Source organism: Perissodus microlepis, chromosome 10 (assembly GCF_051167445.1).
Source record: "Perissodus microlepis isolate ML-2025 ecotype Zambia chromosome 10, ASM5116744v1, whole genome shotgun sequence".
NCBI classification, from domain to species: domain Eukaryota; kingdom Metazoa; phylum Chordata; class Actinopteri; order Cichliformes; family Cichlidae; genus Perissodus; species Perissodus microlepis.
This window is the reverse complement of record NC_140470.1, coordinates 4,986,738-5,563,453: the sequence shown is the minus strand read 5'-3', so window position 1 is coordinate 5,563,453 and position 576,716 is coordinate 4,986,738. Positions and strand designations below refer to the sequence as shown.

At 40.1% G+C, this 576,716-nt stretch overlaps 2 protein-coding genes, 1 long non-coding RNA gene and 2 pseudogenes across 4 annotated transcripts in view; 2 read left to right on the top strand and 3 right to left on the bottom strand.

Moving 5' to 3' along the window:
* ntm (neurotrimin) overlaps positions 1–48,478 on the top strand; it is a 404,648-nt gene extending 356,170 nt beyond the window's left edge. Inside the window, exons 4-9 of the mRNA XM_084941576.1 lie at positions 27,871–27,996; positions 35,842–35,970; positions 39,916–40,036; positions 40,256–40,407; positions 42,988–43,023; positions 45,842–48,478. Coding sequence (XP_084797702.1) covers positions 27,871–27,996; positions 35,842–35,970; positions 39,916–40,036; positions 40,256–40,407; positions 42,988–43,023; positions 45,842–45,942 — 665 coding nt within the window. The 3' untranslated portion in view covers positions 45,943–48,478. The remainder of the gene's footprint in view (positions 1–27,870; positions 27,997–35,841; positions 35,971–39,915; positions 40,037–40,255; positions 40,408–42,987; positions 43,024–45,841) is intronic.
* A 50,217-nt stretch (positions 48,479–98,695) lies between these two features.
* On the bottom strand, positions 98,696–503,679 carry opcml (opioid binding protein/cell adhesion molecule-like). 2 transcript variants are annotated; one of them, XM_084941581.1, is made up of 8 exons: positions 503,371–503,679; positions 337,488–337,563; positions 224,188–224,423; positions 178,263–178,388; positions 121,874–122,011; positions 121,594–121,714; positions 108,325–108,476; positions 98,696–108,018 (listed from the first exon to the last, which is right to left on the bottom strand). In XM_084941581.1, the coding sequence occupies exons 1-8, from the start codon at positions 503,429–503,431 to the stop codon at positions 107,918–107,920; spliced, it is 1,011 nt and encodes a 336-aa protein (XP_084797707.1). In that variant the 5' UTR covers positions 503,432–503,679; the 3' UTR covers positions 98,696–107,917. The 2 variants fall into 2 exon arrangements, with proteins under 2 accessions (XP_084797707.1, XP_084797706.1); XM_084941580.1 differs by lacking the exon at positions 503,371–503,679 and having other exon boundaries at positions 337,488–338,137.
* Positions 338,225–345,468, top strand: LOC146378669 (uncharacterized). The gene is made up of 2 exons (XR_014801484.1): positions 338,225–338,522; positions 344,231–345,468. It is a non-coding gene; the product is annotated as an uncharacterized LOC146378669 (long non-coding RNA).
* A 2,017-nt stretch (positions 503,680–505,696) lies between the features above and the next one.
* Positions 505,697–512,939, bottom strand: LOC146378667 (uncharacterized; annotated as a pseudogene).
* A 29,508-nt stretch (positions 512,940–542,447) lies between these two features.
* LOC146378666 (zinc finger MYM-type protein 1-like) lies at positions 542,448–557,462 on the bottom strand (annotated as a pseudogene).
* Between the last annotated feature and the right edge of the window lie 19,254 nt (positions 557,463–576,716).

The window sequence follows — 576,716 nt, the reverse complement described above, 5'->3', positions numbered from 1 at the left end:
TAAATTAGTTGTTTCCTATTGTGGACCTATCTTTTCCTCGTAGACCACAAATTTCAGTGGGGCTGAAGTTGGCTTTGCAAAGGTCATTTCAGAAGGATAACCTTCTTTATCCTGCCCAAAACCAGTTTTGATGTGTGTTCAGGATCATTGTAATGTTTGAATACCCATTTGCGTCCAAGTTTCAACCATCTAGGTGTTGATTTGAGGCCAATTTTTTAAGAAGTCCTCCTTCATTGGTCTTGTCCATGTGGGCAGGTGGAAAATTCAGTTGAACTTGAAGGTGCTGATTTTGTCAGCATCAATTATTAAGATTTACCTGAATATGAGTTTAAATTTGACACTTTTTCAATTAGAAAAAATCCAAAATAAATTTAAAATGAACCCAGTTTCAATACAGATGTATCCCGTACAGTCATTCGATTATGGAAAAAGAACAGTTCAAAGAAACAAATAAAAACCAAAAATTCAATTTTCAAATGGTTAACCGTATTGAACGCTGCACTAAGGTCTACCAGAACAAGCACAGAGAGTCCACTGTTAGAGCTCAAAAGAAGATCATTTATAACCTTCACTAAAGCTTCTTAATGCATTCTCAATCATCCAGGTAAGTAAATCTCCAACGGTTGATTCTTTTCATCTGGATGTAGCGTTTTCAGTGGGAGAAAAGTTTCGTCACTCATCCAAGTGACTTCTTTAGTCTCAGCTGACTGCAGGTTTCCCCAATCTTATAAACAGTACATTTGCAAAATGACTGAAACCAGACCACTGAAGGAACAATGGGCTTGGAGGTTACCTTCATCATAATTATGCAAATTCTCATGACCATTGATCAACAACCACCGATCATAGTCATGGTAAATGGACTGGTTCTTATATAGCACTTATAGGTTGGCTCAACAGAGCTCTGACTTTCTGTAAGCCTGGCTACAGTGCTGAAGAGAAAACTAGGGCTGTCCTTATTTTCTTCAATGAGCTACAGTATCCAGAGTTTTAAGCAGTGAAGAAGCACTGCTTTTCGCCACGACTCTACTCGGATTCACTGTCAAAGCAAGAACATACCTGCTGACATGCAGTCTGGCAATGTCACATTTTTGCACCTGTTTGGGTCACTTGGAACCCTGGGCGAACAGATACTAAAAAAAATACCTGGTACCAGGTACCAAACTGTGCCGAGTCGATCCAAGTAGGGACTAATGGAAAAGGGGCTTTAGAAACTGCATTTTCTGTTTACTTGGGTTATCTTTGTCTAATATTTACATTTGACCATCTGAAATGTTTAAGTATGACAAAAATACAAATAAATAGAAAATCAGTTAGAGGTAAACAGTTTTTCATACCATTAGAAATTTCTGACCACAACTGTATGTTTATTTTCTCATTTCCTCATAAATCAGCTTTAAGCTTTTAACTTTGGGAAAAACCAAAACTTGGATATAGTCTTAACTCACTGTTGTCTTGGCAACAGCAAAAGCAGGAGAAATTTTTCATTGTGGCAGCTGAGAAAAACATTAACAGTAAAGGTCAGTCCCACTACAGTGTGTGGAGTTATTGTAGCTGTTGCTTCTGCTGTCACTCCCTAAAGTAACAACATAGGGAAGGAAAGTAATAACTCCCTGAATGCAGGCCATCTTCAAGTTCTCATGTTTTGTAACCTGTAGTATAGGAAAAATAAGTAGTGAATAAGTGAGTAGGTACAGAAAGAGATCATTTTTAAAATAAATTGTCACGGCTGTCGAGGCGAGCCATGTGGAATTATTTAAGGACCCAAAACGCAGGCACTTCTGAAGTGAGGAGACTTTATTAAGGGAGGTGGAACAAATACACAAGGCAGGGGAGGCAAGATACAGAACGGAGTAACCTAAACTGGGAAAACTAAAAAGCAAACCTGAAGTGATAACCGAACGTGGAGAGGAACAGAGAGACGCAGACAGATGCAGGGAAATTACTCAGGGAGCCGGAGGACATGAACGCAGACGAACCAGCAACAGGCAGAGAACACACAGGGCTTAAATACACACAGCAGTAATCAAGGGGATGAGAGACAGGAGGGCAACACACCTGGGAGAAATCAGAGCTGACGGTACAGGGGAAACGTAAACTGAACACACTCACATGAGACAGAGACTTTCAGAATAAAACAGGAAACTCGCAGACACAGAGAACTCAACAAGACACTGAGCTAAACAGACAGATTCACAAGCAGACCGTGTGGCACCATAGACAGACAGAGGGAACACAGAGAAGTGGGAGAAGGCAGGCACAGAACAAAACCCTAACAAATGGCAAACCTTAACAAAGGATAAAACAGAATAAACAAGCACATAGAAAAATATAAGGAAACCCAAAACGCTGACTCGTCAGACTCAGGACCATGACATAAATAGAAACAAGAAGCACTCTGACAGCTCAGTTTTGGGGCAGCTTTTATTCATAAGGAAATAGTACTGTATTTTGCATATATGCATTTTGTTTTCTTTGTTCTTTAAAAAAGTGCTAAGAAGCTTTTAGTGCTATAAAAATCAGATCAAGGTTGCAATGCAAATATCTACGTTGATTATACAAACATATGAGAGTAGGTAAGGGATAATAGGTATTCATTTGTAATAATAACCAGTTACATAACTACATATTAATAACTTCAGCGTATACACAGCAAATCCAGCATGTCCAAATTAACACTGTCGGATTTGATTTCAACACTATTAAAGTGTCTATATGGGTCCACACCAGAGAGTGTTAATTTAACTCTTTTTGGAGAGTTGGTACGTTAACTCTGATTTAGTGTTAAACACCAAATCTGTCTGGAGTTGATAATTTAACACTTACTAATGCTAACTAGGTGTTAAGAGTTTATATATTAACTCTCAAAGAGTATTTTAGTTTAACTACGTAAGAGTTATCTTCGAATTAATTCTAAAAAGCGGGAATTTTCCTGTTCTGAACTTCTAGAAATTTCTTTTGGAAATAAACATTTACTAAAAAGACGCAATGGTTTTTGAAAAACATTTATTCTGAACTGTGCACCACAATTTCAAAACATTTTCTGAAAGATGTAACAGTGTACATGTTCTCACTTTCATTAGAATTTTGTTTATCAAGAGGTCTGACATAGGTGAGCTGGTAAATGCAAATAACAGCATACTCATCACTTATTTCTTTAATACAATATGCATGTCCTTCATTCATCACTTTGTGGAACTTCAACGCACTTCTGCTCTCCCCCATATTCCATCTTCACAAGCATATTCTATGTGGAGACTGAATAAAAATTAGTTGACACTAATTAATGGCACAAATAATCCAGTAATCAATTGCAGCACAGTAAAAAAAAAAGGAATCCTCTTTGAGCCATTACTTGTGTAAAGTATTTTCCCAAAAGACAAGGACACAGGCAACAGGTAATACTGAACTAAATGTAAAACCTCAACCTTTTTCATTTTTACCTAAACTGTGTGCACAAAACTCTGGAGGGATCTAAATGCTAACGTAGAACCCAGTCAGGACATCTGCTACTGCTGTTTGCTCGTTTTGTTTTTTTATGGGAGATCATTTTCAGGCTTCAAGTAGCACCATTATACCAACATTTCACATTCTAAACATTGTTTTAGGTGTATTTGACCAAAAGTTTGACTGAAAATTCACATGCAAGCTTTTTTTCAAGGCTGTGGTATTTGCCCGCAAACAATACCTTTCAGCTAGCTAAAACAGAATATTATGCTATCACCGAGCAACATGGCTAATGCCTTTCACACAGTTTTGTCTCAACTCCAAAGAGCCACAGAAGTAAAAGCTAATAATAATAATTGAAACAATCTTTGAAAAAATTACTTACCAAGCATGGCAAACAACTCAAATATGTAGAGCAAAATGTTCTGAAACAGCTTCACTTCAGCTTGGATCGGAATCTGTGGTGCTGGGGGCGGAGTCTGTGAATTTACTCTATTGGTGTCATAGCCCAGCGGTCCCCAACCCCCGGGCCTCGGACCGGTACCGGTCCGTGAGTCGTTTGGTACCGGGCCGCGAGAGTTGAGGCTCAGGTGTGAAATGTATAGTTTTCAGGGTTTTTATCGGTTTTCAGCGTTATTTTGTTATCGTTTTTATCGTTTACTCGGTTTTCCTTGGTCTTTTCACGTGTGTTATGAATAAATTTTATTTTTTTCGGTACCGGTACTAGTTTTATTTTGTTGTATTTATCCGCGACACCTTAAAGGCCGGTCCGTGAAAATATTGTCGGGCATAAACCGGTCCGTGGCGCAAAAAAGGTTGGGGACCGCTGTCATAGCCCCTGTAGGAGTTCAGAGTTAAGAGGTCAAGAGTTAATGTTTCCATTGTAACACCTCCAGATTTGACATAGAAACACTAATTTTTAACACTCGATTTTAACTACTATCATTTTACACCTCAGAGTTACATTAAAAGAATGTGACTCTACTTAGAGTAAAATTAACTCTACTTTTGCAAGAAGACTACTAACACCAAAACATTTAACACTTTTGAATTTGCTGTGTATAGCTTATTATAATACAGTATATTTTTCTGACTACCTTGACAGATCTTATTTGATTTCAAAGAAGTCAGATGTCCAAAGTAATGTAATATTTGAAATCCCCATAAATCATTCTCTAGTTTAATATGTTGCCAGTACAAATAATGGCAGTAAGAAAGTTTTAGATAGCTCCATATAGCATTATTATTACTTTGACCATCAGACCAGTGTATTGGGCTTGTCAGAGGCCAAATGTGGCCTGGCATTTTAAATCTGTATGCAGTAATTTCTGTACTTTGACAATACACACTTATAAGGGTTACAGTTTCGAAGTTTTAGGGCTTTAGTCAGTTTTCAACCAGTGAATCATTAAGGAAATCATCTAAAATACTGCACATGGATGTGATGGATGCATCAGAGAACCTTGTGTCTTGCCCAAAGATATTTGGCGTGCAGACTGGAGCAGCCAGGCACTGAACCACCAACCTTCCAATTAGTAGATGACCTCCTGAGCTCTGGTCACCCCTTTGACCTTGAAGACCTTGAAGGCAAATTTTAATGAATTGTTAAAACTACCCCACAAAGTTGAATTAGAATTCATTCTAAACTGAAATGTTTAGAATGAATTCTAATTACCTAGTTTATACACAGAATGACACTTTAACAAAAGCATTATCTTCTTGGCAGAGGTAGAAAGGAATAACATTTCAAAGTTGTCTTTGAAAAGGCATTAAAAGGGTACAGAGCATCCTCTTGACAGTAAAATACAGTTCTTTTTAGAGTTGTTACTTTTACGGCATCATCATTATCATCATCATGTCATCCATAATTGCATAGCTGCAAAAATAATGACATTATCAATATCATCGTCTGTTTTTTACATCCACCCTGACAAGAATAAGGGCAGGAAATGCTGGCGTAGAATATAGTAAATAAGTGAACAAACTTACCCTTGGATTATGTTTCAGTAGATAAACTTGCATGAGCTACCCCTCTGCACATAAGAACATAACTAACTTAATAATATTTCCCCTTGATCATATGTCTTAATTTAATAAAAATCATCACCACAATTTATAGCCAAATCTGATTGTTTTTGCATCTTTGGATAAGATTATTGTGATGTTTTTTTTCTGGCCATGTTACGGTAATTGCAGGTCATCATGCCAACCACCCAACTTCCTTTCAAAGCAAAAATCTTGAGATTCCTGGAATTGTTTTTGTAAAATTATTTTTCTATTTACTGACATAAATGACATAGTCACCCTTCCAATGTAAGACACATATACACAAAGCAACTTTCCTAACATGATACAATTTAACCAGACTGCGGTCATCTGCCTCATTAGCAGATGCTCTCACGATATCATTAATTTACAATTACCCAATTGTTGAAAAGTCTGGACCAGAGGCAGCCCAGTTCATCAAATTCAAAATGGGCTAATATTTTTCTTAAAAATGAAGCATTTTCTCACTTTAAACATTTGGACTAAACACATTCGGTGTTCATTTGCAAATGGGTTTATGAGATTTGCAAATCATTCCATTCTTATTTATTTATATTTCACACAATAAGGTATATGATGAAAAAAAACTACATATGATATAATATGCTTTGTATACATGATATGATATATAATTTAAGCTGGAAAAAAGACTTAAAGAAAAATCTGCTTTAGATTTCCTACTTTTTTTGTAGTATGGACAGATGTGTGAAATTATCTATAGCATTCCATTTTTTACTCATGATGGATATATATGCATTCTGTCTCTACAAACATTTGAGCAAAATGTTTGGGTTGCTCTCAGGAGCACAGTGAATTCCAGCATGGTAGCTTAAATTTTCACACTTAGCTGATAGTAGTATTATAACAAGATGGAAACAATTGGGAAGAACACCTTTGGGATGGAGACAGACTTTACAAATCTGCTTATGGGAGTATGGTCAAAAATTCCCACAAACACACTCCTAAACCTTGTGTAAAGCCTTCCTAAAAGAGTTGAAGCTGTTATAGCTGTAAAAGATGGGTCAACATCATATTAAACCCTATGGATGGGATGCCACTCAAGTTAATGTGTATTAAGGCAGACAAGTGAATACATTTGGCAATATGGTGTACTGTGCAGTGTTATAGATATTCCTAGGATTGTACTCATCTGAGCAGAGACCTTTGATGATGTTTCTGGAATCTCCTAGAGCCATTCTTAGAGTTTTAGGGTTCTCGTTTCAGGCTGCTAATGCTTCTATAACCATTGGGAACACTTTGGACTTTGGACTCTCTATATGAATTAAAATGAATCACTTATAATTCCTACACAACATTGTAATGTGTGTGGGTGAAACTTTTTCTTTGCCAGACCAAGTTCTACACAGATTGTGAATCTATTTACTCAGCAAAGGGTCGACCTTGTTGGGCGCACTGTCGATGAACGGGTCCGTTTTCATACATAAGGCACACCATATTATAAGGCGCATTAAGCGAAACAAAACACTCAGATAACTCAAACTTTACTCAATTCGCTCTTCTTGCTTCCTCCACTTCCGTACCTGAGCTACAGCCACCACCACCTTTAGGGGTGGCTGTAGCTCAGGTGTCAGAGCAGGTCAGCCACTAATCAGAAGGTCGGCTGCCTCCTGGCTGCATGCCAAATATCCTTGGGCAAGATACTAACCCCATGTTTGCCTACTGGTGGTGGTCAGAGGGCCCGGTGGCGCCTGTGTCCGGCAGCCTCGCCTCTGTCAGTGCGCCCCAGGGCAGCTGTGGCTACAATGTAGCTTGCTATCGCCAGTGTGTGAAAGTGTGTGTGAATGGGTGAATGACTGAATGTAGTGTAAAGCGCTTTGGGGTCCTTAATGACTAGAAAAGCGCTATACAAATGCAAGCCATTTACCATCCACTTCCGTACCATTGATTCATTAATGGTGAATTGAACAGTTGCTTTCTTCCCCTGTTGTTACAGTGTATTAATGACTAACCTCGTATTATGGATGGATTATCTCAGTTGATTTCTTGACTGAAGTTTGGTCCGTCTACAGCATCCTGCCATGCAATTGCATTTGTTCCTAACCATAGGGAACCCTTGCATTAACTTTTATCGAGTGGAAAAAAGTTAGCATTGATCCTCCAGCTTCACTGTGTTTATGTTAAGCTAACTGCTGTGTCGCTAAATAGCAGAGCTGTATCTTTTAATTTTTCAGAAATCCTTCAGTCAGAACATTGTATATTATGTTTAGGTGGAAACTAGCAAGCTAATTTCCTGCTAACTTCTAACTCTGTTAGGCTCCTGACTACAGTAGCCGCAATGCTCCGACAATCCATCGAGCAGTGCAGCTTCATAGCTTACCAAAGTCATACTAAAACATTTTTTGACAGATTTTTCAGCGTTGTGTACCACATAAAATGGATTTGTACGGAGCCCCGCAGGGGACATGGGAGAAAAAAAAATTAAGACGGACTTTTGCGAGATCTCGCAAAACAAACTCGGGATCTCGCAAAACATTTGCGAGATCTCGCAAAACAAACTCGGGATCTCGCAAAAGTTGAATTCCAACAATGGCGGCAGCTACTTAGTTGTAATATTACTCTTTCTGGGTCACAAAATACACTTTTAAGATATTTTGAGGCATGAATGTAGTTGTGTAAACGTCAGTTTGCTCGGTTTACAAGACATTACAAGACGTTTTCGGAGATCTGACACCCACCATCTCGAAGCTAACGGGAGGTCGAGGCCTACTACAGCCAGGATGAACACCGCTCTCCCGGCACATCGTACCTCGACCTCCCGGTCGGCTTCGAACAATGCGGCTAAAAGTTTGGTGAGATCTCGCAAAAGTTTTGCGAGATCCTGAGTTTGTTTTGCGAGATCTCGCAAAAGTTTTGCGAGATCTCGCAAAAGTCCGTCTTAATTTTTTTAAGACGGGGCTCCGTAGGTTTGAGGTCAGTGAGCACAACCAGAATTAATACATAAGGCACACATAAGATGCACTGACAATTCTGAGATAATTAAAGGATTTTAAGTGCACCTTATAGTCCAAAAATATGGTATTATAAAAGATAGCATTACTCTATTAGCACCAGAGATGGGCAGTAACGCGTTACTTGTAACGCGTTACTGTAATCCGATTACTTTTTTCAAGTAACGAGTAAAGTAAGGGATTACTATTGCAAAAATGGTAATTAGATTACCGTTACTTTCCCGTAGGAACGCTGCGTTACTGCGTTACTAAAACCGTGATTTTTTGCGAGAATGTCTCATGACAGTGACATAAGCAAGTGCAACGTTCGTGACAACAGCTGTGTGCAGATCAACAATGGATCATATATCGAGTGCGGGAGAGAGTATGAGCTTGCAGCGTTTAAAGCGTGGAAGTACTGACCTTACTTTAAGTTTGATTCCATAAAAAGTGACAAAAACATTAGCGTCAGTTGTGCGTGGGAAGAAAACTTCTTTTTACAGCGAAAAAAAACCCTAAACTTCCAAGCAAGCACCGAGTGCGCTATGACGTAATGGGAAACTCACAGAGAAACTCGCGGATTCTTCCACTGACCGCTGCGGCACACCTGCACCAGGGTAAACCTCCGCCTACCCTGCTCCTGCTTTACAGGTGAAAATAGAGCAAAAGGGCCGCTAGTCTTTGAGTTTATTTATTTTCTGCTGTGTTTTACTTGCATCTATTTGAAAGACTGAGTGTAAACACACAAAAAAAACAATTATTTTATGTGCTGGAATGTGCAGAAAATAGGTTTAAATATTAAACAAATTTCTTCCAGTCAGAGAATGTTGCATATAATTAAATTTTTGCTTGATGCATAAAGTTAAAAGATTAAAACTAATAAAACAAGTTTTAAAAAAGGAGACTTTTCCATTTGATTACATTTTGTATGATGGATTATGTAGAAAAAGTAGAATTGGGCTGAAAGATCTATCGCTTTATCACCTATTCAGGTTGTAAATCGTGTTTTTAAAAAGTAACTAAGTAACTAAGTAATTAATTACTTTTGAAAATAAGTAATCAGTAAAGTAACGGGATTACTTTTTGGGGGAAGTAATCAGTAATTAGTTACTGATTACTTTTTTCAAGTAACTTGACCAACACTGATTAGCACACACTTCTTTTGCAAATTTTGAAAATGGTGGATAAAGCATTTTATTACAACTGCTTGGTAGTTTACTTGGCACACTGTGTGGCGCAACAATGGAAAATGTACATGATTTATCTGAAATTGAGGCCAAAGTTTATTTTGATTACTTTAGTGGACATTAAATTTACCACCACATTCTTATCTTACCCTAAAACTAATAACATTTTTTAGGAGTTGTTTTTTACTCTCTATCGTATCAAAACTAAGTTGCCATATATTTCATATACCGTAGATACGGGTTTCATTCTCCTGTTAGTAAGAGCACATGGATGCTTCTTTAAGATACCAGCTTGTGCGGTCATGCCCTACTTATAAAGCACCTGTACTGGTATGTAATCACTGATCATTTGATCTCTACCTGAGTCAGGCATAGCATATGTTGATTTGTAATTAGTCCACTTACCTTTTCATCGTTGGGTGTTTCTCTGTAAGGCCTCCAAGGATTGCTGTTTTCCTGGCTTTTGTTTCTCTGTTCTTCTTTAGTATCAACTGTGAATCCCCTTGCTGTGTTGTGAGCTAACATACTCTGTGGGACCATGTCATGATACAGTGTCCTTCTTGATTTCTTAACTTTTTGCATATTTGTCACACAAACACATTTTCAATATTAAGTGAAGTCAACCCAAGTAAATACAAAATGCAGTTTTTAAATGATGATTTCATTTACTTATTGTGTGTTTTTCGCCACATAATTTCAGTCAGTAATGCATCTGAGATGTATTGACCTAATCTGAAAAAGATATCCACACCTACTTGGCTCTGTGTAAAAAGTAATTGCCCCCTAAAGTTAGTAATTGGTTGTGCTGGTTATGTTGATTGCAAATGTTTGATTGGAAGAACTGCAATCAAGCATTTGCAATAACCGGCAATGAGTCCTTCACATCACTGTGGACAAATTTTGGCCCGGTATTATTTCCAAATTATTTTAATTCAACCACACTAGAGAGTTTTTGAGTATGAATGGCCGTCAAAGCATCTCAATCTGATATGTCGAGTCTTTGAATAGGTTACACTGAAAAATACAAAACAAAAACAGGTTACTCCAAAACCTTCATTTTGTTTGTTTCTGTGCAATATTTGCTTCTTTATATGCAGTATTGAGGGGGCTCTGTGCATAAGATTTCATTGCCAGTAGTTATCTGTCATTATTACCTGTATATGACAACAATAAAATTTGAAACTTAAAATCCTAAAACATGTTTAAGCCCTGAGTTTGTGCCTATTTATACTGGAGAGTGGAAGCTTTCTCAGGTGATCGAGTAGATTTGGTGTGTTTTTGGAAGGCTGGGGGTCAACGTCTGTGTCCAGAAAGTTGATACTATCGGCAACAATCCACTCTGGCCCTTGATGCTATAGTGCACTCATAGCCCCAGATTCTCCTGGTGCCATGAGTGCTACACTTTCTGTCCATTCAGTCTCCAATGACGCTTTTCTGCTGGATTCAGAAGAAATAAAGCAGATTTTGTTGATTCCCCTTCAGCAGCACATTTCTGTGACCATATTGGGCCTACTGCAACAACTGAGTTGCATCCAGAGATTGAAAGACGTACATTTAGGGTTGTCAGAACCCAGAACTCCACAAGTGCTATCAACTCATACCATTACTTGCCAGACCAATCCTCATACACGTACAACTCAGAAAATCTTGCAGTTCTTGTAGTCCTAGAAGGAATAAGGGTAATCTGACATTACCCTGCAAGGTTTCTAGAGACTTATAATTCACAGGACTGGACCTTTGGACCCCCATCAGACTTGGCTATTGTCCTTGGTGCACTTTCGTATCCCCCCCTTTAAGCATTTTCAATTGACTTTACCTCAAAAGTGGTTTCCTGATAGTTGTAGTATATACTAGGACTCCATTTTTGCCAACGGTTTTATCTAAATTACTGTCTCAGTCTGTCAAGCTGTGTATCCACTTTCACACAAGGCTATGCTGTGAACTCTGTGAACTTTGGCAGAGCACATTTGCCCCAGTTGGACCACACTGATCATCTGTTTGTTTCAACTCTAAGGTTTTTGGGCAGACCTTTGTAAAAAATCTAGTCTAGCCCACTGAATTGTGGACACAAATCTGCAGGTATGTGCAGATTGTATGTTCTCATCTAAGGAGCCATCCCATGCTGGATTCAACTAAGGTCCATATTTTTTTTATATTCTATTGAAATAATGTGACAGCCAGCCCCTTCTTTGGGGGTGGGTGTTGGGTGTGACAGGTGTCTCCTTGGTTGGTCAGCTTACCATCCTGAGGGGTGATTACAGTGGCAAACCCATTCCAAGATTCCTCCCACCTTTGATGAGATAGCAAATGAACAGTGACATTATGGGTTTTTGGTGGGTCTGTTTTTCACTTACTATGCACTTATACAGCACTCTGCATTTAACCATTAATTATCATTAATTTCTGGTTCTCTTCCACAGTTTTCTTTGTCCGTTCTTCCTCCCCTCACCCCCAACTGGTCACAGTAGATGGCTTTCCTCCAGCAGAACCTCAGCCTGGTTCTGCTGGAGGTTTTGTGCTGTTAAAAGAAATTTCTTCCTTCTCACTATTGTCAAAGCGCTTGCTCATTGGGGGTCTTCTGATTATTGGGGTCTTTAGGTTAAAATATAAAGCACCTTGAGGCAACTGTAGTTGTGCTTTGACACTTTATAGCACTTTGTATAGCAGTATCAGAGCCAAGGGCACGATAACATCGAACAGGTACAGCCCGATTGGCCAAAGCGTTAGAAGGAGCAATATCAAATAAAATAGGCATACGGTCGGAGAGTACTGCATCCTCAACACATACATTGCAAACAGATAAACCATATGATAAAACCAAGTCCAATGTGTGACCACATTCTTGAGTGACACCATTAACAGGACAAAATTAAAAGAGTTCACTAAGTCCAGGAAGTCCTTGGCCAGGGGTCTTCCTCGGGCAGCAAACGTGTATATTAAAATCACCAAGCAGGAGGATCTGGTCATACCGAGATGCACAGTCAACAAGGAATTCCAAGAACTTGGATAAGAACTCCTTGTTATATTTCGAGGGCCGATAAATAATCGCACACAACAGTGAAGGCGAGTGGCCGAGTTCACACAAACAGAGTTCAAAACTGGTGTAGCGAGACGGTGGGAATAGCTACTTTAGGTCCAAATAAGCCTTAAAAACAGCAGCAAGCCCTCCTCAGCGACCAGAAGCTCTTGGAACATTAAAAAAGGTACAGCCAGCCGGTACTAGTTCAATGAAGGCGCTTAACTCACCGGGAGGAATCCAGGTTTCAGTCAGGAAAAGCAAATCCAGAACATGGGAAAGAAAAAATTCCTTCAATATGAAAGTCTTGTTTGCCACAGACCTGGTATTTTACCAGCCTGAGAGGAACTGGGTCCAAAACTTCTGAGGCATTAGCAAACCAGATCCACCAGTCGGAGGTTTGTTTGGTCAACTCCGCGCCAGCACAAATGCCGTAAAGGAGAGAGTTTTGCAGGATTATTTTCAGGAGACCCAACAACAAGAACCAACCAGGAGTCCACCGGATCCAAGGCATGCAAAGGCACCAAAAGTCACGGACAAGACTGGCGAATGACGCGGAGCTCATAGGGAAAATAAGAAATCCAGGATTTCAGCTTGACAAAACGACCTCCACGGTCACCCTGTCTCCTGCGTTGCTTCCGCAAATCCAGTGACAGTGGTAGGGAACGCCAGCACTGTGCTATTGGTTCCAGATAGGGAGGCAAAAAGCCTTGGTTGTCGTATCCAGGCCGGTCAGACATCCGGATGGATAAACCTATTTCCAATAATGCCCGGCAACCATAAGACAATATAGGACAGACATGTAGCGCAAAGTTAGCTAAAAACAATAAAACAAAACAAATAAAGGAGTGCTAAACACACAGGCACCATCTTGTCCGTCACGTCTCCAGAAAGGTATCCAGAAGCAGAAGCAACCATTACAGTCATACAAGCCATCATTTGCAACTGGCTCCATTCGATTTGGAGGAACAGCGGCTCTACTCTGAGACCCTCCTGGATGGCTGAACTTCTCACCCTATCCTATCTCTAAGGGAGAGGCCAACCACCCTTCAGAGGAAGCTCATTTCTACTGCTTGTATCTGTGGCCTCATTTTTTCAGTTACTGCCCACAGCTCTTGACCATAGGTGAGGGTAGGCATGTAGATTGACCGGTAAATTGAGAGTTTCACTTTTATGCTCAGCTCTCTCTTCACCATGAAGGACCAGTACAGCGTCTGCATCTCTGCAGTCCCGCTCCCTTCTCCCGTCACTCGTAAACAAAACCCTAAGATACTTAAACTCCTCCAATTGGGGCAGGAACTTGTCCCTGACCTGGAGTGGGCACTCCACCCTTTTCCGGCTGAGGACATTGACCTCAGATTTGGAGGTGGTAAAAGATTTTTCAAAAGAAGATTTTTTTTAGATGCTTTTTAAAAGAAATAAAACAGTCCACAGATCTCAGGCTCACAGAGAGAGAGAGTTCCAGAGTTTGAGGGGGCAGTATTGCAAATGCTCTACTTCAGTTCTCAACCCTTTATGATACACAGCTAGCAAGCCCTCATCACGTGAACTCAGGATCCCACAGAGCATGTATGAATATAAATTTTAAACTTACTGTGTTTTTCGGACTATAAGGCACACTTAAAGCCCTTTCATTTTCTCAAAAATCGACAGTGCACCTTATAATCTGGTGTGCCTTATGTATGAATTCTGCTTGTGCTTACTGACCTTTAACCCATTTTATGTGGTACACGGCGCTCAAAGATCTGTAAAAGAAATGTTTCAGTGCGTCTTTGGTAAGCTATGAAGCTGCACCACTTGCTTCATGGTTTGCTGGAGTATTACGGCTTCCGTAGTCAGGAGCCTTGGGGAGTAATCTGGGTCCAAAACTCTGTTCGCTACAGGTCCCAAAGTCAAACAAACACTGCGGCATCACTGAGGGGTAGAGGTGGGAATCACCATACATCCCACGATACGATATTATCACAATACTTAACGCACGATACGATATTATTGCAATTTTTAAAAATATTTTGCGATATTCAGATTCTGTACATAAAGGTAAACTTTATCAATATTCATTTTATCTAATATCAAAGTCTCACACTCAGTCTTTCTCTCATTTCAGTCAGTTGTATTGTTGACAAACTGAACGGTTTGTATTACAGTCTAGTCCAACTTAACTGAACGCAACCATCTGGTACAATTATAGCTATTCTGAACTATGCAATTTATGAAAACTATGCAGCCCATTCAGCAACTGAAGAATTTGAAAGTAAATTAAAACAAAATATAATTTTACATTAAATAAAAAAGTTTTAAACTTAATTAAAATAAAACATGTCTTAAATTAAAATAAGTAAACTGTCAAGTTTATTGCTGCCAAAAAAAAGTTAAACACATTTGGACAGTGAAGGAATGTCAGGATTCTTGCTCAGAAAAAGGATCAACATGCTCTGAAGTCAGAGCACAAAAACCTTTTTTGTAACAAAATATCGATTTCTGCTGTCCCTTTATCGATACATTATTAGCAAACAAAATATCACGATACTACACAGTATCGATTTTTTCCCCCACCCCTACTGAGGGGTAAAAATTGTCTAAATTCTTTTACGTAGAAACCTCACAATACCCTTCTGAAAAATCTGTAGGAAACTAATGAAGTTTTTTAAGAGAAGAAAATAATAAGTTGCAATAACCCAGATATAATCAAATAGAGGCATGAAAAACAATTTCCAGTCTGTAATATGACACAATGGCAATAAGTGACAAAAGCAAGAGTGAACCAGAGATTTAATGTGATCATTCAAAGTGAAGTGAAGGCTCTCCGAGGTATGGAGACCTATCTCCCCTCACCACACTCCCTGCCAGTGGCTGATGCCCTCAGACATTGGTGTGTTGGTGGTTCTTGGTGTCTGGGGTTGGGCACTAAGGTGTGTATGGCCTCTGGGCCTGAGGCCCGGTCGTCTCTGGCACAGCTGGCTGCCAGCAGAGCCCGCGGGCACGTCACCGCAACCCCCTCTGGCCTCTGCTCCGTGGCTGCTGGGTGAGCTCTCGTTTGGGACTCTCCTCAGCTCTTCCCAGGAGGGTGGCATGGTTGTCCCCTGGTGGTCCTCCTTGGGTCCTCGTATTTTGGGGCCTCTGGATGTCTGGGGCCTGGATCTCCTCCATACCTGCTTCATGCCCTGGGGGACGGGGCTATGGCTCCCATCACTCCCTAGCAGATCATTACATGGAGAAACCTTTTGAATACAAGCGTGCTGATCCACACAGGTGTGCACACAGGTGTACACACGGGTGTTCACAGACACAAACTATACCATTCTTGGCTGCTACCTCAAAGCACATTGTACGCTGTCAATCTTGCATACTGCAAAATAACATGTAATATTTAGTATCTACTGTTATCCACTGTTAGTTAGTTTATTGTGATGGTGTTGTATTTATTATGTTGCTCTTTTTTTTTGTTTTCTCTTCTGTTTTTTCTTATCTCCATACAGGTGATCCAGGTGTTTTGTTTGTTTTTCTTTTTTTTCTTCCCCCCTTTCTCACCATCTCTTCTCCCCTCTATTTTTCTTTCTTTCCCTCTCTTTCTTTCATTCTTTCTCCCTGTCCTATCCCCCAGTCATGTCTGGCCCGTCTGTAACAACCGAAAATCAAATAAAATAAATGCATAATTATAATAAAGGTCAATCAAATGGACCAATATGGCAAGGCCATGATGATCCAATTGGTACAGTAAATCTGCTTGGCATCTTTCTTGGCCTTCAGACAACAATTCTGATGGCTAAAGATCCAAACGGGACAGGCAAAAAAAAAAAAAAGTGAAGTGAATCGAAAAGTTCCCCCAATGTTCCTGATAGAAGATTTACTATCTGTCAAGGGCACAAATTCAATTTAATTCAGTTCAGTTTCATTTTTTATACCCTCAAATCACAACAGTTGCCTCAAGGAGCTTTATATTGTAAGGTAAAGATCCTGCAATAATACAAGACCCTACAGTTATATGACACAGTAAAAAGGACATCGGATTTCTCTTCATTAAATTGGATGAAAATGCCAATCCTTTAACTTTTAACAGCATCTAAGTGTTTCTGCAAGATCTGTAGTATAGAAACATCTTGATATGATGACAATCACTTCAAAGTAGATCCTAATGCACCCACCCAGTATCTCAACCTCTTAACCTTGCTCTGTGGAGGTTTTTAAAGCTAAGTTGAAGACCCACTTGTTCACCCTATCCTACATGTCTTAATTCTTTGCCTTTTAGTTTAGTTATTTTTATCATTTTTAACTTTTATTATGTTTTTAACTTGTATTGCTATGCATCACTTTTATTTATTTATCTCTTTATTTACAAATAGCTGTACAGCACTTTGTCTGAAAGTGCTTTATAAATAAAGGTATTATTATTATTGTTGTTGTTATTATTATTAACCATTTAAGCATAAGGTGAGGGTCAACAGTATCATGGGTAGACGTCAATGAATTTTGAGATTTGTCTGTAAAAACTAATAAGAAAATAGTTGGGCTTGTTTTGTTTTGTTTTGTTTTTTTGTTAAATGACAGTTAAATGCTGAGTATTGTTAAAACGAGTAGGGACTTAACCAGAAGCCAGTGAAGCACTGATTATAGTGAGCCAACAGGGACAAATAGAGTGAAAGAGATTTTTGAACACAGATGCAGGTAAAATGTCAACAGGATGCTTTCTCCTACTGTCCTACTAATTTGACCAGCTCAAGCAACGAAACAGGTACACAGAGTGAAGACGATAGAGAAATGTTTCTCACATTACTAATTTTTTTCCTACAAGAAGTATTGAAACGTTCACACTCTTTATTTAAAAAAAGGAAGAGATGATGCAAGCGTAACTATCATTAATGGCGTCAAATAAACCTGTATTAGAATTTAGAATTAGAATCAATTTTGGTCCGTTTACAGCATCCTGCCAAGCGATTGCATTTGTCTGTAACCATTGGGAACCCTCGCATGAACTTTTATTGAGTGGAAAAAAGTTAGCATTCATCCTCCAGCTTCACTATGTTTATGCTATGCTAACATAGCTGTGTCACTAGCGATCACGTAGCACATCATTATATACCAGCTAGGCCAACTTCAGTAACCCTACAAAAGTCACTGCTGTTTAGTTTTCTGTCTATTTATGTTGGAAGTGATAGCAGAGCTGTACGTTTTGGACCCAAATTACTCTGTGAGGCTCCTGACTACAGTAGCCACAATGCTCCGACAATCCATCAAGTGGTACAGCTTTGTAGCTTACCAAAGTCGTACAAAACATTTTTTGCTGTGTACCACATAAAATCGGTTTGAGCACAACCAGAACTCATACATAAGGCGCACCGGATTATAAGGCGCACTGTCGATTTTTGAGAAATTTGAAGGATTTTATCTGCCGCTTATAGTGCAGAAAATACGGTACCACAGGGTTTGCTGTTTCCTTCAACCTCCACAACTTCTTGACATCCGCTGTTTCACAAGCTTCTCATGTTCCTTTTTCCTTATGTTGGTATTATTTGGTATAGTTACATCTATCACATTATCCGTCTTCCTCTGCTTGTCCTCCACTGTCCAGTTGGTTAGCCACCATCAGTTTGTCTGTCTGTATCTGGAAGTCCCACGGGAGCTTAGCTTCGTCATTCTCAACCATTCTAGGGGGTGTATCCCGTTTTTCCCTCAGGGCTTCCTGGCCATACTCTGATATGACATGTACTCCCTGCCTGATAGCATCTTGGATTTTTCTGTTATGTGCTGCAATTTCTTAGCATGCTCCAGGTTGCTGAATCTGGGGTGGAACCCTCCATGTTTGGTAACAAGCTTCCTTGTCTTCTTGTCAGTGGCTTCCATCTCCTTCTTTGGCCAGTTGATTATCCCAACAGGATATGTGATAACTGGCAGGGCATAGATGTTGAGTGCCTGGATCTTGTCATAACCATTCATCTGACTCATCAGGACTTGCCTAAGGACTTGAATTCATGATGATGTCATTTTGGGTTTTCACCACTGCTCTGGGTTATCATTTCTGGAGTCTGGTGATGGAGGTGTCTTCACAACATAAATTATATCGCTGCATTAAGGCTAATGATTTAACAGAAGAATAACACTTGACAACCTGTTGCTGATGTTACATATGAGATGTCAGTTTTCTACCTGTTTCATCTGCAGGACACTTGTCAATATTTATAGGACAAGAAAAACAGAATAAATCAATGATGAAGTAAATTTGTGTAAATTTGTTTTTGGTGTCTCAACTCCACCTTTTCTAGCACTTACAGAAGAGGGGTTTTTTGTTGTTGAGTGGGAGTTACTTATTTTTTAAATTAATTAATGCATTTTTACTACGGTGGGAGTTTCTTAAAAAAAATAAAAAAACACAAACTGCTTCTGTTGTTCATCACAAAACGTGTCTACTAGCTAACTGTACAGCTGTTCTATTTTGCAGGGAGAAAGAACAATAAAATGTTGCTCAGTAAGTGACATTTGCTTAAACTGTAGATTGAAACAAAAGTTTTTAAATCAGTAATACAAAGTAAGTAATTAAAGTTTTTTTATTAAGAACTTTTCACAGACGTACAGTTACAAAGCGCTGTACACAAAAAAGAGTAAAATAAATCAGAAAATTAAGTGCCATGATAGCCAATATAAGGCACAATATGGCTCAATAAAATAAGAGAAAACCTGTTGAGACAAACTTGTTTATAACTGCATTTTTGTGTATGTAATGTGTACAAAATAGAAGTGACTTGAGCTCGCTTGCTACAATGTGTTAATAGTCTAGCTGCAGCATTTTCTATAGCTTGGAGCCATGAAAGAGGGCACTACATTAATCTGAACATCACACAAGTGTATGAGTAATTTCACCAGTTCAGCTGAGGACTAGGTAGTTTATACTTATACGGTTTATACTTATACAGCTTATACTTAAATGAAAGACAGGTGAACGAGGGTGGGAGCGGCCCACGGAGCGGGTACGGGTGCGGTTTTCTACAGTCATTGGTGCAAAGGTAGACTGTGCCCTTGCTGGCCTCACCCTAGGGAGTGCCACGGGCATCAGAGCAGTCCGGACCTCAGCCACTCCCACACAGTCGGGGGACACCAGTGGGGGTGGCGGTGGTGTTGGCCAGGACCCGATCAAAGGCTGCCAACCAATCAATTGTCTGCGTGTGGCACTCGATCTGGTCCTGCAGTTCTTCCCGCCGTCGGTGAGACATCGCCACCTGCTCACTCGACATGACCACCATTTGGGTCAGCTCCCACCCTGGCTGGCCCAGTACTGGATCGGTAAACCACTGTAAGCGATCCACCACAGACCTGACCACTCGTTAATGCTTTTCAATACTTTTTCATGGTTGCTTGTTTACACCTGGCTGCAGCTTTTTAGCCCACAGACACATACTCCAATGACAACAACAACAGACAGACAGGACCCAGTTAAGACTTTAAGCCGGTGAGGCATGATTGTGGATGCTGTCCAGGTGCGTCCGCCTCCTTCGCAACCGCGCTGCAGCCCACATAGCTATAATAATAATAGAAGTCCTTTCAACCTGATCTTCTAATGTGTGCCTTTTGTATTGTGTGCCTTCCTCTTGTTTTATATGTATTCCTCTTGTATTCTATGTATTCCACCTGTTTGCATATATCCCTCATATGTTTATATATTTATAATTTTTATTATCTATTCCTGCTGTCTTACTAGTTATATTTTATACATGAACAGTTGCTGTGGCGCACCCACAATTTTGTTTTACATGTACAATGACAATAAAGGGCTATTCTTCTTCTTCAATGTTAGATAAACAGCACGTACATAGAAAAAGTACTCTGGTAGAGTAAAAAAACAGATTCCATTTACCATAACCTTTTACACACAGAGACACACACACACACACATCCATGCACGCACACACACACACGCACACACACACACATTATCTCCTCCTTACTTTCAAGAAGCACAAAAAGTTCACCAATGGTGTACAGATACAGATATAGATGATACAAAAACAAATGCTCACAGGGCAGTCACAGCAGATGTTATGAAAAATAAATTCAATAACTATTCTAAATACATAGATTAATGAGACTAATAAGTAAAATGCAGAAAGGCTTTTTTATTTAAAATTTAATTTACCTAATTTAATAATTGACTTTGTGTATTTATCCATTGTTCAGATCACTAAAACTGTTTTGAATTCCATTAAAATGCCACAACCCAAAATAGAATTCCTATAGGAATCAATAGAAGTTTTAATGGTTGTTGAGCTTCTTGTTTACATTTTGAAACAGCAACAGAATTTCCCATAAAGTGGCTGGAAGTGACATAAGGAACTTTACTTTTACACCCCTGGAGATTGAAGTCGGAGGGTGTAGACACCACCTGAGACATTTTATAAGCTTTATAACAGAGCTCTTGGACTATGATTAGTAATAGGCAGCGTTGGGTAAGTTGCTTTAAATTAGTAACTTAGTTACATTGCTAGTTACTTCTATCAAAAGTAACTCAGTTACTTCAAGTTACTTGTTACTTTCAAAGTAACTAGTTACTAGGGAAAGTAACTTTGGTTTTACTCAGAATTCTCTTGTTAATGTGTTGCTTCCGTAACTGGATACCCAGCAAGACTGCCTGTCTTCTAGCTTGCTTACTTGCCACAAGTGCACTGTGCCACCTACCAATAGAAAGGAAAAAATAATCTGCATATTTCCACGAGAGAAATCCCACGCCTGGACCGTCGTTGACCGCCGCCATGATTCTAGCCTACATCACAGCGTCACGTGCACTTTTTACATCCAACATGAAAACTGCAGTTGTGGTGCTTTCGATTTTACTCACAACTTGGAAATTCTGCCTTCCGAGTAGGAAGATGTAGGTAACTCCAGACTGCAGACAAGCTGAATACAGGGCTGGCCTGGGACAAAAAAATCGGCCCGGGCATTTTAACTGTTGTATTGTTTATAATGTTTGCACTCCGTGCGTTTTGTCCCTTGGGGTTTGCCATAGTGGCAGTGGGGTGGGTATGATTACGCAAGTGGAGGTGTGTTAGGTTGTACCGAACAAGTGGCAATAAAGAAGATGGTGGCTCACGAAGCAGTTTGAGAATATGTTCCTTATAAGTTTAAGAACAGAATATTACATGGTGTCAGAGTAGTTCGGACTAAACGCCCACTGACAGCGCGAAATGGATCTTCCTGATGCCTGGCGGAGGTTTGTGCAACATGTGAAACTGATGTTTAGCGGCCCGCTAAGCGGCAAGCCTGAGGAGACCCAGTGCATCTATCTTCTTCTGTGGGTAGGAGAAAGAGGCAGAGACATTTATAACACATGGCAGCTGTCTGATGAAGAAGCTAAAAAGCTGACCACCTATCACGACAGGTTTGAACAGTACCTCATGCCGAAAACGAACACCGTTTATGCCAGATATAAGTTTAATGAAAGACTCCAAGGCGAAGGAGAGTCATTTGAACACTTTGTGACAGGGTTAAAGCTACTCGTCAAGCAGTGTGGCTATGTCAACAGTGATGAAATGGTCCGAGACAGGATTGTCTTTGCAACCAGTTTCCCACAAGTCAGAGAAAAGCTGCTGAGCCAAGGGTCAGATTTGACTCTGGAAAAAGCCATAGACATTGCACGCTCCTATGAAATCGCACAAAACCAATTGAAAGCCATGGTCGGCCCACACACGAGCCTGCAAGGAGCAGCACCTGAGCATGCAGTATCCTCTAAGCGCCAGAGTACGCAACAGAAAAATAGGAGGGCACCCCACCATAATAAGGTGGGAAAATTGTGTGGAAGATGTGCACAAGCACACAGCCAGAAGGAGGAGTGCCCTGCAAAAGGGAAGAGGTGCAAAAAAGTGCAATAAAATGAACCACTTTTCCAAAGCATGCGGTTCAGAAGCACCACATCAACCCAACCCAGTGTACTCTATTAATCCTGACACTCCAAGCGATGAAGTGGAGCTATTCATAGATTCCATAACAAAGTGCAATTAAGGGGAGGCTGATGAGCAGGCTTATGCTGATGTAGAAGTAGGCTCACTGCATCACACTGTGAGTTTTAAGCTTGACACAGGAGCCACTGCTAACGTTATCCCTGCCCGATTGTTCAAGAAGTTTTTCAAGCAGGTCAGCTTGTACCGCCCACACACACACTATCTGGCTATGGAGGAGAAAAACTGATCACAAGCATCATGGAGGAGTTTGCTGATGTGTTCAAGGGCATAGGGAAATTCCCAGGAGAATGCGACTTACACATTGACCCAAACGCCATGCCCGCCATGTGCCCCTACGGAGGATCCCTTTCACACTGCGGGAACGACTGAAATCGAAGTTGGATGACATGGAGAAAAACAGCATAATCGTCAAAGTAAAAGAACCCACAGAATGGGTAAATGGACTGGTGGTCGCAGAGAAACGTAATGGGAAACTCAGAGTGTGCCTTGATCCTCGCAATTTAAACAAAGCCATCAAAAGACCCCATTACCCGCTTCCAACATTGGATGACATCACACCAAAGCTGGCAGGAGCACAGTACTTCAGTGTCATTGATGCTCGCTCAGGCTATCCAATTAACCATCAAGTCATCTCTCCTCACCACCTTCAACACGACCTTTGGCAGGTACCGCTTTCTGCGCCTTCCCTTTGGGATAATATCAGCACAGGACATTTTCCAAAGGAAAATCGATGAGACATACGAAGGGCTCAATGGAGTGGCAGCCATCGTGGACGACATCCTCATGTTTGGCAGGACAAAGGAGGAACACGACGAGAACCTCAGTGCCATCCTTGAGTGCACAAGGGAGCGAGGAGTGCATCTCAATCCAGAGAAATGTGTCATAGGCGCCACAGAAGTGAGTTACTTTGGACACAAACTCACCCGGGAGGGCATCCAGCCAGACCCAAAGAAACTACAGGCCATCAAGGACATGCCACCTCCTGAGAATAAGAATGAGCTCGAGACAATTCTTGGAATGGCGAACTACCTGTCCAGATTCGCACCACGACTATCAGAAGTGAACGCACCACTGCGTCAGCTGCTCAAGCAAGACTCGGAGTTCGTCTGGGATCAGAATCACGACAGAGTCTTCCAGCAAATGAAGGATCTCATAACCAGAGAACCAGGCCCCATACTGGCATACTGCGACATGACCAAGGAGCTACGCCTACAAGTAGATGCATCAAAGTATGGTTTGGCAGCTGTGTTGATGCAGGACAGACACCCAATAGCATATGCTTCAAAGACACTGACCCCGACAGAGGTTAACTATGCACAGATTGAATAAGAACTCTTTGCAGTGCTGTTTGGATGCAAGCGTTTCCACACTTACATATACGGCAGAAGAGTCATCGTCGAGTCGGACCACAAGCCGTTGGAGCACATATTAAAGAAGCCAATCTCCGTAGCCCCTGCTCGTCTGCAGCTCATGCTGTTACAGCTGCAGAGATACGACATAGAGATTGTGCACCGGCCCGGAAAAGACATACCTGTGGCTGACACACTGTCCAGGAAACCATTGCTCGACCAAGACAGCGAAGGCATGGAGGACCAGGTCCACTCAGTGATAAACAGCCTCCCAGTAAGTGACAAAAAGCTCTCAGAGATACAGGCTGCGACAGGATGCGACCCGCAGCTCACCCTGCTGAAGCAAACCGTACATGATGGCTGGCCTGAGGACAGGAAAAAATGCCCCAAAACCCTTTTGGACTTCTGGAACTTCAGAAATGAAATTTCACAGTTCCATGGCATCATCTTCAAAGGTGACAAAATCATAGTGCCAACAGCCCTAAGAAACAATATGCTGGAGAGAATCCACACTGGGCACATGGGGATTGAGAGGAGGGCCGAGAGCGAGGGACGCCCTCTTCTGGCCAGGCATGGGCAAGGACATTGCTGCCACGGTGGAAAACTGTTCCATATGTCAGGAGAGGCGTGCAGTGAACCCTAAAGAACCTCTCATTCCACACAAGATTCCTGAGAGACCATGGCAGGCCGTGGCCTCAGACCTCTTCACATGGCGTGGTCAAGACTACTTATGTGGACTATAATAGCTGCTACTTTGAGGTCGAAAGGCTATTTTCCACCACCGCAGGGTCCGTCATCAAAAAGCTCAAGGCCATATTCGCCAGTCAGAGAAGCTTATTTCAGATAACGGCCCATAGTACAGCTCTCGAGAGTTCAAGGACTTTGCAGTCACATGGGACTTTGTCCACACAACCTCAAGCCCTTTGTACCCACAAAGCAACGGCCTTGCCGAAAGAACAGTCAGAGCTGCCAAATCAGTTCTGGATACAGCTCATGCTCAGGGAGTAGATCCCTGCCTGTCTCTATTGGAGCAAAGGAACACACCAGTCGATGACTTCAGATCACCCACACAGCTCCTCATGACTCTACGTCTGCGCTCAGTGCTTCCCATCACCGGATACCAGCTGGTACCCCGCGTCATAAGCCTGACGGTGGAGCAAAAGACACGGATGGAAAGACAAGAGCACCAGAGGCGAAACTACAATTGCAGCGCCGCACCACTACCGAGGCTGCAGCAGGGGGAGCACATCCGCTTTCAGCATGAGTCCGGAAGCTGGAAATCGGCTGTCATCATCCGACCTGCAGAGACTGCCCGCTCTTTCGTGATCCGCGCTGGCGAGGGGCAGACTACACGGCGCTAAGGCGTCACCAGCACCTTCAGCACCCGCACCCGATTTGGTAACCCAGCATGAAAGTGCAGCTCAACAACAAGCAGAGCCTCAGTCGCCATCTAGAGGCACTAAAACACCACCCATGGACACTAGCCCTATACTGACCACCAGATCAGGACGAGTGGTCAAACCAAGGGTCATCCTTGACCTGTGATTGTAAAGGGTGTAGGCGAATTGCTGCCCTAAAGCAAAAAAAAAAAAAAAAAACATATGTCAAATGTCGGTGTGTATTAATGAGTACATATCCTGTGTTGCATTATTGTTGTTGTTCTCATGCAGCAGTAATTTTACACATGACAGTGTGGAAAAAACAGTTTCTAATCCTCATGTTCAGGATGTTCTATTTTGAAATGCATACTGGCTGTGCCACTGGTGGACATTTAACAACAAAACAAAAAAAGGCAGATGTTATATTGTTTATAATGTTTGCACTCCGTGCGTATTGTCCCTTGGGGTTTGCCATAGTGGCAGTGGGGTGGGTATGATTACGGAAGTGGAGGTGTGTTAGGTTGTACCGAACAAGTGGCAATAAAGAAGATGGTGGCTCACGAAGCAGTTTGAGAATATGTTCCTTATAAGTTTAAGAACAGAATATTACAACCAGCCCGCAATTATAGGAAAATCATAAAGCCTTTGAATGGAAACAAACGCTGTTGTGAGAATGATGTACACTGTTTTGATGGTATATATGCATCAATCTATCAATTGTTTGTTGTAAGAGTCAGATAATTATTTTTTAAAAGCTAGATATTTTAAATGAGAATAAGAAAGAAAAGTACTTCTTTGTGCCCCCCCCCCCCCCTTTCCCTGTTAACGCCCTACCTGGCCCCCCTGGCAAAACTTTGCTAGACACGCCCCTGCACAGTTAACAGCTCTCAGCTGTAAAAAAAAAAAAAGGATCCTGGTGGTATTTGTCTCTCAGAAACAGTTCATAACTTTAACTCATTCATGTCACCTAAAGGTAAACCTGTTTCTCCATCACCTGTTCAGCTCTGATGATTCAGTAAGGACATCTCCTGGTTTCATCTTCATGTTTCCCTCTCACCACATATCCAAACCGATATCATGACCAGCAGCTTTTACGGCTGTGGCTCCAGCAAACATCAGCTGATACTAGAAGGTAATATTAAATAAATTCTAACAACAGCTGATCAAGCTTAAACGTGCTGCTGTTGTTTAATGCGACCTCCGCTGGTTTCTTCTTTCTGGTGCAAAGTGGGCAATAAGCAAACAAGATAGACGGGACTTGTGACAGAAAGGCCGATCAGCTGATCATTGATCAGTTTCATGATTGAAGTAGCAACAGGAGAGGGAGGGGGAGAGAATGAGAGAAGAAGAGGCAGCTGTGCAGCATAAAGACAGAATAACTCCAGTTTTCTGTCTTCTTTTTCATTGTATCTGAAGTACGGGACAAACTGTGCTCCTTTTCACCTCAATACGAAACGTGTAATATTTTCTCTGAATACGAGACGATTCCGTTTTTTAGGGGACGGTTGGCAACTCTAATAATTAACCTTATGAACAAAATAAAGTTCAACATCAGTAACATCATAGCACCCACCCAGCTGTATAGAAACTTCGTCATGCTAGCTAATACCCAGTACGAAAAAGTCAGCATAACGAAAATAAACTATACCTAAACTTGGTTTATATCTGACCCAGATAGACTGCAGGTCATAACTTCTTACCTGAAGTTCAGTTCACCTGACACCGGTGGCCGCCTCAGGTCTCTCCCCCTCCTGCCCCCCCTTTCCCTCATCCACCTGCTGGCGTCCACCACTTGCTAATGTTATTGAAACTGTGGAAGCTCCGCGATAGCCACCACACGAAGTAACGAATAACGACCCTATCTAAATCCCAGTAACGATTAACGTGTTCCTGATTTTGGCATAATAACTAGTTACCGTGCTCGTGACCACAATAATAACGTAGTTACTGTAACGCGTTACTTAACAACGCGTTAGTCCCTACACTGGTAATAGGTGAGCACCTGCTGGTGATAGCTATGGGAGTTCTTAAAACTAAAAATGTCAATTTAATTGGCTGATAACATTCAAAGTCCTTTGGGAAACAATAATGAACATTTTAAATTTTCAATCATTATTTTTTCATGGCTGATTAATCTGACAATCCATATTCACTTGTGTTACGTTTAGGTGCTTGGAAAAACCCTAGAGCAAAAACAAAGAGAGCAAAAGAATGAACTAAAATTGATGGATCAGAGGTTAAGATTTAATTTTTTTTGTTTTTTAGTCTAACACAGTTCTGCATCATACAGTACCTATAATGCAGCTTCATTGTGTCTCTTTGCAAGATTTTCCCTGTCTAAATCCATGTCTTTGGCAAGCGACAGATTCCATTCTAATATACAGGCCCTTTTTTAGTGTCAAACTTCAAACTGAAATATGTCAAATATTATTATGCAAAATAATAATAACAATAATGATAATGACATATGTCATAGTGATATCCTTTTTCAGAAGTGCCTCTTGAGATTAGTAACATCACAGCTTGAATTTATATATTTGATTTTCCTTCACAGTGCCACCAAAAATCACCAACCTGTCAAGAGATGTTGTGGTAAATGAAGGCTCTAACATCACCCTGATGTGCCAAGCAAGTGGTAAACCAGAGCCTTCCATCAGCTGGAAGCTCATCTCCTCTTCAGGTAATTTGTTTATACATTAAAAAATCTAGATGCAGAGCAGATTTTTGATATATTGGTGTTTTTTTTTCTTAATGATGTCATTTTTTTTTTACGTTTTACTTTATTTTCTTAATACAGATTTTTTAGAACACATGGATGTAGTGTTTGAGTTAATGGAAAAGTGCATTAAACTAATGGTCAGCAGAGAACAGCTCCTCTGTGATTATTTAGAAGTCTATGAGACTTAATCTATGACCTCATTAAAACATCTTTACTGAATTTATGGCCTTGTTTGCTAATTTCAGGACATATGGAGTACAGCATAATTAAAATGTTTTAAATAAAGAGTCTAAATTGAAGTAAGAGCAAATAAAGAGTAAAATAAGATAATATAGAGCAGTTGGTTTTCGTCCTGGACAAAACATAAAGTTTAAAGACAGGACCTGACAAGCCAGTGGAAGAAGTAACATTGCATCTTTCATATACAGACCATGTTTCTGCTGTCATGGTCTGCTCGAAGCAAAATAGAGTACTCAAATGCAACAGAATTCAAAAGATTTATTTACAATAATGTTTTGCAACAAGTAGAATTCACAAGGGCGACAAAGACAGAGTAATGGATCCAAAGGAGGAAGTGACACTATGGAAGAGGAAAGGGACATTAATCCAGTGATTCCAAATAGGGGAGTTCCAAAAGATAACTAGCGAGAACCAATGGCTTACTTGGTAGTGTGGGTGAGTCAGTCCTTGGAAGATGTTGCCTGTCCAATGAATAGCAGAGGGAGGGAATCCAGTGAGTCTCTCCCAAATGAATGGCCATGAGGTAAGGACATCCAGGAGGGTAGGGAGGTTAACTGGGGCCTGAAATCTTCACAAAGGTGCATGTAGACAGATGGAGTGAGCCAGTTCCAAAGAGTCAGGTGAGTTGTGCAGGTAAGTGGTGGGTTCTCGACCCAGGCTGGGGTTGACTGGAGGCAAAAAAGCACAGAGATCAACACAATAGAAAACAAGTGAAGACAAATAACATTTGGGGGCTGATTTACCACTGAACAGTAGCAGACTGGTCCTTGAATACAGCAGAGGACTGTAGTTTGATGAGGAGCGCCTTGAGGCAACTGTTGTTATGATTTGGTGCTATATTAATAAGATTCTATTGAATGTGCTTGGTTGAAGAGCAGGAAGCAGACTCCACCACATAGGGAGGAAAAATCCTGGCCAACTTAGACTCAAAGGGAAAACAGACTCCAAACATTAAGACTACCATGGACTATGGCATCTACAGTGTCTTTTCTTGTCCCTCTTTGTTTTCCACCCAATCCCAATTATAACTGACTCTGTTTGACCCATAGTGGATTTCACTTTTTTTAATTATCTGCTTTTACATAATCCTTGTGTTGTAACTGATTAATTAATACAAAATAAATAAATAAATTAATTAATTAATTAAAGTTTCACTCAAAGGTAATTAAATTAAATGAAAGGTAATAATCGGATGTAAATGTTCTGGAGGCTGAATGATAGCATGAATGATGAGAATACACAGGGTATAGCATTAGGGACAAGATTAGAATTTTCAGTACTGAATGTCCCAATGTTCCATTGTATGTGCTGAGTGGCATTTTTCTATTATTACTTGCTTGCTAGACCAAAGAAAGCAAAGTATTGAAGTATTGGCCACCATTGGTCTATGACTCTATGTTTTAGCAACCTGCTGTTTAATTTGATTTACTTTTGGTTTCACTTCTGTCAATAGGAATCAGAAGGTTTTCCATTTCATATTACTTAACTTTAAAATTCAGCCAATAGTAAAAGGAATGTGTCTGGTTGCCCAGATAAGCTCAAGATACAATTGGTCATGCACTACAATAGAATGTGCCTTTAAAGGAATATTTATTGGAGAGCATCATGCTTTTGAAAAGGAAAGAATTGTTGGTTAAAATGGTAAAAATGAAGTACAATGCCTTATTAGACCTTTCTCTTGACTGGTAAATCAATAACTAATGAAAGGAAGAGAAGATTTTCTTTTCCACTGCATTGTGGTCATAAACTGATAGTGGACAACTGGACCTAAAATAGGTTTTGCAGAAGAGTGGGTGCTCGCATCAACCTTTTGTAATATTTATTCATAATAAGGGAAACTTGCAAATTAATCTGACTGGAGAGTTAAATGTACTTGTGAGACATGGGTCTGAAGCACTGTCATTGCTGGGAACTAATACTTTGAAATCTGATTTAGTGGATCCAATGCTTTATTTCATTGCTGCTTAACTTTCTGCTCAACATCAGAAGGTTTTCACCTCTTAAAGGTACAGTCTATTAGTCAGTTAAAATACAGATGTGGCTAGGGATTTAAGAAGATTGGCCAAATTTTTTGTATGTATGCTGGGTCGAAAAGTACACATACATACATTTACAAATAGTATAGATTGTTTATATTGGTTATAGATTATTTATATTGGTGACTTAATACTTTGTGGTGTGGACCATGCATTCGTCACATCTTTGGTTTATGCCAGGTTTCTTTTTTCTTATTTTGTTTTTGTCTTCACATCAAGTTTTCCAATCATGGAAAGATATATTTTTTTATAGACACAGCTCAGATAACAACTCTGATATCTGTTGAAAAGACTGTGTGTGTTTTGTGGCTAAACCTTCACTATGCCTGCTATCTCTTTGTAAAACACTGCTTTGACTGAGAATCTGTATGTAAAACAAACAATTTTTCAGAGACAGCCCCATTCAAAAGCATTCTTTATTCTGTTCTTATCTCAGCACTCTTCATCATAAAAATGGATGCAATGACTGGTTGCTTATATTTATTTATCTATTCAAAATCAGTTTCTCAGAAGGTCCATTGAAATGCAAAATGAAGATCCTCTTTGCATGAATTAATAAAACTAGAATTTAGTGAAGTGGACTGAATGAATGTATGGAATGTGTATCGGAGGAAAATATAAATAAACAAGCATCAGCTTGAGAAGCTGTCATTTTGATTTTTTTCAAGTAAGATAAAAGACAATCCATCTAGTTTCACGTAGTTTTCTCTGAAATTGTTCGAACTAAATTTTGTGGATTCTAGTTGGTATTTTTATATACCATTTTCATATCCATTTTGGTTCCAGTATTTGACTGATAAGGGTGTTTATGATTAAGAATTGATAGAGTCGCAGTGCACAGTTGCTCAGACTAAAAGAGGCTTTGAGTAGAGAACAAAATGTCCCAGTCTATGCAGTTTGGACTATGCAGTCCAAACTGATACTGTTCCAGTATCTCCCACATGCAATGAAACTTTTCTCCAGCCTTGGGCCTTTCAGTGTGAGGCCAGCTATGGCAAGCACTCTGGGGTATAAATGAGTGAATATATAAAGATTCTCTCTCTCTGTATCTATCTGTGTGTGTGTGTGTGTGTGTATGCGTGTGCGTGTGTTTGTCTGTGTGTGAGTGCGTAAAGATTGATGATTTCAGACTTGGACCAAGGCTCTCTTCGAGCCATAACCCAGCTCCCCCTCACCTTTGATAGATGGCTTTAGGGGCTTGTGGCAGATCAGAAGTGATCCTTGCTATCTTCCACAGACCACACAATCTGACTGCTAAATTTGTCTGCCTAGGCAGTACCCAGAATGAACGGGAAAATTAATGAATTTAACCAAGGTGCAATAAAGGTTTCCCAGATTTGCACAGCACTGGTTTGCTCAGAAAGATTAATTTAAAATTAAAGGTGAGTAGTCATAGTTTTTGACCTTTGTGAAACTGAAAGAAAAAACTTATCCACTTTAATATTTAAACACTACTATGAGCAGCTGAAATTGTTGTGTTTGTCACCTGCTTAGGATTTGATGAAAGGATATACTGTAAGAAGTGCAAGAAGTAAAGACCCTTTATGATTTGTTGGAGCTGGAGCATATTTCAGGTAGCATAGGGTGAGAGATGGAATACACCCTGGAAAGGTCACCAGTTTGACAGAACTAACATAGAGACAGACAACCATTTATACTCACGTTCACGCCTACAGCCAAATTAGCCTGTTCACCGGTTAAACCACAGCCTGGTGGTTTGGTCTAGAACCAAACACATCTTCATTTAGCATCTACGTAGATGATAAAAAATGACAGCTTTAATACTGCATTTAAATTTCTATTAGACTTAATTGGTTTCATTCTTAACACTTTATGATAATTGGTTAGACACTGGACAATAAATTTCATTACAATAGAAGTCCTTCTGAACACACTTTAACTATATTTAAGGAGGTAATTCCTTCACTGTTATCTTTTCTTTAAGTTAAATTCAATTTTTATTTATAAAGCACCAAATCATAACAGTTACCTCAAAGTGCTTTACATTGCAAGGTAAAGAACCTACAATAATACAGAGAAAACAGGAAACCCAACAATCAGATGACCTTTTAACAGGGAGAAACCTCCATCAGAATGATGCTTAGGGAGAGGCTATCTGCTGCAACCATTTGGGTGTGAAGCGAGGAAGACAGCACATTACAATCCATGTGCCAACACAGTACCAAGCAGCTACTGAAATCTTTGCTCTCACCGAGGTGGAATAGTTTCTTAATCGTGTTAGATCCTCTTTGGGTATGACTGTAGATGCTGTCTTCCCTTAAAAAGAAAGCAAGAAATCAGAGATGTTTGACTCCCTGGTATAACTCACAAATGTGCACAAAACAGATGGAGTAGAGGCAATGGCATTGCACTCATTTAGAAAATCTTCATTTGGACTCACAAATGTATAAATATATAATATAAATAACCCCTCTGAGAAAAACAGGAACACCCCAGGTTTCTTTTCAGCACTTCAGCCAGGCTGATAAATAGTTGGAGCTCTACTGAGCCAAGAAATTTTCTCACAAACTAAATTTACCCATTAGGGGAAAATTACTCACAACTCCCTCACAGATGTGTCATTAAGTATAGCAACTTTTTAACAGCTGATATTTACTTAGACTCTTTCTCTCCTATTAATCTTTCTGAGTTAACGTCAATAATTTATTTTTCTAAAAGATCAGTGTGCCTCCTAGACCCTATTTCAATCAGACTGTTGAAAGAAGTCTCGCCATTAATTAATGCTTCAATTTTAAATCTGATCCATCTATCGTTATTAACAGAAGACACACTAGAGTCTCTTAAGAGGGGAGTAATTAAGCCATTACTTGAAAAGACCTTACTTGATCTGTATTAGATAACTAGAGTGATTTCTGACCTTTGTTTTATTTCAAAAAATGTTGAACGAGTAGTTATTAGTTTATTTTAAGTTTCACTCAAGTTTCACTCATCTTATGGTGTTGAACAGTGTGCTCATCCCCGTGTTTGTTCTTAGTGCAGCATTCAAAACTGATGACCAATATCTTACTACAGTGTGATTTGAATCATATCTGTCTGATAGATTCCAGTTTGTGTCTTCTTCATGCAGAAAAGTCAGTAATCGAGTTCTACAGAGTTCTGTGCTGGAACCAATTCTATTTATATTATACATGCTTCCACAGCATAATGTTATTAGAAAACACCGCATACCTTTTCTTTGAAATCCAGATGATACCCATCTTAAATTTCCTAGTCCTTAATTCAGGCAAAACATATTCATATCCTGGACATTGAACATGAAACATGGTGTCTAACCAGATATGTAGTTTAGAGGGCATTACCATTACGCTCGAGCAGCATTCTAAGCAGCTGGTCCGAAACTGTTTTTATCATTTACGTAATATTTCTAAACTCAGACTAATGGTATCAAAGCTTGAACTTGAGATGATTATTCATGCTTTTATTTCTTCTCGTTTAGACTATTGTAATGGCCTTTTTACTTGTTTTAACAAATCAGCCTTAAATCGTCTTCAGACTGTGCAGAATGCTGCAGCACGTCTCTTAATAGGCACCAAGAGAAGATCGCATATCACTCCAGTCTTGGCCTCCCTTCACTGGTTGCCTGTAAATTTTAGGTTTCATTTTAAAATTTTAGTTCTAACCTTTAGGGCCCTACATGGTCAGGCTCCTCAATATTTATCTGACCTGCTGAAACCACATACATCTTCTCGGGCTTTAAGGTCATTAGATCAGAGACTGCTGGTGGTACCGCGCACTCGTTTTAAAACTCGTGGTGATCGGGCCTTTCAGACTGTGGCACCACGGTTGTGGAATTCTCTCCCACTGTCTCTTCGCTGCACGGACCCCATTGATTCTTTTAAGAAACAGCTGAAGACATTTTTATTTAGAAAAGCATTGATTGATTGATTAATTTCTTCTTATGCTGTTTTTATAGTTTTATTGTTTTACATTGTTTTATTTACTGTTATATTGTTTTTATATTCCCATTTCCTGTGTTGTAAAGCACTTTGTGATTTTTATCTGTGAAAAGCGCTATATAAATAAATTTTACTTACTTTTACTTACTTACCTTGGCATCCAGTAACACTGATGAATCTTGGAATAATTTCTGGTCAAATATGTCCTTTAGCATGCACATTAAACAAATATGCCTGACTACAGACATATTGCATCATTCAATTTCAGCATCACTCTAAGACAAAATATTTGTCTTTTTTTAGCAATAGTGTGCAAAAACTGGTAAATGCATTTATAACTTCCAGCATGGACAATTGTAATTTATTTTTGTCAGGGCACTCAAAAAGCTCCCTGAAAAGTCTTCACTTGATCATCTTGATTAACTCACCTCAGTGGAATTTGCAAAGTGGCTTTAACTGACACTGTAGTCTCTATTGGCAAATTCTATTATCCTCTTTTGAGAGAAAGCAGAAAGGGAACAAGAGGAGCATAAATGGAACGGAGTGGAACCCGTACACCTATGTGAGCTCTCTTGATACTCCACATCAGGTGAGTGTGTCACTGTGTGTCAGTGAGGCATTCTATCCTTAACAGCTTTCCCAGGTGCAATTCAATAATGTCCCCAAACCCAGCAAAGTGAATCCATGCACAGTTTATTACTGTCGCCTTCCAGCATCTTGGGAGGAAGCTTGAAGTCAATTATGTCTTTTGTTCTTTATGTTGAGTGCTGTATTAAGTGTCTCTGTCAAGCATGTCAAATTGATACAATGAAAAAAAGTGTGGCTGGGATTTTGCCCTCTTCTTATTCTCAGATCTCAGTAGTAGTCCCAGTGTGCTTGTACTCTTGAGAGGCACACACAAAAGTACAGAACATGAAAATTCTGACAGACGAGTGATAAAGAGTAGGCACCGAACAAAGCATTAATCACCAAATTCTGTAGCATCCTATGAAAAATGTTAAATCAAGAACTGGTCTTGGTCAAGAATTGGTGCTACAGAGTGCTACAAGAAACATGAGAATAAGACAGACTTGCCATATTTACAAGTGCAGGTTTTGGCACATTGTGTTAGAATTTGGCCTGTCACGCCCGATCAGGATCTGTCTTCATTCCTGCTGTTGCCAAAATCCACCCTTTCATTTTTGTCTACATATCCAATTTAGGGTCACAGGGCTAGCAATGAAAGGTGGAGAGGTGGGATACATCCTTGAAAGGTTGCAAGTTTGCTGCAGACAACTATTCACAACTATTCACACTCATATTCACTCCAATAGTTGGAAATGAGCTTCTCTTTTTTTAGCAAAACAAATAGATTTTTTTCTTTACAATTTTTGTTGCTGTGTATCGCATTTAAATGAAGCACAAATCAGTAGACTTAGGTGAATTATAGTTATAGTATACAGCTGCAATGATCCATTAGCCCTTGTAATCAATATATTCCTTCTTCCCTTTTAAGGTGTCCTGCAGGCACACAGTTGGTGAAAATACTGAACATGGCCACAGCTGTTGACTTGTCACATTATCTCCAAATGACCCTCTTCAATCTCTCTCTCTATGTGTGTGATCTTTCACAGGGGATCTGGTGTCAGATGATGAATACTTGGAAATCCCATCTATATCCAGACAGAAAGCAGGAACGTATGAATGCACAGCTGTCAATGATATTGACACAGACGTGCAGACTGTAGACATCACCGTCAACTGTGAGTCGGCTGCTAAATGTTTCAAAAATTCACACAAATGGTACTAAATTGTGCCACTTTTAATGGGACAATGTTGGATGGGTGATCATAGAAAAAATACAGTCTATTCTTGTGAACTGTGTGGATTTTTGTTTCACTATTTCAGTACCTATCAGACTGACATTGATCAAAATTCTGTAATGTCTAATATATCCATCTTCTTCTATTTTTGATTCAGGGTTGAGCTGACATAAATCAAGGGGCAGGGTACACCCTAGACAGTTCACAAATATGTTGCAAGGCTAGAATGTCTGTCTGTCTCTATGAACACATAGAGACAGACAGACATTCTAGCAACTTACAATCCAGTTTCCTCAGCACATTCCTTTTCTGTCCAATTTTAGTTATTGGTGACATTGATTCTTTATGATAATGTTTTGTTTGGTTTTGTGATGTCATGTGCACATCGCTTCTACTTTTTTTCCCACAATACCTGTATTCTGATGTGTTGTTGGGTCCAGCAGTCATCAAGGACAAATATAGAATAATTTGTATCACTTTCCTGCTGATTTGGATGGAAGAAGATAAAAAAAAGATTTATCCGATACAGCAGCATTAGATAAATAGTAGTATCAGTAATAATCTATTTGAATTTTTCAAATTACCAGTATTTGTTTGAAACTATATTTGACCATTTAACATTTTTACATTTATATTTTCCTTTTCTCGTTCTAGTTTTTTCTCTCTCACCTCCTCGATTTCTAGTCTCCTCCTCATCTCCATTTCATCTTCTTCCTCCTCACCTGAAGCCTCACTCCTAAACTGAAATTGTTTATTTATTTTTGATATTTTCCCAGTTGGTTTATCATGAGCGTATCAGGCATGTGACCCTCCTGTCTCCATACAGCTGACAAACAACATGTTATAAGCTAACATTACCCCAGATAATTTTAGAAACTAGTATCTTAAATCTCTTTAAGTACTTTCTCTTTGATAAAAAGTTTTAATACATTCTCACATCACATTTATTTTTAAGTGTGAGGATACGCTCATTAGATTCACTTTAAACACATTTTCAGTAACAGAGGCAAAAACAGAAAAATATGAATATCATTAACAATTCACCTGTATGACAGAGTATTAGCGACACAATAAAAAAATACACAATAAGTTTCATTAAGTCATCTCCACAAGGCATTTTGTAGTGGATACGGCATCCGTGGTAGTTTGCCTTCTTGAAACATCAACTGTAATCTCCATATTTAGATTTTTTTTTCTTGAAATAGTATTTCAGCTTTTTTGCTTGTTACCCATCTTGACCCAGATACTCAGACACATACCCAGATACTTGGATCATAAAATTACAGACCCCTGGGCAGAAATGTTTTCTGGGCCCTAGCCGACTTGTTTTGAGGATAAGATTTCTTTCTGCAATAATCAGACATATTGATAGTACACAGAATAGTTTGAAATGCAAAGGCTGTATCTTTGAGAAAAAAGTTATAAACACAACACAACTTTACTAATGTCATGGGTTGCTCTGAGGATCCACTCGCAGGACTCCGGAGTGTTTTAACAGAGACGGTTTATTTACAAGATCTTCACCAAGTGTATTTACAGACAGTGCGAGGATAGTGCTATATACAAGATGTGAGAGGCAGGGTTCCAGGGCTCCAGGGAAAACAGGGGAATCACACACGAGCTCACTACAACCTCTCTCTCCGCTAGTGACCAGTCACTCCTTCCACACTCCACACAGGGAAACACGGGGACGGGTCCGGGGAATCTAGAACACAGAGACACATGTTAACTTTCTGAGACGGAGGCACGGGAAACTTGGGCTCGACATGTACTGACTAGAGTCTTCACAACAATCCAGCGTTGAACAGCTGACCTCCTCCCTCTAAAATACCAGCTGGTCTGATGAGGCCCAGGTGTTCCCAATCCAGGAAGGTGTGGGCCGAGGGCGTGAACCCACCATGAGTTCCGCCCCGGCAAAACAGGAGAGAGAGGGAGAGAGGGGGAGAGAGAGACAGAAAAGGAGAGCCAGGAGTGGGGAGATTATGATCAGCGCCTTGCCGATCCCGCAGGTCGTGACAGCTAAATCCTCTAAAGTAACTTACATTAAATTAAAAAGGATGAAAATACTGTTTAATTAAAGTTTTTGCATGCACACCTGTTATCATCTTCCTCCCTCATTCTCTCTCTCTGTCTGTCTGTTTTCCTTATGATCTTCTCATCTTTTACCTCCTTTCAACAATTCTTGTCATTGCCACAGTCCTGCTCCCAGATGAATGTTGAAGAAATGACAGAAATATTTCCTGTAAACTTGCTTTTTGGGTTATGAGGAAAGCCTGGCTTCTTCATTTAGAGCCATTCATAGATTTACCTTGATTGTGAGCTGCTAACCACAAGATTAGCTTGCATGGCAGTGGCATCTACTAGCTAGTTGACTTAGGGAGAGACCACTAGCAATGTAGATGAAAAAGGGAGAGATAGAATATAGACTACTGTATTTAAATAAAGACTACTGTATTTGGCCAATTTTTATAATAAAAAATATTATATCTACTTTTTGATAATTTGTGGTTTAAGATTGCATGCCCATAATGCCCACCGGACAATCTGGCCCAGAAAATACTGATAAGCATCCAAACTTTTGTAGGGCTTCAGATCTCCTATAATTGATTTGCTGGTGATAACATAATTATATAAATTATGTAGAGTGAAGTCAGGGACAGTGCCAGATTTGCACAGCATCAGTAAACACACTGAAGGAGTTCGGTAAACATCCATCTTTAGCCCCAATTTGCCCAATTTATGCACATTATGAGCAATATGCTCCCCATGAATGTGTTTTATTTCCTCTGAAACAGTATATATACTTTTGTTTACTATACTATAGTTGCCATAGTTTACTTCAGCTACATAATGTATAATGTTACTTCACGTGTCACGATAAATTACATGTCTGCACACCTCAAAACTTTCTGAGTTCTCTAATCATAAAAGCTTTTCCATCTGCAGAACAACTACCCAGAACTACTGATTTGGTTGGAGTTTTTTATGATCACATTATGATTTCTGACTCGGTTATTAGTTGAAGCCTGTGACCTTTATCTACAGGATTTTATTTATTATTACTACTACTACATGATTGGCTGACTGGGGTTAGGGTTAGGGTTAGAAGTATGTGCTCTGGAAGTATGCGCTATTTTAAATGAAAGATACGTTCAAATTAGAACTACTTTGTTATTAAATTAACCTATATCTAATAATAGTCTAATGCATGTAACATGGTTAATTTACCTTTTTCTGTTTAATTGTGGGTAAATTAGCTGATTCTCAGGAAATTAATCTGCAGCCTTAATCATTGGTTCATTTGTCAAACCTAAATGCCAAATGCTATATAAATCATTAGCACTTAGTAATAATGATTGATGTTGCTTTTTGGCCTATTTGACAAAAAACTGATTTTGTGGCATTGAATTATACTTTATTATCACAAGTGGCATTTTCATTGTTTTCCTTTATTTTTGCAGTACAAGTTATTATTCATATTGTCTGTGTGTAGTTATCATTTTTTAGTTACCACAGAGAGCCCTGAAATCAAAGCAAGTTTGAAAGGCCCATGAGCATTAGCTGACTACTTGGGCACATTGCCTATATTTTGGACATACAGCTAACAACTATTATTTATATTATAATATCTCTATGATACAGAGGTAAGAAAATTGATCATTAAAACCTGAACAGTTATTTTCTTCACATCATACTCTAACACTATGCAGTTTCAACACTGTACTAAGTATTATGTATAATTTGAATGATATTATCTGTTCACTTGTAGTTGTGGCATAGAGTCAAGACAGGAAAATGCCATGACCTCTGTCTCCTGCTTATCAATGCTTGTGCTGCCGTTTACCCCCACACACAACATCCCTGTGTGTTTCTGTCTGGTTGTAGATGCTCCAGCTGTGTCAGAGGGCAGAGATGTTGGAGTGACACTGGGCCAGAGAGGAGTGCTGGAGTGTGAGGCTGATGCAGTGCCTGAGGCAGTTTTTGAATGGTACAAAGATAACAGAAGGTAATTGGTCTTACATTTGCATTTTAAATAGGCAAATTAAAGGTATGTGAATATGTGCGTGTGCCTTTGTGTGTGTGTGTGTGCACACAAGTTACTGATGGTTAATGATCTGCTGTGAAATTTATAGTCCCAATACTATCTAAACTGATTTTTGTGTGGGAAAAAAAAAGTCAAAAAGAAAACATGAATGATATGATTTGATATTTTTCACTCATTTAGGATCTTTAATGACTTTGATGGTATGGAGATTGTCAGTACTGGATTAGGATCAAAGCTGACCTTCTTTAATGTGTCTGATGGAGATTATGGCAACTACACCTGTGTTGCCATCAACACACTTGGGAGTTCAAATACAAGCTTCCTTCTGTTTGGTAAGTACATTTATGATACTTGACAACAGGAACTATAACTAAGATTGTGTAATATGTTAGATTTGTACAAACGTTGTTGTATGCGGTCATTTTATTTTGATGTTTAGTTGCTGCATTCGACCGTGTCCCTCGGGGTGTCCTGTGGGAGGTGCTACGGGAGTATGGGGTGTCTAGTCCATTGCTACTGGCCATTCGATCCCTATACAACCGTTGCAAGAGCTTGGTTCACATTGCTGGCAATAAGTCGGATTCGTTCCCGGTGGGTAATGGGCTCTGCCAGGGCTGCCCTTTGTCACCGATTCTGTTCATAATTTTTATGGACAGGATTTCTAGGTGCAGCCAAGTGGCGGAGGGCTTTCACTTAGGTGGCCTCAGAATCTCATCTCTGCTTTTCGCAGATGATGTGGTTCTGTTGGCTTCATCGGGTGATGGCCTCCAGCTCGCACTGGAATGAGGATCAGCACCTTCAAATCTGAGGCCATGGTTCTCAGCCGGAAAAGGGTGGAGTGCCCACTCCGGGTCGGGGATTAGTTCCTGCCCCAAGTGGAGGAGTTCAAGTATCTTGGGGTCTTGTTCGCGATTGATGGGAGAAGGGAGCCGGAGATCGACAGGCGGATTACTGATGCGGACGCTGCACTGGTCCGTCGTGGTGAAGAGAGAGCTGAGTGTAAAAACGAAGCTCTCAATTTACCGGTCGATCTACATCCTTACCCTCACCTATGGCCACAAGCTGTGGGTACTGACCGAAAGAACAAATGAGCTTCCTCCGAAGGGTGGCTGGCCTCTCCTTTAGAGATAAGGTGAGAAGTTCAGCCATCCGGGAGGGGCTCAGAGTAGAGCCACTGCTCCTCCACATCGAAAGGAGCCAGCTGAGGTGGTTCGGGCATCTGACAAGGATGCCTCCTGGGCGCCTCCTGGGTGAGGTGTTCCGGGCATGTCCCACCGGGAGGAGGCGCCGGGGCAGACCCAGGACACGCTGAAGAGATTATATCTCTCGGCTGGCCTGGGAACGCCTTGGTGTTCCCCCGGATAAGCTAGAGGAGGTGGCTGGGGAGAGGGAGGTCTGGGCTTCTCTGCTTAGGCTGCTGCCCCTGCGACCCAGCCCCGGATAAAGCAGAAGAAGATGGATGGATGGATAGTTGCTGCTAATCAGGTCACTCTTGCAGTGGTCCTCATTATCACTAAGCTGGGTCTTTAATCACTGTCACATGTAGTGACCAGAGTTGCACTCTACAGCCCAAGATGGTACTTGTTGTGCTGCTGTGGAACCTCTCAAACCAGAAGCTGCAGCCAGTGGAGAATTTTTTATGTACTGTACACTGAGCTCACCAAGGCTGCAAAGCAGAATAAGTCACCGAATACAGTCCAAGACGGTTTCATTAACCAGGTACTACCCTGGGTGCAATGTCTTTAGCTTCACTATCTCCACTGTTCTGTCCTCTGTGAAGTTATAAATCTCACCAGAAAAATTTGAGAAGTGGAGAGTTGCATCTTATTTTGAAAATGTATTGGATTCACTGTGCTGTTCCTGTGTCTGACATCATGTCCTCTTCATCTGCTCTGCTTATTTAATATGGCTTCCATCAAAAATAAGGCCAAAATATAGTCAGTGAGTGAATAGCCACTTCTGGGACTAGACTGCTAAACGTTTTGTTGGCATGTTTAAGTCTATGTTTTGGCTAAAGTTCTAATTTGTATAATTTGTTAGATCCCAGGTTAGGCTTTGTTTGTTTGTTTTGTCATGATAATATATGTGTAATATTATACAGCAAATTAAGGGGACTGCTGAGCATACACCCTCGTGTGCACAATCATGGCTTATTTGTGTGTGTGGCTCCTGAGTTCTCTGCTCACACACAAGGAAAATAATTAGAATAGAAGAGAATAGAATAGAATAGAATAATTCTTTAATTGTCCCACAAGGGGAAATTTGGTTGTAACAGCAGCCAAAAAGACACATATACAAACAAACAGTACACAGGACACGGAACAGAAACATACACAATTTTTCTTACATATTTACATTAAGGACAGTGGTTACTATATACAGAGAGTACTGTACAGTTATTAAATTAAATAAAAATAACTACAGGTAAGAGACAAACCAGGTTGTAGTGCGAATTGCGTGGTAATAAATACCTGTGCTATACATATAAGTCTATAGAACTCTTGGAAATCAGTTATCAAGCCTGTGTGAGCTTTAAATACACTGTTCTCATGTAAGCATTAAAATTCTTTCTGAAATCATACTGCAATGTCTGAATAAAGCCTTAAAAATTATTTATATGACAGACGGCCATTCAAATAATAATAAAAAAAATTCTTTACACATCTGATGGAAGGTCCTTGCATTGTTAAAGGGTCTTTATTTGGAGAGTGCACAGATGTTTGCTGTTCTTAAAATTTTGCTAAAATTGCTTTATTTGTGGTACTTAAAACACAGCGTTTTGCCTTTAGGGCCCCACCATTGCTTTTATGCATTGCTGCTGTTTTGTCAGTTGAACTGTCTGAAACTGATATCATTATGTTGCTTTTCTGTTTCTGACACGTTGCTCTGTTCAATTTGTTTCCCTGGTATAGTGGTAATTGAACCCACTAGCTCAACACTTTTGCAAGGTTAGTATTCAACACCAGCATGAACGTCAGCTGTCGAGGATCAATAGTATTAATTGCATGCTGGAGCCTGTGGAACATTGCCATTTTCACAATTGTAAGTTAGGCTGCATTAGAATTTCAGAGACGATGAGTCTCTGCTACATTTGAAAAAAAGTGAAATCATTTGTCTTGGCTTTTTGAACCAGTCAAAATTGCACTTTAACCCTCTGTGGTTTTATTGAATTGACATGTTAGACTTCTTGTGTGGTATGCAGGATCTCTGAGAACGGTGAGCAGCAAAGGAAACTGACATATGCAAATCTGTGAAAATGGTCAATGAAGTCTGTTTCATTAACTGTGTTTCATCTTTTTCTTCTCAAACCTAACTGCCTCTCTGTGTGACATCGGCTTCATTTTGATTCTTTGCATGTGCTTTTCCTAATGTAAGTATTTATCATGTTTGTTTGTTCTTCTGTGATCCATTGTACCAATATTTGCTGCATTTCAACTGTACATGCTACAGAAGAAAACCAAACAAAATTGCAAATTTCTTGTGTGAATCTGTGCACATTTTGAGGTCCAGCACTTTAACGTGTGAAACTGCAGAGATAAACACCACACCTACTTTGCCATTTGATTTGTCCTTGTGACTGCGACCAGCAGTCCATTCACATAACAGAATTGTATTAATGACTTTGATTTGGACTATGACTACGAGTGATTTTCATTATTCTAATTAGCAGTAGAGAGGATTAGGAATAATCCACTGTGGAAGGATAATTGGATACATGCCCCCAAAGGAAACTTGTGGAAAGCCAAGGGAAATGAGTAGTCATTGTTTTACCAATTTCAATGTAAAAATGATCCAAAATCCTTTTATAATACACTCATTTAGAACTTGCCTCATCCCCAAAAAGGGCATGATGAAAATATTACATGCTTTTATTCATAAAATGCATCATGCAATACTTTGGTAATTTTAGCAATGTGTTAAAAATATCAGTGCTGGAATACTGCATTTCAATTTGAATAAGTGTTTTAAATCACTTCTCAATCCTAAGAATGTCCTTGAAAAAACAACCTTGCTGAGCATGGTTCATTTTTATCCTACTAAACCTTTGAGCAGTTCATGTCATCTTGAAGAGTTTTCCTTTAAATATAGTTTTTTGACAGTGTTGTTACTTCCTCACTGAGATTACTTCCTTACTCTGCTTCTCTTTGTTCATCTTTCATTATCATCCAAACTTCATAACACTATTCACTGTTATGTGCTAAATAAATCAGATCCAAAGATGAATGAAAAGAATGCATCGTAAGTGATGTTCAAAAACAAATTACAAACACAGTTTAACAAAAAACCAAACTGTAATAGAAACGTGAGGGACTTTAAAGTAGGATCCATGGCATTTATCACTTGCTTTAACTTAAAACTTCAGCCAGTACGACTTTTTAACACCAGCAAGATGGACATTTTGACCCTCTATTAAAATAAAACCTGATCGTCTCAAATGTCATGACTTTTTTTTAAAAAACAGGGATTATTTATCAAATTTGGAATTTTGGAATGTTTGAGATCAAAAGAAAAACAAAATGTCCATTTTTACCTAGAACCCACATTTGATTGTTATAACATCAGCCAAAAGCTAGTTATATGTGACTGATAAATAAATATATAGGTGACTGTAGTTAGATTAAAAAAAACAAAAAGAATGATTACTACAGGCTGAGTATGGGATTTTGAGCAGAAGCAGGGGGAGTGCGTAACCGAAAGCATGGAGAAGTGGCAGGTTGCTTTCTCTTCTGAGCAGCATAGGAATTCATACCTAAAGTGAACAGAGAGTCTAGACTGTGGAGAACTAATCCAAACAAATGAATAGTGAAATCCAGAGCACATTAGTAAAACAGGTTTTAGGCCTCCCAGCTGGGGAGGTGAAGCTGCAGATTGAGAATTGGGGAGCAGTGTGAACACTGAATGGGAGGCTGCACTTTGGTGATTTTGAGGCAGATGTAAAAATGGGCGAGATGATCAACTTGGACATTACTACTTTTACAATAATAATTTAAAATGCTTTTTTTTTTCCCTTTTGTGTAGCCTGCGTTGAGATCAATTTTAAAATGTAAACAATCAACTGAGGGGTCAAAATCACTCCTCCTGGCAGTTACAGTGTTAATTACTGTGTTCCCAGATTCTCGCTATGCAAATATCCTGCATTTCTTTTTCCTAACTCTAAACCTTAAAAAATCTTATGTTTTGTGGAGAAACAAAAGAAGGTATAGATAATACAGTTAGTCACTTTTTCAGGCTCTTGGTTTAAGTCATTGTTAACTTTATCAGTATTAAAACATAATTGTTGCCATACAGTCTGTGGGTGTGCATTGTCAAACAACTTTTTAAAGCACATTCTCAATTTCCGTCAGCTGAATGTGTACTGAATTTTTGCTGATATATTAACCATTGACATTTTGTTTCTTGTTATGAATGCAAAACTGTTTGCAAGATAACCCAGGGGAACATACCATCAAAGACACAACCAGGTGTACCTAAAATTGAACTCTAATATATTGTAGCAAAAACTTCTGCATCAAAATTGCAGTACTGTGACCTTTAAATTCTGTCTTCATGCCATCTTATTAAGATGACATACAAACCATAATAACTGTTACAGCTCTTATTACTCTTTAAGTTGTTGTTTAAAAAAAACACAAATATGTTTGTAATGCTGGATTGTTCACAGACGGGAGGTTTATTAACTTACTTCAATACTGACACACCAAAAGAAGAAAACTCCTTAGTGGTGAAACTTACCCAGATGTTTTTCCTCATTCTATCTCCTGTTAGGACCGAGAGCAGTTCAGGATGGCAGCGGCGGTGCAATGAGTGTGCACTCACACAACTGTCTCCTCTTCATTATGATTCTGTCCTTCCTGCTTAGATTTTGAAGATAAATTGAGTTGAACTCCAGTGTTTTGTGTGTGTGTGTGCCTGCGTGTGTGTGTGTGTGTATGCGTGTGAGTGTGTGTAGGTGTGTGTGTGTGTGTGTGTGTGTGTGTATGCGTGGGAGTGTGTGTGTGTGCGTTTTTGTTTTTTCCAACTGAAACCATAAACTGATGCACATTAAGTGCATGATTTAATCTGCACTGCATTGATGTTGACCCGCTAAACAAGTATGTCATTGAGGGTCTTTTTTTTTTGAGATTTTAAGGATGTAACAAATGTTTCACCTTTTAATTGAATTTTGTTGGATATTTTTCTCTTGGAATCATATTATTCTGGATTGTCTCTTTTTACCTGTGATTCTAAAAAAAAGATTTTTAAAATGGTGTCTCTTATTTTTAAAAAGTGTCTCTTAATCAAATGGATTTGTCTTGAATTTAACCACACTGAATATTCATGTCTATTCCAGGAAACAGCAAATTTACAGCAAATATAAGAAGTGAATTCTAAATACCTCAAAATTAAACTGAAAGAGTCAAACACAAGGTTGCCCTGAGGCTGAAAACCTGGTATTATCATATTTTAATGTGTAATAATTATCCTTTCGTCTGGTTGTTGAAAGCAGAATTGTAGTATTTTTGTTCCCACCATTATAGTGATATATTTGCACTTGTGCTATGCTAATCTTTTTAATTATATTTTTTCAATTATGTGTAGTTTTAAATATTTTTAAGAACGGGAAATATGAACTTGTAATTATTTGGGACAAACCTCTTACTTTCATCTCTTTGTCATTTTTTGTTCTTTACTCGTACTGGTTGTATACAAAAATGTTGTCAAGATTATTATAATTATAATTATGTTAGACTTTAATATTTACAGATGGAGGGAATGTTAGCTACATTTGTATGGAGTGGACATCTGACTTAAGTAAGACCTATTAATGCTATTGATATTTGTTTAATATCATACCATGTATACATGCTCTAGAAATTGTTCCTGTTTATGTTCTAAACCAGCACTGGAGGGTTACTGAACAGTCGTTTTGAGTAGATTAACACAAAATAAACTCTTTCTGCATGTATTTAGACACAAATAACCCAAAGACTATATTTCATATACTTCCTGTTTTTCAAATCACCAAACAAAGACCCTGATTTTTAAGTATTGTCTTCTCATTAACTTCAGAGTAAACTAGAGGTCTTCATGGGTACAAAAATGTCTGTCTGTGCAAAAATGTACCACAGTGAATTAAAGTGGATTTGCCTATTTTTTTTTAATATTGACCCAGAAATAATATAGAAATAACACCTGGGTTAAAAAAAAAGGTCAGAAAAAATAGGTCAGAAATAAAGACTATATGTAAAACGTGGCATAACTGCAAATGAGCATTTATGCCACTGTGACATAATTGCTCATTTGCAGTCTTAAGAGTTCCTTTTTCATTGACAACCTGAGGAAATTATTCACTACCATACAATAGTAACTAGAAGCATACATTGTTCCATCATTATCTGTAAATTAAACTATAATGCACAAAGTGAAGATCATATTAGACTGAAGATGTATTGAAAGTAGGAACTGAGACCATAAACTTATAAGAAAAAGGTTGAATTAGCAAACATTTTGCAGTAAAGACTTTCAGACTTCTGTTGATTTGGACTTTATAAATTAAGCAATTATTCTTAGCCTATTAGAATGAAAGTAGATTTAAGGTACTTTTGCTGCCACTTCACGATTTTGACTTATAGGCTAAGACCCATCTTTAGTATTTTGTCCATTATCCAGTCCTATACAGATCTACTGACATGGGTAGACTCATGAAGACCTTTAGAGTAAATGTGTTGTCTTTTGACACGAGTAAAATACAAAATCATTGATACTCTTAAACCAAAATGTACAGTATAGGAGTCAGATTGTGAGATGTTGGTCAGAAGATTTAATAATTTTAGACTTTACTGTAGAGTATGCAAGCCAACTGCAATAACTGAGACTGATTAAAGGTCTCAGCAAATAGGCCACAACAGTTCTTATCACCTGATATATAACTTGCATTAACAGAAAAGACAGAATATATGAGAAAACCTGAAAATCATATGTTTCACTATGGACAAACATCAGTGCAGGCAGAGTGTCACAGGCAGCAAACAATCAGCAGACCTCCTTTACCATATTTCATTGTGAGCATGAGAATTTTATGCAACAATCTGTAACCTCTCACAAAATGACAGGAAGAATTAAAGCTGGTAATTTCTCTCTTTCATATCTCTCAATTTGAAAAGAGATTTGTACCAATTGGCAGACTCTACTTAACATGGGTATGCTTTTTTGTTATTTAGTGACAATAACAAAAAATGTACATCTGGTGTTGAACTACTGGCTTTTGTAATGAGAAGGATTGTTTTAAGACATTGTGCATCCCTTGCAAAATGCTGTTTGTTTTTACTGTCAGTTTCTATCAGAGTTTTGCAGTTGAAGGTTTCCATTAACACTGCAACAAACAAAAACAGTGAATTAAAACAAATTGCTATGTCTGTTTAATGATGGGAGATGTTGCCTTTCTTATCTTCTGAACGTTCATCACACCTAAAAGGAGGAAAGGGTACACAAAAGCAATGACCTCTGTTCTTTTAATATACATTTTTTGCCCCCTTTCTCAGTCTTTTCCCTCTGGCTTGTGTCAGCACCACTGAGGCCCTAGTCCATCATCCACATTGCCCTACCTCTATCTTTCTTTTCTTTCCATGGTTTTTGGGGATAACAACCTTTTCACTCCTTGATGTGAAAAGAAGAGCCAACATCCAAATCAGAGAGGCATGAAACGGGTCGTTTTAGAAACTGATCAGGATAATCATGACCTGAATCTGACAGGCTAATCATTGTTTGTTTTCACATATCAGAGAGAGGGTTAGAACATTATTTATCTCTAGAACTCCAATGTTTGGAAATGACATGGTAATTATTCCATCCTGGGTTGAAAGAAGGCACTACCAATCACACGTCTATCCTGCACAGTCATTTTATGACAAGATTCACCACATTTAAGATGGACTCACATCAGATCACCTCATAGGGAAGTTTTTGCAGTGATCCATTCAATACTACCTATAAGCAAATGTTTATCATCTAGCCAGATTATTTAATAGCGCAGCAATAAACACCTGAAAGTCTTATTTCGATTTTCCAGTACATTTGCTGCTGAGTACTTGCTCACACTTAGTAGCACATGTACAGTTTGATCACTATCTCACAAGGTAACCGAAACTGTGAGAATTAAAAATATGACTTTAGAACTCTACAAATTTTTTATATCAAATACACCTGTTTATGAACTTGCAGTAAGATCTCTCACCATGGATAAAATTTTGCAAATTGCTTAACACTGAGCTAAGAATGTGATAAAAATCTTGATGCATTCTTAATCATCCAGGTAAGAAAATCCCCAAACGTTGATTCTGTTCATGTGGACGTAACGCTTTCAGTGGGAGAAATGTTTCATCACTCATCCAAGTGACTTCTTCAGTCTCAGCTGACCCCAGCTTCTTCAAATCAAACAAAATTGATGGAAAACATTTGTGCTGGTTTGTGCTTCTAAAATGTTAGTTTGTAATGCTTTTGTAAGAACATTAATGAAAGTTTCAAGGTCAAAAGCCCGTATTTACCTTTTCTAACAAAAAACATCCCTATGTTGTTCTGATTAATTTGTATTTTGTTAATGCATAGTCTATTTTAACTATTACGGTGAACCTATTTTTTTTTTACTTTTGAGACTGTGATCATGATAAAAATATCATGGTTTATGTTTCACAATGTTTTCACAGTAAAGAAAGGTGCTGGGTGACCTTGGATGACCTCTAGGAACTTTTATTAATATATTTGAAATTATTAAATTATTATTTATTAACAACCAGAGACCAAAGACTATTCTTCAATGACACCTGATCAGTGGCCATCAGTACCATTCATAGAGAGTTGGGGAATGGCTGCAATCACAGCATTGTAAGATAGCGAAAGATGTACCCTTAGGCTCCTTCCTCGATTCAGAGATGGTCTTTCCCTTTTCACGTAAATGGCCTCCTTCACTCCCCACTCAAACCAGCACTCCTCTCTGTCCAGGATGTGTACCGGTACAGCTTCATCCTACAGGTTAGTGGAAAGAGTATGCACCAGCCTGTAGGATTATATAGACTGCAAAGTCTTGGCCTGATGAGCTACCTCTTGTTGTGCCATCTACTTTGCCAGAGGTTGTTTGGTTTCCCCGATGTAGAAATCATGGCAATTCTTCTGGCACTTAGCAGCGTACACTACATTACTCTGTTTGTATCTGGTGATTTGATCCTTGGGGTAGACCAGTTTTTGGCGCATTTACTCAAGGCCATCTTGATATGATGTTTTTCTGCTTCCTTGGCTGCTGTATCTGTGGGGATGGTGTTCGCTCTATGTTGTACCATCCTGATGACAACCAGTTTTTGCTTTAGTGGATGATGAGAGTTAAACCTTGAATACTGATCCATATGCGTAGGTAGACGGTACACATCAACTTTTAAATGACCCCCATTACTGATGAAAATCTTACAGTGTAAGAAGGCTAGTCTGTCATTTTTCATATCCTCCTTGGTGAACTTGATGTGTTTGTCTACCGAGTTAATGTGATCAGTGAATTGTGGTACATCCTGAGATTGTCATCCACATACCTGAGCCAATGACTTGGTGGTTTTCCTTACCTGGATGCATTAAGACATTTTAACCCACTTTGGCAAAGACTGCCTAAAGCTACTACATGAGTACGAGCAAACAGCAAGTAAGATAGCTGACTCCAGGAACCACCTGAGATTCAGCCTCAGATGCAGACAAAACAGGATTACTCCTAAAATTCTGCCAATGAGATCATAAGTTCAAGGCCTCCAAGAAACAAAAATCCCCCAGAAGGCACAGAACACAACTTTTTGGGAATGATAAGTATCATCCATGATCAGAGGGTGACATAGAGAAGAGTCAATGCCTGTCAGATCATTGCTGAAAATCCGACTGGATTATATTTTCTAAAGCTTTCGTGTTGGTCTGAGATGTACAAAGTTAAGAGTAAAAGGTAATTTTAATTTCATTGTTCTCAAATCCCTGTTGTTCCAAACACAGAAAAGGGAAAAGCATGTGGAGAAAACCTATGCATGCTGCCTCTTTACAGGCTTATTTTGGATTTTTTTAAGCCTTTTGTATTACCTAGTGCCAGTGTTCTTGATGCATTATGGACATTGTCAGCCTCAAGGTTAGACAAGCTGTCTTGCAGAGCAGTTAAATAAAGACAGTCACATTGCATGTTGCGAGGCAGTGTAATGATTTGTGCCACACAACACAGCTAATTTCCCATTTAATGCACATTTAGTTGAAAAACCAAAACAAAATCTTTCTTTGTCCTCATGTTGTCCAGTTGTTCTTAACTAGGTTCGCTTTAATTCAAATTCTGTTGTAATTAAACTTTTAATGTTTCCCTTTAATGTGACTACTATGGTTCAAGAGTTTGTGCTAAAATAGAAATTGCATGTGTTTTGGACAACCTTCCAGCTAACCTTAATGCAGGCGTATTTATATTCATCTTTGCAGACTATTTTGATTGTTCAAGTCTTTGAACAGCTTCATGATGTTTCTGTCTGCAGGTTTCTGTTTTGGAATAACAACATTTTGATTGTTTCCTGTAATACAGCCACAGGCAGCACTGGCTAACAGTGAAGAATCATAGCTACATTAGCTTGATACTTAATTAATTTTCAATTCTTGGACATTCAAAGGAACTACACTAGTTTGAAATACATCTGAATTTTCCTTTAAGTAAGAAGTCTGACCTTGTGTGATGATTACAGTGTTTTGCTAAATGTCTTTTTTTTTTATAAATAAAATAGAATTAAATTGAAATTTAATTTAAGAAATCATTCCCTTTAGTAATTAAAAGTCAAAAACTGATTGTGAAAGACTGCACTATTACATTTCGTTTTTAGAAAATAATTTAAATATTTTTTTTGTCTTGTCACTCTTTGCCCTTTATCTTTTCTTTCCCCTCACCCCAAACCAGCCGTTGCAGATGGCCACCCTTCCCTAGGCCTGGTTCTGTCAGAGGTTTCTTTCGTTAAAACGGAGTTTTTCCATCCCACTTTCAAGAAGTTCTTGCACTTAGGGGGTTGGCAGATTATTGAGATTTTCCCTTTAATGTTGTAGGCTCTTTACTCTACAATATACAGTAAAAAGCACCTTGAGATGATTGTGGTAGTTTTTGTGCTTTGGCGCTATGTAAATGGAACTAAACTGAAACGAGTTGAATTAAAATTGCCTTCTTTTTCCACATGCTATGCACTTTCGGCAACTGCACATAATATGCATCCCTTTCAGGTAAACTCAACACAGCAGGAGCTGACATACCTATTTAAATTGGAAATAAGCAACCACAGTAACAATTAATCTCTCAGACAAACTGAAGGCAGGCATATTGCATTTTTTTGTGTCTGCACTATGCTAGAGCAATGGCTCCCAATTACCACCAAGCATGACTTTAAAAAAAATTATATGCAAGTCCTAATCAAGCCAAACCTATGACAAAATCCAGGCGAATGAGCAGAGGATCTTAGAAATACATATTTCTGATCCTGCACCAGCATTCATTTATGAAAACGCACTGAGAAGTGCTGGATACACATAATTTTTTTGTTTCTGTGAGCCAATTTTGAATCACAGCCCACTACGATTTGTATTTTGGAAGCATTGCATGTTCATGTTTATATGACCAATTACAAACATCTGTCTCAGCTGCCCGGAGATTATCTTAGCAGATTCATGACATTGTCTCACAATATGTTGGGATTCATTTTTGGATTATTTACATGACTAAAATTCTACCCTACACTGAAAAAAGGCCATGTTTGATTTACTTGATTCAATAGTGGACATTGGCTGCACACAAATGTTTTGCTTTGGCAGAAACTTAAACAACTGAGTTAAATCAACACAACTTTTTCATATTCAATAAAACTGTGCATTTTGTGTTCATAAAACGTGATTGAAACATTTTTAGATGAAGTAAATTGAGCTCTTGGAATATTTTAATCCTTCACAATTTTGTCATTTTATTTCAACACTATTCAATAACTTTTACCCCAATACTACTTGGTCACTTAAATACTACTTGAAGGTAGTTGTATAGAGTTGTTGGTCATATGTATTTTATTGATGAAAAATGTGTGCTCATATTTAAGGCTGACAGTAATAAAATGTTGTCTCTTAATATTTTGTGATTTCTTGTCTTTATTTAGTGTTAATGGGTTGTTCAGAGTAAATAGTGATAGAAAGAAATCAAATTGCTGGCATGCTGCACTGCCAATAGACTAGTGATGGGATTTCCAGTTCGGCTCACTAAAAAGAACCGGCTCTTCAGGTTGTTTTGTTGCTTTAATTAATTTATTATTAACAATAATATAAAATTATGCACAAAAGGAATTACTAATGTAAAAAACAGTGGTTTTATTTATATATGTTTATATATAAATATTTACGGTGGCCCCTAGAGACAAAGCACGTACAAACTCCAAAACACTTTTCTAGCATGAACTGAACTTCCAAAACAGAGCTACCTAGATCACTTACATTACACAATTGAAAGCATATGTGTATTGTTTGTGTATTTATACACAAGCACTCATATATATTCAAATAATTTAAAAAAAACTTTAACATTTACCTGTTATTACCACACACCAAATCCGGTGGTGGTACTTGCTGGCTTGTGTAGCCACTAGGTAACAAAAGGTCAACACTGCGCCTAGCATCCTGGAGCACTTCTGTTGTCTTTTGTATGTGTTTTGAGTTTTTATGTGCTTCTGGAGTTTTTACGTGTTTTGGAGTTTTTACGTGTTTTGGAGTTTGTACATGCTTCAGGGTTTGTACGTGCGTGTTTTGAAGTTTGTACGTGCTTTGTCTGTAGGGGCCACCGTAAATATACTTTTATTTATTCACTCCACATAAAATGTAATAAATAAATCATATAATACAAAAACCAGCATTTCAACTTTTAACTATTTAAATTTTCAGCTTTTTCCTTTAAAAATTTTAAAGTGAAACAACACAAAACACTGCAAACCACCCCATATGGAAAAGATATATATAAATCTTATAAAGTTTGTATCTGTCTTGTGTGAAACTTGTATGAAAAGCATATAAGAGTGAAAACAGATATAAGATCCCTTGAAAAATTATATAATGAAACTTGTATGTTTTGGATACTTACTTTACTCATGAAAGTGGCCACTTTCTCATTACTTTCATATATTTGTATATTTGTATGTTTTGGATACTTACTAAAACAATATATGAAAGTAATGAGAAAGTGGCCACTTTCATGAGTAAATCATGTAAGCCTTATATGATTTACTCATGAAAGTGGCCACTTTCATGAGTAATCACATATAAGTTTTTACTATTTCTTTTCCATATGGGACAACACAATTAAATATAAATTAAAATATGAAAACAAAAAGAACATGCATATTCTCTGTCATATGGGCCTGCATGACTTTCTGAATCCTTTATCATCTGCAACTGAAAATAGTTGTGGATGATTACTATACCTTTCTAATGTGATGTTGTTGTCCCTGGCTCTCTCTCTCTCTCCCTCCCGCTCTGTTCCTGTGCTACTGAGTGTAACTACTGCCCCTCCCCCCTCATCCCAGCGTAAAGCACAAGGCTTGCATGCTGAGTGAAGCAGAAAAAATGTGCGAGAGAGAGGGTGAGAGAAAGAAAAAAAAAAAAAACCCACGGCTCGCGATAAGGAGCCGGCTCGCATCGTTCACGTCAAAGATCTGGTTCTAAGAGCCATTTCGTTCGCGACCAACACATCACTACAATAGACTTTACCATGAAAAAAAACTGCAAGATCCTATACAATTGGATCAAGTCAAGTAAGGAACAAGTCAAACTTATTGATTTTCTTATCCCTCAGAGGTCCTGACCTTGGACTGAGCTCATTGTCGTATGCCTGCTACATTACCAACAACCACTAACTGTAGTTTTTTAAATCACATCAATATGTCTTACAGCCTGCACACAGTATTGTCTAAGTGCACTGGTACATCAATAATGTATAACCACAGCTGGACATCACCCATAACATTCTGAATATGTCTCTCTTTCTCAACTATGAAATCTACTATAACTGCAAGGAGAAGCATTTTTCTATTCTCCTTCATTCATATTGAAAAGAAATGTACTGGAATCTTTGTTACTAGGAGAGATGCTTGTGACCTGAAGAAATACTTCTACACAACTGGGTAATAAATAATGTAAACCCGTGTCTATTATGAGCTCAGCATTGTAGGTTTTGTGCTTTTTTGTAAGCAGCGACAGAAACCCCCAACTAAAGAAATGCTTAGCGGTTATACCCCACAGCTCTACTTCAGTCTCAACAAATATTTAATTCATGCAAACATCTGTTCTCTGCTGCTGAGGGCTGCTCATTACATTAGAGACTCAACACAGTAATGTTACTTAAAAGATGAAAGCGTTTTCTTAGCCTTTTGTTAAAGGTCAGTGTTCCTTAAATCAAAGTTAAATGTGTAATTTAACAACTGTGAAAATGACTGAATGAATACTATTAAGCTTAAGTCACCTAAACTATCATATTAAGTAAAAGCTGTTAAGTAGTGAAGATGCTTTATTCACTCCAAATATGTTTAAATCTGGGTTATATGAGCAGTGACTTTTACGGAAAGGTAAACAGAGCTACTTATAAGTGCTTTATCCATCCATCCATCCATTCGCTTCCGCTTGTCCTTTTCAGGGTTGCGGGGGTGCTGGAGCCTATCCCAGCTGTGCTTTATATTTAGTTTAATGTCCAGCATGTGGTGGCTATCCTGTGAGGACCACATATCTCCCCAAAAAACAAACAAACCTGTTGTTCATGAACTAAAACAAAGGCCTATACCTTGATGTTTTTAAACTATATTGACTATATTAATAACAAAAAAAATCAGCTGCATTAAAAAGCTTAACCACTGTGTTTGTTGGCCTCAGAACTCACCTTTGAACTGTCACTGGCTACAACAATGAGATTACGTAAAAACATCCCATTGGTACTATAAATATAAAGCCTGGAAGAAACTAGACATTCAAAACTGTGTTTACCTTTATGAACTGTTATTATTATCCACTATAAATAAATGCACTGTCGTCATTTGGAACCTTGCGTGTGAGCCCTGCTTCTACCTTGACAAAGACAGGATGTTTTTTATTTTAGAGATATTGGGCAAATGGAAGAAAACAGTCCAAAATATTTATTCAGTATTTGGATTAAAGGACATATCCTGATCAAAAATGACGCCATGATTCTTCAGTGTTACATGAAGCCAGGTCAATGCCATCCAGAGTAAGCATCTGTTAAAATACCATGTTTCTAAGATTACAAAAATCTCAGTTGTATCTGAATTTAGAAGCAGAAAATTAGAGGTCAGGTCTTGAGACATTCCTGCAGCTTAACTAGTTGGTATGTGGTATCATCTGCATAGCAGTGAAAATATACGCTATACTTTCTTATGATACTGCCTAAAGGAAGCAAATATAATGTAAACAGAATTGGCACTAGCATGGAACCCTGTGGAACTCCAATCTTAAATATGATCAACCTATCTCTAATAATCAGCTATGAACCACAGGCCTTCAAGCGGCCAGTAGTTAAATCTTTACTTAAAGGCCATCTCTTGATCCAGTGGTCTTAGCTAATTATAGGCCAATCGCCAACCTTCCTTTCATATCTAAAATTCTTAAAAATTCTTGAGTAGTTGTCAAACAGCTAACAGATCATCTGCAGAGGAATGGCTTATTTGAATTCAATTCAATTCAATTTTATTTATATAGCGCCAAATCACAACAAAAGTTGCCTCAAGGCGCTTCATAGATACAGAGAAAAACCCAACAATCATATGACCCCCTATGAGCAAACACTTTGGCAACAGTGGGAAGGAAAAACTCCCTTTTAACAGGAAGAAACCTCCGACAGAACCAGGCTCAGGGAGGGACGGCCATCTGCTGCGACCGGTTGGGGTGAGAGAAGGAAGACAGGATAAAAGACATGCTGTGGAAGAGAGACAGAGGTTAATAACAGATATGATTCAATGCAGAGAGGTCTATTAACACATAGTCAGTGAGAAAGGTGACTGGAAAGGAAAAACTCATGCATCATGGGAATCCCCGGCAGCCTATGTCTATTGCAGCATAACTAAGGGAGGATTCAGGGTCACCTGGTCCAGCCCTAGTTATATGCTTTAACAAAAAGGAAAATTTTAAGCCTAATCTTGAAAGTAGAGATAGTGTCTGTCTCCCAAATCCAAACTGGAAGCTGGTTCCACAGAAGAGGGGCCTGAAAACTGAAGGCTCTCCCTCCCATTCTACTTTTAAATACTCTAGGAACAACAAGTAAGCCTGCAGTGCGAGAGCGAAGTGCTCTAATAGGGTGATATGGTACTACAAGGTCATTAAGATAAGATGGGGCCTGATTATTTAAGACCTTGTATGTGAGGAGCACGATTTTGAATTCAATTCTGGATTTAACAGGAAGCCAATGAAGGGAAGCCAATACAGAAGAAATATGCTCTCTCTTTCGAGTCCCTGTCAGTACTCTTGATGCAGCATTTTGGATTAACTGAAGGCTTTTCAGGGAGTTTTTAGGATATCCTGATAATAATGAATTACAGTAGTCCAGCCTGGAAGTAATAAATGTGTGAACTAGTTTTTCAGCATCACTCTGAGACAGGATATTTCTAATTTTAGAGATGTTGCGCAAATGGAAGAAAGCAGTCTTACATATTTGTTTAATATGTGCATTCAAGGACATATCCTGGTCAAAAATGACTCCAAGGTTCCTCACAGTGTTACTGGAGGCCAAGGTAATGCCATCCAGAGTGAGAATCTGGTTAGATACCATATTTCTAAGATTTTCAGGGCCGAGTACAATAACCTCAGTTTTATCTGAATTAAGAAGCAGAAAGTTAGCAGCCATCCAGGTCTTTATGTCTTTAAGACATTCCTGCAGTTTAACTAATTGGTGTGTGTTATTTGGCTTCATAGATAGATAGAGCTGGGTGTCATCTGCATAGCAGTGAAAATTTATACTATGTCTTCTAATGATGCTGCCTAGGGGAAGCGTGTATAATGTAAACAGAATTGGTCCTAGCACTGAACCCTGTGGAACTCCATAATTAACCTCAGTGTGTGAAGAGGACTCTCCATTTACATGTACAAATTGGAGTCTATTAGATAGATATGATACAAACCACTTCAGCACAGTACCTGTAATACCTACAGCATGTTCTAATCGCTCTAATAGGATATTATGGTCAACAGTATCGAATGCTGCACTAAGGTCTAGCAGGACAAGCACAGAGATGAGTCCACTGTCAGAGGCCATAAGAAGATCATTTGTAACCTTCACTAAAGCTGTTTCTGTGCTGTGATGAGCTCTGAAACCTGACTGAAACTCTTCAAATAAGCCATTCCTCTGCAGATGATCAGTTAGCTGTTTGACAACTACTCTTTCAAGGATTTTTGATATGAAAGGAAGGTTGGAGATTGGCCTATAATTAGCTAAGACCACTGGATCAAGAGATGGCTTTTTGAGTAAAGGTTTAACTACAGCCAGCTTGAAGGCCTGTGGCACATAGCCAATTATTAGAGATAGGTTGATCATATTTAAGATCGAAGAATTAATTAATGGCAGGACTTCTTTGAGCAGTTTTGTAGGAATGGGGTCTAAAAGACACGGTGATGGTTTGGAGGAAGTAATTATTGAAGTTAACTCAGAAAGATCAAGATTTGAAGAGTTTCAGTCAGGATTCAGAGCTCAACAAAGCACAGAAACAGCTTTAGTGAAGGTTACAAATGATCTTCTTATGGGCTTTGACAGTGAACTCTCACTATTCTCACTCACTATGTATTAATAGACCTCTCTGCATTGAATCATATCTGTTATTAACCTCTGTCTCTCTTCCACAGCATGTCTTTTATCCTGTCTTCCTTCTCTCACCCCAACCGGTCGCAGCAGATGGCCGCCCCTCCCTGAGCCTGGTTCTGCCGGAGGTTTCTTCCTGTTAAAAGGGAGTTTTTCCTTCCCACTGTCGCCAAAGTGCTTGCTCATAGGGGGTCATATGATTGTTGGGTTTTTCTCTGTATCTATGAAGCGCCTTGAGGCGACTTTTGTTGTGATTTGGCGCTATATAAATAAAATTGAATTGAATCGAATTGAATTGAACTCATCTCTGTGCTTGTCCTACTAGACCTCAGTACAGCGTTCAGTACTGTCGACCATAATATCCTATTAGAGCGATTACAGAGCATGCTGTAGGTATTACAGGTACAGTGGTTTGTATCATATCTATCTAAAAGATTCCAATTTGTTCACATAAATGGAGAGTCCTCTTCACACACTAAGGTTAATTATGGAGTTCCACTGCTATGTATATGCCACTGAACTTGAAGAAAGATAACACAAACCAATTAGTTCAACTGCAGGAATGTCTTAATGACATAAAGACCTGGATGACTTCGAATTTTGTACTTCTAAATTCAGATCAAACTGAAGGTATTGTACTCGGCCCTGAAAAAGAAATATGATGTTTGCAGTGTAGGGACTAACGCGTTATTAAGTAACGTTATTATTAGTTATTATGCCAAAATCAGGAACGCGTTAATCGTTACTGGGATTTAGATAGGGTCGTTATTCGTTACTTTGTGTGTTGCGTTCGACTTAATGTCACACTCATGACCTCGAAAACGGTTGTTTTGCTAGCCCTCTACAAAAACAAATTACTACTAAACACTTATGCAGCCATAGCTGGACTCAGTGAGTCGATGGTGATTTTTAGTTTTTTCTTTTCTTTTTTTTCGTAACAGTATAAACAATGAAAGGTGGTGGATTGGCCAGATGCTGGTAGATGTGTAAAAATAACTCAAATGATTAGTGGCAGCTATCGCAGAGCTTCCACAGATTCAGTAACATTAGCAAGCGGTGGAGGCCAGCAGGTGGATGAGGGAAAGGTGAGGCAGGAGGAGAAAAGACGCGAGGCGGACACCGGTCAGAGTGTCAGGTGAACTTCAGGTGAGAAGTTATGACCTGCAGTCTATGTGGGTCAGATATAAACCAAGTTTACGTGTAATTTATTTCCATTGTGCTAACTTTTTACAGTTAGTGAGTCCTGAGTGATTCGCTTGCTCTATGATTCAGCACAGGAGGGAGGGGGTTAGTGAGTCCTGAGTGATTCGCTTACGCTTACGATTCAGCACAGGAGGGAGGGGGTTAGTGAGTCCTGAGTGATTCGCTTACCCTACGATTCAGCACAGGATGGGAGGGGGTGAGTAGCTCAAATGTGCTGTTAGCATGTTAGCAGAGCGATGCTACTGTGAACCGAGGAGCTATTGTCTTGATGTGAGCTTCTACTCAGGGTTTTTTCTTCCAGTTCAGAGCAGAAATTTTTTTGTTAAGATACTGGATGTTGTGTTTTTCTCCATAATTTAATTATAAGCTAGATATATTGCTGCTAACAGCAACAGGGATGAGTCAGTGAGTCAGTTGGGCTTGTGAATCATGATTCATGAGTCAGTAAAGTGATTCTCGAGTATTGAACGATTCGTTCATGATTCGCGCATCACTACTTTCTAGTACTAGGTGATGTTTGCTGGAGCCACAGCTGTAAAAGCTGCTGGTCATGATATCGGTTTGGATATGTGGTGAGAGGGAAACATGAAGGTGAAACCAGGAGATGACCTTACTGAATCATCAGAGCTGAACAGGTGATGAAGAAACAGGTTTACCTTTTAGGTGACATGAATGAGTTGAAGGGAAGTTATGTACTGTTTCTGAGAGAAAAATAACACCAGGATCCTTTTTTAGACTGACAGCTGGTAACTGTGCAGGGGTGCGTCTAGCAAAGTTTTGCCAGGGGCCAGGTAGGGCGTTAACAGGGAAAAGGGGGGCACAAATAAATACTTTTCTTTCTTATTCTCATGTGTTGTAGATAGTTCAGGAGGTTAACTCGAGCAAGCACTGTTGGGGTTTTGGCTAATTACTGTTTAGAATAACAGAATAGGGAGGGTGGTGTAGGTTTAAGTTTATTAGATAGATACATATATATATATCAACAAGACAGTGTACATCACTGTCACAACAACGTTTGTTTTCATTCAAAGGCTTTATGGTTTTTCCTATAATACTCAAAATACCCGGACCGATTTTTTTTTGTTCCAGTCCAGCCCTGTATGCAGCTCATCTGCAGTCTGGAATTACCCACATCTTCCTACTCGGAAGGCAGAATTTCCGAGTTCCGAGTATAATCGAAAGCACCACGACTGCAGTTTCCGTGTTGGACGTAAAAAGTGCACGTGATGCTGTGACATAGGTAGGCTAGAATCATGGCAGCAGTCGACGACGGTCCAGGCATGGGATTTCTCTCGTGGAAATATGCACATTATTTTTTCCTTTCTGTTGGTAGGTGGCACAGTGCACTTGTGGCAGGATAGTGCTAACATGTAAGCAAGCTAGAAGACTGGCATCCTTGCTGGTATTGCAGTTAGGGAAGCAACACATTAATAAGAGAATTCTGAGGAAAACCAAAGTTACTTTCCCTAGTAACTAGTTACTTTGAAAGTAACAAGTAACTCGAAGTAACTGAGTTACTTTTGATAGAAGTAACTAGTAATGTAACTAAGTTACTAATTGAACCCTTTAAAGCCGGTTGGAGCGGGCACGCTCCGTTTTGCATAACTATTTTCAAATCCCGGTAGAACTGCAACCACGTAAGCTAGCGCAATTATTTTTTTTGCATATGAAACCGGAGGAGTTGTACTTACATCTTATGCCATCAGCTTGATTTAGGTCACGGTTTCCTCCCATGTATAGCTTTGCAAAAACTGCATAAAAAGCACTTGCAGCAACAAAAACATAATATTCCAGAAACACGCTTTGCCGATCCTATCAGCTGTTTGTAACACTTCCTACGTCCATCAGCGTGAACTATCGCATGTCCGTCATGACCTGCCTGAAACCGGAAGTGATGTCATTTTGCGGAAATGTAGTTTTTTTTTTTTTTTTTTACCATCAGGGCCTTATGAGCCTATAGTTGTGTTTTTAAAAGTTATGTTTGACTTTATGACTTTCTGTGTCGTTTCTGGGATGCTTAGGACTCATATTGCACTGCTGGAAACAGTTTATTTTGATGCATATGCTGTTTTTTTGCAAATTTGCATTATAATATTTATTTTCGTTTTTCCTGCAGTATATAAAAATTGGTGTATTTCAAAAAAAAAATAAAAAATAAATTTCCTGTGGTGGGAAACTATTTTGTGCAACTTTTTTGTATTTACAGTTTTGAGGGATAAGCCTCTTAAATTTGTCTAATTAGAAAAATATGTTAAAAAAAACAAAAACGATTTTACATTTTTTTGTAGTTTATTGCACTTGTTTGCAATTTATGTAGTTACTATGCACTTAATGCAGACATATTATTAAAATTTGGGCTATAATGGTTGTATTGATGTATATCAACTTGAAATCCCAAAAATGGCACTACAGCATGTAAAAATATAATATAAGCTCTGGCGGACTTGGTTCTATGGTAGGTCTTAAAGGGTTAAAGTAACGTACCCAACACTGCTTATTTGTGATCACACAAACCTGGCTTTATTGATGCATACAGGACTCGGCTGTTGAGCTAAAAGGCTACATGTCTTAGCGCTATGACAGGACCATAAACTCTGGCAAGAGCACAGGAGTGGGTGTGTGTGTGTACATCAACGACAAAAGAGGTATGAAAGTAAGGTACAGCGGCTGCTAAAGGAGAGGAACACCACCTTCAGGTCTGGTAACAAGGCCCTCTACAGTATGGCAGAAACCAAACTGAAGAGTGGCATCATGAAGGCTAAGAGGGACTAAAGGAAAAGATGATTGAGGAGCATTTAGACAGTAACAACAGCAGGCAGGTTTGGCAAGGAATCTAACACATTACCCATTATAAGACCAGTCATTTTTCTGCTGCAGGTGATGCCTCAACGGCAGAGGAGCCGAACCACTTTTTGCTCCTTTGGAAGTGGAGCTACCTGAGGCAGGTGCTCCACACATAGTTTCAGTTCACAATAACTCCTATGATTAGGGTGGAAGAACATAAGGATGACACACTTCATCCCTCCCACCTTTAATGCACTCCAATTTGCTTACAGGAAAAGTTCTACTGAGGACCCTGCTACTGCTGCTCTCCATGCTACTCTGTTCTGCCTGGAGCGCAGGGGGAACTGTGCACACCTCGTCTTTATTGACTTTAGCTCTGCCTTTATATATATATATATCCCATATTCCACCACTCTATAGATTAAGGGCATACACAAGTCTGGGGGGGCTGTTGGCACCCTGGCTACACAGAAAACCTGCCCAACCTAAATGAGAGGGCATTCCCAGTGAAAATGTCCCAGCAGCCCGCACCGCCAATACTCTTGCTCTGACGTCTCCACAACCCCCGTGAGCTTGGTACATTGTCCGTTGCTGCCGGGTAACTGGCGAGAGAGAGAGCATAGAGGAAAGGCTTTTTGGCGGGTGGCCAGCAGTCCTGGAAGGTGCGAGATCAGCTGGTCCTGACCCTGAGGAGAAAGGTTTGTGACGCTGGCGCGGGCCTGGAAACCTTTCTCCTCTGTGCCAGAACCAGCTGATCTCGCCCCTCCCATGGTAGGAATCATAAGGTGGGGATTGGACTTCTGTTTTCTGGGAGTTCACATCACAGGGGACCTGCCCTTGGGTGTGAACACAGCAGAGCTGGCAAAGAAGGCTGAGCAGAGACTTTTTTTCCTGTGGGTCCTCAGGAAAAATATCATCACTCAAAAGCTGCTGGTGTCCTTCTACTGATGTTCTATGGAGAGCATCTTGTTCTACTGCACTACTCTCACTGTCTCAGGAAAGCAGGAAATATCATAAAAGACTCCGCACACCACACTCATAACCTGTTCCAACTGCTGCCATCAGGCAAAAGATATAGGAGCATTGAAACAAAGACAAATAGACTAAATACCAGTTTAAACCCTGTAGCTGTCAGGGCATTGAATTACATGTCTTCATCTGGGGCAAAGTATAGAAATGAGGTGCCCCATCAAATAGCCCCATAAGACTGTGTCACAAACAAACAAAAGACTAATTAAAAATCAGCAAAAAAAAAAGAAAACGTATTTAAAAATCCCCACAAAGACATAATAATTGAATGTCCTCAAATACACCAAACACTAAATCAGTTAAATGTTGATTATCAAACAGTGTTTAAATATTCTCTCTTCTATGTCACTGTTAGCTAATGATTTGATCATTTATCACACCTTAGAGAATGATTACAATAGGATTAATGTTAATTTAAAATACTCAAAACGTCTGAGTCATACTCAATCAAAAAAACCTGAATCCAGAGCAAGGGGGAGGAGTGGCAGGAATTTTTCATTGTAGCTTATCAGTAAATTTACATTTTCAAATTTAATTTTAAGTTTTTATATTTTAACAGATGATATATTTTAAGAATTGAATTACATTTTATTTATATAGAGGTTTTGCAGACATATGACCACCACACGTGACATTAACTTGCCAATCATTTTGAACATGTAATAATCCTGACACATCAAGTGAAAAACCTGCTACACATTATGTAGATGAGACAAACTATGTACTGATTCTGGGCTGGGGGAACACAGTGTTTATCACAGCCAAAGAGATTAAAAGCAGGGCTTCTATTTAGTATATTTAAAAGAAATGACAGGACAATGTGACACTATCATCATCCATGGATAAAGTCAATTAGCCATAACAAAACAAACAGTTGACAAAACTAACTTCATCACATAAGATAAAGACAACATGTAGGTGTACCATTTGATTCATATTTGTTACAATTCTGATTCACACATTTTTCTGCTTTAATTAATTAGGTAATGCTCACCCAGGTTATACTTTCTGAAGAAATAGAAACAAATCCCCTCACTTTCTCAAAGAAATTTTCTTTTTGTTTACAAAATTGTGTGTATAAAAGTTTGATATTACCAGTTTTTGAAAGAAATCATGTGTGGCTAAGTAAGAAGGGATAATTAATGTCACTGATTAGGCTAAGTGACACATTCTACAAAGAAATTACCAGTAAGTGAGTTGTAGCAGTCTGAAACAGTGTTTTCGAACTCATAATTAGGTGAAATTATTTTATGTGTACCGCTGCCTGCAAGGAGTTTTTGTAACTTTAATAAATTATGAAGACAATTAATTTGCTGCTGTAAGCTGTTTTTATACGTACTTTATTATGTATAGTACACAGTCTTCTATGTTTCATCATCAAATAGTGGCTTTTATGCAATACATAAAAATTCCCCTCTCACCCTTGCTGGTGGTCTTTATCCTTCAAGCTCAGGTCCTCTACCAGAGGCCTGGGAGCTTGAGGGTCCTGAGCAGTATCTTACTTGTTCCTAGCACTGTGCTCTTCTTGGATGTTGTTCTTGGGATCTGCTGGAGCCACTCGCCTAGCATGGGACTCACTGCACTTAGTGCTCTGATTACCACTGGGAACACCTTCATCCTCCACATCTTCTCGAGCTCTTCTCTGAGCCCTTGGTACTTCTGCGGCTCCTTGTGTTCCTTCTTCCTGATGTTGCTATCATTCAGTATCGCTCAGTATCACTATAGCTGTCTTTCTCTGCTTGTCCACCACAATTATGTCCCATTGGTTAGACATCATCATTTTGTCCGTCTGTATCTGGAAGTCCCACAGGATCTTAGCTTGGCCATTCTCCACCACCCTAGGGGGTGTCTGCCATTTTTCCAGGCTATACTCAGCCCAGATGTTTCTGTATACTATGACGGCTGCTTGGTTATGGCGCTCCATGTATGCCCTGCCTGCTAGCATCTTGCACCCTGCTGTTATGTGCTGGATTGTCTCAGGGGCATCTTTACACAGCCTGGGGTCTTGCCTGGTGTGACAAACCCCAGCCTCGGTGGATCTTATACTCTCTGTCTATGTATATAAATGTGAGCCATGTTAGAGAAAAGGAAAGTGGTCAAATGCCTTCCTTAGTCAGGAAGCTAACTGCCTTCTCCAACTTCAAGCTTGCACCCTCCTGTGGAGTTTCTTGCAAAATGTTACAAGACAGTAGAGCACTAATAGGATTAGTGAATGCCATGCTATCATTAAAGCTACTTTTGGCTGCTCCTTGGTCACAAGCAGTTGCCACAATTGGTAGCTCTGCATGTTTGATTTGACAGAGTATAACACAGAATATTGTGTTATGGAACTGTGTTTGTTCCTGACACAAACCAAAGGGTTTGTGTCAGGAACAAACACAGTTCCAGTTCTGAAAGGTTATTGGTTCAGTTCCAGTTGGGAACTGAACCAATAACCTTTCGCTTGTCAAGCAAATGTGCAAACTTTGTTTTACATTACATATAATGGACAAATATATCCCACTATAAAAGCTGTCAGTCAAGAATAACATAGCGCAGTGGCCAAAATTGCTTGGTTGTACCTTGCTGACCAGAGGTATCTGAAGTAACTTTCATAGTCTCAATATGCTAGGGAAATAAAGAAAAAACATCCAAATCTATTTACTTAGACTGGTCTGTAATGTATGTGCAAAATTTTAGGCAGTGTATTTGCTTTGTGGGGAGAAAAAGCAGAACAGTGTGAAATCTTCTAAGCAGACTCTTCCCCTGAAAATATGATTAATGAGCTGACACCCATCAACCTTCACACCCCTCACTGCTTTAATCCAAGGCCACTGAATGTGCTTTGTGCAAAATAAAAAAGTTACAAAAATACAATGTCTAAGTCTAAGAAATGGTGGCACTTCACAGTGTGAATCTGAATAGAAATGCTAATACCCTCTGAGCCAAATATGCTACAGTGACACAATTACAAAGCTAAGCACATGCATACAGAAATACAGTAAATAAAGCTGTTTGATTGCTTTTATTTCGGTTTAATTTTCTTTTGGTGAAATATCTAAAATACTCTATATTGCCAAAAGCATTTGTTCATCTGCCATCACACACATATGAACTTAAATGACATCCCCTTCTTAATCCGTAGGTGTCACAGTTTGCAAGGGCAGACCGTGTGGAGATGAGAGGTGAGGACCCATGTGCAAACAAATAGAGGAACAGGCGAAGGTTGAAACTGAAAGCGAGCCTTTTATTGGTGGCTGCATGAAAACACTACAAAACAACTAGCAAAGGAGAAATGAAGAAAACACTAACAAAACCCTAAACTAGGAGACGCTAAACATGACACCTGAAACATAGAGGGTGGTGAGATCAGCACAGCGCATCAGGACTGAACTGCCAGCCATGCAAGATCTCTACAGACAGAGCTGCATGAGGAAAACGCAGTAGATCCTCTCTGATCCCAGCCACCCCAGCCACAGACTCCTCACACTCCTGTTATCCGGCAGGCATTTCAGGAGCATTCAGACCTGCACTAGCAGACACAGAGACAGTTTCAAGCCATCAGGTTTTTGAACTGTTGACAATCTTTACACACAATTACACACTCCCTACAATTACAGGACTCTACAAACTGACACTTCAACAAATGCCACTTAAATGCTCATTCCACGAGTTTTGCACAACCTGTAAATACCAACTTGTCTTAAATTCTCTAAGAATTTAATACTATTTGATATATTTTTTAAAATTATGTTTATGTTTATTTACAAATTTAAAAATGTACAGATCTTGGTGGCGCTGTCACTTGGTGTTCGCTCACTCTGCGGTAGAGTATCACTTCCTGTTCCTGCTCAAACACAGTGGTGTTTCTGAGTAGCTTATTTGCTTAGCAATTTAATTAACAACTTTTAAATACATTCTTCTTTCATAGTATAATCTTCACGTGCTTCATCCGAAGCACACTTTCTGTGTACTCACTACCTAATTTATAGCCAAAGTATTCACTCACTGTCTCTGTACTGTTTCGCTAGCTTAGCTTAGCTCGTAGCCGACTCGTTAGCACCATGGCTACTTCACCTGTCCCTCCTGCACTTTCTTGCTCATTGTGTCAGATGTTTAGTTACTCCTCGGCCTCCTTTAGCAGTAATGATATCTGTAACAAATGTAGCATATTTGCAGCTCTGGAGGCCAGGATTACTGAATTGGAGACTCGGCTTCGCACCCTTCATTCACCCGTAGCTAGCCAGGCCCCTGTAGCTGGTGCAGCCGAAGATAGCGTAGGCCCCGCTAGCTGTTCCCCGGCAGACCCCAAGCAGCTGGGGAAAGAGGGCGGCTGGGTCACGGTGAGGAGGAAGCATAGTCATAAACAGAAGCCCCAGGTACACCACCAACCCGTTCATGTGTCTAACCGTTTTTCCCCACTCGGTGACACACCCGCCGGGGGTCAAACTCTGGTAATTGGTGATTCTGTTCTCAGACATGTGAAGCTAGAGACACCGGCAACCATAGTCAATTGTCTTCCAGGGGCCAGAGCAGGCGACATTGAAGGAAATTTAAAACTGCTGGCTAAGGGTAAATGTAAATTCAGTAAAATCATAATTCACGTCGGCAGTAATGACACCCGGTTACGCCAATCGGAGGTCACTAAAATCAATATTGAATCGATGTGCAACTTTGCTAAAACAATGTCGGACTCTGTAGTTTTCTCTGGTCCCCTCCCCAATCAGACCAGGAGTGACATGTTTAGCCGCATGTTCTCCTTAAATTGCTGGCTGTCTGAGTGGTGTCCCAGAAACGATGTGGGCTTCATAGATAATTGGCAAACCTTCTGGAGGAAACCTGGTCTTGTTAGGAGAGACGGCATCCATCCCACTTTGGATGGAGCAGCTCTCATTTCTAGAAATATGGACAAATTTATTAAACCCCCCAAAATATGACTATCCAGAGTTGGGACCAGGAAGCAGAGTTGCAGTCTTACACGCCTCTCTGCAGCTTCTCTCCTCCTGCTACCCCCCCAAAAACCCATCTCCATAGAGACTGTGTCAGCTTCCAAAAAGACAAAAAACAAACTAAAAACCAGCAACAAACAACTTAAACATAAACAATTACAAAGAAAGAACAGTACAGTATCCACATCTGAACCAAAGAGTAAAACAGTGAAATGTGGATTATTAAATATTAGGTCTCTCTCCTCCAAGTCTCTGTTAGTACATGACTTAATAATTGATCAACAAATTGATTTACTCTGCCTTACAGAAACCTGGTTGCAGCAGGATGATTATGTTAGTTTAAATGAATCAACACCCCCGAGTCATTCTAACTACCAGAAACCTCGAAGCACAGGCCGAGGGGGCGGTGTGGCAGCAATTTTTCACACCAGCCTATTAATTAATGAAAGACCAAGACAGACTTTTAATTCATTTGAAAGCCTGATGCTTAACATTGTCCACCCCAGCTGTGAAACTCAGAAACCAGTCTTACTTGTTATCATCTATCGTCCACCTGGGCCTTACACAGAGTTTCTGTCTGATTTCTCAGACTTTATATCTAATTTAGTTCTGAGCTCAAATAAAATAATTATTGTGGGTGATTTTAACATCCATGTAGATGCTAAAAATGACAGCCTCAACATGGCATTTAGTCTGTTATTAGACTCAATTGGCTTCTCTCAAAATGTAAAAGAACCCACCCACCACTTTAATCACACTCTAGATCTTGTTTTAACATATGGCATAGAAACTGAACATTTAACAGTGTTTCCTGAAAACCCTCTCCTGTCTGATCATTTCCTGATAACATTTACAATAATTGATTACACAGCGGTGGAGAGTAGATTTTATCAAAGTAGATGTCTTTCTGAAAGCGCTGTAACTAAGTTTAAGAATATAATCCACCCACTGTTATCATCTTCAATGCCCTGTACCAACACAGAGCAGAGCAGCTATCTGAACGCTACCCCAACAGAGGTCGATTATCTTGTTAATAATTTCACCTCCTCACTACGTACGACTCTGGATACTGTAGCTCCAGTGAAAACTAAGGTCTCTAATCAGAAGTACCTGACTCCGTGGTATAATTCTCAAACACGTACCCTAAAGCAGATGACTCGTAATCTGGAGAGGAAATGGCGTGTCACAAATTTAGAGGATCATCATTTAGCCTGGAGAAATAGTTTGCTGCTTTATAAGAAAGCCCTCCGCAAAGCCAGAACATCTTACTATTCATCACTGATTGAAGAAAATAAGAACAACCCCAGGTTTCTCTTCAGCACTGTAGCCAGGCTGACAAACAGTCAGAGCTCTGTTGAGCCAACCATCCCTTTAACGTTAACTAGTAATGACTTCATGAACTTCTTCACAAATAAAATTTTTATCATTAGAGAAAAAATTACCAGTAATCATCCCACAGATGTAATATTATCTACAGCTACTCTTAGTACCATTGATGTTAAGTTACACTCTTTTTCTCCAATTGATCTTTCTGAGTTAACTTCAATAATTACTTCCTCCAAACCATCAACGTGTCTTTTAGACCCCATTCCTACAAAACTGCTCAAAGAAGTCCTGCCATTAATTAATTCTTCGATCTTAAATATGATCAACCTATCTCTAATAATCGGCTATGTACCACAGGCCTTCAAGCTGGCTGTAGTTAAACCTTTACTCAAAAAGCCATCTCTAGACCCAGCAGTCTTAGCTAATTATAGGCCAATCTCCAACCTTCCTTTCATATCAAAAATCCTTGAAAGAGTAGTTGTCAAACAGCTAACAGATCATCTGCAGAGGAATGGTTTATTTGAAGAGTTTCAGTCAGGTTTCAGAGCTCATCACAGCACAGAAACAGCTTTAGTGAAGGTTACAAATGATCTTCTTATGGCCTCTGACAGTGGACTCATCTCTGTGCTTGTCCTGCTAGACCTCAGTGCAGCGTTCGATACTGTTGACCATAATATCCTATTAGAGTGATTAGAACATGCTGTAGGTATTACAGGTACTGCACTGCAGTGGTTTGTATCATATCTATCTAATAGACTCCAATTTGTGCATGTAAATGGAGAGTCCTCTTCATACACTGAGGTTAATTATGGAGTTCCACAGGGTTCAGTGCTAGGACCAATTCTGTTTACATTATACATGCTTCCCTTAGGCAGCATCATTAGAAGACATAGCATACATTTTCACTGCTATGCAGATGACACCCAGCTCTATCTGTCCATGAAGCCAGATAACACACACCAATTAGTTAAACTGCAGGAATGTCTTAAAGACATAAAGACCTGGATGGCCGCTAACTTTCTGCTTCTTAATTCAGATAAAACTGAGGTTATTGTACTCGGCCCTGAAAATCTTAGAAATATGGTATCTAACCAGATTCATACTCTGGATGGCATTACCTTGGCCTCCAGTAACGCTGTGAGGAACCTTGGAGTCATTTTTGACCAGGACATGTCCTTCAACGCACATATTAAACAAATATGTAAGACTGCTTTCTTCCATTTGCGCAACATCTCTAAAATTAGAAATATCCTTTCTCAGAGTGACGCTGAAAAACTAGTTCATGCATTTATTACTTCCAGGCTGGACTACTGTAATTCATTATTATCAGGATGTCCAAAAAACTCACTTAAAAATCCTTCAGCTGATCCAAAATGCTGCAGCAAGAGTACTGACAGGGACTAGAAGGAGAGAGCATATTTCTCCTGTTTTGGCTTCCCTTCATTGGCTTCCTGTTAAGTCCAGAATTGAATTCAAAATCCTGCTCCTCACATACAAGGTCTTAAATAATCAGGCCCCATCTTATCTTAATGACCTTGTAGTACCATATCACCCTATTAGAGCACTTCGCTCTCGCTCTGCAGGCCTACTTGTTGTTCCTAGAGTATTTAAAAGTAGAATGGGAGGCAGAGCCTTCAGTTTTCAGGCCCCTCTTCTGTGGAACCAGCTTCCAGTTTGGATTCGGGAGACAGAAACTATCTCTACTTTTAAGATTAGGCTTAAAACTTTCCTTTTTGCTAAAGCATATAGTTAGGGCTGGACCAGGTGACCCTGAATCCTCCCTTAGTTATGCTGCAATAGACGTAGGCTGCCGGGGGATTCCCATGATGCATTGAGTTTTTCCTTTCCAGTTACCTTTCTCACTCACTATGTATTAATAGACCTCTCTGCATTGAATCATATCTGTTATTAACCTCTGTCTCTCTTCCGCAGCATGTCTTTTATCCTGTCTTCCTTCTCTCACCCCAACCGGTCGCAGCAGATGGCCGCCCCTCCCTGAGCCTGGTTCTGCCGGAGGTTTCTTCCTGTTAAAAGGGAGTTTTTCCTTCCCACTGTCGCCAAAGTGCTTGCTCATAGGGGGTCATATGATTGTTGGGTTTTTCTCTGTATCTATGAAGCGCCTTGAGGCGACTTTTGTTGTGATTTGGCGCTATATAAATAAAATTGAATTGAATTGAATTGAATTATTATTATTATTATTACTGCTATTTTCTGTTATTTTCTTCTTAATACAACTGCACACTTTCTATATGCTCATGTAAAGCTGAGGAGCACGAGCCAAAGAATTTCATTATGGTTAAATGTGGCTACACTGTTTATCTGTACATGACAATAAAACTAGTAAATGTAATAAAACATATTTTTCTTGTTTTTTAAATGTATCTGTCTGTACATATGCATATTTAGATTGTTAAAATACATTCACAAATGCATCATAATTTCACAAATATTTGTCTGTTATTTGAAAGATTGAACTGTTAAATTCATGTAATGCTATGGAAAAATATATAACATGATTCGTATAAACTTTTTTGACATCAAATAATAATTATTATTATTGTTATTTAGGGCGATCGTGGCTCAAGAGTTGGCAGTTCACCTTGTAATCAGAAGGTTGCCGGTTCGAGCCCTGGCTCGGACTCTCTCAGTCGTTGTGTCCTTGGGCAAGACACTTCACCTACCACCTACTGGTTATGGCCAGAGGAGAATTATAAAGTGGAATTGTAAAGCGCTATATGAATGCAATCCATTATTATTTAAACCAACTGTTAACTTTATATTTCTGTACATTTAAGTATTATTATTCATATTGCCGCATTCATTGACCTTGTTTATAGGTAATTTCATTGTTTAATCACATTAAATTGTTCCTAATTTAATGTTTAAAAGCACCTGAAAAAGGAAAAATCCCATGTAAAATTAGGGCGACAAACTGTATTGTCATTACTGAAAATAACTGTATTTTCATGGGAAAGTTATTTTCTGTTATTTTCTGGTATTATTTTGGCGCCCCAGCTGCCGGAATATTACTGTTTTTTTAGGATTTTTTTTTTTTTTACGGTGTGGGTAGGCCAGAAGTGAGCCTCTATGAAACTGGACAGCTTTCTAGCCTTGTTAAAGTCCACTCTTACTTCCACATTTTTTCGGTCGCTAGCGCCAAATTTAAAATGGACCCAGAAATGTTGCTCCATTTTTTTTGCATATTTTTAATTCTCGAGGAGCTAGAAAAACTTTATCGTCGTCGCCGGCATGTTTTGTACCTTAGGCTCATCAGAGACAATCATATCCACGTAAAATCATTTTCTTTAATCAACATGCATTTAGGAATTACTTAGCTAGTTTCATGGATAATTTCAGTGACTGAATTCAGTGACCGGTTATTCATACACATTTACTGTATTATATCAAATATGTAAACTAAATCTCTTTGAAACTTATAGAAAAACATTTTCTATTGCTATTTATTTTCTATTATTCATTTAGTCCTGTAACTTATTTGTGTGCATAGATGGGCTGTAAAAATGTCACAAAGCTAAAAACAGGGTTCACAAAGCAGCTTAGTTACACAGATGAAGTGTATAAAATTTAAGTCATCCCACAGTGTATTAGTATATTTTACTTAAGCTTAATAATCAGCATAATGCGTTGATCTCATAGCTTTCTACTAAAACTGTTTGTGTTGTTCTCCACCTTTTCCTTAACCAGACCAAACCCTTGTACTACAGGATTAACCTAAGTGTACCAGTATCTGGACAGTTTTGTTAACCAGGAGGATCCCAGGCCTGATTGTTGTTGATGGATTATAAATTATTGTTTTATTGTTATTGTTATTTACTTTATTCTCATTAAATAAATATCCATTTAAAGTTGTTCAAATACAATACAATACAATACAAATGTATTTGTATAGCACATTTAAAACCAAGGGTATACAAAGTGCTTCACAATAGCACAATAAACAGTAAATGATAACAAAACCAGTAAGTCATTAAAACAAATTAGAATAAAGGAACGACAGAAGCATGAAAATATAGGAGTAGGGAGAATTCATAAAAGTATCCAGAAAATGTCAAAATGAATAATGATACAGCGATTAGTGAGAGGTAACAGCAGTGGTGTCCACTTCTGTTCTGCATAGGTCTGAACCCCCTCAGTGCGATCATTAACAAGACTGGCTATTGATACTGACTACCGTATGGAGCAGTTGTCAGCCACCTCCTGTACACTGTAAAATGTAATATTGTGCTTAATTACAAATATTAAATAGGCTGAACTCAATTTTTATCAATTTGTTATTAGAACTTGATTTAAATAAGTTACCAGTACTTTTTATGCAAAAACGCTGATAAACTCAATTTATGGCAAAATGGCCTGTATTTGTATAGCGTTTTACTAGTCCCTAAGGACCCCAAAGCGCTTTACACATCCAGTCATCCACCCATTTACACACTGGTGAAGGCAAGCTACATTGTAGCCACAGCCACCCTGGGGCGCACTGACAGAGGCGAGGCTGTTATTTGAGTTGTCTTGCTGTGGATCTTTATGTGATACACTGACTTGGTGAGTAAATGTTTACTCTTATTCAAACTGATTTTGTGGCTTCTCTTAGTTTAGCACCAGGTTTATAATCTTGCTAGCTAGTTAGTGTAGCCTAGCGTTGCTGCTGCCGCTGGGCTCATGTTATTTAAAAATTAACACCACAGCCTTAAAAACCTTATATAAAACTATGTCTGTGAAATTTTCTGTTGATTGTTTGAAATAAAAAAGTGAGATAAGAGCCCAGACAAAATTCTTCGGGAGGTGCAGCCGTTAGGGGTGGGGTGTGGGGGGTATTTTCAATCCATAGCCATAACTAACTAACTATATACATCATGTTTAACCTGAGTAGCAAAAGACCGTAGGGGGGAGGGGGTTGAAAACTATACGCCAGGAGTTACCTGTGCTCGCGGACTCTATCAAGCCTTGACCTCCCGGTCAGCTATCGCGCTGGTGGATAACAGAGCTCTCCGAAAACGTGGAAGCACTTTTGCAAATATGTGATATTTTGATAAATTAAGTAGATATTTGAGTATTACACAGCTACATTATTGCCTGAAAATGTCTTAAAAGGTTATTTTGTGACCCAGAAAGGGTAGTCTGGGGAAAAGGAGGATCGCATTTGTCAGCCGCGGTTGTCGGAGCCTGTGTACTTGAAAGCGCAGCAATAGCGGACGAGCGTGGCTAAAAAACTTATTACTTTTTCTGGGTCACAAAATAAATTTTTAAGATATTTTTAGGCGAGAATGTAGCTGTGTAAAGTTCAAATATCTGCTCGATTTATCAAGACATCACAAACTCCGACGTTTTTGGAGACGTAATTTTTTTCATGCTTTGTGGCAGCTTTTGAACATCTGTGGCATCTATATCTAATGTCAAATCTAGACTTTATTTAACAACATAAGCAAACTATATGTTACAATGATTGCACAGCCATTAAGGATCAAATCAGTTACAGTTTTTTCAGTTTTTTCTCCCTCTGCTTGCTTCTTGCTGTCTTTGAGGCTCGGGACCAGCACTCCTGCTGTTGGACAGAAAGACATCAACTCAGTGGTAAGTATTTTGGTTTTCCAATACATTAGCAATTTTCAGTGACATTTACATCAATCAGGCTGAACTTTAATCATAGTTTAGATCAGCCTGTTTTACTTATTGTTTTATTTGTGCTTTGGTTTGGGGAAGTTGTTTCTTTACTGATCTTTTCCTGTCTTCTGTTATTAGACTTGAGATATGACTGCACTATGCTGTTGCTGTTGACTCCAGTTAATTCTACAAGACATGCTGTGTAAGTAAACAAACAACAACAGTTTGGTCTGCATTTCTTGAAAGATCACATCCCCCAAACTTAGTTTAGAGGGTCTACACTGTATTTAGTGAAGTCTGCAATTTTTCTAACAGCAAAATTTGTTTTGTGCCTAAATCATTTTGCACATCATTAGAATGAAAGTTATTGGCCATGTTTGCATAGCCCTTTTTAAAATGATGCTTTCATGACATTATTGTATGTTGGGTGGTGGTCAGGGCTATCCAGACTGACAATTGGGACATTGAATGTCACCTCTCCGGTGCGGAGGGGGCCTGAGATTGTGTAAATTGGAGTCTGTTTTATACCAAATGCAGAAAAAAATGTTTTAAGAAAGCAATTAAGTTCATGTTCCAAAAAATATGATTGTTTGCTTGCAGGAGAGATTAGATTAGATTAGATTAGATTAGATTAGATTAGATTAGATGAAACTTTATTAATCCCTCGGATGGGTTCCTCCGGGAAATTCAGTTTCCAGTAGCAAAGCACCGAAAGAAGTTGCATGTTACAGATACATTAAGGGGAAAGAGAGTAAGGATATAAGCATAAATAAATACACCATATATACACATATACACATATATATATACAGAATATACAATATGGATAAATAGGATTGCTCATTTGAATGAGTATATTGCACAGTGGTTATTGCACAGTCAAATATAATAAAAAAAAAAAAAGAAAAAAAAAAGATGAGTCCTCCGTCACAGATGGTGTGGTCAGTGAAGATGGTCGCCTGCAGGTTCAAGCTCATTCCATCTCCAACCCACATCCACTGCCACTGTAAAGACTTTCTTCTGCACTTACATTTGGATTGCCTCGATCCGTGATAGTCATTCAGGCAGTAATGCCTGGACTGGAAACAAGCCATCCTTAAAATAATACAACATTCCAGCTCCTGTGTTGGAATGGAAAACAAATGTGTTGTTTAAATCAGAGACTGCATTTGTGACAGAACAATAAATATATTTAATTTTGATCATATAAGTAATGTAAGTACAAAACAAACTTGAGGTAGGCCTAAACTTATTTTCAGAATAATTACATCTGAGACTTTGTTTCATTGTAAGATTATAACAGTGATGGCAATATAATTGTTTGTTGTTCAAGAGAACAGTGTCCAGTATGTTGGCTGTTATACTTTTTTGCATTTGAAAATAAAAGTTGGGCTGATTTTAACATCATTACAAAAAGTGTTGTTAATTATTTTTAATCATATTCATGGTACCACAAATTGTTTTTTCATTTAGTTGAACTTGAAATGTTTGTCAGTAGGTAAACAATTAGTATTGTACAGTCAGAAATATCAAGTTATTCTTAATACTGCAGACTTGCAATGAATAAGTTGTCCTAACAGTCATCTTAAGTAAGCTTTACTTAGTGTTTTTGAGGCAACGAGTTTCCTTAGTTTTTATGAGTTCTAGGAACTAATGAGGTTGTACAGTGTACTCAAAATAAATAACAGGGTTCGTACGGGTGCTTGAAATCCCTGAAAATCCTTGAATTTTAATGTTGTCTTCTCAAGGTTTGAAAAGTGCTTGTATTTCAGATGTGGTGCTTAAAAGTGCTTGAAAGTGTAACTGTATTTCATTCACCACAAATAACTATCTGATTGAATAGTTTTCTTATAAGATAGAGAAATAAAATGAGTCGCAAAATGTAAAAGCAAAATTTCGCTGTCTGGGCTGCCTTGCGCCTCCGTCTGTTTCAACGTGTGACCCCCGCCCCTCCGTCGGACAGTCGGGGATGAGTGTGCTAACATACCTGTAGGTTGCTGTTTTAATGAGTGTTTGATGGAACAAATGGCGGAGTTTGCGCTCTCCAGTCGCATGATAGGTGAGTGCTAGTAAATAATTTTCCAGTACGTGTACGTTACACATGCTATTTTTTAAAATTATGATTATTATTTTGCTAGGTATCAAACTCGCTGGAGAAATGATTGAAATGCACTGAGTGTGATGCAGTATGGCAGCGCTATTATGGAATATGCTGTGAACTTAGCTAACATTACTTAGCAGTAATATGAGTTAATTTACTCAAGTGAAAGCTTTAAACATTAGCTGATACATAACTAGCCAACTTAGGCTTTCTGATTAACCCTCTGGGGTCGACGGACCCAGAGTCTTCATTTCAACTTGGGTCGAACGTGCGTATTTCAAACTATGTACCAGATTTTAAATTGTGTTGATAGGCCACGTAAAACTGATGTTTTTTGTTTTTTTCTGAATAAAACAGTGGCGTTTACTCCGGGAAGAAACGGTAAAAACAGCGTTTTCTAAGGAGAGCACTTGCAAACATGCTTTGATTGTGAGTGAAAAAAGAAAAAGAAAAAACACTCCTTCCCTATTGGTGGAAAAATGTACCGTGTGGACCAATCAAAAAATGATATGGCAACATGTGGCATCTGGTTGTTTGGGAAGAGGGGGAAGTTTTGGGAGTGAGAGAGAGCGAGTGAGCAAAAGAGAGAGAGAGAGAGAGAGTTTTGATACGTGAGAGATTTGTGACGTTTACCGTGTTTGGAGTCTCAAGTTAGTGTGTTGTCTTGTGTAGTTAGTGTGTGGTGTAGTCGTTGTTTTGTTTTGTGTGTCAGTTCTACTAGTGAACGTCACAGTTGCTGCAAAAAAGCCACCAAAGGCAGATTGCAGCGTAAATGCTGAGTGACACACCTGCTGTCAGACCTGCAGGTTTATCCCTGTGCTGTTCTCATCTGTGTTATAGAGAACACAAACTATTTTTTGGAGTTGCATAAATAATTTGTGTGCCTTCTTCTTTGATGCAGAGCACCTGATTGTTCTGTAAATAGTTTGAAATGGTTATATAAAAAACGTCTGAGCCTTGGCTGCATTTTTAGGTAAATAGTACCATATATCTTTGTTGTTTGCAAAACTTGTGCATATTTTTATTTGTACAATTTCTATTTGCATTTCAAGTTATGAAAATAATTAGTTAAACATGCTTGTGGTTGTAACAGTCAAAAATATCACTTTCTACTTTTCTAAATTTTGTCTGAATTTAGATAAATTATGCTGATACAGTATGTCAAAATGAGAAAATAACAGATTGGCAAGATAAACAGTTTTTAAAGGTGAAATATAGAGGCCAAATCAAAAGTAGTCAGAAACGGCCAATTATACCCTGGACCCCAGAGGGTAGTGATGGGATTTCTGGCTTTTTTTAGAGAACCGGATCTTTCGGCTTGGCTCACTAAAAAGAGCTGGCTCTTTCGGCTCCGAACTAGCTCTTCAGGTTGTTTTGTTGCTTTAATTAATTTATTATTAACAATAATATAAAATTATGCACAAAAGGAATTACTAATGTAAAAAAAAAAAGTGGTTTTATTTATATATGTTTATATATAAATATATGCAGTGGCCCCTAGAGACAAACCACGTACAAACTCCAAAACACATTTCTAGCTTTAACTGAACTTCCAAAACAGAGCTACCTAGATCACTTAAATTACACAATTGAAAGCATGTGTGTATTGTTTGTGTATTTATACACAAGCACTCATATATATTCAAATAATTAAAAAAAAAAAGTTCATTTACCTGTTACTACCACACACCAAATCCGGTCGCTGGTACTTGCTGGCTTGTGTAGCCACTAGGTAACAAAAGCTCAACACTGCACCTAGCATCCTGGAGCACTTCTGTTGTGTTTTGTACGTGTTTTGAGTTTTTATGTGTTTTGGAGTTTGTACGTGTTTTGAAGTTTGTATGTGCTTTGTCTCTAGCGGCCACCGTAAATATACTTTTATTTATTCACTCCACATAAAATGTATTAAATAAATCATATAATACAAAAACCAACTATTCACATTTCAACTTTTAACTATTTAAATTTTCAGCTTTTTCCTTTTAAACAAATTTAAAGTGAAACAACATAAGACACTGCAAACCACAACACAATTAAATAGAAATTAAAATATGAAAACTAAAAGAAGATGCATATTCTCTTTCATATGGGCCTGCATGAATAAACTTTCTGAATCCTTTATCATCTGCAACTGAAAATAGTTGTGGATGATTACTATACCTTTCTAATGTGACGTTGTTGTCCCTGGCTCTCTCTCTCTCTCTCCCTCCCGCTCTGTTCCTGTGCTACTGAGTGTAACTACCGCCCCTCCCCCCTCTTCCCAGCGCAAAACACAAGGCTCGCGTGTGGAGTGAAGCGGGAAAAAAGTGCGAGAGGGAGGGTGAGAGAAAGGAAAAAAAAAAACCCACGCTCGCGATAAGGAGCCGGCTCGCGTCGTTCACGTCAAAGATCCAAAACACGTACAAGTTTCGTTCGCGACTGACACATCACTACTACAGGGTTAAAGGCTAAAAGCAAAGTTGTCACCAAGTACTGTTTATATTTGTGTGTATTGCTGCAGCTTTTTTGAGTATTAACTTGGTGCCTCTGGGTGAAATAATGGTAATATGAGGGAGCGATCCATATGGTCACAAAGAATAGCCACTTGTTTCTGTGCTACCAAAGTTTCATTCAAACTGTGTTTATCGTCAGCACCGACACATTAAACTACTTAAACATTATAAATGTCTTCAAGCTCACACTGAGTGTGACCTGTGGGGCACTATCAGCCACTGAGACAGTACACACATTTATGTGTGTTTGTATATGAATATTTCATACTTTAAGGCTGCCTGTTTATTTAAGTGAGATGAACAAAGTACATTGGAATTGTACATAATGATATCACATGATAAATAAATAGATTTTAAGTAGATGCTTGTGCATTCTTAAAGTCGTATATGTTGAATTGAACTATGTGATCTGTTCAAAGCCTCCCAGTCAGTGCTGTTGTCCATGCCTGCCTGACTGTACATGATGTTATTAACACAAACACTTTAAAGGTGATCATTTAGGACTTCAGCAATAATACAGACAGCAATGTAGTTAGCAATAAACCAGTTTTATTGGGAACTAACTTAAAAAACAAACAAACATCTGTCTCCTATTTTCTGTCACACAGGGAAGAAGCATCAATATCTGATGAGAAGACTTATTTCTTTTTGGGGGGTTTTTCAACAGGAGAAGAATATCCCTAACAAGTTGATTTGTTCACATCTTAATTTTTAAGTGAAATGTGCATTTTGAGTTTATACACTATGTATATAAGGCGACCGTCCTTTTGCAGTATTTTTGTGTGGTGCGTTTTTCTGGAAAAAAGCTTGAAAAGGGACCTTGAAAGTGCTTAAAAAGTACTCGAATTTCACCCTAAAATAGGTGTATGAACCCTGAAATAAGTTGTCCTAATTTAGTCATTTTTAGCTAAGCTTTGCTCAATTTTTTTGAGGCAATGAGTTTCCTTAGTTTTTTGAGTTCTGAGAACTAATTAGATTTTACAGTGTGCATGGACAACATCAACCTGTATGTCAAGAGTGAATTTGACACCGATTCACTGATCCACACCACCAGGATATACAGCAATGACATTGGAATGTTGTTTGGACTGGAGAAATGTAGTCAGATGACAACGAATAGAGGGAAGGTAGTAAAACCTGAGGGGATCGAACTACCAGAAGGCAACATTGCAGACATTGATGACAGCTACAAGTACCTGGGGATCCCACAGGTAAATGGGAACCACGAAGAGGCCACTAGGAAAGCTACAACTACCATGTACCTGCAGAGGGTACATGGTAGTCAGCTGAACGGTAAGAACAAGATCTGGGCTATAATCACCTACACCCTGCCCGTGATCAGGTACCCTGTTGGTATAATAAGCTGGACAAAGGAAGAGATAGAAGCCACTGACATCAAGATGAGGAAGCTCCCGACCATGCATGGAGGGTTTCACCCCAAGTCCAGCGCCCTGAGGCTGCATGCTAAGGAAAGAAGGAGGCCGGAGACTGGTGAGTGTCAGTATCACAGTCCAGGATGAAACAACATCCATGATTACATCAGGCAGATGGCCCCAACTGACAGCGTGATCAGTGAATGTGTAAAGATGCCCCTGAGACAATCCAGTGCATAACAGCAGGGTGCAAGATGCTGTTTTTTTAAGTGCTGTATTGTTAATAAAGTCATCCAAGACTGAACAATTAACCTCCCAGGTGTTTTTTGAGCACCATATACCATTAAAATCAGATGATATATTTGTGTTTATTTTTAGTGGTTTATCTGAAATGACTGCATTAAGACCTTAGATTACCTTTGGGTTCATCCTGTTTATGAAACTGCAGTGTCTGTTTAGATCACACTCACAGCCTTAGAGAATGGACCTGATCCCTCCGTCCCTGGCAGGCATCTAGGGATAGGCTTCTGAAAACCCAGAAAAATTAATGTGCCACTGAGACCCTGGCATTGAATGATGTTGTCGTTCTGCCTGAAGATGAGAGGGCATTCAAGGACAGGGTTCTGACTGTATTCATGAGACATATGATTGGATGATAGCTCTGGTCGAAAAAGGCATTGACCAGAGAAAAGAGCCTATTCCAAGTGTATAAAGTGTACAAAATACTGTGCAACTTCCTTCTATTTAAGTTTTTGATCACATATTTGTTTGTATTTTATGTGGGTACAGTTAAAACTTGAAAATGTGTTTCTTATTAGAGTGGAACATCCTCTAAGAGGGTGTCCACTAAGCGGGTTAGTTCAAGAACTGCGTAACTGGACGGGTGCATTCTCACTAGTTTTCTGTACAAACGTTGTATAGCTGATAAGATAGAAATGTGCCAACAACACTTCATTGCCCACTTGCACACAGATTGAAGTTTATCTTTGACAAATTATTTAGTGTAATTCCATCCAGCTATCAAGCCATCCTCTTCCACTTATCTTTACTATTGCTCTAACTAGACCACTAACACAGTCTAATTACAGACTGAAATTGGACCGACACCAAATTCATCCTCAAAAGTAATTAGCAAGTCAAAGCAGCGGAATCAAATTGTTTACGCCACTCTAATAAATTTTGCTTTCTTCCTTTGATGTTAACTCTGATTTTAACTCTGTTGTTACCTGAACCACAGGTCCTGAGGGTTGGACTACAAGGCAAGTTCCGCCTAGCCAGGTTTTTTGAGTGTTACATAAAAAACCCTAGCTGGAGATGATTGATTGATTGATTGATTGATCGTACTTTATTCATCCCGAGGGAAATTGGGTTAAGGCTGCCAGCCGTGCCAGCGCCATCTTACCCTTCCGACCATACATACATTACACAAACATCACATGGGGAAGACAGGTCAGAGAGGTATAACAATGGAAAATACACAACATGAGGAAAGACGAGGAGAAAAAAGAACCATGATGGCTGTTATCCACTTTCCTTATATCCAGACATTCTTTGAGTGCAGTCTCGTTAAATGGGCGTCTGATGTGCCATTTGGCTCAAAATAGATCAGCTGGGCACTGCAATATCAGAGGAATGTGTGATAAATACCTATATATAAGATAAAAAATATAACAGTAAATGACTGAAAATAAGATGAGAGTAAATAGGTGATTGATGAGTGGTAAAATAAATAAATTAATAACTTTCTATTACCAGTGGGTCCATAGTGTAGTGGTTTGCTCACAACCTAATAAGCGAGACCTTCCGGGTTCAATGATGTAAGGAGCCTGGAAAAAAATAAACAAATATGTAGCGCTACCTGCTGTGGTGAAGCCTTGTGAATAAGGGCTCAGCTGAACAATTTCTTTTGTACTACTGTTCATTTCAAATGTGACGGAATTAGAGCCCTGAAAGATTAAACTGCATTTAATAAAACAATAATGGTTACTCAGTGTTTAGGAGAGAATGTCAACTAAAGGAATCTCTTTAGTTTGCTGCCAGATCAAAGCCAAATAAATTTATTAACAGAGCAGATTTTCTTGGTGATAAATAGCCTACAAATGTAACTGATCAGTTTTCTGAACTTTCTTAAAAAAAAAAAAAAATATATATATATATATATATATATATATATATATATAAAGAAACTTTTAAAAAATTAAATAAAAAAAAAATAACAGATGAAGACGAAACAAGAAAATGCCTATCTAAAACTTAACCATGGAACAACTGCCTAATTACTGTTTGTAAAGTTTTAAGCTGTGAAAGGACAATTTGGCGGACTATCACCACTTCATAAGATATAGTTAGGACTTAGGTAGATCTTCCATGGATGGTTCTTGAGAGGAAGCGTAAACAAAGGAAACGAAAGCGAAGCTGTAGGGCTGATCTGCCAGCACGGCTAAAGAGAAAACCATTTAAACCAACATTTCCATTCAGTGCCAGACTCATAAAAATCAAAAGATCATACAATGTAAGCACCTTGAGGAAACTGTTGTTGTGAATTGTTGCTATATAAATAAAATTGAATTGAACTTACAGGTTGTAGCCAACAAATATTTCCATAATTGCTGCATTGTGTTAATCACAGAGACTTGGCTGAGGCCCACAATTCCACTATAAAGTTAGCAGCCGCACAGCGCACAGCCAACGGCTTTAGACAGCCAGACTTGGAATAACTGACTGTTAGATGCAGACTCATCTGCATACCTTGTGAGTTGTGATGGTAATGCGATATACAACTTAGCCATGGATGAACTGCACAAAGCAATTACTAGCCAGTAGAACTTCTACTGTGAATCAGTGCACATAATAGCTGGGGACTTCATCCCATGCTGATTGAAGAGGTGAAAAGACTGAAGGAAACTGCAGCTCGAACACCAGCCTCCACCTGCATAACCCCATGGTGCAGGAGCACAATGAGATGTGCACACTGACAGCAGTGAACCCAAGCAAGGCCACTGGACCAGAAGGAGTGACTGGTAGGGTCCTTGTCAAGAAACACTTCTAAAGACACTTCTTCAGCTGAGAGTTAGAGACACACAGTTTTACTTGCTAGCAAGGGCAGTCACAGAGCACACGCACGAGAGTGAGGGCTCAGAGACTCGCACTCTGCCACTGCCCTGGTCTTTATTTATATACAACAGTAGGTGCGTTTGTTTATTACATTGGAATGTGGATGTGTATATGTGTGTGTGTGCGTGTGCCAGGAGAGGCTCCTCTACCTGGTACAAAGTGAAACTGCTTGTTAAGCTCTTATCTAGCAGGTACTGCTCCTTCCCTGCATGATAACGGGTCACAGTGAATTAAAACAACAGTCTGAGTCATAAAGAGGTCATCATGCAGTATTCTATCATATGCAAACTTATATTATTAAAATATTATACTGACTACTAAGTACAATTTTCTATTGACAGTCCTGAAAGAGTGTGCAAACCAGGTGGCTGGGATTCACTAAGATCTTCATTCATCTGCATCACTCTCCCAGTCTTTCTTCCCATCATGCTTGAAACTGGCCACAATTGTCCAGCTTCCCAAAAAGACCACCATCAGTAGCCTCAAAAACTAGCAACGAGTTGCTCTGACCTGTTTCGAGAAACTGGTCCAACACCACATCATGTCCTGCCTGAACAACACTGATATCAACCCAGAAAGTTACTCTAGTGGAGAGAAACATCTGTCAAGCCCTTGGGCAAACCCAGCTGAAAGTTCCCATAGAAATTGTGGTGATCAATTCATCTGGAACTATTTGTTCAGATACTTGCCTGGCCTGTATACAGTCTAGACTGGAAAACTCTTTCTTTCACAAGCAGAGAAAGCTCATGTTTATGTCTTCATATGGTTGATGTATATGGGTTGATGCTTTATCTTGTTGTCCACACTTATCCAATGCATAAATAACTGCAGTAAATCTTTAATATTATCTACCACCATTGCCTGTTTATTCTAATAGTTTTGATCAACTAAAACATTATTTTTCACAGACATTTTTCCTTTTTATGCTTTCACTCTTGCTCATTTGTCATTTATTCTGTCTTTATAGGTCTTCAGTTTTTTATTTGTAATAAACAATTTCCAAGTTTGGTCATTGATTGGAGATCAATGTGATCAAATATTTGCTACCTCATGATTAGTCTGATCACATAAAAATTATTATTCTATTCATTCTGCCACAAATAATATTGCCATTAAAAGCACAAGGACTGCACTTTTTTGCAAGAATAGCTCTCTGAGACAGAATTTTAATGTCTTGATCACAATTCATCACAATCCATTCAAATACTGCAACTATCTGTTAGGATGCCTGGGTCGTTGACCCAGGGTTTTGAGTTTATTATATTATTTATCATTTCTAGTCTTTGGTTTCTTTGTTAGAGTTCTATCTTATGGTTTATGTCTCTGTGTCTGCCCTGGTCCCACGTCTCTGTTCCCTCTGTTGTAGTGCCTGCCTGTGAGTCTGTGTCTGTAAGGTCAGTCTGTGTTATGTTTCCTGTTTTACTTTGAAAGTCCTTGTCTCATGTAAATGCGTCTGGGTGTGCTTCCTTTGTCTCGTTAGGCCTGATTTGGCCCAGCTGTGTTTCCCTCCTGTTACCCATTCCCTGATTGCTCCCTCTGTGTATTTAAGCCCTGTGTTTCAGTTTGTCCGTGTCGCGATCTACCGTTTTCTATGCTGTGTGTTCTGTCTGCTTGCCTGAGTTTATTTGGAGTCTCAGTTTTGTTACCTTTTTTGAGTTCAGCATTAAAGCTGTTTCGAGTTTACATTGTGCCTCAGAGCGTCTGCACTTTGGGTCCACCATTCCTGCCTGCAAACAGCCTTCACATAACAGAAGATCGCGACCAGAACATGGACCCCGCAGACATTTTCACCTCGGAGTACAACGCTGAGATGGAGCGGATGGTGAGCCTGCTCGACCGCATCGCCCAGTTCCCAGATTTAAGGACCATAGCAGTTGGGCTGAGTGTGGTGGATGCCATCATTCGATATAACCCCCGGCTTAGCCAGTTCGCTAAGGACACAAAGCTCGGCAGCACCATAGCTGCGTGGAGAGAGCAAGTCAGGGCTAGTGAGCTCACTAACTCTTCCTCATCACGGCCCCAGTGCGACACACACTCCCCACCTGCCTCTACGCTGCCACGGACTTCCTCGCCTTCCACACACCAGCCGGGACCTTGTTCACCTGTCTGTTCGCCTGCCTTTTTCCTGGCAGCCATGTGGTCGGAGGATCAGGAGGAGGTCTCTATTTCTCCACCGGTTCCTGTTCCCTCATCCAGAAGGAAACAACGCCACCGTCACTCCTCTCCTCAATCATCTTTTCTACCACCTGTTGTCCCCGCTGTTCCCGCTGGAGGGTCCGAGGGACCGCTTCAGACGCCTGTTCCCACTGGAGGGTCCGACGGGCCCCACGGGGGTTCTGGAGAACCGCACCAGCCTTTGTTCGTCTCCGCTGGAGGGTTCGAGGGGCCCGTCCAGCCTTCTGCCTCAACTGGAGGGTCCGAGGGGCCCGTCCAGCAACCTGCCTGTGTTTCAGTTTGTCCTTGTCGCGATCTACCGTTTTCTATGCTGTGTGTTCTGTCTGCTTGCCTGAGTTTATTTGGAGTCTCAGTTTTGTTACCTTTTTTGAGTTCAGCATTAAAGCTGTTTCGAGTTTACATTGTGCCTCCGAGCGTCTGCACTTTGGGTCCACCACTCCTGCCTGCACACAGCCTTCACATAACACTATCATCAGTGTATCACAAGACTGATAAACCAAATGGCCTTAAAGGCGTTTTGGATAAAGGCGTTTTTCTCCTCTCAACCCCACTATGTATTGCAGCTAAATACAGAAGTAGTATTTAGCACATCGGGGAACCCTAATATGCATGCTCAATCATCCAGGTAAGTAAATCCCAAAAGGTTGATTTTGTTCACCTGGATGTAGTGTTTTCAGTGGGAGAAACGTTTTGTCACTCATCCAAGTGACTTTTTCAGTCTCAGCTGACTACAGGTTTCCCCAACCTTATAAACAGTACATTTGCACCACTGAATGAACAAATGGGCTTTGAGGTCAGTTCCTTGATCACTAATAAGCAAATTGTCATATTCCTAAACTCAGTTACAGCACTTTCAGAAAGTCATCTACTGTGATGAAGTCTACTCCCCTCTGCTGTGTAATCAAATCTCAATGTTATCAGGAAATGATCAGACAAGAGAGGGTTTACAGGAAACACTGTTAAATGATCAGTTTCTATGCTAAATGTTAAAACAAGATCCAGAGTGCGATTAAAGTGATGGGTGTTTTTAATTTTGAGAGAAGTCTAATAACAGATTAAATATCGCACTGAGGCTGTCATTTTAGGCATCTACATGGATGTTAAAATCACCCACAATAATTATTTTATCTTAGCTGAGCACCAATGTTCCCTCTAATTTTTCATGTGTCTGAGCGAACACACAAACTCCCTGAGCGGTCCCTTGGACCACTGTGAGCAACAGCAGACGTGTGCACTGTGGTCATGCCTGCATCGAATCCATCCAAGTTACATGGTTTATTAAAATAATCAAATTACAGCATTTATGTTAGACTACTTTTAATTAACTGCTTTATCACACTTATAATGAAAATTTAAAAAAAAATTTTCATGACCTGTGTAGTATGTTAACACTAGTGGAAGTAAAAATAACTTGAACTCCAATTTTGAAAACACAACTTTCTTTCTTTTTTTTTCTTTTTTTTTTTTTATTTTATAAAGATCCGACTTGTATTATGAGTATGAGTCTGTGGTCTGGGAAAGAGTCCTGTAACTCTCTGTCTGCAAAATACAGTAAATAATGACCAATGTTGGGCAATTAATTATATAGTTACTTCTTCAAAAAAGTAACTGAGTTATGCAAACAACAACGTTTTTTGCAACTGTTTACCTAAAAATGCAGCCAAGGCATTTTTTTAAATAAACATTTCAAACTATTTACAGAATAATCAGGTGTTCTGTATCAAATCTGATGCCACACAAATTATTTGTGCCACTCCAAAAAATAATTTCTGTCCACTATGAGATAAAGGAGAACAACAGCCTGATACCTGCAGGCCTGAGAACAGGAGATGTATCACTCCTGTAACATGTGTAACATTCGGTAGTCGTCTCATTGTTGTGACACACACAACAAAACTATTGACTACACTACACACTAACTACAAAAGATTTGCGCTAAACGTCGCAAATCTCTCACATATCAAAACACTGCCGCAACTCCTAAAACTCTCCCCCTCCATAAACAACTAAATGCCATGTTTCCATATCATTTTTGATTGGTCGACATGGTACATTTTTCGACCAATAGGAAAGGGTGTTTTGTCTTTTTGTTTTTGTTTTTGCTCGGAGAGTGCTTTCAAGCGCTTTCCTTATAAAACGCCATTTTTACCGTTTTTTCCCGCAGTAAAAATAAACAATGATAGTATTCAGGAAGAAAACCAAACATTGCATATATTTTTATCATAACTCTGGTTTTACGTGGCCTATCAACACAATTTAAAAACTGGTATAAAGTCCACACTTTTTCCATCAATTGTTCCGTCTGTCCTGCTCACATCTCCAATTGTTGTACACATTGTCATTAACATGGCTTCACTCCACATCAGCCACGCCGCTTTGTTAGCTAAAACAAACATGTGTCGGCACATAAGGACACTGTCATAGCCTGTCAACGACGTTGATTAGCTGCATATATACGAATGTGAATCGCATTATTGGCTGGACTATGGGATAAGGTGGCACCGTTCTAATCCCATACGGGAGCAGCCAGTCACTTACTAACACTGCAAAACAGAATTGTTAAAGTTTTAATTTTAATTTCAACAGAAACTCTGAGAAATCAGGCAGAAACTCTGTGTAAAGCCCAGGTGGACGATAGATGATAAGATATTCAATTCAATTCAATTCAATTTTATTTATATAGCGCCAAATCACAACAAAAGTCGCCTCAAGGCGCTTCATAGATACAGAGAAAAACCCAACAATCATATGACCCCCTATGAGCAAGCACTTTGGCGACAGTGGGAAGGAACATACATATATATATATATATATATATATATATATATATAAGGAACATATAAGACTGGTTTTTGAGTTTTGCAGCTAGGGTGTTAAGCATCAGGCTTCCAAATGAATTAAAAGTCTGTCTTGGTCTTTTGTTGATTAATAGGCTGGTGTGGACAATTGCTGCCACACCGCCCCCTTGGCCTGTGCTTCGAGGTTTCTGATAGCTAGAATGATCTGGGGGTGTTGATTCATTTAAACTAACATAATCATCCTGCTGTAACCAGGTCTCTGTAAGGTAAAGTAGATCAATTTTTTTGATCAATTTTTTATTCCAGTACTAACAGAGACTTGGAAGGGAGAGACCTAATGTTTTATAATCCACTTTTCACTCTTTGGTTTAAATGTGGATGCTGTATTGTTTTTTCTTTGTGATTTTTTTTTTAGGTTCAAGTAATTTTTTTACTGGTTTTTAGTTTGTTTTTGTCTGTTTAGCAGCTGACACATTCTCTTTGTGAACAGAACAATAAAAAAAGGAATTTTGATGAAAAAGTTGGAAACAAAGTTTTGACTCTTATTCTCACTCCTAGATGTGCCCATAAGGCAAAATTTTGCCTACTTCTGCTACAATGAAAAAACAAAACAAAACTAAAACTGATTATGCTGTAGGTACCACAGACTATGGGATATATTCCCATGTGTGTCACATTAATATGATGAACCCCTATTTTATGTTAGTTACTCTTGGTTTCTCATTGCGTAAGGTGGTGCAGCCATGTTTGAAGTCTTGCCGGCACCTCCATTTCATTAAAGTCCAATAAGTGATGGTTTGCATTTCAACTGTGCTAAGCCTTATTCTCACCTCTAAAACTCTGTGTAGACTCTGTATGTACACATATTTTTCTTATCTCCTTTATTGCCAGCTCATACAGTGAACATTTTTATAAATTTGGTCCAAAACAATACAGCTGTGTCATAACAGAAACTGGCATTATTAGCCCATCAGGGTTAAAAACAGTTAACAACAGACAGATATAGGATGCAAAAGTAAGGCACAATATTAGTACAATATTAACATAGGATCAATATGTGGAAGCAATAAAAAATTAGATATTTGTATCTGCCAAAAAACCAAAACAAATAATATTTAAGTCAATTTCTGACTACATAACAGGTTAATAAGATATGACTTCTGATTAAAATAAGTATGTCTGTGGAGCACTTTTTCTTCAATTGTTTCACATGGAAAGCAAAATCTCTATTTGCAGTAATTGCTTAGTGTCAGTAATGTGATGAAAAGCCAAATTGTAGTGTAAATTTTCTTTACACTACAAAATGAAATGTCCACAATGCCAAATGGGCAAAGGAGTATAAAAGAGGCTCTTATGAACATTTGGGATTACATTGGTCCCTTGCTATAACGTGGTTCACCTTTTTTTTTTTTTTTTTACAGCGCATTTTGTTCTCCATCCTGGTCGGCTGTAGATCATTGTTAATCAATCTCCTCCATTCTGTCACCTGTACAGAATGCGTTCAGCTTGTCAAATTTACATAAATCTTCAATCGCTAGCAGTGTGACTCTGAAGGGCTGTACTGTATGATTGTAAGTTTTCTCCCCAACAAACACAACAATGTCGATGACACGTTTTGCACGATCAAAGGCACCTGCAGTAGCACCCAAGAGGCAGTGGAAGATGCTAACCATCACACAAAATTTGGACTTCTGAACATGCTAAAGAAAAGTAGAAGTTACCATATTTTTCGGACCAATAAGGCACATATGGATTGTAAGGCACATTAAGCAAAGCAAAACAGTCAGATAAGTCAAACTTTATTTAACTCATTTGTCTTTGCTTCCTTTACTTACGTACCATTAAATCATTAATGTTAAATTCTCTCGCAGCTGCTCTATTCCCATGTTCTGGGCCTGAGAACAGGGTTGGATCTTTGATGATCTTTTCATCACCCAAATACTTTGGATTGGTTTTTATATTGTTTTATTTTTACCATGTTGGATTACAACTTTGAAGAATTCAGAGCTTGTCATGTCTATGGCATGCTCATTCTCTCTTCAACCTCTCTCCCTCTACTTTTCCAGGCAAATTAATATTAGCCCAGTTTGTTAACAAGTGCACGGATTTAGAGGAGAGCTGCTAATAAAGAAGAGGCTTCAGCAGAGGGCCACCCTGGTAGGGATGGGTATTGATAAGATTTTCACGATTCCGATTCCATTTTCGATTCTGTTTAACGATTTGATTCTTTATCAATTCTCTTATCGATTCTTTTTTTTAAAAAGGAGAACACTAAGGTCGATTAGCTTAGAACTTTGTTTTATATCTTCTCTTTGAACAAGATAGAAATTTAGGAGTAACATGGCCTTACAAACCCAACAGTGAGATCTCAAGAGATCCACAGCCTATGGCTCTTCAATGGGGTGTCACAGGGTCCCCGGGGAAAAAAATTGTAAGTGTAAAATAATAAAATAAATATTCTTCTGTAGCAATAACAAAGTATAACATAAATTATTCTGTAGCAATTACACAAGAATATCCAGTGATGTCCCTTCCTACAATTAAACACATTCACTTACCGAAAATCAGGGCATCTGTGGCAAATGGGTGCAAGCCTTTGACCACAAACTTAGTCACTGCTCGGTGACATTCGTCTATCCTGGCCTGAAAGGAGACGCTACCGGTAGACTGCAGCGACAACTGCCAGCGAACGCCAGCCAGACTCTGTCTGTCTCTCTCATCATGGTCACCTAAATGCACAGTAATGGCAGGTTTTGTAATAAGGCAGATTGCGCTAACATAATATGCACTGTTAGTTGATTATTTACCTGCCGCATTAACGGGAGAGGACGTGCAAACGTTACTGCTGCTGCTGGGTTGAGATTCACGAGTCCGGAGCGGAATTAAAATCACGACATTCATTTAAGGTTATCACGTGTTTTGTGAGAAAATGCTTTGGCATATTCGTAGTGTTTCCTCCCTTAAATGAAATATCTACTTTGCAAGTGTTGCAAGTTGCCCTGTTGTCATCCGTTCTCGTAAAGTATAATCAAACTTTTGAGCGTTTGTGCCGCTTAGGTGCCGTGTTCCCTGCCAGGTAAATGACGCTCCGCAACGTGGTGACGTCATTCAGGGCGACTGGAATCGATAAGGGAATCGTTTGCAAAAATGGCAAACAATTCCAAGGAATTGAAACAGTGGGAACCGGTTCTCAACAAGAACCAGTTTTTGATACCCATCCCTACACCCTGGCAACCACAGCTTCTGAGATAGCAAGATCACATCAAGAAGACTGAGAAGCAGGCAGAACCGGGCGAGTCTCCTCCCCAGCTCCTTCCAAGCTCTGTTTGCCTACTGGGTAATACTCATAGGATCAGAGACTCTGACTTTTCAAACAGAAAGCCGGTTCCAGACCTTTCTGTGTTTTGTATGTATTATTGTAGGATCTACTGTACAATATAAAGCGCCTTAAGGCGACTGTTGTTGTGATTTGGTGCTATATAAATTGAATTGAATTGAATTGAATTGAACTGAATTGAATTTTGGGTACCTGCTCGAGATCCAACAATTGCTGTGTGTATAAACATGGCTGTATGAAGTAGTTTTGGATGACTGTCAAATGTCATAACTTTAATATACTCTTGCAAACACTTAATTAAAACATACTAATGCAATCAGTGGCTCAGTCATAAAATTTTCACTTTTACTATGATTCTTTATAAACATAGCCATTTTTATTAACAATAACATTGTGTGGACACACAATACTTTGTCCTACTTGATATTTGTCTCTAGCATCATGTGTATCCACTAATAGTCCTTCTTTTATTATGGGCATGCACAGAGATAAACCTCTTCATAGTGTTTCACAACACTATGAAGACTTTTAAAAAGATGTTGAAAGAATAATATCCTTTTGTTTGATCAGAAGGAGCAGCTTATATTTCTTTGTTCAAAGCATGGTTCCATTTACAGAGACATTAATTTTAGCATCACAAAAGACTTTTCATTTAAGCTTGACAGAAACAAAATTTTAAAAAAAAATGTCTTGGCTTGCCTTTACACTGTTTAATCATCAACTCTGGTTTAGTTCAAATGAACTTTTAATTCACAGCAACAGATGAAAATATCTAGCAAGGAACAAAAAGAAGGGCAGTAGAGAAGCAATGAGGAGAAACATGATGTAGAGTCAGAGTTAGTTTTGTGAGACATTTATAATAGCAGTCTGTCAGCAAGAAAAACAAGAACTTTTAGTGGGTGGACTTTAATGGCTAATAGTTGCCAATAATGAATAAATAGGAGCCTTTGTCACCACTGACAACTGGTCAAATGAACTGGTTCTTATATAACAGTTTTTTACTCTGACCACTCAAAGGGCTTTACACAACTTGTCTTATTCACCCATTCATACAAGTACTTTCTATCTAGTATTCATTCTCTGAATGAATACACCATAGAGCAGCTTGGGATTTGTAACTTGCCCAAGAATATTTGGCATGCAGATAGGAGCAGCTAGGGATCGATTCCAATTAGTAGATGACCCACTCTACCTCCTTAGCTATAGCCAGGCAATATTAGTCTCACAGGACTAATTTCAAAAACGTATTTGTCACTTTGAGTCAAAAACATGAAATGAAAATTGAAAAATGCCCTTACCTTCCAATTAATTAGACACAATATTAGTAACGCTTTTCAACATTTTGCACTCCACTAGACCACCATTTGCAAATATAGCCCCAGTAATAAATACCTACACAAAAGCATCATGATTTTGACTTAAGTAGAGGTATAGCTGCTAGTGTCAGAAACACTCGAGTAAAAAGTTTGATAATGTATGGGCTCAGAAATGTGCTTAAAGTATAAAAGTCAAAGTAGTAACCTAGCTGAATATTGTGCTATAATAAAATAATATTAGTAGGTGAGACTACAAACTTAGTCTGGTAGTAAAAAGGCACAAGAGGCTCAGAGGCACATTTGGCAGCCAGGGTTAGAGCTCAGAGACCCGGAGCCCGGTGGTTAGGCTAGCAACATGTTCTTGTAAAAGAGTCTAACATCCAGGCGTTACATGGTGTTGCGGCTGATAAAAAACAAAACAAACAAAAAAAACAAACAAACATATAAACTAACCCCACTTGTTTAGAGGTGATTGTCAGTTTCCTGGGGTTTTTTTTTTAGAAATACTGAGAGTGAGAGAGATTATGTTCTACATTACTTTAAAAGTGCTTTTCAGAGCAGTTGATGTATGAAACAGTGTCCATAGAAACATGGATCAACTTTTTGCGTTTGCATGCAAAAACATGCATTTATACTGGAGAGCCAAAGAAAAGTTAGACGTTGGCTGTACTATTGAAAATCAGTTTCATAAAAGCCACGTAAACAGACTTTTTCTGATATTGAAACAGTTTGTGTTGTTAATCCTTAATGATTCTTGGTCACAACTTTGTACTCCACACAGATTTGGAAGATTGCGTAGTTTGACAATAAATATCACAGAATAATTAGTATTTGAGATTGCTGCAGAAACATCATTAAAGAAAAATATATTTCCATGTTGCTTTGCTTTCATTTTAAAATATAAAAATGTGAAGTTTTTATGTAAAACATAAAAATAACAAAACTTAAGATGTTAAAGATGGCTTGACGTATATCTGTAAATATCTAGATTGTTGGTGTTTCCATCTGAGAGTCTACAGGGAATCCGGCGAAGCAATACTAGTTGGTAACATGAGCCGTGTTAACTTTGAGAACATTAACATCTAGTTTAAGGTGTGTGAAGTATATGTGTCACTGAAGCTAAAAAGGAGAAACTTCCGCCTGGATTTGTTTAAATAAATTACAATTGCCTTGCATAACTTTGATGCATAATACAAAAAAAAAAAAAAGGTGCATGAAATAGTTCACATCAACTATGTAAGACCTGTTTGGAATCACAAATGTTAATGTACACTTACTGATTGTACATGCGTACATGCGCTAGTGTAGGTGCTCTGAAGACACCCTGACTGAAAAAGAAGCATGCGTTTGGAGAAGCTGTGCTGTAACTTCACATATTGTGAAGTTTCCTGTCTTTTCTTTGAGAAAACACAGAAGTCATATACTCCTTTGCCATGCCGATATTATGTATGTAATGCACACAGACAACATATGATATATATATAAAAAAAAGAAATAGGAGAGCTTAACAGGTAAGGTACGGTCCCCCATACAGTCCATACATACATTGTCATAGATGTAAGAGCACAGAAAAAGGGGTAACAATAATAAATACAGCAGTAAATGTTAATTGAGTCATTTTATTTTTCTAAATTCAAAATTACTTTCTGTCCACCATCTGTGTGACTAACAGTCTCACTAGCAGGTGACTGTTGTTGTAATTTGGTGTGTGTGTATAGATAAAAGTGAATTGAAACTTCTGCTGTACAGTTTAATATGAGGGCCTGTGATGGGACCCTGTGCAATCACACAAGAGAACAACTTAAAATTCTGTATAACCCTCCCTTGAACAAATCCAGCAAAAGCTGCTTCTAACACGCTTTTATATTTCAGATCAGTGTCTGAAAAAGAAAATATTTTGAATATCCTATAATATCCAATGATATCCTATTTAAAAATACAATAATAATAGCCTTGTTTTACTTACCGTTTACGCTGTCCATGTTATAAAGAAAATGGTCTGCTCTGCCGCAGGTTCCTGAGGCGAAAATGGCGAAGGGTTTCAGGCTCTGAGGAACGCTTTATATAGGACCTAGTGTTTCCAAAACAATAGAGGGTTTCGATGAATCTGGGGTCGATACACCTGCAGGGCATCACCTTGCTGTGCAAGTTTAAAACAATGAGGGTGTTTGAACTATGCTGGGGTGGGGCACGTAGTTGCTGAGCACCGGTGTAACTGGCCATCCTAAGCAATCACAACAATTAAATGATACCCCCCGGAGGGCTTTTGCATTCCTGAACAATTTCAAACAATTAACTGTTGAAAGACAGAGGGTGAATGTTATTTGTGATCACCTATTGCGTTAAAAACTAGTATACTCTGAAACCCGCACAGAAGAAGTACCCATTTGTGCTGTTTTTAAAATAAAATGTTTGTGCCACTGCATGCTGAGACATAGTCAGAACCACAAAATTAGTGTGATTAAGACACAATTAGTTTGAAAGAGCGATATTGGCTGCTTCGGGCAAAAGACAAGATCCTGTGCAACGTGTTTTAGAACTACCACAATAGCGTTTATTTTCTAAAGGGGCTGAATGTTATTTATGACCACCTATTGTATTAAAACTAGTAGATTCTGATACCCGTACAAAAGAAATACCCATTTGATCCGTTTTTTAAATAAAATGCTTGCATCGCCACATGCTGAGACATCAGAATGACAAAATTAGTGTGATTAAAACACAATTAGTTTGAAAGAGTGATACTTGCTGATCCTGTGCAATGTGTTTTAGAGCTACCACAAAAGCGTTTATTTTCTAAAGGGGCTTAATGTTATTTGCGATCATCTATTGTGTTAAAAAACTAGCTGGCTCTGTCTCCCTCTTGGTTCAACATTCCGAAATCCCGATTTTTAAATAAAATGATCGCATCACCCCGTGAAAGAAACCCCAGTAGATACGTAAAAACTAGTTAAATTAAAACTAGTGGTTTGATTAAAAGAAATACTTGTGAACAGCCCTGAAGGCTGAAATTTCCCATACAGAAGAAATTCCCATTTGTGGCATTTTGTTTTTAAATAAAATGCATGCATCACTGCATGCTGAGACATTTTCAGAATCACAAAATTAGTGTGATTAAAACACAATTAGTAACACTTTTGACTAGATACAAATAAAAAGCAAGTACCCATTCCAGGTTTGTTAAGGTGCACTGTGAAACAAAACGGCTTCCACTCCGCCAAACAAAACAAAGAATTGCTTTTAAGAACACATATGTCTGCATAACTGAATATTGAGACCCGCCATAAAAATAGTTTAATTAAAAAACCCTATGGTTTGATTAAATTAAAACACAGTTAAAAACACATAAACACATATCACCCCGCAGCCGCCCTGGGTGTTTCTACACATGAACACACATAACCCGGAGCACACCTGAACGCGCATGCATACACGCACGAAACCTGTTAAACAGGTTGTCAAACCGGTTTGATTGACTGCCATTTGGACTGCCGCATCTGTATTACTACTCATGTACCACTGTGTTCTGTAAGAATATGTAGTTACACTTACACTAACAGAACAGCCCAAAGTATCTGGTTTTATGCAGCTTCTTTTACCAAACACCCAACATTTCCTGGATGCTTGCTTTACAATCCTGGGTTTGTATAGGAAGTATCTTAAGGGGCTCTGGATCTGCAGACAAAGATCAGTGAGTAGGGGAACACAAAATAGAAATGCAATCTCCCTTTAGACTACACAGAAAATTGTACATAAATGGATTTGTTGTAGTAACATGTAATGCAGTAACATGTTCCCTTTGACAAAAGCAGACATGTCTGATTTATCCAAAATCCACTATTGTATGTGAAAAATATACAAATGTCATATTCCACAATCACAAAATACAACTATGCTCAATATGAAGATATTACAAAAAACAATCACAAAAAAAGTAAAATCTCTTACCTAACTCAAAAATATGAAGATCAGCAGGTTTCGGCAAACCATAAAGGTTGAAGGTTTGAGCATATGTATTATGAATCATTTTAACCTTTTTTCTCTTGAGGTTTTTATGACAACCGTTGTTGCATTACTGTCACCTTGTGGATTTAAGAAGTATGCCAATCCTAAATGTTATCCTAATGTTAACTTAAAGATTAAGTGACAGAAGTAAGTAACACATTAGTATTCTGTACAGATAATACCAGACACAATCAAGTAGACTTTATTGGAAAAAATATCTTTTAGGCTGAAGATAAATAATAATTATAAAACTGAACAATTTACCTCATTCATTTTTTTTGAATGAAGAAACAGATAAAACAATGGAACTTTTTCCGTATTGGGACTCCATTCTTTGTTCTGGTCAGTTGTGGCAAACACATATGTAGCTATGGTGTAGAGTTCCTGAAACATAAATCATAAAAATCATTAATAAATAAAATGTAAAGAGTGAATGTGGGTTTGGAGGGTATCAAAGGTAGCCTCTAAAGACAATTTTTATTTTTGCAAAAGGTGTAGTTGAGATCAAGATCACTTTGAGATGTCCTGATGCTAAACATTAGAAAGTTATGTGTGTGTGTGTGTGTTTAATCATGGAGGTTAGAGAGCACCTGGTTATGAAATCCTAAAAGAAATGTATTCAGATGATTCAGAAAAGGGAAATATGAGAATGAGTCTCTGTCTGAAAGATCATAGTTGTTCTGTATTGGTATTTTTGTATTAAATGAGATAATCTGCCCTGACGAGAATATTTATAAAACCTATATTCAACCCAAAGCTAAGTGATGTATTTTATAACGGACTGAATATGAGGGGTATCCATAAAACTTCCATCTCTTCTTCCCTGAATTGGGTCTAATTATAAGACAAAGAAGGCAAAACAGGGTTGATTCTTTTCAGATAATAAAGTTATACTGTTGTAATTGGTGCAGTGCTGGTCTTCATCATACTGGGAGGCCACCGGCAGGCTCTTCATACTGGTGTGTCCTTAAAACACACACCAGTAACACAAACAGTAAACCCCCCATTACCTTGCCTGTTAAAACTTTTAAGCTCGGCCAAGAATTGTTATTTCCTATCTGCAACATCAGTTCTAGTCAGGTACAGCAAGTCACGATAATGCAGATCACTTCCCCCCATTAAAATCCCATAAAGATAGATAGCCCCCCCTCAAGAAAAAAAAAGTTGCACAGCCACTCTTTCATCTTCTTTAGTCATTCATTTTAAAATTTGAGAAAGTCATGAACTAAGGTGTGTCAAAACTGAATATAAAACCTGCTCTTTGGTGATCTGGAAACCTTTATCCACTATTTCAGAAGATCTTCTAGTCAGTCTTCCAGTGTAGCAGGATGAATATAACAACAGTAGGAGATAAATGAGGTGGCTGTGGGTCAGGTTGTAGTGCAGGTTGTCTACCAGCCAAAATGTGTGTAGTTCACTTCCTCCAGTTACTGGAGTTTTATCCCCTTTGGATAGAATTTTGGATAGAAAAGAAATACACTACATCTTTCCGTTGTCACCTACAGTGATTTTAAAAGAATGAGCCTTGCAAGACTGGCCTGTGTAACAGGAGCTACCTTTGGTCAATACTGGTGAACATTAAATTTGTACGCATATTAGCTATTTACATATCAGTAACCTTTTAACTTTGTCTTGGGCTTCACCTAGAGAAAACTCAACTCAACTCTAGAGAAAAATAGCTAAAAATATTGAAATGTTTACTATGCTTAAAAGAAAGTTTTTGCATAAATGACCAGTAATCCCCCCAAAAGAGAAAAAGAGATCTTCCCAAAGTACTTTAACACTACAAGCTACATACACACAGAGTGCCTAGTATCAGTTACCTACACACTCATATTAGGGGCAATTTCAGATACATCGTTTTACTCCAAGATGTGGCACCGATGACCTTCTGCACAAAATTTATATTATGCAACAAATAAGGCAACTTGTAAATATCTGAAACTGGCACACAACCATATGGATTTTGGCAAATACCAATATTCAGTCTCCAGAAAAGACAAACAATAAACAAATGACAGTAGTGCATAGCATAAAAGTCAGAACAAATGATTGGTACCTTGGAATTCTCATTTAACCTGTTTATGAACAATTGTGCAATCTCTCAACGAAATGATATGATAAATATATACCACAACAGTAAGAACTGTATGCTCAACCTCCAGTAAGATCAGAAAATCATCAACTAGGTAAACAATACAATTATCAATGTGATCGTATAATGTGAAAAACGTAGTAAATAATGACAATTTTTAAACTGCAACCTTAAATTGCTCAGAGAATTATGCACTAAGTACAGATACAGCCACTCAAAATTGCCGCTTTCAGCCAGAGGTCAGCCAGCTGTCAGCTGGTATTTTTTCACCTAGCCTATTGTTTACTGAGTTGTACTTACGTGTGAATTATAAGCTTGTCCTTTGTCTTTTTTCTGTTAGGTTCCAACTTAATACTTTGATTTTTTGTTTCTTAGATTTCTTTAAAGTTTTATATTGTGTGTGTTTTATATTGTCTTGAGTGACCCATAATTTCTCTATATTTTTCATAAGAGATGTCAGACTTTTTACCTAGTTTTTCTTTTTTTTTAAGTGCTCTTCAGGCTTCATGAAGGTATTTCAAAGCTGTTCTTTGGACATTGGCTGCTTTTTAAACCATTTTGAGTCCTGTTGTGTGTGACTGTGTAACTCTTATCAGCTGGTTTTATTGGGACTGGGCTGGGTTTTTGGAAATGTCAGCAAACAAACAAATCAACTTCATGGTGCTTTCATGAAAACTGGACATTAGAAGACTGCATTTTTTGGTAATGTTAATATCTAAAATCTAAAAAATCTTTTGGGATTAATTTGATTAAAGGACAAAACACATCAATAGCATTCACTAAGATAGTTTTACAGACAGATAGAGAAGGGGGGGTAGCTGCTTGTCTGTAGAAGGCTCTTATTTATCATTAAAAGGTGACGATATGCACGGCAGCTGAACAACAAGCACTAAGACGAAAAGCAAAAATATCTCATTTTAACTTGTTATGGTCCCCTAAAGAGGTCCAGGGGAGAGAAAGTAACGAAAAGTGTCCGGGTTGAAAAAGGAGAGAAAGAGCACACCTACACCAGGGGAATTTCAGGACAGGCCCTGCTAGGGCCATAAGGTAACTGTGTCATTACGTTTGGGAAAACTGTTATAGAATACTTTTAATAAAATTGTTCCGTAAATACTGAACAACTGCTAATGATTCCTGGAATACATTAAGACCAGGTTGAACACTAAAAACTGTTAATTCTTTCCTACCTGTAAGCATGTGGAGTGTTTTCACCTATAACTAAATAAATAAATACTGCAGATTGGACACTGATTTGCGGGACATGTACCAGATGTTGAAGTTAGAGTGTCCCTTCCCCAGAGTAAAGTTTTTGAACCACAGTATTTAATTATTTGCAAACATGATATACTAAGATTAGCGGCAGACAACTTGAGTAAGCAGGCATGACTGTGACCGTTACCGCTATAACTGTTAGTTTATTTGTAAATGGTAAGAATTACCAATAGTTTTAAGCATGGTCCCAGAGCGTTGTGGTTCATCATCAGAAATATTTAGAACAAAGTGCCACATATATCTGGCAGAAACACAAGTTAGTAATAATCATAGAATGCAAGCATCACTTTCTGTCTGGCTTGTTTGGCATGCACAACCTGTATTTTATTTGCTGCAAACATATGTCTCTATAAATCTTTGACAGAAAGGCTGAATTCCTGAACAAACTGAAGAGGTTTTAAATATATGGTGTAGCAAGTCTGTAAATGAATGCACCTCCACACTGCTACCCCTGGTGGATACTCAAGACATTACCACTGTTTTTCATAGATGTCGCTTACAGCTCAGGGTTGCACCATCCAAGTCACAGATGGGGGATATCATTACGGCCACCCATCAGCCGGCAATCAGTCAGGATTCCACTATAGATCCATCAAAGTGCTGTCACTGATCAGGTGGCCGTTTTAAGTGGCTGTTTCTGTAAGTGTATTGATAATGTAGTGCACAAACAAAACAAATCTGTGCTGTTTTCATTGTGTCATGCAAAAATACATCTTAAGTAGACTCCTGTTTTAGTTATCTTTTAATAATGATTTTAAACAAACTGGTTCAAGCTTACTGACATCAATATTTATCATGGTCATGTTCTAACTAGGTTAGAAATTGTGACAGCAACCCCTAAACTGTAATTTTGCAGGCATCTGTATCTCACTTGTCCGTGTTTTTTTTTTTTTTTTTTTTGTTTGTCATTGTTTTGTTTTGGTTTTTTTTGCAAACCCCTAAAAAGGGAAAATCACATCATGTGAGAGCTGACTGTTTCACCATCATCACAAGCACAGAACATGTGACAAAAAAAGAGCATTCCCACATACAGAATCTCTTCCCTTTGTCATCAACACATTTGTTACTCATAGGTTATCACAGGAGTGAACTTGATCATTAAAAAAAAAGTCACATTAGCAGTCACTTGTGCTCTAAGTATACTTTCTGTCAGAAATTGACAGAAAACTCTTTTTATACACCAACCACAGATCACATCATTACTCCTGCAGTCTTGAGATCAGCATCTGCCATTAATCTCAGGGCAAACCAGGTTAAAAGCACACATTCACAACACCTGAAGAAAGCTTCATAGCAGCTACACAGACCATTCATTCAAGCTGACTTTTTGTGTTGCATGATCAGTGGGCTGATAAGCACAAAAAGGTTCTTTCAATTTTTAAAAAGAATTTTATCCAGCTTTTCAATATTTCACAATAAATATGAGAAACAGTGTAATGTAAATATCTAAATAACACTGTATGTATGTAACTTTGATATAGAACAGGGGAGGACAATTCATTTTCCCAACCGGCCACATGAGAATTTATGACTGCTGTGGTGGGCTGCACACCAATGAACTGAACCCAAATGTAAAACTATTCAACATTATCAAAAGCAATTTGGAACAAAATGTGCATTTTTTTTTAACAAGGTTCTATTGCTAATTTGTTTGTTGTTGTTTTTTGCAGTTATTTAGGTCTTTTTTCTTGTTCTATGAGACAAATTTAGTTTATTATTGGCTTTAACGGGTGCACTGATGTCAGCTTTGAAATGAGATGGAAATGCAAAGGATAGCAGACAGATTATCCATGTCTAGTTTTGTTAAACTTTATCACAAATAATGTTTGTTCACATGCAAAAGAAAACCAGCATTATGTGAGAATATCTTTGTGTGTGTGGAAAGTTCTCGTTTTTGTAAGCAGAATAAAAAAACAGCAGTGATACTGACTTGAAGTCTGTGATTCATTGCTTTTCACCCTGATGAAGTTAACTATTTTAGTTACATCAACAACATGGTTAATTTTTTAGCATTGACTCACACAACACCTCTTGGTGAATGATACAGTGCACAAATACCAGTTTCAGTTCTGGGTTCATGTCAGTACGTTGTCAAAAGTCATTTCTTCCTGTCAGATTTGGACGGCCATCAGTTTTCAGCAGCAGCATTGCTGCCAGCTGCTCTGCAATCTGACACAGTTTTGTTATTCTGTGTATAAAGAAGAAGAACTTGGTTGTTTTGTGGACATCACAGTTGTTGGCCAGAGTCTTGTCCAATATCTGCTTTGTTTTTCAAATGAAGATCCTGATTTTCCTATAATGTGGTTAATCTATCTTTTGGGATTCACTTGGAGAAGGACACATTCTCAAATGCTACATTTTTCTCAGGGCATATCAGCAAACACTATGATAAACTCCCCATCAGAGAATGATTTTCTGTATTTTGCGATTTTGTGGAAGATGACAAACCTGGCCTTGACTACTCCATCCCTCTGAAACTTGAGGCTTTCACAGCAGTGTCCATTCCTGTGTTGCATCAGTCAGGTTGTTGTATTCCTGAATTCAAATAAATACTTTCTGTCCATGTTTTGTTAAAACGCTACATTCTATGTAGAGTGGATTTACAGCAAAGCTGTACCGATGCAGAGCAGGGATGGACATTGGAAACCTTTCTAGCAAAGCTGCAAAAGCAAAAACAATTTTTACCAAGCTGGATAGTGCAGTAGAGTCCAGTTTTGTGATTTCCCACAAAATTCACAGAAGCATGATGTATCCTTCTTTACGTTTGAATGCTAATTTTGCATTAGCCTCATGTGGGGAGGTCAGAGACAACCAATGGACTGAATAAGCAGCCCAAGAGCCGTGCAAGAGCCAGCCAGGTCTGATATAAAAAGTTATTACCCTGTCAGTAAAGACATGTAATACAATATTTGCTAGCACTAGCAGCAATACAATGAATGCTGCTAGTGCTAACACTGCCAATATTTTCTCACATTCACTATCTTGTTTTTCTGAACGTGATTATATTATGCATAGCTAAAAGTGACAAACATTGCAGAAGCATTTAAAAGGCGGTTTAATTATTTAAAATGGCTCTTAAATACATATTTTTTGTAGAGTATTATTTTGAATCAAAAGCCAGATTGAACCTCTTGTTGGTGTAGTGAGAAAACAAAAGGTCTCAGTGACATTTTTATTTGATTCTTGCGACTAAAAAAAATAAGGGGGGCTAAAATGGTATAATGGCTACCTGCATCTTTTAAATATCTTACTATTAAATTATTTTATATAATCTGAAGCTTTTAATACGGTGGCCCTGAGAGGCCAAACGGACTGCAACTTCAGAAAACACTTGCAAAAAGAGAAATGCTGCAAAAAGAAAAACACTTACAAAAAGAAAAATGCTGCAAAAAGAAAAATGCTGCAAAAAGAAAAACGCTGCAAAAAGAAAAAAAATGCAAAAGCACACACAACACAACGGAAATGTTTCTGGGGAGACAATAACCGGACGGATCAGTTGCATGAACCAAAACATGCTAACAAGTTCACTGGGACTGGGAGACACTTCAAAGAAGTGGAAGCGGAGCGGCCAAAGAGTAAACTTTCAAAAGTAAGTTCTGAATATTATGTCACTTATTTATGTGCAAATGTTTAATAACGAAGAACATTAAAACATTACTGTTGGCCACATGCCGGCAAAGTTATGTGACATTAGCGATGTTTCTACTTTCAGCGTTTACTTTGTTTTAAAGCCTTTACTTTATACGCGGTTCGATAGTTGACCTTAATCTTACAGAGAATCTGATGATTTTGTGGATAATTAAAGTCATTCATATATCCACAAACACAACAAGCTGAAAGTCAGTTAATGCTGCTCGGTTTGCAGTCCTGAATATCACGGCACAAGCAGGATTCACTGCACTGTTAATGTTAGCTATGTTATATTGCTGCCTCTGTTCGGTGGTGCCAAGCCAAACGGACTTTAACGTGTGTTTGAACGAGCTGACGGTTCACTCGTTAAGCTGAAAGAAAGATGCTTTAATCACAGGAGTCACACATGTGTCCGCTGTACCATCTGGGAACTCTTCTTGTTTAGCACTCGTAATAACACAAACACTAAATCCTCCTTCTCTTGTGCTGTTTTGTAGCAGTGTATACACCTGAGACTGTCACCTGTCTGTCTGTCCTGCACTCTCTCTCTTTTTCTTTCTCACTGATTGTGGAATAAAAGTATGAACATGTATTTATAAGTTACACTTGTGTTTGAATCCTGCAGCTTATCACACATTTGATTACCATGTGTGACAACTGCAAGTGTCCAGAGTGAGGACAGACTGTGAGGACACTGCTGCACATCATCTGTGAGGCTTTGCACCCCTGATGATCCACCAGGACAAACTCAGCAGTGTGTGAGGAAGAGGAGGAGGAAGATCCAGCAGCAGCTGACAGATGGAGAGAATAGACAGACTGTTCCCTGTTTGTGAAGGACTGCTAGGAAAGTTATAACTAATTGTCTGTCCTGAATTAGTCTTATTAGGTAATTTTCAAATAATAGAATCATTCCAGTGTTTTCAGTGTGGGAGAAAGTACTCAGGGCATTCAAGTTACACACTATGAAAGGCAGAAACAAGTTTAATATTCAGAAACCTAAAGTATGTATCAGCAGCAGAATGGACCTAAAAATAAATGTTTGTTTCAGTTCTATGAAGCTTTGAGTATTTTGGATTAGTAGTACTGCTGTGTTTGTTGCATCATATTGCTGTAATTGTTTATATGCTTTATATATTCTGAGCTAAGTTGATCTATAGTGTTACATCATATTCTATAAGGATGTTATGTGTTTGTATACTTTCTGCCCAGTTTGACCCATTTAGCAGAAGTTTTTGCAGCATTTTTCTTTTTGCAAGTGTTTTTCTTTTTGTAGCATTTTTCTTTTTGCAAGTGTTTTTCTTTTTGCAGGTGTTTTTCTTTTTGCAGCATTTTTCTTTTTGCAAGTGTTTTCTGAAGTTGCAGTCTGTTTGGCCTTTCAGGGCCACCGTATTTTACCATAACTTTAGAAAATTAAATAATAATGATCATAAAACCAGTGTGGACGGTGGGTTAATATCATGTAACGAGTGCAGCTTTTCAAATTAGCCACAGCACTTTGTGAATCAGGTTGGACACTCTAATGATGCCATCAGCACACTGAACTCTGGGTTTTTCTGTTTCTGTCTGCAGAGAACAAAGCAGCACAACAACCAATTTCTCACTCCTAAATCATACTTCACTAAAGTGAGTCTGAAAATCAGCTTTCAGTGTGTCAGGATGAATATGTCATGAAGCTGCTATGGCACTCTTATTGGGTAGTTCAAAAATGCCATTGGATAAGCATATGCATTTTGATAAACAACAGTGCAGGTATTGTCTGTACACATTTGTACAATTTTTACACACACTACAATGAAAATATAAATTTGGATGCACTATGTGTAGGACTTTGCCTGAGAAATCATGGTGTATAATTTATTGTTCTGAACTGTTTATAATGAAGTATCAGTTATTCTGTTTTGCATACAACTGTAAAAATACAGTAAAATTCAACAATCACATTGCATTTTTCCCTTTTTATCATTTACCTAAAAAAGCTTAATGTTATTGTACAGATATTGAACAGGACATGACACGATAATAATAATAATAATAATCTGAATGTACACTTCAGAATTGGGCAATAAACAGTCAACTATCAACAGTTACATGTATTTTTTTTCTTTTTCCATGTTCACATATAAAAAGGTTGGGGGAGACACGAACTCAGAAGTTCTACCATCATCAAATTAGTGCATTGTTTAAAATCTTTGCTTCTGCAGGTTGATGCTTCTCACTCTTGACAAGCCAACAGAGAACAGACTCTGATGCAAAGCCAGAAAAAGGAAAGAAAAACAACAGAGAAAAAGAAAAAAAAAATAGGGTGGACCACTGGCAATATTCGGTTTCCATTCTTCTTACTGGACTAAAAGTCTGTTCTTGGTTTTCAATTCTGAGAGAAGCTCCAAGGTGGTAGCATTTCACATTAGAACTTGAGAAGGTAGACTGAGGTTACAGTAAGCAGGAGGCATACAAAGCAATGTGATAGCGCAGTAGCCCCGTTCACGTCATGCATTGCACCAGGACCTGCAAGAGAATAATGCAAAATGTGATTCATCATAAGGGTTATTCAGATCAGTGCTCTAGTATTGACTATCATTAGTTAGAATTTAAATGTTCATGCGGTTTGGTGCTGGAATTGCCATGGAAACTGGCAATCGGTGGAAATAAAAGGTAATTCAATGAATAACATACAGTGGGTGACTTTCAGAATGGCTTTTTTTATGTGTAGCTGCTAATATGGAAGAAGTGGTCGCTGACAAAAACAAAACTTTTTTCTTTTTTCTTTAATTCACTGAAGTGAACAACATAACAGCAACATATTTTTCTTACCATAGAGTATTATACTGGCATTAGTGATTCCCATGGTGTTCATAGCAACACAAGTGTAGTTCCCATAGTCTTCTTCTGAGACATTGAAAAAGATAAGCATAGACTGTTTCCCTTGATTCTCTATCTTTACCCCGTTTAGTCCATTGAGGAGCCTATAAGAAAGAGAAAAGCAGTTTTGAAATCTCTGGGAGAATGTGTTTATTTGTAACTTTTGCAAATGCACTCATAAAATATGCTTGATTAAAACTTAGGGAAATGTTTTTTAGATACAAAGCAAAACGCTCTGAATGTTCCTGTTCTCATGCTCTCCTGAATACCTGCAGTAACTGTGGATGTGCCACGGTCCGTGTTTTGAGTTTGTACTATTGTTTGATCTTTGATTTCATCATATTTTCACTGCTAGTCTCTTGATTTTGGTTTTCAGTATTTCTAGCACCCTAGTTCATTATGTCCAAATATGTCCTTTATTTCCCCGGATTTGAACGATGGATCAGTGTATCCTTTGTGGCTCAACATAACCCCCAATATATATATATGTATATATATATGTATATATATACATATATATATACACACAGACACATATATATATGTGTGTGTGTGTGTGTGTGTGTGTGTATGTATATATATATATATATGTATATATATATATATACATATATATATATATACACACACACATATAAAAGTGGAGGAAGGCGAGGAACCATCATGGAAGGACAGGCCCCTGCACGGTATGTACCACCGGCAGATAGAGAAGGTGGCTGATATCCAGAAATCCTACCAGTGGCTGGACAAAGCTGGACTGAAAGACAGCACGGAAGCACTAATCATGGCAGCACAGGAACAAGCACTAAGCACAAGAACCACCGAGGCTGGGGTCTATCACACCAGGCAAGACCCCAGGTGCAGGCTGTGTAAAGATGCTCCAGAGACAATCCAGCACATAACAGCAGGGTGTAAGATGCTAGCAGGCAAGGCATACATGGAACGCCATAACCAAATGGCCGGCATAGTGTACAGGAACATCTGTGCTGAGTATAACCTGGAAGTCCCGGGGTCAAAATGGGAGATGCCCCCAAGGGTGGTGGAGAATGACCGAGCTAAGATCCTGTGGGACTTCCAGATACAGACGGACAAAATGGCGGTGGCTAACCAACCGGACATAGTGGTGGTAGACAAACATGAGAAGACAGCCGTAGTCATCGATGTAGCGGTTCCAAATGACAGCAACATCAGGAAGAAGGAACACGAGAAGCTCGAGAAATACCAAGGGCTCAGAGAAGAGCTCGAGAAGATGTGGAGGGTGAAGGTGACGGTGGTCCCAGTGGTAATCGGAGCACTAGGTGCAGTGACTCCCAAGCTAGGCGAGTGGCTCCAGCAGATCCCGGGAACAACAGCGGAGATCTCTGTCCAGAAGAGCGCAGTCCTAGGAACAGCTAAGATACTGCGCAGGACCCCCAAGTTCCCAGGCCTCTGGTAGAGGACCCGAGCTTGAAGGATTGACCGCCCACAGGGGCGAGTGGGGAATTTTATTATTTTATTTTTTTTAAATATATATATATATAAGCATTCAGACAGATTTAGTAATACCAACATATTAAAAGAACAATATTTGTCTCTTATATATAATACATCTATATATACACTGTCAAAGATACTTTGAAATATAAATAACTGAAACTTGAATCTTGAATGAAGCTCAGTATTTGACACAGAGTTCAAGTTCACTGCTGTAATAACTAATAATGATTATTATAAAAATAACTTTAATATTGGCCATATTCAATGTTCCCTCTAAGCTGCGCGCGTGCGCAAGTGCGCACTGCTGGCACGGTCTCTGCGCACAGAAAATCTGTGTTGCGCACAAAAAAATGAATTGAAATCAATACTTTAACAATTCTGTTTTGCAGTGTTAGTCAGTAAGTGACTGGCTGCTCCTGTATGGGATTAGAACGATGCCCCCTTATCCCACAGTCCAGTGGCGTGGCTGATGGGAAGTGAAGCCACATTAATGACAACGTGTACAACCACTGGAGATGTGAGCAGGACAGACAGAACAATTGATGGAAAAAGTGTGGACTTTATACCAGTTTTTAAATTGTGTTGATAGGCCACGTAAAACCAGAGTTATGATAAAAACAAATATATGTGTAGCCAGATGGGCTACTCGCCTTTTTTTTTTCTCTCTCTCTCTCTCTCTCCTGCGCTCGTTCTCTTCGCTGCACAACTAGGTTAATTGGGAACCCACCTGCATATTGATTGCAGGATGGCGTTAGCCCTTATAAAGCTAAGCCGGTGTTTTTGTTGGATCATTCCTCCCGTGCATTCAGCAGTAAATGCTGGCACACTGCGACGGACTGATCAGCAAGAGCAGATCATATGACAGCTACAGGTATGCTCTCGCTTAACCTTAGATTCCTTTCGAGTACTGGAATTTGTGTTAATATAGTTTTTGCGGCCTGTTGAAGCGCAGCAGTTTGTTTTATTCCAACGTTGCGGAGAGAGGTGCTCGTGTTATCCCCACCAGCTGAGAGTATAGCGCCTCTGGTCCTGGGGTAAGCCATTAAAACTACCTTTATTAGCATTCATAGCTATAAGAGTCTAAGGTTACATTTATCTGTTTTAGGGTTTGACTGCTGTATTCACCTCTCCGTGGCAAATCGCCCAACCCAAATTGGAAGAGTGAAACGCCTTCCCAGCCGCTGTTGTGAGGACTCCTCCTCGGTGGAGCCTGCTGTCTTGTCTTATCTTGTTTTTATTAAGTAGGCTTACCTTTTTCTGGTTCGCCTGGTTTTATTTTATTTTATTCTGGACTGTTGCTCGTACCCACGCTTCTGTGATCGGGCTGAAGCGACCCTCTGGCCGAGTGTCGTGCTGGGACTTTAAATCGCCTTGGTTGCCGGTCTCAGCCGGTGGGGAGCCAGACCGGCTTGCGATTGAGAATAATTACTCCAAGCACGAGTGGTAGTTTGACCCGTGGGGTATAAGCCTTCCCCTGTGTGTGTGTGTGTGTGTGTGTGTGTGTGTGTGATTTCTTTTATTAAAGTGTGTTTTAGTTTTGTTTGATCTGTAGCGAGCCTGACGCTCAGTGTCCTTTTATTCTTTTAACATATTTTCTTGTGTTTTATTTCAGTGAACGGAGGACGTGCCAGTGGCCCTGGGACCTCAGGTGGTGGGTCGTTTTCACACTTTCTTTTGTACAGCACCGGGTGGGCTGCAGTGATTCTTTTTGTGTGATTTTCTTTTGGTTCCACGGCTGCTGGTAAGTCCAAGTTCCATGGTTGTTTTATTTTCACTTTAGGACACTGTCAACAATGACGCTACATCTTGGTTTTTAATATTTTATTTTTACTATAAATAAAACTGTTTTAATATTGGAGCCAACCTGCCTCAGTGTGCATCCTTGAATCTGTGCGGCCTCCTTTTATTCCTTTTATCCATTTTTCTTAAATATATTTCCTGGGGGTGAAATTCCCCTAGGTGGCGTTGTCATTTTATTATTTCTTTTTATCTAACTCCGCCGACCACTTGGTCACATACTTGGCGTTGTCGACAGGATGCACATTTGAGGTAGACGTTTGGTCTTGTAAATTGTTTTATTTTTGCAAAGATCACAGTTTACCTGTTTGAAGGCTCTATTTGTTTTAGAGTGTGATAATAGACAAGACAGCAGTATCCAGGTAGGAGGAAGAGTAATAGGATTTTAGCACCTTGTTGATTTAATTTTCCTTTTTTTTTGGTCAAAATTTATTATGGAGGAAGAATTGCAGCAACTTAGAGACTTGGTAGCACAGTTAAAGGCAGATAATGAGCAATTGCGCCGGGATGGGGGCGCTGTGCTCGAGTCTGGTGGTGGTGCCGCGTCGTCCTCCTTCACACCACCTGGTTGCATACCAAATGTTGGTAGCCAGGCCGCCGTTACAGAGCGTTTGGTGGTGGTGCCTAGGGACCGTAAATGTCCCATGTTCAATGGCAGAACGGGCATCAATATAGCTGAATGGGTCGAAGAGGTTCAAGCGTGCATGCGTGCCCGGCACCTGTCTGTTGCTGATCAAGCGTTCTTTATTTTTGACCATTTAGAGGGAGAAGCAAGGGAGGAGATCAAATTTCGCCCTAATTTAGAGCGAGGGGATCCTGCTCGGGTGTTGACCATTTTAAAGGAACTGTATGGCAATGCGCAGTCCTATGTCACTCTGCAGCAGGCTTTCTTTTCGAGGAGACAGCGGGAGGGAGAGACTTTGCAGGAGTTTTCCTTAGCGCTAATGGCTCTGATGGAGCAAGTAAAACAAAGTGCACCTGATGGTATGCGTAACGCAGAGGTGCTGCTCCGAGACCAGTTTGTAGAACATGTTGTTGACAGTGCTCTCCGTAGAGAGCTTAAACAATACGTTCGCCGTATGCCTACTGCCACCTTGTTAGAGGTGCGCGGGGAAGCAATTAGATGGTTTTCAGGCGGTGTTCGCGACCGTGGCTATTCTCACCCATCGGCATATGGTTTCCAGTGTGGAGTGCACACTAGCCCTAGGTTCGCTCCTGTTGGTACACCCGAGTCCGAGTGGCGTGAGCTAAAGGAACTCCTAAAGCGCCAACAAGAGCAGTTAAATCAGCTCACTGAGACAGTGGTTTCTTTACAGAACCCCCGAAGAAGTGTTCGGCCTTCACGGGCTGGCTCGGTGATTTGTCGCCGGTGTCAGCAGCCAGGACACTTTGCTAGGGAGTGCACTGGGGAGCGGGGTTTACGCCGCACCAGAGCAGGTTCTGATTCAGGCCCTCCCTATACCGCAGTTGGCAATCATCTTCCCGCTACCCAGTCGGAAAACTAAAGCCCTCTGAGCTGCAGAGTCACAGTTCAGGTGGGGAGTTCACTGGCTCACAGAAAGATAGGATTGGCAGGCTAATTTCATCGTGTCCAAAGATGGATGTGCTGATTAGTGGGGTAACTGTCCCTTGTTTGGTGGATACTGGGTCCATGGTTTCCACCATCACAGAAAATTTCTTTTTGGCACATTTTGCCCCTTGGGGACAAGAACGCCTTCAGTCATGCCATTGGTTACAGCTTCGGGCTGCCAATGGGCTTTCCATCCCTTACATTGGCTATTTGGAGCTCAGTGTACTCCTGTGTGGCAAGGAAATGCCCTCTTGTGGGATCCTTATAGTGAAGGACCCTCCTGGGGCTACGCCCTCTGTCCCTGGCATCTTAGGAATTAATGTAATCCGCCGCTGTTATCAAGAACTGTTTGGGGCTTTCGGTGGCTCCTTGTTTAATTCTCCTTCTGTGTCACAGGCACCGAGACCAGTTTTGGAGGCCTTACATCAGTGTCACCAGTCTGCAGCCCAAGCCCCAGAGGACCCGGTCGGTACCGTTAAGGTACAGGGCCCGCGGGCTGTGCGGATACCTGGTGGCATCATGCAGCTGGTGGCTACCACCTGTTTTCAGCAGTTGTCAGGTCAGGCTGTGCTTTTTGAGCCTTCTGAGTCCGGGTTGCCAGTTGGGTTGCTGGCCTCTCCATGTTTGGTCCAGGTGGATAAGGGCGTTGCCTACATCCCAGTCACCAATGTGGGGACAGCTGAAGCTGTTCTCCACCCGCGGACCCGTTTGGGAGTGATAAGCAAAGCTACTGTTGTTAGCCTCCCTGCTGGTGTTAGCGAGGAACACTCTTTTCCCATTGCCGTTTCCTCCCATACAACCAGCAGCCCTGCTCAAGAGATGGTGGATACGATTGACCTGTCTGCTCTCGCTGAGTCAGAGCAACATGAGGTACGGTTACTTTTGCAGAAGTACCGCTCTGTTTTCTCCACTTATGAGGGAGACTTGGGCTGCACAAACCTCATTTCTCACGACATACCGCTGCTCAATGACGCACCTGTCCGGCAGAGGTACAGGCGAATTCCTCCTGATTATGAGGCTGTCAGGGCCCATATCAACCAGCTACTGGAGGCCCAGGTAATTAGGGAGAGTAGCAGTCCTTATGCCTCTCCCATCGTGTTGGTCCGCAAGAAGGATGGAAGCCTCCGTCTGTGCGTTGACTATCGTTTGCTGAATAGCAAAACAAGGAAGGACGCCTTCCCCTTACCTCGCATCGAGGAAAGTCTGGATGCCCTTGCTGGCGCACGCTGGTTTTCTACCATCGACCTGGCCAGCGGGTACAACCAGGTGCCAGTTTCTGAGCAGGATAAGCCCAAGACCGCTTTTTGCACGCCGTTTGGCCTGTTCGAGTGGAATCGTATGCCGTTCGGGCTGTGCAATGCTCCTGGTACCTTCCAGCACCCAATGCAGAGGATGTTCGGGGATCAGCAGTGCCAGTCGTTACTGCTGTACCTAGACGACATCATTGTGTTCTCCTCGTCTGTCTCTCAGCACCTGCAACGGCTAGAGATGGTGATGGCAAGGCTGCAGCAACGGGGGCTCAAGGCTAAGTTAGAAAAGTGTGCCTTTTTCCAGCAGAAGGTTAACTACTTGGGCCATGTAATCTCCTGTGAGGGTGTCTCTACCGATCCAGCCAAGGTTGACGCAGTAGCCAAGTGGCAGTGTCCTCGTTCTGTGTCAGAGTTGCGATCCTTTTTGGGTTTCGCCAGCTATTACCGGCGCTTTGTGGAGGGGTTTGCCACGTTGGCGGCTCCCCTGCATCAAGTGGTGGCTAAATCGGCTGGCACCAAGACAAAGAAGGGCTCAGGACAGAGTTTGAGTGCTATTTGGACCCCTCAGTGCGAGGAGAGCTTTGAGGCCCTGAAAGCAAAGCTTGTGTCTGCACCTGTGCTAGCATATGCTGACTTTACGCGCCCATTTATCTTGGAGATTGACGCCAGCCACAGTGGTTTGGGTGCAGTTCTCTCCCAAGATATAGAAGGTGCTGTTAGGCCAGTGGCTTATGCTAGTCGAGGTCTTCGGCCACATGAGCGCAATATGGACAATTACAGCTCCATGAAGCTGGAGTTTCTTGCGCTCAAGTGGGCCATGGCCGAGAAGTTCCGGGAGTACCTGCTGGGGCAGAAGTGTGTGGTTTACACCGATAACAATCCACTCAGTTACCTCTCTTCAGCTAAGCTGGGTGCCACTGAGCAGAGGTGGGCCTCCCAGCTGGCGGCATTCAATTTTGAGATTAAGTATCGCTCAGGCCGCAGTAATAGGAATGCTGATGCTCTCTCTCGACAGTATGAGACGAGCTCCAGCTTGGCCGAGGGTGTGTTGCCTGGGACTCGTGTCCCAACTTCACTTCAGCAGGCTCAGTGTCCAGCCGTTTTGCCTTCCGTTACTCAGTTGGAGATTGGGGCCTTTCCATCTCACTCCCTGGGGGATATTCGTGCTTTGCAGGAGGCTGACCCCCCCCTCCACAAGGATTTCTTGGTATACTGGAGGAGGCACACCCCGCCCTCTTCGGAGGAAAGGAGTCAGGTCCCCAAACCAGCCATGGTTCTGCTGCGTCAGTGGGATCGTCTGGTGGAGAAGGATGGCATCCTTTATCGCCGTATTTTGCGTCCAGGTGGAGGTGAGGAAGCCCTCCAACTTGTTCTCCCAGAGGCTCTGAAGCCTGAGACCTTGAGGCAGCTGCACCAGGACCATGGGCACCAAGGTATTGAGCGTACCACTGAACTGGTCAGGCAGCGTTGCTATTGGCCCGGGATGTCCTCTGACATCAAGCAATGGGTTCAGCGTTGTGAACGCTGTCAGGTCGCAAAGGACTCAGAGTTGGGGTCTCATAGTTATATGGGTCACCTGTTGGCGTCTAGGCCAAATGAAATCCTGGCCATAGACTTCACGGTGTTGGAACCCTCCCGTAGTGGAGTTGAAAACGTCTTGGTTATGACTGACGTTTTTAGCAAATACACTGTTGCAGTCCCTACCCGGGACCAGCGGGCCTCTACTGTGGCCCAGGCCCTGTTAACAGAGTGGTTTTTTAAGTTTTGCGTTCCTAGCCGCCTCCACTCTGACCAGGGTAGAAACTTTGAGAGTTTGGTGATGCAACAGCTATGCGAGTTGTATCGGGTAGCCAAGTCCCGTACAACCCCTTACCACCCAGCGGGTAATGGGCAGTGCGAACGGTTTAACCGAACCCTCCATAACCTCCTCCGGACCCTGCCATTATCTCGGAAACGCGACTGGGCTGCATGCTTACCGCATGTGCTCTTTTGCTATAATAGCACGCCGCATCAGGGCACTGGAGAGTCACCGTTTTTCTTGATGTTTGGCAGGGATCCTAGGCTGCCTATTGATTTCCTTCTAGGCCGCGTTCAGGACCCAGTGCCTGGAGAGGTACAGGACTGGGTGGCCGAGCACCAAGCCAGGTTAATGGTGGCTTTTGAGGGAGCTCGGGCACGGTTGTCGCTGGCCGCTGACCGTCGCAAGGAGCGGCATGACCAGAGAGTCCACCCTGTTCCTTTAAAGGTCGGTCAGCTGGTGTATCTTCGAGATCACAGCGCCCGGGGCCGGCACAAGATCCAGGACCTTTGGAGCTCTGTGGTCTATCAGGTGTTGAGGGCACCCCAAGAGAACGGGGCTGTTTATACCATCGCCCCCGTGGGAGACTTGGAGAAGGTTCGACATGTCCATCGTGACATGTTGAAGGCACAGGTCAGCCTAGGGCCTCCTACACCTGGTCCACAGGTTCCACCCCCACCTGTGCCTGCTGACTCAGAGCAGACCTCTCTGAGTGACGACGAGTTGTGGCTCCTTGTCCCTGAGGTACCCTCACACCCTGTAGCACCTGTGGTGTCACTTCCCGATGCCTCTAGAGTTCCATCGGTGGAGCTCAGGTCTACTCCCAGTGTGATTGTAGCACCCTCAACCTCTGCTCCCCCAGGTTCTTCCTCAGTCTCTGTTGAACAGTCTGAGGTGAGTGGGCCACACTTGCGGAGAACAGCACATTCGACAGCTGGTCAGCACTCAAATGTTCATCACTTGCCACGTCCTGTTGAATCTGCGCCAGTCGCTAATGCTCAGCTTGCCGTATTCAGGCCATGGTGTTAGGTTCTTTGAGTTACTGTCGGGGCGCCAATACAAAAAGGGGGGGTAGATGTAGCCAGATGGGCTACTCGCCTTTTTTTTTCTCTCTCTCTCTCTCCTGCGCTCGTTCTCTCCGCTGCACAACTAGGTTAATTGGGAACCCACCTGCATATTGATTGCAGGATGGCGTTAGCCCTTATAAAGCTAAGCCGGTGTTTTTGTTGGATCATTCCTCAGCGCAAAGCAGCAGTAAATGCTGGCACACTGCGACGGACTGATCAGCAAGAGCAGATCATATGACAGCTACAGGTATGCTCTCGCTTAACCTTAGATTCCTTCCGAGTACTGGAATTTGTGTTAATATAGTTTTTGCGGCCTGTTGAAGCGCGGCAGTTTGTTTTATTCCGACGTTGCGGAGAGAGGTGCTCGTGTTATCCCCACCAGCTGAGAGTATAGCGCCTCTGGTCCTGGGGTAAGCCATTAAAACTACCTTTATTAGCATTCATAGCTATAAGAGTCTAAGGTTACATTTATCTGTTTTAGGGTTTGACTGCTGTATTCACCTCTCCGTGGCAAATCGCCCAACCCAAATTGGAAGAGTGAAACGCCTTCCCAGCCGCTGTTGTGAGGACTCCTCCTCGGTGGAGCCTGCTGTCTTGTCTTATCTTGTTTTTATTAAGTAGGCTTACCTTTTTCTGGTTCGCCTGGTTTTATTTTATTTTATTCTGGACTGTTGCTCGTTGCTAATAAACCATGTAACTTGGATGGATTCGATGTGGGCGTGACCACATCGAATCCAAAGGTGATAAAGGGCACAGTGTGCTTTGAGGTAGGAGCCAATAAGGGTGTAGTTTGTGTGTGTGAGCACCTGTGTGTACACCTGTGAGCATGAGCGCGCTTGTATTTAAAAGGTTCCTTCATGTAATGATATGCTAGAGGGTGTCGGGGGCCACAGCCCCGTCCTCCAGGGCATGAAGCAGGTATGGAGGAGATCAAGACTCCAGACATCCAGAAGCCCTCAGAACACAAGAGACCAAGGAAGACCAACAGAGGGCAGCCGTGCCACTCTTCCAGAAAGAGCTGAGGAGAGCCCCAGATGAGGAGTCACTCAGCAGCCGCGGAGCAGAAGCCAGGGGGGTTGCAGTGAGCTCCGCCGGTGGCCAGCTGTGCCAGAGTGACCGAGGGCACCCCACCCCCGAAGTGACCCGAGCGAGCCCCAGGCTCCAGGCCCCGACAAGCAGCCACCAGGAGTGAGCCGGTGTGTACCTGGACGCCCATCCCCGGACACAAAGAGCCACCAATGCACCGATGTATGAGGGCGTCTGCCACTGGCAGGGGAAGTGGTGGGGGCGATAGGCCTCCATACCTTGGATGTCCCTAGAGAGGTGGCGTCTGATACCCGACCTGACATATAGACACAGACAAACAGGCACACACAGATACAAACATCCATTCCCACCCTTATGCTCTCATATGCAATTACTCAACACTCACCCAACGTGGAGACAGACATAAAGAGACACTGTACACACAATCACACTCCCCAAGCGTACTCTAAGCCCCAGGTCTAGGTACCCTTGCCCCTGGAGGGGGAAACTGCACCCAGACCCAAGTAGTGTTACCCTTTTCCCTGGGGTGGAGAGAAGCTGACTGCCTCGACTCGGCAGCAGCAGGGAGGCCCCACATTCCAGACCCCAATCAGACGGCCAATTCCTCCTCCTAGCCCCCCCGCTCCAGTAGCTGTTTACCTAAAAATGCAGCCAAGGCGTTTTTTAAAATAAACATTTCAAACTATTTACAGAACAATCAGCTGTTCTGCATCAAATCTGATACCACACAAATCATTTGTGCCACTCCAAAAAATAATTTCTGTCCACTATGAGATAAAGGAGAACAACAGCCTGATACCTGCAGGCCTGACAAGAGGAGATATATCACTCCTGTAACACCTGTAACATTCAGTAGTCGCCTCATTGTTCTGACACACACAACAAAACTATTGACTACACTAAACACTAACTACACAAGATTTGCGTTAAACGTCGCAAATCTCTCACATCTCAAAACACCGCCGTCACCCCTAAAACTTCCCCCTTTCCTAAACATCTAAATGCCATGTTGCCATATCATTTTTTGATTGGTCGACATGGTACATTTTTCGACCAATAGGAAAGGGTGGGGGGTTTTTGGTGTTGTTTTTGCTCACAGGCGGCGAGTCCTTTTGAGCATTTTCCTTATAAAACACAGTTTTTACCATTTCTTCCCGCAGTAAATATAAACAACAATAGTATTCAGGAAGAAAACCAAACATTGCATATAATTTTATCATAACTCCAATTTTAACTCCTTTTTAATGATAACTCCTATCAACACAATTTAAAAACTGGTATAAAGTCCACACTTTTTCCATCAATTGTTCCGTCTGTTCTGCTCACATCTCCAATGGTTGTACACGTTGTCATTAACGTGGCTTCACTCCACATCAGCCACGCCGCTTTGCTAGCTAAAACACTGGTGTCGGCACATAAGGACGCTGTCATAGCCAGTCAACGACGTTGATTAGCTGCGTATATACGAATGTGAATCGCATTATTGGCTGGACTATGGGATAAGGTGGCATCGTTCTAATCCCATACGGGAGCAGCCAGTCACTTACTGACTAACACTGCAAAACAGAATTGTTAAATTATTCATTTTAATTTCAATTCAGGTTTGATGTTTTTTTTTTTTTTTTGTGCGCAACGTAGATTTTCTGTGCGCAGAGACCGTGCCAGCAGGGCGCAATTGCGCACGTGCGCAGCTTAGAGGGAACATTGCTGGTCAGTAACAGAAAAGAAGCACAACATTCATATTGTTACAGTTCCATGGTCTCAGCCTCAAATACTTATTCAAATCAAACAAATGTCATGTAAAAACAAACAAACAAATGAACTCTCTATTTCTTTTCTTCATTTCTGTGAAACAATGCTGTATGAAATGTTTGCAGCGGTTAGTATCATGACAGAGGATAGACCTTTCGATTTCACAAGCGTCATATTTCCGGCCTTCTCGGCCTTCAAGGATGCAGCCCATGTAGACAGCGAAGGCTGCGTCCTCCAAGGCTGCAGACCCTGAATTGGGATACAGCCATAGTGTATGCTCACCTTTGCTCGTTGTCGTCCGTCTGTGTATCATTCTGTGTGTCATCCCCCATGTTCTAGCAACGTTTCATGGTTTCAGGTTTATTTAGTTAGTTTTCCTGGTTTAGGTCTTTCTTATTTTCTTTCCTTGCCATGTCTGCTTCTGTTTGTATTATCACCGTTTGAAAATAAAGCTCACTCACAGTAATGCCAGTGCCTGCACTTGGGTCCATCTCTTATAACTTCACACATCTGCCGCTGCAGCCGTGACAGGATGTATTTGTTTAAAAGCCTGCCTTCCATTTCCCGCATTTCATTTCCTTTTTCTTTTCTACAGTTTCGCTGTTTTTTTTACATTTATTTTATCACTCCTCTCTATCACTACTTATTTCATCTTATAGGGACAGGAAATGCTGCTGTCACTTTCAGGGACCATTTAACAGTCACCATAGCCATTGTTTGTATTTACTCTTCTCATAAATGTATTTCCAGTTTCAAGTCATCAGTTGGAAAAAGCTACTTTATATTAGATTATTATCTAAACATTTGAGCCCAGCACCCTACTGACATAAACTAATTATAGAGAAACAAATAAATGGTAAATGGCCTGCATTTGTATAGCGCTTTACTTAGTCCCTAAGGATCCCAAAGTGCTTTACACTACATTCAGTCATCCACCCATTCACACACTGGTGATGGCAAGCTACATTGTAGCCACAGCTGCCCTGGGGCGCACTGACAGAGGCGAGGCTGCCAGACACTGGCGCCACCAGGGCCTCTGACCACCAGTATTTAGTATCTTGCCCAAGGATATTTGGCATGCAGCCAGGAGGCAGCCTGGGATTGAACCACTGACCTTCTGATTAGTGCCTGACTTGCTCTGCCACCTGAGCTACAGCCACCCCAAATAATTTTCCTTTGGTAACCATGACTTTGTGCAAATTATCTAACTAACTGTTTTTTCTAATAGTGTGATTAAATTTTGATGTAGTCCACTGATAGAAGAATGCAGGGCACAAGTTATCTTATCTCAAAAACATGATTTTAAACAGTGATATGAGTGAACATCATTACTTTCAGCAAAGATCATGTCAAATGAATTAAGACCACAGCGTACAGCAGAACACGTGTGTTTGTAAGCCTGTAATACTGAGGTCAAACAATTCAGAGCATGTCGAAATCATAGAGCTCAGGGAAGAAACATGCCTGCGGTCTTCTTTGTACCACTCAAAATCTGCCCTTGGGACAGCAGAGGCTTCACATTGCAGAATTCCTTTTTGTCCAACTGAAGTGCCTGTACTCCTCGCTTTAGAAATGAAGGGAGGATCTGGAAAACAAAAAAATACCAGTCATGTGTTTTCATATGACTGTTTCTTCAAATTGAAATTGTGCCCTCAACTGTCCTCACTCAGTGTTAGTTTCACTCTGCACCCTGCCACCCTTTGATGTCCTATATAGCCTGAGAGTGTGATAGCCTGGCCCTTACAGTTGACGGTGACTTGCACTGTCCTGACATCCGGGCTTGAGATGTCATTAGATGCAATGCATTCATAAGATCCCGACTGTTCTTTGGTGATCGCTGTGAGCATCAGGTGCTCCCCCTCTGTCACAAATTTATGGATGCCTGTAGAGAAAGAAACAAAGCAAAAGAAAAAAACAAACAGTGCATGAGTTAATGTTTCAATTCAATTCGATTAGCTCTATGACATATGATGCTGTACTCAATTCAGAAGAAAAAAAACAGTCTGCCGCTGTGGACCTGACCAAAAAAGTTAAACAGCTTTGGTAGGCAGCAGCCGAGGGCAAGTCGTTTAAGCTCCTGGTTGTTTTTTCAAGAATGTTAAATGTTTTTTTCTGAAGAAGTAAAGTGAGCAAAGCATAGAGGCCAGACAAACCTGGGCAATCCAGCTGTGTTTGTACAGGTTATAGGTATGTATATGTTTTTCTCTAAATATGTAAACAAGATGACTGACCCAATGCAGCACAGCCAAGATTACCAGCTCAGATAATCAGTTAATAATGCAAATATGACATAGTAATATGGTAATCCAGTTGCAGAAACTAATGTTTGCATCATGTTTTGAAAAGATATTATAGGATAATGGTAAATTTTCAAATGGTCTGTTGCAACTTAACAGATTGAACAAACTTGTGATTATCCTTGTTAAAAAACTTAATTAAAGAAAAAAGAACCCAGAAACAGGAAAGCCCTCTTTTTCTCTCAAACATCTCCAGATGGCAGACAGCTCAGGGCATGCACTCAATACACAAAGAAAATACACTAATTGCACTGAAACAACCCACTTGAGGAACACCATAAATTACCCCTGACACCAACAATGTTAAAAGCATGTTTTCATGGCAGAGAGAGAGACTTTAAGCCACTGCTGTGTGGGTGGGAAAATGGATAGGAGCACTAATCCCAATCAGTAGAAATGTCAATCTAGCAATATCACAACATTAGCATAATGCCATTATGTTTTTTTAATCCTCAGCTGCAGACACTGCTGCAGCTGGCAGGGGATTCAGTAAAAAGGTTGAGGGCTAGGGATAATCAGCTTCTTGCATGAAACCAGGGAACTGCGAACTCAGGTAATTAACATTTTCATCAACTGTAACTATGTAGATTAGTGAGAAAATGCTGTTGAGTTACTAGTTAGAACTATCTGAGATCTCAAAGATGGAAAGATGGAAAACAAGTGCCACCCATTGGTGGGTAACTACAAATGTGAACTCAGTTCTTGATTTGTGTAATTAATTATGTAATCTATGTTTTCCATTTTCATGCAAACTATAAATTCAAGGAAATATGACTCTAATTAACATAAATGGTTAAAATTGCTTAAATGCTGATGATTTTCCTGTGATTCTTGCTAAGGAAATTCCAGCACTGTTTGCATAGAATAAAATGTTTGTGCGCTGTAGTGTAGAGTTCTTTGGGAATTCAAGGAGACTAAAAAAAAGCTCTGCATAAATACCAGTCCTTATCCCCTTTTGCATCACATATTTCTCTATGCGGGAAAAAGCTTAGGTATTCTATGTGATCACTAAATCTAAGTTAATAATAAGGTGGACAATATATGTATTTTTTAAAAATTTTACTAAACTACTTTTTTGTTCATACTAAAGTGGTTAAATTTAAATCAGTCTGGCAAGTTGTATCCAAATTTCCAAATGTAAATAATATTTGTGGCCAAATCAGCAAAATAGTATCACCACACTGTACTTTATTATTGTTAAAAGCCTAAATTTTGCTTAAAGCATCTAATAAAAAAAACATAGATGCATGTTACTTCTTTTTTGTTGTGTTTTTGTTTTTTTGTGTTAGGTTTTATAGAATGATTCTTATTTCGTGTTTAAGACTTTTCAGAACTGTGTTTGAATGAGTGTCTCTGTGTGTATGTGCATGTATATTCTTACAGCACTGTAAGCAGCCACATGTCTCCACAGCACATAATTCATACACATTTGAGAAACAATTTAGCCTCTGACACCATCACAATACACTGAGATTAAAGGTAAGTTATTTTTTCATTATTACAGAGCCAAAAAACAATACTATACTGAAAGTGCAAGATAATGACAAGACACGGCTCCAGTTCAAGTGTTAGAATTTGAATGTCAGTTTAAATCACACAGCTGAATGAAAATAAAAGAGTCATAATCATTATGTATTAATCAGATTATATAAATATAAAAACAATCACCATTAACACCAACTCCCACATCACTGGTCACATTTCCAGCACAGCATCAGTGTCAGTGTACCATGACTGGATCACTAATTAGAGTCATTAAAGTACGAGACGGAAGCTGAGTATCTGAAAGCACTCAGTGGAGCACTGTTGTAATATTAGCTATTAGCTTAAGGAGCTCTGCTGTCTAGACACCACTCTGTGCAGTTTTAGTAAAAAGATTACAGTAGACCAGTTAGTTAAGATGGTATGGTACCCAGTGTTGGGGAGTAAAGGAATACATGTACCGCTGTTACGTATTTAAAATACAAAATATGAGTAACTGTATTCTGTTACAGTTACCGTTTGAAAGGGCGGTATTCAGAATACAGTTACTTTGTTGAAATAAATGGATTACACAGCGGTCTTTTCCTGTTTCATATATTAGGCTATGCCTTCTCTATTTCTGGTTATTCCATGCTGGTGGAAACCCAAACAAAACACGCATTAAGAGGCTCTAATGTCTGGGTCTCAATCTCGCGGCCCATAACACCCCTAGTTGCATAATGACATGAAGAAATATTTTTAAAAATTATTCAAACAATTATTTAATATGAAGGCAATAGACAGAGTGTTACAGGCATAGCCCTAAAGAATGTAGCCTCATGGGCAGTGTAGTCCGTGCTTCAGGGAGAATGAACTGCCATATCCTTTGTGGCTGTGGTTAAGGAGCTATTGATTGGAAGATTGGTGGTTCGATCCTTGTCTTCCACAGTCTGCATGCCAAATATCCTTGGGCAAGATACTAACCCCAAGTTGCCCTCCGATGTGTGAATGTTGGTTAGTTTGAAACAGTTTGAAACTGTGGCGGGCAGAGCGGCCCAAGCGTTTCAAAGTAGCAGACACACGGAAAGAAGAAACCCATGAAAACATGGCAGAGCCAGTCGTCTACGCTAGAGCTGAAGAGGATGAACACCCTTGGCCTCATATACAAAGAATGTTTCGCATAAAAGCAGTACAAAAGAACAGCTATGTCTTCAGTGTCGGTGTCTTCAGTGAGAGCCAAAACAAAGGAACTTTTCAGCGTGAAACAACTCGGCTCGTGTAACCTGAGGAAACGGCAAGTTTTCTCTAAATATCTTTTTAGCTGTGGTTAGCTGGATGTCAGTCTTATGTTACAGCAGCTGTGTCGAGCTCGAGCTGCGAGTCATATTTTCGGCGCTACGTTGTAGTGAGATAAGTTTGTGGGTGTTTTGTGCAGCTTCGGCTGTCCTTTTAACTGCTCGCTAGTTAGCTAGCGTGAGCTATAAGCTAACAGCTAGCCTGGTTAATGATGCTAGAGTTCAACGCGCATGCAAACAGGTCGTCTCTACTGCTTTAACTGTTAAAACAGAAGGCAATGCTGCGGCTGACAGGATTTATTATGTGAAAAAGCAGCTTGTTTAGTTTAAACAGTCTGCATTAAGCTGGGCAAACACTACAATTTTTTTCAGTTGCGTTTTCAGCTCCTGCTCAAACTGTACAATTGAATCGCAGGGGTTAGAAGTTCATAGGTCACGATGCAGGGTCTCGGCCTGATGCTCTGATGCGACCTGAGTGCTCAAACTGTGCGTCCATAACATGAAGCTTATCATACAAAATCTGTCTCTCGCTCTCCCTCTCTCTGTCTTACAGACACACACACACCACCACCATCAACTTTGCTAAATTACTAATGGAAAACATTGACCAGGCAGCTGCAATTGAGCAGCAGTGTCCATCCAACTCTTTTCATGGTTGTTGTAGTCGTCACAATTTTGTGAGGCCACATTGAAAAGCCTCTTATACGGAAGCGTAGTACGGAAGCGTAGAGCTGCCACCCAGGCAAAAGAAAAATAGAAAAGTATATTGTTCTAACAATATACTTTTCATGTTAGTACAATATACCTTTCACGTTTGAACAATATAATATCATGTTATTACAATATACATAATTATCAAGTTCGTACAATATAACTCTTATATAGGCTACATCGCAGCTCCAGTCACGGCTTCCATCACTGTCTTTCTCGTCTTTTCCCAGAGTAACAGCCAAACAGGAGGATCCATTGGCTAGCACTGCTTAGCCTTCACGCATTCTTATTTTAAACTTAATCTGGAATTCATTGCAAACTGTTTGTGCGGGATATGAATGACATGATTTAGTTTTTCTACAAGAGTTAGTAAAAACCATCTCCAGTGTGATCAAATCTTCTTGCCAAACATCTGCAGCTTGGCAGTGTATACATGGTAAATGGACTGATTCTTATATAGCGCTTTTCTACTCTCTCGGAGTACTCAAAGCGCTGTATACAACATGCCACATTCACCCAATCACACCCATTCTCACAAGCACTTTATCTATACTTAGTGCTATCTAACTACATTCACACACATTCATACTCCGATGGACGCATCGGAGAGCAACTTGGGGTTAGTATCTTGCCCAAGGATACTTGACATGCAGACTGGAGGAGCCAAGGATCGAACCACTAACCTTCCGATCAGTAGGTGACCTGCTCTACCTCCTGAGCTACAGCCACCCTGAAATAAATAAATAAATAAATAAATACATACATACATACATACATACATACATACATACATACATACATACATACATACATACATACATACATACATACATACATACATACATACATACATACATACATACATACATACATACATACATACATACATACATACATACATACATACATACATACATCAATCACTATAATGACCAGACCTAATTCTTTTGAAAACCATACATCTTTCCACAGGTCTCAACTTCATCAGACATCACCTAGACTCAGAGCTGAATGACACCAGCACAAACAGCAGCCTAACCGACTAAGATTATGGATCCATGGGGTCAGGAAAGCCAGAAGCAGGGGAACTGTAGAGGTACCTTTCATGTCCATTCACTGGAGGTGTGGATCTATTGCATGGCGTTCCTCACATCAAGAAGCTGTCGATCAAAATCAATACAGCTCTTCATGCATCTGGAGCTTGTGAAGGACTTCTTAGTCATTCAAGACTCCTGTTCACTGCTAAACAGTTACAGCTTCACAGAAAGAACCTTGATAACAAACTGCTGCTTAAGCTTAACCATCACTTCACTGAGTGAAGAAATGGCACATTTTTGCTAAATATGCAGAAATAAATGCACACCCATACAATTTATGTTAAACTGAGCTGCCTTGTATGTACATATGTTGAAGTGGCCTCGTTCTAATGTTTTCTCTGAGGCTGCTGTGCCATTTGGAGCAAAAATGAATATAAAGTTTACAGCATATCTTGTCACTGGAAATTGTTTGCACTGTTTATATGTTTATATTATTTACTGTAGGTATTGATGAAAAAAGCTTTATGAACTGAAATCTGGAAATTTTTGTTTTGTTGATCTTTCCTGTTGAAAATACTAAAATTTGTATATTTATTTATTTTTGTTTGTCTGATAGTATTTATTAAAAAAATAAATCAGACATTTCAAACAGTTACTCGCTACTTGAGTAGTCTTTTCACCAAGTACTTTTTTACTCTTACTGGAGTAACATTTTTGAAGACTACTTTTCACTTTTACTTGAGTAATAATATTTTAAAGTAATGCTACTCTTACTTGAGTACAATTTTTGGATACTCGACCCACCTCTGCTCGCTAACAAAGTTGACCCAGACAACAAAGTAAAGCTAGTTTTCGGCTACGAGCCCAACACGGAACCCGACGTATTAGCCAGAGGTCCCTTTACGGTTTTTCCGCCTTTGCGGTTCGGAGCCGCGACCTGTTTCATATATGCGTGGAATAGTTTTCTATACAAGATTGCTGCAAAAAGTGCAGCCTTACCTAATTTCCACCCTACTGTTACTCTTTTTATATTAAGATTTAAAAATCTAGTTTGTACTGGTATGGCGAGTAACCTTCAGTGATAGTAATAAATCACACAGCAATAGTACATTCATGTAGTTGTAAAAAGCATGATAATACATTAAGTAATCCAAAGTATTCAGAATACGTTACTCTCATTGAATAACTTAATGGAATACATTACAAAATACATTTTGGGGCATATATTCTGTAATCTGTAGTGGAATACATTTTAAAAGTAACCTTCCCAACACTGATGGTAACAAAAAAATAAATAAATAATGGACTAAATTACTTAAAAAATCTGTAAGTTCACTCCTCACTAATAAAGGGTGATAGTTTCAGAGGTCTTTAACTTTGAATGGAAACAAAAAATAATCTTTATAGATGACACAATTTTGTACGACCAAAACACATTTTGTCAGCGTTTTAGTTGGGGTACAACAGCACACATCTTGAAAGAGAAGGAAGAAGAAAAAACGCGTCTCCCAATAGGACGCAAATATTTCATTCTTTTTCACAACACACAGCGAACAGCTTTAGCTTATGTTTGATAAAGTAGCCTCATAAAATGGGAACTGACCTAAAAAACTCTGAAAGAAATCAATAACTGAATTCCTGGTAAAGTAACTGACTTTCTTCTTAAACGAATACTGCACAGTTTGAAATATTATGTGTTATAGTACAGAGTACAGAGTATTCAGTAAGAAGCGTAACCTGCCACAGCTTTTAATACACTGTTCATAAAAACTTAAGGAACACTTTTAAAAGAGAGGTTTTTGTTTGGGTTTTTTTTGTTTGTTTTTTTACAAATTCTGGATTTGGCTAGGGTCAGTCTCACTTGCTGGTAGTATGAGGTAATGTCTACAGAAGTTGCACACGTAGTCCAAGTTCCCCAGGATGGCACATCAATGTGTACCATTGCCAGAAGGTTTGCTATGCCTTCCAGAACACTCTCAAGAACATGGAGAAGATTGCAGGAGACAGGCAATAAACTATGAGAGCTGGTCTCGGATCTTTTGTGCAAGGAGGAACAGGATGTGGTACTGTTCTTTCAAACAAGCCATCTGCTGACTTGAGATGAAATGCATCTGTGGATAGATTCAAAAACAGACTCAAAACCTTTCTTTTCACAAAGGCCTACATGTTTTGTTTTGCTTTATGTCTTCATTTTCTGTGTTAAGCACACTGATTTTCATGTATTGAAAGATGCTATATAAATAAAATTGTCATTCTCTTTGGCCTTCTCAAAATGACCTCCAGCAGGCCACTGGTATGTGTGTCTTTGACCAAACAAACAGAAAAAGAGTTCATGAGGGTGGCCTGAGGGCCGAGCATCCTCTAGTGAGCTCTGTGCTCACTGTTTGACATTGTGAAGACACATTTTACCTGAATGGTGCCCAGTGCTTTTCAGAGATGACAGCAGATTTTGATGTGATAGACGTAAAAGGGTCTGGAGAAGCCATGGAGAATTTTATAAATGATGTGACATCATTCAACGTGACTGGTTTGGTGGTGGGTCAGTGTTTGTCTAAGTAAGTGATGGTCTAAGTAACCATATCCATGGAGGGATGCAGAGACCTCTATAGGCTACACAATCACTCCCTGACTGCTGTTAGGGTTCCAGATGAATTCCTTGGACCCATTGCCAGATTCTACTTTGGTGGAGTGGGTCCTAGGTCCCTCCTGGTGTATGTGGCAAAAGTACGCAGGCAATTTTTGGAGGATGGAATTGATATGACTGTTTTTATTCCACTGAGATGTGATGTGTTTTCAGCATCTCATTTAATTTTTGAGCAGTATACATCATTTGGATTGTTCTTAGATTGATCAAATAATAGGCACTATTGTCATTATTGAAAAATTTTTCAGACAACGTTCCACTTGACAAGAAAGGAATTAAAACTTTGTAAAACTGCTAATGTAAAGTCCATTAATCATAATTCACTCACTGGGCCCACGTCCTCATTTGAGGTTTGACAGCGGTTTAGTAGATAAAGGTGAATGGCTTGGACATGAATTGAGCTGCGGTTTAGGGAAGGCTTCGAAGGGGACTGGCAGTGGCTCCCAGGCCTGGCAGATCCCCATGTACTAAATAGAAGAGAAGTAGTTAAAGAATTGAAAAGGGGAGGGAGGTTGTAGCACATAAATGAGAACAAACAGCTTGCAGAACTGGGTGAACCTATATACATGATAACCGGAAGGAGCGTGTTTGAAGGCGTGGTCCCACTCCTGAAATTAGATACTTTATCTCCAATAAACGTAATTTAATGTGTAAAAATCACACAGCAGCATCTAAACTGTCCTTTTCACATCCATAATAGCTGACGTATTTCAGAATACACAGTTTGTGTATGTGTCTGCTGTGGTAGATTGGTTTGGTGATTCTTTAGAGACCAGGGTTGTTGGACAGGAAGTTACTTGCCTGAAAAAAGTATGAATACCTGGTGTCTGTGTTGATAGCAGGCAATTCAAAAGTTTAATGGTTTCTAACGGAGTCAAACTATCACAGAGTCAGGTGGTCAAAGCTGAATTCTATACTCAGCAGAGAGTACTTGAAAGGTTCTATGGTCCATTTGACAGCTAGACTCTCGAGCTGCCCCACTGAGAATGGTGTCTCCCTCAGGACCACTTTCCTGCTGATACCAGTCAATAGCCTTTCTCTTTCCTCTCACCTCGCCATCACATTCCACCAGTACCTCTGCCTGAGGCATTAGTCTAAGTGTTAAAGGGTGCACTAAAGTTTTGTTGTATCTGCCATTGTTTTTATCTGTTTTGATGGCCACCTTCACTTTTCTCTCATTGTTTCCCCTGCTCACTGCTAAAATATGTAGCAGGTGCCGGTACATCCTGTGACACAGTTAGGTTTTAACGGAGATGACATAGTAAAGGCAAATCCTTTTGCAACACCTTTGTCCTCTACCTTCACTGGAACCAGATTATCCACTGGTTACGTAATTAGCTTTTTTTTTCAATATAAATGTGGGAGCTGCAATATGTCTGACACCAAATGAAGAGATAAATAGGCTTTTGGGATGCCTGGTGCTCAGATGGTAAAACAGGTCACCTACTAACCGAAAGATTGGTGGTTTGATCCCAGTCTGCATGCCGAATATCCTTGGGCATGATACTAACCCCATGTTGCTCTCTGATGCATCTACTGAACTATGAATGTGTGTCAGTGTTAGACAGGAGGCACATAGAAACAGCATAGAAAAAATACTTGTGTTAATGGATGAATGAAGCAAGTTGTTTAAAGTGCTTTAAAAGCAAATTAAGTTGAAGTGTGTGTGTAAAAGCTATTTGTGCAGAAGAACTGGGCATGATCTGTTCAAATGGTGGTTTGTTACCCTCCAATCCATGCTGTACTGTTATGTCCATGGAATAATGGATTGCTTCACATGCCCCTTGAGTCTCTAACAATTATCACACTCCTGAAGAGTTGCTGTGGTGGCACTAGTCTCATGTATAGTGGATGGAGTGTATTACTGCTGCAGTTTTCTGTTGTTTAATTATTTTTTTTTTAAGTCTTGTGGGAATGAACTCGAAGTTAGACTTAAGTGAATCTACTTTTTCATATTGCTCATTGTGCTGTTTTGGGGACTTAAAACCTGGAGGTTTGAGGAAAATTAGAAAACTGGAAAATTTGTTAAGATTAGCCATTGCTGTGATTATTGCAAATGTTGCATTTGCAGATGATGTGACTGTCATTTGCATTTCCACTTCAGACACTGAATGGAGTTGTTCAAGCCCAAAACAGAAGGCTTTCAATAAAAAGGAATAAAACAACTAAAAAAAATCCATCCATTCTATTGTGCTTATCCTTCAGGGTCATGGGGGGGGCTGGAGCCTATCCCAGCTACCATAGGGCGAGAGGAAGGGTAGACCCTGGACAGGTCACCAGTCCACTGGGCTAACATATATAAAAACAAAAAACAGATGAAGTAATTAAATTACAAGCAAAATAGTAAAAACAAGTCTTTGAAATGTTGCAGTAGTGATAAATAGTGATAGTGATAATAGTGTTGCTGTTTTCACTATGCCTATTTCACATTTGCATTGCCTAACTGTAACAAAGACATAGGAGGGAAAGGCAAAGGAAAAGGCTTATAGTGAGTAGTACATGAGGCTGGACAGTAAGGAAGGACAAAAGGATTAATTAGGTAGGCAGGACTGGCTAGGAGCTGGGGAGGAGTTGCAGTAAAAAAAGGTAGTTGGTCTTGATGACATAGCTATGGAGTTATAGAGATTTAACCATTCCCACTAGAGACCCATGTCCAAAGTGCTTGCTGATAGCGGGTGATGTGATTGTTGGGTTTTTCTCTGTATGTATTATTATAGGGTCTACCTTACAATATACAGCGCCTTGAGGTGACTGTTGCTGTGATTTGGTGCAATATAAATAAAACAAAATTGAATTGAACTGAATTGAAGTAAAAACAACTTGGTTAGTCATTAAAAAACCCGGGGTTAGGTAAAAAAAAAAAAAAAAATCTCATGGTTTGTGTTGCCACTTCTTTTAACCTTGTCTGTAGAAAATATGTGCAAACCAAAGAAAATATAGTTCCTACTGAAATACTTTACATTCATAATTCAGAATCAGAATCAGAAATACTTTATTAATCCCGAAGGAAATTATGCTAATTGTCATGAAAAAACTTGAAAATCTTCATGCATTAACATTTTTTTGCAAAGACATGTTTGAGAAACATCTTGTTATTCTGAAAGTGGAACAGTTTATTCCTATGCACAGATGTGTACTATTATTGCACATTGCATATTGTAATACATTTGTGATAATTGTCCTGTCATGCATACCTTGCACCCACAGATTCTACTGGTATAGAAGTAACCAAGTAGAAATTACAGTCTAAAACACTGCACTGAGGAAAATCACCATCACACACCACAGTCATGTATTCTGCCTTGTTCTTTATCACGTGCTCCTCACTCTCAGTGCAGATCACAATGTCGTCTGAGAACGATATTCCATGAAGACTCCTGCCAGATTTCATCTGGCAGCCTGGCTTGCATGCAAGAAGGGGCTCAGAGTTGATCCCTGATGTAATCCCAATCTGACATGTACCCATCTGTCACTCTTATTGCACACCTCACCATTGTCTCACGTGTCACTGTTGCAATACAACAATACAACACTAGCCTCAGATACATTGCAGTCTATATACTCTATATACAATACCTCATGATGACAAAGTGAAAACAGTCATCATATATATATATATGATAACCACCACGCTACTATATACATATTGTTTATTGGGCAGTACATAATGTTGATTAGAATTATCTGCATCATTATACCATTTCTGGCATTTCTAAGCCTAACTTCCCACACAGAACAGTTAGCCTGTCATGCACCTGAGCTCTTGACTGTTTTTTGTTATTTTAATTTTAAATTAATTTTTATGGAACTTACTTCACTACCTAAACTAAGATGGGGTTTTTTTTGTTTTTTTTAGATCTGCCTTGAGAGTTCTGCATTTGATTCCTGCCACACACACATTTAGGCCTAAAACACACATTTATCCAAATATTCAAATCAATTTTAATTTTAATAAAAGCAGTCATATTTGATTTGCACCTTAATGGTTGACCATATTATGATGAAAAAGTATAAAAACCTAAACCACAAAAAGGGGTCGGAAGAACGATTCGCAAAAACACATTTTATTTTTATTACAGCGCTTCCTACAACTGAGACCAAGCAATCAAACATTATAAAAGACTATCTGAAACACAGCTTTTTGTGAATATAACTCTAAAATGTTAACATTTGAAGCTTTGTTTATATAGACAGGATTAGGAATCCTACACCTATTATATATTCACTGAAATGAACAGCTAGTCTTTTTTATGGAAAAAATGTTTTTATTTATTGCAGGGTGGCTATATATAGTCATGCATATATGCATGACAATGGATGTGTCAGGGGCCTTGTAGTAAAAAACTAAACTTGTATGTCCAGCACAATAATAGTAAATCTTAAATTTAGGAGCATCCTCTCTGAAAAAGAGAGCTAAAAAGCTAAAAAACAAAATCTATGTTGCTATATTATTTTACCAATGCTATAACTAAGGTAACAGAGTATATACCTCCCATAGCGTGAACAACTGGAATAGTGTAAATAAGATACCTTTTTAAAAAAGAAAGAAAGAAAGTCCTGTTGCTGCTCCCCCTGCAGCTGTTCTGCTGAGACAATTATCACGCCCTTCAAAGAATAAGAAGCAGTGGTCGATTTAGGAGTTGTGTTGGCTGGCTGATGCTAAGCAGGCAATGCTGATGGATATTCCTCCCTTGAGCACTCCAGACAGTCACCCATACAAAAATATACGTAGACTTCTATTTCAGATATTTCTTCATTTAAAAAAGGAGAAGTTTGCTATGTTCCATACATGGATTTAAATCCCCTCAATTTTGTATTTTATTAGGAAATACAAATTCAGAATTCTGACCCAATTTATTTCACAGTTCACAATGATAGATTGACATGATGCTTACTTGCAAATTAGTATTTAACCACCAGATACCTAGAAATTTCTTATGTTGGTTTTTCAAGGTATAGCCAATAAATATTAAACCCTTCTGTTTTGGGCAAGCACTCACCCTGAGAGTTTTCATCCCAATATGCCAACACTGAGCCCTACCACCTGTGGGGGTTGGTGTGCTGCTTTGACACAATATGCAGTAATACTAGAAAAGAAGTGGAGGAAAACACTCCAGAATGATTACACAGTCCATCTGGCTTGGGTATCAGCATCAATTGTAATACACAGTTTCTTTTCAGGCTTACAAGGAGAAATTTTACCAGCACCTCACTTGTTTCGCAGGGGAAACATGGTCTCATTATAACAGCCTGTTGAGCTTCATAGTGCTGATTTTTTGCTTTTTCACAAAGCCTACTGAGGAGGCAGGAGTTCAGCCCCTAGGTGTCCTCTCTGTAAGATGTCCTCTCAGCTGTATGGTAAGGATTTACCCAGAATCTGTCACTGGAGATGGCCCTTTAAGTACAGTACTCTGATACACTCATAGTGGATGTCTCATTTGAGAAGAAAGTCCACGAATGGTAACTGGTCCCCAAGGCTTTAGTGTACACATAAATTACCTGAAACTGTTGGCAGTTTTCAGTCTTTGAGGATGTCCAACGCTGGTGGAATAGATGAACCATCAGTAAGGTACTTGGTCCGTGATGTTACACAGAGTAGCTTACATGTGGAGCAGCATGCACCTCCTGTCATTTGTGATGCATGTTTCTGGTGCGCTGCACACCAGTAAAGAATCCATTCTCAATCCTAACTCAATCCTAAAATAATTCATGATCTGTGGAAAAATTTTGGTTATGCATCTGTAGAGCTTTTCACATTGATACTGATACATTGATACTGATTTTGATAGCGCCATAATGGACCAGAGGCAACATTAACTAGTAATGACTTCATAAATTTCTTTACAAAAAAATTTTAACCATTAGGAAAAAAATTACAGATGTACCAATACATAACATTACAACTACTTTTCCGTACCATTTATATTTATTTCAAGTCTTTTTCACCAACTGATCTTTCTGAGTTAACTTCAGTGATTACCTCCTTGAAACCATCAACATGTCCTTTAGACCCCATTCCTACAAGACTGCTAAAAAAGTCATACCATTAATTAATGTTTCAACCTTAAAACATATGATCAATTCTCTCTGTTAATTGGCTATTTACTGATGGGCTTCAGGCTGGCAGTAGTTAAACTGTTTCTTAAAAAGCCATCACATGACCCAGCTGTCTTAAGTAATTATAGGTCAATCCCCAACCGTGCTCATAAAAAAAGGAGTTGTAAAACAGCTAACTGATCATCTGCAGAGTCCTCTTTACACACTAGGGCTAGTTATTGAGTTCTATTGGGTTCCATGCTAGGACCAATTCTGTTATTTGCATGCTCACCTCAAGCAGTATCATTAAAAGGCAAAGCCTACATTTTTACTGCTATGCAGATGATGGCGACCCTTATTTATCAATGAAGCTAGATAACATACACTAATTAGTTAAATTAGAAAAATTTCTTATATTTAGACCTGGATGACCTCAAATTTTCTGCTTCTAAATGAACCGTTTTGATAATAAATTGTGCAAACTTATAATTGGAACATATTTGTCTCCTCTCTCATAAAGAAACCCCACACTACTGAAATTTGTTATTATCAGGATATCCTAAAACCACCCTGAAAAATATTCAGTTTATCCAAAATGCAAGAGAAAGACAGAGAGCACATATTTCTCCTCCATTGGCTTTTCTTCATTGCCTGCCTGTTAAATCCAGAGTTGAATTTTAAATCCTGCTCTTCACATACCATGTCTTGAATAATAAGGCCCCATCTTATCTTAATGGCCATATAGTACCGTATCACCCCATTAGAGATCTTCCCTATCAGACTGTGGGCTTGTGGGTCCTAGAGTATTTAAAAGAATGGGAGGCAGAGCCTTCAGCTTTCAGGCCCCTCTTCTGTGGAATCAGCTTCTGGTTTAGATTTGGAGTCCTCCCTTAGTTATGATGCAATAGGTGTAGGCTGCTGGGTGATTCCCATAATGCACTGAGTGTTTCTTCTCCACTCACCTTTTTTACTCAGTATCTGTTTATACACTCTGGCTCTTTTCCACAGTGTGTCTTTGTAATGTCACGGCAGATGACTGCCCCCCCCTAAACCTGGTTCTGGTGGAGTTTTTCCTTCCCAAAACTTAAAAATAAAAATAATAGTGTGGTATATTTAAAAAAAATAAATAGAAAAAAATGTTAAACTTGGCAAAGAATGTGCAAAGTACAAATAACCAGAAAAAGCTCCTGGTTTCTCAGTTCGATACATATGGTTTTTAATGGCATAGGAATATGCCCATGCAAATGACCAGAGCTCTGAATTCCACTGACTCATATGGAAGCAAAAACAATGATCATTTTTTGTTACATGATGACAGTTATTTATAGGATGGATCCACACAGACAAAAGGAGGTGCTTTGTGGGAGTGCTTTTTGAAATGTAAGGAGAGAGATGACTTTTTCTTTGGCAGATTTTATTTGAAGTCTATTTTCAGATTTCACTGGAGAGTAGAGAGTCTGCATGCCTGCTACTGGTTAATAAAGAGATGAGCTAGACCCTAACTAAGCAGGCCAACTTGAGCACTACCTAGAAGGGCTACAAGAAAGCCTATGACTCAGTACTGAAGTGTTTCGCACTATATAAGGCTAATAGTACAGTGATTGAGAATATCTACCTTCATCAGGAACTCAATGCTTTAAGACAACACTGAAGGCCAACCCCAAGGTGTGGTACAAGGTGCCATGAAGTGCAGAATATACCAAGAGGATGCACTGTCCCTTTGCCAGCTCATCACAATAACCAAACACAGATTCAGTAGAGCAACCATCAGTCACCTCCTGTACATAGATGATACCAAGCTGTACACCAGGCTGCCATCAAAAAAATCTTACAAGTGGCTAGAAAATGCTGGCCTAAATAACAGCACAGAGGTTCTGATCACCCAGTTGAATTAAATTCAGTGTTATTTATATAGTGTCAAATCACAACAGCAATTGCCTCAAGGTGCTTTATATTTTAAGGTAAAGCCCGTTCAATATTACAGAGAAAACCCCAAAGAATCAGATGACCCCCTTGGAGCAAGCACTTGGCAACAGCGGGAAGACAAAACTCACTTTTAACAGGAAGAAACCCCTGTAGAACCAGCATCAGGGAGGGGCAGCCATCTGCCGCGACCAGTTGGGGGTGAGGGGAGGAAGACAGGACAAAAAACACACTGTGGAAAAGAGCCATAGATTAATAATAACTAATGATTAATTGCAGTGTGATGTGTATGGCACACAGAGAGATAAAAGGTGAGTGAACAAGAGGAACTCATCCGAAAACTGCATCATGACAGCACAAGAGCAGGCTCTAAGCACCGGTTACTTGAAAGCACGAGTCCACCACAACAAAATGTGCATCTTGAACTTCTTAACTCAAAGCAAATGATTATTTTATTCAGACACAGAGATGACACTGTCTCTTATGCCTCAGCCAACAGAAACTGAAATATGCATATTTTGGACATATGTTTACAAATAAAACATCCACATATAAAGTAAAATCACTGAACATCATATTCCAGTCAATCTACAATAAGTATTATTATTTTTTAATTTTATATCATTTTTGGGAAAATACACAGTCAAATTTGAAGTTATAGTTAGCACATTCTATGGCAGTCCTTGTTTATGCAGAACAAGATCACTTCTAGATGCGAAAGAACTACATTTCTTGAAAAAAAAAAAAAAACCCAAACAGGAATGCTTTTAGAGGTGGAATCATTTTTTTCCGTCCTCATCTTTTCTGACCAATTTTTTTTTTTTTTTTTTTTTTTTCCATTTAACTGAGGTCAGTGTCTCTACTGGCAGAATGAGGTGATACATGCATCCTAAAGCACAAATACTGCAATTCCTCCATGATGCCACATCTATTTATTGCCACAAGGTTTGCTGCGTTTCCCAGCTTAGTCTCAAGAGTATGGAGGAAATTTCAGGAGACAGGGATTTACTCTATAGTGCTAGATTGGGCCATAGAAGATCCTTAACCCCTCAGGAGGACTCCTTCTTTGCGCTAGGAGGAAAAGAATGAGCATTGTCAGAGCCATTCACAATAAACCCCATCAGGCCACCTGTTTCTCTGACCAAACAATCAGAAATGTCAAGAGGGTGGTCTGAAGGCCAACATCCTCTAGCGAGTCCTGTGATCCCTGACTAGCACCATGGAGCCTGATTGGCATTTTCCATAGAATACCAGAATTGGCAGGTCCACCACTGGTACCATGTGCTTTTTAAATATGACAGCAGGTTCACATGTGATAGAGGTGAAAGGGTCTGGAGAAGCCATGGAGAATGTTATGCTGCTTTTAACATCATTCAGCATGATCAGTTTCATGGTGGGTCAGTAATGGTCTGGGGAGGTGCATCACGATGCTCCCCCTGAAGTGTGGTGAGAGGAAGGAAGGAATTAATACCTCTCGACTAGCCCCCATGCTCGCCTGATCTCAATCTAATGGAACACCTCTGGAACATGTTTCCATGTATCCAATGCTACCAAGTTGCACCTTAAGACTGTCCAGAAACTCAGTGATGCCCTGGTCCAGATCTGAGAGGAAATCCCTCTCTTCTATAATATTTTTGAGCAGTGTACATTATTATTATTTTTTCAAGGTGGTTGTGCTAACAGATATTTATATTTTTGATGAGTAAAAGTTTATTCTTTACATATTTAATTTTGATTACTTGCAAACTAAGTAACTAGTAGTTGGTAGTTAAAGTTCATGAGACTTACCATACAAATACAAACCTAGCTTCAATAGCCAAAGTCGTGGGAAAGTATTAAAAAATAAAGGTTTCTGGATTTTGCAAGGTCTCATGAACCTAATAGAAGTTTTCTAATTTTTTTAAAGGAATTAATGAAAGTAACTTAGAAAAATTTTTTTGCATGGCTCCAAAGTCTTCTGTATGATATGATATGTTACAGAGAGGCATTTAACTAATTACAGCAAAGGGCTGTAGTCCAGCAGTTGAATAATAATAATAATAATAATGGATTGTATTTATATAGCGCTTTTTGGGGCCCTGAAAGCGCTTTACAATTCCACTATTCATTCACTCTCACATTCACACACTGGCGGAGGCAAGCTACAGTTGTAGCCACAGCTGCCCTGGGGCAGACTGACAGAAGCAAGGCTGCCATATCGCGCCATCGGCCCCTCTGGCCATCACCAGTAGGCAGCAGGTGAAGTGTCTTGCCCAAGGACACAACGGCTAAGACTGTCCGAGCCGGGGCTCGAACCAGCAACCTTCCGGTTACAAGACGAACTGCCAACTCTTTGAGCCACGATCGCCCTGTGGAGCCACAATCGCCCCGTTTGGGCATATGACTTCCAAACTAGGTCCAAATTTTGACCAGCTATCCAACTTGGATATCAATATGATGATTAACATTTGGACTTTGGACTGGGTAATTTTTTTGGACATAATGTGGATGTCTATGACAGGTGGAGGGAATTCCTATGATTAATAAATGTAGTAGGTTTTTATTTACAAATATCAACATTGTTGTTATCAACATGATACATATAAATATACAATCAAACACGATTTATTATTTGTTAGCCTACTGATTTATTCATGTGGTGTTTTTATTTGTTATTTCACAAATAAAAAGTTATTGTTATTTATGTTCCTGTTTTTCAGTTTATTTATTTCAATTAATCAACTTATTTGTTTGTAACCAGGCTAAAATGGTCTTTTATTAAAATATGTTGCAATATTAAAAACATTAAAAATCCACGTTAAAATGTAAAATAATATTGGTTAGTATTTAGGAAAAGTTTAGAATTCCTTTTAAAAGCATTACAATATGTTTAATACGTTTAAAAGAGCATTTGCATTATGTATAGTATGTATGGTTCATTTTTACAAGTATCCTGTTTTATTGTGAACACCTCATGAGTGTAAGAGGAAGTGAATGTGGTTGTGATCGGTAGCTGGACTGAGCGCAGTTGCAACAGAAAGTATTGCAAGAAAGTTTTGCAAGTGTGTATGTATGTACGGGACTGCTTGGCAACCATCTGCTTGACAGCCTTTGTCGATACGCACATTTTGCAAACTGCCTGTGAGAAGCTTAGAATATTTCCGCTCGAAATATACTGTGCACCTGCTCAATTTAGTTTTAGCATCAAAAAACCGCCAAGATGACCACCAACTAAAACCAGCGTTTCTTCACACATAACTGTTATGATCTAGTCCCATTTCAGAAGGTTGACATACTGTTCCAGATCATTTTCCAATAACTTCATTCAGTTGTCTCAGCTGCAGAAAACTGGAGATGTATACAGACATTTTCTTTCTTATGCTTTAATTCATCACAATCTATCCCTGGTCATTTTGTGAAACAGTTATATAAAAGAAATGTATTATTCATGTTTACACATATGCAATAAAGCAAAAAAAATTGCACCTGATGGTAATTAAGAACAATCCACCAGTAATGCATTCATGCACACCAACTCAGCTGCGCAACTCTGACATTTGACAAAGCCAGTGTGGCAATAGTAGTTACATGCACAAAATGAAAGAAACATGAGGTGAACTGGGAATACACATTGCATTCAAGCTTCATCAGCTGTGCGACTGTCTTTGTAATCTGTGAAGAAAAAATGAATGCAGCTAAGGTAATTTGGTAATGATCTGATGTAAGGGTTTTAGTTGAAAAGATTTTAGGCAGCTCCTGTGAGAGATCACAAGCCATTAAACCGTTGCTTTAGGGACCACAGGGCCTGAATCTATTGAAAAGTTCATTAATGTTTTTGTTCCTTTGAAACCAACAGGAAAAGTTGTTGAAATATGCCCAGGGGCATTACTATGCATATGGGCTGGACGAGAACAAAGAACTTTCAGGCTAAATTTGAGCAAGACATGTGAGAAGGCCACCGGATGGAAAGCGAGCATCCATGACTTCATGGATGCTTGATAAGTATTTACACAAGCCACAGCACACAGATGATAAACAAGCCTCAGGACCATTATGTCCACTCATAATGGCCCACAGAGGAATATCATTGCTTAATCACAACTTAGCCTCTGAGCTGAGCCTTTGACAGTCATGTCCTACTTGGATAAGTGACTGTCATCCGTTCTTCTGCAACCCATTCTGTGACAGCCACTTAGCATGCAGCATTTTTCATCTTTCTACAGGTGTCCTGTCATCCATGTTGGGTTATAACACCTATACCTGTCAGACACTCTGTCATAAATGCTTCACATAAGCAATGACAAGAGTCCTGCAATACGACTCTGAATTAAGTGTCTTATCAAGAAATAGCTGACCCATTGACAGAGCCCTGGCACACAGTTGGGGTTTAAAAAATGAAAGAGGTATCTGTGAAAAAATGCTAATGGAACATTAAAACTCTTTCTCCCCCTAAATTCCATCAGGGCAAGCACATAGTTCGACTGTGACAGAATGTAAACCTGACCCCATTTTTACAACCGACACAAAGTAAACCGTTTGTTTTTCTGTGAGTATTATTTCTTATGATTTCCAATATATGTCTGTTAAAAATTCATCCATCCATTTTAAAATATTATAGAAACATTATAGAAATCAATACATTTCTAAAATATATCTGCAGTTATGAGGAAGCTTTATTTCTATCACCCTTATGTTCATATTCATCCCTGACAGAAGAGCCACACTTTCAAGTTGTGGAAATGGCTTTAGTAAATCTGGGGTTTAGGACTTTACATGAAAGAATCTCACAAAGCTTTAGGTTGAGAAAACTAAACCATCCATCCATCCATCCATTTTCTTCCGCTTATCCGGGGCCGGGTCGCGGGGGCAGCAGCCTAAGCAAAGAGGCCCAGACCTCCCTCTCCCCAGCCACCTCCTCCAGCTTATCCGGGGGAACACCAAGGCGTTCCCAGGCCAGCCGAGAGATATAATCTCTCCAGCGTGTCCTGGGTCTGCCCCGGGGCCTCCTCCCAGTGGGACATGCCTGGAACACCTCACCCAGGAGGCGCCCAGGGGGCATCCTTGTCAGATGCCCGAACCACCTCAGCTGGCTCCTTTCGATGTGGAGCAGCAGCGGCTCTACTCTGAGCCCCTCCCGGATGGCCGAACTTCTCACCCTATCTCTAAGGGAGAGGCCAGCCACCCTTCGGAGGAAGCTCATTTCTGCCGCTTGTATCCGCGATCTCGTTCTTTCGGTCACTACCCACAGAAAACTAAACCATTTATCTTTTATTCATAAAGATTGTGGAAACGCTTGGCTGATCTCCACAAAACATGGCAAGAAGGTGGCCCTTCTTTTCTTTGTGTTAATGAAAATGAGAATCAGCCACATATACACATCCACATGAAAAAATGCAAAGTAAATGGGGATTTTCTCACCAAACCACAGACAAGTACCTAGAGAAGATGGTGTAGATACCGTATTCACAGGAGGAAAAACTGCGTGATCAGACAAGGCACACAGGCAGATAGATAAATAATTTGTTGATCAACTAAATTCGGACCTATATAGCATATTAAAGGCACTTAACTCAGCGTATGAACTTGAGTAATGTCTACACATAAAGAGCTAAGAAGGCAAAAAACCCATTCTAAATTGTAACTTTCAACACTGTATTAGTGGTAGGCTATCCCAAAAATATGTAATCTGTTGCCATTTCTTTAGTTGAATTTATGAAAAATACCAAAGACAGTGTGTTTGATAACAGCATAAAATAGTATGTTTTTTTTGTTTTTTTTTACCAGTAAGGTGTTTCCCAATGAACTATTAGCTGAAAACTTGGCATATCTTGGCATACAGACCCTTTCCAAAATTAGAATATCATCATAATTCCATTCAAAATGTTAAACTTTCATAGATTATAGATTTAGGGCCCACAACTTAAATTATTTTAGTTGTTTATTTGTACACAATTTGGGCTTCCAGCTCATAAAACTCACGAAAACAGAAATTCAAAAAATTAGAATACTGTAAAGACATCAACATTTACTTATCAGTTTTTGCAGAAAAAAAAAGAATTAGGATCACATCAAATCAATCAAAATTTGGTACTTTCAAAATGCCCAACCAAGGAATACTTGGTTGGGCATTCCTTTGCCTTAATCACTGCCTCAATGCGCCGCGGCATTGAGGCAATCAGCCTGTGGCATTGCCTGGCAGTTATGGAAGCCAAGATTTGTCCAGCCCTTGCATATAATAAATGCAACATTTCTTTGTTTCCGGTGTGGCATTTCATCCACTGGGTGGAAGTGCGGAGGACAAAGGACATGGAAGTATGACTGAAGTTCCCAGAAATGAAGAGAAGGGACTGTGGGTGGCGCGTCTGTAATTGAAAGACCACACCGTGTAAGAGCTTGCATGCAGCTGTTCTTTTCACAGACGGGGAAATATAAACAGTTATTGAAATAGTCTGTGAAAGATATATGGCTTCATCCATCCTCTTCTGTGGAACCAGCTTCCAGGTTGGATTCAGGAGACATACACCCTCTCTTCTTTTAACGGCAATCTTAAAAGTAAAGATGGTTTTTGTTTCCTGTCTCTTTTGTTACCTTTTTGACGAAGCATAAAGTTAGGGCTGGATCACGTGATCTGAATCTTCCCTTACTTACCCAGCAATAGCTCTAGGCTGCTTGGGATTCCCATGATGGATTTGAATGTTTATTCTTCAGTCACGTTTTTCACTCATAGGTGTTAATACACTTCTCTGAAATTATTAATTATTATTAATCTCTGACTCTCTTCCACAGCATTTCTTTGTCCTGTCTTTCTCCCCTAACCTCAGCGCCAGATGGCTGCCCCACCCTGAGTCTGGTTTTGCTGGTGGGTTCTTCCTGTCACTAAAGCATGTTTTCTTTTTATTATTGTAGGGTCTTTACCTTAGAATATAAAGCCCCCTGAGGCAACTGTTGTTTGGTGCTATATGAATAAAATTGAATTGAAATTAAATTAAATTTGTGTGTCCAGGGTTGCAGCACCTGTCATTTATAAACATTGCAAGATGCCAAAGAATAAGATATTAAATAGGTACAAAGAGAAACATTTAAAAAATCTAAAAAGAACAGAAAAGAAACTGAGTTGGTACCTGCAACTTACACAGCGTTTATGGTGCTAACTACTGGGTGCAAGATGCTAGCAGGCAGAGCATACATGGACACATGAATATCTATGCCAAGTATGAGTATGAATGTGTTCTAAATGGGTTGTTTTATATATTTGGTAAATATGGAATGGAGAAACAACAATGTCATTGAGAGCACTCCATAAAAATATTGCAGAGTTATTGGAAATATGGGGAAATACTTTGCATATAAGTCAGCAACTCACAAAACAGTACTAATATGGATGAAAATTAACTTTCTACTTTTACTTTGTCTCATTAAGACTATTTATGCAGCTCGGGACATGTGGAAATGTGTGGGAGTCAAGCAGGTGCTATCATTATTATTTTTATGACTGACCAAAAAGGGCAACCTTGTCACAGTGTCTTAATTCCATATTGAAACAAACTACTTTTGGGCTGCAGCTTTCATTGCTATGCATTCTTCTCATGTTTGACTTTGCTGAAACATTCAATAAATAGCTTGAAAAACAGAAGTTCTCTTTCTGGTGTGAACAGCAGTGTGCTGTGCACAAATTGTAAAAAGCAGTAAAGTCAGTGTGCTCTCATTTGTGCTGGTTTTTGTTTCATTTATGGCACTGCAAATGTATGTTATCTGTATATGTGCTAGTAAGCGAGATACAACAGCAGCTTGAAGTCATTCTTCTCCGTATTCCTCCTTCCACATCACACTGGTGCCAGCAACAGCAGGATCATTTTCTATCTATCCCATGCACCTTTGATGGGCCACATTAACTAGCCTTCAGCTGCTGTTTACTTCACTTGAAGCCTCCCCAGCACCACCTTCCTCAGTATGTTGTTTAATTCCTGGGCATTCTCCTATCCGCTCTTTGTTTGTTCATTTCAAATGCATGACCTTTCCTGAGAACAATGATCAATCAATAGGTGTTTTCCCTCATCAAGAGCTTTCAAATTAAAGCAGCTGAGTAAATTAAAAGCCTTTCAAACCTGAAGTTATGAAGTGCAAGTGCTGTAAGTCAGACTTGGAAAAAAACAATCATCAGAGGCCTTTATAGTAAATTCTTCTGCAAGGAACATCTAAATAGGTTCCAAATGATTTATTAGCACTCATGGCATATTCTGGGCGAGCTGCTGTATGTACGACAGTCAATCACAGCTTTCATGGCTGGGTTATATCAGAAAAAAATAGTTAATTTGACACCAGGAAATGAAAAGTCTTTATAATTGTTCTGAATGGCCAAATGACGCCAAGTACTTGCTGTCACAGCGATGAAAACAGACTATATTTTTGTTTCAGTATAAGAATACCAGTACATAAAAGTTGAACAGAATTTTGAGAAATTCTGAATGCTTTATTTTTTATAATTTGTTTTTAATTTGCAGATAAATAGAAAAACTAACAAAGAAAGATGACAAACATATATAATTGCAGCAAACGTGTCAAATTCAGGGCACGTTATTACTGACCTAAGTAAAGCAGATAATAGATTATCAGCCTTAACAAGAAAATGATCAAAACATAAAAATTAATCAAAATATTTAAAAGATCCATGTGAGGTTTGTGTGATGATCATAGATAAAATAAAAGGTTTGAGTGGGCCACAGGAGATTTCAAGATGTTAAAATAAATGTTGTTAGTTCCTTATATACCCTTAACCTTTAAATTATTGGTGGCAGAAAATGAGAAAATGTTCTCTTTTGAAGAATATCTGCAAAGACAGTCCAAACAGCAATTTAAGGTCAAAAGCTGTTTTCTGATGACTGTGTTTAATATCACCACTCCACATTTCAGTTTGAGAACAACATACAGCTGGAGGTCATCCTTCATGGAGTTAAAAGTCTTTTACGATTCAAAACTAACAAAACAAATGCTCTTTAATTCTAGGGTGTTTTGCTAAGTCTATACAAAATTCAAAATTAAATGTATACATCTAATTTTTTTATTTTATTGCATAGATTTTTAAAAAACGACAGCTAGATATTTCTTTTATTATGCTGTTACTGCCATGTTTCCATACCATAAGCTTGTCGTTGGTTTCTCAGTCGATTTCACATTTCTGTCATCATATCTAGTTTCCCTTAGTGCAAGAGTAAAACTGCAACGGTTGCATCCATTTTTATTGTGCATTTTTATTGCGGTATACATATGTGCCTAATCAAAATACAAACGGTACTACTAAGTATTACCAAACACAGAGCTAGGACTACTCAGACTAAACATTATACTGACTGAGACAGAGAGAGAAACACTGAAAGAACAAACTACCACAAAAAAAACAACAACACATGAACCAAAACACAGGATTACTAACTGAAATATATTAATTATATTAATATTATATATCAAACTGAAACTGCATGTCATCACTACAATATTCACAACTGCAGCTTATTTTTCCATCAGCTGTACTTCTTTAAAATGATCAGAAAGTCTGCCTGGACACACACACACGCACACCACAAAAAAAACAAGAGCTGTGGTCCGGTAGAGGTGTGAGACCTGTAATTTTAACGTAATTGTTACTTGTGAAAGCACACTTCTTTAGTACATAATGCAACTATACATTTGGACTTGTTTATGCGTCACAACAAAATGACAAGGCAGTAGTAAACAGAAAGACGCTATAAAAGGCACAACATAGCAAAACAGGAACAGAAGGGCATTCTCTGAGTTCTAAAGCTGAAAGAGTATGCAGAGGAACGAGCTGGTTAAAAACATTCATCAGACACTGTGACTAGTTTTCATAAAGAACCTTGTATTCTTCTTTTCTTAATGACATGCATTCCCTGGCAGGTCTAAGGAGCTTAGACTTAGACTACGACGACCTGGATGACTGAGAACCTTCAAAGATATCCTTGGTTGGGTTTTCATGGTTTGCAGCTGCCCCAGTTCAGTGAGCAGAGGAAGAAAACCTCAAGTTATTTTGGTTGCCTATTCTTTGGTTGCAGGAAGGTTCCTATTGGAGAACTAAAATACCCATGGGTTACTCCAGTGAGACAAATTTTGAAGAAGCTGTAACATAAGCAACCCGTTTTCCCATGCCATGGAGCTCCCAGTACAGTTTTTGTGCTGATGGTAATATCAGAAGAGGTTTGGAACTCTGCAGTTATACTTTTATACACCAAATGTACCCTGCTCTGGAACTTTACAGTTTATCACACTATGGCTGAGTTGCTGTGGTTCATAAATGCTTCCACTTTATAGTAACACTACTAAAATGAATGGTGGTGTAACACCTGCTTAGTGTAGTAATGCTAGGCCTTTGGACTAGATTCGAGAGGAGTAAAATAAGGTTTATTACAATGTTACAATGGTGCAATAAACCAATGTAAACAACAAGAAAATTATACCAAAGATCGACAGAGAAGAGCGCTCTTTTGAAAATAACAACAAAATAAAATAAAATGAGTAGTCTCTTTAGACCTGACTCCTGATGAGAAGGATATTGGGAGTTCAATAGTTTCCAGAGAAACAATCCGTATGGAGGAAGCGTTTTTTGCTCTTGCTTATCTGTAATTCAGACTGTAGCTCTACTCCTGCATCCAGAACAGCTGGCCACACTGCTTTTGGATTCGTCAAGAGTTTTCACAGGGTCTGGCTCGCCATCCATATCCAGAACCCCTTCAGAATCAGATCCAGGATCACAAAAACCAGTCTGCACATACAGTACAAAGCAATGAGCGGAATAGTTCTTAACAGTTTTTCTAAATAAAATGAGATCTCATAAAGTTTTCAAAATCAACTACACTGTTGTTTTAACATTGTTCTGTCTCCATGACAGCATTTCAATCAATTGTATTTATATACCCCTTTTTAAGGCATATGTAATCACATCATGAAATGTTTGTAACGTAACTAGTTTTAAATAACTTATTTACAAGAATCAACCCATAACTGAAATGACAAAGCGCAGAAAAAGCACTGAACAACATTTATGGCTAAAAGAAAAGTGCATCCTGCATTAGTTTTGCGCATTTGTGAAGATGCCCAATCAAATAGACAATAAAATAAAATACGACACTCCATTTCACACAATTCAAGTACTCCGACTGGCTTTAGCTTTTTTTTAGACAATACAGAATTTTCACTGTTGCAGTAGTTACCACATGTAAAATGAGCATAGGTTTTCCTACTAACTTATCATTTTTAGTAACTCAAAGGAGTTCTCAAGAACAAACAAAGCTCTGCCTGGTTTTGGTCGAGAGTAAAACACATAAAGGCCTCTGAAAAGTACATAACTCTAAGTTAGAGACTGTTAAAGGTACTTTTTAACACTTATTTTATATCAAAAGACCCACTGTGTAGCTTGTTGATTGCTCTCGGTGTCTTACTCCGTTTTGTCTAGCTTAATGCAGCAGCGTGCTTATGTTGCATTCACTAAACTACGGAAAATCAAAGTGTGTTCAAGGGGTGTCGGAAATAATAATACAAAGGCAAAAAATAATAGTAACCATGTCTATAGGGGTTACACCCTCCCCCTTTGAATAAACATATAGTGGTTACAGTGGAATATATAGGAGGGAAAAAAATAACATTAAAGGACTTGTTGCAATAGAGGCAACTTGTTAGAGTACAGTGCTTAAAATTTAAAAAGCTTCTAAGAATGAGCCATTCTTTAACAAATGTTTAATATACCTGTGGCAATGGGACTGAAACACCTGAATGACAACCCAGTTGTAGAAACTTTTGAAATAACAACTGAAATAATAAGATATCTTGAAGTATATTGGGTGTGTGAGTAGAAAGAGATTATTTTATCATAACAAAAATCTTTTATATTAAGAGGTCTGTTACGGATGGCTCTATTTGACGATCAAAGAGAAAAGGGCCACTTCAGTTGCACTCATGAGCATCAGTGCCTTCATATACTAAACGTTTTTAAGATTTTGTTGCATCACTACAAGTATATCTCTTTCACAGATTAAATACAAATAAAAAATTTGAGCATATTTAATCATATGCAGCAGAGCTTTTTACACAAACGCATAAATATACTAATAAATCTGTTAAATAAGCTTTTGTAAGTAAACTGTAAAGCTGTTTTTGTTTCTCAGTGAAAGGTCTTTAAAATCTAAGCAGCTCCTTCAAATGAATTAAAGTACATTCCCCCTCTGTGCATTTAAAAGTCTTCTATAACACAGTTATTTCAACAATTAATTGTGTTAATATGTGGCAATTAATTAAGAGACATGATTCCTCTTAACCTTCAGTCACAAGATTAGATGAGGTGAACTAAGCCCTCCTTTTTACCACACTAGAAAGGGAAACAGGTGTGTGTGCAAATGTCTACTTACGATGTGTTATTAATGTTATTTAGTTTCAAGGACGGATTTACTCACACTGCTTTCATGATTAATGGAGTACAGAAGTGCAGAAGCCATTCACTCAGAAGAGTCTGCACCTGTCTGACGCTTTCTCAAGGCTTTTATGTACGAAATGCTTTGGATAACACATAGCTAACAGAAAACTCACAGCTCCTTGGTGAACTAATTTTTCTGTTAGCCCCCTATGCCCTCCGATCCCTTTTCAGTACTTTTCCCCCCTCTGTCTCACTGATGGACTCACTGTAGACCTTTTCCATTTTTACTAACCCTTACCCATTTTTGAATACATTGCACTTCTTTCTCACAGCCTTTTACGCCTTGTGTGGGTGGCTGGGTGAAACTGAACATTTGAGTGAGCCCTCCAGGTCCTCAGCAAAGCACACACATACACAAACACCTACATCAGCACGCTGTACTCACACTACTTTTGCCACCTCTAATAGCCAAACAACACCTCATACTCCCACACTGTGATTTTTAGAAGTGCTTTTGCCCAATAAATTTGAAAAGAAAGCTTTCCTGGAGACTTCCCAGAAGTGTACAGGCCACAGAACAGGTTACTAGGAAGTGCTTCTTTTAATATTATATACTTTATTTGCACAAGACAGTGCTGTGCCTGTGCCTGAATGGCTGGCTAATAATCAGCAGCTCCAGACACATTCCCAAAGCTCGTCTGATTCATACTAATTGACTGATAGCACCAATGATCCCTACATAGACGTGGAATCCTTCTGTATAACAAATACTTATTATTACTGTGGAGTAATAAAACTTGTAAGCCTGGAACTGGCTTAACAAGTAAGTGAATAGTATTCAGTGTTATTGCAAATAGTTCTCAGGAAGGTATTAAGGGGAAATTCAATTTCTTGGTCTCATGTTATATACATATTAATGCTTGGGATGCTGTCTGCCTCAAAGCCTGAGTTGTCTCACAAAAAGCTTAGTTTAAAAGGAAAACATAATAATCTAGCAACACTTAAAATTGATTGCAAACTTTCATTGTTTTTAGACATTTAATCCTTGGTGCTGAGGGGTAAAGACACACTGTGATCCTATACATAAAGGTGAACAAAAAGCTTCCACTGGTCGCAAATTTTGTCCTGAGATAGAAAGTGGCTTTCAAATGTGTTATACATTATGCCTTTCTTCTTGTGTGCATCTTTTATGCTGGTAATTTGTAGAGGAAACACAGCTTCAAATGAAATACTTGATTTTATTAAGTCCTTGTCCTCTATCTGAAGCCTGTGCAGTGTGATAAAAATGAGGAGTTACCAAGCAAATAATAATTTAAATGTCTTATTTGTAATAGTAGCAGTGCCATGGGAGATATGTTTGGACATATTAAGGCTGTCTGTCATAGAAAATCTCCAAAGAATTAATGTCAGGATGTCTGAATGTGAGTAGTTGTTGGGTTTTTACTTCGGGTTGTATTTTCTGACTAACAGAACACATATCTGGTGTGAGAATTATGGGACAGCAGTACTCTTTTTTTTTTTCTCTGCTCACCAACCAGTTGCAGCAGATGGCTGCTCATTCCTTGGCCTGATTCTCTCAGAGGTTTCTTCCTTTTAAAAGGGAGTTTTTCCTTTCCACTATTGGCAAATTCTTGCTCACAGGGAGTCATGTGATTATTGGGGTTTCTTTAGAACACTGAAGAGCTGTTATCTTACAATACTGAGGTGACTGTTGTTGTGAAATGATGCTATATAAATAAAACTGAATTAACTCAACTTAAATTGAATCAAATCAAATTTATGCAGTGCCTCCGAGCAAGAATGTCCGTGTACTGAATGTACTTGTTGGCCGGTGCCTTTCTGCATAGGTTTATGTTCTGTTGTTTAGTGTCACGGGGTCCTCTCCTAAACTTCTCCCGAACAAATGCAGGCGTAGTCAGGAAGCGTTCAGTGTGTGTACTTTATTCTGCTGGCCTCTCATGTGCACAAAAGATTATTTACAAAGAAAATAAACAACTAACTTAATTCAAAACAAAACCAAAAAATGTGTACAGAATGTATGAGCCAGCCTACATGTTACCCTCACTGTAGCATCTCACAGACTGCCCTCGGTAGGCCCCAGTGGCCTTCCTTTATATCCTATTGCCCCTCCCACTAGGCAAAATAGTTATCCCTCCATCATTTCTTTCACAAAACACTCTTTTTTTTCTTTTTTTATTTCTACAATAATTCAGAAATACATTTATGGCCACTTTCAGGCAGCCTACAGTGTTTCATAATAAAATAAAACCCAAACAAAAAATAATGCAGTTCATGTGACCCTCCAAGCGTGCGTGAATCCACTATTTAACCACGAAACACCATACCATCGGCTTGCCCAACTGCTCGTGTAATCACTGATCACGTTGTGTCTGCGCAACCGGCATTTTATTCAAAGTAAGGGACAAAATATGTTGGCCGCCCTCTGTACTGCTCAAAATATAGCTCTCACCCCTTCCCGTTTATCTGCCCAGTCAACTAAAAGAAGCGCAGCCACAGTAACCCAGTGACAAAGTTACACCATCCCAGGCTGCAGACAACTGACCTGGGCGCACACACGCACAACCACCATTAGATTCTACACTTGTTGCGCCACACAGGCAGAGGAAGAACATGCAAAGGATACGCTCCCACTCTCCTTTATTATTTGAAAGGAGATAATGCCATCCTACAACCTACAGCAACAGACCATTCAACTATTCATCCAACTATACTGTTGTTCCTAGGATCTGCTGGAGCCACTCGCCTACCATGGGGGTTACTGCACCGAGTGCTCCGATTACCACTGGGACCACTATTACCTTCACCCTCCACATCTTCTCAAGCTCTTCTCTGAACTTTTGGTACTTCTCCAGGTTCTCGTGTTCCTTCTTCCTAATTTGTACAGCCCTAGCAGGGCCTGAAACTGCCCTTGTGTGGGTGTGGTGTTCTCTCTCCGCCTCCTCCTCTCTTGCTACACCCCTCTGTCCCTTTCTCACTCTTCTCTCTCCCCAGGACTCAGCTGCTGTTCATTGGCCTCGTTTAACACCTGGGCCCAGTCAGCAATCACCTCTCTGAGGTCACATAAGCTGGGGATGAACTGGATGTGGGAGGGTGATTTCTCTGGTGTTTCTTGATTGTGTTTTAGGTGTCAAAAGAGGTCCTGTGGCGTGGAGTTGTAGGCGCAGTGGGGAGAGTAGCTGCTTCATGTGAGTAGTGTGGGCTTGTGGGCCTCAACAGCAGCAGCAGTGGAACTTGCTGCGGCTAGTGACAGGGAGGGCTTGTGGGCCCCCGGAGGTGCCTCCTCGTGTGTAGTTTATTTTGTTTGGTTGTTGTGTTCTTTGTTGTTGAGACCTTTAATAATAATAAAAACTATTTTATAAACACCTCTGTCTGTTTTCCTTTCATTCCGTTCTGGACCCATTTGTTACCAGTCCCCACACACGGCCCTAGACCTTCATCGTGGGGGTTCATCCGGGATATGAATGGAAGGAACAGTGATTAAGTTTTGGTGTGTTGCTTGCCGGTCGCTTGTTTAGTTGTATTGTATCTGCTACACTCTCTCCAGTTAGCACAGGGGAGTGCCTAGCTGAGCATAAGCTCCTCTTACAGGCACTTATTTTTTTATTTTGCTTTTTATATTTTTGGAGTAATCCCGGGTGGGGATTAGTTCCCTGTCGGGGGTAGGCTTGCCGGTGCTTTATGCACCTGATGCTTAGCCTTTAAAGCTGCCTCGAGCCTGGTACACTCCAGAAACTAAGTAGGATAACATTTTAGTAAGTAGGTCTGGGGAGAGGGTTGGTGGCAATGTTCCCTCTAAGCTGCGTGTGTGCGCAATTGCCCACAGCTGGCATGGTCTCTGCGCACAGAAAATCTGTGTTGCGCACAAAAAAAAATCTAACCTGAATTGAAATTTTAATTAATACTTTAACAATTCTGTTTTGCAGTGTTAGTCAGTAAGTGACTGGCTGCTCTCGTATGGGATTAGAACGATGCCACCTTATCGCATAGTCCAGCCAATAATGCGATTCACATTCGTATATACGCAGCTAATCAACATCGTTGACAGGCTATGACAGTGCTTTATGTGCCGACACTGGTGTTTTAGCTAGCAAAGCGGTGTGGCTGCTGTGGAGTGAAGCCACGTTAATGACAACATATACAACCATTGGAGATGTGAGAAGGACAGACGGAAAAAGTGTGGACTTTATACCAGTTTTTAAATTGTGTTTGATAGGCCACGTAAAACCAGAGTTATGATAAAAATATATGCAATGTTTGGTTTTCTTCCTGAATACTATCGTTGTTTATATTTACTGCGGGAAGAAATGGTAAAAACAGCATTTTATAAGGAAAACGCTCGAAAGCGCTCTCCGCCTGTCAGCAAAAACAAAACCAAAAAAAACCCCACCCTTTCCTATTGGTTGAAAAATGTACCATGTCGACCAATCAAAAAATGATATGGCAACATGGCATTTAGTTGTTTAGGAAGGGAGGAAGTTTTAGGAGTGACAGCGGTGTTTTGAGATGTGAGAGATTTGCGACATTTAGCGCATGTGAGAGATTTGCGACGTTGTGTAGTTAGTGTGTAGTGTGGTCAATAGTTTTGTTGTGTGTGTCAGAACAATAAGGCGACTACTGAATTTTACAGGTGTTACAGGAGTGATACATCTCCTGTTGTCAGGCCTGCAGGTATCAGGCTTGTGATGTTCTCCTTTATCTCATAGTGGACAGAAATTATTTTTGGAGTGGCACAAATAATTTGTGTGGCATCAAATTTGATGCAGAACACCTGATTGTTCTGTAAATAGTTTGAAATGTTTATTTTAAAAAACGCCTTGGCTGCATTTTCAGTTACTTTTTTGAAGAAGTAACTATATAATTAATTGCCCAACATTGGTCATTATATACTGTATTTTGCAGACAGAGAGTTGCAGGACTCTCTCCCAGACCACAGACTCATACTCATAATACAAGTCAGAGCTTTATAAAAAAAAAAAAAAAAGAAAGTTGTGTTTTCAAAATTGGAGTTCAAGTTATTTTTGCTTCCAATAGTGTTAACATACGACACAGGTCATGAACAACATTTTTTTTTTAATTTTCATTGTAAGTGGGCTAAAGCAGTTAAGTAAAAGTAGTCTAACATAAATGTAAATGCTGTAATTTGATTATTTTAATAAACCATGTAACTTGGATGGATTCGATGCTGCAGTGACCACAGTGCACACGTCTGCTGTTGCTCACAGTGGTCCAAGGGACCGCTCAGGGAGATTGTGTGTTCGCTCAGACACATGAAAAATTAGAGGGAACATTGGTCGGTGGTATTTTTATTTATTGGTTCACACTGTGGCCACACATATTTCCCACCTGTCTTTGATTTGTGTGTTAGAGGTGGTTCTCATTTGTTATTATTGTTAGCCTGGGGTAGTTTTTTGTTGTTGTTTTTAATGGTTACCTTTGATATTGCCGTGTTTACGGCAAACCCTTCGCTTGTCCAGCTGGACGCCTGTAAGAAGAGGGATTTGCATGAGGTGGCATCATTTTATGGCATTGGTGTCTCCACACCTCTGCGTAAAGCTCAGATAAAAGCTGCTCTTTAGTCTGGCTTGGTGGAGAAAGGAATAGTGGCCTTGCCAGTGTCTGCCAGTCCACCTGAGCATGGTGTATTGTCCCAGCGTGTTCCTCGGTTGCCAGATCAAGCTGTAGCTCCATCAGTGTCTACACCTGTTGCTCAAGGGCTTCCTGAGGACAGGCCTCACTTCGAACCATTCTCCATAGAGTCATCAGTAGGTTCAAAGCAGGATGCTAGGATCCGTGTATGCCTGGCTCATCGCCAGCTTGAAAGGGAGGATCGGGAGAGGGAGTTCCAGCTAAAGAAGGAGTTGGAGCTTAGGCGTTTAGAGGCAGAGCTTGCCAGGGCCATGGAGGTTGAATTGAAAAAGGTAAAGGCGGAGACAATTATCAAGTTGCGACAGTTGGAACTCCAGCAGGCTTCCCTTTCTGCGACTGCCTCCATTCGGCAGGCAGAGGCACCGTTTGATGTAGGGAAAAACAGTCGTCTGGTTTCGGTGTTCCGCGACACTGAGGTTGACAGTTGCTTCGGGTCATTTGAGCGAATAGCCACAGCCTTGCACTGGCCACGGGATGCATGGGCCATCCTGCTGCAATGCACTGTCTGATGAGTTTGCCCTCATCCATAAAACCAGTGTCATTAAGCATGACCAATGTGCCAGCTGTGCAGTGCCCAAAGAGAAACACTTTCTTTTCACCTTGGGACAGGACACAAGTGCCTCAACTTGTGTCCTGTCCCAAGGTGAAAAGAAAGTGTTTCTTCTGTTTCAGGTGTGGCCATTTGATAGCAAATCGTGAGGCCTACAAGAGAGAGTAGCTGCTTCATGTGAGTAGTGTGGGCTTGTGGGCCTCAACAGCAGCAGCAGTGGAACTTGCTGGGGCCAGTCACAAGGAGGGCTTGTTGGCCCCCGGAAGTGCCTCCTCGTGGTGTGTAGTTTTTTTTTTTGGTTGGTTGTTGTGTTCTTTGTTGTTGCGACCTTTTTCTTTTTCTAGTGTTATTGGAAAAACGACATTGCCGGCTCTTTATGTTAAGATTATCTATAATAAAAACTATTTTATTTACCAAACACCTCTGCCTGTTTTCCTTTCATTCCGTTCTGGACCCATTTGTTACCAGTCCCCACACACACCCCTAGACCTTCATCGTGGGGCTGTAACACTAATGTTGCTGTCATTCGGTATTGCAACGTCTATCACTACGACAGTAGTGATACCAGTGAGTCCTGGAGAGTCCTCTTCACACACTATGGTTAATTATGGAGTTCCACAGGGTTCAGTGCTAGAACAAATTTTGTTTACATTATAAAAGCTTCCTTCAAGGAAGTGTGTTAATAGACCTCTCTGTATTGAATCATTTCTGTTATTAATCTCTGGCTCTCTTCCACAGCATGTCTTTGATTCTGTCTTCCTTCTCTCACCCCAACCAGCAGCAGATGGCCTGTTAAAATGGAGTTTTTCCTTTCCACTGTTGCCAGATTGCTCACTCATAGCAGGTCATATGATTGTTGGGTTTTTCCTCTGTGTGTATTATTGTAGGTTCTACCTTACAATGTAAAGCGCTTTGATGCAACTGTTGTTGTGATTTGGTGCTGTATAAATAAAAGTGAATTGAATTGTATGTTTTCAGGATAAAAAGAATAAACTGACAGAGTAAAAAAGAGAGAGTATGTTTATTATTATTATTTCTTTTTTCTTCTTATTATTATCTTATTATTATTATCATCAACAACAACAACAACAACAATAATAATAATAATAATAATTATTATTATTATTATTATTATTTATTGTATTTTTTTTGTTAAAAAAATTATTATAATAATATTAAGAAGGAAAAGCAGAGGAAGAAGAAGAAATAATGCCGCACTGCCGAAGAGGATTTTACATTAGAATCACACCACCATGATGACCTACTATCTTTTGAAAACCTTTACAAGGTCAGGGTTTTTGTCTGTCATGGCAAAAGCTAAGAAAATAAATATTCATATGTCCGTTTGAATTGAATCACTACAGAAATAATGTTCCCTGCTATTTCAGATGTTTATTGGACTTATAAAGGATGAAAAACTTGCTGGTATTTTTAACCATACCAAAATGAAAACATTGCCTCTAAATATGTTTTCTGTAATGACTTCTATAAGTAGTAAAATTGGGGTGGCTGAGCTTCTGAGACTAGAATCATGATCTACAATGAGAATCACAATTATCCTTACAAATGATAGATTATGAGTAGTGCATGTAATGTTGCATAGACAGAAAACCTTGTTTTGTTGACAAAAAAAGTTCTACCTCAAGGCTGCATTGCCATAATTATGTCATATTCACACTTTTGTCAAGTTTATGTTTTAAAATGTATTTATTTACTTAGAACTTTAAAATGGAGATAATATGCAAAGTTGAGATCACCCAATTAAAAAAAAAACTTGGTAGCTGGTTTTAGACCATTCATATGTTTCATTCATGTACACAAAATCCACAAATCCTTAAAGTACACCACTAAAGTACACTAATACTGAAGGATTATTGTTTCAAAACTTCATACATTTTCATATCATACATATAAATATTTTTTAAAAATTTATATATTATTTTAAATGTGAGATGAGACATTTAACACACTGTGTGATAGGCAGATATAGTTCATTCAATAAACTTCACTTTTGTGTCTGTGTCTGTGAGTACTGATGCAGATTTAATTTAATTAAGCTGTGAATAATGAATTACGGGAGGGATGTCAAGAACACAGCAGTGTGTTTGTCTGCTGATTTCTGTCAGATTTGCTTTGTTTTTCAGTCAGAATTTAAGCTGCTTATTCTCTCAGACAATCATCCATTGCCTGTACTGGACACATGCTTTTTTACATATAATTCAGCACCTATATATGGTTTTGTTATGTTCCATGACTGCTTGTTACCATAATCAGTTAGAGCCCTTTTTGGAGTTTGTCAGAGTATTTATCTAAATGTCATTAGTGAAATTGTTCCATTTGCTTGAATTCTCTGTTTACTTCATTTGGATATATTCTTTAGTTCTCCATTAACTGAAAAGAGTTGCCTTCAAATAGTCCTTTGTTCCCAATGATTGCATTAAGCAAAATGGCTCTCTTTGCTTCAGGCCTGCAAATAACTGATTGTGTATAGCCACAAGTCTGAAAAAAAAAAACAAACAAAAAAAAAAACATGTAGGCTACCAGGCTTTTGTCATTTGCAGCGCAAGGCAGTGTGCACCAGTATAGGCACAATATGCATCAAAATCACTAACCACCAGTAGAAAGTTTCTGTTTGGTCATTTTTGACAAAGCCTTTATTACCTTTTACATGCTTTTGCAATAGGGACAAAGAAAGTTGAAGACAGTTCTTTACACACTGTATGGGAATTGGTTTCCTTTTCTGTTATCCTTTTTTAGAAACAGGTGGGCGGATCAGCTTAGGTGGCATCACACTGGCACACCTGAGGACCATGTGTATTGCAGGAGCTATTTTTTGCCTGATTCTCGTCTCTGTTTTGTTCAAACTTGAACTTTGACAAAGTTGTAATCTGCACTCTGTATTTGCTTGTCACCAGTCTTTCTCCAGCTCGGCAACTTCACCTGGATCTTGAAGAAGGGCTTCTGCTGAGACCTTTATCCTCTTCCACCAGCCCGAAACAGCAATGTAAAACTTGTGCCCTGCGACACTTACCTAGACATTCACACCTAAGCAGCACATGACACTGTGCACACTGTGCTATTACTGTTAATTTATCCACAATTATAAATAGCTGTTTTGTACCTACAACCACACAAAGAGGCAAATCTGTTTTCTTATTAGTAAAATACTTTTGGTAACTCCAAAAGTATTATATCGATTGATTATATTAATCAAATTAGTTGGGTTACAGTTGCTCCAAGACAGTAAAGTAACAGACTAAACTATTTAAACAATACAATTTGTTACATATTTTACAAATTTAAGAAATAACATTAATAAATACAAATGCAGTTATAAATATCAAGAATTAACAGAGGTGATTTAAATAAATATCAAGAATACTTACACAAATATTACAGAGTACAAAAGAGCATGTGCAAAAAGGGTGTAACTATTGCAGTATTTACAGTGTATTACCGTATTTTCCTCACTATAAGGCGTACTTAAAATCCTTTAATTTTCTCAAAAATCGACAGTGCGCCTTATAATCCGGTGCACCTTATGTATGAATTCTGGTTGTGCTTACTGACTTCGAACCAATTTTATGTGCTACACGGTCAGTTCAGTCAAAGAATGTTTTAGTACGACTTTGGTAAGCTACGAAGATGCACCGCTTGATGGATTGTCGGTGCATCATGGCTACCGTAGTCAGGAGCCTCGCGGACTGCAGTAATCTGGGTCCAAAACTCGGTCCGCTTCAGGTCCCGAAGTCAAACGAACACTGCAGCATCACTGAAAGTTAAAAACGGTCTAAATTCTTTCATCTTTAAAAATGATCAGCATTGTTGCTTTACCAGGTGTAACAATTAAGTTTAAAATCCAGGCATCCATGAAAACAGAATTTATGAAATTTAACAGAGTTAGAAGTTAGCAGGAAGTTAGCGGAAGTTAGCTCACTAGTTTCCACCTAAACATGATATACTATGTTCTGACTGAGAGGTTTCTGAAAAAATTAAAACGTATAGCTCTGCTATCACTTCCAACATAAATGAAGACAGAAAACTAAACAGCAGTGACATTTGTAGGGTTACTGAATTTGGGCTAGCTGGTATATAATGATATGTTACATGATCGCTAGCAACACAGCTAGTTAGGGACAAATGCAATCACATGGCAGGATGCTGTAAACGGACCAAACTTCAGTCAGGAGAACAACTGAGATAATCCATCCACAATACGAGGTTAGTCATTAATATACTGCAACAACATGGATATAGAGCAACTGCGAGAGAATACAACTTTAATGAATCAATGGTACGGAAGTGGGGGAAGCAAGAAGAAGGAGCTGAGTAAAGTTTGACTTATCTGACTGTTTTGTTTCGCTTAATGCGCCTTATAATCCGGTGCGCCTTATGCATGAAAACAGACCCATTCATCAACAGTGTGCCTTATAATCCAGTGCGCCTTATGGTCCAAAAAATATGGTAGATGGATGAGTTGTTCAGAGAGATGGCCAGAGAGTAGTCTTAGTCTCTCACTGAACTCAGTCTGTCACATGGTCCTGTAACTAGCTAGCACATTCTGGAGTGGGTGGAAATTATTACCCAACATATATATATGCTGGATATATAAAAACAAAAACTTCATCTCTCGCCTCTGTGGGCAGTCTATCCTTCAAGCTTGGGTCCTCTACCAGAGGCCTGGGAGCTTAAGGCTCCTGCGCAGTATCTTAGCTGTTCCTAGGACTGCACGTTTCTGGACAGAGATCTCCAATGTTGTTCCTGGGATCTGCTGGAGCCACTCACTCAGCTTGGCAGTCACTGCACCTTGTGGTCCAATTACCACTGGGACCACTGTTACCTTCACCTTCTACCTACCTTCTTCTTGACCTCTTCTCTGAGCTCTTGGTATTTCTCGAGCTACTTGTGTTCCTCCTTCCTGATGTTGCTGTCATTCGGACAGTTTTAGGAAGGTTACTTTTATAATACCAAATAGATTTTTAAATCTGTTTTTATTCAGGCATACATGTATACTCTTTTTATTAAGAGAGATTAAGCTTGTATTTCTGTCATGTAGTGATTGTGCTTAACTGTATGAAGCTTATTAGACATTATGAAACAGATGATACGTAAAAGTGAATTTTGCCAAGTGCTTAAGATCATTTTTTTAAATTAACTTTTTTTTTCTTAAAGAAATCTACTACATCATGTATAATTTTTTTATGTCATGTGTAATTTCCATATCAAATATTAATCACAGTTAAATTAAGAGGGCATTGTAGTAAAATCTCTGGAGCTGTGACGTCATCGAGTACACTGCCGTTCCAATTGTAGAAGGAAGTCTGGAAGTCGGGAAGTCTGGACTCCCATGTGAACCCGTGTCTGGACTAGCAAAAATGCAAGTACGGACTCGCGTACTTGAATATTTAGAAACGGCATAACAGTCTGCTGTGTGTGAACTAACCTCAGCTAACAATGTTAGCTCGGTGGCGAGGATCCTTTATTAATAGTAATAAAAATCACACAGCAATAGTACATCGAAGATACTTAAGTTTCACCCATCCCATTCTTCTTATGAAGTAGTGTCAGAATTTCTAACTAAAAAATGCATTCCTGTCTGTGCAATCTAGGTCCATTGTATAACTGACGGCACCAACGTTAACATGACGCTTAATTTAGAGCCTCTTATTGCGTGTTTTGTTTGGGTTTCTGACAATCCAAATCAGAGAAACAGTATTAATCCCAGATGGAAATTGAGTTTAAATTTTATTTTTTTTTAAAGGAGCTACAGGTCATACTCAAACCGGGGCCACCCGTTCTCAGTCATGCAATAAATGATTACATGCTCATCCAACTGAGCTAAACCTGTGGCCGACTGCATTTGATCACCAAAATTGGAGAAGAAATAGAGAGGGGATAGCCTAACATGAAACTGGAAATGACTGCCATGTATTCTATTTATTTCAACAAAGTAACTGTCTTCTGAATATCATCTATTTAAGTGGTAACTGTAACAGAATACTGTTACTCATATTTTGTATTTTAAATAAGTAACGCCTGCACATGTATTCCGTTACTCCCCAACACTGCATTCGGAACTGCCACATCTATCACTACGGCTGCCTTCTCATGTTTGTCTACCACCACTATGTCTGATTGTTTAGCCACCACCATTTTGTCCATCTGTATCTGTAAGTCCCACAGGATCTTAGCTCGGTCATTCTTCACCACCCTTGGAAGCATCCCCCATTTTGACCTCAGGACTTCCAGGCCATATTTGGCACAGATGTTTCTGTATACTATGCCGGCCACTCTTGCACCCTGCTGTTATGTGCTGGATTGTCTCAGGGGCATCTTTACACAGCCTGCACCTGGGGTCTTGCCTGGTGTGATAGACCCCAGCCTCTATGGATCTTGTGCTCAAAGCTTGTTCTTGTGCTGCCATGATTAGTGCCTCTGTATTGTCTTTCAGTCCAGCTTTGTCCAACCACTGGTAGGATTTCTGGATATCAGCCACCTTCTCTATCTGCCGGTGGTACATACCGTGCAGGGGCCTGTCCTTCCACAATGGTTTCTCCTCTTCCTCCTCTTTCTCGGGTTTCCGCTGCCTGTGGTATTCACTGAGCACACAGTTGGTTGGGGCCATCTTCCTGATGTCTTCATGGATGTTCGCTGCCTCATCTTTGACTGTGGTGCTGACACTCACTAGTCCCCGGCCTCCTTCCTTCTGCTTAGCATACAGCCTGAGGGTGCTGGACTTGGGGTAAAAACTCTCCATGCATGGTCAGGAGCTTCCTTGTCTTGATGTCAGTGGTTTCTATCTCCTCCTTTGGCCAGCTTATTATCCCAGCAGGGTACCTGATCATGGGCAGGGCGTAGGTGTTGATAGCCCAGATCTTGTTCTTATCATTCAGCTGACTCCTTAGGACTTGCCTGACCCTGTGCAGGTACTTGGTGTTTGCAGCTTTCCTAGCAGCCTCTTCATGGTTCCCATTTGCCTGTGGGATGCCCAGGTACTTGTAACTGTTCTCTATGTCTGCAATGTTGCCTTCTGGTAGTTCAATCCTCTCAGTTCTGACTTGCTTCTCTCTCTTTGTTATCATCTGACTACACTTCTCCAATCTGAACAACATGTCATTGCTGTATATCCTGGTGGTGTGGATCAGTGAATCGATGTCTCGTTCACTCTTGGCATACAGCTTGATGTCATCCATGTACAAGAGGTAGCTGACAACTGTTCCATTTCGTAGTCGGTATTCGTAGCCAGTCTTGTTAATGATCTCACTGAGGGGGTTCAGGCCTATGCAAAACAGCAGTGGGGACAGAGCAACTCCTTGGTAGATCCCGCACTTGATGGTGACTTGGTGCTATGGGCTTGAAGTTGGCCTCATCCCCAACTTCAAGCCCATAGCTTCAAGCCCATAGTCTGCCACATCCCCATTGAGTTCCCAATGAAGGCTCTTAGGTTCCTGTTGATCTTGTATTGCGCTTTGGGGTCCTTAGGGAATTTTCCAAGACCTCAGGTATGGACAATTTGCTGTACTTAGGCACCTTTCTGCAGCTCCGATAATTGGCTAACCACCATCCGTGCTACCTTGACTGTGGCTGTGAGTTGGCTGTGACCTCTAGACTTCTTCTCCATGGACGGTACTGCTCCTTGTGGCTGTTCATCTTGTAGCCAAGCATCTCACTGATCAGCACTGCCATGGTGTAGATCAGCTTGTTAGTCTCGGTAATGGTGGCGATAGGTATCATCCGTAGTGCTTCCTTCACGTCATCTAGTAGATCTTCTGAGGGTACTTCACGTAGTTTTGGTAACCGGCTATGGAGGATCCAGGTTTCAAGTATCGCCATGATTCTGTCTTTCAGGTCAGTTCCTCTTGCGGTCAATGGTCCTTTTTCTATCGCACTTGGGGCTTGGTACCCAATCTGGGTGATAATATCTTCTCCCAACCTGTCGTCCTGGCTCCCCCTTGCCATAGCATATGTGTTGTACCTCGTCAATCTCTAGCTGTGAGAGCAGTCCCTTCTTCTAAATGTTGGAACACTGAGCTACAAGTTGTTTCACCGTCAATTTGGATGTTGGGTATCGAAGATTTCATAGGTCCCTTATTCTAGTCATGTAACCCCTTCTGTTACATGAATAGGCATTCCAACAATGCCCTATTTTTATCTTTTTCCCATCAATGCCATCTTGTTCCAGTAGTCCATTCTCATCAGGGTGCCCTGGTTCCTCAACACCTTGTTGATCCAGGCGGCGTCTGAGCTGGCATGACTTCATATTTATCTCTCTCACTCATGTATGCTGTAGGCTTAGCATGGGGGGTCTATCTTTAGGACCTTTACTGGATACAGACGCCCAAGGCATCTATCTATCTATCTATCTAGATGCACGGTTACCTCGTTAATGCGTTAGTGCCGTGCAGCCCACACACAGGGCGATCCATGTTAACTTGCTAACAGGAATTTGCCACGTTAATGCGGTTATGGCATTAATGTCGTATTAACGAGATTAATGCTGAAAGCACACACACACACACACACACATATATATATATATATATATATATGCTATATATGGTGCTGTCAAATTTAACACATCTGGAGTGCAGAATGACTCAAAATCCGTGAAATGTTTCTGTCAATGTATTTTGGGCAGTTTGTCCAAGCAGAGATACCTTCACACATGCCCCAATGGGCAGTTGATCTGGTAGTGATGGGCAAACGACATTTGGCCCTCTCGATGGGAAATTTGAGTATTAAAAAAATAACAAGACGGAACAGTCGACCGACATAAAGTATCATGCACATTGTCCAAGAAGGAATTTTCTTTTCACCGAAGCAGTTCCAGCTTAAAATATCACATTGGCGCGAAGCTTACGTTGGTCAGGGATGCTGCTAGGACTTTGGCTAAATGCATCACCTAACTTGCAACAAACCACTCACAGAGCATCGTGGACTCAGTAAGTCTACCTCGGAAATATTGACTGACACAATAGCCAAGTGGATTGCAACAAACTCCAAACTTATTAATATCGTTAAGAACATGCGCTTTACATAGCTTTGGTTCCTCGTTTCAAGGACTTGAAGTGCCTCCCCAAGAGTGACAGAGAGAGAGTGGATAAATGTTTTTTGTTAACATGAATGTTCAAGATGTTCAATAAACATGTTAAGTGTGTAAGTTTTGCCTTTTTTTCAAGTCTGTTTGCTCATGCAAAATGAAATGTGATTAACATAGAATAAAAATGAATGACATTTAATTGATTAATCAAAATTAATCCACAGTAACCCTGTGATGAATCTGATTAAACATTTTAATTTTTTGACAGCACTAACATATATTATATATTAGTGTACACCTATTGGTATATAGGTTTTTTAAAAAGTTGTATTTCACAGGAAAGAACTTGTGCTAAAAGACTGAAGAAAACTATTCAAATTCTCTTTGAATTTAAGCAGACATTCTTTGTGTTTACAAAAGTGTCAGTTACAAGTTTAAATATAAAGTTGAGAAAAATGTAATTGCAACCAAGCTATTGATCAAGTAATTGTGATTAATCACGATTAATTACAGAAAATTGTGTGACTAATTAGTTAATTTTTTTATTTTTTTTTATCTATTGACAGCACTATATATATATACTGGTGCACTTTACCACCAGTAGGAGAGGGTGGGTTATGTGGAGGGAGGGGGGTGTTATAATAACAGGAGATGACCTGAATGAAAAACAGAGAAATTACATATTAAAAAAAATTACATATATAGAAATCAATAAAAGTTGCGCAGTTATAAAACAGAAAACTAAGGCTGAACACAACAAACATAACTTTATTGTGTGCCACCAATGTACATATTTTTTTGTTGCTCAAACAGGTTATTTTTTTCAGTGTGGGAGGCATCTGTGAAACGTTTCTGAAGGATATTCTTACTTTTAATCTTTTCCTATGAAAAAGCACCTTTCCTTCTCCCAATGATAACCGCATCACCAGTTTCAGCAGGGAATGTCTGAGAGTTGTTCATATTGGAAGGCAACAGCACTGCAAATAGCATGTCATTCATTTCTGCTGTATAACACTCTGAATGGCACTCATCAGGAGACTAATCACAAGTTGACAACATCTGTCCGTGCTGCTGTGGTTCTGTCAAAAGTGCTCAGCACTGCCAGTTTTTCAAATAATTGTCCCTCAGGTGTCATGTAAGCTTTTTTTTCACTTGCAATTTACTTGTCATCTCTCAAAAACTGAAATTCTTAAAAAAAAAGAAGAAAGAAATGAGAACTAGAACTACAAAAGCCAGCTCTGTGAGAGGAAAACTACTTTTGTAAAACTTGGCAAATAAATATATGCGAGACTAGAGACCCAATGAAATCTAATTTTTGATAGCAACACTAGGAAAATGACGTTGAGTGCCAGCCATCAACACTACAAGCTTTCTTGTGTATTTATAACTGGGGTAGGTACCTTAATCCTCAGTCAGTAACAAAATTTGGCAATAATGCAACACTACAGCATATAAACTAAAGTGAGTTGACAATTTTATTATGCCCTCATTTTGGGGAGGAATCCATGGTTAAAAAAACAAACAAAAAAAAACCCCCAGAAGCAAACGAGCAATGTCGCTATTATCTAGCTAAAGCAATAAATCATATGTAAGTCTGGATTTGACATTTGAGAATAAAAAAAAAAAACTATTTCCTGGGTCTTAGACTCAGTGTGCTGCATTTATAGCCTTTGTGTCTTCTCAGTTTGTTGCTGGTTTGTACCATTTGTTTGCTTGTGTCTTCACCATTAATGTTTATAGACTTCATTTTCAGTGGCCTTTTTTGCTGCTTGTCACAATAAAAGTTTGTGTTTTGTTAAATACCTCTATTCTTAGTCTCCATTCCACAACACCTGACATTACATGTACAGTACACTTTAAAAATCGATGGTCCTAGACGGCTTATATGGTTTTCTTGCTCCAGTTTCCTGCTTTGAGTTACTATTCTTGCAATTAAGAGAAAACTGTTTTCCTTGAAAGTTGAAAAAAAAGTTTTCCAATGGTAAAAGCTTTACAGCAACAATTGTCTAAGTTTAACTGATCTAATTACATTCTAAGCTTGTTGATAGCAATGTCAGTTACTTTGCAATTTCATAAAGTAATGTTTTTGAGACGCTTGAATTATGAACAGCTAGAGCTGCTAGAATACATTGGAATATTTAAGTCAGCTGACTTATATCTTTTAATCCTTCTAATGCTTTTAGTGGCCACCAGGGGGTAGCTGGAATAATTTATGTCACCTTATGAGCTAGACCTGACACCAAGTTTTGCAGTGGAAAAAAAATAAAGGGGAAACATAAACTGACAGGAAATTGAGAAGCTGCTTCTCTGTACACAACTCAGACTCAGACTGTCACTATCTTTTATGAAGAATATATTAGCAAACAATGGCTTTATAATCTCCATTGATTCAGTAGCAATGAGGACAGGATTTATACTAAAGAGGACATAAAATCAACACATTTTAACTGATCTTTTTTAATAAAGTTAAGAGTGTTGTATGTTAAGGAAAGTGTTTGGAGTTCAAATGAAAATACATAAAAAATATACTGATCATAATCGATTTTTTTAAAGTAATTTTCTGGCTTGCCTCCATATTGATGTTGTATTACTGATGCTATCCTCAGGATGGCACTCACAGTAGCACAATACAAGTAGTTCACTTATTACTGTACAAAAAAGGAAAATTGCAGAAAATGAAGCCCACAGGTGTATTGATAACCTACCCACATATCCGGTAGCATCTGGCTTTAAGACAATGAGCAGGAGTGAAAGCTAAAAATAAACATCTCAGAGGAACAACTGGTGTAAGGTGTGGTGAGGTTCAGGAACACTGCTTAAGCAGGTATGAACAGTGCGTTGTGATGCTGATGGGAAGTGAATCAACCAGCTGTTGGGAAGCTAGTCACTTGTTTAGGGATGTTTCCTGCATAATGCTATCTGCACTTACCAGATCCTTCACTGTAAGAAGAACGGTTGGAAGTTTCAAAGCTCTCCCTGCAAGAACTCTGTGCAGAGAGTTTAGCAATTCATCAACAGCAGGTTGATGAATTGCTAACAATAAATTAACAATAACTTCAAAGCATTTGATCTCAAATCATTTAGAATATCATTAGTTACTTTTCTTTTAAATGCTGGATGAAACTGTGGAGTTTAAATTAATTTAAATGTGATTAAGTTCAAAATCATATTCACTGTTGCTGTTTGACTAATAATACATTGGTAAAAGAAAGCTTTTACCCATTACTATATAAGTTGGGGTTAAATTACACTGGACCCACATTGCAAATCTTTCGAAAAATACATATTTTGTTTAATTTGATAGAAGAAATATGTTTCAAAAGTGTTGGGACTGGGCTATGCTTACCACTGTGTAGTATCCACTCTTCCGGATGAGACAGACTGGACTTTTGGGAAATGAATTTTGTCCTTTTTTGCCTGATATAGATTTCTAGGTACTTAACAGGATATTATTTATATTTTTCATTTCCTGACATGCGTATAGAAGACAATTCACGTGAAAGGCCTGAACTGCAGACATGCCATTTCAGGGTCCAGACTCTTCTACCATGAAGCTGTTTTAATAGCTGCAGTTTAGCTGCAATTTAGCATTGCCTTGTCTTGCTGAAACATGCAAGGCCTTTAATGGAATGGAAATCGTCTGAGTGGAAGCAGATGTAGCTCTAAAACCTGTATATACCTTTAATTACTGGTTGTTCCTTTTCAAATTTGCAAGCTGTCAATTGCAAAAGCACTAATCCATCCCAATACCATCAAAGATGAAAGATTTTAAAACCTCTCTACTTCTCCTCTCTTGGTCCATCTCCTCTTTATTCCAGAGGATCCAACGGATTTCACATTTTGATTTGTCTGACCACAGAACAGTTTTCCACTCCTTTGGCCAAGAGAAGAAAGTAGCATTTTTGGTTCATGTTTACATTTGTTCTAATTATTAGAGCTATAACTTGCACTAGTAGGTGGCATGGTGGACTGTGGCAGACAGACAGTGATTTCTGCAACTGAACTGTAACTCCCTCCAAGTTGAAAAACGGACACAAGGCATTCTTGATTTTTACTGGCATTTATTGCACACAGGTGCCACCAACAATGCCGTGAGAACTGTTCAAACAACATAAAATAATCAATTTCCACAGTAAATTGTTTTCATAGAGAATAAACAATAAAGCACATTATTAAACGACATAAAAACATTCACAATTTGACCTTTACAAAATGTTAACATATTACACCTGACTACCATAAACTTGACAGTTCTGTCACAAACAAACATCTTATTTTTCTACCACAACATATAAAATACAAATTGCATACCTCATTGGCCGCATTAACTTGCAGGGGTTAATGAAAATGCATTTTGCAGTGTGCACTCTTTCCCACAGCTGGAAAACTTCATTGCATGCATCTACATAGCTCTACCACCAAGTGAGAGAGGAAAGCATGCTGCCCTCTACCAAGTGTGGCATGTAACTGAAAATATTGTCAACCCCAAACAACAGACTGAACATTGGTTCCACCCTGGAAACATTCTATAAACCTTTAAGTGTGTATTTTTAAACCAACAATGTATACATTAAATCTGATATATTAAAATAAAGTATTTTTAACTTATTTATTATAACTTAAACCATGAAATCATTTTAAACTGCATAACTGCTGCTGACAGCAGCCACACTCCCACCAAATCACTGGTGATTTTCAACTGAACCTCGTTGCAAAAGAAAAAATAAGTGTAGATAGTCCCTTGGGTCAAAACATAAATTACAGAGATAGGAGTTCTAAACTACTCAGCTTCAAGCAGGGTAACTGTTTTGTGGATGGGTGTCTCAAGATACACTGGCTTATTAACTCTTTTTCTTTGGTCATCCAGTGTCGCATCACTGATTAGCAGCTTGAGTTTTCTAATGATTCCATCCTCACTAGGGTACACCTTGGTTACCTTGGCCAACTTCCACTCATTTCTGGGTAGACTATTATCCATCAGCATCACAATGTCATTGATTTTGGCATTGCTCTGTGTTTTGTACCATTTTCCTCTCTGCTGAAGATTCAGTAAGTATTCCCTTTTCCATCTGGTCCAGAATTTATTGGCTAGGTATTGCACCTTGGGCCATCTCTTCCGAAGATAAAGGTCTTCCTTCACAAACTCACCAGATGGTGGTAAAACCACTGAAGACTTCATGGTCAGGATGTGATTCGGCGTAAGAGGCTGTGGACCAGTGGGATCATTCAGCAGGTGAGTTGTTAAGGGCCTACTATTTATGATTGCCATGACTTCATAAAGGTAGGTATGCAAGGATGAAGTGTCAAGCCTTTTGGATGAATGATCCAAAATGGATGTCAACACACTTCTAATCGTCCTGATCAGCCTTTCCGAGGCCCCACCCATATGGCTGGCAGATGCTGGGTTCATGACAAACTCACAACCTAGTTGTTTTAGGCTTTCTTGATCCATTTTCTTTACAGATTCCAAGAACTCTCGTCTTGCTCCAACAAAGCTGGTGCCCTGATCTGACCTAAGCTGTTGAACACTTCCACGTATGGCGATAAAGGTTCGAAGAACATTAATAAAGGCATCACTGGTCATGTCGTCAAGTAACTCTATATGCACAGCACGAGAGCACAGACATGTGAATAGCAGACCGTAGCGTTTAAGTTCCTTTCTTCCCTCCTTAACGTAAAACCGGCCAAAGCAGTCCATTCCACACTAGGCAAAGGGAGGCGATGTTTCAACTCTTTCACACGGTAAATCTGCCATTCTTTGTACTTCAGCATTCCTTCTGAATTTCCTACATTTGACACACTTGTAGATGTAGGAAGACACTGCGTGACTACATCGTAATAGCCAAATGCCATTTGATTGCAGCTCATTCATAGTCATCCCATGTCCCTGGTGATGAACCTTTTGATGGAAGTGTTCAATCAGCAACTTTGATATGTGGTTTTTGCTCGGCAAGATCGCTGGATGTTTGTTGTGTGGGTGTAAATCTGCATGCTCCAGCCGACCTCCCACTCTTAGCACACCATTTTCATCCAAGAAGGGATTCAGTTTGTGCTGCCTATTTGCACAGTCTCTTGTTATTGTCTCTTTCTTCGATTCCAGATCTTTGATTTCTTTGGAAAACAGTTCGTTTTGGACAGTAGCTATGATGAAAGGCTCTGCTTCTTTCCTCTCCTCAAGACTGGTGACTTTGTTGGTTTTGCACATCAGACCCTTGACCTCTTTGACACATCGCATCAGTCGTGCAATGGCTTTAACTAGCCTTATCCAGTTTGAGAACTTTGAGAAATGATTGAGCAACGAATCTTCTGTGGTCAGTGTCTTATGGACAAAAGTCTTACGAAGTTCTGGATCTTCAGCTCCCAACTCTCCCACCTTAATTTCATCAGTAGGAAGTTTATCCTGCCAGAGAAAATCTGGACCGGTGAACCAGTTGGAAGTAATTAGTCCCTTTGCTGTCAGACCCCTTGATGCATGGTCAGCAGGATTGTTCTCAGAAGTCACATATCTCCATTGGTCTGGATCGGAACCATCTTGGATACGCTGAATGCGATCTGCCACAAATATGTGAAACCTTCTAGCATCGTTGTTGATGTATCCAAGAACAACCTTCGAATCCGTCCAGAAGAATTCTTGGACTTGAACTTCCAACTCCCTTTTAAGCAGGTGACTCGTTCGCACTGCTGCTGATAGCTCAAGCCAGGGTACTGTGGTGACCTTTGTAGGAGTCACCCTGGCTTTGCCAATAACTAGAGAACAGTGGACTTGGTTTGAAACACTGATTGCTCTCAAGTAAGAACATTCACCGTACCCTTTAACACTTGCATCTGAGAAATGCAGCTCATATCTTTCAACTTTCTCAAAACCTTCTGGGAGATAACAGCGCTGAATTTTGATGCCAGCCAGGTTCTTTAAATCTAACAGCCAAAACTGCAACTGTGGTTTGAGCTCTTCTGACAGTGGCTCATCCCATCCAACCTTGTCTTGATACATCTGTTGGAGTATTTGCTTTCCAACCAGAATAAATGGTGCCACAAAGCCAAGTTTGCACAACCAGGGGAGGAGGCAGCTCCAAATAGGTGCACTCGCATGCGATAGACAGATGGTTGAGCCTCCATCGTCCCACCAGAGAAATCTCAAGTAGTCCTGGTCCTCTGCTTTGATGTGAAACTGATGGAACATACACTCAATATCGCACATTATAGCGACTTGTCCCTTGCGAAAGCGGCAGAGAACACCTATCAGGCTGTTCGTTAATTCTGGTCCAGTGAGAAGGTAGTCATTTAATGGCACGCCTTCAAATCTTGCTGAGAAGTTGAACACAACCCATATTTTTCCTGGCTTGTGTGGATGATACACTCCATGATGAGGAATGTACCACACAGGACTGTTGTTAATTTCTCCTCTTGGGACCTTTTCTGCATCCCCATTTGTTATGATTTCACTCATAAAGGTTGTGTAGTCCTTTTGGTATTGTTTGTCTTTTTCGAATCTTTCTTTCAAGCATCGGAGCCTATGAACTGCACATGCCTTGTCTGGGAGATTTGGTCGATCTTTCTTGAAGGGAAGCGGCATTTCACAGTGATCGTCTGCTTTAATTTTGATTCCTTCTTCTATTATGGTTAGGAAACGCAAATCTTCCTGAGATAAATTAGCATCCTCCACTCTTCTCTCACTGAAGTGATACTCAAGCATCCTCAGCACATCTGGTGGCGAAATTAACTCCTTAACTTGGGTTCGACATATGTATTTCACTTCATTTGTGAGCTTCTTAGATGTCTGGAGATGAGGTTTCACCGACTTCATGACAATCTTGTGGCTGCTTCCTATGGAATCACCATTGTTGACACATGGGCTAACACAACCGACTATGCTCCATCCAAAATATGTCTTTTGAGCAAATGGCTCGTTGTCTTTACCTGGGACAACCTCTCAGGGTAGCAAAGCCTGTGGGCAGTTGTATGCTATGAGAAGCCCTACATCACACTCAATCAATGGAGCAATCTCCTCAGCAAGATGCTCTAGGTGTGGCCAAGCTCTTGCCATTTTTGGTGTAGGAATGTGACTAAGAGTGGCAGGTATGAACTCTCTTGAATAGGTTACAGGGAGAGAAATCTTCTTTGATGAATAGAAACCTCTCAACTGGAGTCCAACTAAACTCTGACTTGGGATGATTGTATTTCTGGATGAAAGTGTGGAGAGTTTTAACTGCACAGACTCCCCTTTAGTTACCAGAGCTTCTGCCTTATCTTGCATGACAAATGTGGTATCGCTTTGGTTGTCAAGTAGTGCATATATACGAGAATTTCATTCTCTGGGTTACTTGATGTAGATAACCAAACTGGGACAACTGTAGAGGAGTACATGCTGTCCATGCCTTGCACTACTCTGTTTGATGTAGCTTCATTTGATGGTTCAGGGGTGTGTTTGCTCTCTGTTCTTTCCTTTGACTTAGCATATTTTGAGTTTTTTACACTCTCCCCGTGCTCATCACTGCTTTTCTCTCTTCTGGTTGCCCTTTCGCGATCTTCATGTAAACATGTTGGGTGTCTTTCCTTACATGTTTCACAAAGACTCCTTCTTTTGCAGGTCCTTGAATGATGTCCTGGTTGTAAACATCCAAAGCACAACTTCTTTGTCTGGACAAATTTAACGCGTTCTTCAACTCGTTTTTCCTTGAATTTCCAGCATGTCTGAATACCATGATTGCATTTTTCACAGAAGGTGCATCTCTTGGGTTCTGCATTCTCTTCAGAGTTGCTCACAAGCACCTTTGCACCAATGTTACGTGCCTTTGTTGTCTTTATTTTTTCACCATCACTGGACTTCAAGGCATGAAGAGAAGTTACTGGATTGCAAGCTATTTTTGCTTCCTTTGTGATGAATTCCACAAACTGACTGAAAGTAGGAAACACATTACAAGTTTCTTCTATCTCAATCACCTTCCTATTCCAACTGGCCACCAGCCATTCTGGCAGTTTTGTTAGAAGTTTTTGACTTTCATCACAGTCGTTCAATACTTCCAGACTCTTAATCTGGGACATTGCAGCCTGGCAGCCTCTAAGGAAGTCTGAAAAATCCCTCAGCTCAACACTGTCTTTGGGTCCGATTTTAGGCCATGCTGCAAGCTTATCCTGGAAAGCTTTAGCTATCACAAATGAGCTTCCAAATCTTTCTTCCAGGATATCCCATGTTGAGTCGTAAGCTGCATCTGTTCCTAATAGGAAATAACTTTTGATGGCCCTTTTTGCAGGTCCACCAACGTATTTACAAAGGTAATAGGCCTTTTCATTTACTGGAATGTTTTTCCTACCTATTAGGGTTTGAAATGACATCTTCCAATCGTTGTTTCTCAGTGGGTCTCCTATGAAGACAGAAGGTTCAGGTACTGGTAGACGGCTCACATTAATAGACTCTGCTATTGCTTCAGCAAGGACTGTGACACTATCTGTTTGGTGTATCACGGGATGCTCACGTGGACTCCTTACAGCTCCTGGAGATCTATGTTGCTGAGCTGCATGGTTATGAAGTAACTCTGTTATTTCCTCATCTGAGCTTGCATCTTCTTCATAAACTTGGAGCCGTGCCTTTGCCGCACTTAACTTCTTAACAGTCTGTAAGCACTCTATTTGTCTGCGCTTCTCTTCCAGTGCTTTCTTTCTTGCCACATTTTCTTCCTCTTGTAATGCAATCCTCTTTCTATCTTCTTCTTCAAGGCTTTCAAGTTCTTGTTGTTCACATTCTATCTCCTGCAGGACCTTTAGTGCAGCTTGTGTGGCAGCCAGCTCTGCTACGGCCTCTTGTCTCTTAATGGAGGAAAGGCTTGACTTTCGCGACTTTATGCTGGAACTGCTTTCAGAGCTTAACCCTTAGATGCACACGTGGGGTCAAAAATGACCCCATGGGTTGTTTTTCTTCAAAATCTTAAAAATGAAAAGTTGTAATATATTCATATTGAAGGTATTCCTCATAAAATATGTTTGTAACATGTGGCTATTTGCGATTTTATTTATTTTTTCAATAATTTAAAAAAATGCAGTTTTTGTATCACTACCCCACTCTTCCACAAGTGGGATCAAAAATGACCCCAAGCAGTTCCTATGGAATTTTCTATGAACCTTTAATTCTTAGCAACTCTGACTGTCCCACTTACACTTCTGATGGATCAGGAATTTATTTTTAGACAGTAACAAACGATTTATACTTTTCTGTGCATTTCAAACATTGTCCTTTCTGATGTTTATTTTTAATATCTAAAGTAACATGGCTACTATGAGGCCAGCTAGGATCCCTGTGGACCTTGCCCTACAAATGATCCAGGACGGAGGGGATGAAGAGCCCATCAGAGGCATTGACTCAGAATCTGACATCTTAGATATTGTCTACACCACTGAATAACGCCAGTGAGACACAGAGGAGTCCTCTGAAGAGGAAATGGATATTGTGTCTAACAGAATGAGCCCCTCTTCCTGCTCAATATTCTGAATAGTTGGCCAGGGCTTGCACCTGAGTTTAGTACTGTCTCCCCAACAGATGCATGGAAGATGTTCATGTCTGATAATATAACAGAGGAGGTGCTGACATGCACAAACATGGAGGCGCGAAGAGTAGCCAGAGACAGGGGAAAAGAGTGGAAAAATGTAATCTAACATAAGCTCATGGCCTTCATTTGATTAACCATTCTTGCAGGAAGTGAACTGGTATGTACCATTCGGTGTGTTTTTTGGGAGTCCTCTGCACTCTTCCACACTCGTGGAAGAGTGTAGGTATTGGTAGGTTGTGCATCCAAGGGTTAAGGGCAGAGGCATCAAAAGCATCAAAGTGGCTATTCTTCCCTTGTCTTTTTAAAGATGAAACTCATTGCTACAGCCAGGAAAAAAATACAAAATTCACCCTTTAGACCTGCTTTTTTTTGTTTGTTTCTGTCTCTATTGTTATGTATGTATGTATGTATGTTCTGTCACTAGTTAGCTTACATAAATCAATGTAGGAGAATTAACAACAATGCCATTTCATGTATTTGGACAAGATAGCACTACATTTACTCTAAAACTGTAACTTAAAGAATTTTAATTTTAAATTCAGCTTCATGCACAGTGTTAAATGTGTAACAGTTGTTCAGAATAGGTGTCAGTGGTATAAATTAGACTTAGTACATGTAGTGTTTCATGTACTCCACGTACACGGTAATTTTACAGTAATTCACTTGAAACAGTTTCTTGTGAAATTTTAAGTTCAAAATAAGTAACATTTGCCAAACATTCTTTTCTTATTCACAGTGAAGGTGCAGCACCTTCTATGCAAAGTTACAATCGTTTATGTTGCTGACACTATTTGAGAGTGAACATTTTATGCCAGTTATATAAGTAATATAAAGTGCAAGACAACATTGCAGATTTAAGACATTTGAGACATTCAAGCAGCTTAAATCTTGAAAAACACAGTTTGGCAATGAAGTGAGCAAACAAGCACCAACACTATCCTTTGAGGGAATGGTTCATTATCACTAGTGACAAACATGAAAAGCAAATGGTAAGAAGCGAGTCTGAAATGCTACTCTGCAGGAAAAACATTTAAGATTCTGAGTGCCAGCAACAATTTCTTTGGCTGCCCAAAGATCTCCCCACATAGTATTTCTTTTCTTTAGTGCTAGTCAGAGAAACGTCAAGTAAGATAATCCATTACTTTCCCCACTGACTAGAGCACATACACGCACAAGCATAAAGGCAATATACCAGGTTGACTGGCTGTTGATGCCAGTTTATTACTTCTAATTCTATTTACCACTATTCTTGCAACTGTGCACCAGCTCACAGTGGGTTGTAAAGAGTCTCTTTCTGATATGGGGGGAGTTTCAAATCACATAACAGAGTGACTTTTTATATTTACATTTTACTTACTATTTCCTTTAATTTCCTCTTGATAAAATAAAAGATATGTTTTGAAATGCAACATAATTTATATTTCTTAAAACTTAAAACTGAATTGAATATGCAGTCTGTGTTAATCACACCAGTCCACACTGTAGTTATTCTAATAGGGTTTAACTGATTTAATTTAATTGCCTTAGGGCAACTGTAGTTGTGATTTGGTGTTATACAAATTAAACTGGATTGAATTGAATATGACTTAAGACTTATTTCATAACATTTTTAAACACTAAGGAAACCAGTAAAAGCAGGGAGGCAGAAACACTGAATGACTGAGGTGGTGAAGGGTTCCTACAGTGTGGAAACCAGGTTTTGCTGGCTCTAGACAACTGTAAAAGAAAGAGCAACAGCTTGGCTGTAAGCATTCATGTTTTGTTGGAGGCTGAACATCTGATCCTATAGAGAAGCAGCACATGACGTACACTGCTGAAAGCACAGTTGGAAGTGCAATTAGAACATAGAACACACAAAGATACACATACGTAGTGGCACACAGAGCATCTTAGGTGGTATTTTGCTGTGAGGAGCCAACAATCCAAACAAGCCAAACAATCAAAAAACGAGCTGTGGCCTCTAGCCAAGTAATATTTTGATTGGAGTTCATTCTTGTCAGGCCACAGACTGTGCAGTTTCATCTCCTTAAATCCACCACTTTGAAAAGAAGAAAGGGTTGCGGCCTATAATTAATCTTAAACCCTGTTGTGGAAAGTGTACGTTAATAAAAACAGCTACAGATTAATTTCCATCTAGAGATAAATAGCTGTTCTACATATAGAAGAAAATTCATGTGAAACAAGAACTGGGAGTGTTGTGTGGGAATCTCAAGTGTATCTGAGTGTGTGGGGAGTTGGTTTAGACACCTTTACACTGAGGTAATGAGTTGCTTCACATATTTGTTTTGAGAAACTTTTAAATGAACTTTGGCAACTTTAATGTTAATAGAGATCAATATAAATTTTCTAGTTTTGGACAAAAGAAAAGTATAGTAACAAATTCATGATTCAAAATAATAACAAAATAATTTTTTATGCCACCATGAGTTTACAACTCAACTGGAATCCAAAAGGTTCTGCTATGGGGTACTCTATCACAGGATTTACACACAGTAATCAGCTGAACAATAAAATAAAAATAAACCATGGCTTACCCCTTGGTGAATGATGCTTCCAAATTATGTTGGCATCAGGTCGACCAACTGCCAGGCACATAAGATTGACGTTGCTGCCTTCATTCACCGTGACGTCCTTTGATATGTTAGTGATCCTGGCAGGTACTGAGGGTAGAAAGAAGAATCGTGATTGATGTTTTTACTCTAATTAATGACAAATAAGCGAAGTACTTGCTATTGCATGTGGTCAGACCCATGATGAGGTTAAAAATAACCCCAGGGATGGGGACTCAATTAGCATGAAATTAGCTGACAAATCTCTCAATTCTCTGGCTCGGTGTGATGTTATACATGATTGATTTTCTTCATCATGTATCTATGCCACATTGCTTATTAGACAAGCATCAGACTAATTTGAAGTATGACAGGATTTTAACTTTCACCAAGGAAATTTGATTTGTGTGTGTGGCAGGCTCATTGATTGAGTATGCTCTGTAAGAGGATAACCTCAAGTCAAGGGTTAGACGTTACTGTCCTTCACTGTAATTTAACTCTCTCATATTGACTTGAACTTTAAAACCACATTAGCCCAAAGTGTTGGGTTGACATTCATAGAAGAAAAGGACAGATGAGAATGGGCATGTGCCTTAATTGATCATAAATAATTTCATATCAAGAAAACAAAAATACAACAGTACAAACCTGGTCTGTGAAGGTTCTCAGTGATCCAGGTCATTGTAGTCTAAGGAGCTTGGAAAGAAAAGCGTCTGGACTTCTTTAAGTTGCTTGAAGACGTTTCAACTCTCATCCGAGAAGCTTCTTCCGCTTCTTCCGTTCTGCCCTAGAACGGAAGAAGTTTCTCGGATGAGAGTTGAAACGTCTTCAAGCAACTTAAAGAAGTCCAGACGCTTTTCTTTCCAAGCTCCTTAGAGTACAAACCTGGCCACATTTATAGTATTAATGTTACTGCAATAATGTTACTGTGTTGTGAAAAAGTGTTTGCCCCTTTCCTGATTTCCTATATTTTTGTCACACTTAAATGTGATTATTAAGCAAATTTAAATATTAGACAAAGATAACATAAGTAAAAACAAACGTTTCTAGATGAAGGTGTTTATGATTAAGGAGAAAGAAATTGAAACATAATTGGCCCTGTGTGAAAAAACAATTGTCCCCTAACTCTAAAATTGCGACTTCTGAGTTATTCAGGAATGCACTAATAGAATGACAGAAGGAGCGAGGTGTTGCCAAGGATGAATATAAGAAAAAACGTTTTTTAATCATGCAAAGCTACTATTGAACACTCCAAGAAAAATATGTTAGAAATAACTATTATAGGGCTTATTTCACTGGACTATAAAGTGATCCATTTTATTAGCCATTATTTTGCAGGTATGGTAATGTTTTAGTCCTCATGTCCTCACCTGATGCTTCTATTTTTGTTTGTTGTTGCTCATTGTCCCTGCCTTCCCTCTTTGTACGTTTATGTGCGTGTGTGTGTGTGCACATGTTCTCGCCTTCATATGAACATGGGGCCTTGACAGTTTTCCACTCTGAAGCCAGCCACACCTGACAATGATCACATGTTTGTAGCTCATCACTAGAGACCTACTTAACAGAGTGGCTGTGCTTCAGTCAACACTGGATCGTTGTGTGGCAACAGTCAGCTCGTGCAACTGTGTTTTGGCAAGTAAGGAGAACCATGTGGAGGGAGCCATGTGTGTTATTGTAAATATTGCTGTGGAAGCTGTGGAGAAAGAAGCTTTTGGAAGAGGAGTCACTGTACTGGAAGCTGGGAAGTCACTGCTGAAAAGATTACGTTACACTCTAAATAAATTCACTGTCTTCATTCTGGGAGTCCTGCATTGGGTCCTATTTTCCTGACAGATTTGACAGAATGATCCAGCCAGAATGGACTATTAAATTCCGGTTCTTTAGTATTCTTTATGGCCAAGAAAGACACAGGGCTCAAAGTGGTCCTTTTACTTTAAAAATGATCTTTATTTTACATATCCGGATATGGAGACCTGAACACAAAACACACAACCCCAGGTCTGAAGCACAAACGGAAGCCTAGGTATTTATATACTTGCTCTCTACGTCACACCACACTTTAAGTTTTGATCAAACAGCCTAGTTGGTTTCACTTTCTAGCTGCAAAAGCACGCTCTGCAAAAGCATGCAATTTCCTGTCAGCCTGCAACCTAGTTTTACACTGAAGTCTGGGCCTCTCTTATATAAACCAATATAATCAGCATATAAGCATTTAAGATTATATATTTATTACCTAACAGGATCCAGTGGATTTGAGCCCTGTCAAGCGAATGCTAACGATACAGGAAGACCGACTGGATGGACGCAAAAAAATATTACAACACATTTCCAAGGAGCAGACGTCAATGCAACCACACTTTGCGGAGATGCTTAAGATGCTTGAGTCTGGTTTATTCATTATGTTCTCAGTGTATTTTATATTTTCTAGTTTAGTTTGCTTACACACTGGAGTTTATTCAGTATTTCTAGTTTAGGTTGTCTTGGGTGTTGGTCCAGTTCATGTCTTTTTATCAAATCTCTGTGTCTTTCCCTCAGTATTCTCCTAGTTAGGTCAGTCTTGTCTTGATGTTTGTCTAGTTGCCCGTTTCTCCAGTCATGGGCCCCATTTCTCCTCCCTCTGTTTCCTGGGTTTCGTCTGTCTGCGTGCCACTATTTCCTGTTTCAGTTTGACAGTCTCTTGTCCTATGTTTCATGTTCAGCTGTGCCTCCCCTGTCTTGTTAGTTTATGCTCAGTCTGTTTCCTCCTGTGGTTTGTTTCCTCATCTGCCCTTGTGTATATTTATGCCAGCGTCACCCTCTGTCCTGCGTTGTTATGTTCATTATTAGTTCTGATGTTTTCCCAGTTTTGTTTTTGTATTAGGACATCCAGCAATAAAGCAGTGTTTGAGTTGTTCTGCCTATTGAGTCTACATTTTGGGTCCAATCCCCTTCTCTCATGACATTAACAGCTGTGTTTTGTTCATATTCAGGAAACTGTGTAGCGTGTCGAGGGAGCCAAGTGTGTTTTCGTAAATGTTGCTGTGGGAGCTGTGGCAACAGCTTTTGGAAAAGAATTCACTGCACTGGAAGCTGGAAAGTCACTGCTGATATTGAAACTGTTTTGCACTGTATTGTTTTACACTCAAAATAAACTCATTGTCTTTGTTCTGGAAGTTCTGCATTTGGGTCCTGTTTTCCCAACAGCCTTCACAGATAATTTACACCATCAAGATGGCATCACTACTTCTGATTTTTTGGAACTCGCTTGTGACAGATTTTGTTCATTTTTATGGACAGAATTTCTTCTCAGCTTCTCATCTCTGCTTTTGAAGATGATGCAGTTCTGTTGGCTTCATTAGGAGGTGGCCTCCAGTTCGCACTGGAGCAGTTCAGAGCTAAGTGTGACCCGATGTAAATGAGAATCAGCACCTCAAAGTCTTAGACCATGGTCCACATCCAGAAAAGGGTGAAGTGCCCATTCCAACTCAGGGGCCAGTTACCGCCCCAAGTGGAGGAATTTAAATATTACGGGGTCTTGTTCACTAGTGAGGGGAGCGGGAGATGGGCAGACAGAGTTGGACTGTGGCTGCAGTGATGCGGATGCTGTACTGTTGCCTTGCATTAAACTGCAATTAAGAGACTTCTCTATCTTTTGCTTACAGCAGTTCAACTAATGCCATGGAATGAATGTATGATTCAATGAGAGGAAAATGTAACATGCTGGACTTTTAAGAAGTTTTAAATGGGATGGGATGGTTGTGGTGGGTGGTGTGGTTTGGAACCATTGTTATAGTGACCACAGAATTTAATGAAGTAGCATCTGTTTGCAGAGTAAGTGAAGGGTCTCCAGCTTGATAATGCCAGTAGGCAGGTGATTGAAAAAAAACATACCTCCCCTGCCACCGGGCTTGCTAAGTTGTGGCTTGTGGCTGGGGATGCATCATCCTTCATATCAGCACAGCCAAGGTTTTATAGTAAGTAGTTAATTAGAAAATGAAATCCAGAAGCGATCAAAGGAGGAAACTAATGCTTTCCTTTAATATTTGTTGAACATCTAGGCACAAGTGCTGAGAATGATTTTCTCTACAATATTTTTTTCTAATTTTAACCTTCATTCTACTGGTAAATGGGTTTCGTTCACATGGAAAGGAACAGAAATGCTACAAAGTGTTAGCCTAATGGCACAAGAAGAAGTACATAATGATATAGTATGCATTGCTAGAATGACTTGCAATGATGTGTTTGAGAAGATAAATCATACATTTATGACAAATGCCAGTGTCAGAAAATGCAATAGCAAAATGTGTAGATGGATATTTCTGGGAGTTTGGAAAGTAGGTACCTAAAATAAGCTAAGCAACAACATCCATGCTCATCTTCCCACTCCTACTAAGGGGATTAGGAAGGATTGGGAGCCTTTGCTCCCAATTTACTTCAGCAGAGGTAGCACAATTATCATTTAAACTACTTCAAGTCCTGATTTAAAAACAGAAACTAACAAGACATACTCCAAGAATGTGCCTCCACCAAAACAGCTCACTCTCTGGGGAGTATTTACTTAAGTAAAGGAATAAGTATTGTATTTTGTTTTCTTTTATTTCATAAATATACTCTTAGGAGTTTGTATTGCAATAAAACTCAGAATGTAGGCGTCGGCAATGGATAATAGGCATTGATTTGGGTTGTTTCGCGTTTGCTGATAGGGGGTTGTCTGTTTCTTTGGGTTTCTCTGTTTTCTCTGTATTATTGTAATGTCTTTACCTTACAATACAAAGCCCTAAATAAAATTGAATTGAACTGAACTGAAATACTGGATATGACCTTGACTTAACTTATACAATGTTTGACTTAACTTATATACTATTACATAATATTATTCTGCAGAATATGTGTGACAACTAGCCATTTAATTCTCTTAACAATACCTTCTTTACTGTTAGAACACATTTTAAGATCAGCCAGATGTAACATATAAAAGTGAGATCAGTTGTAAAATGCGACATGATATTTGGATAAAAAGTTATAATAGGATAATTAAAATACCTATACACCAGTATAAATGTCCTAAATGTTGCCAATAGAAACAAGGGTAGATGAATTTTAAGCAAAGTTTAAAAGACAAAAAACATTTTAGTAAAGTTTGACCTTATTTGACCTAGAAAAAAATGTAACATGTCCAAATGCGATATTCCTATATATCTTTCCCTATATGACTTTATGTTGTCAATACAAACAACGGCAATAAGAAAGTTTTATAAAGCTCTGTAGAGCATTGTTATCTCTTTGACAGCCAAAAGTTTAAAGCAACAGAACTTGGCCAGTAGCATTTTGCAAACATATGTAAATCCAAATTTATAGCATTACCAAACTGTCAATTGTTATCTTAGCTTTTAGTGGACTTTTCAGCTGTTTGCCTGTGTTGGGTCTGTGGACCTCAATACTATATCAGAGTCATGTTTAGAGCTTTACTGCTTCACTGAGTTAATGGGTTAGATGCATGTAGGAATTTCCCCACAGGGATCAATAAAGTATACATTATCATTATTATTATTATTAACACTTTTATACACTTAACTGACACAAAGTCAAAGTAAGCATGCAGACAGATTTTCCACAACAGTGAAAGATGCAATCAAGATGCATCAAATTTAGCCATCAAAGACTGCTGTGAGCCAAATATTGATTGGCTTGTTTACAACAGATTACATAATTAATCCACCCCTCTGTTAACCAAAAATACATCATTTTATTTGATTACGTTAATGAACCATCAACCTTTTTACTACAGTTTGAAAGCCAGTATCACTTCAATGTCTGTGTTCTTAAGTCAAAGCTGTCTACAAAATTCCAGCTGATCCATTAAGAATCTGTTGAAATATTTCTTTGGAGTGTACCAAAAAAAGACCAACAGAATCAGAAAGACCAACACAAGGAGTTTCTTGATCACATGTAGTTTAAAGATGTAGTGTAAAACCAAGGGGTGTCTTAGTGCTACAGACAAACCACATCAGATTATTTTTTAGTCTATGCTCCAACCTGTGACCACATCTTTTGAGTAAGGACGGTGTATGTATGGTGTGGTATGGTGGCTAAACTTAACTTAGAGACAAGCTGAAGAGTAAGAAAAGGGATCGTGTTAAGATCCAAAGGTAACATGAATAACATGACTTCTTTATTTGGCTGGCTGATGCAGGTTGATAGTATTTTAACAGAAAATTGTTTTTCAGTGTTGTTACTGTCCTTTGTAAAGGCAATAATTTGTGCCACCTTGTATTTTGTTATCTCCTTGTCATGTCAAAAATTCAACAGGCATTGGTTGAGTAGTTGTCAAACAGCTAACAGATCTCAGATGTCAGTTTTTGTGAAGATGCGTGTGTGCCAACCAAGACCTTTTGCATTTATAACAACAATAAACCATGGTCCACTCCTAAACTCCAGCATATTCGTAAGGCCAAGGAGGATGCTTACAGAAGTGGTGAAATATGGTATCTAACCAGATACTTACCCTGGATGGCATTACCTTGGCCTCCAGTAACACTTTATCGTGGAGTTATTTTTGACCAACAAATATTTAGGACTGCTTTCTTCCATTTGCACGATATCACTAAAATTAGAAATATCCTCTCTGAGTGACGCTGAAAAGCTAGTTCATGCATTTATTACTTCTAGGCTCAACTATTGTAATTCATTATTATCAAGATGTTGTAAAAACTCCACGAAAAGCCTTAAGTTAATCTAAAATGTACTGACTGGAACTAGGAAGAGAAAGCATATTTCTCCTATATTGGCTTTCCTTCACTGACTCCCTGTTAAATCCAGAATTGAATTCTGCTGCTCACATACAAGGTCTTTAATAATTAGGTCCCATCTTTTCTTAATGACCTTATTGTATCATATCACCCCATTAGAGCACTTTGCTCTCACACTGCAGGATTACTTGTTGTCCCTAGAGTATGTAAAAGTAGAATGGGAGGGAGAGCCTTTAAGTTTTCAGGACCCTCTTCTATGGAACCATATTCCAGGTTGGATTCAGGAGACAGATACTATATCTACTTTTAAGATTGTTTTGCTAAAGCATATAGTTAGGGATGGATCAGGTGACCCTGAATCCTCTCTTAGTTATGTTGCAGTAGGTGTATGCTGCATGATATACAAGGCATCATACACCTACTGTGCCTTGAGTATTTCACCTTCAGCCACCTTTCTCAATCACTATGTGTTAATAGACCTCTATGTATGAGGGGCCGTACAAGCCAAAATTCATTCTTTCACTCTCACACACATACATTCTTCTTTCACACACATATACTTTCACTCTCACATACATATACTTTCACTCTCACATACATATATTCTTCTGTCAGACACACGTATTGTCACTCTCACATACATATATTCTTCTTTCACATACATATACTTTCACTCTCACATAGTTTTATTTTAATTTTTATATTTAGATATTTTTATTCTCATGTTTACACATATTTAACACACACATTGCAATATTGTGCTCTCTTATACATGTATTTTAATGTACATATTTACAAATTTTCACTCTAACATACATGCATTTTCATTTATGCATTCCTACATTTTGCTCTCATTTACATGCATTCAATATGCATTTAATCTCACAAATAATATATGTATGTAAGAAGAGAATGCATACATGTCTGAAGAAAATATATGTATGCAAGAGAATAATGTATGTGAATGAAAGAGTATAGTGGAAACGGAAGGAGTTTAATGGAAACGGAAGGCTGGGTGTCTGTACCGCTGTGATTGGCTGAGAAGCACGCGCGGGTCACTTTCAAGTGTCTGACAGCATGGAGGGGGGAGAAGAAACTCGAGTTCTTCAGCAAGCTATCTATGGCGTTATTTTTGTGCCACTATTCTGAGCGCACGTAAAAAAAAAATTGAGCGCAAGTAAAAAAAAGTTTGCAGGTGCAAGTGTTGCATTTTGAGGAGAAATTTATTTTGAGCGAAGAAAAGCTGAATTTGAGTGAACAAAATTTGTTGCTGCGTGCAAAAATGTATTTCAGTGTTTGCTATTATCCATACACACACACACAATAGCAGCCCCTCTCGCTCAGTTTTTGTATTTGCGCTCACTCGCAATGTGTTGCTCGCACTCTCAACATTTCTGCCCGTGCGCGTTCAACTCTTTGTGTATGCCGTTATATTTGTGCCACAAAACCAGCCAATCACAGACTTGGATGCAAAAATATCTGATTGGCTGTTCTGGTCTCCAATCAACTTGAAATGACGAAATGCAATATCCCAGAATCCATTTCGTCCAAAACTCAAACGAGGCAGTGGCGGAGGGACACAGAGTGGTGGAGTTTGAAATATTACTCTTTCTGGGTCACAAAATAAACTTTTAAGACATTTTCATGCGAGAATGGTGCTGTGTAAACTTGAAATAGCTGCTCAATTCATCAAGACATCACATATTTGCAAAAGTGCTCTAACGTTTTTGGAGATGCCTGTTACCCACCAGCTGACCGGGTGGTCACTCGGGTTAAACATAATATATAAAGCTCAACTGACAAAAAATCGGCCGACTACACCACCAGGTATTATTGGAAAAACCATAAAGCCTTTGAACTAAAACAAACGCTGTTGTGACAGTGATGTACACTGTCTTGTTGGTATATACAGTGGGGCAAAAAAGTATTTAGTCAGCCACCGATTGTGCAAGTTCCCCCACCTAAAATGATGACAGAGGTCAGTAATTTGCACCAGAGGTACACTCCAACTGTGAGAGACAGAATGTGAAAAAAAAATCCATGAATCCACATGGTAGGATTTGTAAAGAATTTATTCGTAAATCAGGGTGGAAAATAAGTATTTGGTCACCTCAAACAAGGAAAATCTCTGGCTCTCACAGACCTGTACCGTCTTCTGTAAGAAGCTTTTCTGTCCCCCACTCGTTACCTGTATGAATGGCACCCGTTTGAACTCATCATCTGTATAAAAGACACCTGTCCACAGCCTCAAACAGTCAGACTCCAAACTCCGCCATGGCCAAGACCAAAGAGCTTTCGAAGGACACCAGGAAAAGTATTGTAGACCTGCACCAGACTGGGAAGAGTGAATCTACAATAGGCAAGCAGCTTGGTGTGAAAAAATCAACTGTGGGAGCAATCATCAGAAAATGGAAGACATACAAGACCACTGATAATCTCCCTCGATCTGGGGCTCCACGCAAGATCTCATCCCGTGGGGTCAAAATGATCATGAGAACGGTGAGCAAAGATCCCAGAACCACACGGGGGGACCTGGTGAATGACCTGCAGAGAGCTGGGACCACAGTAACAAAGGCCACCATCAGTAACACACTACAACGGCAGGGAATCAAATCCCGCAGTGCCAGACGTGTTCCGCTGCTGAAGCCAGTGCATGTCCAGGCCCGTCTGAAGTTTGCCAGAGAGCACATGGATGATACAGCAGAGGATTGGGAGAATGTCATGTGGTCAGATGAAACCAAAGTAGAACTTTTTGGTATAAACTCAACTCGTCGTGTTTGGAGGAAGAAGAATACTGAGTTGCATCCCAAGAACACCATACCTACTGTGAAGCATGGGGGTGGAAACATCATGCTATGGGGCTGTTTTTCTGCCAAGGGGACAGGACGACTGATCCGTGTTAAGGACAGAATGAATGGGGCCATGTATCGTGAGATTTTGAGCCAAAACCTCCTTCCATCAGTGAGAACTTTGAAGATGAAACGAGGCTGGGTCTTCCAACATGACAATGATCCAAAACACACCGCCCGGGCAACGAAGGAGTGTCTCCGTAAGAAGCATTTGAAAGTCCTGGAGTGGCCTAGCCAGTCTCCAGACCTCAACCCCATAGAAAATCTGTGGCGGGAGTTGAAAGTCCGTGTTGCTCGGCGACAGCCCCAAAACATCACTGCTCTCGAGAAGATCTGCATGGAGGAATGGGCCAAAATACCAGCTACTGTGTGTGCAAACCTGGTAAAGACCTATAGTAAACGTTTGACCTCTGTTATTGCCAACAAAGGTTATGTTACAAAGTATTGAGTTGTATTTTGGTTATTGACCAAATACTTATTTTCCACCCTGATTTACGAATAAATTCTTTACAAATCCTACCATGTGGATTCATGGATTTTTTTTTCACATTCTGTCTCTCACAGTTGAAGTGTACCTCTGGTGCAAATTACTGACCTCTGTCATCATTTTAGGTGGGGGAACTTGCACAATCGGTGGCTGACTAAATACTTTTTTGCCCCACTGTATGTATGATTTGTATCACCTTCATGTTTCCAAACCGATACCATGAGCAGCAGCTTTTACAGCTGTGGCTCCTGCAAACATCAGCTGATACTAGAAATTAATTTTAAATAAATTCTAACAGCTTATCAAGCTTGAACGTGCTGCTGTTGTTGTTTAGCGCAACATCCGCTGGTTTCCTGTTTCTGGCGCAAAGATAAACAAACAAGAGAGACGATCAGCTGATCATTGATCGGTTTCATGATTGAAGTAGCAACAGGAGAGGGAGGGAGAGAGAATGAGGGGAGAAGAGACAGCTGTGCACCAAAGACAGAATAACTCCAGCTTTGTCTTTTTTTCATTCTAGCTGAAGTCCGGGACTAATCGCGTTCCTTTTCCTCTCAATACGGATGTATTGTAATTGGTCCAGCCCAGAGTTGATCATGACCAATTGGCTAGTCCACCACCTTTCATTGTTTATACCGTTACAAAAACAAACAAACATAAAAATGAAAAATCACCATCGGCCCACCAGGCAAATGCTCAGTATGCCCAACGGCCAGTCCAGCTAGGCGGTCAGCTGGTGGGTAGGGCTGCCACAAACGATTATTTTGATAGTCGACTAGTCACCGATTATTTTTGCGATTAGTCGACTAATCAGATCATGCATCCATTGGACGTACAGCGTACAGCTTATTGCACCAGCATGCATCTGCTCTTATATAACTATCATTAGCTTACAGCTTTAAGTGTTTAAGGTATGTGTGAACTAAAAATAAAGACAAGATGATAGTTTATTAAATTTTAATGAAATTTGCAGATTGTTTCAGTGAAGTTTAATAAACTCCTTGCTATCTAAAATATAACAGGACACTGGAGTATATTCTTGAGCATCTCACACTTCTGATAATCAGTTGTCTGCTTGACGTTTATTCAGCTGTGTAAAAACTATAACTTTAATCTCAGCCAAACCGATTTACTCAGGAACAAATAAAATACTACAAAAAGCCAAACAACAACATTTTCAAGTTATCTAAGTGACTTATATTACATGTTTAAACTGAGTAGCGAAAGACGGTGGTGGGTTTGAAAACAATTTGCTGGGAGTCCGGTGTTCTCACGGGCTCTAGTGAGCCTTGCCCCCGGCTAGCTATCGAGCTAGTGGGTAACAGACGTCTCTGAAAACGTTGGAGCGCTTTTGAAAATATGTGGTGTCTTGATAAACTGAGCAGATATTTGAGGTATACACAGCTACATTCTCGCCTGAAAATATGTTAAACGTTTATTTTGTGACCCAGAAAGAATAATAAGAGTAATATTAAAACTAACTAGCTGCCGCCATTGTTGACTACTGCGCTGGGCTGCGCTATGAATTCTGGGACAGAGCTACTTCTTCTTCTTCGGGGTTTAACGGCAGCTGGCATCCTTGTACATGCAGTGCTGCCATCTTCTGTTTCAGTCCGTTATTACACTCTTAAATCCTACTACTTATTCCTGCGTCTTTTGTGATCTTACAAAGCTTTAAACGACGCGTCGACTATTAAATCAGTCAAATATGTGTAAACATGAGAATAAAAATATCTAAATATAAAAATTAAAATAAAACTATGTGAGAGTGAAAGTATATGTATGTGAAAGAAGAATGTATGTGTGTGAGAGTGAAAGAATTAATTTTGGCTTGTACGGCCCCTCATATCTATGCATTGAATCATACTTGTTATTAATCTCTGGCTCTCTTCCGCAGCATGTCTTTTATCCTGTCTTCCTTCTCTCTCCCCAACCGGTGGTGGCAGATGGCCACCCCTCCCTGAGCCTGGTTCTGCCAGAGGTTTGTTCCTGTTAAAAGGGAGTTTTTCCTTCCCACTGTCGCCAAAGTGCTTGCTTATAGGGGGCTATATGATTGTTAGGTTTTTCTCTGTATGTATATTTGTAGGGTCTACCTTAAAATATAGAGCACCTTGAGGCGACTGTTATTGTGATTTGGTCTATGAATAAAACTGAAAAAAATGAATTGATGTCATGTGTGAGATGCAGGAGTCACATAGAGAATCAAAGACAGCAACAAACAAACTCCTTGGATTTTGTAGTACTGATTTCAGATGCATTTAAAGAGCTCATTCATTCTGAAATACAGCACCTTTGTGGCTTCTGCTTTTATGAAACTTCTAGGTAAAACAAGACAATTAGAAATATTTAAATGAAATCAAACATTTGATTTTTTCCAGATGTGAATAGATAGTGTGAAGAAAATAAAGGAAACATAGCGCCTCTACTCAGAGTTGTTTTAGGATGACTCTGAACCTTTGACATATGCCAACATCAAAGCCTCTGCTCCTGTGCTAACAGTCACCAAATCTATAATAGACGCTAACTCTTCCGTCATAGCAAATTATTATGCAACTGTAACATAAAAGGAATCACTGTCACTGAGTTTTCTAATCTGCCATCTTATCTCAGAGCAATAGACATCCATGACAGTTAACTTTGTCAGATTTAGTGTCTTGTCAGGGGTCGTTGTTAATTCAGAGGCACACCCAACTTCAAGGGAAGGAAGCAGAAAGAGATCCAAACCTTCGAGCATGAGAAATGTGATGAAACACAAAGGCAGAGGCTGTGGGTGGGAGGCTACTCATGCTCCGGTGAAGTGGAAAAAAACTAAGTTTGTTTTCCTGCTGATTGGTAGGAGGCACAACACCTGCTTCCACAGTACCAGCTTTCTCAGTTCAAAGGCACCTTTTCATATGGGACCCATTGTATGTTATGTTCCCGGATCCAGTCTAAAGTAATAATAGTAGCACTGAAGTGAAACCAAATGAAGGAACATGATGCATAGTGTAAATATATTACCTTGTGATCAGCACTACAAGCACGTTGACTGAGAGCTCTTTAATTCCTTACAAGTACAGACTTTCATTCACATGTTCATTTTACTGAATATGGGTGGCTAGCAGTGCTGGCGTTGTACCTCTTGTAGTATTTCCTGGTTAATGCATTTTTAACATCTAATAACATAATGTGGAGCTCTTTAAATTGTGACACAGCTGTACCCACTTTTACACTGTCTATGAAAAGGCAGCATATTAAATTGTTTTCCACCTTGAGTACAAGAGCTCACAGTGTCTCAGTGGTAGATGCTAACCAAATTATTATTTTTGTCTATCTCCACAAAAGAATATTTATGCTAACTTTAATTCACATGCAGACTTCTGAAAACATTTGAAATGCTACTATAGCCAACCTTAGTGTAATTATTGTACAATCCAGCATGAATAAACAGGATGAGAAGGGCAAACCAGCAATGATGGGAACTGATAGGAATTTAGTGATTCAGATTCCATTATCAATATCACCTATTAATTGGATTCCTTACTAGTTCTCTTATTGATTCTTGTTGGGTTCTCACTGGCTCCACTTTGAGAGTCACCACCATTGCTAAGCAGCATATTAAACAGATTACATTTATGCAAATTAAATGCTGTGTGGTCAAATGTGCAAGTTGGAGGTATTTCCACTTATTGTAGTGATCATTATTGGGGTTATTACTAAAAATAGTAATGTGTTACACGTATTGCATACAACATTTTTCTTAAAAATAATGCAGTACATTACTTAATTACTTGTAGGACAAAGCAATTTGTTATAGTGCACATTACATTACTTTCACATTTCTCTGTAAAATGACCTGAAACATGTTGTCTAGCAATCATCATTTAACAATATATGAATATGATAGAGTTCCACACACCACCACAAATCACTATCCTAATAAGGACACACATATGATCTTTCTCTTAGTATTTATGTGTGAACACAAAGCTGACAACACAAAGCAAAGATGAAAACAAGCACAAAGAGACTTTAAAGTGATCGGCACAGTGATTCTACTTTAGAAACAGGAACAGGTAGAAACAGAGGCTATGTGACTGGTCATTCATTTGTTACCTATTGAAGTTCAGGCTCTGGCCACTAGGCTGGGGTCGGCAGTCACTCAGCTTTCTCGTTACTATGGTTCATGGCTAGTTTAGCATTAGCATGCTGTCAGTACAGGTCCTTGCAAAGAGCCGAAGTTGTGTTATTCATTTTATTATTGTGTTGAATAATTCTGTTTTTTCATTTCCTGGATGAAGTTTGCACTTTAACATTGGCTCTCATCCTTTTTTGTGCAATAAAAATGTCTATGTCTATCCATGCTGTAGACTGTGCCACTATTTTCTATCTCTGGCGCAGGAACTAAAGTCAGCTGAGTGTAGTGCCAGAGCAAATGCAAGTAGAACTGATATCCAGAATCAAAAGGCAGAGAGACTAACAATGTCAAGGAACTGAACTACTGGGAACCAGTAGTTACAATTATTATTAGTAGTACTTACAATTACAGTTTTCAATTCCCATCTCCAGTAAGCAGTGAGGTTAAAGATCTTTTTCAACCTGCAGTATTGCCCACTAATACGCAATTTACCAGAAATGTTTCATGACCCTATCCGTTGAACCACTTTTGATAGATACCACTGCAGTTTTGGAGATGCTTTGACCCAGTTGTCTAGCCAACAAAATGTGGCTCTCATCAAACTCACTCAAATTGTTATGTTTCTCCAATATCCTCCTTCTAACAGATCAACTTTGTGGACACTATGAAAAGATTATCAGTGTTATTCATTTCACCTGTCAATGTTTCGTAATCTATATAGTTTCTTGTCAGTATGCTTGTCATTCTTTAATACTTAATATTTAATATCTTTAATATTCCACCTATTCCATTCCAACAGATCAAAGCTTGCACTTGGTGTCTTGTCAAAGTCATATTAGATCAGCCTTACATGGAGAAGAGTGTTTCTCATGCTGCATGGCTTATAGTCACAGGAAAATTAAAGAACAGTGGTGAATGTGCACTTTAAAAAATGGAAAGAGGGAACAAAACACAGCATTATCTTGCATATCCCTTCTTTCCCTGCCTTTCTCTTCTCATCCTTAACTTCAGTTTTGTGTGTTTGGGGTCATGTTTTCACAACAGTTTGTTTGGTTTGTGCTGAATTAAAATGTAATGCCTCCTGTGGTGTAAGTAGAGTATTCTGAATCTTTTCCCAAGCAGTTGGAAGAATGGTGCAGCAACAGAAAATCCATGAAAAACAATAATTTTCAACCACACTTCTGAAATCTGCATGTACCAAATGTATAGAAAACAAAATTATAAGTTCCCACTCACTATTTTCTCAAGTCTGCAAAATAAGTGAAGTGTGTTCTGATGGTTGTATATTTTGGAGAACCATATTTTTGTTGGAGTCAATAGAAAATAAATTCTGGATCTGACCTTCAATGTGCCTTCAATGCTCAGTGTCTGCTGCCAGCAGGAGTGTTATATCAGTAATGACTTTTGCAACCACTTCATGGGAGTCAGTACAGCAGATACTACAAACTATATGGCTATATAACACATACAGGAGTTTTACAGCACTGTAGCAGTGTACCATGAAAACACTGTTCCCTCATTATGTTTATCATTCCGCATGCTGACTATGCTTAAACCAAATGCTGCCAAATCAAGAGTTCTCCCCAACCACCATTAGGTATTTGAATTCATTACCATTAGACAGTGCCCTGATATTTTGCACCTCCGGTTTGTCTCAGCCGAGAAGCAAAAACTAAATCCAGAAAAATTTGCTCATTATCTCTTAAAAGGGTGTCGCTGACGGCTCACAGAAAAGAGAAAAGCAGGTTTATGCATTTCTAAAAACAACTAGATCTTGCATGGACATTGGCATATTGCCAAAGATATATGCAAAGGTTTTATCCTGGGAATTAGTTTGGGTTCAGTGATAACTTGTTTGCTCGTGTTACGGCTCATAAATGTGCAAATGATCCTTCATGCAATTCAAGCCTGCAAAAAGCATGGAATTCAAGCCTGCAAAATTAAAAATACATACTTTCAGACTGTAATAGAAGCTGTGCTCTGGGCATGCTAAGTACAAGTAAAGGGCTGAAAATGGTATTTATCAATAGCATGGGAATTTGATGACATGCAATATTACGATACTGTATGAGTGTTATCAAGAGAAGATTATAGCTCAGCAAGTACAACCACAAATTTCTGGATCAAAATTCCAAATAGACAAAATCCTCAGTGTTAAGGTGTGGACAGATAAAATGTGTCAGGCTTCAACAAAGCCTCAATAGCTACGGGCAACCCTAAGGCATTAAGTAATGTGTCAAAACAGTCCAGTGTGGCTCTCAGCCTCAACTTACAATTCTTTTCACTTCTAAAATACAGATGAAGGGAGCTCACCCCACAATTCTGCAATATGAAATGATCGTAACGAATATATATATATATATATATATATGTACATATATTAGTTTGCAGTTTTCGTGATCGACTTCTATCCCTTTGGCAAAGATTTGGCTGATTTGGGGACCGCTGTATAAGCATCACTGCGTTAGTGTCTATAACCAGGAATTCATCACCAGTGATATTTCATTTGGTTTTACGTGGACCTGGTCACAACAACACAATGTTTGGTTGAATGCAACAGTGAGGTCAGCAGCAGCTTTTCATATTAGACTATATATACTAATATCTGTAACATGTCCTTTGAACATGCAGGTTCTTTATTTTCATCTAACAAAACTTGTGGACTGTTGTCATTTAATTGATTTAACTGTCAGTATGCTCACCACTGATGTTCAGAAGGTTGGCAGTCCAAATTTATGTTAATAAGGCTGCACAAATAAAAACAACTGAGAGTGAGCTGTCAAACGGTCAATCCAATCTGCACATGCAAAGACAAAGTGTATTTGTTGTATACTGGATTTTTTTCTACTGATATCTAGTGTCACCTTTGTGGTTACTATAAACTTTGATAGGCATAAACAAAACAAAAAATAAAATGCTTTGGTTACAGTGTGCAGTAGATGAATACGTAGATTGCAGACATACAAGACATAGCTTTTGGTGTAATTTTGAAACACCAGTTAGAGGATAAAAACAAGCCATTCTGGTATCATTGTATACTGCTTAAAACAAAAAAGAAACACCCTGAAAAAACAGTAGGTGAATATTTACACTTTTATGGACTAGGTTATATATTACACTGTAAAAAAAAAAAATCCTAAAAAAACAGTAATATTCTGGCAGCTGGGGCGCCAAAATAATACCATAAAATAACAGAAAATAACTTTCTCATGAAAATACGGTTATTTTCAGTAATGACAATACAGTTTGTTGCCCTAATTTTACATGGGATTTTGCCTTTTTCAAGTGCTTTTAAACATTAAATTAGGAACATTTTAATGTGATTAAACAATGAAATTACATATAAACAAGGTCAATGAATGCGGCAATATGAATAATAATACTTAAATGTACAGAAATATACAGTTAACAGTTGGTTTAAATAATAATAATGGATTGCATTCATATAGCGCTTTTTGAGACCCTTAAAGCGTTACAATTCCACTTTATAATTCCCCTCTGGCTATCACCAGTAGGTGAAGTGTCTTGCCCAAGGACACAACGACAGAGTGTCCGAGCCGGGGCTCGAACCGGCAACCTTCTGATTACAAGGCGAACTGCCAACTCTTGAGCCACGATCGCCCTAAACAACAATAATAATAATTATTTGATGTCAAAAAAGTTTATAAGAATCATTTTATATATTTTCCCATAGCATTACATTTGAATTTAACAGTTCAATCTTTCAAATAACAGACAAATATTTGTGAAATTATGATGCATTTGTGAATGTATTTTAACAATCTAAATTTGCATATGTACAGACAAATACATTTAAAAAACAAGAAAATTATGTTTTATTACATTTACAGTGATTTTACATTAATTTACACTTGAAATGTAAAATTACAGTCTATTTATGTAAATTTAATGATATTCTAGAAGAACAGTACAAAACTGTAAATGTAATAAAACAGTAAAATACTTTTATTTTTATTTTATTTTATTTTATTTTATTACTTTTATTTTATTTTATTTTTATTTTTATTTTTTTTACTGTGTAGGAATGAGAAGATGCCTAATGAAAATTGAGTTCAAACACAGCCCAAACATCAAAGCGAGAAAAAAAAATGCTGCAGGCTAGTCTGTTTGGTCAAATTTCATTGTAGTAACCAAGGAACCATTGCACCACTGTAAGGTCTGACAATGGGTGTAAGGATTTAATCCAGATACATGACAGAGTTTGGAGTGTCCAAGTGTCACCTTATTCTACAGGGTGGGCCATTTATATGGATACACCGTAATAAAATGGGAATGGTTGGTGATATTAAAGTCCTGTTTGTGGCACATTAGTATATGTGAGGGGGGCAAACTCCTCAAGATGGGTTGTGACCATGGTGGCCATTTAGAAGTCGGCCATCTTGGATACAACTTTTGTTTTTTCAATAGGAAGAGGGCCATGTGACACATCAAACTTATTGGTAATGTCACAAGAAAAACAATGGTGTGCTTGATTTCAACGTAACTTTATTCTTTCATGAGTTATTTACAAGTTTCTGACCACTTATAAAATGTGTTCAATGTGCTGCCCATTGTGTGTTGGATTGTCAATGCAACCCTCTTCTCCCACTCTTCAGACACTGATAGCAACACCGCAGGAGAAATGCCAGCACAGGCATCCAGTATCTGTAGTTTCAGGTGTTGCACATCTCGTATCTTCACACCATAGACAATTGCCTTCAGATGACCCCAAAGATAAAAGTCTAAGGTGGTCAGATCGGGAGACCTTGGGGGCCATTCAACTGGCCCACGATGACCAATCTACTTTCCAGGAAACTGTTCATCTAGGAATGCTCAGACCTGTCACCCATAATGTGGTGGTGCACCATCTTGCTGGAAAAACTCAGGGAACATGCCAGCTTCAGTGCATAAAGAGGGAAACACATCATCATGTAGCAATTTCAAATATCCAGTGGCCTTGAGGTTTCCATTGATGAAGAATGGACCCACTATCGTTGTACCCCATATACCACACCAAACCATCACTTTTGTTGTTCCAACAGTCTTGGAGGGATCCATCCAATGTGGGTTAGTGTCAGACCAATAGCGGTGCTTTTGTTTGTTAACTTCACCATTCACATAAAAGTTTGCCTCATCACTGAACAAAAACTTCTGCATGAACTGAGGGTCCTGTTCCAATTTTTGTTTTGCCCATTCTGCAAATTCTGTGCGCCGATCTGGGTCATCCTCGTTGAGATGCTGCAGTAGCTGGAGTTTGTAAGGGTGCCATTTGTGAGTAGCTAATATCCGCCGAAGGGATGTTCGACTAATGCCACTCTCCAGTGACATGCGGTGAGTGCTACGCTGTGGGCTCTTGCTGAATTAAGCTAGGACAGCCACTGATGTTTCTTCATTAGTGACAGTTTTCTTGCATCCACATTTTGGCAAATCCAACACTGAACCAGTTTCACGAAACTTAGCAAGCAGTTTGCTAACTGTAGCATGGGAGATGGGTGGTCTCGTAGGGTGTCTTGCATTGAAATCTGCTGCAATGACCCGGTTACTGTGTTCACCAGATATCAACACAATTTTGATCCACTCCTCACATGTTAACCTCTTCCACATGTCAATGGCTGTGAACAAAGAGAAACTCGTAAATAACTTATGAAAGAATAAAGTTACGTTGAAACCAAGCACACCATTGTTTTTCTTGTGACATTACCAATAAGTTTGATGTGGCCCTCTTCCTATTGAAAAAACAGAAGTTGTATCCAAGATGGCCGACTTCTAAATGGCCACCATGGTCACCACCCATCTTGAGGAGTTTGCCCCCTCACATATACTAATGTGCCACAAACAGGACTTTAATATCACCAACCATTCCCATTTTATTACGGTGTATCCATATAAATGGCCCACCCTGTATCAGCAGGACACTGACCCTAGCCAAATCTAAAAGTAGTGTAAAAAAAAAAACATTCCCGATTTGGGGGTTGTCTCATTGTTATTCATCTAGTGCACCTGTTGTTGATTACATTAATACCTATACAGCTGAAATTGACTAACAACCCCCTCTGCTACTTAAGTCACCAGATCAATATCCCAGGTTAACGCAGAAGGTTAAATCAGCATTAAGTGATGCTATAGTCTGAACTGTTCCTTTAAATTTTTTTAGCTGTGCATATGCCATGAGTAGATTTTGTAGTGCAAATTAACACTTTTTTAGTTTCCAGCACAAACCTAGATGAGGCTAAATAAACAAACATTAACGTTCTTGCTCTCTTATATGGAAACAAAGGCTACGCTCACACTGCAGCTCTTAATGCTCAATTCTGATTTTTTGATCAAATCTGATTTTTTTCACACTACAAATAAAATGTGACAGCAAACACGCTCTAGTGTGAACCCTCAAAGCGACCTGCATGCGCAAAAGAAGACGTCACACACAACGCGCTCTGTTTAGACCCAGACCAAACAGTATTGTTTGACTGATGGCCCTTAATATAAAGACTTGTTTCGGACTTTACGTTTCCCAATTTTGCTTTAAGTTATAAAGTTATTTTGTTATTTACATATGGCCAAATAATTATCCTTATTGCTGTTTTACAGAGGAGCGGTGCTTCAAACGATAGTAGATTATACAGTACAAATAAAATGTTCACGTTTCTCCAACGTTGTCTTCCCAACAGTTTCACTAACATCTACACGGGATGGCCAGGAAGCGTTCACGATATCTTCTCGAGTGCTTCTCAGGCGCTGAATTGGCGTCTGTCTTGTGTCAGTGACGTAAAAGACGGATTTAATGCGGCACAACCATTCAAACAGCCGTCGCTTTCTAAAACATCAGATATGTATCGGATTCAGGACCACATACGAAAGTGACCTAGGTCGGATTTGAAACTGTCATACCATGATCGGCTATGGGTCGCACAGGGTCAAAAAAGTCAGATTTGATGCGCTTTCACCTGCAGTGTGAACGTAGCTAAAAAGACCCCAAATCACAAAATGCCAGCAAAGCTGTGACACTAGCTGCAGGCAGAACACAAAGCCTGGAATCTTTCCTTTGATCTACATCAGCACAGACATGACAAATAGGTTCTTTTACCAACTTTGAATTAATGATTATTGGATACTCGAGTTTTAACTGTAACATGTAACATGTAAAACATCAGAGGACTGATATGAATGAAAGCCAGTGAAACACCATTATACAAAGCAGGAAGAATGAAAACACCACAGCTCAGGCCAAAAAGCCATCTACCTCTGTAGGTGAGAAATGGAAATCCCAGCCTCAGGGGAAAAGGGAACACTTTTAAATGTATTACACAAGCAAAGCTTATAGGATTTACTCTCAAATTTCAGTTATCCTAATGTTGTAGAATATTTCAAATGCCTCATTACTTGCATTTTGCTAGGAAGAGAGAAACCGCTCTATACTATATAATGAGCCCTGAAGCTTATTAGATCAATGTGCATTGAGCTGAAAGGGTCAATGCTTTGTCTTTTTTCCTTCTTGTTATGGCAGAGAAAGGTTTGAGTCCCAATCAGAAAAACCCAGCCACATTGTTACACTTCACAAAACCAACAACAGTCAGTATAAGTTGTTTTATAAATGAACTGAATGAGTGTCACAGTCTAACCTATAGGAATCCAGGTTAGGGGAACCCATATGTTTCCCTCAAACTTATGATCTCTGCGGTCATTTGAATTAAAGGGCTCCCCCATGGTGGCAAACAATGGTCATGCAGAGGCTTCCCGTGGTCTGGACCCATATTGACCGAATGATATGTAGGCTTCATAGTTTCCTCATAGTTTAACTCAGTAGGGTTGCAAAACTTGCTTTGCTATTGTAGCTTCCACTGAAACCTGACTACCAAGGGTTTGTGCATGAAATGCATTCAGATGATCCAGAAAAAATAAGTAAAAAGAAAAAAGGTTTTTAAATTTGTAGTTTTACTTAATTGAATTATTCTAGATTTATGCAGATGTACCCTGGAGAGGCAGGGTACATCTTAAATAGGCTAGTTTATTTCTGTGACTCTGTTTTATAGAATAATGGGATTAAACTACAACACATGGATTAGAAAGAGGAACTGAATATACCTTTTGTTGCGTTAATTGAGCTGAATATTCAGATAAAATCCACATGAGAAATGACACAATAACGTGCAGTCTCTAAACACAATCATAGGTTTTCCTTCCGTGATTTAAAGAAAAGCACTGTTTGCTTCCATGTTGAACAAATATTACCATCTTTCATCAGAAAAGAGGTCAAATATGAGCCAGTCATGTCTTATGCTAATTAGTATATCTATAGCTGTGTTAGAAGTTTAATGGTTTCTTTGAATAGCTCTTTTTCCAGGGTGAAATGATTGTACAGCACACCTCTTTAATGACTTAAAAGTTTGAATTTATTTTAAATTTTATATATTCTACACAGGGCCAAACGTATCCATAAAGGCTCAAATATATACATACACTCATTTAAATCGTTTAATAAGTGGTGCTGAAAGCTTTACAATGTCTTTCAGCTTGACAAAACCAAGGCCCATTAATGTCTCCTTAGTGAACATGATTGATTACAATGCATAATTTATCTTTGCTAGCATAAAATGTATCTATGCAGATGTGGTGGACCACTGGAGGGCTCCACTCACACCCAGTTCTCAGGAAGTGTTATTGCTGTGTTTTGGAGGGAAAAGCATTCAGTTGTGTGGTGATGAGTAATAAATGAGGAGTGTTAATCGAGAGCTCTCGTGTCGTCTGTGTTTACCTCCACATTGGTAACCTCTGACTCGAACATGCTGCAGCCCGATGGTTGCAGCTGCATTTCCTGTGGCGCTTGAGCTGCCGGACTTTTGGCTTCACGATACCCCGTCGCGGTTCGTGCACGTGGAGGCTCAGTTTGCCCTTCGCGGCATCTCGGCTGACGACATGAAATATCACCATGTGGTGGCCTCTCTCGACCCGCTAGTCATCTGTCATGCGTTGATTCTCCTCCGGGACCCACCCACCCAAGGGAAATACGCCGCCCTTAAGGAGCTGCTTCTTCGGCGCTATGCCCTCTCCAACGCAGAGCGAGCCGAAAAGCTCCTCTCCCTCTCAGGCCTGGATGGTGGTATGGCTCTCGAACTGATGGAGCACATGCTATCCTTCTTCGGACCAGATGACAGGGGATTCCTCTTTTCCCACATCTTCCTCTGACAGCTGCCGGCGGCCTTGACAGCCGGCCTTGCCAACTCTCTGCTTCTGGGCGCGAAGATTTATCGCTCCCTGGCTGAGGAAGCGGATCGTATTCTCTTGGCTACCCGCACTTTCCACGACCTAGTTCCAGCCTCGCCGGCGGCACCTTCCACTTCCCCGCCGACATGCCCGGAAGTGTCCCATCCTTTGCTGACGGCAAAGATCGAGGCACAGGGGCACCACGGACAAGACCTCTGTTTCTACCACCAGCGTTTTGGCGCCGGAGCGCACCGCTGCCTGCCGCCTTGCAATTTTCCAGCCCCGGGACACGGGCCCCGCCAGCGCACAGTAGCGGCCGTGACTGCTGGCGACAAAGAAAAAAAGCTCTTCATAGAAGACATGCGCTCCAGGAGACGTTTCTTGGTCGACTCCGGCTCCCCCAACCGGCGCTGACAGTTTAGCAGCGGGCTGCAAACCGCAGCTTATTGTAGCTAATGGCTCTCCCATCACGATGTTCAGGGAAAGGTTGGTGACTGTTTGTTTTCATGGTCGGGATTTCCAGTGGAGCCGATTTTCTTTGTGCCCATGGACTGCTGGTCAATGTCGCTAACAGACACTTAATCCATGCCCTCTCCTTTTCTCCAATAACCTGTTTCACTCGGGTCATCGAGCCCCTGAATCGGGCTAATTTAGTGACTTCAGGGAATGTTTTCAGCGTTTGCTCTTGGAATTCCCTTCACTGACTGTTCCTAATTTCTCAAACACAGCAACGAAGCACGTGGTTGAACATTATATCCTGATGGTCGGTCCCCTGGTGTCCGCACGCCCGCGCCGCCTCGACCCCGCAAAACTCTCCGTCGCCCTGGAAGAGTTTGGAGCGCCTCGGCATTGTACAGCGCTTGAATAGTGCTTGGGCCTCTACGGTACACATGGTGCCCAAATCAGACAGTCGGTGGTGGCCGTTTGGGGATTTTCGCCGTTTGAATAATGTCACGGAGAACGACCATTACCCCATTCCCCAGATCCAGGATTTTTCCGCCCACCTCGCTGGCACCTCAATTTTATCTAAAATTGACTTGGTGCGGGGGTATCACCAGGTTCCCATGAGCACCGAAGATGTTCCCAAAACTGCTGTTATTACTCCTTTCGGCCTGTTTGAGTTTTTGCGCATGCCGTTCGGCCTGAAAGGCGCCGCCCAGACTTTTCAGCGGTTGATGGACTCTGTCTTGCGCGGGCTGCATTTTGTCTTCGTGTACCTTGACGATATATTGGTGGCCAGCTGTTCTGAGAGTCAGCATGCTTCCCATCTGCGTCAGGTTTTTCAGCACTTGGCGGCACATGGCCTGATCGTCAACCCTTCGAAGTGCCAGTTCGGGTTGCTGGTTCTGGATTTCTTGGGCCACCACATTTCCGCTGACGGTGTGGTTCCGTTGCCAGACAAGGTCCAGGCTGTTTCGGCTTTTCCGTGTCCCACGTCGGTTAAAGCGCTGCAGGAGTTCTTGGGGATGATCGATTTCTACAAATGCTTTCTCCCCAGAGCTGCGCACCTTCTGAAGCCACTCTATGCTGCCTTGAAGGGTAAAACAGATAAGGACCCGGTTGATTGGCTCCCTGAACGCATCCAGGTATTTTCTGGGGCTCATGCCGCCCTGCTGGCTCACGCCACCCTGCTGGCTCACCCGTTTCTGTCGGTGGAGATTGCGTTGACCACCAACGCGTCAGACGTGGCTGTGGGCAGTGTTAGAATAGCGGGTCTCTGGTGTCTGGCAACCGCTCACCTTTTTCAGTCGCACGATCAGGGACAGTGAGCGCAAATATAGTGTTTTTGACAGGGAGTTGCTGGCCCTGCACCTCGCGACGCGGCATTTTCGTTTTTTTCCTCGAGGGTCGTAGCTTTACCATTTACGTCGATCATAAACCCTTGACGTTTGCGATGTCCAAGGTCTCTGACCCGTGGAGCGCGTGCCAGCAGCGCCAGTTGGCAGCCATTTCCGAGTTTACAACAGACATTCAGCACGTGGCTGGTAAGTCCAACTGTGTGGCTGTTTCTCCCATTTATGTTGGCATAGACTTTGACGCTATGGCCGCTGACCAGCGTGCCGACCCGGATGTTTTTGCCCTTCGGTCTGCACAAACGGGCCTTGTACTGGAGGACAGACCCGTGTGGAATGGCAGGCCTAGCCTGCTTTGCGATGTTTCCACCGGCCATCCGTGTCCTGTAGTTCCCCTTTCGTGGTGTTGTCGCGTTTTCGACTCAGTACACTCCCTCTCTCATCCAGGCGTCCGGGCCTCGGTCAAGCTGGTCAGCTCTAGGTTCGTTTGGCCGGGCCTTCGTAAATCGTTGAAAGACTGGGCATCGGCGTACATCCCATGGCAGTGCGCTAAGATCCATAGGCACACGCAGGCGCCCCTCGAATCCTTCCGCATCCCAGGGAGGCATGTTGATCATGTGCATGTGGACCTGGTTGGTCCTCTGTTGTAGTCACAAGGTTTCACGCACCTTTTGACTGTAATGGACCGCACAACCCGCTGGCCCGAGGCAGTGCCTCTGGTGTCCACTACAGCAGCAGCAGTGGCCAGGGCATTTTTGTCAACGTGGGTTTCGCGTTTCAGTCCCCATTTCAGCTTTAGTCTGCCATGGCTGACGGCCTGGGGGTCAAGGTCCACCGAACCACTGCATACCACCCACAGGCTAACGGGATGTGCGAGCGTTTCCACTGGTCGCTTAAGGCCGCGCTCCGTGCTTCTCTCACAGATGACAAGTGGGTTGACCGCCTTCCGTGGGTTTTACTGGGGTTGCGCTGCGTGGTTAAAGAAGACCTCGGAACTTGTCCTCGGTCAAGTTCAGCTGGGGAGCCTTGGGGACCCCGAGGAATTCTTGCCCGAGAGCCCGCCCCCGTGCTCTGATCCCTCTGTGCTGTCTCTCCGTCCCCTAATTGACTCGTTTTCTGTTCCTGGCCCAGTGCACCATTGTCTGCCCTGGCGGGGCCCGAGCTATCAGCCAGTTCTCCACCTCCCCGATTCAGCCGTTCTGGACGTTTGATTAAAGCAAGGGTTCTGGACTAGGGGATGACCCTACTGGGTGTTCGGGGGGGGGGGGGGGCATGTGTGGTGGACCATTGGAGGGCTCCACTCACACCCAGTCCTCAGGAAGTGTTATTGCTGTGTTTTGGAGGGAAAAGTACTCAGTTGTGTGGTGATGAGTAATGAACGAGGAGTGTTAATCGAGAGCTCTAATGTCGTCTGTGTTTACCTCCACACAGACTTAAATGTATATAAAAGCCAGCTGAACTTTGAACTGACCCTTTTTGGATACTTGTGTTTGGATTATAAAAAATCCAAAATAAATTCAAACTTCTTCAAAAATAATTTTAAAAAGTCAGTAAAGATGTTTGCCTTTTAAACATTCCACAAAAAAACAGTTCAAAGTCAAATCATCAAAAGCCCAAAAGTTAACATGACATTAATGGTGGCCTCACAGTGAAACAATCCTGGTATGAATCTCAGTTTTTAAATTTTTGTGTGGAGTTTGCGAGCTTTTCCTCCAACTAGTTTATCTCATTCCACAGTCCAAAGATGTGAATATTGTGTTAACTGGTGATTACAAATTTGCTGTCAATGTGAAATGATGATGAAGTTATTTCCATGATTTTTCAATTTCAGTGATCAGACAATGGAACAGACATGAAACTGTGGCTTACACATGGCCCATTTGGACTATAAGCCACATTTATCCTTTTCCACATGTATTCATTTAGGGCCAAACATACAAAATAGTGTGTAAATGCAATCCCAAAATAGTGCTCACAGGGGTGGTTAGTTATATGAGGGATTTACAAAATTTGTGCTTTTTTCTGAACACAGTCACTTCATTTAATTTGGTATGCCCAATCTGCCAAGAACTCCACAGTTTAACACAAGGTCACAAACTAAAATGGTATTTAGCTGTGGGTAATTTACAGGAGAGGCATAGTTTGTTCCCTGATATCAGAAAACCATATAAATATAGGTTATACAAATGAACGTCAAATATAGGTCTAAAGTGACAGTCTAGCAGAGAAAGTTGTTATAATGGAAACAGGCATGCTCCGACACAGGACTGTAAGCTGTACCCCAAAATATTTTGACATTAGGAGAAATTACATTCCTTCCCTTCAGTGGATATAATAAAAAAGATTAACCTGATTAATAAAAGTTTATTTGTGGTGTTCACAGTTTTCTTATGGTGGCTTTGTTCAGTAAAAAAAAAAAAAAAAAACACAATGGGATTTGCAGATTTTGCAGGGGTGTTGTGTGGGTGTATCTGTGATCTATTTCTCACATGTTCTCACAGTGCATACAGCTGATTTTTTTGTAGGTCCACCACTAAAAACTGTCATGTTAGAACACATGAAATGCACCTTAGAACAACACGCAGCAACTACACATGAGCGAGAGGAGGGAGGTTTGGGGTCTTCACACACCCCTGTTCTCTGCTGGCCATTGGGGCGGGGGGGCTGGAAGGAGGTGTTGGCTGTCCGATTGGGATCTGGGATGCGGGGCCTCCCTGCTGCTGCGGAGCCTGGGGCGGTCTGCTTGCCTCCACCCCGGGGGAAAGGGTAACATCTCCTGGGTCTAGATGCCGTTTCCCCCTACAGGGGCGAGGGTACCTGGGGTATACCCGGGGTATAGAGTTTGTTTGGGGAGTTTGTTTGCGGCTCGGTTCACTCTGGCACAGCTGGCTGGGCACGCCACTGCAGCCCCCTCTGGCTTCTGCTCCATGGCTACTGGGTGACCCCTCATCTGGGGCTCTCCTCAGCTCTTCCCAGGAGGGTGGCACGGATGCCCCTCCGGTGGTCCTCCTTGGGCTCTCGCACTCTGGGGCCTCTGGATGTCTGGGGCCTGGATCTCCTCCATGCCTGCTTCATGCCCTGGGGGACAGGGCTATGGCTCTCTACATCCTCTAGCAGACCATTACATGGGGAAACCTTTTGAATACAAGCGCGCTGATCCACACAGGTGTGCACACGGGTGTTCACTGTTCATGGACATAAACTACACCTCTATTGGCTGCTATTTCCAAGCACATTGTGCTGCTTGCTACACAACAACATTCAATATTTAGTATTTACTGCTGTTTACACTTAGCTAGATTAACGTGATGGTGTTGTGTTTAGTATGTTGCTCTGTTTTTTTTTTGCTTGTTTTCTCTTCTTTTTCTCTCAACAGGTGATCCAGGAGATTTTTTTTTCTTCTTTCTCTTTTTAAGTGCCCTTTCTCACTGTCCCTCTTCCCTTCTGTTTTTCTTTTCCTTCATCTTTCTTTCTCCCTTTCCTATCCCTCAGTCATGTCTGTCCCGTCTGTAACAACTGAAAATAAAATAAAATAAATAATAACAACAAAGGTCGATCAAATGGACCAATACGGCAGGGCCGTGATGATCCATTTGGCAAAGTAAATCCATTGGGTATCCTTGTTGGTCTTCAGACAACAATTCTGACGGCTAAAGAACCAAATGGGACAGGCAAAAAAAAGAAAAAAAAAAAAAAAAAGAACACAGCTCATTAGACCACATTGAAAACTGCATGCCCTGTACATTGTCCTGAAATTATAATTATAATAATCCATCCATCCATCCATCCATCTTCTTCCGCTTTATCCGGAGCTGGGTCGCGGGGGCAGCAGCCTAAGCAGAGAAGCCCAGACCTCCCTCTCCCCAGCCACCTCCTCTAGCTTATCCGGGGGAACACCAAGGCGTTCCCAGGCCAGCCGAGAGATATAATCTCTCCAGCGTGTCCTGGGTCTGCCCTGGGGCCTCTTCCCAGTGGGACATGCCCAGAACACCTCACCCAGGAGGCGCCCAGGAGGCATCCTTGTCAGATGCCCGAACCACCTCAGCTGGCTCCTCTATAATCCTTATAGATTATTATATACATATGTGCGGTTAAAGATTGCTATTATACTGTCAGAATTTTCCTGCTTTTTCAGTAAGATTCATTGTGATAGGTTCATTTTTATCCTTGACTTGCTTTTCCATCATTTGTGCGGCACATTTGAATACTGGTTAGAAAAGACAAAAAATATCAGGTAGGATTATTATTTTCATTATATGTATGTGTACATTTTGTAGAGAAAGGTGGGACAAAGAGAGACTGAAGTCTCATTATAATATAACCAGATGATAGATGATAAATAAATGCACTTGCAGAAACGTCTTTTCTGCAAGGATGCCTGGTCTGCGCCTGAGTCCGTTTAATAACTGTGATACTGTGAGCCTTCATCAGGAACTGGGGATGTGGTGTACAACACTAGAGGCCAACTTCAAGTCCATAGCACAAGTCACCATCAAGTGCAGGATCCACTTTGGTTCTGCATAGGCCTGAACCCCCTCAGTGAGATCATCAACAAGAATGGTTACGGATACAGACTATGGAATGGAGCAGTTGTCAGCCACCTCCTGTACATGAAGGTGTATAACCAAGACTGAACAAGACATCAATTGACTGATCCACACCACCAGGATATACAGCAATGACACGGAATGTCATTTGGACTGGAGAAGTGTAGTCAGATGATAACAAAGAGAGGGAAGGTAGTCACCACTGAGGGGATCGAATTACCAGAAGGCAACAGGAAGTCAGCTGAACAGTAAGAACAAGATCCGGGCTATCAACTCCTACCCATGATCAGGTACCCTGCTGGGATAATAAGCTGTCCAAAGAAGGAAATAGAAGCCACTGACATCAAGACTAGGAAGCTCCTGACCATGCATGGAGGGTTTTTACCCCAAGTCCGGCACCCTGAGGCTGTATGCTAAGAGGAAGGAAGGGGGCTGGGGACTAAACAGTAATAATAATAATAATAATAATGGATTGCATTTATATAGCGCTTTTCTAGGCACCCAAAGCACTTTACAATTCCACTATTCATTCACTCTCACATTCACACACTGGTGGAGGCAAGCTACAGTTGTAGCCACAGCTGCCCTGGGGCAGACTGACAGAAGCGAGACTGCCATATCGCGCCATCGGCCCCTCTGGCCAGCACCAGTAGGCGGTAGGGTAAAGTGTCTTGCCCAAGGACACAACGACAACGACAGAGAGAGCAGGGGGATCGAACCAGCAACCTTCCGGTTATAGATGAGCTTCCCAATCCCCTGAGCCACAGTCGCCCCAGAGTGTCAGTACCACAGTCCAGGATGAGGCAACGAACATCAATGAATACATCAGGAAGATGGCCCCAACCAACCGGGTGCTCAGTAAATACCTCAGGCAGCAGAAACCTAATATTACCCTAATATGATCACTTTAGCTGTATTTCCATGTTATTACCCCCAGTTCTTGGGCTCTTATTATCCTATTACATAAATTTCAGGGTAATATTACTCAACTGTAAACACTGCTTTTACCATGATATTACTTGGATATTAAGTGGTTATTAATTTGGTAATTTCATGGTAATAACTTATTACCCAAAATTACCCCATTAGTATGTTCTTGTTTCCTGCTTCTTATCCTACTATTACCACTTTACTACTGAGCTGTAATAGAAAGTGCTACTATTCTGACCAATTGCAACAGCACATTTCATGCACATTGACAAATACATTTTAAAATTAGGATTACATTAGGATCACAGTAAGGGAGGATGTCAAATGATGCAGCAAATACATTTTCTATTAAAAGTAAAAACTACTAGAGAATAAACAGAGTTAGAACGGTTTTATTTTTACCCTTGAAACCATTGGCAGTTTTTATTTCTTTAATTTGCAGTGCAGTGCAATTCTCTCTCTGCCAATGTAAGTCAACACAGCTCACCAAGCAGCCTCTTTCTTTCTCTCATCTATATGACAGTAATCATTTGAATAAGGCAATATTTGTTTAATTACATTTTGAATTCAGGTGTTTAAGTGACTGTATCAGTCTTCACAATTCACAGAAAAAATAATGAGAAATAGGGTATTGTTTTCTTTTATACATGTACATGTGCCTGCTTGTAATAAATTAAAGCAGTAGTATCAAAAATATCAATTCAGTAGTTACAAGGTTGAGCTCAAACTACTCCGTTCTATCCATAATGTGAATCCTGGCGCCTTGCAGGATTCACATTATGAAGCAGTAGGTACCTCATTTAGAACATTTTGAACTGCACTTTGGAGCAGTGTTTCAAAACACAATCCCAGTGCTTCGGGCGCTCGACAAAGTGTCGAAACGTTACTATAGAGTGTCACATTCCTAATAATAACAACACAATGAAACCTGGTATAGTAGGTGAAGCAATGTTACCTTAGCAATGGAAAGTCAGTGATGGGCAAAATGAGGCTTTGTGAAACACTAAATGTTCAAAGCAACATCACAGCAGCTTTCACGAAATGCAAAATTGGACATTTAAAGGTGTTTAGATACTGTTGTCGTTATGCTGTCGTTATCTCGCTCATAGATGTTTGAATATTTCATTTAGGCTTTTACACATTTTTCCCAGACAAACGTACTTATCGATCGAATATATTTTTGTTAGCAGAAAAAATTAAATAGTGAGAGTTAGAGCTGAAAATTTTGGCTGTTTTATTTTTCGTTTTGAAAGCACATGCGGTTTTAATTGAGATAATTAAATGAATTTATAGCGCAGTACCACTCTCCCTTTGCTGACCTGAGTCACTAGAGCTCACTTTCTTTCTCCCTTTCTATCATCTGTATGACAGCAGTCATTGAAATAAGTCAATATTTATTTAAATACACTTTGGATTTTAGTGTTTAAGTGAGTGGATAGTCTACATCAGTTTTCACAGTACACAGCAAAAATATTAATGTGACAGTGAGTATTTTGTTCTTTTATACATGTGCATGTGTCTGCTTGTAATAAATTGAAAAACTGGTATTAAAAACAGTCAAAGGAGCTTGCAGCCTTTGACTACGATGACCTGGATGACTGAGAACCTTCACAGACGGTATTAAAAAAAAAATTTCTACAATTACAAAGTTCAGCACAAATTGCTGTTGCATCCAGACTGGGAATCCTGGTGCCTCACCTGCCCAGAAGGAGCAGCCACCTGTTCAAACTGGAGGGAAACACACCAAAACTAAATCAACCATGGTCACATGACCTGGGTGTTTTGAACCACACTTCAGAGCAGTGTTTCGAAACATCTACGTTTGGAGATCTTGGGAAGGTATTGAAATGTTAAGCATCCCTTCCCTAGCAAATCATATGCATTAAAAATAATATACTGTGGTGTTTAAAATGTACATTTATTAGAAAAATGGTGAATATGAAAGTGTTTTAACTGCTCAATCACTTTGTCACACCCATATGTTTTTATGTGCCACTACTGCATGTCCTTAACTTTGTCTTCTCTCTCTCTCTCTTCTGTTGAGTTCTCTCTGTCTTTCTCTTTTACATCTTCTTGTTCCCTCCTTGCGCCAGGTTTTGCCTGAGGTCTCCTCCTATTTAAAATGTCTTTTTCCCCATCATTGCCAAGTGCTTGCTCACAGGGTAACATTAAATCATTGGTGTTCTCCCTCTATCATTGTTGGGTCTTTACCTGAATGTTGTTGTGAAGTTGCACTATATATCAAAAACACATAATCAGTCTTATTTCTGACTCTGAAAAATTACAATACTCAGTCTGGCATTATTATTTATATATATTTTTTCCATTTAAAAAATAATAAATACTAAAAGCATTACATGGATGTATTACACTTCATGGACACAGATTTATATCCAAGTTCATATTTTCTTTGCAACAACAATATGAGTGCTATCCAGGTGCACTTGCTGTTTGTGTTCTCACAGGTGAAGCAGGCTGTGAGCAAAAAGGTTGGATGAAGCTGAATACTGATCAGAGGAATGAGGCAATTCACTGTGTTCCTCCCAGCAAGCCATAATATCTGATCTATGTGTATGTCTTTTTAAACAAGCTGTGCCAGTCACAGTGTGTGATGAAAATGGCTCATCAACTACGCAGCAGAGACCAGACCAGTGCCTGTGAGAGGAAAATAACTGTTTTATGGAATGTTCTGAATAATGAATAATTATATATCTGCAGCTAGAGCTTTTCATTGCCTTTGCATTTAAATGTTTAACACTGACCCATATATTATTATAACCGTTAAGGGAAGAGCACAAAAGTCTGGGTTTTGCACATCTCATAACCAAAATCACTGGACCCATTAAATACGTCAGCTGATGTGTCTTTGGACCAATTCATCTATCACAAAATTACTTTACACTAAGGATACATTATATGCAAGATATTCATATTTCATATTTATATCTTGAGCATAAATTTAAATTTAATACTCTGAAATCCCACACTTAAAAAGCTATCTTCAGTGACTTTAGATTTAACTGATTTGAGAAGAAATTAAACAAGAACAAACATTTGATCCATAAACATCTGAAGTAATACATTTTAGAGCTAACTGTTTTCAACAGCAGTGTTTATGACTATATGAAAATCTTATTTTATTGCTCTAATACAGCCTACAGTTATCTAGATTTAGGCAAATAACCCAGGAGGAAAACTTTTAAAACAAAAGTTTGTTGGGCCATGCTTCAGGCATGGCACCTCAGCCTAAGAGCTGAATACATTAGTACTCCAACATGGCTGAGAGTGTTACCACAATGGTCAATTGGTGGTACTGTCTGGAACTGATTTGAAAGGCAGATATTCAAAAATTTGCAGCATTTGGACAGAGTAGCAAAGCATTAGTTTTGTTAATTTCTCATTTGGTCTTTTTTTCTTTTTTTTTTACAAGTAACTTCTTGTAGTGAGTTGCAGCTAGACAGAGTATTCTATGAATAGCTAAACTTTTTGACACCAGAGGGACCTGAGAGATCTGACCCAGGGAATGCCTGTTTCAGCAAACCCTTGTAGCATGGCATCAAAGAAAAGCTGACTTGAACGGCATAAAATGGTTCATACAGCCAAACTAGAGTTGTGAAAAATCTATAACTACAGGCAACACACTAGGTCCTCTAGAGGCCTGCTCTGTTTTTATCATGAAAGCCAAGATAACCTGATGGATGAGCCAAAGACACAAATGGAATGCATAGAGAGCAAGCTATGTGCACTTGCTGTGCCGAGAGTTTCAACCCGCTATGTGCCAAGGGAAGTACAGGGCAGCGTAGTTAAGAAAAAACAGGGAAAAGAAAACATTTTTTTTTTGTTTAAGACTGTTGACCAATACAACTGACATTTCAAGGAGCTTTCGACAAGTTATTTAAAGCCCTGATAATTTCAGTGACAAAGTTTTGTCCTCTGCTGCTTTCAGAGAAACCAGAATCTCTTAAAATTGTAATAATTTTAATTTATTTATGCCATTTTCCATTATATTCATATGGAATCAGGTCATAGATGTAGTAGTCTAAAAGTCCTTGGTTTGCCACCTTTCTGTGGCTGGAGCTATGCTACTGGATACATAAAGTTCAGGTAGGGTGTCTTACTGTCTGGCCCCTCCTCTCAAGTGCTGAAAAGGAAAATTTGAATACCAGGTATATATTGAAATGTTGTGGTGCTTTGGTAACTTTTGATTGTTCTTATGATGGCTTTGGTATTGTGAAAATGAAGATGTTCTGGTCAACAACCACTTTGGCCAAAGTAGGACCTCCTTGCCACTTTGTGGTGTTGTTTCTAAGTGTTCAAACACATGCAGTTACACTGAAAAAGGATGCTGCAGTATTTAAGGTGTGGTCAATAACAGGGAAGTGGCAAGACTATTTGCTCATCGAACAAAGAGAAGTGAGGTCCTTAAAGTTGGGACCATAGTTTAACAACCACTTGATGTTAATTTAGAATCCTTGGGTCCTTTCCTGCTACAGTACACATTACAAAGCACTTCAAGATGCTATTCTTTCTTGCAATTTAACTGCAGTCTGTCCACCTCCTGTGTGCAGTCACTGTGGAAGCAGATGCCCTATATTCCTGAGGGTATTAGCTGACAAGGTCACATAGCTGATTGATGTTAGCCTCCAGCATCCTTTCCTTTGTATAGGTTCACCACCAATCTCCATTCTGGAGGTGCTACAGAAAGGAGTACCCAGGGGGCCTAAAAACTTCTCTAAAACCTCTTGTGGATTTCCTGGTTGTTCTTTGTCAGGGGACAGTATCTACTGTATTCATTCATCTGTAACTTCAGGCTGTAACTTCAGTTTGTGTCCTTTCCTAGAAAACAACACACAACTCTTAACAAAGTTTAGTACGTTTTAAGTGTTAACTTCGCATTTCATCTCATTGGGTGTTGGAATAAGTATGTAAGGTGTTTCACTGTATAACCAATAAAATGCATACTTGCTTAGATTAATGTCAACATTATCAGTTTTGCTATAATACTCACACAACCAATATTATGCATGACAGTCACAGAAAAATTTGTTTAACAACCACTGGAAGAATTATTACACTAGGGTCTAGGTCTCTTTTTTTCCATCTCTCAATCTTTACCTACTTAATGTAAATAATTGTTCTGTGACAGTGTATTTTCTTGAATTGCAAAAACAATAGTTTTTGTATCCAGTGGACACTCATCTGAAGCAGATTCAAATTCACAATATGTGAGCGCTGAAAAATAGATTTTACAGTTAGCTAGAAACAACATGTACTGTACCATATTTTGCCAGTCATCCAATCTTTTTTCCACCACAAACTTTGTTATTTAAAACACTTAATTAGGGATGGTAGTATTTTGTAGGTGTTTTTCTTCTTAGAAATATATGAACAAATCCTGAAAAAGACCAGGGACATGCATTACTGTTAGGGCAGTATCAATAAAGCAACACAAAGACTACATAAAATATACTGAATGGATGTCTAGCAGTTGTCTGTCAGCTATCTTGTATCCATGTTAATTTAAACTACCAGCTAGATGACCTCTGAGCTGAGCGGGAGTAACACTGTGGATACAGAGCAGCGCTAATGATGTGGACAAGTAGAAGTTTCCGGCAAGTAAACCCCCTCCCACCCACCCCCCAACACACACGCACACATACACACACACACACACACACACATGCACACACACACACACGCACACACACACACACACACACACATACAAACACAAACACACACAAAAAAACTAAACTTTCTTGGCAACAATACGGTGCAAATACAGTTAACTGCTGGCAGTGAAATACAGAAATATTCTGATGCAGTTGTCCCCTGAGTACAAAAGAAACAGGGAACAAACAGTGGGGTGGCTGTAGCTCAGGAGGTAGAGCTGGTCACCTACTGATCGGAAGGTTGGTGGTTCAATCCCTGGCTCCTCCAGTCTGCATGTCAAGTATCCTTGGGCAAGATACTAACCCCAACTTGCTCTCCGATGCATCCATCGGAGTGTGAATGTACTTAGAAAGCACTACGTATAGATAAAGTGCTTGTGAGAATGGGTGTGATTGGGTGAATGAGGCATGTTGTATAGAGCGCTTTGAGTACTCCGGGAGAGTAGAAAAGCGCTATATAAGAATGCTTGACTTACATTGATCATGTTGCTAAGATAATTTAACTCTATTGTGAAGTCATGGGTGAGAGCCAACCAGCTAACCGGCCACTCTTGCTTGGTTCATTTCAATAAATTTAATAAAACTTTGCCTCAACTGTTTAGGGATTGGAGCAATTTTTATATATAATTTGCCATTTCTGTAGACTCAAAAGTAATTAGATTTTTTTATAATAATTGATTTTTTACATTTACAATACATTGTGGTTACACATATATTTGGGTTTGCACAGTGGAATACTTTGCTATAATGCAGCTCTTTCTGGATGAATACTGCGCACCTCCTGGGTTAACAGGTTTATCAAAAAGTCCCAAACATTTGTCTATACATAGATTCCAGTAATGCCTAACAAATGACCTCAACCCTGTTTCAAAAACTATTAAAAAAAGAAAAAAAATTACACACATGCTTACTGAAAAATGGTCTGCTAAGTCACACCTCCTCATCACTCATCCTAAACACAGGTACGCCACAGGGTTGTGTGCTTACCCCCCTCCTTTATTCCCTGTTCACACACGACTGTGTTGCTAAACATAAGTTCAACACCATTATCAAGTTTGTGGATGACACAACCATCATAGGCCTCATCACAGACAACAATGAGACGGCCTATAGAGAGGAGGTGATGGCACTGTACAAGTGGTGCCTGGAAAATAACCTGTCTCTCAATATCAGCAAAACTAGAGAAATGATAGTGGACTACCGGAAATGACCAGTCAGGGAACACCAGTCCATCCACATCAATGGTGTCAAGGTCGAAAGGGTCAGCAACTTCAAATTCCTTGGAGTCAACATCTCCTGGACCCTTCACACAGACACTGCTATCAGGAAAGCTCGCCAGTGGCTCTACTTCCTGAGGAGGCTGAGGAAGTTTGGCATGAACTTTCACAAGTACATTGTACACTCTGCACTAGTCACTTCATTCTTATTAGTATTTAAACAAATGAAAACCCTACTCTGTGCAATACTGTATTAACTGCCACTAAAAATGTTGTACTGTTCAGTTTGTACTGCTGCTCACTCCTGCCACTTTATATATTTAGTCTGTTAACTTTTTTTTACTATATTTTATAAACATTTTGCTCTTACTATTTTTTACTTACTATACTGCTGAGTGACAGTCTGCTGCTCTTCAAATAAATTTGATTGCAATGTTGACCCTGTGCTAACTTGCATATGACAAATAAAACTGAAACTGAAACTGAACTGAAGTCAGGTGCTTTAAGCACTTAAATCAGTCAGAAGAAGGTAACATGGAGAAAAAGGATCAAGTAAAGACCTATAAAATAAAAAAAACCCAAAAAAACCCACATCCATATCTACAATCTGTGAGTCTTTCAGCAGACAGAAGTGAAGGCTGATTCCCCAAAAGAAGAGTGATGGAAAGGTTACAGTCTTTAGTTGAAGATATCCTTGTTGCTTCGATAGATTCTCTGGGGCGAAAATATTAAAAAATAAAGCAATGGAGGAGGCACCAAACCATTTAAATCTTAAAACACCACATACATATTGGAAAATAATTTCAAAACTCATTAAGTGATGTTTCTCCAGAATCTTGCAGTGGTGATATTGCACAGATTTTATGTTCAGCATTTTTAAAGTTTCTTTATAAAGTGATTCCAGTGGTTTAATGACTGTTTCCCGTATGACATATGAGAAAAAATCATGGCGTGCATGGTCTTGGCAGAATCCATTTCAATGCAGTCTCTAATGTGCCTAAAATTGATCCGATTATACTTAATAGTTTTCATGATTTTCTTAATGTGATTCTTAAAACAAAGATTTAAGTCAAGATCATCCCAAGACATTTAAACTCACTTCCACTTTCAGTCTTCTCATCGTTAATAAAAAAAATTCTGCTCTAGCAAACTGTTTTGTTTTTTTGTTCTTTTTTTGTTTTGGGGGTTTTTTGGGGAGGGGGGCGTGCTATCTTAGTCATCAGCTTGTTTGTTTGTTCACTGTACATTTATGTTGGAATTCATATTATGGCAAGAACCAATCAGCTATGTAAAGAGAAATGACAGTACATCATTACTTTAAGCACTGAGGGTCAGTCAGTCTGGAAAATTGCTAAAACTTTGAATGTGTTCCCAAGTGCAGTGGCAAAAACCATAAAACGCTACGACAAAACTGGCTCACATGAGAACCGCCCCAGGAAAGAACGATCACGAGTCACCTCTGCTGCTGAGGATAAATTCATCTGAGTCACCAGCCTCAGAATTCACAAGTTAACAGCACCTCAGATTAGACCCCAGATAAATGCTGCACAGTTCCAGTAGCAGACATATCTCTACATTAACTGTTCAAAGAAGACTGTGCGAATGAGGCCTTTATGGTCAAATACCTGCTAAGAATCCACGACTAAGGAAAAGCAACAAGGAGAAAAAATTTGTTTGGGCCAAGAAACACAAGGAATGGACATTAGACCAGTGGAAATCTGTGCTTTGGTCTGAAGATTGCAAATTTGAGATCTTTGGTTCCACCTGCGTTGTCTTTGCACGATGCGAAAAAGGTGAATGCATGGTCTCAAGATGCATGATGAAGGCAAAAGGGCCAACAAGTGACAAATCGGTGAACAACAAGTGACAAATGGGTTAACAAGTGCTCAGTATCTCTGGGAACTCCTTCAACACTGTTGAAAAAAGAGTGTGCAAAGCATTAATTAGGCTAATTTGAAGAATCAAAATATAAAACCTGTTTTGAGTTATTTCAGTTTTTTATTTACTGTATAATTCCATATGTGCTCATTCATATGCCTTCAGTGAGAATCTTCAATGTAAAAAGTCATGAAAATAAAGAGAAACCATGAAATGAGAAGCTATATCCAAACTTCTGATTAGCCTCTGTCTGAAACAGCTGGCATGATGTGGAAGCTCCTTTACCTGCCACATCAGGTCGTGCACAGTAAGGGGCTATACATATCCCTGAGGGGGCACCCGTACTGAGACTGCATCAGTATGCATCTTCGTCATTAATAGAAGATTACCTGCACAAATTTCCAGTCCTACCAGTGCATTAGCAACATCGTGCTAATTTAATAATAGTAATAATGCATTTTATTTGAGGATGCATTTCAGAAACCCAAGGTCACCTTACAAAGAACAAAATTAATAAAAGGAACAATAATCATAAAATACATAAAATAAGTTAAAATGGCAAAACAGAACTTGACAACAGATAAAATCAGCACTAAAGCGAATAAACCAGTTTAAACAGATGTGTTTTGAGCTGTGTCTTAAATATGGAAAGGGAGTCAATATTTCTTATGGCTGGAGGAAGAGAGTTCCAGAGCGACTGAAAGCTCTGTTCCCCATAGTAATAAGGTGTGAGGACGGAACAGTAAGATGAATAGCAGATGATGATCTGAGAGGGCGGGAAACAGTGGTGATGTGGAGCAGGTCACACAAATATGAAGGAGCAGATTTATGGATACACTTGTATGTAAGAAGTAAGATTTTAAAATTTATCCTGGCTTCTATGGGCAACCAGTGAAGCTGCTGAAGAACTGGGGTAATATGAGCACTTAACGGAGTACGGGTTATGATCCGAGCTGCAGAATTTTGAAGAAGTTGGAGTTTATGAAGGGACCTTTTAGGGAGAACAAATAGGAGGGAATTGCAGTAATCAATGCGGGATGTAATAAGACTATGAACAAGGATGGCAGCAGAATGGGGAGTAAGGAAGGGACGGAGTCGGTTAATATTACGTAAGTGGAAGTATGCAGACCGGGTTATGTAATTAATGTGAGACTGGAATGAAAGAGTATTATCAAGTATGACACCCAAACTCTTAACCTGAGGGGAGGGAAGGGTAGGAGAATTTTCAATGTTAATGGAAAAACTGTTGGATTTGGTTAAGATAGATGGTGTACCAACAAGTAAAACTTCAGTTTTATTACTGTTAAGTTTGAGAAAATTGGAGGAGAACCAGGATCTAATCTCAGTAAGACAGTTTGAGAGGGAGGTAGGTGGGAGGGATGAATTGGGTTTAGAAGAAATGTAGAGCTGGGTGTCATCGGCATAACAATGAAAATTTATATTATATTTTCAGAATATATGACCAAGAGGGAGCATATAAATAATGAATAAAAGAGGCCCTAATACTGAACCCTGGGGCACACCAGCAGAAACAGGATAGAGAGTTGAAGAATGGGAGTGTGGTCTGAGAGATAGGCGGTAAACCAGGCAAGGGGGGTGTGACTAATGCCAACGGATGCTAACTGGTTCAGGAGAATATTGTGAGAAATGGTATCAAATGCCGCACTAAGATCAAGAAGGATGACAATGGATAGGAGACCAGAATCAGCTGCCATCAGAAGGTCATTGGTAATCCTTAATAGCGCAGTTTCTGTGCTATGATTGGGGCGGAAACCAGATTGAAATTGTTCATAGAGATTATGGTCATTGAGATGTTAATGAAGCTGGGAGGCGACAACTTTTTTAAGAATTTTTTAAATAAAGGGGAGATTTGATATAGGGCGAAGATTATCAAAGTTATTGCGGTCTGCACCAGGCTTTTTGAGAATTGGAATAACAGAAGCATTTTTCAGAGATGAAGGAATGATTCCAGTGTTAAGGGAGGAATGAATAATATTGGTTATGAGAGGTGCTAACAAGGGAAGACAGGCTTTAACTAACACAGTGGGGAGAGGGTCAAGTTGACAGGTGGATGACTTAGATTTTTTAATAAAATTAGATACATCAGTTATGGAGGGAAGAGTAAAGCTTGAAAATAACTGACAGGAAGACAGTGGGGGAAACAGGAAGTCTACTTCAGAGTCAGAAGCTCCTAAAGAGTTAAGTTGATGGTGAATACCTGAGATTTTACAAGTGAAAAAAGAGATAAGAGAGTTGCAAAAATCAAAATGGCCTGTATGGTAAATGGCCTGTATTTGTATAGCGCTTTTCTAGTCCCTAAGGACCCCAAAGCGCTTTACACAACCTGTCATCCACCCATTCACGCACACATTCACACACTGGTGATGGCAAGCTACATTGTAGCCACAGCCACCCTGGGGCGCACTGACAAAATCAACAGAATACATGTGGGAGGGGAATGTGTCTGGAGGTTTTGTCATTTTACTGAACAATGAAAAGAGAGACCAGGAGTTACCTTCATTAGAACTAATTAAACCAGAGTAGTAAGCAGATTTGGCTGAGGCAATGCAGTCCTTATAGAATAAAACATGATCATTGTACATTTCTTTATGTACAATAAGTCCGGTATTCTTGAATAGACGTTTGAGTTGGCGTCCTTTAGCTTTAAGATGACGCAGGTCGGGGGTAAACCATGGTGCTGAATGGGAAAATGAGACAGTTCGATGTTTAAGGGGAGCAAATATGTTAAGAAGGTTATGAAGGTTGACATTATAATGGCAAACGAGTTCATGAGGGGTTGAGGAGCTGTGAATAGATGGAAGGTCATGGACGGCAGATGAAAAAACAGCTGGGTTAATATTACTAATTTTCCTAAAAGTGATATTACGAGAGATACAGGTTTTGGAAGCGATTATGTTTGCATCAAAAGAATTATACATATGATCAGACTGGGGAAACAATGTGGCTTTATAATGGGTGGGGGTAATGCCAGAACAACAGACCAAATCCAGGATATGACCTTTAGAATGGGTAGGGGATTTTATGTACTGTAGAAGCCCAAAACTTTCCAGGCAGGAGGTAAAATCTCTGGAAAGAGGGATTTTATCATTGTCCATATCAATATTGAAGTCACCAACAATTATCAGATTTGGAGAAAGTACAGAGAAATGAGTGAGAAGAGCAGAAAATTCAGTTAAAATCTCCTTATTTAGCTTAGGTGGCTGATAAACAGTACATATGATGGTGGGGTAGATACAGGGAGCTGTAGTGCAATGTATTCAAATGAATGGGAGGGAGGGGCAGAGACAGGGACAACTTTCCAGTGCTTCCGGTAAATTATCGCGAGACCTCTGCCCCCCACCAGTAGGCAGCGGGTGAAGTGCCTTGCCCAAGGACACAACGACCGAGACTGTCCAAGCCGGGGCTCGAACCGGCAACCTTCCGATTACAAGGCGAACTCAAAACTCTTGAGCCACGATCAACCACCCATTGTGGTCAACAGCCCAGTCAGTCTTGCGGGGAGGATGACGAGTTTGTGACCAGATGGACAATATTGAGTTAGTGTCACTGATGATGGATAAAAAAAACCCAGGTGAGCATGAGCCACACCAACACCCTGTGGATCCGCATCTTAATCAGGGCCGAGCAGTGAACACAAACGGAGGGACCGAACAACCAGTTGACAGCTGCAGCGCAAGCAATAAAAGCCTGCAAATATTGCGAAAACAAGTCAAAACAGGGTTGCGCCTTAGATACTCGATTCAAATTGTCATCAGCAACTGAAAAAATTATAATAAAAATTGTAATAATAACCGGTGAGCAGCGGCAGCCAAGCGCGCCAGCGTTCACTCGACCAGAACCCACTCTGTAAAACCATTTCCTAAGTGTTATACACAATTATATGTCATTAAGGTAATTATTGAAATTATAGTTATAATAGTGTATAATAGCCATTAAAAATGGTTAGACCTAAATATTAACCATAGTACCTATTTTCTTAAGATTGCCTGTAATCCTGAATTAAACAATCTATAGCCTCTCCCAGCTTTCATAGAGCAAGACACAAGGTACACCCTGGAAGGGTTGCCAGTCTTTAACAGGACTAACACAAACAGAAGCAACCATTCATATTTACATTCACACCTTCAAACTAACCTAATATGTATGTCGTTGGACTGTTGGAGGATGAGAGGGTACCCACAGGAATCCCAGGGAGAACATGTGATATGCCATACATAAGGGCACCAGCCAGAAGATTAAAACCCAGGATCTTTTTGCTATGAGACAGTAGTACTAGTGGCACCACATAGTGCTGTAAAACATTCTGCAGAGATTTCAGTTTGTAATAACATTATAATTATGGATTGCTGCAGATTTTTTGGATGCACAATCATGATGTGAATCTCCTGTTCCACATTCCAAATACCCTTTATTGGATTGAGATCTGTTGACAGTTTAAGAACTGATTGAAACCAGTTTGAGATCATTTGAGCTTGGTGACATGGTGCATAAGAAGATGGGTAGACTGTGGTCATAAAGGGATGGACAAGGTCACCAACAATACTGATGCGGGGATACAAGGCTAGATGGATTAATCTCTTCATATTGATTACACCAAGTTCTAACTCTTCAATCAAAAGGTTGACGCAGAAATCAAGACTTATCAGACCAGACAATGTTTGTCTTCTATGATCCAAATCTTTGTAAGCCTTTGAGAACTATAGACTGATTCTCCTCTTCTTAGCTGACAGGAGTCCAGTTCATTTCTGATACATTTATATAGTGACAATTTATAGCAACACAGACAAAGTGCATGGACAAGAATTGAGACAGCAAGGGGAGTCTGGAATGCATCCTGACACATTCTGTTCAAAAGCACATGACCATGCTTTTGAAAACATAAGTGCTGCCAATGATAGACCACTGACCGGTGCAGCCCTTAGAGGCTTGGGCCCAAATGGTGATGGACCTGGCCATCATGCACATGGAGCAGGCAGTGATGCATCGGCAACAGTTGGACCAGCTACAGGATCAACCAAAGCACCAAACTAAAATCTGGTCTCCACCTGGCCCTGGTGTTGACGCTCTGGGTCTACTGCTACTGAAACTGCCAGCTTGGACGCAGTGGTGACCCTTGCAGAGGACCATCTTGCAGCTTGGCGAGGTAGCCAGTGGGGCTGCTATGACCCAGCCCCAAGGAGGAGGCTTCCGTGCCAATGTCCTCTGTCTCCAAATAACCCCTTCTCCTCTGCTGTTTCTCCCAGTCCCAGTGGCAACGAATACTGTCGCCCATCTGTTGGGAGTCACACAAACATTAGGGAAGGAGTGCTGGAGGTGTGGGCAGGATATATCCACTGTGAGGGCTCACTGCTCACGATCAGCTGTTCCATGTTGCAAGCTCTCTGAAACCCTCCCCTGGACCAGGAGGGATGTGCAGTGTACCGGAAAGGTGCCAAGGAGGTATACAACAATTTTGTAGGGGTTAAATAACTTGTTGGGGCAGTGTGTGAGGATGCGTTCACAAATGATAAAACTTGTGATGCCTGTGCTGTGCGCAGCGGCGACGCAAAGTTGTTCGACCTGAGTTATTGTTCGGCCAGAAGCCACAGGGGGTGTTGGACCTAACTAAAGAAAACTGGGATGAAGGTTCAAGCCAAGCTAGGAATAAAATTCACTACATTCTGGACCAGAAAGCAAAGCTACACAAACTGGGAAGTTCTCATGGAATAATTTGCTCAAGTCCCTGGAATGTCAGCATCTCCTGTAAAACAGAGAGGCTCATCTCAGGCAGTTTTCAACGGGAGAGTGCTTGTATTGCTTGCTTTATTCAACCCACCAAGTAGCAACGGCTCTTGGTGGTCACGTGGCAAGTAAGAGACATTAATTATGAAGTGGTATGGTCAGACAGGGGCGGGGCCGCACAAATCCATCACCTCAACCTCTTTAAAGCATGGAGAGAGGCTAAAATTGGTTCTCTGATGAGCTTGGTTAAGAAAAGAAATGATTTGGAGCCCGAGGTGGCAAATTCAAAGTTATAACAAAGATAAAATCCATAGGAAAGTACAACTTGGAGTTGTGCTTCCATGTCTGTGAAAGAATATGCTTGTCCATTGTTTGATTAAAACCATGGCCTGGATGCTTCCCTGCATCAGTTAAGTTATATTGACATATCATATTGAATTATGCAGTCTGAAAACACGCAGCGTTAATTTATGATTTCAAGGAAGTGGCTATCATGAAGTTAAACTACTTTTTTTGAAGATCGTGTGAATTATTTTTCAAAGACCCTGCAATACTTTTCCCAAGGAAAATAAAAAAAAATAGAAATAATTCTAAAAGAAACAATTAAATAATTTTTCTTAGAAAATAAAAATAAACATCCACTCTGAAAACACAAGAAACACATAGCACTGATCCCGTATGACACTTTTGATATTTGTTGGAGCTAAATCTAGTTCCTGACAGAACTGGCAGCAGTAGCCACATCTTACCTTGAACAATGAGGTGCACTTTCGTGGACTGTGGTTTCTTGTTTGTGAGTATAGAGCATACATAGGGCCCTTCATCATGGACATCAACATTTTGGATTTTGATGCTGTACTCTGTAACTGCTGTGTTTTCCAACAAGATGACACGAGGATCCAGAGACCACTTTTCACTCCCTGCAAATAGAATAGTGGTGCGATTGAGCCATGCCACTCGTGAGACTTTGCTGTCCACATTGCATCTGGCAGGCAGAAAGAAAGAGAAAGAAAGAAAAACATATTAGAAGTTTATCCCTGGACATTAGTTTCAACTTCCAAGAAACCTCAAACGAATTAGATTAGATGACAGTTCATATTATAACATGAGGTGTTGCTTATGAAATATCTATGCCGTATTTCCTTTCCTAAACCAAGTGGATGACCTGAATACAATCTTCTCAAGAAACTTCATCACAAATCATCACGTCATAAACACTTTGGAGGACATTTTCCTCTTTGTCTAACAAGCCTTTCACAAGCATGCCATTGATAAAATATTTTAATATAATGTTCATATTATATTAAAATATTCACACTATTGAGTTCCTGTTTCTCTTTATTCTTTATACAGGGTGGGCCATTTATATGGATACACCGTAATAAAATGGGGATGGTTGGTGATATTAAAGTCCTGTTTGTGGCACATTAGTATATGTGAGGGGGCAAACTCCTCAAGATGGCTGGTGACCATGGTGGCCATTTAGAAGTCGGCCATCTTGAATACAACTTTTGTTTTTTCAATAGGAAGAGGGCCATGTGACACATCAAACTTATTGGTAATGTCACAAGAAAAACAATGGTGTGCTTGGTTTCAACGTAACTTTATTCTGTCATGAGTTATTTACAAGTTTCTGACCACTTATAAAATGTGTTCAATGTGCTGCCCATTGTGTTGGATTGGCAATGCAACCCTCTTCTCCCACTCTTCACACACTGATAGCAACACTGCAGGAGAAATGCTAATTACAGTTACTTGTCAAAATGTTATGTTGCTTTTTGAAAACAGATTCAAAAGTTAATGTTCTCAATAGCAACAAGGCTAACTAATTTTATTACGCTCATTACCTCAATTTAGCTAGAAATAAAGTAACATTTAGATAAACATGAGTCAGTGGTCATTGCTTGAGTGTAAAAAAGTCAGACACTAGCTATCAGAAAGAAAACATCCTCAGGACATTTTCTTTAAGAGGATTACAACTGTAATTAAACTGCTGTCTGATTTATTTGAGCAGCTTAAAACAATACTTTGCGTCATTCATGTCAAAGATATCTACTTATTTTTTTAATTTAGGGGAAAAAGCTAAAATTGAAAAAATAAAAAAATACACTAAAATATTCTTGGACACTTATAATATTCAAAGCCACAATATAGTAAAACATTTTCTTGATAGCATCAGTAAAACAGTGGACTGAAATGGCACGCCATTTTATTAGGACTTTTCAAGATAAATATGTGCTTCACATCAAAAATAATAAAAAATATAAATACACAAAGTTGCCTAAAAGGAAATTAAAATGTAGGTCTTTAGTTATTTAAAAAAAAAAAAGACTATTGAGTTCACAGATAATAATAATAAGAAATTTTAAATTTTATTTAAAAGCACCTTTCAAGACACCCACCCAGACTTAACGATAAAATAAAACACAAAGTAGAACAATGACAAAAAGAAGAACAAAAAAAAAGCAAGTTAAGTTAACAAACTATAAGTTCATAGCTAATATGCAGATTTTAACAGAACAGGTTTTTAGTTGAGATTTAAACTGGGGGAAAGAGCCAATGTTTCTTATATCTGGGGGTAGAGTCCCAAAGCCTGGGAGCAGTGCAACTGAAAGCTCTGCTTCCCATGGTGCAGAGGTGAAAAGAAGGCACAGCAAGTTGGATAGAAGGAGAAGACAGAAGTGAGCCGGCTGAAGAGGCAGTGCTTAACAGGTTAGAAAGGTAAGGAGGAGCAAGGTTATGAAGGGCCTTGAAGGTGAGCAGAAGAAGCTTATATACTATTTGCAATTTCACAGGGAGCCAGTGAAGTTCCTGAAGTGATGTGCTACTAGGAGGGGGTTCTGGTAATAATGCGGACAGCAGCTTTTTGAACCAGTTTGGGGGAGACCATGCAAGAGAGAACTACAATAGTCAGTGCAGGAGGTAACAAGACTATGACAACAATTGATGCAGACTGCGTGGAAAGAGAAGGGCGTAATCTGTTAATGTTGTATACAGTGGCTTGCAAAAGTATTCGGCCCCTTGAACTTTTCCACATTTTATCACATTACAGCCACAAACATGAATAAATTTTATTGGAATTCCACGTGAAAGACCAATACGAAGTGGCGTACACTTGAGAAGTGGAATGAAAATCATACATGATTCCAAACATTTTTTACAAATAAATAACTGAAAAGTGGGGCGTGCGTAATTATTCAGCCCCCTGAGTCAATACTTTGTAGAACCACCTTTTGCTGCAATTACACCTGCCAGTCTTTTAGGGTATGTCTCTACCAGCTTTGCACATCTAGAGACTGAAATCCTTGCCCATTCTTCTTTGCAAAACAGCTCCAGTTCAGTCAGATTAGATGGACAGCGTTTGTGAACAGCAGTTTTCAGATCTTGCCACAGATTCTCGATTGGATTTAGATCTGGACTTCGACTGGGCCATTCTAACACATAGATATGTTTTGTTTTAAACCATGCCATTGTTGCCCTGGCTTTATGTTTAGGGTCATTGTCCTGCTGGAAGGTGAACCTCCGCCCCAGTCTCAAGTCTTTTGCAGACTCCAAGAGGTTTTCTTCCAAGATTGCCCTGTATTTGGCTCCATCCATCTTCCCATCAACTCTGACCAGCTTCCCTGTCCCTGCTGAAGAGAAGCACCCCCAGAGCATGATGCTGCCACCACCATATTTGACAGTGGGGATGGTGTGTTCAGAGTGATGTGCACTGTTAGTTTTCCACCACACATAGCGTTTTGCATTTTGGCCAAAAAGTTCCATTTTGGTCTCATCTGACCAGAGCAGCTTCTTCCACATGTTTGCTATGTCCCCCACATGGCTTGTGGCAAACCGCAAACGGGACTTCTCATGGTTTTCTCTTAAAAATGGCTTTCTTCTTGCCACTCTTCCATAAAGGCCAACTTTGTGCAGTGCACGACTAATAGTTGTATGGACAGATTCCCCCACCTGAGCTGTAGATCTCTGCAGCTCGTCCAGAGTCACCATGGGCCTCTTGGCTGCATTTCTGATCAGCGCTCTCCTTGTTCGGCCTGTGAGTTTAGGTGGACGGCCTTGTCTTGGTAGGTTTACAGTTGTGCCATACTCCTTCCATTTCTGAATGATCGCTTGAACAGTGCTCCGTGGGATGTTGAAGGCTTGGGAAATCTTTTTGTAGCCTAAGCCTACTTTAAATTTCTCAATAACCTTATTCCTGACCTGTCTGGTGTGTTCTTTGGACTTAATGGTGTTGTTGCTCCCAATATTCTCTTAGACAACCTCTGAGGCCGTCACAGAGCAGCTGTATTTGTACTGACATTAGATTACACACAGGTGCACTCTATTTAGTCATTAGCACTCATCAGGCAATGTCTATGGGCAACTGACTGCACTCAGACCAAAGAGGGCTGAATAATTACGCACACCCCACTTTTCAGTTATTTATTTGTAAAAAATGTTTGGAATCATGTATGATTTTCGTTCCACTTCTCAAATGTACACCACTTTGTGGAATTCCAATAAAATTGATTCATGTTTGTGGCTGTAATGTGACAAAATGTGGAAAATTTCAAGGGGGCCGAATACTTTTGCAAGCCACTGTAGATGGAAATAGATAGAATGGGTGAGATCATTGATATGAGATTTATAGGACAGTGAGCTGTCTAGGATGGCACCAAGGCTCTTAACCTGAGGTGAAGGGAAAACTGTGGAGTTTTCAATAAAGAGTGAGATGAGTAAAAGTGATTTGTCTTCAGTAGGTTGGATTTAGTGCCAATATGAAGGATTTCCCTTTTATTCTCACAGAGTTTAAGAAAATTAGAGCTGAACCAGGATTTTAATTGGGATAACCATTCTGTAAGAGAAGAAGTTAGGAGGGAGGAATCAGGCCTGCAGGAGCGATATAATTGGGTGTCATCAGCAAAACAGTAAGTAAGTAAAGCTCAAATTTAGGGAAAATGGTACCAAGAGGGAGGATGTATATTAATAAGGGCCTAAGACTGAACCTTGGGGTGCACCAGAAGTGACTGGGAATAGACGAGAGCGGAACGATTTAAGTTGAATAAACTGGGAGCGGTCAAGGAGATATGATTGGAACCAGGCTAGGGATATGTCAGAGATGCCAAGACAGTTAAGTCTGCTTAGATGAATAGAGTGAGACATATTGTCAAAGGCTGAACTCAGATCCAAAAGGACAAGAATATTGAGAATACCAGAGTCCACTACACGTAAAAGATTATTAGTAATCTTTAAGTAAAGTGGTTTCTGTACTGTGACATGAGCAGAAGCCAGATTTAAATCTCTCATAGATACTATTATTAATCATGTGTGAATGAAGTTGAGCTGCAACAATTTTTTCTAGGAAAGTATTTTAGAGATGATGTTAATTTAGAAATCGGGCAGAGGTTGTTAAAGTTGTCAGGATCAAAGGAATGTTTTTTTCAGTATATAAGTGACTGAAGCAATCTTGAATAAGGGAGGAACAATACCAGTGGTGAGTGAAGAGTGAATGATAGAAGTGATGAGTTGGAGAGGCAAGATTTCACGATGGGCACGACGGGCTTTGACTTACATATGAATTCAGAAATATCAGCTTTATCAGGAGACTCAAAATGGAGAAAAGGCTCTGAAGAAAGGATAGACACTACATTCAAACTGAGTTGCTGGTAATTGTTATTCATTTTTGTCAGTGTTGGGGAGTAACGGAACACCTGTACCGGCATTAAAATAAAAATACAAAATATAAGTAACTGTATTCCATTACAGTTACCATTTTAAAAAGTGATAATTAGATTACAGTTACTTTGTTGAAATAAATCAATTACATGGTGCTTTTTTCCTGTTTAATATGTTAGGCTATCCCCTCTCTAATTTTGGTAATTCCACACATTGCCGAAAACCCAAACTAAACACACAATAAGCGTTCTAATGTAAGCATTCCGGCTAATGTTGTTGGCGTCAGTTACACAATGTACCCGAAGCCAGCACAACAGAGCCAGCAGTACACGGGCAGAAACGCATTTCTTACTGGGAAATTCCAACAACACTTCACATTTAAAGACGAAAGGGATGGGCGAAATCTGACCATGCAATGCAAACTCTGTTTCCAGCAACAAAGCTGCTCTCAGCATCAAAAGACTCCACCTCCAACCATCTGGAAGTAAGTTCTTTTTTAAAAACTATGGTTAGCCTACTACAACTATCTTGTTTCAGTTGTGGTAGCTACCTGGGTTAAGTGCCACCTCAGTGTCTTCGATGTACCATTGCTGTGTGAATTATTACTGTTAATGAAGGCTACTTGGCACCAAGCTAACATTGTTAGCTAGAGTTAGCTGAGGTTAGTTCATAGACTGCAGACTGTTAGACTTGATGGACAGATGCAGTTCTATGCAGTTCAATATGCAGTTCTGGAAGCAGTCTATGAACTAACCTCAACTTAACGTCAGCTAACAATGTTAGCTTGGTGGTGAGTAGCCTTCAGTAATAGTAATGAATCACACAGCATTGGTACGTTCATGTAGTTGTAAAAAGAATGACAATATATTAAATAATCCAAAGTATTCAGAATATGTTAATCACATAGAATAACTTAACGGAATATGTTACAAACTACATTTTGGGGCATATATTCTGTAATCTGTAGTGGAATACATTTGAAAAGTAACCTTTCCAACACTGATTTTTGTAGTGAAGAACAGCATCAAGGAGTTACAGGTTTCAGATTAATAGAAGTGTGTTCATAAAGGGTGCTGAAGAAGTTTGTTGAGAAGTGAAAACAGGATCTTGGTGTTATCCTCATAAGAGCTGATAATACCTGAGTAAAAGCTTTGTTTAGCCTGGTTGTTGGAATCTTTATACTGGAGTACATGACATTTATAGATTTCTTCATCAACAGTTAAACCAGATTTCCTATATCTAATGTATGCTCTAGTTGCCAAACTTTGGCCTTCAATGCTCGGAGGTCCAAGGTAAACCATGGAACAGAAACAGGAAGGAAACATAATGGGTCCAGAGAATCAAACAACAATTATTATGATATAACACCAAATCATTAGGAGTAGAATATCAGTCCGGAACCTGAATATTATCTGGTAATGTCTGTGAAGGTTCTCAGTCATCCAGGTCATCGTAGTCAAAGGAGCTTGCAAAGAAAAGCGTCTGGACTTCTTTAGGTTACTTGAAGACGTTTCACCTCTCATCCGAGAAGCTTCTTCAGTTCTAAGGTCAAATGGTGGGGAGTCCCAGATTTAAACCAAGTAGGAGTATCCCCTGATGATCCTCTAATCGCCTGAGCCAAGGTGTGAAACTGGGTGTGGGTCCCAATCAGCCAGAGTTTCGGGTGAACTCATTGTGAAACCTGGCCCCACCTGGCCCCATCATCATCCTGAGGTCAGATGGCCCAGGATGTGAGTGGGCGTTAAGGCGTCTGGGGAGGGAACTCAAAACTGGATTATAGATGGCAGACAGTTGGTGTCGTAAACCACCGCCTCTGTTCAAAGATGGTCGCTCACAGTGGACATAGATGGCTTCTTTCACTCCTCTTTCAAACCATCTGTCCTCTCTGTCCAAAATGTGAACATTGGCATCCTCGAAAGGATATGGTAATAAGAATGTCCTTATCAGTGTTCTTGATGTTGCGGAATGAGATGAGATGGCTTGGCTTGGTTGAAGAGCAGCAGAGAGTGAGGTTAAATGAAAGGAGGAAGAGGTCAGTTATGGGAATTTCAGCAGCAGAAAGGATGGAGGGAGAGCTCACACTAACTAAGTGGGAGAATAGCAAATTCTAGGGGCAACTGCTACAAAAGCTCTGCCACTTTGATTTACCCTTGTATGATACATGATCACATGACCATGGGGTCCTGCAGGGCATGTATGGAGGTAAATGTCTTTTGATGTAAGACAGTGTTTATCTTAACACTAAAAGTATTCTAAAGGTTTTCACTTTGAGAACATTTTTAGTGTTCTCAAAGTCAAAACTACAATCTTAAAATCAACCCTTAAATTACTGGGGAACAGTGCAACGGAATTAGCAAAAGTGTGACATGCTAATCAACGGAGTTTGCAAAGAAAAGCGTCTGGACTTCTTTAAGTTGCTTGAAGACGTTTTACCTCTCATCCGAGAAGCTTCTTCAGTTCTAAGGTCAAATGGCCGAGAGTCCCAGATTTAAACCTAGTGGGAGTATCCCCCCAAAGAGGGACAAAGGACCCCCTGATGATCCTCTAATCACATGAGCCGAGGTGTGAAAGCGGGTGTGGGACCTAATCAGCTCATTGTGAAACCTGGCCCCACCTTGTCATGTGAATTCCTGAGGTCAGATGGCCCAGGATGTGAGTGGGCGTTAAGGCGTCTGGGGAGGGAACTCAAAACTGGATTATAGATGGCAGACAGTTGGTGTCGTAAACCACCGCCTCTGTTCAAGGACGGTCGCTCACAGTGGACATAGATGGCCTCTTTCACTCCTCTTTCAAACCATCTGTCCTCTCTGTCCAAAATGTGAACATTGGCATCCTCGAAAGAGTGACCTTTATCCTTAAGATGCAGATGGACTGCTGAGTCTTGTCCTGTGGAGGTGGCTCTTCTATGTTGTGCCATGCGCTTGTGAAGTGGTCTCTCCAATGTAGAGGTCTGGGCATTCCTTGCTGCACTGTACAGCATACACCACGTTGTTAAGTCTTTCAGACCAGCAACACACTCAGACAAAAACTGGTTCACCCGAAAGACAAAACTCCAAAACACAGACTAGTCCAAGAGTTGCACACAGGCTGCATAAATGAAATGTTTCAGTCTGGTCCACTTTATTTTTGTTAAATTGTTACATTTTTTACATGTGTGTTTGTGCGGGGGGTTCACCACATATTACTGAAAAAAATGAATTTGAATTAGACAATAAAATTACAAAACTCATAAAGATATATTTGATTCACAATATAGCATGCATACATATATATTCAGCAAACATATTTGAAGAGTGGCTGCAACATATCTCAAAAAAGTTGGGATGGGAGCAACAACAGCTGGAACATTTTGCAACTAATTATGTTAACTGGCAACAGTTCAGTAATATGATTGGAAATAAATAAATGTATGTTGGAGAATTTTTTTGAATTAAAGAATGAAGAGGTTCACCAATCTGAAAAATTCCACAAATTGTGGAACAATTTCAGAATAATGTTCCTCAGCATAATTGAATGGTAAGTGGACTGGTTCTCATACAGTGCTTTTTTTTTTTTTTTAACTCTGTTTGAGCACTCAAAGCCCTTTATACAACTTGCCTCATTCACCCATTCTCACAAAGAAGTGTTATTTCTACATAATTGCTTCTTCTCTAACATTCTCACACATTCATACTTCAATGGATGCATCAGCAAGCAACTCAGGGTTGACCAAAGGCTGATAGTTCATCAGCCTTCCAATTAATATATGACCTGCTCTACCTCCTCAGCTACAGCCTCATAAAATATCATGAAGATATTGATAAGACTGAATATCTCATTATCTAGAGTACATAATATACCAAAAGATTCTGGGAATCAAGAGAAATCTTAATATGCAAGGAATAAGGAAAAAATCCATATTGGATGACTGTGATCTCTGAACACTGCAACACACCAATAAAAACAGATATGGTTCTATCATGGAAACCACTGTTTTTTAAATTATTAATTCCTTATTTATCCAGGTAAAATCTCATTGAGATTCAGATCTCATTTCCAAGTGAGACGTGGCATCATGGCAGCAAAAGTCAAAACACATGGGCTCAGGATCACTTCCCGAAGTCATTGTTTGTGAATATAGTTCACTGTGCCATCCACAAATGGAGAGAAAAGTTGTGTCATGCAAAGAAGCCATATGTGAATATATATGATTCAGAAATACCATCATCTTCTCTGGGTCAAAGCTCATTTAAAAGGACTAAGGCAATGAGAAAAATTTTTGAAAATAAATGACGGCCCTCTGGAGTAAAGAGGAGATGGACCATCTGGCTTGTAATCAGCTTAAGTTCATCTAAGCAGGCATCTACGAGGGTGCATCACTGCACCCACAATGACAGCTTGCATATCTGGAAAGCCACCATCAATGCTAAGAGGTAAAGGCGGGTTTTAGAGTAATATATGCTCCCACACAGACAATGTATTTTTCAAGAAAGTGCTTCCATATTTCAGTAAGATTATTGTTAACATCCCGCTACATCTATTCTAATGGCATGCCTCTGTAAATGAATATTCAGGTGTTGAAGTGGCCTACCTACAATCCAGACCTTTCACCAGCTGAACACATTTAGTGCATCATAAAATGAAAAATATGATAAAAAAAAAAAAAGATCCATTACTGTTGAGCAAAAAGAATCATATATCAGAAAAGAATTGCTCTTCCAAAAGTCCAGCAACTGATCTCAATTTCCAGACACAGCTACTGCTACACAGTGGTAAACATCTACCTGCCCCAACTTAAAAAACATAAAATAAAAATGTTGCTGCCATCAAATTCAAAATGAACTAATATTTTTCTTAAAATCCAGTTTAAACATTGGATATGTTATCTGTATGCTATGTGATCAACATTTTACACAGCATTCCAATTTTTGGAATTGGCTTTTTTGTTGTCTTCTTCTCACCGGCAAGCCTTCCTTAAGCACCTGTATGAGCTCCATTGAAGTGACTCAGTAAACAGAAGAGGAGGACTGATCTGGAGAGGTCCCAGTGTTATAGAGGTCCCAGAATTATAGTGATAGTAATTACAGAAGAAGACTTCATCCTGCTTTATCCTGAAAGCTTTATCCTGGTGCACCTTCACCTGCACCCTTTTATTTTCTGCAGTTACTTGCCATTCATTTATCTAAATCTTACAGTACTACTGCACACCTGAAAAGGCGAGATTGGGGTGATTTTCATACTACCAAAATGCATATAAAAGTGCTTTTCTTCATTAGGAGGCTGCAGATTTTCCAAGCATACTCACACTAATATTAATGGCTATTTTATATCTTAGTTTTAGGGTTCACATTAAAATTGAATGTTTCTGTGTGTGTTTTGAGGATGGATAAAATAATGGCATATGCTGTACAGAGGAGTAACCGTCTACTGCATAGCGTTGCCCTGAGGCAACAAACCACATTTTCATGCCTTACACTGGCCCTTCAAAAAAAACCCAACTTTTTTTCTTTCAAATAATGCTACCAGGCACATCTCTTTCCAATAAAATGATGAGTTGAAGGTGGTGTGACTTTCATCTGGGAGGGGGGGGGGCAGGACCCCTTTCTGCAAGCTGCACTACATGAGAGACATCTCCATTATGAGGCAAGATAAAGATCACTATTTTACATGTTTATAGTGAAATAAATGTATATTAAAAATACTTGTATGTGCATGAATATGTTAAGAAGCATATTTGATTGTTTGTTCTACTTTTTAAAATTTATTTATACAGTAAAACTGTTAATTTTCATTCGTTGCCTCAAGGCAACACTGCGCAGTTAGCCCAATTTTTTTCAGGCAATATAATGCATTTGCATATGTGTGTAGAGATGTGTTTGTGTGCATTTATATGATCATAGTCAATGTTTTTTACTTTACAATCTACTCATAATTACAGGACATGGATGTAAAAACCTTTTATGGAAGGAAACCAAGGGAATGTGCACTTTCTGTCCTCAGAAAATGAGGACAGTGAGCTTTCAGGGAGTGACAGTGAAGTAGAGGAGTGGATCCCTGAATGAGGTTTGAGGGACACTTAGGAGCTCAGGGGTCAGGGGTCAGTTGGTAAAGTAACTGTGTCTGTGTGTGTGTTAGTGCCCACATAGCAAGCAGGTCTGGCCAGGATCTGGTATCAAGTTGGCACTTTGAGTAATCTGGGAGAGTAGAAAAGCGCTATATAAAAGTCAGTCCATTCACTGTCTGAACAGAGTTTCGGCATGTTACTTTTGCACTGTTTTGCATGTTCCGGCACACGTTGTTATTGCATGGCTTGATTAAGGTACACATTATGCTGACATCTGGGGCCAGAGCTGAAACTGTTCTGGGCCAGCACAGGGCCAGCAGTGTGTCTACAACTGGCCCGTGGCTGCACACCACCTACAGATGGCCCACATACCTGTGGGCCATCTGTAGGTGGTGTGCACAGGACAGCACAGGACGACCAGGGTGTCTGAAACTGGCCTTGTGCTGGCCCTTGTGTGGGCCACCTCTGGCAAACCAGGTCTGGGCCACCAAAGGGCCGTCATTCTTTGCGGTATGTGGGCCATGTGTAAGCACATTGTGTGGGCCTGATCCCTGCCATACCAATATTGCTGTGTGGGTGTCAGTGTGTGTGGTCATGTATTACTTATTGTTGTGGAGACACAAATTTGTTTACACACTCACATTGTGAGGTCTTGTCTACTTTATGGGGACAAATTGCAAGATAAATCATTCAATTTTAGGGTGAAGGCTTGAGTTAGGGTTAGGGTAAGGTTCAGGCAGGGACTTGTGATGGGTAGAGTCAGGATAACTCTCCAGGAAATTAATGTAAGTTGATGTAATGTCCCCAAAAGTGATGGAAACACAACGTGTGTGTGTGTGCATGCGCGCGCGCGTGCATCGGATTAGGGTCAAATGTTGGATGTATTTTGCAGTTTTATTGTTTTGTGAAATGTTTACATTGTTTATTTGTTGTTTATTTATTTGTTCATCCTTGTTGTACTAATACAACTTATTATAGAATAACTTGGCATTTTACTACCCTTGTTGCACAGTGTTGCCTTGAAGCAACAAACCAATATCTGTTTGGGGGAGGGGTGTCAAATTTTATGATTGATATATTATTAGGGACCCTAAAGCTCCCCCAAAATAGGGAGAAATATTTTTTTCCCCAAAAATTAAAAAGTCATGCAGTAGAGGGGTAATATCGTCTGACATTTAGTCTTGGATAACTTGTTCTTCATTTATTTATCCTGTAGAAGTGTAATATTTTACACTTTAAGTCATAAATTATTAATTAAATTCCAGGGTTCAAATCTGCTGGGTGCTTCTTTGAGCATGGATTTTCTTGTGGTACTACAGCTTCCTCCAGTCCAGGATATGCATGTTGGTTAACTGATGATCCTGAATTGGTTGTAGGTGGGAATTTGAACACCTGTCTCTTTTTGTCACCTCTGCGATTGACTAGCAGCTTGTTTAGGCTGTGTCCTCCATCGTCTAGTGACAACAGGAATAGACTCCAGCTCCCCCACAACCACAACTGGATAAGCAGTTAAGAAAACTGTAAATGCTTTCTGATCTTTCTAAGAACAACTTCAATTTACCTAACAGTTTTTGTTCCTGTCACTCATTTATGAAAATGCAAGAAACTCTAAATAAATACATGAAACAGATTACATCAGAAGTGATAAAATCTAAAAAATACCTTTATTAAATGCCACAATGGTAGAGAATAAGAAGAAAACACGGTGGCACTCATGTCAGAAAAAAATCAAGAAAAAAAACTGCATTGGATGAATTGACTTTAATAATCTGTTGTATGAGGGGTGACGGAGCAGCAACATGTAAAGATGCGTGGCTGAGTTGCTTTGTGGGGAAACGCTATTTTTTCATATAAATACTTTGACATTAGGCTGTACAAAATAAACGTTTAACATATTTTCAGGCAAGAATGTAGCTGTGTAAACTTCAAACATCTGCTCAGTTTATCAAAACACCGCATATTTTCAAAAGCACTCCGACGTTTTCGAAGACGTCTGTTACCCACCAGCTCGATAGCTAGCCAGGGGCAAGGCTCACTAGAGCCCGTGAGAACACCGGACTCCCTCCAAATTGTTTTCAAACCCACCGCCATCTTTCGCTACTCAGGTTAAACGTCATATATAAGTCACTTAGATAACTTAAAACTGTTATTGTTTGGCTTTGTTCAGTATTTTATTTGTTCCTGAGTAAATCGGTTTGGCTGAGATTAAAGTTATAGTTTTTACACAGCTGAATAAACGTCAAGCAGACAACTGATTATCAGAAGTGTGAGATCCTCGAGAATATACTCTGGTGTCCTGTTATATTTTAGATAGCAAGGAGCAGACGGCTGAGTTTATTAAACTTCACCGAAACAATCTGCAGATTTCATTAAAATTTAATAAACTATCATCTTGTCTTTATTTTTAGTTAGCACATACCTTAAACACTTCAAGCTGTAAGCTAATGATAGTCATATAAGAGCAGGTGCATGCTGGTGCAATAAGCTGTACGTTTTACGTCCAATGAATGCATGATCTGATTAGTCGACTAATCGCAAAAATAATCGGTGACTAGTCGACTATCAAAATAATCGCTTGTGGCAGCCCTACTCTCTATTGTTCACTGACTCAGACTGCACTTTAGATAGAGGTTTGTAGTTTTGCTACTTTCATAATTTAATAGGTCTGCATATAATTGTTTATCACTGAGCAAAGTAAACGACCAAGAGAAGTCACGTGTGCCTTTCCAATCTGCCAGATGTCTAAACATTAGGCGTTCCCTGTTAGGGGTAACTTTTGTTTTAGGGAGTGAAGAGGCATGTTGGATATAAGCTCTTTTTAGGGGGAGGGTGTAGCTTGCTCCCAGTTTGTGGGAGTTACGTTTATAGTTACTCTGGGTTTTTACTTTAGTTTTTTTATTTCTTTTTTTCTTGTTGGCAGCAGTTTTGTGCGTATACTTACCCCAAATTATCGTTCAGCTTGCCTGTTATGATTGTCTTGAAAGTGTGAATATGGCTATGTAACCAAAAGTGCTGCAACTACACCTGATTCTACTAAATTTATTACATGGAATGTGAAAGGTGTAAATAATTTAAAAAAACGTAAAAGGATATTCACTCATCTGTCGACTTTCAAACCGGACATTGTCTTTCTACAGGAGACACATCTGTGCTTCACGCAAAGCAATAGTTATTTTTTATTTATTTACTTTTTCAAACTATTCCTTCATATAAACATGAAAACTATGTCTAACAGCGATATGTAGACTAACACAAACTATTATTTACAGATTTTGATTTAATAAAGATACTGTTACTGATACGTGTCACTGTACCGTGTGAGTATATTCATGCATTGCTCTGGGTTTTTCTTCAGTGTGCAAAACAGTGTGTAAGCAACATGCAGTGGCTACTGTCTCACATCCTACAGTTGGGAAGACTTGTCATCTCTGAAGAAATGCTGCTGTGATGGCCTGAGAGAATCTGCTACATTGCAAAGTGAAAAGTTCAGCTGTAACCTGATCATCACTCACTGCATCAGTCACAGTCAGAACTCAGATCAGTTTTCACATATTTATTAAATTTCAAACTCGAAAAACCTGCTGCTGATTCGCTAAATGAAACAGGGTGCCATCTTCTCTATACAGGGATTTACAGATCTGTTTAAAAAACAAAACATGTGAGCCACTGCAGGAAAGGCAGACTGTTTTCTTAGCTACTACTTCAGTGTAATGCTTATTAGTTAGTTAGTTTGTTTTTTAACTTTAAACTAACAGAATTTCATGCTGTAGAATTTTGACACTGATGTTCAAACTAATCTCAGCTGTTTGTAGGTTTAATATGATAGCAAATTTTAACATGTATACGCCTTAAACAAAGACCGTAGCAAACAGTGTTCCTTCTAAAATATCAGTGTTTGCATTTTATATTGTGAGTATATTAGTATGTTAAATTCAATTCCGTTTTATTTATATAGCTGCCAAGCACAACAGTTGCCTCAAGGCGATTTAATATGACACCAGACATGACTGTGAATCAAGCTAAATGCAAGTATACTGCTAGCACAGTTAAAAAGATGTCTTTGCAGTTACTAGAGTGACAATATTATCAATTAATTTACATTATATAATAATAGATTGCATTTATATAGCACTTTTTGAGACCCTCAAAGCGCTTCATAATTCTACTATTCATTCACTGGTGGAGGCAAGCTACAGTTGTAACCACAGCTGCCCTGGGGAAGGCTGACAGAAGCAAGGCCATATCGCACCATCGGCCACACACCAGTAGGTGAAGTGTCTTGCCCAAGGACACAATGACCACAACCCAACAAACTTCCGGTTACAAGATGAGCTTCCCAACCTCCTGAACCATGGTCGCCCTAAATATATATAACAATAAAGTGCTCACGTTACATAAAAACACATTCATTAAAATATTTCCATCCTTAAGACTAAATACCAGATCTGACAACTTTACACAACTTTTCACAACTTTCCGTGACGGAAGGGAGACGGGAAGTCTAAGCGATTGTCCAGTTTTGATGCAAGGCTGTCCCTGGTAGAGATCTTACACCGGGAATTTAAATCTCTGAAGGAATCCCTGGAGTTCAGCCAGCAGCAGGTGGAAACACTTGCTGCAGAAAACGCCACGCTACGGAACTATGGGACTACGGGACTCTCGGTCGGAAACGACCGTGAGAAGCTTCATTAAAACCCACCTGAAGCTGCCGGAGCACACGGTGAAAAACATAGGGTTTGAAAGGGTGCATCGCATCAGGGCTCCGAAGACAGGAAGCGGGAGACCACGGCCTATTGTGGCCAAATTCGGCCACTGTAAGCAGAAGGAGCTGGTGAAGAGTCACGGCAGAGAGCTGAAAGGAACGGATTTCAGCATGAACGACCAGTTCCCCAGAGAGATCCTGGAACAACGCAAGGTCCTGTTCCCAGTCCGACGTAGCTTTATCCAGAAAGGCTCCCGGGCTTTCATCGCTGTGGACCAGCTCTACGTGGACGGACAGCTCTACTGCGACCCCGGCACCACTTCGTGGCTGTATTGACCGCACACCAGATAAGAATCCGTTACACTATTCTCTTCACTCACACTCTCTTGTATTAATTTGTTTAACTTTGTAATATCAGTTTGCTAATTCAGTATAACGTCACCGTCACTCTCCGTCAATGCCTTAATTTGAATGTTTCTGTTTTTATTCCTTTTTTCCTCTCTCTCTCGTCGCTCACACTGCTCTTTGGTTTCTTTGCTTCTCTTTTCTATCACTGCGTCGATCACCTGTTTCCCTACCCATCCACAAACACATTTACAACAGCCTCACAGCGCACACAGATATAGGACACACACACTCAGACGTGCACACACTTGCTCATATTAGTTAATATGCACACACATCAGAGCTATGGAGCTTCGCGCCACGCACTTTTTCTCTTTATTTACAAACAAGTCATGTGTTTCCATTTTCCTCACCCGTCTAAGCGAGACACACAGCGTACATCATTCGCCATACACACACAACTATGGGCGCACTAAGGTTTGTCTCTGGCTCCAGAGAAAAAAGGTTAAAAATATTTAACCAACTTAAAAACCTACAGGCAGACGTTGTTTTATTACAAGAGACTAACAGGCCTGTCACAGGTCTGAATGAACTTAAAACACCTGAGTTTCCTAATGTGTTTTCAGCCTGTTCTAATTCTAGTCAAAGAGGAGTAGCAATTTTAATACATAAAAATATTAATTTCACAATATTCGACACAGTTATAGATCCAGAGGGCAGATTCCTAATCGTTAAACTATCTATACTTATTCAAAAGCTATGTATTGTAAGTTCATATGGTCCAAATGTTGATGACCCCTCATTCTTCCATGGATTTTTTAGTACACTCTCTGACCACCTAGATTGCACACTTGTTCTTGGGGGCGACCTCAACCTGGGGCTAAATGAAGAAATTGATAGGCTCAATACAGCAGGAACTCAGAGCAATTGGCAGTCCACAAATATAATCAAACATTATATGAACAACTTTGGTCTTTACGATGCATGGCGCTCCCTTCACCCCAACAGTAAGGAATATAATTTCTATTCACATGTCCATCACTCCTACTCTTGTATGGATTATTTTTTGGTCAGCAGCTCACTGCTGAGTGACATCTCAGACACTGAGATTCACCCTATAACTGTCAGCGATCATGCTCCTGTATCTTTAACACTAATACACAAGAATAATACTACGCCAAGTAAAAACTGGAGATTTAATACATCACTACTCAAAGATGAAGAGTTTATCAAATACTTTAAAAAGAATGGACTCTATATTTAGGCTATAATGACATTCCTGGAACATCAGCATCTGTCCTCTGGGAAGCAGGGAAAGCTGTGATGAGAGGTAAAATAATTTCTTTCTCATCACATAAGAAGAAAGAAGAAAACAAAAATGTTCCTGAACTAGAAAAAAACATCAAATCCTTAGAAAAAGCCTACGTGTCCCAGCAAGATCAAGAAATATTGAACAAAATACGCAAAACAAAGCTAGAATTAAATGAAATTATTAATAAAAAGACTCAATTCTTAGTACAAAGACTTTGCCTCCAAAATTTTGAACACGGTAACAAATCTGGACAATTTCTAGCTAACCAGTTAAAAATCAATAAAGGAAAAACAACCATATGTGCTGTTAAAGATTTATCTGGGAATACAATATATGACCTTTCTATGACACTTTGTATACACCACAAATAAACCCATCTAAAAACAAAATGGATCAATTTCTCAACAACGTAACTCTTCGAAAATTATTAGATATCCCAGCAGTAGCACTGGATTCGCCACTGACCCCAGGTGAGCTCCAGGAAGCCTTGATAAGTATGCCCAATTATAAGGCTCCAGGTCCAGACGGCTTTCCAGCAGAATTTTACAAAGAATTCTGGACGATTCTAGCACGTATTTTTCAGGAAATCAAAGAAAATGGCAGACTACCACCAAATATGAACTCTGCAAATATTAGTCTCTTACTAAAACCAGGCAAAGATGCTGTATTTCTATAAGCTATTGTCCAATATCCCTTATTAATGTAGACCTTAAAATAATCTGCAAAGTTCTCTCAAAGAGATTAGAGAAAAAAAAAACCTTTTAATTCATCCTGACCAAACTGGTTTCATAAAAGGTAGGCACTCATCAACAAATACACGTAGACTACTAAATTTAATAGACTACTCATGCAGTAAAAATATTGAAACCATAATATTGTCTCTTGATGCAGAAAAGGCATTTGACAGAGTTAACTGGAAATTTCTATTTGCAACTTTACACAAATTTAGTTTTGGAAACTCTTTCGTAAGCTGGTTAAAATATTATATAATTCCCCAACAGCTTGTGTCAAAACAAATGACCAAACATCCTCCAGCTTCTGTCTCCTAAGGGGCACCAGGCAGGGATGCCCACTCTCCCCTTCACTGTTCGCAATTTTTATTGAACCACTAGCAGCAGCAGTTAGACAGAATACAGTAATTAAGGGCATAAAATGCAAGAACGTGGAACATAAAATCAGCCTTTATGCGGATGATGTGTTACTTTTTGTCCAAAACTCACAAACCAATCTCTCTGGGGTAATTGCATTGATAAACTCTTTCTCAAGAGTCTCAGATTATTCAATTAACTGGTCAAAATCTACAGTTCTTCCAATTAATTGCTCCTTCCATAATTCTTCATCTACCCGACTGCAATCTGGAAATATTAAATATTTAGGTATCAATATCTCTCCCAAGCTTGCAGAATTAACTAAATTAAACCACATCCCACATTTAAAGACAGTAGAAGGCGATCTGGCTAGATGGAAATCTCTACCCATATCACTCATGGGAAGGGTCGCCGCTATAAAATGGTCTTGCCAAAAATAAACTATTTATTTTCAATGATCCCAAGTAAGCCATCACAAGACTGGTTCAGATTTCTAGACTTGTATATTTCTAAATTCCTTTGGAAAGATAACCCCCCGCGTATCAGCTTAAAAACATTACAAAGGACCAAGGATAAAGGAGGACTAGATCTGCCTAACTTCAATCACTACTTTTTAGCCAACAGGCTTCAGTTCATCTCTAGATGGTTAAAACACACCTTCTTAGATGAACCCTGGATAGATGTAGAACGGGCACTATGTAATAATCTAGAAATTTCAGACCTACCATTTATCAGCTCAAACATCAAACGACATGAATGCTTTAAAAGCATCAACATCAGCTCTTCTCTAACAGCATGGTGGGAGTCTTCATTAATCCCATGCAAACGTACACCTATCTGGAACAACCCTGACATATTACAAAACAATAATATGATGAACTTGCCAGATGGAAGTTATAAAGGTATTAAATACTTGGAACATATATTGGAAGGAACAGACTTTATTTTGTTTGACAGACTAGTTATACAATATGGGATCAACAAAAAAAGATTTTTGGAATATCAACAAATTAAATCCATAGTAAAAAAACAAAATTTTATCCCAGTGAAGCTGAATTACAAACACCACCAAGTGTGGTACAATTTTTTTTTAATCTAAAACCCCCCAAATTATTGTCTAAAATATACAGAACACTTTCTAAAATAGATGAATCAATATCCCTTCCTATGGCAAAATGGGAAGTGGATTTATCGATTAGCTTAGTCCAAAACCTTTGGTCTCAGATATTGTTTTTTTTTTGTTTTTTCTTTTTTTGTGTCCCGTTTGGATCTTTAGCCATCAGAATTGTTGTCTTAAGGCCAAGAAAGATGCCAAGCGGATTTATTTTACCAAGTGGATCATCATGGCCTTCCCATATTGGTCCATTTGATTGACCTTTATTATAAATATGTATTTATTTTATTTTTGGGACAGACATGACTGGGGGATAAGACAGGGAGAAAGAATGAAAGAAAGAGAGGGAGAGAAAGAAAACCAGAGGGGCGAAGAGACGGTGAGAAAGGGGGGAAGAAAGAAAGAAAAACAAACAGAACACCTGGATCACCTGTATGGAGAAAAAAAAAAAACAAGAGAAAGCAAACAAAAAAAGAGCAACATAATAAAAACAGCACCATCACAATAAACTAGCTAGCAGTAGATAACGGTAGATAAATATTAAACGATATTGTGCAGCACGCAAGATAGACAAAGCAAAATGTGCCTTGAGGCAGCAGCCAAGAAAGGTGTAGTCCGCGTCTGTGAACACCCGTGTGTACACCTGTGTGCATACGGGTGTGGATCAGCATGCTTGTATTCCAAAGGTTTCTCCATGTAACGATCTGCTAGGGAGTGTGGGGAGCCATAGCCCCGTCCCCCAGGGCATGAAGCAGGTATGGAGGAGATCCAGGCCCCAGATATCCAGAGGCCCCAGAGTACGAGGACCCGAGGAGGACCACCAAAAGGGGGGAACCGTGCCACCCTCCTGGGAAGAGCTGAGTAGAGCCCCAAATGAGAGGTCACCCAGCAGCTACGGAGCAGAGGCCAGAGGGGGTTGCAGTGGCGTGTCCGCGGGCTCTGCCGGCAGCCAGCTGTGCCAGAGAGGACCGAGCTTCAGGCCCAGAGGCCAGAGGCCTGAGGGCACCCCATCCCCCGGAAGGGGCCCAGCCGGGCCACAGGCGCCAGGCCCCGCCAATCGGCCACCAGGAGTGAGCCGGTACATACATGAGCGCCCAGCCCCAGTCGACAAGGACCACCAACACACCAACGTCTGAGGGCATCAGCCGCCGGCAGGGAGTGTGGTGAGGGGAGATAGGCCTCCATACTTTGGAGGGCCTGAGATGTTCCCAGAGAGGTTGAGTCTAAGACCCAAGCTGACATATAGACACAGACGAACAGGCGCACTCGGACACAAATGTGCATTCCCACCCCATATACACAACCAAATACTCGGCACTCATCCAACGTGTAGACAGACACAAATAGACACTGCACAGACAGTCACACTCCCCAAACATACTCTATATCCCAGGTCCCCCCGCCCCCAGAGGGGCAAGCCGCACCTAAACCCAGGAGATGTAACCCTTCTCTCTGGGGTGGAGGCAAGCGGACCACCTCCTTATCTGCAGTAGCAGGGAGGCCCCGCATCCCAGACCCCAATCTGACGGCCAGCACCCCCTCCCAGCCCACCAGCCCTGATGGCTAACAGAACCGGGGTGAGTGAAGACCCCAAATCTCCCTACGCCCGCTCATATGTAGTGTTGCTGTGTGCTGTTCTAAAGTGCATTTAAAACAAAGGAGAGCATGGTTCCTGCTTCCTCTCAGAGAGCAGCACGGCTCCTCCCGAAAACCCTTAGTGTCTATATGCATTTAAAATTGAGGGTAGGGCACCAGCGCCAGAGGTGGGTTGGAATACACCAACCATCCTCTGGATGCTGTAAAACGTGCCCACCCCCAAGGCCCTATATATATGTGTTATGTGAGAGTGTGAGTAATGTGGATTTCTAGGTTGCAGAATAAAATTGAGGCACAGGCGGCCAGACGGGGACAGAGGGGGAGTGCCTCCCCTGCACCCTGGTGACATACCTGCACCCCAAGCCCTGCGTGTGTGGGTGGGTGTGGTAGAGTGGGAATAGGGAGGCAGCTGAGGATGGGGAGGGAAGAAAGGGAGGGGCAAGCGGCCCCTCCCTGGGGCCAGCTCCCCCGCTGACCCCAGTAGGCACCCCCACACTCTGGAACCCACCAGGGCAAGGGGGCCCAGGCCCATCCGGACCGGGGCCCGCAGCAGCAGCACCGCCCAGCCCCACAGAGTCCGGGGCAGCCCACCCGACTCCACCCCAGAGAAAACTGCACCCACCCCATCATCCAATCATCTCCCAAACTACACAAGACAATAGACACCCAGGTTGAGTTCATTCTGTACCTCTCCTATATCTCTCCCCCACATTGTTTTTACGGCCCTATGCATTGCCAAGAAAACGGTCCTCATTAACTGGAAAAATAAAAAATAATCTTAGTTTTTATATTGGTTAGAATTATCTAATAGATCACATTAGTCTTGATACAGCCTCTGCCATCACATTTGATCAATCTTTCTGCGCTCCTTTGATCGGCTTCATCACCTAGTGGGGGTGGGGGGTCATGGTTTAGTCCTGCTTTCGCTATTGTGGTTGATATGGGGGTAGGGACGGCTTCAGGGCGTCTAGGGATTCCCTAGGGACGTTTTCCCTGGAGGGCCTAACGCGGGGGTTGTGGCCATGACCTGGTTAGGGGCTCTGGTGGCTCTTAGATGGTGTTTTTCTTGTGGCTGCGTACAGCGGAGATGGGGGAGGGTCTGTGCTGGCGGACGTTGGTTACTGGCCTCTGCCAGACCCCCAAGCCTCTGCCAGGCTTGGGGGTCTGCGGGTACTCCGCCCCCGGGCTGGGGCTCTGGCTGGGCCTTGGGGCCTTGGGTCCTGGTTGTTGTGTCGCCGGGGTGGTGGGCGGGTGCGTGCATGGGGGCTCAGCCCCGGAGCGGGGGACCTCTGGTGCATCGGCCCAACAGGAGGGCTCTCTAACTGGTGGGGAGGCTGTTACATCTTTGCAGGAGGTCCCCTCTCTACAGGAGCACACTCTGCAGGTGGGGGAGAGATATTGAAGAGGTGGAGAATGACTTGACCTGGGTGTCTATTGTCTTGTGTAGTCTGGGAGAAGGGATGATGGGGTGGGTGCAGTTTTCTCTGCGGTGGGGTTGGGTGGGCTGCTGTGGGCCCCGGTCCGGATGGGCCTGGGCCCCCTTGCCCTGGTGGGTTCCAGAGTGTGGGGGTACCTACTGAGGTTAGCGGGGGAGCTGGCCCCAGGGAGGGGCCGCTTGCCCCTCCCTTTCTTCCCTTCCCATCCTCAGCTGCCTCCCTCTTCCCGCTCCACCACACCCACACACACGCAGGGCTTGGGGTGCAGGTGTGTCACCAGGGTACTGGGGAGGCACTCCCCCTCTGTCCCCGTCTGGCCGCCTGTGCCTCAATTTTATTCAGCAACGTAGACATCTGCATTACTCATACTCTCATAACACATACATATAGGGCCTTGGGCGTGGGCATGTTATACAGCGTCCAGAGGACGGTCTGTGTATTCCAACCCACCTCTGGCGCTGGTGCCCTACCCTCAATTTTAAATGCATATAGACGCTGAGGGTTTTCGGGAGGAGCCATGCTGCTCTCTGGCAGGAAGCGCCATGCCCTCCTGTGTTTTAAATGCACTTTAGAACAACACGCAGCAACACTACATTTGAGCGGGCGTAGGGAGGTTTGGGGTCTTCACTCCCCCCGTTCTGTTAACTGTCAGGGCTGGGGGGCTGGGAGGAGGTGCTGGCCGTCAGATTGGGGTCTGGGATCCGGGGCCTCCCTGCTATTGCAGATAAGGAGGCGGTCTGCTTTCCTCCACCCCAGAGAGAAGGGTCTCTGGGGGCAGGGGTACCCGGACCTGAGATATAGAGTATGTTTGGGGAGTGTGAATGTGTGCACAGTGTCTATTTGTGTCTGTCTCCACGTCGGGTGAGTGCTGAGTATTTGTTTGTGTATATGGGGGTGGGAATGCATGTTTGTGTCTGCGTGTGCCTGTTCGTCTGTGTCTGTATGTCAGCTTGGGTCTTAGACTCCACCTCTCCGGGAACATCTCAGACTCTCCAAGGGTGGAGACCTGTGTTGGTGGTTCTTGGTGTCTGGGGCTGGATGCTCACGTATGTACCGGCTCACTCCTGGTGGCCGATTGGCGGGGCCTGGCGCCTGTGGCCCGGCTGGGCCCCTTCCGGGGGGGTGGGGTGACCTGAGGCCCGGTCCTCTCTGGCACAGCTGGCTGCCGGCAGAGCCCGCGGGCACGTCACTGCAGCCCCCTCTGGCCTCTGCTCCGTGGCTGCTGGGTGACCTCTCGTTTGGGACTCTACTCAGCACGGTTGCCCCCCTGGTGGTCCTGCCTGGGCCCTTGTATTCTGGGGCCTCTCGATGTCTGGGGCCTGGATCTCATCCATACCTGCTTCAAGCCCTGGGGGACGGGGCTATGACTCCCCACACTCCCTAGCAGATCGTTACATGGAGAAACCTTTTGAATACAAGCGTGCTGATCCACACAGGTGTGCACACAGGTGTACACACGGGTGTTCACAGACACAAACTACACCTTTCTTGGCTGCTACCTCAAAGCACATTTTGCGCTGTCCATCTTGCGTACTGCACAATAACATGTAATATTTAGTATCTACTGTTTATCTACTGTTAGCTAGTTTATTGTGATGGTGTTGTATTTATTATGTTGCTCTTTCTTGTTTGTTTTCTCTTCTGTTTTTTCTTATCTCCATACAGGTGATCCAGGTGTTTCATTTGTTTTTGGGGGTTTTTCTTCCCCCCTTTCTCACCATCTCTTCTCCCCTCTATTTTTCATTCTCTCCCTCTCATTCTTTCATTCTTTCTCCCTGTCCTATCCCCCAGTCATGTCTATCCTGTCCGTAACAACCGAAAATCAAATCAAATAAATACATAATTATAATAAAGGTCAATCAAATGGACCAATATGGCAAGGTCATGATGATCCACTTGGTAAAGTAAAGCCGCTTGGCGTCTTTCTTGGCCTTCAGACAACAATTGTGTCCCAAACGGGACAGGCAAAAAAACAAAAAAACAAAAAAAAGAAAACTTTTCATCAGTCAATGTGAGTAAATGTTTCAGTAAGCGAGTGTAATTTTTTTTTTTTTTTAAAGAACCTGAAATACTGACCCCTACTGTGAGGTAATAGATAAAAATAATGTGAAACACTGTGACCAGATCTCTACAAGTGACAGTTTGGAGTGGTACCAAATGAAGGAAAGTATTTCGGAAGAATCATTTTCCATGCCTTTAGAGTTCCAGAGACTTAGAAATTCAGTGCCAAAGCACACTGATATACAGTACAGGAATGCTTTACAATTTTTCCATTAATTTGTTGTGTATCTCTGTATCATCTTTAAAAATGAATCTTTTCATTATGTCCAAAAATGAATGGCTTTTAAAAAAGCACACACTGCTTTTACAGCATTACTGCAACAATTTTAATCTGAAATATATTTTAAAATCAGCAATAGAAGTTCCTTGTTGTTATTATGTATTTTTACAATGTACTGGCAGGAGCTTGCATATTGACTTAACTGTGTCTCCTGGATTTTATGTATTAGGCACAGCTTCTGAGCAGCAGTTTGAGCGAAAATGTTTAAAGCATTATTAAATAAAGTAAACAAATATAATACTAGGCTTCACTAGTATGCCAGACATCAATTGCTTTTCTAAATGTAGTTACAGTAAATTATTGTGTATTGCTATATATCCAGTGGGCAGTCAAATTTTGTTTTATCGGATTCAAATATAATTTAGCATCTCCCTCAGGGTATACTCATGTCCTCATCTGGCTGCTTCTGTCCTCCTAAAACCTTGATTTGCTGGTTATGTTTTCGCTTATTCTACTGCACACTGATACTGCTTCGAGCCTGCTATGGTGTCCAAACACATTTACTCAAATGTGTTTGCACTTCAGTGAGTACAACTGGCATGGCGGATAGCTGGGTTTTAAAATCTAACACTCCTCAGTGTCAGATTAAAAATAGCTGTAACTGGTGAGTGGAGGCGTCAAATGGTATGTATTTTCATCATTTCAACACTTCTGTCAGCAACAGCACAGACCACAGAGCACAGACTACTGAAAAGTAGGAAAACCATGATAAATGTGGAATGTGCTCACCATTGCTCTGAAAGTCAAATTTTCACAGCCCAACTTAACAGAAATCCCTAAAACGACAAGGAAATTATTTCCTGTTTTGTGCATATTATTCTTTTAATTAATTTATATATGCAGTACACCATCGTTGCATAAAGTAACAGAGTAACAGTTGAGGCAGTCGTGTACTAAAACACACGTACACACACTTTCCACACATTACTTCTTTCTTGGATGCTACATATTACAACAGATTTACAAATTTAGATTTAGAACACACATCATGTCTTTCCAATCATGTTTGCCAACAGGGATGGTAACACAGCTTTTGACTCATCAAAACCCTCATCAATTCCTTGATCTCCTCCAGGTATTCAAATTTCCACGAACAGTCCAAAGACATGGTTAGATTAACTGATATTCCTAAATAGGTCATAAGTATGAAAGAAACCTAGATAAAGCGCATAAATTAAAGTGCTGTAACTAAGCATAAAATAATGACTATAATTACTTTTATAAAAAGACTTTTATAAGAAGCAAAACAGAGATGACAATACCCCCCATACCCCCCATTACCTAAACCCCACTTGCTCCACTGTTTTGTGCTTGTATTTTATTCTTATTCATATTTTGTTCTTTTTTTCTGTGCTCACAGTCTCCTGCATCTTACAAGACTCTTCTAGGCTGAATAACTGTAAAATATTATTACTTCTATAGTTAAACTATTATTTACTATATTACTGAATACATTTTTAACAGGATATTAACATTCCCATTAAATTGAAACACACTACGGATTTCATTGGGATTAAAGAGGAGCTTCTAGCAACAATAGCCAATTGTGACTACAAGATGGCAGTAGTGTAAAGGACGTATGTAAACAGGCAATAAGCTTTATGAAAGAATGTATGTTTGAGATAAAGGGAGAGGGATTGCTTTTACTTTGGTTTTTATTTATCTCTATTTTGAGATTTCACTAGGCAAACACTGCTAGCCCTGTTTGTCCTGATGTAACCACCACTACTGTAAAACGCATAATATGGCCTACTACAAAGTCATTTGGGTGGTCAGTAAGACTTTACACATGAAATATATAAATGTTAGTCCATTGCACTGATCATGAAGAAAAGAGTCAGCTATTAACATCAAGATATTATTATTGCCAAAGGCCAGTGTATCACAGTGTTGTCCGCTTGTTGTTACGCTCATTATTATGAACATTTATTTGTCATTTAGTTGTCACTCTCAAAGACATGAAGAAGGCCCTGGCAACTTCTCAAACTCTTGATAGGTCATGAAGGCTGGCAAGCCATGACTTGTAGGGGAACAACAAATCCATCATTTGTCATCCGAAGACAGACTAGACATGTGTTACTATCTGATCTTTTAATCTTACCATACATAAATTGTGCATTTGAAACATGGATTTATTGTGACAATTTTCACAGACTGTATGAGTGGAAGTCCCACTGAGACTGCACATAAAAGCATGTTGTCAGTCTATAAAGTAACATAAAACCACTGCAAGTGATCGCTAAAATGTGTGTAACACATTCCAATATTTAGCATACTTGTGTGATGGTGGATCCTGACAATGAAATTTACTGCTGATACCTGTTGTTTGCACAATAACATGCTGCACTTATGCACCTCTGATAAACTTACAGCATGTAAAATCTCACTACTAGATGTCAGTCGATTTCAGTTAACTGAATTCTGGTTGTTACCCCTCCCAATTCAAGCACACAGTCCTAGATATCCTGGCACCTTTAGAACAAACAACTCTTTCTGTTGTTCATCTTTAGTGAGTCAAATTAATTACCTTAGCTGTCATCCACATCTGTTTGCTCTGAAGAAGGCTGTAAAACCTTGTGTCAGGTTCATGAGTGAGTTAAGCTCAGTTCTGATGAATGACAGTAATACTAAGGTGATTTGCTGATGATATCCTGAACTTTTTTTGTCAGTGAGCACTGCTGTTTTGCTGCTGTTGACTGCTGTTAATCACTGTTACTGAAACTTTAATTGAGATGGAACTAGCAAGGACTCAAACACTTAGTGAATGAACTTGATCTGAGAATGTAATCAAACTGTTTATCAAAGGGACAGTGCAATTTTCAGCATACTCAAGCTTAGCATTAACAGACATAATGCTAGCTTAAAACCAGTTGATGATGTTGTTTAGCCAGATCATTAGCCGTCCAGACACAGGAGACCTGCTCATGTCTAATCTTCGGCCAGTAAGTAATTGGCAATATACAGGGAATAAATAAGCATGTTTCTGCACTTTGTATGTCTGTTGTGAGTTTAGTTCAGGAGATGATGTTTAAAGTGACTCATGCTGGGAACCCAGAATGAGTAGAGGTCTCTTTTTTTCCTCTTGTACTTTCCCACTGTAGTGTACATTTCAGTGTTTTTTTTCTGTAACTCTACCGATCTCCGACCTGTATCCCCATGTGATGTCTGTGTTGTGTGTGTAAGGTCGGGGGGGGGGGGGGGTCCTATTTCACTGCAGGGCAACCTGCACGTGGCGAATAAAGCTTTGATTGATTGATTGATTGATTGGAAGAGGATGACATTCGTCTTTTTCCTTTGCATTTTTGCTTCTGTGGTATGATCTTATATATCTTGAATCTGAAGTTGCAAACATAAATTAAAATGTGCCTCCACGGCAGAATATAAATGCATGTTACATAGAAAGCACTTAAAAGCATAGAAAAAAGTACATGTATGAATGATTGAATTAAGCATGTTGTATAAAGTGCTTTGAGTAGAAAAGCGCTATATAAGAATCAGTCCATTTACCAATCCAAACACCAACCCCAACTCACAGGTGTTTTTTATGCTTTTATTTTAAGAGAGAATGAGAATGCATTAGTTTGTTGGAAAGGACATTAGACACTAATCAATGTATATTTTAGAGTACAATAATCGGTGTTATTATTAAAATTATTATTATGAAATATTATTATCAAAAAATGGTTGATTGTACCTTTAAAGGAAAACTGAAAACGTTTTAAACAAATTAAATCCCACTCTGAGACATAAATGTACTTGTAGATTTTCAAATCACCTGTTTACATTGCTTTTGATTTTGTATAAACCCTTTTTACAGGTGTAGGATAATTTACTTAGACCATGCAGAAACATTTTCAATTTGTCGTGAATTTTTTTCTCTGTCGAAAGTGTTTTTTGGCTCCCTAAAGAAGGATAGCTGTTGTCTTTTTTGGCATTCAGGTTAAGGTGGTTTTACATAGCAAAAGTTTTCATTTTTGTTATCTTATGAAAAAGTACATATTCAGCCTCTGAAACCAATTACATTTTCAGTTGATTTGGATCTTTTTACTCTGAGTCTGTTTATTGTGACTAGGGAATTCAGAATTTTAGTATTTCAGCTCGATTTGTGCTTTTTAACTAATTAAACCAGAATATTAGACTACACGTTAACATATCCAGTTCAACTATTTGAAAACAAAACCTTTTTCCTTAGAATTGTATTGTTCTGTGACATGGTGTGTGCTTGTGAGACCTGTGCTTTAAGCAGTGCATTTCTTCTGCCATATGCAAAAGAGGTGATTAATGGCAACAAAATAAAATGGCTTCCCAAAAGGTAAATCTACTTAAGAAAGTCTTCCTGCTACAATGCCCAAAATGTCATCACCCATGGAAATTTTTATTTATCACAAATTTATATTCAAACCTCCAGATTAGCATATAATTAAAATTCAGTGGAAAGCAAACATGAGAATTTGTCTGAAAAAAAGGTTACAAAACTGCATGCTCTCACCCTGAAGTGTCCCTGGAACAGACAGTGTGAGAGAAGATTCATATTAAAGACAGATGATTGTTGTTTTCTTCACACAATGCTTAGCCTTCAGTCCAATGGACCACCCTGGATGAATAGCATTACTCACACTGTCATTTCCCTCTGCAACTGCAGGGTCATAGGAGACAGCCATATGGGAATCCACTTCTATAACAGTACTCCATCAAAGTCCAGACATGAATTAGAAATTGTGGAGAAATATTCCCCGCAGGACAAGTGTGACAGACATTTAAAGTATGAATATGCTACTCACTGCTGAGCCACTCTTGACCCACTGGTTTTACCCATATCTAATTGGATTTTTTCACATGGAAATCGACTTAGAAACAACTAAAAATTGTTATTATTACTTCTTCTTCTTTTCTTTTTTTTTTACTTATTCTGGAAGAGTAAATAATTCATTTTACATGCAAACTGATTATGACAGTGCAGATGCCCCAAGATATTTGGGCTTAACTTGGATGTAAAAGTTGGAAAATGATCTGATAAGTAGTTCTAGGATCTAAGAAAATTCCTCTCTCACCCCTGCGAGCGGTCTATCCTTCAGGCTCAGGCTTGGGTCCTCTACCAGAGGCCTGGAAACTTGAGGGTCCTGCACAGTATCTTAGCTATTCCTAGGACTGGGCTCTTCTGAACAGAGATCTCCAATATTGTTCCTGGGATCTGTTGGAGCCACTCACCTAGCTTGGGAGTCACCACACCTAGTGCTGTTACCTTCACCCTCCACATCTTCTCCAGCTCTTCTCTGAGCCCTGGGTATCTCTCGAGCTTCTCATGTTCCTTCTTCCTGATGTTGCTGTCATTCGGGACCGCTACATCTATCACTACGGCCGTCTTCTTCAGTTTGTCTACCACCACTATGTCCGGTTGGTTAGCCACCACCATTTTGTCCATCTATATCTGGAAGTCCCACAGGATCTTAGCTCGGCCATTCTCCACCACCCTTGGGGGCGTCTCATATTTTGACCTCGGGACTTCCACGCCATATTCGGCACAGATGTCTCTGAATACTATGCTGGCCACTTGGTTATGGCTTTTCATGTATGCCCTGCCTGCTAGTATCTTGAACCCTGCTGTTATGTACTGGATTGTCTCAGGGGCGTCTTTACACAGCCTGCACCTGGGGTCTTGCCAGGTGTGATAGACTCCATCCTCTATGGATCTTGTGCTCAGAGTTTGGTCCTGTGCTGCCATAATTAGTGCCTCTGTGTTGTCCTTCAGTCCAGCTTTGTCCAGCCACTGGTAGGATTTCTAGATATCAACTACCTCCTCTATCTGCTGGTGGTACATACCGTGCAGTGGCCTGTCCTTTCACAATGGTTCCTCCTCTTTCTGGGGTTTTTGCTGCCTGAGGTATTCACTGAGCATGCGGTCGGTTGGGGCCATCTTCCTGATGTATTCATGGATGTTCGCTGCCTCAACCTGGACTGTGGTGCTGACACTCTTTGTCCCCGGCCGCTTAGCATACAGCCTCAGGGACCTGGACTTGGGGTAAAAACCCTCCACGCATGGTCAGGAGCTTCCTGGTCTTGATGTTTCTATCTCCTCCTCTATCTCCTCCTTTGGCCAGCTGAGATGGTTACTGGAGCCTGTTCAGGGAGATTGCTGTGGTCTGCCCTCAGATCCACTAGCCACTGAGCATTGCTGTTATAGGTTGTGTCCTTCTCCCATATGATCTTCCAGGATTGCTCTGTCTCCAGCCTTGGTGGTGCTGTTTTCATATTGTTTCTCTGGCACTAAGAGTACACCTTGGCTGGTTCCGTGGAGAACAATTGGTTTATTCTCCTGCCTTCTATCTCTGTGGAGTATCTCTTCAAGCGGCTGGCCAAGTCTGTGAGTCTTTGCTTGGCAGTTTTCAAGGCTTAGGTATGGACAGCTAGCTGTAATTCTTAAGCACCTTCCTTGTCACGCCTCTCTGCAGCTCCAATAGTTGGCTAACCTCCCTCCGTGCTACCTTGATCTTAGCCTCTAGTCTCCTTCTCAATGTACATTTTAATTCTCAATATTAAATTGAACATTTCAAATGTTTTGAATTACTTGAAACATCTGATCTAATGCAGGGCTATTCCTGCATAATTATAAATCTCTCTAAAGTTGACTGTGTTGTTTTCCTCTTCCTGATGGTTACATATGGCAGGACTTTATGTGCTAGAGCTATGTGAACACAAGGGATTCAATAATACAACAAATTATTTCCATAAATTATTCATCATTATTCACTTAGTGTTGAGCTGATCAAGGTCATGGGGCTGATATATGCACAAAATAGATGCTAATGCCTTGTCACAATTAAACATAAGAAACATATAACTGTACATATGTCAAGGATTCTTTATCATTACAGTGGTGGGAGTATGCACAGACAGGTTCAAATACACAGTGGCAGTTTGGCAAAGGCCAGTATATGCATGTATATGTATGTGCAGTATTTATATCATTTTAAAAGTACTGTTGTTTTTCCTTTTTTTTTCTTACTGAAAAGCTATTAAGGCTCAAAATAGGAAAAAAAACAATGACAATAATAATAATTCAGTTAGCAAAAAATTAACATATTACGAAAGTAGGAAAATAGCACAGATGGTCTTACTGTATTGCTGCTGTGTCTCCAGCTTCGAATAGATTTTTAACCACCTTAGAAACATGCAACTGAGAATGAGGAATATCTTCCACTGAATAGGAATAAATGACTTCTTAATTAGCCTGTTGTAAATTCAGCTGATGCAGAACAGCTGTTTCCTCAGCAACAAAAACACCTGCAGCCCTGCACAATATCTGAACAATAGATTATAAGCAGCATTTTCTCACCGAAACTCACAAATCCATTTTTTGTACATATTAAATATTATTAGCATGTTAATAGTGAGAATAAAACATCACTGTAGCACTGCTGATTAAATATGTAAATGAATCTCAGTCAATTACCTGTCAAGTATCAAGTTAATCAAATGTGCAAAACACACACATCCACACACACAGAGAAAGACAGCCTTTTTTACTTTTAAGATTAGGGTTAAAACATTCCTTTTTGATAAAGCTTATAGTTAGGGCTGGATCAGATGACCGTGATCACAATCTCAGGCACTCTTCAATAGGCCTAGGTCTTTTTATGATACACTGTCTGTTTATTCTTTTCATACCTATAGTTCATTTACTCTAGTTCAAATCAGTTGATGAATTTGTAATTTTGTAGCTTTTCCCTGTTATTTTGTTATGGTCCCTCAGTCCTTGTTGTACAACTTGCCACGTTGTTCGCTTTTTGTCTGTCTCTACTTTTCCATTTCCTGGTGTGTGTGTGTGTGTGTGTGTGTGTGTGTGTGAGAGAGAGACAGAGAGAGAGAGAGGGAGAGTATGTGTTTGAAATGGGCATTGTCTTGACCTGAGTGGTTTCCTGCATTTGAGGTCACACACAGGGTGACAATTAGTGATGTGTCGGTCGCAAACGAAATGGCTCTTAGAGCCGGATCTTTGACGTGAACAACACGAGCCGGCTCCTTATTGGGAGCCGTGTTTTCTTTTTTTTTTCTTTCTTTCTCTCACCCTCTCTCTCGCACTTTTTTTCCGCGTCACTCCGCATGCGAGCCTTGTGCTTTGCACTGGGATGAGGGGGGAGGGGCGGTAGTTACACTGGCAGTAGCACAGGAACAGAGCAGGAGGGAAAGAGAGAGAAAGAGAGCCAGGGACAACAATGTCACATTAGAAAGGTATAGTAATCATCCACAACTATTTTCAGTTGCAGATGATAAAGGATTCAGAAAGTTTATTCATGCAGGCCCAAATGACAGAGAATATGCATCTTCTTTTTGTTTTCATATTTTAATTTATATTTAATTGTATTGTGGTTTGCAGTGTTTTGTGTTGTTTCACTTTAAATTTGTTTAAAAGGAAAAAGCTGAAAATTTAAATAGTTAAAAGTTGAAATGTGAATAGTTGGTTTTTTTATTATATGATTTATTTATGACATTTTATGTGGAGTGAATAAATAAAAGTATATTTACGGTGGCCCCTAGACACAAAGCACGTAAAAACTCCAAAACACGTAAAAACTCCAAAGCACATAAAAACCCAAAACACGTACAAAATACAACAGAAGTGCTCCAGGATGCTAGGTGCAGTGTTGAGCTTTGTTACCTAGTGGCTAGCCAGCAAGTACCAACGACCGGATTTGGTGTGTGGTAGTAACAGATAAATGAACATTTTTTTAAAATTATTTGAATATATATGAGTGCTTGTGTATAAATACACAAACAATACACACATGCTTTCAATTGTGTAATTTAAGTGATCTAGGCAGCTCTGTTTTGGAAGTTCAGTTAATGCTAGAAATGTGTTTTGGAGTTTGTACATGTTTTGGAGTTTGTACGTGCTTTGTCTCTAGGGGCCACCGCATATATTTATATATAAACATATATAAATAAAACCATTTCTTTTGTTTTACATTAGTAATTCCTTTTGTGCATAATTTTATATTATTGTTAATAATAAATTAATTAAAGCAACAAAACAACCTGAAGAGCCGGTTGGGAGCCGAAAGAGCCGGCTCTTTTTAGTCCAGTTGTGACTGGACAGTCACAACTGTGCCGAGCCGAAAGAGCCGGTTCTCTAAAAAGAGCCGGAAATCCCATCACTAGTGACAATCATGCACCTGCTCTTGTTGATCTCGTTTGGGCAGCTTCATAAAGGAAGCAGCAGAGGATCACTCTTCATTGGACTGTTGTATGAATAACAGTTAGAGAAGCCCAGCTCCTATTTGCAATGTTTTCTGAACTGTTTGAGAAGTGATTCTTACCTGCCTGTCCCTGTGCCCAGGTATGTGTGGAGACTGGTTCTGGTTAAGATTTGGGAGTAGACTGTTATCTGTTTGGACAACGTGGAAGCATTGAGGAAACTGGACAGTCACAACTGTGTTGACTTTTCAGAACTGTGTTTGATATTCGTTTTAAATAAATGCACTGTAGTGACTTGGAGCCCTGTGTCTGAGTCCTGCCTCTACTACGCTACCCACCTCTTTCTTTACCACCTGTGGAATTTAATCTGCTGCCTCCCAAACCTCCAGAAAGGTCACTGCCTACCCCTTAAGTGTTCTCAGGTGAGTTGGATAAAATTGGTGGTTTTCTTAAAGTGCTATTTTTTTTATGCTATTTAGTGCTATTTATCATTCCACCAACAGAGCCGGACTTATTAGTCCAATGAGCTTGCTTAAAAGACGGTTTATATGATGACATAGTCATCGTCACTTATGGATACCCTTATTGGCGAACATGGTACTAGTTATGAACAGGGGTGGAGGTTTACCTTTTCTCTCACTGGGCTCTTTTTGAATCACTCTTTGTCTGGTCCCTCACCCAGGACCAAAAGCCCCTGGACAACTTAGCCACCGTAATTCCTGGGACACAAAAACCCCTCCACTGTGATAAGGTGGGGATTTGAAGCATAGTTTCTTTTCCCTAAAATTTGGTAAGTGAAGTGTTGCTGACTTTTACATAGATTTTTGGAAGAGATAAGGTAAGCTCAGGGAGGAGGCAAATGAGTAGCTGATGTAGCTCATTTGGGTCATGTTGTGTCCTCAAACACAGAGAAATTCTTTCGCTGATAAAAGGTCATCCCTGCCAGTAAAGGTGGGGATACTGGCAGGCAAATTATCTGATAACTCTTCCCTACCTAGGCCTTCTGTTCCCCTGATTTATCATGATCTCCAGATGCTATTCCATAAAGTCCCAGCTCTTCACTGCCCATATGATTGTACTATTGATCTCTTACCTGTAGCACCTTTGCCCATTTGTTGTCTCTATATTTTGTTAAAACTTTATTGTGAACCCATGGAAAAGTATGTCACTGACTCCCTTGCAACTGGCATAATCCATCTCTCTCCATCTCTCCATGGATAAGCTTTTATGGTCTATACAAAATTACAGATCTCCAAAATGCTTCTAGTCAGAACAAGGCAGGGAAATGAATGGAAACCACTTTCAAAACACATCTTGGTCACTTTGAATACTTGGTAATAGGGCTGCTTGATTATGGCAAAAATGGTAATCATGATTATTTTCACTGAAATTAAGATCTCGATTATTTGACGATATTTATTTAACAATAACAATGTATTGAATAATGGCTTTAAAGACTGTCAAAAATAATATAAAATAGTGTGCAAATACTGATAACAGTGCAAATGTTTGCAATATAAAAAATAAATGAAAAATGTAAACATCTATGTTTAGTGAACTTTGTAGTGTTGCTCTGTGGTGCAGCTACGACACCGTAGCAAAGTTTACACACTATGTCTACTTGATCCACGTCTGACTCCGCGAACCCATAATGTTTCCACACCACTGAGGTCGTTTAGGGATGGGTATTGTTTAGGTTTTGTCTAATACCGGTGCCAAACCGGTACTGTTGAAATGGTGCTGGTGCTTAAACTGTGCTTGAACCGGTGCTTAATGAATGGAAAACACAAACTTTGTCCAAAAACCTCTCATGTTTAGCTGTTTTTTTGTAAAAAGATAACAATGTTAGTCTTTTCTGCAGCTATAGGTGTCACTCTTGGCTGGAAGCAGTGCTTAAACAATGGAAAAAACAAACTTTGTCCAAAAACCTCTCATGTTTAGCTGTGTTCCACTTTTTCTTTGGTCATTTTAGCCTTTTTGGTCAGGGTGAAGGGACTATCTGCCATCAAAGACAGAAGAAGACAGCCACATGTAACTACGACGGTGTTTGCTATTTCACCTTACATGCATTAATCTAATAACATGGTTAGCCTACTCAACGTAAATTACACACGAACAACATTAAGCTACTCACGCAGAGAAGAACGGCTGCTGCTGCCATCATCATCTGTCATCATTTCTGCTACACTGGCAGGGCTAGGGGTCGGGACTCTACTCTTCGGGTTCTTGGGGGATGTTGCAAAATCCGGTGTTCTAGGAATCCATCCTACCTGACAAACATCCTACCCGTTGTTTCTACGCATGCGCACAACACGAAATTCAGTGGCGAACCGTCCTACCTTTGTGAATATAAGCTACAAACATACTCTGATGGGTAAAATTAAGTGCCAAACCTACCTTTGTAAATGTGACGTACAAGCATACTTTAACAGCTATAATTAAGTGGCAAATCGTTCTACCCTTGTTAATATGAGCTAAAAGCGTAATTTTACAGCTCGAATTCAGTGGCAAACTGTCTTACCTTTGTTAATAAGAGCTAGAAACATACTCTGACAGGTAAAATTTTGTGCCAAACCATGCTACCTTTGTGAATGTTGCCTACAAGCATACTTTAATGGGTAAAATGAAGTGGCAAACCATCCTGGCTTTATGAATGTGAGCTACAAACTAGAGCAGGGCGATATGGCCAAAAATATTTATCACGATATATATTTTAAAATTTGTGATAACGATATAACTGACGACATAATTGATGGGAGACAAAATACAACTCCACAACTTTACTAGCGCAAAAAAACCCATCCATTTATTATCACTTAAACAAGCAGCTGTTTTTTATGTGCATTAAAGCTATATAAAAATTTAACAGTGCAAATGCAAATTTCTTGCTGAAATTTCCAGTAGAAATCGGCAGATATATCCTGAGCATAACCATGTATAATATCCATTGAAGTTAAAAAGAAGTGCTTTGCAACATTAAACTGCAGTGTGCCAAATAAAAAAGTCAAATACGTATTTTTCGGACCATAAGGTGCACGGGATTATAAGGCACATTAAGCGAAACAAAGCAGTCAGATAAATCAAACTTTATTCAACTCATACTTCTTGCTTCCTCCACTTCTGTACCATTGATTCCTTAATGCTGTATTCTATCACAGCTGCTCTATTCCCATGTTGTTGCAGTATATTAATGACTAACCTCGTATTGTGGCTGGATTATCTGACTGAAGTTTGGTCCGTTTACAACATCCTGCCATGCGATTGCATTTGTCTCTAACCATCAGGAACCCTCACGTTTATCGAGTGGAAGAGTGTTAGCATTCATCCTGCAGCTTCACTGTTTTTACTATGCTAACATAGCTGTGTCGCTAGCGATCACGTAGCACATCATTATATACCAGCTAGCCCAACTTCAGTAACCCCACCAACGTCACTGCTGTTTAGTTTCCTGTCTTCATTTATGTTGGAAGTGATAGCAGAGCTGTACGTTTTAATTTTTTCAGAAATCTCTCAGTCAGAACATGCTATATCATGCTTAGGTAGCTAGCGAAACTAGCGAGCTAACTTCCGCTAACTTCCAACTCTGTTAAATGTAATAAATTCTGTTCTCATGGATGCTTGGATGTTAAACTTAATTGTTACACCTGGTAAAGCAGCAATGCTGATAATTTTATTAAAGGTGAAATAATTTAGACAGTTTTTAACTCTCAATGTGCCACAGTGTTTGTTTGACTTTGGGACCTGTAGTGGACGGAGTTTTGGACCCAGATTACTCCCAGATTTACGAGCACCTTAGTCAGACAAATACAGTAATAACGACAGCCGCTTGCATGTTCTACAAAAAAAAAGTCTTTTGGTGGGTATCTGACAGACAAACACCAAACCAGTTCCACATCACTGAAGTTGCACCATTTTTACAAACCAATTCTGGTTCATCCATTGCACTCAACGATCCGCTTTCCCCCTTCTCATTCTCCCTTGCCGCCATGCTTTTTCGGAACACGTGCGTATGTAAACAAAGGCACTGCGCATGCGCGTTTTACCCATATTCTATCGCGATATTTTATTTTTTTATCGTTGCCTAACATTATACCGGTATTACCGTGAAGGGTATAATATGGCCCAGCCCAACTACAAACATACTCTGATGGGCAAAGTTAAGTGACAAACCATCATACCTACTTACATTTGTGCTGGAATTACTCTGTGACAGCGGAAATGTGCATAAACGACGTTTTGCCAAAGTAGGGCTTTTGTCAGAACACCGGGTCCGATAACAGGCACCACACCAGCAGTAGATGTGCTCGGTGTGAGGTCTTGCAGCAAGCTATCAAATACGGTGCATTTCTCGGCTTTTAAAAAAACGCTATGCGTCGCCAGGTGTTTCATCAGATTCGAGGTTATACCGCCTTTGCACAGTATCACCTTAAAGCACTTGTTGCAGGCTGCTGAGTTTGCATCTTTTGCTGTGAAGTACAGCCAGACTTTTGACTGCTCGCCGTGGGCATTTTTAATCTGTAGCTCTGCTCTAAAACAACGTACGTACCTGGGCCCGCCTACTATCCTTGGAAAGTGTATGACATCTCAAGAAAAAAAAAAAAGCACCGAAATAAAGCACCGAAATATGCGCTGTTTTTCGGTGTGGTTACTACCGTTTATGTCAGAACCGGTGCCATACCGGTACCCATCCCTAAAGTCGTTTTACCTCTCTTTTCAACCAACGGCATTCTTTCTTCAGCAGCCATTATCCTCTCCTCTCCAAATAACTTCTGCTTAGCTTTCCAAGCTTTCCGAGCTTCCCTCGGGTCCTCTTAATTGTTGTGACGTGTGTTCGAAATGCAGAGAGGTGCGCTCGATTTGCCACACGGAGCAGCGTGAGAGTAAAGCACGAGGGAGGTGCTAATAATCGGCTCAGTCATTTTTAATGATCATTGAAAGCCCAGATCGTAATTTAGATTAAAATTAGATTAACTGAGCAGCCCTACTTGGTAATGCCTTGTAGGTTTACCAAGTATTCATGCTTACCAATGCTTGGTAAGTTTTTGAGGCCCTCATTAACAATGTGTCACAAGATTTCATTAATCACTTCATTTTTGTATAAATTGATGACATCCTGATTTTTTTCCCAGTCTCTCCAGGAACATCAGAAATGCATCTGCCTGGTAATTTAGCACCTCCTGGAGGAAATGGATGTAAAAGGAGAAAAATGTGAAACTCCTGAATCAGACACCTCTGTTCTAGGACTTTTGGCAGTACCCTCCAAGCAAGATGATAGTAAAATGCATCTATGTGCCTCACCTACAGAGAAAAATTACAACGTTGTGCCATCAAGCTGGCGCTGGAAGAATGGAGGCATTGGGTAGAGGGCTCAGAACAGCCTTTTATAGTCTGAACGGATAACAAGAATCTGGCGTTCCTGACTGTACATGCAAACCAGGAGCTGAAAAGCGCTCTTCAGTGCATTGTCTTCTCTAATCAGTGAACATGGAGCTCTCAGCTGATGCAGGTCAAGTACATCCAAAATTTTACGGGCCTATCTCCCTTTGAGCATCACTAAGCTATCAACCTACACTCTTCCCGGAAGGTGAAGGTGAGCAAACTGTTCCTTCTATTCAGCATTACTTCCGTCAAAGCCACCATGTCAGAAGAGCCACATGTTCAAACTTGTTAAGGACAAAGGAGCAGAAAAAGCGGCTAAGTGATCGCCACCAAACCCCAAATGTGTGCCTCGGTCTGCCATTCTCAACAAGACTATGTTGTGTTGTAAGCACCCTGACTACATTGCCAGGAGGTTTCTGTTAGAAAAGGGGTACTGCTTTGGTCCCTCAGTTAATGCTGTGTGACCTGCCATTTTGGCTTTTTTGTGTCTGTGTCTCCAGTCTCCAATTTCCAGTTAGTGAAACCCGGCCCCTACTGTTGCTGTTGTTGTTGGTGGTGGTGGGGTTTTTTTTTTTTTTTCAAACTGTTCCTGTGTCCAAATTTGTGTGAAGACAGCCTGATGGGGAGTGGTGAGCCTTTTCCAGTTAAGATTTAAAAGTGGACTATTATTTGTTTGGACATTTTGTAATCCTTGTGGAGACTGGACAATGACAAACGTGTTGAGCTTTCTTTTTTTTCTGAACATTTTATTAGGCCTTCAACTTATAAAACCCCTCCCACCCTGAAAACCCCAACCCACCCAAAAGTGTTATATTCTCAGCACATATGTATATCAGTTACAACATAATTCTCTGTACAGACAAATCCGTTATAAATTGTAAAAAGGGTTTCCTGATCCGGTAGAAGTCTTCAATCTTTTCTTTAGCCAAGAATGTCAACTTTTCCATTGCAAGATTACACATCATTTCTTTGATCCATTGATTCGGGGTCCATGTATATCCTTCCATCTTAAATAAATAATGTATTTGGCATGTAACAGGCAGAAGTTTAACAGCTTTCTTTTCTTTCCATGGAGTATGAACTGTTCAGGGAGAATGTGGAAAATGCACAATTTTGCATCGACTAACATGTTCTATTAACTTTAAATTAAGTCAAGAAGGTTTGCAATACCTTACATTCCCACATACAATGAAATATGGTTCCCTTCTCTTTACTGCACTTGATACAGACATATTGGGATTAAAACAGTGTAGTTTTACAGGAGTAATATATGTTCTAAACAGCTATTTGTACTGTAAAATTCTGCACCTTTTGTTAAGGGTTTGGGTTTGAGCCACAAGACAAGCCTTCAAGTTAATTATAGAGTTCTACAAGCTTCCGTGCTAGGACCAATTCTGTTGCCTAAGGGAAGCAATTATCTGGCTTCATGGATAGATTTGGGTGTCATCTGCATAGCAGTGAAAATGTATGCTATGCCTTCTAATAATACTGCCTAAGGGAAGCCTGTATAACACACCAATTGCATAAACTACAGGAATGTCTTAAAGACACAAAGACATAAAGAGAAAGATGACCTCAAATGTTCTGCTTCTAAATTCAGATAAAATTGAGGTATCTCAGCCCTAAAAATCTTAGAAATATGGTATCTAACCAGATGCCTACTCTGGCATTACCTTGGCCTCCAGTAACACTGTGAGGAATCTTGGAGTATTTTTATTTTTTTTTACCGAGATATGTCCTTCAATGTGCATATTAAACAAATATGTAGGACTATCTGTTTTTTTGTGTGTTTGTGCAGTATCTCTAAAATTAGAAATATACTATCTCAGAGTGATCCTAAAGTACTATTTCATGTATTTATTACTTCTAGACTGGACTACTGTAATTCATTAGTATCAGGATGTCCTAAAAACTCCCTGAAAAGCCTTCTCAATCCAAAATGTATTGTGTAATGTTCAAGATTACTGACAGGGACTAGAAAGAGAGAGCATATTTCTCTTATATTGGCATTTTTTTATTGGCTCCCTGTTATATACAGAATCAAATTTGAAAACCTTCTCATCTCTCATCTCATCTCATCTGCAGATGACCGCCCCTCCCTGAGCCTGGTTCTGCCAGAGGTTTCTTCCTGTTAAAAGGGAGTTTTTCCTTCCCACTGTCGCCAAAGTGCTTGCTCATAGGGGGTCATATGATTGTTGGGTTTTTCTCTGTATCTATTATTGTACGATCTACTGTGCAATATAAAACGCCTTGAGGTGACTGTTGTTGTGATTTGGCGCTATATAAATAAAATTGAATTAAATTGAATCATCACATACATGGTCTTGAATAATCAGACTCCATCTCTTCTTAATGACATTATAATACCATATCAACCCAATAGAACTGTGGGGGTGTGGTTGGTGACCCGGGTGCAGGGGAGGACTGGAGCAGCAGATTGAGGGTATGGCGTCTGGGGAGGCTGGTTTTCGCAGCTGGTGAGCATCATCTAATCATGTATTCTCTTTTTCAGTAGCAATAGAGGGAGAGAGCACAGAGCCCTAAGAACTGCAAAGTGCAGGAGTGCGAGAGTGAAAGTGCAAAACAGTGAAACACTGTTAACAAAATAAAAGTTATCAGGAGCATCTGGGTCATGCTGGGTCTTTTGTCTCCACAAGAACACTTCCCATTCAGACTGCAGGTTTATTTGTGTTTCCTAGGCTGTTTAAAAGAAGAATGGGGAGCAGAACCTTTAGCTTCCAGATGTACGGAACCAGCTCCCAGCTTGTATTTGGGGGACACATACCCTCTCTACTTTTAAGGTTAGGCTTAAGACATATGCATAAAATAACCCTGAATTCTGCACTTCCAATGATGCACTGTTTCTTTTTCATTCACCTTATTCACTCTCTGTGTCTATACACCACTCTGCATTTAATCATTAGTTATTATTAATTTCTGACACTCTCATCCACAGTGTGTCTTTGTCCTTCCTTCACCCCCAACTGTTCACAGCAGATGGGTGCCCCTCCCTGAACCTTATTCTACTAAAGTTAAGTTTTTCCTTCCCACTGCAGCCAAAGCACTTACTGAAAAGGGGGCATATGATTGTTGGGCTTTGTTAGTGTTATTGTAGGATCTTTAGCTTTCAATATAAAGTGCACTGAGGAAACTGTTGTTGTAATTTGGTGCTGTATAAATAAAACTGAATTGAATTGAGTTGAACTTAGCCTCAAAACATTTGATATGTTAAACCATTCTTTTCTAACCTTCTCAAGATGGGGCTTATAATACTAAACTGTTACAAAATCTTTCTGCCAGCTGTATCCATATATACATCTTGCCATAGAAAGGTCATACAGCCACACCATTTAACGTTTTTTTTATTCTCATTAAATGCCACCAAGTGGTTAGATTAGCATAGATGAAACTTTAATGACCCCCATGAGGGAAACTAATGGGGTGTCACTCTACAGTTTTGATAAAGTTGAATGGATTCATACCCTGGGGCACTGATAAAACCATCAGAGAACAGCAGGTTAGAAAGTTGCCATGCATTTTCACATCCAGAAATAATTGAATTCAGTTCAGTTCAGTTGAACTGAATTGAACTGCTTTATACTGTAATCAGCATGAAATAAAAAATGTTAGTTGAAACATTTGGCAAATGCCTTGAGGCAACCGTTATGAATTGGCACTATATAAATACAACTGAACTGAATTGAAATAAATACATCACTCTGCATTTAATTATGAGTTATTATTCATCTCTGGCTCTCTTACACAGCATGTATTTTGTTCCTCCCCTCATCCCCAACCAGTCGTGGCAAATGGCTGCTCCTCCTGGAGCATGGTTCTTCCTGTTGAAAAGGGAGTTTTCCTTCCCACTGTTGCCAAAGTGCTTGCTCATAGGGGGTCTGATAGTCTGATAGGTTTTCTCCGTATTATTGTAGGGTCTTTACCTTACAATATTAAGCACCTTGAAGTGACTGTTGTTGTGTTTTTGGTGCTACATAAATAAAAGTTAACTAAATTAAATTGAATATCACTTCATCAGTGGATGAATCCCTCCAAGTTGCTTCACCCACCACTAAACCCTCTATCACGTTTGCAGCCTCTTCGAGGAGAAAGTGGCACTCTCACCATCGATGCTACTCACCTCTGCAAGAATCTGTGGCTTCACCAGTGTCTGATGCCAGGCATCCTAAATGTTCCCCTGGAGTAAGTGACATGGACTGTTCTCCTCATGCTCTCTCCCAAGTCAGAGAAAATTAAAACTAATGCTCTTTTATGAGTTATGCCAGCTGAACTTAAAACCATGTTTTCTCCTTGGAAACCAGAAAAGGTATTATTCTTGTTTCCTAGTCATCCAATAGACTGTTTGGGTTCTTTGGCCAGTTAATTGTGGGACTGATTGTTATGTAGCCTTGCAGCCCTCTCTGAAACAGACTGTGGTGTTTGGAGGTTGGAGGGGATCCGTCGTTTGTGAGGTTCCAAGAGAATCTTAAATCAAAACAAACGCAGCCCCTGTACCTCTACAAAGTATATTATACTCAAGTTAAGGTCAAATTCAGCAATGAAGTTGCCTTTTTGGTATTTTCTCCATTGTTTGTCAGACTCGCATTTGAATTTAATTCTCGTTGCCACACAGCCAGCTTTGACAACTACAGAGTTATGGGTTAAACAATGAATAACACTATGAATAAGACTAGATAAGATTATGGAGAAATAATACATAAAAAATACTATATTTACCAGTATACTATTTAGCCAGAAAAAAGAGCAGGGTTGGGAGTTATTGATGTTTATTCTGTGGCTCATTTTATACCAGCTTCTGGTATACATAACTGTTTTTTAACTTATATTTGTGATATATATTTATGTGACTTGTTGTTGCATTGCTCTCTTACATTTGGGTGATGTGTCTCTTCAGGTTTTTGGGTTATTTTGGAAGCACTTTCTATTACAGCTCGACAATAAAGTAAGTAATAGTATGGTAACAAGGGAGACAAGTCAATAACAGGTTATTTATATGTTATTAATGTGGTAATTTTTACATTATTACAATGCAATTACCAAATTAATAACCATGTAATAGCTAATTAATATCATGGTAGCAACAGTGGTTATAGTTGAGTAATATTACGCTGAAATTTATGTAATTGGATAATAAGGGCCCAAAACTGGGGGCAACAATGTGGGAAGATAGCTTGGTAATAAAGTGGTAATAGTATGGTAGCAAGGAAGAAACAAGAATGTAATAATGGGGTAAATAGGGGTAAAGAACAAAGTTATTACCACTCAATTACCTGTGATAGTTTCTGTGTAATGAGCATGAAACAGAGCTGCAAAATGCAAAACTTTGTTTCTACCTAATAGCATATTAATAGCCTATTAAAGCAAACTCGCGTTATCACGGTTACCTCGTTAACGCGTTAGCGCCATCCAGCTCCACGCACGGGGTGATCCACAATAGCTCGCTAACGGACATTTGCCGCTTTAATGCGGTTATGGCTTTAACGTTATTTTAACAAAATGTACGCTGACAGCACTACTAATAATACTTAGAGTAGTTCTAAAAACTAAGGTTGCGTTAAAGTAAGAAAGTCATGAAATAAGTTTACCCTTATTATTTCCACCACCACCAGCAAATTTTGTAGTGGTTTATTTCTATTGATAAACATTAAATATTCCAATATGTTGTTTCGGGCAGAAAAGGAAAAAGATGAATTCATTATTTTACTTTATACACAAATTATAATGGTGCATTTTATCAATAGGACAGTCTGTATCTGTAAATTGTTGCTCAAGGAACTGCCAAATAAATTATGGTTGCTTTAACATTGTTTTTCTTTTAAAACTTCACCATTTTCAGTATGCAAGCAGATGGCTTGCTACCTGCTGCAGGAGAGGTTGGATCTTTGGATGGTTAGGGGGTCAATCAATGATGAAGGCAGTGAAGAACGATGTTGTTGCGCCCCCCACAACCCTGAATTGGACAAGCAGGAGAACATGGATGGCATCTTATTTTGTGTTCTGGACATCCATGTATAAAATATGCTGTGAAATAGGGTGCTCTATACTCCTGTGCAAATCTAATGTATTCATATGTATTACTCTTTTAAACCTAATTATTAAGATTTTACATAAGTGTTTCCAGTTCATTACAGACTTCCCGAAGCTTGTTTTAATCAGCTGCCATGACCATAGTATTATATTCCTGCTTATTACACAGAAACTACTACAAGTGTTTCCTGGTAGTCATTACTATTCTTTAAGTGTGTTTTAAAAGGTTATTAATATGCTATTAAATAGAAACAGGCAGTTTTGCATTTTGCAGCTCTGTTTCCTGCTAATCACACAGAATCGACCACAGTTGTTTCCAGATAATAGTCACACACTTTTTAAGTTTGCTTTAACAGGTTTTTCATATGTTATTAAATATCATCCATGATATTTTCTTACTTTATAGCCATTTTATAATAAAAAATTCTCCCTTCCAAATAACCTAGTGGCAGGCAATGTTTATATTAGTTTGTTGCTGCCCTTGCACCATGTGTCTCTACCTGTTCAGTAGTACCCAGACTCAGAAATAAATAAACTGAATGATTTAGTATTCAGTGTTAACAAGTAAAATGTAGTGATAGTCTGTTGTATATTGAAAATAAGAGATCCTAAATCCCAGATGCTTTTCTGTTCCACTGCCATTATTCTATCTGTGTTAAAATGCTAAGCAGGAGTGACAGAGGCATCAATTTGTGTTCATTCCAATCATCCCAGCCACTGGAAACTCACATTTGGTCATCTTTCAATTAATTACCCAATGCCAATTTTAGACATTCCCCAAGCCACATGCCGGTGTAACCTTTACAAATGCTGTGTCCCAGTAATGGTTTATTACTCTGCTGGAGAAAATAAAATGAAACAGATGCAATAGTAATCTGATCTATATAAATCTTTGATATCAGATTATAATTTAAATAATGACACACAGAAACAGGAGAACTCACAATGTTGCAAACATTCAGTAACTGCCATTCAAGCTCAAACTGGAAAAAAATTGAAATCAAATAAATATGTACTGGCAAGTACATATTGTAAATATCTTCTGGTTTAGCTACATTTACACAATAAAAACTCATCCACTATTACATTTATTTTAATTCAACTTATGTGACTTTTATATGAAACCAACCTGGTCTTAGTGGTGACCTTTTTTCCTCTCTTATTTATGTAGCCTCATTGAGATGCGCTTTCATTTGTTCTTAATCTATATCTGCTGTAGATAAATAATATAATAGCAAGCATTTATTCAATAAATAAACCCAAAACCCCACTGCACTAATGATGTTACGTTCTGTTTCATTTTGGTGTTTCCTGTTTCTGTCCTTTATTCAGCTCGTTTTTTTCTGTTGAGGTGCTTAAATATTGTTTTCATGTATTTAACATTTATCTTTATTTTGTGTTAACTGCTGTGTTTATTGTTTGAATAACCTATAACATAAAGTTCCATAAATGGATCAAATCCGTTCTATATCCACAGCTTGTTGATCCACTAAGTTAGTGGACTAAGATCTTTCCTAGTCTGTTTATAACCAGACCAAAAGCTTTCTGCCTAACCACTCTTGAGGAATTAAAGTAGGCCTAAAGTACAGAAGGAGTGAGGCTGTGCGTTGAGCTTCCTACTTCAGCAAAGTAAAATGTGCTGCTTTTCCGTTACCAGTCCATCTCTATTCCATCTCTTTATAGTTTGACAGGTTCCCACAACTTGAAAACTTTGACAGACACCAATACCTTAACAGAACCACCACCATTCTTTGGGATCCTACAGTAATTATTATTTATTTATTTTTGTTGTGCAATTTAAATATGCATATATTTGCAAACGTCTATTTTTTCTGTATATGTCTGTATATATGTCTATATGAATATTAGAAATATGGGTGAGTGGTTTTTATACTTTTTTATGTTTTTTGTGTTTTATTTATGATTCCCTCAGTTCTTATTTCTTTACATTTTATTATTTCATGCTTTCTTGTCACTGTCAGTCATAACACACATATGATCTTTTTCTTAGTATTTAGACCATATGAAACTCCCTGAATAGGATCCAGTAACCATCCAGTAACCGTATGAAGAGTTGGACAGCACCAGGTCCTGACATGGTTCATGCCTACTGGCTAAAAAAAAGCTAACTGCACTCCATGAGCGTCTGGCAGCACAAATGAACAAGATGCTAAAGGATGACACACACCCAGAATGGCTAACTGAAGGCACGACAGTCCTAAACCTCAAGAACGTCCAACTACTGACCGATAACATGCCTCATGGAAACTCTTGTCATAGCAGCTCGGATGAACTGGCACATGGTCCAATACATTAAGGAAAAGCCTGGAAAGGAATCAGCAGGGACAAAACACCAGCTACTGGTAGATACAGTCACCCAAAATTATAAGACCAGACTCACCAGCCTGTGCACTGCTTGGATTCACTACAAAAAAGCCTGTGACTCAGTGCCCCACACATGGATCTTGGAATGCCTAGAACTGTACAAGATCAACAGGACCTTAAGAGCTTTAAGGTCAGCATAAATCTCTGGAAGAATTTTGTGTATATATCATATTGAATGATTCTGTGAATCCGTTTTTAAAGAAAATCTACACATTTGTAATTACAATTTTGCTTTTTATATATATGCTTGTCATTACAGCAAGTGTGAACCTGCCTTTATCTTTGTTTACAGCAAGCGCTCTCTTAACAAGACAATTTATTTATCACACTTTGCTTGCCACAGTAGACTTTGCATAAACTTCTAGCCCAGCACAACAGCCGACAAGCAGAGGATTGACTTGTGGGTAGGGCATAGGACTGAGATAAACTACCATATCTTCATTTCACTGTCAATGATGAGAAGCAGAAAGAACCTTTGACTGAAAACATACAGGTGTTGACAGATGATTATGGCGCTTCCTTAGTGAAAAAGGATTATTTGCCACATCACAGAACATCTAGAAGTGGTGGAGACTTCTGCAAGATATTTGATTTGTCTAAACGGCTCACAAATACCTGTCAGTCACAACAACTGAGTGAAATCGCAGGTGGGCTAGAATGTGGTGAGACAGCTGGTGACACATTTCAGAACACATTGAGGGTTTGCACTCTGTTAGTTTGTGGATGATGAAAAGGGGGGGAAAACCTATCCTTTTCAGCATCTACACGCAGCTGTTTTTAGATAATTATATAGTAAAATTATAGTCTGCTGGGAGAACTGGACATCAGAGGAGCTCAGTTCACAGTGTGACATAAAGAATTCTACAAAAACCAGCTGGTGAATGCAATAATTTATAATAATTTAAAAGACAAGAAGATGAAATGTAATAACATTTCTCCTTTTTTTTCTAGTCAATATCTGCCACCCAGATTTAGCATGCTGTGTACCTTTCTCAGGTGTTACATTATACTGCAGCGCACCCAACATTTTTAAAAACATTTTCTCCTTCATATTTTTGAGGTCATTGTTACTTTTACCACTGCGGTCTACAGTTCTGATCCTGGGAGGAATCTCAGTATTCTCATTCTCAGAGACCAGAAAGAGAAGAATGTGGGACATGTGACTTTGATTCACTTTCACAAATAAGACTTGCCTTTGTTTGGCCTATTTTCTTGTACAAGGATTTTGCTCAGTGCTAAATTTGGTTGAAAAATTATTTTAAGCTGTCATGTGGCCATTTATTTAGGGATTATATTTACAGGTCCTTAAATAAAAAAAAAACATAACCTGTAATGATAATGATACTGCATTTCTGTCTCTCATTCATAAGCTTTCTGCATGTTCCAATGGAAAGAAAACACAAATGCAGGAACAAAAAGTGTACATGTGACGTGAATCTTTATTACACGTTCTGCTATTGTTTCGTCATTGTAAGTCAATGATGAAGCACATACTTGTGTTACTGTCAGGATCCTATCCTTTGTTTTTGAGTTTTATGTTTTGTTTAATGTTGTATTCTTTACTTAGTTGTTCTTTGTTCTTTAGAGTTTAATATTAGCTACCTTTAGCTCCTGTTTTGTTTTCCATGACTTTATTTTGACCTGAGATTGTGCTTTCTTAATTTGTAATAATAGTTAACAAGAAAAAACTTTTAAAAACCATTTATTACATTAATTGCCCCCCGTTTCATTACTTCCTGTTTTATTTTGCTAGTCTCTTGTTTCATGTGTGTTGAATATAAATTTGCTTTTCTGATTTTATAATCATTTTTAGACGAAGTCAAGTTCTGTAAAACAAGTATCTGTTAAGCTGTTTACTTACCTATCTAGAACTGGTTTTAAATATCACTCTGTGTCTGAACTGAGGTTTTTTTTGTTGCTTTTTATCCTTTCTTTTTCTCTTAGCTGTTTCATCAAAACATTAAAACTTAATCAAAAGACAATAGCAATCACAGCAACTATATATAAAAATCAGAAGTCAATATACATCTATCCATTCTCTGTTGCTTATCGTTTTTCAGGGTCACCGGGGGGCTGTCTTAAGGCAAGAGGCAGGGTCCACCCTGGACAGGTTGCCAGTCTGTCGCAGGGCTAACACATAGAGACAGACAAACCATTCGCACTCACATTTACACCTATGGTCAATTTGGAGTTTCCAATTAACCTAACCCCACTAACAGCATGTCTTTGGACTGTGGGAGGAAGCTGGAGTAACCGGAGAGAGCTGAATCACGGACTTCTTGCAGTGAGGCAACAGTGCTAACCACCATGCTGCCCAGAAGTGAATATTTAATAATAATATCTATTTTACTACCCAATTCACACCCAGTACTGCCTTTTTTAATGTGTCAGCTTCACATTAGAGCTCTTCACCTTTCAAATATAGCCCCATGATAACCTGGAGATATATTAGAGGTCAGACTAGTTTTAAGCCAAATCATGTGAAATTCATTTTATTGACTGAATATTTGGTGAGATATATACCAATAGCCCGTTTAACAAATCAGGAGAAAACATAAAAAAAACATGTTATGCACATGCCTTAACTCACCATTTTAGTAAAAATGTGCTCAGCTGGACTCAGCTGTTTCATTTTGTCAGAGTATGTGCTGTCTATGTATGTATGTTTAGATGTAGACAGAATGCCATCTTCTTTACTTCAACCGTCATCTCCTTCATGGAAATCAAAATATGCAAAAAAAAACAAAACTAATTTACTCCCCAGATTAGACATGTGACTCTCCCATCTCCAGACAGGTGACAACAACAGCAGCTCATTATAAGCTTGCATTATGCCAACTAATGTGAGGTTTCTGGAAACCTAAGTCATGAGGTCATGAGGTGCATGAATACCTATGGGGCATGAGTCTGAGTCTAACAATGTTAGATCCACTTGAAATAAACTTTCATTAAGATTGGCTAACAGAGACTAACGGCAGGTAAAATAGCAAATAATAACAATAAGAATACAAATAAATAATGATAATTATAACCCATCTTATTCTCCCGTGTATTGAAGGTGACGTTATGATAAGTCAGTAAACTCACACAATTGGCATTTTTGTCAGCTTTCCTTCATGCCTTCAAAGAGATAACACTTTATTAATAATGAAAACAAAGCACAGTTTTACCACTGATCTACTGTACAGTGCTCTTCCTCTCACACCACTGATTTATCTGCAGCAGCTGTGCTACTTTTATTTTTTATTACTCATTTATGGTCTGCGTGTCAGCTGCAGGGGAGGGGTGGAATGGCAGGTTCAGGGGGCAGTGCCAGGGGAGGCTGGTCAGGACACATCTGGCAGTAATTGTGTGATTTTGCCTCTCAGTAGACACCGGGACCTATGTGCTGAGCTGTAAGCAGGAATCAGGAGCCTGGCTTAAAAGCCAGAAAGTGTCAGGCTACAAGAATTATCGCTTGCGTGTGCACTGAGTGTAAAGAGTCGAATCACTTTGGGTGACTTTGGGTCCTTCATCCTCCACCCTCTTTATATTTTTCTGATAGTAGGTTATACTTCATTTGTAAAGTCAGCTACTCAGTTATATTAGCGTGATTGGTCAGATATTGTCAATGCCACCCCTTACATATGAAAATGCTTGTATGTTGTTCAGAAAACCCTGGGTTAACTGAGAAATTTGTTCTACCACCAGTCCTGACCACTTACCTGCTGCACTGAACCAGAGTTAGCATAAGGCTAATTTCCATCTGAAGTCTCTGTTGCATGCATAAAATCACAAAAATGTTAGAGAAAAAGTAAATCGCAAAGCGAACAAACAATATCAATACACTCATAAGCGCGACACAAGGAAAAAACAGACATCAGTTTATATTAGTCTGAGTCTTTCGACAAATATTTCAGTCTGTTTTTAAAGCTGGTCATAGAGCTGGAGTTCTTAATGGCATCAGGCAGGGCATTCCATTGAGCTGAAGCTTTCAGTGAGAATGAGTGCCAAAAATGTACAGTATCATCTTTAGTTAAAGATATCCTTTTAGATTTTATAGATTCTCCTGGGTAAAAGTTAATCAAATGAAGTGGCAGGCGGTATGACAGACCATTTAAAATCTTAAACAACAAATACGCATTGGAAAATAATTATAAATTTGACACCTGCATTAACACTGTCACCTGGATTAGGAATATTTCTAATTTCTAATTACTGATTAGTTCCTTTAACACTTTAAGTGTCAGGGATAAAATTCAGTATAAAATATCAGATATAAAATGTTTTCATGTCTAAAGATTAATACACATCATACACATAATACACATTTATTTTATACTAAATTTGGGTTTTCAGTTTAGTTTCAGTTAGTTTTAGGATTTATGAAATACATAAGAGCTATTACCGTACAATACTCTGAAGACAGTTGACTCATAGTCAAGTTCAAATTTGAACCATATAAATTGAAAGATTTTCTTTAAAATATAAAATTTTGTTCTATTTTTTTATTTTATCTTATTATTCTCATTTATTAAATAAATTTTTCACACTTTAGTTTTTAGCTCAGTTTTTGTTGAGTAGAATAACCTTGATTAACACTAAGCCATTTCAAATCATTCATATTTGTACATTTGTGTAGTACTGAAAGACACATTTAACTGCACATAATATCAGTCCAGTTGAAGATTATTGATTGATTGATTGATTGATTGAATCTTTATTTTGAACATGTTAAAAAAGTACAACAACATAGAATTAAAAGAGACAAATGAACAAAGCAAAACAAAAGGAAAACGAGCAACCACAACTCCAAATAACTTTCATGTTCAAAAAGGAGCAGGAAGAAGCATAAGCTTATTTAATCCCACCCCTTTTCCACTATCTAGTAATCAATAGACTACAGAAATACCTCCTTGCAATTACATTATATGTCATGTGTATTTTTTTTTTATATATATACATATATGTTTCTATCTATCCATACATACGTATATACACATTTTCAATAACCCCATTAACACCTCAAAGGATACACAATCTACAAATATATATATACCCATACCAACATACCCGTGCACCCGCACACACATGAAAATATTAGACAAGAACACCCTATCAAATCTCTACCTGTTCCCTGTACCCTGTAAAAACCATATCCTTAACCGCTTTTTAAACTGCGCCATGCTCGGACATTGCTTCATATCTTTACTTAGTCTGTTCCACAGCTTCACTCCACACACAGAGATGCAAAAAAATTATAATTTTATGTAGTAACTTCTCTTCCCTCACTCCGTTCCACAGACAGATTTGCACAAAGGTTTAACAAGACACAGACCTCAATCAGACAGTGGGCCAACATCAGTAATGAAAGCTGCACCAAGAGTGTGATGTTTAAAGTACAGTATTCATTCATTCAGTCCCTCTTTTCTTTCCTTTAATCTGCTTTGAGCTAAGATATATTTTACATTTCAGACATTTCAAAATTTGGCATATTTGTATTCTTTGTGATAACAAAGCAGCAATCAGTACAACAATACAGCAAGCTCTTATGAGGTTTTTGTTTGTTTGTTGTTGTTGTTAATGTCACAGTCTTTCTGTAAAACCTTAATGTATGAATATGTATTTTACTATAAATCAAAACACAAAACTAGTATATTGTCCTTTAATAAATACATGATATTCTGCACCTACAGTGTATTTTAATGTTTAATCTTTTTTGTGCCATGTTTAATATATATAAAATATTACTAAATGTTATTTCTGTACTAAATCAATGTTTCAGTATTGAAACATTTGTGGTATAGGTTATAGTATGGGATTGTCATGAATTTTGAAGCTTGAATTTCAAACTAAATACCAATACCCAGGAAAGTCCTTAATACCCTACACCTTTTTTGATACCATAAGTAAAATTTTGAGAAGTAATGGTGAACAAGTAATTTGAAAAAATAACTTGCAAATTTTTTTTTTAATAAACTTTCCCAATTATAAGGAATAAATAACAAAAACAACAAAATAGATATTTAAGACTTAGAGTTTAGGGTTTTTGTTTCTTGAGATCATTTCATTAAAGATCTTAAATGTTACAAATAAACACATAGTACAACAGCACAATATCTGACAAATGTAAATACTTTAATTGTTGTACAAGAAGAGCCTTGTGAAAAAGTTAAAAATAAACTTTGGATAGTATGTGGTATTAGTAAAAAAAAGAGTGCTCACTGTGAAACAACTGACTGCATTTTAAAAGTAATCTGTCAACTGGCTACAACCCAGAAACACATTTTTACAAATCATTTTAGAGTAGAGAAGTTCTCATCTTGTCCACATCTGCAGCCTCTCTCTTATCCAGCATTCATACTGCTCTTCCTCAATCTGCAGCTCTTCACCTTCTCAGCTCTGCTCCTCACCCTTAGACTCGCTGCTATGATCTGGACTTTTGGATATAATTCTGGACTTTCTACTCAGTTCGGCTACAGTTCAGCTTTACTACACTGTACAGGCAGCATCCTGCCCAGTTCTCCACATGTTCGTAATCTGCTCTGTGACGGCTCAACATTCCATTCATGACCCATAATTATTCATCTTTTATCTAACTACAGACAGTTAACGTGGCTATCGGGTGATTGCTAATAGTTTAAGAGCTAATATCAATTTGTGTACCAGTCAAATTTAAATTTACGATCACTATTAAATATTAAATATTCAGTGTTGTAAATTCTTCCTAAACTGTTGTTCGGTGGTATGAACATTAACTATTTCAACTATTTCTGAGGGGGTTTGTGTAAGGAGGAGCTGTGTGCCTGCCAGCAGTGCAGCTCTGTCAAGTGTGTGTGTGCGAGTGAATGAGGCCAAGACTGCACTGTATAAATAAATACTGTTGCAAATGACTATTTATTTTTATAATAATTTTTAGCTTCTAGTTATATTAAGTATTAATTTTTTGACAACCCAATTGTATTAGCCTACCCACTGAATGTTAAAACTGTGACATTTTAACATCTAACTGGTATATTTCTTTTTTTGTTCATGTAATGTTTAAAGATTATTACCCTGGATAGGAATACTTCCTGCATTTTAAAGCATTAGATCACGGTTTGGATTAGATAGAAGAAAGATCAATGCATGGCATATGAATATCGCATAGAAAGCAGTAGGAAGTGGCAGTGGTACACCTTTTCATTGGGAAAATGAATGTCCGAGCTTCCTAATGCCTCCCTAGTAGGATCGCATAGACAAAAAAGAAAAGAAAAAAAAACAATAGCAGAGCAGAGACTCGCTAATCCCCCTCTGTATGGATCCTTCAAAGAGAGGTAGAAAATAAGCAAAGCAATGCTAAACAATGTGATGATGAGATTCTTTTTAAAAAAAATATATATATATTTCAGATTAGACTCTGTCTCTGTCGCGTCTATCTGTGTGCAAGCGAGGATATGCCCGAACATTTCTTCTCGACATCGGCAGAAACAAACTTTTTAAGTTAAACTCTGTGGACATCGAGGAGCTGAAAGATCTGGGTCTGCTCCGAAGGCCTACTCAATCACCGACCCCCACTCCTGCACCTCGCCCACAATGGATGCGCCTCAAGCGGTGTGAGAGGAAGCAGAAGAGGGGTAAGCGCGGCGGCATCCGAGCTAGGCTAGCGGCTAGCCCACACAAACCCGCCATCCCCTCTATCGTTCTGGCCAACGTACGCTCGCTAGAAAATAAACTGGACGACATCCGACTGCTACGTTCATCTCAAAGGAATGTAAAGGACTGCTGTGCTTTTGTGTTCACGGAAACATGGCTTAGCGACAGTGTCCCGGACCGCGCCATTCAGCTCGACCAGCTAACATGCTACCGTGCTGACAGAGTCATCGTCGCGGGAGGTAAGACCCGCGGGGGAGGACTTTGTGTTTACATCAATGATGCCTGGTGTCGCGATGCTGTTGCGGTCTGTAAACACTGCTCACCAGTGCTGGAGTTTATGGTTATTAAGTGCCGGCCATTCTATCTACCGAGGGAATATACAGCCATATTACTGTGTGCTGTGTACATCCCTCCCTCCTCCAATGTCAACAACAGGAGTGAGGCACTGAATGAACTGTACCAGCACATCAGTGAGCAGCAGACAGCCCATCCTGATGCTTTTCTCATCTTGGCTGGGGATTTCAATCATGCAGACTTAAAGTGCGTATTTCCAAAAATACAACAACACATAGACTTTCCAACAAGGGGAAATAACACACTGGACTTTGTTTACACCACCGAGAGAGGAGCTTACAAAGCTTTTCCCCTCCCCCACCTTGGCGCCTCAGACCATATCACTGTCATGCTAATGCCTGCTTACAGACCGCTCGTTAAAACCACCAAACCGGTTCGTAAGCGGATACAAGTGTGGCCAGAAGAGTCTTCAGAGGCTTTACAGGACTGCTTTAACACCACAGATTGGAACATGTTTAAGCAGGCTGCCACCTATAACAACACCACTGACCTCCAGGAGTACGCGGAGACTGTTACTGCCTACATCAACAAGTGTATTGAGGATGTAACAGTCACGAAAACCATAACTGTCCGGGCAAATCAAAAACCATGGATGACAGGAGAGGTCTACAGGCTGCTGAAAGCTAGGAATGTTGCCTTCAGAGATGGAGACGAGGCGAGCCTGAGGACAGCTAGGGCCAACCTTTCCCGTGGCATCAGAGAAGCTAAGAGACAGTACTCTAGGAAAATATCTCATCACTTCAAAGACAGCAGAGACTCACGGAGCCTGTGGCGGGGCATTCAGACCATCACAGATTACAAGCCCCCACCACAGACCTGTGATAGCACTATCCCCCTGCTGAACGAGCTGAATACTTTCTTTGCTCGCTTTGAAGCCCAAAACAGCACCACTGCACAGAAGACCCCACCCCCTCCTGGTGACCAGGTGATGACTCTGTCCCCGGACAGCGTGAGGAGATCCCTCAGCAGGATCAATGCACGTAAAGCTCCGGGTCCTGACAACATTCCTGGTCGTGTACTGAGAGACTGTGCAGTGGAACTCACTGATGTCTTCACAGACATCTTCAACATATCACTCATCCAGGCTGTCGTCCCCACATGTTTTAAAGCCACCACAATCATTCCGGTTCCAAAAAAGTCATCTCCCTCCTGCTTTAATGACTACCGTCCTGTTGCACTCACTCCCATCCTGATGAAGTGCTTCGAACGACTAGTCATGCAACACATCAAGACTGTCCTGCCCCCCTCCCTGGATCCCTTCCAGTTTGCGTATCGGCCCAACCGCTCAACCGATGATGCCATCTCCACTGCACTCCACTCAGCACTCACACACCTGGAAAAAAAAGACTCATATGTTCGAATGCTGTTCATAGATTTCAGTTCAGCATTTAACACTATAATCCCCCAACAGCTCACTCAAAAACTGGCCCAGCTGGGGCTCAACATCTCACTGTGCAACTGGCTGTTGGATTTCCTCACCGGAAGACCTCAAGCAGTACGGGTCGGCAGTAATACATCCAGCACCATCATTTTAAACACGGGGGCCCCGCAGGGATGTGTGCTGAGCCCCCTCCTCTTCACTCTGCTGACCCATGACTGCACTCCATCATATAGCTCCAACCTCTTCATCAAGTTTGCGGATGACACAACGGTGGTGGGTCTCATTAGCAACAGGGATGAGACCGACTACAGAAGTGAGGTGAGACGCCTGGCCACGTGGTGTGTTGACAACAATCTCTCTCTGAATGTGGAGAAGACGAAGGAGATTGTCGTGGACTTCAGGAGAATGCACACCCAACATGCTCCTCTGACCATCGACGGAGCGTCTGTGGAGAGAGTGAGCAGCACCAAGTTCTTGGGTGTGCATATCACAGAGGATCTCTCCTGGACGCACAACACCACAGCACTGGCCAAGAAATCACAGCAGCGTCTCTTCTTTCTCCGCAAACTAAGAAGAGCAGGAGCACCAGCCCCCATCATGTACACTTTCTACAGAGGCACCATCGAGAGCATCCTGTCGAGCTGCATCACTGTGTGGTTTGGAGCCTGCAATGCGTCCTGTCATAGAACCCTCCAACGCATAGTGAGGGCTGCAGAGAGGATCATTGGTGTCTCTCTCCCTTCCCTCCAGGACATTTACAGCACCCGTCTCACTAAAAAAGCCCTTTGCATAGCGGCTGATCCCACGCACCCGATGCAAAGCTTCTTCAAGCTGCTGCCGTCAGGGAGGAGACTGCGGAGTCTCCAGGCCAGGACCAGCAGACTGAAGGACAGCTTCATCCATCAGGCTGTCAGGAAGCTTAACTCCCTTCCGATTCTGCCTCCTCTCCCCTCTTCTCCTTCATGGTCTCACTGAACTCTGTCACACACACTCACACACACACACACACACACACACTCTCTGACTTCACTCACTGGCCTGCACCAGTTACCAGTCACTTTGTGGAGCGTTGGACTGCCAGTACCTCATAAGACTTTGTTGTCATACCATCTCTTACCGTATATTACTAATCTCCATTTGCACTATTTGCTTATTTGCACTACTCTGCCTGGTTTACACTCATGGTCATTTATCCTTACTTGAATATTGTATATTGTATATTGCATAGCTTTCTTGTTATATGTAAAATTGTATTGTATTTATTTAAATTTTTATTTTTAATTATTTTATTTGCATTTTTTAATCTAGGGTTTGAGAGTAACGGAATTTCTATTCTCTGTATGTCCTGTACATGTGGCAGAATTGACAAATAAAGTTGACTTGACTTGACTTGACTTGACTAGTTCATATCGTAAAAAAGAAGTATCACAAACAATCTTGTAAGTCTTGTAAGTCTGAGGAAAATTCTAAGTGTATCCTGAAAAGCCTCCTGCAGGTTTTTCATCATGGCTTTACTGTAATAATACCACAAATGAGCTGTATCCAAAGGGGTACAATAGGCTTCACTTTGCTTACCAGATCCGATACTTTGTCTGCTAAAGACAAAGATTCCATCCAATCTCACTTCTGATCCTCCTTAGTTGTAGCAATCACAACAACACTCTTTTCAGAACTCTTTTAACCTCCTAGGACCTGGCATCCACATATGTGGACATCACATTTTGGGATGTCTAGACCAAAATACAAAATTTTACTCTGCAAGGGCCTGATAATCACTTATGAGGACATTATACTGCAAATGTTCTATTGAAATTTAAAACAAATGTCCTCGTATTTTTGTCAGAGATAAAATCAGGTAAAAAAAAAAAAAAAAAACAAATCTGGAAATTCTTTGTTTTTACATTCATCAGGTCCCAAACAGCCCAAATAGCAAAGATAATTTAAAAATGCATGCCATGAAAGAGTTCAGGTCTTAGGAGGTTAAACAAAATATCATACTGAGCACAATAACTAGCACAAACTCTAAGTAATTGCTACTATCCTGGACTGTAGTGGACTAAAAGACCAAATCATCAGGGTACATTAAATGATTAACAAGAAGGTTACCCACACAACCAGTCTTTAATCATTTAACTTGACTGAAATATCATCAAGATACAAAATGAAGAAAACAGGGAACAATATTCCACATCAACTCATTAGATACAGAAAAAGTTTTTGATACATCCGTACCGCACTCAACTTGCATAGTTTGATGTGAGTACAAAAAGTATATCATCCTAATTAGATATAAAGAGACCCCTTTGCTTTACAATTTAATCAACAACTTCTGATGGTTAACTGTGTCAAATACTTTGGAAGCATCTAAAAGCACATCAAAACTGATGTGTTCTATCTTTTATATTTGTTTACAGTTTCCTTCAAGGAATATATACATAGATCACTATTATGCTCACTTTTAAAACCAACTGATTATAAGTTGTTATTATGCACTTCTCTAGGTCAGCCACCAACAGACACCAAATACAACAGGGTAACGAGGGAATGGGGACCAGGAGAGAAACACATCTGGGATTAATCACACACAGACACACGAGACTGGAAGGAAGCAACACAGAATATACTAACACAAGATGAGGAACTATCAAAGTAAAACAGGAAACACATGATACACGCTGAGACAGGAAAAGAACATACATGAAACACAGAGGCACAGCAGCAAAACCTAAGAACTAGAACTCACGGAAAAAATAAATAAATAAATAAAATTAAAAAAAAAATATATATATATATATGTATATATATATACATATATATATTAGGGGTGCAACAATACTCGTATCGATATTGAACCGTTCGATACAGTGCTTTCGGTTCGGTACACATGTGTATCGAACAATACAAAATGTTTAATTTATTTTATCAACTTTCCTTCTGACGATGCTGTCTGTGTTGAGCGCTCAGTGGATCTGCGCTCGACAGTGCAGCCTAGGCGGAGTAGTCGAACGCAGATTCACTGATCGCAGGGCAAGCTAGCGAGACAGAAGTTAAGCTCTCATTGCAAAATGGCAAATTGAACCTCCCCCACCCTCATTTAGATCTGGCGTTTGGAACTATTTTGGTCTTCATGTGAAGTATGACCCTGAAGGTAAGCGCGTCATGGACAAAGGTAAAACAGTATGTTGGATGTGCCACGCAATGCTCAATTACATTGGTGGGAACTAGTGCGTTAGGGCAGTTTGTTCGTTAACGTGTTGGCCGTCCAGCCCCACGCACGGGGCGATCCGCGGTAGCTCGTTAACGGAGATTTGCCATGTTGTGGCTGCTGAGAATATAGCCCAGAAGAAGCGTATAGTATAGCTTTTATTTTGGAAAGAGCAATTTCTCTGTAATAAACTCTCTTTTCCAAAGATGAGTGATTTCTCGATCAGATAGATTTTTTTTTTTTTTTAATTATTTTGTTGTTTCAGCAACATTAAATTTAAAAACTGTACTTTTGAGTTAAAATATATATTTATAATTTTAATAAATGACAAATTAAAAAGGCATGAACATTTTTTTGTATCGAAAAAATATCGAACCGTGACACCAAAGTATCGAACCGAACCGTGAATTTTGTGTATCGTTGCACCCCTAATATATATGTATATGTGTGTGTGTGTGTGTGTGTGTGTGTGTATGACAGAAAAAAACACATAAACACACCGAGGTCAAATGGGAATAAATTCTAAATTAATTCTAAATTCCAAGTTAGACCCAGAGGCTGAGATTGTTTGGAAATGGTTTTATACAGTTTGGCTTTGATCTAAATGTCATGTAGTCTCCCAAAATTTGCTTTCAGAGTTGTTTTGGTTTCAAATACATACAAAGGAGCACACGTCTGTCCAGTTCAGACTCAAGTTTTGTTATGTGGTTTAGACATCGCTTCACACATGTCCTAGCTTGCACAAAGAAATACTGGGATCTTTAACTCAGTTGACATCACACTAACATGTGTGACGGAGACAGAATAACTACCAGAGGCTGAAATAGAAACTGCTCTGTGCTCACAGATGTCAATTCGGCTGGGTCAGAGATAGCCAGATTTATCAGTGATACAGCTGTCCGTCATCCCATGCAATCAGTTTTCCTTATCTTTCATCAATCTGAATTACTACTGACATCTGATAACTTGAAGCAAATCCCACCCCCAGGGCTCTTGGTAGTGCCATACTTTTCATTTCACAATAACTGGGAGACAGAGACTGTGGCCACGATCTATTCTGCAGGTGGATTCATCGACTGCAGGATAGCCATGACCATGATATGTAAGTCAGTCTCTTCATCATGTTGCATCTTGAATTGTAAACCTGATCCAGCATGGAGCTATGTCTCTTTCCATCCCTGGCCCAGGTTGCTGAAAAACTGCAGTGTTACTAAGAATATTCAAAGTGAGGCTAGCTGCATCCTGAAGTCTTGAACCTAAATGAGTGGCAAGTGCGACTCCACAGGTGGTAATGGAAAAAATAAAATAAACTCTCTAACACTAAATGCAGATGACTGATTAATTTGAAATTAATTGGGAGTCTGTGCTTTTTTGTCTTACTTTTACTTTTGTCTTACATTTTTGTGCCATTTGAGGTCTAACGTCTTCTTTATATTTTTAACCAGGTACTATTTTCATAAAGAAACGACAGATGCTGCAAGTGTCCTAATACTTTACTTATATCTCAACTCTGAAGTCACAAACTACACAGAATAGTTTTCTTGCTATGTTAATATTAAATGACACAATTAGGACACTGAAAACACCTCAATTATTTTTTTTCAACTTGAGACATTGTTAGATCTAATGGATCAAAGATTTTAAACTATACTAAGATTGATATGTAATACTGTCATTTCATTATCAGTTATCAACCATTTCCCTTTAACAATACACACACACACACACACACGTAGTGGTTAGACTACACGCCTTTGGAGCAGAGGATCGCAAGTTCAATTCCCGCCTGGGGCGTCTGTATCCAGTAAGGGTCCTAAGGCTAGACCCCCTATGCTAAGCAAGCCTACTGAAGACATGAGCGAGACAGATAAATATGAAGGCATGCCGGCTCGGACGTCGCCCGGATCAACAAGGTCCGCGTCAGGTGTTGAGGAACCAGGGCACCCTGACGAGAAGTGGGCTACTAGAACAAGAAGGCATCGGTGGGCAAGAGACGAAAACGTCGGAATGCTACTACGCAAGTAACCCTGGCAGAAGGGGTTACATGAATAGGATGAGGGACCTATGGATTCTTCAATACCCAACATCCACAATGACGGCGAAACAACTAGTAGCTCAGTGTTCCAACATTCGAAAGAAGGGACTGCTCTCACAGCTAGAGCTTGACGAGGTACAACATAAATGCTACGGCAAGGGGGAGCCAGAACGCCAGGTCAGGGGGGAGATATCATCACCCCCACCCGAGATTGGGTACCAAGCCCCAAGTGCGATAGGAGAAGGATCGTTGAGTGCAAGAGGAACTGACCTGAAAGATAGGATCACGGCCAAGCTTGAAACCTGGACCCCCCATGGCCGGTTACCAAGATTACGTGAAGTACCCTTAGAAGGTCTGCTAGATGATGTTAATGCAGCACTACGGACGATACCTACAGCCACGATTACCGACACTAACAAGCTGATCTACAATACGGCAGCAGTGATCAGTGAGATGCTTGGCTACAAGTTGAACAGCCACAAGGGGCAGTACCCTCCATGGAGAAGGAGGCTAGAGTCTAAGATCAAGGTAGCACGGAGGGAGGTTAGCCAACTATCGGAAGTACAGGAAGCTGTCCATACCTGAGGCCTTGGAAACTGCCAACCAACGACTCACAGCCTTGGCCAGCCGCTTGAGGAGGTACACCAGAGAGATAGAAGGCAAGAGAATAAACCAGCTGTTCTCCACAGAACCAGCCAAAGTGTACTCTCAGTGGCAGGGGAACAATGTGAGAACAGCACCACCAAGGCTGGAGGCAGAACAATACTGGAAGAGCATATGGGAGAAGGACGCAGCCCATAACGGCAATGCTCAGTGGCTAGTGGATCTGAGGGCAGACCACAGCAACCTCCCTGAACAGGGTCCAGTAACCATCACAGTGGCAGATATTCAAGAAAGGGTCTCCAGTATGAAGAGTTGGACAGCACCAGGCCCTGACATGGTTCACGCCTACTGGCTGAAGAATCTGACTGCACTCCACGAGCGCCTGGCAGCACAAATGAACCAGCTGCTAGTTGACGAGAGACACCCGGAATGGCTAACCAAAGGCTGGACAGTCCTGATCCTCAAGGACCCCCAGAAGGGGCCGGTCCCCTCCAACTACCGACCAATAACCTGCCTCAGCACCACGTGGAAGCTCCTGCCAGGCATCATAGCAGCTAAGATGAACAGGCACATGGGTCAATACGTAAGCGGGGCACAGAAAGGGATGGGCAAGAATACCAGAGGCACAAAACACCAGCTACTGGCAGACCAAGCAGTCAGCAGAGACTGCAGGACCAGACTGACCAACCTGTGCACTGCCTGGATTGATTACAAGAAGGCCTATGACTCAATGCCCCACACCTGGATCCTGGAATGCCTAGAACTGTATAAGATCAACAGGACCCTGAGAGCCTTCATCAGGAACTCAATGGGGATGTGGCGGACAACACTACAGGCCAACCTCAAGCCCATAGCACAAGTCACCATCAAGTGCGGGATCTACCAAGGAGATGCTCTGTCCCCACTGCTGTTCTGCATAGGCCTTAACCCCCTCAGTGAGATAATTGACAAGACTGGCTACGGATACCGACTATGGAATGGAGCAGTTGTCAGCCACCTCCTGTACATGGATGGCATCAAGCTGTATGCCAAGAGTGAACGAGACATCGATTCACTGATCCACACCACCAGGATATACAGCAATGACATCGGAATGTCGTTCGGGCTGGAGAAGTGTAGTCGGATGGTAACAAAGAGAGGGAAGGTAATCAGAACGGAGGGGATCGAACTACCAGAAGGCAACATTGCAGACATAGAGGACAGTTACAAGTACCTGGGGATCCCGCAGGTGAATGGGAACCATGAAGAGGCCGCTAGGAAAGCTGCAACCACCAAGTACCTGCAGAGGGTCAGGCAAGTCCTAAGGAGTCAGCTGAACGGTAAGAACAAGATCCGGGCTATCAACACCTACGCCCTGCCCGTGATCAGGTACCCTGCTGGGGTAATAGGCTGGCCAAAGGAGGAGATAGAAGCCACTGACATCAAGACAAGAAAGCTTCTTACCATGCATGGAGGGTTTCACCCCAAGTCCCGCACCCTGAGGCTGTACGCTAAGTGGAAAGAAGGGGGCCGGGGACTGGTGAGTGTCAGCACCACAGTCCAGGATGAGACAAGGAACATCCACGAATACATCACGAAGATGGCCCCAACTGACAGTGTGCTCAGTGAATATATCAGGCAGCAGAAACCCAAGAAAGTGGAGGAAGGCGAGGAACCATCATGGAAGGACAGGCCCCTGCACGATATGTACCACCGGCAGATAGAGGAGGTGGCTGATATCCAGAAATCCTACCAGTGGCTGGACAAAGCTGGACTGATAGACAGCACGGAAGCACTAATCATGGCAGCACAGGAACAAGCACTGAGCACAAGATCCATTGAGGCTGGGGTCTATCACACCAGGCAAGACCCCAGGTGTAGGCTGTGTAAAGATGCTCCATAGACAATCCAGCACATAACAGCAGGGTGTAAGATGCTAGCAGGCAGGGCATACATGGAACGCCATAACCAAGTGGCCGGCATAGTGTACAGGAACATCTGTGCCGAGTATAACCTGGAAGTCCCGGGGTCAAAATGGGAGATGCCCCAAGGGTGATGGAGAATGACCGAGCTAAGATCCTGTGGGACTTCCAGATACAGACGGACAAAATGGTGGTGGCTAACAACCGGACATAGTGGTGGTAGACAAACATGAGAATACGGCCGTAGTGATCGATGTAGCGGTTCCGAATGACAGCAACATCAGGAAGAAGGAACACGAGAAGCTTGAGAAATACCAAGGGCTCAGAGAAGAGCTCGAGAAGATGTGGAGGGTGAAGGTGACGGTGGTCCCAGTGGTAATCGGAGCACTAGGTGCAGTGACTCCCAAGCTAGGCGAGAGGCTTCAGCAGATCACGGGAACAACAGCGGAGATCTCTGTCCAGAAGAGCGCAGTCCTAGGAACAGCTAAGATACTGCGCAGGACCCTCAAGCTCCCAGGCCTCTGGTAGAGGACCCGAGCTTGAAGGATTGACCACCCACAGGGGCGAGTGGGGAATTTTATATATATATATATATATATATATATATATATATATATACATATATATACATATATATATATATATAGTTAAAGGGAAATTTTGTTACCAGATATTAATTGTAAAGTTGATAACTAATAATGAATGACAGTTGATCCATGCTGTATTTTCCATATAATGCAACATTTAGCCAGTGCTTTACAAAGAACATTGGTGACAGGAGAGTAAAGCCACACATTCTCTCTCTACTGTAAGAGGAATGAAGCTTCCATGTGTTTGATCAAACAGGAACAAGCAGCTACATCTGCATGTTGGCGTAAAAAGAGGAAAAGGCAGTGGCAAAATATTTCAGAAGCACAAATTCTAACACGTACACACCAGGGGATGAGAAGCAGACAGCTAATAACCCATCAAAAGAATTACAGTCACTGCCAAAGCCTATGAGTTCAAGCAGAGACAGCAAACACAAGAAGGCCACTGTATGTGATCCAGGCTGTATGCTCTGGGCCGAGTCTCACTGACACCTCACAACATGACCTCCATTTTACAGACAAATCAATCTATGAGCGATGGGCTAATTGCTAGGAAACTCACAGCATGACCTATTAGGTTCTCGATTCCACCCGCACACACCCACAGTGACATGACAAACTAGGGAATAAAGTGCAAGAGCCTGTATTTTGCAAGATAATAAAATACAGTGTTAGAGAATAGAATTTACTCTCAGTATCTTTAATTGGGGGTGTAACTGTATCGTGCACAGATTCAGAGTTTCAGTCTTTGCCAGTTTAACATCAAACCCTAATTGAAGACTTCACACAGAAAGGGCAGTTTTAAGTTTTCAGATCAGGGATCCAAGTCTCATTATCTGAAACTGCACCAAGTTTTTTATGTGCAGTGTTAGTTAAAGACAGAGTCTGTGTCCAAATGACCTTGTTTGAACCAACTCCAACTGACATTTGTTTTTCAAAAGCATGTCAAAACTTTAATGGTCTGGTGAGCCAGGGAGTTTTCCTCCACTGACATTTGATGAATTGTATCATCTAATTTCAGATATTCCAATTTAGATTATCACCGTTAACAGGAAAACCAATTCACTACATTTAGACCTATTCAAAAACATTTTCAGTAAACAAACTATTAATGAGTTTTAATGCATTACAAACAGGACATATGCTTACTGTAGACTCATATCAGCTAAAAATACATCTGAAACTTTAACAGTTAACCTAATATTCCATTCTGTTTCAAATTGTCTTCAGGCACTGCACAATAAAGTCACAGATATCAGCTCATACCCAGAGTGGTTGTGTTATGTGGCGAACAGCAGTTTCTAACCCTCACCAAAAAAAATTCCAACACATTTTACAGACTAAAACAGACAGAACAGCAGCATACCCCCACACCGAGCAAGCTCACTTCTCATTTCCTCTACTGTTATCATTCTCCCTTTACACACATCCTCACTTGCACTGCATATAACAAAGAACAAGCCAACCCCTCCACACGCAACGAGACAGTTTCCAAACACTTGCTGAGAAGCTATCAAACACTTGCCTGATCAAGGACAGCTCTGTGCAAAGCAGGCCTTCCAGCTGAGGTCTGACAATGAGAATCCACTTGCTGAACAAAACAAGAATATGTGGATAGGAATCAATAAAGCCTTCCCTTCTTCACTCTAACCTTCGCTGTTTGCATTTTGCTACAGGAAATGCTACGCACTCTGTCCACACTGATACTCTAGCACCAGGGATCTATGTTTGCATTCATGTTTTTTTGAGTACTGTCTTAAAGGCATACTGCATAACACTGGTATCAGCTGCACTATTAGAGAGAATATGAGTTCAAAAAATAATGCAACTACACGACTTCCAGAGATGTCCCCACTTGCTAACAAGGTGAGATTGCACTCCATGAAGCCAGAACACGATTGGAGAAGCTGTTACAAAAAGTTCTAACAGGATTAAACCTGTTTTAACACGCAAATATCTCAGTTGGAAAACAAGTCAGAAGTGTGTGAATGTGAAATATGTGTGAAATTGTGTGAAAGCCAGATTTATATTACCTGCATAATGGAAATATGACTTATGTAAAATTATGTATAATTTTATCCTAAGTGTAAAATCTTAAAGTAAAAAATCCAAGGTGAATGTCTTTGCCTCAGTAGTAGCAAGCTTGTCCTCCATTAAGAAACCAGGCTTGTAGACTTTTATAATGGCAAAACAGAAAACATTTTCCCACAGTCTGCACTGCTACCAGCAACTGCAAGACAGTTAGATTTGAGGTGAATTCAAAAGCAAACTGCTGGCTCCCATTTAAGGTGGCAAAGTGCAAAATGGCAGCTTTTTAACATTTATTTTGCATTCTGGGGTAACAGAAGGAAAATGTGTACTCTGAGAAAACCCCAAAGCACTTCCCATCTGCAGGGGCAAATTACTGATGCCTGTTGATCCAGACACGTTTTGTCAGCTACACAGAGACATGGTGAAAATGTGTTCAAGGACTTGAGGATGGTTGATCACGTGACAAATTCATAACATTTTAGATAATGTGTTTAACTGGGTAATAATGCTTAGGGACTTCAAATGGAGACATGAAATAGTTGAATACATGAGCATTTTATGAGGGACAGGGCTATTTATCATAAAATGACAGTATGATTTAAAAAAAATCATTTTGAATACAATGGGTAGACAAAACTGGAATCCCAATTAATGCCAATGTAAATTAAGGGTGGACCATACTAACAAAGCTGGCATTAGCCCACAAACCAAAGGCAAAAATCATTATATCTCTGACTCTCTTCCACAGCATGTCTTCCTTCTCTCACCCCAACCGGTCGCAGCAGATGGCAGCCTCTCCCTAAGCCTGGTTCCTCCGTTGATTTCTTCCTGTTAAAAGGGAGTTTTCCCTTCCCACTGTGGCCAAAGTGCTTGCTCATAGTGGGTCATATGATAATTGGGTTTTTCTCTGTATGTATTATTGTAGGGTCTACCTTACAATATAAAGCACCTTGAGGCGACTGTTGTTGTGATTTGGCATTGTATAAATAAAATTGAATTGTAATGAATTGAATTTAATTTAATTTAATTTAATTGAACCCTGTCTATTGTCATCAATATTTCCAGGCATCAACAGTTAATCATGAGGTAAATATAACAGCTGCACATCATGACTTGAGCTTCATACTGTACCGAACATCAAATCACAAGAAAGCTGAAGAGAATTCAATGCCAAATTACCAGAAAAGTCTGATGTAACCTACAGTTCTATATAAACTTTGACTAGTGCTCATCATGGAAAATTATACTGCTTTGGCAGTAGACAGCAATCTCATATATTGTGTATTGCAAAAAGAGACAATGTTTTCTGTAAATTGTAAACAGATGTATGAACATGATTTGAAGTGGTGTGGGTGTGCTACTGTCTGTGAGAGCAAAAGAATAAAATGTCTTTTATCAGATGCAATTTACCTTTTTCTCCTTTCCTTTCGAAAAATATTTTGACCTTTGTTTTGGTTGGTGCAATGGGTCATCTACTAAACAAAAAGGTTTGTAGATCAGTCGCTGCCTGCTTCAGTCAAGGTGTTGCTGTAATTCTTAGGCAAGCTAGTGAATACTGATTTGCTTCTGATGCATCCATGCTTTATGTGATTCACAATTATTAGAAAACGCTAGCTTTTTTTTTTTTTTTGCTTATGCACTGACAATGCTCTCTAGACAAAATTATAGTATTTTTGTTTGTTATTTGCCCCACACGAATAACTTGCATGCACTCATGTTTGTGGCCAACAGACTATTTACCACTGTATTTTCAATGCATGATTTTGATGCATCTTTGTACAGAAGGCAAGAGCGCTATGCAGCTGTCACCTTCTGTCAGTGCTGTTTCTCTGAAATCAGCTCTGTGGGTTAGTGCTTAAAGGACAGCAAATGTGAGTAAACCAAATGACATTAAGGGAGGATATGAAACAGTCAGCACGCTGATGACTGAAGATTGACCTTTTAAATGTGATGCAATGCAATGTCAGAGTCAAGCACAGCATGAATCGCCTAAATTAATATTACAGATGCTGCAGCAGCGTGATATTCCAATCAAGTATTTATGAGATTGGTTCTGACTACAGTTCTTTTGCACTCGAGATTTGCAAAAGGTCTGAGTTTCTAAAAATATTAAAAATAGTAGAAAAACAGTGATCAATAGAAGTTTAAGTTAACAGTGTAGCGAACCATATTAGGTCACAAACTATTAGTTACATAAATTATTAAAAAAATGCGATTTAACTATTTTAATTACTTCAACAAAAAGATTTGAATTTAATGTTTCTATTCTTTTTATTAAAATGTTCTAACTGGGCAGTAAGTAAAAGCTAGGACCAGGTGTTTATACTGGAATATGTTGACAGTCACACTAATTTACATACTAAAGCATTAAAGTGAATATTCTCATATATTATACTATCAAATTCATATTATAGTCTCAATATTCTTTTTTTTAATCAAGTGTTTATTGAAGTTATGCAAAAAATAAAATGAAATGTACAATATTTGATGGCTTCCTTTGTTCTTAGACTCATATATACAGTAGTCTGGATGACCGCCATCACATCAAGTTCTTTTTCTACACATGAGTATGAAAAAAAAAAAGAAAGAAAAAGAAGAGAAAACAAAACAAAGCACACAAAACAAAGAAACATGCGTACAAACAGGTATAGTAAGTAACTATATACATCCAGAGAGGGGGCAACTGAAAAGCCAACACTTTCAGTAGCAGATGGTGACATAGCCTTAGTACATATTATTATCAAAAACAAAATAAGCAAACAAAGATTTACCCAACCATTCCTTCAATGATTAATATCAGCGATATCTGGCCTTATAGGACTCATATAGCGGAGCCATTTTCCCCAGTGTTTTACAAATTTCTCATACTCAAAATTCACTAAAAAAGTAATCTTTTCCATCTTGTAAATTTCAAAAGTTACATTAATCCAGCTGTATAATGTTGGTGGATCCTGTGTCAGCCATCTTTTAGTCAGTGCCTTCTTACTTACAGCCAGCAGCACACCAAATAAGTATTTATCTATTCCCTTTATGTCTGAGGGTATGTACCCCAAAAATATGGATTTAAAATCAAAGGGTAAATATGTACCAAATATGTTTTGCAGCACTTTATGGACTTCTCTCCAATAGTTCTTAATATTCTTACAATCCCAAAATATATGGTAGTGGTGTGCTGTTTCGTAGCCACAGTTCCTCCAACATTCACAACTTCCTTCATCATAATGTGCCTTTATAGCTCGGGTAATGAAAAAACGAGCAAAACTTTTCCAGCAGAATTCCTTTCAAATATGTGATTTTGTACTTTTCCAATGAAAAGAACAGATGTTCTGCCATTCCTCTTCTGTGATTGCCTGACCTCCCTCTTTCTCCCATCTTTCTTTTATATACTTTGTTGAATAATTGCTGAAATCATGAAGACTTTTGTATATTTGTGAGATTACACCTTTCTTAGTTTCTGACTTATAAGCATTTACAAAGAGTTGGATAAGTGGCCTCGCTGTAGTGGGTGTTTGGTTTTTGATGCTTCGGGTATAGAAGTTTCTTAACTGCAGGTGTCTATAGTGATCTTGGTTTTCTAAATGAAACATTTGCTTTAAAGTTTGGAAACTCATGATTTCATCCTCCTTTACTATACCACATATCGATGTGATTCCTTTATCTATCTAGTTTTTAAAACTAGGGTCCATTTGATTTGGTGTAAATTCTGAATTGTATGCACACCATTTTAATATTTTTATATCCTTCTCCAGCTTATTTTCTTTTACCACCATTTTCCAGACCCCTAGTGTGGCCTTTACCAAGGGATTTCTTATTTCGGAAATGTAGTCCTGTAGATTTTTATCCGCTAGAACTGCCTGTATATGCATATTGGATATTGTTTTGCTTTCAATTTCCTTCCATGCTCCTATATATGAGGGATCGCACCAGTGCAACACAGCCCTAATCATTGCTGAAGTATAGTATCTTTTTAAACACTGTAGGCCTCAGCCGCCGTTTTCTTTAGGCAGTTGCAATGTTTTGTATCGTATTCTGGGTCGTCTCCCTTGCCATATGAATCTAGAAATCGTTTTTCTCCCATTCAATAAAGTCTTTTTGATTAATCTGGAGTAGGAGGGTCTGAAACAGATATAGAAATCTTGGTAAAACATTAATTTTGATGGTTTCTATTCTAGAGCTTATGGTCAAACATGAGATATGATTCCATTTTGTAAGGTCCTCTTTGACCCTTTGATATAAATGGTTGTAGTTTTTTTCAAATAGTCTACTTGTATCTTTAGTAAGTGTTACCCCCAGGTATTTAACTGAGTCTGTGTTCCATTTCAATGGATGTGTTTGTTTGAGCTTTTCAGATGGACTATAATTGTAGGGAAGGGCTTCAGTTTTATTTAGATTCAGTTTGTATCCTGTCATTGGGCCAATGTTTTTAAGACAATTCATTACCTCCGGCAGAGACTCCTCAGGTGTTTTTGGGAATAAGAGTACATCATCGGCATAGCATGCTATTTTATGTTCCACATCATTTATTGTAATAACTACGATTTTTCTGTTTTGCCTAATATGTTGGGCAAGTGGCTCCAGAAAAATAGCAAAGAGAAGAGGAGACCAGGCGCAGCCTTCTCTCACTCCCCTCTCCAATGTTAGAGATTGAGTTAGGTGGCCATTAATCCTAAACCTTGCAGACGGATTATCATATAATGCCCTTACGTTGTGCCTTTTCAAGTACCCAATTTCATGTTTTTCTCAATATAGGAATGAGATCCTCTTTGAATGCTTTATAAATGTCGGAGGTGAACCCATCACTTCCTGGCGATTTGTTAGCGTTCAAGTTTCTTATAGCATTTTCTAATTCCTTTTCTGTTATTTCAGAGGCTAGTTGTTTATTTTGGGTTTCACTCATGGTAGGTAAATTGAGCGTTTCAAGAAATGTGTCCATTTGATCAGGTCCGACATCCATAGTTTTAGAAAAGAGTTGTTTATAAAACGTTTCAAAGACTGACTGGATCTTGTCCTGCTTACTTTCCAATGTGTTTTTCTGGGGGTCTCTTATTTTGTATATTGTATTGTCTGCTTGGTGTTTCTTAAGTTTCCATGCCAACAGTTTTGTGAATTTAGGTCCATTCTCGTAATATCTTTGTCTAGAAAATAGCACCTTCTTTTCAATTTCCCGAGTGTACATTAAGTTAATTTCGTTTCTTAGTTTTTTAATTCGTTCTAGTGTAGCTGGATTTTGGTTTCGTGCATGGCTGCTTTCTAGCTGTTTCAGTTGTTTTTGGGAATCCTGTAGTTTTTCCTGGTAAAGTTTCTTTTTCCTTGAGGCAGCTGCAATGATTTTTCCTCTTATCACAGTCTCAATATTCTAACACAAGCAACTTGTCTCACTGATGACAAAAAGACTGAAGAAGTTATACTGATATAGAGTCTACACAAATTAGTTTGAAAAGAGACATTTTCATCAAAACTAAAGCTTACAGTGGATATTAAGATAATATAGCTTATTGGTTGGAGAACTGTGACGCAGACTGTTACAAAATTAAACAAACCAATGAAACATTTTCAAACACACAGAGCAAAGAACAAATGTAGTCACCCTGTCACTTCCCACATCTTACACTTGATTGTGCTGGACTCAGATTTGGCCCAAAGATTTTATGTTAACTGCACTGCCAGGAAATATGCATCTGCATAGTGAAAAGTCACAAAGTAGAACAAAAAAGTGCCATATTCTACATACAACACTTGCTAAAAAGGAACTGTGGGCTGATGTGATGTAGTACTTTTGTACAAAACTTGCAAAAGATTCAAACTACCTTTATGAATGATAATTATGTAACTCAGTAATTCCCAGAGATTAAGAGTTAATTTTGCATTTGGTCTGGAGCAAATGTTTTGATGTCAGCGGTGTTGATGTTCTGACAGCTGAAAACAATGAACTGAAAAGTCCCATCTTTCCTTTTGTTCCACTGTTCTTGTTTATATAACCAGGATGTTTGGTGTGTTTGATCCTGACAGGCTGAAGCTCCAGGGCCATCATCCAAGGCTAAAATGTTCAATGGTTCTGTCTGGGGGAAAATGTTGTGAAAAGATATGCACAATGGAGAATGTATTTCTAATGTGTTTTTGTGAGCGCCTGTCTGCATGTCATCTCTATTTGCAATGCTTCTCAACACCACAGAGAGAAAACCGTTCCTCTGTTTGCTCTCTATGAGTAACACTGGCAAAATGGTTGCAAAGTGAAAGGAACACATTGCCCTTCCAGCCGAATTTTCTCCAAAGCAGAATAACTTTGTAATTTCTAACAATATGGGCCCAAAACCATAACCTCCTTTCAATACACAATGGCAAAGGGAAGCTCTCCTGACACATGATTTCCTCCACATAGACTCAATATAAACGTGCGGTCCAGCTGACAGATAAATGCATCTGTGCTCTCTTTATCACACACACACACACACACACACACACACGCTGGCTCCACCTGCAAAACTGTATTTACACGAATCTCAGGCATCCTGCAGAGTCTGCAAACCAGCATTTGTTTTTGTGTTCCTTTAATTACAAGTTAGGTCATAATAGGGGATGGAGGGACTATTTCCTGTTGCCCCATGGGCAATCTTGGAGGCTCCAAATTGGAGATGATTCTTACACGTGGCCTAGATTCCAACTGCAGTCAAATTCCCCTCTGCCCTGTATAACAGCTTATCATTGTGCAATAACATTGTCGGAGAAAATGGTGCACCTGACACTCAGCCCACCCTCCCCCTGAGATTCTTGTTATCTATCATCACACTGTCGCTTTCGAGCAAACACAAACGCCTGGATTGGTGGGTGTGATTGAAATTGCCAGCCACACATTAAAAAGAAAATGTTCAAAGATTCTGCACTGACATGTACATTGGTGGCTTGATAGAAGGATACTTAAGCCACCTTTAAATGGAATAATAAGAAATCTGAAGCAGCAATTTGCTTCTTAGCAACATCTATTTAGCTCTGCTGTGGGATTTCGGGAATGATGCCTCCTCTGGGTACAGTTAAGGTTTGGATAACGGGTTGCTGCTGAGTTTGCCATTTGTAATACTCAGTCTGTTGAGCATCTGGCTAAAGACTTGTCAGCCACCTGATTTTACTTTTTTTATTGATTGTACTTAATTGTATTTTTGTATTTCCTTCATATATCTGTACCTGAGCTGAGGTGACGCAAAAATTTCCCCGTTGTGGGATCAATAAAGTCTTATCTTATCTTATCTTATCTTATCTTATTTTTTATACCCATTTTCCATTTGCTTGAGAGTAAAAATTTAAAATATTAATTTCCCTTTCTGCAACATATACATATTATCATGATATGTCAGTATCCTTGCAACCCAGGTTCAGTTAAACAATCACTGTTTTTTAGTTTACTTTGGCAGATATTCATTATTATATTATTAATCAACACCTCTTCACTGTAAAAGGTTACTAACTACACTTTAAAAAAAACATTAGCCTGTTGATGAGCTGTTGACCCCTACACTTGATCTCTGACACAGACATGAGGAAAAATGGAACAGGTCTGAACTGCAAAAGCTTGTAAGCTGTCAAAATATCCAAAGCAAAGGCACTTTAAAGGACAGATGAAGAGAGAGAAAAACTGCAGAATCTGTTGAGTCAGTGAAGGTGAAGGCAAAGAGCCATATTTCCCTCACCTGCCATTCTGCTGCTGCCACCTCCTATGATCTTACCCTCTGGTCAATCAAAGATGAATTCAACCTTGGCGTATATAAGCTAATAGTAGGCCTGGCACCTTGGTAAGACAGGTAAGACTGAAACATGTCTTCTCAGAGCTCATCGGTGGGACTGAAAATGCTGTTTATTCTGTCACTGAATGGACATCATGCCTGCTGTTCTATTTAAGCTGTCAAGCATCACAGCCTCAAAACAGGCCCAGCTGGCTCCCTGTGAGCCTTCCACAGTAAGATTGATGAGGGGAAGCCTGGCAGACGAAGGGCAATACAGGCAAGCCTTTGTGTTGTTCTGTATGTACACATCATTTTCCCTCATTCCACAGGAGAATCAGCAGCAGCAGATTAAATGACAGAACAAATTTCCATCATACCACAGACAATTGTTCAAGTGAATTTGTGTAACCATTCAGTGTAACCTAGGATTAATTATGCATGCTTGTATTTCATTGCTGTTATGCCATTATAGTATTGTAGACTAAAACAGGATTGATATCTTCATGCATTAAATCATATTTCATCACAACGACAGATAACATGCATATTGTGTTTTCAGTGGTCCCTTTGTACATATTATGAATTTGGGAGCAAAAGTGTTAAAAAGAGATATTAATTCAAGTGCACATGCAAAGTGCCATCAGTAATGTTTAGAATTATGAACTGATGGTTAGCCATTGCTTTGTTAAGTTGCTTGGCACTTTTGCACTTTTAATACTTATCCTTACATGAGGATAAGGTAACAATGCGAAACAGTACTTAAAGTGCTGTTTGAATGGTAAATGCGGCTTTTTGTGTGAAGCATTTCGTATTTTGACTGAGAGCAGAAAGTGTAATAAAATGCCAGTCCTTTTCTATTAAAAGACTTAACATAGAATCATCCAAGACATCACATATTGATGGAAATATTATTAAATTTGATGATCTAAAAATGTCACGGTTTCGGGGATGTGGGGAGGAGGACTCAAATGCAGGACTCTGCGATGCAAACAGTGTGTTTATTTACAGTGAATGGACAGGACAACAATAAATCCCCCTGCTTTCCCCTGACTCCCGTGTCTCAGCACTCCCTGTGCTGGCTGCTGTCTGGCGCTCCACACTTCTCCTGGGGAAACAACAGAAGCAGCCGTCAGGACACTTCACTACTGCAGGCATATACAGGGAGTGCAGAATTATTAGGCAAATGAGTATTTTGTCCACATCATCCTCTTCATGCATGTTGTCTTACTCCAAGCTGTATAGGCTCGAAAGCCTACTACCAATTAAGCATATTTGGTCATGTGCATCTCTGTAATGAGAAGGGGTGTGGTCTAATGACATCAACACCCTATATCAGGTGTGCATAATTATTAGGCAACGTCCTTTCCTTTGGCAAAATGGGTCAAAAGAAGGACTTGACAGGCTCAGAAAAGTCAAAAATAGTGAGATATCTTGCAGAGGGATGCAGCAGTCTCAAAATTGCAAAGCTTCTGAAGCGTGATCATCGAACAATCAAGCGTTTCATTCAAAATAGTCAACAGGGTCGCAAGAAGCGTGTGGAAAAACCAAGGCGCAAAATAACTGCCCATGAACTGAGAAAAGTCAAGCGTGCAGCTGCCAAGATGCCACTTGCCACCAGTGTGGCCATATTTCAGAGCTGCAACATCACTGGAGTGCCCAAAAGCACAAGGTGTGCAATACTCAGAGACATGGCCAAGGTAAGAAAGGCTGAAAGACGACCACCACTGAACAAGACACACAAGCTGAAACGTCAAGACTGGGCCAAGAAATATCTCAAGATTTTTCTAAGGTTTTATGGACTGATGAAATGAGAGTGAGTCTTGATGGGCCAGATGGATGGGCCCGTGGCTGGATTGGTAAAGGGCAGAGAGCTCCAGTCCGACTCAGACGCCAGCAAGGTGGAGGTGGAGTACTGGTTTGGGCTGGTATCATCAAAGATGAGCTTGTGGGGCCTTTTCGGGTTGAGGATGGAGTCAAGCTCAACTCCCAGTCCTACTGCCAGTTTCTGGAAGACACCTTCTTCAAGCAGTGGTACAGGAAGAAGTCTGCATCCTTCAAGAAAAACATGATTTTCATGCAGGACAATGCTCCATCACACGCGTCCAAGTACTCCACAGCGTGGCTGGAAAGAAAGGGTATAAAAGAAGAAAAACTAATGACATGGCCTCCTTGTTCACCTGATCTGAACCCCATTGAGAACCTGTGGTCCATCATCAAATGTGAGATTTACAAGGAGGGAAAACAGTACACCTCTCTGAACAGTGTCTGGGAGGCTGTGGTTGCTGCTGCACGCAATGTTGATGGTGAACAGATCAAAACACTGACAGAATCCATGGATGGCAGGCTTTTGAGTGTCCTTGCAAAGAAAGGTGGCTATATTGGTCGCTGATTTGTTTTTGTTTTGTTTTTGAATGTCAGAAATGTATATTTGTGAATGTGGGGATGTTATATTGGTGTCACTGGTAAAAATAAATAATTGAAATGGGTATATATTTGTTTTTTGTTAAGTTGCCTAATAATTATGCACAGTAATAGTCACCTGCACACACAGATATCCCCCTAAAATAGCTAAAACTAAAAACAAACTACAAACTACTTCCAAGAACATTCAGCTTTGATATTAATGAGTGTTTTGGGTTCATTGGGAACATGGTTGTTGTTCAATAATAAAATTATTCCTCAAAAATACAACCTGCCTAATAATTCTGCACTCCCTGTACACACTAACTTTAACTGAGCTGAAGACTAGCGTGGAGTCTCACGCAATGATCCCGCGTCGGTGGAAGCTCACTCGCTCTCCTAAATAGCTCCCCGACGAGCCAAGATCAGCAGCAGGTGTGTGGCAAGGGCTTCGGGTGTGGCCAGTCCCCTAGCCGGGCCACACACACACACACACACACATATATCTACAAGCAGGGAGAAGAGGGACAGCAATACCAAAAATACATATACTATAAGACAAGTCCATAACTGCTCAGGGACCCTAGGTCGCTCAGACCCAGGACCCTGACAAAAAACATTAATTGGAGATAAAAGTATCAGAATGTCAGGAGCGGGACCACGCGTCCAAACACGCTCCTTCCGGTTCTCATCTATGATCGCCCAGTTCTACAAGCTGTTCGTTCTCGTTTACGTGCCCCACCCTTGAATTGTGTAAGAGGAATATTCTAATGTGTTTATGAGTTATTTTATGTTTATGCTTAATTTTTAGTTGGTTATTTTAATGTTATGTGTTTCTGTCTCTCAATTATGCTCGCATGCCTCTAAATGTTTGGTTTTGTTGATTATTTTAATATGCCATTAGCCTGCCAGGGACTAAAGCTGAAAATTTGTCTCACTTACTTAATTTAAGTGTTCATCTCAATTAATATACATTGTCCCTTTTAAATAAATATAAACATAAGAAAACTCCACACAAAAAGGCAGAGTCTGGATTTCAATCCAGGATTTCACCATGAGTGGATCAGATAATATGCTCTAAGTATTGCTTTTTTAAAGCCATTGATGGTGTATGTTGTGCTCATGATGAGTGCATGTTGATTTCTGAACACAACTGTAAAACCAGCTAAACACTGTTGAGCCAAAACACTTGGTGCCATCAGTAGGCAGAAGTACTTCTTTTTCAGGACAATCTAAATAGTGGCACCTTATTAAAAAGAAATGCTTACTTCTAAAAACTGTTACAAAGATTCTTACAGCAGATCATTGAGCCTAAATACAGCTTAAAACATTTCAGAACTGCCTGAAGAGCAATGAACATGAAGTTCACTGTCATGGACTTTTCTCCACACCTCAACACCACTAACCATTGACACATTTTAAATGGAAAAAAAAAGTTACATGTTACAATGAATAAAGAACTGAAAAAGATCTATGCACCTGAATATTACTCTAACATTAGACATCAGCATAAATAGCATTGCCTTGTCTGTTGCCTGTCCTGTCTCTTTTCATACTGGTATTCCAGCTCCTGCAATGGCGCCCCACAAGTCAGACGTGTTTGCTTGCTCCGCTCTCTCACTGGATAAGTGCAGTGCACTGTTAACATACCCGAGACAGGCACTACTTGACATCGGTGACTCATACAATCCTCGGGACTTTACCCTCCCACTGGACTTCACCCTTCCACCGGAGCTTCAAGTCATTGTTCGCCCCGGTAACCTTTTAAAAATATGGCTGAATTTGTGGGAGGAGTGAGAGTTAGCCACCTCCCACTGAACCAGTTTGCTGTTACAGTTGTTGGTGTCTTTGGTTTCTTATACTGTTCTATTTGTTTACATTTTAACATATTTTGTATTCTCCCAGATTAACTCAAAGAGATTTCATTCCATGCAAAGAGAATGCTTGAATGCACTTTTGCAACTTTTTTTAAACCATTCACACATTGCACAAAAAGGGCGGGAAACAAAACAAACATTTAAGGTACAACTTAATGAAATGTAAGACAAATAAAGATTGAAACAGACACCTGACATCATGCCAAAGAGATCAAACTGCAGACCTTGCCAGGACCTACAAATACACCTTGATGTGTAGTTGCATAGTTTAAAAGGTGCTCCACAGATTTATCTCGGCATGCTATAAAACTCTGAAACTCTTAACAGAGACTGTCTAAAAATGTTTTCATGTGTTTCAGTATCAAAAAGGCTTTGAGAATGTGGAGTGAAGAGCAAAGATTCATTTACAAAGTTAAACTTTTTCCGTATTCAAAATGTGTCCTTGTTGACTGGACAACAGCACAGAAATTCACAATATTATGTTTTCATATATATTTTCACCTTTTCATTTTGAAGTCTCCACATAACACAGTAGTATCATAACTTTGTTACCAGACATGCTGAAGTCAAATTGGTCAGCTTGTGTGGGGCATATGGGGATGTGTTGCTGCATCCCAGTAAGTGGCTTCTTAAATGATTCTGGAGGCTGTTAATCTACAGGCTCTACTGTGGGTTTAAAGAGAAGAGTACCTTTTTTTTCTTGTCAATATGTTTGCAAGTATGATATGTGAATCAGAATGCTAAAAGTCTCAGAGCAAACATGCTATTCTTTGCATATTCACTTTCATCTGATTGGCATTCAAAAAAATACAACTGTCATATAGTTACACTCCATTTCTATTCTTAGTCTGGCATTTCTTTTAAACAGTTTCTGCAGAGGGAGAGAATTCAATTTCACCTAACCAATCACTAGAGATCAGCCTGGCAGTGATGTAAGCAGACGCATTATAGGAGTCAAATACTGTACTGAAAGAATCTTGGATCATAATACATGGGATAATTCTACAATGATGGTAGAAGTGAGAGAGAGAGATTGAAACTTTACTCATCTATAACCTCCTAATGCCCATCCCAAGCCCAGATAAATGTATATGGTTGCATCGGGAACAGCATCTGGTGTACAATTATGTCCAGACATAAAGATCATAAAGGACTCAAAGTGAGTAGAAACAAGAAATAATACATGTGGTGGAAAAGTGAACATTCATCATTATCAGGTTTAGGTCTAAGTGGTCTAAGTGTGGTTTGCCAGGGGAAAAATGGAGGTTTTAAAATTTCCAAGTAGAATTTGAAAAGTTTAAAAACCATGGTGTAGAGAGGTGTTGGATAAGCTCACTTTGAAGGATATTGATTTCAGTTGTTTTCTATTGTGTTGCGGTTATATGGTTAACATTATGAATATATATCAGCACACCAGCAATGTCACTGAGTTCAATACAACTAGAACCTCATACCAAACAGGTTTCTGTCAAATAAAGTACCTTCACACAGACTGATCATGTGAGTCATCCCCCCAGAATCCAGGGAAGTCCATCTTGAGCTATGTCCAATGTCCACTAGAGCAGGGCGATATGACCAAAAATATTTATCATGATACACGATACATACATTTGAAAACCGTAATACTATGTTGAAGCACAGTAGGTATCACTCCGCGAGGCGCCTGCCTACGATAGCCGTAATGCTCCGACAATCCATCAAGCGGTGTGGGTTTGTAGCTTAGCAAAGTCGTACTGAAAGATTTGCCAGAGCGCCGTGTAACACATAAAATCGTTTAGAGGTCAGTAAACACAACCAGAATTCATACATAAGGCACACGGGATTATAAGGGGCACTGACGATTTTCAGAGAAATCAAAGGATTGAGTTTAAGTGTGCCGTATTTTCCAAAAAACACGGTAATAACAACGGCCCACTAGCATGCTCTACCAAAAATAGTGCTTTGTTGTGTATCTGAGGGATGAAAGCTAAACCAGTTCCACACCACTGAAGTTTTACAAACCAATTCTGGTTCATCCGTTTCATTCAACGATCCGCTTTCGCCCTTCTCATTCTCCGTCGCTGCCATGCTTTTTCTGCCATGTGCGTATGAAAACAAAGGCACTGCGCATGCGCGTTTTACCCATATTCTATCGTGATATTTCATTTTCTTATCGTTGCCCAACATTATACCTGTATTACCGTGAACGGTATGATATGCCCCAGCCCTAATGTCCACTATGCCTTAAAAGCCCTCTGATATTATAACAAAGCAACCCACACTTGTAAGTTGTTTTTACATTTGATTTATAAAAGCTCTGTTATTTTGTTGGCATTAATAATTGTGTCAATGGTGAAAAGCTGCACTTTTAAAACTGCTTTATTGGAAGTATCCTCTAAAATCACGTCTTTTTTTTTTTTTTTCTTTTTTGTGTCCCGTTTGGATCTTTAGCCATCAGAATTGTTGTCTTAAGGCCAAGAAAGATGCCAAGCGGATTTATTTTACCAAGTGGATCATCATGGCCTTGCCATATTGGTCCATTTGATTGACCTTTATTATAATTATGAATTTATTTTATTTTCGGTTGCTACAAACGGGACAGACATGACTGGGGGATAGGACAGGGAGAAAGAATGAAAGAAAGAGAGGGAGAGAAAGAAAACCAAAGGGGAGAAGAGACGGTGAGAAGGGGGGGAAGAAGGAAAACAAACAAAAAACAAACAAAACACCTGGATCACCTGTATGGAGAAAAAAAACAGAAGAGAAAGCAAACAACAAAGAGCAACATAATAAAAAAAAAAACTGCACCATCACAATAAACTAGCTAGCAGTAGATAACAGTAGATACTAAATAATAAACGATATTGTGCAGCACGCAAGATAGACAGTGCACAATGTGCCTTGAGGCAGCAGCCAAGAAAGGTGTAGTCCGCGTCTGTGAACACCCGTGTGTACACCTGTGTGCATACCTGTGTGGATCAGCATGCTTGTATTCAAAAGGTTTCTCCATGTAATGATCTGCTAGGGAGTGTGGGGAGCCAAAGCCCCGTCCACCAGGGTATGAAGCAGGTATGGAGGAGATCCAGGCCCCAGATATCCAGAGGCCCCAGAGTACAAGGACCCGAGGAGGACCACCAAAGGGGGGGAACCGTGCCACCCTCCTGGGAAGAGCTGGGTAGAGCCCCAAACGAGAGGTCACCCCGCAGCTACGGAGCAGAGGCCAGAGGGGGTTGCAGTGGCATGCCCGCGGGCTCTGCCGGCAGCCAGCTGTGCCAGAGAGGACTGAGCTTCAGGCCCAGAGGCCAGAGGCCTGAGGACATCCCACCCCCCGGAAGGAGCCCAGCCACAGGCGCCCGGCCCCGCCAATCGGCCACCAGGAGTGAGCCGGTACATACATGAGCGCCCAGCCCCAGACGACAAGGACCACCAACACACCAACGTCTGAGGGCATCAGCCACCGGCAGGGAGTGTGGTGAGGGGAGATAGGCCTCCGTACTTTAGAGGGCCTGAGATGTACCCAGAGAGGTTGAGTCTAAGACCCAACCTGACATATAGACACAGACGAACAGGCACACGCGGACACAAATGTGCATTCCCACCCCATATGCACAACCAAATACTCGGCACTCACCCAACGTGTAGACAGACACAAATAGACACTGCACAGACAGTCGCACTCCCCAAACATACTCTATATCCCAGGTCCAGGTACCCCTGCCCCCAGAGGGGCAAGCCGCACCTAGACCCAGGAGATGTAACCCTTCTCTCTGGGGTGGAGGCAAGCGGACCACCTCCTTATCTGCAGTAGCAGGGAGGCCCCGCATCCCAGACCCCAGTCTGACGGCCAGCACCTCCTCCCAGCCCCCAGCCCTGACGGCTAACAGAACCGGGGTGAGTGAAGACCCCAAATCTCCCTACGCCCGCTCATATGTAGTGTTGCTGTGTGCTGTTCTAAAGTGCATTTAAAACTCAGGAGAGCATGGTACTAGCTTCCTCTCAGAGAGCAGCACGGCTCCTCCCGAAAACCCTTAGTGTCTAAATGCATTTAAAATTGAGGGTAGGGCACCAGCACCAGAGGTGGGTTGGAGTACACCGACCATCCTCTGGATGCTGTAAAACGTGCCCACCCCCACGGCCCTATATGTATGTGTTATGTGAGAGTGTGAGTAATGTGGATGTCTAGGTTGCAGAATAAAATTGAGGCACAGGCGGTCAGAAGGGGACAGAGGGGGAGTGCCTCCCCTGCACCCTGGTGACATACCTGCACCCCAAGCCCTGCGTGTGTGGGTGGGTGTGGTAGAGCGGGAATAGGGAGGCAGCTGAGGATGGGGAGGGAAGAAAGGGAGGGGCAAGCAGCCCCTCCCTGGGGCCAGCTCCCCCGCTGACCCCAGTAGGCACCCCCACACTCTGGAACCCACCAGGGCAAGGGGGCCCAGGCCCATCCGGACCGGGGCCCGCAGCAGCAGCACCGCCCAGCCCCACAGAGTCCGGGGCAGCCCACCCGACTCCACCGCAGAGAAAACTGCACCCACCCCATCATCCAATCATCTCCCAAACTACACAAGACAATAGACACCCAGGTTGAGTTCATTCTCCACCTCTCCTATATCTCTCCCCCCACCTGCAGAGTGAGCTCCTGTAGTGAGGAGACCACCTGCAAAGATATAACAACCTCCCCACCAGTTAGAGAGCCCCCTAGTTGGGCCGATGCACCAGAGGTCCCCTGCACTGGGGCTGAGCCCCCCTGTACCCACCCGCCCACTGCTCTAACAATCTCTATTTTACCACAGGTCATAAACAAGCAAGCGACTATCTTACGTATTACATGAACACATAATGTGTTGACAAAATGTGTTTGTAATAACAGACGCATTAAATTGACTTTAACAACATGAATACAGTATAAGCCAAAATAGCATAAGCTCCATTACACGTGCTATATTGGCTCATTGAATCCCAATTGATTAAAGGGCTATGAACCATCTGCCACCTTCTGAAGGCTGCACAAAGAGATTGATGATGTTTATCATGTTTCTATAAAACTGCAGAGGCGGCTTCAGAGCCAGCTCATAACTGGTCTATAAATCGATATCTGTATGACAGACTAGGCAAAGCCGTGTGTATGTGCGTGTGTGTATGTGTGGCCGTCCATGTGCACTAGGCATGTGCTTTGCTGAGGTCTGAAATTGAAGCATCTGCTACCAAGTACACCCATTCCAAGTGTGGAAACGTGTTTCAAGCAAACCAATAACTCAACTGAAAATGAACAACCCTAACTGCAGAGCCATACAAAATAACTAAATAAGGACAAATTCAAATGCAGTGTCCACATACAACACAGAGGTTTTCACAAATATTCAAACAAAATGGATATGTTTCAATACTGGTACAACACTGCTCTGCATTCGCTCTGAGAAAGTGTGGAGTACTTTCATCCTCAATGTATTTAGATGAATTCTAATCATTTATGAAATGTTCTCACCTCATCAGGACACCATCTATCCCCATTAAATCTGCACCATTTCATGCAGATAAAGCTCTTTAATTTTACTTGCAGTGAATTGTTGATTACCTAAAAATGCTGCAAGGTTTAGATAAGGACCACGGTCACATCCCAGAATATGCATGCAATAAATCTTGCGCTTATCTGTCTCATTAGTCAACTTTTTATATATCTTTATCTCGCTCATCCTTGCCTTTTATAAACTATCACTAATGTACTAATTAACAGTGTATTGCAAGTTACTTTGAAAAAGTAATTAATTATAGTTACTAGTTAGTTCTTCAAAAAAGTAACTGCGTTAGTAACTGAGTTACTAGATTCTAAAAGTAATTAATTACTTGAAAAGTAACTATTGCATTACATTATTAAAAAACAAAATTAACCATGGGGTCCAGGTTATAATTGGCCATTTTTAGCTACTGTTGATGTTCCCTCTATATTTTACCTTTAAAAATTATTTACTTTGCCTTGTTTGGTATCATTCTTTTCAGCACAACCTCACATGTCTGAATTTACAGTTATGTTTTCATTTTGACATACGGTATTAACACAATTGATCTAAAATCAGACAAAAAAACATAAAATCCGAGTAGAAAAAGTTATATTTTTTACTGTAACAACCACAAACATGTTTAATGAATCATATTTCATAACGTTAAATGCAAATATAAATTGTCAATTTTAAAATCATATGCACAAGTTTTGCAAACAACAAAGTCATTTGCAGCCATTTACCTTTTACCCTTTTTTAAATAATCACTTCAAACTATTTACATAACAAAAAGGTGTTCTGCATTCAATAAGATGCCACACAAATTATTTGTACCACTCCAAAAAAGCAATTTCTGTCGACTATAAAGGAGAACATCACAGCCTGATACCTGCAGATCTGACAGTAGCAGGTGTATCACTCCTGTATTCATTCAGTGCTCGCCTCATTGTTCTGACACACAACACAAAACTATCCACAACACTACACACTAACTACACAAGACAACACATTAACTACACACTCCAAACACGGCAAACGTCACAAATCTCTCACATCTCAAAACTCGCGCTCTCTCTTTTTTGATTGGTCGACATGGTGCATTTTTCCACCAACACGAACGGGCTGTTTTATTGGGTTTTTTGGTCACAAGCAGAACGTGCTTGCTAGCGCTGTCCTTAGACAGTAAACGTGACGAAACTATTGAGGAAAAAACGCTGCGTATATATTCTTTATCATGACTCTATTTTTACGTGGCCTATCAACACAATTTAAAAACTGGTATATATCACCTTGTTGCTTTGTCATCTTGATGGGGTCATGTGACTAGCTTACCACAACTACTTTACTCTTCCTCAGTCAAACAGCAGCACTCATGCAATTGTTTTGCCCCCTTAGCTCCAGGTGTTGTGCCAAAAAGTGATCGTATGCTAGAAAGTGATTGCTGGTCGCGGGAGCGCGCACAGCTGCTTAAAGCTGTAGCGCCCAGATTACTTGCGTTGACAGCTACTTCCATGCAACTGATATGAGGTGAGGTAAGCTGAACACAGCTTCAACCGTCTGTTTGTTGAAAAATAGTAATGGACCGCACCGCATTTTCCTGTTAGTAACAGTAACGGCATTGTAACGATAGAAATAGCAATTAGTTAGATTACTCGTTACTGAAAAAAGTAACGCCGTTGGTAACGCCGTTACTTGTAATGCCGTTATTCCCATCACTGCTAATTAATTACATTTCCTCAAAAACTCTACACACATTACAAATTGTGCAATTAGAGAGGACAAACCATAGCGACTCTTTACTACTAGGCTGAACATCTTTCCCGCCATTATCTTCAGATGCTCGATTGGAAATTGTTTTGCACACACAGCAAATTGTTTTTAATTAAAAGACTAAATGGTTGATTCTGACTTGTTTTTCATTCATTGATCTTCACGTGAAAAAAACCCAACAAAAAACAACCACACCTGATTAATGCTTCTAAGTTTAGCAAGAAAGCAAGAGTTGACTTTGGCAAGCACTAACCAAACCAACATTATAATTTGATTTAGATAAATCCTATAAACATAGGTCTTAATTAAGAGGAGTGAATAATTTTTCTTTGGTTGACACATTTTTTATAGTTTTAGTTTCATTTTATATATAGATTATATATAGTTCAATAGGAGCATTTCAAATGGCTTCAAAGGAGTTATGGCATGTACATCTGTAAATTAGCTCCCTCCTGCATCTGCTGTGTTTTCTGATTTACAAACCATACTATGGTTTTATATCTAGGAAACTGACCCCTCCTCTCACAGATGAAATTGATTCTTTTGATGACGAGGTTGTGTGCACAGCACCATATTTCTTGCCTCTCAAGTTCTCTCTCTTGTTAACTCTGTACAAGGTCCAACGAACACCAAATAAACAAGTGTTTACCAATCACTCAACAATGATTTGTATGTGTGTCCCTCTCTGAGGGAGTGCAGAGGCCTTGTGCTTTTAAAATGCTGACCTTTGTGGAATCTAAAAATATATTCTGAACTTAACTGCATGGATATTAAAGCTTAAAAAAAAAAGAGAGACGCACAGAGAGACAGAGAGAATACGTTCCACAATGTCACATTGAGGTGAATGGTAAATGGACTGGTTCTTTTATAGCACTTTTGTAGTCTACTGGAGCAATCCGATTCCTTTATACAAGATGCCTAATTCACCCATTGTTACAAGCACTTTTTTTCTATGCCTAAGTGCTTTCTATCTAATATTCACAGTATTTTCTATATTTTGCATGCAAACTGGAGCAGCCAGGGATTAAACCACCAACCTTCTAGTTAGTGGGTGATCTGCCCTACCTCCTACTAACTTATAACAAAAGCTCAGTTTTACTTTTTTTTTGAGTGGTTGCTGTAACTGAAAAACCAGACATTGCCCTCATATATAAAAAATAATAAAATCCAATAACTCTTTGCACTTCAAGCTCAGGCCTGATAATGCTACAACCCTCCAATGTAACACTAATGACTTGAACTGAAATTGCACACACTTTCTATGTTGTAGAAACCTTGCTGACCCTGTACTCCGTCATGGTGATATATTTTCTTTCAATGCAAACTGAACCACAAATTACCAAATTATCTAAACCACACTTTGAAATTGAGATTTTGTATTTTATTTTTGCTGAATCTGTTTTTCCTGTAAGGCTACTGGGAAAATATTGCCGAAAACTTGCTTTGTTTGTGTGCTCCTCCCTTTTGTGTTTGGGATGTATTTCTACTAGATAGGAGCAAATAAAAGTACACTATGTAATGTAAGGCAGCACACTGGGGGCCTGGCTCCAGCAATTGTTAAAGCTGACAAGCATGAGCAGGGATTGCCACTTAGAACTTCAGATAAAGTTGCCTATTGCTGCCAAAAACTGCAGAAAAATGCAGAAATTTTTGCCATTTCAACATTTAAAATGTTTAACCATTGATGCTAAACATGATTAGCAAAAATATGCAGTGTATATATTTTATACAAGTGGATATATCATGCTTTGGTACATTATACATGTAACTCACTGCTATATCTAGAATCTTTTCTGTCTTTTCTTCACCTATCCTTATAACTGTTTGTCCAATCTACAAATATAGTGTTCATGTTGTTGATTGATCTCCATTGACAGAATAAACCATATTTGTATGACTATAAAACAATTCTTACAAAATGTGCTTAACAGTTCTGGCTTAATCAAATTTCAGGAACTGATTTCTAAAACCACAGTCACACAGGCCTTGAGAATGGTCAGTGATCTTCTGGTAACCACCAGTTGGAAAAGAAAAATATAGATTCCCGATTGGTTTGCTGAAATTGCTGGCTCACCAACTACTCACCAAATGGTAGAGAAACTGTGAAAAACGCAACACAAACCTAAAATCATGACTGTTTCCCTTAAAATAAAAGCTGTGCTTTTTGAAATCAACATATTTCAAAAGGCAACAAAAGTAAGCCACAATTTGACTTGGAAGGCAAATGTTCTCTATTTCTGGTTTGCATCACATTTTTTTCACGCATCATTACTGCTCGGTGGTTAATTAGTAACGGTCTATTAACTTGACCTTTTCCATGAATATTACAGGTGACTGCAGCAATCTACTAGTGACCAAAGAAATCACAGGTAGGTTTTTGGTGTGGTACATTTTTGCAATGGATGTTAGGTTGAAAGTGGGTCACCATCTCGTTTGTCTGCCCGTGTGACGAAGTCTTACCTGACATCAATATTTGCACTTAGCTACACTTCTCAATACATCCTATTGGTTTGCTTCTATCTATTTGAATGAATACCATTGGTTGATTTGATCCCTCATTTAACTGGTTTGCCTTATGGTGTTCTTTACTGTTGACCTGACCACTGACACTGACACTTCCGGTTTTATTTTGTTAGTCTCTTGTCTCGCATGCATTACGTTCAGTTGTGCTTCCCCTGTCGCATTAGTTAGATTCTGATTATCTGTGTACCCCTGGCATCGCCACTTTGCCCTAATCTTTGTTTGCGTGTGGTCTTTGTCGTATCCTCCTCTGTGCTGTGTGCTTGTATTGGCCTGTCTGTCTCTTTTTTTTCAGGCAGTTTGTTCCTGCCCTGACTCATTATTTCATTTTGTAAATCTATCAGTTGCAGTGTTTTGAGTTTATTTCGGTCTGCTGAGTCCTTCATTGGGGTCCTCTTCCTGCCAACTCTTGGATTTTAGTTTCTTAAAAAAATGTCAAAAAGGATTGGGTAACAGGTCTTGTAGGACCTCTTTTAGGGCCTTTTTGGGAAGGAAAGTACTTATGAACACCTGATATATCAGATAACTTCATGTCTAATGTCATTTCAAATGTGATTCAGTAAAACTGATGCATGTTCCCAAAATAACATTCACTAGCAGGGACCACATCCTCTGAAACAATGAGTGAAAGGGATGAGGAAGTATGAACTGGTGCTGTGGTTTGGGGAAGGCCTCGAAGGGGACTGGCGATGGTTCCCGGGCTGGGCAGATCCCCATGTACTAACGAGAAGTGAATCAAGGAAGGGAGGAGGAGAGAAGAGGAGAAGAGAGGGAAAGAAAGGGCAGGAAGGGTGGGGCATGGGAATGAGAACAGCGGGTATTGGAGAAGGGGGCATTTATAGTCTGAGGTCGGAAGGTGTGTGAAGGAGGAGTGGTCCTGCTCCTGAAATTCAGATGATATCTCCACAAAAAATAGCAGCGAACTGACTGTTAGGTGCTATTTTTTTCACACGCAGGACTCTGTGAACAAGAAGGTTTTCAGTCTGTTTTTGAATGTCGGCACAGATATAATTGATCTCAGGTCTGCAGGCAGCTTGTTCCAAAGAACAGTGACACACTAACTAAAAGCACCATCAGCATACTTTGATATGCCTTTAGGAGCGACTAAAAGATCTGACCTGATGATCTAATAGGTCTGTCTGGGTTACAAACAGTGAGGAATTCAGACAGTGCCTTGGAAACAAAACAGAATGATTCTAACAGTAATTCTATATTGCGCTATAAGCCAATCAGGTGACTTCTATACTGGGTAATATAGTGAAATTACTGCACACCTGTAAGGACTCTGGCTGCTCTATTTTTGAAAAAGTTATCCTATTGATGATTTGCAGAGTCCTGAAAATAGAGCATTGCAATCATTTTACATTGATATGAAAGCACTGAAACATTTCTGATCCAGTTTAAGATAAGAATTTTCCTGACTTTTGATATGTTTTTCAAGTGAAAGAAAGGATAAGGATAAGCTCTATTTGTCAGTTGCAGTTGCCCGCAGCCGAAAAACAGACCTAGATGACCATACATACAACACATACAATACATACAATATACATTGGGGGTACAGGTCAGGCCAGGCAGCAAAAAAAAAAAAAAAAAAAAAAAAAAAAGGGGGGGGGGGGGGGGGGGGTAGACAGTGAAATATATAACATATGGGGGCAAGTTCAGGAGAAAAAAAAAGGTTTCTGCCCATGGTGACTCTAACAAGTGAGTCATCATGAGGAGAAAACACAAAAAACTCCATAGCACATAAAACTCCATAGCACATAGAAAGCAGTTACCCTCAGTGATAATCAGAATTGAAAATCACTATATAGTGAGCATGTCAATACTTCCAAGGTGCCTGACATGCTCACTAACTTTTTGGACCAACAACAAATATCTCTGCCTTTGTCTCTGCTCACTTCCAAAAAGCTTTGAGACATCCCGCAATTACTAGAAGCAGCTTATTAGTTTGTGAACAGTGGTCAGTTCATCAGAGGAAAATGATCAATACAACCGTGTATCAGCTGTGCTTGTGCTGATATAATGCCTATTGATAATTTAGTTGGTATTTTTAACAGATAAACAATGAACTTCTAAAAATATTCAATCGTGATCAGAGATTGAATATCCAGAACATTTATGACTATGGTGAAAATATTACACGAGGAGTACAAAATATCAAAGATACTGTTATAATTTCTGTTATACTGATGAAGAGCTCACAATATGAGGGCTCACAACTTACAATGTTTATAATGTTTATATAAAAACGTTTTCGGCTCCAAGCTGGTTACGCCGAAGTAGAGTACCAGAGACTTCACCTGGGACTTTTGGCTGGGTTTTCTTTAAGGAATTTATTATTTGTTTCGCTCCCCCTAGATTACAATCCATACAGTACATGGAGGTGACCATAGCTGGCTCAGGATGTGTGTTTGGCGAGGGGCCAAGCAATGGAAGTGTGGCGTATGAAGCTTTGCCAGCCAAGGATTCCAACAGGAGTTCATTCTCCCAGATTTTGTTGAAAGCTGGAAAAACAGCCAGTTGGGCCATATTCTAGTTGAACACATCTAGAGCACCCAGGAGAGGTGAATGGCACTAGTGGTGACAGCTGTTGGTGGTGGATCTATGAAGTGGAATTCGCCAGTGTTTACTGACACAGGGCAGAAGACAACTACCAGGCACATTAAGTGTTAGTTGTCAGAATTGTCATAGAAGATTTCACTGCAGCCTGGATGATCTTTCATTGCACTCTGAATGTTATATGTAAACTTGGAAAATTCATGATTATATATCTGTCCTGCACTATAATCCATGTCTAGTCATGCTATAGATTTACCAGTTCCCAAGCCAATAACTGAACTGTTACGGGTCTCACAGATCCAAAGAGTAACATCTTCACCTGACAGCTATAAATTTAGTGCATGATTCTCATTATTCTCAATGCCAGATAAGGGACACTGGACAGCCAGTAGAAGGTTAAAAACACTCAGTCTCAATATGAGCCTTGTAGGAGTAGAGATGGACCGATCCGATATTACGTATCGGTATTGGTCCGATACTGACGTAAATTACTGGATCGGATATCGGAGGGAAATAAGAAATGTAATCCGATCCATTAAATATCAAAAAAGCACCTCACAAAACTTGCGACACAGCGTAACTCGGCTCATAACTGTAGCACGTTGGAGCAGTATGCATCACGTGATAGAGCGGCTGTGTGTATTTGTAGCCTCGCTAGCAATCCGGCATTTCATCGAGGAAGTGATCCCAGAGAGAAGTAAAGCAAGTGTGTAAGTTCATCTCTGAATGTTTGTAAAGCATTCCTGCGTTAAGCTTAACAACCGATATATGGAGCGACTGCCTCTCTCTCCCTCCCTCTCCTGCTGCTACTTCAATCATGAAACTGATCAATGATCAGCTGATCTGCTTTTCTGTTGCGAGTCTGTCTCTCTTGTTTGTTTTTGGCCCACTTCGCGCCAGAAAGAGGAAACCAGCGGATAAACAACAGCAGCACGTTTAAGCTTGATAAGCTGTTGTTAGAATTTATTTAATATTACTTTCTACACCAGGATCGTTTTCTACGTAGCTGACGGCTGGTAACTGTGCAGGGGCGGATCTAGCAAAGTTTAGCCAGGGGGGCCGATAGGGCATTAACAGGGAAAAGGGGGGCACAAAGACATACTTTTCTTTCTTATTCTCATTTAAAATGTCTAGCTTTTAATAAATATTTATCTGAATCTCACACCCAAAGTTTTAATCTGATGTAAAATGTATAGAAGTCCATTACTGTATATAGTAACTATTAAGTCTAATATACCCTAGTAAGCTAGTACTTTTTCCTTTGGGAAGGTACGATCTGTGCAGTCTGCAATTCTGTTGAAGAAAGATGTTGAATCTATTTAATTATTCTTCAAAATTAATTGATTTCTGTGCATTTTTTTAGAACCCTATTAGTTAGGTTGCTTACTCTTTAAAATACCAGAATAGGGAGGATGGAGTAGGTTTAACTTTATTAGATTGATCAGTATTGCTGAACTATGAAATATTTTGGGTGCAGTGTATTTTTTGCATACAGGTATAACAGAATAGCTTTAGTGTTTTGTTTTTTAACTTGAGTATGAACTTATACAAAAAGCAGCAAGATATTAAAAAAAAAGTTTTATTGATTAAAAAAACACACTATATCGGATTCATATCGGTATCGGCAGATATCCAAATTTATGATATCGGTATCGGACATAGAAAAGTGGTATCGTGCCATCTCTATGTAGGACTGAGAGGCATGAAATGTTGCTGCTGTACCAGAAATAACCTGCAGTTTCATTTTAAATGTTTAACACAGCACACTCTGAGATAAGTGGGCCATGTATCATAATTATCTCTTCCCAGCAAGTACACTATTAAAGGCATACGTGTCAGTTTTTCTCCTGAAAAGAACAAATAATAATGATAGAATAATGATATTGAAGTTCAGCGCTTAATTTGTCTTTTCAAAAATCTGAGGCCCATTAACTGCTGGGTGGATCTGCTTATTTCTCAGATGAAAAGCTGTGTTAAAAGCTAGGCTTGCTCTATTTTTCTTAAATATTTGTCCCATAGCCAAGATGTTTGTTTGATTTATCCTCACCTCTTAAAACTGGGCTGTTTCCCCAGGTGATGGAACAGATGGAATATCTAATTAGTGCACTTTCATCTGTGCTTCTTTTTTTGACTGATTTCAAAAACAATGAAGAGCGTCACATAAACATTTTCAGTGACATACAAACATATGCAATATGCCAATATTGTAAACTTAAAGAAAAATAAGATGCTTGTTGGGTGAAAATGATAAGATTAACAGATCACACACAAGTGTGATCTAATGTCCATCACCCTGTCAGATCAAATCCAGAAACAACAATGCATCTTGCTTTAAACAAGTCCATCAAAGTATGCATACATGGAAAAATGTTTAAAAAAAAAAGGTTTATTTCTTTAAAACCTAAAGGCTAAAGTTACTCTGATCATATTATCAGATATTTACACAGTATTAACACAGAGCTGTTTCTTATTAATTGAGTTGGTCTACTTTAACAATACAAAAAATGGGCTGAAAATACACACACACACACACACACACACACACACACACACACACACACACACACACACACACACACAACTACACCAAACATCCATGTGATTGCTATGTAAGAATCAAAAACAAAAAAAGAACATTTCCCCTAGAAATATAATTCTCCATTCAAGAATTTAAAATGGCCCATCTCCACAGTCCTGGACACTGCATTAAATATAACATGTTCAGTTTCAAAGTTTTATTTATATAGCCAATTAACTACAACCCAAGGCTTTCAAGATTTTTCTTATTGTAGGATTAAAACCCTAAAATATTAGAAAGATAATCCCAAAATAATCCCATCACATCAGTTGACCCGATATAATGTGGCAACACTCGGAAAGAAAAACTCCTTCCTAACAGGAAGAAACCTGTGTCCAACTAGACACAGTGAGGGCAGCCATCTGCTGTGACTGCTTGGGGGTGAGGGAAAAGAAAAGACAGTAGAAGGAAACCACTCCTACTATGGGAGAGAGTGAGAGAGGTTCAGAATTTTATAATTACTAATGATTATATTCAACAGTTGTATATATATATATATATATATATATATATATACATACATATATATATATATATATATATATATATATATGTATAAACACAGAGAGTGAAAAGGGTGGGTGAAGGATAAATGCTCTGTTTGCCACAAACCAAGGAATGAGTTGCAGTGAAAGGCAAGACATCAAAAAAGAAACATTTTAAGCCTAATTTTAAAATCAGAGAAATTGTATGTGTCTTAATTCAATTCAACTCAATTCCTTAATTCCATAAAAGACGACCCTGATGGCTAAAAGCTCAATTTCCTGTTCTACTTTTCAAAATAAATACAAGTTGGCCTGCAGTCTAAGAGCTCTATATGGATAATATGGTACTAGGATAAGGCCTGATTGTTCAAGATTTTATATGTAAGGAGAAAGACTTTCTAAATTTAACAGGGAGTCACTTAGGACAAGGTAATATGCAAATCATTTGGTCTCTATTTCTAGTTCCTGTTGGACTCTCACTGCACAGATCTGGATCAACTGTAGACTATTAAACAACCAGATAATAATGAATTTAAATAGTCTAGCTTAGGAGCGACAAATGCATGAAATAACTTTACAGCATAAGTGTGTTGTTTTTCTCCACTGGGCTTTCTTGTCAGTAATCTTGATTGCTGTCCATGCCTGCCTACTCTGAAAATGATTTTATTTTTAAGTTTAATCCTCTGTGTTTTCTTCATTTTATAGAGATTAAGGTCAACCTCCTCAGGTAAATTCCCTAAAGCCTTTTGATACTTTGACAGGATCCTTGAGCTAGCCACTATTTCTAGAATTTCTGGATAATACCTCCCACCCACTCCATGACGTGCTGGCTAGTCACAGGAGCATCTTCAGTGAGAGACTGAGATTACCCAAATGCACCACTGAACGACACAGGAAATCATTCCTCCCTGTACAACTCCTCCATCTAATGAACAGTACACAGTGCAATAGTAACACCCTTTTGCACATACTATACATTATACAGTTTAGAGTAAAATGTCAACCATATATATTTAACCTCTGTAATATTATGGATATTTATAAATGAGCTATTTGTATATACTAGAGCCATTTCTTACAAATCCATTCGCTTCTGCTTATCCTATAATATATTGTGTTATTTAATTAATTCAGTCTGTTACTGTTACTGTCTTGGAGGAACTATAACCCACACAATTTCCTCAGGTATTATTAAAGTATATCCACAATTGGTAGATCTCTAGTTAGAGGAAGAAGAGTGAAGAAGAAAATGGGTGTTGTGTATCTGCCAAGTAAAGGCAATTAAAAACTAGAGTTGCTCAGAGAAGTGTTCCTCCATTGGTAGTCATACTGAAGATATCCATTCAAATAAGTTGTAGGTAGAACTGTGAAATAGAGCAGCAGTAGATGAACAGTATCAAAGAAACTGCTTTGTTACTATTGTCTGTTTACAGAAATCTTTAGCTCACACCTCTTTCAAGTGACACCATGCATGCATATACTGTAACAGGTACAGCTGAAACAACATGCAGGCTATAAGACTCAACAATTGCATGAGGACAAGGATCTCCTCTCTAGTGAAGGTGGACAAGTTTAAAACCCTAGGGTCAAATATTCCAAAGTAATGGACAAGGCAAAGAGAGATCAATGCATATGAAAGTGTAGTGTTTGGAGTATAAGGGTGATTTGTGACAGAAGTATCAAGAGAGAAATGTGAGATTTACCCAATGGTTGTGAGGCTTCTTATGATTTGCTATGAAGTATGTTTTTAAGAAGCTGAAACTGACAAAAAGACATGAGGCAGAGCTTAAACTGTTAAGATTTTCACTCGGAGTGACCATGATGAACGGGATTAGAAATACATAAATGTTTAAAAAAACACTACTATCTCAGTGGATTTGTGATGTAGCCCTTGTACATCTGTAGCTGTTCAATTATGACAAAAATCAAAATGATATTATTTTATTTTTATTTAACAAGATTATGCATCTACTTAATGTGAATTCAAATGAATCTTAAGTATTATGTTTTCATATTCATGGGTTTTCATATTCATGGGAAGCCAATTTAGTAATTGGAAAACACTGTAAAGAGAGGCCATTAACTGGGTCAGATGATTGATTTATGTATGTCATGGTCGTACGGTCCTCCCCAGGCGATCTGGATTTTTGTGTGTATTTTCTCTCGGTCTCTCCTCTCTCCCAGCCGTGGGGTTTGTTTACGGAAGTTCGCGCTTCCGGGGAGGGCATGGCTCGGACGACCTTCCACCCGGAAGCTCCGGCGCTCGGCTGTGGCCTCACCTGCATTTGATTGCTCTGCCAGCTGCTTCTAATCAGCCTCCATCTCAGAGCTGCGGTATATAAGGATGACGCGCGGCAACAGTCGACGTTGGATTATTATTCCAAGCTGGTAGCACTCGTTACTTAAGGGAAGTTGATAGTCGGTTAAAGAGCTCTGCTAATTCTGTGTTTTGCTTTGTCTTCACCTAGGAGTTTGGCTCGGAGAGGAGGACCAGGAAACACAACTCATGCTCGGGGTTGCACAGACGAAGGAGCACTTGGGGATTTAACTGAAACACCTATTTGGATAGCACCTTTAACTGTTTGTGACACCTCTTGGACACTGTAAATAAACGCACTGTTCACCCTGCTAACCTGAGCTTTGCATTTTGGCTCCTCTTTTTCCCCTGCAACCTTGACAATGTAGCTTTGTTTGCTATAAATGCATTTAAATCTCTTGACATTCAATCTTACTTTTTTACTCAAAAGCAAAACATCAAATATGAAAAGCTTTGTCAAAAGCTGTTAACCAGACTCTTAACATTGAAATGAAAATCATCATTTCAATACAGCAGTAATACATCTTAAGCTGCTGGTTAATGTTAAACACAATTAAATTGGTTCTTGATTGTTGTGCAACATCACTTATTTGCTCTGCACTGCTAAGGGAAGTCTGTTTATTTGGACATAAACAATGGCAAGTACTCAGGGCAGAGGTTAGCACTTTTATGAGTTAATAGACCAAAAATCAAGTCGAGTTGAGGTGGACTGATTTTTTTATTATGAACAAAAAAGTCCTTCTGCTAAATTGGCTTTATTGATTTTTCAAAGTTAAACACTGAATGTCAGAAAGGTTTTACAGTAGCTGGTTTTCCAAACTGATGGACCTACATTTATTATCTAATATTTTTCTGGTAAGAAGATAGTGTATTCCACAGGGTAGGAAAGTTTCCTTATGACTAGATGGTTACATACTGACTGGAAAAATAGAACAAGCAAGCAGCAAGCAGCTGCCACTAAAACATGCTGTTACTTTTTAACCCAGCTGAGTACCTGTATGGGGTAGCAGTGGTTTAACAGAAAACTCTTGTGTGGACTCTTGTTGAATTCATTTATATGGTTAATTCAATTCAGTTTTATTTATACAGTGCCAATGCACAACAACAGTTGCATCAAGGCGCTTTATATTTTAAGGTAAACCCTACAATAATACATACAGGGAAAAACCTTGCTCAGTTTTTATATTTGCTTTTATACTTTTATGACTGTTTATGTCTAAATTTTATCTACCATGTTTGCTATATATACATTTTTCTTATGTTTTTTATGGTATTGTTTACGTGTTATTGTAAGGCGACCTTGAGGGTCTGAAAGGTGCCTACAAATAAAATGTATTATTATTATTATTATTAAACCCAACAATCATATGACCCACTATGAGCAAGCACTTTGACCACAGTGGGAAGGAAAAACGTCATTTTAACAGGAAGAAACCTCCGGCAGGACCAGGCTCAGGGAGGGCCGGCTATCTGCCACGACTGGTTGGGGTGAGAGAAGGAAGACAGGACAAAAGACATGCTGTGGAAGAGAGCCAGAGATAAATAACAAGTATTAATGAGTAATTCAGTCTGAGGTATGGCAAAATGCCAAAACTTCTCAGTTTTTCTGATTTGTGGTTTCTTGATTTGCACTATAATTCATGCTATCTTTTCTCACAGCTTGCTCTAAAATAACAATACATGATTCTGTGTATCACAGCATCTCATGTAAAGGGTGTTGAATACTCTCCTCTCCTCCAGCTATCACTGTCAATTTGCCCTTGACCAAGCAAGTGAACTGTTCAATGAGCCACTGATGCTGTGGCATATCCCATGTGTGAATTCTGCATGAACGCGAACTAAGTGCAGTGAAAGTTGTTGTGCTGTGGGAAATATGAAACTACTCTCAGATGGCTTTCTTTTGGATACAGATATACTAGAACATGGTCTTTTGGCATATAACTCTTTGAAGAAGTCATCATTTTCATAAATATTGATTTTGTGCCAGAGAATAAATTACCATTATATATTTTTAGCAAACTGGTACTGAAGCTTCATAGTGAAGCTTGCTTTTGCAGAGTATTAGCATGAATTAAATACATATGAAATATAAGAAAAGAAAAACCTTGAACCCTTGGTCCCTACAGCAAGGGAAACTGGTGGCTTTTTTTATTCTGGGGCACGGGCAGAAAACACAACTAAATAAAAAGCTATTTTAAAAAAATATTTTTTTTTTCTCCTGTGTATGAGCTAGGTATTTACAAAATTTAAAAAAAAAAATGAAAAAAAATGAACAACCTGAGATGCCACATGCACACTTTTACAACACTAGACAATTCATCCACTATCTCCACAGGAATACCTTCCTGTAAATAGGATGTATCTCGTTTTTAGCTAAATTTATAAGGAATAAACTACAAGAAAAGAGTGGAGACAATTTATTTTTGGACGAGATGTTTGTGCTGTCCAGCCTCATCTTCAATGTCCAATTACTCATCAATTCCTCAGTTGGAAATAATTGTCCACTAACACTTTTTCCTTCTGCATCTTTCTGACTGTTTTGTCACTGTTGTGCATTTATCTTCGATCAGTGTCATTGCTGTCATTGCTGGTATGTAGAGCAGGGCGATATGACCAAAAATATTTATCACGATATACATTTGAAAATTTGCGATAACGATATAACTGACAATATAATTGACACTAGACAAAATACTTTACAACTCCACAACTTTATTAGTGCAAAAAACCCCATCAATGTATTTTCACTTAAACAAGCAGCTGTTTTTTTATGTGCATTAAAGTTATATAAAAATGTAACAGTGCAAATTCCTTGCTGACAGTTTAACCAAAAGGCATTTCCAGTGGAAATTGGCCGACATATCCTCAGCATAACCATGTATAATATCCACAAAACTTAAAAAGAGGTTATACACACACAATACGGTAATATTATGTTGAAGCGCAGTACGTATCACTCCGCGAGGCGCCTGCCTAATATAGCCGTAATGCTCCGACAATCCATCAAGCGGTGCGGCTTCATAGCTTAGCAAAGTCGTACTAAAACATTTGACAGATTTTCGAGCGCCGTGTACGACATAAAATTGTTTCGAGGTCAGTAAACACAACCAGAATTCATACATAAGGCACACGGGATTATAAGGGGCACTGACGATTTTCTGAAAAATCAAAGGATTGATTTTAAGTGTGCCGTATTTTCCAAACAACACGGTAATAACGATGGCCCACTAGCATGCTCTACCAAAAATAGTGCTTTGTTGTGTATCTGACGGACAAAAGCTAAACCAGTTCCACACCATTGAAGTTGCATCATTTTTACAAACCAATTCTGGTTCATCCGTTTCATTCAACGATCCACTTTCGCTCTTCTCATTCTGCGTCACCGCCATGTGCGTATGTAAACAAAGGCACTGCGCATGCGCGTTTTATCCATATTCTATCGCGATATTTCATTTTCTTATCGTTGCCCAAAATTACACCGGTATTACCGTGAATGGTATGATATAGCCCAGCCCTACTGGTATGTACCATTGGCAGAAGATTTACAGTCTCAAGAGCATGGACTACATTCTAGGACACACGTAGTTTTTCTAGGAAACCTGGACAAAGCCATAGAAGGCCCTTAACCCATCAGCAGGAGCAATATGTGCTCCTTTTAGCAAAGAGGAACAGGATGAGCACTGTGAGCGCTCTACAAAATGATCTCTGAGAAGCAACTAGTCTCAATGTCTCTGATCAAACAATCAGATAACATGATTGATTGATTGATTGATTGATTGTTAATTTATTTCAAACATGTAAACAATATACAGGTACATTTAGAAAAGTCAATACATTTCAATATTGCTACCGTTCTGATTCATTTACATGTTTGAAAGGGAGTGGGAAGAAGTAAACACTTATTTAATCCCACCCCTTTGCCATAAGTTATCAGTTAATATTTAGTCAGCTTCCTTACTGATATAATCTGTAATAAAAATAGTGAACAGATTTCTGATATACTATAATATCACATCATGAATTTCTTTAAATAGAGACAGTCATTTAATTTCAATATTTTCCCTTTCTTTATAGTTCGAGAAGATCATATTTTTCTAACTCTTTTTGAACTGTTTTATGTTTGGACATCGCTTTAATTCCATATTCAGACTGTTCCACAGTTTCACTCCATGAACAGAAACACAAAAGCTTTTTCTTGTAGTACGTACCTTCCCTTTTTTTAAAGTTACAAAAACCCCTTAAATTATAACTTCCTTCTTTCAAAACATGCAGATGGTTCGAGGACCCAACATTATCTGCAGGGCCTTGTGCTCACTATATATGTAAAAAAATTCCTCTCTCACCCTTTGCGGGGCGGTTTTTATCCTCCAAGCTCAGGTTCACTACTAGATGCCTGGGAGCTTGGGTGTCCTGCAGAGTATCTTTGCTGTTCCTAGGACTGCGCTTTTCTCGACAAAGAGCGTGGCTGTTGTTCCTGGTATCTGCTAGAGCCATTGGCTTTGGAGGTTACTGCGTGTGTGTGTGTGTGTGTGTGTGTGTATTCCTGTATTCCATTTGCTTGGAATATTTAACATTTCATAATTGCACAAATTCTGAACATGATTCCCAAAGAGGTGGGGGAAGGGGATCAATCTGAAGCGAATCAATTAATTACAGCCAGTGGTTTCAACCACTTATTTGTCTAATGTGGTATGACATTCTTCCCAGATGACTCCTAGTCATTTTTATCCATATTAATGAGCACCATCAGCTGGCCGACTGAGACAAATTCCCTCCTTCCTTCCTTGTCTTCAGACAGTGAAATCTGGTTGTAATAATAAATCAAGGCCACTTATCGATTTCCAGTGCCTAAGTCAGAAACATACAGTAAACACTATGTGCATTAAAGTGGGACACTGCAGGGACCCTGCATTTTCCAAGATCGGTGCCTCACCTCTACTCAAATGAATGTTCTACCTTAAAACATATTAAAAAAAGACTAGTTTTGATTGCATTGGTCAATATATTTTTTACAAAAGGGAGTTATTTTCAGGCATTGACATGCATGTTACTGAGATGTGTGTAAGATCTGTGACAAGATCTGTGACATTTCGCATCACATCTTCTTATAAGCTAAGGCTGACAGTTAAGGCTCTTTTACAGCCATATTTACTGCATTCTGTTGGTAATTGATGAATGTAGCTGCTCGGTTTGTGCTGAAGTTGTTCCAGTAGTATTAGTTAAGTCTTATCACTATACTACCCTGACCATTTTGAAGGCAACAGAAAAATATTATGTCAACCCCATACTTGATTCTAAGTATAGCTGAGCCGCACTATCCTTGAAGCAGCATTAGCCAGGGAACAGAATCAATGGGAAGCACATTTCCCTGGCATATTCCTCCATTAGGGGGATCTGTTTTGGTAGAGGGCCGACGGCTGAGATCCAGGACTCAAGAAGAGACGGGAGAGTTAGAAATGATTTGCCAGGTCACCGGAGGCCAATACTTTGTTGTGACAGATGGTCAGAGATGTCTCAATGAGGGAGGAGAGATCTTGAGTGGAATGAACTAAGGATATAATGCTGGAGTTTCCAAGAGCTACATTAATTAACAGTTCATCAGCTTATATGGCATTACTTCAGATAAATGTCCAATGATGAAAATCCTTTTCCGTTGTGCTCGCGGCTGCAACAAGTAACAATCACCTCTATTGGGGAATAACTGCAAAGTGAAAAGTTATTTTGGTTTTGGTTTTACATTTTGGTTTCTACTTGAGCGGTAACTCTGAGGTGCCTCTGACTGCTGTGACCAAAAAGTTTCCAGAGGTGCAAAAAGCAGATTCTCAAAATGCAAACCCTGTGCCCTCTTATATTAACAGGCAAAGAGTTTGCTGACACCACATACGCAAGCTTTCTAATATGACTTGTATTGCCCCTAGAGAGGATGCCCTATTTTTTCAGCATTCCATTCCTAAAAGAGAAAATATACAACAAAAGGACAAGTAACATTCCTCATTAATAAATATATAATCAACTTATGCTCATATGCATATCGAGAAAATTTCTAAATCAAATTCTTGTCTTAAAACCATAAAAAGGTTAAAACTGGAGAGAATCACATTTTACTCATTATTTTTGCAAATACATGCAACTTGGTGTTCTTAAGTCTAACCACCTCTCCTCTTCTTTAGAGGTTCACATTCTATACTGTATTCCTATGTAATATATTATTTGTGTTCACACAGCACACATGTAAACAGACAGGCAGACATGGAGATTTCATAAGTACATTTTAGTTCTCCTTGAAAACTGACAAACTAAAAAACAAAACTCTCAATGATGATATTTTGATTTCAAAGAGATTTGAAATGAAAGAAAACTCATGCACAAACAGATAATAGTGGTAAATGCAATCTATGTAATGAGTACTATAGTTACCTTGTCTATATGCATTGCAAATCTTACCAGTATTGCTGTTTAAATTTCAAGGCCACTTTTTTTTTCATAAAAAGCTGCTTTTGTGATTGGAAAAACAGCCAATAGATCATAATCAAAAATTCCAACATTTGGAATTTTGGAAAAGCGACAAGAAGTGGAACTCTAAGTGAACTTTCTTAGAGTAATAAGACATTCAGGTAAATTGTGCCACTGGACTTAAACCTGATGATGTAGGAATTTTCTCACACAGAAAAAAATACTCTTATGCACCACACTTCATACATAAATGTATACATCATATTATATTACTTTTCCTCAATGCTTGCTTCAATTGATGAGTAAGAGAGATGTGCTACAAACAATATGGAAAAGGTAGGTAGGAGAGTGAAAGTAGTAGAGCGTAAACTGCCTGGCAGAATGTGGCATGAATGGAAGGTGCTCCTGATGAGTATTAATGATATCAGAAAAATGCACCCAAACATGCACAAGGTGGGGACAGCAAAGACAGGCTGTAATGGATGTGGCTGGCTCTCACTAGTGGAGAATCTAGTTGGACTGCAGCACGGCGCATAGGTTTCTGGGTATTAAAAATTAATGACTATCTCAGTGATTTACGACAACACAGGTTGCTGAAACTCAACTCAACCTTCCTCAAGATGGATGCCTAGGTTGTGATAAAGGAAGACCAATGCAAGCCTGGTGGACTACTGGTGAGTGGGACATCGGAACTTGACCCTCAGTATCTGCAATATCCAGAGGTTTTCACCTTGATGACATGATCTACATGACATTTACCCCATTAAGTGTTGAGAATGGTATAAAGACTAGAATTAAAGATCACTAATTAATATATCTGGATTTAGAAGATATTTTACTGACACACAATGCATGTTCTGTCCATATATGTCTGAATCCATATAGGTCAAACTTAACACTTGTTCCACTGAATGAAAGAAAACAAAATGGCTGAAGAGAGAGCTTAGCATCTCCATGTTTGTTAGCCTACCCTTAGGCTTTCCATTTTAATACGTCCTTGTCCGCTCATATTCCTGATACCATTTTTAGCTGTGACTACCTTCCTAATAGTGTACTCATAGTGCAGTACAGCGTTTTAAGTCAACGTCTGTGAACTTGTGAACATTAAACAAGAAGTTGACAGAGAGGCAGGAGGTAGTTAAATGATATTTACAATCATGAGCTATGACTTGCTGACTTAAAAAAAAAACCACTGTAGGACTGCAAAGAGGTCTAGGTAGCATGAATCATAAATATTTTTTTTCTATTTCTTTCTTGTGAAAAATGGCACAAGCTTTAAGTAATTCTACACAATTAAGCTACTGTTGCTTTGGCTGTCTTTTTTACTAGATGGCGCAACAGTCATGACTGATTGAAGCCTACACATATATAGTGTAGTTTCACAGGGCCATGGATACTTATTCAGTCAAGGAGTTCCTTTGCTTTGAATAATGTATGGGGCTCATTTATGCAGGAAAAGAATAGGAAGTTTAGCATTCCAGTGTTTCTTGCCTCAAATGTTTCTCCAGGCCGATGATTTCCATTGGTGACTCAATGGTTTTGTCTTGGGAATAAGTAAAAGCCTGCAAAAATACATGATAGTTTCTACTGAATAACAGATAAGCCTATGGCCACAATTACAAATACACCTTTTACTAGAAATCAACCCTTCATTCTGCGTGCACTACATTCCCAGCCCAGTAAGTATGCATTTTAAGTACTGTGCAAACATATAATAACATGAAGACTGCTCAATATACTGGAGTTCTTTTGGTCAGTTCTACATGTCTTGATGTCTTTTTTAGCAGTAAAAATGCTTTAAGATCCACTTCCACCTTGGATGACGAGGATAACAAGTAATTATGAGTAGCTTTCTCAGTCTCATACAACTGCAGTGATCACTGCAAAACAAATGTATAATATCCGTGTCCAGTATGTGTTTTGCAAGCATATAACTGCAGGAAACAAAATATACTATGATGCAACATCATTGTATAGTCATATCTATGGCAGAAAATGAATCAAATAAGTATTAGAGCTATGACTAGCTATAATTATTGAAGAATCTCTCAGCTATTGGTACATTAGTTACCCCTTAGTCATCTTTGAGTCTATATTCTTTAGTTTATGGAATAATATTATGGATGTCCTGTATTATCCAACCTAAAAGACTTTAAGATATTACATTTTTATTTCTAAAACACAAAACAGCACAATAAGACCTCTTTGGATACCAGAAAATGCAAACTCATTAATCGATTAATTTACTAAACACTTGACCTTAAAAATGATAGTGATTTTCCATTTAATTTAATCCCAGATTTCCTGTTCATTTTTCAGTACGTAAAGTTCGTAGACTACATGTTAGAGATTTCCATCTGAAAAAGCATACCAAAATTCAGTCAATAGTTTCACAACACTGAGGTCAACACAAATAACCTTAAGCTCCGTGGACAAGGGACTGAAATAAAAACCATGAGAAAAAGTAAATATATTTGTATTTATATAGAACTAATTAACATGTATTTTAAGAAGTGTCTGCAATAGTGTCTAAAACTGAGCAATTGGAATATTATATTTCTATTACAACAGTTATTTGTACCTTATGTACCAATGGAAGAACAAGTTGTTTAACCCAACTACTGCTTTTGTAGTAATACCCCATAAGACAGCCTGATGTCAGACATAACAATGTCTCACTGTAGACATATATAGTGAGTCACCCAACCTGACTTGGTACAAAAGGCAATTCAAATGACATCTTCTTAAAAAAGGTTGTGCCAGTTCCCAAGTTGCACCTTTGTTCAGACAGTCCTGACATCATACCATTCATTTCTCCACACTCTACTATACAATGCTAAAACAGAGAATGTGCCAAGGGTCAGCCACACAGTGTTTTAGCCATCTCTGCTGCTCATCTATCGAGCTGGGAGAAGTGCCACAGCGAGCCATATTCCAAATGGTCTGTTAGTGAAATATTCAGTGGCAGTGAAGGAAAGCAGAAGCTCTCTGTTGATATTTTCAGAGGTTTCTGAAGCAGAACAACAATGACTTCATGTTTACCCCTCATTGATAATGAGACTTAAGCCAGAGACAGAGCTCTCCTCAAGGATAATGGTTATATCTAAAACAGGATTTACCACCTACCTACTCAAACAGATTCCAGCCAGACCTCCAATCAGTGTCTCATAAAATATCAGCTGGATGACTGCATCCCAAAGCCACTGCCATGAATATCAACAGTGACTCGCAGAACACAGAGGAAATAAAGGCATGAATGATGCAGAGTGTTTGTGGTTATCAAACAGGGTAGGTCCATCCTGCGTGACCCATTCATTTCCACTGTATTCTCATCACTGCCAGTGCAAACAGAGATGAGAAAGAATAACCTTTAAATATGGACAACTCCCATATCATTAAAGTGATTTGATTTGGGTAGCTGAATATACACCAAAGAATACACCAAAGTGTCTTGATGCATGCTCAATCATCCAGGTAAATAGATCCCAAAAGTTAATTTTGTTCATCTGGATGTAACGTTTTCAGTGGGGAAAAAAACAATCCCACTGAAAATGCTACATCCAGATGAACAGAATAAACTTTTGGGAATACACAAAGAGCAACATCTCACGTAGAGTTAAAGATACAAACAAAATGACACTACCAAATGGCCGTGAAACACTCTACAGTTAAATAAACACCCAGCAGTAACTCAGATGTCAGCCATATTCTGTTCTTGGGTTTTCACTAGTTCAGGATAGTGTAAATCACATGCATGGCTTGCCCTACCAGTGGAGCTCCTCACTTGCAGGTGAAAATAATTGAATGGTGACACCTTGTGCCACAGAGGTGTCTTTCAACTACTAAATATAACTTGAGAAACACTTGATAAGAATTGTAGCTTAGCATGAGTGCTGTGGATAAAAATCACGTGTTCCTCACATTTATTACAAAAACTCTCAATTTAAAGTCATTCGAATTCTTTATTGTTTTTTACTTTCAGTAATTATTTACATGAAACAACAGCTGGCATGGTGAACCTGCTATGTAATACAAACTGCTCAGTTCACTAGCCATGGCATTTCAATGGGCATTAGCAAGTCTAGTTAGGTGCTTTAGCCTGAAGATAGTATGACTAAGCCTTCTGTACATGTTTTTATAGAGCAGGTAAATTGTAAATTATATTCATTTATATAGAACCTTTCTAATCTTACTGCTAACTCAACATATTTTACAATTATGCTTTAAAGTATATGGTACATTCATGCAGTACAACCTCCAAACCAGCACCATGAACGTAATAAGCATAAACACATGCAGGGATGGGTTGTTAATTGTAAATAAATATTGTTAGTACACTATTTTACTCTCCATTCAGTGTTCACTGAGCCACTGGCAGTGCAATATAGTGCTCTCTGGCTCCAGAACTGGTAATATTGTTCCAAATTTTTCACAGTACTACTGCCTACTATCTCCATCGCAATATGCAGCACAACCACTTATCTTGGTACTTAATGACTGCCACAAGTCATTCACTAAACAAGTAGAAGCAGATAGAGTGCTGTAAAAATTATTTTCTCCCTTGGAGATTTATTTCCATTTATATTTTGAGAATTTGTTTTTTTCTTTGCAAATAACACACAAAATGTGAATTTTCCCCAAATCATGTTTTTTTGTTTTGTTTTGTTTTGTTTTATTTGTTAAACAAGGTGTTTTTAAATGATCATTTCATTTATTAAGAGAAAAAATTAAACTCAAGATCAGCTGAAAACCAAAGTCAGTGTGGAAAGGGTTACAAATGCATTTTAAAGCTTGGGGAATCCAGTAATCTTTACTGAGTCATTATCCACAAATAAAGAAAACCTTCAAGAGTGGAGAACCTTCCCAGGAGTGGCCAGCCTAACAAAATTACTCTAACAGCATATTGACAACTCATTCAGGAAGTCACAAAAGAACCGAGGACTGCAAGCCTCACTTGCCTGAGTTTAGCTCAGTATTCAGATTTAACAAAAAGGAGACTGTGTTATTTTTCGCCAGGAGTGGTTTTCGCGTGGAACTCTCCCATGTACGCCATTTTTACCGAAAGACTAATTTCAAATTTGCCAAAAAACATACACATCTTCAAGATCTCCAAAGGGGTAAATATTCTGTGCAGTGACAAGACAAAAGTTTTTGGTTTTTGGAAAAGTTCTGTCCAATTTCTAAAAAGAACATAATTCTAACAATCAAATGTAGTGGTGGTAGTGTGATTCTCTAGGGCTGTTTTGTTGCTTTAGGACCTAGGCACCTTGTTATAGTTGATGGAGTCATAAATTCTGCTCTCTACCAGAAATTCCAGAAAAAAAATGTCTGGGCCCTAGTTTTTGCCCTGAAGCTCAAGTCCACTTGGATTATGCAATTGGACAATGATCTGAAACACACCAGCAAGACCACTTCTGACTGGCTAAAAAGAGATGGCTTTAAATGGTCTAGACTTAAATCCACTTTAGATGATCTGGCACGACCTTACACAGGCCATGCATGCTCAAAACCCTCCAATGTGCCTCAACTGAAAACAATTCTCCAAAGACGAGTTGGCCAAATTGATATGAAAGACTCACTGATGTAGCACAACTAGTTATTAGGTTTGGGGGACAATTACTTCTTTGAATAGGCTCAGGTAAGTTTGCGTGAAATCATCATTTTAAAACTTAATTTCTATGTATTCAACTTATCTATGTCCAATATGAAAATATATTTGGTAATCTGAAACTTGTAAGGGTGACAAATTTACAAAAAAACAAAACAAAGAAAAGAAATCAGAATAGGGGGTAAATACCTTTTGACAACACAGTATTTATTATTCAGAAAGAAAAGAGAAATGCTTGTGCAAAAATGCTGGGATTACCAGCAGCTGCACATTCTACCTTAAAGACAGTCATACCTGTATAATATACACATACTGGCTTTAAACTGATTTGTTTCTCTAACATGTGCAACCCAGGGATTTTTTTTCGTGGTGATCTGTGTATTTGTGGAAAAAAGTCATATTGCTTCTAAAGCTGAGCTGAATGATGCTAATTATTCTGCTGCTCACATCTTCTGAAGTTCCCGCTGGCAGTGGCTTTCTTTATGTCAGAATGATACTGCTTTGTGTTGCCCTTGCCTGTCTTAATATTAAAGCTTAGTGGAAGCAAAATAACCTTTGAGGAATTCTTCTACCTACAGCTCGGAAGCAGCAATCGTTCATTTAAAATGTATTGCCAGAATCACATTAATGCTGTACTTTCCCTGGAATAAAAGCTTTTAACTCTTGACAACCTGCTGCTGTCACTTGGCTCGCATCACTATATTTGATTCCTGATGTGAGATAGAAACACTTTCTGGTTCAGGGTGGAATGTATCATTGTTTGAATTTCTTGTTTTAGGACAACTTTGATAACCTGAAGAAATTTACTGTCAGGAAAATGCAACAAATGAGATCATGGCTGCCTTCCAAGCAATAATGCATTTCCCCAAATATGCAGTTTCTATAAAATTTATTTGCAAATATGTGTTATTAGAATATAATTGTAGCAGTGTTTTAATCTTATTAAACGACTGTTTAATAAATACACAGACAGTTTGCCATTCATGTCAAATGAAACAATCAAATCAGAGGTCAGCTCCACAGCTGCCCTCATCCTCTGCCTCCAATCCAAAACTTGCTGCCCCTGGTCCACCTCTCTAAGTCCAAATCTCAACACCTGCTGTCCTTCCAAGCTTCTGCATCTTTGCCATTTGGTTGATGAGGCTCATCACAGGCAAAGCAGAGGGGGCTCACAGCATCAGCCTTGCAGGGTGCTCTAGGCATGTAGCTGTCAAATGTGGACATGGACAATGCCATCGCATAGCAGCTCCACAGGCCTTATTCCCACCCACAGAAGCCAGCAAGGCGGAGGAGAATTATTTCTGTGTTGCTTTCATCATCATCCAGTGGCCCCTGCTTGGGGGAAAGCTCAAAGCAATGCATGTGGATGGCATGGTTTCCTACATTATGGACTGACTAGCTCACTGACAGCTCATCTTGCTCAAGGGCAGTGTATTGGATACACTGTGGTGCAGCGCAGGGTTACTCTATTGTCAGCTTTTGGTTCAATTTCTAAACCTCTCTTTTAAAGATTGAACTTGGGGTCATGGCAGTGCAACAAGTTCTTTGATGACTTCTCTGCTGTGGGGTGTACATGTTAGGATAGGAAAAGGAGAATATTAAGGAGCCAAAAACCTAACATCTGCTACAGTCACAACCTTTTGCAGCTTGACATCAGCATGACAAAGGAGCTAGTGGATTTCAGCCAGTCACCATTCAGCATGAGGAGTATGAAATGGCTGGTTTTAGTTAATCCAACAGGCTACTTAACAAGTTCTATTAATCAGGGAAGGGCAGCGCACATTTATACAGGCTAGAAATGACTAAAAGATTACCAGAGTAGAACAGGGGAGAAAAGATGAAGACTAGGCAGAGTTCCATTTTGGACTACATAGGGGTGCAACCAGTGTATGACACATGATGACCTTCCACATACTATAGCGTCCAAAAGACATTACAATAATTCTAGTCCAAGTACCTCATGTCAGGCAGCCTAGAGTCATTTGAACTCTATTGCCCTACTCTGACAACCAAAGGTACTGAGCCACAACATATAAACATAAGAATTTTACTACATAATTACATAGCCACAGAAGTTTGTGTCTATTGAGTTGCTTGTGAATTATACTTACATCTGCAGCAGAAACATTTTTCTTCATATGCTTCCTTCTTCACATTTACGGATTACATTATTTTCATGTGCTTACTGTCACAAACTTTCAGCATTTCATTTTCTGTATTTATTACAATTTCATCCTCATTCAAACTAAATTTAAAAATATCTAATTTCCAGATACAGGTAGGTAAAAAGTTAAAAGTACAAAAGTACAAAAGTTAAAAGCCACGGGGCGATCGTGGCTCAAGAGTTGGGCGTTCGTCTTGTAATCGGCAGTCCGATCGACAGTCTCGGTCGTTGTGTCCTTGGGCAAGACCTTCACCCGTTGCCTACTGGTGGTGGTCAGAGGGCCCGGTGGCGCCAGTGTCCGGCAGCCTCGCCTCTGTCAGTGCGCCCCAGGGCAGCTGTGGCTACAATGTAGCTTGCCATCACCAGTGTGTGAATGGGTGGATGATTGTGTATAGTGTAAAGCGCTTTGGGGTCCTTAGGACCAAGTAAAGCGCTATACAAATACAGACCATTTACTGCGTAAACTTTGTAAATCCCAGAGGAAATGATGTAAATCAAGTCAATGTCAAGTCAATATGACAACCATAGTATATAATTTGCAATATTTTCATCCTCATCAAATCACTCATAATCCCATCCAAAAAGCATGAAGGCTCCCTTATAATTATGGAATTGACCACCCCTTTTAACATAGAAATGTTTCATCGCAGTCTGATAAAGATGAGCTCTTAAAGCTTGTAGGCAGTGGTTTCTCCAGCAAAGTGGCGTGCTTCACAGGTAAGTAAAAGAGCCATTGGAGTTGAAATATGAATGACTTGCTTGCTTTTATTTATCTTTTCAGAACAGACTGATTTTTGGCAGAGATAATGAGATTCTAAATTGTCTACTTAAGTATGATTCACAAGTGACTCTCACGTAAGAAAAGGGTCCATATGAATTATTTTTAATTGTTAACAATGTGTGAAAGTTTAAAAACTATTGACCCAAACAATGTCAGAAAACAAAGCTACTGGATTAATGTGTTTCTCTACATATGTCACCAATCTATAAAATCTAATAAATACATATCATTTATTTTTACATATTGGTGTGTATTTATGTATGTATTCATGTGGGTAGGCAAATGTACCGTACCCTATCTGTCATTCTTTCACAGGGATTCTGAATTTCTAACACCGCACCTGCTTTATTCTGAAACAAAATGAACAGCAAGCCAGCAACACTCAAATAAAATAATCTCACAGTGCAGAGTGGGGAGATGAGAAAAAATAAAATATCATAAAATGCAACATTGACACATAGTTAAATCATATGCTGGAGTGCTATAATAGAACACAGGTTCAAATATACAAGTGTTAAATCTGATAAGAACACTGTTAACCACTCAAAGTTCTTAAAAGATGAAAACAACACATAGCTTTTCACAAAGAGAATGAATACAATGAAAATAAGTCATAATTGCATTTGTATTTGTATCACATGAGCAAATCAATAGTAGGGTACGCAACCCCTCCTAATTTTCAATGTGAGTACCTCAGCTCTGTGCATCCTCAACAAGACATTAACCAGTAAGATCAATAACATTCAAGGGCAATGAGCAGAAGGGGCTAAACACCGAGTTAGGCATGCTATAACTTATCTTCTGCATGTGCACCTATAAAACAAACGAGCACTAGTGCGTTCTTATATAGGTTATGGTGACCTTTAGTAACTCATGTAGTACCGGGCTTGATTAGCTGTTCGGACCAAGACATAGAAGCTATAAAGACGGAATCAGTTCCCGTGCTGCACAAGAGGAAATCATATTAGTGATGTGACAATGAAAAATAATCCGAGACTTACTTTAAGACGGCGCTGTCTCCCTGTCTGACGGTGATGTTGTCCTTTAATACAGAATCCCCGCTTCTAGCTGGAACTCCTGCAGGTACAAGGAATAACAATTTAAGTCCGATGACGACAAGGCATTTCCCAGACACCGCCAGATAACCACAAATTCCCATGTTTTTATATCACTGCGCAACTTCCAAGGGAACTTGAATGTCTGGTATTCCCCTTTGCGTTTTGAGCTAGGGACCGCAAAATTCCACTCCACAAACAAGACGCAGTATAGCCTGCTGGAACTGCGCTCGACCTGCTTTTGCTTCAAACGAAAAGCCTCGTTATGAAATCCCGTAACCGTGTCTTTGCGTCCGCCAGCCGCTCTAGGAAAATGACTTCGGAGGAGAGAGAAAAGCACCGTGTTTCTCAAAGAAATGCGCACCGTCTCCTCAGGTTCGAACTGTAATCGCCGTGAAATGGATGCTCTTGCACAGATGCATCAGCCAAGACTCCCTATATATTTTTCCTCCTCTCCCTCGGTGTTTTCTTTCCTTGGTGCTGCACGAGGGACAATATTTAAAGCTGCAAATACTCAAAGAAAAGGCTGAATTCGCTCTAATATCTTCTCTCTTGTTTAGCTCCTGAAGTACTCTCTCTCTCTCTCTCTTTCTCTCTAATCGCCAGGTAGCATCACTTGCATGTATTATGTGGAGCATATGGTCTGCAGCCTGCAGGGCTCGCATATTCATACAGTTAATGGACAAACGGATTCAGGAACCACCGTGCATCTTTCAGGGGCGTATATAGAGGACACTTTTATTTGGTCAGATGAAAATAATTATTTCTTAGGGGACTGATTACCACAGCAAGGAAACAGGCATTTAAAATGATATTACAATCTTAGCTTTCATTGGTATAAGATGGGACCACCTAGGGAGCGCAGGCAACAAAAAAACAAAAACGAAATTGGTCAATTTCACAGTCATTTCATTCAAACTGTTCCCATCAGAGTACGATTTATGATTACTTCGGAGCTTCACATTTGCCCCTCCTCCCACGGTAAGAAGTGCTTGAGGCATGTTTTTTGTTGACGTAGGGTTTGATGATTCAAGTGACCAAGTGTTCTCAAATGAGATTACTGTTTCTCTGTTTTTTCGGGTCAAGGACAACTTCAAATGAATAGAATGGTGCTGTAAGAAAAAAAATATCATCCTCAAAAATGTTATTCTTAATATGAATTCCATCAAATGGGTCCTGTATTTCACAATCCCCCCCCCCCCCCCCCCCCCCAAAAAAAAAAAGGAACCAACAAAAAGCAACAACATTGTGTTAATCTGCTGTAAATATAAGGAATGTGTGTACAAATCTGTTTTTATTATTATTATTATTATTATTATTATTATGGAGTAGAATGTGAAAACCATAAATTGAGGTTGGATACTTCTGATTTTCCATTAAAAAAGTAATCACGTGACTATGCGCTCTGATAAATAGCCAGTCACCAGTTAAACCCTGTGAAATAGGACAGAGTCAGTAGATCAGAATATCTTTCACCTTTATATTTCATACGAGAATTTATGAAATGATGACAATTCATTCATTCAAAGTCTTACTTCTTACTTCAAAGTCTAGAACCATCAAAATTGATATTTTAAAATGTCATACTGACCTCTACCTGTAATGATTTACATTGATGTCTTTAATTAAAAGAAGCATCAATAACTTGTAGATTTTTACAAAAATCCATTAGTGAATCATTTTAAATTAATGTTAACCACTTTTAAAGGCTGCAGGGCGTTTCTTTAATGTAAAATATATAAAGGTCTTAGTTGAACAGTTTAAAATATTGAAATAAAAAATCTATCAACAGAATATGAAGAATTAACAGCTATAATATGCTAAAGACTTCTATGCATGAGTTCTGGATGAATATCCCCCAATGTAGCATGCCAAACAGTTGGTGCTCTCCCATATCAACATATAATACCTCTTTGTACTTAAGATGGAATAGCAAATTGATTAATTAATTAATTAATTAATTAATTAATGTCCAGTCTACCCACAATACAACTTCACAGAATAAAAATGTATTACTGTCAAGAAACATATTTTTAATATACACACACATCCTGTCAAACATGTTGAAGAACAAGCAGTTAAAGAATGAAACAAAGAAAACAATGAATGAGGCATTTGGCAAGTGGCCACTGGATTCCATACCAATTGGAGATTGATGTTAAAGGCTGAGTCAAATTGGGCTAAGACTATGATAGCAATAAATAGGATCAAGACAAGCCACTGTGTGTTATGTGATGGTCAGTATTTTAAGAATATTCTGTATAGTGCACTTCTAGAGGAAAGTGTTAACATTAATGAGAAGCTGAACTTCACTGAGCCACATTGGCTTTGTTTACTAATGTGCTCTTGCTCTTTTCTCCGCTCCCCATCTGTATGCATGGAGGGGTTGCAGGCCACTAGGGATGAAAGTGGCACTTTGCTGTGTACCTAACAGAAGCTCTCACGATTACTATGACAGCTTTTGAGTCTCATAAGAAGATTGAACAAGATAATTTCTTTGCCTCAACATCAATTTGGGATGCTGTTAAGATATTGGATAGAAGGCAACAAATGACAATGCACTGAAAGCACTGAGTGTCATCACTCAAGATACAAGTAACACGTGATGTTGTTCCTGTCTAGTATCAAATGCTCGTGCAAGTGTGAAAGCAGCAATGGGTTCTTCTGTTCATCAGACTTTTCACACACACAGCCTACTTGACAATACAAATATTCCTACAATACTGTCTATTGCCAAAAAGACAATCATGTAGCATAAAGCAATGCTTTTTGAAGACTTTATTAACCAATTTTATGATTGAGAACAAAAACTTCAGCACAATGTCATTAACCATGAAATATATAGTCCACAATGTCCTGTATATCCCATTTGTTACCATTTCTAGGCGATAGGTAAATGCTGTTTCAGTTTCCAGAATTTTCCACCCCAACACAAATTACTGCTGAGTTCACAAGTCAGTACCTTTTGTAACGTTCATTTTATTTAAAGTTGTTATTTAGAATTTATGACGATGTCTTGTGCCAGAGAAATTGGGTAAAGATAAGACTTAATTAAAATGATAGTTGCTTTTGATGCCACACAAGTCCTGACTATGCGCACAACTTAATGGTTTTTAAATTAAAACCCCTCCCTGACCTCAGCAAAATGTGGTCTTAATTAGAGTCAAGAGTACAGGGTGGTTGTAAGCTCAAGCACTTGTTCACAGATACTTCTTTGTTTGATTAGAGCTTCATTTGGTCACATGGCATTGCTCTAACACCATTGTGGCTTCTGTTTCCACACTGCTTTGCACAGTGAGGATACAGCGGGTTTAATAAGAAAACAGAAGCGATGAGGAGTAGCTGCTATGTGCAGTCAGCTATCAGCTTGTTGGAGTGATGTTCTGGGAATATAAGACTGCAATCCATTTCAATCCGTGTCATGTGTATTATCCTTTTGCCCCTCATTGTGCTGCCTTACAGCAGGTCAGGTGAATCCGATGACCTTGCCAAATCTCCACCACAAGTGAGAGAGCCAAGCATGCAGAAATGACAAATTATAATGGCATTGTTTGTTGGATATCCCACATGAATCATTCTTGGTGTATCACACAAACATAGAGGGAGAGCAGAAGATAAAAAGAATGCTCAGTTGTGTGGCCTTGAAAAACTGCGCATGCACTAAAACAGGAAGTGGACATATTGATTTTAACAGGCTGCCTTTGTCCTTCATTCAACATCTTTTACAACCGGCTTTAGCCATATTGAATTCAACTCTTGCATTGTGTTTCATTTAGTTTACTTATACATGCAGTGACATCATATAATTTCCTGCTGCAACGTATTAACACCAGACCCTGGGTGGTTCATTCAGACTATCCATACTAATCTTCATTCATATCATGCAAGGATGGGCAGAGCGAGCAGACAATGGACGGGCCTCATACCAAAGCTAGTTAATACCCATGCAAAAACATGGAGAGACTGAATAAAGAGCATCCATTCAATGGATTCAGTCATCTGCAGTAGTTTAGATCCTTCTGGCACACAGTTGTAACATTGCACAACATATCCTTGAAAGAGTGACATTCTGTGGTTGGTCCAGCAAAATTTTGGGAAACAATTTGAAATGTAGTTGTGTGTGGTAGTATCCCAAATCTTTTACAGCCTTTCTAAACATCAAGTCCCAGTAAACAAGAATTTTAGAATACATTTTAACATTATTTATGATTACTTTTGTTTCACATCTGAGCCTTATGAACCAGAACGCAGCTTTCTGATCAGTTCTAAGAGAAAAAAAAATGCAGTGGAATTCTGTACAAAAACAATGTCTTGACTTTTAGTACTCTATTTTAGAGGTAATAATTTGAACTTGCCTTCCCTTACATTTGTGTTTCATTTGGGCTTTTCTGTACGTTTCAATAACTATACATACTATGTATATGTTCATTTCAGAAGACAAAGGTGGCTTTTAAATCACTATTAAGTCTGCCATTACTTTTATGAATTTGCTTCATTTTTCACTGTAGGGCATCATTGTTACTGGTAAAATCTGGTTTGCTTTGTAATGTAATTGGCTGAAATGGAGGGCTTACTGGGTTGTCTCTTTGAAGGTAGACATTCCTTCTGCTGTTTTCTCTTCTCTTTATTTTTTTAATTAAATTGCTTCTTGTTTCAGGTTTGCTTTAAACTGTGTAGAAGCTTAAGTTCTCCTGGCATGCAGCACTACACATGATTTCAACTTTGATCTCAGATAACTACATCTGCCACAGTCTTGACTAATCAGACAGCTAGAATCAGATATGTTTGCTGCAGTCGCAGCATGCAAAACAAAAGGCAGTTTGTCTGTAGCCAGACTTTAAAATTTAAGGCTGCTGCTTTCTTTGCTCTCACAAAGTGTTTTTTTTTTTTTTTTTTACTCTGATCTGATCCAGGTCCTCCAAGTTTTTTACCTGATAATGCTACGTGATGTCTTGCAAAGTCAGTTGGTGTAGACAAGAGATAAGGACTGAATTATTAAAGATGCTGGCACCTTTAACTGATCTAAATGCCCAGACATTCTGTGTTATCAATAGGTGCAATATTGTGTGTGCTCCGAACATGCATGTTCAGTAAATATGCTAATACATTATCTAAGCTTCCTCTGACCTCTGCATGGCATTATTGTGAGCATGGCTGAATTAAATATATGAGTTCAAATATTCTGCCCTGACATGAAACATTTTTACTTAACAGAGGGTTCAGTTTAAAAAAAAAACAAAAAACAAAAAGAACAAAAACCTTTTCTTTTTCATTCCAGTCTATCAATATTCCAACAATTTTAGCATCTTCTGACTACAAGTAATGGACACAAAAGCTGCTTTAAGGTCAAAGCCAAATCCCCCTGTATACAGCTTTTGTGAGAACCTTGAAAATATGAATGGTATCAACAAGGACTCAGTGTGCATTACTGTGTGTTTTTTTCACTCTAGTCCTTGCATGTTTATTCTTTGAAAATACAAGTGAATGCATTTGATCCCTTCAATATTTTCTTTTCAGTTATTTCAGTGGCACTAAATAGGAGGCAGTTGCTTATGCAACACACCTTATTTGGAGTAAACCACATCTAGGATCTATGCCATGTAAATGATGGCTTTGAGATGGCGTTTCAATAGTTACCTTGGGGGAAAAGCCTAATAAGGTTTTGGAGCGTGCTAGGACAAAGAGATAAGACTAATGGAGAGCAAAATGATCTGGCAGTATTTAGTTATGCTTACAGCACAGAAGCTTTCAGAAACAGCTTCATCAGTAAACAATTACCTCTTTCATTTACAAACAAACAAAAATACCAGTGTTCTGGGTCATTTAGACAAAGTTTCATTAACAGGAAATTACTTTGGTAAGTGTATTTTTTAAAAATGGGATTTCTCTTCAGCAAACACTGTGGTTATCCAGTGAGTGGGGCCACCAATTCTGCCAATTTATCAGTTTCATTGGTATTAAATAGTTCATCTGTATGTATGTAAATGTAGGAGTATTTAACTCTAAGGTAATAAGCAATTTAGAGACAATGAGTGTCCAATCCAGGACAGTAAGCAGCACACCTCTAAGTAATGGTTATTATTTAGGCAGAGGCTGTCATCTCAAAGATGGATTCTACTCACTTCAAGTTAAATGCTTCTCACTGACTAATTTCCATTGAAATATTAGAACCTACCTATTGTAGGGATAAAATAAGTTAAGCACTCAGATTTTGTTTGACTCTGACAAATGGATGGCATTTTTGGAAAGTTGGGGAAAATATCAGCATGATTTGGGAATGCTTCACCAAAAATTTAAGACAATTTTAGACACCCCAAATGGTTGATTCTGTTCATCTGGATGTAGCGTTTTCAGTGGGAGAAACATTTCATCAATCATACAGGTGACTTCTTTAGTCTCAGCTGACTGCATGTTTCCCCAACCTCATAAACAGTACATTTGCACAATGACTGAAACTAGCACCACAGAATCCATAATTGGCTGAGAGGTCAGTTCCTTGATCTTTAGTATGCAACTTGTCATGGCCAGTCATCAACAACCACTGATCATTGATGAATGACCATTCATAAATGGCCATGAGTACCATTCTGCTGTTCTAACCACCCAGGCCAAGTTCATTCTGTTCTGTGCAACTGCCACACCATAATGTTATATTAAGACGAAGTATGATTTCTATTGTGGTTCTATAGAGGTTTGCCAGCAGTCCAAGGAAGAGTCAAGCCCATTCAAGAGGTTTTGTTCGACCTTCAGTTCAGCATTCAACATGATCATTCCCCAGCAACTCATTCACAAACTGGATCTGCTGTGGATCAGCATATTGCTGTGTAACTGGCTGCTGGATTTCCTGACAGGAAGACAGGAGACACTATGGGTCGGCAGCAACACCTCCGGCATAAGAACACCTCCCAAGAATGTGTGTTGAGCCCCCTTCTCTTCACTCTGCTGACCCATGACTGGACATCACACAGCTCCAACCTTTTCAAGTTTGCAGACAACACAACTGTGGTAGGTCACATCAGCAACAACTATGAGACCTACTACGGAAGTGAAGCGGCCAAGTGGTGCAGAAAAAACAACCTGTCCCTGAATGTGGAGAAGACTAAGGAGATTATCATAGACTTCAGGAGAACTCACACCCTGGACACACCAGCCTCATCTGGAAAGCCCTGTGCATTACAGGTGATTCCACCTGTAATGCACATCCAGTCAGGTGATTCCACCTGCAATGCACATCCACTGATCTCTCCAACAGCTTCTTCAGTTTGCTGACATCAGGAAGGAGACCGAAGAGCCTCCGGGCTAGAACCAGGAGACTAAGAGACAGGTTTGTCCATCAGGCTGTCAAGATGCTGAATTCACTTCCTGCTGTCACACACACAACTCCAGACCTGCACTCACCCCTTCCCTCTGAACCCCCCATCCCTACAAAACTCTGAACCTCCACCATTGCCCTTTCAAACAAACAACCTTTATTTGTCACATACACAATCATACAGGGTACAACATGTAGTGAAATGCTTGTGTCCGAGCTGCGGACAGGCTGCAGACATAGCCACGCCATTCCAGGGCTTGGTTTTAGCATGGGGGATCTAGCCAGGACCCTTACTGGATACCAGGTGGGAATCTAACTTCTGACTCCCGCTACAAAGGTGTGTAGTTTTACCATTACACTATGCAGCTGCTTTCACTGACTGCCTCACCCCCACTTGCACACAAACTTGCCCACAATCACTATGATTGTGTTGGACACTGCTGTTTATATAAGATTTTATAGTACTGTATTGTACATAAGACTCTTATTTTATTGTAATCTTTTTATCTTTATATTGTTTTAGTGTACACTGAGGGCCATGGGAGCATTGCAGTTTCAAATTCCTGTGTATTACTGTACATATGGTCTTTGACAATAAAGCTTTTTTTGACTAAAGGCAGAACTGAAATTAACCAATAGCATCCTCACATATGTGGTCTTTCTGGGCCCTGCTAAATGCCAGCCTGTCACCCGATCAATAATGAGCATCCTGTGTCTTAAACAGAGGCTATGCTGTACTGACTAGCCACAGTTTCTGTGATGCAGAGGTGTGGTGTGGAAAACATCAGCCATCACTCTGTCTTAACTGAAGTTGTTAGTAGGGTTGGGCAATTTGACGACTATATCGACTATTAACTATAGGCTGTGTCCAAATTCAGGGGAAGGATGCTTCAAATGGCGTATTTGTAGGCAATGACGTCACAGCAACGTGACAAAGGCTGTCCAAATTCAAAGAGTCCTCCAAATGCGTCCTTCATTTCCCCAAATTTGAATGATGGGTTGGGTGTATCCTTCGTGTCCTACCATATCCCAGGAATCAGTGCAGGCCGTACAGGAGATTTTTTTCTGATAACGATGGCAGTTGAAGCCGGAGAGGAAAACACTTTCAAATCTAACTATATGAAAATCTGGTGGTACAAAAGTAACATTTTCATAGCAGTTGTATTGTTAAGCTTTGGGAATCTGCATAGACATGTTTTTTATTAAAATTAAAATAATTGTAAACTAGCCTGTATGGTGGGTCCCGTGGTTTTTTATGTATTGCTGCAATTATGATTTTTGCAAATTAACCTTTTTTGTGATATGTGTTAGGCAAGAAAGACCAAATGGCTTAAAATGATAGTAGAAAGTGATCACCTCTTCACTGGGGTGAAGAATTCGGCCACTGTGGCATGGAGGTACAAGAATAAATCAATTTACACATCATATTTATGTGAGTACAGTTTTATTAACCCTCATGCTGTACAGAACCTGTGATGTCAAGACCGTATTCCTCTTGTGTTCTGCCGTGAAAACTTTTGGATTTAGGGATTATCATAGTTGCCATGGTTTTTCTCTCTTCTCTGTTTTTTGTGATCAGGACAATTCTGGAGAAGATGGGCCAGCAGGGGAAAGTCACCCCCTTGCAGGCCAGAAAAAAATGGGATAACTTAAAAAAATACAAAATATGTATGTGTGTTATCAAGAAGATAATTCTTAAGAACACAAGTTAATAAACGTTTTAAAGTTTTCGCGCTGTGGCGCTAGCGACCAGAAAAACGCGGAAGTAAGGGCGGACTTGAACAGAGGCTAGAAGGGTGTCCATTTCACAGCTGCTCACTTCCGTCCTACCCGGCCGTCAAAGGATCCTACCTATGTGGAGCAGGTAGGTAGGATTCTTTGAAGCATCCTTCTCCTGAATTTGGACATATCAAATGTCTTGCCAGCTTTATATACTCGGAGACCACGGCTTCTCACTTCAAACTGGCCTACAAAAGAACTGCATTTGAGGCGGGCTTCCTCTTTACTGGAAAAACAAGATGGCTACCACAGAGGTTTGACCTGGGTAACTTACAAACATTTTGCTGCGTTAGTGCTTCTCAACAGTTTCTGATTTCAAACACTCTGATGGTTTTTGTGCCTAGGATAGAATTAGAACAGAAATGCAGATAGGCCAGGACAAATAATTTCTATTCCTCTAAATGCCATCCTTGAACACTTCCCAGTCAGCATGTTCAATGCAGTCCTATAATACTGAAGTGGTAGGGATCAGCTCCAATGAGATGTGATCTTACATGCTATGGTGTGGAAATGCTGCAGCTTGATATGTCCCAGGGATGTTTCAGTAAACTTTGTCCAGAATATTATGGTCTCTGGATGGGAAGTAACTGTACTTATGAAACTTGTGCAGCAGCACCAGCATCAGTTCTACATGATTAGAGTCTCCAGCTACCTACGCGTTTCGGCTTGTGGCCTTCATCAGGGTCATCAGGTTGACCCTGATGAAGGCCACAAGCCGAAACGCGTTGGTCAGGCAATAAAGTTGTTCCTCTTCCCTTAAAGTGTTGCTGGAGTTCCTGTATTGTGATTTTTTTTCGTCCTCTTCACGCACCTTGGAAGTAGGTGAAGTTGTGCCAGAAATTTTTGCTGTGATTTAGTCTCCAGCTACCTCACACCTCTCTCTGGACTGGCATTCAACAGGCTGTTGGCCAAGCAACAGCCTGTTCTCTGCTTTTTCTTCTTCAATGCCATAAAGGTGAAACGGCAAAAGCTTCCCTGAACTGTCTAGTTTTGCGGTTGATTTAAGTTTGTACCATTTCCCTGTATTCAAACATTCAGTTTTTCCATATTTAATTAAAGCTTCAAGAACTGAACAGATGAAACATATGCAATAAAAACAAAATGCTGAGAGCACCATGACGCTGCATTTACACAGGCCACCATCTTGATTAACATAAATATTTAACCTGCATGTGGCAAGAAATATACAAATTGTTGCTTTCAGCATAAAAAGCATAGAAAATCTCTTGTGATAAAAGATTAATATAAGGGGATTGAACCCCAAATTACACCGCATGCCTTTCTCCATGTGTTGTAGATTACATGATTAAAGTAGTTATGTGTGAATAAACGCAGCTTCTACCATAAAAACCCTGACATGAGTTATCATCAAGCATATAACAGCACTTATGTTAGTGTCAGTCCATTTAGCATTTATAACAAGAAGTTGGAAATGGTTCTTTAAAAATCCAGCATTATGAGCACCAAGAAGCTCTTTTCTAAGGTTATTTTATGTCATGGTGCACTTTCACAAAAGATCAGACTTTTGCAGATGACTAAATACATCTTTCAGTGAATACAGAGCACCTACTCATTCCATTGAATCTCATCCCTCTGTTTTGCTTAGATGCCTACTTCATTTTTCATTAATATTTTTAATCCCCCATGTAGATAAACAGTTAACCATGTCACACAGTGCTCAAGACTTTTAGTTCAGTATCAACATATTTAACATATTTGTTTTGAATTCAAGGTGTAAGATTGCTTTTCTGACCTGATTAAAACTGTTTAGTTTTCATTTGTTTAGTTTGGACAAATAGTTATTAGCATAATAAAATGCTAACCTAACATAAATCAGCCAACATTTACGTTGAACCTTTTTGTAATTGGTGCATCTTAAATGTTGCATGTTAAACTGTAGCTGTGTGGAAATGCAGTTTCTGGGAAACTCTTCTGAAATTGTATGGATGGAATTAGCTAGCATAGCTATAGGCAAAAAAAAAAAAAAAAAAACAGCAGCCAACACAGTTATAAATTTATAGGTTAAATAAAAAAATGTATTCTTATTTTTATCTGTTACTCCTGCTTGACCATGCCAAGGTGTCAAATCCAAACATTCCCTCAGATGCTGCTAGACTTCCAGAGACATTCTTTGAGATCTGTATCATGATATTGCTGCCTATGGCAATATGAGATGCCAGTAGATGCCTCTTTGAAAGTCAGTATTAAAAGTCAAGAAGGGTGTCTTGTCAGTGGAATAATCAAAAGTTTATCAGACAGAAGACTGGTTTGCCTTGTTTCGAAGTTCTGGGTTTTGCATCATGTTTGGATTTATTTTCACTGACCGTTTAGTTTTCACTAAGCTTTTACTTCTGATTTCACTCAGTTAGTGGCTTAGTTTATGCACTAAAACATACCAGTTTCAGGTATCATAATGCACCTTTTTAGGCAGTCAAAGAGCTAAATGTGACATGGACAATAAGGACATCTTAGCATACTCACGAGATACCAATGGAATTAACTAAATGTCAAAAACTGACAACCTGCGAATGAAAAAGTAGTGTTTCACCAGCATTCACCAAAATTTTGATACCTCATCATTTTCTATATAGAAACAAATAGGAAGTAAATTTGGGTCACTTTTCCATAAATCATTTTGTGCTGCATTGTCTGAACAACCTCCCCCCTTTTTGTGGAGCTCCTTGATTAGACACCCTGTTGCAATGGACATGAAGTACAATAGAGCTGGTCAAAGCAAATGTCATGGACAGAATTTAGAGAATACTCTTGCAATGGTTGTTGCACTGTCTAGAAACTATATCCATGGGAAGGATCCCTAAGAAGCACCAAACTCTATGTATGGCAACTCTGTTGCTCTCTGTTGTTATTTGTCAGACAGGATGTATGTAAATATCTACAACTATTTGTATTTCACTGCATGTTTATGCTTTTATGGAATATCAGTTGAGAGGTCATGCTGGTATCTGTATACCTAACTGTATCACACACATCTGACTCAACCAACATACACCTACCTCAGTCAGTCCAGTTGACTTGACAGGCATAATAACAGCTTGCGTTTTATTCAGGCTCTAAAAAAGGACTAAGCTTTATTTTTAAGCTTTAAGTCGATTTTCTTTGAGCACATAATCATACAACAGTAACTGCATGTTGATGTTTGAGCACTTCCACAGCACAGGTAACCTACAGCTCAATACTGTGCCTGAATGCCTCCTGTGTAGACACAGATGGAGCTCCACAGCTGCTGCTGCTGCTCTGCTAAAGTGCTGCTCACGCAGTGGCTTCTTTTTAGACACGAGTTTAGTCACTGACACACACACATACACAGGGAAAGCTGTGACATAACTAAGACCACAAATATGCTGACATGATTCATCTTTTGTGATTTCGCTTTCTGCATCTCTCTGTCATATAGTTTTTCCTCAAGGACTGTGCAGAGTTGCAGAATTTGTTTCCTACATGGATAATTGTGTTTTCAGACTGGAAAAATGATAAATTATCACTCAGCAACAATGAAAGAGATTAAGCCATTATGCAGAAATTGAGGCTTCCTCTGATAACCGAGATGATACTCCTGCTTTTTTCCCCCTTTTTTACACATTTCCTGGTTAATTTACTTAACTGAGTAAAAGGTGATTGCTTTCCAGCATGTGTCACAGCAGCATCAGAAAATGCCTCAATGGGGCATTTGGTTCCACCAAGAGTGCTTGCTCTGTCTAGCCCATTTCTTGAACTAACTGTATAAATGTCTGGAGGGCACAATTACAACCGGCAATGGAAAAGAAAATGTTGGCATTGAGAAGAAAAACGAGGTGTAATCTTACTTATTTTTCTTATCTGTGGAAGTCCAGAAAGCCTGAGAGGGTACAGTATTTCCCCAGATAAAAGCCCAAATGATATTCCACACACAGAAACAGTGACTCAGAAGTACACAGTGGATCTTGCTATCTTCACTTGGTATTCCTATTGGTTTGTTTTGAACTCAACTAAAGCCTTTCCCTGTCTGCCGCTGACTTATGAATTTAGCTTTTCTAAAAGGAAAATAAATGAGTGTATTTTAATAATATATTATCAACTTCATTCCTTCTCACAGAAAAAAGCAAAAAAACAGGACAGGTTCAGCGATTGAAGACGTTTGCAATGGCATGAATCGATTAATTCCACACACTAGATCTTAATTAACTCAGCATAACCACACAGATGATTTGTGTGCTGATGGGATTTGGTGAACGGAGATGACTGCTTGAAGTAGATATGGTCATTCAATATTCATTATCTTCTTGTCCCATTTTCTTACAGGGCTGAGCAGGTCCTTCCTGAAATCAAGATATCTTCCTTATGTCTTCAAATGCATAAAAAGTTCAATATGAAACCTTCATTTTAAATAATTCTATCAAAAGGCTGAACTATTTTAAAAATTAATCAACCTTGAAAGTTTTTTCCCCCACTGATTTAACAACATTAAAATAGTTTTTAGCCTTTCCTGTGAATCAAATATAAAATAAGCAAATTTGTTTAAAGTGAAAACTGCTTTTAGAGCTCTAATTCTTCCTGAGTTGCACATTTTACTTCAGGGCCAATTTGTTTGCACTAAATGTTATTACTAAGGATGTAATGTAATGCAATGTGTCTTTCAGTGTTAGTTGACTGTAACTAAGATGAGGAAAAACCTCAGAGGATGGATTTGTTGTCTTTATCAAAAGCCAATGAGGAGACAAATATAAACCATTCATCTGGCCTCAGTCTCTCATCACAAACCCTTGGGGAGTGGCATTAACAGAGAGACAATTACAGAGAAAACGTGACGCTGTAAGTGTGTTGAAAGGATGCGCCATATTGTTGCACAAACCCATAATAACATGTGCAATAGAGTAGGCTCTTCTCCAAACATGTTATTGTTTCCATTATATTTGCACTGACAAACTGTGGTGGAACACCATGGCACTGAACACAGTAACCTCCTTTCATCTACTCTGTGTGCACTGAGCAGGGTCTCAGTGGTGTCTTGCTTTCATTATTGTTTTTGTTTGTGGGGTTGAATAGTGAACAAAACAAAAGAACATACAAGCTCACATTTATGCTGTTATGAGTTACAGATTCTTCAAAATTGAAACTAAAATATGCAGATAAGGACCACTGTGTTGCAGTTTCCTTTTGTTAACAGACCAAAATGCATTAATATGCATTTTTTGGCTGCTTATGTGAAATGAAAATTTTTTTAATAAATGTTTTTTGGATGTGTTATATTTTTTTATGAAGCAGGGTATTGGCTATTTCACAGAATTCTGCAAATTGCCGATAATTGTAGTAGTTGTTAATTTATTGTTTCCGTTATGAACCACTGTTGTGTTGACATGGTTATTCTTTTCCTTATCGCATTTTATTTAATGACCTGATGAAAAACCCAGGGGGTCATGTGACTAAGTTAGACAATCCTTTGTGGGGGTTTACCTCAGTCTAAAAATAGGTCAAACCACTACATGAATAAATGGTGCACAAATTTTAAAGAGCTCAAACTGAGAACCTCGAACCAACAACAACCAAAAAACACCAAGAAACTGAACATGGAAAAAAATTAACCCACTTGAAAAAGAAAAAAAACCCACCAAAAAACTATTCATCATAAAATAAAGTAAATATACAGACTCGACAAATAATAGACTAACAGCAGTAATCAAAGCTGCAAACATTTAATATGGACAGCATCAGTTTCATGCTTCATCCTCTGCTTTGCGTTTGAGTGGGAGCCCATCAAAAACCTGTCCATTATCCTAACGGTGTCCAAGCATTCTGTCTCCCATCATTCCCATCATTGGCTCTGCATCCCACCCAGAGGACACGCCCACCACTTTTTGGAACCACTGGGCTACTGTATTTTCTTCACTTGACCTGAATAGTGGCTATTGGCAGGTGGAAATGAGGTACAGGAGATTACTGCATTAATTTGCCCCTTGGGTCTCTACCAGTTTAACCACCTGCGACATTCCACAGACTAATGGAAAGAACCTTGGGGGATCTGAAAGCTGTTGTGTGTATTTGGATGATATCATCATTTTCTCCAGGTGCTGGAAACAACACATCCAAGATGCCCAATGTATCTAACTTAAAGAGAGGAAGAAGGAAGCTAAAACAGCTTGTTTCACATAGTGAATGAATTGAGAGACTTTGCCAAGTTCCAGTATAAAATAAATACATATACAAAGTTAATGGTCCAAGGATTGCTACACAGTTATTACACTCAAATTAGGCAGAGCTAGCAGCATGTGTCTTGGTGTTCAGGCAGTTGGAGGTATAGCGGAGCAAAAAAAAAAAAAAAAAAATGGTTACAGTTTATAAAGCAGCTATGGAAATGGTGGAAGTAAGTCAATAACTTATGTTATCAATAGGTACCAAATTAATGGCAAATGTCATTGATACATTTTATTTTACTGACGAACATTTATATCAATCTCTTCATAGACAACAGATTTGTTTACATTCCTCCTGGGCAATATATGTCCAATATATGTAGTTTCGTGCTTTTTTTTAATGCTGATTAAATTTGTCTAAGAACCACATGTAAATGAGCATGATCTTTTGGTAACTTGGGCATTGTGCACTGATCCTTTCACTACCATGAAAACAAAAATCCAAATTTATGGGATGAATGGGAGTGAATGAATTTGTTTGTTTGTCTTTTGTTTGTTTGGTTGGTATGTAATTCTTATAATTGTTCTGTTTTTTGTTTTTTGTTTTGTTTTTCTTTTTGCTTGTTTTTTTTTAGGTGACCTTTCAGAGACCTTTTCAGACCTTTTTAGAATAGAATAGCAAACTCTGCCATTTATCAACAATCACCTACAGCTATTATGGTCACAGTGCTTTGGGCTAAATGCTAATATTATCAGGGTCACCATCTTAATTTTGCATATTGCCACAAAAACATTTGCTAATTAACATTTACCATTAACTAAAACATAAACACATCCAAGGTTGTAAACAGTCCGGGTTTTGCTGAAATGTTGCCATATGTAAGTGAAATGAAAAAATGTATATAAGCTATTTACACAAGATAGTTATACAAGAGTTATACAAGATATGGCACTGAATCATGTCAATAGGACTGTATTTTTAATGTCCCTGGCCCAATAAATAGCTATTATTTGTCATAATCACTCCAATAGATATATGTATTAGATGTCCTATACTTTCTAGCAGCCCAGAAGTATGCTCTCTTTTGTAATCAGTAGTAAACTGATAGCAACCCAAGCAAGTAAGTGCTTGTGAAAATGTCACCCTGATAACTTGAAAATGGAACCATGAAAAATGTATATTTTACACATCTGATAAACTTTTTCTAATGCTAATCAGATGTGTTTGGTTCCTGAATGAAACCAAATGATCAAAATAACTCAAATTAAAAAGCAAATTGAAATATTAAGTGGAAAAATTAAATTAAATAAAAAATGAAAACAGTTCTCAGGAGTATCAAAAGTTAATGACTAAAGTAATTTTAATTTCTGCTACTGTGTACAATCAATTCTGAGAAAAAATTCTCAGACTGCAAATTTAATGTACAGGCATAAAAATATCAGATTTTTTGACAATTGATATTGGATGTGCTTATGTTGAGACAATGTATATTATTCTCCAATGCCTGTGAACTGTACCTAAAGGAGGTTTAAGATGAGTAAGGTTTATATCTTATAGGTTATAGCTTGGTTACACATAATTCAGGATGAGATGTGATTTAGCCTAGAGAATCTGTTGAGTTTTATGAATTGCTCCTTTTGAGTAATGATAGATTTTCCTTACAGATTGTCAGTAAAATATTGAGGCAGTTTGGATAAACTGATTGTAGGGCTGTGAAGCGCTTTCAGGACACTTTGAAAGAGTTGGATGGCTCTCCAAATACAACTTGATGGATGGCCATGCAGTTGGCTGTCAGTATTACTTTAACTTATACAGCCACATTGTTGTTTAAGGTTATAATGCTAACTTTAAATATTGCTGTGATGTTCCCTGGAGAGGCTTCATATGATTGTGCTGACAATTCTTGCTTAATCTGTCTGTTTAATTAACTGAAAAAAGTCTGTATTCTTTGAGACAACTACCTCCAAAGATCACTGTCCTTTGAAAATACCCTTCTTGCTTTTACTTTTTCATAATAAGCCAAATGAAGAAAGACTTTTCAAATGTCTAGGTTTGGTTTCTTTTGCTTTGTCCCCCTTTTGATGTTTTTATTGCATTGCTACCTTTTTTCAACATTTTCTATCCCCCCTCTTTTTTTTTCAAGTATAGTATACCCACTGCTTATTAAGCTTCTAAGTGCTAATTGCCAGAGCTATTTAAGATCGAGGTCCACATAGTTAAAAACACATAAATACAAACTTCCATGGCTAGTAAAACTCTTTTCCTGCCTTGCCTCTTCACCCTTTTTTATGAGAAGTGACTGTTTTATATAATATTCTGGGAATATGCTTCTTATTTTAGCGCCGATTGTAATGTTTATAAGTAAAGGTTACTTTTTACTAACATTATTGATTAATGTTACACACTGTGTCTCTCAAGTCGTTGTTAAGTTTGTATTTGACAAAGATCATAATGTTTTCTTCCTGGCCGTGTACTTTTAAAATTAAACCATCATCATGCTTTAACACATATATACCAGAGGCCTTTACCAGAGGCCTGAGAGCTTGAGGGTCCTGCTCAGTATCTTTGCTGTTCCTAGGACTGCTGTCTTGGACAGAGATCTCGGATGTTGTTCATGGAATCTGCTGGAGCCACTCACCTAGCTTGGGGTCACTGCACCTAGTGCTCCAGTTACCACAGGGAGCACTATTACCCTCACCCTCCACATCTTCTCAAGCTGTTCTCTGAGCCCTTGGTACTTCTCTAGCTTCTCGTGTTCCTTCTTCCTGATGTTGCTGTCATTCAGTATTGCTGTGTCTATCACTACATCAGTCTTCCTCTGCTTGTCCATCACTATTATATTCGGTTGGTTAGCCATCACCATTTTGTCCATAGGTATCCGGAAGTCCCACAGGTTCACCCTAGGGGGCGTCTCCCATTTTGACCGCAGGACTTCCAGGCCAAATTCGGCCCAGATGTTTCTGTACACAATGCTGGCCACTTGCTTGTGGCATTCCATGGATGCCCTGCCTGCTGGCGGCATGCACTCTGCTTTTATGTGATTGTCTCAGGGGTGTCTTTACGCAGCCTGCAACCGGCATCTCACCTGGTGTGATAGACCCCAGCCTCTATGGATCTTGTTCTTGTGCTGCCATGATTAGTGCTTCTCTGCTGTCTTTCAGGCCGGTTTTGTCCAGCCACTGGTAGGACTTCTGGATGTCAGCCACTTCCTCTGTCTGCCGGTGGTACATACTGTGCAAATTCAAATTCAAATTTTATTTGTCACACACACAGTATGACATGTGGTGAAATGCTTATATGACAGTAAGAATTGACAGTAAGATTTACAGATTTACAGATTACTACAAAATTTACAGTAAAATTGTGCAAATAACAGTTTACAAAAGAATTTATGAATAAGAAAAAATTATAAATTATAAGAAGTGTGCAAAAAACCAGAATGCGTGTGGTGATGTCACACCTGGTTTAGGATCCAAATAGCCTAGGGGAAGAAACTCCTCGTCATTCTCTCTGTTTTGGCTTTAGGGAGCAGAAGGGCTTCCCAGACCTCAGCAGTGGGGAGTGGGAGTCCATTGTTGGGAACGGAGAGGTCCATCATAATCTTCCTGGCTTTAGTCTTGCACCGCTTGGTGTAGATGGACAGCAGATCAGGAAGCTCTGACCGAATGATGCGTTTGGCCAAGCACACTACGCTTTGCAGATCTTGTCTGCCCTGCTTGGTGCTGTTCCCAAGGGGCCTATCCTCTCATGATGGTTTCTCCTCTTTGTTGCACCTCCCGAGACAGTTTTTGATTTTGTATCTTTTGAGACTGTTCCTGTCATTGCTCCTGAGCTTCTCTTTCCTCTTCCCGCTCCTGCTCCCAGAGCAGCTCGGGCCCAGGTCTCCCCTGCACCTATTTCAGTTCCTCAGGTGGGAGTGGCAGAGGTCCAGCTAGCTTCTGCTTCTACACAGGTTCCAAGGGTAAGGGCAGCCAGAAGCTAGTTCTTCCTTGCACATGTATCTGCTCCTCCGGTGGGGATGGCTGATGTTCGGCCAGGCCCAGAACCCATTCCTGTTTTCTGGAGGAGAGCAGTTAAAAGTCAGTCACAGCAGGAACCGCCTCAGTCACCTGCTCAGTCACCCACAACTCCCACACCTCCAGACGTTGGTGTGGTAGCCGCTAACGTCTGTCTCCACTAGGGGCTTTGGTGAGCCCCTCTAGCACCTCCTGACGGCTCTGATGAGCCAGTTCAGCCACCATCTGCTCTACCACCGGCGACTTCTACGCCGTCACCTGCAGCGCCGTCACCTGCAGCGCCGTCATCTGCAGCGCCGTCATCTGCAGCGCCACCACCTGCGGCTTCCATGCCATTGCGTGCAGCGCAACCACCTGCTCAACCATCTGCAACAACCACCCCGCTGTCTGGTCTTGCGCCATCTGGTCCTGCCCTATCTGGTCCTTACTCATCTGGTCCTACCTTGTCTGTTTCTGTGCATCAGCCACGTGCCAAGCCGTCCATGAGCCTTGGGTCACATCCACGCCTGCTGCACTGCCACCGCCTTCCAAGCAGTAGGTCTCTGGACCAGCTCCTTTTTCCACTACGGTGCTGTTGATCTCTGGGTCGGCCCCCAGAACTGCTTTTGGACTTTGTCTTTTTGGAGTCATGATTGACCCAGCTCCTCTGTTTTGTTTTGGACCCCTGCTGCTGGGATTTTGATTTTTTGGACTCTGTTTTCCTGGACTCCCGCATTTAAAAGGCTATATTTCCAAAATAATACTGGTAAAGGCTAATGATTTAAAATGACTGATTTTAAAATCCTCAAAATTAATTGAGCTTTCAAGATTAACCCATAATGAAAGCCACTGTAACATTAATTCATTCAGTAATTAACACATTTCAGTCATTTGATTATTTTTAACAAAAAAAAAAAAATAGATAGACAAACATATGTACTCATACCTGTGGGCATGACCAATTAACCTAACCCCACTAACTGTATGTTTTAGGGAGTACCAGGAGAGAACCAATGCAAGAACATGCAAGCTCCACACAGAAAGGCCCTGGTGAAGAGATGCAATCGAACTCTGGACCTTCTTCCTTTGAGGCAACAGCAACAATCACTGCACCACCGTGCTGCTGGTCGTTTGTCTTTAAGTGTTAGCCCTGCGACACACTGGCAACCTGTACAGGGTGTAGACTGCCTCTTGCCCTATGGTAACTTGGATAGATTCCTGCCCCCCGTGACCCTGACAGGGATAAGTGGAAGAAAATGGATGGATGGATCTAATTCATAAAAATTACCATGCCAAATGCAGAACATGATCTCTGACATCACTTCCTTGTCCATTTGACTGAATGTAGTGTAAAGCGCTTTGGGGTCCTATGGACTAGAAAAGCGCTATACAAATGCAGGCCATTTACCTTAAATTCAGCTTATCTTCTCTAGGTCAACGTCCCAGCTTTTGCTGTGATTTCCTCAAAAGAAAAACAAGAGGGCTGAACAGCCACAGCAAAAAAATGTCTGGATTCATCCAGTATTCATCACAGATGGTGAGTTGGTCCATCTGTAAGCTTTATACAATTATCTTCCATAGTTCACACTCAACTGTCAAAGTCTTAACACAACTGAAATAACCATTAAAAAATGTAATTTAATTATATAAACTTACACATTAAGGGCAGCACGGTGGCACGGTGGTTAGCACTGTTGCCGCACAGCAAGAAGGTCCTGAGTTCAATTCCACCATCAGGCCGGGGTCTTTCTGTGTGGAGTTTGCATGTTCTCCCCATGTTTGCGTGGGTTCCCTCCGGTACTCCGGCTTCCTCCCACCGTCCAAAGACATGCAGCGTGTGGGGATAGGTTAACTGGGTAATCCAAATTGCCACTAGGTGTGAATGTGCGAGTGAATGAGAGTGCGAATGGTTGTCTGTCCCTGTGTGTTGGCCCTGCGACAGACTGACGACCTGTCCAGGGTGTACCCCGCCTCTCACCCTATGACAGCTGGGATAGGCTCCAGCGCCCCCCGCGACCCTGAAAAGGATAAGCGGAAGCGAATGGATGGATGGATGAAACTTACACATTTACAGTTCATTAAGTCTTGTACTGTACAGTAGGTTGTTTACAGCATCAATGGTACCTTTTTCCCTTTTCTTGAATGACAACATCTAAAAATGCCCGTAAAGATGTTGATAACAAAACTGGGAAATGTGATTTCATTTGCCTTTATTGGTCAATAACCACAGTCCTCCTTCATTCAACAAAATACTCACTCAGGTCAGCTACAATCCCTTGCTGTCATAAAGTTTTCCTCACACTACCAACCCTCCTCTGAATGTTTCTTTTGTTGAGCTTTGACTTGTAGCTATTCTGTCAAGATGCACAGCAATGGAAACATGTATCATATAGGGGTCCTGTGCACCCATAAAAAAAAGCTGTATAAATTATGTTGTAAAATGTAGACTGGTCAAGAATATTTTTCTATATGGTTGTGTTTTCTAAAAAAACAACAACAACAAAAAAAACCAACAACACATAAAATACTTAAATAAAAAATTGTATTGATCTATATCTGAAAGTAGAATAGGTAATAATAGAAAAGCCCCAATTGTCATTGTACATTTACACGTTTACAACAAAATCGTGGAGCATTTTTTTTGTTTTAGATTAAAATGAGAAAAAAAATACAGCCACATACACACACCCAGTAACTGAGTAGCTATTCAGTGAAAAGTTACGATTAAGATTTACACAGTATAGGTTAAGGACAAAAACCAGACAATGAACACAAATTTGAATTTACTATGAAAGCTAACAGCAAAGACAGAACCTGAAGAACAACATCCTCAAATTTTATTTAACCAAAAGACCAACAATGATTCAGTACTACAATGCCAACAAACACCATACAACAGATGCTCTGCACTGGTTATTTACAAAATAGTCAGATTAACAAAATGATCGGACCATGACTGGTTTTATATTCAAAAGCAAAAGAATGGCAGAAACCAGGCATTTTTTGAGCTGTTGTAGCAGCTCTCTATGTTTGTCACATTTTTTTTTTACTATTTTAGTGCTTCTTTTGTCATATTTTCTCGATAGTTTTTTTTTTTTTTTAAATCTTAATCTTTTGCTTTAATTGTCTGGATATTTTCACAATTTTTTCTGATACTCACACAATGTCTGTGTAAGTATGGGAATCTGAAATTTACTTTTGCATAGTTGTTAGTGTAGTGCAGCCACATGAATAAACTCAAACAACATAAGATCCATTATTTGTACTATTAAAAATTTACTTTTAAAAAAAGGTTTGATTTGATTTGAGGGACCAGACAAAGAGCGATTCACAAGACCCTTATGAAGAAAACATCGAGGGAACAGTTTACCCTGCCCGGGTTACCGGGGCCCCGCCCTGGAGCCAGGCTCGGGGAGGGTGCCCGAGGGCGAGCGTCTGGTGGCCGGGCACAGCCTGAAAAGGGGACATGGGTCCATCCTCCCGCGGGCGGCGCCATAGGGGTCGGGTGCATTGTGTGCCGGGCGGCGGCCAGGAGCGGAGGCCCTGGTGGACTGATACCCGGCTGCCAAGACTGGCAATCGGGACATGGAATGTCACCTCTCTGGTGGGGAAGGAGCCTGAGTTAGTGCGTGACGTTGAGAGGTACCGGCTAGATATAGTCGGGCTCACATCTCCGCATGGCTTGGGCTCTGGAACCAGTCTCCTGGAGAGGGGCTGGACTCTGTGTCAGTCTGGAGTTGTCCCTGGTAAGAGGCGGCGGGCTGGGGTGGGTATTCTAATATCCCCTCGGCTTGCTGCCGGTACGTTGGGGTTTTTCCTGGTGGATGAGAGGGTTTGTTCCCTGCACCTTAGGGTCGGGGAACAGGTCCTGACTGTCATCTGCGCTTATGCGCCGAGTGGCAGTTCAGAGTACCCAGCCTTCTTAGAGTCCCTGGGTGGGGTGCTGGAAGGTGCTCCACCTGGAGACTCTGTTGTCCTACTGGGAGACTTCAATGCTCACGTGGGTAACGACAGCGAGACCTTGAGGGGCGTGATTGGGAGGAATGGCCTCCCTGATCTGAACCCGAGCGGTGTTTTGTTATTGGACTTCTGTGCAAATCACAGTTTGGCCATAACGAACACCTTGTTCGAACATAAGAGTGTCCATAAGTGCACGTGGCACCAGGACGCTCTAGGCCGCAGGTCGATGATCGATTTTGTAATCGCATCACCAGACCTGCAACCATATGTTCTGGACACTTGGCAGGGGCGGATCTAGAGAAATTTTCTTAGGGTGGCATGAGGGTGGCAAACAAATCAAATGGGGTGGCAAAATCAAAGCCTTTTTTTTTTTCAAACACATATGCAGGTGGTTACATGTGGTTATAATGATTCAAATGCAGTAAGTATACACATTTTTAATATAAATATAGTCTATAACTTAATTATTGTCTGTAGCCCACATAATTAAACACTTTAGTTACATAAAACATGTGAGTTTTGATTTTATGTACTGTATAGCCTGTATAATAAATAAATATGTAGCCCAATAAGTATAAAATCCAGAATATTACACAACAACGGGCGGTTCATTTACAAACACAGGTCTAACTTAAGTTTCACACTGTTTTTTGTTAGAAAACAGTCACATTGTTACAGCTTAAATTACACAAAATGTCAGGAATCTGCACTGTCATGAACAAAAATTTAAACCTAATTTTTCATGATTTGTTGGATTAGCCCACTGAGGTCTGAAATACAACCGACCATTTTTGACTCCTTTTGAGTTCACGTTTGTATTTCACCCTCAGATTGTTTCATTTTATTTTTTTCCCCTTGCCTTGTTTGGTATCTTTTCAGCTCAACTGAATTTAGTTTGTTTTTTTTCACTGACATACTGCATTACTATTACTGATCTGAAACTTAAAATCCTAGTAGTATTTTTTACTGTAAAAAATCCACAGACATGTTGAGTAAATTTTTATAACTTGAATTGCAAATATAAATTGTACATTTTGTAAACATATACAACTATTTATCTAAAAATGCAGCCAATACACCTGCCGTTTTTTTCATTTTGTATAAGAATTTAAAAATATTACTAAAACTAAAATGAGAGAACAATCAGGTGTCGCATTAACATGCCCCACAAATGATGTGTGCCAGTAAAAAAAAGCTTTTCCACCAAAAGACAGAGGAGAACAGCACAGGGATAAATCTGCAGGCCTGACAACAGGAGGTGTATCACTCCGCTGGTTTTCTACTCAGTGTTTACGTTGCAAATGTGCCTTAGTGACATTCATTAGTGCCCTCACTGACACACAAAACAAAACAACGACTACACAACACACTAAGTATACACTCCACACTAAACATCACAAATCTCCCACATCCAAAAACTCTCTCGCTCCCTCTCTCTCTCTCTCTCACTCGCTCGCTCTGTCTTGCTGCCGTTACCGTCACTCCCAAAACTCTCCCCTCTTCCTAAACAACCAAATCCTACGTGTTGACATTTTTTTTAATTGGTTGACATGGTGCATTTTTCCATCGATAGGAAAGCGGTGATTTTTTTCTTTTACTGTTTTCGCGCTGTCCTTACAAAACGTTTAAAAAACACACACACACACAAAACATGACGACAGTATTTAGAAAAAAGGCGTGGCTTATATATATTATCATAACTCTGGATCTACTGGCCTGTAATTAAAATTTAAAAACTTTGAAGTCCGAACTTTCAGTGTGGGCTGAAATAGAGACTCAGCGTGGCTGCAGCTTGTTGCTATGTCAGCTCACATCAGTCATGTGATTTGGAGGTGCAGCGTGTCCGTGGACCACAGAGGGTTAATAACACTCACCTTCCTTCCATTTCCAGAGTGTAACATCCAAACACCTGTATAAAATCTGAAATTCCCATGGTGTTGTTCAAAATGTGCTCTGGCACAATCATAAGCATCGCTTGCTACTGAAAACAAGAAAAAAGCTGGTCTGCGCTATGGGCTGAACCATTTGTTAATGGTGGGGGGTGAACACTATGCAATATTTTCAGTTTTAGCATTTATATTCACTGTTGACTGTAACTACGCTCAAAGTGTTAATGCTATCTTATTTTAATAAACAACACTGTCATATGGGCGACCGTGGCTCGGCTGCGAACCATGGCTCAGGGGGTTGAGAAGCGCATCTGTAACTGGAAGGTCGCTGGTTCGATCCCCGGGCTCTCTGTCCTGGTCGTTGTGTCCATGGGCAAGACACTTTACCCTACCGCCTACTGGTGTTGGCCAGAGGGGCCGATGGCGCAATATGGCAGCCTCGCTTCTGTCAGTCTGCCCCAGGGCAGCTGTGGCTACAACCGTAGCTTGCCTCCACCAGTGTGCGAGTGCGAGAGTGAATGAATAGTGGCATTGTAAAGCGCTTTGGGTGCCTTGAAAAGCGCTTTACAATGGATATAAATCCAATCCATTATATGCAAAACTAGGGTGGCACTTGGGGTGGCAAGGGATCATGCCACCCTTCTAGATCAGCCCCTGACACTTGGGTAAAGAGAGGGGCTGAGCTGTCAACTGATCACCACCTGGTGGTGAGTTGGATCAGGTGGCGGGGGAGGACGCTGGACAGACCCGGTGCACCTAAACACGTAGTGAGGGTGTGCTGGGAACATCTAGCAGAGGCCTCAGTCCGCGAGATCTTCAACGCAAACCTCTGGCAGAGCTTCAGCAGCATTCCGAGGGAGACTGGGAAAATTGAGTCCGAATGGACCATGTTCAGCGTCTTCATTGCCGAAGCTGCTGCATTGAGCTGCGGCCACAAGGTGGTTGGTGCCTGCCGTGGTGGTAATCCCCGAACCAAATGGTGGACACCAGAGGTGAAGGAAGCCACCAGGCTGAAGAAGGAGTCCTATCGGGCTTGGTTAGCCTGTGGGACTCCGGAGGCAGCCGACAGGTATCGACAGGCCAAGCGGAATGCGGCTTGGGCAGTGGCTGAAGCAAAAATTTGGGTGTGGGAGGAGTTCAGAGAGGCCATTGAAAAAGACTTTCGGACTGCCTCGAAGAGATTCTGGCAAACCATCAGGCGTCTCAGGAGGGGAAAGCGGTGCTCTACCTGCACTGTGTATAGTGCTGGCGGAGCGCTGCTGACTTCGACTGAGAAAATTGTCAGGCGGTGGAAGGAATAGTTTGAGGACCTCATTAATCCCACTGACACGTCTTCCGAGGAGGAAGCAGAGTCTGGGGATGAGGGGAATGACCCGCCAATTTCAGGAGGCGAGGTCACTGAGGCAGTTAAACAACTCCTTGGTGGCAGAGCCCCTGGTGTCCACCCCGAGTTCCTGAAGGCTCTGGACGTTGTAGGGCTGTCCTGGCTGACACGCCTCTACAAGTTGTGTGGAGATCAGGGGCAGTACCCCTGGACTGGCAGACCGGGGTGGTGGTCCCCATCTTTAAGGGGGACCGGAGGGTGTGTTCCAACTACAGGGGGATCACACTCCTCAGCCTCCCTGGGAAAGTCTATGCCAGGGTGCTGGAAAGGAGAGTTCGTCCGCTAGTCGAACCTCGGATACAGGAGGAACAATGTGGTTTTCGTCCTGGTCGCGGAACACTGGACCAGCTCTTTATCCTCTCAAGGATACTTGAGGGTGCATTGGAGTTTGCCCAACCAGTCTACATGTGTTTTGTGGACTTGGAGAAGGCATTCAACCGTGTCTCTCGGGGTGTCCTGTGGGAGGTGCTGGGGGAGTATGGGGTGTCTGGCCCAATGTTTCCTCTAATTTTTCACGTGTCTGAACGAACAAACAAACTTCCTGAGCGGTCCCTTGGACCACTGTGAGCGACATCAGACGTGTGCACTGTGGTCACGCCAGCATTGAATCCATGCAAGTTTCATGGTTTATTAAAATAATCAAATTACAGCATTTACATTTATGTTAGACTACTTTTAATTAACTGCTGTAGCCCATTTACAATGAAAATGTAAAAAAAATCTTGTTCATGACTTGTGTAGTATGTTAACACTATTGGAAGTAAAAATAACAAATAATAAAATAATAAAACCCTAACCCTAACTCCAATTTCGAAAACACAACTTTCTTTTTAAAATTTTTTTTTTTATAAAACTCTGACTTGTATTATGAGTCTGTGGTCTGGGAGAGAGTCCTTTAACTCTCTGTCTCCAAAATGCAGTATATAATGACCAATGCTGGGCAATTAATTATATAGTTACTACTTCAAAAAAGTAACTCAGTTTGGCAAACAAAGTTTTTTGCAGCTATTTTTTTTAAATGCAGCCAAGGCATTTTTAAATAAACATTTCAAACTATTTACAGAACAATCAGCTGTTCTGCATCAAACCTGATGCCACACAAATTATTTGTGTCACTCCAAAACATTATTTCTGTCCACTATGAGATAAAGGAGAACAACAGCCTGATACCTGCAGGCCTGACAACAGGAGATGTATCACTCCTATAACACCTGTAACATTCAGCAGTCGCCTCATTGTTCTGACACACACAACAAAACTATTGACTACACTACACACTAACGACACAAGATTTGCGCTAAACGTCGCAAATCTCTCACATCTCAAAGCACCGCCGTCACTCCTAAAACTTCCCCCGTTTCTTAACAACTAGATGCCACGTTGCCATATCATTTTTTGATTGGTCGACATGGTACTTTTTTGGACGAATAGGAAAGGGAGAGGGGGGTGGGGTTTATTTTTGCTCACAGGTGGAGAGTGCTTTCGAGCCTTTTTTCTTATAAAATGCCGATTTAACCGTTTCTTCCTGCAGTAAATATAAACAACAACAGTATTCAGGAAGAAAACCAAACATTGCATATTTTTTTTATCATAACTCTGGTTTTAAGTGGCCTATAAACACAATTTAAAAACTGGTATAAAGTCCCCAATTTTTCCGTCAATTGTTCCGTCTGTCCTGCTCACATCTCCAATGGTTGTACACGTTGTCATTAACGTGGCTTTACTCCACATCAGCCACGCCGGTTTGCCAGCTAAAACACCGGTGTCGGCACATAAGGACGTTATAGCCTGTCAACGACGTTGATTGGCTGCGCATATACGCATTATTGGCTGGACTATGGGATAAGGTGGCATCGTTCCCATATGGGAGCAGCCAGTCACTTACTGACTAACACTGCAAAACAGAATTGTTAAAGTATTAATTTTAATTTCAATTCAGGTTAGATTTTTTTTTGTGCGCAAGGCAGAATTTCTGTGCACAGAGACTGTGCCAGCAGTGCGCAATTGCGCACGTGCGCAGCTTAGAGGGAACATTGGTCTGGCCCATTGCTACGGGCCATTCGATCCCTATACAACCGTTGCAAGAGCTTGGTTCGCATTGCCGGTAATAAGTCGGACTCGTTCCCGGTGGGTGATGGGCTCCGCCAGGGCTGCCCTTTGTCACCGATTCTGTTCATAATTTTTATGGACAGGATTTCTAGGCGCAGCCAAGTGGCGGAGGGCTTTCACTTCGGTGGCCTCAGAATCTCATCTCTGCTTTTCGCGGATGATGTGGTTCTGTTGGCTTCATCGAGTGAAGGCTTCCAGCTCGCACTGCAACGGTTCGCAGCCGAGTGTGAAGCAGCGGGAATGAGGATCAGCACCTCCAAATCTGAGGCCATGGTTCTCAGCCAGAAAAGGGTGGAGTGCTTGTTCACGAGTGGTGGGAGAAGGGAGCCGGAGATCGACAGACGGATTGGTGCTACGGCTGCAGTGATGCGGACGCTGCACCAGTCCGTCGTGGTGAAGAGGGACCTGAGTATAAAAGCGAAGCTCTCAATTTACCGGTCGATCTACGTCCCTACTCTCACCTATGGCCACGAGCTGTGGGTAGTGACCGAAAGAACGAGATCGTGGATACAAGCGGCGGAAGTGAACTTCCTCCGAAGGGTGGCTGGCCTCTCCCTTAGAGATAGGGTGAGAAGTTCGGCCATCCGGGAGGGGCTCAGAGTAGAGCCGCTGCTCCTCCACATCGAAAGGAGCCAGCTGAGGTGGTTCGGGCATCTGACAAGGATGCCTCCTGGGCACCTCCTGGGTGAGGTGTTCCGGGCATGTCCCACCGGGAGGAGGCCCCGGGGCAGACCCAGGACACGCTGGAGAGATTACATCTCTCGGCTGGCCTGGGAACACCTTGGTGTTCCCCCGGATAAGCTGGAGGAGGTGGCTGGGGAGAGGGAGGCCTGGGCATCTCTGCTTAGGCTGCTGCCCCTGCGACCCGGCCCGGGATAAAGCGGAGGAAGATGGATGGATGGATGAAAAGGTTTGATTTACACCCTGACATATCCACAATATTCCATACTTTTAAGTTCTTTTTGATCTGCACAACACACAAGGGAATAGAGGGGAAAAGCCTACTTTAATTTAATGAAGTTTGATGTAAGTGCAATGATTTGTATCTTTTCAATTGTATTCATTAAAGTACATAAATAGACAACTGATGAATATCTGTGAAGAATAAATACTTTTGTCCATGTAGGTTGTCAGTCATCCAGGTCATAGTAATCTAAGGAACTCAGAAAGAAAAGCAATTGGACTTCTTTCCGGTTTTTTGAAACTAATATAAAGGTTATTAAATGACAAAAAAAAAAAAAAAAAACACCAGTAATGAATTCTCTAGTTTTTCTTCATTTGAGTATGTACTGAAAGCAGGCTGTCAGCAACAGTTGTCAAATTAGTCTTCACTGGCATTAATTGGATGCATTACAACTAGTAGTCTATTTCACTTGTATGGTACATGTACACTAATATCAGTGGTCTAGTGGAACACTTTATTGTATTGTATATATATGTATATACAATACAATAAAGATATATATATATATACAACAGAAAAAGTTGTTTTGGATTACATGTTTACATGCTTTGGAAAGCTCTCATTCCACTCTTAATAAGCAATTGATCATAAAAGTATATCTACAAGTTTTCCTTTTAGTTATAGATACACTGATTCATACCAACAGCACACATCGTGATTTTTACACAACCTTCTTTGGGACATAATAAAAGGTAAACACCTCTGAGGTGAAATGAACCTGAGGTCTGAGTATAGCATGCGGAATTACTAGCAGTAATGCAGTTGCTGTATAACCAATTCCTCCCTTGGCAAATGTACTGGAGCTTGCTCAGATAAGCAGCAGTCATTTGAAATCCCACTATCTACTGACAGTTTATAAGGCTCAGCGAAAATAGGGAGTGATGCTGCCGTTCTTAGTGAGGGCAGATTTTCTGCCTCTTATCAATGACTGGACAAATTGACAAGTTGCCCATGTAAAAAAAGCTAGGGGTCAGAGTCAATCAAGCTCAGTCTTTTGCAACAGACCACTCAAGCATGTTGCCATTTGATTTAGCATACCTAGATAAACAGCCATTCCACTGCAGGAAGATGGGTTTAAGAATTTTAATCTTTCAAATCCTGAACATCATGTCTCTAAAGCTGAGCTCTTGTCTTGTTCGGTCTGGCATTTTGAACTAGCACTGTCCAGATAAATAAAGCTATGATAAAATAACTCTAAATTCACTGCATCACTACGCTTTCTAACTAGGGGCACACTTCTGGAAATAATATTAAAAATGGGGAAAAATGGCTATTATATGTTTTCATGTTCTTAAAATTGAAAATTTTATATTGTCAGATAAATAATAATAATAATAATGGATTGCATTTATATAGCGCTTTTCGAGAACCTCAAAGCGCTGTACAATTCCACTATTCTTTCACTCTCACATTCACACACTGGTGGAGGCAACCTACAGTTGTAGCCACAGCTGCCCTGGGGCAGACTGACAGAAGCGAGGCTGCCATATCGCCCTACAATAATACAGAGAAACCCCAACAATCAGATGACCACTTTATGAGCAAGCGCTTTGGTGACACTGGGAAGGAAAAACTCCATTTTAACATGAAGAAACCTATGGCAGAACTAGGCTTATGGCAGGGTAGCCAGCTGCCACGACTGGTAGGGGGTGAGGGGAGTAAGACTCAGTATATCACAGAAAGCCCCAATCCAGCGTAATGTATTGCTGCATAGCTACAGGTGGATTCAAGGTCATCTGATCCAGCCCTAACTAAATGCTTTATCAAAAAGGAAAGTTTTAAGCCTGTTCTTAAAAGTAGATTAAGTGCTGTCTCCCAAATCAAAACTCAGGGTTGGTTCCACAGGAGAAGAACCTGAGAGCTGAAGGCTCTGCCTCCCATTCTACGTTTACATATCCTAGGAACCACAAGCAAGCCCACACTCTGAGAGCAAAGAGCTGTATTGGTATTGAGGTTTTTTAGATAAGATGTGGCTTGATTATTCAAGCCACCTTGATTTGTGATGAGAAGGATTTTGAATTTGATTCTGGATTCAACAGGGAGCCAATGAAGACAAGCCAATAAAGGAGAAATATGAGCTGTGTCCAAAAACCTAGGCCGCATCCTTCGGATGCCGCATTTGTAGACCGATTACGTTACAGCCAGGCGATGAAGGCTGTCCCAATTCTAAGGTTGCTCCAAACGCAGCAGACAAATGCGTCCTTCATTTCCCCGAATTTGAAGGATGGGTCGGGTGTATCATTTGTGGCTCAACCTATACCCGAATTCATAGCGCGCCCCAGCCAATTCCAGTTTCCAACAATGGCGGCAGCTATTTAGTTTTAATATTACTCTTATTATGCTTTCTGGGTCACAAAATAAACTTTTAAGATATTTTCAGGCGAGAATGTAGCTGTGTAAACTAGGGCTGCACGATTTTGCATAAAATGAGAATCACGATTTTTTTGCTTAGAATTGAGATCACGATTCTCTCACGATTTTCTTTTCCAGTATAAATATTTATTGCGCTTATTAACTGCACATCAACTTCGTAACAGTTGAGACTGAACATAAAAACAATAAATAAACATAAAAACAACAAATGTCTCACATTTTGTCGTTGCCGCAAAATGTTGTACTGCTTGAAATTCCGTCTCCACCGTTGCTCGACACTGCGTGTATAGAGCAGGTAGTGCAACAATAGAAAAATAGTTGCGGGACGGCACTGTGTAGCATTTGTCTAGGGTGTTGATCATTTTCCTAAATCCCCCGTTTTGCACAGTGTTGATGGGAGCCATATCTTTGGTCAGGTGATAAGTAATAGTCTCCGTAATTTCTTTGTGCCTGCGGGAGTTCGACGGGTATAGGGAAGCGCTGTATAAGGTTCCCGTTATTGATGTTTGGGTGGTTGACCGGGACGGATTTTCTCCAGTCACTTTCTCGTCATCCCTGACGTGCTCTCCGTTGTTTTTTCCCTGCCAATTTTTGCAGCCAGCTTCTGTATCACGTGGTGTAAGGCTCCGCCCTTGTCATTTGTTGAGCAGGAAGAGTGAGCGCTTGTTTTCATGCAGATTACGTCCCGGATCAAAATGCGGTACAATCGTCGTCTTTTTTTTTTTTTTTTTTTAATCGTTGCCATTTGGAAATGAGATCGCACATAAGTATGAATTGAGATCATGATTTTCTAACGATTAATCGTGCAGCCCTAGTGTAAACTTCAAATATCTGCTCGGTTTATCAAGACTTCATGAACTTCTTCACAAATAATTTTTTTTATAATTAGAGAAAGAATTTCCAGTAATCATCTCACAGATGTAATATTATCTACAGCTACTTTTAGTACTATTGATATTCATTAGACTATTTTTCTCCAATTGATCTTTCTGAGTTAACTTCAATAATTACTTCCTTCAAACCATCAACATGTCTTTTAGACCCCATTCCTACAAAACTGCTCAAAGAAGTCCTGCCATTAATTAATGCTTCAATCTTAAATATGATCAACCTATCTCTAATAATCGGCTATGTACCACAGGCCTTCAAGCTGGCAGTAGTTAAACCTTTACTTAAAAAGCCATCCCTAGACCCAACTGTCTTAGCTAATTATAGGCCAATCTCCAACCTTCCTTTCATATCAAAAATCCTTGAAAGAGTAGTTGTCAAACAGCTAACAGATCATCTGCAGAGGAATGGCTTATTTGGAGAGTTTCAGTCAGGTTTCAGAGCTCATCACAGCACAGAAACAGCTTTAGTGAAGGTTACAAATGATCTTCTTATGGCCTCTGACAGTGGACTCATCTCTGTGCTTGTCCTGCTAGACCTTAGTGCAGCGTTCGATACTATTGACCATAATGTCCTATTAGAGCGATTAGAACATGCTGTAGGTATTACAGGTACTGTACTGCAGTGGTTTGTATCATATCTATCTAATAGACTCCAATTTGTACATGTAAATGGAGAGTCCTCTTCACCCACTAAGGTTAATTATGGAGTTCCACAGGGTTCAGTGCTAGGACCAATTCTGTTTACATTATACATGCTTCCCTTAGGCAGTATCATTAGAAGACATAGCATAAATTTTCACTGCTATGCAGATGACACCCATAAAATTAAAATTTATCTAATAAAATTAGATAAAATTTAATCTAATTTTATTAGATTAAATTAGATTAAATTAGATCTGTCCATGAAGCCAGATAACACACACTATTTAGTTAAAGTGCAGGAATGTCTTAAAGACATAAAGACCTGGATGGCTGTTAACTTTCTGCTTCTTAATTCAGATAAAACAGAGGTTATTGTACTTGGCCCTGAAAATCTTAGAAATATGGTATCTAACCAGATTCTTACTCTGGATGCCATTACCTTGGCCTCCAGTAACACTGTGAGGAACCTTGGAGTCATTTTTGACCAGGATATGTCCTTCAATGCACATATTAAACAAATATGTAAGACTGCTTTCTTCCATTTGCGCAACATCTCTAAAATTAGAAATATCCTGTCTCAGAGTGATGCTGAAAAACTAGTTCACACATTTATTACTTCCAGGCTGGACTACTGTAATTCATTATTATCAGGATATCCTAAAAACTCCCTGAAAAGCCTTCAGTTAATCCAAAATGCTGCAGCAAGAGTACTGACAGGGACTCGAAAGAGGGAGCATATTTCTTCTGTATTGGCTTCCCTTCATTGGCTTCCTGTTAAATCCAGAATTGAATTCAAAATCCTGCTCCTCACATACAAGGTCTTAAATAATCAGGCCCCATCTTATCTTAATGACCTTGTAGTACCATATCACCCTATTAGAGCACTTCGCTCTCGCACTGCAGGCTTACTTGTTGTTCCTAGTGCATTTAAAAGTAGAATGGGAGGGAGAGCCTTCAGTTTTCAGGCCCCTCTTCTGTGGAACCAGCTTCCAGTTTGGATTTGGGAGACAGACACTATCTCTACTTTCAAGATTAGGCTTAAAATTTTCCTTTTTGTTAAAGCATATAACTAGGGCTGGACCAGGTGACAATGAATCCTCCCTTAGTTATGCTGCAATAGACGTAGGCTGCCGGGGATTCCCATGATGCATTGAGTTTTTCCTTTCCAGTCATCTTTCTCACTCACTATGAGTTAATAGACCTCTCTGCATTGAATCATATCTGTTACTAATCTCTGTCTCTCTTCCACAACATGTCTTTATCCTGTTTTCCTTCTCACCCCAACCAGTCGCAGCAGATGGCCCCGCCCCTCCCTGAGCCTGATTCTGCCGGAGGTTTCTTCCTGTTAAAAGGGAGTTTTTCCTTCCCACTGTCGCCAAAGTGCTTGCTCATTGGGGTCATATGATTGTTGGGTTTTTCTCTGTAGCTATTATTGTACGATCTACTGTACAATATAAAGCGCCTTGAGGCGACTGTTGTTGTGATTTGGCACTGTATAAATTATATTGAATTGAATTGAATTGAATTGAATTGAATAGATGTCTGTTACCCAACAGATTGATAGCTAGCCGGGGGTTCAAGGGTCACTAGAGCTGGCAAGAACAGCGGATTCCCGGCACATCGTTTTCAGACCTCTCGTGGGCTTTTGCTACTCAGGTTAAACATGATATATAACTCACTTACATAACTTAAAAATGTTATTGTTTGGCTTTTTCCAGCATTTTATTTGTTCCTGAGTAAATCTGTTTGTCTACGTTTAAAGTTATTAGATTAAATTAGATCAGATTTAATCCCTCGGGTGGATTCTTCCGCGGTTTTCACACAGCAGCATTTTGGATCAACTAAAGGCTTTTTGGGGAGTTTTAGGACATCCTGATAATAATGAAATACAGTAGTCCAGCCTAGAAGTAATAAGTGAACAAAGTAGTTGTTAGTGTCACTCTGAGAAAGAATGCTTCAAATTTTGGAGATTTTGCGCAAAGGGAAGAAAGCAGTCCTACATATGTGTTTAATATGCACATTGAAGGACATATCCTCATTAAAAATGACTCCAAGATTTCTCAAAGTGTTACTGGAGTCCAAGATAATCGCTCCCAACATCTTGAGTTGGGAGCAAAAGCTCTGTCTCATTCATTGCATAACCCAGTGTGTCATGCACCTCCACCAAAGTACAAAGTACTCCTGAGGAATGGCCTGAATTTCCTTATTTAAAATCACTGTGTAATTGAGTAAATGAGTAGTTATACCCATGCACCTTTACACATGTCCAGAAATATAACTTTAAGGATCGTTTTCCTCTTACCACTTCCTCTTTACCACTAAAATGAATCATAATGAACACTGGAGTTAAGCAGATAAATAGAAAAATATGATCACATTCATCATACTCACATTAGTCAGACTGCATTTCACTGAAGAAGGAAATTAAACCCTACACCTACTTCTCTGCCCCATTTGTCAGAAGAGTTGCACTAAGTTTAGCCAATGCTGGTGAACTGAAGCTCTTAAAATGTAGGAATGAAATGCTCTATAATTTCAATGAAGTCTCAGGTCTAATAGACTGTAGATTCTATACAAGAAACATGGCATTTGCAGAAATAAACAACCAAACAAACAAATAAATAAAATCAGTCAAGGATGTCTGTAGTGGAATGACCTTGGCTAATACAGCCAAGGCTAAACTGGTTGCCAAAGACTCTGTCTTATCCAATCAGTATTTTTGTTCATATTCAAGAACTTACTTTTTTCCTGTTGTCCCTTGTGCAGGATATTATCATTACTTTTGCGTGCTGTAGTATATTGTAAGACAATTTATAGTCACCTGGGGTGAATGCTTCATGAAAGCCATATTTACAGAAATGAAAATATTAAATACAGATTGCTTTGTTCCTAGCAATGAATATAGCAGCTTGTTTGATCTTCCATAAAAACACATTCATTGAAATGCAAGAAAACCCAGACTGGCACATAATTTTGGTGGCTCTTCGTAAAACATAACAATATGTTACATAACAACACTAGAACATTTTCTGATGCATGTCATTGATTTTAATGATCTAAATTCAAAAACTTCAAAGGTAATCCCTCTTTAGAGTTGCAATTTTATTACTGAAATGTTTTCTCAGGCTACAGAGAGGTACATTTATGTATAAAATAACACCTATAGTCTTATTTAGGTAATAGCCTAGATAATACTATGTCCCAGGGACCCACATTAGTGGTGCCAGTTCTTCAATGTCATTTGCTGCAGACCTGCATAAAAGAAAAATCAGTGGATTATGCAACCTGACATAGTTGATATAGAAGCAGCAGCTAGGCTTCAAGCAAGGGAGAGTGAAGAATGAAAGGTCATTGCACTATAGACAAAGCTTCCGCTGGTGGTGATTGGGTCCACTATTCATAGGTTTATCATTTCAGTGTAAATAGTGAAAATAGTGAACACCAGCCAGCACAGGTCAGCCCTGTATATTTCATTTAAATCAGAATGAGAATCTTTTCATCAACAATTTAAAAAACAGACAATGTTGAAGCTATGAAATGCTAATTCTTAACAGCTTTTCATGATGATATGAATTCAAAACACCTGTAGGTCACCCCAGATTTGTGACCTGAAGTTAAAATCAAGATCATCATTAGGATGCTTTACAGATGCTTTCACTTTACATAGGGAACAAAAGAGAGTAGTAATTTGGTAAAAATTACTAATCTCTTTTGTAGTTGTGTATTTACAAGAAAAACTGACATTTTATCAGCAACCTATTACATAACTCAAATTGTCTATGTATTTGCTAACTGTACCACAGACAGTATAGGTAAACAACATGAAATGACATGTAAACACATTATTGATGAGGAAGAACAAACCACTGTATGCTTTGATCTGGTCACTGCCTTAACATGTCTGGACAATATTCATCAACTCTTCTAAACCAGTAAATAATTTTCTTCTGGTGAGTCTCAAGAAAAATATATGCACATATTTTTGCATATAATCTGAGCTGTACCTGTTTAGAGTCTAGCCATCACTGTGTCTTGTATCACAGTTGCTGAAAATTCGTTAGATGGATGGTACTAAGCTCTGCTATTACTTCCACCTAAAAAAAATGAATGGTATCTTTTACGGAAAGGGAATCTAAGACATTCTGCTCCCTAACCCTCCCCCCCAAATAGACACACAAACAAAAACATCTTACTTCACTATTTAGTAATTTAAAAAGATAAACTTGGTCAGATTAAAACATTAAAACATTTGAGTTGTCAGTTTGCACTCTACATGTGCTCCTTCCTAGCAGAAGAATTATAAAATATTTTTCTCAATCAATCTCAATCAGAGATATGTTTCCAGTGCAAAGCTGCATTCCTGAAAACCCAGACATCAGAACATCACTCTTGTTATCTTGGGGTAATTGTAAGAGCATGTGCTTTTCTCAGAACAAATTGCCAGTTTCAACTGAAATAGAGAATTTTATCAATGTGAAATAGGAAAACCTTAAATTTGTCGAATTCACATAGTAGTCTAGACATGATTTTATTGGTAGTCTTTCACACATCTTGTTTTATGAAAAGGGTTACTTTTTGAGTGCCAGGTTCAGTCCTGTTACACATTTCCAAAGACATCCCAGCCCCCACCAACCACACCCCAAACAGCTGATAAGAGTTATACCCACCCACATCCACACTGGTCTAATACACTTTAATTTGCATAGTTGCAAGGTTAAAACACAGCTTGAAAAAAAAGATTCCCTTTCAAGTACAAGTCAAAATGATTCAGAAATGTCAAAAGAACAATTTGAAAGACCTTAAATAAATTAAAAAAAATACATTTCTACAAGTCTCTGACAGAACCTGCACATCAGATTTTAGGGTCTTTGTGTGCAAGAATTTTTTTGTAAGTATATTTTCTTTTTAATTTTATCTATTTACTAAATTATATTGAAATAGCTAAGTCAAGAACTGTTTTTTGCAGTGCAAAATGGCTGAATGGGCCAGCTGACTGTAAAATTTGATCCATCTGTTTTACTTATTGAAAACTTAACTCTACATTTTTATCTTTTAACAAGTGGAATAATTAAGAATCAAAGCTATCAAAAGAATGTGAAATTCAATTCAATTTTAATAGTGCTAAATCACAACAACCCTTGTCTTAAGGTACTTTATATTGTAATTCTACAATAATACTGAGAAAATCCCAACAGTCAAACAACCCGCTTTGGGCAAGCACTTAGATACTTGTATAGATAACTGTACAAGTCAAAGGTTTTGTGAAGAAAGTGCCATCTCATGGTGAGCTAGCCCCAGGAGAAGGACAGGGGACTAACAACTGCTGGAAATTATATGACAGCTGGCTGTATTTGTATATATTAAATGGCAAGAAGGTTGTCTGTTCTTATTGAATTAACTAATTCTTCGCCAAAACCCAAATACAATAATTCTACTATCTTCCTACAAAATCCAGGAACTTTCATGAAACATTCCATAATCCATGAAATGTCAGTCCAACAGTGAGTGTGCAAGTAGCCTTCCATCAGAGCAAGCAGGGCAATCAGTGCTTGTCTTGTCAAATTTAAAAACAGAAACCTTCATTAAAAATAACAATAATAACCCAAATAAAGCAATCTATATCTCCTTTTATCTCGGACAGCTCCTCGCCTATCAATTAATATGTGCAATCATCCTTCACATTCCTATTGCTATTTTATACTAACAGTTGGTTGTTGTCGTTGAAAGCCCTTGTTATGCTCTCATTAGTGTGGCAGTATTTGTTTTATGGGTCTGTCTGTCTCCCCTTTACTTTCATTTGAGTTAGGTAAGCTGAGAGGCCAGCAGCTTTTAGCATTAGCAAATTGATTAGCTTCTGTGATTTAAAAATGAATGGCAACTCTAATGAAACGAACAAGCTGAACAGGTGCCAGGTATTTAACACATTTTTCTGCAGAATAATTATTTTTACTTTTGATACTTGATAAGTTTTTCATTAATCCATGTTGATTTGTACAGGGTGTTATAACAGGGGTTATTTTCCAAAAGAAATTGTCATTGTCAGTTAATAGTAAATATTTTTGGGTTATATAGTAGATAGTGATTTAACTATAGTAGAGGACCAAAGCTAAAGATGTATTAACTAGTCAATATGGGGAAATCGGACAACCACAGAGACAGGACAGGGAGAAACCAGTAAAGACCTGCTGTACAAGAGGGACACAAAGCACTGCGGTTTGCGTATTGACTAGTTAATACAAATGTTTACCAGCCAGAGGTGGAGGAGGCCCAGTACCCTAACAAACGACTCACAGACCAGTACCTGCCCGTGGCGTGGGGGTTGGGGACCGCTGGTTTAGGGTCCTGTCATGGTGTTGTTGTCAGTGTGTGTAGCTGGCAGCGAGAGAGAGCTGCAGCCAACTGCGTGTATACAGCAACCAACAAATAAACAATGCTGCAAAGCATGAAGGTGCACCCGGGTCTGCCATGGTAATTTACATTTGCCATCAAGTATCGACCAAGGATCCACCATGGTAATGTCAAGGTGACCATTTTAGCTTGATCTTTACACTGTAAAGATTTAGGAGATTGTGGGGCTGGATATAGGACTGTGCTCAATTTTGTTTAAATTAAAACAGATAAATACAATACAATAAGCTAGAAGGCAAACTGCTTGTGATTATGGTAGAAAACAACATTTCAGTTCAGTTTTATTTATATAGTTAAAAATCACAACAGTTCCCCTAAGGCGCTTTGCACTGGAAGGTAAATTTAGGCAATATGTAAGAGTCCTTTGCACAGGTCTTGATTTCAGACAAATTGAGCAAGTGACATGATTTCAAACAACACTTTTACATTTCAACAAACTTTTGTGTGAGTTTTCAGTTTAACTTGTGATCATGTACAAATACAGTTTCCTAAACAAAGGCCCAGCAGGAAGTCCATGAATATTTGTCTACAGGCATACAATCACAAAGGAGCAATCAAGCAGCCTGTTATGAAGGAAAATGAACAGGCAAACAGCTTGGCAAAACTTTCTAGGGTCTTTTCTTTTCATCCTAATTAGGTTATTGATTTGCACTTCAACTGTAATCATCATTTTAGGTGGTATAATAACTAATGTTTAGGAGAAAAGTGAACTTATTTCTTTTAGGGGAAAAGTGTTCTATTTTTCAAATATTGGCTTCAGAAAAGTAAAGAGATATATACATGCAGATAAAATGATGATTTAATAAGTCACCATTTTCATGAAATTCTCACCAGATGTCATTAACAAACCGTTCAATATACGCAAATATATATGCAATATATGCAAATCAAACCATACTGTTCAGATGTTATGTGTAATAATTAGAAGTTTGAACATGCTTGTTAAACTTTATTTCATACTTGCACAAAAACCTTTGTTGGTGATGACAGCTTCAAGACACAACCTGTATGGAGAAACTAGTACCATGCATTGGTCAGGTGTGATTTTGGCCTACTCTTCTGCACAAACAGTCTTGAAATGCTGAAGGTGAGATCTCTGGGCCCCTTCTGTTAACTCAGCTTTAGTTTTTTCCACAGATTTTCAAATCAGGTCATGTGATTGGCTGGGCCATTCTGGCGGGGAGGTTTTTTCTGAAACCAATTGGGAGTTTCCTTGACTGTTTGTTTGGGATCATTGTTTTGCTGAAACATCCACCCTCATTTCATCTTCATCATCCTGGTAGATGGCAGCAGATTTTTATTAAATATGCCTTGGTACATTTTTCAATTTGTCCTTCCTTCACTTATTATATAAGTGAAGGAAGTGTAACAGGGCTGCATGCTGGAAAAATAGCCCCACACTATGATGTTCCCACCTCCAGCTTTTTTATAGGCTACCATTTGGGACTGAGCCAGCTGATATTGCTTTGCAGTAATTGGTAGGATTGCTTTCTAATTACTGATTGATTTTAGTTAGTGTTATGACTTTCCTGCATTTTTGGACCTCTCTTTCTTCATTTGTTCAATACCTTTTCCCTGTGTCATTTCTTATTATTACTGATAACTTCTAATTCTAGTTTCTGGACATCTATGGTTTTATTTCTTTTGCATGTGTGGATTGCATGGGTTGTTACGGACATCTGATGAGAATTTCAAGTCAATGGTACTTTTAGAAATATTTGAATTTAGAAAATTGATGATGTGTTCGATACTTATGTTATAATACTTATGTTATTATTAAAGGAAATTATTTGATCCCTGCTGCATTCGTAAATTTGATCAACAACAAATGGACAGTCTTGATAATATATTTTTAATGGCGGTTTTATTTTAATGAAGAGTCAGAATTTCAACCAAAATCAAGAAAAAACATGTTATGTGAAAGTTATAAATTGATTTTTATGCAATTCAGTGAAATAAGCAATTGATCCCCAACAAGAAAGCAAGTCAGTACTTGGTGTATAAACCCTTGTTGGCAAACACAGTGGTGAGACATTTTGGTAGCACTGTCCATTACAGCTCAGTAATAAAGCGGCAATATCAGGTTAACAAGGGGGGAAACAAGAGTGTAAAAATGTTGTAATTTTTAAGTTATATGATTAGATTAGATTAGATTAGATTAGATTAGATGAAACTTTATTAATCCCTCGGGTGGGTTCCTCCGGGAAATTCAGTTTCCAGTAGCAAAGCACCGAAAGAAGTTGCATGTTACAGATACATTAAGGGGAATGAGAGTAAGGATATAAGCATAAATACACCATATATACACATATACAGAATATACAATATGGATAAATAGGATTGCTCATTTGAGTGAGTATATTGCACAGTGATTATTGCACAGTCAAATATAAGAAAAAAGACAAAACAAAAAACAAATATTGCAAATATTGCAAATATTGCACAGTGTAGTATAGCACCTACAACTCAGTTGTTCCCGCCCTCCCTTGTCCCCCTGTTTCTCCTCCCTCTCCCCTCCAGTGAGGAGTTAAACAGTCTGATGGCGTGTGGGACAAAGGAGTTTTTAAGTCTGTTGGTTTTTGACTTGGGGAGAAGCAGCCTGATGGTAGCACCAGAGGTTACAGTCGGGTAATATTACACTGAAATTTGTGTAACTGGATAATAAGGGCACCAAAAACAGGGGTAATAATGTGGAAATACAGCTTGGTAATAAAGTGGTATTAATATAGCACTTTATTATTTATTACATTAATATTTTTATTAATGGTCTAATTAGAAATTATTAAGTAATTACTGTGTGCTCGGTGTAATTTTGCCAGAGTTTCCAACACTGACAAGTCTAAACTCACAGACTTTTATGCTTAAAGTCAGATGTTTCAGCCAAGCTATATTCATGACTGCAAGACATACATATGTCATTGTGGTCGTAAACAAAGTATAAAATCTTCACCATTCTCTGTCTTCTAACTCTTCCAACCAGCATTCCAGATTGTTTCAAAATATACACAGTAACTGTGGGCCTTCAAACCCATTTGAATCACAGTTTGTGGGTTGAACCAAAGTTAAACAGAGGTTTGACACACTGACTGATTGGGAAAACCAATGAGACCTTTTATACTATACCTACGTAGTCTGATAATTCTTTCTGCAACAGATTTGACTCATCAGTGCAGTAAAGTAAAGCTCAAAGAACATGTAAACACACATGAAGTCACAAAGGCAAACGCTACCAAGTCACCAGGGTCATTGTTGATTTCAAGCCACAATGTTGTAGAACACACACCAGACTCAGAGTGATCAGTTTTACTGAAAGATCTTCAATAATAGTCAAAGGCAGATGTTAATGCCAGTTTTAAAACTGTGTTTGCTCTTGATACTCCATAGTTATTATATTTTCAGTTTGTTATATTCTATTTTCTGCTTTTTGCCTCTCATCCATGGTCCTTGTTTGTCTAGCCTGCAGCTGTATTAAAACATCCTAAGGCTAGGGTGATATGAGAAATCCACCTTTCTGTTCCTCTCATGCTTTAATTTGCAGAGCATTAGCTTCAAGTGCAAGACTCTCAAGTGCAGATTTTCTCATTTCAGTGCAGCCGATCATGTGCCTTCTTGCATCACTATTTTGATTTTAAAAAATTATAAATAAACAAAAAATCATCAACCCTAAATGATGGCCAGCAAGCTGCAATTCACAGGAACCATCCACAACCCAAATCTATGTATATTTATCAGTCACTAGGTACAGCGTGAAGGGTTGGCCTTTTTTGCATTCCAAAAAAAGTAAAGAAAAATCAGTTTTACTTGTAATTTTAGTATTTAATTAATTACATTAATTTAATTTAATTAGCATGAATTTGAATACATCTTTTAAATTGATATATTTCACATATATTTCACAAATTATGGTTATGAAGACTGTACTATTATAATTCATCATTCATTATAATAGTAAATTATATTTATAGATAATTAGATTTGTTATTCTATTTTGTCATAATCAATAAAAATTTATGCATTTCATTTGTTTGTGAATTTTGTATAACAGTTTATATCAAATTACATTCATGCAAGAAAGGAAGGAAGGAAGGAAAATAGCAGACCACCTCCAAATGTGTATTCTGCCAACATTAGTCTTCTGCTAAAACCAGGAAAAGACCCTGTATTTCCCACGAGCTATCGTCCAATATCCCTCATTATTTTGACCTTAAAATAATCTGCAAAGCTCTCTCAAAGAGATTAGAGAAGATAACCCCCCTCTTAATACATCCTGACCAAACTGGTTTCATAAAAGCGAGGGACTCATCAACAAATACATGTAGATTACTTAATTTAATAGACTATTATGTAGTAAATAAACTGAAGCCACAATATTGTCTCTACATGTAGAAAAAGCGTTTGACAGTTAACTGGAATTTTTTATTTGCAACTTTACACAAATTTGGTTCTGGAAACTCCTTCATAAACAGGTTAAAAATATTATTAATAAAAATATTATTATATTATTATAATAATTCCACAACAGCTTGTGTCAGCACAAATGACCAAACATTCTCCAGCTTCTTTCTCCTGAGGGGCACCAGGCAGGAATGCCCACTCTCCCCTTCACTGTTTGTAATTTTTATCGAACCACTAGCAGCAGCAATTAGACAGGTTAAAGTAATTAAGGGCATAAAATGCAAGAATGCAGAACATAAAATCAGTGTTTGTGCAGATGATGTTTCCTTCAACACTCACAAACCACTCTCTCTTAGGTAATTACATTAATAAACTCTTTTTCAAGAGTTTCCGATTATTCAACAAAATGGTTAAAATCTACACTTCTTTTGATTAATTGCTCCTTCCATCATTCTTTTTCTACACAACTGGAATCTGGAAATATTAAATATTTAGGTATTAACGTTTCTCCTAAGCTTACAGATGTAACTCAATTAAACCACACCCCACTTTTTAAAAAAGTAGAAGATTATCTGGCTAGATGGAAATCTCTACCGATATCACTCATGGGAAGGGTCACTTCAATAAAATGGTCTTGCCAAGAATCAATTATTTATTTTCAATGATCCCAAGAAAACCATCACCAGACTGGTTTAGGTCTATGGAATCCTTTAGAAATTTCTTTGGAAAGATAAACCAACACACATTAAAAATGCTACAAACTTTCAACACTACTTCTTAGCCAACAGGCTACAAGTCATCTCAGGATTGTTAAAATATATACCCTCTGAGCACTGGCTAGATGTAGAAAAGGCACTAGGCAGTAATATAGAGATTTCAGACCTACCATTTATCAGCTCAAACATCAAACAACATGTATGCTTCAAAAGCATCAATATTAGCTCCTCTCTGACAGCATGGTGGGAGTTTCTAAAAATGACAGAGTGTTCATGTCAATGTACAGCTATTTAGAACAACCCTACAGAACAATAATATGATTAACTTCCCAGATTGGAGTTGTAAAGAAATTAAATACTTGAAAAATATATTCAAAGGAACAAACGTTATTTCATTTGACAGACTAGTGTCTGGGATGCTAGACCTCCCTCCTTCTGCAGGACTGGGTGTGGTCTGCTTGTCTCCACCCCAGAGTAAAGGAAAACATCTCCTGGGAGTGTTGGTGCCTTGACCTGGGGGTATAGAGTATGTCTGGGGAGTGTGAGTGTTTGTACAATGTTCATTTCTGTGTGTCTCCATGTTGGGCAAGTGCTGAGGATTTGTATATGTGCGCATGAGGGTGGGAATGTATGTTTGTGTCTTTGTGTGCCTGTTTGTCGATGTTTATGTGTCAAGTCGTGTCTTAGACCTCTCTTGGAACATCTTGGGTGCTTGAGTGTGTACTGGCTCAACCCACCACCCACTGGCGGCTGCTTGGCGGGGCCTGGCCCTCGTGGCTCGGTCAGGCCCCCCTCTATATAAATAATAAAGATCGGACAATCGAAATAAAGATGGAACAAACTATGACAATCAAGGGGACCAAGTATAGCAAAAGCTGTAATGAACCACTTGGGAAAATAAATCTATTGGGCATGAATTATTCAACTGGACTTGTTCAAACCAATAATATTTGAGTTTAATTGAATGTTTCTCAATGCAGAAATGTGTGTTCAGTGTTCTCACACACCACATTCTGGTACTGCTATTCTAGTATTTGCAGTTGACTCTAAGCATCCCTGCATGACATGACACAAGGGTGAAAGTAAAAAGCAAGTGTTGCTGCCAACTGCACACCAGGCAATCATCTGTTCAACAAAACCTCTTTTAAAAGACACTACCACCCTATCATGACTAGAGGCATCCATCACTTCATCTTCCCAAGAGGAGCTGCTGCACTTAAAAGTCTATCCTAATATTCTCTGTAACCTTCCATACACCTTGGAAATCTCTTTTCTTCAGAGTCTCAAAAAATGTGTCAGTGGGCATTTTTTACAGTGACCCTGGGAGAATAAAACAAAAAGAAATAGAAAAAAACACTACAGAAATTGTTGTAACTGTTGCATCAGGTTATTGTGTCCCCTAAAGCTCTTCTGTTGTGTTTTATGACCTTTAATTTATTTATGCTTCTTTTGTCACCTTTTTTTGTTGTTGTTTGTTTTGTTGTCTTATAATTCTGTTTGTGGTAGGGTGTGGTTCAGCTACAGGGGAGGGGTGGAGCAGCGGGTTCAGGGTGTGGTGTGAGGGGAGGCCAGCTGTCACAGCCAGCAAGCGTCATCTAACGGTGCCTTCTCAATTTTAGTAGCTGCCAGGGCCGGAGGAAGACAGTTGATCAGAGTAGCTGACAGGAGAGGAGTTGGCAGTGGGAATCCATGTCACTTGCCCTCCAACACCCTCCCTCAGTCCAGGAAAAACATACCACATACCGGTGAAGTGTCAAGGGGGTACATGCCAAGCATGCTGGAGAAAACTGGGAGGAAAGTCCAAGCCCAGCAAAAAGTTCAGTTCAGTACATTCTGGACCTGAGAGCAAAGCTACACAATTTGGGTAGGTTATCACCAGAAAATTTGCTCCATGCCCAGAAACATCAGCAGTACCTGTATAACAAAGGAGCTAGACTCGGGCAATTTGTTTTCGATGTTTAGCACACAGCAATTTCCTGCTGTCTCCAGCATGACACACTGACCCAAGTGCAAGTTTTATTACATGAACTCTAGGGTCTCTCCATAGCAACAACTGTTAATTTTTCAGTCTGACAAAATGTATGTTCTGCTGCATGTGGTTCTTACTGTCTTCCAGCATACCATGAGATACCATGATGTTGATATAAATGTTCAACAAGGACACCTTGTGGGCGATCGTGGCTCAAGAGTTGGGAGTTCGCCTTGTAATCGGAAGGTTGCCGGTTCGAGCCCCGGCTTGGACAGTCTTGGTCGTTCTGTCCTTGGGCAAGACACTTCACCCGTAGCCTTAGGGACTAGTAAAGCGCTATACAAATACAGGCCATTTACCATACCTGTGAAAAGCCTAGATTAGTAGACGGATGAAAAGTAACACTTCAACACCATGGTGAGGGCTTTAAAAAAAAAAAAAACTAAAATTCTTGAGGGGAAAAAACTAACCAAACCTGCTTGGCATTATGTGAAAAGCTAACTGCCCCTAACTGGTTGTACCACCCTGGCAGAAAGAACTATAATCAAGTTCCAGGAATTTTGACTTTTCTTTAAAGAATTGCATATGTCAGCGACATTGAAGCGTTTTCAAACATGAATGCCCTGTTTAAAGCCATACCAGAGTCTGGACTTTTGACTAGGCCACTTGGGGCTTTCAGTCTATTTTTTCTGAGCTATTCATACGTGCACTTACTGATGTGTTTCAGATCATTGTCCTGCTGCATAACCCAGAGCACTTCAACTTCAGGGCACAAACTGACATGGCTGGACATTATGCTTCAGGATTTTCTGCTAAGGAGAGTAGAGTTCATGTTTAAAATATAAAGGCCTAGATAATGTCCTAGAGGGTCAATGAGTGAGGTTTATTTTGATCGAAAAGCACTTCAAAACACTAAAACAGAATTTCTGACAGGTGGTAATTATTTAAAATCGCTTTTGAAGACATTGAGTTTCCTACCGTAACTATCAACTGCTCTGTTTTGGTTGCTCTGAGTAAAGAAATATTCATTATCTTCCCCCAGAAATTCACTGGGATGTATCAATGGAAGCCCTGTTGTGCTGGCAAGTGAGCAATGCTTTTGCCTTACCGAGCATAAATATGGTATTGATTAGTCATTCTGCGCAGCTTTCACTGTCATTTTTCTGCCCAGCTTGCCATGAAAAATTAGTAGACAGTAATCACTCAGAATCCTGCAGGCAATAGCATCCACCATTAAAGATGGGCCAGTATGGAACCCAATAAATCATAGTCACGCACTCACGCCAGATCTACCTGTCACCATGAAGGATTCAGCAAGTAGAGTGTGGAAATATTGCCTTGTTATTTGTTGGTCTAAAAATCAGGTCAGGTAGTATGTGTTTTCCCGCCTCCCCTTCATTTCTTTTCTTCTTTCTTTGGGTACAGTTTGGTTTTAGGTTTCCAGATCTTTGTAGTTTCAAGCTATTCCAATCACAGTCATAAATCAAAGATTTGGACCTAATATGTTTGATATTTTTCTCACAAGTTAGTAGAACTGGGCTGTTTCTTAGGAGTTGGAGTGAGAGCTATAGAGCTCGTTTTACAGGCTATAAAACTTACAGCCTGACTCACAGCTGAAACCAAAAGAAAGATGGAATCACAAGTCTGCTCATACCAACATAAAAAAAAGGAACTTTAAAATCATGTCAGGGAAATGAGAATCCAAAATATTATTATATTTTCCTCACAAAGCAGTTATGAACAACAGAAGTGTATTCACAATTCTAACCAGATGAATACACATACTGTATGATCTCATAGAGAGTGGATTCTCTGTTTCAGAGAAATGACAGTCTGAAATGTCCCAATAGATGGATACATTTACTTTCAAGAGATACCTCTTCAGTGGACAAAGTAATAGGAGAAGAGAGAAAGGTCACAGTGATATAACACTGCAAAGTTGACTGAGCTAAATAAAGGCCCCACAAACCACTAGATTAACTTATTATGTTTTTGAACACTGATCATTCTAAAGCTTTACCTGTGTTTTTTTTATAAACATAAATATGTCAACAGCATGAAAAAGCAATATATACAGTGAATTTCTAAAGTCCTTTTCAATTTGATGTCACCATCCTAAATTAGGTCATATTTCTATATTCTGTAGATGTGGTTAAGCTTAAGCACAGAAACCAAAAAATAAAGAGTAGAGTCAAGTAAGGTCAAAGTCTAATATCACATTCTTCTTACTGAAAATATACCAATGTAAAATTTGTGATTGTATAACAATGTCACATTAAGTCTTCTAAAGGAAATAATTCACTTCAAAGGAAATATTATGAGTATTTGGAACATTTGGACTTGGACCACTGGTGAACCTTCCAAGGGTGTGCCTACCGAAATTATTCTAAGGATACATTAATTGCTTGGAAGTCACATAATAACCCAGAACAACCTTAAACAAACTGCAGGCCTCACTTGTCTCAGTTAAGGTCAACAAGACCTAAGAGAGAAAATGCGTCCATGGGAGAGTTTGAAAGTGAAAACCAGTGCATGAAAATTCAGTTCATGAACCAAACATAGACGTGCCACTGGCTAAAGGAACAGATGGAGGAAAAGCCCAAAGCTGTCAGAGCTCTTTTGGAAGCATTAGGAACTGTAACCCCAAAGCTGGAACAGTGGTTCAAGTAGATTCCAGACACAACATCAAAGATCTCTGTCCAGATAAGTGCAGTCCTAGGAACAGCTGCAAGATACTGCACAGAAACCTAAAACTATCAGACCTCTTGTAAAGGACTTGAGGAACACACATACCATCCCCCAGGGCAGGGGTCTCAAACAGGGGTGGAGGCCACTTGCAGCCCAAGTCACACCTTCTTTGCCGTATATTGATGTGAAGAAATATAATTCAATTTAGCCTTTGAAGTTACTTTTTTATTAAGGAGGATTCGTTTGTTGTTGTTGTTAAAATAAGTTCTTTAAAAAGCAAAAAATTATTTAATGAAGGCAATATGAGCAGAGAGTACAAAAATGTTGAGGAACTGGCTGTGTTAGTTCAGTGAAAGACTCGAAACTAATGTGCACACTCATGTCTGCATTTTTATCTTGTTAAATACAAACAAAAACATATCAGTTGTGCTGCCTGCCACGTGTCTGTCCAGAAAGACAGGACCAATTTGTTTATTTAGTAGTTCAATGAAAGGTGGTGGTTAAGAGTGGGAAAAAAATGTGTGTTCAAGTTCGCAGTTTTATCTTGATCTCTAATATTTGAAATTAAAAAGACAAAAAAACAAAACAAAACACTACATTTTCTGAAATATTCCTGGGTGTTCTGTTGTTTGTTAATTTTTTTGTACTACTTGAACACTAAAGTGGCCCTCCAATGAGATGACAGTGCCAGCAGTGGCCCACAGATGCAGAAGTTTGAGACCCTAAGGGGTGAGAGTCATGTCATTTATATAGTACTAAAAATATGTTTTGAAAGTAACATTTTTTCCAGTGTGAATTTTGTATCTGAGTTCTTTTAACACATTCTTGCACATTTCTGTGGAAATTTATTTTTTTGTATTAGAAATGTATCATCTTTTACTGACCTGATTTGGGCTCAAGAGTTGAGATAAGCACAGTTTTTTAAGGGATTTCAGCTGTGTCTGGGCACCAAGACTTCAAGGTTAATCTCTACTAAATGAACATGTTTTCTTTTATTACAAGTGGCAGAGTCATTGTAATGCATGGAAAACATACTAACAATAGTTTCCCAGTGGAAGTGGATTGTAATAGTGGCTTTTCATGAAATTGGTTAAATGGGGGTGAGTTGGAGGATATCAACTGCATACAGGCAAATTTTGTAACAAATAAAAGATGTGTTCTCTGTATACAAGCACTCTTTCCAATTAGAGTTGATAAAAAAAAACACATTATCTGAACAAGAGATTTTTGTTTTTGCCTTTATAGCGTAGTGGTTAACACATTCTTTTGGCAAGTGAAAGGTCTAGCTGGATGAGCATCCAATGTAAAACTGCTAAATCAAATATATCCATTGTAGTGATTCTTTGTGTCAAATGAACAGCCAAAATAAGCTTTTATTTGTAGTATATGGTAAAAAGTAGACTGGGGCAGAAGACATGGTGGAGCCATGTTGGTGTTAGAAAGAAATCAGTGTAAAATAAAAGCTGTAATGGGAAAAGAAGTTCATAAAACAAACTATGCCGTGAACAAGATACTGTTATTGACTTTACTTTTATTAACTAAACTTCACTTTTGAGTCAAAAAATTGTCAGTCTTATACTTTCAAGGATATTCTTTCTTACAATAAACCTGAAGATATCAAACCTGAAATACATGAAATATTGTAATGAAAAAAGGTTTTGGATTTTAGATTTCTCACTACTCTTTCACCATCACATTTGCACCTTATTTTTTTACCACATAATTCATTTTAGCCACGGATTTTACTTTTTAGCAGCTCTGCATGCTAGCTTTTTGTAAACCAGTTTCATGCAGTCATCACCTTATGGTTTTAAATAAACTTTTTTTTTTGGGGGGGGGGGAATCTGAATTAGCTGTCTCGTGCCCAAAGACAGACAAGTCACTTCCGTACTGACCTCACTTTTAAGAAAGTAAGCAACAGGCAAGAGGAAAAAGGAAAAGAGGTTCATGGATGCAGTGAAGGACATGAAAACACTTGGTGTGACAGAAGAGGATGCTATAGATGTAGGGTGAGTTGGAGGCAGATGACCCGTTATAGCGACCCTAAGGGAGTAATAGAAAGAAGTCGTCTATTTTTACTTCACTGCAGTGTCAGTGTGTTTTCCCCGTACTGTTTTTTTTCTTGTTCCATTATTTATTTGACAAGCATCATCAAAAGCATTGATAAAGCAGTGAGTCAGTATATCGGTGCTTTGCGCTATACACTGTTCAAAAAATTAAAAGTAACATTTAGAAAACATATCAGATCCTGTAACAGCTGCTTTTATGGTATAGCACCATTCCATAAATGCGATAGAAGATTTCATTGCAGACAGCCAGCCACACCTTTCTCCCCTCCTCCTGAGGGAGACCTCAACCTTGTAACAGGCTGGTCTGAGTATCTACTCCGACACTGGGACATGTGGGATTGAAGAGCGTAGATCTGTGGAGATGTAGCTTGTCTTGTTGCTGTTATCTCAAATAAAGTCCTAGTGTTCTAGCTGCCTGCGTCGCCACTGAATTAAGGTAAACATCCAGGGTGCACACCTAGCTAGACCTGCTAGCTGCTCTTTTCTCACTAGAACACAAACAAAAATCACACTGGATATATAATTTCATTCAATTTCATTCTGCTTCATTTGTATAGCACCAATTCACAACAACAGTTTCACTAATAATAATAATAATAATAATAATAATGATAATAATACATTTTATTTGAGGGCGCCTTTCAAAAACCCAAGGTCACCTTACAAAAGAACAACATTAATAAAAGAAGCAATAGTCATAAAATACATAAAATAAGTTAAAATTGAAAAGCAGAACTTGACAACAGGTAAAATCAGCACTAAAGCGAATAAGCCAGTTTGAACAGATGTGTTTTGAGCTGTGACTTAAATGCGGGAAGAGAGTCTATATTTCTTATGGCTGGAGGAAGAGAGTTCCAGAGCCAAGGAGCAGAGCGACTGAAGGCTCTGTTCCCCATAGTGGTAAGACGTGCGGATGGAACATTAAGATGAATAGCAGATGAGGATTGGAGAGGGCGGGAAACAGTGGTGATATGGAGCAGGTCACACAAATAGGAAGGAGCAGATTTATGGATACACTTGTACGTGAGAAGTAAGATTTTAAAGTTTATCCTGGCTTCTATAGGCAACGAGTGAAACTGCTGAAGAACTGGGGTAATATGAGCTCTTGGCAGAGTACAAGTTATGACCTGAGCTGCGGAATTTTGAAGCTGAAAACCACATCCTCATTTAGATTAGACATTTCTAGAAGATAACAGCAGATGGGACTTGAGGTGACTTTTGTTGTGATTTGGCGCTATATAAATAAAATTGAATTGAATTGAATTGAATGGGATAAGCATAAATTGAGGTTTGGGATGCCTTCTTTGAGGATCTGCCTGCCCCAGGAGCCACTGCCAGTACTGTCTCACACCTTCCCCAAAGAACAAGTGATGATTGAGTTTTTACAAAGGTTGATGATTGTTGCGAATATATAACTGGTAGGTTTGTAATGACAAGTAGTGTAGACCATGATTGGATGGCCAGAGTGGTGGGAAAATGAGCCCTCCTGAGTCCATGGGCTTTTTCACACCTGTAGTTTGTTTACCCTGGTCTGAATTAGTTGATGACTTTGTAAGCTTTTCTCCATGGTTTGTTTTGTTTTCACACAGATAAAAATTATGATGAATTGGGAGGATAATTTGCTGTAGCCAAGGATGAATGAGAAGCATTTGGTTAATAAGAGCATGCCTGAGCTATAAACTTCTCAACATGTTACTGGAATTTGCCCTTTTGAGAGGAGGATAGGGTTTGAGTTAGAGAGAAATATGACTGGCAACCTAGTGCCAACAACACTAGCTGAAAAATTTGGTAAAGGAGGATAGAAGCGAGAGAAACTGGCACTCTAGTGCCAGGAAGGTTAGCAGCTGCATTTTGTATAGGAGGGATAGACGTGAAGGAAACAGTCATCCCAGTGCCAAGAAAGTCAGCTGCTTTGTTTGCAAAGGAGAGACAGATGCCAGAGAAAGGGGCATCCTGGTCCCAGAAAACTTTTTGCAGAAGAGGAATAGTGGAGAGAGAACTTGGCATCTTGGTACCAGTAATGTTCAATGCTGCATTTTGCAAAGCAGGGAAGAATTGCAGGGAACTGGAATCCCAACACCTAAAATGTTTTCTACTGGAGTTTGTGAAGTAGGGATAAAGAAGAGTAAAAATGGCATCCCAGTGCCAGAAAAGTTTGCTTCTACACTTTGCAAAATGCAGCAATAACTATTCCTGGCACTGGGATGGCAGGTTCTCTCTCCACAATTCCTCTTCTGCAAAGAAGAAATGAAGCATGAAAGACTGACAAAATTCTGCATCAGACAGCCTCAAATACCTCCCGAGTAGTATACTACCAAAAAAGAAATTCAAATTAGCTAGGCTTTCTTTGGCTTAGCTGACAACAACAAACCCTAAAACACCATTTGGAGATAACAACATCATGGTGCGCTCTCTGTGTCTTTTCTAAGGCGATATTGTCAGATTACAGTTCTGAAACACTTAAACATCAAATGTTACTGGCCCATAGCCTTATAAAAGAGATATGGAAATTGTTTTATTTTTAGCAAATCGAAGGAAAATTTATTTTATTGACTGAATAGGTATTCTGTGTTCTAGTACATGCAAGTCTGCAGTGTAAAACGGACTAAGCAGCAAATTAGAGTCAAAAACAAAAATATGCTTTTTTCTGAATAACCAAAATAATACATTTATGTTACTTTGAGAATGCAATGCAGCATTTGTACTTCATTCAGTAGCTTTAGTAAGGTGGTTTACCCAGTAAAAAGAGACCAATTTTCGTGACACAGTTGGCTAAGGTGTTTTGAGAAGAGCCAGAGTGAACGAAGTGGCCAACAAGTGCTTGGTATGGGCATCTTCTTTGAAACACTTGGAAAAGCTTCAGCTGATGATCTGACAAAATCAGTGGAGAAAATGCAAATATGCAAAGCTGCTATTGAGTTATTTTTCATTGTTTGTTTGTCAGTACTTTTCTGCTTTAGTTATTAGAATTAATTACTTAATTACTTAATTAATTGATAATACATGGTGTGTCCAGATTTTTGAGTGATAGTGTATGAATAGAAAAGTATTATATAGTAATATTATAAAGTACTATTACTGCTTCAAGACCAAAGCTATCATAATTTGCTGTTTTATATTAAATATACTTTGTACCTTTTTAGCATTACTCCGAGTTCTCTGTATATTATCACAGTTTTGTGTTCAGGTGTGTTTTTTGTGAAGAGAGCTTTTGCCTTTTGTGAGACTGGATTCCTCTACTTGCTGGTGGAAAATCAAGGGGTTTAGCCAGTTTTTTTAAAGCTCAGATCTGGGCATTTAGAACTACCAAACCATGTGAGGACATATGCATACATCTGAGTCACAGTGCCATCAAGCAGAAAAGCTTTGCATAACATCCTTGTCTTTTTGCATTTAGGAGTCAAGGTCAATTTCACTCCAGTGTGCAGAGCTAATTCAAATATAACCTATTTTGAATCCTGAAACTACAACAAAAGTAATAACTACATGTATTTGTGTCATGTCAGCTATCAAATACTGCCAGCTCTTCTGTCAAAAGCTTATTCCTATGCTTTAGCTTGAGAAAATACTAATTTATTTCTATTTGGATCACAGATTGGCCACTGACGAGGAGTTACAAACAGGAGAGAAAACAGGCTATTGAAATTACATATCAGCAGCTCATTACTGCCTGTAACACTGAGGTTTGCTGGCATATCCCATCCTTGTGGAAGATCAGTCACAGTTTTCACTGATTATATTGCAAAAAATAGAATCATGTTGGTCTGCCTTTGACTTCCCATGGTTTTCAATGTAATGGACAACATTCTCCATCTTGCATTTATGTGTCTTTATATGGTCAGAGTAATTGAACAGCTGACTCTGTGACACGCACACATCAACATAAGCAAAAGTTATTTAAATGAGCCTACATTAGAATAAAGAGAGAGTGATTTTTGCATGTTAGATGTGAACAATTTCCCAACCTGCACTCTGTTCACAAATCTTTTGATTTAGACTACAATTAATTTACAATCAATCAGGGTCATTGGTGATGCAAGTACAGCAACCCATGACGCACTTCTCCACAAGCCACTTTTCTCTCTAACAAATCGATTAACCTCTTTTGCAAGCAGAAGGGAATGAGACTCTGCTCAGTATATAAGGCCACCCCTCCCTGAAAGGGCTCATTGCTTTGCTATGGCACCTAAATAGCCCAGAGGTCACAACTGCACCCTCAGCAGCCAAGCCAGCCTGCTGATCTTTATTCAAAGCTACAACAAGCAAATAATTTGCTGAAATAAAACACTGTGTGACTGTGCAAAGAGTACCAAGGCACAGTCTATTTTAAATATTTGCCTTGGCTCTGCTGCAAATTCTGTTTTTGAAGAGACCAAAACTGAGACCTATTCTGTGGAGATGAATTATATGTGACAGAGGGAGAAATAGCAAGACCCTACAACAGATTAAGGGTGCTTTTAAATGATATAAATAAACGTTTCAAGATATGTGACATGTGAAGACATGGAATATAGGGAAGTTACTTTATTTTATTTTATTTTAAATGGCAAAAGTCTTGCTTAAGTACTGTCCAAATAGCTCCACAATGGTGAACTCAGAGCTGCACCCTAGGGTGATGAATGGGGAAATATCCCTCCATTCCACTGCAACTACCTTCTATATTATCTTCAGCTGGCCACTTCAGCTGGCATCTTCAGCTGTTTCATTTTGAAGGGGTAGTTCTTGCTGAAATGCAATGGATAAATATAATGGTTGAGTGGAATGTAAAATGATATTTGAAGTGTGTCAGCACAGTGTTTAAGGTGGATTTGTACAAGAGACAAAAGGTTATATTAGACTTAATATTTACTTTAGTTGTTTGTTTGTTTTTTTCACTATAATGATTATGGTTAAGAGGTTTCATGTGATGTCATTTTTGTCATGTGTCAGCAATTATATGCACTGCCACCTCATCACTTGTGAAAGATACACAATTTGTGTAGTTACATGTAGCCAAAAGTTTAGGAAATCAACATTTAAAAACATGTTGGTGTCTTTTGGAGCATTTTAGTGGAATTACAAGAAAAACAGTATGTTTTGTTATCTGGTACAACTCTTAAGACATTTGCATATCAGTTTTTGGAAGTTGAACAGCTAATATTTCATTTGTCTGTTATTTTGTACCAAAGGTTTAACATACAACAGAGAAGCAAAGGCAATGCCCCAAGGCCCAGAAGATGGGAGGGACCCAGTCAAAAGAGCTATCAAAGAGCCCCTCTTCTTTATGACCCTGAATGTTCACGTTATTCTGGGGAAGGGTGGTTTGTTGGATTTTGGTTGCGCATGAGTTCTTTTAAATCTTTTACAGAAGTGTTTTCAGTTTTCATAATTATGAGTTTTACTTGTTGCTTTAAGCATAAAACTTGCGTTTTTAGTTTATATTCCCCAGGACAGCCCCACCCTTATTACTAATTATTTTCACCTGTTCATTCCCCTCAAGGACTTGGTTGAAGAGGTCATGTCATTTTAAACAGACATTTATTGGACTTTTAGTGCATTTAACAAACTGTGCAGGTTTGAACTGTTTTACTCACTGCTGGATTTTTAGATATTATATTTATAATATATATAATATATTATATTTTGTTCTTTTTTTTTTTTTTTTTTTACTTTTTCCTGCCCACTGGCCATGGCTGGTTGTTTTTGGGGTGGGGGGGGTTGTAAATATTTTTTTTGTAACCTTCTTTAAAAGTGCCTCTACTACTCCTACTCCTTGGTTACACACTGTTCTCCACCCAGTTAAAAGGGTTTTCCACTTCCCATTCAAACCATTCTTCTACATCCACGTTACAGTAATGTGGGCATGTTATAAGAGTTCCACTATATGTTTAAGTCATGTATCTTATGCACAAGTTCAATAAGAAATCAGTGTTCTATTCTTTACATCACTTCCACTTTCCTATGCTGTCAAACTCAGTACTGATATCATTACACTAGTCCATTCATTTTCAGTGTCTAGACTCCAGGGGGTCCTGTCCTAAATGCCATCAAAGCTGGTATTCCGTTTCATCATGATGGGAGTTTGAGGGTTCTGCACAGTATCCTAGCTGTTCTTAGAGATGGAGTCTTCTGAACAGAGACTTCTGAAGTTGTGCCTGGAATCTGCTGGAGGCTCTACTTTCCACATTTGCACCAGTTGCTCCTTCAGCCCTGGCTACTTCTGTTTTCTGCTTCTTCCTTATGTTGGTGTCCACTAGGATTGCCACATCTATCATAACTATGGTTTTCTGTTCCTTGTCAGCCATCACTATGTCTGGTTGGTTGGCCAGACATAGTGATGGCCAGTAGCTGCTTGTGTGACAGGAACTGAAAGTCCCACAGGATCTTTCAGTTCCTGAAAGGCTCTTGTTCTCAAACACCTTTGGTTGTGTCTCTAATTGGGAGTTGGGAATTTTAGTCCATATGTTCCTGCACACTATCACACCCACTTGGTTGTGCCTCTCAATGTATGCTATTCCTTCCTTACATCTTACATCATGCTACTATGTGCTTGTGCTTTGCACAAACTGCAACTTTGGTTCTGTCGGCTATGGTAGGTACCTGTATGGATCTGGTGCTTGGGGCCTGTTAGGGTGTAAAGTATTCTTCGAGCAGGAAAATCACCAGGCGAAAAGGGAGGCAGCTTTCTGTTTACACTATAAATATAGTGGTGATGAAGTCAAACAGTGGAAGTCACATTCACCCAACTCTCACATCTTCTGTCATGGAAAAAAGGTCTGGGTATGAGGAGTTGAATTTATCACTGTGGTTGAGGTAACTGAAACAGTCAAAATAGTTCCTCCAGTTTGTAAGCTGGAACAATACTCCAGAATCAGTGACAATCAAGACAGCGGGTTGGAAACCACACACAGATCATATGCAAATGCTACTGCAGCAGAAAGCAGGAAATCTCCAGAGCAAGAACAACTTTCCCTACAACAACAACGTTTTTTGAAACAACTTTGTAACAACTGCTTAAACATGGACAAAAACTGAAAGGAACTAATGTCCGTGTTAATGAACACCTAATTAAGAAAAATGCAGACATTGCTAGACAGGCATGACTGTTGAGAAGGCAGAAAAAAATTTAAGTCCGCATCTGATGTTCACAAAGTGATGTCCACAAACATCACTTTGTGGATCTTTTCATAAAACTGAATGGAACCCCTGAGCAGGCCAAAGTTCCAGTCATTCAGGAGAAGGAACTGGAGGAGTGTTAGTGAGTCCTGTGACTGTAAGACCAGTAAACAAGTAAATGTTACAGTTAGCTATTATTACTGGTGATACTGCAGAGGGGATGTCTTGTGCATGATGTTGTAAGCCACCGGCTCTGTTGAAAGATAGTTGTTCACAGTGGACATAGATGGCTTCTTTCACTTCTCTTTCAAACCAGACCTCTACATTGGAGAGACCAAATAGCCACTTCAAAAATGCATTGCACAACATAGAAGAGCCACCTCGACGGGACAAGACTCAGCAGTCCATCTGCATCTAAAGGACAAAGGTCACTCCTTCGAGGACACCAATCTTCACATTTTGGACAGAGAAGACAGATGGTTTATCATACGTGACCAACTGTCTGCCATCTATAATCCAGTTTTGAGATCCCTTCCCAGACGCCTTAATGCCCACTCACATCCTGGGCCTTTTAACCTCAGAAAATCACATGATAGGGTGGGGAAAGGTTTCACAATGGGTTCACCCGAAACTGTGGCTGATTGTGACCTACACCTGTTTTCACACCCTGGCTAATTTATCATTCAGAACACGTGCATTCCAAGACAAAATATTATCACATTACATAATGCCATAGACAAACATAATTTTATTAATTACAGACCAGTTTCCTGACCTTCAAACTTTTTCAAGATAGTTGAATCTAGGCTTGACAACTTTATTGAAAAAAAAAAAATCATATTTTTAATAGAGAGGCTGTTTGGCTTTAGATCAACCAGATCAACATTTATGGAAATTTATGAAGTTAGTTGAAAATATACCTGAATATATAGGTAAAAAAAATATATGCAGTGGGGATATTATTTGACCTGAAAAGTGCTATTGACATAACTGAACCATAAAACATTGTTACATAAAAATGGAACGATATGGTGTGAGAAGGGTAGAAAACAAGTGGTTAAATAGCCATCTACAATTGACAGCCATTGGGAAAATTGGTCAGTCAAAATCTGTGTGTTTGAATATTACCTGTGTTGTCCCACAAGGTTCGGTATTGGGTACCAAACTGTTTACTGTGTATAGCCGTGACATCCGTAGAGTGACAACATACTGAGGTTTCTCCTCTTTGCAAATGATACAATCATGTTAAGGGGAAGACTTGAAGCAGCTTTTGGAGGTTTTCAGAAAATAAATAGATAAACATAAATGTTGGTTTGATAGAAATAAATCTATGCATTTATCTAAGCAAGCCAAATTTATGTTGTTTGGTAATCACGGAATTTATACAATTGTGGAAAATTGATAAGGTATTCATTGAAAGAGTATTTGAAAAGAAATTTCTGGGTGTAGTTTTCTGAACAACAAGCTTTGTTGGAAACTCCATATAATACACTTGCGTAATAAGATGGCAAAAATCATAGGGATTTGGGGGGAAACAGGCACATCCAGAACAATAAAACATTGCACACTCTTTATGTGAGGTAAAGAGTGTATATTATATTATAGCCATATTTAGATTATTGTGTAGAAGTCTGCGGTGACACTTAAAAGAATCCTCTAGAAAATATGCACAATGCAAAAAAGATCAATAAGGATCATACATAGTCTTTGGTATTGTGAACACAAAACGTTTTTTTTTAATCACAAGTTATGAAATTCATGGATTTGGTGCAATTTAAAACTATGTAGGTGATGTTCAAAGCAAGAAATAGAAAAATGCAACTTAAAGTAGCCATGTGTTCACAGCACTCATAAAAGCATGTGCATATCAGTTTGTCTTCATCTAAGCCATTCCACAAAGTAATATATTACACAATTTAAGGAACAAATATAAATAGAGTTGGCAAAAGTATGGTATTCTGTACTTGAGTAGAAACACAAATACTACTATTAAAAATACTTTAGTAAAAGTTTAAGTACTGATTCAATTTCTTTACTCAAGTAAAGGTAAAAAAAAAAAAAAGTACAGGTTCTGAAATGTACTCATCTTTTTGTCCAGAGCTAACTGAACCCTGCATAATGAAAAAAATAACATCAGTATATAGGAATACAAACTTTAACTCTACTTTTTAAGCCTTGAATTCGACTATGCTGTCTGTTGTTTTTCTTTATTGTCGTTTTTGTATTTGTTTGTAGTGAACACTACTGGAATGTATAGATTATGCTACGTAGCCAAAATGATAAATAATTTAACTATTGTATCTTTGTGAAAGATGATGATGATTCACATTGTTGCATAGAACTGCAGAAAATTTTATTTGTTTACCGGTAAACTGAATTGAACTTGATGTGCTAATGGACATTTTTCTGGCCTACAGGTCAGTTTTGTTTTGTTTTTCCACACTGAATTGATCTTCTTCATATTGAAGTGGCGAGCTGGTAGGACCATTATTTTCCCTTTTTTTCACCCATTTTGCCGTCTTTGGATTACGGACATATTTTCCCCATTACATGAAGCTGGACCCTAAGGAGGAATTCCTTAAAATTGAACTTTAAAAGAAACTTAAAAAAAAAAAAAGGATCAAAAGGACTCTTCCACAGAGAATCACAACATTAATTTATTAATTAATTGTGGTACATTTATTTATGTTGTGTTTTGTATTTATTATTTTGTTCCATTTCCCCTTTTCCCCCATTTATTCAATTTTTTTTTTTTTCCTGAACAAGAATTTGTAGTCTCTGGTCTCGTCATTCACAACATCTAGGCTCCATGAAGAACTATTTATTTATTTTATTTATTTATTTAGGACAGTGCATGTTAATGAACACAAATGTAAAAAAATTACATGAATGTAAACATACCATAATATAGCCAAGGGCTAATTTCCATCTGTTGTCCATAAACATAAAAAATAGACATAATAATTCATAAAAAATTCATAATTCATTCATAATAAAAACTCCATCACCAAACTCACACATACACACCATTCTGTTCCCAAATAAAACATTAAAACTATACAACTTATACATGATCACACACTTGATTTGTCCATAACCAGTTTTTAAGCTGTGCCTTAAACAAATTGAATGTAGAGCATTCTCTAATGGATTGAGGAAGACTGTTCCACAGATGGCCACCCTTGACAGAAAGGACGTTCTGCCCAAATGCTGTCCGTCTGTGGGGTATAAACAAGTCTCCTCGGATTGTAGCTCGAGTGGTCCTGTCTGAGCTTTCTTTATGCCTAATGAACTGCTTTAGTGGTGGTGGAGCAAGGGAGTGTAAGACTTTATATATTAAACACACTCTTTTAAGTTTCACTAAGTTATTGAGGTTCAGTAATTTATGTTTTTTTTAACACATGACAGTGGTGGTGGGAAGTCGGTTTTTTGTCAAGTAGTTTTAAACTTCTTTTATAAATGTTTTCGATAGTTTTAAGTGTTGTTGGACAAGCAAGTGACCTGGACGTCAAACAATAGTCCATATGAGAGATGATCATTGAGTAAAAAAGTTTTTGCAACATTCATATTTAAATTATTACATATATGATTAAAATTTCGATTATTAAATTTAAGTACCTGGGACACTATTTCTTCTGCACGTCAGTCAGTAAACTCATCCATTGCAATAAAACTAGCCCTTATAACTTTGCGTTACAACCGTTATAGCTAACTCATGATCTGGGGACCCCTGGTTCACTTAGTGTATTTCTAAACTTAACATCTTACCAATACTGTAACATAACCTCTAAAATATATTACTTTATTGGTTACCCACTGCAAAATATAGAAAATGATTAAAAAAAACAAAAACAAAAAAACTCGTTTGGCAGTTGATGGGCTCTCAGCACCACTGTCTTCTTAAGACTCAGTATGTAAATTCTTTGTGTGACTTAATATTCATAAGAACTCCACAAACCAAAATAAACTTTGTTTACTGTCACTGCGTTTGACAGTTTTACCTTAAAATTTGGAAGTGCAAGAAAACCCACACCTGCTTCATTTATGTGTAAATCCTCGTTTATGTTACAGAAAGTTGTATTCCTATTCAACATAAAGGACAGAAAGGTGGACAATAATTTTTATACATTTTTGGAAACAACTTTCGGCAAGTGCAACAAGCTTGTTTGTCAGCTTTTGTGCAGCAAACCCATCTGGTACTTCAAGCTGATTAACACATTGACTAAGAAGTATTTGTAGCTACTCTTGGACACAAGCCTAAATGGCAGACACCACATGGAAAATCTCCTCCTTTTTTATGTAAACCAGCAAAAAAACATATTTTAAGATTTGGGAAGAGTAACTGAAGAACATTTTTTTTAATAGGATGAAAAGCAAGTATTTCATATTCTGAACTATTTCTAGGTCACTCATCACCTGCCATAAATCATCAAGTCAAGCAGATTAGTGCCACTGGCCACCTTAACTCCTTTGAACGAAAGGTCAGATTTCTTTGAATTGCTCTAGTGAAGCAGTGTTTGATGTTGCTCAGATGGATTTAAACTACCTTTTTTTTTTTTTTTTTTTAAGGAAATCAACATTCTGCCTTTGTTCAAAATGTGGCTGTTCCTCAAGTTAGACATTAGAACTACTTGGAAGTCAGTGTTTGAAATTGTGTACAAATATTTAAGTTTGGTGGTATTTTGTGCATGTTTTGTAGAGATGAGTGATACCACCTGGCAGTTATATCTCTAAAAAAAAAATGCATGAAAACATTTCTGATATTTAGGGGAAAAAAAAATTTTGTTGATGCTTACAGCCCTGCTTTTCCACCATAGTACTGCATCAGTAATTTCCATTCACTGTACTCTTCTGTTTATGTGGATAACAAATAGTGACTGCTCAGAGACACTTGGTGGACACTTGGTTATTAGTTTACTTTTGGTTGCTTATCACCAGCTGCTATTATCTCCTCTTTCGTGGCATGGTTGTACTCGGTGGCGTGTTTTTACCTCAAGTGGTAAAACACGTTTGTTGTTTACACCATTGGTTGAACCAATTTTCTTGGATATTTTGGAAAGTACTGTGTTTTGTTGAAGGTTGTTCAAGTAGCTCCCAATTTTACTACTAAAGAATAATTAGAGTCTTTCACCTGGCTCTTGCTCTCAGACATGCCTGGGCTTGTCTGCTTGTTGTGCACTCCAGAATGGTATTGCTATCATGAAATGACATGTTTATATCATGTAACATATTATAGCAGTATTATTGTGGAAGATATTATGTGGCACAGCCCTATTGGGGTCTAAACAACTGCACTAAATTGAATACATTCTGACAATTCGACAGAGATGTGCGCCACCAAGCTTTAGCTTTGTTTGTATGGAGAATGATTTTATAGTGCAGATTGCTAATGAGACAAACGTATAGAAGGTTGTATTCCTATTCAACAGAAAGGACAGAAAGGTGCACCAATATATTTTGTAATTTTTGTGGAAACATCTTTCAACTTTTTAGTTTTTAGGCACTTAATCCATCTGACACTTCAAGCTGATTTACATATTGTCTAAGACAGGGGTAGGCAACCTTTCTGATGACGAGTGCCATTTAAAATTTCCTCAGAAGTCAGTGTGCCATGTGATTGCATTAGCAATAAATTTAATAATGCTCTATATGAACAGTTACACAATATATATGTTGTCAGCTATCAGTGAATAGTTATCAGCTATTTTAAAACAAAAAAAGACACTTTTTATCCATAACAGCAAATGAACTGTACAACAGAAAATACAAATGCTATTTATGGTCTCCTCACAACAATAAGAAAAATAAACTTGGCCAATATGCCATGTTTGTTAATACAGAGACACACATGTTAATGTGATCTCTGGTCTCCCACTCAGAGACACAGGTCTCCGAGTGTCCAGCATTCAGATGGCTACCTGAGGACACTCATGTGAGAGAAAATCTGCTCACACAGATATGTAGAGCCAAATACTGTCAATAAGGCCTCTGCAATGTTCTGAAGACGGTTAATCTTGACAGGTAGTGATGTCCAGTGTTTTTTTTTGTTGTTTTTTTTTTTGCCTGTCCCGTTTGGTTCTTTTGCCATCAGAATTATTGTCTAAAGGCGAGGAAAGATGCCCAACGGATTTACTTTACCAAATTGACCATCCCAGCCTTGCCGTAATGGTCTATTTGATTCACCTTTTATTGTTTATTTTATTTATTTTTTTATTTTCACTTGCTAGATACGGGACAGACTTGAATGAGGAAAAGAAAAGGAAGAAAGGAAAAGGGGGAAAAAACAGCGGAGAAGAGGGACGGGGATAAAGGGCAAAAAAACAAAAACCAACTAAATAAGCAGACAAAAAAAATACATATATCAATCACCTGGATCACCTGTTGAGAAAGAAAAAAGAAAACAAGCAGAAGAAAACGAGAGCAATACAATAAACAACATCACGATGATATATGGGAATATAACAGTAAATACTAAATATTAAACATTATTGTGCAGCACGTAATATCGACAGCGCACAGTGTGCTTTGAGGTAGGAGACAAAAAGGGTGTAGTTTGTGTGTGTGAGCACCCGTGTGTACACCTGTGAGCATGGACGCGCTTGTTTTTAAAAGGTTCCTTCATGTAATGATCTGCTAGAGGGTGTGGGGAGCCACAGCCCCGTCCACCAGGGCATGAAGCAGGTATGGAGGAGATCAAAACTCCAGACATCCAGAGGCCCCGAGAACACAAGAGACCAAGGAAGACCAACAGAGGGGCAGCTGCGCCACTATCCCAGAAAGAGCTGAGGAGAGTCCCAGATGAGGGGTCACTCAGCAGCCGCGGAGCAGAAGCCAGGGGGGGTTGCAGTGACGTGCCCGTGAGCTCTGCCGGCAGCCAGCTGCGCCAGAGTGACCAAGCCCCAGGCCGAGAGGCCGAGGGCACCCCACCCCCGAAGTGGCCCGAGCGAGCCCCAGGCTCCAGGCCCCGATAAGCAGCCACCAAGGAGTGAGCCGGTGTGTACCTGGGCCCCCATCCCCGGACACAAAGAACCACCAACGCACCGATGTCTGAGGGCATCTGCCACTGGCAGGGGAAGTGGTGGGGGGAGATAGGCCTCCATACCTTAGAGGGCCTGAGATGTCCCCAGAGAGGTGGCGTCTGATACCCGACCTGACATATAGACACAGACATACAGGCACACACAGATACAAACATCCATTCCCACCCTCATGCTCTCATATGCAATTACTCAACACTCAACCAACGTGGAGACAGACATAGAGAGACACTGTACACACAATCACACTCCCCAAGCGTTCTCTAAGAACCGGGTCTAGGTACCCTTGCCCCTGGAGGGGGAAACTGCACCCAGACCCAGGTGGTGTTACCCTTTTCCCTGCGGTGGGGAGAAGCAGACCGCCCCGACTCCGCAGCAGCAGGGAGGCCCCACACTCCAGACCCCAGTCGGACGGCCAACTCCTCCTCCTGGCCCCCCGCTCCAGCAGGTCGCAGAGAACGGGGGTGTGAGAAGACTCCAAACCTCCCTCCGCCCGCTCATATGTTGTGTTGATGCATGTGTGTTCTGAGGTGCATTTAAAACCCAGGAGGGCATGGAGCTACCTGCCAGAGAGCAGCAGGTAAGCGCATAGCCCCCCCTGATAGCCCTCAGTGTCTACGTGTATTTAAAATTGAGAGGTGGGCAACGACGCCAGGGGTGAGGTGTATACCCTGATTCCGTGTAGCGTGCCCACCCCCAAGATCCTGTATGTATGTGTTATGAGAGTGTGAGTAATGTGAATGTCTAAGTTGTGAGATAAAATTGAGGCACAAGAAGCCAGAAGGGGACAGGGGGGGGATGCCTCCCCTGCACCCTGGTGACACACCTTTACCCCAAGGCCCTGCATGTGTGGGTGATTGTGGTGCAGCGGGAAGAGGGAGGCAGCTGGAGATGGGGAGGGCCCAGGGAGGGGTCAGCTCCCCCCCAGGGAGGGGGGAGCTCCCCCTCCTGGGGCCAGCTCCCCCGCTGACCCCAGTAGGCACCCCCATACTCCACAACCCGCCAGGGAAAGGGGGCCCAGGCCCATCCGGACCGGGGCCCAGAACAGCAGCGCCGCTCGGCCCCAAAGAGCCCGGGACAGCCCACTCGACCCCACCACAGAGAAAACTGCACCCACCCCGTCATCCACTCATCTTCCAGACTACACAAGACAATAGACGCCCAGGCTGAGATCTTCCTCCACCTCTCCTATATCTCCCCCTCCTGCAGAGTGAGTTCCTGAAGAGAGGAGACCTCCTGCAAGATGTAACAGCCTCCCCCACCAGTTGAAGAGACTACTAATTAACCTTATAAATTAAATAAAGTTCACTATCAGTAACATCATAGCACCCACCCAGCTGTATAGAAACTCCGTCATGCTAGCTAGTACGCAGTACGAGTTATTGTAACTGACTGTTAAAAAGTCAGCACAACGAAAATAAACTACACCTAAACTTGGTTTATATCTGACCCAGATACTGCAGGTCATAACTTCTTACCTGAAGTTCAGTTCACCGGACACTCGGACCGGCGGCTGCCTCGGGGCTCTCCTCCTGCCTCCCCTTTCTCTCATCCACCTGCTGGCCTCCACCACTTGCTAATGTTACTGAATCTGTGGAAGCACCGCCATAGCCACCACCAAACAACTGAGTTATTTTTACACACCGACCAGCATCTGGCCAATCCACCACCTTTCATTGTTTATACCATTACAAAAAAAAAAAAATCATCGAGCCACCGAGCAAATCGCCGGTATGCCCGATGGCCTACCAGGCATTGGTCGTGCCATCAGTTAACCCTTCGCATGCCAACTGTGGCACGCGTGCCTAGGGTTGCCAACCCCTGGTCTAAGAAGTATTTGTAGCTACTCTTGGACGCAGGCCTAAATGGCAGACACCACATGGAAAATCTCTTGTTTTGGGTGTAAACCAGCAGAAAAATGACATATTTGAAGATTTGGAGGTGCAGTAACAGAAGAACATTTTTGTTAGAATTTGGGGAACTGTTTCCAGGTGACTCAAAAGACAAACTCTCTCTCTCTAACTAACTAACTTCTGGACCGCAAAACAATAAAACATTTTCATTTGAATAGTTGTAAATGTTATGTTAGCAAAGGAACTGAGAATACATTTGGCTTTTTGCTCTAAATGCACTTGGAATGTCTGTTCTTTTGGTCCTTTGAGTTAAATTGTCATCTTTTTTTAACTTCCTAAATAAGATGACAAGTTTTTTAATGGATGTTCCCAGTGGTCAAGAAAGAACACAATTAATTTACTGTCTGTAAGTATTCTTTGTGATTAAGCAGCACAGAGCCACATAAAAGGATTTGGACAATGAAACAGGCCTACTTTTGTTCACGTTTTGGAAAAATGGTGCATTATTTAAATGGTGATCATTCTGGCTGTGGCTTCTAAAACGCAATTGCTCATTACAGAGAAGTTATTGAAAAAAGAACTCTCAAATCTGAAATACCTTGTTTAACATTTCAAAAAAGAAAAGGAAAGAAAAAAAGTTCTCATCAAAGTATCTTTCAGAAGCTCACCCTTTGCTACTCTTTTTTTTGCGGCGTTTCTGTTACCATTAGACAGTAATTAGCCAGGAGTGAGAATAAAGAAGCACGAGAGAAGGAAGGAGGTTGCAAACCACAAAATTATTTTCTTTGTGATGAGATAAAACATAGCTTTGTGTACAGCACATCCAGCATGACATCTTGGGTTTAATCAGCTATAGATGACAAGTGCCTGCGAGTGTCATTGTTCTAGAGGCAACAGCCTTCAATTAGGAAGCTCTTTAAACATCTGCCAAAAGCCACAAGAAGATGCTATATTGTCTAGGCTCACTATATTGTGAGCACTGTATCTGACAATTTCCCTCCTTCCCACTATCTATCTCTTTTCTCTCTCTCTCTCAGGCCATTGTATCACCTATACACAACCCCCCCACACGCTTACTCCTTACATCTATCGAATCTAATCTTATCTCAGGCTCTCAAGTTTTCCTTTCCCATCAGATTATTATGGCTGGTTCATTCTAACTAAATTTCCAGTTGTGGTGGATCCACAAGTTACATGAATTGCAGCCATGTAATATGAGCCTAAATAAAATTTTGGTGCATAGGTGTATCTGTGCCACATGGTTGCAAAATCCTAGTTCTCCCCCTCTCCCCACAGTCCCCATATGTCTGTATTGTCCTGTGATATCCCACATGCAGCATATACACATTTGACAGAAACAATTTTGTGTGCATTTACCCACTGCCATAAATGTCCGTTTAAGCAGAGATAGCAGAGTGCTATAAAATGTACATGTTGTTCAAAGCCAAGGCATCACTTATTTCTATATCATCTGTCAGCATTAGTTACGCATCAGCTGAATTCACAAATTATGTCTTCCTCCTCTGCTTCCTGCTCAGGTAGAAGGCATCTTTTGTAGACTGGGGCTCGGCTGAGCATTTGATGTACTGCTACTGGTGCATGAAGTAAATACCCCAAGCAGCTATCAGGGAGCAATATATTATAAACAAATGGTCAAGATGGGGTGATTCTTATGAAGTTTTCATCTTGCTTTACAGTACCAGTCCCACAGATACAGACAGAGCAGGATTGCAGGATGTCAGCTGCAGGTCAACAGAGATTTGGCTTGAGGGAGCAATCTGGTTTCCAGAAAAGCTTATTGGCTGCACACTTTTACACTCACTGTGCTTTGAGATCACAGCATTGTAGCTGCTGCCTTAGTACCCACTACAGAGAATGGAGAATGATATTGTCTGTTTGTACAAATAAACTCAGGGGATATTGCTTTTGCCCTGTGCTTTTTCCCTTGCTTTAGTAAGTAAACGTAGTTCTTTGTCTATAGCTCCATCCTATCTCTGCAGCTTTCCACAGTAAGACTTTTAATTGTGGTGAGTGTGAAAATGAAATAAAATTAATGATATTGATAGTGAGCGTAGGTAGATTTGTGGTTGTTTTTGTTTTTTTTTGCTGCAGGCTGCTTTGAGAGAAGGTGCAGTTTTTGGGAGGGGAGGGTAAGAGAAGAGAGCTGTGGCTAACACTTTGAAAGTCAGAGGTTGCTGCTTGTCCGGGAAGTCTGCAAGCCTCTGAATGCCAGGCTGAGATGACAGTCGGGAAGCTAATCCTCAGAAATAATTTGGTCGGCAGTCTCTGAACTTCCACATTATCTGCCTCTGCATACGGCTGATGATTTAAATGCCTCAGCCCACTTTTGACAGGTGAATACAAGCTTGAACCAGCTTTTCTAATAGGTGAATGTTATGGATCGGCTCCATGTTTTGAATTTTCTTGTATACAGCTTGTGCAATGGACTTTTATTTTGAGATAACACATTTAGCAGACCAAGCATCTAAAGTCACAGAGCCAAAATATCCTTGCACACTGGTTTCAATGTCGCAAGGGTTGGTGGATGACATTACTAGCTGGTTATTGACATAAGTGGCTAACGTGGACTCAAAATACAGACTTAAAGACAGTAAACAAACCTTCATTTTGGTGAAGTACAATTTCCAAATGGCAAAGTCCAAAAAACAAACAAACAGGGAAAACTAAAAGGCAGATGTGTAACAAATAACATGATGCATCAAAAAATTTAGACAAACTGGGTCAAAAAAAGAAGCAGTGCATATGTATTCCTTATACGTACACAGCGAAAGTAACAGAACTCAAAATGCAGTGTTACTATGAATAACAAACTCAACGTAAAAAAATCAAAAGCCCTGGATTAATACAAGAAAGCCCTAACATACAAAAGATATTTAATAATAAACAGAACTTGAAAGAAAAGCACAAAACACTGGGTAGCAGAGCCAGGACCATGACAGTTCCTCATCACTACACACATCACAACAGATATCTTCATTTCATTTGAACCCTAAGTATGCTGTTGGTGCAAATCACCTGGCTGTCACCAGCGAGGAATTGTTTATTTCATCAAACAAATAAACATGTCAGAAGAGCAGAGATGGAATAATCAACTCTCCAAAGTGAGAGCACTACATTTTGAAAATGGGAGAGTCCTCAACGGGCTGATAAAAGTTCACTGAACTCAGTAATGATGAAAACTCTTAATGAAAAAGACTGTTTAAAAAAAAATACATTTCTGTGGATGAGTATGAACGGAAAATGGATATCACACAGTGTTTTCATACTGAAAATGAATCTCCACCAGACCACACTCATATAAAAATGTTCACTTACGTGAGCAGATGGAAGCTTTAATAAGGTTTTCATCACAGATATACGACTGTGAAACTTGTAATAATTTATAGACAGAAAAGCTTTCAAACACATTGTGGCAGCTTACTCATCAGTGCAGTGTCAGTCTGTTGCAGACTAGACCCAAAGGCAGCAGAAACTGTCATAGGAGAAATGGCTCAACAAGTCAATAAGCTTCCATCCATCTTCTTCTGCTTTATCCGGGGCCGGGTCGCGGGGGCAGCAGTCTAAGCAGAGAAGCCCAGACCTCCCTCTCCCCAGCCACTTCCTCTAGCTTATCCGGGGGAACACCAAGGCGTTCCCAGGCCAGCCGAGAGATATAATCTCTCCAGCGTGTCCTGGGTTTGCACCGGGGCCTCCTCCCGGTGGGACATGCCCGGAACACCTCGCCCAGGAGGCATCCTTGTCAGATGCCCGAACCACCTCAGCTGGCTCCTTTCGATGTGGAGGAGCAGCGGCTCTGAGCCCCTCCCAGATGAACTTCTCACCCTATCTCTAAGGGAGAGGCCAGCCACCCTTCGGAGGAAGCTCATTTCCGCCGCTTGTATCCGCGACCTCGTTCTTTCGGTCACTACCCACAGCTCGTGGCCATAGGCGAGGGTAGGGACGTAGATCGACCGGTAAATTGAGAGCTTCGCTTTTGCACTCAGCTCTCTCTTCACCACGACGGACCAGTGCAGCACCAATACGTCCGTCGATCTCCGGCTCCCTTCTCCTATCACTTGCGAACAAGACCCCGAAACACTTGAACTTCTCCACTTGGGGCAGAAACTCATCCCCGACCCAGAGTGGGCACTCCACCCTTTTCCGGCTGAGAACCATGGCCTCAGATTTGGAGGTGCTGATCCTCATTCCCGCTGCTTCACACTCGGCTGCGAACCGTTCCAGTGCGAGCTGGAGGCCATCACCCGATGAAGCCAACAGAACCACTCGAGGAGAGTTTCCGCTTGCAAATCTCCTCCTTGGCTAAATGACAGTATTCGTTGTCTAAAACGTGATTGTCGTAAAGCGGAGCACAGGTGGAGGAAAACTCACCTAAATGTTCATCTCCTCTACCTAAAGAACCTTTTAGCTTCTTTTAATAATGCTATCAGAGATGCGAGGGCTGCCTATTTCTCACACTTGGTTGCAAAGAGCAGACGTAATCCTAAGGTGCTATTTAACACCATTAGTGGCATTGTTACTCCTGCTTTTCCCGCAGCCCCGATTTCATCTAATGAGGACTGTGACAGTTTTCTTTCTTTTCTTCTTGCAAAGATTGATAACATAAGAATGAATTTTTCTCATTCAGCACCTGTTATGTCTATCTACACCTCATCACGCCCTGTCATTTTGGATACTTTCTCTTCAGTTTCACTACCTGAGCTGGTAAAACTGGTTAATTCAGTGAAAGCATCCTCTTGTCCACTTGACATTGTACCTGCATCATTATTCAAAAATGTCTTCCAGGTTATTGGTCCATCTGTGCTCACTCTAATCAACTCTTCACTGTCGTCTGGTCTAGTTCCGGTTTATTTTAAAAATGCTTCTTTTCTCCCACTTTTAAAAAAACCTCAGCTAGACCCCTCTCTTTGGAGCAACTACAGACCTGTCTCTAAATTACCGTTAATTGCTAAGCTTCTAGAAAAGGTTGTGGCTAAGCAATTTATAGCGGCTCTGGACAAACATAACATTTGCGATAAGTTTCAGTCCGGCTTTCTCAGAGCTCACTCTACAGAAACAGTCCTTCTTAGGGTCTCAAGTGACATTTTGATGAATAATGATGCAGGAAAATGCTCAGTCCTACTTATGGTGGACCTAACATCTTTTGACACTGTTGACCACCACATTCTCCTCAAAAGGCTTAAACATTGGGTTGGGGTATCGGGTACTGCCTTGGAGTGGTTCTCCTCATATCTAAGTAACCAATCTTTTTCTGTGGTGGTCTCCGATTTTAGGTCATCTTTTTCCTCCCTTACTTGTGGTGTCCCGCAGGGTTTGGTTTTGGGGCCTTTATTGTTCTTAATATATCTTCTCCCCCTCCAGCATATAGTGGGCTCTTTTGAGGACATTTCTTATCACTGTTATGCTGATGATATTCAGTTGAACATCTCTTTTAAGCCCCAGGATTCATCTAAGCTTCAGCTTTTAAATGACTGCTTAGATTCCATCAAATGTTGGATGGCTGTAAATTTCCTCCAACTCAACGAAGGGAAAACTGAAGCCCTCATATGTGCTCCGGACAGATTTGTATCCCAGATAGTGAAAGCTCTTGGTCTTCTCTCTGTGTATGTTAAATCCTCTATCAGGAATTTAGGTGTCACTTTTGACTCGACTCTCACATTGGATGGGCACGTGAAATCTCTGGTTCGGTCTTGTTTTTATCATTTAAGAAATGTGGCTAAGTTAAGCCCTATTTTATCTCGCCCTGAACTGGAGATCGCTATACATGCATTTATTTCCTCACGCTTGGACTATTGTAACTCTTTGTTTATGTGTTGTATAGGAATTTCTTTTACTTATGTATTAATCACATTATTTTATGCCTTGGTGCCACTGGATTTTAACATGTCTGGCACCCATACTGTAAGACAAATGGTGGGGGTGTAGTAAGGAAGTTTGGGGAAGCAGACCACTCCGCAGGAAGAATCTTTTGTCTCTTCGAGGACTCTGGGAGGTAGCAAGGGAGTGTGAACCTTAAGGTTGTTAGCTGTGTACTGCCTTTTGTTCCTGAAGAAGGTATTTAACTGAGAGCCGTGTTAGGCTCAGGGAGACTCTGCTGACCCTGCCCCACGGTCATGTAGGCTCTCCACAAGCTTGGTTGTCTGTTGTCTTTGTGTGTTTGGATTAAAGAATGTTAGCTACCGCTCACTGCTCATCTGCAGGCTTTATTTAATGGAAAACTTCCACAACAGTGTCTAAGCAAAGGTTCTCTGGATCGTCTGCAGGTTGTGCAAAACGCTGCAGCTAAAAATCCTCCAAGTACTCACATGTGACACCACTGCTATTTCAGCTACACTGGCTTCCTGTTGAATTTAGAGTACATTTTAAGGTCCTGGTCTTGACATTTAGAGCCTTGCATGGACTGGCACCACCTTACATCTCTGATCTGCTACAGCCCTATGACCCTAGCACAGACCTTCCCAAAGTGTGGGGCCCGCCCCCTAGGGGTGTCGCAGAGCCATTGCAGGGGGGGCGCGGCATGAAAAGGGAAAAAACAAAACAACGCTTGGACACTGCTAGCACGGGGCGCCCACACAAACGCAAAGCAGGAGATGAAGCATAGCTGAATATGTTTCCAAACCAACTTCATTCTAAGCCAAAGACTAGAAAATATGGTAAAGCATATCTTCCCTTTGGGTTCACCTGCACAAGTGCCAAGGTAGGTCTCCCCTGCAGAATTGGTTTTCCCTGCGTCGAGAGCACGCGCTGGGCTCTTCAAATCACGGACAAACAGTACCCCCCATTCTTGATTTCTAGTTCACAAACACTTGTTGTAATAAATAACTACTCCTGACATTTTGGAGATATTAGCCCTTTATACAGTAAAGTTACAGTGGGATACGAATAATATCAGGCTGATCCTGCCATGATTTGTTCCCCCGGTTCAAATCACGGACAAACAGTATCCCACAGTTGTTTATGTTTTTAAACCCATTTTGCACAGAGAGGCACATCGAAAAATGTATCGATAGCAATGTTGAATATTATTACACAGGAAAAAAAAACAACTACATGTAAAATAATTACACCGTGACGCCTCTGCCTTTCTAAATAGAGGGACAGTAACTGCGTGTGTAAATGTAAGCGTGTAAAACCTGAAGATAGAGACAAAATACTGTTAATCTGACTAACTGCCATTCTGCAATTCATCTCCTGTAAACAATAACGTGGCGCACAGCGTGACGTGGAAAAAGGCACATACCTTTAACGTTGCGTGACGAACTCTGTATTCCTCGTCCACACATAAACCCAAAAAAGGAATTTAAAAAAATCTCCGTTTTCGGTGATTCCAAACGCCGTTTACGTGTGGACGAAAGGTCCAAACACATAGAAACAGCTGCGTTTTCAAAATCACCCATGTACGTGCAGACGCAGCGTAAAAGAGTTAGTAGTTTATTTTATTACTACCTGCAGATTACTTGTATTTGCTTAATTGTTTACTAAATGTTTGAGGTGTGAAATAAACCGCAATGGAGCAAAATATGGGTGTGTGTGGTTGGAGGATGTGTTTGTGCGTGTGTGCGTGTGTGCGTGCGTGTGTGCGCACGCGGGCGGGGCGGCGAATATTTTTTTTGTAAAACAAAAGGGGGCCCAGCAAAAAAAGTTTGGGAACCACTGCCCTAGCAGGTCCCTAAGGTCATCTGATCAGGGCTTACTTGCTATAAAACAGACTAAGATGAGAACTAAGGGTGACAGAGCTTTTGCCACTGTGGCCCCGAGACTGTGGAACTCTCTCCCTCATACATTAAGAACTGTGAACTCAAAACTCACCATTTTAAACTGTTTTTGGTTAAATTTCTGCCTGTTTTATATTGTCTGTTTTACCCATTTATTATTTGTTATCTTATGTGTAGCACTTTGTGATTCTGTCTAGAAAGGTGCTATATAAATAAAATTTTATTTATCTATTTATTTTATTTAACAGAACCACATCATCCGCGAAAAGCAGAAATGAGATTCTGAGGCCACCGAAGTGAAAGCCCTCCGCCACTTGGCTGCGCCTAGAAATCCTGTCCATAAAAATTATGAACAGAATCGGTGACAAAGGGCAGACCTGGTGGAGCCCATCACCCACCGGGAACGAGTCCGACTTATTGCCGGCAATGCGAACCAAGCTCTTGCAACGGTTGTATAGGGATCGAATGGCCCGTAGCAATGGGCCAGACACCCCATCCTCCCGTAGCACCTCCCACAGGACACCCCGAGGGACACGGTCGAATGCCTTCTCCAAGTCCACAAAACACATGTAGACTGGTTGGGCAAACTCCCATGCGCCCTCAAGTATCCTTGAGAGGATCAAGAGCTGATCCAGTGTTCCGCGACCGGGACGAAAACCGCATTGTTCCTCCTATATCTGAGGTTCGACTAGCGGACGAACTCTCCTTTCCAGCACCCTGGCATAGACTTTCCCAGGGAGGCTGAGGAGTGTGATCCCCCAGTAGTTGGAACACACCCAGCGGTCCCCCTTCTTAAAGATGGGGACCACCACCCCGGTCTGCCAGTCCAGGGGTACTGCCCCTGATCTCCACGCAACATTGTAGAGGCGTGTCAACCAGGACAGTCCTACAACGTCCAGAGCCTTCAGGAACTCGGGGCGGACCTCATCCACACCAGGGGCTCTGCCACCAAGGAGTTGTTTAACTGCCTCAGTGACCTTGCTCCCGGAAACTGGCGGGTCATCCCCAGACTCTGCTTCCTCCTCGGAAGACGTGTCAGTGGGATTAAGAAGGTCCTCGAAGTATTCCTTCCACCGCCCGACAATTTTCTCAGTCTAAGTCAGCAGCGCTCCGCCAGCACTATACACAGTGCAGGTATAGCACCGCTTTCCCCTCCTGAGACGCCTGACGGTTTGCCAGAATCTCTTTGAGGCAGTCCGAAAGTCTTTTTCCATGGCCTCTCTGAACTCCTCCCACACCCGAGTTTTTGCTTCAGCCACTGCCCAAGCCGCATTCCGCTTGGCCTGTCGGTACCTGTCAGCTGCCTCTGAAATCCCACAGGCTAACCAAGCCCAATAGGACTCCTTCTTCAGCCTGGTGGCTCCCTTCACCTCTGGTGTCCACTATTTGGTTCGGGGATCATCACCACGACAGGCACCAACCACCTTGCGGCCGCAGCTCAATGCAGCAGCTTCGGCAACTGAGATGCTGAACATGGTCCATTCGGACTCAATGTCCCCAGTCTCCCTCAGAATGCTGTTGAAGCTCTGCCGGAGGTGTGCGTTGAAGATCTCACGGACTGGGGCCTTTGCTAGGCGTTCCCAGCACACCCTCACTACGCGCTTAGGTGCACCGGGTCTGTCCAGCGTCCTCCCCCGCCACGTGATCCAACTCACCACCAGGTGGTGATCAGTTGATAGCTCAGCCCCTCTCTTTACCCGAGTGTCCAGAACATATGGTCACAGGTCTGGTGATACGATTACAAAATCGATCATCAACTTGCGGCCTAGAGCGTCCTGGTGCCACGTGCACTTATGGACACTTTTATGTTCGAACAAGGTGTTCGTTATGGCCAAACTGTGATTTGCACAGAAGTGCAATAACAAAACACCGCTCGGGTTCAGATCAGGGAGGCCGTTCCTCCCAATCACGCCCCTCCAGGTCTCGCTGTCGTTACCCACGTGAGCATTGAAGTCTCCCAGTAGGACAACAGAGTCTCCAGGTGGAGCACCTTCCAGCACCCCACCCAGGGACTCTAAGAATGCTGGGTACTCTGAACTGCCACTCGGCGCATAAGCGCAGATGACAGTCAGGACCCGTTCCCCGACCCTAAGGCGCAGGGAACAAATCCTCTCATCCACCGGGAAGAACCCCAACGTACAGGCAGCAATCCGAGGGGATAATAGAATACCCACCCCAGGCCGCTGCCTCTCACCAGGGGCAACTCCAGACTGAGACAGAGTCCAGCCCCTCTCCAGGAGACTGGTTCCAGAGCCTAGCCGATATATATCTAGCCGATACCCCTCGACCTCACGCACTAACTCAGGCTCCTTTTAACTAATCGATAATAATTTTGAAACCATTGCCCTTAATACATTCATGGTAATAACCACTGACAGTTAAGACAGTAGTCAATAGTATCCAGCAATTTAATTAAATGAACATATCCTTGCTACTTCATTTGTTGATTTACTGTTCTTAAGTTTCTTAACCATTTTACTAAATGCCATGATTCAAATTTCAGGGTAATTTTGACAAAATAAAATAACTGTATTAAACACACTACCAGCCTGCCCAAGAAGATAAATCTCTGGGTGTATCCTGGGTCTGCACTGGTGCCTTCTTGGTCAGTCCCATCCCTTAAACTAGTTGCTTTTTGTGTGGAGGAGTAGGCTCTCTGAGCCTTTCACAGATGACCAACCTCCTCACCCTCTCACTAAGGGAGAACCCAGATATACTTTAAAGGAAGCTTGTATCGATAATAATTGGTTCAGTGATTACCCACAGGTGAGGGTCAAACAGTAGATCACCTTAAAAACTGACAGCTTCAAGGTCAGGTCTCTCTTCACAGCAGACCATTACTGTCCACATTATTGCGACACAGCACCAGTCCATTAGTCTCCAGTTCAACTCTCCATTCAATCATGAACAAGACCCCAAGAAACATCAACCTTTCCATTTCAGCCAGCAACTCCTCCCTTAACTGGAGTGGCCACTCCACCGCTTTCCAGCTAAGAATCATGGCCACTTCACACTTTAGGTCATGACTCGATGAAGCCAACAGAAGCCATAACATTTGCACAAAAAAGAGATCCTGAAACCACCAAACCCTCTACCTTTCACACCTTGGATGCCCCTAGAAATTCTAACCATAAATATTATGTGCATAATATGTCACAAAGAGCAGCCATGCCTGCACTCTTTGGCAAGAAACATGGGGGTGAGAAATGACTAGAAACAGGTAAAGCTAATCAGCAATAACAGGTACTCGCCTCATGCTACACCTAGGTATACTGGCATGTGACAGGGGGAGCAAACAGTTGCTGCCTTCCTGTCTGTATTTCTGAAGCAAAGGAAACACCTTTGTCGAGTAGATCTTCAAGCTGAGCTTTGAGCAGTCAATAGGTGAAGTTTTTCCTCACTCCTAGTCATAGTCATGTGCACAATAATATAGCACCATCAGTTCTCCTTTCTCCTGATAACCAGGGCATGATTGACAGCATTCTGGTAACTTCCACTCATACAGATAATGAATACAACACTGACATGTGATTCTTTGTTCTTTAAAGTGACTGACAGAGTGCCCCTAGACCCCTTGTTTTACTCTGACCTAGGATCCATGGCAACTATAAACTTAATAAATACTTCAGCTTTGGGGTGCTTTTGACTGGAGTTCCATGGGACCCAGAAACATTAGCATTTTAAAACCACTAATGAAAACAATCTCAATTTATTTAGTTGAACAATATAATGTGATTTCTTTCGCATTCAACATAATATCATTCATTTTTAATATGGAAATATTCTAAAGATGTCTGTCCATCACTATTAAAATGTGATGGGCAGCATTTTGATTTTTCATCTTCTAAATCTGGGTGCAATTCAGGCTTCAGACCTTCGTTTAAGGTCCTTTGCCCACTCCATACAGTACATCTGCAACACTGTAGATAGCTGAGCACCTGACTGTGATGGAAGCCAGATAACATCATCTTTGGTACACTCAATATTTCTTAAACCAGTGGGGATCCAGGCATCAAATGACTTACATCCCAGCTTATTATCAGTGATGTGCAAGTGGCAGAATGAACAATTCAGATCCAAAAGTCTTTACTTTGGAGACTATTTTTTCCCAATCTAGACTGTCTGAACACGTAAGCTGGCTCTGCCTTGGAAAATATGTTTGCCGGTAACTGACTAAAAAATATTTTTGACTCCTGGATCCTGTTGGTACTTTGCAGTATGTCATTAGAGCTGACAAGAACTCCAAAAACATGGATGAAAGATCGCAGACCTTTAACAGCTCCAGAGATCATGGGCTTTGTGTATCAAGTAAAGATTTTGTTGCTTGAATGAGACACCACCACATACCATCTGCTTGGCAGCTCATCTGCTTTTCTTCTTCTCCTCCTCCTACTCTTCACTTCACCCAGACTAGAAGCAAAGTAGGCCGAGGACTTAAGGAAGTCCCTCAAGTTATCTCAGCAGTACGGAAATATACAAACCTCCCACGTTTTAATAATGGCTGCTTCTTTATAACCTGCTGTGCATGTGAAAAGTTAAATTTTTTGGCAGAGTCTCTACCTACCACTGAGCTAAATTATGAATCACTTGCTAATATTTGGAAATATATTATTAAAAGGCTGCACAATAATTTATTTTTGGCTGTGTGTGTATGTGTGTGTAATCTTCAAGTGCTGGTATACTGAATTTGTAAATGATCTTTGTTTACACTCCCAGTGTTTGTATTAACATTCAATTTTTGCATTAATGAATATGAATGTGGTCGTCCAAGTGTTGCTTAACTCACACAGTCTTTTCATTAGCTGTGCTGCTGTCACAGACAAATGAGAAAATCCTGCTCTGCTCATATCTGCACTCTGGAAAAGTAGCTTTTAATACAGATTGCACACTTCATCAGCGAAATTGTTTCCCTTTCTGTTTTAATGTGCAAGATTATGCTAATCAAAAGCATAACGTGTATGAAATGTCAAAAATAGAATCAGGAAATTAAAAGAGAAAATAAAGTAACAAGAACTGTAGTTTTAGTGCTCAGTTGCTTCAGATATTGTCTACACAGAAACTCTGACTACAGCTAGTCATCACTAAAGATTGGTATTGTCAAATTCCTTTGTAGTTATCAGTTGGTTTCAGCACTAATGCCAATATCTTACTTCTTGTCTGTTAAATCCTAAACTTGCCTCATGGTCTTTTTGTGCCCTACAAAATCAACAAGATCCACAAGTCCCATAACATTATAATCACATTTAATTTCTATACATAACTGTGCATTACATTTCGGCACCAATTAGTTTCTATCCATTATTCTATATGTTATCAATAGACCTTCATAGTAAGGTCTTTATAGGTCGGCTGCTGTCTGCCTTAATCAGTTGGGATGAGAAGAGAGGAGAGCATGAAACAGACACATCACTAATGCTGTAGACTAAATCATATTTGAGTACTGTCAAACTGGTTGTTAAAGAGATTGTTCAGTTTCTTTGAAGAGGGTTTTTATGAGGTACTTCTCCACACTCAGTGCATTACCCTCAGTTGTTCGGATGCCTTTGGCTTTTGTAAAACAGAAAATAAAATACCTTTTTTTCTGTTGAAGGTATTTTCTATCAGCAAAATCTGAAATAAAACTCTCTCTCACTCTCTTTCTTTGTCTCTTTGCTGCTCCATGCCTCTGTGGTGCTGAAAGAAACATGACAAGCAGCTGCTGCATGTCATCTTTTTTATTAATATTGGTCTTACTCTTATTGAAAACAATAATGATTACAAAGAAAGCAAAATGAAGTGCTTTACAAAATTTCTTTCTGCTGTTTCAGACCACTAAGAAGACACAATTGGGTGGTTTATATGATGCGCACTGGGAGCATTTTTCTTGTATGGTATGCGGACTGGAGGAGCAAGAAATCAAATAGAGATGATCTAAAATCTTTGATTCTGATGCTGAAGCACCTAGAGATTTTAGCATTTAAAAAAAAAATCCTAGCCAGTGATCATATGTTTTGAAAAGGGAGACATTAACAGCTGGATCTATTGAAGAGAAGACTTATTGCAATCTAGGCTTAGTACAATAGAATACAACACACTCAATATTTTGTGTGTATTGTATTATGATTGCAAACATCTCGAAACATAAAACCCAAACAAAGAAAGAAAAATCACCACATTTAAATGCCTGTTCACTGTGCAGATATTTTTCTGCTAAGACTGGTGATGACATCTCACAATTGCCAGTTGTCATGGAAATGCAACATGCTTTCCGTGTGCACCTAGCAGTCAGAAATAGCATCTGTCAGAACCAGTGATGGACTGATTTCCCAGTGAAAATGCAGATTAAACACAGTCTGAGCCCACTAAAAATGTTCACATAACTGCCTGAAAAACCTTTCTGTCATAGCCCAACCTTACATTCTGACAGATATGCAGCACACACACATAAATAAATAAAGTTAAACATAAATATACTATTTAATAGTGGGAAGAATTTTTTGAATCCTAACATAATCCAGATAAAAGTCTGTCTATTATATTTTTATGTCCAAACCTCACAAACTGCTTAGATTAAAATTTGGAAAAAAATTGCAATACCTGAGAAAGTAGAAATCCACTGTCATTCTTTTCTCAGTTGAAAGTTGTTTAAAATATATTTTTATATTGATTATTTCTTCTTAAATTTTTCATTCGTTTTGTGCGTCTGTGGTGAAATATGTTGATATTTTTAGTCTGATTTCTACGCTTCTCCAGTCCACTCTCTCAGTACAAACAAACAAAAGATTCCACAGCCTTGACTGCTTAGAAAATGCTGATAAGGACAACAATGTTTTCCTGAAACAGGATGGGCTAGATACCGTATCAGTGGGAAAAAAATGAACACCCTATCTGCTGCTTTTCTTCTGGTTTGTCATCCTGATTTCTTTGCAGTAGTGGAATCCATTTCGCTTAACCTCCCAGGGTTTGCTGGGGGCTTCATCAGCACTTCACCCAAGGACACGTGCAGTTATTACTGGACATACATAACTTGACAGCAGACTAGGAGGAGGCGCTCAAATATTCTCCACCGATGCACTTCTGAACACCCAGACGACAACAACCACACAGGGCCTGAAACCAAGGAACATTTTCCCCCAGGAAGACAATTATTTTTAGCTACTTCCCCCAGCAGTGTAAGTAAAATGCTAATCTTCATCCAGCATCTCTTTGAAATGCAAAGGGGTGAGGTGGATTATTTGTGGCCACATAGCTGTAGTCTTAAATCCTGTTAATTCTGCAGAGAAGCCCTCACTGCAATATTGGATGCCCGAAAGATAAATAAACACGTTGTGGTGGCGTGTCGCCGTATCACAACGTGTCTGAACCCTTAGAACCTACTGCCCTAACCACCCCCACCCCACCCCCCAATCCCCCGCTCTCCATGTTTCTACTAATGACAACAAAGGACAATTGCAGGGTCCTAATTTGATGTCCACAGTTTGTTAATAATATGCTTGGCCTCTGCTGCAGTGACACAGCATTCAGCACTGCCATTTGATATGGAAATGTATTATATGTTTATGCGCACATACATATTTTCATTTCAAAGGAGCAGCAGCAAATGTATGAAACCAGTCCAGCATTTTGGAAAAATGGGTCACTGCTGCTAAATGTTGATAGTGCTACTTTGCCCCCCAGTGGCACATGTACTCAGTGCAGATGAGTGTTTCATAATCATAACCTTCAGGCTGTTGACTTTCAGAGTTGGGGGGATATAGATAGGCTCCATATATGCTCTAATAAGATATGTGGATTTAATTTCATACAAACATTTTTTTTGACATACTACAAATCTGTCTTTCTGTCTCGACTACAGTCTTGCGGTTGGAATTGAAGGATAAACAGTTTTTTTTCATCACACATCTTTTTGCTCCAGTGAGTCATTTCCAAGCTGCTGTAATGGATGACTCACATGTTAAATTTACTTGGCATACCATCTCAGGAGCTGCTGTTAAACCTACTCTCTTTTTTTCAGTGTATCTCCTAAAAAATGTATGTTTTATCGCATCCTCACAGGTTACCAGGCTTTGGGTTAAGGCACATGTCCCACGCAGGGGTGTATTTCCATATCAGATATATCCTGCAGTGGAGAACATAGAAAAATAATCCATTCACCGTGCCTAAAATTCAACAGGCTCTTCCAGTGACAGCAGGAATTGATGAGTCATTTTTGTGTATAAAATGAATTGGCTTGATATTTGCCTTGTAGATATGAAATCCTGCAGGAAACGACTTCCCTGTATATCACCTCCTTGGATAATTATAGCTTGAAGACTGCAGAAGCAGCACACAGTAAAGGATTTGGGATATTTAAACAAATGCTGGAGCCTGGCTGACAGAAACACATAGAAGCAGTTTATAATTCATAGTAGACTGTTTGGATAATTCTCATTTACTCTCCTTACCTTTTTTGTAATGCCACCAAACACCGTTGGCTATATTCCTATAGCAAGCTCCAAATAATGCTTTAATTATGAGGTGCATGAAAAGTGACCTTAGAGATATATTTATTCAGTTGATGAATACATGGGTGTATTTGTTGGAAGGCTCTTGCTGTGTTCAAATGTGCAGTGATGTATTATAGAAATTAGCAGTCGTCTCACAGATTTATTGTGACAAGTAACTTTAAAGTTGTCTAGTGCTTTTTCCTATGAGCCGTTATATTAATAAAGACTTGACTCTTCTCTGCTTTGTCTGTTTTCATGTAAAGCATTTTGTCCATATCATTTATTTTATTATAGGGAACTCTGAGCTGCATTTCTTTCACAAATAGTGCTATACAAACCATGTGTTATCTTTTAAAGGATTTATCTGATTCAGCGTCCTTATACATAGCTTGTCATTTCCCAGATGTCCACAAAATAAATAAATGACTTTTTTAATATAAAATATATTAAAAAACATAAAATATGATTGAGTCTGATAATTAAAGACATTGTATGTGAAGATGATTTTAAATTTGTTTAATGGGGAGAGAGTGAAGAGCAGCCAATAAGAAGAAATATGCTCCTTGTTCCTGTTAGCACTCTTGCTGCAGCATTTTGAGTCAAATGAAAATTTTTCATTGAGTTTTTAGAACAGCCTGATAATAGGGAGGTAACATTGTCGAGCCTTAGAGATATTGATGCCACTGCTTTTGTTATTGCTATATAAATAAAATTGAACTAAAATTAAATTCCAAGTAAGCGCTCCTACATATTTGGTTACTGTGCGCATTGAACAGCACATTCTGACCAGAAATGATTCCTATAATTCCTTGCATCATTACTAGAGGCAAAGTTAAGTTTAATAACCTCAGTTTTATCTGAATTTAGAAGCAGGAAATTAGAGGTCATCGAGATCTTTATGATTTTAAGACATTCCTGCAGTTTAACTAATTGTTATATGTCACCTGGTATCATGGATAGATAAAGTTAGGTATCATGCATGAAAGTGCAGATAATACCCAGATGATACATCTCAAAGAAAATGCATGCTGTGGCTTCTAATCTGGAAGGATAGTGTATAATGTATTAGTATAAGAACACATAGCTAAACATTTGATATAATCGGGTGTCATTACTGGTGATGTGAATTATTACTTTATGAATATATATATACACAGTGCCAATAGAAACAGGAAAAAAAATCCTAGGTCTTTGTTTTTTGTTGTGTTACGACCCTGGCCATAATGTGTCTTGGTGGCTGTTTCTTGTTCTGTCTGTGTCTTTAAGTCTCTGCAGGTCCCTGATTGGATAAGCTGATGGCTGCTGATTGGTCCCCTGATCATGTGGTTGCTTTCAAAATCCCTCACCAGCAGTTGTCCCAGGGCAGCCACTGACAGCAGCAGCAGACCTGACCCTGGCTTCCAAAACCTGTGACATTTATGTTTGAGATTCTTGTGACTTACCGAGCTTTGTATATAGTGTGTACATTAGTTTTCACTTGTAAATACCACATTGTAAATAGCCTTATTATTTTTCCTTGTACTGTTTTCTCCTGTTTATTTCAGTTAGGGAGTAGGTGTAGCGTTTGTCTTTTGTTTGGTTTTTGTTTCACATAGAGTTTTAGATAGCACCTCCTCACCTGACTTAGCTTGTTTTGTTTGTTATTTTGGCCTTTGTTCACCCCGGAGCTTCATTTTCAGTGTAGACAAATAAACCACCGTTCACTAAGAAATTGGTTTTTCTGTGTATGGTTTTGGGGCCCAGGGCGGGGTCACTTCCTTTTTTAACTCTTATGTTACGTTCCTGTACCCCTAGACTGGGGCGTAACATAAAGTGGGGGCTCGTCCGCTCTTTTCTTTTGCCATTCTTTTTGCTCATTGTGTTTTGTAGGCTGCCTACAGTTTTTGGTTGGCAGTTTTCTTGTAGTGTTGGGGGTAAGCTAGCCACAATGACTTTTGACGTGGATGATTTTGCACTGCAACCCACCATGGATAAGTTGGATCGATGCACAAAGGCAGATTTGTTGTTGGTGGCAAATTTGTTTAATGTTAGTGTGCCTTTGAATGCTAAAAAGGCAGAAATTAAGCAGTGTCTGACAGCACAGCTGTTGGAAAAGGGGGTAATTGCAAAGTCGAAACCTTGGCCGGTTGATGCGACTGGTGGTTTGGTGGTGGATGTGGGAGCAGCAGGAGCCTCCGCCCCTGGCGGCAGCTTCTGCTGCCATTCAGGTCCCAAGCGTTAGCCCAGCCGGACAATTAGCAGGATTGGTTACGGAGGATCTCAGGCTCGCCCTTCGCCTGAAAGAGGTGGAGCTTGAGGCGAAAGCCAAAGAAGTTGAGCTTATGCATTTCCGCATAAGGGCTATGGAGCTGGATCCCTCCAGACAACGCATTGTTACCTCTACCCCTGTGAGTAAAATTGTGAGTAAAGCTTCTGATTCATTCTCCTCTGACCAGTTTGATGCAAGCAAGCAAATTGCTTTAGTGCCGCTTTTCAGAGAAAGTGAGGTTGACTCTTACTTTAATGCCTTTGAACGCATCGCAACTACTTTAAAATGGCCCAAGGATGTGTGGAGTTTGTTGTTGCAGTGTAAATTGGTGGGGAAAGCACAGGAAGTTTGTGCAAGCTTATCCATTGATGACAGTCTGGATTATGAAATTGTGAAATCCACTATTTTAAGGGCTTATGAGCTAGTTCCTGAGGCATATCGCCAAAGGCTTCAGTCATGTGAAAAATCTGCCAGCGAAACAAGGTTTTTTAACAAGGTTGGGCATTAAACTCCTTTAAAAATGAATATTGATGTTTTGTGTTTCATGTTTATGTGTCAATAGCCATAACTATTGTTTAAAACAAGTAGCCACATACCTGTTTCTCACCTGTATAGTACAATCAACTAATATTCCATCAGTGAATCAATTGAAGTGATTTGTTGGCTGCATTTGCACCTTATTTGCTGAAGCAAGGCAAGCTAGCTTGCACATAATAGTTAGGCATGTTAAAGATCTCTTCTTCAAGCTTGGAAGAATTGCTTTATTCCTTGCAGGCCATCCTGGGGGACTTTTCTGTGGCCTCAAGTAATTCAGAGACTGTCATGCATATAAAATGGAAAGTATTTTCATTAAGTGAATTTCAATTGTCATTCTTAATTTTTTTTGAGAACTTGCAAAACGCAATCCTGTGTCTTACTAAGAATGGTAACACCTATTTTAAAAGAATTTCATTTGAATGAATTAACAAAATGTGTTTCAGTTGATTAAGTCCTTTCATATGCATTTTCCATCCCACATACTAAACTAAGCTGTAAGTCCTGTATATGACATATCCATCTGTTTTCAAATATGACATCTAATCTACACCATAGAAATATTCCGAGGCTATCATAAATACAAATAAATGTAAAATTTCTGCCTCAACATGACTGAGCACCTCATTAAGGAGGAAGAGGAAAAGAATCTGGGTCATAATATCTCACAGCTGGCAAGCAAACTCCAATTCAAGTGTTGACAGTCTGGAAGGTTTGCATAGAGAAAAGCTATTACTATGAAATTACTAAAACAAGCACAGTCTACTGGAATGAAGTAGGAGTTTATTTAACAAAATAAATATTTCTTGGCATTTATCATTTCATCTGGGGGTTCAAATTTGAGCAGCAATGATAATCTTGTTTTGCTGAATTGTAGCAACAGTACAAACAAGCAGGGGATTAGTAATCCCTGTTGGAGATTTCTTCCCCCAGGGTAGACAACTAGTCATTGGCACCTGAGGCAAGGGCTTGATTTCTGAACAGTAAACACTGATGCTTTGCTGCTGAAAGAGCCACAGCATGTCTGGACAATATTTCATATTGATAATGGTGTTTCGTGGCGCTTGAGTAAATGGAGTTGGATATTGCAGGTGATGGCGACCTTATCAAACTGTGATAAGCTGGAAATGGGAAACTGAAATCAAAATGCCATCGTGGTGAGGGAGGCAGGATCCATCTGCTTTTCTTCATATTGGCCCCAGTAAGAAGGAAGAAAAAGGAAAAAGAAGTGCTTTGTTCGAAGGTAGATAGTATGACATGGTCTTTGCCTTGACAGTGAAGTCAGCATGATTCATTCTGTAGCTTGCACTCACTGAGTTGTATTCCTTCTTTATAGACTGGCCCAACATTTTAAGCAATTCTCAGTGAAGTCGATCTTCAGCTGTGATCGCTCAGCCTCAGCTAATCAAGTGGCATGTCATGGCTTCTGAGGAGTGGAGTTGTTTTAGTCAGGGCGGGGTTATTGGCATTCAGGGAGTTACAAACAGCAATTTGGATGTAATTAGGTCTTAATGGCACCTGATCACTCAAATACCCAAACATGCAAAAGCTCACAAGTGTTAGTGCACGCATGCACACACACTCACTGACAGAAGAAGAACCAAATCATTAATAAAAATACATTCTCTCTACGTCTCTGGGCAACAACTAAGGTCAGCACAAGTTGAGAGTCTTTGCAGAAGTGAGTGAATTTTAAAATAGCAAGATGAATATCAAGAGAGACCGAATGAATCAGAATAAAAATCAGTCTGTCTCTCTAAAGACACACACAGAAACAAGACATAGTTACCAGATCTTACAGTACCCTTAGAGGCAAATCTTGTCTGCAGTAATGAAGACACAAAAAGATTTCTTACCTGGAAAGAAAGAAAGAGTGCAATAAGTTTTTGAACTGGCAAGACAGAGTTCTTGTAAACAGGGCTGCACTTCATTTTTGCACAGAGTAGTTTTTAAAACTTTAAGGACATTATTGTTATAATGCAGCAGCAGCTGCTTCAAGTGTGTTGATGTTAATCCCTCCCAGAGACAGCATCATGCTGACTGATGATGCATCACACTGCATCACAGAAAAGTCTTGGAAATGTCTCTCTCACTTTTAATTACCCATCTCACTTTCATTATTTGAATACTCAGCCATTTCAATTTATTCCATTATCACCTCAAGGAGAAGGCACACTAAATCCCTAAGCCTGCGTTTGTGTACAGCCTGTGAGTTTTTAAGCATGGCCCCTCTCTGGCCAGTTGCAACATGCTGTCCCAGCAGATGTCAGTGTTACTCAAGCTATTTTTAAAGCTCTGTATACAGCTAAACAAAAAGAAACCAATGTTTATCTGAGTAGCTTGGCAAAATGCTTTCAATGGTACAAATACTTTCAAATTGCAGACACATATGCTAAAGAACCAATATTCTAAGTGTATGAACAACAACTTTATGAGCAAATATGGTAAAGAAGGAGATCACGATAAGGAGGCACAAACAGCAAGAGAGGCAGTTCCATACAGCAAGCTCAATCTTTTTTATAAATAGGGAAGCCAATAAGAGAAGGTTTAATTAAATAAATGTAATTTCAGAGGGAGTTTGTGTGCTTGCTAGAACAGCATAGTTATTAAATGCTGCTGTATTGATAATCTACATTATGAAGGATTGTATTTGATGCAATTTTCAGAACTCTTTAAGCCATAATGTCTCTGTGTGAATGTAGTCTATTAACATCTTTTTTTTAATATCAGCTCCAGTGTCAATTTTTATGTAGCATGAAATGAATTTTTTCTTTTTATGTATGTATGTATATATATATAGTTCAAAAAATGAAACGAAATACATCTACAAGCAAATACAATAATCAATTACACAGCAGTGGGGAATAGATTTAATCACAGTAGATGTCTTTCTGAAGCTGTTTTAACTAAATTTTAAGGATAAAATTCATCCATTGTTATCTTCTTCAATGCCTTTTGCCAACACAGAGCACAGTAGCTACCTGAAAACTACACCCACAGAGGTTGGATTATCGTTAATAATTTTACTTCTTCACTAACTACAACTCTGGATACTGTAGCTCTCTGAAAAATAGAGCCTCAAATCAAAAGTACTTGACACCCTGGTAGAACTCTCAAATGTGCACCTTAAAACAGATAATTCCAGTGTCACACTAGTTAAGAACATCATCATTTAACATGGAAAAATAGTTTTCTGCTTTATAAGAAAGCCCTCCGTAAAGCTAGAGCATCTTATTATTCATCACTGATCGAAGAGAAATAAGAACAACCCTAGGTTCTCTTCAGCACTGTAGCCAGGCTGACAAAAAGTCAGAGCTCTGTTGAGCCAATAATTCCTTGAACGCCAGTAATGACTTCATGAACCCCTTCACAAATAAAATATTAACTATTCACTCGCTGGGCCCACATCCTCATTTGAGGTTTGGCAGCATTTTAGTAGATAAAGGTGAATGGCTTGGACATGAATTGAGCTGACTTTTGGGCAAGGCCTCGAAGGGGACTGGCGGCGGCTTCCAGGCCGGGCAGATCCCCATGTACTAAATAGAAGTTCAGAACTTAAAGAATTGAAAAGCAGAGGGGGGGTGGGGCACGTAAACGAGAAGGAACGTACGGTTGCGTTGTAACCTTGGTTCTCTTAGTGAGAGACTATCTCTCCACACCGTTACATATTCCATATGTACGGGGTACGACCCCCTTGGTCGTGGCGTGTGGATATTTCTTTAAGACACCCCGGTACGCCCGGCTACGCCCCACAGCTTACGTATAAAACAGCTGTGCAGACGTGACACCGGTGATCGTTTGATCGGAACGCGTCTCTGAGTGGCCTCACGGTGGAGAGATAGTCTCTCACTAAGAGAACCAAGGTTACAACGTAACCGTACGTTCTCTAGCATATCGAGACTATCTCTCCACACCGTTACATATTCCATATGTACGGGGTAACTCTGTAAGACACCCCGCGAGGAGACAGTGCAACCGAACCGCCGAGAGTGAAGACCAAAGAACTATATACAAATACACATATGTACACACCACCCCGGTCAGGGCCAAGCCAGGCGCGAAGGCCAAGCTGGGGGGTGGAGGCGCAGTCCGCAAGGCGCAAGACTGGCCTGAGCTGGTCCTGTGCAGGAACCGCAACAATCGGCCGCTCCCGGGCAGCCAGCCGAGGACCACGTCGCTGCCTCACAGACAGTGGAGAGGGAGGCGCCTCTCCACAAAGCCCAGGAAGTGGCCACACTACGCGTAGAGTGGGCCCGAACGCCCAAGGGGAGAGGGACACCGGCTGAGGCATAAGCCTGGCGGATGGCCTCCACGACCCAGCGGGACAACCGGGGCTTGGACAGGGGACTGCCAAGCAACCCAGGATGGAACGAGACGAACAGTTGGTCCGTGGAACGAAACGGCCGAGTACGAGCAACGTACAGCGCCAGTGCACGAATGGGGCACAGGGCCCGGAGACGCTGCGCCGCCTCCCGATCCAGACCGTCAGTGGGGGCTGACCGCAGCTCAACCGACTGGGAGAGGTGAAAATCGGAGAGGGACTTTGGCAGGAAGGCGGGGTTAGGCCGAAGGACCACCCCTTGACCGTCCGGTAGCCATCTGCAACAGTCACGATGGACCGACAGGGCCTGCAGCTCGCCGATTCGTCTAGCAGACGTAATAGCGAGGAGAAAAGCGGTCTTGAGCGACAGCCACTTCAAACCCGCTTCGTGCAGAGGTTCGAAGGGAGGGTGCACAAGGGCACCAAGGACCAGGTCCAGATCCCAGGGGGGGACCGCGGACCCGGCGCACGAGCCGTGAGGCGACGGGCGCCTCTCAGGAATCGGGAAATCAAGATGGCATCGGCGTCACTAATGGCTGAGCGACCGAGGCGAACAGCCTTAATGGCAGCCACCAGGCCACGCAATGTGGCGGCGGCCCTGCCAGCCTCCAGCTGGGACTGCAGGAAGCTCAGGATGGTGTCCACCGTCGCGCCATGGGGGTCCTGCCCGTGGGCCACGCACCAGGCGGCGAACAGTCCTCAGCGGTAGCGGTAAGCAGCCCTGGTGGAAGGCACCCGAGACTCCTGCATGGTGTCAATGACCGAGGCAGGGAGGCCTAAGGCGCCGAGCCCCTCCCTCTCAGGGGCCAGGCAGTCAGCCGCAGCCCTGCCGGGAAAGGATGGAACAGAGCCCCCTCGGCCTGCGACAGGAGGTCCCTCCGAATCGGGAGTGGCCAGGGCACGCCGTCCAGGAGGGGTGGAATGGCCGAAAACCAGGGCATGTGAGGCCATAGCGGGGCCACCAGAATGAGCCGCATCTCCTCGGTCTGAACTCGACAGAGGACCGAGTGAAGGAGGGAGAATGGAGGGAAGGCGTACAGGAGGACCCGGGGCCAGGGGTGTGCCAGGGCATCCCAGCCCAGGAAGGGATCGTCGGCCTTCAGGGAAAAGAACAGGGGGCAGTGGGTCAAAGCTTTTGAGGCAAAGAGGTCGACCGCTGCCCTGCCAAACCGGCGCCAAATCCTGACCACCACCTGCGGGTGGAGTCGCCACTCCCCAGGGCATGGGCCCCCCCTGGACAGCATGTCCGCTGCCGTGTTCAGGGGTCCAGGCACGTGGACCGCCCGGAGGGAGAGAAACCTGGGGTGGGCCCACAACCACAGTCTGGTGGCCATGTTGCAGAGGGGAGGAGAGCCCAACCCGCCCTGGCGGTTGATATAGGCAGCTGCCATGGTGCTGTCCGTCCGGACAATAACGTGAAACCCCCGCAGCCGAGGCGAAAAAAGCTGAAGTGCCAGGAACGCGCCTCGCAACTCCAGGACATTGATGTGTCGGGACAACCATGGGCCCGACCAGCGGCCGCTGACCCCGCAACCTTCGTGGACCGCCCCCCAGCCGACTGGGGAGGTGTCTGAGAAGACCACCAGCCGGCGAGTCACAGGACCCATAGCCTGACCCTGTCGGAGATTGACAGGGTCCCTCCACCACCGCAGGGCCCGGGCCAGGCCCCGGGAAACCAGCACGGTGGACAGGTGTGACCGCTGCGGGCAGAGGCCGAGAGACAGCAGGCAACGCTGAACCGGTCTCATGTGCAGGAGAGCCAATGGGACCACCTGCACTGTAGCAGCCATCAGGCCCATGAGGCGGAGACACAGTCCCCAGCGCACCCGAGAGTGGAGGCTGAAGGAGGCCAGGCACGCCCCGAGGACCCTCCGGCGATCTGCCGTCAGGGAGTCCAAGGCCTTGACGGAGTCCAGGGACATGCCCAGAAAGGTGGTGGTTTGGGACGGCTCCAACCTGGACTTCTTGAGATTCAGGCGGAGTCCCAGAGCGTGAATATGCGAGACCAACAGGGCAACATGGCTGCGACACTGCTCTTCCGAGGAAGCGCAGATCAGCCAGTCGTCCAAATAATTGAGAACCCTGACGCCCCGCAGCCTCATAGGAGCAAGGGCGGCATCCATGCACCTGGTAAAGGTTTGGGGCGCCAGGGAAATGCCAAAGGGGAGGACGCGGAACTCGAAGATCTGCCCCTCGAACCCAAACCTGAGGAACCGCCAGTGACCCTGCCAGATAGGGATCTGGAAGTAGGCGTCCTTCAGGTCGATGGTGGCAAACCAGTCCCCCGCAGCGATGGCCTGACGCACCCTGGGGACCGTGGGCATTTTGCACTTCAGGGGCCGGAGATAGCGATTGAGGCCCCTGAGGTCCAGAATGGGACGGAGACCCCCATCCCGCTTTGGGACCAAAAAGTAACAGGAGAAGAACCCCACCCGGCGGTCCCTGGCGTCCACCTCCCGTATGGCGCCCTTCGATAGAAGGGACGCCAGTTCCTCCCGCAGCACCCGGCCCTGACCCGGGTCGGCCACGGAGGTGAAGGTTGGAGTGGAAGTCAGGGGAGGTCTGCGGCAAAACTGAAGGCGATAACCCTGGGTCATGGTAGATACCACCCATGGGTCCGCCCCCAGGGCCGACCAGGCAACCCTGCGCTGTAGTGTAGCCAGGGAGGCGGGCAGGGCGGCCTGGCCCGGGGAAACGTCATGAAGGAGGGGGACGGCCGGAGGACGACTGTCCCTTGGCACCCCGGCCCCCTCTCCGAGCCTGAGCGCGGCCGCCGCGCCTACGAAAGGCCTCCAGCTGGGTCCGGAGATCTTCAGGACCCCAAGTAGGAGCAGCAGGGGCAGGCGGAGGCACAGAAGCACGAGCCCGCCCCACCCTGACCGGACGCTTGCGCAAGCCCCGCGACATCTCCTGCGTAGCACGGCGAGTCTCCGTAGCCTACTGGAGGAGCAGAGCCGCACCGGGGCCAAACATGGCCGCAGGGTCGACCGGGAGCCTCATGAGGCAATCCTGGTCATCCGAACGGAGCCGGGACTGAGACAGCCAGAGATGGTGATGCGCCACCCAAAAAGCAGCCAAGGAAGAGCCCGTGGCAATAGCCTGATGTTTCATGAGCGAGGCTAGGAGAGAGGACGTGAACAGCAACTCACCCACGCCCTCCAGATCGCCCGAGGTAGCCTGCAACCTACGGGCCAAATGCCGCAGATGAAGCGACAATATGGCCGACGAATTAGACAGGTAGGCTTGGGTCGCCATAGACCTATGCAGCCGAGCCAAGAGGCCGTCCATGGTTTTCACATCCCTATTAGGGCACGCAACCCTCCCCAGGAGGGAGCCCGAAGGGGCAACCAGGGGGGCCAGGGACGGATCAACCGGGGGAAGGGGCCCACAGGCAATGCGCTCCCAGCCATGCATGGCCGAAAAGCGCTTACAGGCAGGGGACCAACGGTGCAGGGCCGCGGGGGCCTCAAACTGTGTGCACACCAGGTCCTGAAAATCAGGCAGCAGCGGCACCTGAGATAAGGAGCGCTGAGGCCGTGAAGCGTCATCAAACCGAGAAGGCGCCGAGACCGGCATCTCAGGGAGGGACAGCTCAAGCGCCCGGCACGCCCTTTCCAAAAGCTGAAAGAAACTCAACTGGCCAGACTCCGTGCCAGGGGAACCAGCAGGGGGCACCTCGGGAGACAGGGGGGAGGCATCGGAGGAGAGGACGGAGGCCTCGTCAACGTCCGCCTCCCCATAGTCCACATTCAACGGCACAGGCTCAGGGGCGGGGCCACAGGAGGGAAAGGCATGGGAGGGGCCCGGCAGGTCGACAATCGAGGAAGGGGACTCGGCCCATGGAGCTGCGGGACCAGATTCTACGTCAGCAGCAGCTATCTTCCGCACTTTCGCCTGAGAGGCCTGAGATGAGGGAGGTGTGGGTCGCTTGACAGAAAAAAACCTAGCACGAGCTTCCCTAGTCCGTTCGGGCAGAATAAAACAATTCATGGACGAGGCAGGGGCTTCCCTAGCCAGCAAAGCATGCTCAGGACCTAGACACAGCACACAGTGCTCGTGCCCATCCTCCAAAGGCATAGGAATGTCACACTCAAGGCAAGTCGGGGAGGCGTGGCCCGCCATACAGCGTGGCTAGCAAGGGGCGGGGCCACACACCAACGGGGAAGTGCGAGCAGTTAGCCGCCCTAGCCTGAAACCCAAACCCAGCGATCTTTCTTACACACCTCACTGTCAGGGAAGAGTGGGACACAGCCTCTGCTGTCGGCGTTTATGCACACAGCCGCAGCAGAGCCGAGCGAGCAGGTGATGGCGTAACAGCAACACCGAGCCGCGTGACCCCTGTGTAGCGCGCTACAGCAGCTAGCCGATAGCAACACTGAAGCTGTTTACTTCGTGTGACCGTTTACCCCTATGTGTTATGCTGTCACAGTAGCCCAGCCGACAGCGCACGCCAGTACGCCAAAGCGGCTTCCCCCCCGCGGTATGCCCCACAGCAGCCTAGCCGACAGCACACGCTAGCGATGCTAAGCCGTGTCCCCACCGGGATTAAGCGACACAGCAGCCCAGCTGACAGCAGTCACACAGCAAGCCGCCGCCGCGAGCCGCCGCGTAGCCCACAGGCTAAGCTACCCGGTGCCCAGGCGACAGCACCCGCTCCGAGCGCCGAGTGTCCCCGCAAGAGAGGCCAAGCAGAGCAGGCCGCAGCTAGCCGACAGCCGGACCAACAGGCCGGGGACACCAGGGGACTACCGGGGACACCAGGGGAATACCGGGGCGACCGTGGCTCAGGGGGTTGGGAAGCGTATCTGTAACCGGAAAGTCGCCGGTTCGATCCCCGGGCTCTCTGTCCTGGTCGTTGTGTCCTTGGGCAAGACACTTTACCCTACCGCCTACTGGTGTTGGCCAGAGGGGCCGATGGCGCGATATGGCAGCCTCGCTTCTGTCAGTCTGCCCCAGGGCAGCTGTGGCTACAACCGTAGCTTGCCTCCACCAGTGTGTGAATGCGAGAGTGAATGAATAGTGGCATTGTAAAGCGCTTTGGGTGCCTTGAAAAGTGCTATATAAATCCAATCCATTATTATTATTATTATTATTACCAGGGGAATACCGGGGCTACCAGGGGACCTAGAAGGGAGAAATACATTGCCCACGGAGGATGCCGAAGCACGCTCCAGCAGACGCACACACAGTACTCTCAAGGTAAGCACTCTTTCGCACACACACACAACAAGTGGAGATCAACGATCACCGGTGTCACGTCTGCACAGCTGTTTTATACGTAAGCTGTGGGGCGTAGCCGGGCGTGCCGGGGTTTCTTAAAGAAATATCCACACACCACGACCAAGGGGGTCGTACCCCGTACATATGGAATATGTAACGGTGTGGAGAGATAGTCTCGATATGCTAGAGAACAGCTTGTAGAACTGGGTAACATATATAGATGAGAACCGGAAGGAGTGTGTTTATAGGTGTGGTCCCACTCCCAAAATTTAGATACTTTATCTCCAATTAGAGAAAAAGATACTCGTAACCATCTCACAGACACAACATTATCTACAGCTACTTTCAGTACCAATAATATTTATTTAGACTTTTTTTTCTCCAGTTGATCTTCAGTAATTATTTCTTCAAAAGAATCAACATTTCTTTTACACCCCATTTCTACAAAACTCTATTAATCTGCTGTATGTACAACAGGCCATCAAGCTGGAGTAATTAAACCATTACTTAAAAAAACATCACTTGACCCAGCTGTCTTAAGTAATTGTAGGGCAATCTCAAACCTTCATTTTATCTCAAAAATTCTTGAAAGAGTAGTTGTAAATCAGCTTAGTGAAGATTATAAATAATGGTGGACTCATGTCTGTGCTTGTCAGCAATTAGAGGATTCTATATATATTAAAGGTGCTGCGATGCAGTAGTTTGGGTCATATTTATCCAATAGACTGCAATTTTTTCATGTAAATGGAGAGTCCTCTTCACACACTAAGGCTAATTAGGGAGTTCCACAGGATTCAGTGCCAGGACCAATCCTGTTTACATGCTTCTGTTAAACAGTATCAGAAGGCATAGCATAAATTTTTACTGCTATGCAGATGACACACAACTTCATCTATCCATGAAGCCAAATAGCACACAACAATTACTTAAATTGCAGGAATGTCTTAAAGACAGAAGGTCCTGGGTGACCTCTAATTTTCTGCTTCTAAATTCAGATAAACATGCCCCTGAAAATCTTAGAAGTCTCATACCTAACCAGATTCTTACTCTGGATGGCATTACCTTGGCCTCCAGTAACACCGTGAGGAACATTGGAGTCATTATTGACCAGGATATGTCCTTCAATGCACATATTAAACAAATCTTTATTACTGCTTTCTGCCATTTGTGAAATATCTCCAAAATTAGAATCTGTATCAGAGTGATGCTAGAAAAATTAGCTCATGCATGTATGTATTATCAGGATGTCCTAAAAAAAATAAATAAAAAAAAACTCCCTGAAAATCCTTCAGTTAGTCCAAAATGCTGCTTCAAGAGTACTGACAGGGACTCGAAAGAGATAGCATCTTTAACCTTCATTGACTTCTCTTCATTGGCTCCCTGTTAAATCCGGTATTGCTCATACGGGGTCATATGATTGTTGGGGTTTTCACTGTTTCCTTCCTTATTGTAGGGTCTTTACCTTATAGTTTCAAGCATCTTGAGGCAACTGTTGTTGAGGCACTATAAAAATAAAATTGAATTGAATTGAACTGAATTGAATTGAAAAGTGAAGTAGATAGCCTCAGAACATCTGCTATAAAGAAACTGCTGAGGTGTTCTGACTTGCACTTTGGTGCAATCAGTCTTTCACTGAAGGTGCTGTTGCTGATAATTTGCAGGGCATGATGTGGGTGTGTGGGGTGAATCATAACTGATTCCAGCTTTAAGAGCATTCTTCTCTCTGCCATCTGCTGGCCCTCTTTCCAAGTTTGTCTACTCTGTCCCTGATTGCTGTGCAAATGCCTTCTCCCCAGAAGACCACAGCAAAAAATAGAGCACTGGCCACCACCCTATGTTAGACACTGCACAACAAGGGTTGGCAGATGTTGAATGACTAGGTGTGTTATTTTCTTAGAAAACAAAAACTTCTTAGAGGCATAGAAGACATTCTAAAACTGTAAATATACTTTGATATTTAAATGTAATGTAAAGTAATGTAATGTAATGTAATGTAAGCTCGTTCATTTATAAATCACTTTCACAGTCTTACATTCAAGTTTTTTTTAAGTGAAATATTATATAGAAACAGTATTTCTTTGAGTTTTACATATAGTTCAGTTTTACATATAGCAAGCTAGTGTAGAGTTGATGCCACAGTAAAATAAAAGAAAAAATGTTGTCCAAAAGACTGAAACAACATGTATATGTCTGACAACAAATTAAGAAAAAATGTACGGGAAATTGTTTCAGCTGTCTTGCAGCTGTCTTTGAAGGATGATCTGTAACTGTTTTCATGCAGTGCTTCTCCCAGTGCCATCCAAGTAATACATTGCAGGTCCTAAGAAAACACTTGAGACTAACCAGCAATGACCAGATGATTCTACGCATTGATCTTTATGGCAGACAGTAGGCAGTCTGACCTTCAGGGAAGGCAAAGTTATGAAATTAGTCTGGCAGATGATTGAGGCACCATCCACCTTTTGACAGGGAATTATATTAAAACAGGTGTAAGCATTGCCTCAGTAGGTAAACTGCCAATTTATAGCTATATAATTAATTTTAGAGTTGAAAAGAAGGTAATTACCATCCAAGCATGAAAGTGATACTGTATGTAGAAGCTGTTCATTACAAGAAAGGGAGGATTGTGGCTGGGGTTCAACATCACTATGTGCTTCCCTACACTGTCTCAACATTTAGGACTAAATACAGTTTTAAAAGAGATCTGGACTGCATGCAGTATAAATTTAGGTTTAATAATGAAAACAAAACTTTTTTATAAACTTTATTTTATATTTTATTTAGTACGTGTCTGTCAAGCATATAAAGCACGAGTCTAATGGCACTAATAAGTATGGCACACTCACGCTAAATCTAAGAGTAAAATCTATGAAAAGAAGAGGAGAGACAAAAGAATTCAAACTAAATGGGAAAATAATAACAAAAGAAAAATATTGTTGAACTGGCCAACCATTTTCTGCTTCTATGCTGGTCCCAGTGGCTCTTCTTCTTCTCTTTTTTTTCTTTAGCACCTTAGGACAAATCTACATATCCATCCTCATGATTAAATGTTATTTAACAGATGCTTTCTACCAAATGTACACTTAAAAAATGTATTACGTAGTCTGTCATGTTATGTTATTGTTTTTATTATTGTTGTTGTTGTAGTAAATAAGAAACAACTATTTTTTCTCCCTAAAACAGTATCTATCTGTTTTATGTTGTGTTTTATGTTCCCCACTTTGTTACATTACCCTTGCATTCTATGGTATGTCAACTATATGTGTCACAAAAAAAAGTGGTGGTATTAATGTTTTGTAATGAAAAAAGTGTATGTTGCACATTTAAAGAGCAGCCATGTGATATGTATTCTAACCACTTGGCTAATATTACCTATCTACCACACTGTTCCTAATCCTACAAAAACATTCATGGCAATTGTAGGTATACTGAAAATAAAAAAATATATTCACAAGATAGAGTTTTACTGGCAAGCATGACTCCATTTGTTAGCATCTCTTTCCCAACTGAGTGATGCCTGATGACTCATGTACCCTCCATCAAATTGAAAGACAAATCACTCCTTTCAAGAAAATGTAAGGTATTACATGCTGCCACCGATGTAAACTGAAGGAGAGTTATATTTTAAGTCACTTTTATGGTTTGTGGAGTGGTGATGAGCAATCAATGGAAAGTGAAGGCTATGCAGGTTTTGCACAGCCTTTACTTTCCATTGCCTTGCAGCCTTGCCATTTAATTTATATGTATGTATTGATGTATTCATTGGCACTTTATGAAAAGAATTTAAATAATCTCAACTGAATTGAATATAAAACATAATCTCAGCACATGTTGTTACTGTGTTATCTGTCTCAGCGTAGTGTATTATTATTATTCCTATTACAAATTCTGAAGTAAATAAGTTTTGGTTTCTATTTGTGAGGAAAAAATGGTTCATTTAAATCAATGTCTGAAGTAAGTCATAATAGTGAGTCTGCATGCACAATACCCTAAAGTAGCTCCCATAAATAAACTGGGGTGATCACATGCATTTTTCAACCCTTCAGTGAGATTTGTAGAGACAGGAAGTAAGAATATGCAAATATTTCATTACTGTGGTTAAGTAGAATTTTCACAAATACTGTACTTTCTACTCCCTTATAGTTTACATCCAAAACAGGATTGTTACTTCAGGTTTAATGCATTTGAGGGAAGTTTTTTTTCCCAACCTGTGCATTGAAACGTCAAACTTCTCTGAGCCTAAATGAAGGTAACAATGGCACATAAAAGTCCTTTTGATGTATAATATATCACCAGTGCTTATCATGTACAAACTGATGAATGAGACAAAAAAATATGGATAATCTATAGCTCCATGCTCTGAAGTTTAAGTGGGCAGGACTATTTTGGTGCAGCATCAAGCTAGAGCTACAGAAGAGGAGCGAGTATAAAAGGAGTAACTTTTATTGAAGCGGGAGGTATTTTCAAATAAATACATTTCCTATCAGCTCAGCAAACACACATTTGAATTTAAGCTAACAGTGGTAAGATTAATTCACTGAATTCCATCTTAACACCAACTGTATACTGTCTAGTATAAAGTTAGTATAAACAGTATAGCCTACTGCCAGTGTAGGGACGTAAAATCCGTCAAGATAGCTTGTAAAAAAAATATTGGGTTAAATCCTCTTAAATTCTTTTGTATATAAATCCACAAACAAAAGTAAACCCCAGAGCAGTGACAGTACAGGTCAATAAGTAAATATTCTTTGATTTATTGTTATTAATGGTTTGGTTCTCTTTATTGTTTTCTGCTTGTGTTTTATTTATAGTTTTATTAACCCCGATTCTCTTGTCCCCATGATAGAACAGAGAAAACCGACTCATAGTGTGTCATCTTCCGGAAGAGAGAGACCCCTGCACAGCCCACTAGTTGCTAAGCAAAGATAAAGCAAGATGTGTTCCACCTTTACCCTAGAAAATAAATCTATGTGATGTTTGTGTATGTAAGCATGTTATGCATTCATTCACTACACTCCACGCCATCCCTACAAGTTAAAGGCTGTGCAGTTAAAAGCTAAATGAATTCCAGGCCTTTGGCCTGGCCTATGTTTAAATCATGTGTTTGTAAGCGTGTACGCAGTTTATCCTTCTATGATCCAAGTCACTTACACAATAGATTGTCTGGACATCACGCCAAACAAAGCTTGAAACCTTTAATAGACTGAGACTGAGCATCAACTCTTAATGAGCCCAAATATGCAATATGTGTATAAAATGATTATAAACGCATATTCTACTAAAATACATCCACAACCCAAGTCAGAGATTTTCAATCAGTTAAGCTTAAGCCTATAAGCAATCACTTATGCATAAGTTTTACTGTACTTAAATTATCAATCACCCAACAAGTCATAAAATGATCCTAAAACCCATTATTTCAAATTAAACCTAAAACTCCCCCTTTTGACACTTCTTATGTGTCACAAACTGAAAATGCTTCACCAGGGCTTAGGAAATCAAAAGAAAAAAGGTTAGTCATATTATATCTCAAAACACCTCAGCGATCCTCCTCTCAGGTATATCTGCTCCGGGCCTGCAAACCTGTGTTTAAGAGATGAATGGTAAATGGTAAATGGCCTGTATTTGTATAGCGCTTTTCTAGTCCCTAAGGACCCCAAAGCGCTTTACACAACCAGTCATCCACCCATTCACACACACATTCACACACTGGTGATGGCAAGCTACATTGTAGCCACAGCCACCCTGGGGCGCACTGACAGAGGCGGGGCTGCCGGACACTGGCGCCACCGGGCCCTCTGACCACCACCAGTAGGCAACGGGTGAAGTGTCTTGCCCAAGGACACAACGACCGAGACTGTCCAAGCCGGGGCTCGAACCAGCAACCTTCCGATTACAAGGCGAACTCCCAACTCTTGAGCCACGATCAATTGATGAAATCAATTTAATCATCATGTCAAATCTTTTCGAACTCCTGGCTCCATCCAGAGCCTGCATCCTTGGAACTTCATAGAAACAAAACCTGTGTGTTAACCTGAACTTCACATTGAATACTCAGTTTTCCCCACTTATGATCCAATCTGTGTTATACGAAAGAAAACTTAAAACAGGACAGTTATCAGTCATGTGTTTCTTCGGTTAATGGTAACATGAGTTATATCAAAAAATGTTTCCCCTTTAGCATTTGGCATTTTCCCAACAATATAATGTAATACCATAATCTAACCCCAGTCAATAAAACAGAAATTTTCTCAAAGCAAACATCAGCAACCCAAAACCAGCATCCCCAGAATTAAGTCTTCCACTCCTCCTGCTCATGGCAAAAGCAAAACAAAGCAAAGCAAAGCATCCCCTTTCTCTTGCTGGCATGGTAATGTTGTCCACATTCATTCATCCTAACCTTAGTCCAGTCACACACATTCACTCACACGCATTCACATGAGATATTGCTGATAGTGGAGACTCCCGCACAAATAATCAGATTCTCCACCGTCAGCAACATGAGCTCATTCATTTGTTTTATTTTGTTTTGTTTTTTGTTTTTTAGGAAAAGAGTTCTTTATGCTCTTGGACTGGATTGACTGCAATCCTTTTAGACAGGGACTTACAACATGATCAGGTTCCCACACGTAGCCTTCTCCTCAGCCAGTTGTAATCTGGAAAAGATCATCTTATATTTGTTCTCCCGGAAATTTTTACAGCGCTGTTAATTCAATCTTTCAGGTCTGCTTAGAACAAAAAATGAGAAAAAGAGAGCTGATTATTAGCTCATCAAAACACAAAACAATATCACCTGACAGGTTTTCTAAGTGCACTGTTACAAAAATAATGGGCCGCCTTAGACATGTCCATGTTTAATAAAACTCCCTCTATTAAAATAAGAAGAACACCCAAACCTAACCGACCGAATCAACCCATCACAAAAACGACAACCTCAAAAATCATAAACACAGAAAATTTTGCTTATTAATCTATCCATATGTTGTTGGGATTAGAACTTTCAGGAGGAGAGCTTCAGGGCCACAAAAGTTTTGCCCTACTTTTGGCTTAACTAATACTTACATAGTCTGAAATCAGACTTAAATCACTCCCTCTGTTCATTTTCCCCACATCATATTTCAGTGGCCTCAGGTTCTTCAGCATCCTGAGGCTCTGAGGTCAACTGACATAATTTCACCTGCTCAATACACAGAAAATCTTGTTAAAAGCCACACAGTCACCGTGTCTCTTCCAGTGCAAGCTTCACGCATACAATTAGATAGGAAACCTAAGTCCCTCTTTTTTCTTTTCCAGTCCCCAGTCATTCAACTAATTTGCATACTGAGTCATCTCTCAAGAAGTTGCCGTGACAAGAGAAATGCATGTTTAAATATTACCACCTTATTGAATTATTTTATTTCTTTCTACAGTAATCACTTGTTTTGATCAATCTGTACAAGAGCACTTCTAATTCGCTATTCTAAAAACTACTACACACTAAGCGACTTGGACAAGATGATAAACAGACTCACATGCTCAAGATACTGTCTAATCTACATGATCTGTCTTGTATTTCTAAGGGTAATGCATTTTCTGTTTGTGTGTGTGATTTTGTATATGTTTCTTTTTGCAGTGTTTCAGACTCCTTCACAATTTTCCCACTTAAACAGTCAGTTTTCTTTCCCAGGTTTGCTAACCCAAATTTTGATTTCCCACATTAAATAACAGCATTCCTCTGTGTTCTCACCTACTGCTCCCACTCCGTTGTCCTCTGTCACTTCAACAGTCCAGTACCGGGCAGTTCTCTTTCCGAGACAGAATCCACTCTTGGGTTCGGTCTCCTCTGTGTACACATGGCTGCCGTTAATGCACAGGTTGTTCAGGTCACTGTTGCTCTGCTTGGAGCGGCCCATCAGGGAGAAAGGACCCAAAGACACCTTGCTGTCAGAGCCCCCGGTTCGTTTGTGTCCCAATTTGAATTTCTTCTTAACATCAGGAGAGTTGACATTGAGACCAGATCAGCGGCTGCCACTCAGAGATGAATTCTTCTCAGGCAGCGTCCCCAGTGTGGACATGGACTATGAGATGTTATGCTGTAAGTTTGATTTTCGGGCAAAGACCTTTTGAGCTTAGATTTCTTTTCCTCATCCATGTTATTGCTCTTTGGAACTGCATTCCTTGTCTTCAGCCAGAAGTGAGAGCTCACTGGTGAGGTTTAGTAACACATGGCGCTGTGAACAATTCAACCAGAAACTTGGCCTGAACGTTTCCAGTGATGTTAACCTATAACTTTCTTCCGACTGCTGCATGTGGAAAATTGATCCAGGTCTGCTTTGCACCTAAAAGTGACAAACTTAAACAACCCGCTTCTCTCTTTCCGGCCAGAAACACCAATTTATGTCATGTATTCACATTCCTAAGTGTAAGCGTGTTCTTCATTGCATTTATGTTATGTGGTCATATTAATTGAGTGTAAGCTGCTTCTTCATTGCATGTGTATTTTATAATCAGGTTTAATTCATGCCTCTTTGCACTGAGCTGTGGATTCAAACTATCTGTGAAAGTGAAAGAATCACTTCTGATTCTTTCCAAAAATAATTTCACATGTAACAATTTGTGTATGTGTGTTTTCTATTTATTCACGTAATTGTTAGTCCATGTATTTATCTTTCTCTGTCTTGTTCTTTTCTTATTTTTTTTGTGATGTGGTGGACAATCCTAAACCTAAACCTATAGGTCAGTTGTCTTTTGCCTGCTGTTAACTCTTCAAGTCCACGGTGTTCTGTCTGTCTTCGGTCTTCATCAGGAGATTGACTGTCCTTTAAGCTTCTTCTCAGGATAAGGACAGAATGAGAGGTCAAGCTGTAAAATGTTAAGCCAAAGGCTGGCATGTTTCTCATCCCAATTCAGTAAATTTATCCTTTTGCCGCTGTACTCATGTTTTTAGGTTGAGAAGAGTCCACCTATATTGACACACTAAAACATGTAATTAATATCATTTTATTACTTTTTTAAGACATTCAGTCTCTAATTCCTCTGTTTTCATGCTGCAATGTCTCTCACCAGCTCACAAGCTATATTCAGACTTGCTGGTTCACATCCTGTTTGACACACACACACACTCTCTTCTCTCAGACTTCCTCTTTTTCCCGCACTCTGCTATGAACCCATGTAGTGTTATTATTACTTATTTATTATTTGGTACGAATCACACAGAATCACTCAAATCCAGTACTCACAACATTCACACACTTAGAATCACTCAAAATACGCCTTCATAAGAGTATTTTATCAAACATGCTGTTTACAGCCATGTCTCCATCTCACAGTGTCAAGTCCACGTCTTAGTGTGTGTCTCTTATTTCCTGTTTTATTTTGACATTCTTGTGTCCTGTGTTGGGGTGTTCAGATTCTTATCTCTCTCATCTCAGTAGGTTTTACCTCTCCAAGGATCACTTGGAGAGGTAAAACACATTGTGTTCCCAATGTGTTTTGACTTCCCTTGTTACCCTTCTGTATATTTTGTCCTCTGTCTTCCTTTGCCTGTTGATGGATTGTCTATTTAACTCCCTTTGTGTTTCCAAGTCCCAGGTTTTTCTATCTTCCAGGTTTCATGTCTAGGGTTGTTAGGTCTTTAGTTTCTATGTACTTGTTTTTTAGTTGCTTCCCAGTTTAGGTTTTGTTAGTTTAGTCTTTGTTTCTAATTTGCTTTGAGGTTCCGCTGCCCGGCCCGCCGGATCTAGGAGGAAGTGGCATCCAGCTGGCACTCCTCACCACAGTCGGAATCCAGGACTTCCTCAGAGCAGTCAGCTATGGTGAGTGACAAAGACTGTTTTACTCATGCTCCCTCTGAGTTCACGCACCTTCCAGGCCTAGTAACATTAAGACTGTTTTTGCCGAGGAAGTATCATCCATTTCCAGGCCTGAAGTGGAAAGACACTTCAGGCCCAGACACTTCACACCGTCTGGTTCTGGCTGTGCATCGCCAGAGGTTTCCACACCATCTGGTTCTGAATCTGCTTTGCTAGAGGTTTGTATACCAGGTAGTTCTGTTCTGCCATTCTAAACCAAATCACTTTTTACAATTTGAAGTTACAAGTTGGACAATTTGTAAGTCATGCACTGTTCTTCTTGTAATTAATATACGTAATGCACTTGACAGTGATTTTAAGTTTGTACTAAAATAAACCACACAAATTATTTGCCACAAGCAAGACTAAATCTTCTCACCTGCACTAACACAGCTGTTTCTGCTAGACACTGATGATTTCAGCCTAAGTAAAATAAAGCAATCCAGCAATCTATGTGCACTCAAAAATGTAAATTCCTCTGCTGCATCAAGGAGCGGCAATAACTCTGTACAGCAATCAGTGCTGATTGCTGATGGACTCTTGATTTTCCTTGTAATTATGAAGACAGACAAGTGCGCTTGTCAGTGTGAATATTTCCTGAAAGCTGATAGTCAAATTAAGCCATAAATTTGACAATGTTTTTTTTTTCTTTTGAATTCAGAAAATAACTCTTTAATTGTAGTGTGAAGTTGTGGAAGTATGCTCATACACTTAATGTGTACTTTTACACAAAAAAAATAATCAAAAGTAATTAAAAGTTGCATTATCATAAGTAATGATAGTAGTTATAATCTGATCGCTACTTATCCTTATGCATGATGGATTCTAGTGAAAAAATACAGTAATTCTGTAGTATTCTTATCTAAAAAAATATTCTCATACTAAGACAGACAGAAACCTCAGCCAGAACATTTGACGTGGCTGAGGTTTCTGTCTGGGGGGGGGGGGGAGGTTGACAGGAGAAAGACATGCCGCAGCAAAGAGCCAGAGATTAATAGCTAATAATTAAATGCAGAGTTGTTTATGCCCACATAGTATTTCTTCTTTACTCACTTTTTTTCCCACTTACTCAGTCCATCATGGGAAGCCCTCAGCAGTCTACACCTATTGCAGCATAACTAAGGCAGGATTCAGGGTCACCTGATCCAGCCCTAACTATATTCTTTCTCAAAAAAGCAAAAGGAAAGTTTTAAACCTAATCTTAAAAGTAGAGATAGTGTCTGTCTCCCCAATCATAACTGGGAGCTGACTGCACACAAAAGGGGTCTGAAAGCCGTAGGCTTTGCCTCCCATTCTACTTTTAAATACCCTGGGAATCACAAGTAAACCAGCAGTCTAAGAGTAACATGCTCTATTGGCGTGATACTGTACCATGAGGTCTTTAAGATAAGATCCTGTATGTGATGAGAAGTATTTTAAATTCAATTGTGGATTAAATAGGAAAGGGACAATTAGAAGCCAATATGGGAGAAACATGTTTCTTGTGCCTTATTTTGGATATAGTGACGGCTTTTCAGTGAGTTTTTAAATCATCTTGATAATAATGAATTGCAGTAGTAGTAGTAGACCAGTAGTGTGTAAAGAAGACTCCCCACTTACATGAACAAATTGGAATCTATTAGATATGATTCAAACCAAAAAACATGTTTCAAACTGCAGCACAATACCTTTAATACCTACACAGTGCTCTAATTGCTGTGATAAAATATTATGGTTAAGAGTACTGAACTCTTCACTGGGGTCAGGCAGGGCAAGCACAGTGATGAGTCCACTGTCAGAGGCCATGAGAAGATCATTTGTAATGTTGTTTCTGTCCTATAATGCAGTCTGAAACGCATACAATAAACCATTCCTTTGCAGATGATCAGTTCCAAGAATTTTTTAAATAAAAGCAAAGTTTAAGGTTTGCCTATAATTAGCTAAGACAGCTGGGTCAAGTGATGACTTGACTTTTGTCAGCCTGCTCTATTATAGTGGATGAGCTTAACTTTAATTAAACCACTGAAAACAACACCCTCAACACTGCATTTAATATATTATCAGACTCACCTGGCTTCTCTCAAAATATAAATGAGCCCACCAACTGCTTTAATCACACTTTGGACCTTGTCCTGACATAATGCATAGAAACTAAACGTTGATTTTTTTTTTTCTCCTCTGAAAAACAGCTATAAATCACAGGTGTTTTGACTTCCTTGTGTAACTGACCTATGTAATCCTTGAATCAAATAACCCATTAACTAGAGAAAGAAAATGGTGATTCACTAATTTAAAAGAACTTTATATGACTTTAAAAAATTGTTTGTTGCTCTATATAAGCTCTCCATAAAGTTATGATATCTTAATATTCATAACAAAAATAACCCCAGGTTATTATTCAGCATTGTAGCCAGGTTTACAGCTACCTGAGACAAATCCAGAATTAATTTTAAAATCCTCCTCACATACAAAGTCTTGAACAGTCAGCCCTGTCATATCTTAAAAACCTCACAGTACCATATTCACCAAACGAAGTTCTTCATTCACTGACTTATTTGTGATCCCTAAAGAAGAAGAGGAGGCGGAGCCTTTTCTGCAGAACGAACCACCTCCCACTTTGGACTTGGTTGACAGACAGCCTCTCTACTTTTAAGATCAGGCTTAAAACTGTCCTTTTTGATAAAGCTTATATTCAGGGCTGGATCAGATGACTTCAAATGCTCCCAATGCAGCCCACTGACAATGCCATTTAATATTCAGGCTCCAATGTGTCTTTTACTCAGTGTCTTTGATTGAACAACTATAGTGCTTGTGAACTTGAGACACCATAGAGAAAGCGTCCAAACAACATGGAGGTTGTGGATGCTTGCTGTTTTCTTAAGTGTATTATAGATGATTATCTTAAAGTGTAGAAAATGAGCTTTATTTTCTGGTCTCCTGGAAAGAGGTGATAAATATGAACAGATTTTGGATAAGTAGCATCGAAAACCACATTTTGTATAATGCGTGATATAGCAATGAGATGCATTCTCACACTTTAGTAAGACCTGGATTATTGTTGCTGTTGTGAAAATATATTATGAGGTATGTTTATGTTTTTAATTAGTATTATTATTATTATTATTATTATTTCTGACATTTTTTCTGAGTGAGATGAGTTAATCCACTTGTGGAGAGCCAGGATTCAAGATCCAAAGCTGTGATGTAGGAAGTATCCAGCCTATACACATATTACACACCTGAAATGAAAAAGCTACAAAGAACTAAAAATAGCTAAAAAAAAAAAAAAAAAAAAAATAGCTTTATTGTTTTAATGCTGAATTACTGTATTTTGTTCTTTTTTAAAAAGTAAATATTTTACTTTTTAGGTTTACTTAGAGAAGATCTTAGCTCATTTTATATTATGTAGGGGTTAAATATACAGTGTTACAGAATGTTGCAGGCAAATAAAGCACACAGAAAGATCAGTTGTGAATCAAGTCATATTTAAATAGGCAATAACAGCTTAGCACCTTTACTGAGGGGAGTCAAAAAAAATAAGTAACTGAAAGAAAAACCCTTCTTAGCATACAAGTTTGAAATGAACTGTGCTTTCCAAACCTGCCTCCAAGTGTGCCAGGCAGAAAGTAATGTTAGACTCTTTCAAAAGCCCTTTGCTCTCCTCAGGCTGCCTCTCCATATCCATCACTCTTACCCTGTTTTACCTGCCTGCTGCTTTTGACAGTGTGCTAAACCTGTTTTGATGCTTTACTTTCTAGCTCAGCTCTTCATGCGTATTAGGTCAGCAATAGTGAGTGCACAGCTGACTAATGAATTCCCTGAACATTAACAGTGTGAAATAACAGCTGTCACATCTGCACTACTAAATCTACAAAATCATTGATATACAACATAGCTATGGCACTTTCACGTCACTAGAGGTACAGAGATTAGATTTTTCTTGAGCAGAATTCCATTTGCAGTTGCATCAGTAAAAATAAAAACTCAAATTGCTCTAATGAAGAGAGAAATAAGATCCTATATCTTTAATGATGCAGGGAATAAATGCAAACTCCATTGGGAATGACTTGTTCAATTCAATTCAGTTTCATTGATAGAGTGCTAAATCACAACATTTATGTAGGGAATAACTCTGTTGTCTTTTGCTGTCTTTTAATAGCTGGGATTGGATAAGTTTTATGTTTCTTTTGGCACCAGGGACATATTGAATTCACACAGAACTCAGTTTGACAGCTGAATGCTATTGTATTAAACAACCTATATTGTGAGCCACTTATTTCCACTACGGAAATGGGTTCCTCATGTGAGATACCATTTATATAAATTTATAAGGAATGGAAGTCATTCTGCATAGAATCAGCTGCAGCTCTGTGACCAAAATACTCAATCTGTGTCATTGTTGACTCCAGGCATTACATATATTACATTTTTCAGTTGGAGAAGAACTCCCTGATTGTGATTGAAAATGGTTTCTTCTTATGAATATTAATGCACACACTGCAAAAAACCAACAACAAAAAAGGGAGGTGGAGAGAATTGAAGCAGGCTTGAGTCATACATTCATTTAAATTCCTTTACAGTTCAGCAGGTTTGGTTAAAGTGGCTTTCAATGCCCCAGGAAGAAATCGGATGTCACTTGGAGAGAGGATTTGCAGGATGTAGCCCTAGACTACGAGTTCACAACCATTGCTAGTAATTTCAGAAACGGAATGTGGAGCACAAGTATCTCTAGCTCTACTCTTTGTATCGCTTTATAATTCCTACATTGGTCTCACTGGAAACAGCTTGGAGTGGGAAAGGAATAACAGAACACAACATATTTGGGGAATGTGCCTAAATGTGATCATAAGAATTCAGATTCCAGCTCAAAGAAAGCATTAAAATATGTGTAGAAACAGCAAGTTATTAAAAAAAATTGTAGATGTTCCAATCTGCTTAATTAGCAATTATAGTGACTAAAGGCTCCATTAGTCAAAGCAAGTGTATCATTGCAGGGCTCGCAAAATCGCTAGCCCCGGGACGTTGGGGCTAGCGATTTCTCCGGTCAGGCTACCAAAATCTCAGCCCTGCCCATGATAGCCCGACGGGCTAGCGATTTTGCAAGCCCTGCATTATTCAATTCAGTTTGATTCAGTTCAGCTATATAGTGCCAAATCATAAGGAACACATAAGAGCCAAAGATGGCAGATATGCTAAAAGAGAACTGAAACGACACCTCTATTCACTGCACTCAAAAGACCAAATTATGAAGATGATATTAGGGTCATTGGATTCATCAAAGATGGTGATGAGTCTGCATACAGAATAGCTGGCAGTCAGTTAAGTGTGGCAGTCAGAACTACCTAGAGCTGAATATGCTAAAACTGTAAAGAGGACAGTGGACTGCAGATGTGGCTGCACCAAAAAGAAATGTGAACGTATGTGCTTCAGGGACAAGAGGAGAAAAAAAAGAACTCTACTCAAGCTGGGCTCCTACTGGGAGACCAGTTTGAGGACACTAAAAGAAAACACCTCAGCACAAAAAAGCACATGAATAAAAGAACGTGATATGCAACGGGGGAGGGTATGGGGTAAGGAATGATCCAGATAGAGAGCAACTATCTTGTCCTGCAGCCCTTCCCATATGGAAAATAAATAGTAAAAACTTATATGATTTACTCATGAAAGTGGCCACTTTCTCATTACTTTCATATATTGTTTTAATAAGTATCCAAAACATACAAGTTTTATTTATAGAATTTTTCAAGGGATCTTATATCTGTTTTCACTCTTGTATCCTTTTCATACAAGTTTCACACAAGACAGATACAAACTTTATAAGATTTATATATATCTTTTCCATATGGGTTTTCAGCTCTAGACAGACCCGCCGTCTGCATTGGGTGGTTAGCAAGCATCGGAGGCGTTTGGAATGGAGAGGGGGGTGAGTGTGAGGGATAGGGGCAGAGAGTCAAAACACAGTCCCATTATCAAGGACAAGAATTCTTTCGGTTTTAGAGAACAAGACTGAGAGACTCTCTGAGGGAAAGTTACATGAGACTAGACAATGACATGAGAAGCCAAGCAGGAAAGATAAGGGATAGGGAGAGGGAAAAGACGCAACCGCCTCCATCAAGAGCAAAGAGTTTGTCTGTACTTAAAACATCCACCATACCTGCTGCTGTATTAAAGCACACTGTATGTACTGTTTTTGCTCTATTGTGCAAATCTACACACTAAAAAATGCTGGGTTATTTTCATAACTCAGTTTTGGGGTAGAAGTCGAAGGGTTGTAGGTTGGGTTAATATGACCAAATATTGGTTAAAAAGTCATGACTCAGGGTTGATGATGTGCTGGGTCTTTCAATTAACTCCACAGCTTGACTAATTCTGTTGGGTCATAGGTTCGGTAGCTTTGATTAAATATTGGGTGATAAAAGTGATAGGGTTATTTTTGATCATTACAGTTTATTGATTTATAGTAGAATTTTATCTACTCATGAAAGGCCTTTTAACAGATAACACCAGTTAGGTTTTGATGACAAAAGCTGTAGGTATTTCTACTTTAAAACATGACATGAAGCATCTTATAAGTTATTATTTGAAAGTAGGCTTAAGTTGCTCTCTTTAGAGATCACTGTGTCTGTAACAAAGACAGTATGAGATTATGTGTTGCTCTACACCATTTGTTGAAAAAGGTTTAAAAAAAAGAAAAGAGGCCAGAAAAGAGGCCATAGTCAATCTAAACTATTTAACTTCTTAATTTATCCTAAATTATGTATGTTGGAAACGTAACGGCTTTTCGTTATAAAAGCTAAAGGCAAGGATAACTGATCACATTTAGCTAAAAAAGAAAAAAAAAAGAAAAAAAGATAGATCGCGCTAATACTTTGACCCCTTTTATCCCAGGCATTGTTCACTAGATTGCACAAAGAGCATACACATCCCTAGCTAACAATTAAGTCAAATAGGATGTCTTTATAAATACATTCAAGAAAATACTCATTAGCGCAACACCTGTTAATGTCAGTTATTTTAGCAAGAATGCACACTTACAAGCAAACATCTCTCCACAATATTCAAGCATTACTCACTGCAGAGTTAGACTGAGCCAAAGAGATGAATAACGTTAAAGGACTTTGTCGCTACCACACTGTAAAGATGACACAAGATTTAATATAAGCATAAAACAGCCCAACCTTTGAAAAGTACATATCTGTAGAAATATTAGTCTGTAAGCTGCCTTGCATAATCCTACAAAGTGCTTTTCTTTGGGATAATAAACAACTGGCATTGGTGTTTATTGGATTAATATTGATTTATTTATTATTTGGTCATGTCATTGTTTATGAATTATTTTTTAGTGATTGCTTTATTTATATTTCCAATAGCGATTAAATGTTTTTGCACTCATAATAGGGATTATTGTGCACCTAAATATAGCCTCAAAATAAATCATCATAAATCATACAGAAATATGAACTATGCAAGTTATAAACAGTTGTAGGATTATAATTATTGTATTGTACAGAATGATTGTCTATACACCATTTACAGTAGTGCAGTTAAGATAAGTGAAATATGTGGAAAATTTATACAGAGGTTATATAAAGTGCTAGTGGTTGTGAGTGGTGGTTCAGTCCAGGTTACTATTGTGCGTATGAGGGTACAGTTGTCCTTTTGTGTGTTTTTGTCCATTGTGTGTGTGTTCAGTTATAGGTGGTTGTGGGTCTGTGTATGTTCAGTCCATGAGTTTAATGTGGGTCAGATGTCAGGACGCACAGTTCAGGAGTCTGACAGTTGTAGGGAAGAAGCTGTTTCGGTACCTGGTGGTCTTAGTCCGGAGGCTCCTGTAGCGCCTCCCAGAGGGCAGGAGTGTGAAGAGTCCATGTGCTGGGTGACTGGGGTCTTTGATAATTTTCCCAACCCTTTTCAGACACCGCTTCCTGTTTCATGACCCTCTGCAACACCTTCCCATCCGAGGCAGAGCAGTTCCCATACCAGACTGTTATACAGTTGGTCAGGGTGCTCTCGATGGTGGAGCGATAGAAGTTCACCGGGATGTCTGAGCACAGGTGGTTCTTCTTCAGAGTCCTCAGGAAGAAGAGGTGCTGGTGAGCCTTCTTGACCAGCTTGGAGTAGTTGGTCATCCAGATGAGATCCTCGGAGATGTGGACACCCAGGAACTTGAAGCTGCTCACAGGCTCCACAGCCATACCTTTAATGTAGATGGGTGAATGTGGATCAGCATTCCTCCTGTAGTCCACGATGAGCTCCTTGGTCTTCTCGGTGTTGAGCAGCAGGTTGTTTGTGTCGCACTCAGCCGGACGATCCACCTCCTCCCTGTAGGTGGCCTCATTGTTGAGGCCAAGCACCATGGTGTCATCTGCAAACTTAATGATGGTGTTGGAACCATTGACAGGTCTGCAGTTGTGGGTGAAGAAGGAGTAGAGGAAAGGGCTAATCACACAGCCTTGTAGTACACCGGTGTTCATTGTGATGGTAGATGAGCAGTGGTTATCCAGCCGGGCATGTTGGGGCCAGTTGGTCAGGAAGTCCAGTAACCATTTACACATGAGGGAACTGATGCCTAGGTCTGTCAGCTTCCTGGTGAGTTGTGACGGGAGGATTGTATTGAACACTGAACTGAAGTCTATAAACAGCATTCTGGCGTAGGTGTTGTTAATGTGAGAGGACAGAGTGCAGCGCAATGGAGACTGCATCCTCTGTGCTCCTGTTCTGATAGTATGCGAATAGGTGGGGGTCCAGGGTGGGAGACAGACAGGATTTGAAGTGTGCTAGGACCAGCCGCCCTAAGCACTTTGTAATGATGGAGGTGAGGGCTACTGGGCGGTAGTCATTGAGGCTTGGTGGGTTGGAGTTTTTGGGTATCGGGACAATGGAGGTGGATTTGAAGCAGGCCAGTACCACAGCGTGGGCCAAGGACAGGTAGAATATGTCTATCAGCACTTCTGCAAGCTCCCCAGAACATGCTCTGAGAACACACCCGGGGATGCCATCAGGACATGCAGCCTTGTGGACATTAATCCTGCTCAGCACCGCTCCTAAATCGGTGGAGGAGAGAGTCAGTGGTTGGTGGTCCGGAGTTACGTCTGCTTTGGTTGCAGTTGTTGGATTCCCTTGCTCAAAACAAGCATCAAAGCTGTTGAGCTTGTTGAGGAAGGAGACATCCTGTAGTCTGTAATGGTCTGGAGTCTTTGCCACATGCGTCGGGGGTTGGAGTTGGAGAAGTATTTTTCTACCTTCTTTTTGTAATGGTATTTGGCTTTTTTGATACCCCTCTTTAGTTTAGCCCTGGCTGTATTGTAGGCCTGTGCATCTCCTGACCTGAAGGTGGTGTTGCAAGCCTTCGGGAGGAGTCGAAGATTATGGTTCATCCAAGGCTTCTGGTTGGGGTACATGGTGATCCGTTCCTGGGCGGTGACACTGTCTGTAGTTTTGGAGATGTAATCCAGTACAGATGAGGCGTACTGGTCCAAGTCTGTGTGGGTGAACGTATTCCAGTCTGTGTTTTTGAATCTGTCCTGGAGCACTGCATCTGTCCCCTCTGGCCACATTTTAATTGTCCTCACAGCAGGTTTCACACGCTGGATGAGTGGTGAGGTACCGAGGTGTAAGGAACAGGGAGAGAAGGTCCGATTGTCGAATGTGGGGGAGGGGTGTTGCTTTCTAGGCTCCAGCCAGGTTGGAATAAACATGGTCTAAAGTCTTGTCCCCTCTGGTGTGGCAGGAGACATGTTGGTGGAATCTGGGGACTGTCTTTAAGTTGGTGTGATTGAAGTCGTCAGCAACACTAAAAGCCACCTCGAGGTGTTTAGTCAGGTGTTTGTTAATGGCTGCATAAAGTTCTTTCATGGCCAACCTAGCATCAGGGGGGATATACACTGCAGTGAGTATGAAAGAAGTGAGTTCTCTGGGGAGATAATAAGGTCTGCATCTGACCATTAAAAACTCCGCATTAGGCGAGCAGTGACTCTCAGTAGTAGTGGAGTTCATGCACCAAGCATTTTTAATATAAATGCACAAACCTCCACCTCTGGTCTTGCCGGAGTCATCTGCTAGCCTGTCGGCTCGGTGTGTGTGGCGTCCTGCTAACTCAATAGCAATATCTGGGCAGCTGTTGTTCAACCATGTTTCAGTGAAAAACATGACATTTAAGTCCATAATCCGTCTGTTGTTAGTGATGGAGAGCCGTATCTCATCCATTTTGTTTACCAGAGAACGGACACTGGCGAGGAAAATGCTGGGTAAAGGCAGCCGTTGTGCTGTTAACTTTAGCTTAGCCCGTAGCCCTCCGCACCTAACTTGCCTTTGTTTACATTCTCGGCGCCGTCTGCGTGCACTTCCGCACTTTATTACTTAGCTGTGTGGAGTTTTTTTTTTCTCCTTCATTTTATTTGGAGCTCTTTCCTGATAAACACTTGAAATCCAAATAACATTCCATGCTACATTATCCTGGAGCCATCAGAAATTGGGGCCTGTAGTTCACTTCCACTTTAAGGCGAAACATTGATTTTTCCAACAATTTAATCATGTGATTTGCAACTTTCGGAATATTTGTGTAACCCATGCGAAATACAGGGCTACAAAATCCCTTTTCATTATCTAAAGCTATAGCCTATTATTGGTACAAGGGGGCGCTTTGATGCAGTCTTGTGTTACTACAACCTTGCGTCTCGTGCGCAGGAAGCATTACCTGTCTCTTCCTGTGCGATCTTCCATCTAATGGCGGTCAAGTGTGTGTTAGAGCGCAATGGAAAAATATCTCAGTATGCAGTGCTGCAAACCAGTTAATGAGACCAAATTGTATTACATATAAATGCTAATAAGCTACTCTTTTATTAGGCCCCGAACTCTGACCACAAAAGGATTAACATCTGTTGAGTTATTTGTGTTGAAAAATCCCGGTGAGTCACATGTTTTTGTTAGCTAAAAGTTACGTTTAGATAATGTATTTTACTAGCCAATTGAGCTCAGAAACGTGAAGAAAAAAAGCCAATCGGGAGCTATCAGAATCTGGTGTGTGGTTTTACTTATCTTGTTGTTCCTTACAGTGTGTTATAAGTGTTGAATGTTCTAAGCTACAGATGCTTTACTGCTGATGCTAGGTGTGATGCTAGCTACTATTTGTGGTTGCCTGAAGAACTGATTCAAGCCAACCTTGGATTTCAGATAAGCCCTATGCATTTGTGCAATATCTCTAAAATGAGAAGCATCCCTTCTACTACACTCAATATTTATGATCAGGTTGCTCTAAAAGCTCCATGAAAACTCTCCAGTTTATCCAAGATGATGCAGCAAGAATCCCAAGCTGATATTGACTTGTCGTCATTGGCTCCCTGTTAAATCCAGAATCAAGTTTAAAATCCTTTTCCTTACATACAAGGTCTTGAATCATCATCATCATTTATTTATTTATATAGCACTTTAAAAACACACCTGGTAGACCAAAGTGCTGTACAATACTAATATGCACATAGTAATAAAACCAGACATAGCAATAAAATAAAATAAAAAATATCAGTTACCCACAGAGTTAAAAGCCAGAGAATAAAAATAGGTTTTTAATAAAGACTTAAAAACTGGCACTGATGTAGCCTGTCTAATATGGAGAGGAAGGTTATTCCAAAGCATTGGCGCTGCAACAGAGAACGCTCGGTCTCCTCTAAGTTTCAGCCGTGACTTTGGGACCGAAAGCAGCAACTGCTCAGCTGACCGAAGGGAACGAGTGGGGACGTGGGGCTTCAACAAGTCAGACAAATAAACAGGTGCCAGACCATTTAGAGATTTAAAAACCAATAAAAGGACTTTAAAACGGATCCTGAATTCAATTGGAAGCCAGTGTAAAGAGGCCAAAATCGGAGTGATGTGATCAAATTTTCTTCTGCCAGTTAAAAATCGTACCACAGCATTTTGCACTAATTGCAAGCGTGACAAAGTGCCCTGCCCAACCCCTATTAAAAGAGAATTACAATAATCTAAACATGAGATAATAAAGGCATGAATAACACTTTCCAAGTCACGCTTGGAAAGAAAGGGCTTAACCTTTGATAAACGTCTGAGGTGATAAAATGCTGATTTTACCACCCCGTTTACATGGTCATCAAAGGTAAGTGCAGAATCTATTTTAACTCTGAGATTTGTGTTCGAACTCTTTAGTTGGGAAGTCAAAGCTGCAAGATCAACATCCGGAGTATGAGAAGAACAATTTGGGCCAAATAAAATTGCTTCTGTCTTCCGATCATTAAAATTTAAAAAGTTTTTTGCCATCCATGCTTTGACATCAGTAAGGCAGTCAAGCAGAGGTCGAGTTGGGAGACTATCAGAATGACTAAAAGGTAAGTAGAGCTGGCAGTCATCTGCGTATAGATGGAATGGCACTTTATGTTTCCGGAAAATCGCGCCAAGAGGCAAAAGGTACAGTGAAAACAATAATGGCCCAAGAATAGATCCCTGTGGCACACCCCAAAGCAGAGGGGCCACAGAGGATGAAGCCGACCCCAACTTAACACAAAAGGTCCTATTTAAGAGATAGAGATCAGATTGTCATGGTCCTTGGTCATGCGACCCAGTGTTTCTGAGTTTCATGATATTTTGCTATTCATCTGTATTCTAGTTTCTTTGCAGTTTATCTAGTTATATTCTGTCATACTTAGTTTGCAGTTATATTTCATAGTGTATCGGGTTCCCTTTGTGTCTCATCCCTGTGTTAATTCTCCTCCCTTAGAGGTTAGTGAGTCTTATCTGTCATGTCTCCTGTCTGAATAGTTCATGTTGTCTAGCTCATGTCACATCTGCGTCTTATTTAGGGTTCCTGTTTTACTTTGAAGGGGTCTTGTGTTCAATGTTCATTGCCTTAACCTGCAGTCAGCTGAGATTGAAGAAGTCATTTGGATGAGTTTCACAAAATGCTACATCCAGATGAACAGAATCAACTTTTGGAGATTTACTTACCTGGATGATTGAGCATGCATCAAGACGTCCATTGCCTTAGTTTCACTTCCACTGTGGTGTCATTTGGTTCATTCTAGTCAGCTGTTTCCTCATGTGTCTCCACTTCCCCAGATCACCTCATGTGTGTATTTAAGTCCTCTGTCTTCCTGTGTACAGGGTCACGTCGTCTGTGTTCGATCCCTCATGACAGGTTAAGTGTTTTTCAGGATTTTGTGCAGGTCATGTTCATGTTTGCTAATTCATGTATTTCATAGTTTCTTAATGCACCTGCACAAAGTCTTGTTCATAGTCGTCATAGTCATGGTTATTTTCCCATAGTCGTTTCTCATAGACATTTCTAGTATTTCCCAGTTTAGGTTTTGGTTTAGTCCTCGCCTCTGCTCTGATTGTGTCATTTGTTTGTACTCTGGTTATCAGCCCAAATAAAGGCTCATCTTTAGTTTGAGATTCAATACCGTCTCCTCACCTGTGTCTGCTCTTGGGTCTACCTCACTCACCCCACTCGGTCTGCTCTGCAGACCGTGACGCAGGTCCCATCTTAAAAGACCTCTTTGTGTCATATATCACCAATAGAGCACTTTGTTTTCAGAATGCTGGCTTACATGTGGTTCCTCAAAGCATTGTGCAGTGTTGGGTGTAATGTGTTCCAAAGCAACGTGTTAAAGTTAAAATTCTCTAATTTGCGTACTTCACTAACTTGTGTTACACTTATGTTGATACTTGTGTTACAAAGCTTCTAAAGGTACATGCCTACCATAGAGAAAGAAAAAGAAATGTGTTTTTTTCTTTTTTTTTTCCATCCTGTGCACCGCAATTAGCAATTACAGTTTGGGTGCAGGGAGGAGGACAGTGGTGGAGGCATGTACAACTTTATAGGAAAGGATATATAAACATTAATTTCATTTTTCTTGAACAAAGGTACAGTGTCCTTTACCAGAAACAGCTGCATTATATTGCTAACACAACTTGGACTCACAAGCATCTGTGCATACATATGCTAACACAAAGCTAGCAAAGAGTTCAGGGTGATGTTAACACTTAAAGTAGTCTCCCAGCCCAGCAGCCAGAGCCTGGATTTCAATAGGTAACAAAATCAGTGATGAGCAGTCACACTTGTTTCCAGTCTCCATTTGCGTATTGGGGCATTGCATACTTTTTCAAAAGGGATTTTCCCCATATTATTTGCATCATCTGTTCCTTACATAGTCATTGACTCAGTGGGGAGGCACTGTAGTCTTTAAGACAGATGAAAAAGACTTTTTCTCACCCTGAAACTTCTATTAATATGAGTTCTAATTTATTTGATTATACCTTTATTAATTATATTTTAAGGGTTTTTTTTTGTTCTTTTAATTTAGTTTTTTTTATTTTTTCCCCACAAAACGTATTGATGAAATTGTGATTTAAACACAATCTCAACAGTTTTTATCAACCTCAGAAATATTTTTTCTTTCAAAACATACAATTCTTCCGTTACCTGGAATATTATTCTGAATGTTTCATGTCAACCAGCTTTGAAGAAAGATGATGGACATCCATCCTCTCTAATGTGCCCCTTCAAAAGCAGGTTTTTGACATATAGCACTTCCAGATTTGATTTCAGTTCTCAGCAGAGAGCTTGGCTCAGTGCCACAGGTGTTTTAGACCTCAGCCAAATGGAGACTGCTCTCCCCTGCCCATCTTAGATGATTAATGAACTGACTTCCTGACAAGTGTGACAGCCCAAGTTGACAGTTGATGTTTCCCTTGTGATCTATCAGTCATTCAGAGGAGCTCACCACACAAGACAAGGGCATTAGCCATCTACCCCCCAGGAGAATAATACTACATATGTGGACTAAATATAGACTGAGTAATCTTACTTCCTTTTTTGCTTAAAGTTATGAATCAACAGAAATAACTGTTGTGGTTTTCCAGACTGTTTTGTTTTTAAACAAATAATGACTATATTTCTGACTAGAAGAGAAGTTGTATGAGCTGAGGCAAATACACACATATGGTTGGATCATTGAACAAATCCACGATTAATAGATATTTGGTAAACCTTTTAGTTGTTTAGCTCTCAATTCATACCTTAACATATTACTCACAAAATGTCCTGATCTTAAAAAAAAAGTAAGTGTTATGTATTCTGTTGTAATTTATTGTGTAACTTATTATATTAATTAAATGTTAATAATTATTCCTATATCACTTCTATGGTCAACTGTGGTCTGTAATAACAAATTTTTGAATAACAGATATAAAAGACTTGTCAAAAGTGAAGCTCTCTCCATTTGGTACAATCTTTGTATTATTCAATTCAATTCAATTCAATTTTATTTATATAGCGCCAAATCACAACAAAAGTCGCCTCAAGGCGCTTCATAGATACAGAGAAAAACCCAACAATCATATGACCCCCTATGAGCAAGCACTTTGGCGACAGTGGGAAGGAAAAACTCCCTTTTAACAGGAAGAAACCTCCGGCAGAACCAGGCTCAGGGAGGGGCGGCCATCTGCTGCGACCGGTTGGGGTGAGAGAAGGAAGACAGGATAAAAGACATGCGGAAGAGAGACAGAGGTTAATAACAGATATGATTCAATGCAGAGAGGTCTATTAATACATAGTGAGTGAGAAAGGTGACTGGAAAGGAAAAACTCAATGCATCATGGGAATCCCCCGGCAGCCTACGTCTATTGCAGCATAACTAAGGGAGGATTCAGGGTCACCTGGTCCAGCCCTAACTATATGCTTTAGCAAAAAGGAAAGTTTTAAGCCTAATCTTAAAAGTAGAGATAGTTTCTGTCTCCCGAATCCAAACTGGAAGCTGGTTCCACAGAAGAGGGGCCTGAAAACTGAAGGCTCTGCCTCCCATTCTACTTTTAAATACTCTAGGAACAACAAGTAGGCCTGCAGAGCGAGAGCGAAGTGCTCTAATAGGGTGATATGGTACTACAAGGTCATTAAGATAAGATGGGGCCTGATTATTTAAGACCTTGTATGTGAGGAGCAGGATTTTGAATTCAATTCTGGACTTAACAGGAAGCCAATGAAGGGAAGCCAAAACAGGAGAAATATGCTCTCTCCTTCTAGTCCCTGTCAGTACTCTTGCTGCAGCATTTTGGATTAGCTGAAGGCTTTTCAGTGAGTTTTTTGGACATCCTGATAATAATGAATTACAGTAGTCCAGCCTGGAAGTAATAAATGCATGAACTAGTTTTTCAGCGTCACTCTGAGACAGGATATTTCTAATTTTAGAGATGTTGCGCAAATGGAAGAAAGCAGTCTTACATATTTGTTTAATATGTGCGTTGAAGGACATGTCCTGGTCAAAAATGACTCCAAGGTTCCTCACAGCGTTACTGGAGGCCAAGGTAATGCCATCCAGAGTATGAATCTGGTTAGATACCATATTTCTAAGATTTTCAGGGCCGAGTACAATAACCTCAGTTTTATCTGAATTAAGAAGCAGAAAGTTAGCGGCCATCCAGGTCTTTATGTCTTTAAGACATTCCTGCAGTTTAACTAATTGGTGTGTGTTATCTGGCTTCATGGACAGATAGAGCTGGGTGTCATCTGCATAGCAGTGAAAATGTATGCTATGTCTTCTAATGATGCTGCCTAAGGGAAGAACAGAATTGGTCCTAGCACTGAACCCTGTGGAACTCCATAATTAACCTCAGTGTATGAAGAGGACTCTCCATTTACATGCCCAAATTGGAGTCTATTAGATAGATATGATACAAACCACTGCAGTGCAGTACCTGTAATACCTACAGCATGTTCTAATCGCTCTAATAGGATATTATGGTCAACAGTATCGAACGCTGCACTGAGGTCTAGCAGGACAAGCACAGAGATGAGTCCACTGTCAGAAGCCATAAGAAGATCATTTGTAACCTTCACTAAAGCTGTTTCTGTGCTGTGATGATTGAGAGTAGAGTTTCTCACAGGCATGTAATAATAAAAGTATGCAGTGTCCTCCAAGAGAAGCATGTGGCCTCTAATTTTATTAGCAGATAGGGGCATGCCGTTGGCATACATAACATTCCTACCTACCTTCCTACCATTCCTATCTGTTATTTGGATGGATATGTAGTTCACATGTATTTCTAATTGTAGAATTTAAATATACTACAACCTAAAAGCAACACAGCTTCTGCAGCCAAAGGACTAGTTTGTGAATGTCTGTAACAGGAATATTGCTATACTAATTTTGGATAAGGTATACAAGATCAACGTTTAGGATAATTCTGCTACTTTGAGTGTAATATTATTTATTATATCATGTATACATTGGTTTAACCTTTTGCGATTGTTGTGTTATGTAACACAGAAGCCTGTCTGGCATAGAACTGGATGAGGAGTAAGATAGACCCTAAACAAGTTACTAGTTTATCACAGAGCTTACAAAGAGCAACAAACATTCAAGTTCAGATGTGTATTGAATGTATAGCCACATGATAACAATGTGACATCATGGATTGATTGTGACTCAAAAAGTGAAAAGGAATGCACAAAGAAAAGTCTGATATTTGCATAAAGAGTACATAACTTTAAGCCAATAAACATAACAATAACAACAACAACAAACTTTATTTATATAGCACATTTAATAACAAGTGGTGTACCAAAGTGCTTAACATACAAGAGGGTAAGATGAAGTAACAGGGAGGATGAAGGCTATGGCAAAGTACCAACATGGTAGCAAGTGAACCCTTTCAAACCGGTCGGAGCGGGCACGCTCAGTTTTGCGTAACTATTTTTAAAACCCTGTAGAACTGCGACCACGTAAGCTAGCGCAATAATTTTTTTTGCATATGAAACCGGAGGAGTTGTACTTACATCTTATGCATTCAGCTTGCCCTGGGTCACGGTTTCTTTCCACATATAGCTTTGCAAAAATTGCATAAAAAGCACTTGCAGCAACAAAAACATAATATTCCAGAAACACGCTTTGCCGATCCGATCAGCTGTTCATAACACTTCCTACTTTGGAATAGACGTCAGCACGAACTATCGCATGTCCGCCATTACCTGCCCGAAGCCGGAAGTGACGCCAAAATGTAGTTTTTACCTTCAGGGCCTTATTAGCCAACACTGGTATTTTTAAAAGTCATGTTTGACTTTATGCTTTTCTGTATAGTTTCTAGGATGCTTACAACTCAAATTGCACTGCTGGTAATAGTTTATTTTGATGCACATGCTGTTTTTTTGCAAATTTGCGTCACAATATTTATTGTAGTTTTTCCTGCAGTATATAAAAATTGGTGTATCTCAAAAATAAAACTATGAAGACACTCAAAATAAATTTCCTGTTGTTTGGAACTATTTTGTGCAACTTTTTGTATTTACAGTTTTGAGGGATAAACCTCTTAACTTTCTCTAACTAGACATATATGTAAAAAAAAAAAAACTATTTTAAATTTTTTTTTAGTTTATTGCACTTTTTTGCAATTTGTGTTGTTATTATGCATTTAATGCATACGTATTAATAAAGTTTGGGCTATAGCGGTTGTATTGATGTAAAGCAACTTGAAATGCTCCCAAAAATGGCACTACAGTATATAAAAATATAAAGATAAGCTCTGGCGGACTTGGTTCTATGGTAGGTCTTAAAGGGTTAAATGGCATTAAAAACACAGAAGCAAAAGAAATGCATATAAAAGTATAAAAGAACAATATATGTAAAGGATAAAACAGTAAATTTTTTTAAAAATGATTAAAAGTAGTTAAGAATAGACCAAAGATAGAAATAAGCATTAAACTAACTAACAAACAATCATTAACTAGTTAAAAAGGCGTGGCTAAATAGGTGGGTTTTTAACCGCGATTTGAAGAATTGAATGGAATAAGACTCGCGGATAGCGATGGGGAGGTTATTCCATAGATCAGGTGCAGCCAAGGCAAACGCTCGGTCACCTCTAGTCTTCAGCCGGGATCTCGGCTGTGACAAAAGTGACTGGGAAGATGATCTTAGTAATCTAGCGGGGGTGTATAATCTAAGTAGCTCAATGAGGTAGCTTGGAGCTATATTGTTAATAACTCGGAAGATGAACAGCAGGATTTTGAATTGAATGCGAAACTTAACGGGAAGCCAATGCAGGTCGGCAAGGACAGGGGTGATAGAGACATGCCGCCCACTACCAGTAAGGAGATGAGCAGCCGCATTCTGAACAATTTGCAGTCTATGGAGAAGAGTAGAGTTAAGACCAAAGTGAAGGGAGTTGCAATAATTGAACCTAGATGTCACAAAGGCGTGGATAAGCTTTTCCAGGTCTCTATGCGGGACATAATGTCTGGCTTTGCTAATAAGACACAATTGATAGAAGCAAGATTTGACAACAGCAGACACTTGTTTGTCGAATTTAAAAAAAACACCCAGGTCACTAACAGTGTCGGAGAGGAAACTATCAATGGAACCAAAGGCATCTTGGAGTTGGCCACAGGGGATACTACTATCAAACACGATGATTTCAGTTTTCCTGTCATTTAGGATAAGCGAGTTACCTGCAAGACAATTTTTCACCTCGCATTGATCCTGCTATGTCTTTGCACTCACAAAAACCGTGCAAAGACATAGCAGGATCATCAGTTAACTCGAAATCGATCTGTATGTTGTCAGCATAACAATGATGTGCAATGTTGTACTTCTCAAAGATTGCGCCTAAGGGGAGCATGTACAGTGAGAAGAGCAGGGGGCCAAGGACAGATCCTTGAGGCATGCTACAGGAGACGGGTGCAGCAGAGGAGAAATAAGGGCCGAAATTGATCGAGAAAGACCTATTAGAAAGATACGATTTAAACCAATCTAGGGTGGCACCTGTAATGCCAACTGTGTGTTCAAGCCTCGCTAATAGGATGTTATGATCTACCATATCAAAGGCCGAGGATAGCTCTAGTAGGACCAGGACTGAAGAGCGTACAGAGTCAGCAATCAGAAGGCTATCATTGAGGACTAGCTGTTTCAGTACTATAACAGGGTTTGTAAGCGGACCAAAATTTATCATTATTGGCATTCGCATCCAAATACGGCTGGAGTTGTGAAAGAATGATCCTCTCAAGTATTTTGGACAGTAATGGTAGCTTAGAAATCGGCCTATAGTTTGCGAGATTGTTATGATCAAGGTTCCTTTTTTTAAGAACAGGCTGGACAACAGCATGTTTGAAGGCTAAAGGAACAGAGCCTGCAAGTAGGGATAAATTTATTAGAGATAGGATGCTGGGTCCAATTACGCTGAAGCAATCCTTAGTTATACGAGATGGAAGGATATCATAGGGAGGAGAGGTATTCTTTGATTGGTCGATAAGTCGCTTGAGAGTATGGAGTGACACCGGCCAAACTTTTGGAATGATGATGAACAAGCAGAGGTGGGAATAAAACTTGACACTAAAGGGAGCAAGGACTTAAGATATAGAACTTTATGAATAAAGTGAGTTAGAAATTGTTCGCAGAGAGCAGGAGAGCACGACAGTGGCATATCAGGACAGGGGTTAACCAATGAATTGAAAATATTAAACAATATTAAACAAAAGGATCTAGGGCGCTTCATTTTAACAGGGGCAACAGTATTGAGGATGGAGGAGCATGTGGAAAAAATGGTGCTAGCAAATTCATCAACCATGGGAAATAGGGAACAGTCAGGAATGGAGGCAGCAAGTTTCGGAAAAGACATAGAAAACTTCTGCACAGTTCCAGAATTAATTATACATGTAGGGTGTAAGAGAGCCTCAGGGTGAGGTTCATAATTACATAAGTTAACATCAAAGATAACAGGAAAGTGATCAGAAATCCCAACATTGCTTATATCCTTAATGCAAATGTCCAAGCCATATGAAAAAACCAAATTGAGAGTATGGCCCTTAGCGTGGGTTGGTTGGTTAACCCACTGGGCAAAATTAAAAGAATCTCTTAATGCAAGGAAGTCTTTGGCTAACGAATCGTCATTACAGCAGATATATGAATGTTAAAATCACCAACAATAAGCACACAGTCATATTTAAAAATAACTAAACCAAGAAGGTCAGCAAATTCATGAATAAAAGTCTTATTATATTTAGGTGGCCGGTAAACCACAACAAACAGTCGTTCGCGAGGCGGTCATCTCCAGAAGTTGAACCTCATAGCTGAGGTAGAAAGGAGAGGGTATGTCTGTGAAGGTTCTCAGTCATCCAGGTCATCGTAGTCAAAGGAGCTTGCAAAGAAAAGCGTCTGGACTTCTTTAAGTTACTTGAAGACGTTTCACCTCTCATCCGAGAAGCTTCTTCAGTTCTAAGGTCAAATGGTGGAGAGTCCCAGATATAAACCTAGTGGGAGTATCCCCCCACAGAGGGACAAAAGGACCCCCTGATGATCCTCTAATCGCCTGAGCCAAGGTGTGAAACTGGGTGTGGGTCCCAATCAGCCAGAGTTTCGGGTGTGTTCATTGTGACTCCCATCACCCTTTGGAACACAAACTTGGAGTAATTAGGACCCTACACCACCGGGCAGAACATGTTCCCTCTAAGCCTGAAGGAAAAAAGAAGGAACACACACATGTAAAGGAAGCACTCAAAACGTGCGGCTATCCTAAATGGGCGTTCTTAAAGTCAGCAAAGAGGCACAGAAAAGAAGACCAGACACCAGCGAGGGAGGATAAGAAGGACAGACGCAACAACATTGTCATCCCCTATGTAGCCGGTGTATCAGAAAAACTTAGGAGAGTTTTCTCCAAGCATGACATCCCGGTGCATTTCAGACCCAGCAACACGCTCAGACAAAAACTGGTTCACCCGAAAGACAAAACGCCAAAACACAGACTTAACAATGTGGTGTATGCTGTACAGTGCAGTGAGAAATGCCCAGACCTCTACATTGGAGAGACCAAACAGCCACTTCACAAGCGCATGGCACAACACAGCAGAGCCACCTCCACAGGACAAGACTCAGCAGTCCATCTGCATCTTAAGGATAAAGGACACTCTTTCGAGGATGCCAATGTTCACATTTTGGACAGAGAGGACAGATGGTTTGAAAGAGGAGTGAAAGAAGCCATCTATGTCCACTGTGAGCGACCATCTTTGAACAGAGGCGGGGGTTTACGACACCAACTCTCTGCCATCTATAATCCAGTTTTGAGATCCCTTCCCAGACGCCTTAACGCCCACTCACATCCTGGGCCATCTGACCTCAGGAATTCGCATGATAAGGTGGGGCCAGGTTTCACAATGAACACACCCGAAACTCTGGCTGATTGGGACCCACACCCAGTTTCACACCTTGGCTCAGGCGATTAGAGGATCATCAGGGGGTCCTTTTGTCCCTCTGTGGGGGGATACTCCCACTAGGTTTATATCTGGGACTCTCCACCATTTGACCTTAGAACTGAAGAAGCTTCTCGGATGAGAGGTGAAACGTCTTCAAGTAACTTAAAGAAGTCCAGACGCTTTTCTTTGCAAGCTCCTTTGACAAAGGAGAGGGTAGCTGTCGGACTTTGTATATACATTTAGAGACCGAGGCTAAACCGCCGCCTGTACCAGTAAGCCTTGGGGAGCTAAAAAAGGCACAGTCCGGGGGGAGAAGCTCAGAAAAGGGAAGAGACTCACCAGAGCGAATCCAGGTCTCCGTCAAAAAAGAGCGTCAACGCTCGTGGCAGAGAAAAATTAGTTTAACACAAAGGTCTTGTTTACCAGCAACCTGTAGGGATGGGTACCGGTTCTGACATAAACGGTAGTAACCAGACTGAAAAGCAGCGCACATTTCGGTGCTTTATTTCGGTGCTTTTTTTTCCTGAGATGTCATACACTTTGGATTCTAGCCAATCATTTTACCTTTCCAAGGATAGTAGGCGGGCCTAGGTACATACATTCTTTTAGAGCAGAGCTACAGATTAAAAATGCCCAAGACGAAGCGGTCAAAAGTCTGGCTGTACTTCACAGCAAAAGATGCAATCTCAGCAGCCTGCAACAAGTGCTTTAAGGTGATACTGTGCAAAGGAGGTAACAACTCAAATCTCATGAAACACCTGGCGACACATAGCGTTCTTTTAAAAGCCGAGAAATGTACCGTATTTGATAGCTTGCTGCAAGACCTCACACCGAGCACATCTACTGCGGGTGTGGTGGCTGTTATCGGACCCGGAGTTAGCAACATCCCCCAAGAACCCGAAGAGGAGATTCCTGGCCCCTAGCCCTGCCAGTGTAGCAGAAATGATGATGGATGATGATGGTAGCAGCAGCCGTTCTTCTCTGCGTGAGTGGCTTAATGTTGTTCGTGTGTAATTTACGTTGAGTAGGCTAACCACGTTATTAAATTAATACATGTAAGGTGAACTAGCAAACACCGTCGTAGTTACATGCGGCTGTCTTCTTGTTTGATGGCCGATACTCCTTTCACCCTGGCCAAAAAGGCTAAAATGACCAAAGAAAAAGTGGAAAGCAGCATTAGAGGTTTTTGGATAAAGTTTCTGTTTTTTCCATTGTTTAAGCACTAGCCTGTAGCCTGTGCTTCAAGGTAAGCCTTCATACGCACACTAAACACCCCAAAATATCATTGTTTAGCAAACGTCGACTTTTTGGAAAAATAGTGGATCAGAGTGGGGAGTGTGCATGCAGAACCAAGCAGATTGCTGGCTGTGCAGCGTAGCTGAACTGAGCAGAGAGTCCAGAATTAATCTGAGTAAATAAAAAGTGAAATCGGATAATTTTCAGACCTGCAGAGCAGAGCGGAGGAGGTGAAGGGCTGCAGTCTGGCACATCGTGCTGCAGGTCTGGTGACTGGAGGCAGATGTGGACAATATGATAAACTTTAACTGTTCTAGTTCCACAATAATTAACCTCCTAGGACCTGGCGTCCACAAATGTGGACATCACATTTTGGGTTGTCTAGACCAAAATACTACATTTTGCTCTACAAGGGCCTGATATCCACTTACGAGGACATTATACTGCCACTGTTCTATTGAAATTTTAAACAAATATGCTCATATGTGGATCTCATTTTTCTCAGAAACAAAAATTAGGTAAAAAAAAAAAAATCTGGTAATTCTTTATTTTTACATTCATCAGGTGCCAATCAGCCCAAATATCAAAGAGAAATTAAAAATGCATGCCATTGAAGAGTTCGGGTCTTAGGAGGTTAATGTATTTAAAATGTGTTTCCTCTATTTTTGTAGAAACCTGTGAGGTGAATTTTAAAATATAAACAATGAGTTGTTCAGTGTGTTTCACAGTGAGCTCTCTGTTTTTTTTTTTACCTTCTTTATTTTAGCTCAACTAATACCACACATTTTCATAAAGGTCTTCTATAATAATTACATTATTTGATGTATTAGCTACTGTGTTATTTGTTGCAACCTGTGTTTATTAAATCATTCTAATGTGTATTAGGAGAAACAGAAATCACTTTTGTTTTTAGCAAATCAGTTAAAATAAGTTAAATTGGCTTTATTGAACAGGTACTCTACATGTGTGTCCTGTACTCTAACAACTGCAATACCACCACTGTAAAAGAGATTTAGATACACAGTCGAGTATAACAACATCTTTGGTCAGATGAAATGAAATGAGAACTTATGTTTGAAAAAAGAAGGGAGAGATATATTCAAACTCAAAGGACACACTTTCAGTGTACATCATGTTGTCCTTAAGATACTCATGGCTTGAAGTTGTCTCTTCTGCAGAAGTAGTTTTTCTTGGTTCGCCACCTCGCAGTCCATTCTAGGGTTCTAGTGATTATCTTCTATGAGACTACAGTTCCTGACTTGGCTAAGTCATTAACTAGTGTCTTGGCAGTTGTTCTGGGGTCTTTAGTCATATCGCTTAATAGTTTTCTTTCCAGAGTCTTTGAAATCATTTGCTTCTTTCTTCTGCCAAGCTTGTTTTTCAAATGATGCTTGATTTTACAAGCATTGAGCATTATTAAGGTAAAGCACATCATTGCATAGCAGTGGTTTGTGTTATGCATCAAGAAAAAGTCTGTTTTCCAGGGCGTTAATAATATTGACCCTGGTAATTATTTCTGTTATTGTGTGCAATTAGAAATAATTCTGAAGAATTGAAGAAAACTGCAGAATTCTAAGCATACTGGAAAACTAGTATGTTTAGAAAAGCTATGTTTAAATTCCCTTGCTCAGAAAAATAACACACTTGGGAAAATTTGGACAAAACTTTAAATTTCATAGGGGAGCTAATAATTGCATCCTTATCTGTATATAATTCATAAATATTTTCAAAAACTTTTAATGCCACTTTGTAATTGCTTTGCTGGTGCATGTCAAACTTATTATTATTATCAATTGGACTGTACTATATCTAAAATAAGCCTGAGCTAGTACATGCACCAAAACAAGGAGCATGTTTTTCAAAGCCTTACAATCAGCTGGGTCACCCTCTCTGACTTTGCCCACTGGAAAAATGTTCCTCTTTAGCAACTATGACCTCATCATTGCTTGGAGGATGTCAGAAAAGCACCAACAGCAGTGACACTGTGTCAAGGGGACAGTGCCTGCACTGCTAAGGGCAAGATATACCAAATGAGATATGACAGCTGAAAGAGAAAATAGGGCCAGCTGATGGGACTAAAATGAGAACAGAGGGTCCTGTGAATCATGCGTACTTTCACTGTAGCTGCACTGAGGTTACACATGAAAAATATGGCCGAGTTTCTGTAAATAATTTCAGATTAAACTAGTTAAATCATCCTGTAGAGAGTTTTACCAGTCATGTGAGATAATGACTGTATGTATCTAGTGTGTAGCTATTAGTGCCCTTTGATGACATTGTTGTTGTGAACTTTATAAGAAACCAGCAGGTTTCACATTCGGCTCAGGGGTCTGCTGTTAGCAAAAGATCAGAGCTGTCTTGGTGATGTAGGGGGAGGTGGTGGAGTTGGCTCCCGGAAATTGTTGTTTCATCAATGAATAATGGCAGACAGTGAATAATGGCCATGCAGTGCTCCTGATATGATCAAACACAAGATGACTGTCCTGCTCACAGAGCACAAATACAGCTATACACCATACATCAAACACACACACATGGACACACATAAACACGTGCTACTTTTACCAAACTGAAGACTCACTCGACTTAACAAACCCTTTAAAATTTCAAGTGGGGTGTTTTTTTCCTGTTGATCGCACCATCACTGCCTTCCATGGATTTCTGCTTTTAGCAGACAGTTGCTTTCCTGCTTTATTTGCTGCCCCAAGCTTTCCACTGACTGTAGTTATCACAAAGCTTTTTTTCCCCCAACAGGTAGATTTGAGGGCTCCAGCTAGCTTTCAGGCACTCAGGAGCCAAGTGAGTGCTTGAAAACTTCTCTTGTCTTGGTTCTCAGAAACTGAAATATTTTTTTATTGGTGTTCATGTAAAATAAGTGGGTGAGGGTTGGAGGTCTGTGGGGGAAGATTAGCAGTGTGGAGTCAGCAGGGTGTCTCAAAGAAATTGTTTAATTCTTTATGCACCAGGGCATCAATATTGATAGCCACAGGAGCGTTGCATCTGTACTTTGTATTGTGTTATAATCCCTGCCACACCTACTTTTGGTTGCTCTAAATGTGGTGGTGTTAGTGCACCAGTTGTTACGTTCATAGATTCAAAGATCACCTGCCCTTCTCTTACTGTATTCGCCGATGCAAGGAGCGGCCAGTTAGCTGAACTGTCATATCTGAAACAAGCAGATATAGGCAAGTTTCCATGATGACAGTCACAAATGCACTTGTTTTTGACCATCAGCACGTCATTTGTGCATTTGATTTGTGAATGATGGATCACATGTTTGTAAGGAAGATTCTTGGTAACAGGGATTTGAAAATGGTAAATGGACTGGTTCTTATATAGCACTTTTCTACTCTATCTGAGCACTCAAAGCGCTTTATACAACTAATTCATTCACCCATTCACACAAGCACTTTGCTAGGTTTTTAGTGCTACCTAACTAACATTCAAACACATTCACACTCCGATGGATGCATCGGAGAGCAACCTGGGGTTAGTATCTTGCCCAAGGATATTTGGCATGCAGACTGCAACAGACTGGGATCGAAGCAACAACCTTCTGGTTAGTAGGTGACCCACTCTACTACCTGAGCTACAGTCACATTCACTAGCCTAGCAAGCACCCGCAGCTGAATATGGCAAAAAAACAAAGGAGTTGTTGGTGTTGGATTTTGGCAGGAACAAATCCCTGCCCTCCCATATCTGCATTGGTGAGACTAATGTGAAAATAGTCACATCCTACAGCTAGTTGGGAGTCCAGTTGGATGACAACTTGAAGTGGTTTACCAGCAAAGACGCTGTCTATAAAAAGGGTCTGGGCCTGCTTCAATTCCTTTAGAGGCTCAGGTCCTTCAGCAAACACAGCAGCCTGCTTCATAAGTTTTATCAGTCTTTAGCGAGCATCATCTTCTTTGCTGTGCCATTCTGGAGTGCCAGCATCAAAGCAAAGAATGCAACCAGACTGGATAAACTTATTAGGAAGGCCAAGTCTGTTGTTGGCATGAAACTTGCCACCCTGGAGGAGGTGGTCAGTGACAGAATGCTGGCAAGACTGCTGGTATTCATGGACAATGACTCCCATCCCCTCCATAATACACTGGGCAATCTGAAGAGCAGTTTCCACAAAAGATTCCTTCAATCTTGCTGTCTAAGGAAACAACACAGGAGGCCGTTCCTTCCTACTGTCATCAGACTCTTTAATCCACTTGGGTCAGACCTACACATACTGAACCGGACTAAACACGCTTTACTGCACTCCTGTTTCCTTACCTCATGTCCCCCCCCAATGTATATTTGCACATTTCCCTCTGGGATTACTAAAGTTTCTCTGATTCTGAGGTAAGCCAGACCTGGACCCACACGCTCTCTTCTCCAGTGCCGCAGTCTCCCAGACATGACAGCACTCCAGGCAGAGCACAGTGGTCTTGCAAAATCCAGCAGTAGGTTGTGAGACGGCTGGAATATTTTGTTAAACAGACAGCTGACAGCCACTGCATCCTCATGCACTACTATCTTGCTCACCCTTTTTTTCAGATTTTATGGCATGAAAAAAAAGTTTTCTAAAGATTACTGAAATACAATGATTTCGATTGCAATAACTGAAAAGATAGAGTAAAGCAAACAACCAGACCAACTTTGTAAGTGGAAACTTACAGTATTCTCATGTAAAAAATTCATTTTGGTGTTGTTGAGACTGTTCTCCGTCCATTTTCCTCTCTAGCTCCATAATAACATTACTGGATTTCTTAATTAACTTTGGGTATATATTCTTTTCTTAAAAAGATAACAATTAATAACTACCCTGTAAGCAAATTTATGTATAGTGGTAAAATTCTTACTTCATCATAATTTTTAATACTTCAGTTAGATGACTGGGTAATATCCCTGTCCATCCTTCCTGCTCTCCCTTAAAACATACCTTTAGAGCTGTTTCATGATTTGTGTTAAAAAGGAGTTCTCAGTAATGAAGCTCTGGCGCATAGTGTTTGTACTGCTCACTGCTGATGTAACTGACTTTTTCACCTCGTCACCTCTCTAGCTTTTGTGCGTCCGAACAGAAGCATTGCTGTGGGTAATTTTTTTATACAGCTTTGTAGATGGTGTTCCTGATTCAATATGAATACTGTTTATGAAAGATAGATATTAGATATTTTTATATCTCTCTGACATTGGTGCTTGTAGAGGTTTGAGTATCAATGTTAAAACCACCACAATTTATTTCAAATGACTAAGGCTATTTGAAGGCTACAAAGTCAAGGTAGTGCCTCCAGTTTTACATATAGTACTTTAATATTTTGTATGACACCAACAGTGTGTAATTGAACTCCAGCTGACACCTGTTCTGACTTCTTTTTCTTGTTTCTATTGTCAGTTTTCCTTTATGTGGTAACTTCCTGAAGCAAATCTTTATCCTTTATCCTTTTCACATTTCTATTCAGCTCTGAAAAGTTTGATGTTTTTGACCTTTTGGAGTCTCTCATAAAGCTGTGCACATGAAAAAAAAAAACATGCTCTGCTTTGACTGTGTAGCAGTATCCCTGCAGTATTTGTACATCATATTATGCTACTTCTTTTATAGAAAATGCAAATGAACAGGGCAGACTTTGAGTTAAATAAGAAATATACATATTTCCTGACCTTTAAAATGTCTCTGAAAGAGAAGTCGTGAAGACATTTAGTTTTAATTTACTTCGAAGTTATACAGCCTACTCAAAGACCATTTATAAGTACACAATCACAGTGATGTAATTCAAATATAGCTATGGATAATATATCTAGTTATATAGATTATCCATATAGAGATAAAGATATATAGAGACTAGTGATGTGTCGGTCGCGAACAAAATGGCTCTTAGAGCCGGATCTTTGACGTGAACGACACGAGCCGGCTCCTTATCGCGAGCAGTGGTGGGTTTTTTTTTTCTTTCTCTCACCCTCTCTCTCGCACTTTTTTCCCTGCTTCACTCCGCACGCGAGCCTTGTGCTTTGCACTGGGCAGAGGGGGGAGGGGCGGTAGTTATACTCAGTAGCACAGGAACAGAGCGGGAGCAGTGTTGCCAACTTAGCGACTTTGTCGCTATATTTAGCGAGTTTTCAGACCCCTTAGCGACTTTTTTTTCTAAAAAGCGACTAGCGACAAATCTGGCGACTTTTTCTGGTGTTATTGGAGACTTATTTATGACGACTTTTTGACGTAAAAGGGTGTGTTGTTCTTACTCTCACCAAGCAGCGGTGCTGCCGTGGGCACCTCACCCGTGCTAAAGCGCTCACGGGCGGAGGATAGTCCTCCCCCAGCTGCAGGAGATGTTCACACCTATGCGTCCAAACTGCAAATGAACCACGCATGAGCAAAGCCGCTGCTCCCGAACCGACTGTAACGCAGTCAGTTCTTCTTTTACTGTTATGCTGTTTTGTGGATCACAAGGTTTAAAACTACTTATAAACACACACACACACAAAGTAACTCCACCAGAGTGCCTATTTCGGGTCACTTTTGCCGGTCGAAGCCCGGATAAAGGAGCAGGGTTGGAATTGTGACATTAAAAAACAATAATTGCTAAAATAAATTTAATTTGTAGTTCTAAATAAATTCTAAATGCATTTAGGACGTTTTTTGCTCACTTTATGTCTCTTCCACGATGTTATTTCTCTCTCCAACAGCATAGGTTACAATTATATTAGCATGACCAATTATGCAAATTTGATTCTTTTTACTGAATCGAGTTTTAATGAGTCACTCACCAAAGTGAATCGGGTTTTTTGAGTCATTTGATTCACTGAGTCAGTCAACCAGAGAGTGCAAAAAATGTACATTTTCACTCAAACTTAATTTGTTTCTCTTTTCATGTAAATCCTACTGCTAAGATGAATGATTCTAAAAGAAAACTATTTTATAGAGCAAAAAAGAGCAAAAACATTTCTAAAATTAAGCAATTTCCTATCAAAATTGCTTAATAAACATTTATTTATTTATTTATTTTTTTTTACTTTATTTTAATATATTTTTATTTTTTATTTTATTAGTATTTTCCTTAAATGTGTTAAATATATATTTTCTCATCTAAATGTCCACTGAGCTGTGAGCCAGGGGGCGGTAATGCGCCTTAACATTGGTTGCCAACCAAGAAGAAGAAGAAGCTGTGAGCCAGGAGGGAGGGGGTGAGTGAGTGAGTGAGTGATTCGTTCGCTCTATGATTCAGCACAGGAGGGAGGGGGTGAGTGAGTGAGTGAGTGATTCGTTCGTTCTATGATTCAGCACAGGAGGGAGGGGGTGAGCGAGTCCTGAGTGATTCGCTTACGATTCAGCACAGGAAGGGAGGGGGTGAGTAGCTCAAATGTGCTGTTAGCATGTTAGCAGAGTGATGCTACTGTGAACCGAGGAGCTATTTTCTTGATGTGAGCTTCTACTCAGGGTTTTTTCTTCCAGTTCAGAGCAGAAATTTTTTTGTTACGATACTGGATGTTGTGTTTTTCTCCACAATTTTAATTACAAGCTAGATACATTGCTGCTAACAGCAACAGGGATGAGTCAGTGAGTCAGTTGGGCTTGTGAATCATGATTCATGAGTCAGTAAAGTGATTCTCGAGTATTGAACGATTCGTTCATGATTCGCGCATCACTACTGAGGAGTTGGCAACACTGAGCGGGAGGGAGCAAGAGAGAAAGAGAGCCAGGGACAACAACCTCACATTAGAAAGGTATAGTAATCATCCACAACTATTTTCAGTTGCGGATGATAAAGGATTCAGAAAGTTTATTCATGCAGGCCCAAATGACAGAGAATATGCATCTTCTTTTTGTTTTCATATTTTAATTTATATTTAATTGTGTTGTGGTTTGCAGCATTTTGTGTTGTTTCACTTTAAATTTGTTTAAAAGGAAAAAGCTGAAAATTTAAATAGTTAAAAGTTGAACTGTGAATAGTTGGTTTTTGTATTATACGATTTATTTATTACATTTTATATGGAGTGAATAAATAAAAGTATATTTACGGTGGCCCCTAGAGAAGCATGTAAAAACTCCAAAACACATACAAACCCCGAAGCACGTAAAAACTCCAAAACACGTAAAAACTCCAAAACATGTAAAAACCCCAAAACACGTAAAAACTCAGAAGCACGTACAAAAGACAACAGAAGTGCTCCAGAATGCTAGGCCCAGTGTTGAGCTTTTGTTACCTAGAGCAGCAGTCCCCAACCTTTTTTGCGCCACGGACCGGTTTATGCCCGACAATATTTTCATGGACCGGCCTTTAAGGTGTCGCGGATAAATACAACAAAATAAAACTAGTACCCGTACCGAAAAAAAGAAGATTTATTCATAACACACGTGGAAAGACCCAGGAAAACCGAGTAAACGATAAAAACGATAACAAAATAACACTGAAAACCGATAAAAACCCTGAAAACTATACATTTCACACCTGAGCCTCAACTCTCGCGGCCCGGTACCAAACGACTCACGGACCGGTACCGGTCCGAGGCCCGGGGTTGGGGACCGCTGACCTAGAGGCTACACAAGCCAGCAAGTACCAACGACCGGATTTGGTGTGTGGTAGTAACAGGTAAATGAACTTTTTTTTTTAAATTATTTGAATATATATGAGTGCTTGTGTATAAATACACAAACAATACACATATTCTAATATAATAATTCTACTAGAAACAGTCGATCATATTTGTTTGTCAAATCTGAATTCAGGGCAAACTACGCTAAATTAGCGTTTTTAGCTAACAGCTACAATAAGCACAAAAGTTACTGTACGGCTATCATTTGTTAACATGACGCTTGTTCTTATACATGTAATACATTTATTACCAACCTGAGAGTTTATCCGCTGGTCATTCGACATGACGAATGACTTCTGAAGTCTTAAGTCAGCTCAAGACGCTGTAGATTCCCGTCAGTAACACTTTTGGTCTGCCAGTAAAACGTAGTTCTATTAATCTGAGCTTGAACCGGAACCGGATGTAAGTTCCAAAAAACTGAATTTTGGAACTGAAATTGAATTGTAGAACTGAAACTGAATGGTGAGAAGTGAAACTGAAATTATTCGAGAGCTGAATTTTTAAAGGATAAAATTCAGTTTCAAAGCAAATCAATTCATTTTCAAAATATAAAATTCAATTTCAATTTAGTGATGATCATTTTCAAACCATAAATTTAATTTCAAATTAGACTAATTCAAATTCAGTTTTCAAAAGCATTTATTCAAGTCACAATTCAGATTCAATCTGAGCAATTCAAATTCAAATTGAACTTATTCAAATTCAGTGTCTGATGGCACAGATTTCTGCCCATATAAATGTTTCACATAAATATAGTTATAGACTATATAAATATTAATATTAAATATTAATGTTATAGACTATATAAATATAGAAAATTAATTATTTTTTGCAGCCCACATAATTAAACATTTCAGTTACATAACACGTGAATTTAGATTTTATCTACCGTACAGCCTCTATAATAAATAAGTATGTAGCCCAATAAGTAGTGGAGTGCGATACTGCATATTTTGGTATTGATCTGATACCAAGTAAATACGGGCCAGTATCGGCGATACCAATCCCGATACTTTTCAATAAATAAGGTGGATGCCTCATTGAATTGCTACATCGCAATTAATTTTCATGACCTTAAGTGTTTTTTGTGTTTTTTCCTTTTGTATTATTAATTACTTAAAACCCAGGACATAATTAGGAGAAATAATTTATTTATAATTAAATAAAAAATCCTTTATTATTGTGGCGGGCCGTGGTCTGCGATGCTGCTGCAGATGAGATGGACTCACCTTCACTGCATCTACAATCATGCCTCACCGGCTTAAAACCTGTGCGCTGCTTGTGCTGTTGTTGTTTTTGGTGTTGATGTGTACAGCTGGCAGCAGGAGGGCTGCAGCCGTTGAATGTAGGCTACTGTTACAGCAACCGGGTGATCACTGTAAGGGTGGACAGCGCGCGGCTCGAGGTGAGCCGGAGGCTGGGGCGCCAGCGGGACCTGCCAAGCTGGAGATGGAGGTCGAGGTGCGCGGGGGTCCTGCCTGAGGGTGGCATGCTGTCCGCTTCGGCACGCAGGATGCATGGTCGTCTGCCCAGCTGCCTGTGAGCCCCAGCTCACTTCCACTCCTGCTGCGCCGCCGCTGCTTGCCATATGGGTGGCCATCAGGCCAGCTCCCGGGCTTCCGCTGGAGGCGCAGGCGACCGCCAGGGTGGTCGCCTGAGCCTCCACCAGGTGGTGTCGCTGGGCCGGGGCATGGTTCGGGCCGATTCCCTCGCCTGCTTGCGGGGTGGGGTGAAGCGGGCGATGGGGGTATGTGGCAGGGCGTGTTCTGCGATGCCGCTGCAGGTTTGGTGGTGGTGAGCTGGGAGAGCTGCAGCCGTTGAATGTAGTTACAGCAACCGTGTGATTATTGTAAGAATAAATGATGCGGCGAAGCATGAAAATGCCGTGGTGGCGATCTTTTTTTTTTTTTGTTAATCTTAAGTGCACGCAAACCAGTAAACAAATTAAAACAAATGCTGTTGATAAACTATAATACAAAAATTACAATTAAAATTCTCAACAACAAAAACAATTGGTAAAAATATAATTAATATGTAAACAACTTAATAACCCCCAAAGTGTCTAAGTCACGTGACGTGTCAGCGCAACACCAAAACATAAGAGGGAGGGGGGGGTGGGAAGCAAAGTGTGCCTGCTCTCTGCTGACACAGGAGCAGCGAGTCCAGCGACCTGGCTGTTTCGTTTTTGCCTTAAGCACAGCATAGCAAACAAGCAGAACTCAAAGTAAAGAATCGATCTAACCAGGCTAGTATCGATCCGATACCGATCCCGACTTGGGATCGATACTATCGATATTTGGATCGATCCGCCCACCACTACCAATAAGTATAAAATCCAGAGAGCTACACAACATGGGGCATTTCATTTGCAAACACGAGTCTAACTTACATATCGTGCTTTTTTTGTTAGAAAAAATTAAACTGTAACATGCTTAAATTTACACAAAAGTCAGGAATCGGCACTGTCATGAATAAAAATGTAACCTAATTTTTCATGATTTGTTGGGTTAACCCTCTGAGGCCCCAAATATGATGGGCCATTTTTTACTATTTTTGATTTTACATTTGTATTTCACCTTCAAATGTTTTTTTTTTTCACTTCCCTTGCTTGGTATCCTTCTTTTCAGCTCAACCTCACATATCTGAATTTACTTTTATTTTCACTGACATACTGTATTAACACAAGTGACCTGAAATCACACAAAAATATATATAATCATAGTAGTAGTTATATTTTTACTTTAAAAATCACAGAAATGTTTAGTAGATTATTTTCATAACTTGAAATGCAAAGATAAGTTGTAAATTTTGAAAACCTATGCACACAATGAAGTTTTATACAATTATTTATCTAAAAATGCAGCCAATGCATCTGGCGTTTTGTTTGTTTGTTTTTTAAATATATACAACAATTTAAAAATACTAGTATAAATAAAATGAGAGAACAATCAGGAGTCACAATAAGATGCTCCACAAATTATTTGTGCCACTAAACAAAAACTGTTTGTCCAGCTGAAGACGGAGCATACCACAGGGATAAATCCTGCAGGCCTGACAACATGTGTTATTCCTCCTGTTTTCCACCGGCAGACAGTGTTTACACTGCAGTCTGCCTTTGTGACATGCATTAGTACCCTACATTAGTACCCTCACTGACACAACCATTAGTGATGGGAATTCCGGCTCACTAAAAAGAGCCGGCTCTTTCGGCTCCCAACCAGCTCTTCAGTTCGTTTTGTTGCTTTAATTAATTTATTATTAAAAACAACATAAAATTATGCACAAAAGGAATTACTAATGTTAAAAAAAAGTGGTTTAATTTATATATGTTTATATATAAATATATACGGTGGCCCCTAGAGACAAAGCACGTACAAACTCCAAAAAGCACGTACAAACTCCAAAACACATTTCTAGCGTTAACTGAACTTCCAAAACAGAGCTACCTAGATCACTTAAATTACACAATTGAAAGCATATCTGTATTACAAGCACTCATATATATTTTCAAAAAATTTAAAAAAAATTTTAATTTACCTCTTACTACCACACACCAAATCCGGTCGTTGGTACTTCCTGGCTTGTGTAGCCACTAGGTAACAAAAGATCAACACTGCCCCTAGCATCCTGGAGCACTTCTGTTGTGTTTTGAACATGTTTTGGAGTTTGTATGTGCTCTGGAGTTTGTATGTGCTTCGGAGTTTTTGCGTGTTTTGGAGTTTCTGCATGTTTTGTAGTTTGTACGTGCTTCGGGGTTCGTACGTGCGTTTTGGAGTTTGTACGTACTTTGTCTCTAGGGGCCACCGTAAATATACTTTTATTTATTCACTCCACATAAAATGTAATAAATAAATCATATAATACAAAAACCAACTATTTACATTTCAACTTTTAACTATTTAAATTTGCAGCTTTTTCCTTTTAAGCAAATTTAAAGTGAAACAACACAAAACACTGCAAATCACAACACAATTAAATATAAATTAAAATATGAAAACAAAAAGAAGATGCACATTCTCTGTCATATAGGCCTGCATGAATAAACTTTTTGAATCCTTTATCATCCGCAACTGAAAATAGTTGTAGATGATTACTATAATGATTAATATAATGTGACGTTGTTGTCCCTGGCTCTCTTTCTCTCTCTTTCCCTCCAGCTCTGTTCCTGTGAAACCCTACCCCCACCCTATCATGTGATTTCCTGAGGTCAGAAGGCATTAAGGCGTCTGGGAAAGGGATCTCAAAACTGGGTTATAGGTGGCAAACAGTTGGTGTCGTAAGCCACCTCCTCTGTTCAAAGAGGGTCATTCACAGTGAATGGCTTCTTTTCACTCCTCTTACAAACCATCTGTCTTCTCTGTCCAAAATGTGAACTCTGGTGTCCTCGAAGGAGTGACCTTTGTCCTTTAGATGCAGATGGACCACTGAGTCTTGTTCAAAGAGGGTCCAGGAGGATCTCTTCCCCTTTCCACAGGGGTTGCTGGGCTCAAAGTGTTAATGCTATCCTATTTTAATAAACAACACTGCCATATGCAAAACTAGGGTGGCACAAGCCACCCCATGCCACCCCTCTAGATCTGCCCCTGCCACTCTGTCCAAATCTAATTTGGATTATGTAGGTAGGTATGGCCGACCTCTTGCCACCAAGATGGTCCATTCCCTCAGTAATCCATTATTAGAGAATTCACCACTTCAACTCACCCACCTGCCAAACTTTCTACGACTGTGTCGACTATTGATTTATGTCAAACAAACCAATGGTCTCACTCTAGGTAATTCAGTAAGAATACTGAATTAACTAAGTGAGCTGCCACACTCACCTCAAACGTATTCCTTTGAGAGAGAGAAATAAAAGCTCTAGAGCCTCCTGTTCCCATAATGCAAACAGTCACCAGGAATTCCCTCGCCTGACATGCTCATCTGTGTTTACTTGTTGTTTTGCAATAAACCTTTTCAACTTTGAGTTCTTCTCCACTTTGCTTTCTTGCCCTCTTGGCTTACAACAGATGAACAGAAGTTCGTCTGCTACCAAGTAAGCAAGCAATTCAGTTTTTCATGAAAGCCTTATTTTTATGCATGGCCTGGCCTTTCGTCCTCCACAACGGAAAATGGGTATCACATTAGCCAGCTCCTAATTTTATCAGTTCTTCAGTCGGCTTTAAGTCATCAATATCATTTCAGCCAGATGTGACTCATGGGCTGTAAATTTGACACCAAGCCCCCAGTTATAATGCTGTATGTGTGCCAGTGAGTGTTGGACCTGCATAACAACAAAATAGTGTGCCGCTTTTTACAAAAGGATCTCTGTATGTCCGTCAAAGGCATTCACTCTAGTAAACTGCAAGTAATTAGTTTCTGAATGGAGTCACTGTAAGGTCATGTTATTGTTTCACTGCCTCCATGCACTGGATGCTGTTTCGCCCAAAAAGCAAAAGCAGAGTCTGAAAAGCCTAGATAGTGTCTTCATCAAATACTGAAAAAAACTTCCAGATTATTTTAATGAGATTTTTTATTTTTTTGAATCTGTTTAATCTGTTGCCTGAAGAGATTGCATTCAGCTGTATAGGTCAGGTCTGGCAGAAATGGGCAGTTGGGTGGAATTCTGCCTGCTTTGGCTGTGTTTCTGTAGGGCAGTTAGCAAAATGCTGTCCATTATTTTTCAACTTTACAAATTTGTTTTACAATTAAGATATGTAGCTCCTCATGAAATAGCACAGTTGTGTTCAAGAATTTGAAGGAGAAGTGAGTATAAAGCTAACACCATGTAGGTGGCATGGAAGATGTTTTTCTTTGGGGGGTGGGGGGGGGATTCTAGCAGCATTGACAGGACTCCTCTCTGTAATAAATTGTGTTTTCATACAAGTAAACTGCAATTGTGTTTCAACCAAACTCTATTTTAGTGTTTATGTCACTTTGCACTTAACATATCTATGCCCAAAAAACATTTTAAATGTATGTGAATAATATCAAGTCAATAAATCAAAAATTAAAAAAGAAAACAGAGGTGTCATTTAAATATGTTGTGATATTTGAAACTAGTTACCCTAAGTTACCTTAAACACTCTGGCCGGTGTTTATCTGGAGTAATTACCCTGTTAGGTCACAACGTCTGTAGGCATGATCTACAGTACTTTTGAGGATGCTGTAAAACTGCGAAAGAAACACAAATAGTTTAAAGAGTCACTGAAATGTCACTTCTGTAAACTCCACCCACACTGCGTGAACACTCAGCAGTAAAGGAGCAAAACATATGAAGATTCTCTGCAAGGGAGTTCTAACAACATCGCAATTGACAGCTTCATATTATATACTCGCCTGTCAGAATTTTACAAAATGAGCAGCAGAAGTTAACGGTTGACAGCCCCAGAGGCTCTGAAACCATCCTTTTCCTTTGTGATTAAAGTTGTGTCTGAAGATGAAGAACATCTTGAGGTCAATTCAGAATGTGATGATTCTGATTATGAACTAAATGAATTAATGTAGGAACTACTATACATACTATACATATCAAGGCAATCACATCAAAAAATGGTAAAATATAGTGGTCTTCATCATCAAATCAGGTGACAGAGCACGCTTTAGAGTTTATTCAAAAAGGTACTAATATCTGAACATCCAAAGAGAAGTTGCTATTTGGACTGGAATGCCTTGTTGAGAAAGGTCTGGTTGGAGATGGCACCTCTTTAGAATTATGTTGAGCATAAACACTTATCGAATGTGATATGTATATATCACATGTATATATGTATGGCTTAACAATAACATTCCCGACACTGCCATTCAACTCGTTAACATGCTTCCAGGCAGACAGAGCTCTCGCCGAAGGGGTTAAGGCTTGTGGAGGGGGACTCTGTGTTTACATCAACGATGCCTGGTGTCACGATGCTGTTGTGGCTTGCAAACACTGTTCACCACTGCTGGAACTTATGATCATAAAGTGCAGACCGTTCTACCTACCCCGGGAATTTTCAGCCATACTGTTTGTTGCTGTCTATATCCTTCCTTGCTCCAATAACAACAACAGGAGTGAGGCCCCAAAAGTTGATTCTGTTCATCTGGACGTAGTGTTTTCATTTGGAGAAACGTTTTATCACTCATCCAAGTGACTTCTTCAGGAGTGAGGGACTGAATGAACTGTATCAGCATGTCAGTGAGCAGCAGACGGCCCACTCAGATGTGTTTCTTGTCCTGGCGGGCGATTTCAGTCATGCAGACCCAAAGACTGTGCTTCCTAAACTACACAAACATATTAAATTTCCTATACGGGGGAAACAACATGCTGGAAAATGTTTTCACTACCCAGAGAAGAGATTACAAAGCCTTCCCCCTCCCCTACTTTGGTGTGATCACATCACTGTTATGCTAATGCGAGCATGCAGGCCCCTGGTCAAAGTCACCAAACCACTTTATAAGCAGGTGAGTGTGTGGCCAAAAGGGTCCTTAGAGGCACTGCAAGACTGTTTTTCCACCATATACTACTAATACAGACTACTAATACTTTAATAATCCCCAAGGAAATTATGTGGGTTACAGTTGCTCCAAGACAGTAACACACTAAACTAATTAAATAATACAATATATTACAAAGTTTACAAATTTAAGAAATAGCACTAATATAAACAAATCGCTCAATTATAAATATCAAGAATATTACAGAGATGAGAATATTACACAGGTGAAATATACATGATTGACAATTATCACTAACCCAGCGGTCCCCAGGCCACGGACCCGTACTGGTCCGTGACTCATTTGGTACTAGGCCACAACAGTTGAGGCTCGGGTATGAAATTTATGGTTTTCAGTCTTAATTTTTTTAAATCATTTTTATCATTAACTCAGTTTCCCTGGGTCTTTTCCCGTGTGTTATGAATAAATCTTCTTCTTTTTTGGTAACTGTACTGGTTTTATTTTGTTGTATTTATCTGCGACACCATAAAGGCCGGTCCGTGAAAATATTGTCGGACAACCTTTTTTTTGCGGGGACCGCTGCTAACTTGTGAACTTTATGTGAAATGTATTATTTTACAGTAGAGCATGTGCAAAAGGGTGTAACTGTCGTAGTACTGTAAACACGTGTTTAGAGTGTATTAGACGGAGGAGATGTACAGGGAGATGGCCAAGGAGAGGAATGATTTCATGTGTCATTCAGTGGTGCTTTTTAGTAATCTCAGTCTCTCACTGAACGTGCTCCTGTAAATAGCCAGCATGTCATAGAGTGGGTGGGAGGTATTATCCAGCATTGTCCTTATCTTGGACAACATCCTCCTCTCAGACACCACTCTAAGGGAGTCCAGCTCCATCCCCACAACATTACTGGCCTTGCAGATCGGTTTATTGAGTCTGTTAGCATCTGCAACCCTCAACCTGCTGCCACAGCATAGAGGATGGCACTGGGCATAACAGACTAGGGCTGTGCAATATGACCAAAATCTCATATCCCGATATAAGAATTCTATCGTCCCGATAACGATATAAATCACAAAAATGTAACATTTTCTGTAAATTCTGTGAATCTCGTGCAGCTCGACTTGCGGGAAGTGTTTCCTGCTGCGTGTCATGTAGCTGGAGTCGAGTGTTTTAACAGATGCATGAAACTATACATTTTTAGACATAAGTTGTAACGGCCGCCGTTTTCTTTGTGAGTATTTATTACACGGCGTGCTGCGGGGAAAAGCCTGTTCTAACGTTTGAGTCTAAGGTTTATTTTTTAGCACCTGGCGGCTCTTTTTTACTTCTCATCCATAAATAATCTGCTCTTTCACGTGATTCAGTTTATTTTGAAAAGTCTCAACAGGATCTTGAGCTTTATTGTGAAAGGTTTATGTGGAACATATAAACAAGCGGACACGCGATGGTGTTACCGTCGTTGTTGCTAACCACAACGCATAAAAACAGACGCTTGTCCGTCCGTAGTGTGGTTATATTAAATATAAGAGAAAGAGAGAACTTTAAGAAATTAATATAGCCACTACAGTGACCATCAAAACGATGAAAAAATATTGCCGTAAACAATTTATTTTGCGACACCACGAAACAAACAATAGCGTAAAATGAAACGATAGACGTTTTTATATCGTCATCCGATATATATCGTTATATCGAACAGCCCTATAACAGACTCATAGAAAATTCCTCAGATGTTGAAAGACCTCAGCCACCTCAGAAAATAGAGACTACTCTGGCCTTTCCTCTAGAGTGCAGTAGTGTTTTTAACCCAGTCCAGTTTATTGTCTATCTGTACTCCAAGGTAATTATAATCCTCCACAATGTCCTCATTGATCCCCTAGACTGAAACAGAGGTCAAGGTTTTCCTGGTCCTCCTAAAGTCCACAATCAATTCCTTGACCTTTGCCACATTGAGCTGCAGATGATTCTGCTTGCACCACACGACAAAGGAGTCAACCACAGCCCAGTACTCTGTCTCATCACCCTCACTGATGCACCTAACCACCGTGCAACCATTAGAAAACTTCTGAAGATGGCAGGTCTCTGTGCAACGGCTGAAGTCTATGGTGTAGAGGGTGAAGAGGAAAGGGGAGAGGTGCCCCTGTGTTGCTGATTTCCTTGTCAGACACACAATGTGGAAGACCCACATATTGTGGTCTTCTTGTCAGGTAATCAACAATCCAGGACATAAGAGAGGCATCCACCTGCATCGCTGTCAGCTTATCACCCAGGAGGGTTGGCCTGATGGTGTTGAATGCACTGGAAAAGTCAAAACACATGACACAATTGAGCCGGTAAATGATGGCGTCCTCAGCTCCAAGATGGGGGTCGTAAGCAAACTGAAGGGGATCCTAATGTTGCCTGACTATGGGTCAGAGCTGGTCAAGGATGAGTCTTTTCAGGATCTTCATGATGTGGGAAGTCAGTGCTGCAGGCCTGTAATCCTGGAGACCACTGGGACGTGGCGTCTTTGGTACAGGAAAGACGCATGATGTCTTCCACAGCACTGAGACACTCTGCACTCTGCATGAACACTTTATGAAAGTGGGGTTTTCTCATTTCTTTCCTAACCTGGTCATGAGTGAAAGTGACAGGTGGGGGAGGGGTGTCAGGACTTTTACACCAGGCAACGGTGCAAAGAGAGGGAGCGAGAGACAGTTGTGTCTCTCTAGATTTCAGGCATGCTACAGGTAAAGCTGTAGGAGGGTGAGCATTCACTGCAGTGTTGAATCTGTTGAAGAACACATTCAACTCATTAGCTCTATCCTCACCGCCCCCAGCTCCCCTGCTTCTTGGGTGGCCTGAATCCGGTGATGGTCTTCATGTCACTTCACACCTCTCTCATGCTGTTCTGCTGGAGTCTCCACTCCAGCCTTCTCCTGTTATTGTCCTTAGCCTCTCTGATCTTGCTCTTCAATAACACCTGAACCATTCTCACCTCCTCTTTATTGTCCCCTCTGAAAGCCCTCTTCTTCTCATTCAGGAGTGCTTTGATGTCCTTAATCACCCACGGCTTGTTAATTGGGTAACAATGGACAGTCTGAGCTGGGACAATGGAGTAAGTGCAGGTTATGTAGTCAGTGATACAACCAGTAAGCCATTGATCTCCTCACCGTGACGCTCACAGAATGTCTCCCAGTCTATCACCTCAAAACAGCCTTGTAGTTCCGCTAAGGCCTCCTCCAACCACCTCCTAATACTTCTAGTGGTCACAGGCTCGCTCTACACAATAGGCACATAGCAGGGGCTGAGGTGAATCAGGTTATGATCTGATCTACCCAGTGGGAGGAGGGAGGAGGAACTGTATGCATCCTTGAAATTAGCATACAGTAGATCAGTTCATCTGGATGTAGTGTTTTCAGTGGGAGAAACGTTTCGTCACTCATCGAAAATTCTCTCCCTCCTGGTGGGACAGACCACACATTGTGTGAAAGGTGGCAGTGTATTGTCCAAGTTGACACGGTTGAGGTCACCCGAGATAGCAATGAAGGCACTCAGGTGCTGAGTCTGCAACCGGCAGAGTGGATAATGTCACATACCATCAGGTGGTGAAAGCCGACATCCCACAGATTCTGAAGCTGCAGTTTTTGTCACTCCAATCAAAATTCCCTGAACCAGCAGCAAAAGAAGACCAAAACTACCCTTTATGTTTGAAAGATATTGTCATGAATTTTATCGTACCTTCGCTGTTTTCCTTCCACCACAATAAAATCACACTTCCTTCACAGCTCTCCCTCTGTGTACTTCAAGACTAGTTTACCATCAAAAATCTCTGTTTTCTGCATCATCCAATTGCTTGTTATGCACCAGTCTACCTTGGTTTACAGAGCTGTTGCCTGCAGTTTTGTTTTTTTTTTTTTTAAATGACCTCGCACAAGAAAGCCTAATTTCTGCTGTCAGTACTGAGGAAATGTAAACTTTTACAAATTATGCCAAATTTTTAAAATGCTTAGCTGTGTCTTTAATAAAACCTCTCTAACTTTAATCTGCTTCACTTCAACAGCTTTTGGTAAAGTTCATATGTTGATTCATTGTTTTCTTCTGTTTTTCTTCTGACTGTATATCTTTTTACTGAGTTTTTTTTTTTTTTTTTGCCAATATTCATGTTAAAAAATGTCTGAATTATTTTTAATGAGGTATGTTCACAAAGTCAAATGTGCAGTACTCTGTACAGCTTACATCCTTTAAGAGAAATAATTTGAACCATTAATATTTCTTGTTCAATACCACTGCTGATAACACCTCCATATGTTGTGACCAGGATGCAGCAGCAGACTGGACCAGGACTGTAAACCTGCCCCATCATCTCATCTTTGCAGATGTCCATTTACAAAGCACCAACAACTCAAAGGTAAACATTATATTGGAAAATGTGTTGGATATAAGGCTGTTTATAAACAATAAAATTAACAGCTCATATGTCAGCTGTCAGCAGAATTAGGTTCACTACTGGTTAGACTTCAGGAACTCAGGATGAATCTGCCCATTGCCCCCCAAAAGTTGATTCTATTCATCTTCTTCAGTCTCAGCTGACTGCAGGTTTCCCCAGTCTTATAAACAGTACATCTTGCATAACAACTGAAACTAGCACAACTGAAGGAACAATGGGCTGGGAGGTCAGTTCTTTAATTAATATGCAAATTCTCATGACCATTATTCAACCACCACTGATCAAAGGCCATAAATACAATTCACAGAGAGCTGAGGAATGGCTGCAATCACAGCATTGTAAGATGGCGAAAGATGTAGTAGCAGTTTTTGATACGTGCGACACGGGCGGTTGCCCGGGGTGGCATGGTGGTGGGGGGCGGCATCACGCGCATGGGCAAAAAAATAAAAATAAAAAAATTGCTCGTACCCATGCTGCCCCGATGTCATGCCAGCGCATATTGGGAATGGCATAGGCACCAATCGGTTTTCTGCCGCCCATTTGCTGGGAGTAAGGGCGCCCTCCGTTTGCGAGGTGCGCCTGCTGCTTGCGGCACAGGGACACCAGACTTTATGATACAGACTTATAATTTGCACCGATGTTTTTTCGAAATTCTATACGCGAAAAGTGAGCGCGAGAGCCCTCAGTGCGCCTGCTTGCTGCTGAAGTCAAAGTAAACTTTATTGTCATCTCCGCTACATACAGTCCAGTATATAGAGAGACGAGAAGACGAGGCTCCAGTTACAGCAGTGCAAAAACAATATACAGGGAGTGCAGAATTATTAGGCAAATGAGTATTTTGTCCACATCATCCTCTTCATGCATGTTGTCTTACTCCAAGCTGTATAGGCTCGAAAGCCTACTACCAATTAAGCATATTAGGTGATGTGCATCCCTGTAATGAGAAGAGGTGTGGTCTAATGACATCAACACCCTATATCAGGTGTGCATAATTATTAGGCAACTTCCTTTCCTTTGGCAAAATGGGTCAAAAGAAGGACTTGACAGGCTCAGAAAAGTCAAAAATAGTGAGATATCTTGCAGAGGGATGCAGCAGTCTCAAAATTGCAAAGCTTCTGAAGCGTGATCATCAAACAATCAAGCGTTTCATTCAAAATAGTCAACAGGGTCGCAAGAAGCGTGTGGAAAAACCAAGGCGCAAAATAACTGCCCATGAACTGAGAAAAGTCAAGCGTGCAGCTGCCAAGATGCCACTTGCCACCAGTTTGGCCATATTTCAGAGCTGCAACATCACTGGAGTGCCCAAAAGCACAAGGTGTGCAATACTCAGAGACATGGCCAAGGTAAGAAAGGCTGAAAGACGACCACCACTGAACAAGACACACAAGCTGAAACGTCAAGACTGGGCCAAGAAATATCTCAAGACTGATTTTTCTAAGGTTTTATGGACTGATGAAATGAGAGTGAGTCTTGATGGGCCAGATGGATGGGCCCGTGGCTGGATTGGTAAAGGGCAGAGAGCTCCAGTCCGACTCAGACGCCAGCAAGGTGGAGGTGGAGTACTGGTTTGGGCTGGTATCATCAAAGATGAGCTTGTGGGGCCTTTTCGGGTTGAGGATGGAGTCAAGCTCAACTCCCAGTCCTACTGCCAGTTTCTGGAAGACACCTTCTTCAAGCAGTGGTACAGGAAGAAGTCTGCATCCTTCAAGAAAAACATGATTTTCATGCAGGACAATGCTCCATCACACGCGTCCAAGTACTCCACAGCGTGGCTGGCAAGAAAGGGTATAAAAGAAGAAAAACTAATGACATGGCCACCTTGTTCACCTGATCTGAACCCCATTGAGAACCTGTGGTCCATCATCAAATGTGAGATTTACAAGGAGGGAAAACAGTACACCTCTCTGAACAGTGTCTGGGAGGCTGTGGTTGCTGCTGCACACAATGTTGATGGTGAACAGATCAAAACACTGACAGAATCCATGGATGGCAGGCTTTTGAGTGTCCTTGCAAAGAAAGGTGGCTATATTGGTCGCTGATTTGTTTTTGTTTTGTTTTTGAATGTCAGAAATGTATATTTGTATGTGGAGATGTTATATTGTTTTCACTGGTGAAAATAAATAATTGAAGTGGGTATATATTTGTTTTTTGTTAAGTTGCCTAATAATTATGCACAGTAATAGTCACCTGCACACACAGATATCCCCCTAAAATAGCTAAAACTAAAAACAAACTACAAACTACTTCCAAAAACATTCAGCTTTGATATTAATGAGTTTTTTGGGTTCATTGAGAACATGGTTGTTGTTCAATAATAAAATTATTCCTCAAAAATACAACTTGCCTAATAATTCTGCACTCCCTGTATATAAGAAGAGTAAGAAAATAAATATACACTTTAGGACTAGGGGTAAAGGGATCAATAACAATTTAAAATTCATAATTTACAGTTTGATGATTTAAAGTCTCACACACAACCCATCGAAAGGGGAGGAGAGAGCCCTGCTGCTTCCAAGTAGACCATATTTCATTAATAATGTTGTAAATCCAAGCCCATTATGTATTCATGATTTGAATCCTGGGTTGTGCGAAATCCTCGAAATAAACCCTAGACAAAGTGAACTAAGGTATAGGTTTATTAGGTTATGTTGTGGTGATCCCTGAGTTGGGGGATGGGTGTTCATACTGGAGTGTAAAATTAAAACCAATGGAAGATGGACAAGAAAAGTTCAAAGCCATCATGTCTTCAGTTTAGAAAAAAGAGAAAAGAAGAGGAGGAGAACCGAGCAAAAGATACAGGTAAGCAGATGTGTCATTGGATAATGGCAGGTCATCCTGAAACAATCAGAATCAGAATGCTTTATTAATCCCTAAGGAAATAATGTGGCTTACAGTTGCTCCAAGAAGAAATGGTAAAAAATAGTAACAGTAACAGACTAAACTCCAAACAATACATTATGTTACAGATTTTAATATTAATTAGTCATTGTCAATTGTTGATTTGTTCTGTTCTCATTGTATGAGGAATTATGATGGCTGTTTGGTGGCTGTTTGCATACTATGCATACTCTCTCTCTCTTCATATGTGTGTGTGTGTGTTTCTCTGGTGAAATTCAGTATGGTTCCGACAACAGTTTTATGTTAATGTACAATCCTTAATGTTTTATGTGTGTGTGTGTGTGTGTGTGAGGGGGGGGGCCAGAGGGAGTGTTCGCCCAGGGCGCCAAACAGGCTAGGACCGCCACTGCGCTTCGCCAGAGGTTGTTTGGTTTCCCCGATGTATAAATCCTGGCAATCCTCCTGGCACTTAACAGTGTACACTATATTACTCTGTTTGTGTCGGTGGACCCGATCCTTAGGGTGGGACAATTTTTGGCGCAGCGTGTTTTGGGGTTTAAAAGCCACTGAGACACAGTGTGTAGAAAAAATGCACCTCAACTGTTCTGATAGCCCTGACACATACGGGATCACTACAGGTTTTTGCTTAGGCAGTGGTTGTCCTTCTCTCCTGAATTGGCTGGAGCTTTCTTTAGGTGCAGTCCCAGCTTTGACAAATGTCCAGCTGGGATAACCACATTTACTCAGGGCCTTCTTGATATGATGTTCTTCTGCTTCCCTGGCCACTGCGTCTGTGGGAATGGTGTTTGCTCTGTGTTGTTGCATCCTAATGACACTCAGTTTATGCTCCAGTGGATTATGAGAGTCAAACTTTCAATACTGATCCATGTGTGTATGTCTACGGTACACATCAGCTTTTAGATGTCCCCCATTACTGATGGAAATCTCACAGTCTAAGAAGGCTAACCTAGCATTTTTCATATCCTCCCTGGTGAGATTTGATTTTCACCAAGGTGTCATCCACATACCTGAACAAATGGCTTGGTTGTGTTCCAAGGTAGGATAGCAAAGCCCTCTTTTCCACTTCTTCCATTTACAAATTGGCCACGATGGGTGAAACTGGGGAACCCATGGCACACTTTCAGAGGCCAAATGAACAAAAACGTCTGCCATGACTGAGCAGACCCATGGCACCTGTCACAGTAGAAACGCTTATTTCCCAATGCTATGATGCACCTTGATCTTGCAAATAATTTGTAAATGAGTTTGTAAAGGTCTCTGAATGAAAATAACCCTAAATGATACTTGGATAATTTGTATGCGACAGGAACACTCCTACACTGTACTCTGTAATAGTTTTAGAACCAACTGTTTCCTGGTTTCACAATAACTTCTTATCTTCTATTCAACTATTTTTTGCCTCAATTCAAGAGCATGATGCACAAATCTTCTGTTAGTGCTTGCTGTTTTGTTTTGTTTTGTTTTTAATTTAGGCCAAAAAGCAGTGTCAAGTGAGTCACTGTTGTATCTCAAATCCAAAGTTATATGTTATTCAACTTGTTAAGTGGTTTCTGAGCAACATTTTACAAAACTCTTGTTTGATTTCTATTTCTGTAACTCTAAAGTCTGAGAGAATAAATTAGGACTGGATTGACATTTATGTTCCAAATTCACATAAAATAAGTATACTGTCTACCACATACTGTCTTTAAATAGAATTATTTGATTATGATGCTTGAAAGGTTAATTTAAAGAAGAAGTTAATTTTCAAGAAGAAGACTTGCAAGAAATATTCCTCATTGCTCTTTCTTTCATTCCTAAAATGCTAAAACTGGTTAGCCTATTGACCTATTTCAAAGGTTTTGAAAGGTTTTCTTAAACTCATGCTTAAGAATATGACCATGTCAGAGCAACATGACTGATGTTCCTAGGAAATGTGGGAAGGTATTACATTGTCACATTGCATTTCTTTTACAAACAAAAGTTGCCATAAAATTTGACATGCCACACATTTCAGCTCCCTAGGTTCTTCTTGTGTGATGAAAGGCTTGTGTTTAACATGATCTACTATAACAATTTAGCATACCTGACACTTGATTGTGAAGTTTGAAGTCGAAGTTGATGCACACACTAGTCATCAACAGGTAATAATAGACCTCTCTGCATTGAATAGACCTCTCTGCATTGAATCATATCTGTTATTAACCTCTGTCTCTCTTCCGCAGCATGTCTTTTATCCTGTCTTCCTTCTCTCACCCCAACCGGTCACAGCAGATGGCCGCTCCTCCCTGAGCCTGGTTCTGCCGGAGGTTTCTTCCTGTTAAAAGGGAGTTTTCCTTCCCACTGTCGCCAAAGTGCTTGCTCATAGGGGGTCATATGATTGTTGGGTTTTTCTCTGTATCTATGAAGCGCCTTGAGGCGACTTTTGTTGTGATTTGGCACTATATAAATAAAATTGAATTGAATTGAATTGAATTGAATAGGTAATAAATAAAACTTTATTTTCAAAACCACTTTGACTCATTTATAATTGCAATCCATCATTTTCAGTCTTTGGGATCAACAGGCAGAACCAAGGAGCAATGTCGTCTATTGCCAGCTGTATTATGATAAATGGCTCAATCAGCTCAGGCTGACGAGGCTATAGTGTTTGACTCACACGCAGATCAGAAAAGTTTGAGGGAGTTTTGGGCGCAAAGTGATTTTGGGATAAGTACACAGATGATTTATCATATATTGAGAAGAAAATAGTAAAAAGGAAAATATTTTGATCTGAGCAGCAGATTGTCTAATTGATAATGCTGGTGTTAGGTTTTTTTATTTTTGTAATGCTATTAACTAGGGATGGGTATCGTTTAGGTTTTATCCGATACCGGTGCCAAACCGGTACTTTTGAAACGGTGCCGGTGCTTAAACGGCGCTCAAACTGGTGCTTAAAGAATGGAGAACACAAAATTGGTCCAAAAACCTGTCATGTTCAGCTGTTTTTTTGTAAAAAGATAACAATGTTAGCCTTTTCTGCAGCTATGGGGCATATATGGTATCACTCTTGGCTGGAAGCAGTGCTTAAACAATGGAAAAAACACAAACTTTGTCCAAAAACCTCTCATGTTTAACTGTTTTTTTGTAAAAAGATAACAATGTTAGCCTTTTCTGCAGCTATGGGGCATATATGGTATCACTCTTGGCTGGAAGCAGTGGTTAAACAATGGAAAAAACACAAACTTTGTCCAAAAACCTCTCATGTTTAACTGTTGTTTAACATTTTAGCCTTTTTGGCCAGGGTGAAGGGAGTATCTGCCATCAAACAAGAAGACAGCCGCATGTAGCTATGACGGTGTTTGCTAGTTCACCTTACATGCATTAATGTAATAACGTGGTGAGCCTACTCAACGTAAATTACACACGAACAACATTAAGCTACTCACGCAGAGAAGAACGGCTGCTGCTGCCACCATCATCCGTCATCATTTCTGCTACACTGGCAGGGCTAGGGGCCAGGACTCTCCTCTTCGGGTTTTTGGGGGATGTTGCTAACTCTGGGTCCGATAACAGGCACCACACCCGCAGTAGATGTGCACGGTGTGAGGTCTCGCAGCAAGCTATCAAATACGGCGCATTTCTCGGCTTTTAAAAAAACGCTATGCGTCGCCAGGTGTTTCATCGGATTTGAGGTGTTACCTCCTTTGACAGTATCACAGTATCAGCTTAAAGCACTTGTTGCAGGCTGCTGAGTTTGCATATTTTGCTGTGAAGTACAGCCAGACTTTTGACCGCTTCGCCTTGGGCATTTTTAATCTGTAGCTCTGCTCTAAAAGAACGTACGTACCTGGACCCGCCTACTATCCTCGGAAACATAAAATGATTGGCTAGAATCTAAAGTGTATCACAGCTCAGGAAAAAAAAAGCACCGAAATAAAGCACCGAAATATGCGCTGCTTTTCGGTCTGGTTACTACCGTTTTTGTCAGATCCGGTGCCATCATGGCACCGGATACGGGTACCCATCCCTACTATTAACATTAACCATTAGCAAATAATACAATAATTCAGTTTTAATTAATTTTTGTTTTGTTTTGTTTTCTTGTATGTTAATCAGAGGATAACAAACTTGAAGTAAATTAGTTTTGAGCAGTGTCTTAACAGTTAAACAGCAAGACCCAAGGTGAGGAATATGATTTCTTGTGGAAGCAAATCCCAATATGAGAAATTCACACACGTAGGGTAAAAGTTTTGGATTTTGGATTTAGTTTAGACTAATCTGCTGAAGACTAACCCATGTGGTGGAGAGCCTATCTTGGCAGACCCCTGGATTTTAAACCCCTGATCACTGCTGGTATCTCATGATCCGGCTCTAGGCCTGCGCACAAATCCCAGGAAGTGCAAGCTGCATCCTTCGCAAGTCATGACCTTTCTGGGCAAGTCCCTGGACTCCATTACGGCCTCTGTGTCTCTCACTGCAGAATGACGACAGGTTCTCAGGCCATGACTAGGCCAGTTTGGACTCCGCTCTCGGGTCAGCTGGGGATTGTGCCTACACCTCATGAGCTGCATGGCCACCACAGTGCAGGTGGTCCCATTGGCGCTCCTGCACATAAAACCATTCAACATCCTCTACTGAACCTGGGTCTGTTCCTCACAGGCTACAGTGGTGGTCTTCCGAGGGCTCCACTGGGCTCTCAGTTGGTGGAGGGACCTGTCCAATCTGGAACAGGACCTGTTGAATAAGTCCAGTAACTAGTTAATTTCCACAAACACCTCCCCAGTAGGGTGGGATGCCTGCAGTTCCAACAAATTGATCTAGTGGAATGCCCAGAGGCCAGTCCACAAGACCCTATGGACCTCGTGGACCAGCTTCTGCCTCGACTTCAGGGGATCCATGTTATCATCGGGATGGACAGCATGGTCGCAGTGCTGCCCAGGCCCTTTTCCTCTCTTTTACAGGACAGGCAACTGGATGTGGCAGTGGGACAGGGGTGACCTTGCTCCGCTTCCGTTAAGCCCCTCTCAACATGACATGTTGAGGGCCCTGGCACGGAAATGGCTCTGAGCTCAGGGTAGCGAGTGGTCGACAAGATCTGGCCCTACTTCCAGAGGGCGAGGACGATCTCTTTGCCTCCAGGGAGTAAACACACAGACCGAGAAGGCAGATCCTGGTGGCCCCTCTGGCCCCACATGCCCTGATTTTCAGCCATCCTGCTGCTTTTGGACAGAGGGACCTCCCTGAATACGTAATAAAGCAATAAACCTTTCAGCCTGCTCAGATTTGAAGTTTAATTTTTTGCTGTAGAAAGAAGTTTTCTTCCCACGCAGAGTGTACAGTGGACACTAATGTTTTTGTCACTTTTTACAGACTAAAACTGTTATGGTCCTTGTGCCTGGCCCAGTGTGGCCACAAATGTTTTTGTTTTTGCTCATCACTGGAATATTGAGCAACTCCAGTTAGTATTGCCCGGCAATACTAACTGGTCGTTTCTCATTGTAACCCTCGTTTCTTTGAATAGGTTTCCTGCAACTATCTTGTACCGTGACCCTGGACTCCTGAGCATTAGTGGAGATACTTTTTTTGCTATAGTAATCCCTTACATTACTCGTTACTTGAAAAAAGTAAAGGGTTTACAGTAACACGTTACTGTCTATCTCTGAGTGAGTCACTATTCCACCCCTTCCCTGCAGAGCTCCAGCTGACGGCCTTATCCCTGAGAGGGAGAAGCTCCACGCATTAGGGCTGCCTGCCCCAGTCGCCTGTACAATGCAGGAGTCTTGCCCACCATCCAATAGGGCTGGGGACTGTTTACCTCCTGGTGTGCGGTCCAGGGGTTGGAACCCATAAGGCTACAGTGCATGATATCCTGTAGTTTCTGCATTCCCAACTGGAGGCAGGCAAAGCCCCAGTGAACCTGAATGGCATGGTGGCAGGGTTAAGGCCATTCACCTTTGTCACTCAACTCTTAGTGAGGCCAACTACTATTTGATCTCCTGGTTCCTGAGAGGCACCCAGCAACTTACAACTTTCATAGGCCGGGACCCCACTCCCACCGTGACCTGGACCTGGTCCTTGGCACCCTTTAGCACCCTCCTTTGAGCCGCTGGAGGACACTGATCTGAGTTGGCTGTCCCTCTTCTTGTTGGCTCGAATATCTGCCAGAAGGATTAATAAACTCAATGTGCTGTCAATCCACAGGGATTGTTGACAGACAGGAAAGGGATGGTCTTCCGGCCCAACGCAGCTTCTCTGCCAAAAGCCCTGTCCCAGTTCCACCTATCCCAGTCAGTTGAGCTACGGTCAGCTTCCCTTAAGGGCTTGGACTGGGAGGTGGCTCAGTGGCAGGCACCCCTGTGCCCCAGTTGTGCCTTGGCGGCATACATCAGGCTGATTAGGAGGACAGACCAGCTGTTTATTGTCTTCAACTCTGGGATCCAGGGAAGACCCCTGTCCTGGTCTTCGTTGTCCCACTGGGTTTTAAAGGCCATTCAGCAAGTTAATCCCTCTACAGGGCTCCCCTTCCCTCTGGAGTGCGTGCCCACTCCACCCCCTGTTTGGCATTGTCAAGGGGCCATTTTTGATGTGACAACATGGTCATTGTTTGACCTTTACTGGATGTACATTCCCCGTACATATGCAATACGTAACGGAATGGAGATTGAGTCTCTCAGAGAACTAGCCACATTGTCGCTACCCGATCCGTACCGGAAACCCGATCGGTACCCCGCATGCGCAAATCTTACGTCACTTCCTCTCTTTGCCAACATTGCGAAATTCAATATATTTGAATGATACGGTTAGTGCCCAGTTAGCTCCTAGCATTTCTCAACAGCTCTGCCTCCTTTTCGACTACCGGGACATTTAAACAATGGATAATCCGTATACAAACAAATTTATGCTTTTCTCCTCAACAGAGAGCGTTCCCCGATTGAACAACAGCGCCGTAAAATAAGAAGGATGGCGCCTAATTACAGAGTTAATAATACAGACTTTGTAATATGTCACATGAAGATTCATCAGCCAGATGAAGTGTTTACTGACAATTGACAGTGATAGCGGACATCATCATCACTATTCCAATCAATCCTCTCCACACAGACAAGCATAAACACACTCGACTATCACTAAATCAAATTTAGCATACGTTTTGTAATGACGCTAATTCAGTTTACAATAGGGTTCATTCGCTCGGTCAGCAGGGGGCAGTATCCTCGTACACTGGGGAGTAAACTGCCATTAAACGAACAGAAGAAGAAGAAGAAAACCCCTGCACATGCGCGGTACGGATCAGGTAGACCCCATTTGTACGGTCCGACTTTGCACATGCACAGTAAGGATCGGTGAGTCCTGATCCGTAACTATCTTTTTATTTTTCGTTTTTGTCTACATCAAAGGTGCTTGTAATTAATATTTTTTTATATAATCAACAGTACTAATTGAACTAATTATAATTAATGTCAAACTACAACCTAAACATGTAATGCAAACAGTGGTTCTGATATAATAATATAATATATTTATTTAAAGGCAACAATTATATTGGTTCATCATAAGGAAACTTAAACTAAAAAGAAATTGATATGTAAACATAACTACTTATAATTATCTCATTAATTCATTATAAAAAGCCTTGACATAAATGAAAAACAAAAAATCCATGTAAGAATCATGTTAATTTAACAATTAAAAATGTGCAGTTGTAACATAGAAAACTAATGTTGACTAAAGAAAACGTTATTGCAATGACTGTTTGGGGTGAGGGGGGAAGACAGGACTATTGCAGTGTAACTAAGGGAGGCTTCAGGGTCACCGGATCCAGCCCAAGCTATGTGCTTTGTAAAAAAGGAAAGCTTTAAGCCTAATCTTAAAGGTTGAGCGGGTGTCTGTCTCCAAAATCTCTTTTTGTTGTCCCTGTCAGTAGGGTTAGGGTTAAATAAAGTTTTAGGACATAATGAATTATAGTAGTCCATCCAAGAAGTAATAAATGCTTAAACTAATTTTTCAGCCTCACTCCGAGGCAGATGTTTCTAATCTTAGAGATATTGCGAAATGGAAGAAAGCAGTCCCACATATTTGTTTAATATGCATGATAAATGACATATCCTTAAGGGAAGCATGTATAGTCTAGACAGACTTGGTCCTTGCTATGAACCCTGTGGAACTCCATAATTAACCTTACTGTGTGAAGGGGCCTACCCATTATCAAGAACAAATTAGAGTCTATTATATGTAATTTAAACCACAAAAACACAGTAGCTTTAGGAGTTAATTCTTTTACATTTTGAGAGAAGCCAATTGAGTCTAATAATATATTAAATTTGTGTTGAGGTTTTCATTTTCGGTACCTACATGGATGTTTAAATCACGCACAATGATTACTTTATCTGAGCTGAGCGCTATATCAGACAAAAAGAAACCAGATAGTAACATAAATATACAAACAAAGATATATAACAACAACAGAAATCTTTTGGGTCTCTGGGTGTTGATTCATTGAGACTAACATAGTCATCCTGCTGTAACCAAGTTTTTCTAAGACATAAAATCAATATATGGTGATCAGTTAATTAATTTACTAACAGGGACTTAGAAGAGGAAGACGCGCAATAACATTCAAAATGTGAAACCAAGACTAGACTAATTGACTAAATTGGGAAAACTAAAGAAAAACAAACACACAAGATGCAAGGAAACCAAGACGAGGGAAGTAGACCATTACGCGGGAGACACTGAGATAATACAACACCTGACAAAGGACAGCAGAAAACAGAAACAATATAAGCAAGAGTAATTAGGGAGAGTGGACACACATGCCGAACAAAGCTGGAATGAGTTGACCTGACAACACAGAGGAAGCAAAACTACACAGACTGAACAGAGGACGGGACACTGTCAAAGTATAACAGGAAACACCAAGACACAGACTAATTCACACAACATGACACAGGGAACGGGAAGAAAGAACACTCAGGGAAACTAGATGGACTTGGAAGACAACGGGAGGAGACACACATGACGGGCTGGGGAGAAAGTACATGAAGCAGGGTAGACATGGAAGATTATGTAAATCACAAGGAAGACGAGACAGAGGGAGACATGAGCATAACTTAAGGGACATACACAGAGGACAAGACAGACCTACACAGGAAACAGGGAATGACACATAAACAAGCAAACACGCATGGTGGGATAACCTAAAACATAACTAAGACATGCTAACAGTAAACACTAGAACTTAACATTTCTCTAATACAGCAAAATATGAATCAAAATACAAAAACCACTCAAAATGCTGGGTCACTGATCTACACAGTTAATCACATTCAGTTAAAAGCAAATGTGTTCCTTAATAGAGCTATATTAAATTAAAAATTAGTTGATCAAGCTGCTTCTTGTGACATTTTTTAGGAAATTCTGGTCGGTCTGTGGCAGAGGTGTCCAAACATACAGCCTGTGGGCCAGTCTGCTGGATAAATTTTGAAAGTAAAAGATTCATAAAAGTCGGAGGAAATCGGACAATTCATGGAGAAAAAAAGGAAATCCAGTGATGGAATTACAGCGTCAGGAATGGCTGCAGGATCTTGCATTTCTGATGGATATTACAGAGCACTTGAATATTCTGAACAAAATGTTCCAAGGCCGCAAAAAAGTTGTCACACAGTTTATGAGAGCATACATGACATTCAAACTGAAGGTGACTGTAACAAACCCACAGTAGACCCGGGTGCACGTTCATGCTTTGCAGCATGGTTGCTTGTTCACACAACTCAGCACACACGCATTCCAGCTGCCAGCCATACACCAAAAACAACAACAACAACAACAACAACATGATAGAACCCCATTTAGTCTTTTGTAACGGGGAGACGTGATTGTGGATGCCCGGCAGGTGCGTTCACCTACCCTGCAGTGGCATCGCCTACCACGCCCCGCCACACTGACCACACAGCTGTCAAGTGGTGACCCTGCGTATTTCCCTTGCCTAAGAAAGGTATGTGCAAAAGGGATTAATGATGACATGAAACAGTATAAAGAAGAGATTTCAGGATTGCTGTGTGAGTTTGAGAAACGGTTTTAGATCTTTGGTGAATTCGAGACAGAATTTGCAGTTTTTCGCTCACCCTTCACACTCAAAGCTTCTGATGTGCCTGTTGACATCCAACTACAGATAACTGATTTGGAAAGTGATGCAGATTTGAAGAAAAGTTTTCCTCGGTAGATTTGGACACATTTTATCAATATCTCTTGCCAGCATACCCTAAATTAACAGCCCTGGCTACAAAATGTTTTTGCATGTTTGGGACAACCTACCATTGTGAATAAGTTTTCTCAGTGATGAATATCAATAAAACAAAATTGCACTCAAGGCTCACACATAAACAGTTAGATGACTGATACTGATGCACTTGTGCAGACCAAAAGATGCTAAGTTTCAGGAGCAAAAACAAAGTAGCCTAGAAATGACTAACTCCTTGTAAATGTTGGTTTAGACTCCGATTACACCAAAAATAGTTCTGTGAAAATTAATTCTTGTTGTAGAAAGAGTTAAGAAATATTCAATTTAATGTAAGTCAACAGCTTCACTGCAAAAGAGTTTGGTTTGATGGAATCCTATTGTTCATGCAATGCAATAAAATTTAAAGTGCAATACTATTTTTTTCAGTTGCAAATGCCTTTTACTTAAAATTTTGTTTGTATTTGTGCAAACAGCTGTCTTAAGAAATCTGAGGTTGTTAAATGTTTCGATATGTTTTCTAAAAGGATATTTGATTAAATGTGAAGATTTTTGTAATGTACTTGTACTCCTTTGCATAAAAACAAAGGAAAAAACATGGGCTTATTATTATTTATATCTAATTACATAATGACTGTAGTCCTCTGACATCTAATTAGGCTGTATGTGGTATGTGAACCCAATTGAGTTTGACACCCCTGGTCTATGGTTTTTTGTATTAAAAGGTGTCAGAAAACACATACTTGTCAGTGGTTCTTGAAAAATTAAGTGGTATCTGCAAGCTACTTGCTTATTAAGTCCTCGTGATTACACTTTTCCCACGCTGAGAAAGAAGAAAAAAAAATGGAAACAAGAGGGTCATAGTTCTAGTTAACAGCCATCCTGTCACTGGCTAAAAATAACTTGATTCTTGCATATTGAAAATGAGAATTCAAACACTAACTCTGTTCAACTTTAATGTTTTTTCATATATATCAATATCAGTTTAATTTGCTGATGCAGATGAACTTTTTGAAATTTCATCAGCTCATCTGAGCTCATAAAGTACAGTGACCTTTCCCTCTGTTATCTAAATGCAAAGATAAAGTTAGTTTCAGCCAAAAAAAAAAAAGTAAACAAAGCCAGCAACAGAATGAGTTTTTCAGCAAGGCATATTAATAATGTAACACTATCCTCTCTCACACAGTCACAGTGACACACACACACACACACACACACACACATACCATAAGTTCTGTAAACAATTTTCTGACCAAAACACAACAACACAACACTTTTCAAATTCAACATAGCTGTCTCTATCAATACTGACAGTCAAATAGCTGATTCTGATACAGGTACGTAGAGAATACATATGAAAGTGAACCAGGGCAACACTTTAAAAAGACATGTATATTCAGCAAAACCCAGCTCTGGATGAATAAAGTGGGGAAAGAAGTATGGTGGGGGACGTATGTGGGATGAGTTTTTTGTTGTTGTTGTTTTTCATGCACTATCCAGTACTGCTATATCATATCAGCAATGATGTATTTTTTTTTATATTTATATTTGTATCTTTTTAACACACACACACACACACACACTTTGTTGTTGTTGTTGTTGTTGCTTGTTTGTTTATGTATTACAGTATTTCCACATACACAATAATCCAATTAACATCAGGGCAAGTGAGGCAAGCAGTGCCTGTCAGATGAAATCTAAAAATAGATATTGATTAAAACATATCACAGTGAAAGAAATCTCTGCCCTTTTATCTCTCAACTAACATTCTGACATAAACCTTTTCTCATGCTATTTGCATCTACCATTTAAGATCTCTTGACATCTGCAGTAAATTGCTGCAGATGTTCTATGGTCTGTGGTGGCAAATCCGCTTTTTTATTCTGCAGTGTGCTGGGGAGGCAGCATCGGAAACAAGGATGCAAAGAGGCTGGACAAACAGAGATACAGATTTAATTCAGCTATGGTTTTTAAAAAAAAAAAAATTTAATCTTTTTTAAAAGCTAATGTAAAGCTAGTGACAATAATATTTGATGAATAACTGTAATGTGATTCTTCTATTTAAAGAAATGCATTCTGATTATTCTGGTGTGCCAGAAAGAAGTTTCTTTAAAATGTTGTAGAACCTAAAATGATTTTTTTTGTTAATAAAATGCAAATGCACTTAGTCACATATCACATATTTCCCCTGTCAAATACCTCGCATAATCCAGTTCACATAATCCCTTTGAGGGGGGAAAAACATTTCTCTCACTACAGGTGCTTTGGGAGCATATTTGCATTTTGAGATGTCAGGCTGATTTAACATAATTTTACTACATCACGTTTCCTGACATCACAAGGAAGTTCAGTCAGTGGGACTATGTCCAGGGTTCGCTGACAGGAAAGTGTCATGTGTCAACGCATTAAAAAACTAAATGTTTGCCTAATACCCATGCAGCTATTTAAGACACTCTAAGACAACAACAACTTCTGCAGTCTAATAATACTGCAGCTCCACTCCAAACATCTCCAAACATCAAAAATATTGACGTCTGCATACATTCTTTGGATGTACTAATTATTTCAGCTGAACAAATATAAAAACACAGGGACCACAAAAAATTTAATTTTATTGGTGAGTGTAAAAAAAATTCTCTGTTCAACTCAGTCTTATACTTGTAAAGAATCATAAGTGTCTGTGGTGGAGGGAACTTTTTCGCTCTTTGTGCATGAGTATTCTTGGAGGAATGCAGGAATTTTTTGTAAATTTCTAATCTTTAGACTTCCACATAAAAAAAACCTTACAAAAAGTTTTACTGACAGAATTTATTGACAAAGATGAGTAAGAAAGCAAGAGAGAAAGGGGCTATGACTGAACAGTGGACACCTGTGTGTTGACAGGAATAGGAAAGCCACATAAAAAAAACAGCAGCATGTAAACAAAGACATACGGAAAACTGGAGAAAAAGAAGGTGCCTTACCTGGGAACACAAGTGCAGCAAACACCCATGACAGGATGATGAAGCATACCGAATTATACATGCTTCCCAAACAGCGCTGATTCTGATCTCTTTGGTTCTTATGTAGACACTCTTTTTGTATCTTCCGACAACAAAGCTTTCAGAAAGCTGCCCACTTTTCTTTTTTTCCCCTCTGCCTTTTCTTTGACTGTCAGTCTGAATAGCTTTTCATCCCCATTTGCAGGTTGTACTGAAGATTCACTGCAAATACTAGTTGGCGCCCTCATGTAGGGAGGCAGTGAGAGAGAGAGAAAGAGAGAGGCTGGTTCCTCAAGCAATGATCGCTCTCCCCCTCTTCCTCATACTACAGCGCATACAAGGATCACTACTCTACAAGACTGGGTGAAGAGGGGGGGGACAGCAGCCTCTGCTCATCCATAATTGGCTGATACCTCTGCCGATCAACAGTACTCAGTTGTAGCTCTGTGGGGTTTGTATTTCCTCACTTTGAATCTTCTATCCCCAGTTCTTTTTTCTTTTCATGAAATAATCAGAGTAGATTAAAAGATAAAGATAATAAGATAAGATGAGATATTTACAAAAAGGATAAAAGATAATAAAGGACTGCTATTTAATACATAAAAAACAAAGCTGCCTCCACATGCAAAAGGTAATCTGGGAGTGGGTAATCTTGGGTAATCTTGGATGTAGTATCTTCAAGAAATTTGATGTTATATTTCAAGTGATGTGACATTTATTTGAATGAGGGGCCATAATGCATACAAAAGCACAGCCAGACAAAAATGACCCTTCAAGATATGCTCCATAAGCGTTGTATTTCTCTATATAATTTTATGAATTTAAGATTTGTTGGAAATATGTGGCTCTGTGGAGGTCATCTATCGTCCATATTGCCCTTCCCCCAGTCTTCATCTACAAGCTTCTATCATTGTTCTATGGCTATGGCTATTGTTCTACAGCTCAATGCTACAGTTTGTGTATTTTGCAGCTCTATAGTAAGTTTGGTTGGTTCAAGGTCAGATCACGTTCTCTCCATAAATAAAGTTCAATCGGAGGACCACATTGAGTAAAACAACCCTTGTGTAGGTCCATGTGCAATTACCATTTTCAAATCTACACACATTTAATCCCTCAAATTTAACCAGGCAGGTAAATAACCATCATCTTGCAAAGAAAAAAAACACACCGTTGTTCCTTTCTGCAAGATTTATTCCATTTGATGCATGGTATGGATTTAATGAAAGAATGAATCGTTAAACTGTAAACAAGACACAAAATATCATGTGTGAGCTGACATGTGCAAACATTTTTTACAATTAGAAACATACAACAATTGGAGCAGTGTCTTTGATAATCTTGCTAAATTTCTGGCAAAAAGCAGCTTAGTTGTAGATGGTCTAACAAAGTTTACAGACAGAGCAGAGAACTACTGGGCATGGAGAGCTTTCTTTTGTAATGCTATTGAAGGGTTAAGTTTAAAGCCCACACTCTTAGAAGGGATGTGTTAAAATTGACACATCATGTGTTAAATTATAACACACGTGCTGCATCAGATTAGGGACAACACATGATGTGTCAGTTTTAACACAATTAATGTGTCTGCTCCTTTAACACATCTTCTGTGTTAAAAAATGTAAACACAAGGATGTGTTATTTTGACACAAAGATGTGTTAAAATGTGTACATTTCAATTTTTTTTTTTTAAAAAGGAGAAAAAAGATGGGTATATATTATACATTTATTGAATTCCATTTTTTATTTGGCATATTATAAATCATTACAAACTGAATGAACAACAGTTGTCAGAATCTTTTCAATTAAAATGTTTTAAATTCAATTTTAGCCAAAGCTATATCACAATTTTTACTTGACAAAATCAAACAAAATTCATATCTGACTAGCTTTCTATCTCTCTAGATCATTAAAATGTTAAAAAAAAATTGAAAAAAGGGCAATCATATGATTGCCCTTTTTTCAATTTTTCTATTTTTTCAATATATATATATAATGTTCTGATATAATCCAGACAATACATGAATTAAATTTTTTAAAGGTAACAATTGTCATCTTCAACAAATTGTCAACATTCAACAAATGTGCAGTTGCATGCGAACAGAAAAACATACATTTTGGCGAATATAGCATCCAGGTTATACAATTTTGTACCTTGGGTTTAAATACGAAAATCAAAAATTTCAGCTAATCAGTTCATATTGTCTGACCTTTCCACTGCATAGGCATAAAAATGGTCAGAGTCCTGATAAGCAGTGTATTTGACAAAGATGCCAAATGAGGTTTCTCATCTCTGTGAACAGAGACTCTCTACATTTTGGACAGGTGAACATTTTACTTGCATCCTTTAATCTGTGCAATCAGCTCCAGTACTTTGGTTTTCCTTTGGGTGGACAGCGGCAGGTCATAGACAAACTCAAAGAAGGTGAAGACGGAGCCAAGTGGTGCTGGATAGGACAAGTTACATACCCAGTACAGTTTGAAAAGCTTATCCACAGCACACGTCAGGCCATCATTCAGAGAAATGGTTACTCTGTCATTCTTAGCAACAATGATGTACTGCCTGGTTGCCCTCTTTAGATCACCGATGCATATCAGCTGGGGTTGGTGTGTTGTGGATGATGCTTCAGGATCACTGCAAAGCGATGCAATACTTGTTCCAGGCTTGGAGATGGGAAGATAAAGATAGATTTTTAGAGAAGCATTCAGTGAGGTGTAGACAAATGCTTTCCTCAGGTAAATACCGTGAGAACTTTACTGAATACATACCAGTGCAAAATCAACCAAGTGCGTTATAGCTGATTTAAGGCTGCAACGACTGGCACCAACTGGTGGGAGTAGGTGTGTTAACACACGGCGGGGGGGTTCTTGTTTCCAGGGCAGCTACTGATTTGAGCTTCGGAATGATACTGGCTCCCCATTTTCGTAAAAAGAGGTCCACCTTCCCTCCTGTAAGATTGCCAAACTCCAAGTCCAGCTTATGGAAAGAAAAAAAGTGTTTAAGTTTCAAATGAAGCATTAAATACATTAAATCAAAAGTACATTCTGCCCCTTTGGTAGCTATATGGCTAAAATCAAACTTTACAGTATCACATTTCTGTTACCCATTCCACATCAAGCTTACCTACACAGTGAAACATAACAATTTACTTGGAGTGGTATTTGAATACAAATCCATTATTCCTTAATTTTAGCTATGATTTGGGTCCCATCAGACCCTGAGAAAAAATTAGGACTTTTTAGCTGATGTTCAACTTTCTAGCAGACAATTTCTTATTTTGTCTGTCTGCGGTTTGTCCTGTAGAGCTTTTGTGCTGAAAATAGTGCTGCTGAAAGCAGAGTTTCATATAGATTTAGGTGATTTTTTTGTAGGGTTTTCACTTCCACGAGCAGCACTTTCTGCATTGTCATTTGATGTCCCTACTATTAGATAGTCATTTGGTGGTATGACTAAGATTTTGGACCATGTGAAAAGTGATGCTCATTGTAATCAGTGCCCAGTGAGTAATGATCAAACTCTGAAGTTATAAAACTTTCAAAATATTCACTAGGAGCTCATAAACATACCTCCAAATGTATCGACTCCTGTTACATACTTTGTATGCAAAACACAACTGAGTGGAGAAGGAGTACATAAACCATTACCAGGGAACCAAGCAACTTACCAGACTTGGCATGTCCAAAAACCGTGGGTAGTCTCTAAATATTCCAGGCTCTGCGACTGGTGTATGTTTCCTCCATGCCTGACATGATAATTGGAAGGTTCTCAGCTGAGGGCCGCAATAACTTGGGTGACCCACTCATCTGTGCTGCTGGTATGCCCATCCTCTCGCCTGAGCTTCTTGTCTTCACCACAGTCATCTGTCACTTTTCGCTTCTTATAACGTCTTTGCCCCTGGTTGAGATTCCGTCTAAGGTTGCGCAGTTTAGTCTCTAGGAATCCACAATGAGAGACTGGATCATAATAATGCTCCTTAGTTAGAAAGGACAGAGGTATATGGGTAACAGCTGAGCAATTTTAACTGAGAAAAAAAGCTCTAATAAATAATTAGATAAAGGTTAAACGATACACAGTAAGTGGGAAGAAGTGCAATTTACAGTATGTAGTGGAATTTACATTATTAAAATGCTAAATTTACTTACAAATCCTTCCCCCTGTCCTGCCACTCAGGGATGGAAAAGTGGTGATGATGCTTTTTGCTACAGTTAGCTTCTCTGCACTAAGAGGGTAACTGGAAAACAAAGGTAAACTTTTTTACTTCTGTGCACTTCAACATTTTTAAAGGAAAACATTCATTGCAAAATTTTAACAAAGTACAGTAAAGTGCTATACTTACTAACAACACATCTCCACCAAATCCCCAATGCAAGTCTTCACAAGGAGCTTCCTCAATGGCACCGACAGGTTTTGATGAAAGATTTTTAGTTTTGTGTTATGTTTAGTTGTAGCTTCATTTAAAGGAAGGAGAGCTTGTGAATTGGAACCACCACAGGAAAAGGGAGTGAAACCATATGTGCAGAAGAATGCGGTGACATACGATACTACCTCCTGTGTTAACAGACAAGTTAACGGTCTCTCTCTCTCTCTCTCCTTTTATGGACATGTTTTGAGATCTTTACATACCAAGCTATCTCCTGTTTCAACAGACAAGCTAAAGGTCTCTCCTTTTAAGGAGATATTATCAGTTCCATACATGCCACTCCTACTGCTGTGGAAACTTGCTTTTAGTATAAATAAAGAATGTGCTAAGAGCCCTGGGCGGTTTTCCTCTGTGTCACATCTGTTCTGCACACGTTGGTGCAGAACAGATCGGACCGTGACGGGGGATCGCCCATGTATATGTACATGTAAAATAGATATCTGAGTCTAAGTTTCTTTGGCTTCTAACAATTTTCTCCTCACATTTTCCATACTCCTTAAGAATCTGTGGGGCTTTCCTGAGTGACTTCAGGGGTTGACTTTGTTCTTCTGTGGTAATGGTAGACTGTGTAAAGGCAACACCAGACCTCTCTGCAATAATCTTCAAAGTCATGACAGCAAATTTCCACAGAGCATAGAAGCACGAGTTTACTCAAAAAGCTGCAGCAGAAGAAGGCGGTTTCTTAATTACCGTGATTATAACGCAATGACTAAAAGAAATTCTGAATAATAAATAAATTGATTTTATCTTCTAGTTGCTACTTGGTGAATAAATCTGATCCTGACTAATAGTTAATAACTGTTAAAACACATTTCATGACTTAGGAAACTGGAGAAATGCAAAGTGTACCTGATTTTGTCTAATCTCCCCAAGAGAGGTTTCCATCGGTGGCCCTCCGGCTGACAGGACGATATGGAATCTATCAAAGTCCTTAACGTCTACCTCACTGTCAACATCAATATATTCCATGAAATCAGTGTTATACTTTAGCAACCTATCAAGCACACAGCCCATGTGCTGAGCTTGGCTTTGACCTATGATGTCTGTGGCACTGCTGACAATAAGAAATTTTTTTTACAAATTTCTTTCTCATCTATAAAAGTGGTTACAAGGACTTTGACAGATTCTAAGTTGTCATATGTGTGCTGAAAAAATGAAACACATGGCTAAATAAGTAAGATAATTTGCATGGTCAAGTTGCTGTTGTTTGTTTTTTTAATAACACTGACTATTACTTCCTCAGAAGTTCTGCATGAAAAAGAAAATATATCAGAGCATGTTTCCAGCAATAAGCCTTAAAAAAGAATGTGCACATACTTTAGTTAATCATACTAGATGCAAAAACTGCTTTAACTGCTTGAAAAAAATAATTATCTCTGTCAATATGAGGTATATTTCATGTTAAAGTTACTCAGTCTTTATTCCTATTCTGTGCTAGTAAACAAATGGTTGCGGTGATAACTACATTTGCTATATTCAGAGCTAACGACAATATTGTCATTTTACACAACACTGCTGGCGTTGCTCATAGACAACATAATAGCTGTCGGAGCCGCAAGCCAACTACCACACTGGTTCTAAGAGCAATTTCTGAATACTCTAATACATAAATAAAGTAAATAGATAAATACATGAATAAAGTAGGATATGTTAACAAGACTGTTACATTAAGGTTAGCTAGGTATAGTTAAGCAGTAATTAACTTAAACTCAAAACTCCTACATAACTCCTATATTTTATATAAATTCACATTCTTCCAGAAACCCGGCATATTTTCAGTACATTAAGATAAACTGGTAAATGATACTTACTGTAAGGTCTGACAACATACTAGGCAACATAACCTCCATCTTTGTCTCCTTTGTCTCAATGGTGCGAAAGATAGCGCCCCCTTCCCACCGCTGGTATGTCATGTTGCTGGGCAGATTTTGTTTCAATTTTCAGCATGTGTATTCTTACTCATTTAATTTCCTAATTTTTCTTCAATTGTATTGCCCTAGTTCACATGTTACGGTCAAAATTAAGCCTGTTCTTTGTGGATACTTATGCTTATAGTATAGCCATGGCCATTAATTGGTATGCCATACATATTGAGAAATAAAAAATTAATCCTCTTTCAGAATTTTAGTACACCATACACACCTTGGTCCACATTACACTATAAAATGTTTTATTTGTTGAAAGTAATGAGGAAAGGATTATGGAAAACAAACAATAACTAAACATTTTATTTATTCAGTTAATATAGTTATAATACATTGTTAATCTACAATTTATTTCACTAAAGACAGGGCTAGCATCAAATTACTGAGCTGCTAATTTTAGGTCCTGTTTCTGAAAATAACACACAAAATGTGTTAAACTGTGCAACACATCAAGTGTGTTAAGCGTTTTACACATTTTTTCAATGTTTACACATTTTCTTACACATGTTATGTTAAAATTCACACAAAATGTGTTAATAGTGTAACAACACATTTTTTGTATCATTTTTTAACACATCCTTTCTAAGAGTGTAGAGAAAAGTTAGATGTGCTCACCCGGTGGCTAGGAGAAGAGTTGTCCAAAAACACCAAACGTATACACTCTATCCATCTCAACAATTCAGCAGAGGGCCAACGGCAAGTTTGGACACAGCTACAGAAAGTTATAGCATTCCAGAGGCTATTTAGAAGTCACTCCTTGAGAGACTTGAACGTTTTCCTAGGGTGTCAAACAAGACCCCAGAACCTAAGAGAACTTTGTGACCTGATGCAGCCAAATCTGACGGCTCTTTATCTGGACTAGTGTATTTGGACACATCACGTGGCATTGCCCCAATAGTTGATAAGTTAACATCAAATCTTAAAGACAAGTGAATGTTAGAGGGGACAATATACAAGCAAAGACATGACATGCATTTCCCTCCCTTTTCATTCTTCTGTCGTTTCATACAAGACTAAGCCAGAATGAGAAATGACCCTAGATTTAAGTCTACTGCTTTAGCTCCCACATCCAATCCAGCAACTCATGACAACCACTATACAAGATTTGTCAAGTCAAGACTGCCTGTGGCCGACTTTGGTGGGGGGCGCTCCTGCTCAAAAATATATTAGGCATCAGCTGTCAGCATCAGCTGGTAGCCGCTGGGCTGTTTTTGGACATAGTGTGCTTGCTTGCCTTGCCAGGTCGGCTTGCGAAGCCAGCGGCAACTATCCCGTCTCCGTTGGATTGTTAAATGTCCGATCCATCTCCTGCAAGGGACCTCTTGTCTATGATCTTCTTGATGGTCATAAAGTGGACTTTCTATGTCTGATCGAGACCTGGCAGCATCAAAATTATGCTAATGGAAAATTGTGCAAAAGAAATATCAAAAGTAAAGATAATCATTCTGCATCACTGTTATAGGGATTAATATGCTGCTGCATGTGTTTATGATAGAGCTCATTTGAAACACTATTCAGCATAACATCTAGCATCATAAAATATAAAGGATATGTTTTTAGTGGCTGTCCTTAGGGGACAGCCTCGCTCTAAAATAATAATAACAATATTACAATATTAATAATTTTTAAAAAGGCAGATGAATTAAAAGGCTTGAGCAGTGTCTGACAGGGTTAACTGTCAATATCTACAAGGCGAATTCAAAATATTAATGAAAAAATGAACGTGGAGTTTTGGCAAAACAGCTTGTTATTTTGATTACATTCTGATATTCACATAGCTGCTAATCTGAAATCAATTTGTCTGTTTCATTAGATTGCACCTGTTGATAGCTGCCATCCCCTCTCCATCATTATCATCCCACCTTTCCTTGCTAATGTACGAAATACATTATTGACAACTTTTTCATCTTTCGTCTTATATACATCACACATGTTGATCAAGGTGGCTAGAGAAAGGAAAGTGTCTGTTACTTCTGTTACTATTCTAAATCACTGAAGCTCATTTACTTGGTAAAGCTAGCTGTGTTTACATACCAATCGTTGGCCATAAGTGATTTCAGAGCAGTGAAAATGGAACCAGTGGTAGCTTGCCTCACGTACTTGTAGAGCTTTGAAACAAGGACTGCTTTCAATGACAATAACTGAATGCAGTCACAAAATTTCAGTTATGTAAAGGATGGATGCAAATGTTATTTGACAGGTAATGAGTTTTATGAAGGAGAAAGATTGCTTTAGTTTGGAAAGTATTAATTTATGTCTATTTTTAGATTTGCATGTCGTGATGGAGTGCCCCTGAGACCAGGGGTATTTAATTACAATTTAAGGAGTTCAAGTTAGAGAAAATCTGCTGCTGCAATAATAGTTTTGAGCTGAATTGTTTTTGATCATTTTTGAGTGTTTTTGAACTCAGCCCTCTGTTGGTTGATCATTTTCATTTTCATCAACCGATGTAGCATCCTTATGTTCCTAACCCAGTACACAGTCCATATCAGTATAGATATTCAGTATGATTTTTTTTCACCCATTGAACTCTGACGTGATTCCCAAGTGTTTTATCCCTAAGTTCTTAAATTTTTTTCAGCTGTATATTTTGAAGTAGCCTAATAGTTTTATTGATCTCTGTATGTATTCAGCAACAGGGTCTCAAGTAAATATAAACTTGAATTGTCAAATTAAATAATAACGATATCATTATAAAACAGATTCTTTTACTTTTGAAAATAAAGACCTTTTGAGAAAGTTGTCTTCAAATAAAGTGCTCAATTTAAAAAAAAAAAAAAGAAAAGGGATAGTTTCACTTTCCGTTTTCTTCTTTTTCCCTTTACAATTCAAATGTAAACAGTGTCTGCAAGTATTAAAAGGGTCATGGTCCATGGGAGTGTCCACAGTGTTTGTGTTTTGTGGCTGTCGGTCTCCTGTCCACCCCTCCTATGTCTCACCTGGACCTCGTGTACGTGCAATCAGCAGGAGGGCTTCTTAAACCCAGAGCAGTCTGCCATGCCTTGCTAGTCTCTTGTGTGCCATCTGGCGGTAATTAGATCACTCTTGCTTGTAGTTAAAATAATTGCCTTTTCCTTGAGTAACCTTATCCTCCCTAGGGTTGACGTTTCCATAAATCAAACCATCAGGAGTGAACTTACCTGCTCTGGTGATCTCTGGCTCCTTCTCCTACCTGGTTGCCTGCCCTCCAACCTGCCGCTACACCCCACATTCTCGGACTGTGAGCTGACTTCCACTGACCTACCCTCCTCAGGACTCTCTAAAACTGGATCTGCAAATTAAGGAGAACAAAGCTCACCAGCAAACTCCCTTCAGTCAGTTGCTCCTAACCATGAGACAATAACTGTTTCTCCGTCTCCTTGCAGAATCCCCCTTGTTCCTCCTTCCCTTGTCGCCACACTCCTCTCCGTAAATCCAGTGTCAGTCGCCGTCTTGTCACCTCAGTTATTTCCTTCCCCCTAAGTCTCCCTCCTTGTGTTTGTTTGGTTCCCCGGTTGAATAAAATCTCTGTAAATAGTTCACCAGAGTCTGCGTTTGAGTCCATCCCTTGGGCAAAACTGCCAGGTTTATGACAAACAGCATCTTTAACCCTACTGTTCACTTGGGATGAGTTAGAATGCACGTGATTGGTTGGTGTGTTTCAAATGGGCAGGGAAAGAACTATGTAGACTGGAATAACCCAGCCAAAAATATGAGAAAATGTGCGTAAATTAAAATAGGAACGGTCTGTCAGACTCTAATAAGTCCAAAATGGCGTCTGAGCCAGGATCTGGACCATAGTCAACCTGATAACCCAGAGTCTATAGTGTTATTGTAAACCTTTGATACCTTGGATTTTTTTCCCTGATTTTGTTAAAATCTCTAAACTTTCATTGCATTATATTTAGTGTTCACTGACTATATTTACAAGCCAACAATAAAAGAGAGGCCTGCTATAACCTGTCACGTGTAAATATTCATATTCACTTATGGATTTTATTATGCTTTAAATCTAGAGGTAGTAAGGAGTTATGGATGAAGTTATGTATGGAGAGTTCTATACTAGGTGCTAATGCAAGAGCAATGTCACCCATTGCAACAGCATCTATGTAAAACAGTAGGATCACAACAACAAGAGGGCAGGGATAGCTCAGTAGTTAGAGTAGTCGCCCCATGATCGGAAGGTCTGGGTTTCAAATTCACTGAACGGCTACCCTGAGGTACCCCTGAGGGAGGTACAGTCCCTACACACTGCTTCCCAGGCGCTGGATTGGTGGCTGCCCACTGCTTCACTGAGTGAATGGGTTAAATGCAGAGGACTTATTTCCCTACGGGGATCAATAAAGTATACATTATTATTACAATGGTTTAGCTAATTGCACACAATGCATTTTTACTGCATACCTGCTACAGTTAAAGTAAAAGTAAAGTACATAGTACATATACTTGCTTTTGACTTTGGTGATCAAAAATATATTTTTGACCTGTTGTCAACAGAGGAGTGTTAATCTCCAAAAGTTGATTCTGTTCATCTGGACGTAACGTTTTGTGGGAGAAACGTTTCGTCACTCATCCAAGTGACTTCTTCAGAGGAGTGTTAATTTTATTCAAAAACTGATTGGGTTTTTTTGTTTTTTGGATATGACAGTTGTGGTAGATCGGCACCAATTTAAAGACATTACTAGCCCCAAGTAATATGAACTTGTCTGAGAACAGTTTTGCTTTTTTTCCTGGCATGGCATCAAACTGTTGCCCATCTGCTGTAGTGCAAGTGACATCTTTCTTGGTCTTAAGCCCAAGTAAGAACAAAGTGCTGCAAAATAAACATACAAAAGTGACCACTGTGCAAATTAGCTGGTTTCCCACTGGGGATATCAAACATCAAGTGATGCAATTAGAGGAGAGATTATCTTTGGTTCAATAGAGAATGCCTGCGGAATTTAATCTGTCAGATATCGAGTCAGAACTGACTACAGGGGATGTCTAGGTCTTCACAATTAGTCTAATAGATTATTATCTCTGTCTTTTCATTGGGAAGCTCATTTGGTTCCAGAAGCTGATTATCTGGAGAAATAAATTAGCATATTTTGAGTCAAAGCCTTCTTCATAATATCAGATGCACTTATTCTTTGGGTGGTGAAGTTCAGGCCTCCTGTCACATAGTTGATATTGTCATCTAACTGTTTCTTCACTGAAAACCCCACCCATTTAAGTCATTGTCTGTGAAATTCACACAGCTCACAGCAACACAGTTGAATGGATGGTAATAGACTTAGCATCATCATTTAGCAAAAACAAGGTACAGTTGTGGTGCATTCAAAATGTCTGTATAAATCTATCTATCCACCTCTACTAATATTTAGTTAAATATAGTTACAGTGTTCTAGGAAAACTTGGTAGAGTATGCATATTTTCCTGGAGCAGACTACTGCTTGGTGTAGCCTGCTTCACTGATTCCAAAACCAGTTTTGATGTGTATTTTTGGGTGGCTGTGGTTGAGATAGAGTGAGTTGTCTACTAATTGGAAGGTTTGTGATTCGACCCCTGGTTGCTCCAGTTTGCATCCCAAAGTATCCTTGAATTGAACCTGAATTCCAAGTTGTTCCCAATATGTTTAACCAAGACCAACCAAATTAGAATTATTGTTAATTAATTTGAAATGTTATTTTTTCATTCATTCATGTAGTTGTAAAAAGCATTATATTATATTATATTATATTATATTATATTATATTATATTATATTATATCATATTTTATCATATTATATTAACTAATTTGTGTCTTTTACACAAACACAAACTGGCTGGCTTATTTCATTTCCTCACCCCCCCCCCCCACCTACTTTTATTTCTTACCTCCTATATCTAAGTCCTCTTTCATCTCTTTATTTAGTAGATTTGAGCGTCACCAATAAATAAACTTGGATTCAAGGGATACACTATAGTTCTTCATACAGTACACAGTTGTCTACTTGGATAGCACAGTTTAATGTAATGGTCACAGAGGGAATTAGCCGGTGCAGTAAACCAAGGAAAATCCAAATCTTTTACCAGGAGGCTGAGGGCATATAGGGTGGGCAATAAGAAAAGATGGGGAAAAGCAAATCGAGATAAATTAAGGAAATTCCTGGACAGTGTGACTACTTGGAGGGCGAGAAATTTGGGAAGGAACCAAGGAAGTGTTTATTGATGTGGCCAGAGACGTGCATGGAGTAGCATGAGATGATTTTTATGTTAAAACTGTTAATCATTACCTGTAGTGTGGGAAATGCTGTAATTATTTAATCTGTGCTGAATTTCTAAGTATGATCACTTACAAAGAAAAGTCTCTAACCTTCTCTAATTTTTATGATAGTTTCATTTTAATGGAAAGAGACACAATATAATTCACAAATTTAGAAAAAAAAACACATAAAAGTTAGGAAGGCACATGACACAAAACATTAGGATTGCACACATCTCAGGAGGGATTTTGACCCATTTTGCTTTGTAGAAGCTGACTAAGCTTTGGGTTTCTTGGTCACCATATGGCAGGAACTGATGTTTTGAGCTGATGTATCTATGGGATTGACCCATGTTAGTGAAAATAAAGAGCCTTTCCAACCTTTACCAGAGCCTTTCCCAGATTTATTGCCATTAAGCAATGTTACAAAAAAGAAATAATTGATCAAATGCACATTTTCTTACTTTTTTGTGCAAAATTTATGATAATAAATATTAACTTGTTGTTGATGTTTAAGATGAGCTTATGATGCCAAAATACATATGAATCCTTTTTACTTTAGCTTTTACTTATGTATACAAATATTTAAGAATATATACTATATAAAGTGTGGCATAAAAACATATTCCAATTTCCTGCTAAGCCATTCCAGGATCTAAAGTCTACATGAATGATGTGATGACTCCACATTCTGAACCCTTGCTGGCATGACTCTGAGGCAGATGACAGGAACATCTGGAACAAGTCAATTTGGAAAACTCCTCACGTAAGCATGGGAAATCACAGCTCTTGCACTTGTACGCCACTGTTTATAAATCAGTAGTTTTGTGCTGTGGGCAGGAACAGGAAATAAAGCACTATGGGGAAAGCATGTATAATCCCTTTGGCATGTGTAATTCCTTGGGAAAGATTTATTGGATGACAAAGACTGAGATAATAACTAGGCCGGCTTGAAGTGTACAACACTTAAATGCTATTAGTATTAATTTACTTATTCATATTGTCATATTTATTCATTACATGACCTGCATTTTGGGAATGTCACATTTTTGAATCAGGATAAAAAAAAAGCATAGAATAAAAAGTCCATCCACCCATCTTCTTCCACTTATCCAGGGCCTGGTCGTGGGGGCAGCAGCCTACCCATATGGAAAAGATATATATAAATCTTATAAAGTTTGTATCTGTCTTGTGTGAAACTTGTATGAAAAGCATAAAAGAGTGAAAACAGATATAAGATCCCTTGAAAAATTCTATAAATGAAACTTGTATGTTTTGGATACTTACTAAAACAATATATGAAAGTGATGAGAAAGTAGCCACTTTCATGAGTAAATCATATAAGCCTTATCTGATTCACTATATGACGTAGGCCACATCTTATGGAAGTCTTTTTTACTATTTCTTTTCCATATGGGTAACAGAGAAGCCCAGACCTCCCTCTCCCTAGCCTTTCCAAGCAACACCAAAGCGTTCCCAGGCCGGCCGAGAGATATAATACCTTCAGCATGTCCTGGGTGTGCCCCGGTGGGACATGCCTTACTCTGAACCTCTCCCAGATGACCAAACCCCACACCCTATCTCTAAAGAAGAAGCTAGAGGGAGATCATTTCCACCGCTTGTATCCGCAGTCTCGTTCTTTCGGTCACTACCCACAGCTCGTGACCATATGTGAGGTTAGGGACATAAATCCACCAGTAAATTGAGAGCTTCACTGCAGCCACAGCACCAATCCTCCCGGTCCATTCTCCAGTCACTCGTGAACAAGACCCTTGTTAAGATACTTAACAGTACCATGGCCCAGATTTGGAGGTGCTGATTCTCATTCCCACCTCTTCAAACTCGGCTACAAACCATTCCAGTGCAAGCTCGAGGCCATCGCCTGATGAAGTCAACACAAGCACCTCATCTGCGAAAAGCAGAGATGAGATTCTGAGACCACCCAAGTAAAAGCCTTCTACCACTGGGATAGCCTAGAAATTCTGCCCATAAAAAAATTAGTCCAGTTAAGGTCAGGAACCATGACATGTCATTGCAAGAACAAAAATAATTGATTATGCCATTAGCACAAAGACTATTTTATTTCCAAAAGACGTCTACATTTACATTCTAAATGTATTACTTTAATTAGTCTGTTAAAAAATGAATTATTCTCATTTACTTATGCAAAAACTTGGTAATATCACAGAACATAAAACATGTTTTACACTGAAATAACAAAATTTTGAGGTCAGTACAGTCAGTCAGAATATTACTGGATTAATTATAAGTTATTATCTATAAATTTCAATTATGTTCTTGCTGGCAATATAAACTGCATTTGAGAATGTCATGTATTGTCTGTATTTGTTCCATCTCCAGTTTTAATTGTTCATGAAGGTTGCAAGACAACAAGAGCAATTTTCCTTGCATTAGTATGAGGCTATCAATGGCAAATTAGACAGGACAATTAGGCAACCATCTAAATACAGCACTACAGATCAATTGGGTCCAATTTTGCAGCTGAATGCAGCTGATTATCAGTCTGAAGTAAACAAAATGTTTCCAGGGAAGCACTGAGGCATCCATCATCTTTTATGAAACATTACTACAGCAGAATGATTTTCATACCACATTAATAAAGGTGATGATTACGATTCAAACTTTGCTACATCAGCACCTCCTCTCATTCAACTCTCCAGTTGTTTTATGCCATTCTCAACTGTAAGAGCATAAGAAAATAAGAATAAAGAATTTCAAATAAACGTTTCTCACATCTATAAAATGTAGAACTGTTTTTTTTTTCATGCATTAAGCGCTGGTAATTTTTACATAAATGGCTAAGCAGTAACTGTGCATTCTTTAGTGTGCCTTTGAAGAGCATACAATATAAACCCGGATCACTCTGTCCAGACATGCATTATAGTTTACAAACACTGTTCAAGATTCTTCAACTGTGACTCTCATTATGAAGAAAATACATTGAAAGTGGCCATAAAACAGATAAAACCAGCAAACAGTCAAAACAGAGTTACAGTCACCTAACTAAAACCAGATTTAAAACCTCTCTTACTCTGCTGTTGATCCCTGTGCGCTTTTCCGGAAACATTTTGTGCTGAGATTAATAATTAGATTGATGTTTATTGTATCTCACCAACAAGCTTGTTAACAGGTTAATTAAAAATGTTCACACCTTTTACAGTACATCGCATATGCCATTCTGATATTTGGCATTGCCTTGATCAGGTCCCCTGCTGGGATAATAACCTGACAAAGGAGGAGATAGAAGCCACTGACATCAAGACAAGGAAGCTCCTGACCAAACAGGGTTTCACTGCAAGTCCAGCACCCTGAGGCTGTATGTTAAGCAAAAAGAATGAGGCTGGGGACTAGTGAGTGGCAGTACCACAGTCCAGGATGAGACAACGAACATCCACCAGTACATCAGGAAGGAGGAGGAACAAGCAGAAGAAGACAGCCATAATAATAGATGTGGCTATACCAAATGAAAAGCAACATCAGGATGGAGGAACATGAGAAGCTCAAGAAGTACCAAGGGCTGAGAGAGGCACTCAAGAAGATGTGGAGGGTGAAGTCCCTGTTTTCACTCATGTGTTTATATATTGTTCTGCATTTAATTATTAGTTGTCTCTGGCTCTCTTTCACGGCATGTTTCTGTCCTGTCCTTTATCCGCTTTATCAGTTACAAGAGATAGCCACTGCTCCCACGGCTAGTTCTGCTGGAGGTGTCTTCCGGTTAAAAGGGAGATTTTCCATCCCACTGTTGCCAAAGCGCTTACTCATAGGTGGTCATCTGATTGTTATGGTGTTCTCTGTTTTCCTTTATTATTGTAAGTTCTTTACCTTACAATGTAAAGTGCCGTAATGAAACTGTTGTGATTTGGTGCTATATAAATAAAATGAAATTGAACTGAACTGGTAGCGGACCTAAGCTTGAAGGAGAAAAAGACAGTCCACAGGTAAAATGGTAGTATACATACACGTCTCGACATCTTTAACATCCAGACAGAGACAACGAGATACACACAAATCTAAGTACACCTGTAGACACACACACACACACACACACAAACAGATATTACTTCAGATGTAATATAAATTCAAACAAAGAAACAAGCAAAAATAGGGAGTGACAGAAATTAGTACATATTTCTCAGTGACTTGGTTCCCTTTTACACTTGCAATAAAGCCTCAGCAGTACAAGAGCATGGCACAGTAACAAAAACAAGTTTGATGGTCTGAAAAAGACAAGTCTAAAGGTATCAGAGTAAACTGAGAAGCAGATACTGGTGAAAAGAAAAGAAATATATGAGAGGAACAGAAAGATGGAAGCAGAGAAACAGCAGAAGCAGCATTGCTGTTTTCCGTTTGTCAGTGAATTTTGGATCACTGGAACAGAGTTAAAAGTGTAATATAAATGCAAAATGTAAAGGCTGTCTCCTGTAAAATTATACCTTCTGGATGTCTGGAGAACTGAGGTAAATTGTGTGTTATGTCTATTGCAATGTGTCCAGGCTAGAATCGGTGCAACCACAGTGGAGCAAAAGAGCAGAAAAATCATGCTAAAGTCTTCAGCTGGAAAATAATGAGGTATGAGGAACTTGGATTAACCCTCTGATGCATAGTGGTCACTGAAGTGGACAGCTACTAAAACGTACATATCTCTTTAATGCATTGGTTTCTATGGTGGAACTGCATATTAGCCTCTAGAGCAGCGGTCCTCAACCCCCGGGCCTCGGACCGGTACCGGTCCGTGAGTCGTTTGGTACCGGGCCGCGAGAGTTGAGGCTCAGGTGTGAAATGTATAGTTTTCAGGGTTTTTATCAGTTTTCAGCGTTATTTTGTTATCGTTTTTATCGTTAACTCGGTTTTCCTGGGTCTTTTCACGTGTGTTATGAATAAATTTTCTTTTTTTCGGTACCGGTACTAGTTTCATTTTGTTGTATTTATCCGCGACACCTTAAAGGCCGGTCCGTGAAAATAATGTCGGGCATAAACCGGTCCGTGGCGCAAAAAAGGTTGGGGACCGCTGCTCTAGAGTGCTCTCTGCTGCCATACTCCATTGAGGTCAATTCAGTGTTCAGTTAGTGCAACTGCCAGTAAATTTCCTCTGAATCAAAGATGGCAGACAAACTGCCACCCCTGCCGACCACTGCTGGCATATCCTATCAGTGCTTCTATGCTAGAAGAGCCCAACAGGTAAAAAAATATGATGATATGCAGTAACATCTAGGGAAGGATATTATCTGTTTGGAATAAGAAATTGTTAGAATAGAATAGAATAGAATAGAATTCAACTTTATTGTCATTGCACATGCACAGGTACAGGGCAACGAAATGCAGTTTGCATCCATCCAGAAGTGCTTTAGTGATATAGATATATTACAATATATATTAGCAATAATATAGATATGTAAGTATATTACAGAAATGGGTCTATTATGGTATGTTATAATGTACACGGTATGAAGTATGTTGTGAATATTCTATAACTATAGGTATGTACAGGCTGTAGTGAGTACAAGCTATGTACAGGCTATGAACAGGATATAAATATGAAAAACTATACAGAATATGAAATAAATAACTTTACAGAAATCTGAGATATACAGTTATACAGAAATGGGAACTATGCAAGTTGTAAACAGTTGTAGGGTTAAAAATTATCGTATGTACAGAATGATTATTTACAGAGCTATACAGTAGTGCAGTTAAGATAAATTAGATATGTGGATAATTTCTACAGTATCTATATAAAGTGCTAGTGGTTGTGAGTGGTGGTTCAGTCCATGTTATTATTGTGTTTGAGGGTACAGTTGTCCATTGTGGGTGTGTGTATGTTCAGTCCATGTGTTAACATGGGTCAGATGTCAGGAGGCAGAGTTCAGGAGTCTGACAGCTGTGGGGAAGAAGCTGTTCCGGTACCTGGTGGTCTTAGTCCGGAGGCTCCTGTAGCGCCTCCCAGAGGGCAGGAGGGTGAAGAGTCCATGTGATGGGTGACTGGGGTCTCTGATGATTTTCCCAGCCCTTTTCAGACACCGCTTCCTGTAGATGTCTTTTATGGCAGGAAGTGGTGCTCCGGCGATGCGCTGGGCAGTTTTCACGACCCTCTGCAACGCCTTCCGGTCCGAGGCAGAGCAGTTCCCGTGCCAGACTGTTATACAGTTGGTCAGGATGCTCTCGATGGTGCAACGATAGAAGTTCACCAGGATGTCTGAGGACAGGTGGTTCTTCCTCAGAGTCCTCAAGAAGAAGAGGCGCTGGTGAGCCTTCTTGACCAGCTTGGAGCAGTTGGTCGTCCAGGTGAGATCCTCGGAGATGTGGACTCCCAGGAACTTGAAGCTGCTCACACGCTCCACAGCCGTCCCCTTAATGTGGATGGGTGGATGTGGGTCAGCATTCCTCCTGTAGTCCACGATGAGCTCCTTGGTCTTCTCGGTGTTAAGCAGCAGGTTGTTTGTGTCGCACCACTCAGCCAGACGATCCACCTCCTCCCTGTAGGCGGCCTCATCGTTGTCACTGATGAGGCCAATCACCGTGGTGTCATCTGCAAACTTAATGATGGTGTTGGAACCATCAGCAGGTCTGCAGTCGTGGGTGAAGAGGGAGTAGAGGAAGGGGCTCATCACACAGCCTTGTGGTACACCGGTGTTCATTGTGATGGTAGATGAGCAGTGGTTATCCAGCCGGACATGTTGGGGGCGGTTGGTCAGGAAGTCCAGTAACCATTTGCAGATGAGGGAACTGATGTTATGTCTAATATGTCGAAAACTACGAGTAACCATGTGTCCAATGAAGTGGACATCATGCATTACCCACTATATTTTTTTACATAAGTCATAAATTGCTTCACTGTTTCTTGGGACTGTTTTGGTTCTAAGTAAGCGTATAATTGTTACATTTATAAGCTACTCATTTAAAATATATATTTTTGTGCAGATCAGCTGTAGTTTGAGTTACTGTAATAATTATTTTATCATATTTTGTAGACTTCAAATGCAGCAAAGAATAACGCAGCGTACAGAATAGTCCAGGAAATTCCATCCAGCTCCAGTGATGATGATTTCATTGATGAGTGCAGTGATGATGAGTTCAGTGATAAGTCCAGTGATGATGAGTGGCTGCCAGAGACGAACAGAGACATAGGAACTACGGATGATGAAGACACAGACAGTCAGGATACAGAAAGTGAGAATGATGAGGGGCAGGATGAAGAGGAAGGTCCGCATGATCAGGGAGTTGTGGGAGATGGGCACATGGCACCTGACCATACTCGAGCCTGCAAAAATATTTGGAAAGTCCAAGAGAATGACTTTGATGGAGACTTGCCTCCTTTTCTAGGAGAGTAGAAATTGAATGTGGAGGGGAAGGATCACATAGATTTCTTCAGACATCTGTTTCCAGCAGATCTAATTGATAATATAACATACAACAATATATAACAAGAAGAAAAAAAAGATGATGATGGTCCAAAAGCCCTTCTCTGTGGCCCTTTTCAATCAGCACATGGGTGGATGTTGATCTTGTTGACCAATGTCTGGCAATGTACCTCCACAGACGTCAAAACAAGAGGTGGTACATCTGAGTATTTTTTTCATTTTTTGGATGTGACCATTGTAAATGCCTGGCGCCTCTACCAGATGTCTGGTTTGGAAAAGATGAGGAGACTCCTCTTCAAAGCATCTGTGGCTCGTGCACTGATAAATAGTGGCACCCTCCAGCAATGCAAAAGAGGGAGACCTAGTGGGACCCCACAACCCGTGAAGCGGAGAGCAGTCACCAAAGTAGCTCGTGAGGTCAGGTTTGCCACAGGATATCACTGGCCCCAACTGACCGAGGTGAAAAATGCAAACAAATGCTATGATGTTGCGTGCACACGGAAGACCAAATACATCTGCATGCAATGCTGTGTGCCATTGTGCCCTGGATGCTTTGCAAAATTTCACACATCCTAGGTGTGATGAACATAGAAGTGTTCGGAGATGCAGAGACTAAGATGTCAGTTTGTGTTTTCTTCCAGCATGCTAATAAGGGCTTGGTAATACTGTCCTGCATCGTTATAGAACTGTGTAGACTCAAAAATGTTTGTCTTGTTGGAGATAATTTGCCATATTCAGGTGTAGGATTCACAGCTAGGACTGTTGATTGGTTTTGTTGTTTACGCCTAAACATTGGGGTTATATGAGTTGAAAGTTCCAAAAAATTGCTGAGATGTTTTTCAAAGCATACAAGAAAAACACGTGTTTGTATATTTACAATAGAACACAAGGTAATTCATTTTTACAGTAAGTTCACAGTATTTCATGCCGAGTGCTCGGGTGCATGTAGTCCACTGGATTGGACAGATCTATAACTTTATAAAAAAAAAAAAAAAAAGAGTTGAACATTTTTTTCATGTCCTGAGAAGAATAAAAGCACTTAAGAAAAAAATCTTGACCAAGGCTTTCATAATTCATTCATCAGAGGGTTAAGTAAAGAGAAAAAAAATAACCCATTAAGTACAATGGGTTATTAACACTAGTATCTCCAGAATTCCTCCAGAAAAACTGTAAAGGTATATAAGTCATAAATCATTTCTTCAAGTATTTAAGATAATATTTATGAGTCTCATTAGTTTATTGGTGATTTAGATCATTTCATTACAGATTGTAAAGTTAAAATGCACATTAGAATACAAAGGGTACAACAGGTCTAGCTAACACAGCTAAAGCATTTAGAAGTGTAATTATTACAGAAGAACATTATGAAAAGTTAAAAATTGAAAGCTAAAATAACGATAGTGTAAAACAGTATGCTCACTATGGAATAAGATTAAGCAGCCGATTGCCTGCATGTTAAAAGTGACCTCACAGCTAGCTACAAAAACATAAACACATTTTAAATTATTTTTTGTAAAAGTCAAACAGTAAAACATTATAATCTCATTCACATCTGTAGCCCATCAACAAGCTTCCACACTGCTTCACCTCAGTGTGCAGATTCACCTCCTCAGCGTTCTGTGGCCTGAAACTCTTGGATTTGGCTGCTGTGATCTAGATTTCACGGTTTGTCTTTTGCTCGGATTCATTCTCCACACTCTGGACTCGTTGTCCCGTTCTGCTACAGTGCTGTCAGTAGCTGAAGAAGGAAAAAAAAAAAAAAAGGAGTGGGAAGAACAAAACCTTCAGCCTCTAAGTGATTCTGTTATGTCCCCACGAAGAGGTCTATGGGTGTGAGTGTGGGGACCAGTAACAAATGGGTCCGGAAAAAGAATGAAAAGGAAAACACACAGAGTTGTTCTATAATAATATATTTTTATTACAAATAATAAATCCTTATTACAAATGACCTTAACTTAAAGAGCCGGCAACACCGTTCTACCAATAACGCCAAAGGAACAAAGGAAATAATCACAGCAACAAAGGAAAAACTACCAAACAAATAAGGGAGGCACTTCCCACTTCATATTTTACTTCTCACCACGGGGAGACACTTCCAGGGCCCACCTACTCACTACTCGCAAGGAAGTTGTCTGTCCAAAACCTAGCAGAAAACCATGTAGAGCCACAGAGGGGAAAAAAAACCACACTGCTCACAGCTCATCCCCAGCTTATATAGCCTCAGAGGTGATTGCTGACTGGGCCCAGATGGCAAACGAGGCTAATCAAAAGCAGCTGTCCTGGGAGAGAGAGGAGAGAGTTGGTGGCGGTAATGCACCTTTCAATTGTTTGCCAACCGCCAATATAACTGTAAGAAAGAAAGAAAGAAAGAGAGAGGAGAGAATTGGACCACTTAGACATATGTCGGCAAGTGCCGAGGCCTGCAATCCCTCCATGGATACTTCCTGAAGCAGCTGTACATTTTTCTTTGTTGCGCCAGAAGAATAAGGACGGGGCAGGCAGTCTAGACTCTAATATAGTTCAGGGTTTCATAGATCAGTATTATGGGTATGTGCAGGTATATACGGATGCTTCAAAGAATCCAGCTAGTCAAGTGGGGGTGGCAGTGGTAATTCCGGACTTTATGGTAAAAATTGGGAAGAGGATTAATAATGGATTGTCTGTGTTTACAGGAGAAATGATAGCGATTCTATTAGCAGTGCAGTGGGTGGAAGATTTGAGGCCATTGAACACAATTATTTGTTCAGATTCCAGTGCAGCCTTGGTTAGTCTACAGAATGGTCATTCGAAAGGTAGGTCAGATATTTTATTAGAGGTTCAGCAAACTCTTTACAGGATACATATGATGGGTCTATCGGTAGTGTTTGTATGGGTCCCGGCTCACTATGGGGTAAGGGGGAATGAAGCAGCGGACAGGTTAGCAAAGGCAGCCACTAATCATGAGATAGTTGATCTGGCGGTGAATTTTGGTCAGGAGGAAGTAAAGAGTATTATTAAGCTAGAAATGAGGGGTAGAAGGCAGAAACAGTGGGACGAAGACAGGAGGGGAAGGTGATTATATAAAATTCAAAGGGGGGTGGGAGTGAGGAGATACACAAGAAGGAGTAGGCGAGAGGAGGAGGTGGTGTCAAGACTGAGATTTGGGCATACGGGTTTGAATTCCACACTGTTCTTGATAGGGAAGCATGCCTCAGGGAAATGTGATTATTGTGGAGCGGATGAAACTTTGGAGCATGTTATTTTGAAGTGACGGAAATATACGGTAGAGAGGAGACGGTTGGTCCGAAATCTCAATAGCATTGATATGAAACTTGATCTTGTAGGGTTACTACAGAAGGAGTCTGGGGATAAATGTTATCAGGCATTGTTTCAGTTTTTTGAGAGAAGGTTGTTTGGGAGGATATGAAGTGTTTTTTGTTTTCGTTTTTTTTGTTTGTTTGTTTTGTTTGAGCGTGATTTCTGTCCACACTCCATACCAGTGGTGGTGGTAATGCACCATGCAGTTGTTTGCCACCCGCCAATAATACGAAGAAGAAGAAGAAGAAGAAGAAGAAGAAGAAGAAGAGAGACAGAGGGGAGAATTTGGTTGGACTCATTTGTGGTGGGTTGTGGACTTCAAGAGGGATTCCTTTTGTCACCAATTCTGTTCAAAATTATTATGGGCAGAAGTTTTACACAGTGACAAGTGGTGGAAGGCTTTTAGCTTAGATGGCTTGTTCTGTTGGCTTCCTCAAGTACCCGCCTTGCCATAGATCAGGAGATAGGGCAGATTATCTACTAATCAAAAGGTTGGTTGTGCAATCCCTGGCTACTGTAGTCTGGTGCCAGATATCCTTAGGCAAAATATTCACCCCAAGTTGCTCTTTCAAGCATTCATCAGAGTGTGAATGTTAGATTGAAGAAAGTGCTTTGAGTGCTCTGGTAGAGTAGAAAAACACTATGTAAGGACCAGCCTATTTACCATTTAGCTCACACTCAATCTTTTAGTCCAGCACAAAAACAGTGACGCCATCCCAAAATTGTTGGTGTTTTCATTCAACACACATCACACTCATAACATTACCAATATGACTGAGTAATTGGACTCCTGGGTTCTATTAATGTTTTGTTGAATTTAAAACTGTGCACTCCACTTCTTGATGATTTTCCTAACCAATTCATTCTATACAGAAATAGTGGTTATTATTATTATTGTACTGACAGCTTAATGCTCTGCTAAAAATATTTGTCTGTTATGGAATGCAATTGCTAATCTTAATATGATTTCATAGATAATTAGGAGAGAATATACCAAAACAAATTGTGTCCTTATCAGCAATATGTTAAAGGAGGAGCTACATTAGAATAAGCACTTGTGCTAACATTATAGTGGATATTATAAGTTTTAATAAGGCAGCTGGATATTGGATAATTAAGTGTGCAGGATTATCATTTATTGAGGGGTATTATTGTTGGAGAGAGAGGCAGCCTGTCAAGCCTATAAGATAATTAAAAAGCTCAATTTCAAATGGAACCCTTTTGAATTGTCAGATGCAGTACTGCAGAATTTCTGCACTGCTTTTACTTTTCCTTCTATATTAACTCTTTTCTTAGTTTTTACTCATTTTCTGTTAACACAGAGTAGCTACGTTTGTGCTAATTATATGTAGAGTTTGCATGTTCTCCCCATGACATGCAGTTAGTGGGGTTAGGTTAATTCGTGGATCTAAATTTGCAACAGGTGTGAATGTTTGTCTTTCTGTATTAGCCCTGCAACAGACTGGGTACTCTCCCTCTTTCCCTTTAAACTAACATAATCATCCTGTTGTAACCAGGTTTTTGTAAGGCAGAGTAAATCAGTTTGTTGATCACTTAATAATTCTGTTTTACTCTTTGGTGCTGTTGTGGGTACTATATTGTTCTTTCTTTCCCTTCTTTGTATTATTGTAGGGTCTTTCCTCTGTAATATAAAGTGCCTCAAGGCAACTGTTGTTGTGATTTGGTGCTGTATATATAAAAATGAACTGAGTTTTTTGTGGGATTTTTTTTTGTATGTTTAAATTGTTTTTGGTGATTTGTGGTCTACATTTTTTGAGGTTTAATAAATTTGGTCAGATTTCTACAAGTGAGAGCTGCTTCATCCAAAGTGGTATGAATGCCAATTTATAGCATAATCCTTGCTATGGCGGTTGTTGTAGGACAAACAATTTTGGCTCTGATAATCAGTAGCGGGTGTAGGCTGTTGTCTGCTGTTTACCTCAGCTGTCAATATGTGTCCATGTCTATTTTCTCAATGACAGTGATGCTAGGGTGAGTTGTTGATATCATAATTCTCTCTGTCAGTAAGTGCTACTGTTGTTATTACTGTTAGCTGCTGCCAGCGTTAGTGAAACTTTCTTTGAATTAAATCACCACCTTGTTGGACTTACATACAATGTTTGAATGATATATGGGGATTCTAAATATCACATTATTGTTTGTTTTAACAATAAAATAATGTCAAGTATTAATAAATGAGTTTCAAGGGCCAATAACAAAAGCCTTCACTGTGTAATTATTTTTACTGCACTATACACCTTTTAAATTTACCGTTTACCCCTTTTTTTTTAAATAACCATCTCAAACTATTTACAAAACAATCAGCTGTTCTGCATTCAATAAGATGCCACACATATTATTTGTGCCAGTCCAAAAATTTATTTCTGTCCACTATAAAGGAGAACATCACAGCCTGATACCTGCAGGTCTGACAGCAGAAGGTGTATCACTCCTGTTTCTCCCTGGAGACAGCAGTCGCCTCATTGTTCTGACACACAACACAAAACTATCCACAACACTACACACTAACTACAAAAGACAACACATTAACTACACACTCCAAACACACTAAACTAATTTCTCACATCTCAAAACTCGCTCTCTCTCTTTTTCTGCTGCTTTCTTTCTCTCTCTCGCTCTTGCCATCACTCCTAAAACTTCCCCCTCTTCCTAAACAACCAAATGTCATGTTGGCATATCATTTTTGATTGGTCGACATGGTGCATTTTTCAACAAACATTAAAGAGCTTTTTTTGGGGGGGGGGTTGGTCATAAGCAGAGAGTGCTTGCTAGCGCTGTCCTTAGACAGTAAACGTGACGAAACTATTGAGGAAAAAACGCATATATTTTTTATCATGACTCTGGTTTTACGTGGCCTATCAACACAATTTAAAAATTGGTATATATCACCTTGTTGCTTTGTCATCTTGAAGTGGTCATGTGATTGGCTTACCATGACTACTTTATTCTTCCTCAGTGGTGTTGTGCCAAAAAGTGATCATCGGCCAGAAAGTGATTGCTGCCTGCAGGAGCGTGTGCAGCTGCTTACAGCTGTAGCGCCCAGATTACCTACAGCTACTTCCGTGCAACTGATATAAGAACGGTAACGGCGTTGTAACGACAGAAATAGTAATTAGTTAAATTACTCGTTACTGAAAAAAAGTAACGCCGTTACTTTTAATGCTGTTATTCCCATCACTGATTATGACACCAACATCTTACAGTCACCTCAAGGTTGTGTTGATTGGCTTTTTAGTTTGAGTAATTTCATAATATTTTGCTTTGGAGAAAACTGGAAAATGTAAGCATTTAAATCAATGAACATAATGAGAGGCTATCAGCACATATGTTGAGGAGTGACTTATCTAGGCGGAGTGCTGCTTTACTGATCCAGTGTCTACAGTGACAGTCAGAACATTCAAGTTTAATCAACACCTGTGGCAGCTCATTAACTACCAGCTACCTGCAAAATAGCATGTGTACAGTAGTTATAAATTAAATATATTTTCTGTTGTTGTGTTATTGTCAATATGAAATTTTAAAGACAATAAAAAAATTTTTTCGGCCTAATCTTCACTTAATATGGTAGAACTACCAGTGATGTTTTATCTCCTCGAAAGAATCTTAGTATTTGAAGATAATCTCCCCTCCACATTTGCTGCAACCGCAGCTTAGACAGGAACAAAACTACTGTATGTAAGATTTTTCTGTAGAAAATGTTTGCTTTTTACAGAAAAGGCTATTGTTTGACCCGCACTGCACAGATGGTAGTGTGCAAATTGCCCAAATCATTCTCCATTTTGGCCAAAAAATGGGAGTCTGGGGGGCAATCATCTGAAGTGGAGAAACCAAAGATTTGAAAGAGAGGAAGGAGATACCTTTGGCATAGCAGATTAGTGCAATACTTTGTTTTTTGCCTAACATTTCTAATATGACAATTAAGAATTTTGTCCAATCACATCCTGGCCTATATCTTTATATCTTTAGGAAAATGCAGAAGAACTGATGGTAAATATGTAAATACATCTCAGAATAATCTTTATTTTCTCTATGATTCAGGCTTGCAAAACAAAATGGGTTGGAAAATGTGGCTAATGAGCACAGACTATATCATATTTATAATTTTATGATCCTACACTTTCCTCGCAAAAATGCAGATTAAAGCAATTAATTAGCAAAACATTTGATTGCAGTAACTACACATAGCATTAACTCTAAGTTATAACTTATATCTAACTACCAGACATCAATTTTAACCATACAATCCATGTATGTAAAAGATGGAAATATGAAAGTATATAGATGGGTCTATAAAGTGAACCCTCTGCTGGCTCTGGCACCAGAGGCATACATAACTCTGAGCCCTGGAAGACAGAGGAGGATGCTGACACTGCCCCAGCAGTAAACCTAAATCTTTCCCCCATATTCCAAAAGACCTTTTTCTATTTTTCTATAAACAGTATTTTGTATTTTTTTTTCTTGACCAGTGAAGAAAAACTGCACCAACCTGAACATAAATGCTGCAAAAAACAAAGGACTTTTGGCAAAAATACAAATTGACTAACAGAGAGCGGGAAGATCTGTAGTAGTTTTTGGTCTCCCGATCTACATGTCATTGGTGTCACTGCCAAGTCTCCAAGACCACAGAATCACATCTTGTCTGTGTCCCTTCGACCCAAAGTTATGATGCAACCCAGCATAGCGGCAAAATATGTAACACCGGTCTGCTATTTCCATTTCACGCTTTGCCTCCCCAAAACATGAAGCTGTGTTGCTGCATGCAGCTGCATTACCACCAGGAGGAAAAAAAATGTTAAATCCAAAAGGTCGGTAGTGAACGTGCATTCCAGGGTCCTTAATCAGCAGAAATGATAAAGCTGGGTGGTTTATATGTATATACATGTAAATCTGTTAATAATATCTGTTTAAACACTTTCCCGTGATTACTTTCATGTCTCCCTCTACTATCACTTCAACTTCAAAATGTGTGTCTTTTTCACGCTTTCGAGGTGATTTTGGGTTTAAAGTAAAGACAAAATGATTGATTAAATGTGAAAGAAAAAGAACTACTGCTGCTAGTGCATCAAAAAGTGATGGTGACACCATTCACAGTGCCATCTAATTGACCTTCCTGCTCAAAAGAGTGCTGACATAAATGCCTGTATAGTGCATTTAGGATGGAGTCACTGAAATCAGGTGGGTGTTTAATAGAATGAGAATATGATTTGTGGGGATAGGTTAATTGAAAAATCTAAATTGCCCATAGGTGTGAATGCAGGAGTGAATGTGAGTGCGAATTGTTGTCTGTCTCTATGTGTTTGCCCTGCGACAGACTGGCGACCTGTCCAGGGTGTACCCCGCCTCTCGCCCTATGACAGCTGGGATAGGCTCCAGCGCCCCCCGCGACCCTGAAAAGGATAAGTGGAAGTGAATGGATGGATGGATGAATATGATTTTACCCCATAGGCAATGAATCTTATCATTTTTACAATATCCCCTTCTAGCACTAACTACAGGGAGAGGGACTGCATGTAATGAAACAGCAGTAGATTTTAAATCAGTCTGACACAAGCAGAATAGTTTTCATTTACTAGTTAAACTGGTTAAACTGGAGCTCATTAAATAATATTATAGCATTAAGTATTATCAGCAAAATGAACTTATATATCCCATGTATCCTGGGTCAATCCCATATGGAAAAGATATATATAAATCTTATAAAGTTTGTATCTGTCTTGTGTGAAACTTGTATGAAAAGCATACAAGAGTGAAAACAGATATAAGATCCCTTGAAAAATTATATAATGAAACTTGTATGTTTTGGATACTTACTAAAACAATATATGAAAGTAATGAGAAAGTGGCCACTTTCATGAGTAAATCATGTAAGCCTTATATGATTTACTCATGAAAGTGGCCACTTTCATGAATTAAATCATATAAGTTTTTACTATTTCTTTTCCATATGGGTTATTACTGATTGTGTTCTATTAATGTATTAATATTTCACCAATTCACCAATATTTGATATTATATTTTGTATAGTACTTTTGTATAGTACTACTATTGTATATAGTATTTTATTCTTGTTGCATAGTATGCTATTCTACATCTTATCCTATTCTTTTATGTTTTTTACTGCTCTTAAACTTGTACTTTCTGCCATGAGCAAAAAATTTTCTACGTGTGGGACTAACAAAGGTTTATCTTATCTTATCCTTTCTTATTACTAACCTCACATTATCATGTTCTTAACCTTTTTTTTTAGATTCATAACATTTTTCCTTAATCTTGACTTAATTTTGACCAAAGATGTCAATAAAAGTGAGCTGTGGTTTAGCAAACACAGTATAAATATTTTATGATTTCCCAGATTTGATAATTAAAGGGGACTGTAACTTTAAAGGCTAATTTACACTATGAAGCCCTACTCTCAAAAGCTGACATAGATTTAACTCTGTTACTCTGTGTTACTGCAAGAAAAAAAAAAACAGAAAACAAAACCATACAGTAACTGGAATCAAAAAGCTTGTTTTGTGTGTGTGTGTGTGTGTTTGTGTAACGACCCAGGAGCCAGAGGCAGACAGAGAAAGACCCAGGAGATCTGAGCCATCTGCAGTCCCCAAGACTACCGTGGAACCTGAAGCCCAACATTTTGACAGCAAATGCATCTCTACCCCAGCAGGAGAAGGAGGGAGGTCCCATTGAAAGAGTCTCAGTGTCAAGGCCTCTGCGGCGTTTGACACTGAGAAAAGTGGACCCAAAAGCAGATGCAAGCACAGGAAACAGACAGTCTTCTAATGAGTCTTTATTTACAAAAGCAACATGTAGCAACGTAAGTTAGTGGGACAAGTGACACGAATCGCAACGTGATTAGGGGACAGTTGTGGCTCGCGGAATGGGGCTCAAGGTCACTGAAACAGAAGGAGAGAGATGTCATGTACTTGGTGAGGTGAAGGGAGGTATGCACAGTATAACTTTCCAGGCCTACTTAGTCACAGGTGGAGTGTGACGTGAGGAGGAGGTGGAAAGGTCTGGGTGAGGTTCCAGAATGGGAAAGCGGAGTGTTGTGAGTCCAGTCTGAGTTATCCAGTGATCCAAGGTGGTTGTGGCAGGAGGGCAGGCAGGTAAGGCGAAACAGAGGCTAAGCAGGAACCAGAGCAATGAGGTTTAACGTGAATAACTAGCGTCTAGGTATGTATGACTCTTGCCAAGTTGGTAGGAATGAGAATCCGTGGGTTAACTGAAAACACAAGGAACCACAAGATTAGCGTGCACAAGAATTTGCTGTAAGAGACAACAAGATAGCCAAGCACTAACATTGTTAGCAGACAAACCGCTGAAGATTAGTTGTGAGTGCTGGTCTTAAATACTGCCGGTGGATCATCATCAAGTGTGAACTGCAAGTGCACTCCACCCAGAAGTAGAGTCTCTGACACTCTGGAAAAAACCCCACAACCACTCACCCAGACCATGACACTCAGAGCAACAGACCGCTGGCCCCACCAGAGGTCAACCACCCTATCAGAAGGCAACAACTCAGCTCTAGAACCCCAGGCATCTATGAACCTCCTGGCACCCAGCAGAGCCCCGTCCCACACTGAAGTGGCCCAAGCCACCCCAGACCACCACTGCCAAGGAAGCCAGTCAACAACCATTAAGTTATCAATATCTAATACACTATCATTTGTATGGTTGCAAGGTTAGAACACTTGCTAGTACCCTCAGTAATAATGTGGTAATGGTGGGGTAACATGGTGGAAACAATAAGATAATAATTTAGAAAATTGCAAGTTATTATTACTCAATTACCAAAAACTAACCAGGTAATATCCAAGCAATATAATCCTGGCAACAACTGAGTAATATTAGTAAGGTGTAATTACACTGTAATTAATAATGAGTAATATTATACTGAAATCCATTTAATTGGATAAAAAAGGGTCAAAAGCACAAGGTAATGTGGAAACAAGGTATGCCCATCAGGCAAAACCAATTACTAATAGTAGAGTTAACAATGTGATAACTTTCCAGCAATTAGAAGATAATGTCTGTGCATTAAGCGAGTGGTAATAACTTGCAAATTTCTGTTTCCACCTTGTTACACCACTATTAGCAGATTAGCTGTAATAGAAAGTGTTACTGAACAGCGTTTGAGAGAGAAAATAAAAAAACATTCCCGTTCAGGTACAAGAACTGGACTGAAAATGATTTTAAAAGCAAATGATGTCCAAGGAACAACTGTGAAAGAGCTTGATACAGCATGGAGAACACTTTAAAAAAAATGACATTAGGTGAAAATCTGACCTCTCCAATGCGAAACATAGAGAAATAATGTGTGACTCAAGACTTGCTCAACATTTAAAGAAACTTAAAGGATTAATAAAAATATGAAGTAACTTTCTAACCTAACAGAAAAAAATTAGGTCATACTCATAATTCAAAATGGAAGTTTGAGCAAGTTACAAGCTACAAGCAATAAATGAAAAATGAAGGTCTACCAGCCTTTACCAATTACTGAGAAAACACCACCACTTAAAGAACCTCCATTTAGGTGCTTGTATAGGTAGCTAAATAATTTTTTTGTGAAGAAAGTACCTTCTCTTGGTAACACTCTGCAATTAAGTGAAAGTGGTCTGTTTATAGTGGAAAGTAGATACACCCCAGGGGAAGGAGAGAGGACTCCCAGTGGCTGGCAACTGAAAAAAACCCAGCAATCATACTCATACTGTCAACCAGCTGGGAGTGGCAATTCTAAGTGGCTGTATTTGTAAGGTAAGGTCAAATTTGCATAAAAGAAGAAATCCACACACATGCCACTGGCAATTTCTCCTGAGGGGGGTACATATATATAGACAGGTCGCCAGTTGGTCTGTAAGACTTTACATCGCCTAAGAGGAGGTCCTCACAAAATCAATACAAGGAATATGTGTGTCTTAAATAATCAGGCCCCATCTTATCTTAATGACCTTATAGTACCATATCACTCCATTAGAGCACTTAACTCTCTCACTGCAGGCTTACTTGTTGTTCCTAGAGTATTTAAAAGTACAATGGGAGGCAAAGCCTTCAGTTTTCAGGCCCCTCTTCTACGGAACCAGTTTCCAGTTTGGATTCAGGAGACAGACACTATCTCTACTTTTAAGATTAGGCTTCAAACTTTTCTTTCCTAAAGCATATAGTTAGTGCTGGATCAGGTAACCCTGAATCCTCCCTTAGTTATGCTGCAATAGGTCTAGGCTGCTGGGGGATTCCCATGATGCATTGAGTATTTCTTCTTCAGTAACCTTTCTCGCTCACTATGTGTTAATAAACCTCTCTGCATTGAATCATACTTGTTATTGTCTTCCTTCTCTCTTCTCAACCGGTCGTGGCAGATGGCTGTGTCTCCCTGAGCCTAGTTCTGGAGGTTTCTTCCTGTTAAAAGGGGTTTTTTCCTTCTCACTGTGGTCAAAGCACTTGCTCATAGGGGGTCATATGACTGTTGGGTTTTTCTCTTTATGTATTATTGTAGGGTCTACCTTATATTACAAAGCGCCTTGAGGCGACTGTTGTTGTCATTTCGTGCTATATAAATAAAATTGAATTGAACTGAGGTAACACCAACACTTTTACAGTGTTACATTATATTTACATTTACATTATATTTTCCCTTCTATGTGTTGCTGTGTTTGTAAAGATATCATTCTTCTTTTATTTGGTCTTGTCAGTCTCTGTTTTGCCTTTCAAGCCACTGATTTTGTCTGACTCATGCCAAGGCAAGATGTATTACTCATACATTATTTTTCTGTCAGCTGTTTGTCCTATTTAGTTCTGATTGGATATTGACATTAGTAGTGAGTGACCTGTCATTAGTTATGACTTATCATAGCTAATTTAAAATAAGACTGCCCTGTTTCATTATCTGAAGAGCAGGTGTGCTGCTTGTCGTAAATCCTATGACTACAAATTGGAGTTCTGCTGTGTGGAAACCGTTAATTATTTTCCAAGGTTTCAACTTGCACTGAAGGTATAAAGGGGAGCAGTTCATTAATGCCTTACAGTTGAGATCACTAAACACATTATCCACAAGATTTGTTTTCTAAAAGTGATCCAATTATATCCCATAACTCCTCCAGATAATTGAACACTGTATTATTTAGCTTGAAATCAATTTACACTTCATTTGAGGATGGAACTGCTCAGGTAAAAAGGTCATATGTCTTTTTTATTGGATATTTAAGCTGATGGGCACAGGCACAGCATAATACATAAGTAACATGTACATGCACGAGTAGATTAAAGACAGAAGTCAACACTGAGCAAAGCAGCAGCAGGGGGAGAGTGCGTGGTGCATAAACTTCACCCAAACCTTTAGGGTTCTGTAGTAGTAATTGTAGTGAAAAAAAACTGAATGTTGTATCAACCTGCAGTTCCATTAAATGGAAGATTAACTTATCTGCGATATCAAAGCCCCATGCCTCACTATCAGCAGGCAAACAAGGATACAGTTCCAGATTAACACAGCAGCACATTGACACAAACATGCTAATAGAATCAATTTGCTTTGAAGTGAAAAATGACCTTTCCTGGCCCATCAAATAAATAAAAGACTACAAACCCAATTAGACCAGGCTTTTATGATGGATGAAAGGCACTCACTGTAATGGTTTGTTAATAATACGCATAACTGCTCCTTTGCACAACAATGGTCTAATTAGCACAGACTGTTGGGATGTGACCTATTTATATAAAATATCTCCAGCCACTAACAATCAATTGTGATTGTTACTGATGTAATAATGCCCAAATTGTGACAGATGGCATGTAATAACAGTAAGCAGCAGAGTAGGCACTGAGTATACAGCAATGTGAGTATCCCTTAGCTTATTAAAATATCATACATCCCAGAAGTACTAGCTAGCTACCATTATTAGTAAGCTAATGTGCACTTCACAAAAGTAGACAAAGATAAAAAGTAAACACAAAATGGAGTTTCTAAGTGAAAGTATTTATTATTAAGTGGTAAAACAAAAACCCTGAAAAAAACAGAAAAAAAAAACTGGTAGACAGCAGAATTCATGGTTCCATTTATCACAGCATGTCACTGTTGGTATGATGTTCCCTTTTTAAAATGCTGTGTTACTTTTACTGCAGATGTAATGGGACACACAACTTCCGAAAAATTAAACTTTTGTCTTGTCAGTCAACAGAGTATTTTCCCAAAAGTCTTTGTTATCATTAAGATGTCCTCTGCCAAAATTGAGACGAGCCTTCATGTTCCTTTTTTTTTAGCAGTGGTTTTCATTTTGGAACTCTGCCATGCAGGCAATTTTTGTCCATTCTATTTCTTGTGGTGGAGACATGAACTATGATGTTAATTGACGCAAGGCCTGCAGTATTTTGGATGTTGTTCTGTGGTCTTTTGTGACCTCTTGGATGAGTTGTCGGTGGGTACTTGGGGTAAATTTGGTTGGCTGGCCACTCCTGAGAAGGTTCAGCACTGTTCCATGTTTTCACCATTTGTGGAAAATGGCTCTCACTGTGGTTTGCTGGAGTCCCACACCTTTAGAAATGGCTTTATAACCTTGTCTAGACTAAGAAGAGAGAGCTCAATTACTTTGTTTCTCATTTGTTCCTAAATTTCCTTGAATCGCAGCATGATGAAGTTTCTTCTAAATATTAATTGCAATGTATACTCATAATAGAGTTGATACACTAACCTCATGGTGTAAAGGGTTAAGAGGCATTAAGGGGTGAGTGTTGAAGGTAAATTGCTATACACATAAACAACACAGTTTCAAATAGGAGAGTCTGCCTTGGCCTTGTTCCAGTCAACAAGGAATAGAGACTTTATTGTGTCGGTTGCACAATAAAGCTGACATCAGCATAGAAATAAAACATCTGTGGTAACAACTAGAGATGGCACGATACCACTTTTTTATGTCCGATACCGATATCATAAATTTGGATATCTGCCGATACCGATATGAATCCGATATAGTGTGTTTTTTAATCAATAAAACTGTTTTTTAATATCTTGCTGCATTTTGTATAAGTTCATACTCAAGTTTAAATAAACAACAACACTGAAGCTATTCTGTTATACCTGTATGTAAAAAATACACTGCACCCAAAATATTTCATAGTTTAGCAATACTGATCAATCTAATAAACTTAAACCTACTCCATCCTCCCTATTCTGGTATTTTAAAGAGTACTTAGCAGAAATATTAAGCAACCCCACTAATAGGGTTGCAAACTCCCAGCAAAAAACCACCGCCCACCCTCCACCTTATGATGCTTAATCGAAGTAATCAACTTTAATTTGATGCAGTGTGAAAAAAAAATGCAGAATTAAATTATTTTTCAAGAATAATTAAATAGATTCAACATCTTTCTTCAACAAAATTGCAGACTGCACAGATCGTATCTTCCCAAAGGAAAAAGTAGTATAGCTTACTAGGGTATATTAGACTTAACAGTTACTATATACAGTAATGGACTTCTATACATTTTACATCAGATTAAAACTTTGGGTGTAAGATTCAGATAATTATTTATTAAAAGCTCGACATTTTAAATGAGAATAAGAAAGAAAAGTATGTCTTTGTGCCCCCCTTTTCCCTGTTAATGCCCTATCGGCCTCCCTGGCTAAACTTTGCTAGATCCGCCCCTGCACAGTTACCAGCCGTCAACTACGTAGAAAAGGATCCTGGTGTAGAAAGTAATATTAAATAAATTCTAACAACAGCTTATCAAGGTTAAACGTGCTGCTGTTATTCAGCCGCTGGTTTCCTCTTTCTGGTGCAAAGTGGGCCAAAAACAAACAAGAGAAACGGACTTGCGACAGAAAAGCCGATCAGCTGATCATTAAGCAGTTTCATGATTGAAGCAGCAGCAGGAGAGAGAGGGAGAAGAGGCAGTCGCTCCATATATTGGTTGTTAAGCTTAACGTGGGAATGCTTTACAAACATTCAGAGATGAACTTACACACTTGCTTTACTTCTCTCTGGGATAACTTCCTCGGAGATGAAATGCTGGTTTGGTAGGGAGGCTACAAACACACACAGCCGCTCTATCACGTGATGCATACTGCTCCGACGTGCTACGGTTATGAGCCGAGTTACGCCATGTCGCAAGTTTTGTGAGGTGCTTTTTTGATATTCAATGGATTGGATTACATTTTTTATTTCTCTCCGATCCAGTAATTTACGTCAGTATCGAAGCAGCAGCAGGAGAGAGTAACAACTGTAAGGTAGGGAGTTTTCTCACACAGGACAAGACTGGAGATCAAAGACTGTTGCCATGCCGAAGGTCCACTGCATCTAAACCAGTACTGAGTCTAAATCACAGCATCTCCCCATCTATAGCGGATCATAAATATTTTCTGTTTCCATGTCTCTAATATATAGTTTGAATTATGGCTTGTAGTTCTGTTCTCCATGTGCAAATTACCTGATATAGAGAAGTCCGCAGCTGTGCCACCCAAATCTTTAACTGTCTGATAATAAAATAGTGTGAACTTCTACATTGTCTTCTGAACTTCTCTCAGTGAAAATGAACACCACACAGGCAGGTTCTGTTTGGCTTATGGAAAGTGGGATGAATATGGAGAGAGGCTGGAACCTTTAGCTTGACTGCTGAGGGGTTAATGATGGTATCAATGTCATATGGTCCAATGTAACAGAGGGGGAGCTTGAGTGAGAGTGACTTAAGTGGAATGTCTTTAGCTGCTGGCCATACCTTTTTCCCTGGTTGTTACCTGGGAGTGGGTGTCCTGTGGTGGTCACGGTTGTCCTGAGCAGGGCCTCCCTGACCCATGTCCAGACTCATTGAGATTTACTGCAAGTACTGTTGCACTGAGGAAATTGCCAGCTCAATCTCCATTTCTGGGAACAAAGGTGGTTGGTATTCTAGGGAAACTAGCGCATGCTTTGGGCGGATGTCCATTAAGCGCACATCGCCAGAGTCTGAAGACAAGCCAGGAAGAGAAGCCTGGCTTGTGTGCAAGGTGACAATATGGACGATATGGACTGCAATTGCTCATGAATGTTCAGTAGAAAGGCACACACGGTATGTTTGTGCCTTTACTTTGTGTGTACGTTTTATTTGAGTTGTAATTTTTATTCTGCTGACATAATATCTGTGTTTTTCATTGATCATTTCACCATAGTTTTTCAAGGTGTTTGCTGGTGAAGAGAAGCAAAATACTGGTTAAATATCAGTTGGAGCATGGCCCTTTATTCTACTCCAAACATGAAAAAGAATAAACTTCAGGAGCAGTTATAGTCTTTCATAGACACAAAGAAAAAACCAGTACCTACCAGGAATGAGGACAAATATATTTTTTCCATAGACTCCCTCTCCGGCCAGGACAGATTGTAGCCTGCTGGAAGGTAGAGGATCGCATGGAAAGAGGTCTATAGCACAGAGATCAGCCCGCTCGTATCAAATTTACCGGAGCCTTTTGGTCAACCAGGCAAAAGACACTAAAGTGATCAGGAGAGCCACAGTATAAGCATTTCCTAAAACCAAAAAGTCAAAAGTGAAGAATACATTTTGCTCTATAAATTGATTCCATGATTTCTTTTGCTTATTTGTTTTCATTTCAGAGTGCAATGAACTTTTGACCATGAATGTATGTTGGGGATATGGGCTATTGCCCTTAAATACAACTAACTAAAGCTTTCAGACAGTTGTAGTGGTCACTGATTGTTAATATTTGTCTGCGAGAATGTCACAGGGGTATAGAATTATATAAAAAAGAAACAAATACCTTGAACTGAATTGAAATGTAACTTAAATGTAATATTTGAAACAACTGAGTTGCATTCTGCTGTACGGATCACTCTCTGAAGAGCTTTTTGGTCCTTAACACAGCTGTTCCCAAACCAGGATGTGATGTTCTGTGTGATGCTCTCCACAGCACCTGCATAGAAAGTCCTGAGAATCACTGGCGAGACCCTGAACTTCCTCAGTTGTCGGAGGTGGTGCAGGCTCTGCCTAGCCTTTTTGGACTGTATCTGAATGTAGGCAGACCATATCAGGTCTGAGGAGATGCGGACACTGAGATACTTGAAGGACTGCACCCTCTTCACTGGAGCTCCATTGATAATAATGGGCTTGTAGTCCCTGTGCTGACTCCTTCTGAAGTCCACCACTAGCTCCTTGGTCTTGCCAACGTTCAGCTGGAGGTGGTTATCCTGGCACCATGATGCTAGATTCTTCACTTCATCAATGTAGGCCGCCTCATCGTTGTTGGAGATGGTGCCCAACACCACTGTGTCATCAGCAAACTTCACAATGGTGTTGGAGCCATAGGTGGCCACACAGTCTGAAGTGTAGAGGGAGTAGCACACAGACGGCTGTTGAGTCCTAGATCTCTCAGTTTTGTGAACAGTCTGCTGGGCACTATTGTTTAAACTCTGAACTGTAATCAACAAATAGCAGTCTCACATAGTTACCCTGTTTCTTGTCCACGTGGCTAAGGGTGGTGTGCAGGACATAGGCTATGGCATCCTCTGTACATCAGTTGGGTCGGTAGGCAAACTGGAGCGGATCTGTGGTGTCTGGGATGGAAGAGAAGATGATGTTCTTCAGCAGCCTCTCGAACGCCTTCATTACTACCGAGGTCAGTGCAACTGGCCGGTAGTCGTTCAGGAATGAGGGCTTGTTGTTCTTGGGCACAGGGATGATGGTGGGTCTTTTGAAGCATGTGGGGACCACAGACTTCGCCAGGGACTCGTTGTAGATGGAAGTGTGCAGACCTGCTAGCTGGTCAGCACAGCAGCACAGCAGACGACCGGTGATGCCGTCAGGCCCAGCCGCTTTCGTTGCATTCACTCTCCTCAGTGTCGCTCAGACGTCGTGCTCTGCGATGCCGATCACCAGTCTCTCGCTGATGACGTCACTGTCCTCAGTTGTCAGGTGGTAGTTAGCATTAGCCGCCTGGCTAACCTCGAAACAGGCGTAGAATTGTTTAAAGAAATAGTTGTTAGATCCTAGAATGCTCAATAAGTTGAGGGAGAATGAAGGTTCTTACAAGAAGTGAAACTGACCCTGCTACAGATCATCTGCCTAACACCCAAAATCTTGTTTGTTGTTTACGTTCCTAATTTCTCCAATTTTAGATTAGTTGGATCTCGGAAGTATAATGAAAACTAAGAACCACCTGTGATCAGTGTTGGTCAAGTTACTTGGAAAAAGTAATCAGTAACTAATTACTGATTACTTCCCCCAAAAAGTAATCCCATTACTTTACTGATTACTTATTTTCAAAAGTAATTAGTTACTTAGTTACTTTTTAAAACATGATTTACACCCTGAATAGGTAATAAAACAATAGATCTTTCAGTCCAATTCTACTTTTCCTGCATAATCCATTATAATCAAATAAAATGTCTCTTTTTAAAACTTGTTTTATTAGTTTTAATCGTTTAAATCTATGCATCAAGCAAACATTAAATTGTATGCAACATTCTGTACACTGGAAGAAATTTGTGTAACATTTAAACCTATTTTCTGCATATTCCAGCATATAAAATAAAATGTTTTTTTGTGTTTACACTCACTCTTTCAAATAGATGCACGTAAAACACAGCAGACAATAAATAAAATCAAAGACTCAGCGGTCCTGTTGCTCTATTTTCACCTTTTTAGCAGGAGAGGGGCAGGTGGAGGTTTGCCCTGCTGGTGCAGGTGTGTCGCAGCCGTCATGTCAGTGGAAGGATCCGGCAATTTCTCTGTGAATTTCACATTACCGTGGCAGCGTACTCGGTGCTTGCTCGGAAGTTTAGGGGGTTTTTTGCTGTAAAAAGAAGTTTTCTTCCTAAGCAGTGCACAGCGGACGCTAATATTTTTATTACTTTTTACGGAATCAAACTCAAAGTAAGATTAGTATTTCCACGCTTTAAACGCTGCACGCTCATACTCTCTCCCGCACTCGTTATATTATCCATTTTTGATCTGCACACAGCTGTTGCCGCGAACATTGGACTCGCTTACGTCATTGTCATGAGACAGCCTCATAAAAAAAATCATGTTTTAGTAACGCAGTAACGCAGTAACGCAGCGTGCTTACAGGAAAGTAACAGTAATCTAATTACCTTTTTTGCAATAGTAATCCCTTACTTTACTCGTTACTTGAAAAAAGCAATTGAATGACAGTAACGCGTTACTCGGCGTTACTGCCCATCTCTGCATGTCATGTTTTTAAAAATGTGTGCTCAAATGAGGACGGTAGGTAGGTTTGTCTCTTTGTCAGGATTAAGCTATCCCCAGCTTCCAGTTTAGGAAAAATGGAACAAGGGATACTCAAATACATCTGTCCACAGCTCTTGATGAATTCGATAAGAACAAGAAACAGTTCTTCACGGTGGGAAGCTTGCATGTAGAGACCACCCGTTCAACTTTTCTGCATCACACAAAGACACGCCAGGTCATCTGGTTCGCGTTGTCTCCTCTGAACAGTTGATGTAGAGATGTGTCTGCTACTGGAACTAGTGATGGGAATTCCGGCTCTTTTTAGAGAGCCGCCTCTTTCGGCTCCCAACCAGCTCTTCAGGTTGTTTTGTTGCTTTAATTAATTTATTATTAACAATATAAAATTATGCACAAAAGGAGTCATTAATGTAAAACAAAAAAACGTGGTTTTATTTACAGATGTTTATATATACAGTGGGGCAAAAAAGTATTTAGTCAGCCACCGATTGTGCAAGTTCCCCCACCTAAAATGATGACAGAGGTCAGTAATTTGCACCAGAGGTACACTTCAACTGTGAGAGACAGAATGTGAAAAAAAAATCCATGAATCCACATGGTAGGATTTGTAAAGAATTTATTCGTAAATCAGGGTGGAAAATAAGTATTTGGTCAATAACAAAAATACAACTCAATACTTTGTAACATAACCTTTGTTGGCAATAACAGAGGTCAAACGTTTACTATAGGTCTTTACCAGGTTTGCACACACAGTAGCTGGTATTTTGGCCCATTCCTCCATGCAGATCTTCTCGAGAGCAGTGATGTTTTGGGGCTGTCGCCGAGCAACACGGACTTTCAACTCCCGCCACAGATTTTCTATGGGGTTGAGGTCTGGAGACTGGCTAGGCCACTCCGGGACTTTCAAATGCTTCTTACGGAGCCACTCCTTTGTTGCCCGGGCGGTGTGTTTTGGATCATTGTCATGTTGGAAGACCCAGCCTCGTTTCATCTTCAAAGTTCTCACTGATGGAAGGAGGTTTTGGCTCAAAATCTCACGATACATGGCCCCATTCATTCTGTCCTTAACACGGATCAGTCGTCCTGTCCCCTTGGCAGAAAAACAGCCCCATAGCATGATGTTTCCACCCCCATGCTTCACAGTAGGTATGGTGTTCTTGGGATGCAACTCAGTATTCTTCTTCCTCCAAACACGACGAGTTGAGTTTATACCAAAAAGTTCTACTTTAGTTTCATCTGACCACATGACATTCTCCCAATCCTCTGCTGTATCATCCATGTGCTCTCTGGCAAACTTCAGACGGGCCTGGACATGCACTGGCTTCAGCAGCGGAACACGTCTGGCACTGCGGGATTTTGATTCCCTGCCGTTGTAGTGTGTTACTGATGGTGGCCTTTGTTACTGAACTTCCAGAACAGAGCTACCTAGATCACTTAAATTACACAATTGAAAGCATATGTGTATTGTTTGTGTTTTTATACACAAGCACTCATATATATTCAAATAATTAAAAAAAAAAAAGTTCATTTACCTGTTACTACCACACACCAAATCCGGTCGTTGATACTTCCTGGCTTGTGTAGCCACTAGGTAACAAAAGCTCAACACTGCCCCTAGCATCCTGGAGCACTTCTGTTGTGTTTTGTACGTGTTTTGGAGTTTGTACGTACTTTGTCTCCAGGGCCACCTTAAATATACTTTTATTCGTTCACTCCACATAAAATGTAATAAATACATCATATAATACAAAAACCAACTATTTACATTTCAACTTTTAACTATTTAAATTTTCAGCTTTTTCCTTTTAAGCAAATTTAAAGTGAAACAACACAAAACACTGCAAACCACAACACAATTAAATATAAAATAAAATATGAAAACAAAAAGAAGATGCACATTCTCTGTCATATGGGCCTGCATGAATAAACTTTCTGAATCCTTTATCATCCGCAACTGAAAATAGTTGTGTATGATTACTATACCTTTCTAACGTGACGTTGTTGCCCCTGGCTCTCTTTCTCTCTCTTTCCCTCCCGCTCTGTTCCTGTGCTACTTTGAGTGTAACTACCGGCCCCTCCCCCCTCTTCCCACCGCAAGCACAAAGCTCGCATACGGAGTGAAGCGGAAAAAAAGTGCGAGAGAGAGGGTGAGAGAAAAAAAAAACCCTGGCAGCTGGCTCGCGTTGTTCACTTCAAAGAGTCGGCTCTAAGAGCCGTTTCGTTCGCGGCCGACACATCACTAACTGGAACTGTGTGCCTTATCTGGACTCTAATCTGATGTGATGTTCACTTGCGATTTCTGAGGCTGGTGACTCGGATCAGTTTATCCTCAGCAGCAGAGGTGACTCTTGTTCTCCCTTTCTGTAGCGCTTGTTCTGTCCTCACTAAGTGTTGGCCTCATGAACATAGAATCAGCTATTACAGACAGCTAAACATTCTCTTAATAAAAATCCAAGGAAAAGACCGATGTGTTGAGTCGGATGATTTAATAAGGATAAAGTGTGAAACTGTTGCGAAAACCAGAAATAAAACCAATAAAAATGTCTCTGTCATGACTGTCTGCAGCCAGGCAGGAAGAGAGGACCCAAAATGCAGGACTCACGGGAGGCAAACGTAACTCGGAATCCTCAGCTTTAAAACTTTTAAAACTAACTAAACTGAGAATACAGAACAAACTAAACAGGCAGGCAGGCTGGCAAACAGAACATACAGTGAAAGTGAGGGTACGACGCGACAATGAGCAGGGGAAGAAGCAGACACTAAATGCAAGAGATGAACAGAGCTAAGAGGAAACAGCTGGGAGACACGGCTGATGCTGATTACGCTGACGAGACAGGAAGAGCACAAAGCTGAACGCACTGACATAAGGCACAGACCCTACCTACAAAGTAAAACAGGAAGCACACGACGATGGTACATGAGCTAAATCAACCTAGAATAGTGTAGGTTGTATACCCATTCAGATTAGATTTAAAATATATCTCTCTTCCACAACAAAAAATAATGCTAAATCTTGCAGAATAACATACATAAAACAACCACTAGAGGGCAACTGCAGAAACTACAGAAAACAGCTAATTCCATTGGAGCGGTTGATGGTTGATGCGACTGCACTTGGGGACACATTCAAAATTTCAGCAATTTTCCAGACAGACTGACCTTCAGTTGTTAAAGTAATGATGGACTCTTGTTTCTCTTTTCTTAGCTGATTGGTTCTTGCCATAATATGAATTCTAACAGATGTCAAATACGGCTGCTAGTTGTGTACCAACGTGACTTCTGCACAACACAACTGATGGTCCCAGCCTCATTAAGATGGCAAGAAATTCGACAAATGAGCCCTGACAAGGCACAGATGTGAAGTGAAAACCATTTCAGGTGACTACATCATGAAGCTCATTGAGAGAAGGCCAAGGGTTTGCAGCGCTGGCAACAAAGAAAAGGGTGGCTACTTTCTGCAAACACATGAGATTGGTCTGTTTAAATTACTTCCAGCATCTACAGAACATCCCCTCCACCAGGGCATCCATTATGGTCTCGGCATCCTCGTCAGGCAGGTGTTACAAAATAAATATATATTCTTAATGCTTATTTTCTGTTTATATTGTTTTATAGAGGCCAGTGTAGGAAAACGCCCCTGTGAGTTAGAATGTGTGCCAAAGGTCACAGAGTACTGATAGGAGACTGCACGTCTTGTGCAGAGAACAAGAAGTTTAGTGCAGAGCTGCAGAGGCATATTAATAAAATACAGGAAACCAGACAGAAAAAGCGGAACTAAGTAACACAGACACATTAGTCAGACCAGAAGGAGTTGTTTTGATCGAAACGGTGTGTGACGTATAGCAGAACTATATATACGTATTTTAGCTTGCAATGTTTTCAGAACTGGTGGTACGTGCTCGTGTCTACAGTTCTCCGTTTCTGGAAATGTACAGTAAAGATCATTTTTTGAGCTTTGACCACTCTGAGTCCAGTCTTTCTCTGTCGCCAAAAGAATTCAAAAGAACCGAATTTAATACAGGCTATATGGCTCTGGCTATTTTGTGAAATAGTCCATCCCAGGTCTGTGTACAACCCAAAAATCATAAGCCTATAGCTCCTTGATCCAGTGTGCTGGATCTTTAAAAGGCACGAGTCACTGCAAGGCAGCATAGTCAGTTGTGACTATGAAGAGGAGCCCCTTTAGGTAGTACCTAAAGAGCTGTATGGCACAGACCACTGCAAACAGCTCCCGCATAGTGACAAAGTAGCGGTGTTCTGCCTTGTTTAAAGCCCAACTGTGGTAAGAAAACTCCCCACTTGGTGTCATCTGAGCCAACACTGCCTGATCCGATACTGCTGGTATTCGTATCAAGGAAAAGGGCAATTTTGGGTCTGGGGGGGGGGGAAGAATCAGGGCCTCCACCAGGGCTGTCTGTAGTGAAGTGAAAGCTCGGTTATAAATTCAAGATGTTGTTACAAAGTTTGCAGATGCATTAGCAACAGTTTTGGTAACATATTGTGACTGCCTACTTTTAAAAAAGTGATTTTGACAGTAATGCAAAAATCTAAAAATCTCTTGTGATTCATTTTATTAAAGGACGAAACACATCAATGGCATTCAGTGAGATAATTTTACAGACAGGCAGAGATGGGGGGGTTGCTGCTTGTCTGTAGAAGTCTCCTATTAATCATTAAAAGGTGACGATATGCAAATGAAGCATGGCAGCTCAATAACAAGCACTAAAATAAAAAAAAAGGAAAAATCCCTCATTTGAACTTAGTCATAAAGTTCTGGAAAAAACACAAAGAAAATGGTTGTTTTTATAACAGTATTTTGTAAATACCGTTTACCGTATTTTTCGGACCATAAGGTGCACGGTATAAGACGCACTGTTGATGAACGGGTCTGTTTTCATACATAAGGCGCACGCAAGCGAAACAAAACAGTCAGATGAGTCAAACTTTACTCAACTCATTCTTCTTGCTTCCTCCACTTCCATACATTGCTTCATTAATGTTGAATTCTCTCAGAGCTGCTCTATTCCGGTGTTCTTGCAGTATATTAATGACTAACCTCGTATGGATTAACCTTACAAACGTCACTGCTGTTTAGTTTTCTGTCATCGTTTATGTTGGAAGTGATAGCAGAGCTGTATGTTTGGATTTTTTCAGAAATCCCTCAGTCAGAACATGCTATATCATGTTTAGATGGAAACTAGCGAGCTAGCTTCCTGCTAACTTCTAACTCCATTAAATGTAATAAATTCTGTTTTCATTGATGCCTGGATGTTAAACTTAATTTTTACACCTGGTAAAGCAACAATGCTGATCATTTTATTAAAGATGAAAGAATTTAGACAGTTTTTACCTCTCAGTGATGCTGCAGTGTTTGCTTGACTTTGGGACCTGAAGCAGATGGAGTTTTGGACCCAGGTCACTCTGCGAGACTCCTGACCACTGTAGCCATAATGATCTGAAAATCCATCAAGCGGTGCGTCTTCATAGCTTACCAGAGTCATAATAAAACATTTTTGACAGATTTTTGAGCGCGGTGTACCACATAGAATTGGTTCGAAGTCAGTAAGCACAACCAGAATTCATACATAAGGCACGCCAGATTATAAGGCGCACTGTCGATTTTTGAGAAAATTAAAGTATATTAAGTGTGCCTTATAGTGCAGAAAATAAGGTACATGTGTCAAAATCACAGCTGGCATACAGAGGATACTACATTTTCCTTGTTGTTTGCCTTCTGTGGGGGGTCGGAGAGCTGTTTGAACAATCACCTAATGTGTGACAAAGGAATCCCCTGCGATGCTAATCACAGTCTGCACTCTCTTACCTGTCTGTAAAAGTTGTTTCATTATCAGGGAAGGAGAGTTTTAAAAAGCACACAGGAGATTCATAATTATAGAATCCCTGAACAAATTTAAACGGTATAAATATATTGTTGACGTACCTGCACACTGCTCCACCTGGTGGATACACAAGACTTTACTAATGGTTTTCCTAAATGTTGCTTAGGGGTGTTACTACTCACGGCTGTCACAGGTAGGGGATATCGTTACATCCGCTCATCAGCCGGGAATCCATGATGGTCCTTTCACTGATGAGGTGGCCATTTTAAGTGGCTGTGTCTGTGGTATGATTTGTTTTTTCAATTTATTATTATACTTATTATAAATTTTAGATTATTAAATAATAAATATGTAAGTAATGTGTATGTAAGTAAAAGGATTAAAAAATCAATTCATAATTGAATTTACTAATGCATATTTTATTGCACAATTTATTATTGAAGCACAAAATTCTTTGTTTTGATGTGTGTGTCTCTTCTGGTTCTCCATACTAGTGCTCTTGAGGAATAAACTAACTGCCCAAACTAACAGTGCATAATAAATGTTGGCTGCAGCAAAGTTTTTGTATCTCCACACTCATTGATCCTTGTTTTGAAATATATATTGGTTTAAACTACACAGGCAGAATACAAGGACATCTCTATTTGTATAGAGTGGCTTTTATTTATGTAACTGTTCCAAAGTAACAGCACTAAGAGTATACCAGTAACATTTGTAGCTCACTCTTAGCAAATGTTTAAGAGTTCTGTGTGTTCACATTTCACCAAAATATCTTTCACATTAAATAGTAACAGTAAAAGCGAGGGTACAAGCTTGAGCAAAACTCAGAACTGATAATAGGGAAAAGAGACTCTTAATTAACAATTTCATTCTCTGAAAGGAAATGAACTATGTATAATTATCTAACATTAAAGCGACACTTTTAAAATTTATGAAAGTAAAATGCAGATATCTGTGGAGCCATGTTTAGTGCAAATATCAAAGTTTAGAAATTCCTATGAATTATATAACAGAGCCACAGCTGAAACATTTTCTGTCACATCACCTCATGTTTTTCTAGCCATGTTGTTATTCACTGACAGCAGTACAGCGAGTGGCAATGAAGGACAATCAACGGCAAGCATATCTCGGAGTGAAAACAGTCTGCCATTTGACATTTGAGTGTTTGGTGTGCAGTCCCACCATTCATCTGACATAACCTCTGTGGATATTTCCATGAGGAAATTTGCGATGAAACGTGCAAAAATCACATTTATTACTTTATACACCTTCAGCTATGACCAAACGATATCTCAGTAGCCATCTTTGTGGGAAATCAGAAAACTGTCAGAAACAAATATATCAAACCACTTTAAAATTGTTCTAATGGTTTTGAATGGTGGGCAGCCCTCAAGAATCCATAACTTATAATGATAGGTGATCCTCCGACCTCCTCAGTAGTGATGTGCGATACCACTGATTTCCTTTCCGATCCGATACCAAGTAAAATTCAGGGTGGTATCAACGATACTGATCCGATACCGATGCGTTGTACAAAACCTAATGTTTTATTGTATTTCAAATTATAGCTACATAATGATTACATTTTGTGCTTCAATAATGATTACAGGACATTAGGCTACTTGTTCTTATTGCTTAATAATGCAGAATTATTATATAGAAGTAAAAAACCTGAAGTTGTGTTTGAACACGTTGCCTGCCTGCAGCACTAAAGGACTCTGTGAGAAACGTCTGTCTCGCCCTAGCAGCACCTGTCCGTGTCCTCTTCTACTCTTCAGTTCGTAGTGATGGGATTTCCGTGTCTTTTTAGAGAACCGGCTCTTTTGGCTCGGCTCACTAAAAAGAGCCGCCTCTTTCAGCTCCCAACCGGCTCTTGTTTTGTTGCTTTAATTAACCCTTTAAGACCTACCATAGAACCAAGTCCGCCAGAGCTTACTTTATATTTTTACATGCTGTAGTGCCATTTTTGGGAGCATTTCAAGTTGCTATACATCAATACAACTGTTATAGCCCATATTTTAATAATATGTATGCATTAAGTCCATAGTAACTACATTAATTGCAAAAAAGTGCAATAAACTACAAAAAAATTGAAAATCGTTTTTGTTTTTTTTTACATATATTTCTACTTGGAGAAATTTAAGACGCTTATCCCTCAAAACTTTAAATACAAAAAAGTTGCAAAAAATAGTTTACAACAACAGGAAATTTATTTTGAGTGTCTTCATAGTTTTATTTTTGAGATACAGCAATTTTTATATACTGCAAGAAAAACGAAAAACAATTCTATGATGCAAATTTGCAAAGAAAACAGCATGTGCATCAAAATAAACTATTTCCAGCAGTGCAGTTCGAGTTCTAAACATCCCAGAAACTATTCAGAAAAGCATAAAGTCAAACATGATTTATAAAAACACCAGTATAGGCTTTGAAGGCCTACAAGTAAAAAACTACATTTTCCGCGAAAATGACGTCATTTCCGGTTTTGGGCAGGAAATGGCGGACATGCAATCGTTCGTGCTGACGTCTGTTTCAATGTGGGAAGTGTTACGAACAGCTGATCGGATTGGCAAAGCGTGTTTCTAGAATATTATGTTTTTGTTCCTGCAAGCGCTTTTTATGCAGCTTTTGCAAAGCTATATGTGGAAGGAAACCGTGACCTAGGACAAGCTGATGGCATAAGATGCAAGTACAACTCCTCCGGTTTCATATGCAAAAAAAATTATTGCGCTAGCTTACGCGGTTCCGGTTCTACAGGGATTTAAAAATAATTGCGCAAAACGGAGCGTGCCCGCTCCGACCAGCTTTAAAGGGTTAATGTATTATTAACAACAATATCAAATTATGCACAAAAGGAATTACTAATGTAAAAAAAAAAAACCTGTGGTTTTATTTATATATGTTTATATATAAATATATACGGTGGCCCCTAGAGACAAAGCACGTACAAACTCCAAAAAGCACATACAAACTCCAAAACACATTTCTAGCCAGGGGCAATTCTAGGATCAAAGCTTTGGGGGTGCTGAGCACCCAGAGGGCTGCCCAGCCAGGCAAGATAAACTTTACTCGTAAAGTCCCTGCATCCCTAAATGTCTCCAGTTGTCCCGAGTTCTCTCTGACTGTCTCCTTGGTGCATTTAAACCCCTGTTCCTCCCTGTCCTCGTCGTCTGTTCATCTCCGTTATCAGTCATCATAATTTTACCATCTCTGTACAAGTCTGCAAATTTCTTTATTAAATCATGCGACTCTTAAATTCATTAAGTCTCTCTGTGCCTGGGTCCTCGTCACAAAACATGACATCACTGTTTTGTACATTTTAACACAATTTAATCCCCACATTTGTGAAAGAAAAGCAAAACACCTTTTTGAAAAGTTTGTAACAAAACCATCAAATCAAATCTAATAAAGGTTGTTTAAATGCTGCAAAAGAAGAATGGATTGGAATAAAAAAAAAAATACATATCCAAACCTTAATTACTGGAGGAGAATAATGAGTGATGCTCATATTAAGTAAAAAGTAAACTGAGTGCATTTGTTGAACAGAGATTCACTTTTAATGTGTATGTATAATATAACACAGATATATATTAAAAAAAAGTCACTCCAAAAATAGAACAGTCCTTGAAATGTACAAATGTACAAAATGTTAATTTAAATTTTTTTTTAAAAAAATAGAGGCAACTTTGCCTATGGTGCAATGTATGAAAAGCTCTTTACTGCAGATACTCCTATGGCTGTGCAGATTTCTTCTTTATTTCAACCTATGTCGCCTCACCTTGAGGTTGGCAAATCTGTCAATCACTTTTGGGTGGTCAACTCTCTCAAGCATCTCTTTCTCAACTGACATCACAGCCAGGTGCTGGAGTCTGCTTTGACCCATGGTCCTTCTCAGCCAGATATGGAGCCGACGCAAGACACTAAATGACCTCTCACAGCTACAGCTGCTAACTGGGATTGTCAGGGCAACCTGAATAACCGTTTTCAGTGTGGGGAAGATCTGATTATCCAGAAGATTATACACTGTTAACTAGGGATGGGTATCGTTTAGGTTTTATCCGATACCGGTGCCAAACCGGTACTTTTGAAACGGTGCCGGTGCTTAAACGGTGCTCGAACCGGTGCTTAAAGAATGGAGAACACAAACTTTCTCCAAAAACCTCTCATGTTCAGCTGTTTTTTTGTAAAAAGATAACAATGTTAGCCTTTTCTGCAGCTATGGGGCATATATGGTATCACTCTTGGCTGGAAGCAGTGCTTAAACAATGGAAAAAACACAAACTTTGTCCAAAAACCTCTCATGTTTAATTGTTTTCCACTTTTTCTTTGGTCATTTTAGCCTTTTTGGCCAGGGTGAAGGGAGCATCTGCCATCAAACAAGAAGACAGCCGCATGTAGCTATGATGATGTTTGCTAGTTCACCTTACATGCATTAATTTAATAACGTGGTTAGCCTACTCAACGTAACTTACACACGAACAACATTAAGCTACTCACGCAGAGAAGAACGGCTGCTGCTGCCATCATCATCCGTCATCATTTCTGCTACACTGGCAGGGCTAGGGGCCAGGACTCTCCTCTTCGGGTTTTTGGGGGATGTTGCTAACTCCGCGTCCGATAACAGGCACCACACCCGCAGTAGGTGTGCTCGGTGTGAGGTCTCGCAGCAAGCTATCAAATACGGCGCATTTCTCGGCTTTTAAAAAAAACGCTATGCGTCGCCAGGTGTTTCATCAGATTTGAGGTGTTACCTCCTTTGACAGTATCACATAGTGATGGGATTTCCGGCTCTTTTTAGTGAGCCGAACCGAAAGAGACGGTTCTCTAAAAAGAGCCGGCTCTTTCGGCTCCGAACCGGCTCTTCAGGTTGTTTTGTTGCTTGTTGTGTTTTTTACGTGTTTTGGAGTTTGTACGTGTTTTGGAGTTTGTACGTGCTTCAGGGTTCGTACGTGATTTGAAGTTTGCATGTGCTTTGTCTGTAGGGGCCACCGTAAATATACTTTTATTTATTCACTCCACATAACATGTAATAAATAAATCATATAATACAAAAATCAACTATTCACATTTCAACTATTTAAATTTTCAGCTTTTTCCTTTTACAAATTTAAAGTGAAACAACACAAAACACTGCAAACCACAACACAATTAAATATAAATTAAAATATGAAAACAAAAAGAACATGCATATTCTCTGTCATATGGACCTGCATGAATAAACTTTCTGAATCCTTTATCATCTGCAACTGAAAATAGTTGTGGATGATTACTATACCTTTCTAATGTGACGTTGTTGTCCCTGGCTCTCTTTCTCTGTCTCTCCCTCCCGCTCTGTTCCTGTGCTACTGAGTGTAACTACCGCCCCTCCCCCTCTTCCCAGCTTAAAGCACAAGGCTCGCATGCTGAGTGAAGCGGAAAAAAAGTGCGAGAGAGAGGGTGAGAGAAAGGGGGGAAAAAAAAAAAACACGGCTCGCGTCGTTCACGTCAAAGACCCGGCTCTAAGAGCCATTTCGTTTCCGACCCATCACTAGTATCACAGTATCAGCTTAAAGCACTTGTTGCAGGCTGCTGAGTTTGCATCTTTTGCTGTGAAGTACAGCCAGACTTTTGACCGCTTTGCCCTGGGCGTTTTTAATCTGTAGCTCTGCTCTAAAAGAACGTACGTACCTGGACCCGCCTACTATCCTCGGAAACGTAAAATGATTGGCTAGAATCTAAAGCGTATCACAGCTCAGGAAAAAAAAGCACCGAAATAAAGCACCGAAATGTGCGCTGCTTTTCGGTCTGGTTACTACCGTTTATGTCAGAACCGGTGCCATGATGGCACCGATTACCGGTACCCATCCCTACTGTTAACATATCTGGAATGGCACCAGCCTCACTCTTGAGCTTCAAAAAGTTTTTGGCAACCATGACTTCCTCTGACTGAAGTTCAATATGGTAATGCAGTGCCAGGGCTGAGAAATGAGGCTCAGACAAGAAGTGGTTTGAGGTTGGACTACACGCCTGAATCCCATTAAGCAATTCCTGACTAATACCAGAAAAACGCTTCTCAAGTTCAGAGATCATTCTGTCCAGACAAGGAAACAACAATTTCCTTTTAAGCTCTTCTGACACAGAAGAGCCACAGACTTCACTGCCTGCCCCACAGGTTGACTCAACAACAAATCCATCCATTCTCTTTTTTTTCTGCCTCTGTCCAGAAGACTGCTCCAAAACGGCTATCTGGTTTGCCTCACACATAGCCTTTGTTCTTGCATGAAGATCTATAGCAGTGGCATCACTGCGCTTCTGCTTCAGTGTCTCAACCACCGCATCTTTGTATGTCTGTGCCTGGGCAATATCTATGGTCTCCTTCTGTAGGTATCTGTGTAAACATTCAGTTACAGACAGTAGATCCTTTAAAACAATCAGCAAATACACTGAGAAGAATTTACTGAGTTTTGCCTTCAATCCCACTGCAATAGGTGTGTTGATAGAGGAGAGGCACTCAATGATGGCAGGGAAATTGTTAAGCACAGCCGTTACTGAACGAACCTGGCATGCCCAGCGTGTGTTTGACAACTGCGCAAGTTCACTTTGCTCCAATCCTAATTTCTTGAGTGTCCATGAACTTATGATGGTTTACAAGAGAAGCACTAAAGAAGGACTGGAGACTTTCAAGCATGTTAAAGAACTCTATGGTTTCGGTAACAGCTCTGCATGTGTGACATAGGATGAGATTTAACTCATGTGCATAGCAATGAACATATATGGCCTCAGGGTGCTTCTTTTGAAAATGGGTTTGCACACCTCCAACTGTTCCGCTCATGACAGCTGCTCCATCATAGGTCTGTGCCACACATTTCAACCGCTCAATTCCCTTCTCTTGCAGCTGATTCTCAACAGCAGTATTTATCGATGCAGCATCAAACGTTGGCATTTCTGTCAGGGCTAGGAACCTCTCTTTAACTACACCTTCCACAGACACATACCTCACACAGAGTGCCAACTGTTCCGTCCTTCCATCTCTAGCCTCATCAGCCATAATGGCATACATCTGTGATTCCTTCATCTCACGAACAATAGCTGCAGTTACTTCTTGTGAACAACATTCAATCATCTCATTCTGACTACTACAAGAGATGTATGTGGTGTTTGATGGGGGGGGAGTGCATAAAACTTCCAAAAGTTTAATGCACTCGCGGAAATTCCCTTTATTGTCACTCTCTTCTGTTTCGTCATGACCTCGAAATGATATTCCTTGCTTCCCCAAAAAGCAGGTCACTGCCACAATACATTCCAGGTACTCCCTTCTTTCACTTACTTCAGTGGCACTTGCTGCCTCTATCTGTTCAACAATATTGCCTTGTGACAGACTTGCTTTGTAGCTGTTCCAACAAACTACACTGTCCTTGTGTGACTGGGTGGCTTTATGTTTTTGAAACTTGCTCAGTGCTTTTTGCCAGTTACTGACTCCATCATTCACTAATGTGTCATACCTAAGACTTTTGCCAAAGACTCGACAAGCAAAGCAGAAAGCAGCATTTTTTTGGGAAGAATATTCTAACCATTTAAAGCTTTTGAACCAGTTTTCTTGGAAGGATTTTTTTTGTGTTCCAAATTGAGTGAGAGGGTACTGGGACAGTTTCAACTGTTTAGGACCAGTAGTCTTATCCCCTAAATCAAGAGCCATATCTTGAACTCCTTTGGATTGCTGACTGGAATGATGCTCTGTCTGCCTCTCCTCATCTCGTTCCCTGGTCTTCTCTTTCAGAGTCTCTCCCTGTTTTTCTCCTCCTTGTGTAATGAAATTAACCAAACAGTAAATCATATAGACAATTAGGAAAATGTAATGAAGGTGTCCTGTTCAGAATGAAGTCTAATGATATAAGGTCATGATTCTCAAACTGCCAGTGGTACATGAACTCCCCATTGTGGTACTTGGAGGAAAGTCAAATAATTTTTGAAAATAAAAATACTTCAAACATGTACAATTCGATCAAAAAAAAGTACAAAACTTTGAATTAAATTTGATTCTTTTTACTGAATCGGGTTTTAATGAGTCACTCATCAAAGTGAATCGGGTTTTTTGAGTCATTTGATTCACTGAGTCAGTTGACCAGAAAGTGCAAAAAATTTACATTTTCACTCAAACTTAATTTGTTTCTCTTCACTTCACTGCTAAGATGAATGATTCTAAAAAAAACAACTATTTTATAGAGCAAAAAAGAGCAAAAACATTTCTAAAATTAAGCAATTTCCTATCAAAATTGCTTAATAAACATTTATTTTGTTTATTTTTATTTTATTAGTATTTTCCTTAAATGTGTTAAATATATATTTTCTCATCTAAATGTCCACTGAGCTGTGAGCCAGGGGGCGGTAATGCGCCTTAACATTGGTTGCCAACCAAGAAGAAGAAGAAGAAGCTGTGAGCCAGGAGGGAGGGGGTGAGCGAGTGAGTGATTCGTTCGCTCGCTCTATGATTCAGCACAGGAGGGAGGGGGTGAGCGAGTGAGTGATTCGTTCGTTCGCTCTATGATTCAGCACAGGAGGGAGGGGGTGAGCGAGTCCTGAGTGATTCGCTTACGATTCAGCACAGGAGGGAGGGATTTAGTGAGTCCTGAGTGATTCGTTCGCTCTATGATTCAGCTCATGGGCGGAGAATAGTCCTCCCTATTCTCTGCCCGTGAGCGCTTTGGAATGGGCGAGGTACCCACGGCAGCACCCGCTGCTTGTTGAGAGTAAAAGCGATACCCGCTTTCACGTCAAAAAGTCGTCATAAATAAGTCTCCAATAACACCAGAAAAAGTCGCCAGATTTGTCGCTAGTCGCTTTTTAGAAAATAAAGTCCCTAAGGGGGTCTGAAAACTCGCTAAATATAGCGACAAAGTCGCTAAGTTGGCAACACTGCATATATCAAACGATCACTATGGCATTACTGAGAGTTGAAAAACTGTCTGAAGTCTTTCATCTTTAATAAAATGATCAGCGTTCTGCTCTACCAAGTGTAACAATTGAGTTTAACATCCAGGCATCCATGAAAACGGAATTTATGACATTTAACGGAGTTAGAAGTTAGCAGGAAGTTAGCTCGCTAGCTTCTATCTAAATACAATATAGCATGTCCTGACTGCGGGGTTTTGGAAACAAATTAAAACGTACAGCTCTGTTATCACTTCCAACATAAATGAAGACAGAAAGCTAAACAGCAGTGACGTTTGTAGGGTTACTGAAGTTTGGCTAGCTGGTATGTAGGTCGTGTCCAAATTCATGGGCTGCATCCTCCTGAGGACCCAGCCTTCGCGGTCTACGTGGGCCGGGTCCTCAGAAGGTCGGGTAGGCCGGAAGTAAACGGCTGGGGAAATTGGATGGTCTAGCCTTCTGATTAGCGTCACCGCTATCTCTTAATAAACTCGGCCGTCTGCTCCTTGCTATCTAAAATATAACAGGACACTGGCGTGAATTCTCGACCGTCTCATACTTCTGTTTAATCAGTTTTCTGTTTGATGTTTATTCAGCTGTGTAAAAACCAAGGAGGAACCCACCAGGGGGATTAATAAAGTTTTATTTTATCTAATCTAATCTAATAACTTTAATCTCAGCCAAACCGATTGACTCACGAACAAATAAAACACTGAAAAAAGCCCAACAATAACATTTTTAGGTTATCTAAGTGACTTACATAGAGTAGCGAAAGTCCGCGGTGATCTGAAAATGATGTACCGGGAGTTGTGCTGTTCTCGGCAGCTTAAGTATAAGGACGATGAAAAAAATACATATTTTAAGTAACTAATATAGAATGTGTAGTGTCTCTGGCTGGTCATTTTCTTGAGCTGGCCCTAAACCAGGGAAAAACATTAAAAAACACAGTACAAAACATAATCTTGTTACTTAACCTGAGAATATAGGAAAAGATCAAGCCCAAGGGCCCTCCCAGGCAGCAGTACCCTGGTTTCAGCGGAACAGAACAAATAAGCATCCCTTACAAACAGAACAATCATAACACATACACCTTGTATGATGTCAACCCTCAGTTAACATTAGTCTGTCCATATGATAGTATATATGATAGTAAGGGCGATTGTGGCTCAAAGAGTTAGGTGTTCGTCTTGTAACCGGAAGGTTGCCGGTTCGAGCCCCGGCTCGGACAGTCTCGGTTGTTGTGTCCTTGAGCACTTCACCTACCGCCTACTGGTGATGGCCAGAGGGGCCGATGGCGCGATATGGCAGCCTCGCTTCTGTCAGTCTGCCCCAGCTGTGGCTACAACTGTGGTTTGCCTCCACCAGTGTATGAATGTGAGAGTGAATAGTGGAATTGTAAAGCCCTTTGAGGGCCCCGAAAAGCACTATATAAATGCAATCCATACATATAGTTAGTCCACCTGTTACCAGTCCAGCCAACAGTAATTCTGCGTCTGTGAGGCAGGGATATCCTCAGAGGGGTGACCATCCATGCCGTCATCCAACAGGGTCATGACTCTCCAGTCTCTTCCAGGCTCCTGGAGAATTTTTACAATTCTTATTTTCTTTTCAAGCTGACTAGAAAATGTGTGCTTTGATTGATGCACAGGCATTCTTTATGAGAAAGCTATCAAACAATCAGAGAGAGAACAATCAGAGAAATTAATTAAAGCCACAAAAGAAGTGCAATTTGTTTGGGCAGCATGTCCCTACATATCAAAATGCCTGGGGTGATTCCATAATCTGACTACAGTAGTGGAAAATCTCACAGAGAAAAGCTGCTATTTGTTCTTTCCAACTTAATAAAGTCAACAAGATTTTTCACCCAGTCGTTCATGGTCAACAGTCCCCCCCTATTAATGAACTAAATAAAGAATTTTTTTTAAGGACACTGTCAAATTCACATATCTATTTGATTTCGTCAAATTAGAAAACTGTCAAATAGGTCATTTTGGAGGGAAAGGCACTTGTCCTTCTAAAAGGGATGCTTGGGCTTGGTGGGCTTGTTGAGACTTGTAGGCCTTTACCACGTAAAGTGCAATGTCAAAGAGAGAGTGTTTATTTTTATTGTGAAAGAGAAAATGTGGGTTATATGGAGAAAACAGTAACGGTTTAATTTCACCTGGCTGCAGCTCAGGTGGTAGCGCAGGTCACCTACTTACTGGAAAGTTGGTAGTTCGAACCCGTCTGCTCCTGTCTATATGCCAAATATCCTTGGGCAAAATGCATCTCCACTGCATCTATTGGAGTATGAATACAAGAGAATGTTAGACAGCATTCTAAGGAGCTTGGGGAAAAAAGTGTCTGGACTTCTTTAAGTTGCTTGAAGATGTTTCATCTCTCATCCGAGAAGCTTCTTCAGTTTTAGGGTCAAATGGTGGAGAGTTAGACAGGATTAGAAAGGGCATAGAAAAAAGTGCTTGTGAATGGACGAATGAGGCATGTTGTGTGAAGCACTTTGAGTCCTCAGTGTAGAAAGGCGCTATATAAAAAACAGTCCATTGACCATTTAATTTGAAACCATATCAAAGCCAAAGCCAAATTGGTGTCTCAAAAAAAGAGAGAAACTGTTAGTATTCACTAGTTTGCAGGCTAGCCTTATTATTATTATTAGTAGTAGTAGTAGTAGTAGTATTAAAAAAATTATTTTTAGCTGTTCCTTTCCGTACTAAAAGAGTGTATTTCTCCTTTTAATCACACAAAAATGTGTTGCCTCACATTTAATGTGAGAGATTTAAAGCCTATCCCATGAAACATGTAAATAAAAAGAATTGATGTAGGTCCTATTGAATTTCATGGTTGAACTCAAATCTAAACCTGTGTTCATTCATGAGATCTCTATGACTTTGTAAGCTGTTCTAAAAACAGAACAAATGTCAGGATCCTGTGTCATTCGACCCAGCGTTCTTAGTTTTTCCTGTGTTCCTGTTTCATGTTAAGTTCATTTGTTATTCTTGGAGTTATTTTATTGGTCCTAAGTTGTTTAGTTTATTGGGCTTCCCCTCCTTGTGTTTCATTCCATGTTTTCCCAGCCCCTCATGTCTGTGCTCCCCCCTCATGCTTTGTGATTTTCTCTCCCCCTTTGGTCTGTGTCTCTGTGTATTTCCTGTTTTACATTGAAGGTCATTTCTGATTTCCCCCAGCTGTGCTCTCCTTCTGTGGCTGTGTCCCAATTAAGAGACTGCACGCATGAAGTACGCATTTTGAGTGCGATTACGTCACCGCCACGCAACGACGGCTGTCCCAATTCGAAGTGTACTTCAAATGCGTACTCCAAATGCTCCAAATATCAAGCGTGGTCCGTGTCACTACCCGATCCATACCGGAAACCCGATCGGTACCCCGCATGCGCAAAAGGTGTCTACTTCCGGTCGAAGCGTTTTACGATAGTTACGGGTCAGAGTATCTGTTAAGATGTTAAGAATAACAAGTATCTCTTAAAATGTTTCCAATAATGAAACATTTCAATATAATGTAGACAAAAACGAAAAATAAAAAGATAGTTACGGATTAGGACTCCCGATCCTTACAGCGCATGTGCAAAGTCGGACCGTACAAATGGGGTCTACCCGATCCGTAGATCAGGGGTTTTCTTCTTCTTCTGTTCGTTTAATGGCAGTTTACTCCCCAGTGTACGAGGATACTCCCACCTGCTGACCGAGCGAATGAACCCTATCCGGTCGTTAAGTGATGACGTGACGAATCCTACTTCCGGGCCTAAAGTAGTCTGCGTTTAATATGGCTTTTGTGTTGTTAACATGTTTAATGTTATGTATTTTCTTCTATTTAATCTCAAAAAGCTCCTAAAACAGTCAGTGATCATTGTTGACCTCCCTCGGCTTTTATTACCGCTAATCATTTATTTAAGCTCAGTTTTTAAAACCTTAGGGGATGCCATACCCTGCCATACCCTTAGGGGATGCCATACCCTGCATCTACGGACTTCCTAAAATCCACAAGGAAGCTGTCCCACTCAGACCCATAGTCAGTAGCATAAACTCAGCCACTTATAACATTGCTAAACACCTTGCTACCATCCTTGCTCCCCTTGTGGGGAACACCCCACACCACATCAAGAACTCCACCGACTTCACTGACAAGGTCCAGAAACTTACCCTGGACCCAGATGAAACCATGGTGTCCTTTGATGTAGTCTCTCTCTTCACTTGCATACCCACCACGGAGGCCGTGGAGACTGTCAGAAAACGACTACAAGAAGACAGCTCCTTGGAGGACAGGACCAACTTCACACCCGATCAGATTTGCACACTGTTAGACCTCTGCCTCACCACTACATATTTCAAATACAACGAAGGCTTTTACAGACAAAAACATGGCTGTGCCATGGGCTCCCCCGTGTCACCTATTGTAGCCAACCTTTACATGGAGGAAGTGGAAAGGAAGGCTCTTGGCTCTTTCAAAGGAAGAGTACCCAGCCACTGGTACAGATATGTGGACGACACCTGGGTCAAAATCAAGACACAAGAAGTGGAATCCTTCACTGCGCACATTAACGCTGTGGATAAAAACATCAAGTTCAATAGGGAAGACACAAAGGACAACTGTTTGCCTTTCCTGGACTGCGCTGTGCACATTGAAGAGAACGGCAAACTCAACATCGAAGTTTACCGGAAGCCCACACACACGGACCAGTACCTCCTCTTTGACTCCCATCACCCTTTGGAACACAAACTTGGAGTAATTAGGACCCTACACCACCGGGCAGAACATGTTCCCTCTAAGCCTGAAGGAAAAAAGAAGGAACACACACATGTAAAGGAAGCACTCAAAACGTGCGGCTATCCTAAATGGGCGTTCTTAAAGTCAGCAAAGAGGCACAGAAAAGAAGACCAGACACCAGCGAGGGAGGATAAGAAGGACAGACGCAACAACATTGTCATCCCCTATGTAGCCGGTGTATCAGAAAAACTTAGGAGAGTTTTCTCCAAGCATGACATCCCGGTGCATTTCAGACCCAGCAACACGCTCAGACAAAAACTGGTTCACCCGAAAGACAAAACGCCAAAACACAGACTTAACAATGTGGTGTATGCTGTACAGTGCAGCGAGAAATGCCCAGACCTCTACATTGGAGAGACCAAACAGCCACTTCACAAGCGCATGGCACAACACAGAAGAGCCACCTCCACAGGACAAGACTCAGCAGTCCATCTGCATCTTAAGGATAAAGGACACTCTTTCGAGGATGCCAATGTTCACATTTTGGACAGAGAGGACAGATGGTTTGAAAGAGGAGTGAAAGAAGCCATCTATGTCCACTGTGAGCGACCATCTTTGAACAGAGGCGGGGGTTTACGACACCAACTCTCTGCCATCTATAATCCAGTTTTGAGATCCCTTCCCAGACGCCTTAACGCCCACTCACATCCTGGGCCATCTGACCTCAGGAATTCGCATGATAAGGTGGGGCCAGGTTTCACAATGAACACACCCGAAACTCTGGCTGATTGGGACCCACACCCAGTTTCACACCTTGGCTCAGGCGATTAGAGGATCATCAGGGGGTCCTTTTGTCCCTCTGTGGGGGGATACTCCCACTAGGTTTATATCTGGGACTCTCCACCATTTGACCTTAGAACTGAAGAAGCTTCTCGGATGAGAGGTGAAACGTCTTCAAGTAACTTAAAGAAGTCCAGACGCTTTTCTTTGCAAGCTCCTTTGACTACGATGACCTGGATGACTGAGAACCTTCACAGACAAAACCTTAGGATGTAACTACAGCCCAGCCCATGCAGCAGTATATGAATGACTAACCTCGTATTGTGGATGGATTATCTCAGTTGTTCTCCTGGCTGAAGTTTGGTCCTTTTACAGCATCCTGCCATGCGATTACATTTGTTCCTGACCACCACACTCACGTTAACTTTTATCGAGTGGAAAAAAAGTTAGCTTGTTTATATTATACTAACATAGCTGTGTCACTAGCGGTCACGTAGCACATCATTATATACCAGCTAGCCAAACTTCAGTAACCCTACAAACGTCACTGCTGTTTAGCTTTCTGTCTTCATTTATGTTGGAAGTGATAACAGAGCTGTACGTTTTAATTTGTTTCCAAAACCCCGCAGTCAGGACATGCTATATTGTATTTAGATAGAAGCTAGCGAGCTAACTTCCTGCTAACTTCTAACTCCGTTAAATGTCATAAATTCCGTTTTCATGGATGCCTGGATGTTAAACTCAATTGTTACACCTGGTAGAGCAGAACGCTGACCATTTTATTAAAGATGAAAGACTTTAGACAGTTTTTCAACTCTCAGTAATGCCATAGTGATCGTTTGATATATGGACCTGCAGCGGAGTTTAGATCCAGACACGGCTAGTGACGTCAGACTTTACGACCGGATTGTAAACTGAATTAGCGTCATTACAAACGTGTGTTAAATTTGATTTAGTGATAGTCGAGTGTGTTTATGCTTGTCTGTGTGGAGAGGATTGATTAGAATAGTGATGATGATGTCCGCTATCACTGTCAATTGTCAGTAAACACTTCATCTGGCTGATGAATCTTCACGTGACATATTACAAAGTCTGTATTATTAACTCTGTAATTAGGCGCCATTCTTCTTATTTTACGGCGCTGTTGTTCAATCGGGGAATGCTCTCTGTTGAGGAGAAAAGCATGAATTTGTTTGTATACGGAGGTATCCATTGTTTAAATGTCCCGGTAGTCGAAAAGGAGGCAGAGCTGTTGAGAAATGCTAGGAGCTAACCGGGCGCTAACCGTATCATTCAAATATATTGAGTGTCGCAATGTTGGCAAAGAGAGGAAGTGACGTAAGATTTGCACATGCGGGGTACCGATCGGGTTTCCGGTACGGATCGGGTAGTGACTGTCCGGTGCACGCTTCGTGGTCCCATATATCACACAATTCATAGCGCGGTGGTGGGTGTGGATAATTTTGCGGCAAAATACGGCAGACGGCAGAAGGGAGCGGCCGAAGAGTGAACTGTCAAAAGTAAGTACTGAATATCATGTCACTTATTTATGTGCAAATGTTTAATAATGAAGAACATTAAAACATTACTATTGGCCACATGTCGGCAAAGTTATGTGACATTAGTGATGTTTGTACTTTCAGCGTTAACTTGGTTTTAAAACCTCTACTTCAATATATATATATATATATATATATATATATATATATATATATATAGATAGATAGATAGATAGATAGATATATTAGGGGTGCAACGATACACAAAATTCACGGTTCGGTACGGTTCGATACTTTGGTGTCACGGTTCGATATTTTTTCGATACAAAAAAAAAATGTTCATGCCAAAAGTTTAGTTTACTTTGTATGCTTGTTTTCCTGTGACCAGCAAATAAAGCTTTTAAGTTCATCCCTCGAGTCAGAGTGCCTGCATTTTGGGTCCAACTCCTGCCTGCCACACAGTGCTTCTTGACAACAAAAGTGATTTCAGTCTTTATACGGCTGGAAAAAAAAATGTAATTACATCATTCTCATTTATGAGATGGTCTAAGCCTTTCGGTTCAGAACATTTATATGCACGAGCCACACAATCAGTGCATCAGATTCATAAAAGCCTCTGTCATTTCCCTGTTCAGCCTTTTGTGGATTTACAAAGAGCACACAAAGGCAAACACAGTCAGTTAGATTTCTAGCCTGCAATCATCTTGGCTTCCATTGTGTTTAACTACCATGTCATACCACTTAGCACAATATTTACAAGTAAAAAATGATTCTACGGCCCCACACTGAGTTTAAATGGACCACAATTTCAAATGAGAGGAATGTGGACAATCTCTTTGTCTGCTGAACGTTTAAGTGGGCAGTCAACTTGGATGAATTTTAAAATATCTGACAACTGGCCAAGTGATGGAACTGACTTTTCTCCAAGCTAGGGATGTTGGTAACAAGATTAGCAGCTTTTTCTTTGTCTTTTTTTTGGGGGGGGGGGGGGGGGCACTTCATATTGCATTTCATATTGCCACCCAGAATTCTCAGCTTCTCTGGGGTCATATAACAAAATATGATATTAAAGTTTGAGGAATTACTGAATGGGTAGAAACACAATTATGAGTTATTGTGTTTGGTTTCACATTAGGGGATTAATATGATTTTATTGATAACCATGCATTAGTTTTATTTTTCATGTCCTGTTCAAAATTCATTGTAAAGGCTGAAGGGCTAATGTGCTGATGATAGGACACACACACTGTCAATCCATTTGGCATAGAAGAAATGCAAAATGGTGCCAATGATCAAGTTTGAGACATGTCATCATGGGTGCCTTACATTTTCAGGAAAGTTTAGCTTGCCTAAATGTTTTGCATTTTAAGGGCATGCAACAGAGTTGCAGATAAACATGCTGATGACCCAGAGAGTGATGTTATATAACATTGAACATGAAATCTGAAAGCACATTACATGCTTTAAAGAGGTGATAGACACCGCCTTTAATAAGATATTTAAGGCCTTGATAGCAAGTGTTGAGCTCTGTTTCCATCATATTTAGTGAGTGTGAGAGGGAAGAGGTGAGGAGGTCTCTGTTAATGTCCTTGCAAAGCACAAAGACAGCTGAGACTGACGTAAAGGACAAAGTAGACTGAGAAGTAGAGAAAAACAAGTTCTGCCACAGTGCAAAACAATAACTAGCAGATTGCAAGAACCATGTGGTCGTACTTTATGTTGCATCCAAGCAACTAACATCCAAATCGACTTGCCAGCCATGGATTTGCCTTTCAAGTTTTGTTTTATTTATACTTTAAATGAATAACTTAGCAGTCAAATATTGTGGGGAGTCTGATGATTTTTCTTATGTTTACATTTTGTTCTATTCATGTGTGATTTTAAGTTAAGGGTAAATGAGGTTTTTTTGTATTTTTGGATTATTTATGAGATGATGTTAAGTTTTGGTATTATTATTAATTCCCTTGAGTTGCAGTATAGTTTAGGTCCTTTCATGTCTTCTTAGTTATGAGTCTCTTTATGTCCCCTGGTGTAAATCTGTCCTGGTCTTCTGTGTCATGTATGTTTTGTCTGTGTGTTTTCATGTCCCATATGGAAAAGAAATAGAAAAAACTTATAAAAGACTTGCATCAGATTTGGCCTACTTCATATAGTGAATCATATAAGGCTTATGTGATTTACTCATGAAAGTGGCCACTTTCATATATTGTTTTAGTAAGTATCCAAAAGTTTCATTTATATAATTTTTCATTAAGTTTTTCATTAGGTCATTTTTCATCAAAACATTAGGTTGTCATTCAGTCTATAAGCTGTTATGGCCTGTGGCCATAAGAAGTCTGTGGGAGCTGCTGTGTTTCTGTCTCTTTACTGTGTCTTAAGATTCTCTGCAGGTCCTTCCCCTAATGAAGAGTAGTGGGCTGCTGATTGGACCATGGAGCACATGACTGCGTTCAAAAAGCTGCTCTGACAGCTGCCAGGAGAGAGAGAGAGAAGCGAGCGAGCAGTTTTGACAGCAGACGCGAACCTGGCCCTGGTTTCTAACTTTTTGGGTTACTTTGTATCTGTGTAAGCGTGCTCTGTGAGAGCCGCCACTGGTGTACAAACTCAGTGCTTATGCATACATAGGCTGAAGCTGAAGGGGTGAGCGGCCTTTTCTTTTGAACTTTTTTCTCCTGTTTCTGGGCTAGGAAGCGAGGGATAATATTGTCATTTCTTTGTTTTGTTTTTTATCTTAGGGTTTAGTTAGTTTTCTCTGGCAGGACTTAGTTGGTTTTGTTTATTATTATGGCCTGGGTTCACCCTGGAGCTATGCTTCCTGACATTAAATAAAATCACCTTTTTACTCATAACTGGTTTTCGGCTGTTTGGTTTGGGAACCAGGGCGGGTACTTGCTTCTCTCTCCTCCAACCTTATGTGTGTCCCTACACGCCTAAACTAGGGGCGCAACAAAGCTAAAAATATACAAAATAAAAATCACTTCATATGACTATTCACCTTCAGCACAAAAACAAGCTCTCTGTAATTTCAAATGATAATTAAATATTTGGAGGTCAGAAGGATTATTTCTACCAAACATGAACTATTACAAGGATCTATAGCAACAACATCAGAGTGTCATTTGGACTGTTAATTGTAGCTCAGTGGTATCTAGGAGAGGAAATGTAGTCAGAACTGAGGGGATTGCACTACCAGAAGGTAACACTGCAGACACTGAGCATAGTACCTTGGACTCCTACAAGCAAATGGGAACCACAAGAGGGCCCTAGGAAAGCCACAACAAACAAACACCTGGAGAGATTGAGGCAAGTCCAGAGGAGTCAGCTGAATGGGAAGAACAAGATCCAGGCAATTAACACCTAAGCCCTGGCATAATAAGCTGGCCAAAGAAGGATGTAGAAACCTCAAGAAAGCTCCCTATGACTCCCTATGAGGGAGGCCAAGGACTAGTGAGTGTCAGAACCACTACCAGGATGAAGCAACCAAGTTCCATGAGTACATCAGGAAGATGGCTGCTAGTGATGGTAAATTTGATTCTTTTTACTGAATCGAGTTTGAATGAGTCACTCATCAAAGTGAATCTGTTTTTTTGAGTCACTGAGTCAGTTGACCAGAGAGTGCAAAAAAATTTACATTTTCACTCAAACTTAATTTGTTTCTCTTTTCATGTAAATCCTACTGCTAAGATGAGTGATTGAAAAAGAAAAACAACTATTTTTATAGAGCAAAAAAAAAAAAGATTTCTAAAGGGAACATTTATTTTATTTTTATTTTATTAGCATTTTCCTCAAATGTGTCAAATATACATTTTCTCATCTAAATGTCCACTGACCTGTGTGCCAGGGGGCGGTAATGCTCCTTAACATTGGTTGCCAACCAAGAAGAAGAAGAAGCAGCTGTGAGCCAGGGGGGAGGGGGTGAGTGAGATGTGAGTGAAGTTGGCCCCCCACCTTCTTCAAATCCAACAAAAGTGGTATCAAACATTTGTGCTACGCAGACTGGTGCAGCTACAACAACCTGTCCCTGAATGTGGAGAAGACCAACAGCGACTCTACTTCCTCTGCAAACTGAGAAGCACAAGAGATTCAACCCCCATTATGAGCACCTTCTACAGAGGCACCATTGAGAGTATCCTCACCAACTGCATCACTGTGTGGTATGACTCCTGCACTGGGTCCTGCAGGAAAAAAATGACAACGGGTAGTGAGAGCAGCGGAGAGGATTTTGGGGACCTCTCTTGCCTCCCTCCCCAGGAGATCTACTGTGCCTGCCTCATCCAGAAGGTCCTCTCCATTACAGGTGACTCCACTCATCCCTTCAACAGCTTCTTCAGTTTGCTGCCATCAGGAAGGATACTGAAGAGCCTCCGGAACAGAACCCGCAGACTGAGAGACAGCTTCGTCCATCAGGCTGTCAGGATGCTGACCATCTCTGAATCGAGAAGGGGGGCCCAAGGGTACATCTTTCGCCATCTTACAATGCTGTGATTGCAGCCATTCCCCAACTCTCTGTGAATGGTACTCATGGCCATTCAAGAATCTTTGTCTTTGATTAGTAGTCGTTGATCAATGGTCATAAGAATTTGCATACTAACAATCATGGAACTAACCCCCCAGCCCATTGTTCATTCAGTGGTGCTAGTTTCCTTCACTATGCAAATGTACTGTTTATACCTCAGGAATTCGCATGATAAGGTGGGGCCAGGTTTCACAATGAACACACCCGAAACTCTGGCTGATTGGGACCCACACCCAGTTTCACACCTTGGCTCAGGCGATTAGAGGATCATCAGGGGGTCCTTTTGTCCCTCTGTGGGGGGATACTCCCACTAGGTTTATATCTGGGACTCTCCACCATTTGACCTTAGAACTGAAGAAGCTTCTCGGATGAGAGGTGAAACGTCTTCAAGTAACTTAAAGAAGTCCAGACGCTTTTCTTTGCAAGCTCCTTTGACTACGATGACCTGGATGACTGAGAACCTTCACAGACATACTGTTTATAAGGTTGGGGAAACCTGCAGTTAGCTGCGACTGAAGAAGTCACTTGGATGAGTGACAAAACGTTTCTCCCACTGAAAATGTCCAGATGAACAGAATCAACCTTTTGGAATTTACTTACCTGGATGATTGAGCATGCATCAAGACATTATTTTATTAATATTTTTGAAATGATAGCAGCACAAACGACAATTTTAGCAGCACAAACCAGCACAAACATAGGACAGTTGAATGATACCAGTTTTGTTTGATTCCATTAATGTGGGGGGGCTGGTTGACCGCTGATGACCTCTAGAATTTTTTATTAATATCTTTAAAATGATAGCAGCACAAACAAAAAAATTTGCAGCACAAACCAGCACAAACGTAGCACAAACGTTTGATACCACTTTTGTTGGATTTGAAGAAGGTGGGGGGGCCAACTTCACTCACGTGTGAGTGAGTCCTGAGTGATTTGTTCATGCTATGATTCAGCACAGGAAGGGAGGGGGTGAGTAACTCAAATGTGCTGTTAGCATGTTAGCAGAGTGACGCTACTGTGAACTGAGAAGCTATTGTCTTGATGTGAGCTTTCTACTCAGGGTTTTTTCTTCCAGTTCAGAGCAGAAATGTTTTTGTTAAGAAACTGGCTGTTGGTTTTTTTTTCACACAATTTTAATTATAATCTAGATATGTTTCTACTAATGAAATTAGTTTGCTAATAGCAACAGGGATGAGTCAGTGAGTCAGTTGGGCTTGTGAATCATGATTCACGAGTCAGTAAAGTGATTCTCGAGTATTGAACGATTTGTTCATGATTCGCACATCACTAATGGCTACAACTGATAGGGCCCATGCATGGGCCTGTACCCCATTCTGGTGGTACAGGCCCATACTTGGCCTGTACCACCAGAAGATAGAGGAAGTGACTGATATTAAGTAATTCAGCCAGTGGCTAGACAAAACTGGACTGAAAGACAGCACAAAGGCACTAATAATGGCAGCACAGGAACGAGCTCTAAGCAGAGAATCAGTAGTGGCTGGGGTGTGCCACACCGGGCAAGATTCAGGGCAGTGCAACAATGAGAAAAAGCTGATATTAACAGGCTGAAAAATTCTAGTAACCAGGACATGGCATCATGTGTATGGCATACACATGATGCCATAACCAAGTGGCTGGCATAGTATCAGGAACATCTTTTCCAAATATGCCTGGAAGTCTCAAGGTCAAAATGCAATACACCCCCTAGGGTTGTTGAGAATAACCAAGCTAAGATCATGTGAGACTTTGAGATACACAGAGACAAATTGGTGATGGCTAAAATAGCCAGCCATAGTAGTGGTGAATAAGCAGAGAAGTAAGGACATAGTGATAGATGTAGCTATACAAAGTGACAGCAACATCAGGAAGAAGGAACACAAGCAGCTTGAGAAATACCAACGGCTGAGAGGGGAGCTATAGAAGATGTAGAGGGTGAAGGCAACAGTGGTCCCTGTGGTAATCGAAGCACTCAGGATACTGACGCCCAAATTGGCCAAGCAGCTCCAGCAGATTCCTGGAATGACATCTTTGTCCAGAGGAGAGCAGTCCTAGGAACAAAAATGACACTGCACAGGGCCCTCAAGATCCCAGGCCTCTAGTAGAGGACTCAAGCTTGTATTATTGAAATACACTAACAGATTAAACTTTGCTTGACTAGTTTTACATAATTGGGCAATCACAGAAACCTGCGCTTTCAGCAACTCCACTGTGCACTCTGTGCTCCTTGATTAATTTGGTTTTGCGCTTGTCTACTGATACCACTGGACACCACAGCTAATTGAATTTGCAGCTACAATTCAGAGGTCAAACTGTTTCTAAGTGCTCTATTCATGCAAATGAGTTTAGGCCTTTGAAAATCATCTGTCTTCAAACAGAGCACATCAAACATATTCTGTGATTTGTCAAGGGCTGGGTAAAAAAGTACCGCTACATCATAGGCACATGAAGGCTGAACAGGTCTCATCTGAGTACTGCTGTGGTTTATTCTACTGAATGTTTTTGAGGCTTAGGAACATTTTTTTTGTGTGCATGGAGTGTTTACATTATTAATTGCCAATATTAATCCATACGGATTCTGTGAAATTTGGCACTTGCGCATGCACTAGAAAAATTAATTTTCAACAGCCACTTCTCGAATTCATTTTATCATCTATTTTGATCATACATCACCAGACTTTTTATATTACATTTAGACATACTGGCAGTTAAAGTTAAAGCAGTAAGGATTTAAGTGTATGGTTACATAATTAGAATCAATATTGTTTGTGTAAGGGATGGAATTAAATAAGTTGCACTGCTATTGCATAAGTTATATATAACTGGTCTGTCTCTTGGCAGGAAATATCAACAGCATAAGAACAGACATCCAACGAAATCTGCTGGACAGATGGGACTGATTACTAGATTTTGGTAGTGATCTGGGTGTAAGTACTGCCATTTAGAGACATTCATAACTCCAGTTATGCAAATAAAGGAGTAGAGTTGATTTCCAAGCCAAAGAATATGTTATCAGAGCCCAAAAGCTGTTGAGTCCTTCAGTTCTTTATCTGCATGTCTCACTTAAGACTTAAAAATAAACACAATGAACAAGATAAAGTATTCATTAAACCATAAAACTAAACATAGAAAAGAAATCCCCAGAGCATTACCAGTAGCAATATGCAGATGGTTTTCAACCCTGCATTTTGAGTTTGGATTTTCAGGTTCTGTTGTTGAATATTTATTCTCGTTATCATAGATTTATTTAAGTTGTGTCTCTGACCTTGGTGGTTCCCATCCCTTGATTGCCTCTTGTATCTATTTAACCCCTTGATCAGTTTGTGTTCCTTGTTGTGCTTCCCTGTGTTTATGGTGTTTCTGTATATATTCTCACGCACTTTGCATTCTCACAGTTTTCTGCTGTACTCCTTTGTCTTGAACAAAGGTTTGTCTTTCATTAAATTTGTCTTTGTAGTCTGCAACATGTATACACTGACAGCGTCATGTTACGACACTTGCAGTTAAAAGATTGAAGTTTATTATTTTTTTCAAGCAAGCTGCTTATTATTTTGAAATATGTAAATGACTGACTATATCTGCCAAAAAGATGCAGTATGTTGTGCTCTGCTTCTGAACACTGGAGTAGAGAAGACATATATCTCCATTTTTCAGGATACTATCAGTGTCAGGGGCTGACAGTAGTGACTGAAATACAATGTAAGCCCTCCCCCACACCCCATTTTTGTGTCATCCTACATCCTTACCTGCTGACAGCTGTACTTGACTTTGACACTTGAGATAAGCAGCTTGTCAGTGTCAAGAGTCTGGAGTAAAGAAATGGCTCGAGTTAGGGAGGCTTGGTGTTCTGTAAATGAAGTCTCATTTATACATAAAATCATGTATGTTAATATTAATTTATTCAATAGAAGCCTGCTTAGAGGTTTGTGGTTTGTAAGGAATTTACAAACAACTAAACTGTTGTATTTTTAAAAGAAAACATGAAATGCTGTTATTGAGACATGTGGCTTTATATCAGCAAATGAATTGATAAATATGGAATTTTAACTTTTATTTAGAAAACAAAAAGTATTTCTGTTGCTGCATTTTATTTAATTTTTATTTGGTATTTTAAGGCTGGTAAGATAGTCCTGTAGTGTGTCTTTCATGAATATGGTAGTTTTTTTACTTGCCGAATAAAAAGAAAGTCGGAGACTGACGGACAGATTGCCACAGTATCTGTAGTAATGTAAATGCTGTACATTCCTGTGAACATGCAGAAATTAGTAGATATGGGCATGTCATACAGCTATTTTGTCATACTGACAACCCAGTTCTGCAATATATCCTGCGAGGACATACCAAGGACAGAAAAAAAAACCACATTGTGCTTCGAGTAGTACTCTCTCTGGTTCATAGTAGAATAGCTTTTTTTTAATCCAATGGAACAATAAAAGTGAAAAGGATTGAAGATTCAGCATGCCACTTTTAACCTTGCATTAATTATGTCCTTGATATTGTCACTGCATCTTTTTCATTGAAAAGCAAATTGTTTTTGAGAACCAAAGTGTCCTTCACATGGGCAGAAAAGATATTAACAGCCTTCAGGGTTGACCAAAGGTAATGATCATTTGTGAGAAACCTGCTTCAGATCAGTCTTCTGCTTGTGATTCACCATCCAATAACCTTGTACGTTTAGACAGAAAGTGTATACCTCTGGGCAATTAAGTTGTTGAAAAGTTCCAGTTTCATAGACATTATTTTTTTAAATCTCCTGCTGACAGTTGTACTTGGCTTCAAAGTTACTCTTTGTTGGCATAGACTGGTAAGAAGAAATAATAAAAACTGCAGAATATATATTATGAGCCAAGTAAACAATAACATTATTCATCTTGTTCTGGATATAGCTTATCAAGTTTATTCAGCCTATTGCTGTTTTAGATCATTGCATAGCTTATTACATTACATATTATTGCAGTCTTAAAGACCTTCAGTAGAATAAAATGTAGAAATTGTGGCTATGTCACCAAACCGTTAAAGATTTTGAGAAATGAATCTCTAATAGCTCAGTCAACACTACATAGTTCAATGTATAATCAGTTCAGAAAATCTAATTTAGCAGATTGTGCTGTCACATTGTATTAAAAGCAGTGCAGCAGCAACTGTTCTTTTTGTGGGGAAGAAGGACTGTATGTTAGCAGCTATACAAAGAAATTAAGTGACACTTGATTTAAACTCAATGAAGAAAAAAAGACACAGATTAGTCTCTTGGAAGAAGGGAAGCAGGTTTGAAAGGAAACCTGAGTTAAATGCAAAGTGAAGATTTCCACCGCCTTCTGAACATGAATGGCTCTTCAATCTGAGAGGGTTCAATGAGGACTACTGACTATTTGGCTCCTTTCCTGTTTGGAAGACTTCTTCTAATTGGCTATGGTGTGTACTAATTTATTGTATAATTGAGGGTACAGTATAGTAGTAAGTAATCAAACAGTAACAGTTTGAAATATTACAGGTTAGGTTACCGTGCAGGGGCGATCCTTCCATGATGATTCCTCGTCTTCCTCCTCTTTTTTGGGTTTCTACTGTCTGAGGTATTCAATGAGCACGCAGTCGGTTGGGCCATCTTCCTGATGTATTCATGGACACAGCTGGACTTTTGCCCGGTGGACCGATGGTGATTTTTTGTTTTTATGGGCTGATGGGTTTTTTTGGGGGGGTTTTGTAACAGTAAAAACAATGAAAGGTGGTGGATTGGCCAAAGGCAAGTTATGAACTGTTTCTGAGAGACAAATAACACCAGGATTCTTTTCTACATAACTGACAGCTGGTAACTGTGCAGGGGCGGGTCTACCAAAGTTATCCCAGGGGTGCAGGTAGGGCATTTCCAGGGAAAAGGAGCACAAAGAAATGCTTTTCCTTCTTATTCTCGTTTAAAATGTCTAGCTTTTAATAAATAATTATCTGAATCTTACAACCAAAGTGGTCATCTGGTGTAAAATGTATAGAAATCATACATATATCCCAACAAGACAGTGAACGTCACTGTCACAACAGCGTTTGTTTTCATTCAAAGGCATTATGGCTTTTCCTATAATACCTGATGGGCTGGTCTCTAGTCAAAATGCCCGGGACGATTTTTTTGTCCCAGTCCAGCCCTGGTCATGGATCTCTGTTGTGTCATCCTGGACCGTGGTACTGACCAATCCCTGGCCTCCTTCCTTCCTTCCTTGGCCTTCCTCTTTGAGATGTAAAATGGTGTAATGACCCCATATCATGTGCTTCAGCTTCTGCTTGAAGTGTCACCTCAGTTGACATCTCCATCAGTGATTGATAAATTCCCTCAAGAATTGTGCATAATCTTCTCCCAGAAACATTTTGTTGAACATTATTCATTAGCATTAGAAATGTTGCTAAATAAAAATATGATGTTCAAGGTGACGCAATAAAGACTCCAAATTATTTGTACCATATGCAGTTTGAACAGTTGTCAAACTCTACAAAGTACTGAAATAGTTCAGCTGATGCCATTTTGTAGAGGCAGAGAATTCAGAAAAACCTAACCCCCAAACATGACGTTCATTCATTCTATATTATCAGGTTTCATTCTAGATTCAGATTTTTATTGTAATATATATATTATATTTTAGCAGCATTATTTCAGCATTATTTT

Bases quoted from the DNA above. Each gene is read 5' to 3' on its own strand.
- opcml (XM_084941580.1), bottom strand. From the start codon at position 337,645: ATGGGAATTTGTGGTTATCTGGCGGTGTCTGGGAAATGCCTTGTCGTC. The intron at 224,424-337,487 runs GTAAGTCTCGGA...TCTGCCTGCCAG, and splicing joins GGAGACAGCGCCGTCTTAAA to ATGCAATGTGGACAGCAAAG. The intron at 108,019-108,324 runs GTAAGAAAAATA...ATTCTCTTGCAG, and splicing joins TGCCAGTATAATACTCTATG to GTCCTGGTGCAATGCATGAC.